General features: G+C 39.9%; 22 protein-coding genes across 28 annotated transcripts; 11 read left to right on the top strand and 11 right to left on the bottom strand.

Annotated features, from left to right (window-relative positions):
* Positions 1–65,888: 65,888 nt before the first annotated feature.
* commd10 (COMM domain containing 10) lies at positions 65,889–144,134 on the bottom strand. Its single transcript, XM_074670776.1, has 7 exons — positions 143,997–144,134; positions 142,949–143,039; positions 142,324–142,434; positions 141,191–141,346; positions 137,113–137,223; positions 66,754–66,813; positions 65,889–66,419 (listed from the first exon to the last, which is right to left on the bottom strand). Exons 1-7 carry the CDS (start codon positions 144,023–144,025, stop codon positions 66,381–66,383), a joined length of 597 nt encoding a protein of 198 aa, XP_074526877.1. The 5' UTR covers positions 144,026–144,134; the 3' UTR covers positions 65,889–66,380.
* A 1,130-nt stretch (positions 144,135–145,264) lies between these two features.
* On the bottom strand, positions 145,265–155,229 carry ap3s1 (adaptor related protein complex 3 subunit sigma 1). Of its 2 annotated transcripts, XM_074671048.1 has the most exons (7): positions 154,901–155,229; positions 151,582–151,673; positions 150,862–150,973; positions 150,709–150,780; positions 149,711–149,818; positions 148,371–148,412; positions 145,936–146,074 (listed from the first exon to the last, which is right to left on the bottom strand). In XM_074671048.1, exons 1-6 carry the CDS (start codon positions 154,967–154,969, stop codon positions 148,377–148,379), a joined length of 489 nt encoding a protein of 162 aa, XP_074527149.1. In that variant the 5' UTR covers positions 154,970–155,229; the 3' UTR covers positions 145,936–146,074; positions 148,371–148,376. The 2 variants fall into 2 exon arrangements, with proteins under 2 accessions (XP_074527148.1, XP_074527149.1); XM_074671047.1 differs by lacking the exon at positions 148,371–148,412 and having other exon boundaries at positions 145,265–146,074.
* A 3,759-nt stretch (positions 155,230–158,988) lies between these two features.
* On the top strand, positions 158,989–165,451 carry cdo1 (cysteine dioxygenase, type I). The gene is made up of 5 exons (XM_074670412.1): positions 158,989–159,256; positions 160,513–160,590; positions 161,217–161,374; positions 161,930–162,099; positions 163,362–165,451. The coding sequence occupies exons 1-5, from the start codon at positions 159,087–159,089 to the stop codon at positions 163,389–163,391; spliced, it is 606 nt and encodes a 201-aa protein (XP_074526513.1). The 5' UTR covers positions 158,989–159,086; the 3' UTR covers positions 163,392–165,451.
* Positions 165,452–170,315: 4,864 nt separating this feature from the next.
* cep78 (centrosomal protein 78) lies at positions 170,316–179,792 on the bottom strand. 2 transcript variants are annotated; one of them, XM_074671088.1, is made up of 17 exons: positions 179,604–179,792; positions 178,745–179,007; positions 178,473–178,648; positions 178,292–178,364; positions 178,080–178,183; positions 177,794–177,968; positions 177,598–177,711; positions 177,349–177,413; positions 177,135–177,237; positions 176,205–176,307; positions 176,010–176,052; positions 175,762–175,905; positions 175,547–175,624; positions 174,637–174,818; positions 173,796–173,837; positions 173,174–173,336; positions 170,316–172,402 (listed from the first exon to the last, which is right to left on the bottom strand). In XM_074671088.1, the coding sequence occupies exons 2-17, from the start codon at positions 178,998–179,000 to the stop codon at positions 171,800–171,802; spliced, it is 2,424 nt and encodes an 807-aa protein (XP_074527189.1). In that variant the 5' UTR covers positions 179,001–179,007; positions 179,604–179,792; the 3' UTR covers positions 170,316–171,799. The 2 variants fall into 2 exon arrangements, with proteins under 2 accessions (XP_074527189.1, XP_074527190.1); XM_074671089.1 differs by lacking the exon at positions 173,796–173,837 and having other exon boundaries at positions 170,317–172,402.
* Positions 179,793–182,466: 2,674 nt separating this feature from the next.
* Positions 182,467–202,891, top strand: lifra (LIF receptor subunit alpha a). The gene is made up of 18 exons (XM_074670626.1): positions 182,467–182,618; positions 192,430–192,639; positions 192,742–192,878; positions 193,575–193,728; positions 194,022–194,297; positions 194,525–194,651; positions 195,219–195,355; positions 195,492–195,634; positions 195,899–196,052; positions 196,831–196,895; positions 197,035–197,272; positions 197,467–197,652; positions 197,790–197,891; positions 198,032–198,178; positions 198,398–198,535; positions 198,619–198,712; positions 198,808–198,874; positions 198,989–202,891. Exons 1-18 carry the CDS (start codon positions 182,519–182,521, stop codon positions 199,682–199,684), a joined length of 3,171 nt encoding a protein of 1,056 aa, XP_074526727.1. The 5' UTR covers positions 182,467–182,518; the 3' UTR covers positions 199,685–202,891.
* A 378-nt stretch (positions 202,892–203,269) lies between these two features.
* spef2 (sperm flagellar 2) lies at positions 203,270–216,630 on the top strand. Of its 2 annotated transcripts, none has more exons than XM_074670307.1 (39): positions 203,270–203,445; positions 203,914–204,016; positions 204,144–204,396; positions 204,493–204,663; positions 204,936–205,085; positions 205,967–206,043; positions 206,141–206,351; positions 206,485–206,673; positions 207,481–207,668; positions 208,126–208,297; positions 208,445–208,667; positions 208,808–208,878; positions 208,994–209,021; positions 209,766–209,806; positions 210,017–210,120; positions 210,280–210,518; positions 210,648–210,729; positions 210,813–210,967; positions 211,063–211,269; positions 211,392–211,495; positions 211,589–211,716; positions 211,841–211,979; positions 212,073–212,207; positions 212,401–212,534; positions 212,644–212,712; positions 212,838–212,919; positions 213,207–213,266; positions 213,346–213,475; positions 213,572–213,697; positions 213,797–213,935; positions 214,133–214,205; positions 214,341–214,497; positions 214,587–214,693; positions 214,833–215,015; positions 215,176–215,268; positions 215,476–215,646; positions 215,791–216,006; positions 216,194–216,316; positions 216,419–216,630. In XM_074670307.1, exons 1-39 carry the CDS (start codon positions 203,388–203,390, stop codon positions 216,482–216,484), a joined length of 5,157 nt encoding a protein of 1,718 aa, XP_074526408.1. In that variant the 5' UTR covers positions 203,270–203,387; the 3' UTR covers positions 216,485–216,630. The 2 variants fall into 2 exon arrangements, with proteins under 2 accessions (XP_074526408.1, XP_074526407.1); XM_074670306.1 differs by having other exon boundaries at positions 208,994–209,060.
* A 1,169-nt stretch (positions 216,631–217,799) lies between these two features.
* LOC141790906 (UDP-glucuronosyltransferase 3A1-like) lies at positions 217,800–221,263 on the top strand. Its single transcript, XM_074671061.1, has 10 exons — positions 217,800–217,881; positions 218,110–218,211; positions 218,329–218,449; positions 218,617–218,780; positions 218,992–219,156; positions 219,253–219,461; positions 219,681–219,826; positions 219,985–220,070; positions 220,621–220,840; positions 220,925–221,263. Exons 1-10 carry the CDS (start codon positions 217,800–217,802, stop codon positions 221,199–221,201), a joined length of 1,572 nt encoding a protein of 523 aa, XP_074527162.1. The 3' UTR covers positions 221,202–221,263.
* A 3,081-nt stretch (positions 221,264–224,344) lies between these two features.
* Positions 224,345–227,172, top strand: pdxp (pyridoxal (pyridoxine, vitamin B6) phosphatase). Its single transcript, XM_074671139.1, has 2 exons — positions 224,345–225,145; positions 226,059–227,172. The coding sequence occupies exons 1-2, from the start codon at positions 224,548–224,550 to the stop codon at positions 226,403–226,405; spliced, it is 945 nt and encodes a 314-aa protein (XP_074527240.1). The 5' UTR covers positions 224,345–224,547; the 3' UTR covers positions 226,406–227,172.
* Positions 227,173–227,264: 92 nt separating this feature from the next.
* On the bottom strand, positions 227,265–231,933 carry kgd4 (alpha-ketoglutarate dehydrogenase subunit 4). The gene is made up of 6 exons (XM_074671140.1): positions 231,861–231,933; positions 231,535–231,667; positions 231,192–231,291; positions 229,460–229,523; positions 228,867–229,075; positions 227,265–228,444 (listed from the first exon to the last, which is right to left on the bottom strand). Exons 3-6 carry the CDS (start codon positions 231,243–231,245, stop codon positions 228,427–228,429), a joined length of 345 nt encoding a protein of 114 aa, XP_074527241.1. The 5' UTR covers positions 231,246–231,291; positions 231,535–231,667; positions 231,861–231,933; the 3' UTR covers positions 227,265–228,426.
* Positions 231,934–232,822: 889 nt separating this feature from the next.
* LOC141790659 (betaine--homocysteine S-methyltransferase 1) lies at positions 232,823–236,611 on the bottom strand. The gene is made up of 8 exons (XM_074670678.1): positions 236,549–236,611; positions 235,287–235,419; positions 235,081–235,193; positions 234,691–234,882; positions 234,448–234,595; positions 233,904–234,086; positions 233,375–233,603; positions 232,823–233,241 (listed from the first exon to the last, which is right to left on the bottom strand). Exons 1-8 carry the CDS (start codon positions 236,564–236,566, stop codon positions 233,064–233,066), a joined length of 1,194 nt encoding a protein of 397 aa, XP_074526779.1. The 5' UTR covers positions 236,567–236,611; the 3' UTR covers positions 232,823–233,063.
* Positions 236,612–237,113: 502 nt separating this feature from the next.
* LOC141790747 (betaine--homocysteine S-methyltransferase 1-like) lies at positions 237,114–246,872 on the bottom strand. 2 transcript variants are annotated; one of them, XM_074670818.1, is made up of 8 exons: positions 246,855–246,872; positions 238,707–238,839; positions 238,505–238,617; positions 238,228–238,419; positions 238,005–238,152; positions 237,738–237,920; positions 237,416–237,644; positions 237,114–237,333 (listed from the first exon to the last, which is right to left on the bottom strand). In XM_074670818.1, exons 1-8 carry the CDS (start codon positions 246,870–246,872, stop codon positions 237,144–237,146), a joined length of 1,206 nt encoding a protein of 401 aa, XP_074526919.1. In that variant the 3' UTR covers positions 237,114–237,143. The 2 variants fall into 2 exon arrangements, with proteins under 2 accessions (XP_074526919.1, XP_074526918.1); XM_074670817.1 differs by lacking the exon at positions 246,855–246,872 and adding an exon at positions 239,244–239,261.
* Positions 246,873–250,944: 4,072 nt separating this feature from the next.
* LOC141789880 (LHFPL tetraspan subfamily member 2a protein-like) lies at positions 250,945–268,114 on the top strand. The gene is made up of 3 exons (XM_074669387.1): positions 250,945–251,089; positions 264,031–264,740; positions 266,348–268,114. Exons 2-3 carry the CDS (start codon positions 264,329–264,331, stop codon positions 266,602–266,604), a joined length of 669 nt encoding a protein of 222 aa, XP_074525488.1. The 5' UTR covers positions 250,945–251,089; positions 264,031–264,328; the 3' UTR covers positions 266,605–268,114.
* An 80-nt stretch (positions 268,115–268,194) lies between these two features.
* Positions 268,195–275,507, bottom strand: LOC141789876 (secretory carrier-associated membrane protein 1-like). 2 transcript variants are annotated; one of them, XM_074669382.1, is made up of 10 exons: positions 275,235–275,507; positions 273,498–273,578; positions 273,160–273,270; positions 272,961–272,972; positions 272,524–272,635; positions 272,144–272,272; positions 271,816–271,975; positions 271,525–271,626; positions 271,321–271,438; positions 268,195–271,110 (listed from the first exon to the last, which is right to left on the bottom strand). In XM_074669382.1, the coding sequence occupies exons 1-10, from the start codon at positions 275,289–275,291 to the stop codon at positions 270,949–270,951; spliced, it is 1,044 nt and encodes a 347-aa protein (XP_074525483.1). In that variant the 5' UTR covers positions 275,292–275,507; the 3' UTR covers positions 268,195–270,948. The 2 variants fall into 2 exon arrangements, with proteins under 2 accessions (XP_074525483.1, XP_074525484.1); XM_074669383.1 differs by lacking the exon at positions 272,961–272,972 and having other exon boundaries at positions 275,235–275,504.
* On the top strand, positions 274,478–361,623 carry LOC141789878 (corticotropin-releasing factor-binding protein-like). The gene is made up of 9 exons (XM_074669386.1): positions 274,478–274,567; positions 299,284–299,421; positions 351,291–351,485; positions 351,622–351,709; positions 352,510–352,667; positions 354,047–354,257; positions 355,212–355,366; positions 359,681–359,795; positions 360,766–361,623. Exons 3-9 carry the CDS (start codon positions 351,405–351,407, stop codon positions 360,918–360,920), a joined length of 963 nt encoding a protein of 320 aa, XP_074525487.1. The 5' UTR covers positions 274,478–274,567; positions 299,284–299,421; positions 351,291–351,404; the 3' UTR covers positions 360,921–361,623.
* LOC141789877 (homeobox protein orthopedia B-like) lies at positions 333,840–339,111 on the top strand. 2 transcript variants are annotated; one of them, XM_074669384.1, is made up of 3 exons: positions 333,840–334,083; positions 334,358–334,752; positions 337,251–339,111. In XM_074669384.1, exons 1-3 carry the CDS (start codon positions 334,008–334,010, stop codon positions 337,752–337,754), a joined length of 975 nt encoding a protein of 324 aa, XP_074525485.1. In that variant the 5' UTR covers positions 333,840–334,007; the 3' UTR covers positions 337,755–339,111. The 2 variants fall into 2 exon arrangements, with proteins under 2 accessions (XP_074525485.1, XP_074525486.1); XM_074669385.1 differs by having other exon boundaries at positions 333,844–334,044; positions 337,251–339,110.
* Positions 361,624–368,110: 6,487 nt separating the features above from the next.
* On the bottom strand, positions 368,111–374,951 carry LOC141790253 (creatine kinase U-type, mitochondrial-like). The gene is made up of 10 exons (XM_074669992.1): positions 374,909–374,951; positions 372,251–372,427; positions 371,258–371,456; positions 371,082–371,177; positions 370,299–370,520; positions 370,097–370,182; positions 369,394–369,517; positions 369,128–369,262; positions 368,888–369,013; positions 368,111–368,236 (listed from the first exon to the last, which is right to left on the bottom strand). Exons 2-10 carry the CDS (start codon positions 372,391–372,393, stop codon positions 368,120–368,122), a joined length of 1,248 nt encoding a protein of 415 aa, XP_074526093.1. The 5' UTR covers positions 372,394–372,427; positions 374,909–374,951; the 3' UTR covers positions 368,111–368,119.
* A 3,405-nt stretch (positions 374,952–378,356) lies between these two features.
* Positions 378,357–431,765, bottom strand: rasgrf2b (Ras protein-specific guanine nucleotide-releasing factor 2b). The gene is made up of 28 exons (XM_074669970.1): positions 431,043–431,765; positions 416,431–416,537; positions 411,727–411,874; positions 405,914–406,003; positions 405,634–405,770; positions 404,034–404,150; positions 403,786–403,865; positions 402,766–402,959; positions 402,556–402,665; positions 402,359–402,477; positions 398,706–398,866; positions 398,152–398,218; positions 397,576–397,712; positions 396,799–396,881; positions 396,232–396,480; positions 390,614–391,104; positions 388,172–388,297; positions 387,574–387,663; positions 386,268–386,374; positions 385,204–385,316; positions 384,944–385,004; positions 383,288–383,391; positions 382,932–383,016; positions 382,623–382,820; positions 382,172–382,251; positions 381,967–382,084; positions 381,808–381,876; positions 378,357–380,522 (listed from the first exon to the last, which is right to left on the bottom strand). Exons 1-28 carry the CDS (start codon positions 431,316–431,318, stop codon positions 380,430–380,432), a joined length of 3,810 nt encoding a protein of 1,269 aa, XP_074526071.1. The 5' UTR covers positions 431,319–431,765; the 3' UTR covers positions 378,357–380,429.
* Positions 431,766–433,789: 2,024 nt separating this feature from the next.
* On the bottom strand, positions 433,790–478,626 carry msh3 (mutS homolog 3 (E. coli)). Its single transcript, XM_074671339.1, has 24 exons — positions 478,291–478,626; positions 478,067–478,187; positions 477,555–477,826; positions 476,347–476,571; positions 475,841–475,957; positions 475,638–475,755; positions 475,416–475,555; positions 475,011–475,177; positions 470,019–470,128; positions 469,762–469,876; positions 469,276–469,360; positions 466,686–466,795; positions 464,777–464,909; positions 461,772–461,959; positions 461,205–461,373; positions 460,774–460,838; positions 458,173–458,289; positions 457,859–457,966; positions 456,791–456,905; positions 456,236–456,393; positions 447,624–447,810; positions 436,706–436,838; positions 436,425–436,593; positions 433,790–433,967 (listed from the first exon to the last, which is right to left on the bottom strand). Exons 1-24 carry the CDS (start codon positions 478,432–478,434, stop codon positions 433,886–433,888), a joined length of 3,348 nt encoding a protein of 1,115 aa, XP_074527440.1. The 5' UTR covers positions 478,435–478,626; the 3' UTR covers positions 433,790–433,885.
* A 3,492-nt stretch (positions 478,627–482,118) lies between these two features.
* LOC141789894 (lymphocyte antigen 6G-like) lies at positions 482,119–485,957 on the top strand. The gene is made up of 3 exons (XM_074669417.1): positions 482,119–482,276; positions 482,811–482,918; positions 483,071–485,957. Exons 1-3 carry the CDS (start codon positions 482,231–482,233, stop codon positions 483,223–483,225), a joined length of 309 nt encoding a protein of 102 aa, XP_074525518.1. The 5' UTR covers positions 482,119–482,230; the 3' UTR covers positions 483,226–485,957.
* A 10,484-nt stretch (positions 485,958–496,441) lies between these two features.
* On the bottom strand, positions 496,442–502,537 carry LOC141791111 (myogenesis-regulating glycosidase-like). Its single transcript, XM_074671341.1, has 6 exons — positions 502,446–502,537; positions 500,620–501,096; positions 499,565–500,093; positions 498,514–499,318; positions 498,294–498,412; positions 496,442–497,493 (listed from the first exon to the last, which is right to left on the bottom strand). Exons 2-6 carry the CDS (start codon positions 500,895–500,897, stop codon positions 497,146–497,148), a joined length of 2,079 nt encoding a protein of 692 aa, XP_074527442.1. The 5' UTR covers positions 500,898–501,096; positions 502,446–502,537; the 3' UTR covers positions 496,442–497,145.
* Positions 502,538–503,697: 1,160 nt separating this feature from the next.
* On the top strand, positions 503,698–507,353 carry izumo1 (izumo sperm-oocyte fusion 1). The gene is made up of 8 exons (XM_074669695.1): positions 503,698–503,899; positions 504,305–504,379; positions 504,571–504,654; positions 504,785–504,805; positions 504,932–505,021; positions 505,301–505,428; positions 505,648–505,798; positions 507,181–507,353. The coding sequence occupies exons 1-8, from the start codon at positions 503,698–503,700 to the stop codon at positions 507,351–507,353; spliced, it is 924 nt and encodes a 307-aa protein (XP_074525796.1).
* Positions 507,354–513,515: 6,162 nt separating this feature from the next.
* On the top strand, positions 513,516–516,367 carry dusp2 (dual specificity phosphatase 2). The gene is made up of 4 exons (XM_074670281.1): positions 513,516–514,144; positions 514,570–514,685; positions 514,779–514,998; positions 515,464–516,367. The coding sequence occupies exons 1-4, from the start codon at positions 513,757–513,759 to the stop codon at positions 515,679–515,681; spliced, it is 942 nt and encodes a 313-aa protein (XP_074526382.1). The 5' UTR covers positions 513,516–513,756; the 3' UTR covers positions 515,682–516,367.
* The last annotated feature ends 5,015 nt before the right edge of the window (positions 516,368–521,382 follow it).

The raw sequence follows: 521,382 nt of genomic DNA, 5'->3' as shown, positions 1-521,382 counted from the left end.
ACACTCCTGCACTTACCTGGACAAACAATGAACATTCAGTGACAGGCGTTATAGCAGCTGTCACAGTAGGACACACTTCGTGGGACAGACAGATCATATACATCTAAAAGTCACCAAAAGGATCTAAACTACACATTGGAGATATATGAATCATTTGATAGTTGGGAAGGTCAATGAAAAACTCCAGTTACAAGCCAAAATTAAAGGTTTTCGTACAAATGTGATAAATCACATCTCGTCATCACCATCTCAGAAAAAAGGACAAAGGATCAGCATTGGTCATGACAAATATAACAGCCTTTTTACCACCTTCACCAAGAGTCTGTTTTTGTTGGTTTGGTGCTTCAGCATTCACACCAAATCATTCACCTTAACTTTTGCCAACCTTTGTTATCTCAGCTATTTCTGACAAGCTAATGAAGCTAATGTTAGACTAACTAGAGTCCTTTGAACAACAGCTAACAATGATGTACGATCACCAAAGAACAAAAACTAGAACAAAAAAGGCTCATAACCTTCCAACAAACAAAGAGACATGATGAACAACTAGCGTTAGTTAGCTAGCGCTAAGCTAATTTTAGCTGACGTTGGAGAAAATCCCAAACTGTGTGTCAGACTGCAGACTGTTTCAGCATTAAAGATGACTTTGATATTTCACAGCAAAGTGACAAAACATTGCCATAGATATGATGTTGACTTAACTCAGCACAGATGTAGCCACCCTTGTTCATTTGAGTTGATGTGGTCTACCGCACCATTTTATCCAGTTTTCTTGGTTGAGAAATGGATTAATAAAGGGTAAAAAGGAGTATCTGCTCCGGTGCACCAATCAGGTCAGACTTGCTCCTGAAAAAAAGGGACTTGCTGAAGTCGGCAAACCCCGGAAATTCCAAACAGCTCGTTTAAGGTCAGGATTTTACATTGACAAGCACTACTAAATACAGGTTTTGTCATTAAATATCACATTTTGTGGGCTGGGAGGAAAGCCAAAGACCCACACATTTCACTAAAAGACTTAATAAAGCGATTTTTGCATAATATGGGACCTTTAAAATCTCAGAAAAACCTCATATAACTGAACTACAACTGATTTCTGCAATACTTTTCAATGGACGTCCAGGCAGTGAATGTCCAAGTGTATGGGAATGGCTATACTCACTGTGATTGGCTCATTGCATTTGAGGGCGGGACTTTGCCATAGGTTAATTAGATTAAATCTGTTGCTGTTAGACTGTGTTAGGTTCAGTTCTTTTGCACCTCTCATTATAATCATTTTGACATTTTCTTAGTCCAGGCTTCCTGAGGAAAAACTCAGAGGGAGGAAAAAAGTGTTTAAGAAAGGATTTCTTTCAGTTTACTGATGATGAAAACTTAAACTCTTAAAGCATAATGCACATATAAATGTATGATGAATTGTTCTCTGATTAGCAGATGCTATACAATCAGTGTATACTACAAATCTCTCCAGTGTAAACCAGTCGCTTTCCACTCTGGCTCATGACCTGACATAATGACCCGTCAATCCCAAAGCTCGATGGCTCATTTTCCTGCCAGCAAGAGCAACCGAGGGCAGCCTGCCAGACTTTCAGCGATCTCGGCAACAAAACAGCCACGCAGCCAGCTGAACAGCTAACCACTCAGCTAGCCTTTTAAACCCTCCAGCCTGCCTTTAAGTAAACCGTGTAGTCATTCACATGCTGCCATCCGGTCCCTCCCCCCATCAGTGCAATGCAACCATAATCCACTCTGGCCGAAGCCTGGCAGTGCTCATTTCTGGTGCACTGCAATCTGTGGTCACAACAAGCTTAGCCGTGTGTTAATCCTGCTGTCCTGTCCAGCTATCATTATCCCTGCACTGATACTGTCTGCTTCCGCAACTGCTCTTAATGACGTACACTCTAGGCTTTCTTATTCATTTTTCTGCAAAATAAATTAAAGGTGTATAAACCACCATAATGTAAACATAAAACACCACTAAAATGAATATAAAGTAGATTTAGAAAACCCAGAGATGCAAAGAGAGAAAAGAGAAGCAAACAGAGGAGATAACTGTTTTTTCGTCTGGTAGATACACACACACAAACATGAACTAAGCACACACACTTAAACACACACCTGAATAATGTGTCCCATGAGAGTTAATGACTCTCTATGAGTCATTAATGGAGGTCAATAGGGCCACATAATGGCCATTCACCAAGGTTTGTCGTTAATGTGTCATAGAATAAGTACATATGAGCCTCACAGTGGAGCCTGCGAGTCTGTTTTATCACCGTTTGGTGTAATTAAAATACATAAACACACTGTTTTCATTGTGCACAATTTTAGCTATCTGCTTCTTTTTAGCACAGGATTTAAAAGGTTTCATGAATCTCTGAGGAGTTTTTTTCTGCAATTTAAAATGAAAAACTCCTTGATTATTTATGACAAAACTCCAGTTTTGGGGGCAGTTAAATTTTGATAAGTTTCAGATCAATAAATAATTAAAGCATTCAATATTTCTCTTGCAGTTTTAAGTGTGGATAAAGCCTCATCTAGACAAGGAATAATGTAGCATCATCCTACTTCATATTTAAACATGGATTGATCTTTTATGCTAAAAATACTTATAAACTTATAACTTTTAACCTTTAAACTATAAGAAAGAACTGTTGTGTTTGCTAACAACGTCAAATGAAAGTGTAGCCTAAAGGGCGGGGATGTAGATTTTGAAAGGGCCTTGTTCTTTATTTTTACTTCTTCATGTTTATTGTACTAACAAAATCTGCACTGCAACCACAACACAGCCTGTAAAACAAGTCAGCTAAAAAAGTTAGTCCAAAGCATTTATTATACATTCACTCACAAATCCACATCATTACACAGAGTCAAAGGACCTTATCTGAAAGGCGCTCAATGATCAAGGTAGGTGGGATAGGAAGGGTTACAGGGAGCCTTAACTGGCAGGAACTGGAACCTGAGGGGCCGCAGAGACTGAGGGTGGGGACACGTCTCGACATGCTTCTCATTGAGTGCTCCCTGATGCTTCCTGTGCTGCAAAGAGGGGAGAAGGAGAGGAGGAGTGGGGTTTAGGGAATGGGGTTTCGCAGACTTATGGTAATGTACACACACACACACACACACACACACACACACACACACACACACACACACACACACACACACACACACACACACACACACACACACACACACACACACACAGATAATGGCACAGGTGACAGAGATGATTAGATGCAGGTGAAAGAATTGCTTTTGCAGTTGTGCCCCTCTTTCTTAACCTACATTAAAATGACTTAATTTCACTGATCCATTGTTAACCAAGTAAGCTAACTTTGGCCACATTTCCACCAAGCAGTCCGGTTCGGTTCAGTACGGTTTGGCACGGTTTGGTACAGTTAAGCCTTATACTGTTTGCGTTTCCACAGCAAACTGTGCCCTCCCGTGGTAGGCGCCGTGTAAGCCGGATGCTGAAAGCCGCATCTTTTAAACAATAGCGTGACGCCGTAGCAGCGCGACACAGTGTACCGTGCTAATAAATCCAACGAAGAAGAAAAACACGACACAGTAAACAAAGAGCAAAGATGGAAGACGTGTAGCATTCTGTCTTCTTTATGATTGGCATGTGGCCCTTTGCTACAAAGTGAAATCAAGTTTTGCTTCAGAGAAGTTTGTGTGCTGCCAGGAGAAAAACAGCCGCAGTCACATGGTAAGTGACGTTTCTTAGGACAAATCAATGCTCTGCAGTGTTGTAGCTTGTAGCTCTTTAGCTTGAACTATGTAAGGACAATTTCTTCATTAAACAGATGTTGTGTGTTATATTGAGCAGGAAGCCATAAAATGTAATACACAAAATTTCTTTTTTGTCACAGGTTCTGGTGCTCTGATTGTTTGTTGCATCCAGAAAAGTTTTGTTGGAGTGGATAATTCAAATCTTAGATCTGCCCTAGTACTGGTTGTGCTTTTGCCAACATTTATTGGCAGCCTACAGTTAGAAATAAAAGGATTTGTCATCACTGTCTAACACTCCAGGACTCAAAAAGAAAACCAAAACAAAACAAAGGATTTCTTTTGGTGAGTGTGTCATTGTTACCATTTTATAATGCAAGAACAACAAATGAAGTCGAGGCATCAGTGATGAAAGATTCATTGGAGACTTCAACCCCTGACACAAGTGTTTCTAGAGTACCGACTCTAGACCCTGATAAAGTCTCTCTCTCTTTGTTTCTGTGTGTTTGCTCTGGAAATGTTTATGTTCATGAGTTTTATCTGTGCATGCCTCTAATCCTGGCCTCCCAGGACAAATAATCTTCCAGAGGAGATGCAGAGCTTATTGTTTCTCTAAACCCACCCCAGAAGACCGCTCTCCACAATGAATGAGAAAATAACAAACTTACCAGGTTGGCGCTTCTGTCACTGCCCTCTTTTTATGTATTATGATAGCATACAATGACAAATCTTTGTTGCCTCTTCCACTGAATCCTGAATATGATATTTTTTATTACAAAACCACTGGTCATGAAGAATCCCTGCTGTAATCTCTGCTCAGCAAAGAGTCTTTGTGGTTAAACCACCAGCTACAATTCTCCACATCATGTCTCATGCACTGAACAATATCTTCTCCAATTTATATTAAACTGATTAGGTCTTGCGGTAATCTGGATGCTGGCCAAAATCCAGTGCACAGCAAATATTAGGGCCTTGTCGAATTCATAAAAGCACACAGGAGACATTTTCCCCTTGTAAGAAGTGCATTAGCACATCCCAAGCAGCACTTAAGCTGCACTAAATGTTGCTTTAGGGCATTTAGGTGGCCTTGTTGTAGAACGGAGAGACCTGTAGAGGTGTAAACAATTAAATGAGCCTGCATGTATGATGCTGCTGCTACTGAATCATGAAGCCTGCAGGTCATGGATGGAGGGATAAAAGAAATTAAAATGGAAAGACTCACCTAAAATACAATCTTTATCTGGGAGATCAAGATTTACTAGAGAAAATGGAGCAATTTCCATTGAACGACAGTACTGTGAAAATGTCCTTCTGATTCACAAGTGCATCCTCATGCATCAAATATAAAGTCCTTGCCATACAAAATTCAAGATGTGTGTCATTTCTAGCATTCCATTAGCAATAAACCTGACATCTCCTCCATGGACTTGAACCAGGAATCCATTAAAACGTCCTGGGATGGGTCTTATGATATGATGACTCACTGGAACAGCAAGATGCACATCGCACGCTGCTGGGTGATAACAGCCTATTCTTGTATGATTTCCAGCGTACTAAAACATGCAGCATTCAGCTCAGACTCCTCAGAACCCGAGAAGAATCCAGCAGGAGAATCTCAGCGAGGATTCGCAGGAACGAGAGCTACTGTCTCTGCCACTTTGAAAAAAAAATCCTTGGGCTGTGAAGAAGAAGCAGCAAGAGGAGTATACCTCTGAGACTTCTGATGGCAGAGCGAGCAGGGAGAAGAGCCAGGCCTTGTTCTGCCGTTATAAGCCCTGCTGCACTGAATACATCACCAAATGAGCAGGGGAGAAATTGGCAGTGGGAATAAGGGCAAGACGGTGTAAATTTGGAGCACAAAAGGCTTAAGGGGGCACTGTGCAAGCATCCCTGTGGCCGTGCACACATACACACATGCAGGAGAGTTTGCATGGGGCTTAAGAGGTGGCTGAGGAGAATGACTGGCGAGGGGATCAAAACAAAGCCCCTGGGTGATGTTGGAGGGGAGCTCAGGGACGAGATGGAAGTCTGCTCCTCATCTCTTATGCACTTTTGCACGTGCACACACTCACACACATTCAAAAAGTCTTAGAGCATGATGACCATAAGAGGAGGAGAGATAACCCTCTAGAAAAACACCACCACTAAAGCGAAGTCAAACCCTCATGCAAGCACACACACACAGTACGCAGTAAAAGGCTCTAACTGGCTGATTTTGCTAGCGGTGTAAGAATAATCCCGTGAAAGTGTGTTTGTGTGCAGAACTTAGTTTCAGTGGCCAGGAGAAAACACCCTCCAAAAATTGAGAGAAGATGCCAATCAAGTGTGAACCACAATAATCTGTGACCTGGTTTCCCCTACGCTGTCAGTCTCTTTGAGGGGTGAAAATAACAACACAGCTTCATCCAATTATTTTCGTTCTGGGGCATTTTCGACATTTTCCTGTAAACATGCCTGCTATTTTTATAGTCATGGTCCTAAGCTACAATTTTCCCAATCAAAAAACTGTATGACTTTGACTAAATAGACAGTGTAGAGCAAAGTGTGCTGTATTTGCAAAAGACTTCAGCGTGATGTCACTTTCCTCCAGTGGTGCGAGTTCATCAAGCAGCAGGAAAATGTGGTCGTGATTTACAATGATCCAAAAGTCAGAATTTATGGGGGTGCAGCGCCCAATTAATGGTGTCATCCCTGCAAGAGCCCAGAGTCACAACTGGGCCGACAAAGATATAAACGGGAAATGTCATTAGATTTATGGTGCCGCATATGTTGTTAATTTTTCACAGGACAGACTAATCAGCGTGTGTGAGTATAAACAACAGCTCCCCCCAGAAGCAATGAACCCAAGCAGTCAGACAGTTTTCTGAGCTGAGACCTAACTGAGTCAAATTGAATGCAGATTTGATTTTGTGCGAATAAAACTATCAGTTTCAAGTCAGACACGATGTCAAGTGTGTTTCAAGGGCAGCCTGGCTTTTTTGTGATGTTGCACAGAGGAAAGTTGTTCTCATTCATCAACCTGAGGACTGGTTGCAGAGGTTCTTTGGCAATCTACCTCTTTTTGATATGAATTTAACCCTGAATCTTGCAAACTAGATAAGCATGATAACACCTCAACATTGAGCAAATGCTGTATTGAAAGAGCAGCAGTTGAGTGTCTGTCTGTTAGCACAAGTGCAGAGATGAATCCAGACTTTTTTGACAGGGTAGGCCACACTGAGGACTTGAGTCATTCAGGAGTGGTGTGAAGCACTTTTGCACAACCACTCAAATTAATAACCTTTATTTACACTTTTAATCCACAAGTTCTTAAGATACTAACACTGAGACACTATTTCCACTAATGACAGTTATTTAAGCAGTTTCTATTCAAACCTCATTTGATTCAGCGTTTCAGCTCAGCATCCTCAGAGCATAAAAAGCTCTCAGTGGTTGAACTTGTAAAACACCACAGTGCTTATCAGTCTTACCTCTTGATTACCGACCAATCAGAATCAAGAAAGGACGTGACTTCTGATATCAGCTTTCTCAACAGCAATGGTGAAATGGATGAGAAAGACACCACAGTAGTTTTATAGAGGTACTGATTCAAGTCTAGACCTGTGACACAATTTCCATCAGTAGTTTTTACAGTTTCTTGTTAAAAAAAAAAAAAAAAAAAAAAATCTTTGATAAAAGAAAATAGAATTGAGTAGAACTTTATTGTCATTGTAACAAGTCATCGAAATTGAAGTCACAGTAGCAATCAAGAAAACAAAAGTAAGAAAGTGTATAGAAAGTGCAAAAAGGTCCATAAGAAAATAACAGAGAGCTTGTCCATCATTCTCCAGTTCAGCCAGCCTCCACCTCCACAGGGTCCAGGACTGAACTTCTTCAGCAGTCTGTTCAGTCTCTGTCTCCTGGATCCTGTCTGCTCACAGCAGGTAAAGCTCTTCCAAAGTGGCGTTGGTGTCCAGTGTTAGCTCCATTAGCCATGTCTGTGAATAGCATGATGCTACTCCGCCCTCTGGTATTCCCTCTGTTGCTGGGTTAGCACATTAGCTCGTCCACCTTATTGGAGAAAGATCTTGTGTTCCCAAATAACGATGGATGGAAGGACAGGTCAATGGCGTCACTTCATAGCTCACACCTGAGAACCAGCACGTCATCCTCACCTCCTTCTCCTCACCTTGTGGGGAAACATCAGGTCTTACACCAGTTAGTATTGACATGCTACAGGATGCTAACAGCTGATTCCACATGTAAACAATGCAGCCATGGTTACATTTAGGATCTCCGGACAAACACAGGAGAAAAAACAGTTAAAGTCCCACCCCTGATGGGTCAAACCATCTCTCATACCTAAAGATTTTTAGGGCTTTCACTAAACATCTGGGGTCCATTCTCTGGTGCAAGTAAAAATCTACACAAAACACATTACATTTCATAAAAATGTGAAGACATTTTAGGGTGATTAATCCAATTTCAAAAGAAGCTACAGGCAACTCCTGGATCCATCTCTGAGAGAGAAACACAACAGTGTTACCAGTGGACCTAAGGACCAACAGGTGAAAGCCCCTGTAGTCATTGGATGTTGAGTCTCAAGTGTACAGCTGGCCAAACAAACTGGACTTTTGGGTCGAAGGATGCTTGGGCATGGTACAGACAGCCAGTGTGACTGTCCCCTTAGACATTAAGTCTAAATAAGCAGAAAATATCAGTGACGCACAGGTGATGCTGTTCTAATGATTGGATCTGAGGTCCAGTGCTGAGAAACACACCTGAAAGTGAAGTTTGTTGCCAAAGGAGCTGCCAAAGAAAACAAGGCACACACACCCTGAAAGCCCATATTCTGACGTCAGAATTAGGTTGGTTGGTTGGAAAAAGGAAGCAGCTTTCAATGTTTTCTGTATCAGCATTTCCTCTTCACACCTACAACATTTAAAGTGAACAGATGCTCATAGGATAGAATATGACAAGATATCAGATTTTTGATTTCTATTCTTGCATTTCATTTAAATTTACTTTTAGGTTGGGTTTTTTTTTTTTGGATTTGAGGATTTAATATCTGAAAGAGTTCATGGAGCCATCTTACTTCTCTCCGTCATTTCAGGTTTAATTCAGATGGCTCCTTCAGGAAAGGTGCTCTGAGTATACTGACCAGGAGTAATCAGAATACATTTCTGGGTCCCAGAATTCTCTGAGACCCAAAATGTTAAATTTTAAACTTGTGAATAGAACATTACAATGCAATGAATATTTCAGAGCACCTTCATTTTATTTTCTCAATAGGAGTTTTTCCAACTGTCTCTTTTTCTCTTTAGCTTTAGATTCAGTTCATTACTAAGTCATTTAACCATAAAATCATTTGAGTCAAAACAGCAGGATCTTTTGTTTAATAAATATTCACTCAGACTGCCTTTCAGCTCAATGTTAATTGACATTTTAATGGTTAGCACCCACTTTCTTTGATCTATTATCTGAAAAAGAGAAAATCTTAATGATAAGAACTTAGATACAGATCCATGACTCTGAAAGTCTGGCTCCAGAGTCCCTGCAGCAATCAAAAGGTGAGAGAAGGGGGTCACAGGAGTAGTGTGATGAAAGTCTCACTTCCCTCCCACCCTCTCAGGCCACTGTGACAGGGGACAGGGGTGAAGACATGTATGTGTGAAAGCTGTCACCCACTTGTTAATTTGCTGACGGGGTTATATCCGTCCACTCCAAAGTACGGGATAGACTTTGTCACGTTGTTATGCTTTTTTCTTTTACTAAAGCCTGTGGAAAACTACTGTAACAACTCTTTGTAATCAGGCACAGAGCTACGTCTCCACTTTCTCATGCTTTGATAGGATTTATTTTTGTCCCATCTCTTCTCTTTGTATGTCTCGTCTTTCATTGTACATGTATTTGGTACAGCCCTTGTCCCGCTGTTGCACTCTCAGTTGCGTCAGAGCGGTTTAAAAAAAGAGCTCGAATCAGCACAAGCATGGAAAATTAATGAGTACGTCATAAGCAATTGAGACTCATGGAGATGAATTGATGTTTACTTTTTACTCTTCTACTTAAGAGTCGGTCACTAAGGAGAGGAGATTTTGAATGAGACTATAGATTTAAAAAAAATTGATTTGTAACCCTTTGGCTTACCTTGGTTTCAGCAAAATATGTATTTTCTTCTCCTGAGTTAATTTACAGAGGGATGGTTCAAAGATCTTTTTATTTCAACACCCTTGCCAGCTATTAAACAATCACTATCTCCTACAAGAACACTGCACAGACATTTGGTCCTTGCCACATTGTTGTGCCATACATAGTTTGTCTATTGGCTAAGTCTCAATCAAAGTTACAAAATTCTGCATTGATTTATTCCCAGGTGTGTTTGCCTGTCTACAACCAGCCTTAACTACACCTGTTTTCCTTTCTCCAGAACCATTTGCAGCCAGCCACCTTCCATGTTCACCTGCCTGTTCATCATCCTCTGGATCAATCACTCTGCAGCCCAGGACCCCCTAATCTCTCCACTTTATCGTGCAAGAATTCTTGAAATACAACCTTTTGAAAGTTCACCCAACCAGCTGTAACATAAAGCAAAAAGAAAACTAATACCTAGCTCCCCTGGAACAAAAATGAAAAACACCGTGGGGTTCATCTTCTGGGGATAATATAGATATTTACTCTAGACTGTAGAGCTATTTTACAAGAGGAGTGAAGGAAAAACCAGGTGATACCTTAAACCACTATGATTTTAAACTCTTAAATTAGATATAATCCTCTGGAAAAAAAATCTCTTTAAAAATGTGTGCCATTTCTTTTATATATGAAGATGTTTTGCAGGAAAAAATAAGCACAGATGAGAAGTTATTCCTGCTTTCACTAAACATCTGGGGTCCATTCTCTGGTGCAAGTAAAAATCTACACAAAACACATTACATTTCATAAAAATGTGAAGACAGGAGAAATTAAGCTCAAATTCTTCTACCACCAGTGAAAAATTTGCAATCTGGGTCCATGCTCAGGGGGGATAATACATTTCTTTACAAAACAGTGGTGCTCTACAAAAGTGTGGAGACATTTTAGGGAAATTCAACAGCAACTGTGAAGTGATCCCTCCTGCCACCAGAAAAAAAATAGAGAATTTTTTACTTTAAACCTCAGGGGACCATAATCACCCTTAGCAACATTGTGCAAAGATATTTTTTAGAGGAAGTGACCTTTTCGCTTCCCTTGTGCTAGAAAGTCTGTAAATTACTAAGCATGATGCATCTGCTGGGGACCATGAATAATTTAACTTTCACTGTAACTTATGAAGTTTTTTTTTTTTAATTCTTGACTACAGAAACAGACCACAGACTCGCATTGTCATCCCTAGGAGCGTCTGAGTTATTTTCTGCTGTACAAGTACCTCTGAATTTATAACAGTGCCAACAATACAAAGTCGAGGCGGCAGAGGCATTTACACCAGAATGAGTTCCACTTGTAATACTGAATAATGGACCCACAACTGAAACAGAAAACATGTCAAATTCTCATTAAAGATAGCCAAGATCCATTTATCTCACATGGTGGTCATTCAAGCAGGACATGACTGGAAAGACATGGCGCCTGATGGCTGCTGATAGCTGCTGTCAGAGAGGATTGTCTGGGCTTGTCAGACACTGAAGTGAAGAGAGAAGTTGCTTGGTGAGTGTGAGCTCACCTCGCAATAATACCCTCAAAACATGAACCCATGACTGAGGTCACAGAGAAGCTTCGGAGGCTGTTTCACCAATGACCGGGGGAGACTTCAAGAAAAAACAACTTTGATGGCTGACACCTGATAAGATTTTTGTCTGATTCAGATGTTCACGTCCGTCTGTATCAGATGGAAAAATGTGAAAAGTTGGGTGTGACTATCTTTTATCAGTCTTAAGGTATCTCACCAAGCCAGTCACTTCCCTTCCCCATCTGGTTCGCTTGCCTTGCCAGATATAAAATGTCGGTAGCACTTTAGATTACAGCCCGCGTCTTACAGTGTAGTTTCCCGTCTCTTACAGTGTAGTTTCCTCAACTGTAGGGGTAACTCTCACACATGTACCTTGACATTTTGCGGTACCTATCGGGTAGTTATGCTCTCGTCTTACAGTGTAGTTTCCCGTCTCTTACAGTGTAGTTTCGTCAACTGTAGGGGTAACTCTCACACATGTACCTTGACATTTTGCGGTACCTATCGGGTAGTTATGCTCGCGTCTTACAGTGTAAGCCCCGGAGTCTTACAGTGTAGTTTCCCGTGTCTTACCATGAACTTATCAAAACAGTGTAATTTTCCTGGACATATGCTCTAACTATGCAAACCTTGATGTATCACTTCCTCTTAAGAATCAGCATGGATAAAGATTATGTAGACCAATGATAAAGTTAAAAGCTGTAATGTATTGATGAGTATGGGTTTCACATAATAATGATATTCAGACGTATAAAATATCTTTATTTTTTTATACACACAGAGACCCCACATTGTAATTCTCCTTTTAAGTTACTGATCCATTAAGATCACACTTGTCTTTGCTTACTGGCTAACTATCCAGTATTTTCTGTTATAAATTGCCTTTGTTCTTCGTTGATGTGTTGTAAGCATTTTGTATATAATTTTATTCAGGCAACTTGGAGGGCAGACCGGGGTCCTTAGGATTTTGCGTATTTGCGTTCATGCCTTTATGCGGGCAGCCTGGGGTCCTAAAAGTTGTATAGCCCGAACGGAGATTCCGCGATTGTTTAAAAGCATCTTCAAAGCATCTTATAAGTTATCAGTGAAGCATTCTTGAGGAAGTAAGTACTTCAATAGCTTACAAGTTATCTTTAAGGAGTGTTGAGAGGGGAATAAACATTTAGTTTGTTTGTTTATGTGGCAGGAATTTTGGCTCTTGTTTCCCTTACGTTGCACTGCTAATGCTAAATAGCTAGTGGGCGCATCATTAACGTCTGGTAGACACTGTCTTTGATTCACCTTCTGTCATTTATTGTTTCAGATACCATACACTGCCAACCCTGTTGAGATGCACTACTGATAAGTGGCTGTTGGACGTTGATGTCACACACATTATTCATCCTCTTCGTTCATTCAATCTCCATGCATCCGGCCGTTGCTGTAATGCTGTTTCTTAAAGGATACATAAAAGACTGAACTGTGAACTGTGTATCTGCCTTTACTCTCTGACCGGAGTATCTGTGTGGATAAAGTGTCCAAGCATTATTCATCATAGAAACACAGATGTCAGTAGCTTCAACAGTTCCACTGCAACAACCCAGCACTTTACATGTAACTACTGGTCAACACCTGGAACTGGACTAGATTATAAAATGTACACTAGTAGAGGGTAGTTAAACATTAAGTACAGCGAGTGCGCACTTTAAAATCCAGCCAGGTTCCAGTTGTTGACCAGTAGTTACAGGTAAAGTAGTGGGTAGTTACACAGTAAGTAAAGCCAACATGTGTGCACTTTATAATCCAGCCCGGTTCCAGTTGTTGACCAGTAGTTACAGGTAAAGTAGTGGGTAGTTACACAGTAAGTAAAGCCAACAAGTGTGCACTTTAAAATCCAGCCCGGTTCCAGTTGTTGACCAGTAGTTACAGTAAAGTAGTGGGTAGTTACACAGTAAGTAAAGCCAACATGTGTGCACTTTATAATCCAGCCCGGTTCCAGTTGTTGACCAGTAGTTACAGTAAAGTAGTGGGTAGTTACACAGTAAGTAAAGCCAACAAGTGTGCACTTTAAAATCCAGCCTGGTTCCAGTTGTTGACCAGTAGTTACAGTAAAGTAGTGGGTAGTTACACAGTAAGTAAAGCCAACATGTGTGCACTTTATAATCCAGCCCGGTTCCAGTTGTTGACCAGCAGTTACAGTAAAGTAGTGGGTAGTTACACAGTAAGTAAAGCCAACAAGTGTGCACTTTAAAATCCAGCCCGGTTCCAGTTGTTGACCCGTAGTTACAGGTAAAGTAGAGGGTAGTTAAACATTAAGTACAGCGAACAAGTGTGCACTTTAAAATCCAGCCCGGTTCCAGTTGTTGACCAGTAGTTACAGGTAAAGTTGTGGGTAGTTACACAGTAAGTAAAGCCAACAAGTGTGCACTTTAAAATCCAGCCCGGTTCCAGTTGTTGACCAGTAGTTACAGTAAAGTAGTGGGTAGTTACACAGTAAGTAAAGCCAACATGTGTGCACTTTATAATCCAGCCCGGTTCCAGTTGTTGACCAGTAGTTACAGGTAAAGTAGTGGGTAGTTACACAGTAAGTAAAGCCAACAAGTGTGCACTTTATAATCCAGCCTGGTTCCAGTTGTTGACCAGTAGTTACAGGTAAAGTAGTGGGTTGTCGCAGTGGAAGTACTGGACAGTTAGACAGTAAGCAGTGGCAAGTGTTAACTTAATGGCCGGGTTACTTAAAAGGTGAATTACTATGTGGGGTCTCTGTGTGTTTAAAAAAATAAAGTTTTTTTTTTTTACATCTGCAAGTCTTATCATTATTGTGTGAAACACATACTCATCAATACATTACAGTGTTTAGGTTCATCATTGGTCTACTTTATTCACCATACTAATTGTTAAGAGGAAGTGGCACATTAACAGCAAAAGCATATGCCCAGGAAAATTACACTGTTTTGACAAGTTCATGGTAAGACACGGGAAACTACACTGTAAGACGAGAGCGTAACTACCCGATAGGTACCGCAAAATGTCAAGGTACATGTGTGAGAGTTACCCCTACAGTTGACGAAACTACACTGTAAGACTCCAGGACTTACACTGTAAGACGAGAGCGTAACTACCCGATAGGTACCGCAAAATGTCAAGGTACATGTGTGAGAGTTACCCCTACAGTTGAGGAAACTACACTGTAAGAGACGGGAAACTACACTGTAAGACGCGGGCTGTAATCTAAAGTGCTACCAAAATGTCAAACTGAGTGCAAAGTAAAACACTTGTAAAATGATCTTTTTGAACCAGGCAGTTGATTTCTTATTAGCTCACATTAGCCCACATTTGACTGGATTAGAGTTAATGGAAGAGACAAGCAGATCATCAGCTCTATGCTCCAAAACTGCAACAGGAGTGAGAAAAACACGACAGTACGTGGGAACAAGGGGGGCTTGTGTAACATCTTTGGCTTTGACACAGTCCAGCAGAGTAATCGGACTGAGTACGCAGGTTGTACTGGAAACATGACGGATGACTTCAGGGGAGAAGAAAATGCTGTTAGAGTTTAGTTTGCACGGAGTAAACTGAGGTGAATGGATCCAAAGATGGGTGAACTCTGGGTGATACACATGATGTCATCTGTAGAGAGCAGGGATACAGCAGGTAAAGCTTGTAAAATGCACAGCAGTGATGTTTGTTGATGGAGATTAGATCCAGTGTGTTTCCATTAATATAAAGTACTCATATAAAAGTTTAATTGCTTTGATTTATGATGCATATTAAAAAAACTGATGTGTTAGGACACCAGATGACTGTCTCCACCTACAGATTTATGGACGTCTTGAAAGAGTGTTATTATTTCACTTTCTTTAAAGAGTGTGTGCATATGGGACAGTTTAGCTTTGTGTCACACACCCTCCACAGTGACTGTAAATTCCGAGTTGCTTGGCATTGCATGACTTCCGAAGATTTATTCACTGGGCTGATAAATATATATCTAAAAACAATTTTCTTGAACCACAGGCCTGCGTGAGCACTTCCCCTCTGCCAGCTGAGCCTCCTCCCCTATCTTCACACATTACAGCATCTCTGTGGTATCAGTCGAGCATTCTGAGTGTGTATGATGCAGAGGCATTTGTGTAGTGGTGGCTGTCGTCCTAAACTGCACTTGTGATGTGAAAAAAAGGGGATATCTCACTGAGCCACAGATGTGGCCGCTGAAAGCAGTCTTTCTGCTCCCCAGAGGAATAGTTTTTAGAAAATCCTGCACAAGTGCTGCAGCTCAGAGAAATGTGAGAAGAAGCTGGCTCAGCAGTGGGAAGCAGGTGGAGAGTATTATAAAGGAACACATTTAACAACAAATTACTGCGCTCCCCGTTATGAGATAAACAATAACAGCTTTGCTGAAAAGTTGCAGCCATGAGTGTTTCTGGAAATAAAGATAAATGGTGATAGAAAAGACACCAACGCCACAATTATCCAGTAATATTCATGAGGCTAATGACCAATCTTAGAGCTCTGTTTGGCTGCAGGTATTGCAGTTTTTAACCATTTCATCTCATCTTGCAACCACCTCCACAAATAAGTCGTGTCATTTGTAGTCATTTGTATTTATTTTGTTTATGTTCATTTTAATGTATCAGTGTCTGTATCATCTGTTGTTCTTCATAGTCCATTTCAAGTGCTGAATATTTTATAGCCTTTAAAAACAAGCTTTGGTTTCTAATGTTTTCTAAAGTAATAACGGTTGTGCAATACACTTCTAGTCTGAATACAAATTAAAATCCAATGAATAAGTAAACAAAATGCTGGCATAACACAGACTTAACCAGTAACATGGTAGCTCAACACTCAAAACTTTTCAAATCAACCTAAAAATTACTGCTCCATAAAGATTTTCATCCTCTTTTCAGGACTATTTCATTACATTATGCAGGCTTGTGTGTGTCTTTGTGCATATTTTACCCATCAACCATTGCTTCTTGCAGAGCTCGTCCAATTCATTGTTGCAGATGTCAATTCTGATTTAGCATAAAGTCTCATGTAATAACTTTTGTGTGTGTATCTGTGTGTGAGCGTGTGTGTGTGAGACTGGTGTTTGTCATTGTGTCTGATCTGGCTCAGTGTCCTCTGCACTCGAATCAGCTGGGATGAAGAGCTGCGTTCAATCCATCAGCTCACAGCTGTGACTCAGCCTGTTGGTTGGTCAAGGTCGCATCACACACAGAGACACACATACAGAGACACACACACACGCTCAGTTCTTGCATATACATCCTTTTGAGTCTTGCATCATGTCTCCAGCGTGACTTTACACGATTTAATCCAAACTTGGCAACAACTAAAATATTTCCTGACTGTAATTCTTTTAATAAGTTATGGAGAAGTGAAGTGCAAATTTGAGATGGAGGAAAACATACCTGGGACATCTTGTCAGCATGTAGACAAATGCATCAGTGACTTTAAAGGCTGTGTGTTTTAATATTTAATACTTCTCCATATGTCCTTTGTGTTTCATCATATGTTGTCTAACAAAGCGTGAAAATACATGTGGAAAAGGACATAAACATCTCCTGTTTTGAAACAAACTGTTGTTGACTTTTTTGTGTTGTGTGTAGGTTAAATGTTTACTTCTTTCCTTGAGTTAATCTGAAAAAGGAGTCTGCTTTTTGTTGTGCTTGTCCATTAGAGGACCAATCAGCGCTACCAATGCATAAAATCAGATGACTGGCTGAGCCAAATTTGAAGATGCCCCCAGTCTGAACAAATTGATTGCTTGTCATAATGTCTGTCCAATTAATTTACCTTTTGCAGCTGAGGCTTCGTGAAGGGTTTGGTGAGTCCCTGCTGCTTGCCTCACAGTCCCTCTTTGCAGGGAGGGAAGCCAAATTCAGATCACGGCAGGCCAGTGAAATTAAAGAAATAGAAATAGAAATTTAAGAGCTTCAAAAGCCAAACTCTGTAACAGAAACAACGCAAGGATGAAAATCTGCAAGCAAGTCATTTACTCCATGAAAACCAGGGTAACTTTTTATTAAAAAAGGAAAAAGGGTTTGATACTTCATCAAAGCAGATGGTTCTGTCGATGACGTGTTTGGTTCCAGCTCCAAAGTAGATCACTCTTATGTAATTAATTTTCCTTTATTTATGAACACCTGGATCAGGAGAGCACTTTCTCTATTTTTGCACATAATGATGCACGCTCTAAAAATAAAACTGCTCCTCTTACCCATCACATTCAATCCGCAGGCTCACAGTCCTCCCCGCCCATGCTGACGTTGTGTGGTCCCAGGTGGGGCACACACACACACACACACACACACCATACACATACACATACACACACACCCTGCTGCTGTCTCCATGATGCTGCATCTCTATATTTAATTCAGACACCGCATCTTCGTGTTGTTAAATAATTTCCCTTATTACCTAGAGCCATGATCACATGATATGTGACGAGGACAAGGTAAAGAAGGGGCCATCTGGTCTGCTGGGCGTGGCTGAGCCCACACATACACACACTCCACACACTCACATTAACACACATATTGTATGTGTGAAGGTTAGCTACCATGTCACACACACACACACACACACACACACACACACACACACACACACACACACACACACACACACACACACACACACACACACACACACTGTGTCAAGAGAAATGCATGCATAAACAAGGGAAAGCAGAAACAGCATTATATTGATTATAATTAACCTGTAATTTAACCTTTATCCCACTTTAATCAACACTAACAGTGCGCCAATAAATCAAGCTAATGATGCCAGTTTTTTTTTTTTATTCTATTAGATATTGGCTGCTTTCCACTTAATAACATGCAGAAATTCTGGTGAGAAACTATGTGTTGATTTCAGCGTTTTATGCTGTGAAACTTCAGTGCGTATTGATCCTATTACGGCAGAGTGTTTCATGCTGCACTTTGGATTTCCAACATATTAGATTTACTGTAGAAGTTGCTCTCATTAACATTCGTTCATTAACATTTTTAATCAAACATGTCTCGGAATCAGATTTTTCTTTCCACATTTTCTCTTTATGGTGCCTCCACCTTTTTATATTACAATAGAATAGAACTTTATTGTCATTGTAACAAGTACAAAGAAAGTGAAGTCACAGCAGCAATCAAGAAAACAAAAGTAAAAAAGTGTATAGAAAGTGCAAAAAGGTCCATCAGAAAATAAATGATGACAGCTTGTCCATCATTCTCCAGTTCAGCCAGTCTCCACCTCCACAGGGTCCAGGACTGAGCTTCTTCAGTCATGCTCCATCTCTGTCTCCTGGATCCTGTCTGCTCACAGCAGGTGAAGCTCTTCCAATGTGGCGTTGGTGTCTGATGTTAGCTCTGTTAGCCATGTCTGTGAATAGCATGATGCTACTCTGCCCTCTGGTATTCCCTCTGTTGCTGGGTTAGCACAGCTAGCTGGTCCATCTTGTTGGAGATAGATCTTACGTTCCCAATAACGATGAATGGAAGGACAGATCTATGTCATCACTTCTTAGCTCACACCTGAGAACCAGCACGTCGACCTCACCTCCTTCAACATCAGGCCTTACACCAGTTAGCATTGACATGCTACAGGCTGCTAACAGCTGAGTTCACATGTAAACAATGCATCCATGTTGATATGTAGGATCTCCAGACAAACACAGGAGAAAAAATACTAAAAATATCACTGAAGCCACAAAAAGTTTGGCGTCCATTACCAACAAATGAGCCATACAAAGTAATGATCCACTTCAAATACAAAGATTACGAAAAAGGGACGAAAAAAAAATACAAGAAACAGACAAAGAAGAGAGAGCTGCTGCAAAAGGCAGCCATAGCCAACAGGGCGCCGCCTAATCTAATATTCCACTCAAGCAAGCTTACATCACACACTAAAGGTGATGTATCAGATTGAAGCCCCTTTTAATTCTCCTCTTCAACCCAAAATGTTAAAATTCTGAACTTCATTATTCAGTATGTTAGTGACAAATCAGCATCCATAAGCAAGGCTGAAGTCGTCACAGCCTGCATCCGTCCTTCTTCTTTCTTTTTTTCTTGCCCTTCACCCTCCAACAGTATCCATATCCATTTTTGTCTTGCACACTGCTCACCTTCCCCCACCCATTGCATCATCTCTCATCTTTTCTCCCCTCCCCGCCCTGCACCCCGCTATCAGACCTCTCCATCTCTCCTCCTTCTCCTCAGCCAACAACCTGTCACTTATACCTCAGAGCTATGGGACACAGCTGCCGGATATCTGTAACCTCTATGCAAACACACACACACACACGCAGGCACACACATGCTCGCACACCCACACACATGTGGCCGTGCTACTTCTCTGGACTATAATCAGTGGGGTCTCAGCTGCAGGTCTGGCCATCTCCCCTTGGAGGCCTGAGAGATCAGTCAGCTCTCTGGGGGGGTGACAGAGTGTGGGTCTGCCGTGTGTGAATTTCAAACGTTCTGGGACAAATTTGGAATTGAAATCAGCTGATAGAGGGCAACATGTCTAAATGAAGACAAAACTGGAGCCTACAAGATAATACTGCTCGGTTTGACGTTTAAAAGATTATTATGAAGCTGTTTTGATGTTGTCAGTCAACCTGCAAGAAGGCTTTGAATGTTGAGAAACACCTGCACAAAAAATGTTTAAAGAGTGTGCGATCATGACTGCTAGGATGACTCAATAAGGTGTGTGTGGTGGGTAATACTATAAACTCACCACATCTCACTCCATCCACCTTGACCTGACAAGTCTGTGTTCATTCACTCCATGCTGCCTCTGAGCTAACTGAGAACAAACTGCACAATTACAAAAAAATAAGGATGTAAATTTGGCATCAGTATGTATTCAATGCACTTTTAATGACATGATTTAAATGTTCTTATTTTTTATTTAAACGGCAGCGTTTTTGGTTTAAAGCTGAATGTAAAACCTTGGACATAATGTGAGCACTTACTGTTTTTACATAAATGCCACTTATTCAGAACATTAATCACCACCGTCACACACAAAGTGACAAATCTGTCACATGTTCCATCGCTTGAGAGCAGCAGCTTTTACAGTACACGTGGGCTCACCAGCAAATTGTTTCTGAAAATAATAAGATATGGTCAGCCACTCTCTTCTGTTTCTGTCCAATTTTCCCCTCGGATTTGAGATTAAACCTTTTTCTATCACTTCATCTTGTGTTTGCCCTTTTCAGATAACAGCATTCTCTGAAAAGTGTTACCATCCAATCTATGAAGTCGTACATGTTGTATACTCCCTCCTGACACAACTGGATATAACATATTAAAACAGGGACTCTGTGTATAACTTTCAGCAGCTCTACCTCCACTTCAGAAGGGTTTGAAATATAATTTTGGCATCTCTGACTGCACTCATTTCTGTCATGTGTGACTTTTTGTGCGCCCTGCAAAGCCTTTTATGGGCACAGTCTTGTGCCCATAAACACAAGCTTCAGATACTCTCAGGAAATGACCATCATCAAACTATGACCTCAGGCTGAACAGGTCAGTAATTAAAGAACAGATTTGTACACTGCCTGAAACTTTTCTTTGGAATTTCCTCAAAAACACAACAAAGACAAACCTTAGGATGACGTAAACCCAACAATCCTGGTTGCTAATAACAACAGATTCAATAATATTGTTTAAAGTGTATCAAGCAACCAGAGTCCTGACTCTTAAAAACAGGACATCTTTCAAAATCTTTTTCTGTTACTTTAGTGTACACAAACACTGTGGACATCAGGCTAAACACTGCGAGCTGCTAAGCTAAGCTGCTGGCACATCCTTTGTGTTAATCACCTCTGTTCACTTCCTCTCTTCCAGATTGTTTACAGGAAACTGTATAAACACTTAGATTGTAGCAACAATTCAACATCTTGGTCTTCAATTTCTGATGTACGTCATCTAACCTTATGCTTTCTGTTCAAACTGGTTGAGCTTCTGTCAGCTTGTTCCTGATTGGCTAACACACTGTACCATGTCACAATCCACAGAGAGCACGCTCAGCCATTCTTGGGGTTCCCCCTGTACAACCTAATTTCTCTACATAAACTTTGAACATGTTTAATATTTATGGTTTTAAAGGAAGTAGCCCCAACTAGGTCAGACGAGTAAAATCATTTTTATCACAAGATCATTTTTAGAGTCATCAGATATCTGAACCATTGCTGGACTTTGTAAGATGGGGGAAAATACATGAATGATGTGAGGGGCTTTCAGTTTCACCACACTTCTTTTGTTTTTCTTTTAAGACTTTAAGATCTCAGTTTCGGTTTCTCTTTTTTTTTTAGCCAATTTGAAGAGACTGTGAGGAAGATCTGTTTTAATTGGATTGGAGTGACACCTTTTGGCCCAGAGTTGCACGCACACTGTCATGGAGGCGTCACTCTTAACAAGGCGTGTGTGTTTGTTTTGGAAATGAATGGGACCAAACTTTTTAACAGATGCAATGCGCCGTGGTAAGGTATTTATCAACAGTTATGTAGCGCTGTTGTTTGAAATGTGAAAACAAGCCTACTTTGTAAGATTATACCTCTGTTTAGTTGCCGGCTATATTTAACATCACTCTCTGCCTGGTGCTCTGAGACATGTGTAATGTTAGTTTGTGAATCCTGGTCATGTCCTGCCAACGCTCATCTACCATGCAGAGCTAACTTCACTCTTCCCCATTGATAAACCCAACAGGAAGCTACAAAATAGCATTGAGGAATAATCCATATTGTTGCTTTTAATCTCCTTTCAAGTCCTCACAGTCCCTTTAACTCAGTTGATGATTTTGTTTTTTCCCCATCCTCTTAGTCCAACTTTTGTAGTTATACCTTTGGGATAACTTTGGGTCTGCAATTGTGTTCTCCCTCTTTACAAGACATCATCTTTAATGACCACTGTCTTTAAAACTGCTTTTTAGAGTCGCTAGTTTAAAAGCTATAAAAAAAAACAACATTAACAGATAATTACTTACTGAAATGGCATTTATTCAATCAAAGACTTTCTATACCTTAACAGCAAATTAACAGCATTGGCGTTCATCCAGGGTTTCTTTTCTTACTTCCTTTCCTTCCTTTGAAAAATCCAGTTCTTACCCAATTTTTGCTGAGTCTTGGTACTCCATCAGCTCCAAAGGAAACATATTTATCTGTTAAGCTCCAAAATGTGTCTCCTTGCTCACCAGCAAGTCCCCTCCTTTGATCAGTTTGGGGCATGGTGATGTGTTTGTGATGCACAGAGTATTTTTAATCCTTCTGTTTTCACTTGACACAGCAGAAAAAACATGAGACTGTACGAGCAGTGAGTGACTTCCAGTTTGAGGTTTGCAGTGAAAGATGCTGAAATGCTTCATAAAGCAGAACTGTTGACCACATTCTGTAAGTTTTTTCACTATGACTGACCATTCTCTAATACAGGCAGTGATCTGATCCATTGTAAAGTTATATTGGATAAATGTTTTCTCTAGTAAATACGAGGATCTATAAGTTACAGGACAGTCACTGTTTTATGTTTTGTTCTTCTGTTCATCCAGGGGCTCTGTGCTATGGTTAGGTCTACAGGGGATTCATTTATAAGTTAATGTATTGTCCCCAAAGGAGACTTAAACCAGCAGTGCGCACGTCTTTATGTGTGTGAGAGTACGGGAAAAGGTCAATAATCGGTGTGTGTGTGTGGGTGTGTGTGGGTGTGTGCGTACCTTCATGTAAGTGTCTGGTCAGCCTATGTTAGTATACCAGCTGCAGTGTGTTTGTCAGCCTGTGAGAATGTATGTGTGTTTGGCCCTGTGTGTGTGTGTGTGTGTGTGTGTGTGTGTGTGTGTGTGTGTGTGTGTGTGTGTGTGTGTGTGTGTGTGTGTGTGTGTGTGTGTGTGTGTGTGTGTGTGTGTGTGTGTGTGTGTGAGTGTGTGTGTGTGTGTGTGTGTGTGTGTTTTCCAAAGCCCTGAAGGTCAGTTGAGAGGTGATTATACTTCAGCTGCATCCAGGTTTGGAGCACAAACGGCTGCACTTCCGCATTGATTTCCTGTCACTCCAGATGGAAATTCATACTGTACACCAGATTGGACCATCCCCCACCTCCTCCTCCTCCTCTCTATCTCTCTCTTTCTCTCCCCCCTCTTTATCTCTCACACACATATACAGAGTAATCAGACCCAAACTGATGAATGATTCGAAAGTTGGTGCGTAAGAGGTGAGGGATCAGGCGGTGTTTTTGACAGGCCACTGATGGTTTCAGTGGATGACAGGAAATGTATTCTCTGAGATCCGGACAAACTGTCAAACGAGGTTATAGGAAAAGGTTTCATTTGGAATTTTAATCCTCACATTTTAAACAGCTGACATGTTATTGAAATTCAAATGACCACCTCCCCGGTATTTCTCAATCTTTCTGCATGAATATGAATGCAGTGATAGGGTCCATCTGATTGTTCCTTAATATGCATGAGAGGAAGAGAAGACTTGATGAATGGCCCAAATCTGTGTACTGATCCCCATTTGCGATTATTGGACCAAGAAACCAATTGTTCTATAATGAGAAGCATTTACGCCTGCACTGGATGGACTTTTAATGCTATTTGGGTCCCATCTTGACCCACTCTTGTTACACCGGGGGTCAAAGGTCATACATCTCTTGAAGGGAGCATCCGTCACACTTGACATTTAGTATTGACCTCTACAGAGTGTGCACGCCACTGAAGCGAAGAGGGCGCTGACAGTTCATCAGGGAAGGTGCAATGAATGGAATCGCACATAAACACAAGTAGAGAGGCATGTTTAGAGCACACACACCTCTAATTTCACCCCACACTACCCCCATCCCACACGCGCATTTAAAAAGCTTTTCATTTCCAGCAGTGATTGCTGGCTTTGAATGTTACTTATGAATGGGGACCACCATTAAGGCTTGTTCATTGCTGTGCTAACAGCCCTGTTTGCTCTGACAGGTCAGGGCTGCGAGAGTGGAGCCACATGAGTGATGACATCAATGCCTGATATTCATGCAAAAAGCTGCGGTGCGAATGAAAACCGTAATTTGGCATCATGCCATGTAATGGATTTCAACCAAATGCTTTTGACCCTCACCTTTAATTTCTCTCTTTTGTGTGGCTGCTTTATTTATTTGTTTACAGACTATTTTTATGGCTAGTCTTAAGCTCACAGAATATCTACTATCAGCTTGACGTCATTCAGTAAATTTTTAAAAGTGTTTTCACCCCTTCATATTTATTGACAAGCCATTTTTCTTAATGCTTTGCAGATCTTTTGAATTTTTAGTTTAAAATATACAGATCAATGGATTTCTATACATTATGATAACATTATGATATTGATTTCAAAAAGTCATAGCATCAGTGAACTATTGATTCACCTCAAAATAACAGCTTTTGAATTGTTTTGGCTTTGATTGTTCTACAGTAAAATGCAAATTGTAGGCTGGCCAAGCTGCAGAATAATAAGTTCTTTCATATTGAGTCTTTAAGAGCACAGAAACAATAAAAACCTTTTATAATCTTAGCACTGCATTTAATAGCTTTAAACTGCACTTCATGCAAGCATAAACTGGAAAATCTTCAAATATAAAGAGAACGGCGTCAGTATTGCATGCATTATGCATGTACATTTTTGCTGTTATTGTATTATATAATTTTCTTCTATTGTTATAAAGTTATGATAAATCGAGAGGCTATTTAATGCTGCCTTAGCAATGGGGACTTGTAATTACATCATAGGTTTTAAAGCTCATAGGCTTTTAGCTATTGAGAGATTAAGGCCTCTGTGAGATGTTTGTGGTCAGTTATCCTCAATGATTCTTTTTACTGAACTACAAAAGCAGACAAGACCATCAAGGACAAGACCAATTTTATTCAGTTATTCTCAATGACTGTAACAACTGTAAGAGGGAAGGTGTCCGATAAGATGCTTGAGAAACAGCCCATTTTTCTCTTTTTCCCTGCAGTGAGGGATGTATTTGGCATTGACAATAAAGCAGGATGAGATTTTGTGTCAGAAAAAAAAATGTTTTTAAACTTTGTACAAAGCTCAAAACAACAGTAAATAGCAACAGCAGAATGATGCATTTGGCATTGGCAGGGGAGGATATTAAAAATATTCCATGAGCGCAACCCAAATACTGAGCTCTGCTGCTCCCACAAATGTATGTTCTTTACAAATGTGGCTCCATTTGCAAAGGAAATAAACAGGCTTTCTACCAATATAAGATTTATTGCTAAGAAGCATTTTTACAACAAAGGAATAACCTACCAAACACTAGTTTCCTTACTTTTTGTAAGTTGAAATGTAGAGGACAAAATAAGCAAAGGTGTAATATGTACTTTGTCCACAGGAGGCACTCCCAATGACGATGGCTCCTATTAAAATTTGGTTGGCTGCCTCAGTGGCCATCCCATAATCCTTAACACCAGTCTGACACTTGCATTGTCAAATATCTAACCAGCACTTATGGTAAATATCATATATATATATGTTTATATGTTGAATATTATAATATTGTTGTATTATTTTTATTTTTTTATTTATGTATTTACACATTTACTTATCTCACCCTCTAGTATTTTCAAGTATTTTAAAAAAAATAATTAATTAATTGATTATTATTGTAGTTGTAGCACTTGTGTTTTTTCAATTTATTTCAAGATGGTGTTTTTTCAGTCCACTATTTCTGTTTTCTGACAGAATTTCCTTTATATGTCTTTGTGTGTTTGAGTAAGTGAGTGTGTATACTGAATGTGATTAGGGGGAGGGATGATTGCGGGGGTTTTATGTTTTCATTTTATGCAATTATGAAATTTTCCTCTTTTTATGACTTCCTGTTTTTTCATTTAATTTTATTGTTTTTACCATGTAAAGCACTTTGTATTAAAAAGCCTTGTACAAAAAAAGCGCTATTCAAATAAAGTTTGATTGATTGATTGAATGAACTATTTAGGCATATATTAGAGAATATTCTCAATTTGGTTTTGAGTTAAACTGAGGGGAAGAGTTGCTGCAGTGCAACAGAGAATTTGGAGTTCCTGATTAAAAAGCTCTGAGTTTGCGTCTGTGCAAGGAGGGTCGGGATGGAGATGACCAGTGCCTTTGTTAAGAATTTTTTTCTGGCTGGAGTGTTTTCTCGCTCCCCCCGCTACACACACACACACACACACACACACACACACACACACACACACACACACACACACACACACACACACACAGTTCCTCCATAATTGATGTGGGAGATGAGGCTCCCCAGGGGTCATCTGCTCTCTCTTCATCCCTCCTCTTTTCCCCAGCTGTTCTTGGCTGTCTCCTGCTCACCTTCCTCTCCCCTTCTTCTTCTTCTTCTTTCGTTTCACCTCTCTCCATCCCCCCTGCCTTTCATCTTGTCCGCCCATTTACATGCCTGCTGGCCCTCATCCATTTAATGTTTCTGACGGCGCCAGGGGTTACCAGTTTGGCTCTGGCACAGCACTCTTAGCAAGATGCCTTTCTTTTTTAACCTCCTTTCTGTTCACCCTCTTCCTGTGTCTCTCTGCATCTACATCTCAGCGCAAGTCCACCTCCCCCTCGCACACAAACACACACAGACACACAAACTCACTTTGCATCACACGCACATACCTTGTACTTCCTCTCTCTAGCTCTCCCCTCAGAGGCTTTTATCACACCGTACCTGGGTCCCTCTCCAGATGTTAAGTGTCTCCCTGGCTGGTGGAGATAGTAAGGAGAAAGCTGGCACCAGGAAAAAACACACACACACATACTCAGACGCACACAGACACAGACACAGCCGCACACACACGATAGAGACGTATGGTGGGGGAAAAGCTGGATTACTGTGAAACCATCAGAACCTCTTAATGGAAAAGACACGCACACACATTTTTACACACACTTTAAACTACACACCTACATTAGCTCAGACCTCACTGGTCACCCTTTAGTAATCTCATATTCCAATATACAGTACAGGCAATACATCTCACCTCATATAATGAATTTACATACAATGTGACTCAATTTATCAAATATGACACTTACACAATATTTCCAGGTCATTTAGGCACAATGTGACTTTATGTTGCATTAAATTCTTCTTTATTGGATTTATTATCGGGTACACTGAAATGGAACGTGCTTTATCGCTTAAGAAAGAGGGAAAAAAAACGCACTCCATAAAACTTCTCCATGCATGAGCAACAACTGAACGCTCACTGCTGTAGACCCTTTACACAGGAGCTTCTCATAATGTTCTGCTGTAATACAAATGTGTAGCTGACGTCTTAAACAGTAGCTAAAGATCAGTGGCCTGTTGCACAAACTCTGTATCAGCTCGGTCTTAACTCAGGTTGCAAAGTGCACAATAAATCATGAGCTGGAACTGATTAGTTAGTATCTGAAGCTGCAGCATTAAGGTTCATCTTAACAGATGCAACATGGAACAACAACAGAGCAGAGGTATTTTAAATATGACCAAGCATTAGATTTGAGAAGTTAAATCATGTACTGCAGCTGCTGTTATGTCGGTAAAGTTTCCTCTTCTTTTGGAAAACCAAAGCGAGAGTGCACATCAAACTCAGCATGCATTTCAGATGGATGTGATCTATTGCTGAGAACATGCTGCTAACTCAAAATGAGCCTTAAATGGGCTGTGAGGAGTTTAAAAGTGATCTTGAGAAAGGCTCTCTTCTAGATATATGCCTGATCATAATCCACACTTTTAAATGAGAGCTGAAAGGCTAAAGGCTAATTAGTCATAATTATAACCCATTATAACCCTCTATAACACACGGGCTAAGCTGTTTGTGGTAATGTTCATTCCAACCTACATGCAGCAGTTATTAAGCAGTGGACTGTTCAAACTTGAGAGTCTATCAATAAAATTAAGAGTGAGGTTACGTTAGCTCTGTTTGGTAGATAACTGGCAGGATATAGCTAACCAGAATTTACTATCGTCACACATCATGGACATGTCTATAACACTGGTCTGCCAGCTGTAAATCTAAGCAGCAACTCCACTCTTTCAAACTGACAGTGTTTACTTGTTGTCATGTTAGCCTACAGATACATCTGAGCACCAAGCAGACAACATCGCTAACGTGTCGCCGGCTGCTAGAACATTTGCCTGATGTCACGTTTCAAACTGTAGCGCCACGTCACTGTACTTGTAAGACCTAACCTCGACGCGTTGTATCCAGTAAAAAGTTGTCTCGAACAAAGAAATTTTTTTTTGATCCCATCTTCAATTAATTCCAAAACAAACACACGGCTCACTAAAAGTAATTTATGACAGTGTGCAGAGACTCCCAGCCACAAGGTGGCAAGGGAGTGCAATAAAAACAGGTCCTTCTCATAGCATCTTTTAAAGCCCAACTCATCACCAAGTTTTCTCATCCTTTAAAACAATGCACCATAAAAACTGCTGTTTTATGGTGGAATTTACTCTTACTCTGTGCTAAAGGTGTAAGAATCAAGTTGTAGCCTCTGCCTACACTGGAACCATCTCAGCTGGTCCAAGCACTGAAATGTTGTTATTGTGTGTTAACTCCAGCCAACAACCATACCCCTCTGAACCAGTCATATCCAATCTTAGAAACAACCCAAGGTCAGACCTGGTTAGTTCTTGAAATGGGATAAGTGTTGAATTATGTTCAAACTAGGCATCGCTGGCTCAACCCAGTTCTGTTTGTGAAGATATGCCTGTCTTTGATCTGTCTGCTTTCATCTGAAACACTTTGTAATGTGTGTTCTTGAAAGCTGCTCTTTAATGAATATTCTCTTACTTATCTGAGGGGAGTTGCATGTAAACTAATAGAGACCAAAATAAATCCATGTTTTTCTTTGGTTTTGTTTGGTGTGATAACCTTGCAAACAGTTGAGTTAATATTTTGACCTAAAAAAGCCAGACGTGTGAAAATCGTACACTGAATAAAACATGGATACAGTCTCAGCCACTTCTCTTCGAAAGACATTATGAAGCCTTAAGAGGGCTGTCACTGACAAAGAGGAGGAGCTAAAGCTCTGTCTATAAGAACACAAATACATTCATATCTCTTATTCTTATATTATCTTAACAGATTAATATTTGTATAAAAGATCACTCCTGTGCTCTGTTAACTTATTAAGCAATAAACAGGAGTTTAAATCTGCATAATAAAAAGTTGCAGTGAATGAAAGAAAAGGTGTTTTGAGACCAAAATTATCTCTGTTTAAAATTTGGTGGTAAAAATTGATATTCTATATGGGTTTGATTGGGTTTTTCTTTGTTTTTGGTGCCTACTTCAACTGGATGATGAAGGAACTGCTGTGTTTTTACATTTTTAGATCAATTTTTCTACACTATGACTTGAACAGAAATACAATAACATCTCCTCTTTTGCATTGGTGTTGTTGAGTCATGAAGAATAGGTTTCATTTCAAAAGACACCATACATTTACATAAGAATAATCTAATTAAAGACATTAAACAATCCATATCAAAATTTACATTTAAAAGAACATTAAAGGGCAGTATGTTAAGACAGTTTCATTACCATTTTTGTAATTGATGATATCTCTCAAACATTATAATTGTTAGTATCATTTTGGTAGTTGTTGCTTGTTGTTGTTGTCATTAAGAAACAAAAAGAATTTGAGACCAGCAGTGTTGATGACAGCTGTTTTATTTTATTATTATATTTGTTGTGAATAATGTTGATCATTGTGTTGTTGTTTTGTTGTTTTTGAAATATTATCTAAGTGTTTAAAAGGGGCTCTGTTCCTTTTTATTCTAGTATATGGTTATATGTTTGTATGAAAATGTTTTATTTCAGATGTATGAAATAAATAAATAAATAAATACTTTAAAATACTTTTAATACCTCATGACTTACTGTTAAGTGACCCAAAATACATTGACATGTTGTTTCTAATTGTGCATTGTATATCTGTAACTTTGTTGGGATGTAGTTGTTGGATGTTGTTACTAGTCTTTGCCAGTACATCCTTGTAAAGGAGATTATTAGTCTCAGTAAAATAATTAGTCACAAGAATGACAATAATAAAAAATGACAATAATAATAAGTGAAATAACTTTTAAATAGAGTAAAAACTTGGATAGAAAAATGTAGGTTGTTGTGTATGCTTGTGATTGGATCCTCATGGATTGACTTTAAAGACCCTTAAAAGGGAAGTAATAATATGTCTGTTATGACAAGGTGGAAAGCAAAAGCTGGTTTATTTTTTGAATCAATGGTGCCTGAATGGCCCACTCTGTGTGTGTGTTACAGGTCATACACTAGCCTGAGGTGGCTGTCTGGTGAAACTGTCTGGTTCAGGTGCCTTGCAGGCAGCCCCTCAGCTCTAAGAGGGTCTCTGCTCCCAAGGGAGAAAAAATCTGACCATCCCTCCAATCACAGATCCAGCAGATGGTGGAGGCCCAAAACGTGATCGTCGTGGACGGCTCTCTAAAATGTTCCTGACAACAACAACAGCACTGTAAGTGGAAACACGGCCGTACAGAGGAGCCACAATGAATAAAACATGAAGCTGTGACTCCTATTTGACTCTTCCTTGTTGACATTTTTTCAATCAAAAAAAAAAAGAAAAAAAAAGAGCACTAGCTCTTCAACACACGAATCACGACCTACAAATAAAGCAGACTGAAAGGGTTTGCATGCAGCAAATACACTGAACTGATTTTGTCTGGCAAGGGACAGAATATTGGGAATTGTCTGTGCTTGAATACCAGACAGCTCAGGGAAGACGTGACAGGGAAGACAGGCAAAGAAAAACTTGAAACAAAGTCTGTGGGCTGGAATCAAACCTGCAGGACACTGAAATATACAGCGCATACGAAAAACATGAAGCTTGTTCTATCACAGTTGAAACATCTTCCTGTAGAGAGTGTTTACTTTTGCCTTCAGAGAACTAGCAATGTCTCAAAACAGGAACACTTTTAACCACACTGTATTGATTTATGTGACTCATTAAAAAAGGTTTGAGCACATCTTACACTGAAAAAGAGAGCTTATTTCAGAGATGCTAAATAGTTTTTCTCTTCTTGTTTTCTTTTGTCTTTTTGAATTAAGCTTGTCATACAGTTATTCTGGCTGTGTTTGTGGGTAACTTCAGCTGGCAAATGATCTTCAGCTGTGCCCATTTTACCACCATCATCAACACAAACAAAGATTATAACAAACTGTGAATCAGAGCTACACTACACATAACAAGTACTGGACTTTTTCCAACAAGCACTTTTTATCCATGCTGGCATTGGATTGCTGAGTTGGTGAATCCAAAACTCTGAAATATATCAACAACTGTGGATTGTTTTAATGCTTTTATCATTAGTGTTGTTCTCAGAGGATGCCTGTATAAAACTCTGGTTGTCCATGACTTCTTTTTAAACACCACAGAAAAGCTGTTAACACCTTTCCTGAGTCATTTCATTAGTAGATGACACCTTAGCATCCAAAAACCTGTTGCATGCATGCTGCTCATGGCAATACATCTCACTTTTCAACAACACATAAACCTGTACAGATGAGGAACGAGGGCCAAACATTACCCCCAAGAAAGCAGGAGATGTGATCCAAGAGCAGTTCATCATACAGCAAAGTGATGACACTGGAGAAAAGCTGATTTACATGGATCTGTTTTTCCCAAACTGCAACCTCTGTTGTAGGGAAGGAATCCCCTTAAGTCACATTTTAAAACGTCTTTTTCATAAGGAAAATTAACATTTCCTTAGTTTGTAAAGACTCCAGTCTGTACAAGGGTTTATATCAGTGGCGATTGTTATAAGACTGCAACGGAAGCTCAGCTTACCCTAAAATGTCCCCCAAAAAAGTGGTGATGTGTACTGCTGTGTGTACATTTCATTGACAAAATACGCGCTAAAATTCCTTTATCTTTTGTTCAGAATCAGCTACCTATCACAGGTAACTGGCTCGACCTCCTTCTTATTCATCCCTGCAGCGTCTCAGCGTTAAAACACAGTCGGACGCTGGGCGTCTTCTGACTTCAGCGGGGAAGTGTAGAGTGGGTTGTTCCACTGTGGAAACTGGACAGTCATTGGATAAACGCTGGGCTTTGTCCCGCCCATCAGACGCTCAGTGTCTCTGGGGGTCTATGAGGCAGTGGGCTGACCTGGCCACTCGGCTTCTGCATGATGATTGGATGATCTGTCTGAGGCCGAATCCCTTTTTGATTGACAGTGAAATGAACCAGTCAGCGATCTTGAAGTATAACCCTCCACCGGAGCATCTTCTGAGTTCTACATTTACTAGTTCTGGACTGATCTGGAGGCTTTATCGATCCCCAGCGAGTTCACTTTTCTTAAAAACGGCGAGCGTTGTGTTTAAAGATTCTCTCTGTTTGCACCAATAAGCAGCTACAGCTACAGCTACAGCTGCGGCGCTTCTCCCCCTGTCACTCACACTTACAGCCTGTCGTAGTCTCACGTAGCAGCTCCAGCTGCCAACAAGCTGGCACGGAGGGTAGAATTTACATTTAATCAATAAACAAATTTATGATGTAGGCTGGAAAAATTAGCTTCTCCTCCTTGACTGACCAGCAGCCGCCACTGGTTTATATGCTCCACTGATCATCCTCAAAACTGTCTGTAATCACCTGGGCCCTCATTTTTTCACTTATGCTGCTTGAGATCTGTATGACTTTCTTCATGCTCCACTGTTAAAGAAATCTAATAAAGTTAATAAAGCCAATTTAGGTTTTTGTTTATTTGCATAAAGTCAGAAGGTAAGACCTGATCAGGACACCTTCCATCGCCGGGTATCCGCACTCTCACTCAAAGCGGTCCATGTGTGATTGAACGCCTGGAAGTGCAAACAGCAGGTATTAACAAAGCCATCTATTCAGAGCTAGCATCAGATGTTAGCGTTTAGCTTGAGGGATCATGCTGACCCTGCTGACTCTGCCAGTTAAAGAAGCAGAAACACTATAATCTAAAAGCAGAAAATAACCGTGATAGATTTCAAAAGAAGATTCAGTTCCAGTCAGAGCTGTGCTTTCTCATCTATAGAAGCTTTGACTGCGGGTTTCACACAGTTTCATTTAATTTCATTAACATCAGAGGAGTCAAGGCTTATCTAGTTTCGACTGGAGCAGCTCAGCAACAAACAAGTAAATCACTGCAACATCTTGTGAACTAGCTCTTACAGAAATAATTTTTTTCTTCAGAGGCTTCTTGAGCGAAGCAGCTTTGCCGTCTGGGAACAGAAGATCAAATACGTTTGAGAGCGGCATGTTCATGTGATCAGATCTCAAATCAACATGTTCAAGTACAACCAGCCTGGATGTACTGAAGATCATTACAGTGTGGGTTTTACATCTTCACTGTGATACTGTCACAGTGATTCAAACATTACAGAGCCTTTGGAAGTGTGGGAAAGTTTCTGGCAGCTAGCAAACATGTTAAAATATATGTTCAACTATTTATGGTACCTGGAAGCTGCCCCATGAAATGAAAGCCAAGATCAGAGTCTGTATCACTGGCAAACACGCACCAGCACATCAGCGAGCACCTCCTTTGGGTTTCACGCACGGCTCCTGCACATGCTGCACATTAGTCGATGGGTCTCACGATTACAGGAGTTCACACCGGTTGAATGGGTGGTAATCATGCATGTTGCAAAGTGTTTTTCATCATCATGAACCCTCTGTTTCTTGCACGGCACACATCTGCTAAGCCTGAGAGAACAAATGGCTGCGTCTGAAACATTCGATCAGACACGCACTCTTACAGACACACACAGAGGGATTCAAAGCGGGACTCTGTAATGTTTACTCCCCAGAGACAAGCTCATTTACAACAAGTGCAGAGCAGCTTTTACCATCTCTCACACAGCTCATGATCATCTAAATATTGTGACAAGTGTGGGAAGAGGGCCACAGCACGGTAGCACTGATGGATGAAGCTCAGAGAACCTCTCTTGCTCGTATTTGATGAAGACACACAAACACACAGCTCCTGAGCGGTCCTTTCTCAAATGATAAATCTGCAACAACCAAATGCAAAGGAAGTGATGGCTTGATTATAGATGACAACAGCAAGTGTTGCTTTGATCTAATGACGGAGAAGCCAAGTGTGCTTGATGTAATTTCGCTTCAGCGTCCATTTATCTTCCCCAATTTACCAGCAGCTATTCGTGAGGCTTTCACACCTCCATCACTGCTGACGTTCTCTCAAATTAATTAACGCTGCCGAGGTCGGAGGAATGCTTTTGCCTCAACAAGTTAGTGAAGTTAATTCTGTGTGTGTGTTCCAAAGAGTCATAATACGATGAGATCTGTTGCCCTTGTTTTTATTAGAGACCTCTGAGTTAGAGAGGATCAGACTCAAGGTTGCTGAATGAAAGACAGTATTTATGTGTTGACAAAGTGTATACGTGAGAATGTTTCAAAGTTGCAACATTATTTTTCTCTCCTACCCTTTTACATTTCTACTGTTATTCACTAAAAGACGACATAACCGTGTCCTCTGATTATTCAAATCTAGAGGGGGGAACCTCTAAGAGGATCAAAGGTTTAAAACACTAATCTAAATCACCTCTGTTTTTTTGTCTTAAGTTTGCTTGCAGCATTTAAGCTTTTTAATTAGTAGCAACAGTTTTGAGACCTGTTATCCCCTGGTTTATGTCTCTCAGGCAGCTCAAGCTGGCCAACAAGTACACTGCATCAGGACACCACTCAGAACTGGAAGAAGTCCCCCAGTGAAAACAGCATGACTATTGTTTTAGTATACCAATTTAGAAATCTGAGCCTTGCTGTCCTCAAAGAAGCGTCTCTAACCCTGTGAAGCTTGACCCATCAAAAAATTACCACAAAGTTCCATTTTTTTCAAGATGAGATGATTATTGACCCTTTTAACAAAATCCACAGAAAAATATGGCCGTATCAGTTTGGTAACTGTATGTACTTAAGTGTCACATTTGACACACTGGGTGGTTTTGGCAACTTTTTGTTGTTTTTTAGTAAGTATTTGTTCTTTCAGTGCATAAAAATGCTCATTTTTACAATTTAGATGTTTTTCTTAAGGCAAATTCTTGAAAATTAGTTATGATTTTCCTGAGAAAAGTGTGTGGATAATTTCATGAGAGCAGCCATTGTGAAAAGGGTCAAAACATAACTGCAGCTGCCTGTGGTGGTATGATAATCTAACAAGGGTAGAAAACATTTTTCAAAAAATTTTAACAGGTTTTTAAAGAAACTTTTCGTTACACTGATTAGATAGAGGTCTCTGAAACTCATGTATCAAATATGATACGTTTGATAATATAGGGTCAGAATGTAGACACAAAGCTGAGTCCTGGCCTAACAAGCTGCCCATTCTGTGCTGGGCTTTGTGCCAGTGAATACACTTCCCTGCAGTCTTTGTTTCGTTTTATGGCGTAAACTACAACCTCATGTGACAACCATTAGCATCTGATGAACCTTTGAGTCTAATATTTAGAACTTGTGTTCAGAACTAATGAAGCCTGTCGCAGGAGGAGGTGAGACATCTTTAAGAGCTTTACCAAGACCAGTTGCCTTTGTGGATCGAGCTTTGAATTACCATGATCTGGATGACTAAAAATCTTCATAGACATGAACTGGTGTGTGTGTGTGTGTGTGTGTGTGTGTGTGTGTGTGTGTGTGTGTGTGTGTGTGTGTGTGTGTGTGTGTGTGTGTGTGTGTGTGTGTGTGACACCATCCTCTGTGACGGTTCCTCTAAGCCAGTGTTTCTCAAAGTGGGGTCCCAGGACCCCCAGGGGTCTGTGGACCATAGCTAGGGGGTCCGCAGAACTTTTTAAAAACAAAACAAAAGTGTGCTATATCATTGAAAAAGCAAATCCACAAACTGAGATCTCTTGTATCAATAAAAGCAGCTATTTTTTCCAATACTCCATACTCCATACTGTGACATGTCTATCACTTCATAGTGCGCAACAATAGAAAAAAAAAAAAACCACAAAACAAATAAAGCCTTGATGCAGTGGTGTGCACAGGCTTTTTAAAGGGCAGGGGCGAAAAGCAGGAAAATTTTTAAAAAGGCACATACAGTGTGTTTTTGCCACCCAAAAAGGCAGTTTATCATATTTTAACCACCCAAGAGGGCAGTTAAGTTTGTTTTGCCAACCAGGAAAGCACTTTTTGTACATGTTTTGCTCCCGAAAGGTCACTTCAGTGCGTGTGGGCCACGAGTGGGATGACCCACTAACCCCCCCTCTGTGCATACCACTGCTTTGGAGGTAGCAGTTCCTCCTTTACAAAAAGAATTATTAGGAAGGTATAAAAGTAGTCTAATTCAATTATTACAAAATAGTACAAAGTATATAATTGCATAGTATTTATTTTAAGCTAACCATTGTTACGATAATAAGGGGGCCCTTGGAAAAATGTCTAACCTGAAAGTGGTTCATAGTCTTAAAATGTTTGCTCTAAGCACCTCAGACCTCAGCTATAACAAACCAACACAAGGCACACCTGTTCCATTCATACGCATTCACACACTACTGTGATTTGGATTTGGATCACTGTCTTGGCTGAGGACACTGGGATCAACCCAGACCTTCCAGTTTTAAGGCACCTGACTCTACCGCTGAGTCACAGGCGCCCACATATTGTTATGAAAGAAATGAGGAGAGAAGTGGTCACACTCTAATATTTGCTTGATGAAATACATTTATAGAACTGTAGAAATACTCAGGTACTTCATCCTTTTTTGGGCATGCTGTTTTTGTTGAAGAACCTCTGACTTCACCTTGCTCCTCTTCTAAAACTAATCCCACATTGGAGTGTGTGTCTGCAGTGTTCACCGGCTCAGTGTGCAGCAGCATGGGGCCTACCAAGTGTTGTAGTCCATCTCATTAGAGCACACATGCTCTTCTTCCACACAGCAAACACACACCTCTTTAATCTGCCCCTATGCCCACAGGAGCCTCCCCCAAAAATCTACACACACACACACACACACACACACACACACACAAAAACCCAAACAACTACAAGCAGCATACACTGAGAGGCAGATGGTTAATTGCAGCACACGGCTGAACATGCAACCTTACTAAAGTCCCAGGATGCCGCTGAAACACTTACAGGTATTCAGCTGAGCATAGAGCACGAATAACCGTCACACACTCTCACCAATATACACACACACTTATTGAAACACACGCACACAGGCACAACTTAATCCATGCTGTTGGCACCGGAGCCTTGGAGCAGCTGCCTTGCCACACATGGTGAAGAGGGCATCATCTGGCTTCTGAGAAAAGCCTGTCAGTTATCACACATTTGGACAGACGTAAGATCCTGCACACACACACACGCACTTTCGGATGCATTCACTACCACCTACACAAAGTTAAACAGGCACGGACGTCACACAGTTAATAATGAAGTAAGCTGTACAGATTGGATGGAGGTGATCTGACAACCCATCCTCTCTCTTCTCTCTTAGTCACAAACACTCGAGTTTCCATGCAAAGAATACAGCCTCATGAATTCTTAACTGTAGCTCTATCAATAAACAAAAAGAGCAATAAATAAACCACTAAGTTAGTTACAGCAAAACAACAGGCTGGCAAGCAGGCGGGCGGGCAAATGTCCCCTTTGTGTGTGTGTTTTTGTCTCTGCCTCAGATTTCCTGCACAACAATGCATGCTATAATAATCTGGAGACATTGTTGATTATGGACGGGGTGCAGGGACTTAAGGGGTGATTTACAGGAGAAAACATTGGGAAGGCAGGCTTGAAGAAGACAAAGGCTGTGTGGAGGACAGTGGATTCCTCTCTGCTGCAGCATATGGAGAGATGTGCTGCACCAATAGGATTTTCTCAGCGGAGTCCAAGGTACTGGGATTTGGGAAACAGGATTAGCTGCTGTGCAATAATGTGGATGTGATGGGGGGCAGCGTGCACAGAAGAGGCAGCCCATGTGGGGTGTGTTTGTGTGTGTATATGTGTGTGTGATGGCGGGTAGAAGAGACCAGTCAAAGGGATTAGGAAGGTCCCAAGAATGAGATGTTCCTCTTTCTGGCTCTTTTTCTGAGAGTTTAAAGATGCAGCCGTCCTAATTTAAGGGCTGAGCGTCGTAATGAAAGTTGAATGAGGCAGGCAGGATTAGCACATGTGGGACCTTGCTCCCTTAATGTTTTTCATTCATACGCACAAACAAAAACAAAGTGGCAAACAGGCATAGCTTCATGAGAGGACAAATAAGCCAACATTTGGCTGGTGCAGTCATTACTGGTGAGATTCCAATGATTTAAAAACATCTTGTTCCCACTGTTTGCTTTTTTCTGCCCATTATAAAACTTGCAATAGAGTTCTTCTGAAGAGGTTGTTTTTCACAGTAGTGATAAGTGAAGAAGTACGGTCATGGTAGACCTCTTTAGCCCACCACTTATCTCCCTGACAGCTTGAAGCTAGATTAGCTGCCTTTACCATAAAGTAACCACCGCCTGATGATGTCACTGAATGTGTTCGCAAGGACCAGTTATGACCCTTATTATGGCTTTGAAAATCTTCTGGTAATTGCATTGAAAAGCTGCTTATTCATATCCCTGTATACATAATAAATCCTAATTTTGGCATTTTAAATGGTGCCTGATGTGTTCATGTTTTACAACACAAACATGAACATGGCACTGCAGATATAGAGAAGAGAACAACAGTATTTACTTAATATACCCTCAACCCTGTAAGGTTGTTTGTTTTTCTGATGCATCACTTGACCTAAGCTGCACCTGCTCAGGTCAGAAACCAGGTTAAGGTGTATGTATACATGCCACAGGATCCTTTTCTTTTGGAGTGCTCTTGGGTAACAGCTTGTCCCCATTTCTTAACCAATGGTATAATGTTCACATGGACACACAATACTTAAAAAAAAAACAACCAAAACCAGGATACCCAAGTCAGCACAGTCACTGAAGTAGCCCATTGAAGGAAAATACTGTTTATACATATTTCTGAAAGAGGAGTCCAGTCCAGTATATTTAACAATAATTCAGATAGACAGGTAAAGAAATCTGAGATCCAGACTTAAAACCACAAAGGGGCTTGTTGGAGCCCGAAATGTAACAATGACCTGGTACGTAAAAATGATCAAAAAATGTAATATTAATGATGTTTTAAAAATGTAATTAGTTGTCGTATGTATATAGACTAAACAAACAAAAAAAAAAACATAAAATGTAACAACTTGTTACATTTCAGGAAAAAAAAAAATACTTTTTTTTTTTTTCCCCATTACATTTTGAGTTGTTGTTACGCTTTGGGCTCTAACAGGGCTAACCTGAGACTAAGAATTAGACTACATTACCAGTATTAAGAGAAGATTTAAGAAGCTGGTGCGAGGGAAAATTGACCGGTGTCTACTTTGGATACCCCAACTGATAAAGCTGTACCTCATTTGTTTTTTGCTGATTTTGTCCTGTAGTGTGTTTTTTTTCTCTTTCTTTTTTGCATCCTTTCTTTATTGAATAAGAGCAATCACTATACAATCAGCATATATTCTACTGCAGAATTCAACAAGTATAGGAGGGAAAACATGCTTGATATTTTTCGATTTAGTCCTTTTAGGTGTGTGTGTGTGTTTTTTTAAAGTAATTTAAGAGATACAACAAAACATGGGAAGACTCCATTAAAAGGGATAAGATATTGCGCCCGCCACGATGGTTTCATGTTACCAGTTGGAAATAATCATTTCAGTAAATTTGCTTTTGTAGGTCTTAAAGAGACATCACTTTAGTCCGTTTTTATAACCAGATAAAACTCTAGCTTAAGGCTTGAAAAAAGAAGTCTATAAAATTATTATTAGCTTTACTTGCATGTAGATGTCTGTTTTAACCGTTTAATAAAAGATGAATCATCATCTGACTACAGCCAATGGACTGCAGTTCATCCAGTTTCTTCTGCTTTTTGCTCTCCCGTAATTCTTGCTCACAAAAACAGACTGATGAAATTATTAGTGGATAACATTACTTGAGATACAAACCGAAACCAGACTACTTACAACACTAAATCCTGAAATCCAGGAATCCTGTTTCTTACTGTCTTCAGGTTCACAAAAAGCTTATTAATGACACTGAGAGATATGAAGCCCTGTCACACAGAGACATTAAACACATTAAAAGAACTCTGGATGCTTTGAAGACATTAAATCAATGATTAAAGATATTACATAGATAAGAGTGTCTGTAACCAACTACAGTTAAAAAGGACAAGTGATTGACATTTTTTGGCCAAAGGAGACAGCCCCAAAAAACAGTTCATGGTATCTTCTCCAGACTAAACATGTATCGAGGTTTATTTTAATCTTTTTTGTAGATTTGAACAAAGAAGTAATACGGCCCCAAGATTTTAAGAATAAGCAAATGTGACACGTCTATCTCCTGACCTTTATTTGTAACTATATTTCTTTTTTTTTTTCCTTGCTGAAACAACCTAATAAAACTGCACTGTCTTAGAAATATCTTCATCATAAAAAATCAGTTTACTTCTGCCTCTCAGTCTTTTCATATTGCTGTTTACTATCACCTCTGCGTAATAAAAGAAGCTCTGAAGATGGAGTGTGATATTACCACAATATTTTCACTTCAAGATACATGCGCTAAACAAAAACAGGCAGAGGGAAAATAAAGCCCGATGAATAGTGAGGAACAAATAAAGACATGTCAGATTGCATTACTGTGGTCCTCACAATGGAACCATGGCTGTCCCCAGATCCACTCTCCCTCTGTCTTCATCTGGGCTTCATTTAATGTCACTGCGTCTGAAGACACAGAGGTTTTTCTTCAGATAGTGGGCTTGTCTGAGCCAAAGTATTGCAGGGTTGCAGCGCTGCCTTGTTGAACACAGATGAGTAGTGACAGGTTATAGGAAATGAATGGTGCTCTGCTGTTGTTTACAGGTCTGACCTCTGATCTGTCATTTCACATCGACTCTGTGTTGACTGGACCAACCTGCTCCTGCACTAGATCACATTTGGTGCAAGTCACTTCTCTGAGCGGCCTAAAGAAAGTTCCAACTTTTTCAAAAGTGTCAAATTCATCAGTTTTCAGAAGTTCAGTAATTTCAAATTGGTAGTCTTAATTAACAGGTATCCAGGCTTTTCTTCATTTTTATGTAAAAAAAAAATAAACAAAATATTTTCAGAAAAATAGGCTTTAATGGCTTTTTTTTTGAACAACTGAGAGGAGATTTGAAAGCGTTAATGAGTTGCTTATGTTAGCTCACATAAAACAAACACCGTTAAGGCTTTAGGGGAAAAAAAAATCCAACATTTTATGATCAATCTTTTTGTTTGCTAGATTTTTCAATAAATTTAAATGGTTTGGTATTTTGGCTGATAATGTGTGTGTTTCTGAACACAAATACATGACAAAAAATGCATAAATGCATTATTATTTACCAAAGTTTTAATGATGCTACCACTTAAAAATAGCCAAGGAAACTTAGTAAACTGCTTTGCAATGTCCAACCAACATCACTCAGCCCAAATACATTAAATTGAAAACGAATGAATGAATGAATTAATAAATCAGAAAACCTACATGTATTTTGTTGACTGAGTTATCTAAAGTAGTGGCAGTTTGACAAATTATTGTTTTTTATTTTCTGTCAGTGAAACAGTTTCTCTTGTCAAAATCAAATAAACCTACATCCAGGCTTCTTTGACTAAGGCATACTATTTGAGGCTTGGACTGGGTGGCCTAAAGTTTTTATAAGCACACCTGTATTTGTTTAATTTACTTCAGAAAGTAACTTATTGGGGCACCAGTTTGGTCTGGTAATAAATCAGAAAAAAGTGAGAAGCAAGAAAAAGCAAAAAATATAATTTTAGTTTTTTACTGGTGAAGAAACAAATTGAAAGTAATTAATTAATAAAAAATAAAGATAAACAGAAATAAGAAAATAAATAAAGGCATATGTTCATGAGTACATTTGAAAATTAAATAATGGGAAAATTAAACATGGAAAATAATAAATATATACATAATTAAAAATATGCATTTAAACGTGTTATTTATTAAATGAAATTTTATATTTTCTTCAAATATTTATTTAGTTATTTATTAATTTATGTACTTATATCTTTATACATTTTTATGCAAACGTGTTGGTGTTATTTGTCCCGACAGGATAAGGGTTTGGTTTAAGGGGTAATACATTTGTCTTTTCACAGGCTCATGGACATAGAAATTGGATATGGCTGGTTTCTGTTTACACTAGTAAACCTGGCTCCCAAGTGTAAGTATGACGTAGTGATTGGGTAGCATGTACTCAACCTAGAATAGCAAGGTTCAAGTCCACCTCCTGGCATACATTGGTATCAGTGTCAGAGTGAGGATGAGAGATAGGGTTAGGGCTTCAGTGAGGGTTCAGGTTGGGGTCAGGGAGTCAACCCAGAGGTTTTTTTTTAGGTTAGCTTTAGGGGTCAAGCTCCGAAAGCAAAAGGGGGATCCAACCACTAATAAAGTGACCACTGAGTGTATTTTACGATAAAACAAGGTGATTTTTGGTCACAACATGCCTTTTAAAGGTGATCAGTTACAAAGAATCTTCCAATATAACAAAGCTGTTTGCAGTCTTTTGAAGGAAAGCCCATAGTCCATTTTACCTTAAGACCCACCTTTGACAAATAGTCCGCGGTCGCTTGGGCTGATCATTTAGATTTAAAGGGGGTCTTTGCCTGCCCAGGCTTGGATTCACCCTGGATTACAGGCTATAACAGAACAATTCCTCGCATGATTCAATGTTTTGAAAGTTGAGGTGATGTATCTCTTGTTTATAAATAACCACCAGCTTATCTCATTGCTCATTCTCTTTGTTAGAGATCAGAACAAGGTCACTCTGTGTATGATGACTGTGTTTTCTGAGCTGGGCAGACCTTGAAAATCCAGCCTGGTGCATGATAAATCAACACACAGGGTTTTGTTCCCTCCTACAGAAGAAGAGATGTCCTAATAAAGCACAGTACAACACATACTGTTTTGTATTAATCATTGTGCATCCAAATGAGATTTGGCAGTCAAATTATTTTATCTTTCCAACTGTCTTAGTTAAAGTGTCAACAACAAAATGAAAAGCTCTGCTTTGACAGCGTATAATCAGACTTGGCGAGTTCTGCTGGAAGAGAAGTCATCACTTGACAGAAAACTTAATTCCCTCTCTCCATACCAGCAGGACACCTGTGCTGAATTGGCTGAATTGGTTTGTAGCAGACCGTGCTCACTGAACTGGGGAGCAGAACTTTCCCATCATCGAGAAAAAAGGTGACAGAACTGAAACCCGCTACATGTTCCCTCAATCCCATTCCCACCTCCCTTCTTAAGACTGCTAATTCTGTTTCTGAAGACAAACTTTAAATTACTGTCTTCAGCTTGGTGTCTACCCCACTGTTTTTAAAACTGCTTTGGTTAAACCTCTTTTAAAGAAACAAAACCTAGATATTTTAATGACTAGTAATTATAGACCAATTCCTAATCTGCTATGTTTAATTAAGATTTAAGAAAATGTTTTTATTCATTGAAAGGCCTTTTTAAATGAAAACGCCAGAAAGAACTGAATCAGTCAAGTTTTTGAACTCATCACAGCACAGAGACTGCCTGAAAGTAGTAAATAATATCAGAAGAAACCTTGATAATAACAAAACCTTCAGCTCTGGTACTTCAGATTTGGTACTTTTTAAATCTTCTCTTTTTCACTGAAATATTTACTTCAACATCATTGATCGCTGTTCTGATCATAATGGAGGTATGTGTTGACATATTTACTCGACCACTTGTTATAAAATTGAGACAACCATTCGGTACGATGAAGTGCTTCAACTTGAACTCTTTTTTTCTCAGTGGGTTTTCTACTCTTCACTATTTTAAACAGGAGAGAGGAATAATATTTTTATCCACAAATTTGAGCCGTCTCACTGGAATTCTTCGAAAAGACAGAAAATAAAAATAATAATAGAATTTATAATAATAATAATAATAATAATAATAATAATAATAATAATGATAATAATAATAATAATAATAATAATAATAATAATGATAATAATAATAATAATAATAATAATAATAATAATAATAATAATAATAATAATAATAATATTTATAATAATAATGATAATAATAATAATAATAATAATAATATTTATAATAATAATAATAATAATAATAATAATAATAATAATAATAATAATAATAATAATAATAAACACAACCTCTACAACATTTTTTAATATGTTCTGGAATATAACTGTAATTTTACAGTCAAAAACAGAAATGTGCATCAATTTTTCCTGCTTCGTTGTAATACATTTGATCATTAATATACTATAGTAGAATTAATGATATTATTTTTATTAAAGAACTTTAACAAACTGGTGGGTTCACCATTACTGAAACATAAAAAATATTTTGATAATGAGCTGTTAACTCAGGAACAACGGGGGGGGGGGGGGGGGGGGCACACCTCACACTGGTCCGTGCCCTAATTGAAGTGTTAATCACTGTATTGGTGTGCATTAGTCTCTACTACAAAGTATTTATATGTATTGGCATTATTCTAATTTATGTATAACTTACTGTATGTTTTTTAAACTCTGTTGATCACAGAATTTTGATCTGATTGAAATGTGCTCTATAAATAACAGTTGATTTAAATACTAATTGACTGATCAGCCCCAATACCCGACTCGCTAAAGCTTCAAACTCCCCAAGGCTGCAACAGTCAGTCATCTCTGTCCCATTTTCCTTCTTTTATCCTCCTCTTTCACTCATATCTTGCCACTCTCTGATTCCATCATTCCATCCCACCACTTCTCTCCTCCATAACAGAGAGGAACCACTGTGATTGCTCCAAAGTGGAACAGAGAAAAAGAAAACACGACTCTCAGTCTGTACCTGAGAAATCTCAGCTGGGGAATGAAAGCTTTGTAACTGTTTTGGATTGTGAGTGGCACAGTCTTACCTTTCCAGATGTTTCTCAGTTTATATTTCACATGTGCTGTATTTGAAAATGCAAAATAAAATGAAAGTAAATATGAGACGAGGATGGCCAAGTGCAAATTTTTTGATGATCATGATGCAAAACCAAATCAGCTTCCACCTTTTCATTTTCTTTTCTCGTTCGTACATCACTCTGCAAAAGCTGCACTAATCAAGAAGTTAAAGTACACCAAAGCACAGTTTCTCACAAACCTCAAAGTTATAAAACTAGAGACTTAACTTGTGAGTAGTTTTAGACTTGTAATGAAATTGTCTGATTTCAGTTTTTGTTCCTTTCATACTAATCCTGGTATTCCCTCAGACAGGAAGCTAAAGCCTGAATGTTCATCAGCTCTTGTGTGTTTTTATTGCATGAGATATTTTTTTTCCCCTAGGATGCTTTAAGGCTCTCTTAAACATAACCTAAACCACTAAGTGGGGTGATGAATTTAATGCTGATTTGGGCTATTTCACATAAAACAACAAGATTGTTTACATTTCTGTAGCTTAAGCAGCATATGATATTTGAAAATAACCAGATCCACCAGTAGTTGCTAAATGAATTGTGGATCTGGTTATTTGTGACTCAGCAACACATTTCTCTTGCTCATGGAAGCTTTAAAAATTTGAGTTTATGACTTGTTTGTGTCTGCTTTTAATTTCAGTCCTTATCTACTAAAAGCAGGCTGTCTGTGTGAGAGCTCTTTTTAATTATGGATTAAGTTATGGACAAAAGTAAGGGATGGAAAATTATGACGGCAAAGAAGCAAAAAAAACCTTCCTGTTGGGTTTGAAAAGTGAGTCATTCATAGCTAACATCTTTGACCATAAAACTTTGTTTTGGCAACAAAACATCTCTTTTAACAATCAGTAGGTTTACGTGCATGCAACAGTGCTAAGGTCATTGCTTGATCATAAAGTCACAGCGGGGAATGTAGTCCTGTCTGTTTTTACATACAGAAAAGAGAATCAGACTTCTGGCTGAGAACTTCTTACTCCACTTCAATGGGCACCAACAAGTTGGATAAACTGAAATTAGCTCGCACTGAATGCCAAGGTGTACCGAGACCTGTCGAGACCTGCCAAGTCCAACAGCAGTGTGATAGCTATCACATTAACAATGGTTGTTAATCAAGCTAAGTGAGCCCTTTTTCAGTCTCACTAAGCTGCTTATATGTATCTTAATAGTCCGATCTGATGCTAACTCTGATTTGTAAAGCAACATGTAAGCATACAGACTGACATAGCACTCAAAATCACATTGCATTCGTAACTTGGCACGTGGTTGATAATGAATGCATCCCCAAAAATTTGAGGGCCAAAGTTGACTTTTCTCCAACTCAAGAACATTGCTGTCCATGCCAAGAGTTCAGCTCTTTGCACATCAATCCACTCACTCTGACATCTTTGGTATGGTCCAAATATTTAGCCATAGATGTTGGCATGAGGCATAGCTCAGGCAGCACTAAAGTTTCACATCAATACATAACTGGCAGAACCAATTTGAGGTAAGTAATTGTGATTTTCAGGAAATTGGACTGACTGTCAAAGTTTTGGCTGCAACAACTTTTCCAATGCAATGAGGGTTGATTATAGTGACAACACTTCAGATGCAGTTATGACTGTGTATACCTTTAAATAAAGTGGGTGCAATTTCCAAAAGTTTCTGGTTTAATGGGAAAAGAGTTATGTCACTCAAATTAAAAACTTGGCACAAGTTAAAAAGTTAACTACAAGTTTCGAAAAACGAAATAAAACTGGCACTGAACAGCACACACACTCACACACCAAGACAGAGATGTACGGAAACACAGCGAGATGGACAAACACTAAGGCAGACAACAAAGCAAACAAATAGTGAATGGGGCAGCAGGTGCAAAACAGAAAGAAACAGAGTGACAGACATGAACGGATAGAAGGAAAGAGTGATGGAGGGAGGAATGGAAGAATGGAGCGAAATGGTGGCAAACTCCCCGGGCTGTGAACCTGCCATGTGTGGAGGCATGCTGCACCATCTGTGTCGAGACTGTTTACTCCATACACCGCTGCTGCAGACACCCTGCAGGTACACACCCAGCACCACCCTCTGTAGGACATCACAGGGGCAGGGGGGTGGAAGCAGCAATGAAAACAACAACAACAAAAACAGCGACTAAGCTAAAACAGGACAGGAGTCAGTGAAGGGTCAAACCACACCTCACATCTCACAGCAAAAGCAAAGGTTACAATCAAGCAATGAAATAACAACAACAGAGAAATGATCACTCTTCATGAGGTGACAGTTATCCGTGCAGTAAACATCATCATTTAAAGTTTTCAATGAGCTGCACCTGGCTCTTGGAAACCCCTGAGTTTGACTCAATGACCACCAAATCCCATCAAGTTCACTTAAGTTTACTTCATATACAAAGGTAGGAAGAGTGTGTAAAATGCAGGGTGTGTGTTACAGTAGGATCCTGTTGTGTTAAGAGGATGAGCCACATGACTACAATTACTTATGAATATGGTTCAATTAAAAATAAAAAACAGCACAGGCAGAACCAGCTGAGTGAAAAATGATCAGGTGAAAAATCAAACAGGGCATGACTCTTCAACCACTGCCAACACAGAATGACCTTAACCAGCACAACAGCCGTTCACTGTTACCTGTCATAAGGCCCAGAATACCCCCCCAAAAAATCACAAACGAAACTCTATCAGAGCTGCAAACAAAGCAACACAACACAGAAAGCATCACAACATCTGCCACAGCTAGGCAGTGAGAACAAAGATGATCAAGAGAGCGAAGAAAAGAAAGGACAAGACAGAAGAACAAATAACAGAGGTGATGTCACACATATTGACAGAGAAGGCAAGACAAGGCAAGACATGAAGAGGATTGTGAGGAGCGAGGGTGACGGGAATGAGAGAAAGAGGCAGAGCGGCTGGAGGAAAAGATGGTTAGAAGAGAAAGGCAGAGGAGACAGAGGGAGGCTAGTGTGTGTTATCGGTGCTGCTGGGTCTTGGCGGTGCCAGCTGCACTCCAGAGACGTCTTCAGTCGACACTGGCAGCTCAGAAATCCATCGCTCCAGTTTCTGACCACAAATGAATGTTTAGAGAAGAGGTGGTGGACAAAAAACACAACTTTCCCCTCACAAAAACAAAAAAACAAAGACACAGACAAGTTTTATAAACTCAGCTTCCCTCAAACTTTTGAAAGTCCTGCTCGAAAGGGCCGGTCAAACTTTGGTTTCCTTTACCGTCAATTGATTAATCAGCAGTAGTGATGTGTGATTAAAATGACTTTTTGGCCCTATGACCTGGCCAAAATATTTTTTTGTCACATAGAATAGAATAGAATAGAATAGAATAGAATAGAATAGAATAGAACTTTATTGTCATTGTACCAAGTACAAAGAAATTGAATTCACAGCAGCAATCGAGAAAACAAAAGTAAGAAAGTGTATAGAAAGTGCGAAAAGGTCCATGAGAAAATAAATGATGACAGCTTGTCCATCATTCTCCAGTTCAGCCAGCCTCCACCTCCACAGGGTCCAGGACTGAGCTTCTTCAGTCATGCTCCATCTCTGTCTCCTAGATCCTGTCTGCTCACAGCAAGTGAAGATCTTCCAATGTGGCGTTGGTGTCTGATGTTAGCTCCGTTAGCCATGTCTGTGAATAGCATGATGCTGCTCTGCCCTCTGGTATTCCCTCTGTTGCTGGGTTAGCATGGCTAGCTCGTCCATCTTATTGGAAATAGATCTTACGTTCCCAATAACAATGGATGGAGGGACAGGTCTATGTTGTCACTTCTTAGCTCACACCTGAGAACCAGCAGGTCATCCTCACCTTCTTCTCCTCACCTTGTGGGAAGACATCAGGCCTTACACCAGTTAGCACTGACATGCTACAGGCTGCTAACAGCTGAGTTCACATGTAAACAATGAAGCCATGGTTACATGTAGGATCTCCAGACAAACACAGGAGAAAAAGTAGTAAAAATATCGCTGAAGCCACAAAAAGTTTGGTGTCCATGACCAACAAATGAGCCAAACAAAGTAATGATCCACTCCAAATACAAAGATTACGAAAAAGAGACGAAAAAAATTACAAGAAACAGACAAAGAAGAGAGAGCTGCTGCAAAAGGCAGCCATAGCCAACAGGGTGGCGCCTAGCTATTACTGTCCTACTACATGTGGGCTATCTGACATGGTCTGAGACAGTAATTTCTCTTAATGCACACACAGGTCAGTTTTGACCTGTCAGTTTTGAAGTAAACTAAAGTTACAATTTTTGCATTATCAGAGGCAGAGCTGACTTCACTGACAGCTTAGCACACCGCAGCTGTTAATGAGGAGGCCTCAACTTCACCTCTTTGCTTTTTTGTAAACCTAAAGTTATGTCAAGTCAAAATTTCAAATGTAGAGTCAATGGGCTTCAAAACTTTGCTTTATGCCTGTCATTAAGAGATTAAAGGTCCTGTGAAGTTGGTCTGGTTTATCTAGATTTCAGCACTTTTTCTTGAAAAAGTGGTACCTCTATACTCTTTCGTATTATTTTGCCATGTATGTGTGTAAGAGCTTTTCTCTTTTTCTTTCTTTCTGATATTAGCCAAATGTGCCCTCACTTGCACCAGTCATAGGAATCAATATTAACTAATTATATGAAAATAAAAAAAAAATCAATGTTTGGCCTGATTTGTAATGTAGGCCACAAATAGAAACAAGTATCAATTTTGATGTGATTCCTAACGAGCATTGAACACCTCATGGGAGCTTTAAGGTTTTAAAGTTCAACACTTTTTATTTTAATGAACTTTCTATAAATGAAGAAAATTAAGAGAAAGAGCCAGACAGTGATGCGATGCAGCTCTGTGATAACACAACTTAGGTGTGTATACAAACTCTTACACTGGAGATAAAGTCAGAGGACATGGAGTATCAAGGCTTCAGAATCAGGCTGACTGATGCAGACCACAGTATGTCAGACTAACCTGCTCCAGCAGCATTTATTATACATCAGAGACAAAAAAAAAGTTAAAAACAAACATGTTGTGCTGCAGAAGCAAACTCAGAAGATTTGGGCCAGGTGCACTTTCCCTGCGCCAAGGTCGACTCCATAATATCACACCGCAAGATCAAAACTGCAACTTGTTTACTGGAAAATCTGCCCATCTGGCTAAGCATCTCCGCTGGCAGCAGGATGAAAAGATGACTCAAAGAAATTATGTTGGGGAATGATGGGAAAGCAAACGATGTGAATCATGAGTAAGGCCTGGCAGGTCTTCTTTGCCTCTACAGTGGAAACCAGACTATACTGAGCCAGACGAGGCTGTGCGCCCAGCGCTGCCACCTAGGGCAGCAGACCAACAGAGAGGCGCTAGTTGAATGAGTGTGCCTGTTTGTTTTGCCAGCCGCACAGGCACAAAAAGCACGGGAGCAGAAACAGAGAGAGACAGAGAAAGATGAGGATTTTAGGAAGACATCATGGTCACTGCTGGAAGGGTTTTGGAAGAGCGATGGAAAAAATAGAAAGATGGATGGAGATAGGGACTGGAAGTCGTTTGAAGAGATAATGATGCATCTGCCTCAAACTATGGTGACAGCAGGACAGCAGCAGTAGGGTGACCTCTGAATGACAAAGCCTTGGCGGTGGTAATGGTAGAGCCTGGGCATACAATTTTACTCTAGTTAGAAAAAATTAAGCAAACTCAGGTTTTTCATAGACAGTTCTCGATGCTTAAGTCCCATTAACTGCACATGATAAACATGACTTCCAAACAGTATTAGAAGGTAAAAAAACTTTTAACCTTTGTTGCTTTTTGTGTCAGGTAAGTATAAAAATCATCTAACTTCTTTTAAGTGTATCATCTGATTTCTCCACCGGATTCGTCTGACTGACGTTTAAGCTTCCTCCACTCAGAGAGATTAGACAGACAATGACTTAAAGGGGCTGTGAGGAGTTTGAAAGTGATCTTGAAAAAGGCTCCCTTCTTGATACATGTCTGATCGTAATCCACACTGTAAAATGAGAGATCAACTAGAGATGTGTTTTTTTCTCTTTTAAAAACTATTTCTGTGATTATTTCTGTGTGATGATGGACTCTGAAGTCTAACTGTCAGACAGAAAAAGGACAGAAGAAAGCTAAAAGGAAGAGTGATACAGCCCTGAACTAAAGGCTAATTAGCCTTTAGCTCGGGCTGTATCACTCTATAACACTGGGGCTAAGCTGCTTGTGATAATGTTTATCCCAACCCACAGTCAGCAGTTATTCTGCAGTGGTCTGTTCAAACCTGAGAGTCTATCAATAAAATGAAGAGTGAGGTTACGTTAGCTCTGCTTGGTAAATGACTGGCAGGACATAGCTAACCAGGATTTACTAACGTTACATATTACTGACATGTCCTAGAGCACCAGACTGCCAGCTGCACTAAATATAAATGGCGACTAAACTACTTACAAACTGACAGTGTTTACTTGTTGTCACGTTAGCCGACAGACACATCGGAGCATCGTGCTGACGATGTTGCTAACATAAAGCCAGCTTGATGTCACGTTTCAAACTGTAGCGTTATGTAACTGTACTGATAAGTCCCTTACCTCAGCGTGTTGCAGTATCCGGTAAAAAAGTGTCTCAAACAAAGAAAATTTGTTTGGATCCATAAGTGGGTATGTTATGTCATGATCAACAGCTCTGTTGTCAAATGCAGGCTCTTGCCAAACCTTTACCAAATAAGCAGCGTGGAGGGGGACTGATACGGGGAAAAGTAGGCGTGACATCAGTTCCATGGCTCCAATAGCTGGAACACCTCTGCACAATGGCTCTGAGACACATCAGCAGTGTAACATGCCGGCACCCATTGCAGCTGTTTTTTGGCTTCATTATTTTTTAACAATAAGAAGAAATAGAAGCTCATAGTCCATGTCACAGACAGTCACAGTACACGGCAAAGCAGTTTACTCAACAGCAAGAGTTGGATGAAAGGTTTGGAAAAGAAAACTTGTAACAAAAACTGGATTCACCAAAGTATGGACTTACTATCAGAGTAATTTCATCTTTCCTCTTGCCTGGGAGAAACAGAGTAGAGGCACAGAGAAAATCAATATCAAGTCCCTGTACAAAGTTCAGCACAATAAATAACCTGGGAAACAAAGTTTAGCAAAAGTTAAATTAGACCACACACACCTTTACCACACATCAGCCTCAGATAGCTGCAGACAGCCTCAGACAGTTAGCTAGTTCAGAGGCTGCCCACTAGTCCTCCTCATCCTCCTTTTGTGCTCAGTTTGTCCTGTGATTACTATTATTTTAGACTGGTAACAATTATTTACATGATGTAAAATGCAAAGGAAAAAAGGCAAGAAGAATCTCAAAAAGAGCAGTCTAAATGTTAGAAAGCAAAAGAGATTTATCAGCATCAACAAAATTTGTTTAGCAGTCATTTTGACCTATGAGGGAAGCTGTTGCTGGGGAGAGTTTTGAAATAAATCAAAGTTCTGTCTTATCAGGGTATTAAGCTGGAGAAAACAGGAACATAAATACAATTCAGCTAAACTATTAGCTTTGACAGCACAAAGCAAAAACACTAAATCAGCAATTAAAAAGATCAAAGAAAGGAGTACCTGCAGAAGTTTCATTTATCAGCTCTGCAAATATAAAAGTGGTTATATGACATTTATGGGTTACATACAGTTTAAGGTGTGATCAGTATTTGCTCAATCAAAGATCCAAAACAAGGAAGAAGAACAGATGTCAGGTAAACTGTTACTATGGAGCTTAGCAGCACTGGTACAAGTGACAGTACAGGTGGAATACTATTTATTATTTTGCATCATCACTGCTTTTTGATACACCTGAGAATCGATGCTGTTTGGAAAAGTTATTTTGCTTAAACTGATAAAAGTTTTTTTGGTTTACATGCTGAAACCTCTGAGATTTGTATCATACTTTATTCATGAAGTCCACATTTGCTTGTTTGGTCTCCTGAGTTTATTTTCTGGAAACTTCTCCTAATGCAGGACTTTCTGGCTGCTGTCCTTCAGAATATAAGACCATCTTTGGAAGCTCATCTGCCACCAAGAGGTCCCTGTTTGGGTTTGCAATACCATATGGCATAAAAGTATCTTTGGCAGGGAAATAAAGGTGCTCGTTGCCAAGAGTGATGGATCTCCTGCCAAACTCTAGCCTCTTTAAGTTCATATTCATATCATAGGCACGATCATGAATGAAACTAGTAGATACCTGCACGGTTAAAATATCAATGAGCTCATGTTTTAGAAAACTGCTGGCAGCTTTATGGAGGATACATGGGCAGAGGTTAATGGGCTCGAGCCATTCTGTCATGAATTCCAGAGGAGATAAACGTCCCCTTTAACTTATTGAGCTCTTGCAACATGTTGCATAGATTAAACTGACGTCAATTTATTAGCCTCTGTTTTACTGACATTCATTAATCATGCTTTTGCAAATGCATGAACTCGGGGAGCAGTACTGCAGCTGATGTGCAGACGGACAAGCAGCTTCCAGGGCAGAGGAAACAAAGACAGAGGCTAATTTTAAACATGCTGAAGCACAAAGCAAAACGCCACCGACAATTAGCAGCATCCCTCTGCTTAATGAGATGATGACTGATGCTGGTGGCATGTTTTGCAATTCAGTGAAATAAATTTGTGATGCTGGTAGATGTCATGTGTTGTCACATCTTGGGTTGATCAAGGAAGCAAACAAAAAAGAAACATCTTAGCTTCTTGAGAGTCACTCTAAAGGAAGAGTGTTGGAAGTTGAGGGTCAGCAGAAAGAAGGCAGTGTGGCTGAAGAGGACAGAGGCAGAAAGAGTTATATTAAGTCCTGTCCAGATGAAGACTTTGGACCTGAAGATACAGTAAGAAAAGGAGCTTTTAAGAGCTGAGGGTGAAGTGTCTTTATCTCTCCAGGAACTGGAGGCGGCCAGGTCAAGTAGGGTTTGAGGCTGGGTGGAATAGATAGTAAAGTCTGAGTTATAAAAGTTGTAGGAAAGAGTTGGTTGGGTAATAAGATTGAGGAAAGAGGACGAGTTTCGAGGAGAGGCTTGGTGTCCCAGTTCATTGCAGAGAAAATGAAATGGAATTCCATTCAAGTCTGCAACCTTGATATAAACATGCAGGAAAGACAGTGAGGTTAAAGCTGTTTCTGTCTGTGCCCTGCAGCAAGTCGCAGCGCTACAAGGATAATAACAGAGGGCAAAAAAAAAAGGCAGGAACACATGGTTGAAAGAATACAAATTTAGAAAAGGATGGAAACTGATCATTTGCAAAACATTTGTTTGTATGGGGAGTGACCAGTGGTGGGTTATTGGGACTGAAAGCTGAGGGGTCATTTATGAGGGAAAACGAACTGAGAGATACACGGAATATTTAATGTGGCTCCCTTGCTGGAATAAATGAATGTAGGTGGAGAGAGATGGAGCCCAGGGGCATGATATGTGACCAATTCACTGCCACCCGCAATATGAAAACAGACATAACCTCCTGTCATTGAAATTCAGAGTGATAGCGTACTTTTGTGTGCAGGGCAAAGAGTGGGTGAAACTTTGGAGGCGGTGAATGTGATTGTAAGTGTGTGTGTGTGTGTGTGTTAAAAAAGTTAAATGGAGAGAAGGTGTCTGAGAGAGTCTCCAGTTAACAGTTGAATCAAAACCATAGACTGTATAACTAATGAACGTTGTCTTCCTGATGTCACCTGTCTGTTTCTGAAACTGATTTTTGAAGCAGATTGGCTGGTGCAGCCATTTTGAAAGTGACGTGGGCTTTTAGTCTCCACACTTCCAGCTACAGGGTGCCTGTCAGTCACATTAGCTGAACTGTGCCTCTGATAGGGCAAACTCATGATTTAAGATGCAATGTAAGGACAGTGTGTGCCATTAGTGAAGTTAGCGATTTGGACAGGAGACGTTCTTTTGTACCAGGCTTTAAATATTTGAGGTTAGCATACTTTTTTTTTTTATTAGTAGTAAGTTTATTTGTAAAGGAACCATGTGCAACAAAAACATACATGTTGCCATTTGATGCATTGTACCAGATTTAGCTTAGAGCTAATTATAAAATAGAGCCACCCACTCATACAAAATCACATTCACACACACACACACACGCACTCAAAGATACACTCACATACACAGTCATATTAAAATTGTTTAAGAAGAAAAGAAAAAAGAAGAAAAAGATAAGAAAAAAAAAAAATCTGTTCATGCATCAGGGATTTCATGCAGAACACAGAAGTCATACGCCTAGCTGTGATCAGTAATAGGCTGATGTTCAATCTCTAACCCCTCTCAACCAATCACAGCGTGTCTAATGGCAAGGGGGTGTATTTAAATCACGTCTTCACTCTCTCTCATCCCTGCTACCTCTTTGCTACCCAACTGCTTCTGTCTTAATAATTCCTCCTCCACCCCAGCCTCCTCCTATTAAGACTCTGTATGTATCCTATTGATATTCAAGCATCCTTTTAATTTGTATGTACATATGGGAGTTTTGCAATGCCCTCCCTGGAAAACTCGAGCAGGCTGCTCAGCTAACCCAGGGAGTACTCTGGAGAGCAGAGCTTTAACGCCAATTCTATAAAAGGGTACAATTTTGACAAGAGTGGTCCTGACCGAAGTTTATTTCTGCTGTGAAAACGTCTTTCTGGTGTGTTAGTGACTTCTGCCTCTTTTGGGGCCATCCTCAAGCGGACACTTGGGAAACTGCAGGTTTTAGTACTTCCAAATTGTTTCATATATTAAGACCAGATGATGCTGCTTGATTAAGATCCAGCTTTGAAGTTTACAACATTACATTCTTTACAAAGCCCCCATCTTTAAGACCTGAGAAATATCTGTCAAGAACTGTGTTGTTTGCACTGAAGCACCTTTCATTATCCATTATCTTTATAACACCCCATATTAGGAGCAATACTTTTCTGATATTAGATACCCTCACTTTTTTGTGGTATGTTTTTCACATACAGAGCTGTCAATGAATAACAGATGTTAGTACATTTTTCTTTTAAATAAATATATAACACCCGGGGCATTGAATAAATGACACTTCTGTTTGGTAGAAAACGTGGAAACATGGGAATTTTTTTGCAGCTCAGATACAGTAAGCAAAAGTAAGAAGTGCCTCAAAATTGAGGTCGTGGGCACTGCTTGAGCAAAAACTGCTATTAGCGTTGTCACTTGTTACAGGCTAGTTGTCAGATGGAGTAGAAGAGCCTTCTGTAATGTTTTCAAGTGCAAATTTTTCATGTTAAGTGATATGTTTGACAGTTAAACAAGAGCAGGATGAGATTTTTAGTCGAAAAAATACTACAGGAAAAATTTATTTAAAACCCTGGACAAACTTTTAAGACAGATCAAAGAACGTCATTAGTCTGATCAGACTTCATCCATGCTCTTTGGACAGGTGTCAGTTTCCAAGTTAATAAATTGCCTCAGAAACATCACATTTATGATACACAGAGGAAGGAGGACATGAGCTCAGGCAGTGGTTAAAGCCCAAAAGAGTTGCTTTCATCTTCCACTCTATCACTTGTGTGTTTCAAAGTTGGTTCCCCATTTTTTACTCCAATCAATCCAGTGCCAACCCATTTCCAAACCCCCCTTGAAGAGAGCTGATTCAGTGCCGAAGAACTGAAGAAGACTGTGAATACAAAGTAACTCGATGTTTCAATTATTTAGTCATCCAATTTAAAAAAGTATTACACTCTGATTCTGTATAACAGGATAACACTCTTCACTCCTGTGCTCCTCTTGTTCTCTAAAAAATGAATAAAATGATGTCAGAATAAATGTTCCCTGCTCTGCAGCTTTGACAGAGGACAAGTTGTGCTGATGTGAGGCTGTATTTTTTTTCCAGTACCATCATTGGCTTAAAAGATTCTCCCCCCAAAAAAGAGTGATTCGTAAAACCCTGGTGGCTTCTTGTTTCCTGCTCAGTGCTTTCATTATCATGAAAAGCTGCTTACAGATAAAGACATTTATCATACAACAGAGACTGAATGTTTTGAAATGGATACAGACCATTTAAACGAGTACTATCAAGCCTAAGGTGAATGGTTACCTGGAGATCCTTTTAAAACCATTAGTGTAAATATGGAGCCGCACACCCCAATTTTCTGGCAAAAGGATTTCAGAAGTTTTTGGAGTATGTCTGTGGAAATACATGCCCATCAGGCAAAAAGGGAATTTGTGAGTTCATGCACTTAAGTTGGACAAGCGCTCTGGATAGCAACCAGCATTCTAATGTTCCCCAAATTTGCTTAATGTGGTTGAGGTTATTGGCCTGGAAAGGCAAACTGGGTCCCTACCAAAATAAAATCATCGATGGTGAACTGTGCCTTTATGGGCCTTACTTTGGGCACAAAGGCAGCATGGAGGGTTTCTTGAAATGCTGCCACAGGCTTTGAGGGGCCAAATTGGCTGAAATGTCTTTGTAGCTTGAAGACCCTTCAGTGAAACCAGAAGGCCCAGGCTCAGGCTGGAAAATACTCTAAAAAACTATTATTATCCAACCTCTACCAAACTTTTGAGCTGGCACTCCCAAAAGAACTTGCTCTTCCGATATCAGCCAAACCAGATTCCCCCAATTAACTGAGATGATGAAGCGTGATTTATCTGAAGGGAAAATACATCTTGGTTTACGCAGATGAAGCTGATGTTAATGCTGATGATGTTTAGCTTCTGAAACACAGCTTAGCACAAGTTCAATGTCGTTCAGTGTCAAGTCAAACTTCACCATTACCTTCTCTCTTTTCTGTCTCTCTTTTTTTCTTTCCCTGGTTTAGTGATCAACTAAACATCAAACCAACCAGCCCCAACCTTTTCTGTTCAGTCATCCTGATGAGTCTAAATGTTCCCCTCTGCTCCCTGTCCATTTAAACGATACAACCCTCCTCCACTCCTGTCAGGCTGATCTCATCAGCTGTCCCTGCATCCTTGCTTCAGTGGTATCACATCCTATATTTGAGTACAACACAACATTACAGTGGAGTCTCATCTCAAAGACAACACACATTTCTCATCTTTTTGAAAAATGTTTCCACCAGACTTTAGGATACATTATGTGGTTGATGTCACAGTATGTGTCACATTTTATGAGGTTTTCATGCTTCAAGAAACACAACAGATCAACAAAAGCATCTTCATCCATCACTTCACTGTTAGAAGCTGAACTACAAACTCTTCACTGATACCAGCCCAGTGTTTTCTAGTGAAGAATCCTTTCTCAATTACATCACTGCATTTTTCGAAAGAGAAAGTCTTATCTGAGTCTGTAATGAGGGAGTCTAAACATGGCTGCATGTGATGCTGACCTAAGTTGTGTTACTTGGGGTTCGTCTTAAAGCTCCAAAGTATCATCCATCCTTCCTTCCTTCCTCCACATGCATTGTTCACTTGCGTCTTAGTCTGTCTCACCAGAGATGAATGGGAGAGATGCAAAGAAATGGAGAAACCATCTTCAGTACCTGTTTTTAGCTTGTCTTTTCTCTCTCATTAATATCTTTTGTGTTAGTGAAGTTTCATGTAGAGAAGTCTGAGCCGCTGCAGTGTCCAGTCAGTGAGTGATATCCTGTATAGGTAAAAGGACTTCCACAAAGCCAGCTCTCATGTTTCTTCGATCATAGCTCCTCTGATCAGTGTCCTTCCTCCTTTCTCCTCTCTACTCTGAGCACAATTATCACTTTGGGAAAGCCTCCAAAATGGTGACTCAGAAAGTACTTTTGGTGCCACGGAGGAGAGAGGAGAGAGGAGGCTTGAGTTTATCGCTTTGAGACGAACCCTTGGACTTGAATCAGACTTGGGCCTCCACACTGCTGTCTTTTATTTAATGAAATCAAAAGCAACTTGCATCTCAATGTTGATTAAACGTTGATTTAAAAGTCAATGGCTGATGTCTGGTGACTTCATTTGGACTTGCCGTGACCTGATATCTTCCCCAATCCCAAACTTTGGAAGTGTGTATCGATAAAATGAATATGCCTAAAATTAATCTGACAGATGCCAATCAGGTTACATAACACAGTAGTAAAAGTGTGTTTGGTATCAGAGACCCAGAGATGGGGAAATAAAGACTTGTTCAGGACGTGAAACGTTAACTGCAGGACCTGGAGCTTACAGTTGGAGATTTGCTGTTCCATCATGGTTCTCCAACAGCCCAGAACCAAAACCACACTCTGGCTTTGGATTAGGCCTATCTTGTTTCTGGAGAGCTCCACAGTCACAGTGTGCTTCTTAATGGAGGGTGGAGGGAGTGGTTCGCAGAAGATTGCATCATTGCTCTCTGCTAGATGTAGTGGTTTCAACTTGGAACTCAAATCAGGACTCAGAAGACTTACAAAACTCCCTCTGCTCAGTGTTCATTTATGACCAAATAAACACTGCAAAGTTCATGCAAGCAGGTCATTACAGTCAAATTAAAGTTTAAGAGTCTGTATGATTCATTTAACACGCTTGGAAGCATGCAAAAAGTTTAAGCACTGAGCTGAATGAATACGATTCTTTCTCAGTGGCTTCATGTTTTTATTAATGCACAGCCATGTTAAGATACAGGGTTTCTCTCAGGACATAAACTCGGCTGTCAAATGGTTCATAAATGGAATTGGTTTCCAAGAAACCTGTGAACCATGGAAATGTTGTATAATAACCATTTCCTTTATCTGTTTGTGAGCAGCATAATACGCCTCTAACTGGGCTGAACTGTGGAGACAGTATTAGTAATATTAGAAAATTCTGTCAAAGGTGAAGCAGGGTGGTCACATTTTTTATTCAGTATATTTTCTCTTACAGCCTCTCCCTCTGCTACAGAGCAAAGTCATAAATATTTTAATAACCAGGCACACGTTACAGAAAATGGCGAGCAAAATTGTTCCTGACACAAAACAGATTTACTGCGACTGCCTCTCTGCTATTGTTCACTTTTTATTAGCTGCTGATGGCTGGCTTGTCCATTGTGAAGGGTTTTTCCTAATAAAAGCAGACTGGTGCTATCTGTACTGCTTAATACTATTGTTATGACTCTAAGCTGTTGTTTGTCTTTAACAAAAGACACTCATGATCGTGTCTCCTTTGTCTTTATAAAAACAGTTACTGTCATACAGGCAAGAGATAAGCGTGGCTGCCCAGATGGAGAATACTGCATGCACAGACATTAATACGAACATGTGTAGTCCACACAAACTGATCACACAATGAGCTCTTAAAAACACTCACAAATGTACTCAGTTGTTCGTCAACAGTATGAGGACATGTTCACACCAAATTCAAAAAAAGTGTTTCATATCACAAGTTTTCAGGGAGATCTAAGGGTTTTTAAAACATTTGAAAAGAAGTATTTTACTGAATCTATCCAAAATGAACTAACTATACTGAATCTCTGTTACCACTGAACAAGCGGTTTCTTTTTTCTTTATTCTAACAATAAAACAAAATGACACCCTTCCTGGGTCATAGCTTATAAAATGACTACTTAACCACAGAGGCAACTGAAGTCTGATAACTCAGCCATACAGAACATAAGGTTAATTACTGGGCTGTTAACATAATGTACGTTATTCATGAAGGCTGAATCTGGATTGAACATGTCAGCATGAGCCAGAGACTGAAAATACCACAATGAGAGCTGCATGAGGAAAATGTATAGCTGTAATTTTACACATTTATAACTTTTCAAGTTGAGCTTCGAATGCCAACGTTCACCCCCCAAACTTTATCCAGAATTAGGGAAAATTTAACACTGGTATATTTCTCTTGAAAGTGACGCCATTTGAGAAGAGTGACTCTATGGTTAAATAAAGACATCCTGGGTTGATGAAGGAGAGCATATACAAGATTGAACAGGGGACATTTTGCATCTGTCCTTCGCATTTCTTTCTTGTCCCACAGGAAAGACTGAATCAGGATTTAAGCTTGGTTTATACTTTTGCATCAAATCTATGACAAATCACAGGAAACATGTTTGTGTAGCCCTGCATCCACACCATAGACTGTAATAAAAACGAATGTCATCTTGCTCAGCTCGAAGTGAGTTTGCCACGAAAACAGCTCCCCCTAGTGACTGGCTGCAGTACAGGTAAAAAAATCCAGCTCTCCAGTCATTCCAGATGGACTGGGTCAAACTTTAAAAAATGTATACACCTCGTATAAATGTTCCTCACGTCTGATTGTTGTGATGATTTGAAGATACCATATGGCTGCCTTGTATTCAAGTCCTCTTTTTCCTGAAGAGTTTATTTTTCATTAGTTATACAAGGTTAAAAACAAGGTTTTTATGTCACGTTTAACAATAATTGAAAGCTGCCATTCCTGTGTATTATTTTCAGGGACTGTAAAATATGTCAGGAGGTAGGGTCAAGAAGTGATTAGACTCTCGTAAAAAAAAGAAACAATTATTATTTTTGTCACCCGGCTCCACTCAGATTCTCCCAGAATCCCTCACAGTCTCTACTGTGCAGACTCTGGCTGTACCTGTGATGAGGGTATTTTGGCTTCAAAACAATACAATGGAAGAAGCTTAGGCATGTTGCCTGGTGTGCTTTTCCTTAAAAAGTAGCTACAAAACAAAACAATGCAGATTGCAAGGCCTGCGTTCACAACATTTCAGGTATCACTTGCCCATACCTTTATTTCATCTCCTCCAATGTCTCCTCTCTTTCCATTCTTTTTTTATTTTATTTATTCTTTTTTTTTTTTGTGCAGAACTTGCAGTATGATCAACTACTGCTTAAAACTTATCAGCTCCAACTCCATCATAATTCTCCTATGTCACCAGCATGCAAGTATGTGGTACTCACAACAGGGTATGCCACTACACCTTGGAGCCAGCACAGAGGTATAAACCAGGTTTTAGAGCTGTGATTGACGTGTGAGTTTGCAGCTTTGAAAAACTTCAGGGTTGAAAAATCCTCTTAAAAATCTTTGAAGTGCTTCAGTAGCTTTTTAGTTTGTAATTAGTGATTTTGTTCTGAGTTTCTTATCAATCTCAAGTTTCAGTAAATGCTATGAAAATAATGCTGACACAAGGCTTTAACAGACTTATATCATACTGTGGATGATTTAAGTTTTTTAACTTCTACAAGTTTATTTCATTGAAAATTGCCTCCATTGGAGAATCAGCTCAGGGCTCAGCTGTGTGTCAGCCTCACATGAATTCCAGCTTAGGTATAATTTGACATGTAAATTTCAAGCAGTGCAAACAGTCTTCCTTTAAAAGGAATTCAGAGTCTAAAATTGAGAAAGCATCCAATTTCATATGTGCCTATTCTTATTCGGTTTCATTTTTCCTCAGACTAAATGGACCACATCCATTCATCTGTGGACCCTGAGTAACCTGTGAGTCACTCTCACAGAGTTTGAATGTCACGTTGCCATTTTCAGGTGTGACCATGCACTGAATAGAAAAAAAAATAGATTTCTTAAGACTCTGAGTGCTTTATTTGGGTTCAGGTTAAACAACAGTTAGCATTATGGATTTAGTTTATTTATGGTATTGTGGTTAGACAAAACTGGGTCCAAATGCTTAGTTGTTTCTGGCTTTACACGTCTCATACAGAGTCTTATTTTAAGCATGGACAGCATGACAGCTCACCAAAAGTGAAGCCAGATATTCAGAGCTCCTCTTGCTGCCTTTCTGTTGTAGAGGTAATTCAGGCCAGCTTCGTCATGTGAACAGATTAGTCAAACTTCAAAATAAAACACACATCAAATAAAGTCTTGTTGAAGTTAAATTTCATAATGGTGATTTATTTCCAAACAGACTTTTTTGAGGTTAAAGTTTGACTGGTTATTTTGATGCCATGAAAAGGGCTCTGTAGCAGCTCCTATGGCCTTGTGTAAACCAGATGAGTAGAGTGGAAGAGAGGAGTCAGGAGGAAAAGTGACATGACACACACTGAACTTTCCACAGCCATCAGTGACTGCTTTATAATGACAGAACATGCTGTAACACTGACCTGCTTTATATACAGTCAGTGATCTTACATATGTATCAGAGCTGCGCCGGCCCTGTGGGCCTGCATGTACTGATCATTGGACACTTATTAAAGCTGGAAAAAACACATCCACTCTCCAACAAGCTGCTCTGCAAGCCCAGCAATGAGGAGACCAGCCGTATTTAGTTTGCCTCATCACACACGCCTGAAGATGCAAAGTGCTTTGACAAGTACACCCAGAGACACAGCTCACCACTCATAAATACGCACACCCAGACACACACACTCCCAATATCACCCTCATCAGGACTCTGTGTGCTGTGTTCTGCTAATCTCAGTGTGAGTCTCAGTGTGCAAGTCTCTTTTTTTTCCCCTCTTTTTTTTTATTTTTTACCAGGCGGCCATCTCTGCTCGGCCTCGCCATCTGTTCTCCATGCTGTGGAACACGGTGCTCCCTCCGGCTGCAGGCGTTTTCACACGGTGGCAAAAATTCTCAATTGAAGTTAAGGAAGGGGGGAAAAAAGGGAAACAGGCAGGACAGATGATTCAGGCTGATTTTTGACTTTTCAGTCAACCAATGAGTCATTTTGAAATATTATTCCACAAATCATGAACAGTTTGTGATGATTTATTTTTTCCTTTTCCTGTTTTATGTGAGCTTATATCTCTACTGAAAAGAACTTAAAACGTAGGAGGAAAAGACAGAGACTGCTGGTCTCTTTTCTTGGAGTACCACACAACATTTGGATATTTTAAGTAGCACTGAGGGTGCCAGTAGTGAGTAGGTTCCCATAGTAAAACATCGTGGTGAATTCATCCATTTAACAAGGGAGGAAGTGGGAGTGAATCTGCTGTTTGGTTTTGTGTATTTTTGTGTTTTTATGCCTTCACTACAAGCCAATTATCCTATTAACACAGCGTGCCACCTGCTAAGGTTAGACATTAAAAGCAACACAACCACATGGGGAAGTTGTTAGTGATGACTCGACTGAGGCACAGCTTTTTAAATGAAAATTTAGTTTCTGAACGATTTCCAGGGTTCATTAAGGACAGAGATAAAGGTGCTGCTTTAATTAAAAAAAAACAAGATAACATCTTTTTTTATCTGATATGAACTTTGATGGATTTATTACCATTACTTATCTGGACAGTTTCTCTTAGCAGTGGGCTCAATAGAGTCACCATCAGCTCACACTCCTGCAGATACCAAGATGTTCTCAAGTTATACAGGTTTATTATCCCTCATATACTTTTTTTAAAATAAAACCTACAAAATGACTCTTTAGGGAGGCATCAGAGATTATCCCAGTGTTCAGAAAGCTTTATGGTCTGCCAGCAAGAGTTGAAACTTTGTGTTATGTTTCCAATCTAGCTGATTTCGCATGATCCCTTTAGATTTAAAGACAGCAGGTCGTACTCTGTAAGTTTAGCATTACAGTACGTTTCAGATGCATTTGTTGATAGATAATGAGCAGACAGTGGAATAAACAGTTTTCTGTGACTGATTAGGTGCTATTGGCTTGGTGTGCATGTGGCTGGTACTTCTGGAGCCAGCCTCAAGTGGACACTCGAGCAACAGCAGGTTTTAGCACTACCCCATTGTCTCATGTTCTTTCTTACCCAAGTGCCCATGGTGGCACAAAGATGTCTGCTGTTATAGTGGAAAGGAGGAAACAAAGTTGCAATGAAAGAATGAGACTTTTTTTTCATTTCTGTTGACATGTTTGGAATAACACTTGCAAACAAAGAAAAGCATCAGTGCATCAATGTGCTCTCCTCCAGTGCACTCCTCTCCTCCCTCAGCATTCCCTGGCTGCTCCACTGTGGGACCTCTTGGATTGAGAGATATCACCACTGCTGGTTTCCCATCTTTGATCTCTTTTGCCTGGGCATTTATGACCATTTTCAGATCAGATACAGTGCTATTGCTATGAGTTATCTCCCCCCATCCAATAATACTGCCAAACTGTGGAACAGACGTTTGTTTGCTACTGACAGCCATGCTCTCTGTTCAAACGCTTCATGCCATGAACTAGACAAACATGCAAAACTCTCATTTAGATACTACCCTCTCAGCTTTCTTTGCAAGATTTATCATTTACAGTATGACAACAAACACAAGATGAGCTTGCAACATGTTGGAAGGAGCATGCAACATAGTACTCTTCACATGAGACTTTTGTGAAAGAAGCTCTAAAAGTGGATGCTCAGGAGTAATTTCTTCACTTCATACAGAAACTTTACTAAAATAATAGATCTTATCAGAAGACTAGAGGCAAAGATGTGAAAAGACACGCAGTAAAATTGAAGGAGCTTCATGAAAGTAGATTCAAAGAACAGAAGACAGGAATTATACAAACACTGATGCTACACACAGACAGACACACACACATATGCATTCACAGGATGAGATACACAGAAGACATATCCAATGCATCCTTCTACACACAGACCCATGAATGAGTGTGTTCGTGCAGTGAGTCTCCCTGAGCCCCCATCTGTTAAAGCAGAAGTCCAGGTTTGTCTTAATGAGAAATAATGAGCCTTCACTAAACAACAACAGCTTGGATGGATTTCACCTCCACTTCACATTTTATTAAAACGGCACAGACCCTGTTTCATTCTCCAAGTTACAAAATCTATTTATTTTAACTCAAAATGACAATTCATTCTCATTCATTACTTTCTCTAAGAGTTTTGCTGACATTAACAGACATTTCGCTGCTTTATAATCCTGTTAAACACTGAGCAGTGTAGGAAAACGTTACACAGAAACTCATTACAGTAAAATTCACTTTGACAACAGCAACTTCGCTGCCAACTCCTAAATGAAGGCAATTCTGAGTACACATTTATCAAATTAACTCATTCTGTTGTTGAGCAAGAGCCAGGATTTTAAGAATTTCGAAAGCCATAAGGACAAAAACATCATTCAGTGAATTGGGCCGTATTTCTAACAATCATTAAACAAACTGTATTGTTTCGTCTCTAACAGCGGGCAAGGCTGCCAGTGAAAACTAAAACAATGTGTGAATGTGTGTGTGTGTGGTCGTACTAAGAGCACCAGGCATCATGTAAGGGAATCCAACTGGCCTTGCACAACTTCCAACTGAAAGAGAGAGAAGACAAGGTTGAGTTTTGGAGAAAAGAGTAATATACAAAGGCACACACACACACATGTACACACACGCACATGTAAAGGTAGAAAACAGGAGAGATAAGAGAGAAGGAGGCAGCAAATTGCATCAAAGAATGACGCAGACAGGCTGGCACATGGGCTTTGTAAGGCAATGTCTGCCAATCAGGATGAAATGGAGGAGAGAGCTGAGCAAAGAAACAGCAAGACATATATGCATTGTGACATGAGAGGAGAACAAACACACTCACACACTCACACACACACACACTCAGGCTCTGACACACGCTAGAAAAAAATGACAGACCTTGTTGTAGAACTCAAGTAGCTCCTGGTGGTTAAAATCAACGAAGACGTTTTCCTGAACCTGGAGAAAGAAAAGGAAAGAAAGAGGATTGGGTTAGAGGCATGAGCGAAACTGGAACAAACAAAAAAGAAAAAAAAGGGAAGGCCGGAAGTAAAAAATCAATGGAGCAAAGGATAAAAAGGCAGAAATAAGAGCACATGCAGAAAAGGCATGACCAAGATTTTCTCCTTCTTTCTACAAAAACCTTCATTAATTATTACTGCTCTCCAGTCCGTACATACTATTCTCTCAGTTTTATCCATCAGGGAGTTTAAAAATACTCCAAAGGCGCAGGCTATGTCCACAAAGTAGTGAAACCACCAGTTTCTGTTTTGCTTGCTTAGAGACAGAGACCAGAGTAATGTGGCATAAAATATGATAGCATAAATCATTCCACATTGATACATATTGATATCTATATACATATTGATATTGAAATATATCTATAATTTGATTGAAGAAAACATGATATTGTTTATCCAGCATCTTTCTCTTATTTGAGTCTATAACAGAAACTAGTATGATACTCTGACCCTTTTGAAAGCCTTGAAGCATCAGCAGAGGTGACAGGCTAAGCTGCTGCTTAAATTTGATCAGCTTGTTTTCAGAAGCTAAGCTTGTTTATTGTGTTGTGATTCCAAAAGTGTTCATAATTCTGAAGACAGATTTGTAACAGAAAATAGCCAAATCATCTGCAGAGGTTTCCTGACCTTGGAAACAAACGGGGATCTCTCAAAACCATGATTGATGTTTAAATGAATGGCGGAAGAAAACAGTTTGAAAAAAAATGCCATTCATTACTCTTTGGCATATACAAGATATACTGTAAGACAGGCTGAGACAGGATAAGACAGGATACAATACAATATGTTACAATAAAATACAAGCAATAACTTAAGGCAGGATATGGGACCACAATTGGATATAATGTGAAACTAGAGTAGGGAGAAAAAAATCAATTCACAAATGAATCTGGATTTTTTTGTTTGACAATATAAAATCAGGGTTCTTTGTCATTTTTTTTACTTTATTTTATTTTTTCAAATTTAAATCCTTTAATTTCAGTCTTTGTTTATAAACTGGATTGGATTACCACTTCTCTTCAGCAGAGGGGGAAATGTTTCTCTCTGACTCACATAATCTGCATTTTTTGGAAAATATGGCTCCTGGTATAGTCTGCAGACATTTTCATCATAATTTAACTTTTTCACATGGTCTGGTGTTAAAAAGGCAAACTAAAAATAGAAAAAAAGGAAATATAGAAGAAACACATTTTAAATCAAATTGCACCCCAAAAATTGTAAACGAATTGAATTGTGAGAACAGCATATAGTCCCAGCCCTATGTGATACAATACAGTACAATATGGCACAATACAAAGGGTATGTATGTAGTATGTTAAAATATAATACAATATGGTACAATATGATAAAATACAATCCTGGTGCAATACAATGGGATAGATGTCACGATATGATATGAATGATACCATACTATACCATACCATTCAATTTGCTGCAAAACAATTTGTTGAATGCAACATGATGTGACTCAATGCAATCTGATACTATGATCAATATAATGCAACATAAGATGCCTCAATTCCATGAGATGGAATTGAATATTCAAGTTGCCACCACATAAGCTCCAGCCCTAAACAATATTCCACTGACAAACACATAAACAGCAACATCTGTGGATTACATATCACCTACGTTGCAGATGTTCTACAGAATACACAACATGAATAAATGAGGAAGGTAAGAACAGCTTAAAGCCACTGCACAACCCCAAAAGCAGAGGATGTGAGATGGGTCAGACAATACTCCCTGCTCATGCCTGGGAACAAACTGCTCATATATTGAGAGGAGGTAGATGTGTTTACTCCATCATAACCTGTGATGTCCTACGAAAGATCTGAAAGCCAAGCTTAGCTGCATGCTACTTCAGGTGAACAATGAATCTTTGGAGGTTGATTTGAGTTCTGTTCCCTCTTTTGACTCATAACAAAAATGAAATACAAAGGGGCAAGGAACGAAAGTCTCATTATAAAGTCAGGGATTAAATCAATGTCATTGAAAGTCAAGCTGCCTTTTTTCAGCACTAATTCAACAGGGCAGGAACCAGGTGTGTCCTGTAAAAGTGTGGATAGTAATTTATATCTGTGAACACTGCTTTAATATTCTTTTAGTTTCCCAACCGTTTTCAGTTTGATGATGAATTCTGTTGTAGGACTTCAGTATTGCTCATTTCTCTTCTTTCTACGAGGACATCTTCTTTAAATAGATGCAGGAACCACGTGAAACCAAGGACAACCATCAACAACACTATCATTATCAGAAACCCAGGCTGAACATTAATGTAACTCCTTGAGTGTTGACGTAATGGCAGAACACATTATGAAGACATCAGTCATTGATAAAACAGCCACAATATGTGAAAAAAAAAAAAAAAGGTCTGGGTCTCGCAGAATGAAAAGGGCAGACTTGAATCTGATGGAAGTGCACTTTGTGTCATCAGAGAGCATCGTGATAAGAGCAGCACCCTCCTTCCACCATCTGGGAGGAGGGTTAGGAGGAAAGAAAAAGATAAATGGAGGAGAAATGCACAGCAACAAACAGAAAGACACTAAAACCACATGAATTGTTGGATTGTACACCACAGTAGCTCTCTCCCCTGCAGTTTGGTGCTTGGAGACTAAATGGTGCTCTGGGGCTTTATCCTAACTGCCTGCCTGGTTGGTTGGTTTGTTGGGTGGGTGGTTGGGTAGAGGGGACCATGTGTCACAGCAAATTAATGACAGAGATATTAATTAGAAGCAACGTTAAAAGTCCGTAAAGCCGAGCACGGAGGGAAAATGTTAGCTCGTTTCGGAGCAGCTCCACAACAAGGAAAGAATGTAGGACAGCCTTGAACTCAGCTACAGCAGAGGGGGAGCACGACAAGGGCAGACAGGTAATAAAACAAAGAATTAAAGTGTTGTTACCACATGAGATACAATTAAAGAAAGATGCACATCAAAGGTGTTCTACTAGGTGATTAATTATTTCTCCAATAAACCAGGTTAATGCCAGGAAATGATCTGATTTCAAATTAAAATTGGGAACACAGTTAAATTAGCTGAATGATGACGCTCCCTGTGCTGCCAGCTGCTCTGATCTGTTTCTCAGTTCACACAATGAAGTTCTTCTATTGATCCTCACCATGGAGAAGACTTTTATAACAAGAGAGAACCAGAGCTGTGCAATCAGTTTATTTGGGTTGGTTGATGTTGTGTTTTGGGTCACAACAACTGAGTGGTAAAGAAAGACAGAAACACTCGGCTGAAAAATGAACTCTCTCTATTATTGCCAGAGGTGACAAAGGGGGCAACCAAAAATGCAGTTTGAGAGGCAAGATGTCTATCAAAAGTGTGCTACAATAACTTGAAGGCAACAACCCAGACTCTAATGTTTGGGGTTGAGGATGAAAGTGTGTTTTCTGTGTGTGTTCGAGCTCATAAGAGTGAGATTGACAGAGCGTTGTGACGAGCACTTCCAAGTACAGCTGGGTAGATGTGAGAGTGTAAGGCACGGAGACAGTTTTGTTTTTAGACGAAATGTGTGTGTGTGTGTGTGTGTGTGTGTGTGTGTGTGTGTGTGTGTGTGTGTGTGTGTGTGTGTGTGTGTGTGTGTGTGTGTGTGTGTGTCCCTTCCCATTGTTCCTCAGGGTTGAGATTTTGCCAGGCACTAACCCAACAAGGCTCTGACAGATCTAGGCTAACACTAATGGGGATAGGATGTATCATCCTCATCATCACAGCCTGATCCTACCGATATGCAAATATGCAAATACGTACACACAAACATAAACGTCTACACAAACACACACTTCTTATCTGTCTTGGTGCCAAAATCCAGTGTGTCAGGATACAGACAACAGGATTAACCCATGAAGACGATCATTAATTCACCCTCATCTGGTGTTCCATATGTGATACATGTTAGCACTTCATTACAAAATAGGCTACACGCTTTGGGAGTTTCAATTCACAACACAGAACAAACCAACAAAAGAAAAACAAACCCTAAAACAGAATTCTAGGAAAAAATCATCCGACGTCTCTTTCAAGAACTGCTGGAAAGTGGGACTAGATATTCTGTTGCAGCCCTCTGTGCAATCCCAATAACTTTCAACAAGGTTACTCGTATAATTCCCTTGATGAGGCAACAAAGCCGGCGAGGGATGAAGTTGTATTTGGATTGCTGCACAAGCTCCATATGCAGAATCCACAAAGAAAGAAAACTACCCGTCTTAAAAATGAAGCCTACCTGGAAGTGTATAAAACTGCAGTTCCTCAAGTGTCCACCTGCATGCAAGATACTTGTTATTAAAAACATGTTTGCAGCTTGATTGAAAAGACTGAACCTCATGTATTTAACTGTTTTAACTGCCAATGAGTATGGTTACAAGAAAGAAATTGTCGCCCAAACACAAATTGCCTTACTTTTTGTGATAGGTTCATACAGGTTTGGCAGACAGCACTCCCCTCTTTAATTCTGCAAAGCTGATGGATTGGCCAGATTGTATGTCACTTGTTCTTTGACAGAGAATAACCACACTAATGAGCCTCACTTCAGGAGAAAGACACAGTAGCTACTTGAACTGTTTAGTCGGACCTCCTTCTGGGCCCAGTACTTTGTCTAAATGTACAGTGTTAGTGTGCATTCAGTATTAAGCTATTCTGAAGAACGTGACAGAGCCAGTATGAAACATGCAGCTGCGTTATTGGCAGACTAGTGATAGAGGCGGGTCTACAGTCTAGTCGGGTCTAGTACTACACTATTTTTTGTTGCTAGGCGCTGCCCAAGTAGCTGCCTGTTGCAGTAGCTCTCTCTTCTTTGTCCGTTTCTTGTATTTTTTTTCATCTCTTTTTCGTGATCTTTGTATTTGGAGTGGATCATCACTTTGTATGGTTCATTGTTGGTCACGGACACCAAACTTTTTGTGTCTTCAGCGATATTTTTACTACTTTTCTCCTGTGTTTGTCTGGAGATCCTACATGTAACCATGGCTGCATTATTTACATGTAAAATTAGCTGTTAGCAGCCTATAGCATGTCAATGCTAACTAGTGTAAGGCTTGATGATTTCCCTCAAGGTGAGGAGAAGGAGGTGAGGACAACGTGCTGGTTCTCGGGTGTGAGCTGGGAGGTGACAACGTGGACCTGTTCTTCCATCCATTGTTGTTGGGAACGTGGGATCTATCTCCAGTGGGATGGACGAGCTAGCCGTGCTAGCCCAGCAGCAGAGGGGCTGCCGGAGGGCAGAGTGGCATTGTGCTGTTCATGGACGTGGCTGACGGAGCTGACATCGGACGCCGGTGCCACATTGGAGGAGCTTCGCCTGCTGTGGGCAGACAGGATCCAGGAGACAGAGACTGAACGGACTGCTGGGGAGGCTCAGTCCTGGACCCTGTGAAGGTGGAGACTGGCTGGGCTGGAGAGTGGTGGATGGGCTGTCGTCATCTATTTTCTTGTGGACCTTTTTGCACTTTCTATACACTTTCTTACTTTTGTTTTCTTGATTGCTGCTGTGACTCCTGAATTTCCCTTCGGGGATAAATAAAGTATTTTCTGTTCTATTCTATTCTATTCTATTTTATTCTATTCTATTCTATTCTATTCTATTCTATTCTATTCTCTGTCTTGAGGAGCTAGAAGTAAATGCTGACTGAACCTGTTTTCAGTTTGAGAAAACCTGCTGTTGCTAAATATGTTCATTTCTATAGATTATAATGACGTATGATAAGATTAGCATGTACTCAGCATTAGCAGTGGTTGTATCAGAATTGGACATCCTTTTATTAAAGGAGAGCAAAAGCCTTTGATGTGCAAATTCAACAAGCATTGTGTAGTGACATTAAAATGGTTGTCTGTCAAGCTAGCATTGTGTGGCTGACCCAAGCACTTTCCTACGGCATAAAGTGTTTTGTTGGTCTACAGTAACTGGCTTGGAATGATGAGCCGGAGTGTTCATCCAATCACCCTCTGAGGTGATTGGTGTGAAATACGTCCCAAGCCATGGGGAAGAAGATAAAATCACTTTTCTCTAGCCCTGTCACTGGGTTGAGCATGTTTTGTGAAATATTTCAACACCTATTGGAAAGTAAAGTAGTCTACCAACCAATTTGTTAGTGATATGGTGTCAATTCTTGAATATTATCTCAAGACACATTACATAAAGAGCACATCTGAGCTGGATTTTTTCTCCTTCTGTAGAATAATCACAAAATTCAAACAATGAAACAAGGTTGCATGGATCTACCAAGATTACTCAATTGACTCGAGGAGCCTTAAGCTCTCCCTAGCGTCCTCTTATACAGATAAACATCTCTCTCTACAAACTAGACTGGCAAACATATTTAACACCTTTCTCTGGCTCAATCAGCAGCTTTTGTTTCAGACTGTTTTACCTAGATGGATAGACGTTTAGGTGATAAGATGCATATATCTGTGGTCTTTGGTAAAATTGTTGGTTTTTCTTTTCTTTGTTTTTGTTCCATTAGTACTTGCATGCAAGACTGATTCCTTTACAGACTGAAGCCCAGATGCAGTAATAGGGATGAATGACACACTTTTTTTTAATCTGCATCAATAGGTGCTCAAACTGAAGCAGTGCAGGCATCATATAAGACCCCAGTAACAGCAGCATCTGGAAGCAGAATAAGTGCCTAAAGCCTCCAAACACTCCTCTCTGGTGTCTTCAGCTGAACAACCTGTTACTGCTACATTCATGTTCAGAGGAGTCCAATTTTATGACTTTAAGCTTTAGGAGGTTTTCTGTTCCAGGCTCAGTGAGGCAGCATTTTTTCCCCCCAGTTGAAAAGAGAACGATGCATTCAACAAGTGGTGCTTTTATCCCATCAAGTGGTTGGTAGTGTCAGTGATGACAGCTTATATAAGACCATGGTGTGCAGCAGCAAGCAGAGGTGTCTCTTAGCACAAGATGTCTGTATGAATGGGGCCAGTTGGTCGCTAATAGGCACTTTTCATCACTCATTTGTACCAATGTTATAAAGAAGAGCTCTGACTTTAAGGGCTCGTACCAGCAGGGATTTTTTGCAGAAGCTGAATTAATACCTTTCATTGACTGAGGGGAGGTAAGGTATTGGTATGAAAGAAATGAGATGAATAGAGAAAGAAAGAAGACAAGTCTCTGTAAACACAACATAAATGAGATTTTAGTAGGAAAATGAAAAATATGAAATCCCAAGAGAGCTTTCATGAGAAACAGATAAAGGCAAATCATCAAACACTACTTCTGAAGAATTCACTGACAGAGAGAATTTGTCTTCAATACAGTCGTGTTTCTTCAAACACAATATAACATCAAAGATGTCTATAAATTCACACAGAAAGAAGACATGTCTGCATGAAACTGTCCACAGGGTGAAGTCATCTTAAAATATGCATACCAAAAACCGTACCACAAAGACAGAGTGAAGCAAATCACATTCAAGTGTTGACAGCAAGTGCCTATCAATCTTCTGGTGAATTTAAGACGTGTAAGTCGTATTTCTGACATTTGTGTTGGGTAGAAAGGCTGATAAGCTTCTGAGTTGTACTTTATATGAGCATTGAAAGCAGTGTGTAGATTAGTATTCTATAAATCAATTACTCTTATCACTAATTCTGTTTTACTTCTATACGTCTTATTACACTAAAAGGAGAGTGTAACATTTAATTAACAACTTTCAGATGTTTTTTTTATTTCAGTTAATCTAAATTAATTCTTCTTTGCAGTATTTAACATATCCTCCTTTATCTTCTCTTCTGCTACTTTCCTCTGCTCTCAAAGTCCAATAGATGAGTTTTCCAACTTGCTTTCAACAAACTTGATGCTGACAAACTTTTACAACAGGCCGTTAATTGCTTCTTTTGTCCATGAAGGCTGTTTCTCCTGGTAGAAGGAAGCAGCAATGATTTTAACAGCCCTGCACGGAGAAGATGTAAGCGGATATGTTAGTGTGGTTGTTTAACAGCAGGTAGCAGGCAGGAGATAAAATCAGGGTCCAGAAAGACCTGTTTGACTTTGAAAATAAAGAGATAAGCTAAACAGAGGAAAGTGCTGCTAATATCCTGAAGGAATTTGAACTTTCTTTATCTTGTGTGCATGTGTGTGTGTGTGTGTGTGTGTGTGTGTGTGCGTGTGTGTGTGTGTCAGCATAGTGAAGTTGTCGCATTGTGTTTCACAGCGTTTTTTCATTGCCAGAGTTGATTTTTTCTGGGGCTTTTTCTCCTGTACTGTGTGTTTATGCAACAATGCATTTGATTGGAACATGTGTAAGGCATATGCCATGCTTATAAAGTTTCATAAGTCAAATGCTCAGTCAAGCGTTACAGCAGTTTCCCTTTGTCAAGGTTTTTGATACATTTAATAAAATACTAATTTCTTACAGAGTCTATGATAAAAAACATATTCTACAAAAGTTTCAGAGTAAAAGTAAATAAGTTAATAATTTAGCCGCCCTTCTGCAACTTAAAACATTTCAAACTGGCCTTTTTATTCAAGTTGAAGTGATTTGATGAAGCATTATTGTTATTCTTTTTGATTTAAAATTAATTATTGTGAAAAACTTATAGACAGAAATGCTGCCAAAGTCTGTTAGAGGATCCAGACAATAACAGGGGGAAAATAAAACCAGGGGCTATATTCACACAGCTCCCCCCTCTTGATGAAATTTTATGATACTTCAGAGACTCAAAGTATTTTTAAGTTCAGATTAGCTCTAAGTAAAGACAAAGGTGAGTCTCACAGCATCTCAGCTCTTAAGAGAGCTCCGAAAGTGAAAATCTGGTATCATCAGCGAGGAGGACTTTTAAGAGGCTCAAGAGTTCTTCAAGCTGAGGAGGAAACTGAAGGAAGATAGTGAGATAAAAGACCTGTTCTCCAAACACTGAATGGCTGAGAGTTTATTCAGAGCTTTACAGACTGGTTCACGCAGTGATCATGTTTGTCTTTAAGACAATACTTTAACACATTATCAATGAAAATGAAAGTGATTAAGTGGAAAAATGCAACAGTTTCACTGCAATTCTGTTTTCAAAGCTGGTGAGCCTTGAGTGGGGAGGGTGGTCGGTAATGACGCTGCAAAATTAGGAGGGAGCACAACATTGATAGCAACAATAAAATGAAGTGACAGAAAAGACCTTTCTTTCCCTAATACTTCCTTTGATCATCTATGGAGGGGTGCAGGAGGAGTACACAATTGTACTGATCTTAGACAGCGATCATGTATGTTTAAGAGGGGGTATCATAAGTAACCTTATTTTAAATATGGAAATGAAGTAACAATGCCAGATGTTGCAAATGTGAAACAAATGTGTCCAGGTTTTTAGACTCCTACAAATTCTTGTGTTGTAAAAAAAAAATAATCCCAGATTCTGTCTGTAAACTGTCCAAAATGGTCAGAATGGTTCAAAGATGGCAAAAGATCTCCCCAAGACTTTTTGAAATTATGTCAGCACAAAAGAATCTCCTAACTAGTTTATGACATGTTGGAAACAATAAGGTCTGCCCATAGCTCTGCCCTCCAACAGGCCTCAAGAGGGCTGGCCAATCAGAGGGAAGGGGTTTACAGCGTGGGGAGCCATAAAGAGACAGTTGCTACAAAAGTTTCGGTCTCTTCCCGCTTAAAGTTGCTCTGCTGTTTTCTTTAAGTGTGTTCTCAGACATTATGTATTTGTTTTTTCTCTATTTGACCCAAAGTTTGTGTCCATGTGGAACTCTTTTGGCCGCAGGCTACTCTCTTTATCCAGAAATTACATCATATCCATATGAGGTGTTCATAAGCAGGAGAAAACATGTTGACTATGGAGGAGAAAAACATATCCCATCGGTCTTACAGAAAGAGTGACGCATGCTAATTTTCTTAAAGCCTCATTGCCCACACAGAAACTCGAATGTCATAAATGTTCAGATGCAAGTAATATACCCACCAGCTTTGGCAGTTCTGAGTATTTTAATTGCAACAATATTTATCCAACCGCAATTAGTATTCAACCGGAAATGCACAGAATGTGCTGCAGCTCATCCCCAGCTCAACTAAAATGCTTTTCTGCTGCTTTCTAAATGACACCAGCATAGCATTAAATCAGCATCAAAAGAGAGGGTTACTGTAGCTCTGCCAGCTCAAGAGCTCTGCAGCCAGAGGATATGGTATATTACGTGTCCGCTGTGGCTCTGCTACATTATATGTCTTCTGTGACTATGAGCCCGATGACAGTTTGTCCAATTGGCACTCCCTGCTGCTGCCTGGTCCTTGACTTTTGCCTGACAGAGAGAAATGTTGACAGTGAAAGACAAAGAGACAGATAGAGGGAAGGAATGCACAGGAGGCTGAGCTGTCAGATTTTGGCAACCCTTTATCCCTCCAACCCACGACACAAACACACTGTAAAAACAAAAACAGCCTTCCCCTTGATGCTTTTACACTCTCAAAAACACACACTCTTTGTTTCTTGGCTTCATCATGCCCCCTTAATATCAGTAGTTTAGAAAAAAAAGTTGACAACTCACATTCTTTAGCTGCCATGACTCAACTCCACCAGTCATGATGACTGAGTGACGGCCCAGCTATCGCTCTATCTAGTCCATCAACTTGACTACACGCTTGGCTTCTTCTTAGTATCTGTCGGTCAGCTAAGAGAAACCGTAGAATATGTGTCATTACTGTTTGTCAGTTAGCTTACAATTCATACATGTCTGCCAACCTGTCTTCCGGTGCTTTCTGTCTTCGTGCGAGCAAACTTTCACAAGATTCACAGAGCTGTCGAAGCTTCATTCTGCCATCTAGCTGAAGGATGATCACCAGGGGTAAGTTTATGAAAGTTGCCTGTCATTTGGACAGGAATGTGAGAGTATAAATAAAACTGTGGCTTGAGACTGTTGGTAATACTTTCCAGAGAAGTATTTTATTTTCTTCCTTTTTTGTAAGCAAGTTCTGAAATAAAAAATAAAAAAAAAACGCAAACACCTTTTTGGGACATTTAGATAATAAGAGCTTCTTTGCTCGTCTGTAAGAATGTGTTTGGTGGGCTTTATGACGTATGTGTTAGTGAGTGTGTTTGTTCAGCTGCGTAGCTGTCTGTCACTAAAAACAGATACTGTGACAAAGGCAGCTGTGCTGTCAAAACACCCTCTTTTAATGTCTCAATAAAGATTTTTCTTGTTTTGCTTTGGTCCTACAGGTGTGCTGCTTCTTTCTTTTATGCTGCGAGTGTTTCTGTCCATCTGTCTGTGCCTCATCATCACCGGCGAGGTTGTATCCTTCTGATTCATTGTGAAGAGGAAAGAGGAGGAGGAGGAATGCAGATGGGAAATGGAGGCAGGTTAAAGGTTCATCTGAGGAGAATAACAGCTGGCAATTCAGCCTGAGTGTTGTGCTGAGTTTAATTAATAGCTTTCTTCTCATTATGGCACACTCATCATACCTAATGTAATTTTTGATATAGCTAATATGTCTTCTGACTGCAGCTTACCAACAGAGGAAGGATGGCTAAATAGGGCAATCACAGTACAATGACCACTGACTCTCAAATAGTTAAAAACATCAGGATCCATGACTTTCATCAATTCTTGAGCATGTGCTGCTTTATTATGTTATCATGTAGTTCTTTTAAATGTATCATGGTGCAGGCCCTAAGTCTGTGTGTGTACATTGTAGGGGATAGGTTGTCCTTACCTCACAGGCATACTGTTGTAATAATTTGATCTAGGATTGTCTTTCTGAAAATATGTGAGATCTTCCATGAAAAAGGCTTGCCTGAGTTGAAGCACAAGTTTCTCCAAGACCCGTATATACTGTTTTGTTTTAATGGTGTCTTCCCAATTACATGAGCACTTATGCTCTGTAAGAAGTTGCCAGTGTTTCTAGATCAAATTTTTTTAGTTTTCTTGTTGTATGGTACATTTTTAACCTGCACTTGTAGACAAAGTTAGAAACTGTGTTTAAAGCTAATGGTTTCTAGAAGTCACTCTGAGCTTATGCAGTGACATCCACTACAGTCTTGTCTGTTTTTTTTTTTTTTTTTTGAAGCAGTTCCACCTGTAAGCCTAACGACCACTGCCATCCAGTGATGTTTTTTTAGCCTTTTCCCTTTTTTTTTTTTTTTTTTTTTTTTTTTTTAACAGATATTTCTTCAGATTCTTTGAATCCTTTAATGGTGTTAAGTACCATAGATTTTGAAATCCCCAAGTTTTTTTTATAATTTTTGGCTGAAGAAAGTTATCCTGAAATTGTTCAACTATTTGCTCTCACAGTCTCTTGCAGAGTCCTGAAACCTATTCCCATCTTTATATCAACCAAGTCTTGTTACCAGTCTCTTCCAAACTAATAATTTGGCTGATGTTCTTCAAGGTTTTTGTTGTTGCCCCATCTTTTCTTAAATGTGTTGCAGGCATCACATTTAAAACGAGCACATATTTTTTCATCTTGTCTTAATACTGGATAAGGTGTCTTTGCACTGATTTCAATTAAATTTAGTGTTAAAATGATTTGCCATCAGAATCTGTTTCTATCTGAATTGTGTTCTGCATCTCAACTGTTTTGGTAAGGGGGTTATTCAATAATATGTTAATAACTGTGATAACTGCTGTGGAAATACATTTTTCAACAAGATTAACCAAAGGTCAATCATATTTAGATTTGTTCAGATATTTGCTGTAAGAGGGGATTTAAATTTAGTCAATCTATGCTCTGCAGCAGTTGTACTTTTGCTTCTTAACTGTGAAGTTTACCCTCTTGTTCCTCAATTCATATATTTCGTTCCCCACAGTTTAAATCTACATACAACAGAATCTCACTTTAGGGCACGCTGAAAAGCACTCTGAAGAGTCTTTGGAGGTTTCTGAAATACTCTCACTCTTACATTGACCACTCTTCATGACCAACATAGGAAAAATACATTATCAACAACCAGGTTGGTCATTTCTTTATACTGATTTTTTAATGCATGTATTATGGTCAGATTTTCTGAAAAAAAAAGTCTAATTTATACATGACAATCTTATTTTTCTCTTCCGATGATTTTCTTTTAACATGATATTTTGTGCTCACAGCCAGGAAAGCCAGACTGAACTTGCTGCACTGAACAGCGAGCGACAGTGGACAGAGCAGGAGCGAACGCCAGAGTTTTCCAATCAAGAAAAAGTGACCCTTTGTTGTCTGTGGAAGCTCCAGGCACTGAAGGGACTGTATTTTCTCTTTCATGGCAGTTTTCCTACAAATGGTTAGTATAATAGAGAGTCTGAAACCTTTGACTTTTATTCCGAAATCTGGCGCTGTGACAAATTGTGCGTATTGAACACAAAAGATGATTTTGCCAGGGCCAGCCGTCTCTCAATCAAAAGAACCACAAAAGACACAATTTGATGATGTCATGCCAGGTATCATGGGGGTTTCTTCTTCATTGTTAAAAACCAGCAGTGCAGATAGAAATGGGTTTTAAGTTACTCAGACAGAAACTCCGGGTGTGGAGGAGTCAATAAATTGAAGTCATGTTATGTCATTAGATTCATGAATCATCATAGATCCCGTTTATGACTTTACTTCTTAACAAAGACAGATCACTAAAATAAAAGTGACGTTAAATTGAGTAAACTTCTATAACTTTTGTTCAAAGATCTGCTGTCCCACCTTATTCTAACAAATAGCATGTGTAATCATAAACATAACTTGAAGACTTAGCTTAAATCATGAAGATAGATTTTTTTGTTTTTGTTTAATGATATGCTCTTTGCTTTAATCAAAAACAGAAAGGAATAGCTAAGATATTTTGGTTGATCACTTTTTTTGTTAGTGCTTAGTTACAGCCATGCTCTCCCTGATTGAGCTGCAACTAAACTTTGACTGACAGGCGAGAGAACCTTTGTCATAATGATGGGAGCATCTATAAAGGGAACGTACAGGTTGTTGCTTGAAACCTGTACCATTCTGTGAATGCACTTATGAATGCATTTTCACATGTGAAGCGATGAGATATTCCTGTCCGTGCATGAAAGCAGAGGGAGAAGTCATTACAGTCACTGCGAGTTTCACTCTTAGTACGCTGGAGTTTTTAACCGGATCTGTGTGGCTGGAAGTTTAGTTCCTCAGCCACTAGATATTTTCAGACACTGCCTCTATTTTTAAAGTTAAAGGGGTCGTATAAAAGTCTTGCTGCTGAAAACATCTCATTTTCTGACATGACTGTTCCATGATAGAGGTAGCCCCAAAATAGAATGGGGGACTTTTATTGTGAAGAGTTCCTCTTGAATAATATGTGCTGATAATTGCATTAACTGAGGTTAGACAGAACTATTTAAAGGAGGGTGTTTTCAACACAACTGTAGGGGGTTTTCACTATTTACAATAACAGACGAGTGAGTAACAAACCTTCACACGAGTAAAACTATTATTGTGGAGAAATTAAATCCTGCTGTGCTCATTTTAAACCAGAACTAGCCAAGCCAGTCCTGCACATATCTGGTGTTAAAACCCCAAGCAATCTCAAAGAAATGCACTGGAAGTCAGCACACCCACTCAATGTATGTTGCTATTATCAGCTGACATCAAACTCAAAGAGGAGAGAAAACAAGTTGACCTCACTGACCGACACGACACAAAGACAGGGAGGTGATCTCAAGTCTCTACTTTGCAACTTCAGAGCCGAAGACCTACTGTATGCTGCTGTTAGTCACAAATCAATTTGTTTAGTGCTTTAATTTACCTGCCAATGTGGCTGAGGGTTTTAGCAGTTCACGCCATAAAGTATTGACACAATTCATTTCGCAGATGACTAAATTCCAACCCCCTATGTTACACTATATACAACAGATGGGTTGTAGTTTTTCTAAGTTTTAGAGCCAAAAGTGATGAATTATTCCTTTAAATGAAATTGAGAACAGTCTCTTTTTAGGTCATTTATCCTGAAACTGTGGCTTGGTTCGGTATTTAGTGGAATCTAAAAATGTACAACTAAACAATAGAATAACTTCAGTCTTCAAATAGGTTTCTAACTTTGTGTTTCACTTTCTGATGGTATACAAGTCAACAACAGCCAAAAGAAAACCAATAGTTAAAAACCAACCATGTTTAATCTTCCCATGACCCTATGAGCCCAGAGCCATGCAGAAAAACAGCCCACAGGGGCCACATATGCAGCCTGTGTTGCTGTTGAAAAGGGGGCACAATGAACCGGTATCCACATCCACAACAGTTCTGTGTATCGCACAGTGACAGACACGGAACCTCAAAACGTCAGCCATTCACTAAAAGCCTTTCGACTACAACAAATAAGAGCTGTCAGAGCAAAACACTAGAAACTGTCAATCACTTCTGGTATTTATAACAGAAATGAGCACAAGCAGATATGTGCGCACACACACACGCAGGCCCACGCACGAACAGTCCTCTTTTTCCCAAACATAATGAGAGAAAGAAGGAGAAGAGAAAAAAAGTTTTCCTCCAGAGCTCTGTCAGATTTATGGCATACAAGAGACAAAATGATGGAAAACCCTTCCTGTACAGTGTGTTGCCTCCAAAGTGCACGTCAGCGTCATTATAACGTCTCTGATTTGGAAAAAACACAGGGGAACAAACTGGCCCGGAACATTCCATCAGTGCGAATACCTCATCCATCGTTACTTTCTGTTCCTTTTTCAACAGGGTTTTTGATAATGCTCTCATTCAATCGAAACTGTGAAAACCACAGGGAGTAAATAACAGCAGAGGAGAGTGGAGTGTGCGCTGAAACACAAGAGGAGACAGAGGGAACTTTGACAACAACGAAAAGAAAAGAAAAGCTAGACAGGAAAAATAATAAACAAAGGATTGTGCTTTGATTTGTGCAGAGACAGAATCCAGCAGGAGGTTCAAGACCTGACAGGGTGGATTCCTGAAAACACACCTGGACACACACACACACACACACACACACACACACACACACACACACACACACAAACAATATCACAGCAAACAATATCGTACATGGACACAAGGACACAAACTAAACAAATATCGATAAGATTGTGCTCATGCAAACAACAAAAGTGGCTCCACTGCACGGATCGACTGTCTGTGCTCCGCTGCACGGACTTGATCTCTGTGCTGATCTGGACGGACAGGCTGTCTGTGCAGCGCAGAGCATGGGCCCATGTACTCAATGATTTTTTGTGTGTTAAGTGACACATGTAGTCTTAAGTTATCTGAACTTACATTTTTAGTTAACCTAACAAATGATTTTGTGTTAACTACACTTAAGGTTACTTCCATGACATGAGTAGTCTAAAGACAGTTCTTTTCAGCTGTGACAAATTGAAATTAATGATCTGCTTTACTTGGAAATTTTGAGGCAATCAGTTTCCTTAGTTTTTTAATGTGATGTAATGTCAACAAATGACATTTTACAGTGCAATAAGGAGTCTGTTCTTATTTTTATTTTTTGTATTGTATGTACAGTAAAAAGTCAAAAACTCATCTTTTTTTAAAAAAACTATGGTTACCAATTTTGTAAAATTGAAGGCAATTTCCTTTGGTCCGAAAGCCACCAAAACAGCAACAGAACATGAACACATTATGTCCAATTGTCTTGTACTCAATCACACAATTAAACTATTGTGCTGCTGTAACAGTCCACTACCCAGGTAGAATGAGGTAACATGGGAATAAAGGTTTGCACCATCTTAATGTAATATTTGCCTCTAAATTTGAAAATGTGATGTTCAATCTTGTTCTCAATGAGTAAAAGAAAACCAGCTTTGTTTGTTTCTCTGCTCTGACAAACTTGATAAACACCTTGATGTTCCTCCATCTCTTTAACTTCACCTCTGCTCTTTCTTTCCCTCACATTAAGTGACTCCTTGTTATAAACAGACCATCAGCAAACTGTGTTTGACTGTGGGCTGACATTTGTTAAGAGTCAGCTTTGCCTTTGTTCTCTCTTCATCCAAATATGAATAAAGACCACCAATTAGTTGAGGAACAGGGTTTGAGTCCACATGCTCAGAATGGCTGGACCACAAACATGATCAAACATCCAAACAGATACCACAGACGGGTGGAGAGATGGATGGAAGAGATTCTTTTGTGCAACACAAAATTAACAGTAACTTTCACAGAAATGGGAACACTTCCCACTGTGCTAAGTGGGTGCTATAACAAAGACAGAAGCTAATAAGTGTGTGGTGAACAAAAAACACATGACAAACAAACGGCAACTCTTTTGAAGACTTTAAAACGCTTGAACAACAGTGAGGTCTGACATTTATGAGCAGCAGGAGGCAGTCACTGAGGTTAAACAAATAACATCCTCGCTGGTGGGCTACACAGAACCATAGCTGTTTTGCCTATTGGTTTGTCCCCACATAGATGAGGTCACCTATGTCCTGTCTGTGCAGTATGAGTTTGTGTGCTTCTTCGTTATTTGTTTGTGTGCATGTATTGTCCATCCACCTCTCCAATTAGAATCCACCACATCCTGTGTTGTGGTTCAGGGACAATGGGAAAATGACGAGGCCTCCAACAGAGCGTGCTGCTCCCACATCCGCCTCTCAATTCTTTACATGCAACTCGCCGAGACACAGTACAGCATGAACATGTGTTATAATTATTGATGATGATGATGATGTACCTGTGAGGAGTCCATTCATACATTAATCACCAGGAGGAAGCAGGAAGACAGGAAGGCAGAGCGAGGAAACAACAAAGCCCCTTTAGACCTGGTAACTGAAACAAAGCTGGCTTCCCATGTCTGCTATAGAGATCAATGCTGGCCTTTAATCTGGTAAAATTCCATACTGACTAAAGGCACAACTGTAACTTCCAGAGTTTTAGTGTTTACACTATATGTGGCACACAACATACGGCTCACATGGAGAAGTTTGTTGTTGCATGTACAAGATAAAACATGACACTTTAGTCCTCTCTCTCTTGACTAAAGAGACTCCCTGAGTAAAACTTTGCTAATGTCCCTTCAAAAGTCTCCCAAAGGGTTGTGTATTATTTCATACCTATGAAACACAGCAATCACTTTGAATGCTTTGAATGCTTTAAAATCACTGAAATGTCATCATCTTTTATGGGAGATTTAATCTAGCAAAAAAAAACACAGTTTTAAGCTGAGATGGCCACTGTGGACAAAGATGGACAGTTTATTTCTCCCCTGCGGATGAGTGAGTGATGGCAAATTTCTTTCTGTGTCCTTTGAAAGCCTGAGGAGCAATTCACAATGAATTTGGCATTGAAATTTCTTAGAAGGGGAGTTTTTGCAACAAATTGTAAATCCCTTTTCTGAACAGATTCCCTGAAGCAGGTGGCTCCAGGTATATAAAATAACTTGTTTATTTCAGTCTGTTTTGAAACCAGCTGAAAATTCCTATTACCAGTTTTGAGAAATGTCCTCGGGCCTTCAGGCTGAAGACAAGCTTTTGGGAGTGACCTTTTTTTACCAGAGGTACGGACACACTAAAGTAAAAATGAACACACATCTTTGGTTTAAGTCCCCACCAGTGAGTTCACTCACTAAATCAGCTCAGCCTTCAAATTAGTCATGTTTACTTTTCATGTTTTGTGGCATGAAGTTTTTTAAATTGTAAGTTTTTTATTTTCTATGTTGTTTGTTTCTTGGAGAGATGTTCCTTCGAAATAATTATTTATACTGTGAACATTTTCCACAGGTGACGTTCTGTGATATCTGTGGGTCAAACAGGGTAATTTCAAACTCTATAATGAAAAGTTATACAAATGTCTTCACAAATACAAAACAGGTGGACATTTAAAATGATTGAAAATAGAAGGAGGGTAAACAGATAAATCATAAGAATCAACGATAATAAAGATGGATGTAAGAATGTTTTTTTACAAATAATGTAACATGTGCCAGATAGATTCCATTCTAAGCACAAGTTTTGACTCTGGATTTCACAGCAGTGAATACCTAGTTGAAACTAAAAATAACAACAATGCCAAAGATGATTCTCTGTATTCTGTTGAAGCACAGCATAAAGGGGCATTATGTGCAGCAGTGGCGACGCCTGCACATCTACATTCTCGTCAGGACTCCACAGGAAAATTAGCTTCTGATTTAATTTTTTTTTTTACCTATTCAAGTTTGAACAACTCTGGAAAGAATCTGGCTCCCGGCATCAACATGGCAGCAAAGTTTATTTATCCACATGTTGCACATCAACATAACTGTCTTCGTAGTCACATTCCATGCATATTCTTCATAGCACCAATGTTGACTGTTGTCACAACAATCCAACTTTCCAATATGGAAAGCTCATGAACACACCCAGGTTGAATGAACGTCTTCCTAAGTCAGAAACTTAGACCATCAAGGATTCATGAATAAGTCTGTCACGTCAAAGTGTTATATTCTGTAAAAATGACCTAAATGTATGTATAGATAAAAGTATATGATGCATGGAAGTAAAGAGGGACTTGGATAAAAAGCAGGACAGAAACAGACAGACAGATGGACTGGCAGTGACAGTGTATGTAAGGGAACAGAGTGACCTCTAGAGGGGTCATCTGTCGGGTCACTGGGTCGCCCTGTTAATGAAATAAAAGAATAATAAAGAATCTTTCTGTACTGTTGAACACAGAGAGTGGTTGTTTCAGCATGGAGTGTCCTCTTTCACCCACTACTTCCCACCCTACACACACATTAGAACACAAACACACACACACACTCAATACTCTTTTCCTCTCTGTGTCTGTCCTTCTGTTCAACACACACACACATACACACAGTTAGCTGACAGCCTTTAGGTGGGCAAGGGTGGGATTTTCACACGCCTCGCTCCCCAGAGCCCTTTCAGTACAGTACACAGCACGGCAGCCGGACACACACACAAAGCCGGGGATTGTCTGCACCCAGTGGGCCACTCACTGAGCTAGAATGACAGAAACACACTGAAGCATGGATGCAGATACAGACACAGGCTCACCACAGACATGCCTGAATACACACAGACACACAGACACACACAAACACAAACTGCATTCACATCCTTGTTTCTCGTAAGCACTGCCCTCTTTGTCGTCCTGAGGCCACAGAGTCACAATTTGTTAAACTTTTACTCAAACTTCTGTTCCTGAAACCACCGATGAGAAGTCCACACATACTGAATATTAAAGTAAACTTACAATTCAACTTTTTTGTTTAGTTTCAACATAATGAGCGCTCTTGGTTGGTACTAATGCAAAAAATAAAAGTTAAAATCCTGTCTGCAGGAAGATGGATTACTAAATTTTACCTGCAATCAAGGCAGTGCCAAATTAAACTCAGTTTGATACGCGCTCAGCTGTTCCAAATTGACGGCCCCCTTGCTGTGTCATAAAGGGACTTTTGAAGCATTTTAGAAGTTCATTCATAAATAATAGCCAAGGCCCCCTCACTGGGACTCGACAAAAATAAACATTTGAATGCCCCTCACTGTTCTCTTAATAAAATATTCTGCTCTGCTTGTTTTATTGAGCATGGCAGAAATATAAACATTTTTTCTCGGGCTCTCTTTTTTACACAGTTCCTCTCAGAAAAGACAGTACTGTGCTTGAAATGGAAATGGACATGAATAAAACGGCAAAGAAGCAAATGACTTACAGTAGGTAATTAGCTATTCTAATTAAATTTTAAAACTGTTATGTGCCACACTTAGTACTTTTTATGGGCACACACTGAACTTTAATGTGTTTTATTTTTGCAGCATGTTCAACTGCAGCACTGTGCTTCTTCTTCTTTTTCTCCTTTTTCAATCCAAGTACATCCAAGGTCTCTTTCCCTTTCTCATTCTCCCCCCGTCTTCTTCTTCTTCTCTCTTTTCAAGTCCTCTGTCAGCTAACACCAGCAGTTTAGTCTTATAACACACAGCCGCTGTCAACCACACTTCCTTCTGACCTCACTACGAATGCCGTGCAGCGAGCTACGCACACTTCCCATAAAAGGCTGAAGACAGCGGTTAGCCTTTGAAGATTTCACAGGAAGCAAAGAGAGACTCTGAAAACGGTGGGAGATAAGAAATTCAATGGAAGTGATCACAAATCATGGAGTAGGAGTCAGTCAGTATGATATAAAAGTGGTAAAGCAGTTTTCCTAAATGCATAGTTAGGTTTTCAATGAGTTTCACTGTCACTTGCGCAGAAAGACAAAGTGGAATGTGGATTGAAGAAGCTAAATAAAAGCAACGAAGATACGTTTTTCCAATTATTGAAAGGGCTATTAGTTTACTCCCGTTTTTAAAAGAGCTGTTAAACAAAACAGCAAATGTAGCATAAGATAAAATATTGTATTGGCCTCTCTACAGTCAGTCAGTGTAAGAGCACGAGTCAGTATCAGTCAGTGTGAGCTGTAGTGTTGTGATAATTCTGGCTCAAGTCTTGCACAGCCCATGTATTTGTTTTGCATCAGAGGCAGCATGGTAACATCTGTGCTCTTCAGTGGCCTCAGCAGTTAACCAGCAATGACTGGGACTATCTGCACCACCGCCACATCCTCCATGCAAGCTTGTCCCTGCTCGGCAGCCCCCAGCTTTAATGTCATACACTTTTATGCAAGAAAGGAGCACAAAAACATGCACGCACACAAGCCAGTTTGATGGGGTTAAAGCCAGTGGAGTGCTTTTTGCGGTTCCAGAGACACTTCTGAACTTTGATGACTAATGTCCTATGACCAGCTCTCCTCCTCCCACTCTGTGACTTGCACCCTTAAACTTCTCTCCACGGAGGAAGAGCCACATTATTATTCAGCCACATGGGAATCTATCCCTCGTTTCTTTGGGAGAAGTATGACAGCTCCTCTTTCCTGCTCTCTCCTTGCTGTGGTCAGTGTTGTACAGAAAAAGGGTCTGGTTCTGATCAGGCCGCGAGTCGGCACGTCTGCAATGCGTCATCCGCCACATGCTGCGGTCGATGGCTCCTCCACGATCCAAAAGTATAGAGGCTTAAACCAATAAGGGATGGATAAGAGCCTTGCTCATTGATTTGATTCATTGGCGTGGACAACACGTTTCTGGTGCCTGGAGATCGTGACAGAAATCAGTCATACAAATTTTATGCTATGAGATTTAAAATAAATCCTTCAGGTTTGGTTTCTGTGATTTTTTTTTTCCTGGGTCATCCTCTCAACTATTATTTAATGCAACTTCATGTACCAGTGAGTTTCTCTCTCTGCATCGCCCAAAGCTGAGCCATGGGCAGCAGGAAGAGTCTGACACATACCATGCCATGTACAAAACACTGAGTAAATTTTTAATAAGGGAATCTGGGGCACTTTCTTCATCTTTCAGACGACTTATAATACTTCTAAGGACTTATGCAACTCTGCATTTCAAACATACAGTTTGCAGTTTCTACTGCAGATGATTTTAATTCCCCTCTTGCCATTCACAATGGACTTAAGCATTATTCACCTTTTGAAACCCGGAGCATGACGTATGACTGATAACTAGTCATAATAATAGGGATTACAGGCAGGGGTCTTGTGGATTTCTGTTTAAACCTCTCCATATGGGGCGGAAAGAGGAAGCCGTACAAACCATTAAGCTTTGCCTACATCAAACCTGTCCACCAACAACCTAAGCCTGACAACCCTAATCTGACAAACTGGTGCAGTCCAAGACAGTTTCATTGATGTATGAACTTGAAAACCTGTAACAAAAGCCTCCAGAGAGTCTTTAAATCTGAGCACACCCTAAAAGATTCATCTGAGACGGGACTCCGATGTCTTTTCATCATCTGAAGAGGAATCCTGAGGTTTCAGCCCCATGTAGTGAATTGTGTAATGTGAGCAGCACAGTACAGAAAAAATATTCATACACTTCTTTCTAACATCCCTAAAACCCCTCACTTTTATTTCAAACACTTCAACCCAGCTTTCATTTGTTTCCTCTAAAATATACCTCCACTTTTTAAGCTCCTATCTGTGTGTTTTACACACTCGTGCTGTTTTAGTGGATATCACAAAAAGCTTTGCAATGACAGGAAGTAGCTCCAGATGAGTCAGCTCAGCGCCAGCTTAAGATGAATGTCAGCTCATCTCTCAGCAGCAGGTAATATCTCTGAGAGAAGGGGAAGATAACCACAGAAGAGTCTGTCCACAGCTGATCTGCCTTTTTACAACATTTATTCAACAAAGCGACTCAGGAATGAAAAACAGAAGCCAACGTAGCATAGCGCTAAAACACAGGACAAAGACAAAGCAGAAGACGGAGGAAAAGAAACAAGACACGGAGAAACAAATTGAGGCAAAAGAACAAAGACAGAACCTTAAAGATGAGCAATTTCATTTCAAGAAAGATGCAAGCAAGAGAAGTTAATCCTTTTCATCGTCAACCACCGCAGCACGCTTCATATGTGGTCTGTGGGAGTGGCAGAGGCCGGGCTGGCCTAGATACATGCAGAATGAATAAAGCTATAATATCCTTTGATACAAGTCTTTGAAACGTGTTCAGCTCCGAGCAGCATCTGTTCCTACTTTTAATCTGGTTAGGGAGTTTCTCTAAATACCGTCAAGTATAACCGTCATCAGCGGGCGGTATGAATCCAAGGATACGACATGATCAGTGGTGTGTGCTAATCTGGCGGTAAATAATGTCAATAATCCCATTAATTCAATTTCTTGCATGAGACTATTCACATGCAGAAGATATTTAGAGAAACACCTTTGAAAAAACACAAACAATAATGCTGATTGATTATAAAGCAGCTGACTTGGGTGTGTATGAGAGGTTTGATTCTTGGCTCACACTTAACGCTCCATCTCCAACTATCTGTCCTTTGTGGCCTATTTATCCCAACCAACATCCAGCATCTGAAAAACGACCAGACCTCAAAGTGTGTGAAGCCTCTCCCCGTGCTCGTCATTACCATGTTTGTTTATCTACTGCTCGCTCCTCTCAGAGGAACACCCAGCCTTGTTAAGGAGGAGAGAAGAAAGCTTTAAAAGTGGAAATAAGGCATACATTTCAGCCCGGTCCCAGGACGACGTGCGCGGTACCCAGCTATTTCCATAATGGTTGCTTAACGGGAGAGCTAGCCGGCTGAGCGAGGGGCACGTCGCCCTCATTAAGGCACTCGCTCAGGAACAGATTAGCGCTTCATTAACATACAGAGAGAAGCAGGGGGAAATTACCACTCTCCATTTCACAGTCTAAAAGGCAGGCAAAGACCAGAGTTAGAGATAAGTGGTGGGGAAAAGATGGACTCAATTTGGGGAGAGATAAAAATCGATGTACGGTATAAAATTTGCAATTAAGGCTTCCTGAATGTCTCTCACTGTAAATGTGCAAAATAAAGTCACTCCTCTGTCTGTCTGTCCCTGGATTTGTTTAACTCTTTCTGTTATTCTCACTGTTTTTGACACCACTGTCACTCTGTTGCATTAGCCTGCAATTTTCTTCACAGAAAGACCCTGAATGGGCTTCATTTTATTAGTGAGAGAACGGGTGCTGGCCTTGGCCTTTTTCCCCTAACACCATAAGTCCCTGAACCACCCACATCAACAAAGCCAGACTCCCCTCCTCCTAATTAGCTGGGTGCTAAAGGGGAAGGAGACGCAGTAGGACAGTATGGTGAACAATGAACCAGCTTCTAAAGAAGTCAACCTGCTGGCAGGGCAGGTCGGGCTAAAGCTATAAATCCTAAACTTTATGCATAATAAGCTCTTTAAACTGCAGCACAAATGCACTTAAGATGATTTGACGTTCATTCAACATAGCCGGCTGTTATGTGGTTGCCGCAGTTCCCCTCTGCCTGCCTAGACTCAAAAGTCAAAGATCAAGAAGCAAGTTTTCGGGGGAAAAAGATTAATTAGCCTTTTGCTGCAGTGACTGAGTTTAAAAAAAAAGACAAAACAAAGCCTTGGAGAGAAACTGTGATTAAAGATTCTCAAGCTAATTCTCCAAATGTATGTGGACATCGTGTGCAACCAACTCCTGCTCTGCTAACCTGCCCTTCACCTCTTCATGTCCAAATCTTTAAGTCAAAAACTCCACTGAAGTGTTTTTAACCTTTAGATTTACTGGGGCCTAATTAGTGTGACTACCTGTCATAAGAAAGCGGAAATATCTTGACTCTCTGTGGAAACACCAAATCTCAACTTGATGAAGCGTTTAATTAGGAAAGCCACCTGAAATAGGACACTTCCATCAAGGACAGAGAAAGAGAGGAACTTTTCTCACCTTTAACTTTGTCTGGTGACTTTTGGACGTCTTTGTCCTAATGTTTCTGACCTGCAAAAGACTTAATATTCTAACCTTTGTGAGACGTTTAATTAAGGAGAGAGCTGCCATAACACTCTGAGATATTAACATAAAGCCTGTTTGATCTGGTGTGTCACTTCTTTGCATAGCTTCAGAATGACTGTGATGCAAAGTGTGACTCAAAATCAGTCTGCTTTGACCTTTGCATAGATTCAATGATGGAGACAGACATATTTGATCCTAATAATAACACAGGGAGGCTGTATATCAACTTTTTTGTCTTTCACATATACTCCCCCTGTTGCTACTGTCGCATATAGTTTCCCTGTGGTGGCACAATGCATCACACTTCATCTCACATCCATGTTACCAACACATTGTCTTTCACTTGGAATCATGGGTGAGAAAAATTATTATCTAAGAGGTGATAAGGTTATAATTATCCGCCTAGTCTGAGCTGACTTTAGCCGGGAGTTATGGGTCTGAATACAGTGCTTCAGGCTAATGAGGTGTGTTTCATTCGAAGAGTCAGATCTCTGAACCCAAGCTCACTCAAGCACATTAACCTTACAGGAGAATCTTTATACACCACTCACTATTCCACTTTTCTTTTTTCCAAGCTGAAATGTATCACATTACACAGGTTCATTTTAACCTAAGCTAAGAGGAAGGTCAGACATATGATGAAGGAAAAGAGCCAAGTTTGTAGCTTTACTGGACTAAAAGTAGTGATGATCCAGAGCTCAAAGAATGACACTCAGACACTCTAAAGAGCTCTGACTGAAGTAGGCTGTCTATCTACTCTCAGGTACTATACTATTCTCAACAACCGTCGAAGAACTAGAGCACTATTCAACAAATTAGCATTCAGTTTTTAAGTGAAAGGACAAAAGGCTCAAAGTAGAGAACATTCTGGAGAACACTTTTCAGCTGCAGACCAGGCTTTTTGTAATTTTCTTTCTCAAAGGCTCCTCACTGTCTGTGTTTTGGGTTTGGTAAAGTTTTTCATAAATTGGGAACCAATTTTCCAACAGCAGAGAGAAAGAGTTTATTTAAATTCAGTCATCACTGAGACAAAAAAAAAAAACAGTCACTTCAACACACAAAGCCTCAAACAACTTGCAAATATCAGGAAACAGCTGAGATTTGACAGTTTGCCACCAAAACATTTTAGTGAAATACAGTGGCGAACTGGGACTGAAAAACAGCCCGGGACTTTGACTCGGCCCGGCCCACAACAACGGGATACATCGGTAGACTGGCAGCCCCCCCCCTGGCAGTACCGGCTGTAGGCCGACTGGAAGCACCCACCATTCTGGTATTCTCCAGAATGTCAAGATGACCAGTCGGCCCCTCATTAATAAAAAAAAAAAAAAAACGCTCTGACCCCCGAAAGGCTAAAGTCAGGAAAAATCCGGCCGTTCGGGAAAAAGTCCTGAATTTCCCGATGGCCAGCCCGCCCCTGCAGATTACGCAATCTTTAAATCCTCCAACAACGCTGTCTGGCACTGTCACACTGCATGATTGACAGGCGACTCTGCCACAGCCTGATCTGTCCCACCCCCTCTCTCTCATGTTGTGGCCGTGGCCCACTGGCCCACTGGCCCACAGGCCCACCAGCCCACCGGCCCACCTGGGAAATCCCCGGTATCCCCGTACGCCAGTCAGCCCTTGGTGAACTACTTTATCTGGAGTTGTGTGACTGGATGAGGAGGAAAGCGAATCCTGGTTTTCTTTCTGCATCATACAAACTGTGATTACTTAAGTCGACAGTCGACATTTTTTGTAATAACACATCAAAACCCTAAAATACAGTGATGGCAAGATGAGCAGGATTGGTTGTCTAAGTTTGGTGGGTACAAGCTTGCTAATGTTGTCTTATTAGCCTGAGCTTTAATGATTATGAAATAGCAATGCACTCTGTTCCATGTCATATAAATGTGCTGTGTGTTAACCACAATAAAAAAAAAAAAACTTCAGAAAAATAATCACCTATGCCCGTAAGAAAATCATGAAGACTTACTATCTTACAGATAAATTTTGACATTCATTTTCATAAAGTAATAGCTCCCTCTTAAACATCGCTACCCTGTGTCAGCATGTCTGATAATAAAATATGAAGTGAACCATGCAGACCTGACCATTACTGGCAGCGAGCAGACTGAATTATAACATAATGAGCTCATCCTGTGCTGTGAAGTTCAGTAAAAAGTGAAACAATCAGCTCCTATTAGCCTGCTGTATATCTGAGGTGTCAGAGTCAGGCATGGAGCTGTTAAACCAGGTGAAAGCAGGAAGTCACACTGATTTACAGCCTGTATGTGTAATGGAAAAGAAAAGTGATAATTTGGGGAAATAAACTTTTATTTTATTGGGTTTTATTAAGAGTTTGGAAGTTAAACTACTTCTCAAACAAACAGCAGTTAAAACAGACACAGTATGGCCTGTAAATCACATGAAGATTCTAGGGAGTCTGTTTTAGTACAAAAGTACCAATAAAACCACAAACTGTAATTTTACCTTCACATTTGTCAATAGACCTAATAAATATGTAATTTTTTGGGATCAGTAAACATGATTTTTTTTCCCCTATTATACAAACTAGTCAAATCAAAGGACTGGGAAACTGAAGTTTCTGCTTTCAGTGTGTGAAGAAGTTTGGCACAGCAGTTGACCTATAATTAACATCAACTTTATCACCATAAAACCACAGGGGCGCCATTAAGTGGATGTTTTTCCTCTGCAGTGTCAATGCAGTTGTCATGGGAATTCAAGCAGAGCACTTATCATTTTGAACACGAACAAACAAGAAGTGGGTGTTTGGAAATCTACAGTTTTAAAACATCTGTTGAGGCCCACCAAAAACTCAAGAATGGATGGATCCTGAGGTGACGTAATGTATCCTCTTTTAAGGAGTAAAAAAAACTTACATTGCATTCAGCTGTTGACAAATATCACATAAAGTTTGTATAATTCATAAAAATGCAATAATTAAGCAAGGGGTTTGACAGTAATGCATTTTGCTGCTAAAATGCTTCTTTATCCTTAGTGGCAAACCGTGGTTCATCTGTTATTGTATCCTGCTTTCTGCTGCTGCAGTGGTGGACAGTAGCAACAAAACTGTGCTTCAAATCTTAAAGCTGCTCAGTTGTATGCAGCCTGTGACAATTAAAATGGACTTAAAATGTCATAAAAAAAATCTTTATAGCCACCACCTAAGAGCTTAGCATAATTGAGCAGTAAGACTGATGTGAGCGGACACAAAAGCCAGCGGAATTTGAGTTGCTACAGACTTGCAGATTAAATACTTTGAAGCTGTCCACTGATTTAGTTCCCGATTAAAAATGACTGAAAACTCGGTGTTTAAGACACACTTTTAATATGGTTTCTGTCATCTTAAACATGAGCTGCATCCTATAAAAGTGTGGAAGAAAAAAATTGAAAATTGATATATCAGGATTTTTTATTGGGCAATATCAAAATCGAGATTCTTTGTAAAAAAAAAACATTTTGTTTCTTTAAAATTCAAATTCTTCATTTCAGTTTTTGTTTATAAACTGGATTGGAAAAAAGTTACCACTTTTCTCCAGCAGAGGGAGAACGGTTTCTCTCTGACTCATGTGATCTGTATTTTATGGGAAAATACGGTTCCTGGTATAGTTTGTAGACTTTATCATCATCATTTAACTTTTTTACATTGTCTGGTGTTAAAAAAGGAAACTAAAAATTGCACAAACCGTATATCTAGAAGACTCGCGATTGAAATCATTTCGGCATCCCAAAAATCGCAATAAAATTGAATCGCAAGACTAGCATATTGTCCCAGCCCTAATCCTACACACAGGTACAACCAATCTACCGGAATAAAATGCAGAGTGGTGCTCTTTTCTGTTATAATAGTTTACCATTAAGATGGTGAAGCAAGCAATTAGCTGCACAAACTCTGCAGGGAACAAAATGAAGTGGGCCTGTCCAGTCGCACCACTTTTAGACAGTTGTCCTCACATAATGTTATAATTATTCATTTAAAGAAAAACTGTGGTATACAATGAAGTACATAAAGCTCCTCAGTTTAAGACAACAGGTGACCTTTTGAGAGGATAGCTGCAGATTGGTCTTGGACAAGGGGCAACATCCGGTTAGTAAAAATGAAGCCTATGCAGAAGTGCTAAAAGTCGCTGTTCATTGAGAATCCACTTGAGGCTGGCTGCAGAAAGACTGGAAGTCACATAGACACCCAGCCATAAAAACAGACTTTTACTGCATTAAAAAGCACATTCACAGCCTGGTTCAAAAAACGGCTTGTGTCTAAAACACTAATTACACTATCCGCACACACTGTATGGTGAGTGAATATTTTTCTATCTTTGTGGTTAAGAAGTTATTAGGATCATTTCATTTTCCAATCAGAGGCACAGCTCGGGTCATGTGACCTCCGGCGCCCTGTAGCTGCTTGAAGAAAAACTCATAGCGGGAGTCATAGCGAATGTGGCTGTGTCCGCAGATTGGCTTCATTTCATGGTTTCAGGAACAGACAGGTGATGTCGCGGATGCTTCGTCCGTGTTTTATACAGTCTATCGTCTTGGATAGCTGGTTCAGCCGTACCTTTCAACTATCACTGATACCTTAAGATGAGAACAGACAGCTGGAAGAATAGTACTAAAGGAGCTACACATCTGCAGAAAGCTGCACATTTCTGAACATCATAAAAGTCTTTGGGAAGTTCCCTTTAAAAAGTCTAAGTCTTACGTACTGGTGAAACTAATACTCAGGGAATCTACTGTGATTATCTGTCTCCCTAAGATCTAAAGCACCAAGCCGTGGTGTAAGCATGTTCATCATTTCAGTATTCAGACACACTCAAATTCAGAACAGAAATCACATTCTTATCATTGCGTTAAAGACACAATATCTGTGTGCTACAAAGCACTGCATTCCTGAAACCAATTTCATCTCTGAAAAATAACATCACAGACCTTATTCAACCTAATGCAGTAGCCTAGATTCTTCTCTCTCTTTCAACATCTCACAGGGGGGGAAAACAGATATGAAAGCTCTGATTGTACTTTATCCTTGAAGTGTGAAAAGTAAACGAAGCCAAAGTGAAGAAAGAGAAAGAGAGGGGGGAAAAAACGCAGTACAAAAGAAGCGTCAGGTGTCATCCAGATTCCACAGCCACCCTTTAGTCTTTCATGACCGAATCAAAACATAGCCAGTGTTTCTCATCTTCATTGTCAACCCCCTTTACTGCCTCTCCCTCCTGCCCCGGCTCCTCCATCCATCCATCAAGCGGTGTTTTTCTAACCTGAAAACACACTCATATACAGACATAGTAGCACACCACTATTAGCCCATCAATGTCACATCCACACAGATACTACACATGCCTGCATGCTCACACGCACACGTACGCAGGCAGGCACACATCATCACCACCTTTAACTCTTCCTGTCTCCACACTGGAGTCGTGTTAGCCCTCTGAGATGTGAGAGACAGCAGAGAGGTAACTGCTGAAACCCTAGAGCTGTTTTTAAGACACGCTTTTACTTTCTTGGGTCAAAATGCTTCCTGCAGGAGGAAGCTCCACATCTTGCAAACTTTGGAAAAGGTCTGTGAAAGGTTTTCTGGTGTTTCCAGAGATGTCTCTCTCAAAAATGGATGACTTCTGTCAACTTAAGTACCCTGCTGAAAAAGCAGTTCCAAGCTGAACTTTGCTTTCTACCTTTCAAGATGGCATCTAATTCTAAGACTCTTGATAGTGACTGGGTTCATATTAAACTTAATCCTATGTAACAGATATATGAATCAAAACCTCAGCCTCAATGTGCCACAAGTATCTAATTCTGGATATCTTTGAGAGTTTTAAGACTGTATGAGTAACACTGCCGCTGGAAAAACTGGAAGAAGCCTTCAGATAGAATTAACCAAGTTCAAACCATTTATGACAAAAATGAACCCTTAAAAAGGTGGTGCGTATGAATGTGTATGTGGGAAACCGTCTCGCTTTAAGGGCTCTCCCATCCCCGCTGTGACTAAAAGGATTGTGGGGATTTTTAACGTAATGGCAGAGGGAGAAAACTTCATTGGGAACCATTGCCAAAAGGCAGAGGAGGATATTTTTTTACATCCCCACCTTCCTCCCCTCTTCTTCTTCTTCTTCACCCTCCTCCTTCCCCTCCTCACTTCCATATCTCTTCATTCTGTTCTCCACACTGATGTGTCTCTTTAGCAGCTTCAGAGCCCCGGTGTCTTATCGAGGCTTCCCAGGTCTACAGGCGAGGCTAAGGAGAAGCTACTGTCAACCCTGCTCTCTGCTATCAGCCCCACGGCAGTCACAATGAGGCCGACATGCATACTCGAGCAAGCATATTTACACAGACACACATGGAAATAAATAAGTGCACGCACACACTCACACACATACAGGTTTATCAACCCCAAACAAAAGTGTGGAGTAGACTTTACTCATCCTCCTGGAGTGCTCCAGCAGAAAGAAAAATAGTGCTTAATGGACATAATTATAAAATGCTTTATGCAAACTGTCAAGAGGAGCCGGACCAGTAAACAGACTGGGAGCAGCTTACAACAAGCTGACAGCTTATTTAAATAAGATGCTGAATCCATATAAACCAGAGAGAAAAAAACAAAGAGTAGTTTTTAAAAAATGATGATAGCATTAATCCCAGCTACTCCCCCTCCCTTCTTTTATAAACAACTATCTTGCTGAATCAGCTTTTTCTTTGTCACTGTCACAGAAACATGAATCGCTCATCAATCCATCTACACCTGTACGGTTAGATTTTAGTTTCCCATGCTTCACTCCTGTGCTTTCTGAGTAGACTGTCACGTATCTCCTAACAAAACCCAGACTGTGTTAGAGCAGTTAACCTAGAATGAGTCATATCGTCAAACAAAACAAAACTGTGAGAAACATTCCAGAAAACCAAATTTATGTAAGATCTGCCTCAGGATATGCAGACACGCTTGCAGACAGACAGAAAAAGAGGGCATGCAGGCTGCTTAGTTCATTGTCCATTGTTCCCTCTGGCTCTGCAGGTGTGATTAGCAGATGAGCAATCTGAAGCAGTCTATTGTTTCACTCCCTGCCCCAGAAATCCCATGTAGGCTCGTACACAAACACACCACAATAACTAATCACATGCTCTGAGATGAAAATATCTCAGCGCAATGCCTTTAAAGGAGAGAGTAAATTAAGTTTGTTGTGCTGTTTTTGTGTGTCTGTGGAAGAGGTGGGTGTGCAGTAGCATGACGGAGAAACACAGTTCTGCATATTAAAACCTCTTCACTGAAATGAGCTGTGGTTGGCAGAAGGCGCACAAGCGTGCCAGGAGGATCAGCCAGGGTCATCTATCTATATCTTACTGACATGAAAGTTTCCTCACTGGCAGAGTTTTTGACTAACAACTCTTAATAAAAAGAGACTTTAATTTTGGGTAACATTCATTAAATGTGTGAAATAATTAGAGACTCTAGGCTCACGGTGATGCAAGATATGTTACACTTCTCCTTTGGGAAATTTGTCCTCTTCATTTGACCCATCTGAAATAATTAGAAGCAGCAGCGACCGTCTTCACTCCCTCGGTCAAGGAGGACAGCAGGAGTATTCCCACTGCAGAGTCATTTGGGTGGAAGGGAAATAGCACACCCAGAGGAGAGAAACGTTACTGCAAGATGCAAGTTCAGCCAAAATCAAACAGACACAGAAGTTTTTGTAACTTTTCCAGCCTTTCATACATTTCCCCCTGCTATTTTTCATCTTTATTCTCTCTTCCTATCCAATGTGATCAACAGCTGTTTGGATCTTCTAAAAATGCTTATTATACACCTTCAGATCACATTCAAACTGGCAGAGTGAAATAACAAACTCTTTATATCTTTATGATTGCTTGTCAGAGAGAAAAGAATGGAAAAATAAACATCACTTCCAAAATGAGAAAAATATTGCCTCGGTGCAGTGGAGTGTGTGACATTTACCTCGGTTAACCTTTGTTTTCTGTGGAGTTTCTATCACAGCTGTGTGCAAAGTGAAATGCCAGCTGTTTTACATTGCTTAGAGTCCAGGTGTCCTGATGTACACAACAGGATGGGATGGAGATTACCTGCAAGATGCATTTAGTCACAAACATCAGTGGGGATGTTTATGTTCTCTGTTTTTCATTAAAAAATGTACAAAAACCAATAAAGTGAACTCAGTCATCCATTATTTCTGCCTGTATCTATAGGGGTATATGAAGCAGAAAATAAAAAGATGATGTATAATGTGTACTGCTTATCCTTTCAGGGTCACAGGGTCGCCGGCACTGTATGAGAGGCAGGATGCAACCAGGACAGGCTGTCAGTCTATGGTGGGACTGACACGTAAAGACAACCACTCACTCACACCTACAAGAAATTTAGAGTTGCCAGTCCATCTATTGAGCATGCTATTGGACTGTGGGTAAAGCTTGACAACACATGCAGAATGAGAACATGCAAACTGCACACAAAAAGGCTCCTGTCCCTGAGACACTGGTATGGCCAAGCAGTCAGGTTGTCCAACCTGTGGCCCCTCTCCTGTATGTGACTCCCCACTCTCTCTCTGTTTTTCTACTCTTTCCACTTTCCTGTCCTCTTTAATCAAGGGTATAAAAATCTAAAAATAAAAAACATCTAATTAAATATTCTGGCTGGAAATAAAACTATTAACTGTTTTATTGTGAGGCAACAGTTCTAATATTACTGTTTATGAGGATTAGAATAGAATAAATCTTTAAAGTCCAGTGAGATGGAAACTTTCAGAGGCTATTCAGAAACATAATGTGGGCTTCGACTCATTCACACAGTTAATACAACAGGCAGGACACAACATTCATTCATTCATTCATTTTCTTAACCGTTTATCCTGTTCGGGGTCCCAGGTGGCTGGAGCCTATCCCAGCTGTCATTGGGCGAGAGGCAGGGTACACCCTGAACTGGTCGCCAGTCAATCACAGGGCTGACAGAGACAGACAGACAACCATTCATTCACACACTCACACCTATGGGCAATTTAGAGTGGTCAATTAACCTGATGAGCATGTTTTTGGGCTGTGGGAGGAAGCCGGAGGACCTGGAGAGGACTCACGCATGCACGGGGAGAACATGCAAACTCCACACAGAAAGGCCCACCGGCCAAGCAGGGAATCGAACTGGTGACCGGACAGTAACATTACAAATTAAAAATATTTCATGCCATGTCATGTCAGGGATCAGATCCTATCAGTCAATTTGTAAAGTTGAAAATGATTATTGGAATTAATACTTACTTAAAACCAATCTCTTCTATCTCTCTACACATCAACCAATCAATCAATCAAAATTTATTCATAGAGCACTTCACAACACTTGAAGTGACCAAAGTGCTTTCCAGATAAAATAAATAGTAAAATAAGAAATAAAAGCAGATTAAAAGAAAGCAACAATGGAACACGTCAGGAAAATAAAACTGGATAAAAACTGATAAAATAAGACAAAATAAGATAACGTCACCACATTATTGAGTATTAAAAGCCAGTCTGAACAAATATGTTTTAAGCCGGGCTTTAAAAAGGCCAAAGTCGGTAATGGTGCGTATGTCTGGGGGGAGTTTGTTCCAGAGTCTGGGTCCAGCTACTGAAAATCGATCACCCCAGTGCTTATACCTGGTCCTAGGAATTTCTAGGAGCAGCTAATGAGAAGACCGTAACTCCCTGTTGGGGTTTCGAACAGAGAGGATGCATTTTTTCAGTTGCCAGAGAGACTCTATAGCATCTCACCGAGCTTAGAGGCTCAAACTGGCAGAGGAGAGGATGGAAACCATTTGCTATGATGCTCTGTGCTGTGTTCCTCTGCCTGTCAGTAAATACTTGAGACAGGAGTTTTTGTGGTTTTCCCTGCTATTGATACACTCTTTAGAGCTATTGAGCACTTTCTCAAATCTTCTAACCACTTGCATGTTCATTCAATCACCCCACATTCATTAACTGCCCAGCACTGAGGGTGGTTCTGGGTCCAGTGTCTTGCCCGAGGACACTTCCTCTTGTGCACAAGGGGACCAGGGATCAAAGACCCAAACTTCTGTTTGAGAAGTGACTGACTCTGCCACTGAGCCAATCGTCAGTAGATGATTTTTTTGCTTTTAACATCACTCAGAGGCAATTTGTAGCATTGTATGCACCATTGTTTCTACAGCATCAGTAAAAAAAAAAAAATACAGATAGACTTTACTCCCCTAAATGAGATGAGTTTATCTCTGAGAGGAGACTTTAGTTATGTGTTGCACAGTCCATACAGCCGTAAATATTTCAAATTAGCCAATGTCTGACTGATCTAAAGTTCTGCAATTAAGGACCATTTCAGCAATTTTTCTTAAACAGCATTTACTTTTTAAGAAAAATATTCCCATTCTTTTGTTGAAGCCCATTAATATCTGCATAGAGTAAGCAGAGAGCACTGCAGCTTCATAGGACTTCTCTGCGCCTCTCACCACTGCTGCCACCAGAGCTTTCTGTTGTTTTCCAAAGCAGCAGATCTAATGAGGATGTCCCCGTTTGGTGACATCAGTGTTTTGTCAGTTTATTTTCAGAGCATGTGAGGGCAGGACTGGCTCTGACAGAAAGGTCTGTTTCTCTATTGTCATGTTTATATTGTTTCAAAGCTGAAGCAGGAGGTTATAAAGTGTGCATATGTAATTATTCTCAACGTGTTAATCAAAAGTATTTAGTGAGACTGACGAAGTGATGTTTTTGTATGTATGGCTGGCAGAGTGCACCTATGGGTAGTTAAACTGGGGAATTTGTTTGATGATATTCAACAAAATACACTGAGGCAGTGAGAAATCAATAATTGTACTGTGGTGCTTTTATCTATGCACTCCTTCATATACATATATGATGGGGCCAAAGCATCTGAAAAATGAAAGCAGGAGACGCCTACATCAAGAAGTGGGTTCTGACACTTGTGCTAGACTTAGAACAATGAGGATTATGTTTGTACACCCACCACCACTGGCATGTTCTGGCCTATCTGACAAGCTGTCATCTTCAGCATTGTTCCCTCTGTACTTCTGCATAGTGACAAATCATCGAAACAAAACTGTTTGTGTAGGAGAATAGCACAGATTTCAGGCAAAATGTCAGATTGCAGCACATAATCTCCGCCACTGGCAATCACTTCAACAGCCAAGCTGGAGCCATTTGTATTGAACATACTTTCTGGGGTGTTACTGTATCAGACATAGAGCCGACGCCTTATCAGGTATCTGAGTAAGTCCTTCACCATTCACATCAAATGCACGAAGACGCTAATGCTGAAAAGAAGTGCCAACAGCAACCACCCTTCTCTGAACAATGAGTTGTTTGCCACACTGTCAGTTTTATTTGGCTCTCGACAGCATTATTCAAACTGAAAACAAATGCAACCTTCGAGCAGTTGAACTGGCACCAAGTCACAGCTGGTAGCAGCTTGAAAGCTTTTTCAACTTGTTTGGAAATGTGGTGATATATTCAGATTACTGAAGGGAATTATGGGGCTTCACTTGTGTGTTTCCATGTGTGTGTGTGTGCTGTAAATGGTGCTTGTACAACATGAGAGTGCATGTGAGTGTATGTAGGTGTGTGCATGTGTGTGTGTGTAGCATCATTAGAGGAAGGTCAGTGTGACACTAGCTACACTGCTTCATAAATAATGTAAAACGATACAGGAATTAGACTTTATAATTACACCTCTCCACAGCACTACAGGGGCAGTTTGCATGTATGTATGTGTGCAAACTGAGTGCACGTGTGTTAGCTTGTGTGTTTGTGTATGCTCTAATTAGCTCCGAGAGATTTACAGAGGCTATTGGAGGGTTACTTTGGTTTGAAATCGGGTTAGAAAAACAGCACTGAGCCCATTGCTGTAGTCTAATTTTTTGTGGTTTTGCTGATGTGGGTGTAAACGCTTGTGTGTGGATATGAGGAAACTTGTTACAGTAATCAGAGAAAAGAAAGAAAACAAAAGAGACAACACTTAGAAATTTTCATGCTCACAGGATTGTGCTCTACTTCCAAGAATTAGCATGAAGTGCTCATGTTTTTAAGTGACAAGAGTGTTGCACTTGTTGTGCTTCAAATGCAGCATCTGAGACTTCACGTCAAAGAGCACTTGGTATTTGGCTGCCTCCCTGGTGACATTTGGCTCTGGCCGAGAGGGACCACGTGTCACTTCAATTAGAGAAACCACTCCCCTGTACGGCAAGCTGTTAGACAAACCTCAACCCTCCTCCCTGCAAATTTGGGGATGAATTATTGAAAAGGGCAGTGCAGAGCACCTTGATGAGGTTGGCACATTTGGCTGGCTGAATGGTCAAACTGACACAGCTTGAGGAAAGAGGAGAAAGGCCACTGCTATCTCAGCAGACCAGAGCATAGCTGCTTCACTGGCTTTGTCTGGAAGTTCAGTCTTATCACGCAACATGCTGGGCTGTCACACATCCAACCCTGAGGACAACATGAGTTCACGTAGTGCAGGTTAAAGACAGAATGAGAAGGATGGTCCTTTGTTCTGTATCGAAAAGAAAGAGATTCTTCTAAATTAGCAGTTGTTACTAAATAAATCGTCATAGACATCAGACCTGAGTTGATGTTTCACCAGTAGCCGACATAAAATTTGTCTCATTCCTCCTGAAATTTATTTATTTATTTGTTTATTTATTTAATATCATAGAATTAAGACTGTGATCCACTGGGATTGGACACTGCTAGTACTCTTACATAGACACTAACCTCTGCCAGTACTTTCTTGTTTTGCTGTTTTACAAATTTTTCTGGGCATCAGCTTTTGAAACAACATGGAAGTATGTATTGTTCACAACATGGGGTCAGTTTCTAGGATTACGGCAGTAAAAAGGCAAACACAAGCATTAAAAATAACCTTTTTACAAGAAGTTTCCCTTTTCTAAAGTCTAAAAATAAAATGTACTACTCAAAGCCTTATTGAATTGTTTCTTATCGTATCATTTTGGATTGCATGGTAGTACATTGAATCAAATCGATCTCACACTGTATCAAACTGTATTGTGTCCTGTGGAATCGTTTCTTGTCATAATGATCTTACCATGATGTGTCGTTTCAATTTCTTTTATTGGTACCTTTCACATTTGAAATGTTACTGTCCGGATGCCAGGTGCCTGGCAATCGGTATCATTACTCAATGATACAAATTTTCAGTACTTTAGTGCCTTTAGTGCATGTTACTGCAGTAATAAATATTCATGTGATTTTTTTTTTTAAATAATAAAATCAAAAATTTCTTCAATTTAAAGGGGTTGTGAGGAGTTTGAAAGTGATCTTGAAAAAGTCTATATGCCTGAAGTAATGCACTGTAAAAATGAAATTATCAGCGCCAATGTTGCTGGTCACAGGTTGTTATAAATTGCTACCTCTTAGCTTCCAGTTCGAGTTGACCAGGTTCAGATTGATTTATGGCACATCCAGGTTTCGATGACAACACCACGCCGGCTGACGAAGTTTATTAGTGAGAGGTGATAAAACACAGAGGTCTGTGTTTTTCTCTACTGGAAACAATTTCTGTGATTAATAATTATTTTGTAGTGATGGTGGACATAGGAGCCTAACTGTCAGACAGAAAAAGGTCAGAAGAGCAGAAGAAAGCTAAACAGGAGAGTGATACAGCTGTATCACTCTGTAACACAAGGGCTAAACTGTTTGTGATAATGTCAATTCTAACCCACAGTCATCAGTTATTCTGCTGTGGTCTGTTCAACTTGAGAGTCTATCAATAAAATGAAGAGTGAAATTACGTTGGCTCTGTTTGTATTGGTAGATGACTGGCAGGACATGGCTTTTTATGGACATGTCTTCGAGGGCCAGGCTGTCAGCTGCACTAAATATAAATGGCTGCTAAACTACTAACAAACTGACAGTGTTTACTCATTGTCAAGTTAGTCAACAGATACCTCGGTGCAGCAGGCTGCTGACCCTCCCTGGCTTAAGTAATTTACGACACTGTGCATGAGACTCCGGGCCACAAGGTGGCAAGGGAGTGCAATTAAAACAAATCCTCTTCATAGCATCTTTAACAATTATATTTCTCAGTACATACAATTGCAATGCTGTGTTCATGTCCAGTATAGAAAATCACTTACTCTGACACTGTCACAGTCACAAGGATACATTTGGGTACCAAAACATGGCACTGTTTGATTTTACATGAATCACTACTCAGTACTACAGATTGAATTTGGCTGGGAGCTATAAAAGTACCTAGTTCAGTACCTATTTCTAGTTTCATAATATATTGTATCATACTGTTTCCTTTTGTTTTATAGCACATTGTTTCGTTTCAAAACATGTTGTAAATTTTCATCCCATATCGTATTGTATCTTAAAGTACTTTTTGTATCATTTCATTTAAATTGTGTTATATTGTATTTCATTGCTTTGTGTCTTATCCTATCCAACTGTATTTTATCTTTTTGTTTTTTTTGTATCACATCGGATCTCAACCTATCCAAATGAATATAACCTAGCATTGTATCGAATCAAATGGGGGCTTGAGTGCAATGTTGGCATACATTCAAGCTTTGCCCAGTGTTTTCAGATATAATTACTGTTATTTTTATAAATCATGCCAATAAAAAACACCATTGAAGTGCATGAAATAACTTTCCTTAGTTATTTCCAGAGCATTAACATCGACATAAGCTTCTTTTATTTTGAAATATAGCAGTAAAGTAAAAGGTCCAGAAAAAAAGCAATATGACTGACAACCTCAAAGAAATGTCAGCTGTTCTCTGGGCACTGGCTCGCCATCATGAAGGCCCAGTTGATCAATTGTGAGGAGGATATTGAATCAAAAGTATGTCCTTTGTTTTCAGCAGCAGGCAAAAGAAAAACAAAACCAGCAGTAAATTATTCATTCTCCACTGCATTTTTTGATTTCTCTCTCACATTTCAAACACAGCCACATCAAGTCACATTGGGACATTCACTTAAATGACCTAAACTCAGCTTATTGAATTCTCATTTACATTTTTACTTTTTGTTACATTTCAAAAGCTCTCATATAATTCACTTGACAGCTGAGTGAAAACATAGCGACAGAGCCATCTCGTTAATGAAACTGTTCCCTGCTCTTTTATGTGCGTGTGTGAGTGTGTGAGAAATAGGAAGAGTGTGTTAGCCGTCGCGGTGTGTTGATTGAAGCAGCTGATGACAGAACGGTGGCACCGGGTTCCTTTCAGTCGTGCTCCCCAGGCCCCTGACCCACCTAATTGGTTTTCAGTGTTTAAAAGACCGAGCCATCAAAGATGTGACTGTCAGTCTGACTGTGCTCCCTTTTGGATTCAGCTCTCTCTATTATTTATAACTGACACCAAAACTTTCTGGGATACTCTCTAAAATATAAAGAAGAGAAACCACACATTTACACTCACTGAAAAATTCTGCAGTCGAACTACGGTGATCTTGCATGCACACTTACATCTTCAAGCACATACACAAACACAGAGGCAGGCTTGTACACACACCCACACACACACACACACACAGAGTCAGTTTATTCAAAGAGTGTTCACCCTGACACACTAAAGGAAATATATGACCAAAGGGGGCTACATCAGTGTGTGTTTGGGAGGACTGTGTGTGTGTTCAAGAAAGGAAAAGAAAGATGGACACTGTTTGTACGTGTATGAGCTTCAGAAACAGAGACTTTTTGTGTGCCTGAGTTCCTTCAAAGCCTTTATATCTCTGCGCAGAGTCTGCAGAATTGTTCTGACAGTGCAGAAGTACAAACACTGACACAAGTTCTGTGGGAGTTTTTTTTTTTATTTGCTCCAAACAATACACAAAAAGAAAAAATCTCATACTAGTGATCAAAGTTGTAGAATAACCCAAGGAAACGTCACTGCAGAATCCGAGCCATTAAAAATAGGCTCATAAATTCTTCCTCAACTTTGTTTTCCACAAAAATAAACGTCAAACACATAATGGACTTGGAGGCTCAAATGTTAAATATAAATCATGCAAGCGCTTGACATAAAGCCCAAAACAAACAGAAAATATGCTCCTGTCTTTTGCAGCTCCACAAATAGGCCACACTTCAAGAACTCCTCATGTCGCTAAACAAACAGCCTGCTCAGCCTCTTTTACATCAAGACGTCAGAAGACACGACAAAACGACAACGAACAAGGAGCTTTTCCTACCTCTCATGCATTCATCTGCAGCCATATCTCATCTGCTGAGTTTTGTTTTGACCAAATATGCTCCTTAAACACCACCTGGCTAATCTCTGCCTATCTGCTCCACCTTTTCTTCAAGGCAGCACAGTGGGATGGAGTCTAGCTTTGATACTGGGGGGCCTTGATGCAGCAAAGATATCTGCTCCGATCTGAACTTGTTTTTTTTCCCCTTCTTTGATGACTCTCCATCTCTACCAGACATGCACTACTGGATGCAGCTCAAACCAGGAGAAAACCTGGCTCCAGCTCTTCCCACCCACATGTTCAGCTATACACACTACAAAGACACACACACACACTTTTATCTCATGTGCGGTTTCCTCTTTAAGGTGCCAATCAAACATTCATCACAACTTCCTTTTGGACTTCCACTGACAACATCCTTTTTCTCCACCTGCCTGTCTGATGTTAGCGTTCTTTTTTACTATATCACAGAATTTAAAAAGAAAAACACTCTATTTGATTTTTGTCAATATCGCGGGCACTCTTTCATTCTCCCATCTCCTCTACTGTGATGGTGCTCAGAGCGATAAAGCCTGCCTCTATTATTAGCAGTGTAATAGAGGGCTGTGCTTGTAAGGATCTGACAAGGAGATGATAACAAAAGTGCTTACTCCTCCGTTCTCCCCTTGCTCCTCCTATATCATTTAGAATACAGTCGCAGTGCAGCAGCAGATCATGCCTGGCTAATGGCCTCCAAATATTACCACTGCCACAGTGAGCAACACTTATCATTACTCAGTTAGTGCAGGCATTAAAAAGAACATCATTAAGTTAAAAAATTTGTCTGTTGTTCTGCGACTCTACCATGGCCCAATAAATACTGGTGATCCAGCACAACAACCAGATGCCAAATAAAAAAGAAGGATTAACAGAGAGTTTCCCAGAGTGGCGCTCAGGATTGAGTTTCCTATTATGGACTAACAGCTGCTTCGTTTGAGTCTCCATACTTCGTTGTTTTTGGCAGTCCTCATCCAAAACACGTATCTGTATTCTCAGAAAATGCCCTAGGGTGTTTATTCAGACACATTTATCATCTCCCTGCGAATTATTATCTTTGGAGAAGGTTCAGATTCGACACCTGGTGACATCACGAAACTGATGAGTTGAGTCTAAGTTCACTTCAGGGGGGAGTGTGATCCTTTGTTACCAAATAAAGACTGCGCTCTGATTGCCTGGGTAACACGCAGGAACACACTCAGAAGATCCTCCTGCGAAAACCACAAAGAAAACCAAAACTTTTACTGCAACTTGGGTTTAACTTCTGTAGTTTGGGCCAACTATAATTACAGCATTCAATGAAAATATCAGCATCTGCTTTGAAGTCTGGATAATGGGCAGTCAGGATGTTTTAAAAAAAAAAACTATTTCCTAGATTTTCAAACAAGAATACAAATTCCAATCAACCAACTAAAGGTAAGCCTACAGGTAAAAAAAAATACTTCGAAAAAAAGGCAGACACGAGCACAGTTCGTGAAACATGCATCACTACATCACAGAGTCTGCAGGCCAATAATGTCAAAGCCTCTGGTCCTCCTTATATGTTAACATCCACATGTCTGTGCTTGCTGTGCACTGCTCCAGTTAAGTGGTTATGCCATCCTTCAAACAACTGTACCTCTGCATTTTAGGTCCAAATACTATCAAACTATGCACAACAAGATGTCAGTGGTCATCTGAGCTTGTTTCCATCCAGGATGTAAGGAGCCATGGCATTTTGGCAGTAACTGTTAATCAGAGTACAGCCCCAGCTGATGGCAGGTGGCTCCGTTACAGCTTAAATTCAATATTTGATTGGCAAGCTTACATGAAATATGAATCATTTGTTGAACTTGAGTAATTCTGGTGCAAATTATCAAGGGGGGGCGATGTTAAATCATTTAGTCAGCTGAGCGCACACATGCCTTATGAGCAGTCAGCTGATTAAACAGAAGATTGGTGAGCCAAATGTTTAGGCAGCTAATTGAAAACTTTAGACCTGGAGGTACAATGAAGTGGAATAATGTTAAATGTCTTTAGCGTCACATATTTTCACAGGAAAACTGTGTGTGCATAGCAAGTTACTACTTTGCCTAGATGGATGGTTTTTAATTAAAGCTCCTGTGAGAAGTTTTTAGCTGGTTATGAAACAGGCCAAAAGTTACAGAAATCATTTTCATAACCTACAGGAACAAACAAGACCTTTAGGGAAATGATTGAAAATGTCTATGTTGTGTGACAGTAATGTCTGAAACTGCTGTGAGGGGGTAGGAGTCAGATGAGATGCCAAAAGAAAACATGCTTTTTCACAGTTTATATTCAGGGTGATAGTTTTTTCTGGTCAGAGTACGCAAAGGTGAGATTTATTTCGTTGGATAAAGACTCTAAAATGTAGGATGAGATCAGCAAATTGCTATAAAATATCTCTTTGTCCACAGGGGGGGAGCAAAATCAACACAAACAGAAGTTTCCCCTCAGGAGTTTGGAATGTCACAGCACCAAAACCAGTTTCAGTTATTCTCTATTGCTGTGGTTTGTGACTGTTGTTGTTACTTTTATTTGCAAATAGTGAACTAGAATGCAAGATGAAAGTATCAAAAAGCCTTTGAGAAATCAAGAATGATTTTTTGCTTTTGAAATCTTTACTTTTTTGTCTCTTCAGCTCTATAAATTCATAATAAAGATTTAAACAATAGAATTATCTAAAACTTTTGGAAACAATTATTCTTGTAAAATATCTATGGCTTAATCAGAGGTGTTTACAGCCATTTTATTATATAATATTTTACATATATTTACCCATTTACCACAATGGTCTGTTGTGCGTGACGCACAGACACTGAATGGTGGGCGACGTGGTGCTCCTACTGTGTGTCCACAAGCTGTGCCTCTTTAGCAATGTGAAACAACACTGGTATACCATTATTATGCTGCTGAAGGTTTCAGTGTGTAAGTGAAAGTGTCAGGAGGCTTACACATCGTGAAGCGAAGCGAATTTCATAAATGCAGAGTAGGAGACTTTTATTTACCTGTCTGATCATGTCACTGCCTGTCACATTATCTCCTTCTCCTTTTTCCCTGCTGAACCCAAATCTCAGAAGCTAACTTGTTCATGACAATGTTTGTATTTCCAGAAGGAATCAGCCAAGCTGTGTTAAAACAGGTTTCCTTTCTCAGGAACTTATGGTCTCACACATGTGTGCAGACACCCACACACATGTAGCTCAACAGAGAAGTGAACTAAATGAAAATCGACCAATTAACATCTCAGCTGACACCTCAGCATACCGCAAGCCTCTTCGCAGTCTGAGAAGTGTTGTGTGAAAACCTCCTGCTGAGGAAGTATGTACATTTTCTCTATTGTTAAAACAGAAAACACAAGAAATGGTAGAAGACATGATAGCACACTCTTTTCCCTATAGGCTAATGTGGCAATGTGATCATTACACTGCAAGTGTGTCTGAGTCTTTTCTCAGCTGAGAGTCAGTAACAACCAACACATTTGCCTGTGTAAGTGTGTGTGTGTGTCTGCGCTTGTGTGTGCGTGTTGATTATGTATTTGGGGCTGACAACAGAGCTATAAAAGCAACCAAAGCCAAAGTAGATTTCCAGGGGTGTATGTATTTGGAGCGCTGTGGGCGACTTTGAGAAGCCTTCAAAATAAAAAAGAACAGTTTCCCAGGATGAACCCTGATGTGTGTATGTGTGATTTTATACTGTGTATTAGTTTACTTCCTTGTACCAGTTTGGGCTCACTTTACAAACATTTACATTATTATCTATTCCTTTTCTGACTAGTGTGTGTGCATGTTCACCATTGTGTCTATCTTTCTCAAACGTGTGTGAATGTGTGCGTGTGCGTGTGTGTTCTGCCAAGCCTAAGAAAGTGACATATCGGAGCAGCTTCCTCTATCTATAATTCATAGTTCTGGCTCCAAACAAAGAACAGAGTGTTCGGCTCCCATCAGACTGTGTACAGGAGAACCAACATGGTCGCTAAAGCTGCAAACAAATGTAGCAGGAAAGCTAGGACCTGGAGCTAATAAAAGGTATTAGAGAGGAGTGTGATAGCAGAAAAGAGCACACAGACAGGCAGGCAGGCTGACAGCCACATGAGGAATAACAACTCTTCTCTCACTGTCCTTCTCTCTACACCTTTATGGATTTTCTCTGACCCATATTATCAGGAAACAGACCGGCAAACTTGTAAACAGGTGCGAATATAACCCAGTGTGCCGTCTGCGCCGAAACAAAGGCTCTTTCAGCGCCGCCCCACTTTCCTTTTGTTGTGATAGACACCTGTAATCACCCCACACTCACCAAGAGGACAATCATGCAATATTTAGAAACTCCAGCTCCGATCATATCTCGGAGGGCAGATGCAAGATTTATACCTGTTGTCTGTGGAGGTTTGTCGTGTCTGCTACACGGGCTGCAGCTTGTCGGATTAGTCAGACTCACCTCTCACAGCTGAAAGGATTGTTTTTCTTCTATTTCAAACAGAAGGTGAAGGTGGAAATTAGAGATATCTATGCCAGTCTTCTGAAGCTCTAATGCTGGAAATTCACACTAAATGGAAGTACTGAAGAGAATTACCTGATAGAGCAGTTAATGGACTGAGAGTCTTTAACTTATAAAAGCAATTAGCCCTAAAACATTTAATGACTGTTTTTCCAGGCGACAAGTGAGGTAAGGAGCAACAGCTTCATTATGTGAAATCATGTCTCTGGACATTTTGGAAACATAACTTTACTAATAGTTCTTTATAAGCCTGTTAGCTAAACTTCATCACTTCCTAAAGGCAATATGTACCAATTAATCTGTCAGTGCTAGTGTAGGTTGGTTTCAAAACTTTGCTGCATTAACGCAATGTAAAAAGAGCAGCAAGACTGATGCAAATCTGTAGTTGTCAACCTGACCGCTTATCACTGAGTTGAAATTCATTTTGAAGTTAGATATGCTGTAGCAGACTTGTCTGATAGGTGTCAGTATTAATTTAAGACGTCTAATAAAAGTTTTCACTCAGCAGTTTGCTGAATTTTTGCTACAATGAATCAGTTACATTTTTTTCAAGAAAGGCCATCCAACTCGTGTCTGCAGGCCACAAGTTCTTGCAACTCGCAAACTTAATATCTTCTTAACTGCTTAGACCCATTTTACACGACAAGGTTTCATCTAAAAAAAGGTGAAACCCAGTGAAAAAAATCTGCGTTTACACGTAAACGCGGAGGGACTGAAAACGCTGTAGTAAGCATTTCAGGCCTGCAGGTGGCGCTTTAACTGTCTTGACCAGAAGCAGCTTTTGGGAGATCTCCACCGAAGTAGAGTTGAGCTGATCATCTGGTGTATTGGGGAATACTAAGTGCAAAAGTGGAGTAACAGATACAAATTTTGTATGAAGACAGTCAGCAGATTTAGCAGCACAAGCTCAACACGGTAGTTCGTGACAATCGTAGCAACAGTACTGTTTCCTGTTGTGTGCACTCGCGCAAAGCGGAGTGTGACGTCATCGTTTCCACTGAAAGCTTACTGTTTACACAGCAACGGTGTTGGCAGCGTTCCAGAAAAATCCCACTCTGGAGGCCGTTTTCAAAAGTTTGTGTTTTAGGTCACTTCCCTCGTACAGTGTGGGCCAATAGAGAAATTAGAAATCCAGATGGGAGACATTGTTTTTTTTCTTACAGCACTTCCGGGGCCAGCCTTAAGGGGGCCATTTAAGAAACAGCAGAATTGAGCACTCTTTGTGTTGTGTCATATTTTTAGACCAGAGGTTGCCGCTTGGTTGCAGATGTATTATCAATCAGGAAATTTGGCATAAGTAGAAATAAAATTTATTTATGCTGTATGAAAATGTGATACTAGCACAACTACAGCGAATAGTCATACCAAACAAAATAAGGCCACACCAGTAAACCCCCTATTTGTGCACAGAGCACATTTGTTTTGTTACATAAGAGCTGAAAGTTATCTGCTGTTATAAGATTGAAGTCATTTTTTAAGAAGTTGAGAAAGTGTCATTTTACTTTGAGCTGCTTTCTTTATCAAATTTTCAAAGGATTTTTTTTTACTTCTTGGTGTTTGACATTAACTTTGATTATATCATTTTTTTGCCATTATGATCATTTTTTAAATTATTCCAAAGAACATAAATGATATAACTTTTGGAAAATATCTCAGTCTAATCCCCATACCTACAATATCCAGCCCATAAATCTGCCACACACCAACCCCCCACATTTTCTTGAGAAAACAGCCACTGCTTGTTGAAACCATGTGCTTTCATGTTGCCTCTCTTTTGTTCAGAGAATTGAGATGTTGTTGATGTCTCCTCAGGGCATGCATCACATCTTCTCCTGTGGGCCTCATTTTCAATACTCCCATTATTTGTGGGACATGTTCGAGCTGTAATTAAAATGCTCCGTGTTGCTAATAGCAGGTGACATATGTAATGCTTTAAACACATAAACTGTCATGGGCTTTGGCTATCAGTGTGACGCTTGCTCCAATTACTACAAAGACAAATGAGGCAGGCATATGGGGGTTGTTTATTGAAATGTAGAGACAAAAGGTGCAGGAAGACGGTGTGAAGAAAGAAGAAGGAAGATTGCAGCTGCAGTAAGTTAAGGACACAAAGGATTGGCATGGATTCAGTGATGATAGGAGAGGGAAAAGTGGTGATTTCTTGTAACCAGTGGAAAGAAAATTTCTTATCTGTTCACATATGTCACTGTGAGTCATCCTGGGGAGGCCAAAAATAGCTTTCTCGCCAACCGCACACGCAGTAAATTTCTTCTCTAGTTCGATTGCAGCAACTCAGAAAACTGAGCAGCAATCAGAGGATGTGTAACAGAAGGAATGAGGAGGAAGGTTACAGCTCAGGTAACAATGTCCCAGTGGAGACAGAATCACGCTCGACGTCAACATTCGACAGAGAACATTATGAACTAATGCTGTATGTGGAATTTTTAATATGTAATCCAGAAACTTCTCCTTTGTTCTGCTTGGACCTGCTCTACCGTGTCACACACTTTACTTTGTTGCTATTATAATACAAAAGCTATGTCTAGGTCTAAATCAAAAGCAGCTGGCATTGTCACTGCTCTGTTTACAAAATGCTTTTCTGCTTTTGAAAATGTAAACACAATTCCTTCTGTTTGTTCTGTGTATACAGTATGAGAAAACAATAAATACCTGCAGTGTAGTCACCCAGAAACAAACCAGGGTCGGTGTAGTGCATCTCAAAACTGTTAGGCTGCCAGAGTGCGAATAACTTAGTCGTGTTTAAACATAATCAGACGGTTAGAAATGTTGAGGAAAAGCAGAGCTGGACACTTAAGTTGAGATTCAAGGTATGAAGGGAGGCATAGCCCAGAATAGACACTGCTCGACAATGAAATATTCTCAATTACAAAGCCTCAAAAAAGAGCTGCTGACCAAAAAAAGAAAATGTGTAAATATTTTTTTTGTTTCCTAGCATCATGTGCAATATTTTTAGCACAAATAACACCTAATCAATGAATGAAACTCCTAAATTAGGCTGTCTTTCTTTTTTTAACATTGTTTGTTCACACCTCCAACACCTCCTACATACATGATGCAAACACTGAAAGGGGCCGAAGCACATGAGGCACCAATAAACGGTCGAACCCTGAATCAGAGTGACTTAAGCTGGCAGTTTATCTGTGGGCAAAGGAAGCTCTGCCTCTGAGGACTATTTATCAGAGGCTTACTGTTTACAGGGCTTTAAGCTCAACCCTCAAGCCTTTCAACTCTTGAATCAAGGCCATGCCTTCACTGATACGGAGGCATCTGAAATGTGAAATGTGGAGACAGTTTTTGCTACATACTTACAAAAAGCATGAAACTCAACCTTAGAAATGCTCCCCTGTGTACTTTTTAAAGTATAAACACTTTCACTAAAAAAAAACTGATCAAGGCAACTGGTGGTGTGTGTATACATACAGTCCTTCAGCCTTTTCTGAACTCCTTTTGTTTTTGGTGCATTCAATTTCCATATCTGGATCATATAGGTCACACCGGCTATAAAGACAGTTGGTTTTTATTTGGACTTTTTCCCTAGAGGCAAAAAAAGTTTAAAGTTCTTTTGATTTCTCACTGCACTTAGTAAAATTCACAACATGAACTTTCTGCGCAGGGCAGCAGTTTTATCTGGTACCACATGAATTTCATCATGTGGAGTTTGCAGTCTTGTTTGATACAGCTACAGTATTTGAGCTCAGACTACAGTAATATTCATAGCCACGAGGTACATATCCTTTCCTGCAACACTCTACATTCAAGCAGTCTGCAGCACCATGGACCAGTCAAAAATTAACATGAATTGGTCGATGGCTTTGTTTTGTAGTTGTGATCTGGTTGACTGAGGTTTTCGTTCTGTTATTTCTGAAAACTGTCTTCAAGCTCCTAAGACTCAAATGCTGACCTTTACCTGTACTTTTAACCAGAGTAATGTTAGTTTTGGTGGCTGGTCAGGGCAGGTTATTCAGCTCTCAAGAAGAATACCACAACGTCCAAATATCGTCAATGTAAAGAAAAGTCTCCATCTCAGAAATCATATCAGATTAAAAAATAATAAAGTCTGCATGTTTTGAACACATTGTAGAAAAGAGATGATGTGCACAGACTGCTAGACTGATTTAAAAGGGCTGTGGGGACTATCCATTTCATTTGTGGTGTATTGCAGCAACACCTTTAAAACCTGAGTCACGTTGACACAGTGGTGAACACATGACTCTTAACAAGGTTGTGCTTGTTTTTAAGGAAATTAATGGAGATCAAGGCTTGTACACATGTTCAGCTCTTAAACAAGCGGGACCATTTGTCCTACCATTCTGTTATGGAACGGCCCGTTTGGCTACAGCGTTAGCCGCATGCATGACTGCAAATAATTGACAATTTAAATGACTGCACTATGAAAGCGACGCAGGTGCAGACTATGTTATAATTAAGAGGAACCTCCTAAACCCCATAAAACAAAGTCGAACTACAGAAATGCGCACGCCCACTCATAAACAGCGATAAACCTAGCGAGTGGTAACGGTGTGACTGAGAGAAGATCAAGAAAAACATTTTCAGCCGGAGAAATGGAGATTTTATTACAAGAATACACATACAGCTGTTATCAGTGAGTCAATCAGGTAAACAATGAGAAAGAGAAAGTTCGGCAATCTTGAACTGAGTAAATGTGTGTCGTGTTTTTGAGTGCACAGTAGAAAACCTTGAAAAAAAAATCAGTAATATGAAGGCTGTTTTGCGGAATAAGCGCTGCAGCAACTCAAATATTTTACCACACACGTCTTGGAGGGACCCAGACATAAAAAAACAAAGAGCGAATCAAACTTGTAAAACTTACGGCAGCAAGCCCCGCCAGTTTGAGACCTCGATAATGGTGGGTATACCTCCATTAAATTCAACACTCTTTTGACCTGTTACCCGGCTCATGCATACCACTAATGTACAAACGGGCTGTTTTCCTTGATAATGGCTTGCCATGTATACAAGCGCTGATCTTCTTTTTAACACTACTTTTCTTTGTTCAAGACAACTTTTTCCCAGGTACAACATTGTGTCCCTCCTTAAGCCCATAGCTTGTGTTTTAGCCTTTAGCTTGTTTTGAGCCTGAGGCCTTATACTATCACTCTCCCATTTAGCTTTCTTCTGCTCTTGTGTCCCTTTTCTATTGGACAGTCCAGCTTCAGGGTCCACTATTACCACAGCATCAATCACAGAGATCCTCTACAGCCTGTTTTGTTACTGAAGCTGTTATTTGTATTTCAGTAATGGCTTTGGTTTTTATGTTAAAGAGTTAGAGGACATTTTTACTGACTGTGTGATAGTATTGTTTCCCTAATTAAGAACAAAGTTAAACAAAAATACACTCTTCATTTGTAACAGATGAAGATCAACTCCTGCTAAAATGTTGTTTAATTTATACATGAAAATCAAAGAAATTATAAGCGCAGAGAAAAACAATGTCTTGAATAGTTTTCATCATTATACTTTTAACACGGCAGCATTGCTCTTCTGTCCAACGTGATGTAATAAGCTTTGTTATACAGTGTTTGTTTCCTTCTATTGTCTTGTTTAATTGGCTTAAGATTGTTCCTCTTGGGAGAATAAGTACTTTGTTTTCAGAGCTAGAAGTGCTTTTAAAAGCCTGAGGGTAGATGTAAAGAGGAGCTCAGATTTCTTTGTTAGTTGTGCCAAATTTTCATATTTCTCATTAAACTACACATCATGAAAAAGAGTTAATTTATCAGTTTGCACAGTGGGAAAAGTCTTTTGTCTCTTGGAAAAGTAGCCTAACCAAAACAAGGGCATGTTACTTTATAGGACATCTTGAAACTTTTTCTCAATTATATTAATTTAAAAAATACTTCAATTTGCATGGAGGCCTACTGAATTGGATTGTACCATATAATTCTATACTTTAATAAATCCCCCTATATGGATCATAGCCACCAAGGTTTGAATCAGATTGGATTTCTTGTAAAGAAGAGTCCTAAAACATACTGTTATTAAAATAGAAAAAGTCTTTATTACAGCAGACTCCTGCTCCCTCACCTTTATACTTAACTCAGCCTCCACCGAACTGAGTGTTACCATCTTGTCTGACCACGAATCTCCTGCCATGAGCTACAAATACCAGGGCCTCAATGTCCTGAAAATGTCAAGAGCTTATGTGCAGAGAAAAAGTCATGAAAGCTCCTGAAATAATTTTGTTGGAGAACCCTGCTGAGCTGTAGAACATAACTTAATATCACAGACACTGCCTCTGACATATTGCTGAACTTTTTTAAAGTGGTGAAAAAAAGGAACTCATTGACCTGGACCAGCGCTGAGTGGATATAACCAATCCTAGAAAAGTTCTCAGAAATGGCATTGGCCATTTTCTCTTTTTTTGCCAGTCTCTCCTTTTTAAAGGCAAAACTGAAGGCAAAAAGCTGCACACTGGATTACTGACACTGTGCTCTGCTGTGTGGGAAAAGCTACACACTATTTCCAGCACAAAACCAGACTTAAGTTGCTTATGGCAGTCTATTATGTATGTGCATTCATCAGGCAAAAGTATCATTGATAACACCTGCACGGCACTTATGTCTACTCACTGACTTATGAATTTCATGAACTCAGAAAGAAGCAGAGGTCACAAAAAGTTCAGCTCCTAACACTGAAAATTTAACAAACTCAAAAAGCTTTTTTTTGGTCCACAAACCAGTGTTTAACCTCTGAGTAACTAATCAAGTTTACAAATTCATAAATACATTTCCTCACCTTCAAATCAGCCAAGAACAACAGCAGCACACTGGTGTGAAAAGCTAACCATATTTTCACCCACTTCCTAAGCTTACACCGTCACGTTTCCTAAAAACTCTACATGGGTATTTTTTTGTAGCCAAGAATAAATCTTCACATTTAGAAAGCCTTTAAATCAGGAAGCTTGACGCTGCAGAGCCAGAAAGAATGGAGACACTCAACAGCTCTGGCGCCAAGATAAACAAGCCAAGGAACACGAGCCGAGTGTGAGCCATAACAAGATGATTATGGCGATGGCAGCTAGTTACCGTTTTCCTGATAAGGAGTGAGAGGAAAGGTGCCACGTCATGTGCTTCCTTCTGCTGCCAAGCTAGTAAAGTCTTCCTCTCTCCATCAGGGCTAGGAATTAATACTCCAACTGGGGAGCAGTCATAACGAGAAAGCTGGAATGGGAAGGTATTAGATTATATGGCAAATTTGCATGATGTGAGCTAATATTAGAGATTTCATTCCTGGGCCTCTCCTGGCGATCAGAAACCCAACTTCTCAAAACTTTCTTCCTTCAAAGTCCACGTTCACCTTTCAATGTGCTTACAACAACATAAGACAGCGCTGAAAGAAGCTGTGTCAAACCTTAATCTTCTAAATGTGCTCGGTGGCTTAAATAGGAACTGGAGCTAGCCAACGTCTTGTAGTGTGAGCCTGAACTAAACATGCCTGTGCCAGTTTCCAGGATAAGTGGCACTCAACCCCTACAGCCAAAGCCTCTGTTCTGAAACAGTATGCATTTTAATGTATTGGGCTGGCACATGGCTGGAGTTGAGGGGTAACGGCAACTGAGTTGTGTGTGTGTTTGTATCAAAATGTTTGTGTGTGCTAAGAGAGAGGGAGAATGCTTTATCAAGACGAGTAGCGGCTGCTATTCACAGCTGTAAGGCTGTTTTTTGCACTGTGTGGCAGAGCAAGAGGATCGCCAAGGCAGCCGGCCTGTGCCCCCATGGTATGTAGACACTGTCGCTCTCATACACAAGGACACGGAGGAGGGAGGACTTCAGTGTGTGTATCTGTGTGTGTGGGGGGGGGTGTGTGGGTGGGTGTGTGTGTGAGAGGGAGAGAGACAGACTTTTTGGGAGAGTTTACAGTACTACGTCTGCTGCTCCTCCAATAAAACAAAAACATTTCATCAGTTGCTAACAGCACAAAGCAGACATAAACATAGTGTCCGTATAAACACTGCAGTAGTGATAAGAGACAAAGATGTTTTACTCCTCTCTGCAGTGCTTCACTTCGTGGCAACAAAACAAAGTCAGCTCACTGTTCAGTGTTGGCTCAAAGAATGCCATGAAGTACCAAAATGTCTGCACAGATTTGTTGTTCTGTTTACTAATCCTCTAATAACTTCTGACTGAAACAGTAACTGCAGACATTTGGGATAGTATTAAGAATTCATTCAAAAGATGTTTTTTTGGGGAAGTTATAAAATGCAGCTGTAAAGTGCTTTGAAAAAATTAGATGTAACAAAAGTGTGATTAAAAAGTGTTGTTAAAACTTGTCATCATATCCTGTTTATGACATGGTTGTGCCATGGCTGACTGGATGACTGTAGTAGTGTGTCCCAAAGTTGAGGATATTTCCAAAGATTACACCCAGGTTTATGATATTTTGTTGATGAAGTTTGGTTTTGACCCTGCATAATTATTTCTCTTTTATCTCCATTAGCTAAGTCCACATCTCCATCCTAAGGCACCAGCACTGCCCATCTGCAGTACTTGCACATGTGTACATGTAGACTTTTACAGCAAACTATTAAAAGTCAAAATATCTATGAACATAAATCCTTCTCATTTATATAAGCAACTCTTAAAAGTTTATAAAACAGCCATAAATTCAATAAACTACATCAACTGCAAGTCATCAAGTTGCCAAAATTCAGGCTCTTTGGAAGTGAATCATTTGGCGATGTAAGATCAACGCGGGTTGGCACAAAGCACTGAAACACTCATCTGTAACACTCACTGGAAAAAAATGAAATCTTATCAAGGGTTTTTGTCTTATTTTCAGTAGAAAATGTCTATTTAAACTCAATATGAGCCACATTCAACTTACCAGTCCAGAAAAAACTGTCTTGTTTCAAGTTATTTAAAGACAAAAGTGGTCTAAATTGCTTGTAACGAGTAAAAATATCTGCCAGTGGAACAAGAGAAAAGTTACTTGTATTGAGACATTATTCTAGTTTCAGCAAATTTTTCGAGCATTTTTTTTCTTGTTCCATTGGCAGATTAATTTCACTTGTTACAAGCAGTTCTGAGCTCATTTTTGTCTTTCAGTAACTTGAGCGAGACATTTTTCTGTACAGACTAGTTGAATGTGGCTCATATCAAGAATAATAAGACAATTTTTACTTAAAGTAAGATGAAAACACTTGATGAGATTTCAGTCTCAGTCTGGGAGTGTGGAGATTGGAATTGGGCTTTGCTGTCACTAGGTGCACTCAAAGGTTGACGCTAATGCAGATAATTGCAGGTCGACCAATGACCAGTGTATCATGTCAATAACAGGTTTTAATCATATTCATTATTATAAATTATTTAAATGATAACACCATTAATGATTCAAAACACATAACCATCTAACATACATGGTTATCTGAGCCAGTGACATGCTATAGATTGATTATTGACTCTTTAAATAGAAAAATCAGGTACACATTTCAGAACATGACTGATATTTATATCAGAAGCACAACAAAACTGTATTATTAACCTGTCATGTGACATAACTAATGTACAACCTCAACCTTTTGTCTGTTCTTGACAACCTTCCTTGCACATTTTTTTCCATTACACATTTTGTAATTATAGTACTTAACTTAAATAAAGTCTTGTTCACGAGTGAGGGAAGGATGGAGAGAGGGATCGACAGGCAGATTGGTGGAGCGTCTGTAGTAATACAGACTCTGCACAGGTCTGTCGTGGTGAAGGGAGCTGAGCCCGAAGGCAAAGCTCTTTGTTTACCAGTCGATCTTTGTTCCCACCCTCACTTATGGTCAAGAGCTTTGGGTAGTGACCGAAAGAACAAGATCTCGGGTACAAGCGGCCGAAATGAGCTTCCTCCGTAGGGTGGCCGGGCTATCCCTTAGAGATAGGGTGAGAAGCTCGGCTATCTGGGAGGAGCTCGGAGTGGAGCCCCTGCTCCTCTGTAGCTAGGGGGAGAGGGAAGTCTGGGCTTCCCTGCTTAGGCTGCTGCCCCCGCAATCCGACCCCGGATAAGCGGCAGAAGATGGATGGTAGATGGAGCTTAAATATATTTTTTGTACAAAAGTTATTTCCACTTATTGAAACTCTGTTTTAGTTGTATTTCTTTGACGTTTGTTTATTATGTTATACAGAGAGAGCATAGTATAAAAATATGGAGTAAAACTCCTTGTATTTTTTTTGAAGATATTTTGCTTTTTTGCTTTTAAAGATGATCCTGTTTCTGATTCTGATTTTTTTTATTGTTAATGACATCAATCAAGAAAATTTTTAAAATCTCTAGTAAGGACCAAAGCTACTGTTGCACTACAGTAAACCTGCCTTCACAGAGTTTGTCTCGGCAGTTTGTGTATCCCATATAGCCCTATTTCACTATAATTCTTGTCCCACTAGACACTGATTTAATCAAACATACCATCAAACATTCATTCTCAAGACACTTAACAAAAGAAAGCAGGTCTAGACCATACTCTGAAATATTATTTACAGAGACAAAACATCAATATAAGATTCAATGTTAATCTGATCCACCGCAAACGGAGCACCTTGGTTCAACTCCTAGTTAAGACTCTTAGCTGCAGGTTATCCCCTCTTCCTCTGCCCCACATTTACCATTTACTTTCTCTCTTCAGCAGTCCTATCCATCAAGGCGGAGAAAATACCACAAATTCCTGCTTCCTCCACAACACTGTTGGTACTGCCAACTTTACAGCGATACCCACGAATACCTGTATGACAAGTCAAACAAATAGATGCCACTTTGAATTTGGAGGCCGGTTTCTAAAGCAATACTTTAGCTTTCATCAAAACAAATCACACAGTCACATACCAGTGTGACATCAAAGAGTCAGACACTAGTGACAATTTGTTGATACAGACAGAGGGAACACTCTGTGCCCTATCATTGCATGCAGGATGACAACAGTACCAGGCTCGAACCCATTCATCATAACCATTATTTCAAGGAAGGGTAGAGGACTCCCGCTCGTATCCTTTCACAGCTATTATATCGAGTTCCAGTGTGATCCAAGCAGACAAAGACAGCTGTTGTCAACATGAAATGCAGAACAATTCAGAAAACAAAAGAACATTACAACAACTGAAACAGACACCAGACCTGTTCATCATTTGATATTTCAGCATTATTATAATTATTTGGCATTTGAATAAAAATCTGCAGTCCCTCTCGCTTGTGTTTGCCTATCAGCCAACTTTCATTGCAATGAATGGATGTGATTTGGCTCTGTGTTTCTGCAATCAGTGCTTCTTGTTTAAACTGACATAGATTTCTCACCCGAGCATAGTTCAGCCAAGAGGCAGAGCAGTCTCAAAAATAAACTCCAGTAAAATGCTGAAATGAAGGAATTAAAAAAAAACACAGACACACATGCACATCTGAAAAATCTTAGTCTTAAGCACTCTTTTACCATCGCTGCTGGCTATGGCATACTGGCATCACATTATAAGGGGATTAATGGTTTCTTTACAAACCGGGTGTGAAACAAAACCGCCCTGAATAACCGGAGACAAACGAAAGCTGATCACAGGAGTGGGAGATGAGGGAAGAAAAGAGGGACGTTAAATCAACGAGATTTAAATGGGAGTTGCAGCAGATGGATTTGCGGGTTGATGGCTTTCCCTATCTGGGCGTCAAGCGCGTACCGTGGGTGTGCTTAAACAACATCCAAACATCCCCAAATCCCCCAGGCGCCTTTTGAGAAGCAAAAGAATCTGGGAAAGGGACTGGCGGAGGAAAACAGGAGTGGAGGTTAGGGAGGGTGAAAGAGGGAGATATAGAGTGTGTAATACGGAGGGAAAATCAATGGGTGCCCCCGCGGCAAATAAAAGCCATGACATCATCGTATGGCAAGGAGCAAGGAGAGACCAGGGCACCCACAGTCGCCCATTCTGCCTCTCGGGGCCCATCCTCAGGAATGGATAAGAAGGGAACAATGTGCTCTCAATGAATAGGATCCCAAATCCCACAGGAGGAAAACAAATCACTAGTGGGAACAGGGGAGGGCAAGGGAGAGATGGAGAAAGAGACAGAGAGAGATGGAGGGAGAAAGGGAGACCCTTAAAAAGATGTGCACACAAAGACACAAAGCATCTTGGGACATGTAGAGCAAGGCAAGTAGAGTTTGAGACAAAGCTGTCTTTGTCCCTGCGGGCTGGTGGGTGGCTTGGTGTGAAGGATTTGAACGCGCTAACGTTTACATCAGAGCTCTCCAATATATTGATCCGGCCATGTAATCCCTGAAATGATAAAAGAAGAGGTTGGATGTACTCCGGGAGTGTTGTTTGTTGGGTTTACATGATGTGGGAGGCAGGAACAGGGCTTTATGTAACTTGTCAGGGGAGCTTTGAGCTGCGTTCAAAGTTTGGACTGCTGCTGCTGATGCCTGTTTGACAGAGACACGTGAGGCGAGGAAAGATGTTCAGAGAGCGTCTGATCACAGCAGCTCCTTGCACAAGTCAAAATAGGATGTTTAATTGCATTTCCCCTCTCATGGTGGGGAAAAATAAAGTCACTGCCTTCACTGGGAGAGCTCAATATGTGTGTGAGAGAGTGCACATGTGAGTGTGTGCTTTCAAACAAAGAGCTTCCGTTCCTCCGTGATTACAGCACTGCTGCTGTAAGCCAGAACAGAAAAAATAAATTAGAATCACAAGGAGAAAAGTCTTTCATGTCTGATGCTTTGATAACAAGAAAAAAACAAGCAGGTTTCCCACAAACTAGAATTAGTTGGCTGATAATGTGAAGCTTGCTGGAGACAACTTGACGCTTAAAATTCAGGCAACAAATGGAGGATTCTCAGAAATGAGGGGTATCAACATAAAAAAGGAAGAACTGTGTTCCAGTGCTTCTTTTTGAAATCGATAAAATAAAAAAGATGCCGGAAAAGATGCAGTGCATGTGTTGGAGAGGGAGAACTCTAATGTAAAAAAAAGTTAAATGAGCTGTAGCACTCTGAGGTAGCAGAAACACTTGAATGAATGAGCACAATTAACAGCAGGACTTCTATGATGCTTACAGACACTCCTCCTGTGAGATGTGAGAAACAAGAAGCAGCCGGATACATCATTTATGGCCCACATTTTACTGAAATACCCTGGCGTCCTATCCATCAGAAAAGTCAGGAAGAGAAACTGTTTCCTGGGAGCTGAAAGATGAAAAGTTGAGAAACCATAGCCTCACTTTTTTTTAGATATGGATTTTTTTTTGTGCACTATGACATTTAAAAAAGGAAGAACTCTGTGCAGTTCAAACTGAAGAAATATGCTTTTTAACATTGTTTCGACTGAAAATGCATTTAAGCATTAAGAAAAGCTTGAGCTGGGATTATCCACAGTTCAGAGCCTCAGGGTCAAAAATCATTGACTGAGAGTCAGAAATTTCCTTAAACCAAAAATGACCTCTACCAGCTCAGAGGTGCTGACCCTGACCTTTAACCGCTGACCTGAGAGTGAGAGGTTGACGCAAAGCTGCAACCAACTGTTTATTGTTTATCTTCAGACTGATTTCTTTTTAAAGGTGCTTGAACCTCTAGGCAAACAGTGTCATATCTTTTGACTAAGGGTGTATTCACACCTGTGGTTTGTTTGCTTTGTTCCGATTCAGGGGCAAAAATGATACAATTGTAGCGGTTGTCACATGGTTCATTAGTGTTCACAAGGCAAAAGTCTGTTGCGGACCAAAGTTGGAAACAAATGCTACATGCAGTCGTTTTTTTTTTTTTTTTATTGGTGAGAAAATCATACCTTGAAGACGGGGAGTTTCCTTATCTTCATGGCTCAATAGCATTATAGCGTTTATGGCTTATGTACCAGTGTGCGCTATATGATCAACATATGTAGTTTCTAAGATTCCTGACTGCATGAAGGCACTTCTATAAGTCACTTTATTGCTTTACCGCTCCACATGAGCCCACAACTAATTTTCTTCAGTTTTTCTGTCTTCTCTTCTTCTAATGCTGTGGTTGATTCTTCTACTGTTTTGACTGTACAGTTGTCAAACAGGCTCATTACTGCCCCCATCACCACAGTGTGAGCCACAGTTATAAGTCAGTTGTGCCAGTTGCTGGGGTGTTTGTGTTCTCACTACAAAGGAACCGCTACAGGGCTCGAATGGAAGCCGAGACTACCTATTTTTAGCGATCTCGACCCGCTTGTTTTGTCCCGCATCCGATTACTGTGTTCACATATGCACAAACTAACCAGGGTTTTGGGGGGCTGCTCACTGTTTCGGAACTACTGCCCCTAACGATCCAGGTGTGAATAAATTTTAAATCTCAATATATATTTATTTACTTTTTTCGAAATCACAACTGCCTTCCATCATAATTCCAATAGCCCAACAACTTCAAATACACTTGATGTAAAACAATACAAAAAAGGCATAAAAAGCAAGTGCTTCATTCAAGAAGCTAAAAAATAATCCTGTAAATTTAGCTTGGCAAGTTCAGCAAAGAAAACAATCGTTTGATTCTAAACTACCGCTGATATATTTTGCATGAACAAACTCATGACTAGACCACTCATTTCAGCACCATCAGAGAGTATGACTGTGAGGGTTTTAAACATGTCACCACTTTTCTTTCCATGTGTGTTTAAACAACTCATTCTTTATACTTTTAGCATGAAAAAGCACCGAAACGTACAAATAAACAAATCCACAGTTATAATTTCTAACCAAGGCTGCCACAAGCAGAAGAGAGAGAGCTGCTGGGGTTGATCATCACAGAGATAAAGAGAGGAGAGAGAAAACCAGGAAATAAAAGAAAGCAGCAGGACTTGAAAAATCAGATGTTATTTCCTGATTATTCCACAGCGGTTACACACTGAGGAACCAATAAATGCCTCTACATCTCAGTATAATCAGGCAGGAGGGAGATGGAGAGAGGTGCTTTGGCTTTGTACTGTGTGTCCCTTTGCTCTGCACTTTGTCATAACCACGACAACGCCAACTTGTTCTTATTCACAGGTCTGTAAGAAACAAAATTTTGGAATTCTTTTTAACGACATTAAAATCAATGTTCATTCAGAAGAAATATTTAATTATAGTTGCAAACAGGGCTTGACATTAACACCAGCCAACCGGCCAAATGCTGGTGAATTCCGGCAGTGGCTAGTAACACCGCCGCTCCCACTGGCCACTTTGGCGGGTTGAATTTTATCTCAAACATGGATCTCATCAATCTCATGAAAAAAGAAATGATTTTCTGATTACAATCGTTAATAAATATTTAAGCAGACAGTGTCTCTTGCTGGGTTTTTATCAGTTCAATTAATCCCCTTTACCATTTTAATATAAGCAATAACAAACTACTATTTTAATTACTATGTCTTAATAGACTGCATATTTTCATATGAAAGGAGCACAATGTTACACACAACTTTATCAGAGCTGAATACCTGATTAAGGACCTGTGGATTTTAACATTGATGTAATAATAATAATAATAATAAATTTTATTTGTAGAGCACTTTTCTTTAAAGCGATCTCAAAGTGCGACAATAAAACTAGGTTAAAAACAACAAGATTACAAAGAGGTTAAATGCCTTCAGTGAAAGCTTTTTTAAAAAGAAAGGTTTTTAGGCCCTTCTTAAAAGAGTCTGTTGTTTGTGGAGCCCTCAGGTGTTCAGGGAGGGCATTCCACAAGCGAGGAGCGGCTGAGCTAAATGCCCGATCACCCATTGTACACAGTTTAGTCCTGGGGGGCAGAAGGAGGTAGTTGTTACCAGAGCGGAGGCGTGATGAGGTTTGTGGTTTGAGAAGTTCTTTTAGGTATGGGGGGGCGTTTCCATGGATGCAGTGGTGGGTTAGGAGGGAGAGTTTGTATTGAATCCTGAATGAGACCGGAAGCCAGTGGAGAGAGTGAAGGATGGGTGTTATGTGGTCATACTTCCGCACCCTCATCAGGATCCTAGCGGCGCTGTTTTGGATGTGCTGGAGTTTTTGTAGGCCCTTGCTAGGAGTCCCGATGAGGAGTGCGTTGCAGTAGTCAAGCCTTGAGGAGACAAAGGCGTGGACCAGTTTTTCAGCATCTGTAAGACTGAGTAGTGGACGGAGTTTTGCAATGTTTCTGAGGAAGTGAAAGGAGGTCTTGTTTTGAGTGTGCATAGGGGTCATTTACATTTAAAGAGGTTGTAAATCTTTTTTAAGTAAACTTTAGCACGTCATCATCCACTTTAATCATATTGAACATAATTATCCAACAACAAATTGTGGCCAGTGAAAATACTGAGTGGCCAGTAACTAAGGGATACCACTAGCCACAGTGGCTGGTGAGCAAAAAAGTTAATGTCAAGCCCTGGTTGCAAAGATCCTGGGTGCTGGGTGCTGTGGTATTAAAACAGACATCCCAGTTTTTTTTTATTCTTACTTGAATCCAAGTTCTGACAGGGATTGAAAAATAACAAGACTGCATAAAATAACTTTGATGAGATCATATTAATGAACGTTTAGCACTCTTTACCAGTAACTTTTTGTGTCCATGTAAGGAAATTGGCTAATGAGAAAAAGTTGTTCTTGCTAACAGATTCCAGTAAAAATGCAGAGGCCATAGGAGGAACATAAGAGAAATGTGTCTGAGATTCTGTCTTGAAGCTGTATTTACTAAATTTTTCCCTTTTGCGGTTTGGAACTCCGAAGAGCTTCGCTTTATCAATTCTCATCAAGTCTGTCTGAAGCTATCAGCAAAACATTTCCTTTGAAGTCTGAGCCAGCATATGGAAGCCACATTAGCTTACTAGCTCCTGCCCCTGTGCCTTTGTGGCCTGTCTCATCCACAATAAATATTGAAATCGGTGGTGTCTGCCTTGCAAGTGGATGTTCTGTATTATAAATGTCATCTTACCCTTGGTCGGTGGAGCAACGGCTATCTCTAATGCCACAGGACGGCGACACAGAAAGAGAATGAGACACCAGCGCTGGCGAGGGATTTCAACTTCCAGTCTCATCAAAGAGGCATCAGAGTGTCTGTGTGCATGTTTATGAATACAAAAAGAGGGTGGAAGGAGGAGGGCTAAAATGATATTTCTAGAGGGACACAATAAAGAAAGGGAGGCGAAGAAAGAGCTGGCACTCTGTTTCACCATACGTTCAGGGTGCTCCAAGCTAACAGCACTCATCTAAACAGCTCACACAGAAGCATGAAATCAGTGATTTTCAATGAATCTTGTTTTTTTTTTCTCTAACACTTTATATATCCTCAAGTCTTTTTAAGATATTTATAATTAACTAGACCAAATGGCTGATTAGGGGCCACAAATTATGGAACTCACTTCACTTTTCCAGCCACTGCCTGCGTAAGCCCCCTGAAAGTTTTCTCTTTACACAATGTGTGTTGCCTTGCTTTTGCATGCTTTGGTCTCAAGCAAGCTCCAGGTAATGTCAGTGATGGTCCCCTCGATCATAAATGTCATTACATCAAATGATTTATCTTACTGTTGCCAGAGATTAATCAGAAAAAAAATGAGGGCAGAGTCATTTACCCGTCTTTTGGAGACTGAGCCTCATCTTTAATGTGCGTCATATACCTGAACTTACGCTGGGAAGTCATTTCCTTTTTTAAATTGAATGTAACTTCAGACATGTTGAAGGTTAAAAAAACTTGCAAGTGTAATCATTTGAAAACAATAAGTTGTGAAAAAAATCAGCTCTGTAAAGTGTGTGTTGATAGAGAAGTTAGCTATGTAGAATCAAATCAGGCATGGAACCAGGCTGTTAAAGTTTTCTGTTTTTTCCTTTTTTTTTTTTTGCTGAAAAAATTAGCTTCTGGCTGAAAAAATTAGCTTCTTAGCCTGAAGCACACATTCGATGGACGGCAGTTTTTGGCATTTCAGCATAGATTTTATATTATTTAACTTAGAAATGCACTGATCCAACTTTTCTGGTTCTGTTACCAATATCTAGGCTTTGAGTATCCATCGATACCAACACCAATCCAATACCAGTGGTAGATAATAACCTGTGTGCCCTTCTGTGATATAAGACTGGTAATGTTTTGTGTATAAGGAAAAATGAGTGGAATTACTGAAGTTTATACTTGTTTAAACAATTAAATATCTAAATTTTTACCAGAAAAAAATGCTCTTGGATTAGTGCTGCGCGATTTGGGGAATTAGGCGATTAGGTGGACAACATTGCAATTGCGATTGTGCTTGCAATTTAATGAAAAAAGTTGTGTCATGAGTCTACAGACTTGCTTGGTTATCATGGAGAAAAATCAAGAAAAAAGCAGAGATGGATTACTGAGGATTCTAATTGTGTAATAATTTTCAAAATATCCAAACTAACTGTATACAAACAACAATGTACAGCACAACAGTACAGTTTTGTTTGTATTCAAAACAGCACATTTATGCCACTTTTGCTTTGCATGTTTTCAAAATTACATCTTTTTGCTGTGTCATTCAACCGGTAACCAAAATAACACCAAATAACAGAGGTAGAGTTTCTTTTCGCTACGAGCGCACTTACTTCTTTGTGCTCCATCTTGTCTGATTAAACTGCCGTACCAGGGGGCCAGATAGTCACATGACCAGTTGAAACAGTGACTGATTAGTCATCTTACGCTCTCTTACTCAGTCACACACACACACACACACATCACTCACACAAACACACACATTTTTTTACACTTTTTTTTAAATAATTGCACAATCGCACCTCTTTTTCGATTACGTAATTTCATGTGCTGATATTGCGATTGCGATAATCGTGCAGCACTATTTAGGATGTACAAAAATTACTATTCAATTGTAAACTTTTATACCCTGTAGACTGGTAATGCAGCAACAGACAAAGAGAGAACATCAGAGGTTACATTTCAAATCAAGAAGCCAAGAGTGCTGGTCAAAAAAAGGCATATAGCTGGCAGCACAAATTGGCCCCTTCCCACCGATACTGATCCAGGTTTAAAGGTCCAAGGGGCAACATCCCATTTAAAAAATTAAGCCTATGCGGAAGAGCTAAAAGTTGCTGTTCATCAAAAATCTGCTTAAGGCAGGCTGTAGAAAGACCAGAAGTTTCGTACACACCAAACCAAAAACAACAGACTTTTACAGCATTTAAAAGCACATTTACAGCCTGTTTCAAAGAACGTCTTAGGTCAGAAACACTGGTTTTGCTATCGGCACACACTGTAGGTGGGTGATTTTTTTTTCCTAACTCTGCTAGAACTCTCCAGAAGTTATTAGGGTTGTTTAATTGTCTAATCAGAGACACAGCTCAACTTACGTAACTGACAGCACCCTATAGCTGTTTGAAAGGAAGCTCAAAGGCTGCATCATAGCTTATAGCGTCATTTCACGTTTTTTTACACTCTATGGATCGGACCGATATGCGATACCAGCATCGGTATTGGTGCATCCCCAATTATCATGGAGGTTGCTGCTTTGTTCCCATTAAGTGTAATTGTTTTATACAAGTGTAAATTGTTTTATACGAGTGTAATCTAATAGTCAATGTGCAAAGTGAATGAAATGCACATCACTAAATGCACAGTTTGTTGGCTACAATGGCCCTTTATACCTGTAACTGTCAGTGTAGAATAAGCGCTTATTCAGGCTTAATGATATGTTTTGTGTGTAATGGTGAAGTGAAACCAGAAACAAACATCTTAACCTACAAAACCATGTTCGTTCGTTTTGGTTTTTGATCTTACTGAAAATTAATTTAGCTCTGCCAAAAGCAGCACAAATACACAATAAGGGTGCACCTAAAAAAACAGCTTAAAATGTAGTGTAAAATTTGTTGTGTTGTTATCTCTCCAGCCAGGAGAAGAGGCTGCACACACCAGTTAGCGGGCAGAAAGCCATGCACTGGAATTTTTTTACATCCTTCTTTTCAGCACAGCTCTATCCCACCAAGACCAAACCTCTGCAGACAAAACACCTCAGAATTAAAATGAGTAGATTGTGTTCTTCTATTTCAAGGTCTGTGTGGTTTGAAAAAAAAATCTGGTTATCTGCAGTCTGCATAGCGTGCTCAGCAAAATAAAGAAAACCTATTAAAACTCTGATAAAAGCACAGATTCGTGTTGCTTTTTGTGTGCGTTGATGAATAGAAAAGTCTGTTCACCATTAATAACTACTGGATGCCTGGGGTTAAGAGGCAGCCTGTGCACACTACCATTATTACCACCGCTATAGTGCCATTAATTCACAGTGCAGGAGTTCCACAATGAATTGCAGAGGAAATTTACTTAAACCTCCCCCCAACTCTCCTCTCCATGTTTTCTCTTTGTTGTCACCTCCCCCAGCCTACACTTCACCTTCATCCTCTGTCATCTCCTGGCTGTCATCCTCCTGTTTTTCTCGTCTTGTTTTCTTTATTCTTCGTCCTTCCCATCACCTTCCACTGTATCCCCATCTTCCTCCTCCTATCCCATCCTCAAATCCACTTTCTTATCTGACGTTATTTTTCTTCTGACAGCAGATCACTTAAGTCTTTTTCTGTCTCAGCAGCTCCTCCTTTTGAATAACAAGCATGCTATGCAACAGGTCTCATGTTGTTCCTGTTGAGAGAGACCTAAACCTAACATCCTTATGGAGATCGATTTGAGATCTGAATCTTGATGCATTTAGAGGTAAGTCTGAGGACATGTTCCTGTGTGAGAATTTACTGCAATCCCAATTCAGAACAGCAACTTTCCACTGCAGACAACAAAAGTTCAGTTAAGGAAAACAGCTGCACAAACTGGTGAGTGAAAGCCAATTATCTCTATGTCAAAATGAGCTGTTAGTCCAAACAATTTTTGGACAGGGTGATAAATATAGTGAAAGAAATTGAGCATTTATTCGACTTTCAGGCATTTTTCTGCACCAGAATTACTTGCTGGCTCGATAATATGCATCCTCAATTCTAAATAAGGCGAGACGTAAAACAGACTTTAATAGTTCGCAAATCAGTAAACTCTATATTTAATTGAAAATCAAGCAAACTCAACATATGAAGTGTTGAAACAGAATAATTTGAGTGTCTGATGAAACACATTTCAAAAGTGGGGACAGGAACAACAAAGGCCTGAAACAATTTTGTAATGCAAAAAATAAAACAACTGGAAGAACATCTTATAATGGATAAGGTAAATCTGAAACAGGTGAATATCATGGAAAAGGCATGACAGAAACACAGATACTGAATGGTAATGATAGTAGGGCCTCGTTAGAGCTGGAAATGGAACAACAACCCAAATTGTAAAATGTTGTTACTTTTGGGGAAAATTTTATTACATTTTGGTTTTTATTAAATTTTCTAAATTACATTTTGGGTTGTTACGTTTTGGGCTCAGACAGGCCTTCAGGGTGATCTGCTTAAAATGGGACATGACTCTGCAGTGGAAGTCACTGCAGGGGCTCAAAATCACATTTAAAAACCACTCCATGAACAAAGTTTGTCTATACATACATGTTTAAAAAATAAGGAGCATTCAAAGAGGAAACCCCAAACAAACATGATCCAGAAGCTGGAAATGGAGGGTTAGAGTAATCACTCATTTAATGTATGCCTACTATGTCAACAGCAGGGAAGCTGTCAAGCTGTCCTGACTGTTTTCTGACAACAGCGTGCTATTTAATATCATAAATATTGTAAATCTAGGTCAAACTGTTGGGTCTATTTACTATTGGTTCCTCTTATTTAGACTATTTTTGTTATTTTAGGTCATGTTTTGTGAGGGAATGTGCTTCACACAAGTAGAAAGAAGCCCCACATTTCAGTGTCAGTTCACTTCTTTTAAACGCAGTTTGCTGGGATTTGGTGGCTTGTAGTCATGCTTTGAGGAAGAATATGACATGCTCGTAATGCACCCCATAGGAGCATTTAAGATAGCTGTCCATTTCATCATGTTAAAAGGTAATAAACTGTTTCAAACAGCAATTAAAAGGACTACACAGATTATGGTTTTGGACAGTGTAAGATGAGTTAAATGGTGCTCAGCCCTGAGTGTTCTCCTACCTTTAGTCCTGTGGGGAACATTTAAATTTCTGTTTAATAGGCTTGAAAATCAGTTGCTGTGGAATGCCACACATATAAATACCCTAAAAATAGCCGACTTTTTTCTAAAAAATGTGTCTTCTTTCACTGATACAGTAGATATACTGTATGCCACATATTGTTTTGGTGAAGAGGATGTGACCCCTCTCCTGGCCGTCTGCTGCTGCTGCCGCCACCTCCTCCTCCTCCTCCTTCTCCTCCTCCTCAGGGAGAGTGTTAATGAAGCAGGAGGCTGGTCAGATGGGAGACTCTCTGACTCTCCGCTTGGGTTCCAAGCAATCAATAATATACAGACGGCCACCCTCGCCTTCCTCCTCTTCTCTTTCATTTTCTGTCCCTTATCCTCTTCATCTTCATTATTTCACTCCCTATGTTGCTTTGTTTTATTTGTTTCCCCCTCCTCTGCCTCTCTCCTTACTTCTCCCCTCAATCTGACCTCTCTTACCTTTAATCATCTGGTTTCTCATCTCTTCCTGTTTTGCCTCCCCCTCTCTTTCAGACAGTTAGCACTGAAAGTGTTTCAAATCTGCACATTAATTAGTATGACACTTGCAAAACTTCATCTCTGTTCGCAGCTAATTTACTTCTCAGTCAGTGCAGTGTTTTGACATTGCAGAAGTTGTGCGAAGAAATTCTAAAAGAGTCTGAAAGAGAAAACAAGCTAGCTGTCAGGAAACTCCAATCAGAAAACACTGATGGAAACAGAAAAAAAGCTATGAACTCTCAGACTGCTTTAATACAAAGTTAAACGAGGTATCCTATCCATCTCTTAGATACTTCACTGCCCCATGAGGGGTTTTTCAACCTGTGAGACAACAGTGCCCCCTGCAGTCAAACGGAGCATGTGCACATCAGTAGAGCTCAGTGAAGTTGATCCCTCCACTTTGAACCAGCCTTGTTTTAGCCCACCAGCTATCTCCTCCCACAAGGGGAATGGTGTAAGTGGATTTAAATAAATTAATGCCTCTTTTGCTTGCCTTGGGAGCTCACAGCAGAAAATAGTCCCAAAACAAAAAAGAAATTCGACTGCTATCGCATTCACAGAGATAAAGAAAAACATATATTTTCTCTAGCTATCGCCTATAGGCCTGTGTTTAAGGAAGGAGCAATTTGAATATGTCATGCCTAATTCTACGTTAAGGCAGAGCCGGCATTCTCCGGGGACTGAATACAAAGCAGCGTGCAAGAAAGACACTTGACTAGTCAGCTGGAACAGCCCTATCCAGGCTCCGGGGATAATCAGTCCCACCATTTTGAGACAAAAACTGCTTTAAAAAAAAAAACAAAGCCAGAGGGTTGTTGCTGAAAATTTTCTGTATCCAGTACCAAAGACAACAGTTCTTTGTATCCATATTTCATATTTTTGTCAACACAATCAGCACTTAGTTAATCTCAAGTCCCTTAGTATGTATTCATATTTGAAGTGGTTATTAGAATCAAAACAGGAAGTGTAGATGAAATGCTTCAATTGAGTTACACACTTCAAAGGTTGGAAATCATTTAATGTGAAAAAAGGCTTTTGAGTTCTGAGTCCTTTTTTTGCTGCAACAGAAGAGTGATCCTTCTCCCAATGGAAGAGAAAGAAATGAGTGAGGGAGGCTCATGAGATCTTGGCTATTAGAGTAACTACAGAGCATTAGCTAATTGGGATCCAAACAAACCCTACTGAATGCAAATGAATGAGAAGAAACGCTACAGTGGAAAGTGTAGAGTCAGGAACCACATTTGCATCATGCAGCTGAATGTTTTCCTCATACAGTTAAATCTCATTAGGATTCTCTACCAAAGTCCTTATGTAACACATTGATTAAAACTAATGCTGATATCTATCATTACCGGGTGAGTATTTGTTTGGTTAACAGGCACATGTGATCGTCACTGATGACCTCAATATGGCGAAACATAGTAAACAAAGCGTTCATGCTGTGAATAAGTGGTTACAGTTCAGTGCCAGTTACAATCCTGTCCAATTCTTGTTGCAGACTTTTTGTCTCAGGAGAGAAAAAAAAACCCTGGAGGTTTCAGATAACAAGCTCCCTGATCTCTGGTCTTTACACTACAGTTACTCTGCAGCCAGATGTACGTCTACCTCTGGGTCAAGACACACACCAGCGGGATTACTGTCTAATAGCAGAGAAAGAAAGACAGATTGGAGATGCTTTTCATTTGGCGTAAACACAGAAAGTCCCTTGAACACAGTTTAAAATAAACGCTTCTTTTCCCATTGTGTTCAAAATGGATGATGAATGGTAAGAGGAGCAGAACAATGAAAAATGACAGTCTATTTCTGTGTTTGTGCATGTGTGTGTGTGTCAGTTCACACCTCTGAGTCCTCTCTGCGGAGTCCCAGTTGGAGGACGGCACTGGGAGACTTGAGTCTGGCTTGACTGGACTGGGCCATCTGCAGGTTTAGCTGCCAGCCAACATACTCCAGCTGAAACGCACAAACAGAGCCGGTCTGTCTTTGATACCAACTTAGCTGCGATAAAACCTCACATTCCAATTTAAAACAGACACATTTTCAAAGAGTGTATGAAGTCTCTAGGGGAGAGCTGTTCCCACGAAATGAAAGCGGGAGCAGATTTTTTAAAGAATTGTGTATTTTTGTGTGTTTTTATTTGTGCTCATTATGTTCCTGTTTGACCTAGATTTATTGTTGTACATTCTATCATACTCTGTTGTTTTTACTTTAAAAAGCTCCCCACTTCTTTTGAAATAAGTGTATTTTTACCCTTTCGTTGTTAACATGGAGACATCATCCCTTAATCATATGCTTATCTCTTCTCTTAATAGACTGACCTTAAAAACCTCACCATGACTTGAAGCATTCATAAAACCCTGGAACACTCAGCTAATTTTAATACTAGAGAAAGATAATGGGCAATACAACACATTTAAAAACCTGACACCAGCAAATGCCTGGCATTTTCCTTGAAAATAAACAACTAATTGATGACTGTAATAGTCACACATTATTTTCATTTTGACAGACCAAAATGGTTTATAGAGCCTTTATTTAGCACCTACTCAAAGTGCCATTTACACCATCGTACCAACAACACAGCTATTAGGACAAATTTGGGTTTCAGTATCTTGCCTGATGGTGCAGGGTGATTTCAAACCAAGAGAATATATCATCAAACTTTAAAATGGAGAGCTCAAAACTTTTAAAAAGCCTGTTTGCTGACCATGTATGGAACAAATGACCCTATAAGCAGCATGACATGACTTAAGTATTGCGTCACTGTTATAGACATGAGGATTTACTGCCGCAGAACTTTGCTTAATCTTCCAAAAGTTTTAGTTGCCTTGCCTCTGAGCTGCAGGTGGCCAGACTATTACTCTCAGTCTCGGTCTGCTGTGGTGGTGTGATAGATTAGCAGCACTGAGTCAAGGCAGGGCAGTTAAGTGTTTTATGATGCGTAGAGAGGCCGTAATAATAAACCATGTGTGACTTATCGAGTCTGGATGCTTCCGCAGCATCGGAGGACAGGTGTGAGGAGGGTGAGGGCTGGGAAGCATTACTCACAACGGAACAACATCCACATTAGCATGAATAAACAGCACCACTTTATGATGTGTAGCTTATCTCAGCATCATTATATCTATGAATCCATCTGAATTAATTAACCAATAAAAACAATATAATATTGACATCCAATGTACAATCACTGCCCAACTAGACAATTAAATCTCATCACTCTCACTAATCAGCACCAGATTTTTTTGTTGGTTGGAGTAACTGTGAGTATTTTCATTACTGTAGGCCTGAAATGCCTGTCAAATGTGTGTGGCCACCTTGTACTCATCAGGGCTGTGTTTTTGTTAATTGTTTCCACCTTAATGTTAGCCTACGTGGGTGTAAATAAGAACAGATGAGACCATCTCCTAGCAATTTAGCAGCATTGGTTAAAGTGGTATTTAATCCTTTGACTGGAGCCCTGTAAAAGCAGCACAGGCACGTGGGGAGCTGGTGGTGCTGGCTCTGTTAACATTCGCCACACTCTGCAAATCAATTTGACACTGTTTACCAACAGAACCTGTGATCCTGACCTTGTGCTGAGGGGTGCTAAACAAATAGAGCAACATTTTAACTTTTCAAAGCCTGAATTTCCATTCAAGCAAAACAATTTGTTTCAGAATATGCCAACTTCCAAAACAAGTAACCTGTGTTCATTGTGAGGCTCAGGCCATGGCTGGGTGTATCTGGGACAGCTCTAGTTTAGTTCACCTCTGAATTGTCTGGCAGAGCATTTTCAGTAACTGCCATGTGCCTCACCAGTAGAGGCTTTGTTTGTGATGTTCCTCAGGGTTCTGTCCTGGGTCCCCTGTTGATTGTTTTTGACTCTTATCATTGTTTGGGACGGGTATCACAATTTTTCATAGTCAATGATAACAGTATCAATCCTCCTTGACAATCTTAGTTTTTTTTTTTAGGTCAGCTATCTTTGCTATCACTTGGTGAAAAGAGAGCAATACCTTTCTGCCAGACCTGGTATTACTTTCATAAATGACATGTTATCAACCTTTACTCAATAGTCATTTTAGTGGCCCAATCGCAAAGCGTCATACTTCAAAGTGTAACCTTCTGTCACATCTCTTGGTTAGATAGCAAGCTTTGATTCTACTGATTTTAACATCCAATTTCAACATTGCATTACTGTTTTATTTCACAGGACTCCCAACAAAGTTTGATTGTGATTACAAAGGCTGGTTTCAGTGGAGAGAAAAGATGACTGTCTCTCGCAGCAACAACAACAGCAGAGTTTGTAAAACTTTTGTACCCACAGACAGTCAGAGAGGCTTCATTTTGGTTTGGTTTGATGGCCAAGCTGTTACCCCCTTCCAAGAAACTGTATTGGTCCATAAATTGAATTATGTGTCCTTTTAACTTTCTGTTTTGGTAAAAGTAGTCAAACCTATTCACACATTCATCCATCCTCACAAGTAACTTCTTACTGGTGTAGTTTAACTTCTGTTTTCTAGTAATTTGTTTTAAATTCAGACAGTCATGATATGTTTCTGCAGCGGTGGTTTAATCCAATTATTAAGACTTGACTTAAAATCCAAGGTTAGGACCCATGATACTTCATGGCACAATCTATAAGTTTAAAGCTTTGAAAAATTTGGAACCTGATCCGAACCTGGTCCTGCTCCACACCCCGTTTTGATCACAGATCATATTCCCACAAGATATCTCTTTTCTATACTTTTTGACCTGGCTAACAGCACCAAAGCTTGAATGGCAGATCATTTTCTCCAGCTGATTGCTGGAAAAAGAGAGCTTCTTATCTCTGCTTCTTGTCATCTTGTTCCACAGGTGAAGAGGGGTCTTAGGTTTTTATTTCCTGTCCTGTGTAACTGAAGTGTCTCGATGTGTTAGATCCAAAGTGTGGACCAGTGTTAGAATGGTTTGGTTTGTTCTTTTTAAACCATTTAAGAAACATCACTAAGCTCAGGCCTGCTGTGTGGAGTTGTGGGCTAGAGATGAGTGTTCATACCTTCGTTTGATCTTCTATAATGCTCTCTTTACACATCTTAGCAATGCCAACTGCCTACAAATGACTCAAAATGCTACTGCTAACTATCTGACAAAATCATCTGACAGGTCTCATAAAACACTCGTATTTAAGAGCTGCAGAGACTATATGCATTTGTTCGGCCTTTTATGTAGCTGTTTGTATCTAATTTCTGGTACAAACTCTCTGGTTTGCCTCTGACTCTCTTATAGTGAAGCACTCAGAGACATTCTGCATCGTTAGGCTCCCAAGTGTATGAACACACTTCTGTTTGCTTTAACTGACTTTATTTAACCCTTGTAAAGGGAGGTCACCTATCCATATAAGTTATCTTGTATAACTTCGAGTTGCAAAGTCAAAGCTGTAGCAGAGGTCGCCCGGAGGATCAATGGCTGTCATGACCTTCTGCTGGCAGCAATAAATTCATAAGAGGAAGAGGTATTACTGCAAGACCAAGGCAGGTGAGATGTCTGAATGTGTGATGGTGGGAATTGTTCCATTATAATATGACTGATGCATACAGACTGCCTCTGTGTCCTGTGTTAGATCTTAATTCCCTTGACTTAAATTGGAGCGCTGTTTGAAGTGTCACTGCTTAATCAAACCACAGAGAGAAACAAGTTTTCGAATTAATGTGACAACTCATGTGAACTGTGGAAGTAATACACAGCTGTAAAAAAGCAGGTCAGTCTTATTATGGATTTTTGATTCTCAGTTTAGTATCTAGAGACTATAATATCCAACTGAATGTTGATCAGTGCATAAAATAGCATTAACAGTAGGCTTATATAATTTTGTGTCAGTGAATGGATCCATCTTACACATTTTACACAGCCTCCGGGTATAAACAGACAAATTTAAACCTGTTCATACTAGTCTCACCTTCTTTGGCGCAAATATATTGTGCTTGAGTTTCTCCACCAGCTCAGGTCCAGCAGTGGCCCATGTTTGAGAGAACATTTCAGCTTTATCTGGGTTTAGATTAACTGCCTCGAGCTGCTGCTGCAAAGCAGCCGGCTTCACATTATGATACACAGCCTGCAGAGGGGAGAAGATAAGGATGAGAGGTGTAAATGTGTAATGCATAATATTACTAACAACTAGTTCTAGCAGTAGTTTTGCTGCTGTAGCTGATCACTTCTACAGTACTTTTCATTTTGACTATCAACACCCAACGCAACACAGCTACAGAAAAATTTGTAATACAACAGTGACCCCAGCTGGTGAAATGTGCTCACAATGTAATCCACAAAAAGGTACAGAGGCTTCAGGAAATCAGACATTCATTGTCCCTTTCTATCACAGTCTTTTGTTAGAGTGGTGCTCCAGTTAATTAATTAAAAATGTACATAAAATCAAAGGTCACAGTTGTCTGTTGTCCCTTTCTGTAGGTAACAAAGTGTAGACAGAGCTGCAATGATGAACTGGATTGTTTACCGTCTATGAAGTCACCAAGTGTTAAAGCAGCTGATTAAATATCAAATCATTTTTTAATTGAATGAAAGTAAAAATTCTTGGAATTTGATCTTTTTTAAATGTGAATATTTTCTTTCTTTCTGGTTTCTCTGCACTCTGTTACAATTACCAGAACATCTCTAGGGTTGCAGATTAAAAAAAAACAAGCAATTTGATTGCATCCTCTTGGGCTCAGAACAAAAAAATAACCCAATTTCCTCTTTTTCAGAAAACTTTTTATAGACTGAAAAACTATTAGTTGGAAGGAGAGCACCTGCAGAGATTCTCAGAAGATAACTCTCCCTGAGGGTAAAAATAAATGAACAGAAATGTTGTTTTCTGTCTTGAAACAACTCTAAAAATTGGGTCAGAAGCAGATGAAATCTTCGTATGGAATCCTATTCACTTTGTCTTTTGTGTAACATCAAAAAATGTATGGGATTTGTTTATGGAACAAGAGTTTAAGATATGCAAGATATAAAAACAATACAGCAACCTACACATTCACCCCTTTGAAGAAGAATCTGGTTAAAATGAAACTGACAGATGAGCCCTCTAACCTGCTCTAGTATGAAGGCAGCAGTTTCCAGGACTAGATTGAGAGCTTGTTTATCCAATGCAAGAGCAGTCTGAAGTTTTTGCTCCTCTTCTTCACTGAATGTCCGCTCTTCCTGTGAAGACAGAGGTCACAAAGTGTGTAGAAATGAGTAACAATCAAAATCAATACACTGTGACATTTTTGAAGTTATATCAGCTTTTACTGGGGAAAGCTGACAAAGAAAAGCAGAATATGATCATTTTAAAGGATAAAATGATGATTGCTGAATTTTCATTTAGCCAATAATGTTGCTTAACCGTAACTCAATTTGGGCAATAAATGATTCTGAAAGGACTGAACAAGATCACTGTTGGTAGAAGCTTTCCAAACCAGTTTTTTTGATCTACTTAACTTTTTTTCAGTGGACAAACTTTCCTTCAAATTAATGACTGACACCATTTACAGAAAAGCTATGCTAAACCCAGAATGATCATCAGTGCAAGGCATGTGTGCGCATTCATTACAGAGCCTGACTGATGCTCCAGTGACTCATTATGCATGCACCGCTCCATCTAGCTACAGCTTTGCAGTACAAGCCTCAAAAGCCTCTTGTCTTTTGCACAGATCACACTGCAGAGTCTCTGTACCTTCAGATGAAGCTTTTGTATGATGCGAGAGATCAGTCTGGAGAACTTGTTCACATCAATCGCATTGATGAAAGTCACTGCTTCTTTTATGCTGTTGGGAGAGAAGAGTCGACAGTGTTGACGACAGTGGTGTAAGACAAACTCATATCTCTCAGTAGACAGAGAGGTTCAGGGTTCAGTGAACTTCAAAAGGAGTCACTGCAACAAAACTCATGGACAATGAAGACAAAACTGTAACAACATGCAGCATCTGTAAAGATGGAGCTTTTCATCCATCATCTGCAGCAGGTTCAACAGGCTAAATAATAGCACAAAGAGAAAGAGGTGTGAAAGCTACCTTACAGTAATGATGCGAAATGACTTATTTAATAAAGCAAGCAAAATATTCTTCAAAACCATAAATACCACCACTTGTTTGCAATGGTAAGTGGCAGAACTTAAAACTGATTTAGTTATTATTCATTTATTCTATGTTTTCATCCTTTCTTTAGAGAACTGGCCTTAAGTCTGATCCTACATTTGCATCCTTGGACATTATTTGTGTACATTACAAGTGGAAAATAAAAGTCTACTTCGCTAAAACCAAAAGTTGGGTCACCGTGAAACTAAAAGACTCTGACAAGTTGGTATTGTAAAAGTTTGTGGAACCTAAACCATTATCTAAGGTAGAGTAGTTCAATGTCCGTACTGAATGAAAATATGGACCTTGAAAAATGCATCGATGCAAATCAGCGTTAACAAATCTTAAATCGTTTTCCTTCCCCCGTAAATATAGAGACGAAAGGTACACAACCATTGATAAAAGCATGTGCATTAAACACATCGCTTACTTCTATTAAAACTGTATGCCGTGCCTTTTACTCGTACCTTTTCGGATTTGAGGACAACTGTCAAAAAATGAGTAAAATCCGATCATTAACTTCACCTAGTGTAACGTGTTTGCTCATGATCATTAATGCACATTCGCCTTCCCATTATGTTGAGAGTAGCTTCGGGTTTGAAACTCGCATTATTACTGTCTATGAGAATCTGACATAAACGTGCCCACCTTTGTGTTTCTTTAATGATAGAAGTCATCTTTGCCTGTTGCTTTCTTTAAGTGATAGATGGAGGTTTGGACGTCTCAAAGCATCTGCAGCATCTTCACTGTTTTCATTTTCTACTTCCTGGTGTCACGAGACCCATCATGTGACCGTCAGAGCTGCGCGAGAATGCGCATAAGAGCGTAGTAGAGAAAAATCAAACAGTGAAAAAATTTAATAACGTTTGAAAGTGTGCCTCTATGAATTACAGAACTACTCGACAATAGTGAACAATAAATTTAAATGGCAGCAGCTCTCACAATGCAAACGGTTAAACAATGGCTGCGTAAAAGATGCGCACGGTGAAAGCTTGAGCTGCCATGGGAGAGCAGTGCTGAGTAAAAAGAGGATGTATCATTTCTGTCATCGTTTTTTAATTCAAAACATTAAAAAAAAAAAAAAAACGTACCCGCTAGACTCTGTACTTGGATGAGTTCATCAATTCATTTTGTTTTATAACAAAAATATAATTTCTTTTTTTTTTTTTTTACTTGAATCCTCAAGTTTTCATTGACAGAATGCATTGCCAGATCTTGATGTTTTCTTTCATTTCGTTTGTGTTTACTTTAGTTTTGCTTTCAGCAGTTACGTAAAAATGAATAATTAAATAAATGAATAACTAAATAAATAAATAAGAAATTAATAGTTAATTAATAGCTAATTGCTTTCTCACTGTAATAAACATGTCCCAGTCATGGGATGCATCTGTGGAAAAAGTTTTAAGGTTTTTTTCTTAAGAAATATTTGCAAGACATTGTGTAAAAAAAAAAAAAAAGACAGAGAGAGAGAAAGAAGGAAACCTCCTTACCTGTTAGAGCCCTGTCATAAAAAATGTCTAAAGCTTAAAGAATAATAAGTGCACTTCACTTTAAGTATCAAATATAAAAGTACTTACTGGGCAGAAAAATAGTTCCCATATAGAATATAATTTATTGTTCCCTTTGGTAGTTAAATTTGCAGGAATTCACTGTTTAAAAACTGTTGAACCAGGTAAGAGTTTCCTCAACCCAGAATGTTCTTACATATCTTAAAAGCACTATCAAATGATTAAGTAATAACACAATCATCAGTTGCCTCTCACCTAACTCTTCCAAAAGCTCCCCCTTTCAATCTTCATCCAAAGCAATGACTTGCAATGGTGGGCACATCATGTTAGATGCAAAACAAGCACACCATATAGAAGGAACTCAGAAGAAACACAAACACAGCTGCTGAGTTTCGATAGTTTATTATGTTGAAAAATAAGAGAAAAAACGTCATGCACAGATTAAAATTAAGATAATCATTTAATAAGACATGATAAATCATTTAAAAATATTTTGCATACAAACAAGAAAAAAACTGTTTCAGATATATATCCATATTTCTGTCACAGAGCATATCTGCAATATAATAATCTTTATTGTTTGCACTGATTTTACAAACAAGCTTTAATGTATGACTGTCAATACTAAGGCAGACCTGTTCCATTTTGGTACTTGAAATGTTTTCATGCTCTACTCCACTGATCCGTTTAAGACTTGAATAACCAAAAAGCCACGTCTATCCAAGAACTTCATTCCCTGCCTTTTCTTCCTCTGTAAACACTTTCAGTGAAATATTTCAGTTTCAAACTGTCTCAGATCTGCTGTGTAGCAGCTAAACATTAAGGGCCAACCTCCTGTGAGGCAGAGGGAATGTACCAGTGGTAAATAAATACTTTATTTTTCCTTCAAACAGAAAAAACAAACAAATAAAACATTCTTTTTTTAACAGGAAAAACAAAGAGAAAACGCCAGAACAAGGAGTGTCAAAACACACAGTACCTTCAGGAGGTCTTATTTTGAAAAGAGTAAATCATTTGAGGTTTTGGTAAACAGATTGCATCATGGTAAACATTGGCTGACATCTGCAGGATCAGGATCTCTCGCTGCCACTATTTGAAGGAGGGTAAATTTGGCACTTTTATGCTGATGTCACCAATGTTGATGTTTCTGGGCATTTCCGGGAGGTTCATGTTCTTTACAGCTGATACGGCACGAGCAGGCGCTCCTGCAATACCCGCCTACACACACACAAAACACACATGGAAGGTTGATAAGATACAAATTAGTAAATGAGGAAAACATGCTATACATGACACGACATGTAACACTGAGGACTGGACCCACACACACATACACGCACACACACATAGTGCTAAACACAGTACTAGACAGAAAACTGCTGACAAAATGCAAAAGCACTGACAGCTACTAGGACAGACAATATGTGCACATGTACATTCAGATGCCTTCATAGCTTCATATGCACATGCATTATTTGGTTTCAGAATGATTTACAACACAACCAGAGCCAATTATGAATCAATTGTGTGAGGACATACTGAACTAGATCATTCACTTCTTCTGACGTACTGAGCAGTACTGGACATTCATCAAATGGACAAAAGGCAGCATTGCTTGGAAAGTGAACCCACCGGACTCTTGAGAACCGATTTGGGTAAAAGTGTGAGAAGAGAATTGGATAAAGCAAGAAAATGGGTTTGGATGTGAAGACGGAAATGATGTTTGGATAGACAGATTGTGTGCATCAAATTTTAAAGATTTGTCAGCCTAGTGTTAGCAGGATACTACAGGTGATACAGTATCTCTAGTGGGTTGGGTTACTTCTGGAAAGACTGTAGCTATTCTGCATTAATGAATGTTTGTGAGTAGATGAAGAGGAATACTGTGTCGTTTAATCAGCTACAGGGAAATCTATAGATGATATGAGGGGGGGTTGAAGCCAAATAGTACTTAACTATAGTGAAAGGTCTAATCTCAGGGTCATGGGAGGCACTTCACTCTAACACAATGAATCTCAATGTAAAGTTGTAAAGGAATAATTTCATTTTTCAAACATTAATGTAGTTAAGGAACAATGACATGTGTTTTAGTCTCGTGTGGGCAAACATTTGAGAATCACTGCGGTTAGAGATCCCACCAATTGAATCTTAAGCAGAAAGACCCAAAAATGACCAAAAGGCTTAAAACACAGAGTGTGTTCATTAGGGCTGGGACGATGTGCTAGTCTTGCTATTCCATTCTTTTATGATTTTTGGGGGGCAAATTGGATTTAAATTGTGATTCTTGGATATTTACTATTTTTGCTTTTTTAACACCAGACCATCGGAAAAAGTTAAATGATGACGTTAATGCCTACAGACCATATCAGGAGCCATATTTCCCCATAAAATGCACACCACATGAGTCAGAGAGAAACATTTCACCCTCTGCTGGAGAAAAGTGGTAACTTTTTTTCCAGTCCAGTTAATAAACAAAGACCGAAATGAAGAATTTGGGGAAAAAAAGATTTTTTGACAAAAAATATTGATTTTGATATTGTCAAACAAAAAAGTCCCAATATATCGCACTTTGACTTTTTTCTCCCACCCCCAGTGTTCATGGGTTAATCCCTTAGTGAGATGACACCCACAAAGTATGTGAGGAATGTAGATTCATCCACTTTCACAAGGTTATATCAATGGGCCGTTTGTCCTACAGGCATTCCTCCCTCTGCCAGGAATCAAGGAGACTTGTGTCGGATGGACAGATGACTGAGACCGTAAACTGAGGGGAATGCTGATCTAGCACACAGGTCACTCTTCAGGAGTGTGACTCTAGGTTTTTTTCTACCTTTAAAGTGGGGAGCCAAGAGGCCCACAGTGCTGCTTTATTATAGTGGTTTTTTATCAAATGCTAGATGACTAATATATGTACAGAAATAGTAACACCAGCTGCGTAACACACAACAGTGGTTTAAAGCTTGTGCCTGTGTGAGTCAGAGAGCTTATTAAAGGCTGGAGTGGTACCCTGTTTGTTGTCTTTGAGGGATCAGTGAAAAGGAAAAATTGGCTGCACAAACCCTGATCTGTGCAGGAGTTTGTGTTTTATTTATAGTGACATTTCTTATTAGACTTAATATAAGCCACAAACACCTGGTAAGTCTTGAAAAAAAAACTTCTTATTTCAAGATTTTACAGACTGATATGTAGCTAAAATTAGCAGTTGCGCTTGGGCTAGCACAAAGACTGAAAAAGGGTCAACCACTAGTCTGGCTCCATGGAGGCTCACAAGCTGAGGCTGTCATATTGTTTCTTGAGGACACCTGAAACTCCACCACCTGTATGTTCAACGAAGTGACGAGAACGGACGTGGGTTTGAAAGAGAAATGGAATCATTTTTGGGTCTGCCGAAAAAGATCCCTACTGTATGTTAGTGACGTCAGTTTATTATTACATGAAGGGCCGTATGGAGAGACTTGTGGGGGAGGTAAACTTCAATTTAGGTTAGAGTACTTTGTTGTAAATTTAGCAGTACCTGTGTCTACCTGTCCTGCCTGGTAGACTGAAAGATAAACGTCTGTAAAGAGAGAGAGAGAGAGAAGAATGGAAAGAACTAGACAGAGTCAGGAAAAAGAGGAATGAGGAATGTTAAAGCAGATTAAAGTAATTACAGTTTATCTCCACAGAAAAAAAGTGATAGGACCTATCATAGACCACATCTTTTAGCAAAAATGACCTACAGCTTCTCCCACAATTACCTTTATTGCACAAAATAAAGATATAAATCTGGAGGTTTGATGAGAAAGGAGTAACGCCATTAATCAGCCCGGTTGGAAGGAGAACAGGTCATTGCTTGTTCCCCAGAGACGGCCATATAAATGGACAATGTCATAGTGAATTAACATCCGAGTGAAACACACACACACTGCGGTCTAGGGTAGGTCCAAGAGGGAAAGACAGAGCAGCTCTGATGATTATAGAACAGTTAAAGACTCTGCTTACAGGACATCAATCCGAAAAGAAGAATTCTGTCTTGTTAAAAGCACAAAATGCAGATCAGATCATTAGAAAAAGTGTTCTTAGTTATATCTTTAGGTTTAAAAATTCAAAAGTTAAGCAAACAAAAGACGTCAGCCAGATGGAAATCTGATTAAGTTAGTCTTTCACACCTACAAAAACTTACTGTAGTAATTTGCAAGTTAACCCAAAGCCAAGTCAAAAGTGTAATCAAGATTTGTGAATATCTGAGGATAAAAATCCACATTTTAAAAAACAAGTTTGATTCTGAATTGTGTTTGGCTGGCTGGTCTGTGTGATTAAAGCTTTCTGATTAAGAAGATGAATGTTTATCTGCTAGCACAAGCTGTATGAGAAGCAAAGCAATGTCCTTGAGTAAAGCAAATATCTGAGCTCAAAGCTGTTACAAAACATACTCAAAAAAGTGTCAGCGCCAACATTAACAGATTTCAGAAACACATATTTTAATCAGTGTAATCAACATGTTATCATAAATCCTCAAATTCTGCAATCAGAAGGTGATTAAAGGATTTAATGGCCAGTGATGCACTAGACAATGTTACAGCTAATTCTGCATTAAGTGATGACTGTGATTCTGTATTTTATCCTGAGGAACACAGGAGAGGATATGTCAGTCTCAACCTGTGTGGAGAGCAGCACAGCAGTGAGAGGAGAGGCCGAAAAAAGAGCACAAACACTCAAGAGTAGGTAGGGAGCATCCACGAGGTTATCGGAGAGAAGCATGCAGGGTGCAGCATACACACATGCCTGCATACTGTACACAGTACCTCAGAGAGAATGGAGGTAAAATCAAGTCATACATTCATACAGAAAACGTACGGGCTGGGTCAGGCTTACCTCAGACTTCTCCATCTTGTTCTGGGCGTCAACCTGTGTGATGATTTCATTCATGTTGGTCTCCAGGACCATCCCGCCCATCACCATCTCTGCAAGAATGTTGTGCACCTGAGAAAACAAGATATCAAATATGTTTTGCTGTGTTACATTGTGCTTTTAGACCAAGGTGGCTCAGACCTGAAGCCCAGTAGGACCGCAGCAGTCATTGATGTATTTGCAGTAGTATCGTACAGCAAAGTAAGGAGACGACTTGTATATGCTGTGTCGAAACTTTTTCATTCTGGCAAGCTAATCTGGAGAGGTATTTTATTTGATGAAATGATTGGTTTGTATGTTCAAATGTGGAGGAAAATGTTGGCAGCGTGGGAAAAGTACACCATCTCTAAGAAAGATCAACAAGTGGCAGTTAGTAAACCAGTTCCAGTGACATTTCAAGAGGTGTGACAACTGGCAATAAGTCAGAAAGTATAAATCTAAAAGGACAGGGAATGAAGAGCAACAGTGCAACAAAACAAAAAACAATGGTATTTTAATCAGCGGTTAAATGAAATTTTATATTCAACATTCTCCACAATTCTCACAAATGACATTTTTTATTTGCAGACCTGCAGTATGTTAAATTTTTTTAAAGAAATATATAGATATCAGTGAAGATAAAAAAAAAACAATACAAGTCTACAAGTCCATACATTTAAGCAGAATTAAGGACATGAAGCTGCTGATGAAGGTGATATTTCAAACATTTTTCAAATGTTCAGTTCCTGGGCTTATACGTAACAAAGCAATAATGACTGAGCAATTGCTCAACTACAAGTTGTGGGAAGTTGAAACCATTAATTTCACAGGAAGTCACTCTGTGGTCATGTGATACGCATCAAACATGACATGAGGCAAAATGACTCAGACTGTTACAACTGATTTCTTTTCACACAAAAGCCAGCGTGGAGTTCAAACATCTGAACAGAGACATTGATTCATAAACCAGAAATATTTCTTACCTTGTCTACATGGAAAATTAAGTCGAGTTCACAGACATTCTCAAAGCATTTGTCCAGCGTCTCCACAAATACCTTAAAATGGAAAGAATATACTGTTAAAAAACAACACAGACATTAATTGTAGCAGAAAATAAAATTAGCTGTGACTTTTACCTGGATTAAGTCTAAGATTCCTAGTTCACTCTCTGAGGAGTCCACACAGAACACAAAGTAAAGTGTGGCATAGTGTCTGTAGATCAGCTTGTAGTCTGATCCTCCAATCAGCCTGAAACACAAGAGACAAGGAAGCATTACATCCACAGCTGATCTGATGGGATACATTACAAACAAAACCGATGAAGCCCTTGACCTCCATCATTCTCTATCATGACTTGGAACATAAACTTATTTTCAAGATTGATAAATGTTTTCATAGTAAATAAATAAGGTTAATCACTGTGTTGTAAAGACCTTGCATTAAAAAGGCTTCAACCAATACAAATTCAGTGGCTCTCCTAATTTTGAGTAATCAATTGGAGAAAGGTGCGAAAATTACGCAATTTTTAGTTGTATTTAAACATGTGGTTATTGTGCTACAAGTCATTGACTGCCTAAATTCTCAATAAAGGGTAAGTAATACAATATGTTACACCCATGTGGCTTTAGTGTCACATTATTCATGTTGACTGACTGCAGCAAGAGCAAGTGTGTGCAGCGAAGTAAAACAACACCTCAGATTGTTCCTCATTCATGAATGATAAATGAAGAGTTACTATTGATTGTCATTCATAAAATCCCTCTGAGTTTACATTACAATCTGTTACCTACTGGAGTAGTGCATGCTGAATTCAACGGATAAAACTTAAGAAGTGTTAAGATAATAAGTCGACTTACATTCCACCTTCGAGGAAATTACACACGTTCTCATCTCTTTTCGAGACCAAGTGGAAGGTTTCCCTGATGATCTGTTGTTCTGTGTCTTCACTCTGCAGGGCGTGATAGGAAAACAGAGCTGGTTAAACAAAGACATGGGGGTAAATAATGGTATGTTTGTGCACTTAATAGCTTTCAGTGAGCCGTTCCATCACTTCTAGCAGGAGGACTCTGTTGGCAGGTAAATAAAGGGGTTCCCTTTTGGTTCTGCATGAAAAAACATAATGTAAACACTAACCATCCACTTTGTCATGGTGAAACATACACTAGGGCCCACAGGCAGCAGAGGCAGTGATTTCATTGTGTGAGCTAAAGTGAGGCAGGCTTATCTTATTGTCTGCTGATGGATGAGATTCTGTATAAGACCTGAAATATCCCGAGGCCTGCTTTGAAGCTTGTCCATCCTGAAAGACTTTGAGTGGACTTCAATGTCTGCTAAACTAATGGGATGTGATTAGTCATTTTCTGCATCATGTTGGCTTGAAATGCAATCATTCTCATGCATAAATGAAAAATGCATTGAAATCACAGAGAAAACCTTTACAACAACTTGAGGTCTTTTCAAATTTAAATCCTCAGTCAAAAGACAACCACGGTAAAAGTCTTTTTGAATGCAGCTGGGACACTGGGTCAGCCTCACCCCAGGGTTCTAATGTCCTCTCAGGGTGATAACAAGTCAGCAAGCACAAGGACAGAAGAGGCTGTGCGGTATGCAGCTGTCTAGAAGGTTAACTCAGTCATGTGACTTTTGGCATGGGACATGCAGGGTTACTCACAGTTTAATGATACAGAGGTTAAATAAGAGCAAAGACTTTCACTTATTGCAGCATCCTTTAAGCTCATTAGTGAAACGTCTCTGGTGTTGAGGGTTTTTAGTCCACCCTCCTCTTGGCCCATACTGGCCTTCTGAACCTGTAAAGTCTCCAAATCGGTTCAAAGAGCTTCTTACCCTAGTTTCCTTGATGTATTTACTCTGTGTGAATTTGTGTTTGCACATATTCATGTTTCACTCGCCTTTCCCATACATGCTCATACCCACAGCTGCTCTGACTCTCACTCTGAGCCACTCGTCTCGTCCAGCTGTAACTAATACTACAGTGCCTCAGCTCTGCCTCCCCCTCCAAAAATAAATCACAAGATCTGCAAAATGTATTCTCTGTATCACCTCAAACATAATCCTTCATCTTAAAAACACCAAACTAGGACCAACAATCACCTCACTTCGATGAAGTGAACACTAAAGCTAACTTCACAGCCAGCAGCATGTGTGAAACATTATATCCTGCCAGCCAGTAAGCAGACACCTCAGCTTTTAATACAACAGATGGTTAGTCAACAATCCACAAGGCCTTCTTATAATCCAATCATTTTCCGTTTATCCTTCTGGAATACAAATACATGCATGGCCATCTTGATACACAGATGCTGGAGCATGCCATATAACCTGAAATGAACAGTATTAAAAAATCACTGTTTCCCAAAGCTGAATGTTATGTTTTTTCTGTCTGCTGTTTAACCTGAACACTGTCTTATTTGCAGATCTGAAGTATCAACTGGTCAACTGTCAGTTTATACTTCAGTTTTCCTTGCTCTGGCTTCTTATGGGTCAAGCTTTTCTTCTTACTTTGAAAATGAAAATGAGTTGTGTGCTCAACCTAAAGACATCCCCTTTGGTTCCAGGGAATTCTGCCTCGCATTTACGACAAGAAAGGGAGGATTAATGCATGTACTATCAGTTGGCTGGCAAACACTTTGAAGACAAATCTTTGCAAGCCTGAAGGATGGCATCATGCTCTTTATTTGACAGAGAAATGGCTAATAATGCAACATGCTGATCTGTACAGTAAACACACTGGCTATTTCCTCATACTTGAATTGTCAGAAAAAGCTTTTCCTCAACAGCTCTTTCAGGTTGACCCTAACCATGAAGATTTTATCAAAACTGAATGAAAAACAAATCTCAAGAAAAACACACTGATATACTGCCAATTTTCTTTTAGTGAATTTCATACTCAGTATTTTTGAGCATGTTTTCTGTCAAATAAACTGGTTTCATCCTCTCATCCTAAAAAAAGGCAGATATTTAAGTTGTATGTCTGACAGTATGAAAGAGATTGGGATCTTTTTCTCTGTGTATGAAGCACAGCTGACACATGAGCTCTTTCTTTAATGCAACAACTGTGGCTGCTTCCTTGTAACACAAGAGCTTAACAGTGCATGACTTCGCACATGTATGCAAACATGGTATTGAATTGATCGGCTCAGAATCAGGCTAATTGTTACCAATGACTAATCCCTGCTGTACAACACAGAACAGGGAGCACATCAGTGGCACACCAGTCCTCCAACCTCACTGAGGTTTTCTCACAGCTTTCATTCATGACGACTCTGACTGTGACAACATATATATTCTTATGTTATAGTTTCACAATCATTTGAGATTAACGATTAACTGTGAGTTTATTCAGTGCCTACCCATGTTCTCTGAATACACTTTTCAGTTGATGAACTAGTTTCACCCCTTCAGTTAATTAATTTGGTTGCTTCTTGGTTAGGACACCTTGCTATTGTATTATTAAAGAAGGGGCATGCAGCCAACCTTGAGATATAAATCCAATTATGAGAACAAGCGAACACAGCTTGCACAGCAGATGTTACATAACCTCTACCTGGACGGAGTCTTTTTTTTGGGGGGGGGGGGTTTTCCACCAGAAAAGGGAAGTGAACGATATCAGAAGTTAGTGACAATAACGCCAATCGAAGCAGTGAATGGTCGGAGTGAGCACGAGCTTCTCACAAGGGCGTCATTAAAGTCATGTGACACAAACAGAGTGAACTCACTTGCATTACATTCATTAGCACAGCTGGATTTGACCTGGCAGCTGAAGAAAACCGGGTTCAAACCGTGCCCATACAGGCTCTGCTGTAAACATGATAGCCTGGCTTCGGCTTGCACACGTTTAATTATTCATATTTTTTAAAAAAAAGGGCAGCAGGCTGACATCGTACACACAACGAACAGCGAGAAACAACAGCACAGCACTGTAAAGTACACACACGCCCTCCCATTCAAACAGTTTGCAACAACATTTCGTTCATGCAATCTAGAGAAGAGCTACATTTTATTACCTGCAAGAGAAAACATAAAAGAAAGTATCTCTTTAAGGTTTAGCTATTAAAAAAATCTCATGTACCTTTAAATTTTGGCCTTTCACTTCTACAGAAACATTAGCTGAAGTTGAAATGTGTAGATAATAGCACTCAAATTCTCGTTACTCACATAATGTTCGTAGAATTTAGACAGCCTCGGTTTCCCATGGTTGTTGAATATTAAAATGGCTTTAATCATGATTGTAGCTGAACGGAGGGAGGCGGGGTGGGAAACAATGGGTTCAGTCCGTCACAGACTGTAGTCCAGTAACTCCCGTGGACCCAGACCCAGTCGGGACCTGGGTTAAATCCCGCGTCTCGTTATAAGGTTGTTGCGGTATAGCTTGGAGCTACACGCTGCTACTCCTCCATCGTCTCTTTACGGAAATATTTCCACGTCAAAGGGACCAGTCATGCTCTCCTCCTCCTCCCCCTGCTCCTCCTGTCGCTACAGCAGCCGCGAGGGCTCAAAACTCAACCATCCACTTCTTTGACTGTTTTTGAAGGTGACAACCTAAATATATGTGCAGTTTCATCAGACCCAAAATTATATTCATAATACCAAAGACTCTCTCTGATAATTAGAAGCTGAGGCACATTTTTTTTTCTTTTAAGGATGATTTCACTTGGAAAAAAATAGCCATGCGGTTTCACTTCCTATTTCGAGCTACATTTCAAAGTAAGGGGAAAATAATTATCTTTTATAATATCAAACTCATTAGCTAAATTTTAAAAATTCATATCCTGTGAGGGCATGCTTATATATTCTTTCTGAAACTACTAAATACATCATTTTTTATTTATATATTTTTGTTTTTTCTATTTATATCTTTTTTTCTTATATATATATATATATATATATATATATATATATATATATATATATATATATATATATACATATATATATATATATATATATATATATATATATATATATATATATATATATATATATATATATATATATATATATATATATGCAATACAAAGTGCTTCACATGAGAAATAGAAAATAAAATTATAAGTGGAATAAAAAGCAGAAATTGCATAATTACATAAAATGAAAACACAAGACCCCCACAACCCCCCACCCCCAAACCATATTCAACATACTCACTCATTTACTTAAACACATGAAAACATGAAAAGGAAATTCTGACAGAGAGCAGAATAAGAGGACTGAGGAAACGCCATCTTGTATTAAAAATGAGGAAACACAGGCGCTAAAAGTAATATGATACTTGAAAATACTCGAATATACTAGAGGGTAAGATAAATAAATGAGTACATAAGTAATACGTAAAATAAAAAATAAAAATCTGACTGAAATGTAGTAATAGAACAAAATAAAAGGGTTAAAATAAGTTACTTATAACATAAAATAATATAAATACAATCAGCTAAAAGTGAGATTAAAGAGGTAGGTCTTGAGTCTGCCTTTAAAAATATGAACAGAAGGTGCTGCTCTCAGGTCCTCAGGTAAACTGTTCCACAGACGGGGCCGTAATAACAAAAAGAAGCTTCCCCATATGTTTTAGTCTTTATTCTGGGAACAGCTAAAAGACCCCTGCCTAAGGACCTGAGGGATCTACATGGTTCATATGGTAAAAGCAAATCAGATAAATATGCAGGAGCAAGACTGTTAAGAGCTTTAAAAATTAATAAAAGAACCTATGTATTGAAGAAACATCCTCAATCCGTTGAACTTGATTTTGGCTCTCTCATTTTAATGTCTATTTCTGAATTTGTTCTGTGCTGCTGCAACTCTAGAGTTATAAGTTGTGATCACCTGATTTCAAGTCAAGATCTCAAGAAAACAGAGCACTTTAATGTGTTGTTTGTTACATGTTAGATTGTTCTTGATAACATTCTCAGTATTTAATGCTTTTCATTCACTTGACCCTGCTCTTGTTCTACAGGATCTTTTAACCAAGAACTTCAATAATAATAATAATAATAATAATAATAATAATAATAATAATAATAATAATAATAATAATAATAAAATCAAAACACACATAATCATACATTCTTTTAATGTTCAATTTCACTGTAACTGCTTCACCAAAACTTGATTAAGGGGAAAGAGAAAGTCTGCAGCCAGAATAAAGAAATAGACTCCCAGTTCTTGACGACTAGTTTTGAAACATTAACAGTACAACTAGTTTCATAAATAATAACATTACACAAATAGCTGTTGCTAACACTTGACATCTCCATAAAATTGCCTAAAGGAAGAGTAGCAACTTTAATTACTTTTGTTTCTATGCATCTTCAAATGTGAACCTTTATATTTTAAGATGTATAAGAACAAAATAGGAAAAAGTTGTGAACCATTCTTTTTGCTGTTTTTGTAAAGAGATTTTCTGTAACTCTTTGGTTCAAACCACAGCTTTAGCCACAAGGTGGAGCAACAATTCATCTGGCGTTGATGATGTGGCAGCTCAGACAAAAACATACCAAGACCTCTGATGTAAGAAACATTTTCCACTTTTCAATGCTCTCACCCTCAACCTTTTGCCCTCACCAAACCTGAAGTTCTGAACTTCTCTCTCAGCCAGAGAGAACTTCCAGCAGAGAGACGGGAACATGTTGGAGAGCTAGAGACATGTTCAGAGTTAAGCTAACCTAACCTGTTGTATCCAGTGATATTTAACATATTTAAATTGTCTGAATATTACTGGATAGTATATCTGAGAGGGTGTGAAATGTGCTGTTCCAGTCAATCTTCCACAAAGTTGCAGTGGAGTTGAGTTGTTACCCAACCCTGTTTAGGCGCATGCATACCTAACTTAAACTTCATTTAAAAACATTTATTGACAAGAATTGTCTTTTTCTGTGTGAGAAATGAGTGTATGTAATGAGTGTACTTAAGTGATTTTTTTATGTATTTCTTTGAATGATTTACCCAAAATGAGTGTGATCAGAGCCACACCATTGAACAACAATGTCAGGAACTTATGAATACAATCTTCATGTGATATCATGACCATTGGTGCATCCCCGCTTGTTTCTGTTGTGAATCAGTGTCTGAAATCCTTGTATAGGGGTGATTTTTTTAAGCACATGTTGCACACATTTGCACAGCAGGTGAAACAACGGAGCATTTTTCGATGTCCTTCCTCATATTTTGTCAGCAGAGGTACAATTAAGGAGGTGATGCAGGTTTTTTTCTGCCTACATCCATTAATCATTCCAGGCAATACAGGATGCTCTAACAGTCTGTGCAATAGGCTGTTTTGCTGCTGTGCGGAAGGTGTTTATGTACATGTGGAAATTATTACAGGAGTAAATTGTTGTTTTGTATGATGTTATGTGTTTTTCTAATGGGTACGGTTTTGATTCCCTGAGTGACTTCAGGACAGAGTCCAAAACAAATTTCCCTTAAAGATTGTTACTTATCATTTCACTCCTATCTTATCGTTTTCAGTTTCTTATCTAGCTGTGTAACTGAAGCACTTTTCCATGAAAGCATTGATCACACCCACATTGTTTATATGATGATCTGTCATTAAGTTATTTAGTGTTGTTTGACAAAGAAACAACTTGCTGCTTTACTAAAGCAAGTAACCCATAACTAATCTGCAGTATAGTTACAGTTTGTTAGCTTTCAAGTGTTTTTCAGTATCTTTGCCCCTTTTATAAAGAGCATGTGAGTATTTATAAAACTGTTCTGTCAGAACATATATAATGTGTTTTTTTTTTATGTTTTGTTGACAAACCCCCAAAATAATCTGTATTAAACATTTCACAAAACAACTTCTAATGGCAATTAGTTTTTTTTCCCCTGTATTTTCCTGTTCCATCCCCACTTCACACCTTCCACAGTGTTTGTTGATGGCTGAATTTGTGAGAAGAGGGCTCACAGAAAGACTCTGCACAGCTATTGTTGGACAAAATGCCTCAGAGAGAAAGAGAGAGGAAAAGGGGGAGGATGTGTTTGTGACAACGTGGTGGAATTGGACTCAAAGAGGATTAGTCCAAGTACTTAATGTGTGACAAGGATGCATAATTATGAAAGAAAAATGCAAAAGAAAAAAAACACCACCGTCATATTCTCGTCAGAGAGTTAATGAGGTGATATAAGCAACATATCTCTATACTACTGGTATGAACTTGTGAAAAAGTTAATTGAAATTAGACTACATGCTGTGGGCGTTCACCTTCTCCAGTAATGGTACAGTCCAGCACCAGCTCGCCCCCAAATTGCGGCGCTAGCCTATAAAAAAGTAACCGTGTGCACAAAGTTGGACAGAGAAACCTGTTGTTTAAACGTGAAGAGAAAAATATCAGGGGAAAAAAGCAAGAGAAAGATGGAGCAAACCGAGGTGGTGAAGCCAGAAACTCTGGACGACTTAATCAGAATTCTGCACAAAATCTTTGAGAGTGACTGCATCAATGTTGAGGAGGTGCAAGATATAATGGAAGCATATGAGAGCAAGCCGCAGGAATGGATGAAATATGCAAAGTTTGACCAGTACAGGTAAGAAAATACACATTATTGCCCAAGAAATCCAGCTGACTAGATACTAGTCATGTATTACCTATTTATTATGCTAATGCACTTTGAACTTTTTTACTTTAGCCGTGTCTTTTGTCTATTGTGTTTTTTTTCTTCTAGCCCATAAATATGTCTACGAAACATAGTTTTAATTGTATTAAACGTGTTTGAATATAACAGCAGGTGTTTTATTAGTGCAAAAGAAGATGCTTAAAGGTGTTCAAGAATGCTGGATAGGTTCTTTAAAAAGAAAAAAAAAAGGCTTTTTTTTGTCGGCTAAAAATCTTTCAAAAAAAATAATAATAATAATAATCTGCCTTTATAAGCTTTGTTCCAAAATTTTGGGGAGGAAATATAGTTGTTGCGGTGGCGTCACAGAATGGCTTTTTTTTCTTAACATGTAATTAGACTGATAAAAAAAAAAGTGGCACATTCGCATGTCTTCAACGACACTGTCTCTATTTTTTTTTTTTTTTTCATTCATTTCAGCTTTTTAAAGGCCGCTTTTGTCTCGAGCACATAACCTCAGATCAACAAGACACTTCGCAATGTTTATCTCACTTCAAAATATGACCCCCTATTCAAAACATGTTCAATGGCTCCCGTGTGTTTTGATTAGTCAGGGGTCAGTGGAGGGAGGGTGACAGATTCATCCAATCAACACCGAGCTCGGACACACACCCGCTGATTCCTGCAGGGATGGGCGCGCGTGGAGGGATGTGCAGCTGTATCAAAAACATTGAGACTGATGGGGGAATGATAATTAAAGACATTTAAGCAAAACAAAAAAAACAAAAAAACATTTGAATTTGTAGCTTTCAACGTACATTTTACAGTATCTGTTAAAAACGAAGCATCATCATCTAATTTTCCTTTTTAGATTTTTTTTTCTTTTTAAGGAGGAGTAGTAAATAACAAGTATGGCCTAGGGCTAAAACATAACAAAAGCCTAAAGTGAGGAAAAGTTTTCAATGTTTTGATTTTTCCTTTTCACAGACAGTTGGTGGAAGACAATAACTTATTCTGTCGAATAATAATTGCCAGACATTGAAATCAAAGAAAACATTTTTACTACTTGTGTCATTTAGGTTCACCCTTAAATGCTTCAAGCAGTCCCACTCCTCAGGATGAATTTAAAAGTTCTAAGTCTGACACATATGTTGCACTAAGTGTCCCTGTTTGATCAACATTCTGCACTCTGTGTCCCTGTTTCATCAACAAATTGTCCTCTTCTGAAGGTATACGAGGAACTTGGTTGATGAAGGAAACGGAAAGTTCAATCTGATGATTCTGTGCTGGGGAGAAGGACACGGCAGGTATGATGCCCAATTACACAATAACAATTTATGAGGCTTGCTTTGATTTAGTGTAACAACCACAATATTTATAAACTTTTTTTCCTATATTAAGTTTGTAAAGTCTCAGAAACCAAACCTCAGCAGAAGCTATAATGAAAAATAAAACAAACACGAACAGATTTACCAACAGATTGGTTAAAGTGTGATTAGTTTCTTTGATTAAATATTAACTTGTCTTAATACCAGCCAGAGATTCTTTTGGCACATTCGTCAAGTGATGTTCTTTGGCAATTGTTGAAATAGGTGGATGTAGCAATGATAAGAGAGTTCAATGTTCTACAGAAAAAGATTGTGTAAACACCTAAACCAGTAAAGTTTTAATGGTTGGAATAGTTTGATCCTAACTAAAAGTGTAAGTGAAACTGCAGTAGCAATTTGTTAAAGCTCAGAAAAATCAGATCATGCATTAACCTTGTATCTTTCAGCCTACATGAACATGCAGAGGTTTCATAACACAAAAAAGAAGAGCAACTGTTTCATTTTTTTTCCATAACAGGCCAAGTTTTTTATGTTATCTTTGTTCCTTGGTATATTAAGAGGACATATTCTGACATTACATTTTGAATCTACCTTACAATTTGCAGTAGCATCCACGACCACACAAACTCGCATTGTTTCATGAAGATGCTGCAGGGTCAGCTGAAGGAGACGCTGTTTGCCTGGCCTGACAGTAAATCACACGGAGACATGGTGCAGAAGTCACAGAGAATCCTCCAAGAAAACAAGGTCGCTTACATAAATGGTGAGAAACCCAGCTCTGTGGTGGTTCTTTTGCTTCGTTTTTTATTACAGTGGAGCAGCAACGCGTCCTCAGTAATGACATCACTCAGTTCTGTAAGAGTCTTCTGCTGTGTACGTGGGCAAGTTGTGAAAGTAATTTTCATATGGTAAAACATTAACATTAACGTGACTAAAGCATCCAAAATCATCATGTTTCCTCAATAAGATAAAGGTAAAGGTAACATGTTTTACAGGTCTGGCCCCATGTGTTTATGGCTTTATTCAAAAGTCTGCTGTCCTGTTATTTTCTACAGTGCAGTTTCCAACCTCTGCAGTTATGTAATGTCAGTCTGGTCTCAGAGGAGTTAACAGCCAGTTGCAACTTTCCAATGAATAGTTTTTAGGTCTCTTTCCAGATCTCTGCTGACTTAGTGTTTCCCCAAAGCCAACAGAGCCCTGATGTGATGTTTGCTCTGACTTGTGGGTTACAGCACTGCCAGTAACTCCCCATGAGCCTCATTTCACAGCAGTCCAATAGTGCTCACTTTTTCTAAATGCATGTTTTTGCACATTTCAGACTCCCTGGGCCTGCATCGTGTGGAAAATGTCAGCCACACAGAGTGTGCAGTCAGTTTGCACCTGTACAGCCCCCCTTTCCAAAGCTGCCAGACCTTTGACCAGAGAACAGGCCACAGGAACACCGTCAAGATGACCTTCTGGAGCAAATATGGAGAGAGGACTCCATTTGTAAGAGAATTTTTACTGCTTCAGCACATTCATATTCACTGAAAATCAATAGAGAGCAGGGAAAGAAAAACTTAAAAATTAGCCCTCGTGCCCGTAATGTCTGCTCTATGTGTTTGCATTAAAGTGAACTTTTGGGAGAGCAAAAACAAGCCAGTCTACACATTAGATCAGGAAAACATAACCACAAAGCTCTCTAAATATAGTTGTTTTGTCAGTGTTCCCACTCAGAAGTATAACTACAAACAGTTAACTGAACGTGCAGACTTCTTTTGGCCAGGAAGCGGCAAGTTTTTATAGCCTTGGTTCCCTCATTACCCTTAGACCACAAGCAGTTAAAGCAGAACCCCTGGAGGAACTTAATAGAAAGTTTCCATTTCAAACTAATAACAAATGTGACCGCTTGTTGAACAAAAATGCTACTTGTGTTGTGAATTAAACACGTGAGAGCAGTCCACCTATAGTTTTTTTGTTGTTTACGTTGTGTTTTTTTTGGCACATCCTGTAGACAAAGTTGCACCTCTTATCTGTTGTCTAATTTTGTCCTGTACATATAGACGAAGTGTTTTCTGACTCAAATATATCCTGCTGTCCGCTAACTTTCAAATATAACATTGTCTGTGAATCTGTGCACTTGGTGGCAGTGGTTACAGACTGTAAAAATAACTTTTACAAACAATGAGCTATATTCACAAAGCTCTTGTTAGCTTTGTCTGTCATAGAGGCATCCGAAATAGTTTCAGTTTGTCAGAAAGATATCTAAAACTCCTCTCAGGTACTTTAAAGGAGACTATAATGTGCTGTACCGGTAAGAGCAGATAGCAGACATGATAGGAATTACATAATAGGTTGATATGTTAAACAACAAGAGCACCGCAAGCATGAGAGCTCCGTATGCTTTCCCTGCGGTCTTATCTGATATCTACGTGTTGTAAAAGCATACCTTGACTATAACACTGTCAGGTTAGAGCGTCAGATTGCAACACAAACAGAGATAAGATAATAGGAGAACATTAATGTGAGTCCACAATGAACCTAACCCAGACAACAGCCTAATCTTTAACAATTACTTTGTCTGACGCAGTTTCTTTGGGTGAATGGTTGATAGGGAGTTTTATGAAGTTTGCTCCTTTTAAGTCTTAAACAGCTCGAAATTACCAGTGTTAACTTGTGGACAGGGCTATTTTAGAGTGTATTTGTATAACTTTAGTGATTATGAACTAAACCCAAAGTCTAACTTTTTCTTCTTTCTACTCTTTTCCAAGGAAAGTACAATTTCACAAGAGAACAACTAATGGTCACCAAAGGAGGCTCCAGGTGATGAAGACGGTTGCATTTAAATGACAATATTGTGAAATTGATTCAAGGGAAACTGCTGAGGGAAGCGAAATGTGGACCTACTATGACTAAGCACCCATTTTAAAAATCAGGAACGGGCCAGTTCAAAAGGACAACCCAGTAATTAGAATGGCTTTATCGCTGCCCAGTGTGAGCTTGGCAAATACTGATGAGCACAGGACGAATGCATGAATAGGCTTGGACATGGATTGAATCTGCCTTTTGTTTGCTGGGCCTGAGGAGACCCTTTCCCAATAACAACATTCCTCTCTCTCCACGACCTGTGTAACCACACTTTTGTAAAGTTATGGCCTATAGTCAAAGACTAGAGCTTCATCATACAAAAAAGAGGAGAATGCTGCTCTTTTAGTGTTTCTCTTAAATTGTATATTTCACAAAAAGAACAGTTCTGCAATCAACAGTTTGTTATCAGTGGAGCACTTTTTAAGTTGTACTTACTGTCGATTTATACCACTCAAATTTGTCTTAACATCTGTTGAAAATTGTGAAGGAATGTGACAATGTTTGTATAATCTAATTAAAGAGACGTTTGTTCCATTTTCGTTTGGAAAAAGAAATGTAAAGCTTTAGAGTTGTGTTGTTTTTAAAAGTGCGATGGTTGTAATTTATTTGCAGGTTTTTCTGTTCATGGTGGGAGTGTTTAAATTTAAAAGCCGCCATTTTCCTCCTAAATGTGTTCATATGCGGGTTTTAACCACAGGAGTCGAATGGAGGGACTGTTTTTTATGATATTAAAACCATACTTGTAGGTACCTTTTCTCAGGATTTTGGCATATTTTAATTGTAGCTGTATTTACATAGTGTGTAGTTCTTTCAGCAGAGCACTTCTCGTAGCACTGTCAACAACATGCATGCTTTCTGTGATGCAGTAAACAATAAAACGGGCCATAACTGTAGACCATTAAACACCATCTTCCTTTCACAAAACTTAACGTTGTGCTGTCTTCACTTTTATGTTGTGCATTTTTGGAATGATTGTGAAAAGTTGGGTGGTAACTCTACTTCTTATTACTTTTTAAATCTTATTTACTCATTACACTTCATTGAAACTGAATGAATGTTAGCTAATAGCTCCTAATGCTTCATTCATAGTCACATCAAAGTTCTGTGCCATAATTATGGAAGAACAGCCATTCACTCAGCTTTCTTCAGTGTCAGCTCATTGCAAGCAACTTTTTCCCTCTGTACTTAAATATGCCAGAAATAATGATCTTTTATAACCTTGACCATCAATAGATAATGCTACTAGTACACTGATAATAGTATTAAAGGACGAGATATCCCTCTGGTGTACGTGCTCTGTTGGCATCTCAGTTGGCAAGAAAACACCTTTGCCAACTATCACAGTGTTTGTGCAATACTGAGTATTTTATCTAAAGAGTGGGGCACTTTTTTCTCTGAGAATTTCAAGGTCAGAGTAAATGACTTAGAAACTGAATGATGAGACAAGAAAATTGGTAGGTGTACCTGTTTCAATGTTTATTAATCTATAGCGTGGAGTGCACTTGTGTAGCACTTTTTGTAGACTTCCAATGACTTAAAGAGCTTTTCCTCTATATGTCCCATTTACTCCTACACACACTTTTATACACTGATCTCACGCAACATGAGTGCTACAGGAGCCAGCAGCAAACTTTTCCATTCAGTTATGAGGTAAACACTTGTGCTATTTGTTCAGTATTTATAGATATTAACTGTTGAAGTTTACAGTTTTATCTTTTGTCCCATTTAGGCTGTTCATTTCATGTGACACAAGAATAAAAAATGTTGGTGAAGTCTAAGTTGTAAGTGAAATTGGATTTGTTGAAAACAGATGTACTTGGAAAGTCAGTCAAAGTTGTTTCTCATTAGATTTTAGGGATCAATGTTTTAAACAAAAAAGAAGCTTCAACGCTCCCAAACTGAACACTGTGTTGTGTATTATTCAATAAAATCTACTAATGTCCTATTTTTCTGAGATTGATCCTGTTCTTCAGTGGTCAAACAAAAACCTGCGTCATTTATCTGTTATCATTATTTGCCTTTGTTGAAAGCACTTTGTATATGGTTGTGGACAGTTTGCTCTCATGACGTTTCCTCTGTTCCAGGTCAACCACAGGATGGCCTACAGCCAGTGTTATGTAATAATTAAACTACTGCTTTAATGATGGAGGCAGCTGTTTTATGATATGACTACCTCTCATAAGGTCAGACCAGAGATCACAAGGAAGTCTATCAAGTTATTAACCTCTCAATAAAGCATTAAAAACACAGTCAGAACATTGTTTTTTTGATTCATTGGCAGGTTGGACGTAGAGGACATTGAGCTTCCTGCTGAGCAGAGTCAACTGATTAAGACTTGTGTGTGCAATCATTCTCCCTCAACTAGATTGCTCCTAAATAGCCTGAACTAATTTTCAGTTGTAAAGCCTTCAAAGCATAGCTGTTAACGCACAGATTTAATGCTAATTTTAATGCTCTGCATTGTCTATCTGGTAGCTTCATTGAAGCATTAAAAATCATTTAGGGTAAGTTTTATACTTCTCTCACGCCAATGTCTCACTCTCAGTCTCAAACGTCTGATATTAGCTACTTTCTTTTTCTGTATCTGAGTATTCAAGAAGCCTCCTCTACTGTTGCCAGACTACAAAGTTGTGTTTTCCTATCTAAAATAACAATTTATGAAATAGTGACTTATGTTTTGAACCCCATATCTAATCCAGAGTTCAAACAGGACAAAAAACATCCTCAGCAAAAAAAAGAATGGAACAGGATGTTTCCGTTTGGTTAATTATGCTTTACTTGTCTGGAAAGTTTTAAAAAGTACATTTTTGCTAATTTTATTCTATATTCATTTTTCAAGGCTATAGTTTGGGGCTTTTACACCTTTATTTGGAGAGGACAGATCAGTGGACAGAGGGCAAGCCTGTGCCTCTTTTAATGCAGGGATTATTGGTTACATTTAAATCTTGCATGAAGTGCAGAATTTTAATATCTGTTACCTGCTGGGATAAATTTTCCACCCCTCATTATATTTGACATGAACCTCTTTTCTTTTCAGAGTTTGAATCCATTCACTGAGTGATTCTGGACAAAAAGAGAATGTATAACTATTTGATGAATGAAAATTGTATTGTGTTTGTAAAGGACAAAGGTGGTTTGTCATAGCTATGAGATCTGTTGGGGTTTTTTTATTTTTTATTTTTTCATATCAGTTAGTCTGCTACACCTAGGGGTGGAGATCATAAATCATTGGAGTATTTTTTGCACAGTATGCTCACCCCTACTTTGATCTTGAGAACCAAGACTAAAAGTGCAAAGTAGAGCCCGGAAATTTTCTCTGAAAAGATAACAAACAGCCAGCAGTGTAGACTTTTCTATGGCAGGGAAAGAAGTGCAAGAGCTTTGATAATCACCTTATCAAAGTGGCCTCAGAACATTGATAGCGAAGCAGTCATTAATAGAGCAAATAGAACAGAAGCTTAACATGCTATCAACTCTGCCCATTTGTTTTATAACAGAGTGGCAAAGCGCTCACTCAGCAACCTTATGACCTTTAAACTTTCTGTTTACATAAATTTCAATTTGGGTTAAAAAAAACACAGATACACTAATAGTAAACTTTTTAATAGGCTGTATCTGTCAAAGGAGGGCCACCTTGAATTCAAGCCAAATAAAGTAAAGTTAAACAGCTAAAACGTGACTGTTGTGCTCTCTCCTCTTGGTTTCATCTAGCAACTGGGTTGCTGAGTTTTGAATGAGGCCTGTTTAAACCACAATACTTAAAAATCAAATAAGCTTTAAAAATAATGGCTCAAAATTAATGTTAACTCATAAAAGATATGAGCCAAGGTGGGGGTTGAATCAAAGCATTTTAAAATATAAGACTTTAAAATTGAACAGCATATTGTAGCCAAGGATTTTATCCGTGAATTAATGGTCATTTTAATCATTATCCATTGTTTTATTTGTATTCATTTATTTTAGAGCTGAAGAGCAGAGTCACAAATTAACATTTATTTATTTAATATTGCAAGAAGAAGAAGAAGGGTACATAGCTGGAGCACCAGCTAACAAACCAAAAGACAGACGAAATGTTTCTCAAACATTTAATCTCTGAAAAGATGACTTTCCTCATTGGTTTCATATTCTGTACAAACAAAACACAGCTGAAACCATTGAGTATGTCAGAGGAAGAAGTTTTAGCACCATCATATGCTCTTCAGTCTGACTGAAAACCTTTTTTTTTTTTTTTTTTTTACCTTGGGCCATTACTTGCAATTGATCTAGCTCTAGAGTACCGAACTGACTAATAAGACATCTAATGGTGCTCCTAACATAGTCAGTGATTGAATGATTGTTTGTCTTTGGCCTCCTCAAAAGGTGTGCAAATGAGCAAAACTGACATTGTCTATTTCAAAAAGCATATAAAAAAGTATCTGAAGTCTGGTGTTATTTTTACTTTACTTTTATGAGGGGTCAAAACATTTTGTATCAACCCCTCCACATACGGGTTTTGTAAGGTAGCTCCAGGAAGTTAGCAGGGCATCAACCATGAAATTTGTGTCACATCTGTCATGAATGGACTCCTAAAGAAAACTTGAGCAAAATGCTGCAGAACTGTGTGGGTGTTTGATTGAATCAGGGTGAATTTTTTTGTGAATTAGACCTCGAGAGGGAACCGATAATGAGGTCAAATGATGTGCAATTATCTGTGCCATCCATTTGTAGTGAATTCCCTGTACAGGCTGGTTTTCATTGGTTATGGTTTTACAACATCTGTTTTCAGTGCATCCCAAGTGATACATCATGAGTCAATCCAACCTCACGGTCAAAGAGTTGCTCATAAAACCAAACCACAAACAGGAGTGATCTTTCTTTATTGACCACAACATGTGACTCTCATTCATCCTTCACACAGAGGTCCAGAATTTGAAATTGGTTGTTTGACTTAACAACCTGCCCCACAAATTGCAGGCTGGGACAACATGAAGCACACCACACCCGGGCTTTGAGCTCTTGAAGGCATTTTCCTCTAGCCTCTTTCCATCAACCAACAAAATCTCTTCGGACAGGTTTGTTTGGTCATTCTTAATATTCATTTCACTGACTAGAGAGATCTTCCCTTGCTTCTGTTGGGAGTTTTGTTAGTAAATGTTTAAACAAGAATTAACCATAAAAGGAGTATGATAGCCGTCTTATCAAACTGGAATGGCAGTGTATCAAGTTTAAAGGAACACTGTGAAGACACTTGAGCACTGTTATACTACATGTATGAGTAATCAATACAGGCTAGATAATGATTTTATTCTGCTGACCATAAACAATTTATCAATTTATCACACCAAGGTCTACCCATAGCTCTGCGTTTGACAAGCCTCCAGCAGGATGGCCAAACAAAGAGATGGGGGTTTGTGGAGTGAGGTACCTTGAAGAGACAGTAGCTAATATTAAGTGTTTAAGACAGAGGTTGAAATAGAGTTTTGTAAAGGATCAGTATGACTCTTTTTTTTTTAAAACATGAGCCAGTTTTAGCCATTACAAGCTACAGCTCAAACCACAGAGGCAATATCCTTGAGTGTGCAATAATTTTATCAATGGTGGATCTCTTTGCTAGGCGCCGCCCTGTTGGCTATGGCTGCCTCTTGCAGCAGCTCTCTCTCCTTTATTCGTTTTTGTAATTTTTTTGTCTCTTTTTTTCGTAATCTTTGTATTTGGGGTGGATCATTACTTTGTATGGCTCATTTCTTGGTTATGGACACCAAACTTTTTGTGGCTTCAGTGATTTTTTACAACTTTTTCTTCTGTGTTTGTCTAGAGATCTTACATGTAACCATGGCTGTATTGTTTACATTTGAACTCAGCTGTTAGCAGCCTGTAACATGTCAGTGCTAACTGGTGTAAGGCCTGATGTCTTTCCACAAGGTGAGGAGAAGGAGGTTTGGACGATGTGCTGGTTTTCAGGTGTGAGCGAAGAAGTGACTACATGGGCCTGTCCCTCCATCCATCGTTATTGGGAACGTAAGATCTATCTCCAATAAGATGGACGAGCTAGCTGTGCTAACCCAGCAACAGAGGGAATACCAGAAGGCAGAGTAGCATCATGCTATTCACAGACATGGCTAACAAAGCTAACATCAGACACCAACGCCATGTTGGAAGAGCTTCACCTGCTGTGAGCAGACAGGATGCAGGAGACAGAGATGGAGCATGACTGAAGAAATGGAGCATGACTGAAGAAGCTCAGTCCTGGACCCTGTGGAGGTGGAGGCTGGCTGAACTGGAGAAAGATGGAAAAGCTGTCATCACCTATTTTCTTATGGACCTTTTTGCACTTTCTATACACTTTCTTACTTTTTTTTTTTTTGGTTTCTGCTGTGACTTTAATTTTGTTGTACTTGTTACAATGACAATAAAGTTTAATTCTATTCTAAATTCAAATAAATTTCAACACCACTTGTAAGAAGATGAAGTTGAAAATCGTGTACAGTCCCACTTTAAATGGATAAACAGCCTTAGGACTGTAGATGTGCACTTGTGCCTTGCTCAGTAATACTCAGTTTGAGTTAAAAAAAAAAAAAAGCTGCTCCAACTTCTTGCTTACAGTAGTCCTATTGCTATAAGAGTTTCAATTCATACCTCAAATATGAGAGGGCTATTACAGCTTGTTGCTGGATGTCGGAGTTCAGTCTATGCTGATGTCTCATGGGGTGCACATAAAACATATTTAAAAATCTTTTTCTGCAGTATTTTTAGATATGATTCTTTTTTTGTCATCCGACACTCTAATTTTCTATTGATAAAAATTACTACACAATGCAAATAAAAAAAAGAGATGCAACAAACGTTTTTAATTTTTTTTTATACTACAAAAAAAACGGATTTCCTTTGTTTGCACTCCTTTACATCTTTTCAGAGTTGAACTTGTGGCTTCAAGCTGTATTCTTTGCTCCAGCTGTAATTGAAAACACTCATATGCCAAAAGAACACTATGTCCTGCTCTAACCCACAAAGTCATGCTTTGGACATGTTTTTGTGTTTCTCAGGATACAGCACCGAAAGAGACCGTAAACAACAAAATGTCGTAAACAGATTTTTGTCCTCTGGAAGGGAGCGTTCATGTTACACAAAGAGCTGCTGCGTCTAGAAAAGCTGGTAGACACAGATCCAAAATATTTTCTGGCACGGATCTAACCAATGACGAGGTGGCTGGAACAGAAGTAACAGTGGGGATGGGTAAATCCTTACAACACATGGATCACAGGGTGTATAAATATAAGTAACAGCAGAGGATGTTTGTAAGAAAGATTTTCAGTTTCAACACACTGATTTTATTCTCATTAAAATAACTTTCAAAAATACTTTTTACTCCATATGCTTTTATTAGAGATTATAACTGGGGGTGTTTCAATTTTCGAAATGCTGCTTTTATTTCATTTTACTTTTCTCTTTCAGTATTAATCTTTTCCTCTTTGATTGTTTTTATTCTTGGGATGTCTTCCTTTAATTGGTGGTCGTTTTTAGTCTTTCATGTATTGTAGTATTTTCTTCCACTCCTTCTCACATTTCTCTTTTAACACTCTTTGAATTCTTCTTTTACTTCATTTACTGTTTGTTGTTATTACGTTAAGCACTTTGTAGCATTGCTTTGAATAGTGGTATATAAATAAAGTTTATTATTGCTGCTATTATTTGTTAGTGAAGATAGTAGTGTCAGTGCCTTTTAACGTTTCAAACACCAACATATTTATTTAGGAAAACATTCACTTGAGAACAGTGCAGAGTGTCCAAACAATTTAAAAACGAATATCATTTAGATTCATCGAAGCTTTTAAAAGCATCAAATAAATATGATCACAGATTTCAACGTTTCATTGAAAAACAATTTCTTAAATAAGGTCCACATGAACATGAAACAGAATGTTTTTTATCTTAATTTAGCCTCGTGGATTGGCTTTGAGGTTCTTATCTCTCTGAGGTATGAGAGGTTGTGACAAACAAAAAAATCAACTTAATTTGTGGTCTAAAATAGGAACTGGTAAAGGTAGATTGTAGTTGCAAACCACAAAGCCTTCCTAGTGCTATTCGTAGTCTTTTAAAAGGGTTTAATATACAAACAAAACCTTTTAGGAATTTTTGAACATGTGTCTCAACTAAATTCTGTTTCTATCAAACTAGTAATATGCCTCTGCTTTGGTCAAAAGCAACAATCATGCTCTTCACTCCAAAATGAATTGAATCCAGGCTTTGAAATGCATAAATAAAATCTTTAACAGGCTGACTGAATGTGACAAACAGCCTGAAAAAGAGGCAGAAAGCACTTAAAGCAGGAGGCACTGAGAATGACATTTTCCCATTTCTCTGGTCAGAAGGAATCATTATCTGAAAGCCCTCCGAGACTGACCAGTGTCTTGATCTGCTCCAGGGTCTCCCTTCCCGGATAGGCCCTTCCCTCTGACCTGTCTGACCTGTCTGACCCTGACTGTCCTACTGTCACACGCTTCCCCTGCCCACCACTCCTTGACCTCACTGATCCTACAGACTCTGCCTTGTCGCTCATAATGTCACTGATGCTTGATTTTCCTGACAATCCACCATGAGACCCACTGCTATGAGAAGCATGACGATTAGCAGAGCTCTTGTGGACGCTGTATCCACTGGACCTGTTGCTTTTGTCAGAGTTGTTATTGTTCTTAAGTTGGTTTGTTTTTCCAACAGAAACTCTGTCAAAAGATTTTTGGCTGTGAAAACTGTGTTCAGAGCCAGAGTCACTCTGCGTGTGAGGCTTTGAGTATTTGTCAGCATCCTCCTCACCACCATCACCAGTGTCACCTAAAGGTCCATGAGCCCGTTGGAAGGTCTTATTTAGCAGTCTGTGTTCAAGAAAAGATTCCTTGATAGAGGATTCAGATCTAGGAGTGGTGGTGTCAGCCACCTCAGCTGGCCCAGCAGGCAGGATGCTGCCTTCCTGAAGACAAAAAGTTAAGGATTGATAAGAATGATGTGGCAACAAGAAAAACTTAAAACTACACCAGATGCTTAGTGTAGGTTCTTAAAGTATAATGGCGCCTTGTCTTATTACCCATCTCAGCACTAGAATTAGTAGTTGGTCAAATAAAATATTGATATTTTAATTTTTATTAATTGATGTTAATATTCTATACTGCTCCACTACTGGGATGTAAACAAGTATATATGACACATGGTGGTTTGGTTTGGCAATGTTTATATGTAGAAGTATAGATATGGTTGTATTTGGGTGCATTTAAGTTCAAACTACCAAGTTAAGCTACCATTTGAACACTCAGCTGGAGAGATGTGTAACAAGTGCAGGCATGTGAGCTATAACTTGCAATGAGGAGCAAAGGCTGGCTGTGCTAGCTTTGCTAACTTAAGCCACAGTGAGCAAACTGTTGTTGGATTGTAAGCTTGCAGGCTCTGTGATCCTGTATCTAGTTGAATTAATGTTCTTTAATTCTAGCAGTTTTCTAAGTGTTTTCGATAGACAAGTAAGTTGGGAGAATTTAAATTTCGACTAGGTAATTAATCACATTGGAACATTCCTATAAATTCTTAAACCTGGGTTAGAGCTGTTACTAAGGTCATGTTGAACATAATATCTACTGGATGTGATTCAAAAGTTTTTCTGCTTAGATGCCAAACAGCTGCTTTAGACGCACATGCTACACAAATCCAAACAATGTGGATATACTATAACATTAAAACATTCTCCCCTTACCAAAAAAGAAGTGTCAGGTTTTGCCCGAACATCCAGATAGTCTCCTCTGACCAGAGATTCTTCACCGCCTACATGAGGTCCTATTGTAGAGGAAAGCTGAGGTCTTCCTGGGGGGGCAAAATCTGATTTTTCGATTCCAGCCAATGAAGCTAGTTGACCAAGGCTGCAAACAAAATAAAAATTCAATCCATCAGAATTAAATCTGGGACATACATTTCATCCAACCAACATAAGTTGCGACATTAAACAAGTGAACGTCAGAGGGTGACACCTTACACACAGGTTGGCATTTTTACAGACCAAATGTAGTAAAATCCCAAACTTGGAGCTAAAGGCATGGAAAGCAAGGCATCAGTGGAAACCAGACTTTTGTGTTGTGCTGACCCCCTCCTTTAGAAACTTTTCAAATAACACGTTTACAAGGGTAAAAAGGTCCTTTTGGGTGAAGACAGACTGGTAGAAAACTGTTTTGATTTTTCCACTGAGTGAGAGAATAGAACAGTGGTTAGCTTGGATGAAGGAGTGAGTCAGAGTGAAAAAGAGTTAAACTATAAAGGAAAACAATAAAGATCTAACTGCTGAGTGAACATTAACAGAAAACCCAGAAAATTGAGACATTCACCTGTTAAACCCTGGTTTCAAAAGCATGAATGCATCCTTGAGTCTGAATGTAACACAGTCAAAGACAGAAGCCAAAAACTGAGAGTCAGAGAAAGAGTCAGAGAAAGTGCCTTTTGAACAGGGCTCAGTACCAGGAATCCAACAGAACCAAAACAAATACACCTTTGTTGTTAAAGGGTCCGTCAGAATGAAACCAAAATCGAACACAACTCCCTGTTACCACATCCATCTTCACACACTGACAAGCCGTCTGGGAAATCTCTTTTGTCACATGTTTTTTTGGTTAGTTTGGTTAGTTGTTTTTGTGCATTCTCTTAAGGACAACGGCAACTATTGTTTATTATTTTCTGAGACATCAGAGTTTGAGAATTTTAATCATAAAGATGAGCATTTTCAATCATATATTGCTGCTTTGAAACATGATTATCCTGTAGTAATGTATGATTGACTTTACTGGTTTCTTCACATGATAGAAATTCGGGATCTCTCAAATCTCATAAATGAATAATAAATAGCTGTCGTCTTTAGAGTAATGCACAAAATAGAATAGAATAGAATAGAAAATACTTTATTTATCCCCGAGGGGAAATTCAGGAGTCACCGCAGCATTTAAGAAAACAAAAGGTAAATAAAGTTATCAAAGAAACACTTGGTGGCAGAGATTTACTAATGGTCCTTTTTGTAGTTGCATTTAGAAAGAATGACAACATTTTGACTCAGAGTGCCATTAAAGTTACCCAAAAACTGCACACACATAATGAAACTGAAAGTCTTACACCGCAGTAAACACTTCATTTACACTGCCAACCCCGGCACTGAGACAAATGCAGAACAATACTTACCCAGCATCCTTCAGGAGATCCATGAAAGCATGGAACTTTGTGAAAGACCTCTCAATGCTCTCGAGAACTGCCTCGTCTTCAAGAGCACCGAGAGCAGTTGTTACTGATGCAGAGCCGGCTGCTGCAAGGGCCTCTGACAGGGAGAGGTTGGTATCACGGAGACGGGCATTCTCCAGCTCAAACTATATCAAAATAAAAGGAGGAATGAATTTAAATCTATATCAAAGTGAGTCTCTAATTAAGTTCAGTGTTCTTTAAGCAAGTATGATGTCTGTCGGACCCGAGACTTTCACAATGAGGGAAGTCGGCTCTGAGAGGTCTTTTTGTGAAACATGTATAAGTCCTACAACAACACTTGTTTTTGTTTCTTAAAATACAGATGAAAGAAAGGATTTTAGATCAATACTTTTTCATGAATTTCACATGACACTGCACCTATTTTTTTTCTTTCACTGAAACATCATACTGACATAGAGGCACAGAGAAATAGTAGGCTGTCATGCTGTCAGCTTAATAAAAGCAGCCAGTCAGCACAACTCCATCGGATTAGGATTAGAGGAAACATAGCTGAACTTAAACATCTGTCTGAGACAGACTCCCAGACCAGCGGAAGGATTAACGGCCAGCCTGAGCTGAACATGCGCAAGTGAATCCACAGAGCACAATTGTCACAAATCAGCATCACAGTGTCCACAAGATGATCAAGATGACATCTGAATCATTTAGCATGAATTAAATAATTACACAGCCCAGTAACCCTGTTTGTCAAGGATAAAAGATTGTATTCTCTCTCCCTGTCATCCTCTCAGTGCAGCAGGTTGACTGTCAGTCACAATAAGGAAGAAGAGAAACCAGAAAAAGCATTAAAAACAGATAAATAATGTGTAAGTAAGTTTGATATTCTCCTCACCTCCATGAGCCTTGACTCAGCTTTTAGCCTGGCCCTGCGCTCCTCTGCCAGCCTCAGACGACACTCTTTTAGCTCCATCTGCAGGGCATGCAAAACAGCACAAACACAAAACATGTTCAGGTGACTTTGAAGTAAATAAATTAACTCCAAAACTCTTCCCCCCATAGTATACATAGTATGTTTTAGGGGGAGAGAACCAAGCAGATGAAACCAACCTGCATACATATAATCTCCCGTCCGGTGATCCTTTCCTGAAGATGAAGAGGAGATGGTTTCTGCTCCACTTCAATCACCACTTCTTCCTCTTCTTCATCTTCCTCTGAATCTGACTCCATGGTTACTTTCACAGTAGCTGCTCCCTGATTACAACAGATGGTGAAGTTTTAAAATGTGACTGTTCTGGAACAGGTTCGCATCCATAATTACAATACAAAGTTGACACACACATGGGAAAAAAGCTGACCTGAAAGCTTTGATCCACCACACTAACTCCAGGAGGCATACCTCTGCAACAAAAGGATTCAAAATAATGTAAGTTCCCGAGAAATGTTTCAAATGCACACCATATTATGCAATTATTTCTTTAAGCTCCCATTAAGTCATAGTTAAATTCAGGAGTGAGAATTGTATACTTTTATCCTAAAAATGATCTCCTCACCTCTGGCGTCCAGCTCGTGCAGCAGCACGCCATGGCACATGACGGGAGCGTTTCTGAACACCACCTGAGGCCTGTCCTCCTACAGAGGCTCCTTTACGAGGTGCTGCACCAGAAAGAGGACCATGTAAAAACTCTTAATTCACTAATTAAACTTCAAGGAAAAGGTAGGCTGTTTGGAAGCACCAGCAATTGGTTTGTTTTACATTGAGGCACATAGTCCTGAGGGAAAAAGTCTTCAAATGAATGAGTCCATTTCTGTGTGTTATCACTTTTTACAGAGACCATCTAGATGCATACAGAGGAACCATTTTTATTTAACGTATGAACCACCGGTAATAAGGCAGTGGAATACTGTTTTCATGACGTGTTTTGCATTGAAAAAGGCTTAAAATAAGAATGTATGGGTCCAGATGAAAATCAATTGTGAGCTAAACCATGAGTCTTTTAAGGGAGAGATTTTAGCATTATAGTAAACTTTCCAACACAAAAATTAAAACCATACAAAAGCACTGAGATGTCCTCAGCAAGTTTCCTTTTGCACCAGTCAGCACTTTAAAAGGACAAAAAGGATTAATATAAATTCAGCTCTTACCATTTCTCAAGATGACTTAAAAGCCAAAAGGTGGGAAGTCAGGAAGAGACAATATGAGTGTGAGATTATAGCCACGACCTCAAGCAGGTTCAAAGAGATCTGACACCACAGGCTGCGCAAATGATAAAAGCTCAGGGTCTACAGCTCAGCTTTCCCTAAATATCAGGTGAAATTCAACCACATCTGGAATTTTTTGAGCCTGATGAAGCACCAAAAACATTCCATTTATTTATAGCTGAATGCTCAGTTACCTCTGCAAAAGTTGTGGTGCTACAGAATGATGACAAAGATCAATGTAGTAGTGGAGAAAAAAAGAAATACATGATCTTGACACATACCTATCCTCACTGTACTTTTTCCTCTGACAGTAACAGGAAGTGAATGTCTTCGTGGAGCTGAAGCCCTTTGTGGCTCTGTGGCTGCTGGCTTGATCCAACAGTACTACATGGATAAGGAACACAGTTGAAGATTGCAAATCCTGTATTTTGTCAATAAATTTTATTGTTTTTCTTTTCAAAACTGTGATTTAAAGCATGAGTTCCAGACACTTACCTCTGGTGACTGTCCTTTAGTATTCATCAGCACTTTCTCTATCACTGTTTTAATTAGGACCTTGTCTACAAAGAAAAAAGAGAAGAAACATGCATCAGGAACTCACTAAATTCTGGCACTTCTCTAGCCTCAGACCGCAACTTTATCAAAATCACAACTAAAGGTGCTGTTTGAAACTAACATCCCAATAATTAATGCATTGTGACAAAAATCTAAATGATGATGTGACTTTGGTTGAGTTGCACTCACCAACTAAAGGGTTACTTCGAATATCCAGAACACAAAGAGCGGTATTTGTTTTCAAGGCTTCCAGCAAACGACGAGCTCCCTCATTAGACAGACCACACCTCTGTAGGTCCACAGCTGTTGAACAAATAGCAAAATTCAAAGAAAACCTGAGCTTAAGTTTCTACTACACTCCTCTATGTCTTGCAAACAAACTTACCTTTTACCCAGAAGTCCTCAGCCAGTTCGTTTGCAAGAGCAGCAGCACCTCGGTCCCCAATCAGAGTGTTACAGTTGAGAGTGACTCGACGGAGACCCCTCATTCCTTCCAACTGTGGCTGTCGGTACCTCAGAGACTCTGCCCATGCAGTGCCATGCCTCTGCATTCCCTGATGCTGAGAAACGTATTTTCACATGACATAAAGCATTTTCAAACACCAGTTATCTTTTATTTGTACATATCTAAAATACTATTCTACTTCTGTCTTTAAATAAGGGACACATACCTTGATGATATTGGCCATATGTTCTGCCCCTCTCCAAGTAAGATTGCACCCTGTAAAATCAACTGTCTTGATGCTTGTAGAATACTTCACACTTTGGCAAATGACTGAAAGATACAAGAAATGTACAAAAGAGCAAATGAAAAAAAACATCCATATACTACAACTTAGTGATGGCTTTTTGTAAGAAGAAAGAGTGCTTTAAAATGACATACCCTCCAAGCCCTCATCTGTGATTGGACAGTTCGCAAGAGACAGGTTTTCTAAGGAAACACTTTTAGCCAAACCCTGGGAGAGAACAGATTTGGCTCAATATTCAACAAGGTTTCCATTTCAGACACATCCAATTAATTTGTCCCCCATCCTCCAAGATAAACTCTTAAAAGTTTTCTTTACTTTTGTTAAGGTGATGAGGTCCCTCTCCCTTAGTGGAAGTCCATTAAGCTGCAGAGTCTTTAGGTTGGCCGACACAGTCAGACACTCTCTCAGGGCCTTGCACAATTTAAATGTCATGTCCTTAGAGCGTATTGCTGGAATCCTTCTCTTGAAGTTGGACTTTAAGTACCTTTTCTCTGAAATTGGTTGTGATGCAATGAATTATTAAATGCAAAATCGTTACTTTCTCAAAACTGCTAATTCCTTATTTTCTTTTACTCCATATTCCTTACCTGCATCTCCAAAACCAGCTTGATATGTACTACTTATTGCAATATGGTGCAGGTGCTTGTTGATGCAGATAGAGTTGAGAATGGGTGGCCAGTCTGTGAGTTTAGCCCTGTCTCCATTAAAGTCCAGAATCCCTTTGTCAAGGTTTATCGTAACAGCCGGGAGAGGAACTGATTCCTGTCTGGCACAGGCAAAGTCATAGTATGTCTTAAAATCCTGGCCGCCCTGCCGCCGAATCTGTGCACTGTCTTGAACCATCCTTGCCCTGGAAAAACAGGAAGAAAAGCGTCTCCAGTCAAAAGGATTCAACCCTACTACAGTCATCAGATGAACAGAAAAGGCATTGCTTATTTGCAGGAAGCGTCATGTTTGAAGCACAGTTTCATTTAGGTAATTTAATATCGTTGTAAGCCAAAACGTAAAATTTGATTCCAAAACTATTTTATTCAGTTGTTTCCCGGCCATTCTTGTTAACATGTATCCACTTTCACATATAGACACCCTAATCTGGTGAGGATGGTGGAGGGATGCTCTGGCACACAGATGAAAGTGGTGAATGGTTATGGGCATTTATCTCATTTGTCTCTTGTCAAGTTATCATCCTTATTTCTCCAATGCGGGCCCACTCTCGGTAAGATAATTACGAGTGTTGCCGAAAAGTCAAAAATAAATGTAACTACGTTGTGAATGAACCACTTCTCCAGTCAACCGCTGATCCGTTAGCAAGCTAAGCTCCTAGCAACCGTTGGTAGTTAAGGAGAGTCAAGTAGTTCTGCAGACAAGCCTCTTATCGGTTGTTTATAACTGAAGATTCATGCCTAATAAAACCATATCTGACCGAACAAAGCGAACACATTTTACCTTTGACATATAACCGACGGCTCTATTGTCGTTTCAGAGTTGCTGTTGACTTTGTTGGCTGCTGTCAAACAACTTCAATAGCATGTTATTGATAGCAAGAGGTGCGTTCTCTCAAAAGTGGCGGTGTTGTGCCGTCAAAGCCCCGCCCTCAACTCTTCCTCACTACAGCAAGTGTGAGTCCATTCAGGGCTCTGCTGCCCCCTGTCGATGAAGAGTGTCCAGCAAGCTTATGGAAAGATGGAAAAAAGGAACGAGCAGAATACAGCAGGTTGTGTGAATTAACTCAGAGAAATTCATTTTTGGATCACAAGGTAAGCTTGACTGATTCATGGAGGGGAGATGTGGTTGTTCAAGCACAAGAAGGACAGAAATAAAATCAAGAAAGATCTTAAAAATCAAGATGTTTTGAACAAGAATAACAAATAAAACAGCCTTTTTTAATAATAATGATTATAATAATAATAATAATAATAATAATAATAATAATAATAATAATAATAATAATAATAATAATAAACTTTACTTATATAGCACTTTTAAAAACATTTTTTTACAAAGTGCTTTGACAGCAAGGACACCGACAGCAAGCACAAGAGCATAGGATAAAAAAAGGTTAAATAAAATCAAAGAAGAATTAAAGACAAACACAAATGGCAGAATGAAATAGAGAGTCACAAGAACTTTAACACAAACAAAACACTAACTCACACATAACACAAAGAATTTAAACCCCAGAAGAGGGCACAACAGACCGCTATCCATTGATACAGAGGAGGCCCCGACCTCACAAGGCTGGAGACACGACACACCAGGGTACAGAAAAACACAAGTGCAACTGCACCCTGATGGTGTTAAGTGTCTAGTGACTCCAGCCCCATAAATCAAGGGCACACCTCCATAAATAATAAGAACCCAGACAATACAGGAACACTACTACAAAAAATGAGCAGTGTTTAATGATAGCGCATTTCATGCATACTGTGATAGCTGTCTCTCTCTGGGATGGAAAGAACAGTATCACTTCCCCTCACTTTTACTGCTTCTGCTCATTTTTCTCACAACACTGTGCCTCCCCCCTGCCCCATCCCCCTCCATATCAGAAGGACCAACACAGGCCCTAGACTTGTCCACCAGAACCTAATTCAAACCAGCAATCTTTAAAAATTTAGGCAGCTGTCCAAACCACTACATCACTTTTCTGGCTGCCTTTGCTTCCCTGTCCAGTTTGATCTTCTTTCCAAAAGTTCAAGACTGCAGTGGGGAGAATCCAGAACTTGCCATTACCACACACATTGGACCCTATCAAGATTCAAACCTTGAGCAACATTACAGTGGGGTGTCTGTGAAAACACAGTTGGGCCTCTGCAGGGAAGACTAGTTCAAATTCAACAGCTATTCTTATTTTTTAGACCAGGATAAATCACAAGCATGGTTTTGGTTTATCTCATCCAATGTGACAGCTTAGAATTCAAAAGCTAGTGTACTTTTCACAATTTTAATGTAGATGCATTGGATGATGACAGTCCTCGAAGAGGCAGTCAAATTGGTAGGTATCGAATAGCTTGCTGAAGATTATCATTATACCAGCCACAGTGGCATTGTCTCACACGGTGGTTACTTAATCATGGAGTTACAGTATTATTTCCCTCAATGAATACAATTTAGGGTTTAGAATGTAGCACAGTATTTCATGATTGCAAAGATGCAGTGGATGATGGCATATATTTGTAAAAGATAGCTGAAAAAACAATGTCAGCTGTGAGCTTCAGTTCATGATGCTGCATCTATAGAGCCTTTGCCATCTGGTATATCTTCTGCTGCACTTTACAAACTTTCTTTGGCACCAAGCCTTTGACACTTGGTACACAGTGCTTCAAAGATATGAACATTCCCTAGCATACCCATCTGGAAAAAATGTAATGGATTTGTTCATGGTGGAATATTGCAGGGAATATTAAACAGACAGACACAGCCTGAGGCTGTTGGCTTGATTTTATGATGCACTTGCGGATGTAACTTTTTCAAAAAGGTTTCTCTAAATGTCAAAATAAAAACTGATCACGTTCATATACTGCTAAAGAACACTGTATCATATACATCGTTTCAAATATCACTCCTATTATTGATTTAACAAAAATGCACACATGCACTTGCACTGTTAGCAAGAAAACATTTTCAAAATGTTTTATAACTACTCTGTGGCCTATTGATTTTGCAGGTTCTTACTGTGCATCAGTGTTTCAATAATTTGCTTGTTTTTTTGTTTTTGTTGTTGTTTTGTACAGGCAAGTATATGGAAGCCCATTACTTCCATGAGGAAAAATAAGGAAAGTGTGTGTGTGTGTGTGTGTGTGTGTGTGTGGGGGGGGGGGGGGGGGGGGGGGGGGGGTGTCATAATAATGCTAAGTCATTATGATCATTGCTTAGCATCTCTAAATTATGTAGAATTTATATAATCATTTTGACATAGTATCTCATAGTAATGACATACCACATCTTTTAAATTTTCTTTCTTTCTTTCAAACTCTCCTGTTCGTTGTATTACTGGCGAAAATGGGCTTCTGTACAAGTGGACGGGTGCATTAAGGCTTCACAATAGAAGAAGCGTTTACAGGTGTGAGAGAATCACTCTTATGGGGATTAAAACTGTATTTTTCTATCGCTGCAGAGTCATTATAGTTCCAAAACTCCAGAATGAAATCCCACATCATTGTCTCCAGCAGACAGTTGTAGAGGATGGGTGTCGTGACGCCCACGTTCATTTTTTTTTCCCTGCGTGCCTTCAACACAACACGACAGCGCCCTCCTTCCCGTGGGAAAACTATTCAGAGGAACTCATTGGTCAGAACAAGCGCCAATCAACCCCCTGATTCGCTCTATTCCAGTAATCCTATCTTATTCGGGAGTCACAGGGAATGGTCTACGAGCGAAAACGGGGGCAGGCTTCTGTAAAAGCTGATTTATTGGATAAAACAACCGAAAACGTGCTGAGAAGGACATCTTGCTACGTCAGAGGTAATTAATGTAGTTGTTTTGATGTTATATGTGATCTTATTTTGACGTTTTCCGTTACTTCGTAGTTCGCAGCTACTGTCGCTAGCAGTGTTTTTCCAAACATAGTGGCCCGACTGCGTGTGTGTTGGGGTGCTGCCTGCTAAAGGTACAAAATGTCACTTTAACCCAGATTTTTAGATTCAAATGCTGTGTCTCTCATCAGAAATTATAAATTAAGATAATAACTACATGTATTCAGCGTATTTACCGTCTCTGTGTTGATTTTTATAATAACTCGTAAGGGTACCCATCACGCTGCCCATGTTGCTAATGCTAAAGATGCACAGTGTACTGAGATGATGCAGTTCAGGATGTCAGCTGATGTGGACACATAATTTTTTTTTCACGAGTACAAGAATAAATGTTAAAATACAGATTGTGCAGGAAAAAAATCCCTGGGTTTATGTGATCCGATATTATTTAAACTTTATACAGAAAGGACAGGACAACGAGGGCGTACGAATAGTACACAGTATGAAGTCACTGTTATTTGCTCCTAGTTTGACTGGACCTTTTTTATTTATTTATTTATTTTACAAAACGTAACTATGTCCACCTCTTGCCAATCAAAAAATTTGATTTCTTCCTCTGTCTATCTACCAAAGCGATGATACTGATATAGACTCATTCCTTTGTTGCGTAATATGTTTAATGATTTTTTTAACAAGTCTAAATTTGTATCATTTAATAATTACGTTTACAAGCATCGGTGCATGTTTGTTATTTATTATCATTATATAAAACACGACTCTTCTTCCCTTCATAAATGTAACAAGCACTCTATCAGGAGATTGTCAGGTAGCTCCGCAATTGTTCCTTCAGAGATATTGTTGCAATACCATTTGCACCTGCACAATAGGGGATAGTAAGTGCTTATGTAATATATATGTATATATATATCCTGGTGTGGTTTTACTCTTGAATTTTGAGAATTTTAAGCGTTGTATTGTGTACTAGGTTAAAATGTAAAAACAGGCTACTTTAAATTCAACACATTTGAGTATGACTCAGTATGAGACATTCTGAATACAAGGTGCAATAACACATTGTGGTTGTGTAAGCCGCCACTTGTACCTGGTTGAAAAATAGCCAACCTCTTTTTGAGTTTTTCCCGTTACAAATCACTCGGATGTTATTGTACTGAAGGACTTCAGGCTTCTTTGTGGGGTCAGAGTCATACTTTTGACTTTTAGAGTGTGTCAGAGTCCACAGCTGATAATTAGGAAGAAATGTCCAAGAATGATGAAGGTAGTTTTGAAGTGAATGCTTGAGTCACTTCCTACTGCTCCCAAAATTACCATTAAGATTCATGAAAGAGGACGGGGAAAGGGGCAGGAAGGAAGCCATCTTGGTTGAGGTCCAACAGCTACACACACACACACACACACACACACACACACACACACACACACACACACACAGAACTGAATGTCCCTTCTCTGCTGAGGTCAGAGCACCGACATTTCACACAGTTACCCTGTTTTTCACTTTTTCTCTGGCTAACATCCGGTCTTCCCCTGGACTCCTTCAAAGGTCAAACAGAATTAGAAGCAAACTTGGCTCATGTTTCAAAATGCCACCACACTCACCCAGTCTACCAGAGGCACTGTGTGCTTATGTCTTTGGTCCTGGTGGTCACCGTATGACAGCATAATGACAGCGTTCCAGAGCGGAGGCTGAGAACAGACAAGTTTTTCCTGGGTTTGGCTTTAGCTTCCATCCCACACACTTTGAGTTAAGAAAATACCAGTTGAGGTTCTGATCTCTGTTTGAAATGTGGTTGTGATAGTAAGGTGCTGTAAGGCAGCTGGCTGTGTGAAATGTAGTTTGGAGTTATTTTGGCTTTGGCTCCATTCCTTTGTTATTTTTATCCTGGTTTAAGTTCTGGTGAGAATAAAAGCTGTACTCCACTCTCAGGAGCGATTTCTAGACTGAGCTCATGGTTGAAACTGTCGGTGGTTCAGTGATTGAAGATGTGTCGTCCTCACTCTCACTAGTCGGCAACAGAATAACTGGTTGGTTAAATGATTTTTTTTTCTTCATTTAGTTTTATTATTCTAGGCCTGAAATGCCAGTGATTGTGTCCAAAAGTTGCTGGGGCAGTTACTGGCTACTGCAACAAAATAATAATACTCTACTACCCTGATATAAACAAGCACGTATGATTGATGCCATCTCTACTATTACATGCAGCTTGACAGCATTTAGATCTAGAAAATGGACTTTCATGTGGCTGTGTCTGGTTTGACTGTGGACATCAATCTGTGAAGTAGACTGGAGTCTGGTGGTGCTAGCTTTGCTAACTTTAGCCGCATTCTGCTGAACAATTTCACATTCTTTACTCAGTCTTTGTGATCTTGTGTTTTAATTAAATGAGCTACATTTAACCTATTTTATTGCTTACATCTAGACTTGTCAGTGTGTCCAAATTTGAAATTTTCTTCACACAATGAAAAAGGAGTCACTTTGAACATCCCTAGTGCTCTCCTGAGTTGGTGTTAGCCCTGGAGTGGAAAGCATGAGGGCAAATTCAAAATGCATTACCAATCTTGCATGTCACTCCCCACTCTCATCCTGTATTCTACCTTATCCTTTGTGTTTTCCCTTTGAAGTAAAAGCACAAAAAGATGAATGAATAAATAAATGGTCAAGTAGTATTTAATGCCATCATGACGTTGTTCAAGAGTAGAGCTGAAACGATTCCTCAAATGATTCGAGGTACTCGATTACAAAAATTACTCGAGTAATTTTCTCCGCCTTGAGGAATCGTTAAATTTTTTAAAAGATCAAAGAGTGGTATTTCAAATAGAGGTCGACCGATATGGGTTTTTTGGGGGCCGATGCCGATGCTTTCCAGATTTGGGCAGCCAATGCCGATATGCATAGCCGATTTTTCTAATTTGAAATTCAGGCCGATTGTTAGATAAATACATATTTATCACATTTTTGTGAAACGCAGCAATTTCTGAGCAACTAAAAGAAATCTATTACAACAAGTCGTGTCCAGTCCTCTGAACATTTATTCAGCTTTCAAAACAATGAAATATTTTGTCTGAGTAAACACACAATGTAGCAAGCAGTAGTAAACATTCACACTATTCTTAAAATGTCAAAAAAGAAATCTGAACTTATTAATATAATTTAAACAAAAGTATGTAATGTATCCAAGTGGTTCCACAAGTTTGAGGTGCTCATCTTTTTTGTGCCTGGTCAAAAATTGCGTAATTTTATACAACGGATCAAAAATCGGCTTTTTAAAAGAAAATACGGCCGATGGCTGATGGACATAAATGTCCAAATATCGGCCCGATATATCGACCGGCCGATATATCGGTCTACCTCTAATTTCAAATAGAGCTGAGGCCATATTAAGAGAATTTTCAGACCCCTCAAGCTACCTCTTATACAAAATAGCAACTTGCAACAAATCTAGCTTCTTTTCTGGAGTTTGGAGACTAATGTGTCATTCTATGAAACGGGTGCCATTTGGGTCCGCAACATTTGATGAGATGTACAAGGCACAAAAAATGTGTCAAAGTGTGTTTACAAATTTTGGAGCTACCAAAGCAAGTGCTCTTATTGACATGCTGTATCAGAAAATTCTATTTCTTAAAGAGAAAAAAATTCGTTTGAAAAATAACTGCTCTGTAACTAAACAAATGTATTTTATCCGATTACTTGATTAATCGATGGGATTTTCAGTAGAATACTCGAATACTAAAATACTCGATAGCTGCAGCCCTATTCAAGAGTATTCCTGCTTTAACTGTAAACAGGAATTTGAGCATCCAGATTCTCTCCTCTGACCAGTGGTTTCTTCAGCTCCTCAATCAACATGTCTTTCCTTTGGACTTGTCAGATTTAAAATTTTCAGTTTGAACCAACCGGATATTTTTTGTGTCGTAATAATTTATCAGCTTTAGACATCTTACCATGGGCTACAACTTGACAGACAAAACTATGAGACGGTTTCCTTCGGCAACTCTTGATAGGAAGGCCACTTTTATTGCTCTCAAAAACTTTCATCCTGGATTCTGAAGCTATTTGATTCCCCTAAAGACTAATATCTGTACGAATATCTAATCATTTAAACCACAGTCAGTTGACTTTTTTTTATATCAGAGAACAACAAAAACATTTTTATATGAAGCCACTTTACATAGTTTTGCATAATTCCAGTAACTATTTCTAACTTGCACAACCGCTGAACTGGTCTTCAACAAACAGGGGTATGTTACATGTTGACTTGTTTTGCCTTACTATTTGAGTACCAACTCATGTTTGGATACGGGAACAAACGGCCCTTGAGTACATCTGGGTTCCTGTAAAGGGTTGTACTACTGGGTAGTCAGTCCTCCATGATATATTTTGTCTGTGAGCATACCTGATTTTTTCCGTTGCTTACTGTTACTCCAGAGAGCGTCCTTGCACAGCTGAACAGTCAAACAGAACAGTGGCAAAGTCCGCAGTTGGGAAAGAAAACAAACAGATCGGGACATTCTTTGGAAGGTGAGCTCTCCTTAAATAGGACAACTGCAGGCACACAGATGAGGTTTGAAGTAACAGCAATATCTTTGTGGGTTTTGCTCAGTTCATGGTCTTATTTATTGCTTCTGCAAGGACAAGGAACGCAGCCCAGCAGAGAGGTATTGATTTGTGTGTTGCTGTGCATTTGTGGCTATCAGTTTCGTGGTTAGAGTTCCCAGAATCTGCAGCTTTTTGTCCCGCTTCCCAGCAATGCACTATATTTTTTTCTTTTTCTCAGGGTTCAAATGGCTGTAAGGGTATATTCTGAGGTTGTAAAATGTTTCAGTTCGCTGCAGAAGTTGGAAAAATAATCCTCTGGGTCCAGGCGCAGTGTAACAGCCTTTTCAATGTGCAGCTTTGAACAGACTCAAAACTTTTTTTCCAAGCAGACACAGAAGGGTGTGAAACATACTCCACACAGCTGTATTTATGTTGAGCCAAGCCTCTGAATTTCATCTGGAGGTGATGTATTCTCAGTCAGGGAGACACTTGACTCCTTTAAAAGAGTGTGGAAAAACTCAACAGAAGCACAACAAAACAAAAGCACAAGCGTCGCAGTAAATTGTTAAAGTCGTGCTAAAGAAGGTGGACTTTGTTATGTCTGGCTTAATCATGAAGCAGCAGAAATCTGATTACAGTACTGTTGCACAAAAAAAAGTTAAATTCATTTAAACAGACTATTGGATGTGTGTGACTGTAACCGTTCAATCATCTGAAAAGAGCTCGTTTCAGATTCATAAAAAAAAAAACACTTTCTCAGTCTGACATTCTTTTCATACTTCTGCTACAGCTGCAAAGTCTCCAGGACAGAAAGTGTCTCAACAGCGAGCAGAGATGATTTGCTGTTATTTGCTTCTCAATTGATAGATGTTAACCAAGTTTTTGTCTACTTGTTTACTTTTTCTTCTCAAACTAAAAGGCTTGCAGAGCACTTTCAGTAACCTCAATATGACCTACACAGATTTTTATTAATTATCTATCCTCTTGTTTTCTTTTTTGGATTGTATCTCTGAGTGCTTTGTGTTATTTTCCAGACTGAGTCAAGATAAAAGTGAAACTAAAAGGTTAGGAAAGAACTGTTGAGGGGGCAGTTGGATACACAGGGTAAAAAAACAGCTCCTGCCTTCCTTTCCCATAAAGTCAGTCCTCCTTTCCCTGGAATCAGTGTGTGTGTGTGCGCGCGTGTGTGTGTGTAGCCTCATCTGCCATTATTGGCTGCGATTCTTGGCACTTGGTACAGCATGTTTTGCAAAGAAAAACTATCATATATCACTCGCTAAACACCGGGGTTAAAGAGCAGGGTGCTGTTTTGTTCTTGTTCAGTGTCTCTTTAGATGAACTCAGAGCTTTCAGGTTATTCACCCATGTGTTTTATTCTTCCAGTCCACCTCTGATCTCTTTTTTTGCAGATAGTGATCAGTAAAGAAGTATTCTGATTTAATACCTCAGTCATTTTTTTCTAGGAGCTCTGCAGTGGATATATTGGATATAAATGCAATGACCTGCTTGGATTCTATCAGGGTCACCTCGTCTGACTGTCTGCTTCAGTCAGGATTACATTTATCAGTTCTTAGAAATGGCTCTTGATGGTGAAATTTGTTTATCTCTGTGTTTGCATTCAGGTCATATCATTGAGATTGGTTGGTAGGCTTGGTAGTATTTCAGAGCATTGTTTTCTTCAGCTACCAACCTTTTCACAGCCTGTCCCGACATGCTGGAAAGGAAACCAGATGAACTGCACGGCGGTGTATCGGTGACAGTTGAGCATAAATACAACTCAAGAGTTACAAATAAAAACATGTGCACACAAGTTCATTAAGGCCACGGCTCCCAACAGGTGATTGCAAAATCTTCTTTGTGCTTTAATCGGGCATGTTGGGTTTGTCTTTCTGTTTAGAGAGAGAACAACAATCCCATTATGCTCAGACAGAGACTTCACCTTGAGACACTCCCCACCCACATGTTTCTGTGGATAACCTGATTACTTTTCAGTGTGCTGTTATGAAACAACCTGTGCCTTGCTTTTGCAGAGTTTCGTATTGCATTGACTTAAAGATGCAGTATTTGGTTTTCTCTGATGTCTGATTTGTAATTGAGCTGTCGTATGATGAGTTTATGAGCATATTCATAACTTGCTCTTTAATATTTTCAGTTATCATATTGACTTTCAAATATTAACAGAGTGAAAACATGTCTCTATCACCCCTAACTGACAAGTTATGACCTCACTTCAGGACAATTTTCAACTTTGTGTTCAGAGAGCAGTTTGAGCCTGAGCTAGTACAGAATATCACAGTTTGCTAGTTTTGATGCTTCATTCCCTCATGTGCCAACACCTCGCCACACAAACAAGTGGCAACCTCTGGTCTAAAAATATGAGACAACGTGTAAGTGCAATTTGTAAAGTGGCCCCTTAAGGCTGGCTTGGGAAGTACCAGAAACCATGTACACACCATGCCAAAAAACAAAGCCATTTTACAGCAAAAATAAACATGCCTGGTACATGAAATGTCTCCCATCTTAATAATTTATTTCTCTATTAGCACAATCTCTACGTGTTGGTTTTTTTTCTAACTCAGCAGATTAGAAGATTTTAAGATCACAGGTTTGCCCAATCAGAGTAACAGCTCAGCTGATTGACAGGTGGGCACCCAATAGCTGTTTGTATTGAGTCTCAAGGCCACTCCATTTCCAACACGGAAACAGACATCCATTTATTTCACAGTATATGTACACAGCACAGTTTTTTCCTGCATGGTACTGAGTTCATGAAAGTCCATATCTAATGTAGTTGTTGTTGTTCTTCTTGTGTTTAGCTATGCTCAGTTGGCACATGAGAGCAAAATTTCCAGGTCTTCTTATTTACTGGGAAACGGCAGGTGTAGGTTATGGCACAGGGTTTTCTGCTGCATTGAAAAAAAAAACTTTCAAAATAAAAGCATAGGGTTTGAGAATCACTGCCTTAATCCAAGCTGAAGACTACAAAGAACTTGTTTGCTTGGATACCCAGAAACTGGGGACGGATACCGAATTAGGTACTTTTATAGGTACAGACCAAATTCTGTCAAAAGTACCAGGTACCGATTCATGTAAAATCAAAAGGTACCATGTTTAGGTACCTGAATGCATCCTTGTGACTGTGAAAGAGTGGAAGACTAGGGGATTTTCCATGATGGACATGAACACAGCATTTCAAGGTTATATATCGAAGAATAAATATGTAAAATTGAAAATAATTAACATTTTATTAGTAAACAAATTGATATTTTTTTACTACATAAACACACAAAAGTACCAAAAATTGGTACCGTTGAGTACCAGTACCAATTGCCAAGTACCTGGAATCGGTACCGTATCGTTTCAAATGTGAAAGGTACCCATCCCTACCAGGAACCAAAAGTTATTTAAGATTTTGGCTCATCAGATGTTGAGAAGCACATATAATTTCTTTAAGCTGGAACAAGCTGATGTTAAAAAAAAAATAAACTGGTCAGAAATAGGTTTTATTATTGTTTCTGTGACCAGTTTGACTCTAATTAATCATCTTCATCATGACATTTAATGTGTTTCCTTTTAATGCTTCACTGAACAGCATAATGACCTGTCACATATTTTTTTGTTCCATTACATCGGTGCTGTAAACATTGCTTGGGAACAAAATGTCAAAATCTATACCCCGGTGCATCACAGCTTTTTGGCTAAAGGTATGTTGATGTAGGAAAAATAAACTGTGACCTTCTGTACAGAGGAATAAGGTTATACTAATGTATGAATATTACTCTGTGAAATAGTTTTATCTCTACTATCTTAGGTTGCATCTTTATTGCTTCATACTGGATTTTACTTGGTGTGTTTGAGTCTTTTAGAACACTTAGAAGTTATTTTCCACCGAGAGTAAAGTCAGTGCTTGTTCCTTTGAAGAGTATTGGTTATTTTGCTGCGCTGTTATTTCACTCCAACGTGTGCCTACGCTGTGTGCATCTGATGGGTCAAAAAAAGACTACAACTTGTGAACGTTTGATAAATACTATTTAATTGTCAGCAAGGTCAGCAGTGTTTGTCAGGATCAAGCATGAAAACACAGTTTCAAGTGATCTGTGGTCACTGCTCTGTAAACATTCTTTCAGCGTATGATTATTATACAGCGTGAGATGTTAGTGGTTAAAAATACCTAGAGCAAACAGGAGAACAATGAGAGGGAGGAACAGGGGCGAGGTCACATGCATGAAGGTTCCTGGTGCTGTTTATTCAGTTTGTGCTCCTGCCACTGAATAGTTTACTTTGAATATCGTATTTATCTGATGTTATCTCAGTTCCACTGAAAATATCACGTGAAAAGGTAGCACTTTTTCCTGTTAATGTAAATTAGCAGGTTTGGTGTGAGATACACCTGCTGCTTCTATTTGTGATGCTGCCAGGTCTTGACGTGATTCACCTCAGCACATTACAAACTCTTACTACAGACTCGTCAGCTCCACCTAACCCATTAATCTTTTTTGGTAGTACACCCCTCTGGTGAAACTAGTTTATTTGTAGAGTGTCTGAATAAAACAGGGGCGGTTCCAAACCTCTTACATAAGAGACTCACAGCTGTATTTGTCCCAGCTTAACTGTCTCTGTCTGCCTGATATCTGTCTGGGTTTTCACAATAGTAGTACACGGGACGGTGTGAGCTGAAAAACAGCAAAACCACGGCTTTAACATTCAAACTACGCACACTGAGCTGAGAGGATATTGGATTTAAAAGCTTTCTCCTGAAAGCACTGAGTGTTTCAACATTTAGCTAGAGTGATGTTTTATTAATACCAAAAATGTATTTTTCCCGCTTTGCCACCTCTGGCTTTGGCATGCACTCTTTCAACAAACGCAGTGCAGTTGGCAGGGAGTCATTGCAGGAATTAAAAGTGGCGCAACGAATCGCAGCTCCTCCCTATATCCCAGTAGTGACGAGAGCAAACAAGACAAATCTCCAGAGATATTCTATAAAAACTCTGTGTAAGCCATGGACGTTGTGTTGGCCTGGATCCAACTTGAGTTTCTCAACAATAGAACACCACCTTCATTGTTTTAAAACGGGATTGTGAGGCTGAGAGCTGATAAATCCTTACTTTGTCACCAGGAATTTGATAAAAACTTCTTTGCAGCTTATGTGTGAGCCTTCTTGTTTGTTTTGTTTGTAATCTGTCAGATTTCCTTTGTTAAAACTCTTGTTTTAACTTGTTTTTCTCTGTTCTTTTTCCTGCAGGGCACCCTCTGTCTTGCCTCACAGGATGTTCAGCATGTTGCGACTGTAGTGGAGAGGAATACCACATAAGGATCTGCAAACAGGGACTTGGCCAGTGGATCACCATGCCTCATCTAAGGGATAGTCCAAGCTTAAAGCCCAGCTTTAATCCTGTCTGGCTCATCTTTCTTCTACTGGGCCTTTCCGTAGTACACTCTCATGCTAAAGATGGTAAGATGAATCAGAGCACACTAACTCTCAGTGCAAATAAACTCATACTCATTACTTTTGACTGTCTTTACAATCCTAAAATGATTTCCATTTTCTTTTCAGTGCTTCCTGTACCGCAGCAGGTGAGCCTGTCACCCAGCCTGAGCACGCAACAGCTATCCATATCCTGGGTGGGAGGAGGAGCCTCAACTTTTGACCTCATGATTCTACGAACTGAACTCAATGAAACTGCCCTCTATGTGAGCATTCTTAGTTTTTCATGATCTTGTTTTTTATTCATACAACCACATTAAAAACTGTAAATGTACTCATGCAAGGAAGTAGGGCTGGGACAATATGCTATTCTTGGGATTCGATTCTATTATGATTTTTAGGTGCCAATTCAATTTAAGTTGCTGTTCTCTGATATTTATGATTTTTACTTTACAAGTTTAATGATGATAATGTCTACAGACTATATAAGGAGCCATATTTCCCATAAAATGCACATCATGTGGGTCTTAGAGAAACATTTCACCTTCTGCTGGAGAAAAGTGGAAACTTTTACCCAATCCAGTTTTAAACAAAGACTGAAATGACAAAGAATCCCGATTTTGATATTGTTAAACAAAAATCCTGATATATCAATTTCAATTTTTTTTTTCTCCCACCTCTACAAAGAAACCTGAAAGTAGTTTTAGAGTAGAAGCCATGTTAATATTTGTTTATTTAACTTCTTGTCATATTTTGGCTTACATACCCTCTAATATTAATCAGTCTCCAAAGGACAAAAAAATCAGCTGATGTTATTTCTTTTCAGAACATTTTTTCAGAAACATGTCTTTGACTTTGTGTTAACTGAGCATTTTCTAGGTATAACAGACATCCTGAACACAACCCCTGTAGAAGCCTCTCTGGTTGATCTCTGACTGTACTGTATTTGTCTTTCCTTGTAGGAGACTGTGTCTGTGACAGCAGATCAGGTGAGTGGTCGGCATCAGTGGAACTGGACCTCTCTGGAACCTCTGGAGTGTACCTCACTGTCCGTCGGAATCCGCTCAAGAGAAGGACAGACGACAAGTGAATGGAGCAGCACTCAGATACTACAAGGTCAGAAATATGTTTTCTCTTTGACCTCTTTTGAGGTAAAAAAAAAGACACCAATATTAGAAGAAGATGCTTAGTATGAGCTGAGAAGCTTGTTCATTCAGAAGAATAGAAAACACTGTATGACTCACTTTCCCCAATAGAATCTCTTTGTGAAACCAAGCAAACTGCTTTCTTTACAGCAAGATTTAAAATAAGCCTCTGTTGATCTGTTGATCTCCCTCTCCTTTTTCTGTCATTCCAGTGAATATTTTGAACACTTTGATTTTTCTTTCTCCAACACTGCTTCTCCACAGGAAACGACATTCCCAGCAATGAGAATTACCAGATGTACCCGCAGGACAAAATTGTCCCTGTAGGGTCCAACACCACCTTCTGCTGTATTGTGGAGGAGGGAGGAGTCTTTGGTTCCATCATCTTCGGCTCCTCGATTGTGAACGTAACACGGCTGAGCAGACGAACCTACGCCACCCGGGTGGTTCATCAGGAGGCATCTGGAAGAACTGGAACTAACGTCATCTGTAATGACAAACTGACTTCACGCCTGGCTGGATCAGTGGTGTTTGTTGGATGTAAGAGGAATTACCTGATTCTTAAGAACTAAAATGTGAATTATTGTGTATCTATGGCGCATGTGATCAGCAATAAGTAAAAAGAAACACAACTCAGAAAAAGTTGTTGTGAGATGTTAAACAGTTCATGAAAGTGGATTGATTAATAAATGAAGGTATTATACAGTTTTATTGTCTAAATACTCAATCATGCTAAACTTGTATTCTCTTGTTGTCTAACCCCTCAGATCCACCCCTGCCCACTGATTTCGTGTGTGAGACTCATGACTTAACCTCAGCTGTGTGCAGGTGGACCGAAGGTCGAGACACACACTTGTATGGCAAACGAAAAACACACTACTCGCTGAACAAAAGGTACCACAGTCACACATGCGCACACAATAAATTAATTAAACATGAAACTTTTTTAGGCTACAGATGTGACACAGTTCTAGTTAGTTTACAAGACAGGGAAATTCAAAGGCACTCAGCATTTCAGAAAGGTCTAGGGTAAAGGTGGTGATGACAGTAGTTAACAGATATGTCGGGATGTAGTACAGTGTCACTTTGTTGTTTATGTTTGAAATATTCCTGCATTATTTACGACCGGCCTCCCGCCTTTCTCTAAATGTGATTTCTGCCAGAAAAAATCAACCCAGTGAGAAAGAGAATGACAAGAGCACTTAGTCTAAGTAACCACTTGCTGCTTCTGCGTGCCCATTTAACATTGGTAGTGCATTGGCTGTCTGCCAGACCTTTTACAGGAATGGTCTGAAAGATGGCCAGAAGAGTGGTTATACTGGGGACATGTTTGGACTTGTGTTTGTATTTGTAGCTTCTGAAGTGCATCTAGAATGATCATACTTCATCTGAATTCAATAAGATGTCATCACACTCGTGGTACTGGCGTATGTGCTGAAGCTGTTTATGTTCTGTCTGAAGGAGCTGTACTGGAGGCAGCCAAGAGCAAAAGCAGAAGGAGTGCAGTGTGGAGAAGTGGGAAGATAACTGGACACTCATAGCTGTAAATCCTCTGGGTCAGTCCAGCCTCTCTGACTCTGGTGAACGCACTCACAGAGGTAGGTACCAGTAACCCTTATCAGAATCAATGTGCGTAACCACACCAAGAACCAAAACTTCTTTTTATTCCACATATTCCAAGCAGGAGACATGAAATGGGTGGTTGATTAATTTGGTTTCACCCTTTCCTCACAGTACGTCCAGTAGCACCACTTAACGTGAGTGTCCTCATCGATGCCTGGAATGCCACCGTGCTGTGGCAGTGGAAGTATGAAAGCTACTCCACTCTGGCTCTTGTCTGTCAGGTAGAGCTGACCTCTCAAGGGCTCAAAACAAAGGTGAGCTGTCCATGTCTTTTAGCGTGTGTGTGTGTATTTTTTTTAGCAGAGCACACAGAGACTTTGTCGGTTTCTTGTTGCATTTGTACAGTTTCTGTTTGTGTATACATCAGCCAGACTTGATCAATGTCATTCTCCTACCACATTTCCATAACCACACACCAATGACTAACCACAGTACTTTCAACAAATGAAAGCAAGTTTTCATCATTTGTGTGAGCTACTGTGTATCAAATTTTAATGAATTCTGATCTATGTCCCCAGCGTACTTTCTCCGGTGTGGGTCTGCGGTCAGCAGTTCTTTCAGGCCTGTATCCTGATGAGGATTACAGCGTAACAGTCCGCTGTGGTGCCCAGCAGAATTTCTGGAAGTGGGGAAATTGGAGCGAACTGTTTCCCTTCAAAACCAATATCGATGGTAGGTAATTATTTGTGGTATCAGTTCTTTGAGCAGTTTTTTAGTAAGTGTTGTAACTCATGACTACTTTGATTCTAATTTATTCCTGAGTGTTTGTTTTCGTGAAAAATGTCTTCACTGCAAAATGTAAAATTTAAACATACAACAGTTACATTAAATATGCTGGAACTTGATGTGAACCATGACTTCTACTTCTTCGGTATATTTGACCTTAATACAATCTCTAACTTTGTTTTTTTCTAAATTAATACATCTAAAAAGTTGTTTTAAAGAAAAACTTAGAACAGCTATAATTTTTACGAAAGTTAAAAGCATTTTGGTATTGAAAAAATAAACATAAAGATAGAATGTCTTTTTCTGTAAAACCCACTCTGAAGCCACTGTTTCCATCAAAGATAATGACGTATTGTTTTGACCTTTTAATTCTGCAGTAAATTCATATAAATGACATAAACTGCAGTCCAGTACGAAACTGTCAACATGAGTGGGAGCCATTGCATGGAATTTGTCTGGTTCAGTGTCTGTTTCACAACAAAAGCTCCTTTATCAGTAAAGTCTCATTAGCTGGAGCTTATTCATCCAGAGCAGTTAGAGTTTGCCTGGTGTTATTGAGGATGCTCAGTTGTGTCATTGCTAAGTACTGCATGTCTGCTATTGTTCAAAATTCCATATTCTGTCAGCCTTCTTTTTAAAGTTCTCTACCATCTGTCATATAAATGTCACTCACTTGTTTTTATGAACTGGAAGCAGAAGCAATACTTTTCTTGTGTTCCTTCAGTTCCTGATGCCCCTGATGTGTGGATGTGGATGAACAAAGACAACACTGGACGGATCCTTTGGAAGGTATTTTTTTTGTTTTTATAAATTTCATCATGATCAGCATGTTATAATTAATAATTTATTCCTGCTGAGAACAGGCTTAAAAACATTTACATCTAAAGACAAAAGAAAAGGGTGATTTATAATTGACTGTCCCTTCCAGCCTCTCACTCATCGGCAGAGCCACGGTCAGATCACAAATTATGAAGTCACTCTTTGGTCCTCTGAGGAAAATGAGCAGCACACAGAAATATTTCCACCAGATACATCTGCTGTACCGATCAACCTCACACAGATCGCTGCCTTCAGCAGCGACAAGAAGGTCATAGCAACAGTCATTGCAACAAACAACAAAGGGGCATCTCCACCTGCAAGCGTGCTCATACCTCTACATTCGACAGGTAAGCTGGAATGGAGGAAGGGTCTCCTTGGGATCCCTTAATGTTAAAGAAAATCACGTGAAAAAATTAATGAGTTTGTTTTTTTCTCAGTTGTAGCTCGTGTTTTATCACTTATGGTTGTCAGCACTGAGAGCTTAATGCAGCAGTTATAAAAAGGAGAAAATGAAGTCATGCCTTTCTTACTTCTTTTGCAGATGTTGATCATCTTGACGTTTCGAGGGTGGTCTATACAGACAGCGGCTTCCCTCTCCTCTGGCAGAGTGATGCTAACGCCACCTGTGGCTATGTGGTGGAATGGCATGATGCTTCCTGCTTAAAAAACTGCCCTATTGAATGGATGAAGGTGTCTCAAGTAAACACCAATACCTCCATTGAGTCAGGTAGGCTTGTCTAAATGACACTGTAGAAATTGTGACCAAGTTTACGTAAAAAAAAGAAAAACTTTTATGTAATTTTTTTAATCAACTATAGAACTGCATTTGTGATGTATAATAATCTCTTCCTCCTCCTCCATCAGCCAACTTCCACCCAGGTGTAAGGTACAACTTCTCTCTGTACAGCTGCTCCTCTGAGGCTCCACAGCTGCTACAGCGCTGGCAGGGATACATGCAGGAGCTGGGTAAGGACAGAAAGCTTCCTCTGTTAGAAAAAAGCAGCCACCTCAGGATTCACACTCAGCATTTTAACAGCTGACGTTTTGTCCTCATCCCCTCATGTTGTGCCTCCCTCTCCTCTCTCCTGTCTTTATGGTTTCTACAGTTCCGTCTAGTTCTGTCTCTTTGTTGACCAGTCAGCACGGGTCTGATGTTCTTCTTACCTGGAAAGAGATGCCCCAAGTCGACAGAAGAGGATACCTACTGGGATACAACATTTACATCAGTAATGGCTCCCAGCTCACACTTCTAGGTCAGTGTGTACAGACTGCTGTCTCAGTTCTGAAAAATAATGAAATACAAAACGTGCATAAATCTCAAAACAACATGATTTCCAAATTGTTTAGGAGAGTGCATTTTTGCTCTTTAAATTGCTCACTTATCTTCTCATTGATTATTCATCTTCCTCTCTTTTTCCACCTGTCCTTTTCTTTTTTTTGTCTTTTTCATCTTTCACTATCCTTTCAAACAGCCAACCTGCCAGATGCAACAAGCAGGAGCTACACGGTGAAAGGTCTCTCCGAGGGCTCCTATAAATTTACTGTTAAAGCGTACACCTCAGCCGGAGAGGACACAGGCGCCACTGCTGCCATCACTCTGGAGCCATTCAGTATGTAAATGCTTGTCACTTTGCAATCATTCATGTGACTTGTTTGAAATAGTTTAACCCTTGTTGTTGTCTTGTCCTGACAGCTGATTGGCTGATCCTGGAAATCTTGGCTTCTCTTGGAATTACAGCATTATTCCTGGTCATTGTCACCTTTGTTTGCTACAAGAAAAGGAAATGGTGCGGTTTATTGTCTTTTCCTGTACCTCACTTGATTATTTTTATGATTATGTATCATTTTTAATCATAATGAATAAACTCTTTGTGGTCATCAGGGTGAAAAAGGCTTTCTATCCAGACATACCAGAGCCCAAGCTGCAGGGGGATTGGTCCAGAACTCGGGTACGGTAAAGTCCTGAACTTAGTCTACATTCTCCCTGTGTTTGCTGAAAGGGCTGATGAAACCCTATTTCCAGTTTTGAAGTTGAATAAAGATTTTCACCTGATATCTTTCAGGGGCCCATGGATGTGAAGCCCTCTCCTCACAGCATGGTGCGTATCGTAGAAAAGCCTGAGTGGGATTCCAGTAAAGAGGCTCTGGTCGTCATTCCCGAAGAGGACGAGGATGAAGAAGGGCAGGGAGTAGGAGATGAACCAGTTGATACAGACGAGCCAACATCGTTACGCTACTACAACCAGGTGGTGGATGAGCGACCCATCAGACCACGTTACCCAGACTCCTCTGCTTCCTCTGCATCCTCTTTGGATTCAGCACGTACTGATGTGACATACACAGGGATCCAGACCTCAGGGTCTTCATTAGTCTTCCAGCTAGATCCTCAGGGGTCCTCTGAGACCCAGCAACCCCAGGCTGACTTTTCTGTCAGCTGTGCAGGTGGTGGAGGTGGTTACCGGCCCCAGATGCAAACCAGAGTCCAAAATAACGGCTTAGACTTTACTTCACCTGAACCAATCTTAGAGCCTCAGGCTCATAGCTCTGGAGGCTACAAACCCCAGTGCTCCTGGCATTTGGACTCTCCTGAGGAGGCCGGGGAAAGTTGTGGCCTAGCACCTTCTCTGGGATCTCCCACCTCAGTTGCTTCTACTCAGTTCCTCCTCCCTGAAGGAGAAGAACATGCAGAAGAGAAGCGACAACCGTCCTCATCAGCAGCAACCTGGTTCTCCAACCTGCTGTCATCCACAAAACCGTGAAATCATCTCTCTCTCACTGATAGCAGCCTGGCCAGGGAGGGTGGTTCATCAAACAGAATAATATCTGTCATTGTTGTTATGCATAGCACCTATGGGCTAGTTGGATACCTGCTCTGATGTAGCACTGCATTCACACAGTTGCACATTCAGGTTAAATATGCTATTTAATTTGTTTACTGAAAAAATATGTACTTAACTCACTTCTTCATGCAAATACCAGAAATATCAAATTCTGTATATTTATATGTCAAAACATTTCTACTCTGACAACAAGTCTCCTCATACCTCCACTCCACCCTACACAGCAGATACCCCCCCCCTGGCATCCTGTGGCTGTTAGGTCTTTCCACTGCCTCTTCTGTGACTCCCAATAGTGGGCATTTGGCAATTGCATATCCTTTGTTACTGATGAGATTATTCAATTTGTAGCTTTCATTTCAGATGTGTTTGTTTTTGTGATGTAAACTTAATTACTCTAAGAAGAAAACAGAAAGACTGCACATAATAGGAAAGGGACTCCTTTGGAGGAACACTACAAACAGTAAAATAGGAGGTGGCCACGAAGAAAGGAAACCTTCCCACTCATTCGTAGATGTGTATAATGCCAGCCAGCTTTGGGAGTACCTTGCTTGTTTGATGACAGCTGATGAGCTACTCAAAGGGGAGAAAGACATACAAATATAAAGGTATGTATAGATGGACCCCCCCTGGATCAATGCTGAGGTAGCTCCAATTCTTAATGACATGGTCTATTTTTCACAATCGTGTGATCTGAACAGAAGTTTTTAAAGGCAAGAAAGGTCATTCTCAGATCCACGAGTGGTGCTCACTGTTATGGTCTGGAATTATGTGGGTGATGAGCCCAGTAGATAAACACTGATATAAGCTAGAACATGATTACAAACTGATGTAATTTAATGAATGAAAACACTAAGATGTTACTTTTATTTGTTTTTGCTGTTCTGTCTTCCTCAGTTTTTACTTGTCTTCACAAGAGTTTCCCATTCAGGCCAGTGTCCTTTTTAATGTCGATTATTGTCCTCAAGCTGACTTTCATTGACTAGATTATGATGAGCTAACTTTGGTGGGTAATTATATTGTTTTAATTGCTCAGATTATTGTAATGCTTCCAGAAATTAGCACCATATCACATTTCACAACACTGCCTTTCTTCTCAAAAAAGATTTTCTTACAGAGATGCAGTTCAGAAAAGATCACAATAGACATTTTACAGAGTGTGATGTAGAGTTAGTTTTAGTACATGGTGAAAATTTGAAACTTGGCTGACATTATATTTTCCTTCACTCAATTAAGTTGAACTGTTTGGATGTGAAGAATTTTTATCTTGGTTTCTTTATTTGCAGAGATCTGGTTGATTATGCATTCAATATTTGCTGTGCTGACAGTAGAGATCGTTGTTAGGGAGATGTTAATTTAGTTTTGATTTTTAAAAGAAACCTGTTCATCTTTCATTTTAAGTTTTCCTGGCACCTGTTTAATTTGTGAAGTTGGAGAAAGGGACCAAAGAAGCGAACATATTTGGTGGCGTGAAGGGATTTTTCGTAAATCCTATCAGATACAATATATGGGCAAATGACCTTGTAAAGAATGGTCGGTAGACAGCACTTAGGCAAATTAGTAATGGTGTCAAACACAGGCCACTCAGTGCCCAAGTGCACAACAATTGCTTACCGCATGCGGTGTGGGCGTTGAAGATGCACCATGGACTAAGCTTTCCAAAAGCATATGTACAAATATTTTAGTTTGGCATTTGAACTCGAAGGTTTTCTGTAGGTTTTTTTTTTTTTTTTTTTTTTTGAGCCAGGCCCTGTTTTGCCTGTGTGGCAGCCTTTATTTTAATTTTGATTTTGTTACTTTTCTCAGTGCCTCCAGCTGACAAGCTTTAAGCAAAACTACTGTGATATGACTGACGACTTAGATAGAGAGTGATGGCTTTAATGTTGAAGAGATTACAGACAGGCGGTCCTTTTGACTACTGAAAAAATTTAAGCCCTCTTTTCCATTGTCCTCTAACACTGATTTGCAGCTTGACTAATGGGATAAATGATGGATAGATTTTATGAAAAGATAAACTTTTTCAAGTCAGATTGAATAACTGAAGCAACTGGTGATATTGTTTAAGACCAGTGACAACTTAATCATGGCAACGGTTATCTTTAAACACGACTGCAGATTGTTTCCTTTGATTTAAAGCCTTTTTTCTCAAACAAGCAGGGCTTTTGAAACAAACCTATAAATGCTATGTTACATGCTTTTATGTTGATTAGGATCAATTGAGAATTTTTTTTTAAATATATCCTCTAAATCTTTTATTTTATGCAACTAACTGTACATAACTGTAAATTTCTGTCATGTCTTTCCTTATCATGCAAAATGTTTTATTGTTTTATATTGGGAGTTGTATTCCCTATACTACATGGACAGATTATGCCGACTAACCACATTTCTTGGGAGAATAAAGGCAAATGTTTATGCTGTTAAAACCAGATATATAAAGCCCTATGAGATATACAGGACACACACTTTGAGTGTATATTATTTTGTGGTTTAACACATGGAAACATTTTGAAGAGTGTCTGAAAATTCATCTAACCTAGATTAGAATTGTGATTCTATCTTATTCTGACAGTAAAGCCTGCTTTGCATTCCTATCTTATCACAGCATTATTTTCAGACACAGTGTCATTCAGGCCAGAGAACACACCAAGTAGATATACACAGTAACACCTAACTTGGAATTTTCTATTACTGATTGATTCACCGTTTAGTTTAAGCCTACCTTTGCTCTATTGGACACTGGGAATCTGTGGTTTTTATAAGAGAGTACACTTGCTGCATTACGCATCCTTGTCTCTGGCCTTAGATACATTTGCAAAATCAATGCATGCTGTATAAACTATATTGCTACAAAGCAGTGGCTTATAAATCCATTATACTCTACAATTGTGTCACCTTGTGGCTGTAAAACACTAATACTGACTAATGTTGTGCATGACAACAGGACTGAAGTATTGTGCCCCTTGAAAGGCTTCATTTCAGAAAGAGCTTTAAATTTCATGCAGATTTGCAGAATGTTTTACCAGTAAGTGAAAGATGGTGCAGTGCTTTAGAGTGAATAAATAAATGTTGACCCTGATAAAACAATTTGAAATGCTACTTGATTACATGCAATAAAGTTATTTGTCTGGCCACATTATTTCAGTGTTACGTTTTTTTTATTGTATCATCTTTCTGTAACTGATGTTTCCAATAGGCATGTAAAGATATATGCTTTAATTTATGCACAATAACTTCATGCAACTTGGTTGTTTTTTTCAGTAATTGGTGGAGAAAAGCTGAGGTCAAGTGTTGCTAAAAATATTACCGTCCCCCATGACGTTCTGAGAAGTAAAATAAAACGGGATTTGGATCGGTTTGTTCTTAGTGTGCTCCTTGTTCTGTCTGCGTTCAGACAGCAAAGCTGATCTGGGACCTGCCAGGCCCGCCCGCTCCCTTGAGTGCCCTCGTGGATCACGCAGGGCAACCCAGTTGACGTGTCACCATGACAACAGTGACTCGCAAGGGTCTACTATGCGTTTCCATCATTTTCAGTCGATATTAGAGAGCTAAAGACTCCTACCGTACCACCTAATATGGAAATTAGTTGATGGCATTTGTGTAAGTTAAGAGATAAATAAGAAATATGTCGGATATATTGTGCAGGTGGTTAAATGAAGAGCTCCGGCTGTCAAAGATTGTTGGTAAGTGTGACTTCAGTTACTGCGTATACCTGCTAGCTATATCATGCTATATCGGTTACTCGTTATTTAGAATCATGGGATCTGTGTTTGCTTTGGTCTGAGTCTCCCAAAATACGTTTGAATTTTTAAGGATGGTAGTGTGATGCCTGTTTTAAACTAACTTGTCAATGGTTAATAACCTAAATTAACATGCCTTTAGTCGAGGTATGTGAATTGGTAACGTTGAGGGAGTGTTGTAGAGAAGAACCTGACACAATTAGGAAGTAAAGTGCATTCTTCTTTGATTAGGTTACTAGTCTAAAAATTAGTCAGCCTTTACTCAACATAGTACAACAATAGTTTATGCCATTTTAGATAACAAACTTTAATAGATTACCAAAAGATGTTCACTGTAAACAGCAGAACCAGATGATAATGTGTTGAGAAAATGTTTTTTGTCTGCAAATGATTTTTTGTTTGTCTTCACAGATCCAAAAACCTTTGCAAAGAATTTCTCTAGTGGTTATCTCATTGGGGAGGTTCTGCACAAATACCAGCTGCAGAATGACTTCAGTATGTTTATGAAGAAAGAGTAAGTTCTTTCTCCCACCCTTTTCTTGTGTATTAATGCTCTTTACTGTTGTTTTTTGTGTTTCTTAGTTTTCCAGCAAACTTTGAGTCCTCTTAATAGTTAAAGCTAATTACACCTTGTCTTACAGCACCTCCATCTCCAAACTGAACAATTTCACCCGCCTTGAGCCTACGCTTCAGTTACTGGGAATCTCCTTTGACATAAACACAGCCCAGGACCTGATGCAGGAGAAGCAGGGTGTTGCCACACGCCTTCTTTACCAACTCTATATCTCACTGGAAAAGAAGAAGAAAGCAGAAATCAGCGGGACAGTGATGGAAATCATGCAGCCTGCAGCCACTACTGGCCTGCATAAAAAAGAGCATGAGATCTACTCTGATGTAAGGCTGGGTTATTGGATGTTTATTTACCATGTGTATAATCAGTATTTATAACAACACATTTCCAATCACCTTACTTGTTTCTTTTATATATAGCGGCTGCATCAGGTGGTAAAGCGTGATGCTGAGCTGAAGCTGCGGAAAATTTCTGAGCACTATGAAGAGAAACACCAGCAATTGAGTGAGAGGTCTATGATGACTCATCCTATCCAGCAAACCAGACCAGTGAAAGGGCAGGATGAGAAGAGGATGTTGAATAATGAGAAGGTACTAAAGAGGGTAATACAAATGTTAAACATGAGAAAAAGAATAAAGATCTGCATACCAGGAAGCTCCTGCTGAGGGCTTTATTTAGCACAGAGTTTCTATTAGTAAACATACACTAATGGGCTGATCTTTTGTGCTTATTGTTATGCTAAATGTTTTGATCCAACACCCACTGTGGGATGTGTGTGTAAATAAAAAAAATATATACATGATAGCTGATGGAGTTAAGGATCGCAAATGAAACTGACAGTGTGGAACTGTGTACTTTGCAGCTGCGGGTGTGTCAGCCAACAAAGCACAACAGCATCATGACTTACAAGCAGCCTGCCGTTGTCCAGATGCCCAGGCCACCTCCCTACACTTCACAGCTCAACCCAAAGAAGAGACAACATCAGCAGCTACGCAGAGAACAACAAGCTCAGGTGTGATAAAAAACAAATTTGACTGATTCCCAACCCACAGAGGGGATCATTGTTTATTTTTAACTTGCTGACACATGGTCAGAGTGTTAATGGGTGATGAAGCCTGCTGATGACAGGGTTTAATTCTGAGCAGAAATCCCTAGAGATGCTTTCTTTATTCAAGTCTATTTGTTATATATCAAAAAAAGATCTAACCAGGAATATTAAGTACACGAACAAGTCCTGTTATGTGGCTATGCCCTGGCTTTACCACTCTTTGAAGATTTATTTTACATGCTAAAATCTGAAGCATGATGACTTCAGCATTTAAGCCCATAGCCAAATCCAGCAGGGAGGTGGTGGAGCTAAAGTTAAAGCTCAGAAGTAGTTCTGGGAAGAGTTGAAATGACAGAGGGGGAAATGGCAGAGGGGGTGACTGGAAACCTTGCAGAAGTTGGAGGATACCTTTATCAGTGTCGGGAAATGAAACATGCTGAGTGTGAAACGACTGTAGCCTGAGTTGCCTGTCTGAACTCGCACACTGGCTTTGTTCAGTTTTGTTTTCACCTTAATATACAGGATATCCCAAAGTCTTATCAAAACAGATAACTTGTTATTGCTCAACACCAGTCACTGTTTACCCAAAGAACATAGTTTCCATTTCGCTGTTAAGTATTTCCATGAGATATCCCAGATTTACTGGTATTTCTGCCACAAAATGTTCTGCAGATGGTGCTACCCCTGTAGTATATGACAAGCAATCAACAAGTCTGACAAGAAACAAAGTATTGGATTTCCTGCTGAACATTTGCAACATGTGCATTGTAACCAAATTAAAAACAAAGGGTTAAAATTAGCTATTTGTCACTCTTATTGTAACTACTATCTATTTTTGTTTACAGAGAGTTCAGACTGAAATAGCCCAGTTTGAGACAAACAGGAAAAAAGTGGCTCCTTACAGCTTTTCTTCCTCCTCAAGGTGAGAGAAAATGTGTTGTTATGATGTTTCCAAATTCATGCCATATTGATCTTCTTGGTGCCATATACTGAAACAAAAAGTACCTTTTAAATTCTAGTGGACAGCCTTTCTCTGGAGATCCCCTTGGTGGCAGCAGCCATGGCTATGAGGTCCCTGGGAGTGGAACTAAGCTGGTTCTACAGTCCAATAGCAAATATATACAGGATATACGCCAGAGGCTAGAGGAGAGCGCTCTGGCTCGTGAGCAGAGAGAGAAGAGACGAGACAGATTCTTGTTGGAGCAGCTAAAGGCCCATGAAGCTCAGGAGGTGAAACTCAGGATCTGTTCTTTTTTCCATTTGTTATTGTGTTTCTTTAATCTGGAAAATCTACCAAAATACATCATTTTCAGTATCTTAATCCAAATCCATTACATGAGCTGCAAACTGCTTCACCCTGCAGGAGGCGCGGCGAGAGGATCAGCTAGTGGAGCGTCTGACACGTCAGACCCAGCAGGAGCGACGTTTGGCAACTCAGCTCCTCCAGATGCGTAAGCAGAAGGAGGTGATCCGGGAGAACCGCCTGTTCAGAGAGCAGCAGTACCAGCAGCGAAGAGAGAGGGACTTCCATGAGGCTCTGGAGAGGGAGGCGGTGAGATAGGACAAATAAGGAAGAAGAAAATCCTCTCTCTTATCACTTTGTATTAGGCTGTATGAGTGATAGTGGTGTGATACAGGGAGAGAGAAAAAGGTGGATTTCAGCAGCTTTTTTGGTGTCAACAGAGTATTTGCTGGTATAGTAGAAGCACCTCAGAGGGATAGGAATGTATGTTTGTTTTTTCTGTCTTTACAGGGATCACACCAATAAAATAGAAGCCTGGTTGAATTAGAGGAAAAGAACAGATTCTTATAGATGAAAATTGTTCTACACCATGATTTCAGTGTTAATTTTACAACACAGCTGGTCCCTGCTAACATATTGACCCCAGCCTCCCTCAGGTCACCTCCTCAGGATAAGCAGTGTCGCTAATGGATAGATGGATGCTATCTATGTGGTGTGGTCATGCTGTAGTGTTCTGTTTACCTCTGAGCACATTGTTGTGGCATAAAGTCTTAGCCTATTAGGCGGTCATTTGGGGGGATATAGTGACCAAATGATCATAGGTGTCAAAGAATAATTGGAGTATTATTGATGTTGTCTCTGTCAACAATCTAGTTCATTTATACACTGGTTAACAATCATTAAAAGTCCTCCTGTCCTTTATTCAGCAGCATTCTATGAGTGTAAGCCACTAAAGTTGTTATTTTGTAAATCTTTGTATGTACTTTCCACATAAACACAAAGTTAAGCTGGTATTACATACAAAAAAATCATTTATTTATTTTGCTCAAAAGCAGAACCGTTTATGTATTTTTTTTCCTTACTCATTCCATCTTTCTGATCCGGGGCCTTGTACAGGCTTCAGCTCGGCAGGCTAAGTTGGAGGGTGCAGAGGAGATCAGAAAGGAGCTTGAGCACTGTGGCAGAATTGCTGTCGAGCGAGCTCAGAGGAAATACGAGAAGCACTTTACAATCTGCAAGGACATTGTGGAGCAGATGGTGGACTTGGCCACCAAGATTGGAGAATATCGACTGCTCACTGGGAAGTACGTAACACATTGCTTTCGCTGATGCAGTAAAAAGACTTAGACAATATGCAACTAAAATCTACAGAAAGGCCCCTTGCTTTTTATCAAGACAGAGTCGGACATCCAAAACGTGTTGTAGAAACTGTCTCTTAGTATACAAAGTATTATTTTTCACTATTAATGTCAGAGTGAGTTCAACTTGGGATTTAAAGGTTATATCAAAAGCAGTTCTGTACAGCTGATCAGTGATCTAATAAAACCAGGAGATTTACACAACCTGTCTGCTTCTTACCATAATTAACGCTTAAAGGCCTTGTACATGCACAGCCCCACAGATAACCTTTACACCTATTTATACGCAGCTACCTGGCTCTTATTTTCATAGTAAGATGGACACTTTTTCAGAGTTATTTTAAACTCACCTTGGTTCAGTCTAGCTTTTCCTCCTCACATTTTTGTCTCCTTTTATGTTCAGGCTGATTCCACAGAAGTTGATGAGAGAGTGGAAGGAACTGCTGTTCAGTGGTCTGCCTCTCTATGAGCCAATGAAGGGCCAGCTACCAGGGTTTGAATTCTCACCCCCATTAGACCCTGTAGAGATTAAGAAGCAGGAGATACTCAAAAACCAGGACTATGATGAATACACTGTGAGTCAGAAGCACCACTGCAGTGATTTAAAATATGTGTGTGTGTGCCCGCATTTTTTTTTTTTTGCATATATGCATTTTGATTTTCTCAACTGGGCCTCATCATTTTGGAAGATCCTCTGTCTGAGTCATGTGTTGTTTTACCAGAACATGGTAGGTGAGTGGGCGTGGCCAGAGGAAGCAGGGGAGACCAAATTACCCCCGACCAACAACAACATTCTGGGGCATGTTGTTCAGCGGCTGAGGAACATTGTAAATCCACCTGTTATGGAACCAACCTCGCCTTCCTTCCCTCACTTTAATCTTAAGGCTTGTGTCCTGGGCAAGTTTTGCTCTGGCAAGTCCTCCTGCCTGTCCAAGATTGCCCAAGGTACACACATGGCATGCAAGTCCAGCATACTGATGCAACATATATGCTATCACAATGTATCATCAACTAATAAATTATAAACCAACAATGAATATAAAACATAACGTATGGCTAAGTAAGCTCGTTGTTTTCTACCTTAGCTCATGGAATCCATGTATTAGCTGTGGACACACTGATTGAAGAGGCACTGAGTGCCTACAGGAATGAAGAGGTGAGGAAGATTCAGCACAATAGCACAAGAGCTTCTCTACTAACTTTCACCATGCTAAATAAAATTGAAATGAAATTAAAAATGAAACACCCTCAACTTTTAAATACGTTTACAGGTGATAGAGCAGCAGGAGGAGCGCCAGGGTGAGAAACAGTGCACATCCTCAACATCACTGACCCCTGGTTAGTTGCATGTATTGACTCTGTTCTAAGGATGTAATGATACACTCTGATTATGATTCGATACGATTTTCGAAACTGGGTTAATGATGCGATGTAGTCGCAATTTTTTTTAATTGAATGAGCTTGCAGGCAAACTATAACTGAAAAAGATCCTTTAAGTTATTTCTGCAACTGCAAAATACAAATCAAGCAATACATGCACAATTCAAAACACACACTCACACAAATATATTTAAATGCATATAAACTACATAATATATTTTCTTATACTTTTAACAAATTAAAGAGAATTCCCTATTTAATTCTCTGAAACAATTTTCATGAAATCATCTTGAAAAACAAAAAAATAAATAATTAAACAAAAAGACTTAAAAAAAAAATCTCACATCAAAGTAATTAAAAAAAATACAAATAAACGATATCTCTTTAAATAAAAAATCTCAGGTTTGCATGTGTTCCTGGTTTAGGATTTACATGTTGCAGTTTTTTAAGGAAAAACAGCCCTCTGCTGTTGAAGTACGGCATTACATTTAATTTTTTATTTCATTTATCTCAGCCGATTTGAATCTTCCCACATTTGTATCAATTTTTAACTGTCTTGCGATGCATCGTTACATACCCTACTCTGGACTGTTTTACACAACACACTGCTTGTAAAAAAAATGTAACAGCTTATGATGATTCAAACACATCTGCTTTCTCCAGATCTTGAAAGTCAAGAGAAATGTAATGAAAGCAGTATAAAAGTAAGTGATTTTTGTTATTTTCTTATTTTATTTTATGTTTATTTGCACACAGCGTAACGTGAAGTGAATTTATATTGCTCACAAATCTTGAATTTTTCTCACAAGGTAGTTTTGACTGCTTGTTATGATCAATATTTTGTCTTTATTGTAAAACTTAGTGCACCTGGTTAGAATGAAAATCTTGCTTTCACGTGTCGCTTTTTTTTACAGTTGTCTACCCGGGCCATGCTGGGGGCAGCTGCAGAACAAGAACAGAAGAAAGGCAACGTCATTCCTAATGAGCTATTAGTGAACATTATAGTAGAAGCCATCAGGTGAGCACAAAATCTGTATCGTTATAAAATACTTTATATCTAATTATGTTTAATAGAAATTAAAGTCTATCGTTGTATCTGTTTGCTGTATACAAATAAAATCTCAAAGTCATCATTTGGGAGTACTCTTGGTGATGTAGTTTCTGTTGTCTGTACTAGAAAGGTTCCAGCTCACTCAGGTTGGATCCTGGATGGCTTTCCAGCAGACATCACTCAGGCCCACCTGCTGGAGAAAGCCCTAGGTGGATCTGTGGACCCAGGAAATGATTATGTACACAGCAGAACAAACCTTGCTGTTGATCCTGATCTTCCAAAAACACATTCAGCCCCTGCTCCTGTTCTGGACCTGGCCCTGCTGCTAGATGTCCCTGATGAGAGTCTGGTCAGACGTGGTCTGGGTATGTTGTCTTCTGTTATCTTTGGACATCTAAGAATTATTATTGGACTAGATTAGAACAAAGAGATTACTTAGCAAATAAACATAAGTTGTATTTTACCGCTGCTTTTTCTTCCTATTTCTGCAACAGAACATTGTGTGGACACAGAAGCTCCTGCAACAACCTCCCATTCCACAGACAGCACCTCGTACCAGGCACAGACATCACACAGGTAGACAGAGAATAAAAAGGGAAGCTTTCTGACAATGTTACATGTCTGTGTCTCTAATGTTTCCCTCCCTGGCCTCTTTAAAGGATCTCAGCTTTCCAGGACACTTGGCCAAAACTAGAGAAATGGTTTGGTGGAAAACAAAACATTTTAGTCCGAGTTGATGCAGATGTTGATGAGGAGGAGCTCTACAAGAGAGTGGAGTCTGCCCTGCTGCAAATTATGTTGCAAAGACAGGAAGGTAACTAGTTGTGGTTTTAGTTTGAGGAGCAGCACTATATTCATTCTCCTGGATTCAAAAGTTAACTCACTGTTTCTCTACATCTGCTTCATTAGCTTGTGTCACCTCTCAAGCCGTAGATGAAATGCTGAGAAGTGGGAAAGCCTTCGAGTCCTTCTCCTCTGCCACACCTTCACCTGGTGACAGATCACCAGCCAACACAGAGAAGGATCTGGGTCCCTTAGACTCCTGCTCGAGTCTCAAAGGGGAAAAAACACACCGAGTGAAGTCCCTTTCCAGATCCAACCCCAGCTCCCCCAGAGGTGACTGGACTAACTGTCTGTCAGTTCAATCAGGTTTACAGGTCATATTTATGAATATTTGAAATATAAAAATATGTTTGTTTCAGTAAATTTTTTTTACCCTTCCTCTTGCCAATAAACAGGACACTCTCGAAAATCATCCACATCTTCACTGACCAATAAAGACTCTGCCTCACACCTCCCTGGTCCATCCACGTGGGTCTATGTGGATGAACCCCTTCCTCCTGTACGCATTAATATTACATTTGACACTCTTTTGACATCAGTTACAATATCACCTAGCCCACTGTCTTTTCATCACTTCATCTTCTTCCTCCAGGATGTCTCAGAGTACCTGTGCTCACACTGGGATGTAGTGTGTAATTCTTATGTGAACAACATAAAGATGGTGATGCAACAGTTGCGCTTACAACGCACGATTATTGACCATCACCTGTACAACATCAGGTATTCAGCTCCTGAAGCAGTTTGAGCATCTTTCATCCGTTTAGCTTCACAATTGGTTTAGTTGTTCAGTATTATGTTCACTTTTATAACTTTTTAAGTTTTCATTTTTTCTTTGTATCTTTAGAGAGGAGTTTAAACTTTACTTGGAGCGTCCAGACTTGAAGCAGGAGTTAGTGTCTCAGTGGCAGAAAGACTTCAACAGCATTGCTGATGATATCAGAGGAGACGAGGATACCAAAGCAGAGCTGCACCTTAGACTGGATGTAAACATTTTTGTGGAATAATGCAACACAAATATTCTTAAACTGCTTAAATTGAAAACATTTAATATATTAAGATATTGTGAATGTGTTCAGGAACTGCGAGAACGTTTGTGGGACATCAGTGATAAGCGGAAGGAGGAAGATGAGCAAGAGAAGGCTGCCCTGGAGAAAAGCTGGCTTGAGGACCACAGTGCTGTCCTTATCAACAACCACTCTGTGCTCATGCAGGTCACTTTCAAAAAGTTTGCTGGACTTAATCATATAATTGTTTTTGTGTGTTTTCATTCATCAGTATATAAGACGAAGATTTTTCTATTCATGCTGTGTAATCCATGCCTGCATTCTCCCTTGTTGGCTTTTTTGAATCCCACATGACCAGTCAGTATCGAAAATATAATCTCAGTTTGTCTGGGTTGTGTAGGTGGAGTTGAACCGTTTCCAGGAAACACTCCGTATCTTAAAAGTCTACTATCTGCGTATGTACAAACAAGTGCTGCCTGCGCTACCCTCAAACTTTGTCTGCATCCCACTACTGGACAAGGATCCGGATCAGAGGCAAGACACGCACAATCACAACCGTATAAATCAATATGATATTAGAATTAGAACATTTTTAATATTTTAAGGAAATTACTTCACGTAATGATGTTTTTTTGGCTAACAGCACTGAGCCAGAGGACACAAGTGTGTGTGAGCAGACAGATGACGAGGAGCTCAAGCTGAAAAGCAAATTGTAAGAAAGAATCTCCAGTACACCAATGTTCCCTGACGTTGCGTGTGTTTCAAAGATAAACTGGATGTTTCCTATTTACACTTAAAAGAAATCCACACGTTTACAAATTTCATCCTCTGCTCCAGTGTTCCTTTTCTTCCAAGATGTCGTGACTCCTCTGGGGAAACGTCTGAGATGACAAGCGAGGGACAGACAGAACCTGCCAAGGTTATGTCACATCAGATTTCCTGCCTTAGTTTTATTTCTATGTTTCTCAAGTTTTCCTAGCCATCAGAGAATCTACTCCAATCTTCAGGATAACTGCTTATTAAATTAAACACTCTGCTATCTTTATATTTTATTTGTTTCAGATAGGAAAGTTACTTCTAGTGAATTAGTTCAATGTATTTTTTAATAAACTGAAGTCCAGCTTTTAAGATTAGCTTCTAAGTGTTATGATATTTTTATCCAAATATCAATGGTGTTATATTAACTCTTTTTATTGCCAACTCTAGCCACCTCATGAAAAACTGATCTCTGATTACGAAGAGGCTTTGGCAGCTATCAGCAAACTGGTAATACTCTCTGTTTAAGAATTTCAATGATCATATAGTATAGTACAAAACATATTACCTGGATGGTACTTGTTTGTAGGTGTCAGCAGAAGGCCACCAGGGGGAGACAAAGGAGCAGAAGGAGAAACCACCAGAAGAGGAAAAACCAAAGGCCCCTGCAAGTGCAAAGAAAAAGGAAAATAGGAAGCAGTCGTCAAAAAAAACAAAAGGCGAGTTGTTGTTAGAGAATTCGAAAATAATGTTGAGGTCTTATCTAGCATGCACCAATGTTCCCCAGCATCTTAATCATTAACTTATTCCTGCAGGTCCACCAACCCCACCTCCAGCACCCAGCCCTGCACCCGCTGAAGCCAAAAACACAAAGAAGAGTCATGCAGAGAAAGTTAAAGACAAGATACATAAAGAATATGCGGCTGCACTGGGTCATGAGGGTATGCACAAACACCTGCACAACTACCACTTTTACATCACAGTAAAGTCAGCATGCATTGTTCCCTTGTCTTACTGAATGCATGTGTGTGTTTTTCCAGAGAATGCAGCAAAAGTGCGCATTGCTCTGGTGAAAGGTCATGGTCTGGTGGTGCTACACTCCCTGCACAGCAGAGCAGAACAGACCTTTAGCAGCATGGAGAAGTGGTTACAAGCGCACTTTGTCGCAGAAATGAAGAGGTATGGAACAGAATGAGGGTGTGTTCATGTATGGTAGATGGTTCCAGCTATGTGTGCATCCTAAGATATTAAAGATATCATTTATTCATTCATTCATTCATTCATTCATTCATTCATTCATGCACTGCTGAGAATGAGCTGAATGTTGTGTATTTAAGCCATTTTATCTAAATCTGTATCCTGTTTGCTTTTCCAAGTATTGACCAGCTGACAGAAGTTGTTCGCCACCACATAGAGACTGGTGCTAAGTTGAAGAAAGAGCTAGTGCTGGTATGTATGAACTTTAAAACTCTTATTAATACAGTTATTGTTTATTTATATAGTTACAGAGTTACTGTAAGATCAAATCTGACGTCTTCCACCTGAGTGTCTCTGTTTCAAGTCTCCCAATACTCTCTTGTCCAGGAATGTACAGACTTCTACCTGAATGAGGATTGTAACATGGTGGCCAGCCCAGCGCCCCCTCCACGTCCACCTCCTCTAGAGCAACCAACACAGTCAACCCCCACCATCACTCAATTAGAAGCATTCTACCAACAGTTTTATTCCATTGCTCCTTCAGGTGAATACAAGGGAGATAGTTAGAGGTATTATTTGGTCCCTGATAGCTGCTTCCCTGACATTTGTCCATGCTTATTCTCTGCTTTTCAGGCCTCATACCCAGTTCTGAGTTCTCAAGTATGCTTATGGATATCATCTCTGTTAACATGGACATGAACTCCTTGCCTCGTCTGTGGCTTGAGAAGAATAAAACACAGGTATGATTAAATAATGACAATAAAAAAAAAAGTTTAAAACACATCTGATTTTTACTCTGTACTGTCATAATGTGCTTAATTCAAACAAGTCAGACATAGTCCAAAATAGGAGCGTTGTCTTTTTCTGTCCTATCCCCAGTGGATGGAGATTTTATCTCTGCTAACAGACGACCATGAGCTGATAGACTGGCGTCGGTTTCTGCTCAGCGCTGCCCTCCCTTGGCCAATCCCCTCACTAACACAGCTTCTGGAGGTGCTACAACATTTCAAACCAGCAGATACCAGCAACAAAGGCTTCATAAATGAGGAACATTACCAACAGGTTTGTCTCCATACACACAAATCCAACTGTTTCTGATACTCTGATCAGAGTTCGCTGTTTCTTGACTCAATCTAATAAAAATACTTGGGGTAGTTATTGTGCATTTTCAGCGGTATACAGCTATAGCTTTGGAAGACATTATCTGTCTTTTTCTCTGCAGACGGAGTTTTGGTTTTCCAAAGAGAGCCCACAGCCTGTCCCTGAAGACCCCTCTGAACCTCTACCTTATGATCGTCTAGCTAACCTTCACAAGGTAAACCTGCAATGCTTGACTACTTAAGTCAACATAAACATTTATTATTCCTTAAAATCAATAAAAAAGAGTCACAAATTCATGAGAAAAACAGGTGTTATGCTGTCAACCTCTCAAAGAAAAAACCATTAAGTCTTATCAATATTGCACCTTTAGACAAACTGGACCACTTATTCAGTTATAACCTTGGCTCTATTTTTTTCTTAGTTTTTTTTCCAGCTGTTTGCAGACCACTCCACCTCTCCTCCACAACTGGACTATTTGTGCATGCTGCAGTACTTTGCAGCTGACCTGAACCCCAAGGAGGGCTTCATCAGAGCACTCAGCATAGTGTCAGGACATCACCTCCAACACACATCAACAGGACAACTTGTCAAAGTGAGTAAAATGAAGTTCAATGAAAAAAGAGAAATGGATGGCTGTGGGGTTCTTTTTTTTTTTTTTTGTCTTTTTGACTTTGTGACAGCATGTGCAAATTTCTACACTTCAGCACAGGGATACCAACTCATGTTGTCTTTACAGTCCATGACCAGTATAGAGGCTACAGAGCTAAGCTCCCCAGACCTTAATGATGAAAACAAGGGAGAAGAGACTCATCTGAGTGCATCAAGCAGTGTGCTGGAGGAGCAAGGAGTGTCCATCTCTGCCCTCCTTGCAGTCGTCTGCCATAAACTCACCAAGATGAAAGATGGCCCCCCTATTCCTTCCAGCTGCCTGAGTCAGGAGGAGTACTCTGAGGTATAGCCTAAAAGTTCAATTTTAAAGGAAATAGGTGAATGAAAAAAATTACTAGAACATTTTTTTCCATTAAATTGGCAGTATGGTTTTGTCTCAGAAATGTGTTTTCAATGCTCAATTAAGAAGCACAACATTCAAATGAAACTCATCCATCAATGTTCTGCTGTTTTTTTCTGCTGGCCTCTAGAAACTGGTGAATGTGTTCAGAGAGCTGGGCCACGAAGCAGAGGACTTTGTCCCCTTCTCCATTCTCTCTAAGCATCCTTTCATCCAGGAGCTGATGGAGACCTCCACACAGCACCAGCTTGTCGTAAGTCACAATGTAGACTCTCCTCTCTCCTTCTTAACTTCCAGACCATTTGCCATCATGCCCTTCAGTTTCTCTCTCACACTCTTTCTTTCTCTCTTTCAGAACTTTCATAGTATACTACTTCCCCAACCTGAGGATGGAGAAGCTACCAGCCTCACACTTTCCTAAAGAAAAAGACTCACAGCGTCTATGCTGCTGTCTGCACCACAGAGACCTCTTTCCTATAAGAACACAATATTTTTAAACACTGTTTACTTTTAGGTATAAAACATCTGCTCACGTGTGTAATGAACTGCGCTGCAGTGTTTGAATAAACCGACTTGCGAGTGTGACTTGTTGCTGTATGTTTGTAGCGGAGATGTTTGGAGCAGATTGGAGGTCAGGAGGAGAGCATCACTAAATAGACAACAATAACATCAATGATGGCGGGATTGACCTCTCTTACTCCGATTTTTTTTCTGATACACTCCAGCAGTTTTTCTGACTGACTTGTTTTTCTAATGACCTCCCTGACACAGAAAAGCATTGGTCGCAGCTACAATGAGTGCATTGTCCAGGATAACCTACATGTCAAGCCTGACTTGCCAGCAACTGCCTGCCAGGGCATCCTCAACCAATCAAGTTAGTGTGTATGCTGTTTAGAAAAAAAGAGGAAGTAAATAAGGGGAGCGATAAATAAAGTCAATTTATTGTCCCCAAGATACAACCAATCATTTATGTGTTATTAAGTTCATTTAAGTATAGATGACACGTGTCTTTGATTTCATTGATCAGAGCCGTCCTGTACTTATTAACAGAGGGGGTTAACTCATGTTAACATTGTCTAATTTGATACAGGAAGGGCTTGGGGAACACCCCACTCCCCCTGACCCACCGCCCTTTCTTTCCCTCCCTTTAATTATCACTGCTGAACCAGGGCTCCTGGACTTCTCGGTGTCTGACTTTTGGAGAAAACAGGCTTTCACATGTGTCATACAGGCAGATTGATACACCCAGAATAGCTTCCAAAATGTTATGAATACGGAACAAATCTGCACCTCTGTTGCCATTCGTTGCCAGGCAAAGCGTAGAGGAAACATCCAAGACACTCTAAAAAGGATTTGGGATTTCCCCATTTGAAATTTGGAAATGCTGACTGTACAAAAGGATCTTTTGCTTTGCTAAAATAAGGGAGATAAAAAAGAAGATTTTTGAGACGCAAAGAAAGATTATTTCTCTAAAAAGTATTTTTTATCTCTACTTTTTGTAGATATTCTTTTTTTTTCTTGCTGATTTTGCATCAGAAACGTTCCATTTTTCTGGATCACTTCTCTGTTTTAGGACCAATCTGCACCAGGATCTAACTCCATCCCTGTGTTACAGAAGAGGACTTACTTTCTCAGGCTCACAGAAAAAAGGTTTTCATTACAGCTCATTTTTGAGTTGGATGATTATTTTTAGAGCACTTTGGCTGCAGGTCAGTGTGTGGTACCCTAAAAACAACATGGGGATTGTATTTTGGATGTTTTCTCTTCTGGCTCTTCCACTTCTTCAGTGTGCCAAGATCCTGACTGTCTGTTTAATTGGTGAGTAGTAGAGCTGTTACTGTGAAACGTCGTCTCAGCTAACTGTAAGAGAGCAGCAGTGGAAACACGTGGACTGGTGAATAAAGAATGACAGTAATTGAAATATGTTACGAACTGACTGAAGGAAAGATATGGTTTAATGTCTCTAACATAAATCTCTAACTCACGTTAGACAATAAGCATTACTAACAGTAATATCGCAGAACTTTTTCTTCTCCATTTCTCCAGGAGGAAGCCACTATTTGTTATTGGATGAAATTTCTCACAGTCTGCACCAGCGCGGCCATGAGGTCCGTATGCTCTTGCAACTTGGCAACCCAGTTATTACAGGTAAACTGAACATAAAGGGACCCCATATGTAAAAACAGATTTACAGAATATGTATCCACAACTTTCTGTGCCATCCCTGCTCATTTTTATCCAATTGTACATAAACGCTGTGTCCAGGTTTCTCCTATGTTGGCCGCTCAGATAGTTACCAGACCAGCACTTGGTCTTTAGGTGAGGAATACATCAAAGACTACAACGGCTGGTTCCTGCAGCAACAAACACAGTTCTTCCTTGGACGGTACTGAGCAAATCATTTTTTATTCTAGTTGTAACATAAGACAAAAAAAAATTGTCTTTGCATTTAATTGTTCAAAATTGTTGATCTGATTACTCAAACTTGACGCCAAAGCAGACTTGAACTGTTCCCTTCTTACCTTAATCTTTCTCACTTTACCTTTTCCTCAGGGACACTTTTAATAACTTCCTGAACTTCATTGGCCACCTGTCCTATCAGTGTGACAAGCTTTTAGGGGATAGAGAGATGATAACTTTCTTACAGGAGGGACTCTATGACATCGCCATCCTTGATGCTTTTAATCCCTGCTCCTTCATCCTGGCACGCAAACTCGGTACATCTTTTGTTTGTGTTACTGTGTTACTGTGTTTTATTTCACAACAACAGTTATACTCTTATTGATGCAAAACTTTGTTGTCCAATATCTCTCAGTGTAGCATTATGTGATTATTGTTTAACAAGCTTTTGAATCATTGTTGAAACTACTTAAAATTATTGAACTGTGGCTCAAAAGTTTGAAGCACTTAACTTTTTATTTACTCCAGGTGTCAGCTACATAGCTTTTTATCCTGGCACTCTGAATGGTCCCCTGTCCATTGCTCTCCCAAGTCCAGTTTCCTACATCCCAGTCTTTGGCTCCCAGCTGTCTGACCACATGAACCTCTGGGGACGTGCAAAGAACCTCTTATACTCCCTCCTGGCACCTGTAGGTAAGGAGTGAAACACAGAGATGCATCATTAAAATGTCATCAGTCTGCTTCCAACATACAGTAAAAACAACAATGTTGGTGTTGTATTTGTAATAGGTCAGGAATGTGTATGGTCGACATTTAGAGAAGTAGCTGAGCGCCACCTTGAGTCAGGCTCACCCGCTGGTGGACTGGAAGAACTGCATCAAGGAGCTGAACTCTGGGCCTTCAACACAGACTTTTCACTGGAGTTCCCACAGCCTCTAATGCCTTACACTGTGCTGGTGGGAGGTTTGCTTAATAAACCAGCAAAGCCACCAGAACAGGTCTCTTCTTAGTCTTAATTCATATAATCTGCACACATTTGTGAGACTTAAACATTTCACATGAACTTGCTTTCTTTCCCTCTGCTTCACTTCTCCAGCATCTTTCTGAAATTCTCCCTTTTTTTCCAACTATCTCTTTCTGCACTTCATGGGTTAGTAAACACAATAAATCCCCCAGAACATACTCCCATCTGCTCACATCCACTTTTGGTCTCTCAGGATCTTGCATTGTGGATTTCCAGTTTTGGAGATGAAGGTTTTATAATTGTCACTCTGGGATCAATGGTCTCCTCGGTCTCTGTGGACCCTCTGCTTGAGGAGCTGGTGGCTGGCTTCTCCAGGATCCCACAGGGTGTGCTCTGGAGGTAAGAGCATGGCACGATTCACTTATGGATGGTAACATTTTTACTATCTTTATCACAAATAGCTATGTACACATAATTGGGGGAAACTTGGAAGTGGGTCTTCTTCAGTCTTATGTATGAGTTAGTAAGTTCCTGTAAGTGTGGTACTGTGTCTGCAGATATGACCAAACGCAGTGGCCATCTCAGCTGGACAGACCTCACAACCTCAGGCTGGTGGACTGGCTGCCTCTTAATGACCTTTTGGGTAGGATCAGTCTGTGCCTCTTAAAATTACCCTTTTTTACACTTAGGTATTTTGAAGGATTGTTCATACCACGCATTCCCAATTGTCTGACTGAAGACCAAAAAATGTCATTTCAAAGTAGATTCCTGTCAGACACTGAGGATTAAGGGATAGGAAAGTGCAGCAGAAGGACGCAGTGTTCCTGCTGCACTGCAGCATCATTCTCAGCAAAATGTTTAGAGAAATACTGAATACATGAGTGATTGCTTTAAGCATTAAATAAACTGCTTTCCTCTTGTTGGATGTATAAACAGAGTGAGACACAAATTCAGTAAGAGCGATCTTTACACCATTCTCTTTTTGTTTCAATTAGGCTGTACGGTGTTAATGAAATAACTTGTCTGTTGCCAACCACCTCTTTCTGACAGTGATCTCTGTAGTGATCGATTTGCATTTTTAATACTTTCACCTTTAAAGGCTGGTGTCCTTTTTTTAACAGGCTTTACAACTCTTTAACACTCTCTTTTCTTCACCCAGTACTAACGCCATGCTTTTGTTCTTTTTACCCCAGGACACAAAAAAGCACGTCTATTTATCACCCATGGTGGCCAGAACAGCCTGCTCCAGGCAGTGTACCATGCTGTTCCCGTGCTGGCAATCCCCCTGTTTGGGGACCAGTTTGATAATGTTGTGAGGGCTCAAACAAAGGGACTTGGCCTCTGCATCAACCCCACACACATCACCAGAGAGCTGCTCACCTCCACCATTCAGACACTAATACAAGACAAAAGGTATGTCGCTGGATGAGCCACTTGAGGACAAAGATGTTTGGATACAGTCCAACACTTTTATAAATATCATTTTACCTTTCCTAGGTTCAAGTCTTCAGCCATGTCCCTGAGCAGGATACACAAATCCCATCCTGTCCCTCCAGCGCTGCGATTAGTCCAGTGGGTGGAGCACATCCTGCACACTGGGGGTGGCACACATCTTAGGCCGGCATCACTGGAGCAGCCATGGTACCAGAGATACCTGCTGGACTTGGTGCTTCTTCTTCTGCTTGGACTTCTCGGCCCTGTGATTCTTTGTTGGACTTGGTGTAGGAACAAGAATAATCAGGATAAACACAAAAAGATAGAAAAGCAGAACTAAACATTCTGTCTTCACTCCACCTCAGATCCAGTGGTGCTCATTTGTCTGACTTACTGTGTAATTTCCCCATCATTATGATAAAAACAAAATCTGCTTACTCTATAAACAACTGCTAAGAAGCTGAAAGGAGATTAAAAATGTAAAAGAAAATTGATTCTTATGTTAGCATTCATGAATATTAACTCATAAAACCTTTGCTAAGCTGTTAACACTGTCGCTCAGCTTTGCTTTTCACAATAAGTTCTTGTTTTTTACTTTCTGTATTTCCATTCTCACTTAAGTGGAGTAGCCCTCATGCCAAGTGTCCTGCCCTCCACCCTCCAAGCGCCACCATGTCTACCAGACGTCTAATTTGTACCACAGCGCCACATTGTCCGACACCTCTGTGCTGCTTTGACCTGACTGTGCTGCAAGCAGGGGTGTCAGACAGTACGCACGCAAACACGCACACCCCAACTAAGCGGTTCTTTTGTGTTGATGAATATTTCCAAATGGCAGCAAGCCATGTTAGTGTAGATGAATGAATGTTGAGAATGTTTTGGAGTGCTGCTCTGCTTGTCTGGTTTTGGTTTGAGTGCTCACAGTGTTTGTTGATTGCCAGAGAATACCTGAATTCTCTTCTATCTGTTCCACCTGCAGGGTCAGTGTATCTACATGTGTGTGAGTGTGTGTGTGTGTGTTTTGGGCAGCGTTATGGTCTACTGGCTCACCAGTTATTAACCACCAGCACCACCTGCAAGTCTCAACTTTGACCCCACTCCCTCCTCTGCTGGTTTCCACTGAGTCTCCTTCCCCTTTCTAAACAAGACACAAAAGCGCACAGCAATGTTCACGGTCAGCGCCCCAGCCACTGTTTATAGCAGACCAGGCCTTGGTGGACCCCCCCTACCCCACCCTCCCCTTCCTCACATCTGTGTTGGGGGTTAGCAGGGAGGAAAATATAGATTAGCAAGAAAATAATGACCAATTAGGATGCCTTGTTCTCCGTCCATTCAGCTGTCCATTCCTTTCCTGAATTTCATTTGTCTGTTTGTCTGGCAGTTGCAGGTGCCAGTGAGTCTTCCCCTGTCTCGCACGCAACCAAAGAGAGGCAGGGCAAGGCGGCGAAAACATGACAGTGGGGAAAAAAAATCAATTTTCAAAGGAGAATATAAAATTCAACACAAAATAAAAATAAAAAAAATCAGAGAAAAACTTATTAAATGTCTCAAAAAAAGTCATTTGTATTGCAAACTTTGAGGTTGAATGATATCAATTCTTCAGTTAGTGAAGTATTAAAAAAAAGAATAATGTTGAATTTAACATGGAAGTAAGGGAAATATTTGATCGGCTCTTAAGTTAACCCTTCTCAAACTGTCAGCTGGTTGTTGAGCAAAAGGACAAAAGGGTCAAACTTTTTGCATATCAGAGTTGATGAAACTTAATCTCGAGTTCTGATGTCACAAACCCAGTCCTCACAAAAGTTGTAACATTGTGTGCACTTTTTATGGAAACTAACTTTGATGATTTAGCAAATGTTAAGACCAAATTTTTAACTGAAAAAGTGCAGAGCCGACATATCAAATATTGAAACTTGGAAGTGTGATTTTTTTTAAAAAGAAAAAAAGAAAAGAGAAATCAACCAAGAGGAACATGTGACCCGTTGTGTTTCATCACTTCTCAGGTCAACAACACTGTTAACATTTGAGCAACATGGGCTTATTCCTAAAGTTCTGAAAGTAAATAAATGTCCTATTCTCACCTGGTACTGGGTTATGGATCATTTGAATATATTGTTTTCTCTTTGCATAGTGTTATTTTGAGCCCATGCAGTAATTCCCCCAACAGAGTCCCATTCTTTTTAACTGAGGATAATGACCATCCATTATCAAGTGATGCATTGGGCCTCTAGTACAGAGATTTTTCAAGAATCTTAGAATCTTTTAATGAAATCTACAACATTTGAGGATTTTTTTTCTTTTTCAAATGTATGCTCAGAAACAGTCTCTAACGTGAAGAAGAACCTCTTCCCAACTTTACTTTTGGGAGACTATATCTCTCTGAAGTTCTTCCTCTATACCAAGTAATTTTATTAATCTGCTCTAAACTGACATTCTAAAGTGGGACTTACTCTTCCAGGGTTTTTCTCTTGCTTGACACACTTTCAGTGTATTATTGTCCCTGTCACACTTTACTGGCATCAAGTTTAAAAGGAGCATACATTTTTCATAAATTAAAAAAAAGGGAAAAAATATAAAATTTATGATGATTGAATCATTTCAAAGTTTAAGCTGGGGCAAAAGATTGGCAAATAGTCAAAATATGTTTCACTAACCATTTTCCTCAACATCCTAACTTGTTAGGAAATGGAGTTGCGCACTCTTTGTTTTTTATAGGATAGAGCCCCATCTAGTGACCTGAGCAACAGGCTCAGTTCTGGTGCCCATAAACAGAGCTTTCTGAACAAGCCTTGATCTCAAACTACTCATAAGTAAAAAACTGAACAAAGTTTAATCTCATTTACAATTTTTATTGATATTTGAGTTTTTTGGTCGACTATAATACTAAAAATATTTATTGGCTATGGCTTGTACAATCATAGACTTGTGTTCCACTCGATTAATGCTTTTAAATTTTTGTTTTGACATATAACATTACAAGATTTTGATTGATAAAGACTGTACACACAAATTAAAAAGTCAGATGCAAACCATTCAGGTAGTCTTTCACAACTCTTAACTCTGTGGGCATTATTTGAATTATTTCGCTTCAGAGGTTCATAGGTTGATATCTACAAACAAATGGTGGACACTTACACATGTCTCCAGTAAAACTGATCATTTTTACATTTGTGAATGTATACAGCCTGTGGGTTTACTAAAGGGACTCTGTTTTAGCCTGCATCACTTGGTGGGCTGTGGCAACTTAAGAGCATGATGAAGCAACAGAAATATACTATTAATTAGGTTATTATATGATAATATTATAGTTGCCCCTGTTTTCTTTAAGTAAAATATTTTAAAAAATATTATTACAGACAAATCTGTCCATCAGCTTTCACGGGGGCGCAATGTAAAAATTTAGAGGCTGTTGAGCTTAAACATATTCATGACATATGCTGTTCCGATTGGCCGGGATGCTGTCCTATAATTGGTCAATGTTTGCAGTGTGGGCGTGGCCAGACGTCAATGTTTTTGTAGACTGCTGTACGTGTATGTAACCGCACCAAGGTCTCTGCAATGTGATTTCCTGACATTGATTTGTTTTCGTTTCGTTAACCTGCCGTCTCCCCCACGTTATGCACCAGTTTTTGACATGGGGAACCACTAGCGGGTGAAACACGGAAGAAACCGAGGAAAACGCCGGGATGGCGGGCGCCTTTGGCTTCAAAGGCTGCCAGAAAATTCGAGGTCCGCAGCTTCGAACCCTGCTGGAGGCGAAGGACTTCATTCTCTTCGACTGCGACGGGGTCATATGGCACGGAGAGAAGGCTATCACCGGCGCGGTGAAGGTGGTGAATTCATTGATACGACACGGAAAAAACGTAGTGTTCGTCACCAACAACTGCACCAGGCCTAGAGAGAATTATGTGCACAAGTTCTACCGGCTGGGCTTCACTGACGTGATGCTGGAGCAGATCTTCAGCTCGTCCTACTGCTCGGCTCTCTACCTGAGAGATGTCGTCAAGGTCCCCGGACAGGTGTTTGTCATCGGCTGCGACGGACTGCGCAGAGAGCTCCAAGAGGCGGGTATCCCCTGCGTGGAGGAGGCAGACGATCCGGACGCAACCATCTATAACTGCAGCCTGGCCCCAGACGTGAAAGCGGTGCTGGTGGGACATGATGATAAAATGACTTTTCTCAAACTGGCTAAAGCCTCGTGCTACCTGAGGGACCCGGACTGTCTGTTTCTGGCCACCGACAACGACCCCTGGCACCCTCTGTCAAGCGGAAGGATACTGCCAGGTAATATGGAAGTAATACATATTATTGGTGTGTAACACGACATTAAGGAGTCAGGGGTCCCTAAACTAGATCCTTAATTTGGTATAGCTGCTGTTCTCCGAGAATAAGGAGAGTGTCATAATATTATACACTGCAGCACCACCAAAGCATTGTTTCACAGTAGTTTTGCCACTATTACAACAACTAAACAAGGAATGAGGACTATATACAAATATATAAAAACCCTCTTTTCAAAACCCTATGGTTTCCATACACAATAGGAATGTTTGGGCTCACTATGGTGGATTACCCATGACTGAATAAGTGTGTGAGCCAAATAAACCCCTCTCTGTTCACTCTTTGTATAGTAACACACTGCAGCTGTCTTTCTAAGCCTACAACCTATTGTTCATATTGTTACTCCTATGCTGAAATACCACCACCGCTTTGTGCCTGTATATAACAGTACAAGTCTAGTTACAGGCAGCACTATCCTATACATTAAGGGTTTGGATGTTAAATTTAAAGATGATAATAGAGCTTCAAGGTGTTTAAGACTCTCAGCTTTTATTGTAATTGGCCTCAGTTCAATTCCATACTGCTTTTCCAGGTCAGATTGGTCAAATTAAGACAAAGGGCTCTTTGAAAACAGGACAAAGATAAAGCAAGACTTGCCCAATTCCTTTATCTGCTGTCAGGATTTTGCTAGACAATTGACGAGGCCTAGGATTTTTCATGAACCTGAACCAAGATGAATTTTTGCATTGCACTAACTCTAATTGAGTTCAGTGCTTTTCTAGAAAATAGCAGAACTGCAGTAAGAGGTTGGTATCTGGCATTAATGTAATCTTACAGATACAATCTCAGAATTTTACTTTAAATGTCTCCTTGGATCCACTTCAGTCTAACCTTGCTCTTATCTCTCCCTCTGCAGGCTCTGGGTCCCTGACTGCAGCCCTGGAGGTGGCCTCAGGCAGGAAGGCCACTGTGATCGGCAAGCCCAGCCGCTTCATGTTCGAGTGCATCTCCAGTCAGTTCAGAGGGGTGGACCCCGCGCAGTGCCTGATGATCGGGGACCGCCTCGAGACCGATATGCTTTTTGGCTCCAACTGCGGCTTGGACACCATGCTCACCCTCACTGGCGTGTCTCAGATGGAGGAGGCTCAGGAGTACAGGGACAGTGAGCTGACCACCAACCACAGCCTGGTGCCCGACTACGTGGTGGACACCATCGCTGATTTCTTACCTGCGTTTGAGGAGCTGGAGGAACAAAGCAATTGACGTGTCCTTTGCCTCCAGTATGGGGCACAGAATGCTTCTACTACATTTCAAGTGCAATGTTTAGTCTGCCGTTTGCAAAAAAAAAAAAAAAAATACTGAGATAAACAATGAGCGATAAATACTCCTCCATGTCAAGGCGCCGTTTATGTTATGACTCAGACGCGTCCTCGAAATATCAGAGTAATCCAGTGCATACCTCAGTGTTTCTTCTCGTCTTGTGCTCATTTGTGACAGTTCCTAGTTGCTGTAAGTGTTTCTATCAATATATGAATATAATGCACTTTCGTGTTTGGTATCGGGTTTTGAACATTCAGAGGTATTTTTGTAAAGCCATGAATTGCTCTGTAACAGCATTCATGTGTGTAGAAGCAGGTTGTTGAATCTTTCGCCAAAAGGCAGACATGTACTTACAAAAACGCACAATTCTTTTCTCATATGTGTTTGCCTGAGTGGGACTTCTCCTTCATTAAGAGAAGAAAATCAACACTGTGTGAGCTTTCATCAGCTCTGGTAGAGACTACCACGACAATCTGCCAGTCAGACAGGTGAAGTGTGTATTCACTTTCTGCCTTTCTGTCACGTCTGTAACTACTCGTGCCGATATTCATTCAAGAGCTTAACAGCTTCCTGAATCGCATAGTTAGTAAACCAGTTACACATTAATGGTGGCCGGTCATTCTGCACTGTGTCAGAACTTTAATGTTGTTAATGTTTACCTTATAGAGCATGCCAGCAACGGTGACAACAATAAACAACTAAAACTTAAACCTTGTTATTCTTTTGGTTCTCTCATTGTCCTACTTATATTCCTCTCATTCATTCTTTTGGTTTTCTATACCAAGCATGATAGGAACACCACTTTAATAATACAATATTCTTTAATGTTCTTTAATCAGCAGATCACATGAAATGGTCAACATACTTTACTCAGCAGTAGCTGGAGTTGATATGGGGAGACCTTAATTTTGTGTGCCAAGTTTATTGCAGTGAAAGATGTGAAACAAAATAGTTATTCTCTTCGATGAACTGCTTTGTGTTTGTTTTAGGTAACCAAGAAGGCGAGTGACCACGACTCTGTTTGGGTAAAAACAAGAGATGTAAAACTACTGGCAGTAGATAGACAATGGTTTTCACTTCAAACAAAACCACTATAAGATTTTCCTCAAAGGGTGAAAGATGGTAAAGAAAATCTTGGTAGTTTGCGCCAAACTGCCTCTGCAAGATTCTTCATCCAGTCACAAATATATTTATGGAAAATTTCTAGTCACACCTCATTATATGACCAAACAATAATAAATAATAAATGTTTTCAAGCTCTAGAGGAGCTTGATTAATTCATCAGCTTCTCAACCTTGTCTCAGAGCTCTCATGTCCCATAAAAAGATGTAAATTTCCATTTATGTATTTCAGGGTCATCTCAAAGGGCTGCTTACCCTGAGCTTTTTTCTGAAAATACTGATTAGTATTGTCCATGTTTGTTTAACTTTCCTGAAGCTATGTTAACATGTTAATTCAGTCTTTGCACCTTTTTTGCCAATCACTAACCAGGTCGTTAAATTTGGGCACTCAATAATGAGATATTGAATTGTCAAAGACCACAGAATTTCCATTTACTGCTAGTCAGTTTCAGATGGACTCTTTACACACAAAAGGGGGTCAGTACACAGATACTTTGCTCTCATAGATAACGGTATTACTGACAAACACACTAAACCAAAGAAACCTTGATGTAATGTTAAGCCAGCATTGAAAAATTGCATATGCACTACAGCCATTACGGATAGAGGTGAAAGTTGTGGTCAGTTGTGCGGACAACAATGAAAACATCCCTCAAGAATAAACCTAAACTATTTAAACAGCTAAAAATAAAGGTATGTACATTTTAACAGGATTCATATAATAGTTTATTCTACATTATGTCTCATGGCATTAGGTTGTCTTGTGCTGTGGGACAGAATTAAAGACACATACTGATCTCCGACAGATAAGGACTTTGGTTGCAGTGATTGAGTTGCTTCATGTCACTCAGGACCACCACGCTGTGGAAAAGAAAGAAAACAAAGCTGTGAGAAAAAATCTGAAGATTATTAAAAGGAACTTTTAAATAGCAAGTTTTCAGCTTTCTGCTAATAAAGCAGTTGAATGTTCAGAGGATCAACTTTTCTTTTAATGTCATCATATTTAGCATTTTTCTAAGCCTAAAAAACCTGCAACATTAAACTGACAGCACATACAGATCCAAGGTAGAAAAGTTAGAATCTTTAGAGGGTTTAAGGCCAAAGATGACTAAACCGCTTTATCTTAAACTAAGGACAAAGGTTATGTCCTGATAAGAAAAAAGAAAAAGTTCCAGTGTATTGTTCCCCTTTCTCCTCCTTCTCCTGCTTTGAAAAGCTGACTTGTCTGTACAATGTTAAAAGTACAGTCAGAGACACAGTTGGTCAGTGGTTTGACCCCTCACCTGGATGTATTCCATTTCGTCCACTGACAGCGGTCTCCTGCGGTACCTTGCAGTGAGTAGCTGAATAGAGGCCAGGGTATCTGGCGTGCCAGGGATCGGGGTCAAAGGTACATGAGGTCTGGATATCTGAGGGGGCGCTGCAGCTGGAGGGGAGGCTTGAGCGCTGTGTGATTCAAAGTTCAGTGCTAATGTTTTCAGTGCCTCCTGGGCTGCAAGAGGAGAAGAAAGAATATCATCATAGGAGAAAGACAACTCAGGAAGAAGTTCAGGAAATTGAGAAATCACAAAGAAAGAAAAAAGGAAGAGGAATGAAAACTTCTAATAGAAAAAAAATTCAACTATTTTTACTCTATGTGTAATTAATTCCACCTAAGTTTAGAATCTGTGCTCCATTCAATTGTTAGAGCAAAACGTAACACTGGAAAAAATTATTTGATCCTCAAGTAAGGAAGTCCTGTTATTTACCATAAAACGTGTAAATATGCTCAGAGCTACAAATTGTATCAACAAATACTATGTTTTACAATGGCAGGTTTCTTTATGTAGGTCATCATGTCAACCAGCTGCCAATTATTGACTTTCTGCAGACTCACCATTGGGCTTTGGGAGATCTTGTCTTCTTGGGAACTTGATCAGAGGAGAGTGAGGTCGAATAGCCTGAAAACAAACAAACACAAATTTATGACATACAGGGATCGTTTAATAATACTCCACACAATTCTATTCATCTCCAGTAAAGTATAAAGCAAAGCAATTATTTTGCATTTTCTGCAATTAAAAATAAAAATCTAACTTGTTTGTTGGACAAATGACAACAAAAAGTAACATGTCTTTCTACCCTGAGCTTTTTTTGGTGTCGTTTACTGCTGTCTTTACCTTCACGGCAGCCAGAATGGCCAGTGGAGTGTGGACCACTTGGATAACAGACACTTTTTACTACACTGAACTATAAGTATTTAACACACACAGCTGTTGACATGTTCAAATTTCAAAGTAGTACTTCAGCCAAAGTATGACAGGCTTTTTGTCTCTAAGTCAGAGAAGGTAAAAAATAATATTGTGTTTTATTGCACACTATTTATTTTTGTGATTTTAGTCAACCTTAGACCACTTACTAGCATATTATGAGTAACTTACAAAAAACTACATCATTACAGATAATAATTTTGTGATACGTGGACATAGAAATCATCAGGAGGCTAAGCTGAATATAGATCTATGTGTTAACTGTTCAGATATCTGTTTAAATTATCACCTAGTAATGCCATTCAACTACTGCCGGAAGGTAGTGATTGAACAGTATTTTCAGATGTTTACAGTTATTAACCTTTCCAACAGAGATAGTAAGTGTCTTACTGGGCTGTAACACCCCACAGTCCATGCTTCTGTTTGTGACTTTAAAGTCTATCTTGCTCTACCAGTTAAAAACCTGTTCAAAGACCTTAAAGCCCAACCACTTCAGACACTCTATTAATGAGCATACAACAACAACAAATACAACCATCAAACCTAAGACACATTCAATATTTTAAATAGATTATGCTGTCAAACCCTTTTGCACACCGTTCAAGTATAAGTAAAGAGCTTAATCCCCGATCAAGACTATGCTTAAGCACCAGATAGTTTGATGTTTGCTATGTTGATTGTAAGCGTGTCTGATTATTGAGTGTCTGAATCTTTCTTTAATTTTTATGTAGTTTTGTTGAGGTGATGTAATGCAAATCATAGTTTATACATGATCTGTTAATATAGTCACAATCATCAACTATTAAAACAATCATGGTGATAAGTGATAGGGCTGGTTTAGTTAGCCTTGATGGCTGATTTCTTACATATCACTAATCAAATTTGATATCAGGCAGATAGTTCTTACCACACAGCAAGATAATTAATTATAAGGTGAATAAGTCATGTACAGTGAGTGTTTCTGACTTAAAGATATACTATTTTTAGGCGCATTTCAGCTTTGGGCAGTCAACAACCTAACATGCAGATCTGAATACAGCTAGCAGCTGTGACGACTAAGCTGGAAGAAAACACTTCAACAATGAGCTATGGTATTATTCTAATTTTCTTAGCTAAGTATATTTCCATCTGCCGTTTTGACATGGCAAAAATTTAAGGCATTTCTGGGTGATTTGCGGCTAAACAAGGACATCAACAAGGGTAACTGTGGCTGTAACGTTTTGCAGCACTGAAAAATCCCACTGAAATAAGTCACCCACTGTTTAGAACAAAAGAATACGGCATAGTTTCCTTTTTAAGGTGAGTATGGGCTCAACAGGTAGGTAGCCATAGTTATTATAGTTGAAAAAGCGACGTTACCTGGATCACCCGAGCGGCTGGAGCTGCCATTTTGGAGCTGACTTTGCTCCCCATGACGACCTCACGTTAACTTCCGGTATAAACACGCTGCGTGTAGTTGCTGAAAGACACCACAAGATAGCGCTGCTGGAACGTTACAACGTAAATTCTATACCATAACATAGTGCGGTCCAGAGGAGGCAGTTAACGGTTATGCTGCAGTGGGGAACGTGCGGCGCATCACCAGCATCACTCGAATGAACGGCAGCGAATAAGGTTTAAATTACTGAAAAGGAACTACTTTTCCTCAAACTGCATGTAAACAAGAAGTGTTAAGATCAGGAAAACAATTTTTGAACCTTACTTTTGATCTGCTTCTGCCTCTCTGGCGGCTATGATAAGCAGTCCACAGATGTGTCGTCCCAGTGAATGTCCTCCTATATTAACTTCTCAGGCCATACTACAGCCCTAACACTCCCGAGTGGTAAGTTAGCCTCCTGTCAAAAAGGACACACACAAATAGACCAGTAAATGATGTTAATCCGCGACAAAGCAAAACAATTCGATGTCCTGGAAAGCTTAGAAAGGCTTTGTTGCTAATCACACAATAACGAAGCAATACTATTGGCTGAATTACTTTGGAAAATGTCAAATAAAATGCTTCTAAGGTAGGTAAAGGCAATATCATACCCCTATCCTTATTTCACTCCACCTTGAAAAAAGGAAAACGGATAACCTGGTCACATGTTAGACTTGTCCAATCATAGACGATGGAGTAACACAGATCGTTTATACAAGAAGATGGGCCATTTGGGAAGATTTCTTCATCCAATGGGGTATACAAACATCTCTTGATAGATGGAGACATAGAAGAGATAACCTACGAGTGAGAGGACTTGTTCAGAATAAGGTAGTTTTGAAACCCCCCACATACTTGGAACACACAGAAGAAACATTTTAAATGTTATTTTTAAGAATTAGAATTGAAAATTTAGATAACCTTAATTGCTACCAGGCTCCACGATAACTTCAAACTAAGGAATACTTCTCCTGAAGTCAGTCACTTGATATTCATTTGTAACAGAACAGATATCATATAAACTTTAATAACAACCAAAAGCTAGGAATAAAACGTTCTTTACAGTACAGCTTTTATGTATGGTCCAAAGTTTTTATGAAACTACAGTCTATGGGGGGAAGAAACTGATAAGGTGGCTTGAGTTGGTTTCATTCACAAGTAGCGAAGGGGAGCATCTGTCCTATTAGGATCTTTGAAGTCAATGTCAAGAATAGTAGCTACAATATCTTAACAGTGCCATCTGCTGGTTACTAGTGTCAATATATCTCCTAGTCTGATCACTGAACGGAATTTAATGTAAGTTTGATGTTAGCAAATTCTGACATTACTTTTCTTAAAATCTGGATTTTTTTATTGCAATGATGCTCTTTTTTTGACACATGGTGGACGCATGGAGTTTCTTTCTAATGCTGCATTTTTGGTGTTAAAGGCCCAGTGATAATCATATATGTTCTACAAATAAATGGATTTATAAAGCAGAGATAAACTTCATAAAAAACAACAACACATCGCATCAATCAAGTGACCAATTCACATTTTATTTTATCTCATTTTATTAAACAAACTGGTCCAGTGAAATCAAAAAGGTCCCGACTCTTGGGCCTACTCTTCAATTGAAACATGACTGTGGCTTCACATTAACTCCAGTTTAATTATCATATGTACAGTCTAGTTGCAGTCTCAATTGAAGAACTGGCCCCTGACATCACATTTGTCAGGTGCAGCATTGTAAACAGACAGTACCCACTCTACTGTGCAGCATCAGCAGCTGCACGGCTCGGTTGTTTGACTCAATCTGAAAGAGACTGACTGACTCAGTGGCTCTTTGACCTGTCAAACAGCTGCTTAAGTTGGTCCTGAGAGGTGGCCTCTTTCTGCTGCATGAGATCAGAGTGACCCTTGGTGACACCCCAGCCGTCAGGGACAGAAAGGGAGGGACACAGGGGACGGCCAGAGGCTGGCTTCAGGTTCTCCCAGTAGTCACGACGGGCTCTATCAAAAAAAAATAGGAGAGAAAACACAAGACATTACTCACACAGAAGTACATGTTATGCAGTATTTGACACTGAACAACATTGTGTGCACATTTTTGGTATTTAGGGAAGATTTGGAAGTTGCTTCTAACCTGGCTCTGACCCATGGCTTTGTGTGCATCTCCAGACCAGCCCCCCAGTTTCCGTGTTTCTCTGATGCAGGAGGGAGGAAACCTCTCTCAGGTGCCAGCTCCTCTGCTATGGCCCTGATGTGATAAGGCTCGTACCCACAGCAGCCACCGATGAAGTAGATACCGGCATTGTAGGCCTCTCTGGCGTACTGGTGCATGTCCCAGCGAGTCAGGATCCTGGGCTCCAGACCTTAGAGAAAATTTAATTTAATACAAGTTTAATATCAGATTGGTTTCTGCTGAAAAAGTTGGAATTTTAAATATTGCATAACCTTGGTTTGGGTTTCATTAATTTACACTATTTTCATCTCTATTATGATATTGTCTCATTCAAATGTTACTGATTTCTGTCATTGATTTCTATCATTTTATTGATTTTAGTCTCGTATTTAGTAAATGATCTACTCCAGTCAATAGCTTCACTGCTTAAAAGTCTATGTTAATGGTTTAAATGTTTAATATTCATCACACCATAATAGAGTATGATTACCGAAGGGGAATTCTGGCAGGTCGATGAATCCCTGACAGCTGCAGTCTGGTGTGTGGTAAGCCAGGGGCTGCACCATGTAGTGAGCCTTCAGCCCAGCCTTCTCAACGCCCTCCTTCATCATCTTGACAGCTTTCACGCAGGTCATGGGGTCAAAGTGGCAGTTAACTCCCACAATCTGGGCACCTACAAGAGAGCAAGCACTGGCGTGAGCTGGCTGTTCCAGGTAAACAGAGAGGAAAAACATGTATGAATGAGACAAAACCAAATGTCCTTTAATGGACATTGATTTGATTACTCATCACAATTATGGGACAAAGTGGAGTAAGAACACATTTGTGATATCTTATGGTCGGAAATCTTAGCCTTGCTATCTCAGTCACAGAGAGATCATGCCAGGACACAATGAGCTGATAAATAAACATCTATAGGTAAATCTTCCTTTTCAACTCCCAGTTATTTGCCAGCCAATCATCTTTTAACAAAACAGCTAGCAATAGAAATGAAAACTTTTAGTCATGGCTCTTTGAAGTAAGACTGAACCCACCAGCTTTAACCAGCCTGACAGCACACTCTCCAGGTGAGACACCGTGCATGTCTCCCTCTGGTCCGATACACAGACAAGCAGCTACAGGCTTTCCTGTCTCCCTCAGCGCCTCCACAGCCCACACGGCTTCTTCAACATGCTCAAAGTACTGCAGGACATACAAAAAGAATTTAACATCAACAGACAAAATAAACCCATTCAGTGGTCATGATTTGTCGTTTTGTGATGTATTTGTATCTTCACCTCAGCAATGAGGAAGTCCACGTCTTTCTTGATGAACACATCCAGCTGTTTCTTAAAGATGGCCTTGACCTCTGACTCGCTCTTGCAGCTCAGGTAGGATGGAGTCTGACACACTCCACCTGCTACCAGAGCATCTCCCTCATTGGCGACCTCACGGGCCAAGTCGCAGGCGGCCTCGTTAATCTGAGCACCCTGCAAAGAGAGAAGCAATAAAATTAAAACAAAGGGAAAAAAACTCATGCAAGGAAAAACAAATTAAGATCTCTTTGCAAATTCCAATATAGACATCACATGCACTGATGGTTATTTTTATCTCTAAATTTCAATGTACAGATTAGCATCCATCTACAAGATAATCTGCTGCACCATGTGATGCCTCTTCATTCTTACAGTGAAGGCGAGCTTGTTGCCTCTGTTCTCCAGTTTGTCATCACTGGCGTAGAAGGTGAATGTCTGCATGACGTTGGCACCAGCCCTCAGAAACTCCCTGTGCAGCTGACGCACTGCAAAACACAAAGATCCCAATTTTTAAACAGTTATATGGAAAGTGCTGGTTTGGTTTGCAGGTGAAATGAGGTTTGAAGGTTTGTTCTCACCTGCTTCGGGGTGCTCTGCAGCAGCCTCAGGAGTCCAGGGCCCGGCTTTGACGTAGCCTCTCTTCTCCAGGGCAAAGACAAAGCCTCCATCACCAATGACCACCTCCCCAGCGTCCAGACGCTCCAACACTCCCTGTGATTGTGCATTTAGATGGAGATCCAGTATGACTCCAGCTGTTACCTTCCAACTACTCTGCCCTGAGCTGCATGACTGTCCACTGACTTTGTTCACATTTGTCTTTCATTAACTGGAGAGACTGAAGTTTATTTTTTATCTATTTTAGGCCTAATGAAAATTAAGTATTTGACAATTTATTGTCTCTGTGTAACAGAAAAAGTCCTTACTAGGTGGGAAGAACATAGAAACTAGAGATAAATACAACTTTGTATCATGCCACATGCATTGGTTTCCCAAATCCAGAGCCCTGACCCCCCCTCTCCCCTTGACCCTTAGTTATCCAGAAGAAGCACATGTCTGAGAACAGCTGCACTTCTCATAATGGCTGATAGATCTGCACCTTTTAGTTTGGACCTTTTAAAAAGTTTGGAAAGAAAAGGCTTAAACTTTGTGCAACCTTGAAGATCATCTCAATTTATCCAGAAAACATTTTGCTCTCTACTTATATTATCATTCAATTTGTAGACCATTCCTACAAAATGCATTAGCACCTTAATTTAGCCACAAAGTGCCCCATGTTGAAAAAAAATGTCTGTGATAAGTTTTAATTCACTGCAGTAGCACTTGGCATTGTTTGAAATTTCTTTACTGGCACTGACTTTGTCGAGTGTGAGAAAAGCTTCACCTGGTGTGAGCCACAGCACATGGAGATGCAGATTAAATAAATTTTCTTGATGACAAACCTTTTAAATATTCACACATTTCAAATTTCCTTATCCTGTGATATATTCTGGGTGAGACATAAAGATATTAAATGCAAGATATTATCCATAAACCCAAAGATTTTTATCTTTCATACAAATTATCTCAAAAAAGAATCTTTGTGGATTACACCTCAAAACCTGGATATTTGAAGCCATACTGTTTTCCATGGCTACTATTACTTAGGGTGAGTAAGAAAACATGTGTCTCTAATTTGCCTGAACATGCTTTTAAATCACATCAGATTGTCCAGTGAGATGTTAGAGTTTGGATCAGACTTCTTAATGTTTGGTATTTTTCAATACTTTTATCTCTTTACATGAATATTCTGCAGCGCAGCCCACAAAACAAATATTATGTCCACGCTTAAGTCCACACATACCTTCTTTCCTGGTGCCATAATCCTGCAGCTGTGTGGACCCCTGACTGCTCAGACTTTGAGGAGCTGAAGCAACATTAGAGCAGAGCAGAGGGCCACTATAAATCTCTCTGAGGTAGGGGAGGGGTCTGAGGAAGAGGCGCTCTGATTGGCAGGAAGTGAGTTACACAACTGCCATGTTTACTCCATCTCCTCCCCTCTCCTACTCAATGGGAGTATTGTGAGTGTGTTCTACTGGTTGGATCCTGATTCATTATGGGTGTTAGTGTGTTGCCCTGTTGGGTTTTGGGTTGCTTTTTTTGTACCCTGAAAAAAAAAACATTCAGAACATGCAGCCACTTTTTTCAACTCAGTAAGATGCCCAAATCATGTCCAAATCAGTGCATATGTAAAGATTTCTTCTGATTAAAATATTTTCAATTCAAAGCAGAAATAGACAACACATCTTCATTAAGTTCAGTAACAAACTTAGGTTTATTGTTTGGGGTTTACATGGTAATACTCCACCTCTGGAGCATCGCTGGTACAAGTGCTTTTATTACTGACTGGAGAAGCTGACTGAGAAGTGGCTGTCTTAGCTTTTTACGTTCTGTCTTGCTCATGCAGAGGCCTTGGCCTTCTTCTGCATATCTAACAGGTGCTTCATTTCCTGGGTGCTGGTGGCTTCTTTGTGCTGCATCAGGTCGGCGTGGCCCTTAGTCACACCCCAGCCCTCTGGCGTGGACATGGATGGGCATTTAGGACGACCTGATGCAGGGTGGAGATTCTCCCAGTAGTCACGACGAGCCCTAGAAGAGTGAACACACAGGTTAGACACAAAAAAAGGAGATGTCACATTGTTTATTTTTTTGCATGTTTTGGAGGTCTTACCTGGCTCTGACCCAGGGTTTGGTGTGCATCTCCAGACCAGAACCCCACATTCCATGTTTGTCTGAGCCAGGGGGCATTTTCCCCCTCTCAGAGGCCAACTCCTCTGCTATGGCCCTGATGTGATAAGGCTCGAACCCACAGCAGCCACCAATGAAGCGGATGCCAACCTTATAGGCCTCTCTGGCGTATTGGTGCATATCCCAGCGGGTCAAGATCCTGGGTTCAAGGGCTGAGAGCACACACATACACACACAAAAAGTAAGACGATGTTACAGGCTCCCATTTTCCCCCTTTCTTTTACTTTTAATGTGAAACATGTTACCGAAGGGGAACTCTGGCAGGTCGATGAATCCCTGACAGTTGCAGTCCGGTGTGTGGAAAGCCAGAGGCTGCACCATGTAGTGAGCCTTCAGCCCAGCCTTCTCCACTCCCTCCTTCATCATCTTCACAGCTTTCACGCAGGTCATGGGGTCAAAGTGGCAGTTAACTCCCACAATCTGGGCACCTTCAAAACACAAAGTGAAAACTTATTGCTGTTCCAGTTAATGTAAAAAAGCTTGAGATCACGTGGTTCAGATTACACACACACCAGCCTTCACCAGCCTGACAGCACACTCTCCGGGTGAGACTCCGTGCATGTCTCCCTCTGGTCCGATGCACAAACAAGCAGCTACAGGCTTTCCGCTGGTCTTCAACACCTGCACAGCCCACTCAGCCTCCTCCACGTGCTCATAATACTGCAAAAAAAGACCCAACACTGTCACCATCTGTGCAACTAATCACGTGTTAGACACCTGTGACTGTGACTCTACCTCAGCGATGAGGAAGTCCACATTCTTCTTCATGAACACGTCCAGCTGTTTCTTAAAGATGGCTTTCACTTCTGTCTCGCTCTTGCAGCTCAGGTAGGATGGAGTCTGACACACTCCACCTGCTACCAGAGCATCGCCCTCATTGGCGACTTCACGGGCCAAGTCGCAGGCGGCCTCGTTGATCTGTGCCCCCTGTAGGAATAAAACCATCAGTGGTTCACTGAGGACCTGCAGAATCTGGCTTGTGTTAGGTTTAAGCATATTTCTGTGTACTTACAGTGTATTTTAAAGTCTGACCCCTGTTCTCCAGTTTGTCATCACTGGCGTAGAAAGTGAAGGTCTGCATGACGTTGGCCCCAGCTCTCAGGAACTCCCTGTGCAGCTGGCGCACTAAGGAAAAAATACAGATTTTTCAAACTAAAGATATGATTGCTTTTTTTGTTTTTATGCATCCCTGTTTTCCTTTCATTCAGTCTTACCAGCTTCAGGGTGTGTGACGGTGGCCTCAGGAGTCCAGGGCCCGGCCTTCACGTACCCCCTCTTCTCCAGGGCAAAGACAAAGCCTCCATCTCCAATCACCACCTCCCCAGCGTTCAGACGCTCAAGGATACCCTATAGGAGTAGCACATTAGCATCACATCTCTGCTTTAGAGTCTTTGCTTCGTCCAGAAATTCTCAGTGGAGTAGCACAACATTTTGTGACCATGTGGCTTAAAGCACAGGTTGACATTTGTAGCTCATACATCAGAAAGAGGTGAAAGTTAAAATTTTCTGCATGTGAGATCGTAAGAAAAGCTGTAATCCAGGTCCAAAGGTGCAGAGATAAAAAGCAGTTTTTAGCTCTAACTGCTTCACTCCGGCTATTTCACCAAGCGCAGAAACCTGCAGTGATATCATTTTCTTTACAACACCTCAGTCCATAGACCAATGGGACAACCTATATATCATTTCACCACATTATGATAAGGCCTTTACAGTAGCTCGTAAGCGCAGCAAACTTTTTTTTTTGTTTTTACCTTTTTGCCAGGAGCCATCTCTTCCCAGTTTCAGCTGCAGCACAAAGCACTCTGTATCAGCGAACCCCTCTTTCAGCCTGAAGAGTGCCCGCATTTGCTCTTCACCAGTTTTATACTGCTGGGTGAGTATGGGAGGATTTGATGTCTGTGCCAAGTTCTTACTGCCACATGTTTGTTTGGACATTGTGCAACATGGTCAGGCTCACAGATCAATGAAGATGGCATAGAGATGAAACGGATGGTTCTGGAAAGAGAGGGGACGTGTGAAACCTCACAGTTAGATGATTAGACATCGCTGTGTTTCTATAAAAATTAAGGTTTAAACACTGATTTATCTAGCTGTTTTTGTTGTTTGTGGAGCAAAGTGGAGGGAAACACCCGAATTTAACAGAGCAGAACATCCTTATTATGTCACACAGGGCTAAACATAACACCTGCCTGAAAAGAACTGAGAAGAGGTTGCAAACATTACTGCTCATCTGTGGACCCTTAGCTGATTTATAAAACTCTTCTCGCAGAAAAAGCAGCAGCACAAAGCAGAGAAATAGCTGAAAAATTTAGCCTTTACTTTAACAAGTAGCTGAATTATTCAAAATAAATGCAAAAGTTTGATATTTTCAGCTCTTCCCTTGAAAGAATCAGGTTTTTACACATTCTTCATACTTCAGTTTATTTATTAAGAAATGGTGACATTTTAACTGTTATGTAGAACAGGTGTGTTATAAGGAAAAAAATGTAGGATTTCAGGTGATTTCCTGAATTAAAGCGCTGGCTCGTTGATCATTGCATCAATTCAGGTTAACAAGTTACACCTCCTTTCCTTCCCACAGTCTGGCCATTCTAGACACGCCATGCCGCACACACATTCATCAAAACATGCTCACACACACACACACACACACACACACACACACACACACACACACACACACACACACACACACACACACACACACACACACACACACACACACACACACACACACAGATACGGGGATGTTGACCTTCAGTAGTGTGGTGGCCTGTAGTTCTGTCAGCTCTGGGTTTAACCAGTTTCAGGGGGAATGTCAGAAACACGTCCTTCGAGTGTTTATCAACACAGTCAAAGTTCAGAAAAACCCCTCTATCTCCTCCCCACCAAAGGATTTCATCAGCTTCAACTGCAGTTGCACAGCTTTTGCTTCCTTTGCTTGTTTTTTAGCCTTTAAACCTGTATTGTAAAGAGATGAATTTACCAATGATGTGTCCATTAAACTCTCCCTGTGGTTGGCCAGTCATTGTGACCGCATGCTTGACTGTATCAGCGAGTAAATCACCTCTGTCTCAATGCCAGCTCTCTCTTCTTCACAGTTATCTGTTGCAGTGCAGCATCGTTGGAAGTGCTGCACGAATGTCCTAAGATATCATAATGTGTAGTTCGAACTCTCAACTAGAGTAAAGACTACCTTATCTACCACAAGGAGGGAGGATCACTCTCAGCTATGAATCATCCCAGTACTTTTCTTTAGGCTACAGGTAAATGAGGCAAATACAACCACATCATCTGCTCAAAGCTGAAAGCTGCTTCTGAGGCTCCTGATCAGACAACATATGTCACTTTGTGCTTCATATACAGTTCCAACTCTTGCTTATAACTAAAAAGCCTGGTGTTTATGCACCTGCTCACCTTCATTAAGCTTTTGTCTTAAGAGGGAGAGAAAAGGACAAAGGATAGATCAGGAAACCAGAGAGGGAGAGGGAAATAACACTGGGGAAAAGGACCTAAGGTTGGAACTGAACCTTAACCTCTGCACCTGGGGGGTGCAACACAACCACTGGCCAAAACAGGTGCTTCAGTGTTGTAATAAATAAAGAGAACAAATGGCTCATTTATGCTCAAACCTAAGCTATCTTCTTTTTCCTTTTAGTGTCTCCACACTGGTTACCTATAAAATCTAGGATAGAGTTTAAAATTCTTCTTCTGACTTACAAAGTGCTTAATGACATCAGGCCATCCTATCTTAAAGGGTTAATCGTTCTGTATTATCCATCTAGGTCATTGCGTTCCCAGCATGCAGGTCTGCTCGTTGTACCTCGGGACTCTAAAAATAGTATGGGAGGTCGAGCCTTTGGTTATCAGGCTCCTCTTCTTTGGAATAACTTACCGGTTGAGGTCCGGGGGGCAGACACAGTCTCAACCTTTAAGAGTAGACTTAAAACTTTCCTTTTTGATAAAGCTTACAGTTAGAGCTGGACCAGGTCTGAACCAGCTCTTAGTTATGCTGTTATAGGTTTAGATTGCTGGGGGGAACTGACACACAGGGTTCCTGTTTCCCTCTATCCGTCAGTCTAACTTCTAGTCATAATGTCCTGTTATAGTTACTGACCATACACCTCTCTGGGAGGCTCTGAGTTTGTCTTGTAGGTTCCTCTGGATCAGGGATGTGGACGACCTGCTGCTGTGCTCCTGTCAGACTCCAGGTCTGCTGCCGTGGACCCATGGTATCACCTTAACCGTCGCCACAACGCCAAACTTCGGACTATGTCTGTGTCTGTGTCTGTGTCTGTGTCTGTGCGTGTGTGTGTCTCTATCTCTCCCCCTTTCTGTGTGTGTCTGTGCGTGTGCGCATGAGTGTATCTCTCTCTCTCTCTGTCTACGTGTGCGCATGTGTGCGTGTGCGCATGTGTGTGTCTCCCTCTCCTGCTGCCCCCCCCCCCCCTCCATACTCCTCTCTCCCACTGGCTCTCTCCTCTATCTTTCTCTCTCTTACACCAACACAGTCGAGGCAGATGTCTGTCTAACATGAGTCTGGTTCTCTCCAAGGTTTCTGCCCATTAATGGGAAGTTTTTCCTTGCCATTGTAACTTGCTAGATGCTGCAAAGTCCTGTACTCATGGTGGGTCAAGATGAGATAAGACTTCTTATCTTGTCTTGATGTTGGGTTTCTGTTAATAAAACTTTATTAACATTAACGGGTCAAGACCTGTTAATGTTTTTGTAAAGTGTCTTAAGATAACAAATAAGAATGATTGATTCCCCCTATGCACTGGTAGTATACATGTATGCATTGCATGTTTTTTTGGTCTGGTATTTTAACATGTTTGTGAGTGTGTGACTGTGTATTTATGTGTGTCCTTAAGGTTCAAGTGTCGGTGAAGTGCTGAGTCAGGCTGCATGTCTCCGTGGTGGAAGAGATCCTTAAATTCCATGTGCACACTCAACCACAACCGTGAAAACAAGTCCAACGCACCAGAGTTACCGCTGCTCGGCTAGAGTTACGTCACATAAGAGCTTTGGTGATGTTAAGTGGTGTGATCAAATAAATTAGGATGGATAATAATTGAAATAAGCATTTTTCTCCTTTATCTTGAACCACATGGGTTCTATCTCAGAAGAATCAAGAGCTACAACATGTCGGCCCTTATGGAGTTACAGCAGAGATTCACTTCTATGGAATCTATTTACATGCTGTATTTCTACCATATCCCATTTCTTCTGAGTTATTCCAGCTATTCCAGTTGGAGTATCAGGCGTGGACCGGCAGCTGAACTGAGGGGCAGTTTCTCACAACTAGTTCTCACAGGCTGAAGCTGGAAATTAGGCCGTCTGCGCTGTTGCACAGAGACCAAAGGCTGAAGCAGAGGGTGAAAGGACTAGAGTTTGAACTGATGGTTGATTGGGACGGGGAGGTGGGGCTGCTCACCGTGCTAGATCTGGAATGGTTGTAGAGTCAAGGTTTGGAAGAGAGGCTTGCTGGGAAAAAGGACAGATTGTGGGCATTAGAGAGGAAAAGAGGTCGTGTTAGATTATAAGATGTGAGTGGTGAAACACATTTGAAGAGTGAATGACCTGGACTGACACTGATAAAGTTGTGGTTAACTATTGACTCCTTATGAACTGATAATGTGCCAGACTAGTCACATGCTTTTCTGACCAGGTGGAGAAAGAAACAGAGGAGGTGAAAAAAATGACACTAGAAATAGTTCCTATTGATTTAAGATCAAGATTTTCCTTTGTAAACAACGTTTTAGCATTTAGCAGTTATGCTAATTCCAAACCTTTGTCAATGATCAGCACTGTGCAGTTTTTTACTCTGCACTCTCCTCTTAGAGAGAGACTCTCTGTGCCACTGCAGCCCCCTGTTTACCTCCACCCACTCCTCTGGTCCAATCACAGCTCAGGCCGAGGAAGACATTCTGCTGAAACTGTCCATTCTTTGTGGATTTGTATACCACATAAAGATAAATAGGGAAAGAGAAAGAGGGGGAGAGAAAGAAAATGCACTCAGTGACCCATTAACCTTTCTGAGGTTTCATGGCTCATTCCTTATCTGTCTTATCTTCTATAAGGAGTTGTAAGAAATAACGTATGGTGGTAGTAAAACTTTTCATGACCCACTATGATTAGAGAATATCTATGACATGATGTAGTACTTCTTTGAGACACAAGAGGGCGTAATAGCATGTTTTCATTTGGTTCTTTCTGTCATCAGTGTTAAGAGGGAAAACTTGTAGCTTGTATGAATGATCGTCTTCACATTAGCAGCCAGTTGAAGGGTTTGAAAAGTGTTAGAAATATTTTAAGGTATCTGAAGTGTTAACCAAGTTAAAACACTTTGAGAGGAAATGTTAGAGCCTCTGTCGTCAAAACATCACATGAGAGATCCTGTTGTGGAATAAACGTTCTGTGTTTGGGGCACTGAAGCAGTTCTACATGTCCCCTCTGTTGGCCAATATTTGGCTTAGTTTTACAACCTTTTTGAGCTTTTTCACCCTGACAAAAATACTGCTTTGATCAGGTGACTACACCACGAATTATACACTCCAATATGTGGGAAATATCACACAAAATCATCTAAGTAGCTAGTTTCTGAAGCTTGACTTACTGCATTTATTATTGTCTTTATCCTTTTATCGATTTTATGTATTGAAGTCACTTTGGGCTACTAAGTCCTACATGTTAAGACTACACAGCCAAGTTAGAGCTTTTTGATGGCAGTAGCAGCAGAAGGAAACAGATAAAGCTGACTACGTCTGTCTGACTACGTCTGTCTGTGGTGTCAGTTCCAGGCCTGTTCATGCCTACAACTCTTAAGTGCCATGATTGTGAGGAAGATTCTATTTTTTATTAACTTCACTTCCTTTAGTTAAATTTTTGTCAATATTAAAAAACAGATTACTCTGAACTTTATTGGAGAACATCCACCCTCCTGCAGCTTGACTTGTGCAGCTGCATTAATTCCTTCTCATCAGCTGGGATATCAGTTCTGAGACACTACAACTGTCTGAATAAACATACGTGTACTTCACTGTAATAAAGCTGCTGCCTTTTCATTAACTTGGGCGAAAAAGACTCTGTAAGATGCAGAACTTATCTTTTAACTTCTCCTTTTCATTTCACATCAAAGATTTACAGCATGATTGTACAGAAATCTCAAGATCCTGTTAAATGTGAACACACCAATGTATGTTCACAACAATAATCAGAGCATGTAAATATATCATCACATACACATCACATATCCTCGACTGGGGAAAAAATACCCAATGCTGTCTTTACTTCCTTGTGCATAAAACCATAAAATAAACTGAGGCATGCCTGAGAAATAAACTTCTTCAGGTATTAAACTGAGTTAACTGCTGTGTGTTATTCTTTTGTTTGTTAGCAACCACAGCCATGTTGTCCAAATACAATCATAAAGTCACCTGCATCCAAGAATCCTGTTTATTTTGGCAAAACAGAGAGCTTCGAAACTCTAGAAAGTCTAGTTTGGTTTTATTGCCTGATGTGAGTTGAAGCTTTAGAGTATTAGTTCATTGCTTGTGTCTGCAGGTTGATTAATATGATGAGATTACTGGAAACAGGTTGTTCATATAAATACAATTTGGATAAGCAAAGGGTCCAAATATTTGCAAAGCCAGTTTGAGCCAAAGTATGCTTGTTTCAAAATCAACACACAAGATGATGTTTGTGTGCACATTTGTGAGTCATGTCAAATCACTTTTTGTTTTGTTTTGTTTTTCCTTGCAGAAAAGTAAAACTTCTTTAATCGTCATGGTGAAACTGTTTCTTTGGCCGCTACAGAGACATCAGAGCTTTTGCTTTCTTATTAAATCATGACTGTGCTCATGCTTGGCTTGTCCCAGCAGGGTCTATGTTTTCTCTTACAGTGATCTAACTCATCTGTTATGTTCTTCTAGGCTGAGTTTTTGTGGTTCAAATGCATTGTGTCACCTTTACGCCGTACCTTATTTCCATCACATGTGTATGACCTCATTACCAACATCAAATCGAACACTGCTGGGAAATCCCTGAACACAAAAATGGAAATGATGCATTCTCCTTTCTTTTTCACCACATTGCTGCCAACTATGTGTTTATGTTTACCTCCTTGGACTGAAGCATTTTAACCCCTAATTATCTGGTGTCTGTCTTCAGGGATTGGTAGTGCAGGGATGTGAAAACAACATAAGCTGAAAAAAGTAGTCTTCTGTTCAGAGAATAAAAAGATAAATCATTAAGTCTTGGTTTATCTTGTATGTCTGGGGACAGCAGATTGGTCACCACCACCCTTCATTCTTACACGCTAATCATTACACACGGTTAGGGTTAGAGTTAGGGGTTAGAGTTTTTACAAGTTTGACTTAGGATTAGGGTTAGTAGTTGTACAGGTTACACTTAGGGTAAGGGTTAGTGTATTTACAGGTTATTTTTAGGGTTAGGGTAAGAGTAAATGTTTTTTTTTAAAGGTAAGGGCTAGTGTAAGGATAAAGTTAAGGGTAGAGTTAGGGTAAGATATTTATACTGGGTAAGTGATATGGCCTGCGTAACCCTTCAACTTAACTATGAAAGAATCTCTTACTCTAATCCTAAAACCACTAACCCAAGGTCTAATCTGTGAAAACTCTAAACTTAAACCCAACCTTAAGTCTTACTTTTTAAGAACCCTAACCCTAAGTCTAACAAGTGAAAAAACACAAAAGCTAACTCTTACCCTATGAATTGCCTATGAAAACAGTAACACTAACTCAAACCCTAAGTCTAACCTCTAAAAGCACTAACCCAAAGCTTAATCTGTAAAAACACAAACCCTAAACCTAAGCTAAACCTGTAAAAACCCTAACCATAGCCATAAGGCTATACTTTTAAACGCTAACCCTATCCCTAATGTCTAACCTTTAAAAAATCAAACTCTAACTCTAGGTCTAACATGGAAATAAGCAAATAACCCTAACCCTGCAGAGTCTTACTTGTGAAAACCCTAACCCTAACCTGTACAACTACTAACCCTAACCCTAGGTCTGACCTGTACAACTACTAACCCAAAGTACAACCTCTAAAAAAACAAACCCAAACCCTAAGTCTAGCCTCTATAAACACAAACCCTAACCCTAAGTCTAGCCTCTAAAAAAAATAAATCCTTACCCTTAATTTAGCCTCTTAAGACACAAACCCTAACCCTAAGTCAAACCTCTTAAAACACCAACCCTTACCCTAAGTCCGGCCTCTAAAAAAAACTAACCATAACCCTTAGTCTAGCCTCTAAAAACACAAACTCTTGCCCTAAGTCTTGCCTCTCAAAACACAAAACCTATCCCTAAGTCTAACTTCTAAAAAAAACTAACCCTAACCCTACGTCTAGCCTCCATAGACACAAACCCTAACCCTAAGTCTAACCTCTCAAAACATAAACCCTTACCCTTAGTCCAGCCGCAAAAACACAAACCCTAACCCTAAGTCTAGCCCCTTAAAACACTAACCCTAACCCTTTGTCTAACCTCTCAAAACACAAACCCTTACCCTAAGTCTAGTCTCTAAAAACACTAATCCTAAGTCTAACCTCTAAAAACACAAACCCTTACCATAAGTCTAGCCTGTAAAAACCCTGATACCAGCCATAACCCCTAACTCTAATCTTAACTACTTTTATTTTTGTCCTGTGTTTTGTTTTACCATATGCCTTTTTTTTAGCTCAATGATGATGAAATACTGACTTACTGGCACACTTATTTTTGTTATATTCAGATACAATGACAATAAGGGATTCTGACATCAAAGAAAAATAATTTTAAGTATTTTCATTCTCCCCTTTTTGAGAAAATAGCTGTTTTGCAAGAGCTATGAGACAAAGTTAAATTAAATAAACATAAAGGTCTCCCTGTCTCCATTAAATGTTCTGATAGCTCCACAGACAATCTGTTCGTCTGGAAACCACTAATTTATACAGTATATTACACAAATATGCCATTACCCCAAAGCTCTCAGCACACTCTTCAAATGCAATGGAATACAAGATACTAACTGTGAACACCTCAAAAGATAAGGACACTGACTTAATTAAAATCTAAATGCTTTCTTCAGAAACAAAAAAAAACCTTTTAATGGTTTTGTTTTGAATTTTTAATATGATTTATCTGCTGGTGGTCATATGAGCAACATACTTTTAGCCTTACTTCAGTTACCACATCTATACCAGCCCTTGTTTTCTCACAAACAGATCTGAACTAATGTGACTTATGAGCACCATCATGGCATCATTTCTGCACAGAATGCAACTTCCTCGCCACAGCCACTAACCATTAAACCCAGTCCTCATCACCATCATCATCCCAGTGTTTCCTGAGTCCACCCTAAAGTTTCCCACGGAGATGCCTCGTGTTTAAAAGAACATCCTCCTGCCTCTGGGACTGAAGCGCTGTTTGACCACACTTATCTATTTACAGACATTACTGCCTCCCACGGTGTTCTCACCAAGACGACACACACAGACCGGCCTGGTGTGGAAAGAGGAAGTCCTGGAGGCAGGGCACAACCAAATGACACAGTGGAGAAGTGAGGCGTCGTGTGAGCTAGGAGACAAACTGCAGAGTATGAGGTCTGAGGCTGTGAAGAATGTCAGGAGGGCAGCGTGAAGGCCCGCACTTAGCAAACTCCCACTGCAGCATCCCAGAGAGGAAATGAGAGCTGCTGCTGACAGGCTAAGAAGAGAGATTAGGGCTCTTTTTAAAGTTAGATGATAACAGAAACAACATAAGGCAAGAATGCAGCAGTAAATACCAGTGTGGTGGAAATCATAATGTTTAGGTTGCATGCTCACAAACACTGCCAAATATAAGGGGTGCTGAAAAATCGAGAGAGGCATGTCAAACACACAGAAATGAATTAGAGGTTGAAAGTTTAGAGCTTGTTGGTTGCACTTGTGATAGCCTCCAGAAAATCTGCACAGGATAAGCACCATCAAACCCTTATTCACTGCAGGGATTTTGGAGTGTCTAAATACTGTTCACACTTGCACACATATATCATTGTGTAAAAAAAAAAGAGGGATTCGTGAGGAGGTTAAAACATCTGCAGAGATATTCTAGTAACTTTTACTGCACATTTAAGCAGTAATGAAATATGTTTGCCTGGCACTGAGAAGCTGCTTTTGCTCACAGTGCAGTTTGCTTTCTCAACTTTACAGCTGAAGAAGGTTTATTGGATTTGGATGTTGAAATATTTGATTAAAGATCCACAAAGCCTAACATTTGCAGGAGCTCATAAAGACATGGCTATGGTACTTTCTATTCTTATTATAGCTCTCATGTCCTTGTGACTTACAAACTATAAGTCACTTAATACATCAATGATACTGAGTCTGTTCAAATATAACATTGAGGAGTAGTAGGTGTATATGATGCCATGCTTTACCCCCTTTGCCCTCTATGGCATTTGACTCTGTCTCTCACACCTTCTCTCTCCCTGCGGTGTCCCATCACAACAAACATATGCACTAATCTACTCAGCCAGCACCTGCCTTGAACCAACAAACTCCTTAGGCTAAGTCCACAAACCACATGCAGACTGGATGTGAAAACTCCCATACCCTCCCAGAAGCCATTCAAGGGCAAAGAGCTGGTCCACTGTCCCTGGCTAGGACTGAATCCACATTGTTCCTGCTGTATTCAAGGTTCAGTGATCGGTTGGAGTCTCCTTTCCAGATCCACAGTTAGGTCTTAGAAGACTGAAGTGTTGTATCTGTTTTGTGTTTCTTTTAAGAGTTCAAAACATGCACAGGAACATAACATCTTTTGGATATTTGTAAGTGAGAAATCAAAGTAGATATGATTAATTAAGATAGAAAGAGGTAATAAAAGCTATTTCTGTTTCTGTCCAAAAGTCTCCACCCCAGTTAAAGGAGTATGGCTCCATTCCTGTATCTGAAATCTGACCCACCAGAAACCACCACAGAGACTACAGAAAGGCCTACGTTTTTCCACCATCAATAGAATGAAAACACAAACTTGTTTCCCCAATAACCAGTAACCTCTGATATTTGCTCATCTTAAATGACTCAAAACAAGCTTATACTAGCCCTTTGTTAATCTATATGCATTTCCAACATTTTCAGCGTCACCATTTTACATATAGCTTACAAACCACACAGTCCACACAAACATGCAGTTGGAGCCGGCTGTCAGCTGCTTTCCCTCGCCGAAGCGTTTTGGCCTCTTCTAAAATTTTCATAGGGTCCCAGTGTGACAGTCTGCTCCTAGTTGTCACAGTTCCACAGACCACAGTGTAATAGTGTGGTCTGTAACTCCAGCTCGGCTTCCCTGACTCGAAGACAGGAAAGAACAGAAAATAAAATACACTGAAGAGGAAGCTTGTGATTTGAAGGTTTTTCTGGAGTTTTCAATGAAATAAACAGCTGTCTGAAAGCAGGACCACAAATCAGAGCTGTCAGGACACAGTTAAGTCGAGGTGTTCTTAAAACAATCACAAGTAGGATTTCCATCCTTAAGTTACTTGTAGTTGGTTTAGGATGCCTTCCAACACAGTTTTTGATTTTGTTATTACCACTCTCAAATGTTGTTTAATCTGTACAAAAGCCAAAGTCTTAGCCACAAATTGTGTTTTACAAAGTGTGATGTGCTCCCATGTGTCTCAGCCGATCCAGTCGATACAAAAACAGCAGTATTTTTAGCTTAGCTTTGTGCTCACTCAATGCTAAGCTAACCAACTGTAGCTACATGGTGTGATTCAGTAGAAAAAACAGATGATATTGTTAAAAAGATAATAACTTTAAGAATATTTCCTGGATGTGGTGATGATTAATCCAATTTTCTAACCCTCAAGCCAGCAAGACGGCAAGAAATTCGATTACAGTTAGCTTAGGTGTGGGTTAGCAAAGTGTCCCTCTTGCGCTAGCTTCAAAGTCATTAGCTTAATGACTGGAGCCTTACATTATGATAATCCACTGAAGCCACAGTATTACAACACAGTTTAACAGTAAACAAAAAAAAACAAACAAAAAAAACAAAGTGGGCTATTTATGTTGCCATGTTTCGCTACAAGAGGGCATGCTGCTAGATGCTGCTCAATCCAAGGCTAAGTTGTTATTATTTTAAACATATACGTCAAAGGCTGGCTATATTTTCAGTTTACAACACTTCTGGCTAAACTATGAAATTCTTTCAACCTGTATTTTGACAGTTTGTATTACCATGCATAATTTGACTCTCAATATGGACTTTTGACTTAGTAAAAGTTGTCTATCTTGGTTTAGGGCCTACACATCAAGATACGTTGGTCCTCTTTTATAACGTTTCTTATCATCCCTGCAACTTTTCCTCTTCTCCTTCTTCTGACGTTCACAAACGGAATGGGGGGAGGGTAAAGGGGGAGGGAGGGGAGAAAAGAAGAGAAAGCACGACGTCAGATGTTAGTGGGAGGGCTTAAAGTGAGGGAGAGAGTGGAGGAATGAGGTCCTGAAGAAAAAGAGAGTTACTGAATGACTTCTTGAAAGTCAAGCTGCGCTGCACCGGGAACAGAAGCAGGGCTTCAAAAACAAAGGACAGCAGCGGGACTAACACTTTGACCACACGTAAGTAGAAAACGACGACAGAGACATAATTTAGGTATGGTTAGCACTGACTTTAAATCTCTCTGTTGCTGAGTCCTTTCGTTTAATTTGTCATGTATGAAACAACTCTTGTCTTGAGCTAATGTCATAGCTAAAATCTGCATGTCAGTAACATCCTATTTGAGCTACAACCCTGGAAGCAGCAGGTAAGAGGTGGTGGAGTTTGCAGTCTTCATCTTTAGATTGAAGACAAGGAGATAGGCATCGCAGAGTATTTGAATGTTTTTATTTTCTCTTTCTAGAAGAGACGTGAGCAGGGAGGGAGAGCAGCATCTTTGCAAAGTGTAACAGAGATATGACATTGGTCTCATTGCTGACTTGTTCATGTACAACATCTGGTTCATAATCAGAAGTTGTTTAATTTGCCTGTTTTCTGCATAGCAATGAGGAACTAGATTTTATTTTTGATATATATATATATATATATATATATATATATATATATATATATATATATATATATATATATATATATATATATATAGCTGCACAAAAAGACATCTGGCAGCAGTTGGACTTCACAGCACATCCACACCTCCACAAGAATTCTACCCTCTTATTATTCTCCTTTTTGGTATTGTTTTTATTTCCCAATCTGTCATCCCCACATGTTCACACTGGGACCCTGCCTTCCCCTTCTCCATCCACCACAACCTTGAGTCCTTGAAGTGCAGTGAGGAGAAGGTGGTGGAGGAGGAGGAGGAGGTCCATCTGTGTGTGTTAGTGTGTGTGTGAGAGAGAGAGCCACCCATGGAGCTCTGTGCCTGACACACACTGCTCAGAGAGAGGGGGAAGTGGTACTACATCATAAACTAAACAAAACCAGGAAAACGCTCAGTGTTTACTCTAGTGGAGTTCAAGGACAAACTGCAGAGTAGTGATGAGAGGAAGGGATCACCACCACTGTCCCTCAGAGAGTGCTTTCACCATCCTCTCAGAATCCAAATCTCAAAAACAGACAAATCTAAAGCTCAACAGACTTTACAATTTATAAACCTGCTGTGCTGTGAGTGCTTTAAGTGTGATTGCCCTAACCTGCCCACTCTTCATAGTTTAGACAACCTCCAGGTAGCAAGTGCAAACTTGTTGCATTTGAGCAGTGTGAAGGTGATAGCAAAGGGAGATTCTGTGAGAAGTGTGCTAAGACAACGCAGAGTTATACTGCAGATACATCTTAGATTGATCTATAAGTTTAAGAGAGAAAGGGGTCACTCAGTGCACTCTGGGTGTTGTGATAAAGACTTGAGAATTTTGATGCTTTAAGAGAAGATTTTGAAGACACAAAAAACGAAAAAGATATCTCTATGTTTTCCTTCAAACTACTCTGCAAAAATTCTTTATCCACCTCTTTTTTTGTTGGATTGATTACCTTCCAGGCAGCCGCTGTTTACCACTGACATTCCCCGGGGTAAAAAATGAGCTTACACATTTTAAACAAGACTTAATGGATCATTTGAATTTAAAACAGTGGAAGTAGCAACTCAGCTGGATACCAACATTTTACACAAAGGTTCTCACAGGCTAACTAGTATATTTTCTTGCGTTAAAGCTTCTATTAGACAGAATAGCTGAAAATAGAGAGGAAATGTAGGGAGTGAGGGGATGACATGCAGCAAAGAGCAGAGATGGGGAGCTGAACCACTCCCTGCAGGGTGCATTGATTTGTGATTTACTTTTTTATGCAGTTTATATTGAAACGGCATATCATCTTTAGTCTTTTTCATATTTTTGAGTCCACACCAGCAAGAACAGTCATCATGGCTTTGTACTTTGATATTAATCCTGCATTATAGGAGTCTGAGTGTATCATTTCTCATCACATTAGAGTGTTGCAGAAGCATTAGAGAACCATTGTACCATGAACTGGCAAAATAAACCAGTACATGCATGAGCAACAGGATTTTGTAACTTCAACTTGCATTTAAATAACAAAAAAAACAGTGGTTACCGGAAAGGTTGAAATCCCAACTTTTCTTTAAAATGTTGCAATATCTAAAGTAAAATAAATTTCTGTGTGGTCCCACTAACATTACAGTAAAAGAGGCAGTGCAGAGTTGTTTAGAAGGAAAAAAGGCAGGAGAGGTTTGTTTGTGCATCCATCATCTTTGCAGAAACAAACGAGACAGCCGAAGGAGTGAGGAGAGAGCAGAGCGAGGCCGTGTCATTCTTGTCTTTGTGTGAGTGAAATGTGAGGGTCACTGAGGGGCTTTGTGCGTCAGACACTGAGGGGCCACCTCAGAGTCAGCGTGGGGAGAGAGGGTCTGGGGTGCTGCACAGATTGAATAGGTTAGGGGGCCACAGCGGCCTGTCTTGGAGAATGAGGGAGTGAATTCTGGGCCAACGGTGGCATGTCTTTGAGAGCTTCAGAGAGAGTGAAGGGGGCCGCTGTCGGCAGGTCTTTGTGCAGCCTTTGTTGAGTTGAGTCACACCAGATGAAGAGGGCCGGTACTTATTCAGGGCTTTTTTGGCGCACACACAAACACATGCACTCAAATGAGCTTGGCTGATACTTTTCTCAGGGGAAGTCATGCGTTTTGATGCCGTTATTTCACAGACGGCTGAGCACAGGCTGGCACCTTTCATGGTTTTGGGGTGTGTATTTGTTGTTTTTTTGAATCAGTAAAGTTGTGTTTCTGCACACTGTTGGAGGGCCTGACTTAGTGTTTACATTTTTGTGGCCTCCCATTGTCTTTGAAACCTCAGCCCCTCCTGCTGTATTTGAAAGACTTTATTGACATTGCCTCAACTTTGCAGACAAGGAATTAAACTTAATGTCTTTATACAGCTTGAATGATTTTAGTGCTGGATTTAGGTCTGTTAACTAGCTCTGGAGCACTAAACATGCTTTTAAAGATCTTCACTGGCTGAAGTTACAAGATATATCTGCGGTGAGAGCAGATACATGGGAAACTTTCTCAGTTTGTAACTTCTTTCATTCAATGTTTATGGACGGCTACAAAAGCAGTGGCTCACATGGTTATGGTTAGCAAGACAGAACTGTTGAAGACAGAAGCTTGGTTTGTTTCGTAATATCTGTGAGGGTTGATTGAGAAAGCCTCATTGAAAGCAAAGAAACTGAGCTCGTCTTTGCTCTCTTTGTATGTTTGCATGACTCACTCTTTTGCTATCTCTCCTGTCAGAGGCATGAAGCATGCTGTGAAAGCAGGTGGAAATATGGCTCCCTGAGGCTACAGGTGTAGGTGTGACAAATCCAGGGGGGCATTATGTACAGATCATTAGTGTTGTGTGTACATTACCTTTTTTCTTCTGAAAGGCCTTGTTCTCTTTTCTCCTCACATGGTTTGGGTTTCACAAGCTCTTAAAGCTGCCTTTTCATACAGCTCGGGGCCAAAGTGAGCTCGGTGTTGATCTGTGGCTGTTGTTCAGCAGATAAAAATGTGCTGTGATGAAGATTTACAAGTTATTGCTTCAGGGGAAGGGGTGTCTCTCCCTGCTGATGTTATGGCTTGCCTTCTGTTATTACATCACTCTGCCTGCTACAACAGAGTCTTGATAAGGGTACAGAACGAAACCTCTTGGAAAAGTGATTGGGAAATTGAGAGTTGAGGGTGTGATATGTTAATGTGGTTCAACACTGAAGCTACGTTGCTTCATCTCCCTCTCTTCCCACTGAGCTCCACAGCTTGCATTCTTTTATGAATGAGGGATATGTTTGGTCCTGCCCAGCCTCGGCTGTTATCATACAAGTTTCATATCTCCTGGGGTTTCTTATTTTCCTGGTTCTTGGAAGCACAGAGGGAAGTCAGAGCGTCATCAAGAGCCCATGATTGTCCACATCTTGTTTGGGTAGCTGTGCAGCCTTAAAGATGGTGCCTCTCTGTGGTTTTTGGTTTGAGGGCATTCCTTCTTTTCTGCTCCAGATGCACAGTCAGAGCAGAGCAGATTGCCCTGGTTTGAGGTTTCTGTTTCAGGATGTGTGAGTTAAGAAAAATGAGCTAATGGAGTCCTCCGAAGGCCAGATCAGAGGGGGGAGTCATCTGATCTGAGTGGGTGATCCACCTGCTCTAATTTAGTTTCACAAACGAGGGAAGACTCGTGCTTATCAGAGCCGCCTTACACACATGGAGTCTGGTTAATGTGCGGACAAATTTCAGACATTTAGATCCTGACATTTTCCAGACTTTCCCCTCACACATGTACCATACAAAGGGGGATTGTCCTTGATGGACTACTTACTGGAAAAAGTCTGAATTAGGTGAAGGAGGCCTCTTCAGGGTGACTCTTCCTGGGAAAATGGTATTAGGGATGTGTGCATCTTCTACATGAATAAATGCCATCACCAGCCAACACCAGAATTTCTGATTGGTTAAACAAGTGATTCATATTGTTTTAATTGGTGTAGAGCTGAGATTCAGCCATATTTTTAAATTATGCTTCAACAACTAGCCACTTTAGCCGCGTCTCCACCAAGCAGACCGGTTCAGTTCGTCTCAGTACGATCCGCATTTTTGGCGTTTCCACTGACTTATCCCGAGACAGATCCCCCAAAAACCGGTACAAGCTGGCCTACTATTTTGGGACCCCTCCGTATGGGTGCCAGACTGAACCGATCCGCTCTCGGAAGGTGGAGCAACACACTGCAGACCGTTGATTGGTCAGAAGAATCGTCACTTACCCCGACAGTGGCTGCATTTCTCCTGGCGGCACACAGACTTCCCTGAAGCAAAGCTTGATTGCACTTTGTATCAAAGAGCTACATGCCAATCACAGAGAGGATGAAATGCTGCATGTCTTCCATCTGTATTCTTTGTTTAGCGTTGCATTTTTCTTCTTCGTTGTATTTATTAGCAGTGTAAACTGTGTCACGCTGCTACGGCGTCACACAGTTGTTTAACAGCTGGGGCTTGCGGCATCCAGCTTGCACGCCGCCCACCACGAGAGGGCACAGTTTGCTGTGGAAATGCAAACGGGATCAGGCTTAACTGTACCAAACCGTACTGAACTGACCCGGACTACTTGGTGGAAACGCGGCTTTTGTTGCCCCAGAATATCTTTTGTTAACATTATGACAACATGTTAAAGGGTGTTCGTCTAACGCCTCAAATACACCAGATACATCTGCAGTGCGACTCTATTGTGCTGCATCTTGACTGTGTTTGTCAACTTACACTGGCTGCGTGTTCAGTCCGACAAGCTGTATGACTAACAGATGGCTGGGGTCACAGACCAAGGAGGTCCCACACTTCCCACTCCATTGATAAGTCTCTCTTCATTTATGTTGGGCTGTAAAACCTCCAACCTGTTGACTCCTGATCTGACTCCGCTCATGATGTCCGTTTGTCATTGTAGTCAAGCTAAATACGAACTGATTTTGACACAGTCTGTTTTATTTTGATAGTCACTGGGTGTTTTTAGGTCATGTACGGTCACAACTTCCTGTTCCACTCAATCTTCCCTACACTGAATTTATGCATCACAGATCCGTGCCCGTTAAAAATAGGATAGCTGCATGTCACCTGCAACATGACGGATCAGTAGGGCTGAATGATTTTGGAAAATGATCTAATTGCGATTTTTTTTACCAATATTTCAATTGCGATTAAGCATGCAGTTTTTTGGGGGGGTTATCCTCTACATTATTCATTTAACACAAGCATAAATCATTCTGTAGTATGACCAACACAAAAAAGGGTCAACATATAAGCAAGTATTTCCTGTAGACCAGGCCTACATGTTATGATGAAATGAGATGAATTGATGCATGAATTGATATGAACAACTTATCTTTAATTATTACAAGCACAGTAGAATATTGACTGATTGATTGAACTTCAAGAAGAGCAAGAGGCCTAGTATGAACATTAATCTAAAAAGTAAATATGAATCCTCTCTTATATGAATCTCACACTAAATAAACTGCAGAAATGTGAATAAGACCAAATCTCTGGCTTAACCATTTAAATATGTCAACATGTGGCTTGCAGTATCCATCTTCTATACCGCTTATCCTGTTTAGGGTCGCGGGTGGCTGGAGCCTATCCCAGCAATCATTGGGCGAGAGGCGGCTTGCAGTATTTTACAAAAAAAAACAAAACAAAACAGTGTGTACACATAAATATCAAATGTATCAAAATCTTACTGATCTCTCATCAGTAACAAAACACAGTGCAGGAATGTAAATAAAAAAGTTTTGGCTCAACTACTGAAATATGTAAACTCTTTTTAAATGCACTTTAAAACCTTTTTTTTTAAATTGCAGCCTTTGCAACTTGAAAATTGCATTCTTTTACATTGCAAAATTTGATTAATTGTTCAGCCCTATGGACCAGCCACGCAGACATACTGCAAACAGATCCAGTGTAAGTTGACAAATTGACTCGAATGAAACCTATTTGATCCGTTTGCTGTGACGGAACGGAGACGCACTGCAGACGCATCTGGTGTGTTTCAGCTGTACCCCTTCTCTGGATCTGGACCCATGCGTACTTTAATTCAGTACACTTGAGTGAAATCAGGTAAATTCCAGGCATACTTTTCATATGTATAGGGAAGCTTTGTTGTAAAGGACCATTTCTGTTGTCTTCCTCAATATTCAAATCCATACCCATGGTTTGTCTCGTGTCTAACCTCTCCTTTGTAGACCAATCTGGGTCAACTGAGCTTTGGATCTCCCAACCACCCACCTTCAGTCTTCATTCACTTTCGCCCTCCACAACAAACTTCGGTGGTCAGGACTCATTACCTCAGCACCTTGGCATGCTACCAGAGCCCTTTGCTGATATCTCAGAGCAATTACTCCAGATTTACAGCCCAGCCGCCTCCTCTATCTAACGGCCAACTGACTGACCCAAATATGCCTCATTTTCACTGCTTTGTCTGAGGCAGTGAAAGATCTCGGCTTTATCTGATGTTTGGCTTTATTAGTAGGAGTTTTATTGGGCTTAGAGGCTGCTCGGCCAACAGGTTTAACAGCCAAACATGCGGTGCACATGGCTGGCTGGCGGCCCAAGGGTTGTATTTTCTGTAAATTCCATTAACTAAAGTTTGTCTCAAAGCAGCAAGAGACTGTTCATGTTGGCTCGCTGAATGAAGCGCTGGGAAAGTGTGTGTAAGTTGGCTTCAGGTTCTCATTGCATGCATGTAATCCTGTGTGGCAGACTGAGTTTCTATCAGCAGTGTATAAGCAGGTCCAGATCAGAATCAAGAATAACGGCTTTCATCTTGTAGCATATCTAATGTCTCATCAGTCAGACTCAGCGTCATGCAGGACGACCCCGTGATCTGTCAGTGCTGCTGATGATACATATCTAACTCCACAGGCACACAGAGAGCAGCAGTAACAAAGATCTTACAGTCTGAGCTACATAGATATCTATCAAAAGCAACAGGGAGGCAGAGACCTCTCACCTTGATCGCAGGGCTATGAATAAGTCATAACTCTAAAACACTCCTCCTATACCACTCACATAAACACATAGAAAAGCTTGACCTTGCGAAGGAAGTGCTGCTCAAGCACTTTCCCAGAAGTCAGTTCAAAAAACAGCAAACAAGCGGAAAGTATTAATCAGTTTCAGGATGTAGTGACCTTTTCTGCACCGCAGCATGGTGCACCACAGCACTCACCCTCTCATGTATATAGACAAAGACAGTTGTTGATAAGCAGCATTTTGTTTAAGCCAATAGAAGACCAGACATTGCACATTTTATGGTAAAACTACTTTTCTCTAAATATTAATTTAATCATGTATTTACTTTCTGCTTGAGGGTAGGGGAAGACAAGTAGCATTAAATGACGCCACATTTGTAAGGAAAAAGCATTTGTAGGATGAAAAGCAGAGCTAAGTTTGGGGGTTGCACCCATGAAAAATTAGCTAAATCTCAGCCAATGCTCAACCAAATGTGAAACAATTAGAAAGAAAAATGAAAAGGCTTTCAAATAGTATGATATTAAATATCAAGAGGAATTGTTGCAACAAAGAAATAATCTACCAAACACAAATTGCTTCTCTTTTGATGCTATGTATAATAGTTTATTGATGCCTGCAACCCATGCCATGGGGAAAGTGCTGTTTGAGGCTGTGAGCTACAAAAAGTCAAGTCTAAGCAAGTGTTTGAGTCTTATTTTTAGTCTAACTTGTCTGAATCGGACCGAATATGAGCTTCGTTCACCTGAGAAGCCCAGAAAATCGTCTATTTTGAAGACATAAAAATAGAAAAATTGTCGCCTAGTTTGCCTTTAAAGAGTAAAAAAATCTGCCAAATAGTTAAAAAAAACGACTGGTTGAGTTTCTTTTATTGAGACATTTTTCTTAATTAAAGAAACTTGGTGAGTACATTTCATCTTTTGATTTTAGTTTTTGTGATGCAGCATAATTCTGAATATACTGAGCATTGTTTCAATGAAGAGCATTTTTTTGTGCTGGTGCTTTTAGTGGTGATTTTGGAGAAACGTAGTCCATCTGAACCATCAAAATATTAAATTCAGGAGAATTGTTAATCTCCTGATTTGTTTAGGAGATTTGCCACTTTGTTGAGTCACATTTTACAGCTGTGAATCATCAATAGAAACCTAATTTTTTTTAAGGACTCTTTCTTATTAGCAGTCAAAAGAGATGTGCCTTTTAAAAAATCGATGCCGCAGTCAAAAAAGTCTTTGTCACTTATTTTTATTCCTTAAACATCATTTCCAGAAAAGAAAAGAAAAAAAGCCCTAATGTTCACTTCCTTGAAAACACAAGAAAAAGACCCCAAGGCTTCCTCTCCCTCACGCTGCTGTCCTCGACTACAGAGAGCCATGATGAGGTATGAGTGAAGAGATTTCCAGTAAGAACTGGTGAAGATCACACAAGGTGCCTCTTGACTGCCTCGACAAGGTATGTTTAGACTCCATCCCTGTGGTTTAAAGAGACAGAGCTGCTAATTTGAGGGCATTGTAGTCGTAAGTGACAGCAGCATGCTTGTCTGGGGTGGACTATAATCAGATGCCAGCAGAAGACTGTGCGCTAGAGTACCCAACACTGTAGCCTGGGTGGCTCAAAGCGTACAAACAAACATGCAAAAATACATGCTGAACATGTCTGTAATTACTTATGTATGTTACTCATGGTGCTTTAAATAGAGCTAAAGCAGTCTGTATGGTGAGTCAGGCTGAGCAAGCACTCAAGTGTGAAACCATTGTAAGCACAGGAGAAAGGAAACATTGATAACAATTAGAGCTGAAAAAAACTCAAGGACTGTAAATGAATAGTGGGAACCGCTTCTTAAACACTTCAGATACTACTCATACGTTTTCCTCTTTCAGTTTCTCTCAGGAAAAGGAACCATAAATGTAAACATCTCGGTACATCTTCACAAATATGTATGACGGGTTAGATTAGAAAACAGATTAACAGGTTGATTCATCATTACTGTGTGTGATTGTGCTGTAGAGGCTGTTTCACTGACACTAATGCTTCCTGTTTGCTTCCTGTTTATTTCTGTCACTTCCTTTTTGGCTCATAATGAATAGTAGTGTTTCTGTATTTTCACTCTGCTCAGTTGTAATCCTCTCTCTTAGTTTATCTTCAAGCTGTGTAATTATATGTAGACTTTGGCCAAGGGTTCGTGTAATCTGTAATTATGATTGTAGAAAGAGAATAAACGTTCCCCTACAATTCTGCTCAGGCAAAGTTAATGGTGTAAGATGATCTTGGGAATGTTACAGATAGGCATCACTGTCAAGCTCAAGACAAAGCAGAGTCATTCATACTCATCATAACATCGGCAGAACTACTGGAGAAAACAACCGTGAACTGCAAACACGACAGAATCTTATGAACTGAATCTCACCCTCATCTTGAGTGTTTCAAATCTCATACCTCCTCCACCTCAGATGTTGTCATGCTTGTGACTTTGTTATTCTGACCCACTTCTTCCCATACCTTACGTGAATCACTTTTTAGCCGCATGAGATAATGCTCTTATTTTGTAGCTTGGGAAATGTCTGAAGTGTTTTGAACTGACTCGGATCATATCAGTATTCATTCTCCACAGATGTGGCCGGATGATTTAGCATCCCAGATGGAGGCTGGTGGAGACTTTATGACCGAATGCCGCATTTATTCCCCTTGGGATATCAGAGTGACTTACAGCTCTTGATAAATGTTTGTGGGCTTAACAAAGTGACACTTTCAGCAGGAATTAGAGCATAGCATGAAAAAAATAGTCGGCTCTTATATGATCAGTAAGCTTTCTTTCCCTTATGTGGATATAAATGATCTGTTCGACGAAACTTAAGAAAAAATGTTTGTTTATTTCATAAATGTCACAGACTGCCGACATAGAGTCGCCTTACCCAGTTTGCTTCTATCTAAGCTCCAGTGGCGTCCAGCCATGCAACAAAAATGCAGCCAGATTTGGAAACATAAGTCTCTCAGGTTACTGTTGACATCCAAGTACATTGAAGGAGAATGAAATAGTATTGCACTCCTAAAACCCTAATACATATATACCTTGCTGTCAAGCGATTCCGTTTTTTTGTTTCCCATGAGCACTGTCACCTACTGTCCTAAAGATATATGGCTCTTGCCAAGGCCTGTGTTTGTTTTGGAAGCAAATTTATGGAGAGCAGATCGTTTCAATGCTACTTTTCTGTTTATAAGACAACATTTTGCAGGAGTAGAGTTACATAGAGCTATTGTTTCAAACCTGACAACAAGACTTGATCTGTATCGTTGTTCAGTGAACAGAAGGTAAGCAGACTATCTGTTTAGTGTTACAGCCTGATGCGTCTGTCACGTCTAACGTTAGTGAATCCGAGTTATGTCCTACCAAAGACTGTAAAAAAAAAAGGACGTCATCTTGCATGACTCAAGGTGAAGTCACCACAAAAATTGCTCCCCCTGGTGGCTGGCTGTAGTAAAGGTAAAAAGAATCCGGCACCTGGGCCGTTCTAGATGGGCTGTGGTCAAACTTTAAAAAATAATGTGCCTCGTAGAAATGTTTCTCTCATCTGATTGTTGTGGTGATTTGAAGATATTATTTGTCTGCCTTGTTTTCAAGACCTATTTTTTTTCTGAAAAGTCTTGATTTTATAAGTTGAAAACGAGGCTAAACATCATGTTAAACAATGATTGTCAGCTGCCATTCATGTGTATTTTTTCAGGGATTTTAAAATATGTCGGTAGGGAGAGCCAAGGAGAGATTGGACTCTCATACGGAAAATATAAATTATTATCTTTGTCACCTGGCTCCAGTCATATTCTCTTAGAGTCTCTTATAGCCCCCACTGCGCAGACTCTGGCTGCACAACGGCTGCCAATGACTGCGCCTGTGATGGCGTGACAGGAGCCACACAGTTTTTGTGTCCTACCAGAGCTCACCTACCAACTCCAACCTCACCAAGCAGAGCTAACATAACCTCACTCTTCATTTTATTGATAGACTCTCAAGTTTGAACAGATCACTACAGAATAATTGCTGCATGTGGGTTGGAATGAGCATTATCACAAAGAGCTTAGCCTGTGTTTTAGCCCGTGCTCTATCATTGTCACATTTAGCTTTCTTCTACTCATCTGTCCTTTCTCTTTTGGACATTCTGGCTCCAGTGTTCACCGTTACTACAAGATTAATCCAAAGAAACAGAACACATCTTGATTGCCAGCATGGTGTTGTCATGGGGACTTTTGGTCTACATGCTGTAAATACATTTGTGTTCTCCCGGGGAAATCCGACCAGACCACAGTTACTGAGAAATAGCATCTTAAATAACAGCTTTTGGTGCCGATAATCTCTTTTTAAATTGTGGATCATGAATAGGCAACTATATAAAAGTGAGGCAAGATCACTTAAAAAGTCCCACATAGCTTTTAAGCAGGAAGTGAAGCAAAGACTGAAAATTCTGCAATGACATTTTCATAACTAATCACAATGAGGGAAATTTTCAAATCTGAGCAAACCAAACTCACACCATCTGGTTAGATAGATCCCTCAAACTTCTTATTTGGCTAAATTGATCTTCAAAAAAATCTTAGACTTGGACAGCGAGCCGTACAGTATTCAAACCAGACCATAAATATCTCCCTGGGTGTGTCACAGCACTGCATCATGACATCAGTCGCCCTCTAAGAAACCTCTGAGCTCCCTTGAGACCACTGCTGTGTTGAGGTCAGTGTGGTAACAGCAACTACATCATAACATAGCAACAGTCTCACAATGGCTCTGATTGGAGCCTTTACACACTCAGTCAGACACTCAGAGAGTGACTCACATGCACAAACACTTACACAAAGTCACTTCAGATTAAGAGCAGCTCTGAAAATGTCATCTGTAAGAGGTTACAGTCATATGCTGCAGACAGCTGTTGAATAAAGATCATAGATATCCTTTGGTTTTAGCGTCAAATATAATGAAAAGCTACATTAAAGCCAATAACCGCTCAGTCTAATGCATTAAATGCATTTGTTTGGACTGTGATCTGAAGAGCAAGCTGGATGCTGGAGCTTCAGTGGATGTCATGTGTGTGCATGCCACAGCAGTGAGGATCTGGCATGTTGTTCTGTCAAATGTGGCATGCTGCTGCAAAGCTCTGTGCTGATCTGTGCAGACAGCTGCTCAGCGGTGAGACATTCAAGGCTCCAGTAGATAGATCGGATCAAAACACACAAAAAGCACATCACAAATCAAATGATGACAGTAGCAGTCTGCTCTGTTGTTTCAAGCAGTTGTGTGTGCGTGCGTGTGTGTGTGTGACTCTGTGACTCATCCTGACTATGCCCTCAGACATCTGGAAGTGTTGCTCATGGTACACACAGCTGGCTGATTGTGAACCTGAAAGTAGCGCTCGGTGGGAGGCTGACCTTTATGATTCATGCTGGATGGGAAATCAGTCTTCAGTTCCTCTTTTCTCTCTTTCTTCACACAGATTTTGTGTCTCTGACTCTGTTGTGTCTCTGTCTCCATAGGTTTACTGCACAGACGTCAGCATGGCAGAGGGAAGCTGCTTCGGTGCATTGTAGCGTCCTATTTGGCATGACCAGAGCCTTGAAAGAGGGCAAACGAAGAAGAAAGGAGGGTTAACATCTGCTCAGGGAGGATAAGATCAGCAGCACATCTGGATTTGAACAGGGAACCCACTAAACCTTCTTCTCTGTAAGGAAAGGAATTTAAACTCCTTAATACCAGCGCTCTGCCCCCTGAAGAGCCTAAAGGGCTTCAAAGCTTTTCTTTTAGTATTACTCACATCTCAGAAAGACTTTCACCATGTGCCATGTCATTGTAACATGCCGCTCCATGCTCTGGACACTGCTCAGCATCATAGTCGCGTTTGCTGAGCTAATCGCCTTCATGAGCCCTGATTGGCTGCTGGGATTCCCTCGCTCTGACCCCAGTGCGAGTGGAGCTGGCGTGGACTCTGGGGAGTACCGGCCGTCTCTTGGTCTCTACAGCCGCTGCCTTCGTATTGGCAGTCGAGGAGTCGGGGTGAGCTGTGGACCCTACGCTGGGACCTTTGGAGAAGTGGCTAGTGGCTTCTGGCAGGCGGCCATGTTGTTTCTGGCAGCAGGGACGTTAGTGCTGGGAGTGGTGGCCTGTATCTCCATCTTCAGCCTGTGCTTCCAGAGTATCCTGAAGAAGAGCTTGTTCAACATCTGTGGACTCATGCAGGCCATCGCAGGTCAGACATCTGTGTGCGTGCATGTGTTGTGTATTAATTGTAGTTTTTCAGCATTTTCCTGTATTTAATTAATTGCATTAGAAATAAAAAGGAAAATACAGAAAAGAGATTGAATGTAAAATGTTTTAAGGTATAAATGAATAAAACACAAACTAGAGCAGTGGTTCACAAACTTTCTAGGCGGTTCACCCCCTCTCACCTCCCAACTTAGCTGACGCTTCCCCAATGCCCAAAACATAAAAAAAGAAAAGGTGTCGTCTTTATAGCCACATATACGGTATCAAGTTTAATAAAATAGGCTACTGTTAACACAGAACACAATGTACAATAATGGGCTGAGTGACAGTGGGGAGAATAACAGCAAGTAACAATATAATAATGACAATAATATTTAAAAGTACAGTATGGTCACCAAGCGATGAATTGCAGTCATTGTCATGTAACAAAAATTCAACATTTAAATATTTAAACTGTTAACCCCATTAAAAAAAGTGTTATAAATATTTATTTGATTATTTATGTATTTATTTATTGATACAATATCAATAAAAAATGGTGCTCAGTTGCCATAACATTGACCTCGCGCACCCCCTAGTGGCAGCTCACGAACCACACTTTGGGAATCCCTGACCAAGAGGATATCACAATGTGCAGAATACCAAAATAATAGATTATGAATATAAAATCATCAACAGTAAAAACATTTGTGAAAGATGATTTTTTTTTCCCCTCTCAAAGTGGAAATTGGAATTTTAAGCGGAATTTTTGGGAGTACTTGTCAAGTTTATCACCAACAGGTGATACCGGTCAGTTTGGAGCCTTTGTTAAGAAACTGGTTGGAGAAGTGATGTGGAGGCAAAGCTTTCAATTGCTGTAAGACAGTCAATCTACTACATATTTTGTGGTAGGTTATGTTGCTAAATTATGATAGATACTTGTATTAAATGTCAAAACACTATTCTAAAACACATTTTTTTGACTTCTCTGCAGTCACACATTGAAATCACCCAGTTGATTGGGGAAGAAATAGTCAAATGCTGCAACATTTTTATCCTTTAAAATCAACATGTTCCTGCAGTGAGCTCAGATGAAGCAGTGAGTTGAGCCAAAAACAAACTCAAGAAGTTATTTAACAGTGAATATCTTCCTTCCAACTGAAGCTAATGTAGTAAATCATGATCTGTTATAGATAATCAAAGCGATTACATGTCTGTGCAGGCGTATTTCTGTGGCTTTTTTTTTTAACCCTGCTATAGCCTGAAGGAACGTTTTGTGTGCCTTTCTTGGGTTCATAAGTTGAAACACGGAAGTTTACAGATATGCAGCACCCACAGGTTAAGCATTTCTAGTTTCAGCTTCAGCCCAGTCTTCATGTGGGCCTCTTTCAACAAAGAGGTCCATCAAGTGTGCTTGGCTTGACAGATCTGTTGACTGGGCAATCAAAGAGGAGGGGACTTTCCTCTCAGCATAAATCACAGACATGTCAGCTGAAAATAAATGTATTCTTCACTAGAGATGAATCACAGAGTGAGTAACTGCTCTGAGATGTTTGTCCTTTGAGCAGTGAGGTTCAAATTTTTGTGACTCAACCTTGTCTCCTCCTCCAGGCCTGTTGCTGATGGTGGGCCTCATGCTGTACCCCGCCGGTTGGAGTTCAGAGAAGGTGAGGAGCTACTGTGGCCCCGACGCCTCAGCCTTCCTGCCATCTCAGTGTTCGATCGGCTGGGCGTTCTACACGGCGATAGGAGGAACGCTGGCATCCTTCCTGTGTGCTGTTCTGTCTGCACAGGCTGAGATTGCCACCTCCAGTGACAAGGTGCAGGAGGAGATTGAGGAGGGGAAGAGTCTCATCTGTCTGCTCTGAGTTTTCAGGGACTTTTGGAATCTCCAGGATTCAGAGAAAAGAGATTTCTCTGAGGATGTCATCCACTTTAGGAATTCTGCCTGGTTAAAATCAGCTGATAACCATTAAAGAGGTCTTGATAACAGCTGTTTTATAGTTAGGATGTTGTTCTCTTTTGAAAGTAGCTGAAGCCTAAATGGATGTTGGTTCAGCAGCTGATTTAGATAGCTAAACACTTTTCCAGAGTTTTTTTTACCAAGATATTGTAAAGTTTTGTAATAATCCTTGCCTTAAAGAAACCACTGTTTTTTGTATTTGGATAATTGTTTAAAGAACAGTAGTACATTCTGTTAGTGGACCTGTGGACAAGTTAAACACTGCCAGTAAAACAGTGAGCAGGTTTGCAACATCATGATAATGTTCATTCACATGGTTCACCTGCAAACCTCAACAAACCTCTGAATACTAACAGATGTGAGTCCACAACAGCTTGCACATGTGTTATGGCTTCTAAATGTCCATACTCTCTAAATGTGCTGCACAGCAGGACAATAAGACCCTCTACCTGCCTGTTCAAATGTGCCATTTATGGGGTTGTTCATTTTAAAGGGAGTTCCCCCTGTTACATAGATGTTTGTGGGTCTATCACAGCTTGTTAACCATCAGAGTGTGAGCAGAAAAAGAACAGAGAGCAGCCAGATGTTTGACTTTGGTTAGCTTTTGTGTTGGGATGTTTGTTCACTGCGAGATAAAGCTTATCATGAGTCACCTTCAGGCTCACCACACAAAAGACCCTCTGCTGTAAAGATTTACTCCCCTCAAGTGTCTCAAAATTCAGGTGGCCTTTATTGAAACCTTTTAATACATCTGTGTACATTTTCAAGCAGTTCAAAGACGTCCTCTTTCTGTCCTTGGTACTTTAGGAGAACCATCTGATACCAACCTGTGCACTTGGTCCTTCATTCATTCATTCATTTCACATTGCTGCAAATTTTGTTCACTTTGTATTATTTTTCAAAAAATGCTTCATTGCATTGCTGTAAGTGCTGTAAATGTAACCCACTGTGATTGCTTTTCATTGTAGATGAGATGTGCAATAATTCAACTTAAGTGTGTTTGATGTGAGGGTGAGTAGTCTGAGACGATGAAGAGTGGAGTCATGATATGGATGATTTGTTTTGTTGTTTTTTATAATTTTATATACGAAGCATTTCGAGTCTTTATGTGCTTTAAATTAATGTTTACTTCCGTTGTTTTTGTTACATTAACAAAAAGAGTAACGGTGTCTGTGGCACATTGTTTGATGCTGCATGTGTGAGAGGGTTGGTTTGTGTGAGAAGAGACACAGCCTGTAATTTGTACTCAATAAACTAGGCTTTCTTTAGTTTATCTGTGACATAATTGTTCATCTTTTCTGTCCATTTCATGGACTGTAACTTCAGGCTTTTCCTTGTAGAATCAAACTGTCTGAGGAAACACTGACACCCAGTGTTGGGAAGCAGGTAATACAGAACAGCAGTGCACAGTGCTTTCTAACTTTGGGTGCAAGCTGAAACCAACAGTTCAGAAAATTAAAGATCAGATTTAAGCTATGAGAGAAGAATCAGCACACAGATTTCTTTCAAATTTTATTTCATGTTAATACCATAAATATACAAAACTCAAACTATTTCACATGCAACAAAGGCCAGACAAGAGTGCATTACATTTTCTTTTTACATGTGATTGATAATGGGGATCAAATTTTCAACTTTACAAAATATACAAGTGTCCCTTTTTCATGATTTACTTCTCTGATTCAGTGAAATAACATGGTCACAGGTCAAAAACACAGTTTTGTGTCAGCGAAATTCAGATACATAGTTCTGTACTGCAGACCAGCTTGCCAAATACATCTAAAAGTTACCCACAATGGCATGGCTTCATTCAGCAACTGTTATAAAAACAATAGAAACATGGGAGACGTGGGTGTTTGCAGCAAAGAGAAATTCATCTTTAAGTTAAACATGGCAGGGAACACATCACAAACCAAGATTTTAAAAACAAATCTATATGGAAATTTGGTATATTTCTCACAGCTTTTCAGGACGTAGAATAACACTTGAGGGAGATTTTTTGTCTTTTCCTTTCATACCTTTCATTCACACATCTTCGTCCACACAAACACTCCTCTTACAGGGTGAAGTCGCAGTCATTTATCACTTTTCAATCTAGCTGATGCTATGATCATGTCATTACAAAACCACACAAAAATAAAACAAAGCGTCAAACAAAAATTGAAATGCAAACAACTTAAATTACACCATAAATAAAAACATGTTCTTTTTTGCACTAAGGTCAACAGAAAACAAGAAATGTGCAATGAGTATCAAACAAAATATCTCCAAACAAACAATACTGCCAAGATGTCAGCTTATCATTTCAGGGTGAATTATTAACCTTTACTTTTTTACACTCTCAGGAGTATTTAGTCCACTATATGTGCAGTTCATACATCTGTATTAAGAGCAGTACCAGTCATCAGTCCTCTGTCATGCACATCTTCAGACACTCACCACCATCACCACTATGAGGTGCTAAAGCACGACACAAATGTAACCCATAATTCACTTCTGCGACAGTAGTCTGTACAATTTAGTGCTTATAACACAGTTATCATGTTAAATAAATGAATGTATCTTAACAATATCACTGAATATGCATCAAGTCAATCCTCTGTAATACTAAGTGTTCATTTCGGCTTAGTCAGTAATCCAAGCACGACAGAGGAGACTGGCTTTTCTGTCCGTAAAAAAGCCAGTGGACTGTTAGTTGTTGAGTTGTTCATACACACAGTATCAGGGTTTTTACTATTTAATGTATGCAGATTAATCAGAAGGAAAATAAAAGCTTTTCAATGTCCAATCACATCTCCCACTGTATATGGAACTGTATGCGTCCTCTTCAATGGGTAGCATGACAGCAGGAGGCCACGGCTTTGCAGCTCTTAGATTAATAGCAGCGTTAGTTTTAAACCAGGTGTAAGGGGCTACAGACAATGTAGAAGGACAGAGCCACACAGAAGTTTGCTAAGGTGAAACATACTTAAGGGAAAATGTGAATATTCCTTTTTATATTCCTTCAGTTTAGAGCACCAGGCTACAAAAACACCTTTTGAACCTCCATTTGGTTTTTGGCGACCTACTACCCTGGGCATTACTCAAATAAATCCAAAATATCAACAGTCAGCCGAACAGTCACTGGGACATGCAACAACTTTACAGCTCTCGTTTTCACAGAAACTGAGGGGAAATAAGAGGCTGACGTTTTTTCAACTAGCCACCATCCGTAGCCAGTGTGAAGGCTAACTGTGTACAGAATCACTTTGCCAAATAAAAAGCTACCTTGAGTTTGCTAAACATGCATGTTCTTTTCATGCTGTCAAATCTCAGTAAGCCACAAAGATGCTGACCCAGCCCACAGTGCTAACCAGAGCAGCACATAAGGTGTGAATTATTGATCAACTGACAGGTATCACTGGAGCTCTACTGGGGCTGTGGCAGGTTCTTCTACATAAGAACACGTTACTGTTCATAGGGGTACCAGGATGACCATTTGTCTCTGATTAGAAGCACAGAACAAAGGACAAGGGATAATTTAGCTTTCAGATCTCAGTGACAAGGCACTGAATTACACAAGAAAACAAGTCGGAGCCATATTTTTCAGAAGGTGAAGTCCACATTCACACACAGGGCCAGCCAGTCAAACACACACAGTACTTCCAGTATTTGACCAAGAAAACAGAACTAGTATGTGCCAAACACTGTGATCAGATTATCATTATCATGACTGTAGTACAACCAGGCAGGACGCTGTTTGGAGGTCATCACCATGACAAAACTTAGGTTTGCTAGAAGTGAGACCTCTGCCTGACCTAGGATCACCTCGAGGTGACAGAAGAACAGGGGAAATAAGGAACTGAGCAACATAGTTTGAAATGATCCCTCTCACTCAGAGCAGACCACAGATCAAACATACACTAAGTCACTTAGTGGATGTTTCAAGGGTTGTGAGCAGACAGTCATGAGGCTGAGAAGCAGAGAGGAAGGATGTAGGAGAGTTTTACTGAACCTTGGTTTAAGGTGAAGGGGGACAACACTGGTGGCTTCATCTGATTAACGTCATTGTTTTAATGCCTCTAACTTCTTGCACTTAATATGTGGAGTGTGCAGAGCAATCTTAGTAAAACAACATTCATTGATAAGATCGAATTAATCTGATTGCCTGCAGAGCCAGAGTTGTGCACCTCCAACTTTGTGTGTGTGTGTTTGTGTGTGTGTGTGTGTGTGTGTGTGTGTGTGTGTGTGTGAGAGAGAGAGAGTGTGTTTATGGCTGAGGTTTGAAGGCTCCACGAGCAGCGTTGGTTGCAGCATTGGCAGCAGCGTTGGCGGCTGCAGTCTGAACGGTTTTGTTAGACATGACTCCAGTGGCAAACTCCTGCTGGGCCTTCTCAAAACTAGCACCAGTAGTGCGATACAGTGCATGCACCTGGAGAGAGAAGAGAGGAAAACAAGTTTGAATCAGTGTTATATGCCGACTACAGAGCCTTCACTGCAGCATTTAATGATTGGGGAAGTCAGAAGATAACCTTTGGCCAATCACAACACTTTGACTTAACTTGAGCTTCCTTTCGAACACCAGATTTATAAAATGAAGCAATTGATGCTGTCATCTTGGAGTACTTTATGACTGTCTCACCTTCTTGAACATAATGAGCGAGCCCACAGACAGTGCTGTGAACAGAGCTGCGATCAGTAACATGATGATGCCCACTGGGATACTGGTGTTCAGGCCAGTCAAGGCTGCAATCCAACCACTGGCAAAACGATACGAGAGCAATGTGAGTGAACTTTGACACAAACTCAATGAGATTCAGAATCATTAGATGCATTAAGTACTCACCATGTTCCCCAGCCGGTGATTCCTATACTTTGTAGAACATGAACTCCAAACTGGCAGATATAGACGAAGAAGAAGACGAAAAAGCGGAATGAACTGTCACTCCTGCAGGAAAACAGAGCAGAGGTTGGTGAAGGAGCAATGATGGGACCGTAAAACGACACAAGCAGAAAAATTAAGTGGAGGGTTAGAAATAAATAACAACAAATGAACATGAACTCTAAAAGATAACTGTATTTTTTACTTTTTTCTGCTGCTAAAGAGAAAAGAGTGTTTATTCCCTTGTCTTCATACCTGAAAGCCCCATAAAGAGGTCTGTACCAGCAGACGAAAGAACACGGAGTAAACAGCAGGAACCAGAGCATGGCCAGACCAAAATCTACACCACGAGATGCATCCACACAGAACCAGGCCAGGCAGCCGAACATGTTCACAAAGAGTGTGCCTGCATGGACTAGTAAATAAAAACAAAACACAAAACATAAATAAGAAAACCAATGCCTGTTTCTATTCTGAACTGATTGGTAAAAGAAGTGATTTAACAAACTCATGAAATTATCAATTTGAACATATATTGGAGGTATTGCTCTCTGATTTTAAGTGTTTCAGATGGTTTACTTACACATCCAAAGGTTGTACATGATCTTGACAGTCTTTTGGAACTCTACAGGAATGTCCACTGCAATGTCATGATAGAAACAGGGACCCACAGGGAACTTCTCTGGTAATGGAGGCCAGTTATTCTTACGACCTGCATAGATTTAGGACACAAGGATTAGCTGCTGGGCATTACATAAGAGTTGCTAGGTTAAAGCCCAGTTCCAAAAAGCACAGAAAGAATCAAAGGCATTTTATCGGTATACATTTATCATTCAACCAGAAGAGTTTATGTAAGGAGTATATGGGTGTGTCTTAACTGAAACATAAGCAAGTATCTTTGGCTATTCAAACTCTGTGGTAAGTGAGTATTAAAGCAACTTAGTGATAGACTGACAGACTAACCTCCTGCAGCGCCATGCGATTGTAACTCTCTCTCCCGGCGATCAAGCTCTGCTGCTTTCTTCTCCAACTCCTCCTGCCGTCTCAACAACTCAGCCTGAGCACGTGCTTGGTCCTAATACAGACAAGAAAAACCTTTTAAAATTCACCACTCAGCATTTGACAGGAGTTATAATATCCAATCAAGTAAGAAATAGGTTTGTTTTTCCACTCAGGTGAACTTTGGTGTGTTAGTTTAAGAGAAGAAAAATGGGGTTAGGATTGGAAAAGCAATAAGCTACTGTTGTTCACTCACTTGTCCTTTTTAGTTAGTACTGAGCTGGCTCTAAAGTTAAATGGCAAGAAGAATGCTATAGGTTGGGCATGGGCATTAAATGAATTCTCACTTATCAACACAGCGATATAAAGATGTATGGAAAACATCAGACGATAGACAGTACCTCATTACGCTGCTGTTGGCCGGTAGAAAACAGAAAGTAGATGAGTTTATGAGGACCAAGAGAAAATGTGAAACAAAAGCTTAGAAAAGGAGACAATGTACAAAGATGTTTAATGCTAACCAAAGAATCTCTGATGAAGTTAAAGAAGTACAAAACAAACTCCATGTGATTAAATAAATAGGTTTTTTGTGTTTCATACCTGAGTCTGTAGCTGTGAGTAAGCTGGTGGCTCCTCTGTAGGCTTCATGATGGCCGGTTGTGTGTTTTGAGCAGGGGCAGGGGCTGATCTGGGGGCATTTCCAGGCGCTGCCTGTAAACCAGCGCAGACTAGCTAAGTCAATATTTGTGCAATCAAAGAGACAGGCCCTCGATCAAAACTTTAATTAGACCAAGGACAAATTCTGTCTGTGAAATCCTCTGTGATTGAATGGCAAAGGAAGTGAGACAGTAGGGGTTCAATAATCAGGTGAGAGACATAGAGGCAGACAAAACACATGCATTCACACACTCGTCAAAAGCATTGCTAGCAAAGCTGACCGTTCTGGCGTCTGTGAAGGGGTTATACTCCTCCAGACCACCAGGAGGGGCAGACTGGGTCACCTGCGTCACCGAAGGATCCTACGGGACAGAAAGGATCACAAAGGGTTTGAGGGAATGAAGCTGCTACTATAAAATCAAAAGCTTTTGATTTGTGAGAATCACTTCAGCTCAGAACATCTACTGGGTCTGTTGATTACAAAGTGTCTAACATTACAGTTACAGACTGATTGACTACAGAGAGGGTGCTAACACAGAGGCAGGAGGTACATTTAGGGATATAAATTTGTTAGTGAGACTAATTTCAATTTCAAATGACCACCAATCATACCACCAGCGTCTATTTACATGGAAAAAAGTTAGTATGCAGTAAAAAAATCAAAATCTGCAGCATGCAAAAAAGTCCTACTGATCTGGGAAAATTATGCAACTGACCAGTCAACCTTGCATACTGTTCCCCTTAATGCTGTTGTCGTCTATTTCTACTTGATGCAGGGGGCACTTAACTTATCTACTGGAATGAGCTGGTATTAAAATTATTACACCACAAAAATACAACACTAATATGACATGGTCCATAAAAGAGAAGGGAAGAGGTGCAAAGCAAATTCCAGTAAATGTGTCTGTTTACTGCTACATAATTCATTAAGTCAATATAATCCACAAGTTTTTTTCAAATCATACATGGATTCCATGGAAGCAATTTTTCTATTAGCCGTACTTCTGCTTTCCAAAACTGGAAACCAGCACAGATCCAGCAGAATAGGCACACTACATTCTTATGTAGCAGGAGGTAGGAGGTTTGGAAAACAGCTTTGATCTTGAGGTCATTTAAACTATTAATGGGATCTGGATCAGAGGGAACTGACAACAAACTTGGAAGTCCAGTGTGGTAGAAGTGTATGTAGTCCTATAAAGTGCCATAGAGAGCCAGGATTTCATTCCAACCAAGGCTCCACCCACTGACCAACACACCCACCAGGGGGTGGGGCCTTGACGTTTAAATCTGCACCTGCTCAGGTGTTCGGTTTGGACGAAAACCACAGGGTGGCAGATACTGTATGCTAAAGGTAAGGAGGTTTTTAAAGGAGAGTTAAATGTACAGCTCATCACAGTAAAACGAAAAACATGTATCTATGAGAAAAAAACCCATCTAAAATTGTCTTCAATATATTATATTATTGAGGATGTTTACTAAATGAATCAGCTTCTGTGCTCGAGTCATATCAATACCGCCAGCCACGGCGTATTTAATACGTGTTCAATAAAGTTTATGTTGTAACACTGCCGATACAATACAGAAATGACGTTTAAATCCCCTTAGCATTTATTTATGGCACACAATGTACCAAACTACAACGATGCTAACCATCCAGTTAACTATCTATCAAGCTAGCAAGTGTCAATGTTTACTGTCGGTGGGCTGAGCTAGCCACTCAACATCATGTGTCTTTGTTTGAGTTTGCGTTAATGAACTGTAATTACAACATTTCAACCAAACATTTGGCAAATACATGCCAGATATTTCTGAAAAAGCCTTAATGTCTAAGGGTGGAAGTAAATACGGACAACGACGTTTAGCTCGTTCCGCTACTAAGCCCAATACCTAGGAAACCCCTAGCTAGCTGAAAAGCTACGAGCTAGCACAGGTAGCAGGATGCTAATGTAACACCGGCCTCATTGAGCTTTTCAAACGTACGTTGGTGAACGAGCTAGCTGGCTATCTAAGTGAGCTACCTGAAAAGGATTGCTGAAGTCCGGGTCTGCAAACGGGTTGCTGTCAAAGTCGGACATTATACAGCCTTTCTTATGTCGGTTTTCTATGTGGAAGAGCTTCCCAATTCCCCAGGGAAGGTTCAGTCCTATGATTTGACTGCCTTTCTCTCTGCTGCTTGCAGACTTCTCCGCCTCCTTCTGATGGAGACCCCTTGGTTAGCAAGTTAGCCTGTAGCACAAAAATGGCAGGAGAGGATGCGTGATGAACGGCACCGTGGTGCGTCACCGTTTCAGCACCGTGGAAAGCATGACGTCCACAGGTAGAACACATCTAAACCAAACACAGCAGAGTATTTTTTTTTTTTTTTAATATCTTAGACTTTAACACTTACTTTAAAATCTGTAAAACCCAACTTTGTATGCACTATTGCCAAACTATAAATATAAAACTCCAAATGACCAAAAGTGTTCATCAAAATCCCTGCCCGTGGTCTAACAGCTGCAAGAGAATGAATAGGCTATTTAGAACCATACATCATAAGAGCATTATGAGTGTGATTAATACTAACTAGAAATATCAAAATTTTGATAATTCTCCAAATTGTACCAATTCCACTCAGGAAAACCACAATTGTTCAGGGTGTCCTTTCTTTAGAGCACCATACCATTGGAATTCAATACCACAGTCAATCATAGAGCTACCATCCAATCAATCATTCATTCATTCAAAAACAAAGTCAAGGAATTATATTCTATTTAGAACTAACAATGTCAGCACTGTGGCTGTACATACCTGTGTCCTGTACTCTATTCTCTGTTACTTCCATTATCCCCCATTGAGTTGTCTTTTGTTACTTTTATATTTAATTTATTAATCTGTAATCTGAATTTTTAATCAGTTCTTTTAAAGATAGATGTGTTGGTAAATAGCATCTGGCAAATGTGCTGCCCAAATAAATAAATAAATAAAAAAGATATATATTTTTTAAACTCAGGTGCATTTACAATTGTCTAAATGTCAAGTAATGCCTGTTGTCCCCTATTCAAATAAATATAATATAAAAGATAATTGTTGTTTCATGACCCATGTGGAGTTACAGCAGCAATAATAGTTGAAATGTATTATAAGTCAACAAGGCCATTTTTTACATCACATTTGTATCTATCATTATTTCCTTTAAACATTTTTGAAGTTAACTATATTCAAGTCCCTGTGGGTCAAATAACATGCAATAAATGTCACTATGACAGTGATAATGATGATAATGATGATGATGATGATATAGAAGTCTATGCTGTTCAGTTGGATTCTTTTCACTCTGCAGAAGCAAAAGGATGTTTCCAGATCATACATAGCAGTGACCTCTTCTTCATCTTCAATCACAACATTTACTGTAAATGCTATATTACTTTACTGGAGAAGAGGCATCAGATTTTCTGAGTGCTTCTTTTCCTCTTTAGCTTTTTATTTTACCAGTCAGCACGAATAGCCACTTGGGGGAGCTATGATCTAGTATTTCTCCTTAGCTGGTTTTGCAGAATCCTTTCTCATTTGCCATCAATTTATTTTCATTCAAACAAAGGGTGGCCATGTGAAGAACATCACATCAGTTGACAGCCTGTAAATGTGATTTAAACATTTAAGCACCATTTACTCAGATTAAGTTTCAATTGAAGAACAAATGCTATTAGGTGCAAATCTTAGAGTATGCGGTGAATGATGGCGGTTAAAGTATTCCTTTTAATGCGTGATTTTTATGACTAATTTTTCAACCAAGGCAGCATGTTACTTTCTGCCCTGTAGCTGACTAAAATACCATCTTTATCTTTTGCTAATTTACTTTGGTTAATGAGTTAACAAACACCCTCATAGCCTTCTAATGTGCTTCTTCTCCATAACAGTATGTGCTTTACCTCCATGTTTTGTTTTGATAGACTGCACATAATCACAATCTGTAGATTCATTGCAATTCAACTCCTGTCCGCAAACACACACCCATGCACAAACACACACACAAAATGAGCATCGGTTCCTTCCCTAATCTTGTATTAATGGACCCAATCACAGACTCTATGAATAATCAATGACCAGTGGTCTGCATCCACAGTGCTGAGACCTTGAGTGAAACTGAATTTTCCTAATAAGACACACACACACACTCACTCACACACCTTGAGGCCCTAATAAGCACTAATGCACTATGGGTTGAGGATACGTCACATGGTTTGTTTGCTGCAGAATGTGAAAGATAAACATGCAGTGTGATGTGTGTATGTACTGTATGTGTGTGTGTATAGAGACTTGGTGTTAAAACCTCTGTCCTTGTCTTCTCCCTCGCTCTTGTCTCTCTTAGACGACTCCGTGTGGAAACAACCGCTTTGGCTAATAGCTGCTACATTAGTCTCTTAACCAGCTGGTCATCGCCATTTAGAAATGTTCATTAGGTCGCCGACCAGAGTGGATAGGTGTGACAGTTCTTTCCTTGCTGTTGACTGAAGAGAGACAGGTAAAGGGGAGAGACAGACAGACAGACAGATGGAGAGGAAGAGGGAAGCAATTTACCGGCCAACCTGACGACCAAGTGTTAAAAGCCGCCAATGCAATTATCCTCATATTGCCCCTGAATAAGAACCTTGTGCATAATTAGATCTCATTAAGGTCTATGAGTGTTATTTTAGGGCTCTGAAAAGGTTGGATAAGCAAGACTTGATATTATGGGTTATTAATGCTGCAACATCTGGTGCCATTCTGGTGATAGTGTTATAGTCTTCTGAGTGGGCTGGAACATCCAGTGTGAACAGATGCTATGACCATATAGTAAAACACACTGTAGGAAATATTATTCTTACACTTTTTATGGATAGACAAACTGTATATAGATGACTTTGGGGTCATATAGCTCTATATTTAGTGTGTAAATACATGCAGGTTTGTTTTTTTCTGTTGACCAGTCAGAGCACATTACACACCGCAGAGGGAAACAGCCCTCTGTCGCCGGAAAAGCGATTGATTCTCCATTTCCATATTAATGAGCAGATTTGTTAAGAGCCTGCAGGAGAGGGAGAAAATAACAGGGTCTTCATAGGGCACGACATTTATAAATAAAGCTGATGCAGAGAAAAATGGAAATTAAACCTTTTAGTTTAATAAATTTGAGGCGTCCGCAGCAAAGCGAGCGATTTGCATTTCCATTTGTGGCCAAATAATGAGAGTGCGGGTCCATGATGAGTCTGCTCGTGCTGCTTTTGGGTCTCAAACAGTCAGACAATCACTCCAGCGTGCAGCCCTCCACGTCAATGTCATTAGCTCGGGCCTGTTAACTCTGCTCCTTGGCTTTCTGAGATTATTTGGTGAGCTTAGAGATTCCTTTTGTCGCTTTGAGTGAGAAACAGGATTTCACTCAATGTAAAAATTTATTCACTTGTGCATTTTTCCAACCTGGATGTGTTGATATTTTTCACCTTAAATATTCAACATCCTGTATACATGCAGGTGTCACTTTAAAATGATCCTTTTGGTGCTCTTAAACAACTCTGTCAGAAAGAGTCTGTGTCTTTCTCTCTGCCTCTCATAAACACCTGCACTTAGACACACTCGACACACAACTCACACACGCACACAAAGCATCACTGATTGAATTTATTGGGGAATGGATGTTGACTAGACCACTCCAAGTAGGCTAGATTGTTGTTGTTCCCAGATTGACAGACAGACCCAGAGCGGCTGATTGAAAGTGCCTTTTAGCTTGCTCTCACTGTATATTTGATTTGGCAAAATGGAAGGGGAGTCCAGTCTTTTCCCAGGATGCAAACACAAGCCCCTGTGTTTGTGTGGGAGTTGTGTGTGTGCGTATTTATGTGTGCCATGCGTACATTGCCGAGTGGATGCTTTAGCAAATTCTGCATAAAATGTACCCCCTTTCAGGTATTAATTGAATAATGCAAGCACTTCTCTTGTCAGCCATCAAGTGGGCCACTTTCTCAGTGGCCTGCGCTGCTCTCCCTGCCTGCGAATTGACGAGATTTATCTGTGTTGTTCCAGCCAATGGATGCCATTTGTTCCAAATGTTTGACATAAACATGCAAAGAGCAGAGGCGTGCACTCATAAAATAAGCTTCCAGACTGTTGTTTTACAGCCCAAAGGGACCGATGGGATGTGGTGGTGGTGGTGGTGGTGGGTTGGTGGGGGCTTTCATCCTATCAAATCATGTGGAGCTCTTGCTGAGCCAACGGTGTGTTAAAGTTCCCTTTCAAGCAGTGATGTGATGAAAAGGAACATTTGCTGCCATAAAGGAAAGAAGGAAAGAACGGAAGGGGAGAGTGAGAGAAGAAGTGTGGAGGAGAGATGCGCAGCGTTCTGCTAAATATGAACACTTATTTTCCATGCCTTTAATGGGACACATCTCATTTGGTGCCTTATGTCTGTCTCCAAACTGTAAAGGATATTTAGTTTTATACCTGTAGAAATTCCCCCATAATAGAGACAATATTGGCGTATGGACTCTCTACTGAATCTTCTGCATGCTTTTAAGTGCTATTAGGACACCTACAGTAATAATGCAGCTTTAGAGGAATGAAACCAGTTTAGTTTAGAGGTTATATTTGATTTTTATTTTTGCATGGAAGTAATAAGACAATAAGATTAATCAGGATATCTCTTAATAAATGTCCTATGCTAGAAATCCCCCTCAGATGTTGTCTATATTGTGTGTATGGATTAGTTAGGTGTGTGTGCACAGGTTTGTGCGTGTGTGTCTTTTGTGCACATTGAGGTTCGATTTGCTGATTTAGCACCCCTCTAATTTTCCACAGGGTAATATTTGCCTCACCTGCTGCCATCTGTTTATATTATGCGGGTGAATATGTTTGTCTAAGGATATCAATAATCATAAACAAAGCCATGACTCTTTCACCTCTCCCTCTGCAAACCGCTCGGCTGTCTCTCACACACAACACTGCTCTCAGCTCTCGCCCTGATTGCACACAGTCGACATATTTCAGCGTGTAATTGGTGAAAAGCAAACGTTATCAACCCTAGTTTCAGTCAAAGTATACACGCACACGTGGAGTGCATAACCACACACACATACAGACATAAATTCACACACTCTGTGCTGTGGCTCATGCCTTGACTGAGCGTGTGCTCTCCTATTACAGACAGTAATTACCGTCAGTCACCCTGTGTGTCCATAACAAGCCAGCATAATGCCCTAATCAGGCCTGGATTAATCTAACCCTCTCTCTAATCACTCTAAAAGTGATTTATATTGTTTTTCCTGTTCGGAACAAATGAAATCTGTAGCCTAAATTAATACTGGCTTTTCATCACTGGGAAGTTAAAAAGCCAGTAACCGTCACATTCTTGTCATTAAGGCTGTGTCTGTGGAGACACTCACAGGCACACACACACACACACACACACACACACACACACACACACACACCCATGCTTGAATATGCATTTAAGTTGTAAGGAGAAAATATGTAATATAATATTCCATTAACTTGGGAAACTAATAACATTAGTCTTCTGCTGAGAAAGGCTTTCAGACTGAGCAAATGGGGTCATCAGAAGAACAACTAAAATTTTATTGCTACTTTTTATATTACACATCCTGCTTTGATTTAATAATTACAATCTGAAAGAATGGATGCTGATAAATTACTTTTACAGTTGTTGCTGCTTTTTTCAAGAACTTTCTGCGCTGTAAATTAAGTGCGCAGAGAGTTTATTGGCCAGCCTTAGGTGTATGTCAGCACAGGAATATTTTTGCTCAGTAATGGACATGAAATCATTTTTTATCCATCTACCAATTATTGTGATGAAAAATGCTCTATATCATTCTCTACAAGTCATTTGTCAAATTGTATCAGGCACAATCTTGCAATTTCTTGGTCCCGAGCTTTCATTTAACATAGCATGCCTCCTACTTTTTGAGCGTGCCTCCTACTTTGTTTCATTTCCATTGTTAAACAAATCAATTCCAACCCTGGCTCACTTCCCATTGTTTTTCATTATGAAGAATGGAGGCCGGACACGAATCATAACAGAACCCTGAAATTTCCTGCTCACTACTCAGTTTGTGCCCGGAATACAAACCGGCTCACAAGACGCACATTTTAACAAATGCAAATTGTGAGCCAATCTGGTCGAGCTATCTGGGCTCCCTGGTTCCATATTCATTTCCTCCACCCCGCTGTTCACAAACTTCAAAAACAATCCCGGGGTTAACCTCAGAGGGATCGGAAATGGAGGCCTGACAGTGTCCACTATGTCGCTCTCTTTTCTCCTACTTTATCTCTTTCCCTCCTCCACGCTCTTCAACCTTTTGCTCCCCTCTGCTTCCTCCCCTCAACCCCTCTTCTCCCCTCTTTGGTCCCCTCTCCCCTGTTCTCTTCATGCTGTGTAATTCTCATCTTACACACTCTGTTGCTCTGGACTATGAATAATGCATGGTGTGTGAGAAATCCTCAATCTCATGCTTGGCTCCCAGCGAGCATTACGGAGCTTGCATCTCTATTACGGAGATGAATAGGAGAGAGAGAGGGAAGGGGAATATCACATAGGATACGCTCTAACTTCATTGTTTGTTTTTTGGCGTTAAAGCCCCAATCTGGGATTGTTATTAAAGTACATATGAATTATGTATATAAATATACAAGGACAGGCTTGCTAAGGAAAAAAATCATACTGTCAGAACTTTTATAACCCACCATATCTCTACCTGTGCTCTGTTTCCCTCCTGTACAAACAGGAGCAAACGATTTAGGGCTTCAGAATAGATCTCATGCTTTTACGCTGCAGGCCCTTGAAAAATAATTTATACCCAGTTAATCAATTTTTCTATGGAACTGCTTTGAATTCAATCAAATAATGCTATAAAAAGCAGTGCCACTCCACTTATTTTTCTCTGCTTTGCTTCAATTCTATAGAGTTTTCTTTTTAACCTTCTGTGATTTGATTTTTCAGGACATGATATGATAGCAACCACAGGGACTTCACAAATAAAAACAACAGAGTCAGTGTACTGTACAGCAAATCTCTGCTTGTGTGATTGCCACCTTTGGAAACTTGTTTATATCTGAAATACTAAAAACTCAGGTAAAAAAAAGCAGGACACAAACGCCTCAGACTCTGCAAGAACAGGTCGGATAGAACTCCATTATTTTCAGTTTTGTCACACTGGGAACAAAAGTGTGCTTGAACCAGTTTTGTAGTCATCATTGAAAGTGTAAACTCACTGAAGTGGCTGGGCGATGTCGCCTGTGAAGTGAACTTTTTTTTGACAATTTGTGCAGTCTCTTCTTATCGATTTCCCTCCTCGGGCCACATCAGGGATCTAGATTTCTTTTCCTCTGACAACCTCTGAGAAAGCGTTATGTATGTATTATGTGTTTTACTGTACGTGTGAGCCATTCCACCACACAGAGCCATGTTTTATGGAGTGTGTACCCGCGATAAAAGCACTCAAGAGTTAAAGTGCTTTTCTACCACGCTCAAAGCCATGTGTCAGCACTAGACCACTAAATCCACACAATTCCCCCCGAACAGTTCCCCTTCCTCTGATAGTCTATCATGGCTCTGTTTCAGGTGGCTGGACACTGTGGCTGACAGGGCTGAGTCCTTGAGGAGATCATGTGTCTGTGGAAAGTACAGAACAAGCACTAATGTTTGAGATTTCAAACTGTGTTGTTGCTCCCTTTTCTGTCAGTCTCTTCTGTGTTTCAATCCTAATGTCTCAACAAAACAGCAGTATATGATATATATAGATTGCTGGGGTGCTTTAAAGAATCGATGGATCTTCATCATGCAGGAAATAATAATCTGACACCAATATGTTATTTATTCTGTGCTTCAGGGAATGTTCTTTACATCTTTAAAATCTTTTTATGTTTCTGTCTTTACACTCAATGTTCCTATATCACATAATTTCAACCTCATTTTAAATCTACGGCTTCGATGGACAAAAACCTTATCATTTTTCCTTCAGTGCAAAAATCTTACAGAAATAAGCCTCCCAGTTTAATAGATATAGCTTAGTCTTTCCGTCTTTTTCACGCCCGTTTGGGATGACGCCCAGATGAATCACACTAACGACCTGGGCCCTGTGCTGCAGCACTGCTCTGAAATTAATATCTAAGGAATGGAGATATAGGGCAAATAGATGAGAATAGAAACCCAATATTCACTCCTGGGTACTACGTGCTCAGGCACAGAAACACACACACATACACACACATACATGCACTCTCATATACTGCACACAGAGGCTGACAGGCAGGCTATTATCCCCCAGCCCGGGCTGCCGTAATTGGCTATCGCTTTTTACAAATGTGGCTCCGTCTGACTCGCATATCAGCTCCCGTCTCATCAACCGTGTAGGGGTCACCATGTCCGCGCCTGCGAGTGTGTCTATGTGTGTCTGTATATGTGCATGTATATGTAGGGGTCACTGGTGTGCCCATCTCTCTCATGTCTCCTTCTCACATGTTCATTTGTGTCCATGCTAAACGAGCCAGCGGATGCTGGAAGTGTGTCACTGGCTGCCTCCTCTTTAGCACTGCCGGAGTATTTAGCCATTAGGCTGCTAATAGCATCAAGATGATTCCAACAGCGGCTAGCTGATGATGAAATATTAGCTTAGCTCATGCTGTCATTAGTTAGTCTGGGCTTGCCTTGGAGGTCAGGTCCCTTTTATTTCCCACACACAGAGATCAAACCCAGTTATCAACTGAATGTGAAGAGTCATTTCTTTATTCGGTCAGTTTGGGAAAAAGCGAATTTTTGACCTGACAAATCATGCAGATAATGTGCTGCTTTAAGTATCAATGCAATACTGAAGGAATGTATTTTCTGTTGTATTTAAGTGGCATGTTTGCCTGTTGGTAAAACTGGTGGAAGTTGGCAAAATTAAACAGAGGACATCCAACGCTCAGTGAATATGAACACAATTACAAATAGTAACATAACTTTGAAATAGATGAATCAACGTCTTTTTCTTTTCTTTTTTTAGGAAAGCAAAAATCATCTTGTCCCATGTTTACGAATGATCACTGCATGACAACCTTCAACACACTCCTCCTACAATAAAAACACTTTGAAACAAAATAGTAATCACCATTTAAGTTGGTGTCTTTAATATTCAAACTTATCTTCTATCACAGCTGTTTTGCTAATGATTAGAAGTAGAGATGCAGGATGTTGGGTTTATTTTTTGTCTCTATGCCAACATTTGGCAACACATTTGGCTGGTTACAGATATTTTTTTCTGCAGAGATTGCAGGGAACATCACCACTCTTCTGTATTGGAATTAACCTACAGTATTATGGTCCATGCTCTTATCATATTTGTTACGCAGTTCATTATTCATTTCTGAGGCAATATAAGAAAATACTTAAAACTGCATACGTATTTATAAAAACTGCTTTCAAACAAAAAGCAGGTCAGGCATTAAATCAAGTAAGCAGGAAGCCAATTATTTTATTGTTTGATTATATCTGCATGTTGGCCAATGTCTGATAGTTAATTTTAAAGCCTATATCAGCTGATACCAATAATGTACTGAATATATCGTGCATCCCCAGTAAGAAGTGATACCCGAAGTAATACTCGGAGATGGGTTCCTTTCATATTTGAAACGATACGGTGCCTGGAAATCGGTACCGGTACTTAGCAGTACCAATTTTTGGTATTTTTTTGTGTTTATGTGGTAAAAAATATTGATTTGTTCAATAATAAAATATATATTTTTTACAATTTAACAAATATATTCTTCAATATATAAATCTAAAATGCTTTGTTCATGTCCAGCATGGAAAATCACCTATTCTTCCACTTCCTCACAGTCACAAGGATGCGTTTAGGTACCCTAACATGGTACCTAAACATGGTACCTTTCGACTCTACATGAATCGATACCTGGTACTTTTGACATAATTCAGTCTGTACCTAAAATAGTACCTAATTCGGAACCAATCCCTAGTAATACTTGAACTATAATTCTGTATTTCTGACTCTGAAGTTTCTGTGTAAGTATGGATAGCCTTTGTCTCAACACAAGAGTTGTTTCTTTATCTGCCTTTAAGTTCAATCAAGCCTTATTTAAAATCTTGCCAAAATAAAGATAATTAAAATTACAAACAACTAAATTGTTATTATGAAGTAGACAAATACACAGCTGTTTACAGCTTTGATATTCAGTTGAGTCTGTATTATTTATTATCAGGAACCAAAAGCTGTATAATAGTTCCAAGTAGGAAAATGTGGGTTTCAGACTTTGCACCTTACCCAGACCTTGAGCTGTGCCCTGTTGAGCCGTTTCCTATAAAGAGGTGTATATCTTTGAAATTTAAAGAACTTGTAAAGGTAATAATGGTCATATGTTCCTCCTACATATGGAAAATATGTTTCATAGAGCACTGGTTCCTACACTGAAGCATGCAAAACCCAGTCTGAAATAGTTGATTATTCATGGATTTTTCCAAACCTTTATCCACCAAACTCTGACTCATTCTTGAGATTCAGTCTAAGTGCTTCATAATGTTTTAAAAAGATATAAACAGAGAAACTCTATGTCAGTAGATTTAGTATCAATGAAAATATCCAACTGCACTTTGGAATCATTTATAAGTACATGAAAATGTATGAGATAAGAGCTGATTTATCAGTTTCATTGTCTACAGTACCACAGCTCACCATGGCAATGGAGGTCTGCACTGTAAGAATCACATGAGCCTGGCAATCCATTATTAAAAACATTAATATTATTACTTTATTTGTGTTTTTATTTTAAAAAGTTTTAATTCTAAATTACTTAAAATGGTGTTGAAGCTTTGAAATCAGTGAACCAGTTTGACACAGTGGCTATAGTCCTTGTTGCTGTAGTCCCCTACCTCTCCAGCTGTCCTGTCTAAGAGGGAAAAATTAACTAAATAAAACCATTCTCATTGGTTGTATTGTATGTTGAGAGATGGTGTTAGACTTTCAAAGGTTTCAGGTAATCTAAAGGATGATGAAAAGAGTGATAAATCATCAACCTCTCATTGTCTTAGAGCATGGTAGGTTTGTAGTTTTACTTTGAAAGAGTCCCTCATGTCAGGCGTAATTACTTTCCCTCTTGGCGGGGCTCTGGAGCTGAAATTACATCAGCCATAATGGGGTTGATTTAAACTTATATTCAAGAAGGCACCTGCTTGCCTATCATACTCTTGCACCTTGTTAATCCTTAACCAAAGAATTAACCCTCATTACCAGTGTTGGATTACAGATGTGCGCTCCCTCTCCCTCTCCTACTCTGAATCTTCTCCCCTCTGTCCTGTTCTTACCCTCGCTCTCGCGCTCTGTGATAGAGGACGTCTGGGGTCAGCGATTCTGTCCTGTGTTGCCCCGCATAGTTCTTCCTGCATTCAGATTATCCTGACCTCACATCATCCTTATCAGCTGACCAACGAAAACCCTTTAAACCCCAACCCATCCGACCGCCACCTGCTCCCTCCGCTGAGCAAAGATTGCCTCATATCTCTCTGTGTGTTTGTCTATCTGTCTCTGTCTTACTTTGAGCAGAGGGAACAGTACGACTCAAGAGGAAACCGCGAGCAAATGCTTCAATTTCAAATGACAAAGTACAGACAGAGAGCTGAGCACTGGTGTGAGATGAGCTCTATCCTCAGGTGTCATTTAAACCCGGCCTTCTCTGGTCTGTAAATAACATGCCTTAGCTCCCACTTAGCACACAAGAGTCAAGTGTTTCTGAGGAAGATTGAAGGACAGGAGTGTGTGTATGAAATAGTTTTGTGGGTTTTACCAAGTGAGATTCTTGTATATCTCTTTTTTTAGGCATTTTTATGAAACGCATGATAAGTTCAGCTACTATGAGAGTTTCATTCCTTAGTCCTGAAATGCATTCTTTGATAGCACAGACTCTATTGCATTAATTGTGCCCCCTATTTTTGTTTATTTATTTATTCATTGACACCAAATTCTCAGATATTTTTTCATTGAATGTAACAATAAAGAAAACATAAGGAGAGATTTTCTTTAACATGTTTACAGTCAGGATCAAAAATCAAACATAAGCTGGTGTGTTTTTCTGTACAGAGAATTTCACTCCTCCTTTGTCGTCTTCTCCGCTCATCCCTCCTCCTGCGTCCTGCGTGCATTCAGATGAACGTCCAGTCTTATTGTGTGTGACCTCCGTCTCTCTGCCTGTTTGCTGTCTTAGATAACATTTTGACATTCCAGTCTCCTCCTCTCAGACACCAGCGATACCTCGGACCAAGGGTGGATGGGGGGCCCAATGATAAGGCTTCACTCACAATTAGCAGGCGGGGAGCAGGGAGGCGAGAGGGGGAAATTGAACTGTCAGAGAGAGAAGAGAAGAGAAGAGAGGAGGAGGAGTGGAGGAGGAGGGGAGGGTGTGTGTGACCCCCATCCTGCAAAATGGAGCCCGTCATAATTTGTTCATTTGGTGCCCATCAGGCTCTACCTTCCCTCTCTAACACCGCTCTGTTGACCTTCCTCCCTCACTCTCACCCTCTCCTCTCTTCCTTCATCTCTCATCCTCCATTTCACCTTTCTCTTTACCTTCACTCATCACAGCACCTCCTGCTTTTTGCACGCTTTTTTGGACCACATGTGATATGATTATGCTCCTCCTTAGCCACATCATTCTTATTAAATGCATCAATTGGAAGCTTGAAAAATTACCCAGAGGCCTGAGGAGCCTGGAGTCAGAGGAAAAGGAGCTAACAGGATGTAGGCCTGGGTCTTTCCTGCCTCTGTGAAGTATGTGATGGATAGTAATGTTTGTATTAAATAAGCAGAGAGGCTTTTAGCAGCGCTGTATTTAAATGTCACGTGCTGATGGGCCCTAATGAGATAATACAGCTGAGAGCAATTAGACTGCTGCAGCTACGCTCACAGAAGAATATTCACATCAACATCACATGCAGCAGGTGTAAATGTTCAACTCTGTGCTCAAATATGCACTGCATACAAGCAGGGAGGATTTCTGCATTAGAGGGGATTATACAATAAATAATGAATACATTTAGATCATTAAAAAAAGAAATACAAATTGTTTTTTGCTCATTGACAGCTGAACTCAGATTTTTCAGTAATGAAATAAACTCATTCCAGTATTTATACCAGTTATTTTCTTCTACTACAAGCTATTGTAGTTTTGCTGCCATCACAGAAACTTGATCTGTTCTGCTTTATGAAAATTTAGACTTCAACACTAGTAACACTGTTTAGTAGTTAAGGATATGTTTACTATCAATCAAGACGCTTTCCTTTTTGTTTTTACATTTCTGAGAAATGTTTTATATAAGATAAAATAGGCCTTTGGACTCCTGGATTTGAAAATTAAAGCTCCAGTGAGGAACTTGCAGTTGGTGTTGAGTTTAGTGTATGCAAGGTTATAATAGTTTTGGATTTGTCATTATAGTTTAGTCTTAGTTAGTTTTGACATTTTTTCCCATTACAGTTTAGTTTTAACTAGTTTTAGAGTGGGCATTCTAGTTTTTATTTAATTTTGATTTTTGCAACAAGGCTTAGTTTTAGTTTAGTTTTAGTGTAATTTCAGTTTAGTTCTAGTTTTTCATACCTTATTAACCAGGTGCAGGATTCAAAAAGGTCAGAGTAAATATATTTTGTTATAGTTTAATTTCCAGTCCAACATAGTGCTCACTGCTCAGTCAGTGCTGATACTGAATTGCTGGCTGCTGCCTTAAACACAAGAAAATGATATCAACTTAATATAATAATTTAAACATAAATTACATAAAAAATAATGTTAACATAAATTACATAAAATTAATATAAACATAAATTATATAAAACAATATAAAATGAGCTTTAATCAGAAACTTGGACTCTGTAACAATTAAAGTCCGACTAACATGAAATTAAAGTATTACAGATGCTCTGATTCATTGCTCCACCACGTTTCGCTGCAGCACAGCACACAACCAGTCAGTGCAGTTAACTAGCATGTCCCAGTACGTCACTATGATGGTGCCATACGGCACTGACAACTGCCGAAAACTATCGTAAAATTGGTTGGGAAAATGTGTCGTATTAATTTAAATCCTAGAGGCTATTAATATTGTCAAAAACGATAACTAAGGACATTTTGTCTATAATTTTGGTTAGTTTCAGTTAGTTTTATGAACACAAGATACAGGTTTGGTTTACTTATCGTTTTTGTTTTCTTTTCTAGTTTTTACTAGTTTGAGTGAACTGTAATGTATTTTAAAATTTAGTTTTCGTTTTTAGTTTCGTTTTTAGTTTCGTTTAAGTCAACTATTATAACTATTATAAATATTATATTATGATTATTATAATTCTACCAGGTTTTTCTCTTGTATGCTTGTTTGGAGTGTTTTTGAATAAAATAATCTCCTCCCACTTTCTTTTTTGAAAGCCAAACTCATGAAGAATATTTGCTGTAGAAAACATAAATAAGAGCTATTCAGGCACCGATTACAGACACTGAAAACAACTCCATAGAAGGGTGTATTTAAATCCTGATAGTCTTTAGTGATTTGCTTCAGCAGTTCGTTTAAAATGGCAGTGATTATTTCAGTAGTTCAGTTTTATACCAGGCTAAAAAAAAATCTCTTCAGTGGAGCTTTAACAGTGAAATCTCTTGATGTTCTGCACCATTAACATAGAGAATGAAAATTTCTGTCTTTATCCGAATGTTTTTATTGTTCGTAAATTATTATTATTATTTCACAGCGAAGATATTAGAGATTCTGGTATGTCCATGAGAAACCACCAAAATCAACACCAAAATGGCCTTCGCAGGAACTTAAAGATCATATATTGATAGATTTTGCAATGTTTAGAATAGAATTACAAGGATCAAGATAACACTGAGATGTATCATTGTGACTATGCTATGTTTTCTGTGTAATAGTTAACCATTGACCTGCAAATATGCAATGTTGTCATGAGCTAACTTTGTTAGACCTCTTCTTAAAGCCTCAATCTAAACATCTTTAAATATGACATTAAATCAGGAGACAATCCATTAATAACATTTACATGAGAATCAAGAAAAAATAGAAAAAAAGATACCAAAGGCATAATTTGATTTTTGAGTAAGTTTTTTCCTCATCATATAAACTTCATATTTTCATTCATTCATTCTTCATAGCTTTTTGTATGAAGTCGTAGCAGCTTAAGTATAAGTAATTTTTCTAACATGGAAAGGATAATTTGATAAATCTCGCTGCTGGTCTTTTCGTTTTAAATGGTCAAGTTTTCAGCTCTTGAAGCTCTTAAATGTCTTTTTGTTAAAGTTTTTGAGTTTGAAATTTAAAACTGTGCTATAGCCCTTAAATAGAAATTAGACATGAAGTATTATCTTCTTTGTTGTACAAGTTTAGTTAACCATTTATTAGTTTAATCTACCAGTTAAACTGAGAACACTTTGCTGATAAGACAGAATAGATTTTTATCTTTCAAAATCCTCCTGTCTCTCCCTCTCCACAAAGAACGCTGTGTGAATTGTTATATGTCAGCAACAGTGTGTGTGTGTGTGTGTGTGTGTGTGTGTGTGTGTGTGTGTGTGTGTGTGTGTGTGTGTGTGTGTGTGTGTGTGTGTGTGTGTGTGTGTGTGTGTGTGTGTGTGTGTGTGTGTGTGTGTGTGTGTGTGTGACAGAAAGGATACAGGTGTTGTTAGCAAGCTCTGAAGGTGACTGCTGGTCTCATCCATCAAACCGGCTTTCCTCAGGCTGATCCCTAATGGATCCCCTCAATCAGAGCCGCTCACTGTCAGTCGCAGCGCAACAAAATGAGAAATCAGGCAACTGGTCGCGCAGCCAAGGTTGGGAGTCATATAAAGGGGACAAAGTGATAAAGACCAGCTCGTGTCCAGCCTGTTGATTAGTATTGAGTGATCCCAGCCTTCCAGCCGCTCATGACGGAAACAGGACATCAATCTGGACAAAGCTACTTCTTCAACAACTATAATTCTGTAGCACATTTGCTTCAGCCAAACCTACAAACTTACTTTCAGATGGATTCAATATGCATACAGCCTGTACCTTGAGAATGGACTCCCGAATTAGACCCTTTTAATAAATCAGTATAATTTGGTAACAGGGTACGGACTGACTGTGCCAGAGGTTTTGATTTACTTCTGCACAATTTCCCAGAGTAATGCAAATGTTAAATGAGATGGTAAATGGACTAAGCCTTCTTTATACTCTTGAAAACAGTCCTAATGTAGTTATCAAGTGTTAACGCACTTCACTTTACCATAGGTCATTAAAACCTATGAAGGGAGAACAGATTCAAACAAAGCGCCGTCTTTATTCGTCCGTGTCCGGGCCTCCTTATATGTTAAAGGCTGCCTCTGTCCTCTCTTTGCAATGATTTGATTTGAGAGGCTAATATACTGAAAGCCTCTTCCCCTGTTTGTCTCCAGCTCCTCATTCTCTCAGCTTTAAAAGCCCAAAGCCTTTATTATTGAAAAGACCTCTGTTTGGTTTTTAGGGTCTAACAAAATAGTGTTCCACATTTTCCACAGGATGAAAGGAGTTTGAGTGGCAGCAGAACCTAAAATAGATTCATCACGCAGGATGTCTGTGTGGGGCTCTTCAATAGACAGGAAGGAGGGAAGGTGAATCATAGATATGTGGAGGGATGGTGAAGTAATCAAACTAAAAGCTCTTTGTCTTGGTGTAGGATGTGATTCACTGTCCAAACGTCAGTCACTGTTTCATTGTCCAATATTTGGCACAAACCATCATATCAGAGAGAAGCTCAGATTTTTTTTCTTTAAATGATAATTAGACTGTACTTTCTTTTCACTTTTCTAGTTTTCTGACCACTCAAAGCTACTTCACACTTCATGCCACATTCACTCTTTCTTATTCATAAACTGATGGTCGAGGCAGCTTTATGAAGTGAAGTGCCCACATGAGTAACACATTCACACACTGATGGTTATGCCTTTGAGAGCTATTTGAGGTTAAGTGTCAGTGACTTTGACATGAGGCTGCAGGAGCGGGGGATTGAACCTTCAACCCCCCTGCAACCCCTCAACTTTTACTAACCCACAGTGTTTTATCAAACCAACACTCAAATGTTTTCTATGATTGAAGAGATTCACAAACCACAAGCATTTTGACAAGTGTTCATCTTCTCAGTTCTTATTCATCTTTTGTCCTTGTGTCAGACAGATGCTTGTCTCTTGAGAGCGTGGTCGTATTATTATTGCTGGTGATATTGATTTGGAGGCCTGTACACAGTTGTACATTCAGCTGTCTGTTGGTGGGCTCGCCCATCATCATGAGGCGTGTGTGAGACTAGGAGCACCAGGGGTGGTGTGAGCACCCATCAGAAATTAATCAGAGATTTAATGCTGCTTCTTTCTTCTTTGTCTCCAGGGGTTTGAACATTTTTCATATTTCAAAAAAGAGCATTTGGTTTTTCAGGGTGTTTTCACAATCAGTCAATAAGTCTTAGCTCAGTCTTAGCTTAGCTGCTAGCTTATTTGAGCTGTAATCAAAGGGACCAATGAGGTTTGGCCAGGTGGTTCAGCTGTACACCCCATGTACAGACGCTCACAGACTTGAATCAGGTTGAATCTGACCAGTGGTCATTTTGAGGACTTACATCTCCCACTCCATCTCCCAGATTCCCAGTAAGAGAAGGCATGGTCAGCACCCCCAGGGCTTCATCATACAGCTAAAACATACATATGCTTTATGAGTACGCATTCATTGATTACTTAAAGCCCTTGTGAGGAACTTTTGCTTATATCATTTTTGAACATCTCCTGTACAGGAGTAAATTTGTTTTCCGACAAGGTATCACAACATTCTTTTTGTTTAGTCATCATTTCAACAGCCAAACCATCACTGTGAATCTTAGCTGTACAAAATGTAAACAAAGTCTGTTTCAACAACCTTCAAACTGGATTTGAACATTGAAAATAGCTGAATTGAAATATGCAGTCTTAGCTTCGGTCTGTTTCATGAACAGAAAAAAAAAACCTTGCAGAGGCTTAAAATTAAGTCAAATTTATTAATTTTCGGCATAAGCTGAGGTTTGTGCCAAACATTTACTGTGAATACTCATCCTGGGATGATTATGTTGTTTGGATTTAATGTGCAGCCCAATTGTGAAGCGTGAAAAGCCTGTGCAATTTTGTGAAAAGGCTTCTGTGTTGAAATTAGGGCTGCACGATTATCGCAATCGCAATCGCAATCGCAATGTCAGCACACGCAATTATGTAATCGCAAAAGAGGATATCGCAATCGCAAATGCAATGTCAGCACATGCAATTCAGATTTTTCTCCATGATAACCAAGCAAGCCTGTAGACTCATCATGACACAACTTTTTTTATTAAATCGCAAGCACAATCGCAATCGCAATATTGTCCACCTAATCGCAAATCGCACCTTTTCCCCAAATCGTGCAGCTCTAGTTGAAATACAAAATCTGTCACTAAAGGTAAAGAGTAAATAAGCAGTTGACTCCACGATGAAACAGAAATAATAATCTTTAATTCTTAGATGCTCTGAAACTGTTTAAAAATGCTACATACAACTGTACAGCTTTGGCTCTCAAGCAAAGATGGTCCTCTTCTCTCTGATTTCCCCACCATCGGTGTCGTAGGCTTAATTTATGAAGAGGACAGCTGTCTCTACATCTGGTCGAAGTCTCTCTGCTCGCATCGTCCGTCTCTTTGTCTCACCCTCCACGTTCCTCTCCCTCTGAAGCTAATGAAGGCTCCTTGGTTACAGTCCATGATTATCATACAGATAGGATCATATCCCATTGATTTTATGCAGATGATCACCTTTCTGTGTACGCAGGCCTGATGGTGGTAGTAATTTACAGAAGAAAATCAATTACCCTCCTCGTCTGCAGGAGTAATTGTTTATTATTTTCCTATTAGACAAACTGTGTTGATCAATGTTATGGAAAGATTGCCCATGAATACTATCAACATAAATAGATTTGCCTTCGACATTAGCACTAGTTTTCCTTTAATGACCTGTACAATGTCACACCAATGGCATAGGCTGAGATATAAGCACTCAGTGCATCTGGCACTGTTTACCTGTGTCTGTGTGTACGGGCTTACAACACTGATGTAGTGCTGTATCTTTGTTCAGACGTTTTTGTGAGGAAAAGTCTTACAATGCTTCTTTTGTGGACCAAGAAACCCTCTTAAATCTTTGAATCTCCCTGGTGGTCCTCAGATTTGCCATCCTTAGATGTTTAATGCCGTTATGAAATGAATATGTGTAAGATACAATAAGCTGAGGATCTTAAACGACACTGTTGTTGTTTCACGAATGTGCTGTTGATGTGAATCGTCAGTGGTTCCCTCAGCTCCGTCCACAGCCCCTCTGCCTGTATCAGCGTCGATTGATCTGGACACAAACTAATCACTATTACTCACTGAGGTAATTGGCCCGGCCCAGATCAGAGAGAAGCAACCGATCGACTGGTGGGTGATCGATACTCTGATCAGAAGAGGAGGTAGCAGAGAGTAAGGATGCAGAGGAAGGAGGAGGGATGTTTTGTAATGTCCCAGATCAATCTGACTGAACGGCATGCTGTCAGGGTGTGTTCTAGTCCACCTATCAAGCTCACAACACTGACCAGTTCAACTTTACTACCACAGCTTTTCTCCCAGGTGCTTTTTTTCCTCTGCCAACATATCTGGATTCAGCAAGAGTTCATGGTCTCTACAATTTTGTGTACACTTAGTATCAAGCCACTTCTGAATCTTACCTGGGCTTACGCAAAAAAGAACTCGACAGTAACACCACTGTTCAGAGTCCTCTTCTTAGATAAAAATAATTTTTGTGTTACATTTGGACCCAGAATCAAGGACCCAGAGAGTATGGTTACCAGAGTTAGTGACAGCTTGGGGTGCAGTGTCATCTGCTGTTGTTGATCCTCCTTGCTGTGTTTCTGAAGTCTGTAGCCCAAGAAGCTGTTTACCAGGAAATTTTAGAGCTCTTCATGCTTCATTATGCTGAAAAACTTTATGGAGATGCTGATATCATTTTCCAGCAGGACTGGGCACCTGCCCACACCGCCAAAAGAACTGAAAGCAGGTTAATTGTATAAGTATGAGGCCAGTTCCACAGGTATTTTCAAAAACAAATCCCCCCCCCCCCCCCCCCACCTTCATTTTTAAAAATACTTCCGTCCACACGCAGCGGGTAAATCCGCTGGTGCGTGCGGATCGAGCCATGCTGAACAAAAAATGGGCAGTATTTTCCAGACGTAAAACCCGTGTCAGCCAACCAGAATGAGCTCCAGTCATTCAGCTGTGACGTTTAAGAACCGAAAACTCTGTTTACCGGCGTCTACATCTAACCACGAGTTTCCAATGTCTCCACTTTGGCCGGAGTTTTTAGAAAACATCGTTTTCGGTGACGTACAGTCGTGTAGACGACAGGCGTAAACGCATAAAAATATATGCTTTTTCTTAAATACCCGGCTACGTGTGGAAATGGCCTGAGAGAAAGGGATGCATGATCCTCGGCTTCTTTAAAGTCAAGATGGCCCAAAGGTCCAAGTGGTCTGAATCCGACAAACTAGGCTGCGCCTAACATACAGGGCATGTGGAAAACAGGATCACTCAGAAACTACACAACAACCAGCCTGACATTTGGATTTTTTGAAGCCTCAAAGAGGAGATGGATCCTTTCCATCTTAAAGATTTCATAAGCTGTACTGTAAAAGTCTGTTGCAGACACAGTTTATTGTTGTTTATTGTTCCTGAATAGCTATACTCAGTATTTGAAATAATTGTTTGGTTTTGGATTGGTCAATGGATAAAAGATTCAAACAATTTTTTTTCAGAATCACAAGTGACATCTTTCCTAAATACATTCCTTATCTCTTTTTTTCTTCTTACATCAGCTTTGTACTCAAACACAGGCCTAAAGTCAGGTGGTAAAGCTTTGTTTGCTGTGACCCATAGTTCTTCCAGCAGCTGGAAAACCTAAATACTGCGACTTGTGAACAGGTGTAATAAAATATCTAAAGACACTTTTTTTTCACAAAATGCTGTCCATGAGGTTGAGTTTGTTGTCCTTCATTGAAATTTAGTGTTTTGTCCGGGCTTCTTCAGAAATGCATGAATTAGTTTCCTTTCTGGGAGTTTCTCAAGATGATTCCTCTTTTTCCTGCTGTTGCCTTCACCAAGATGCTTATTGTTTCTGAGTTGTTAAAATTTTCCAGAGACTAAAATCCAAACACGGAAACATGAATATTGAGAGAAGAAATTGTCGTGATGCTTTTTTTATTACTAATATAAAGATGCCCATGCGCCCAATCCTAGAGGCTACTCAAAACAGCTCTAAACATTTAGCCTTAGCTTTTCCCTGTTCAGTGTATTTCATGGAAAGAGCAGGTGGTCCTAATATTTCATGCTTTCAGTGTGTTTGTACCCCTCGGCCCCCACTCCTGCCCTCGTCTATTCCTCATCCCACTAGAGCCCATTTCTCTTTCATCCTGCCGCTCGTCGTTCTCCTGCTCTTAGGAGGTTCCTGCTCGACCAGACAGAACGCTGAGTTTCAGAGCGCCAGGCCCTCATCTCAGCATCTCCCCCGACGCTGCTCCTCCTGTCTCACTTTCTCCTCCCCTCCATCTCCCCCTTTTTTCTCTGTCTTCCCTTTCTCTCTTTTCCCCTTTCCTTCCCTATCTCTCTCTCTGTGGTTGTTGATTGGGTGTCTGAGTGCTTGTGGCAGCTGTGTGTTGTGTGTAATAGAGCAGAGAGGCTAGTCTGAATACAGCGATGGGAGAATTTGTTTATGTGAGAGATGCATAGATGGAGACAGGTCTCCAGACGCTGCGGGCTCCCTCTCGCTGTCATCCCGCATTCAGGCCCTGACAGGAGATCTGAGATGGCCAAATATGCCAGACGCTCGACCCAAATCCCCAAGCTGCACCCCACAATCCAACCTGTGTGTGTTTGTGTTTATTCAGATTTGACAGAGTGATTCTGTGTGTGTGTGAGCGTGTGTGTGTGTGTGCACGCCTGCAGGATTGCATGAATGCTTGATCAGATTCCCCTGCCACAGGCTCGGTCCAGGGTCCATTACCACTGAGCGATAGAGGGGAGAAACTCAACCGGCTATTCTCTTTTTATCCCATCCCAGTGATCTCTTTCTTGTGCTGTGATATGTTAAGTCTGTTCAGTGGGGCAAAGATGCAGCTTCAACAAGATGTGTGTATGTCCGGCTCAAACAGCTCATTTAGCATTTTCATTCCCGCTCTCTGGTGCAATGGTCGCTGCATTTGTGTCTGATACTTGCAGCGGTTTGTCCGAGTTAGCCTTGTCACTTCAACCTCGCATCTTCGGGGACGTTTTACTTTGTCTTTGTGTCGCTTTGATATGGATGATGCTTTATTCAAATCAAGCGTTTCAATTGAATAAACTGCTTTTTTGCTTTGCTTTCTTTAGTTTTCCAGTGCACTATCTTGTTTGGTGGAGCTTCCTTTCCCTAAATTGAATCCTACAAATGTGTTAGAATAACACTCTTTAAAAAAAAAAAGGACCATCAAAGAAGTCTGAATGTGGAGGGGTTTGTGTGTGCAGCTGCAGAGTCCACACCTCTCAATGCACCTTTGCTTAAAAACACGGAGCATGCATTCTGCAAGCGACCACAGTCGACATGTTGTGGCCTTCAGCAATCACATTTGATGCTCCTTAATTACCCAAACACTTCTCCCCCTCCTTCTTTCCTCACTTGCTGCCTCCTTTCCCCGCTCAGCTGCAGAGACGGTGCGTTTGCTTACCGCTCTGCCTTTGCCTAAGTGTTCGCCTGCATGTAAATTAATCTTGATTCACTTTCCCCCTGCCCCTGCTGAGTGCTACAAATTACCCTATAGCAACGAAACAGCAGCAGTGAAAAAAAGCCAAATTGCTGCACTTGATAGGCTGTTGCTCCCGTGCTTTATGCCATTACATTAGGGCCACATAATGAACGCTCTCTTGTGAAAAGTAGTGTGTTGTGGGTTTTTAATTCATCCTGAATAGGGAATGTTTGTGTCTGCGTGTACGTGTTCCTCCACAAGGAGCTTTAATGAAGGAGGCCGTGCTGAGTAACCAAGCAGCATGTAGCGTGTATTCACTCACAGTACAGCCCACCCTCCCCAAACGTCAGCATCCATCATTCCATTTACAGGAGCTTGACAAAATTAGCTGCCTTTTGTTGCCCAAGTCCCTCTAATTAGCTGGGGAAGAAGGAAAAAAAACAGGCTTTTGACACAAACACAGGCAACACATTCACTTACCGCAGCACTTGTCTCTGTGTGGATGTTAATGCCAGAGAGGTTGAGGTTTTAATTCAGCAGAACAAGAATTGGCTTTGGCTTGAGTGCTTCGTTTTCCACCCTGACTGCTCTTCACAAATGTCCCGGCCGTCTTTTTATTGCTTTTAAACTACAGTTTTATGTTCTTTCTTCGCTGATGGATGTTGACTCAGAACTCGCACGCTCGCCTGTTGAGAAGTCGTCCCCCGTCTTTGCTCTGTCATCACAAACAAAAGTTTTATTCCATGCGCTGTGTTTGATGTTAGTCAAATTTTCTACTGCATATAAAATAACCTTGACTATTGACAAAAGAAGGACACTCACTGTGGGTATGCTGTCCTACGTTTGTGTGTGTATGTGTGTGTTTGTGTGTGTAAATCAATGACAGTGAATGGGAGGAACCCCTCTACAAACCCTCATCTTTCATCTTGAATAACCGATATCATAAACAGACGCTGCTCATCAATCTCACCTGTGTTCCCGATACAAAGATGGGGGGCAGGCCTATTTCCCTCTCTTTCTGCAGACCTGATGACATTTACTAAATTGCCCTATGCGTGCGTGTGTGAGCGAGTGTGTGTAAAGTGTTTATGTGTGTGTTTGTTTCTGTGCCAAATCTTTGTGCTTGGCAACATTTGTGCAAACTTGACGCTGTCTGTTTGTATTTCAGTAATACTGTAGATCAATTTGTTCTGAGTGGACTGTGTGGAGGCCTTGGCATTTTATTTTTTTTTCTTATTTATATATTTTTATTTTTGCAGTCACCTGTACTTGCAATTGTGCAGCTCCACCAGTGTCCACAGAGGGGCAGTGCAGCAGTTTGGAGCCGCTGTGGACAAGGACAGAAAATGAAATAAAAGTGGGAATAAATCAGGAAAAGCAGCACACATGAAGAAGAGGTAAAGATTGAATTATGTTTAATGATGTCATTTGGAGAGGAGTGTGCTATATTATAACAAATGATAAAAGTGTGTTTTAATGAGGAGTCATAAAGACTCGGTAGACAGTCTTATTCAATAGGCCTCAGAATGGGCTCGCAAGGGTTGAAGAAGAACAAAGTGACTTTGGGACAATTATTGCACGCCTGTTTATTATCACTCACCAATTCCATGCCAAATTGAGTGTGCTGTAAAAGTGTGTGTCTGTGTGCGTGTGTGTGTCCCAAGGTCATGGTAAACATTGTACATCACTACCTTCAGGCAACAGTGATAATCCTTGGATAAATAATAGATGGAGTATATAAATCTATTAGGCCAAACAAGGCTGATAAAGACATTTATCCATCTGAGAGGGGGGATTACCAGACTAAGACCCTTTGTGAGTGCGTGTTTGTGTTTCTGTGTGTGTGCCTGTGTTTGTATTTTCACCATATTAGACGACAGCAGGGTCAAATAACAGTCTGTATGAATCAGATAGATAAAAGAAAACCATCCAACTTTAAATCTTTAAACCTTCAACAATAATATTACTCACAAGTTTTTTCGCAGAAGTAGGAGAAATTAGATTTGTGATGAAAAGACTCCCTGAACAGATATTTTAAGTTTTAAATGAGCACTCAGTGAAGTGTTTTCGAGGCTAACTGTTCCCACTTGAACTAAAACTTAACAAATTCTCTGCAACTTTGAAACAAAGAGTGCCACAACAATTAGACAGAAACAATTAAACGTCATTATGTCGTAATTAATCTGCACACAATTCATTAAATGCTAATTCCATATGAAAATCAGGCAGCGGGGAGCAGCATCAATACTGCAGCTAGCTGTAATTAGCGTGTGATTGACAGCATGCTGAAACAGGGAGTTTTAGGATGGGATGACTCGGCCTGTGTGTGTGTGTGAGAGTGTGTGTGCAGAGTGGATCATCTTAAGTGTGTAAAGATAAACTCCCCTCTGTCTGTTGATGGTAATTACGCTCGCTCCCCTGTGGGTTTACTGGTATGGCCGGGTTGTGGGGGGCATGATCTGTGCTAATTGTTGTACATGAGAGCCTGTTTTGGCTCCTGTGGGGCCTCCTCCCTCTGTGTCTGTGTCTGTGTGTGTGTCTGTGTGTGTGTGTGTTCAAGAGGTGTGACACTGAATGGAGCCATATGACTACAGGTCACACCCAGAGTGCCGTCGCTAGGATACAGCATCTGAAGCATCATGGAGGGGTGGTACTGGGGTACTCCATCTTCAGCCCCCTTACCCTCCACCACCTTGCTCTTGCGTCCTCCCCCTCTGCCCCCCCTCGTCTTCCTCCTCTCCCCTCCTGGGGTTTGTCTGAATGGGCCGGGCTGACAGGGGCTGAATGGTTTCGGGGGTGACAGGGGGGTGGTGTCCTATTTGTCCCTAAATGCTTCTCTATAGACCCCTGATAATAGACTGGCTGCCTGCTCCCCTTCCCCACCCGCTCCACCTTCACCCACTCTGTCTCTGTCTCCTTGTCTCATTGTCTCCCTCCTCACCCCTTCTGTCTCGCTTTCCTCCCTATCATGTCTCCTTCTCTTCCTATCTCTCTCTCTGTCCCTCTCCTTCTTTTTCTCCTCCTCAGGTAAAGCCTCTGATGTACAAACATTCTTCACCTGCTTGTTACATCGTCCACGTGCTGCATTCAAGTGCCATTTCTGTGCATGAAAAGCGGAAGGTCACTGCTTATTACTCACCTCTCCAGCTCCTCCGCATTGTCCAGCATCCCTGGCTCTGCTTGTATTAAAAGAGGGCTGTGTTTGATGTCTTTCTTTCATGCTTTTGTTGGAGACATAGCTGAGAATAGCTTTGATGGCTCCTGGCCTGTTAGTCAGGCTGTGTGATAATTGAGAGGAAGTAAAGAAGAAGTTTTTTTAATGATGGCTCTGTGATCAAATAAGAAATAATAAAGCCATGAAACCAGTCCACGCTTTGGAAAGAAAGCAAAGATGTTTCCTCGCTCTGTATTCAAAGCACACTCAAAGGGAAGGCACACAGAGAGGTCACCAACCTGCATCTGGATCACCATCTGCTTAGTGGATTCAGAGCAAAAAGAAAAAAACCTGTTTACTAACTTCAGTGTGCATGAGTGCATGCTTGATTTTGTGTATTTTGTGTCTGTGTGTGAGCATGCACGGCTGTGTGTGTTAGGGGTCAGGAGTGAAGATGTTACCCTCTGGTCATTCATCACACACGTGACACGCTCTCCCCTGCGCTCCGGTACGCAGAGGCAATGTTTTATAAAAGAATAACACGTCAGCGGGCACCCAGTGGCCATCCATTACCACCCGGTGCAACCTGCAAAGATCTCCAATGCACTCACTGAAATCACTGCACACAACACTTACTGTCTGCATAAACAATAGCAGTCACTGCCCTGCACCTTACAGTGTTCTGAAAGACTTTAAAAATGTAAACAAAATATAAACAGAAAAAAAAAATCGGATCAGAGTCGTCCTGAGAGGAGGAAACAGAGGTGTAAAGAGTTGGGTAAATGTAAGACACAGGTGGCCCAGGATGAGACTCAGAGCTGGCCTCTGGGAGCTTAGCAGAAGAGCTGGAGGGAAGAAATTCTCTTACCACACACACAGGCACGCAGGTACACACAGACACACACAGTTAGCTTCTGCAAGCCTCATCACTCTTCTGGCTGACAGCAGATACTACTACAGCTACTACACACTCCCAAAGATTTCATAAGTTTTTGACAACAAATATTACAGAAAATCATTCTTTTCACTTGCAATATGCCACCATATTAAACAATAATGTGCTGCTATGTCGAAAGAGAGGAGTAGAGCAAAGGTGAAACACAAATATGAATTTTTTTACATGACAATAGATAGATAGGAGTGAGTATTGGCAAGAACATACGCATCACGATACTTGAATACGATGATATCGTGATATTGTGATATATTGCGATATTCTACACAGTTAACTATTTGAGTGAAAGCAGCTTTTCTATTTTATCGTGTTTGAAATAATGAAAGTCAGATGCAGTGTTTCACACTTACACTTAACTTGAGAACATTAAGTGTATCAAGTTTGTCACTTAAACTACTGTGACACTAAATTAATGTTGCAAAAAAAAATATTGCGTAAAAGTGATCAAAAACGTGGTCAGTTGGTGAAACTGATAAATGTCTAATATTGCACAAAACATGACTGATTACTTTTTTTTTATCAGTCTACACTGTAAAATTTTAAATGATTTTAAACTAATTGACCCAACAACATAGCAAAAACATTAATGTTTACGGGATAAAAACCCACATCATCAAGTTTAGGAATAAAATACTTTAAATATACTTTGAGATTTTATTTATTATACAGTCTATGGGCAACATATAGTGGAGTCGCTCTTCGGTGCCATCTACAGTCGAGGTGCAGAAGACGTATGATACTTCCAACTCACCTAAAATGTGACTTTTTATTTTAAGGCAAGTATTGATATTAAGAATTGAAATAATGATATTTTATCACAGGTCAAAGTATTGCAATATATTGCCATATCCATATTTATTCACCTCTCTAGTACAAGAAATGGATGACATGGCAGCTCTCTGGTAACTGGCTGCTGTATAGGTAAAAAAAATGTCCAAAAATTCCTCAAACTTGGGTTCAGTGGTTGTAGACAGTTCTTATCATACAGATTTGTATGCAAGCACTTATTTCTCTGAAAAGTTAGGTTTTAATTAGTAATTTGTTCCTAAAAAGAAGAGATGAGATGCCAGTATTGAGAGCTCTAACAACATGTTCTTTACTGAGTAAGAAGAGTAAAAAGGAGGGATGAGAGAAAACCAAATGGAAACTAAATATAGATCTGATCACCAATGATTTGCTTCAAAACTAACACGTCTTGGTAAGAGTTATGACCCCACAACAGTGAGTGCAAGTGATCATGGGAAACAGAGTCTAAATTCTGGAAAATCAACAGCTAAAGATGCTAAAGGTCCACGATTACCTCATCCAAACTTGAACAAAGCTAAGTTGAATCCAGCATTAGCAATACAGCCTCCGCTAATGATGGGATCAGAAACAAATGAATGACATCACAGGCACCATGTCCATATATTATACAGTTTATTGAGAGAACACAAAAAACACTTTGGCAAACTTTCCCCATCTTTACATGTCCACTTTAAATTGATTTAAGATTCTGCTCCATTTTTGCCTCCTGATGAATCTTCATTGTTTTACTGGTAAATTAAATGTGTTTTCTGGTGGACCTCAGGGTCACATTGCTTCTGCATATGCCATGGCTCCAAAAGACCACTGGGGCTGTATTCTGGCTTCATTTTCTTACAGTGTGAGAAGAAGACATATACACAGTCAATGATGGTTACAGCTGGGATATGGGAAACTCAGCATGAAAACTGAACATTGAGGCAGCCAAAGCAACAAAACCCAGATCCTGCTGCATTCAAACAGCTCAAAAATAAAGTTATCACACTTCAAGGTCTGACAGAAAAGGATTTTGTGGGATTAACAGATAAGCAGAGTATGTCTTGTTTTTTAACTTCAGCATCTTAAGTGCTGATTGAGAGTCAGCCATTCCGAATAAATCAATACATTTAGGAGAGAAAGCTGTCTCTGTATTCAGTTTTTTCTCGTTCTTTGATCTGTCCTCTCCTTTTTTGTTTGTGTCTGTAGTGCGGTTTGTGCCGCGGGGGCCATCAGTATTTTGGATGCGACAGCGTGTGCTGTGTTAGACAGAACAAGCTGAGGACGCCGTGAGTTATAGAGCTCTTAGACCAGTTTATGAGGACTATTATCTCTCAGTTAGTCTCAGTTTTATGTGCATTTTCTCTGGGCTGGTCTGGAACCATCAATTTAATGCTTTCATAAAGCGAGGTTAGATAGCACTGAATCAAACAGAGCGCCCGCTGACACTCTCCTCTGCTTTAGAGCTAAAGTCACAAAGAGGAGACGGAAGGAGCAGACGAGGAGAGGCGATGAAGGATGGACGGACAGGTTTATGACGTCGTTTTAAAGCCAATTTAGCACAAAAGTTTTGTTTCCGGCTGCAATAACAGTTGGAAATGTGGTGGCATGGTGGAACTCAAACAAACAGTGTCTGTTTTATTGTCTGACATGACGCTGTGTTCATGTGTCAAACAGACTCGTGTGTTTTGTGAGGCAGAGGTTTTCACTATGTTTTATAACAGACTGGTCCCTGTGTGAAGTCGCTCCATCACCTGCTGTTTCCTGTCAGCAGCTCCACAGACACAGCCTGTCGTTAGCTCAAACGTGTATGTTCTGTTCACTTTAAACCAAACACAGCAGAAATCAATACATGGTGAAACAGAGTGAAGTACTAACGGACAAAACCCAGTTTTTCAAGCAGGCATTCAATAAGAGTCTGATTCTATTTCACCTCATTTATGACGTGTGTTTGTGTGCGCGTGTGTAATCCATCTGATAGTGTGACAACTTCATTTGAAATGCTGGTGGAGACACAGCAGGCAAAGAGGACAAATGGATGAGAAAGCGAGGGAAGAGGGAAGGGGAAAGGAGAGCCGAAGTGACCCAAGTAGAGATTGTTTCAGTTTGTTTGTGCGAGTCGCTGCACTCTCTGACGAGGAAGAGGAGATTTATCAGCTCTCAGCGGTGCCACACACCCTGACAGACCAGCAGAGTGAGAATCCCCATGACACACCAACACAGATGTACCCTGTTGTGTTGGCCTTGTGTGTGTGTGTATGTGTGTGTGTGTGTGTGTGTGTGTGTGTGTGTGTGTGTGTGTGTGTGTGTGTGTGTGTGTGTGTGTGTGTGTGTGTGTGTTGTGACAAGCATGCTAGAGGCTGCAGGTTCTTGTGTCTGGGTGTGACGAGCATGTCATTAGCAGAGAGGAGGAGAGTCAGAAGGCCTCATCAGTATTTAAATAGTCTGACATCTCGGCCAGCGCTATCCCACACGGGGCCTCCTGCTCTCATCTCCTACTTCTCTGCTGCCTCTCTCCTCCTCCTCACCTTCTGATTCATCCCTTTTTTTTGTCTGTGACAGTGTGATTTATACCGCTTCTTTCCTTTTGTTTTGTCTCAGTGTGTGTTGGAATTTGTCACAGAGTGTAACCTGCTGTGCCTGACGGCTGGGTGTAAAGTATCAGATTCTTTTTAGTTTGGCTCCGCTGAGTGAGTTTCTGACTCTAGTGAAATCCAGCAGAGCTATGACCAAGAGCTAAATCTGGGTTCAAAATGACACTCACATTTTTCATGCCAACAGTCCGTAGAAAAAATACTTCTCTCAGAAGTATCTTATTTACTCTGAAAAAACACCATCAATAGAAAAATAAGCAACAGTCACGTTTTTGTGGCAGATGAATCATACTGTCCATCAACACATTTGGTTCTTCTCCAGGTTTCAACCTGATAAAGGGGTAAAAAGTAAGCTGCAAGCTAGAATCTGCAGTTTGTGGAGTGTCCACTTGAGGCTGACTCCGGAAGTACCAGAAACCACATACACACACCAAGCCAAAAAAACAGCAATTTTCACAGCAGAAATAAACATGTTTACAGCCTGGAACAAAGACTTCCATCTAAATTTCTCTAACAGCACACACTCTTATGGGGATGGATTTTTTTTCTAATAGTTCAGCATTAGGATCAGAATCAGAATCTGCTTTATTTGCCAAGTATTTCCGAGAATACAAGGAATTCCACTCTGGTTTAAACTGCACTGTCTCAGTACAAATGTTGTGGATAGAAACACTAAATATTAAAAAAAAAAAAAAGGAGAAAAATAGAACTCAAGTAGTGGGGGAAATCATGATAATTACAATATCAAATTAAGAACTTTGTACAGAGTAAAAGAAAAATATATACACAATCTAAGTCAAAAGTTGTGCACTAGTTGTCAGAAGATATCAAGATATCAAGATCCCAAGATCGCCCAATCACAGGCAGAGCTCAGCTGATTGACACATAATAACTCTATTTTATAGCTGTTAGTGAGGAGGTTCAAAGCTCGCCTCTTAGGGCGGATAATATGCTCTCAACTCTGTTTCAGAAACAGGTGGGTGATGTCACCGAGACTACATCCATTTGTTGTACAGTCTGTGGTAAAAAAAACAAATAGGTTAAAAACTCCTATGTGTGTGTCTTGAATCTTGAATCTGGCACCCCCAGTGGTTTTTTTCGTAGCAATCGCATCTGAAAAATCTTCACCATGCAAAATTTTAACAAAGATCTTTTAGCCAGTTAATCACTTTAAGTGACACCTTTCTTCTACTGTGGTTTCAGTGGGAGAATGTTTCCAGTTTCAATTAAATTAGCACTATGGAAATAGCCGCCTGGCCTTGTTTGTCTTTGAAGCGTATGTAGAGACTCGGAGGTTAATTTCAGTCTGTTTTGCACCCATCTTTAAAACACTTACAGGATCTTGCAGTGAAATAGAATTAGTTTCTCTATATCCTCTTGAGACCGAACCTCCACATATGTGGACATTACATTTCTGCCTCTCAAACCCATGATACTTTATGTTTTTAAACTTTGACCTTTTAGTCACATTTGGGGACACTGCCCACATCATCTTTAGGTGATATCACAACATTACACCTATTTTAGTAAAAAAAACAACGCATTTAAGATCGATAACATGAATAACAAACAACTAATACTAAACTCATTACAAAAATAATCAAACTTCCTGTGCAATGACCAAGTTTGGTTGTTATACGTATTAGGTCTCACTTATCCCAAATAGCAAGGTGAATTAAAAAATGCACACCATATAAAAGCTTGGATCTTAAGAGGTCAAAGCTATTCATTTACAATATTAATTGGGTTGTTTGTTTGGGTTGTTTGTATTTGTTTTGCCATTATTTTGAGGTTTGGTCAAGTCAGAAACTGTGGGTAGACAACGTGAGTGATACCATAAGTTATTGGCACCTTACCCCCTTGTGTGCGCACACACACACACACACACACACACACACACACACACACACACACACACACACACACACACACACACACACACACACACACACACACACACACACACACACACACTCACACACACGCAGAGAGAGAGATAGTCATAGAAATCAATGTATGTGCGTAGCTACCAAAATAACAAAATTTCAGAAACTGCTTTTTCCAAAAATTCTTAAGTATTAAAGGAAAATTCTGCATAAATTGTATCTCAAGTCTACATATCATTATTAGTATAAAAAAGAAAACAGAATAAGAACATCTGTTTTTCTCATGATATGTAGAAAATGTAAGGTTCTAATGTTATTGTTCTCTGTTTTATTTATTCAGTAGCACCAGTGACATCCATCAACCACAGTCCAGAGAACATAGTCAAACTTAGAAAACTTTATGTTTGATAGAAGACCAGATTAGCCATGCATAAAAATATATCCCTTGAACATTTTTGTCATACATTTTGAAGCTGAAGCTTTTATTTGTATCAGCTGAATGCCCCTTACAACAGTCCTGCTCCAGCAGCAGCCACTAGACACTTTGTGCTAAACATACTCAAATCTACAGGAGAAAAGAGAAAAAAAACACAAGTCAGGTCAGGCTTAATTGTGATTCTGATTTGAATGAGAAAGCAGCTTAATAAAAGAGCCATCAGAGGCAGAGAGGTAAAAGGTTTTACCTTTAACAAGCGCTGCGCTAAAACAACTCAGAGCCTGAAGAGGTGTGCTCTGAAAGGCATGTATAAAGCTCTTTGTAAGTGTCTGCTTATGAGTGTGTGTATGTGTTAGCAGTTGTACACACACACACACACACACACACACACACACACACACACACACACACACACACACACACACACACACACACACACACATATATATATAGGGGTGATTTATTCCAAGCACAGGGCAGGTAAATTGAAGCAGGCCTTTCAGGTTGGTTTTCAGCTCCAGGTCTAATGAGAGCAGCGTTTCCCGTCTCTCCAAACAATGCGCTGCTGTCTCTTAAGAGCCCTTCCACCCGCCTGCAGCAGAGCCACTCTACATTAGATCTGTGGCCTGCAGCAGCCACTACACTGAAAGGCCTCAGGCTCCGAAATGGCTGTTTGATTCTCTCCCTGCTTTGCCTCTAAATGAATGATTTATTGGCTGTCAATGAGGAGGCCAAGCGTAATGGACAAAAGCAGCACTGCAGAGCTCCCAGTCAAGAGGATGTTGTTGTGGATGTTCTCTTTGAGGATCTCCCTGCCTCTGCCTCAAACTGTAATGAAGAGTAAACAACCAGGCCAGGGCCACACCACAGTTAGCTGGACTGTGATAGAAATCATTCAACTTCATGTTCAATGTTGACTTCTTGCCTTTTTTACTCCTAAAGGAAACAATTTTAAAATCTAATTCACGACTTTTAAGAAATTATTGATAAAAATAATACTTATTGTCCAAATATAGAGGCAGTATTGCTTTTAAATTGGCACCAGTCATGATGATGAAGAATTCAAATTGAATTGTATGAATTTAAGTCAACACTTCACTCTTGACTCCTCAAATTTCCCTTTGAAAATGATTCCTGAGCCACAGATGCAGAACGCAGTTTGCTATCAGACACACTGATTCCTCCTGCACTCACACACACACACACACAACTTCAGTCAATTAACACCGCTGTGTAACTTACCACACACACACTGACGCCAGAGTGGACACAGGCGGCAGTGGAGATGTGTTATTTAAAATCCCCACTGCTTTTGTCCCCGTAAAGGGGGACATTAACACCCGCTCGTCCTTTGGCCTCTGCTTGTCATCCAAACGGCTAATTTCTCCAGATCCCCTCTAATCCCCCAGGAGAGCCAGCAGGGCCCGGGGCCAGCAGGGACTGGGGCCTCAGAGGCTGGCAGCCAGAATAGAGAGTCAAAGGGTGCTTTTAAAAATTGACGTTCTAAAACGTGCCTTTGTTTGCGGCATGCTCCCCGGCGTCCCGCCTTTCAGCAGCTCTAATGATAAGTGACAGGCCATTAATTGAAGCTCTTTAGGAAGCCATCATCAGACACACGTCTCATCGTTCTCTACTGAGACCAGAGGAACAGCATGCAGGGTGCGAGATGAGAAAATTGTTGGGTTTGGTTGCTTAATCTGTTTGATTTTAGTGGTTGTGGGAAAAAGAGGTTTGAAAAATGAGAATTTAATTGGCTGGAGATATTTCAATTTCTGTATTGAGCAGAAAAGTATGGGTTAACTTAAACATCTTAATACAAGCTGACATCACATTGTCAGGAGGATTTTACTCTTTTCAGTTTTAGGTGCGTGCTGTGCTTTTCTGTGCATTTCCTAAATTTTTGACAAAGGAAAATTAATAGCAAAGCAAAAAATCCTGTTTTTCTCTAACTTTCTTTCTGCAGAGAGTAAAAAAATCAAACTTAAGAATAAGATAGTCTGCGAATACTCCATCTATATAAAATGCAGTCTAAATATAATATATTGCATTTCTAATGCGCTGTGTGGCGCCATCAACTGCTTTATTTTGTTTTTCACTTTGGATTCGTCTCAGCATGACTTTTTCTCAGCATAAACAAACACCTGGTGGGCTCCACGCTGCAGCAGCTACCGGGAATATTTCAAACATAATTTGAAAATTGCTTGCTGAAGTCCTGATAAGACATAAGTAATGCAATGTAGCCATGCAATTGTCCTTAAATCATGATAAAAGATGGATTTAAGTGCACACAGATCAATAGAAACGGAGAAGGGCAGAAAGCAAGAGTACATACATTAATATGTTATTGTTTCACCCTGTTTATCAGTTATTTGTGCCACTATGAATAGCACACAGATAATCAAATAAATGAAATAGTTAGAAGTAGTAAAATCATCCACATAGATGCTTCACAATGATACACTTTCATGGTCTTAAATTAGTGAAGCCAAATTTTTATCTGCTAAAGGATAAGCAACACAATTTTTCAACATAAACATGAATTTTAGAGAAAAATTTTGCAAAGAAAAGAAAATAATAAAAACATTTCCAAATTTCCCTATTTTAACCTTTAAAGCAACAAAATGCTTTTTAAAGGACAGATTTACCTTCTCACTCTACAAGGTCAAAAGCACCCCTTGCTACATTAAGTAGTCCGGATAATCTCGACTCCAGAGCTCAAACATGCATTGGATTTATTCTACATCCCCAAGTCCAGTCATCCAGCTCCAGTTCATTCCCCTCCAACCAATTTACCATCTGTGCATCTCTCCATCTTCTGCCTGAAACAGGGAAGGAAACAGTTGTCGCTGTTTGGGTTTTAGGGGCTAAATGATGTCGCTAATCACCAGCTTTTAGTGGGGCTGATTTATGGAAGGGACATGAATTGTTATAGGCTGACTTGTGTGTGTGTGTGTGTATGTGTGTGTGTTTGGGTAGGTGTCAGAGAGGCAGCCTGTGGGATAGGCTAAATAGTCCTATTATTTATCGTCTCAGAGCGGCCTCTCTGAACGGAAGAGCGGCTCTCCAAATTGAAATATAGCTGAGTTTACCCTTCTGATTACTGCAGTAGTTTACTCCCAGAGCCCAAGGAGATCATTAAACAATGGCCGCCACCAGCAACTCAGCACCCCATTATGGGCCAGGATAAATGCTCCGACTGAGACATAGCTAACTCTGCTGACGGACAAGAAGTGTGCCTCGCAGGCATCCCCCTCCTCCATCCACCCCGCACTAAAAACTACACCGGTTGTTTCCACAGCCAAGGCTGCCATCAAAACAACAGCGACAACAGTGTCCTGACTGATATGGATTTCTACCGAGGAGATTCATTGTTTTCCAGATGAGGAAAGGCAATCAAAATCCCCGCTCATGGTTAAAACATTTCTTAGAGCAAACTGGCCAGCTAATGTTGTGACAGGCGGTTTAATTGGATGAAAAGGCTAACAAGATAATTAAGATACAGAAATGAATAATGGACAGTCATAGGAAACACAAGTGCCTTACCGTCCTTATTGATGTACAGCTGTGTAAGACTCATTGTTGATACTACACCAAGAAACACAAAGACGATATACTTCAAACAGCTGTGAAGGATTTCCATTAGTGATTATTTTTGTGAATTCTGTGGACAGAGCTGTGCTTTTTAAAAAACACACATCAATGTGGAATTGGACACAAAAAGGGATGGTGTAAACAAAGATTCTTGGTCTTGGTGCTCTTTGTTGTTTTTATCTGAATCTGACCCACTGGCAGACTTCACACTGAAAATAAGGGCCTGTGTTAATTGACGGTGTAGAGCAGTTTTCTATACAAAATAAATACAAGTTGACAGTTTTGTGTTTGTGGCTGCACCATTGAATGTATGTTAATGGGGACATGTTACCTAAATGTACGCTGACAAACTGTGTTGGTAAAGCAAAAGCATTCACAGATGTCATACCTCTTTCTTTACCTGGAATATGTTCAATTTACCAATAAAACGTCAATCTCTCAGGTCAGTAAAGTGAACAGAGCAGACACTTGTGCGGATTTATAAATCACTGAACATAAGTGTCTGATGATTCAGACACTTATGTTCAGTGAAAACGTACAATTATGCTTGACATTTGCTGTATACATCACATTTTCTTTTCCAAGTCCTTCTCTTTGTTGCTAATCTGGTAAGATCACTACAGGAGTATAGATTTGTCATCTCAGCTAACAGCCATCTTTTTAATACCTACTACGTAAATAAAACTAAACATCTCTGAATAAAAAGGAGTACTTTAGGCTAAATTAACATAAAAACTAGCAACTGAAAAGTATGTTCGAGATAAATTTGTTTTAGAAATTTTTTATTAGGGCCCAAACCCCAAGAATCAGGGCGAAGCCCTATTGAAACCCTTGCGATTATCCTCCTTCTTCCGTGTGCGCCTTTAAACCCAAATTACATGCCTTTTGCTTGGAAAAAATGCGAAAAAACCTTGCCCCAAAATTCTGTCCCGGTAAAAAAAATTTATGATTCCACTGTTTGCTCAAAAATGAATGCTCCATAGCGCCCCCTAGGGGCTTAAAACTGCAGCCCCTCTGCCTACTTTGACCTACAGCCCTGAAATTTGGTGTGTATAACAAGCATGCTCAGCCCAACAAAAAAGTCTCTTACAACTATCATGATTTCTGAACACGAACTTCGCTATTTGGACCTAAACATTGTGATTTAGCGATTTCTAGGCTACGTATTTGAACGAACTAGTCCTAGGTTTTTTCTCGCATCAACTCCAAACTTGGCTTGTGTATACTACACACAATGAAGATCAATAGTCATAATTAAATTTTTATAATTTTTTTCGGTATGGCTACAACATGGGCTTAAAGTTTGGAATTTTTAAACTTTGTCCGATCTGCACAAAAACAGACACACATGTTCAGTGTTGTGCCCCGAAAGCCAGTCCAGCTACTTTGAGGGTCACATGACCGACAGGCGCTCTGTGGCTGTAGGCGAAGCCTTTGCCACTACCAATATGGCCGCTATGGTGCTTCATTTTCTGTTTCAGAAACAAAAGGGTGACGGCGAGACTACGTCCATGTTTTATAAAGTCTGTGCTGTATCCCCAATTTATCAAACTCAAGAAGAGTTGGGATTTCTTTAAACATTATTCTACAACAATGACAGCAACCAAAGAAAAGTGACTATATCAAAGATACACAGCAGTTTAAAAAATGACTTCAGTTACTGTCGGGGGAAGCAGAGGCATCAGCAGTGGAAGAAAACTGTTGAAATTTCATCACAGTATGTCAGGAGAAAAAGGCTACAGTAATACTTAGAGAAGATTCTACTACTATTTGATAATAAAAAAAATCTACAATGATAACAATTCATTTGGTATTATCAAAATTAAGATACAGTTATTTACTTCCTTTAAGGCAAAATAGATTCCCTACTTAAATGCTTGAACTGAATAATTTTATATACCACTTTCATGGTTTGTCAACCAACCATCAATCAACCTTTAGCTGCGCTGTGCTAAAATGCTAACTAGGTAGCAGCTGCTGAGTGGTGCAGCTGTGCATGTCTGGGTGATTGTCACGTGTGCTATTTTTTGCAAACATTGTATGTACAGTTTTTAAATGTTAGGGTTGGTAGTTGCTGGTGCCTGTGACAGTTTAATATTATGTGCAAGGCATTTTAAAGTGGAAGGTTTCACTGGTTGTACCCCATCTTCAGGGCCTCACCTTCTTTGTATCTGAAACACCCATTTCTCAAGATATCAGCTAATTCAACTCTACACATACTCTGTTGGAAATACTCTCAAAGCTTTAGTGGAAGCAACTAAAGTTCAACAAATAAGTCACATTTTTAGTGGGTATCTCACTGTGTCTTAAAAAATATATCAAAGTGCTGAAAGACCCACTGATGTCTGCTGTATCAATGCAAGAGAAATAGATTATCTCAGTGGAATCATGTCTCATTGTATCCCAGCCATCACCATCATCCAGCATTTCCACAATGACCTTTTGCAAGCGGGATGCTGGTCTGGGTTGCAGGCTGAGTCCTTCACACACTGCTGCTCTGATTACAGCAACATCTGTAACATAAACAGCAGAGCAGGACATCAGCACAGCAGACCTAACAGCCATGACAATGAAGTGACAGTGTCAGCTCAAGACAAGATGACAATGATGTTTCTGTCTCACTGTGTTGATTATGCAGCGGACACAGTGTCTCGTGGAGCTAGGCTCTGTTCTGGATAAATCAGGGATGATGCTGTGGTGTGCATCATGGCAGCTTTTTGTGTCACAAAATTAAACTCTGACCCGTGATTACTTCTGTGATTAACGCCAACTGCACAAATACACTTATGATAGGACCCGCTGTGCCGCCTGGCTTTGTGCTGCAACATGTCACCCCCAGAGATGTCTGAGGCTTTATTAGAAATTAGTATGTGTGTGGGTACACAAGTCAGCCAGGAGCGGCTGCAGAATCATCACCACTAATAATCAGCCTTATTTGATAATAGCAGGATAAGAGAAAAATAGGCATGCATACTGCTGAAACTGGAGCTAATATGATGAGCTGGCTCTGGAGAGACATTTTATTGAACAGCTGAACCAAAAGCTGAAGCTTTGTAAAATAAGAAAAGCAGTCTTTAAGGTGCTGTAAAGACACTGCTCGTGAAGTTTATAGCCATAAACTGCTAGTGAAAGTTTCTTTGAAGGATGTATAATGAAAATCATGTTTTTGTTCAACATGCATAGAGAAGAAAAAAAGCGTCTGGTTTGTGCTGCTGAGCGGCTCCACGTCTCTCCCATGTAGCAGGCTGTTTTTGTGGCTGTTGTTGCTGTCTGTCCTAACACATTTACCTTAAGCCATCAGCACTCATTAAATGCCTGCTGGTGCAGGGAAACAAAAGGCTGCCTGGCGAGCCAATATGCGCCTCTGACACGTCAGCCAATCCCCAGACGGGCCGCAGAGCCTGGCTGCGCCGTGGAATTCTCAAACATATTTTTCTAATTTATGGATGGATAATAAATCAACATTAAGGCTTGGACAACGAGTTATACATCAGAGGGAGATGGCTGCAAACTGGGCCACAATGCAGCAGAGGAGAGCAGGCGCACATCTGCACTAAAGTCACACTGTGTGTGTGTGTGTGTGTGTTTGTGTGTAAATATGTATGTGTCTGCACTGCCAAACTCTGTTTAATTTCAACCTCTAAGTTGGTCTGGGATGCAAACATTTTTAATGTGTCTGCTTAGAGGTGGCGAGTATGAATATTATGGATAGGAAATAAGACCATTAGGATTTACTACTGGAGGGATGGTGCTTTAAATGCTTCATAAAATTTAACACTGAAATATGCGCACGTTTGCATTTTAATGCACATGATTTGGCCTTTCAGAGAGGCAGCAGGTCACTGTTCTATATACTGGACCTATGAGCTAGAGATCTGCGTTATGTGGCTTAAGTTTGAGAGAAGACATAACTGAGTGCTGTTTTACTGAACCATGTCAAGTTTTTTAATTTGTTTGACTGCAAAGAGTAGCTTCACAACTCACTCATCTTAAATATTCAACAACAGAAGGAGTTATGTGTCCCTTAAATTACTTATGCCTTTGAGAGATCTGCAACTTCAAAATTTCTTCAATTCACAATATGCAGTTTCAGAAAAAAACTCAAAGGTTACCTTTAAATTTTATGGGAAAGATACATTTGTAATGATGTTGGTTTTTAATGCATTTTACTCACTTAGATTTGAAATACTTAAAATGTTAAGATTCAATCTAATATTCTTCTGTACTGTTAATGATGGCAATACCAATTAAGAGTAAGGGTTACAGTGTTTACATTAATATTCCATTTTAGTCATCCTGCAGCCTTGAAGTGTTACAGTAACGACACCATGCACTAAATTCTTGCACTTTTCTGTTTTTATGATTTACAGCACCGGCATCAATGTTTCTACTTTAATATTTTACAAAGTATGGTTATTATACAAGTATTATACAGTTAAACGCTATTGTTCTACAAATGCTTTATCTCACTGCTGAAATATCAGAGTTCTAGTAGCAGCAGGCGAGGCGATTCAATGAATTTTTCAACAACTGAAAATTTAACTCCTACTCATCATTTTTAATCACCAAAAGTTTTGATAACCTTGAGTTAAAAAGCAGCACTGTTGTAACTTAAATCCCAATAGGTTATCTTAATTTGATTCTAAATAAGGTTTGATGCAGAAAATCTCACATTTTCAAGACAAGTGGAGACTTTAAAACAAATGAATCATAAGTTTTAGGTAGGGTTAGTTGGACACAAAGCAAGAAGTGACAGAAAAGCTGAAAATGTCAACCAGGCTTACACCCATCATCACATTATGATCCCTCTCCTAACGTCTCATACTCTTGTTTATTCCTCTCATTAAACTGCAATAGTCACTTAAACAGAGATTAGACAGCATAAATAAAAAGTTGATAAATATTTTAAAATAAATCCTTAGTGAAATTATAGAAGTAGAAGATTACCCTCAATTGTCTTTCTTTTTACAGGCTACACCCTGTACTATAACTTAAAGTTTACAGATTTCAGCACCATGGACAGCACAGGAGGTGATTTGAAACAAATGGGTGAAAAAAGCTTTAATCATATTTAAAATAAACATTTTAAATTGCATTGTTAAACATTGTCAACACCACATGGCTCATAGTGAATCTGTCTCTTTCTGTATGTTGTCCCTCTCACTGTAAGGAGTTTGATGCATCGTGTGGCTAAGCCGGAGCTCCACTCTAAAATTATTAGGCCTAATCATTCATTAACCTCCATTAGACTGATAGGAGGGTAAACCTAACGCCTGATTACATCCTCAGTGTGTGTGTGTGTCTACATCTGTGTGTGTCTGTGTATAGTGAATGTGTCGCAGTATGTGGGAGTGAAAGATGTTACCTGAACACATTTTTCCACACACTTCACATGTCTTTATTGTATTGATACACAACAGTGTTTGTCGTGTGAGTGTGTAGGAGTGTATGTGCATGCATGTGCAGTGGAGAAGGTTTGTCATTCATTAGAGTGGAGCACAATCAGAGCTAAACTAGCCATGGCGGCCTGACTCATTATAAGCTGAAGGTTTATTTAAAACCTCACACTGCCTCATTCCCAATCCACTCACCACCATATGCATACAGTAATTACACAAGTGAGGAGGAGGAGAAGGTTAGTGAGCTGCTGTGTGTGTCTGCGTGTGTGTACAAATGTGTGTGTAAGAGAGGGAGAATGAGAGAGTGAGCATGCAGGCCTGTGTGTATGATTATTTTTCATTCCATGTTTCGCCTGAGTTCTGCCCCTATAACTGAGGATCTAATCAATCTGCCGGCTATTAAGTTTGTTAATTGATAATGCATACTAATTAGGCCCGGCTCCGTTACCACAGCGACGATGGGAAGGTGATTGTAGGCAAGAGTCCAAATGGACTTTTAAAGCAGAGAGCGTGAGGTGGAGGCCATCAAGTCCCACATGGACACGTGCATGCTCACAGGGAGTACACACACGCACACACTTAAGTAAAGATGAGGTCGGCTGTAACATATATGTTATTGAACTGACCCCTACAAACAGTTCTGACATGTCCTCATGTTAATCACACAACCAAAAAAAAAGGTCCAGGAAGAAATAGTTGTGTAGATATCAGGGAATGAGGGATTAGCTTTTAATCTTTATCAGTGACCCCCCATATGATGACGTATTTTATGTATTTACTATTTTATTTGGCCCTCTTAATAAAGCTCTTACATGTGTCAATATGCAAAAACATTTCACTAATATTTACTGTGGACAATAATGTGTATGCATTTAAGTTACTTTAACTTTACTTTAAAACTCTTTTGTCACTTTGTGGTGTCATTCTACTGTCCTTCCCTCCAATGTGTGCACACACGGTATGACTTTACATATGTAGCACTGCTGTTCTGTAAAGTTTCCACCATATGGACCCTCTGTACAAAAGCTTCCAGTTACTGAATAATGCATGATTTCTGTTATTGTTTTATGCCGCTTTTATCTGTTCTCTTATTGTTGTTGTTGTTTCTGGGTTAGTTTTCACTGATTAATTTTCATTGTATGCTCACATTGACAGTAAAGTATCTTATTTCTTTAATCTTAATGCAATTTAAATTGTACAAACAACTCATCTTATAACTCTGACACTACAGTAGAAACACTTTTTCATCAACACATTTTTTAATATCAAAACAGAGTAATATTCAAAAAGGGACCATAAATGTTACTATTTATTGCATTGCACTGTAGACCAGGGGTGGCCAACCTGCAGCTTGGGAGCGGCATGTGGCTCTTTGCCTTTCAGCATGCGGCTCTTCGATCCATTCATAAAGACATATATATAGTTAAGAGTAGTGGTGTGCTGATCAATCCAAAATATTGATATACTGATGCCAACATTGGGATCAGTGTTGATCAATGTTTGGGTGTTCAGATTGATACTTAAGTTTCAGTTTCTTTTCTCTAGGACAAATTTAAACACACCTACAAACACAATAAATCTTGCTTTGAAAGTTGGAAATACATTGATTTTCATTTTTTGTCATTTCGTCGTGTTAGAGGAAGTGTGTTTGTAAGACCTCGTGCGTGACATGGCTCTCTGTAGTACCATGGTCATTTTTGTGTCTCTTGGTCTCTGACTGGTTGGCTACCCCTGCTGCAGTCTTTTAGTCTTGACGTTTATAGTGCCCAACAAATGTTATCTCAAGGGGCTTTCCAAAAACATCAGCAGGGTGAGAGCTACTGATGATATACTGTTAACAAAGACCCAACATCAAGACAAGATAAGGTGTCTGATCTCGTTTTAACGCACCTTGAGTAGAGCTCTTTGTAGACCTTCAAAACAACTATTCATGTTAGACAGAATTCTGAGTCAACTGTTAACACAGTTAGCTGAAAGTTCAACTTACATCTGCAGTTCTTTGGATAGTCACAATTAAAAAGAGATAGTACATACAAAACCAGCCTGTTGTAATGACTAAATTCTGATCAGAATAATTTCACAAAGCTCTCATTTCTTCCTCTGACTGACCAACAAAGCATTTCTGTCTATATCACCCAGTTGTTAGCCAAGCTTTTAGCTGCTTTCAGTTAAGTCCTAGCTCTGACAGGGTAGATAGCCAATCACAGCGCTCAGGCAAATCACTGTACTTGAGATATATGCCACCTCTGGACACCCTTTGGACACACCCCTGCTAACACACACTTTTTCAGAAAGAACCTTGATAAGAGAGCACAACATAGACTGCTCACTTTATAAAGTAAACCATATTGTCCACACAGCACTAATTCTGCTGCATAGAGGAACAAAGTCAGTCACATCTGAAAAACAGCATTTTGTGTATCAGTCATGTCCATTACACTGCACAGATTAGTGTTAGCAGCTGTGTGCTTTATCATGAGTGTGTATGTCTATGCTTTGCCTGTGTTTGTCTAGCCCACTGCCTCTCCATTTGTTTGGCCTTTGTGAATTAGATATGTGGACACACACAGAGACACATGCACGTGCACACATGCACACAAACCATTCATCACCCGACCGAGACCCTGAATTATTATCTGTGTGAGTCAAGGTCAAGGAGATGCAGCAGGTAAATTGAAGTCTGAGAGGTCAGCGCCATTTGATCGCTCTGTTTCTTTCTTTGGAGAGAGTGAAAAAAAAAGACTGATGTTTTCTTTTTTCATGACAGTGAGGATGGAGACATCTCTCCACCACCTTGGTCCCTCTGACCCGTGTCACTTCCTGCTGTCCGACAGGAAGTAAGCCTCTAGGCTCACCTCAGAACACACCTGTCAAACATCAGCCTATACCTCACTGTCCGTATGAGTGTGTGTGTGAGTGTTTCCAATGTGTGAATATGCACCGAGGAGACAGTAAAGGTACCATGGCTTGTCTGTTTGTCTATTTGCCTGGATGTTAGTGTGCAGAGGAGGATATTACCCTCATTACCTGGTGATGAAGAGCTCAGTAGATGGTCATATCACTGATTTATCCTGCCTGCTTCGTCTGTGTGACTGATGGTTTTGTAAACACGAGCCAATTCCTCATCAAACTATTCAGTCCTTGACAGCTTGGAATTTATAGCCAACCAAACAATTTCAGGGGGATTAAATCACCTTCGCAAAACATCTTTTAATTGAGTCATCTTTAGGTTTGGGGATTTTCTTTTTTGGATTTTGATTTTGGATTTGAATTTAGCTGATATGCGTTTCCTTGAAAACACAGCCTTCAACCGTTCCGTTTATAACATTTTCCTACACTCTTTTTTTCCTCCACATCACTTTTCTGCAGTTTGTGTATCTTCAAATGTGCATGTGTTGCATGTTTTTGTGTGTGTGTGTGTGTATTCCCTGAGCACATGGCTGCGTGCACATGTGTTTGTTTCTCTGCTAACACTGCATGCGCATGTGTGTTGGCGTGCATGTGCGTGTAAGTTGGGGAGAGGTGGGTGTGTGTGTGCTGGGGGGTTCAGAGCAGCCAGCTGGGTTGGAGGGGTAATAAAGAAGGAGAATCAATAGGCCATGCAGTAGAGCCAAGGTGCTGCCATTTATCACACCGCCTCCCTGACTTCCATCATTCATCATGCCCAATGAGGCAGCAAATAGGAAAATGACTATTTGTATCAAACACATCTGCACTCATCCACTGAGGTATTTTATTCCCATTAACTCAAAGAGTAGAATACGCTGGTTTCAGCTGCTGCTGCTGCTGCTGTTGTTGCCGCTGTTTGTGTGTGTGTGATTCTATTTGTTCAGGCTTGTAGTTGTAGATTCATTGGGAACACATTCATGGCTGCTGTTGTTTTTCCCTGGGAAAAAAAAGGAATGTGTGCTATGAGCCCTCCAATCCCTGTGTTGATGTGTTTAGTCTCCAACCCCCCCTCCTTTCTTGACCTCCTCTCTTCTTTATTCCGTCTTGTTTCCAAATCTTCCTCTTTCCAAGCCCATGAAGTGATGGTGCGAGTAATATCTCCTGGCTGTAAGGAGCTATTACATTAAGCTTGCCTTTCATTTTCACCTATAAATTAGCCCCGACACCGCTCTGCCCAGGGGTTGAGGTGTATCTCTGTCTGTGTGTGTAGCCTGTAGAGGGGTGGACTGTGGTCATTATGCTCTAATATCCCATGAAATGGTGAAATTATTATGCAGCCTATTTTATGAGCTGCCTGTGAATATTAAAGAAGGATATTTTCTGTGATCTCCCTCCCATAAATCAATGTGATTGTGTTTGTTTTTAGGTTTGCTTTCTTCCCTCTTAATAAAAAGACGGGTTGCAGTAATTCAGGATCGCCTCTGACAGGCTCCAAATTTTCCCCCTAAGTATAATAATGTTAATTGGTCATTTCACTAACTATCTTTATACAGCCTAAATTCCATCTTATAAGAGGTAAAACCTCATTTTGAGATAAGTTTTTTATCACCCTGTTACGACAAAATAAATAGAGGCAGAACTAGAGGCTCTGACAGAACACTAGTAAGAAACACTTTTTGGTAGCCAGTAAAGTTTGGTCATTCGGTGGTTTCCATGACATCCTTTGTTTCTATTTCCTTAAAACAATTTGCTCCCTATCAATAATTTCTAAAAATGTAGGTTCGATGTGGACATTTTAAAGACACATTGAACGAAGAGATTGCAAAGACATTTTTTGGATCCAAAAATGTTTAATTTGGCAAGAAAAAACTTGCTGATCAAGTGTGATACACATTTTTATTTATCTTACATTGCAAGGCCAAAAAACCAGTCAATGCAGTTGCCAAGTAGACAAATTTCAAGTTTTCACTTGTCAGATACATTGGAACATACTTCTGCTTGTGAAGTTTAATTGGTTGTGAAACAGACAGATATTGATATTGATGTCTTTTTATGACCTGCAAAAGCAAACGAGCCAATTGGCAACACAAAAAAAATATCTGTACATTATTTTTGTTTGTTTGTTTTGTTTTTGATTCCTGTGACCATTGGGGGAAGGTGTTAGACTAGCTGTGTAAGGCCAGCCATCTATTGCATATGTAACAGGTCAAGTTCTAGAAAGATACAAGATGTTCATCTTTGTCCACTTCACACATGGGGGCGCCAAAATCAACACACAAAAAATCCTCAACAGTAGCTTTAAGTAAGTAACAAAGTGAAAAAAAAGTGAAATGCACAAAATCCATAGACACATGTTTGTCAATAATAATAATCAAGACAATGTGGTAAGGCCAACACACACCATGTACACTAGACACGTGCACACACAAAAGCACACTTGGCATGGCGAGATAAGACTGCACTAATCATCATCGCTTCCTCTTTGAAGGAGAGTGTAATGTCCCAAGGTCACTTAACACATCTATCTGTGAGACATTCATCAGTGCTCTTAGCGTCTCTCTTTTACTGCTGTCTGATATACGGCTCTCTGTGGGCTCAAGCCCTCACATGAGGAGCACACACTCCACACACACATCACACACTCCACCGGAACTATTACCAGGTGGAGACCGCATGTATTATATTGTACCCAAGAAACAGCTCAGAGGTGAAGTGTCTGATATAGACTACCTCAGGTTTGGTCTCTTGAACTCCTCTTCTAAATTAACTTAAGAAACCAGAAATATTTCAGATAGCTAATGATCATGTAGTAGCTTCTTTTTTGTCGAGATTATTACATTATTATATTTAATATTTGATATGCTAGAGGTGGACTGTGTAAGAGGCAAATAGGGTTAACATCATTACCTACTCCCAGCCTCATAATCATTACTGATTGGACAAATTTCTAAAATTACCTTCTTTATTACCAATTACATAGAACACTTAGCTTTCTCAATATCAATCAGCACACTGTGATAATGCATAATTAAGTCTCACAGAGCAATCTGGATGAATTATCTAATATAAACCTAATGACAAAATCAAAGACGTCTTAATAAAACCCATACAGCCATATTGTTTGTTAACTGACAGAGTAAAAAAAGAAAAGCAGGCCCTCAGAAGCTCAATAAATCAGAGAGAGGGATTACAAAGCAAATTCCAACACATAGAATAAATCACAAATGTTCATTTTTAAACACACTTCTGTTGGTACTGAGACGGACTGCAAATATAAATATAGAATAACTTTTTAAAAGCACATTGTATTTGTGCAACATCTCCCGCATACAGTTCTCTAAAGCTCTCGCGTTCTCCCTGGGTGCATCTGAAGAGCACGTGGAGACGTGACCGTGCAGCCCTGCACGCGCCCCCCACCTCGCCCTGCTTCCTCTGGGAGCTGAGGCAAAGTCACCGCGCGCAAAGGGGGATGGCTTTCAGATTCATAAAATTCATAGAATTCTTCACAAATGGATGAACACAATTTCCTACCAATTTCCTCATTATGCAAATATGCAAAATATCAAATCTGGACCAATTAGGGGCAGCCACAGCTTCAAATTTACCGCTTTAAGCCGTAATTGCAGAAACCCTCAAATAATTACGCAGCTAATTGGGAATATTTGTGACAGATACAACAAATTCTCCTCACAAATTACATTTCATCCGAGGGAGCACCGCGCCCCACTGAAACCCTGCCGAGGTCTAATTTCTCTTACATAATGAAAGGAACTGAAAACTTGTTATCACATTTGAGCACTACGCAGCTTTGTAATGTGGAATGATCAAATAAATTAAGCAGAAATTCATACATATTTCTCTAATCTCTTTCAAAGGCACTTTATTTGTGTAGGAAATAACTCCGGGTCGCTCCAATATGAGCTATGATAAGCTGTTAGAGCGCGTGGGGGAGCCCGGCAGAGGCACACAGGACGCTGCTATTTCCAGATGCATGATGGGAAAATCAAACAGTCACCTTCAAAACTTCTGCAGCTTCTTTGCTGGTTCCTCTTCACTTCCCTCCTGCTCCTCTTCCTCACATGTGACCCCAACCAAGGTCACCAGGCCATGTGCATACGACACACACACACACACACACACACACACACACACACACACACACACACACACACACACACACACACGAATTCATGAGCGTCGACGCACGCGCACATACACGCTCCATAAACGACTCGCGCTGGAATGGAGATGCTCTATGTAAACAGGCAGTGCGCCGGCGGAGCGTAACAGCGCCTATTTGTCAGAAAGGCTCATAAATACGTGCGCTCCTGATATCTCCATTTCTCCTTCCCACTGGACATTCTTCATAAATTGAGGGTAGAGACACAACAAGAAAGCCCACTCTTGGTTGTTTTCCTGTTTATTCAGTTTAAAGAGAGAACATATCACTGTAAATGTACATCTTTAATTTCCAACGACTATTATCATATCAAAATATTAATTTTAGTTTCCGTATTGTTAAAACGGTTTCATTTGAAATAAAAAAGGCAAGGTTCTCGAGTCATTTCTCTTAAGCTTTAAACACCCACTTTTTGCAGGTGTAATCATTTCGTCACCCAGTGACTCAAGGAGCCTCCTAACCTTAAAAACAATGATTTCTCTCCAGTGTGTGCTATCAATCACTTAGTTAGAGAAGTTGTCACTTCGGTGGACTGATGGATATCTCATTTTGTTTATGGGGGAAATCCCTCCTCAGTTATGTGATGATAAAAAACTATAGAAAAACAGAGTTGCTTACATACACTCAGCTTTATTTGCTGCTAAAAGAAAATGCATGCAGGGGTAATTGATGGATGGATGGATGAAGTGTCACCACCCGGGTCAGGAAGTAGACCCAGCCTGGGGAAGACTCAGTTGGTGTCACATGGAAACCCAGCTCATCCCTCTCCTCCCCTCCCGATGCATTCCCACAGCCCAGCAGTCTATTTCAGTTTATTTTTTATGAGGGATCAGTTGACCTCTCTCCCTCTCTCTTTTACTTTCTTACTCTCTCTCTCTCACACACACCTCAGTCAGACCCGTTTATGCTGTGATTTTCTGGACACGAGCGTCGCTGACACCGGATAGATGAGGCTAATCTCAGCAGCAGGCAGACTGTCAGACAGCTTTGCTCAGAGGCTGTGCGTAAAATGGCGCTCGGCTGCCCTGCGTTCTCTGTCTCTCTCTCTCTCTCTCTCTCTCTCCCTCTCTTAGATACACACACACACACACACACACACACACACACACACACACACACACACACACACACACACACACACACACATATACAATGACCACAAAAATAGAAACACGTGCGATGGCATGCAATAGCAACCAAAATTCTGTCATGTTTGGACTTAAATACTCACGTTTGCTATAAGCATAACCGGTGTTAACACTTTTTGGAATTAACCCTAAGCACAATCAGTCATTTAAAACTTGTTTATATTTCTATGACTGCACGCATTAATGTTACTCAACTGGCCAGAGCAAAACTATTAGGCCACTAACGACCATAACACAATCTAAAACAGAAGTAAAATCCACACTAGTGTCAACAACTATGGAGATGACAGAGTTTATAAATGTTGGAATGGTGTAAATAACAACATTTTATAGGTCCCCTCTAAAACACGCTATCAATGTATATGCGTGTGTGTTGCTATAAGGGGATGTCATGTGATGTGTATGCGTGCGTGCATGAGTGTGTGTTTCATCTCTAATGTCCTGTTAATTGCCTGACAGTGTTCCCAAACACACCTCTTCTAATGTTCCGCTTGCTATTCAGTCTGTGGCCTGCCTTCTTCCTGCCTCCCCTCCTCCTGCCTCTCCTCCTCTTCTCTTGTTACGGGTTGTTCCGTCAACAGCAGCCTCGTCTTCTCATTAGCTCGCCTGAATAGTGATCATGATTTCGTAAGCTGTTAGTACTATCATTGGAGGTATCCAGGTTGGAAGACGTAAATTTAGAAGCTAGCTTCAGATGCTAGGCTGGTTGATGTTTGTGTTACCTGCAGAAGCTTCTGTTTTCAGCACCTTGGACAGCACCCACGCCTTCTCCTCCCCCCTAAACCAGCCTTACCAGTCTTCTAGTTTTCTTTAATCACGACAATTAGACCCAATATTTTCCCCCGGACCCTGACAGACGTTGCTTGTAAGTCTCTTTTCTCTGCGCGCGTGCCGCCACTCTCATTACACGCGCTGATTAAAGCATAGATTAGCCAGCAGTGGCCCCGCGCGCTCCTCACCAGCAGCTCGCTCAATATCAATTAGAGGCTGCGCCAAAAGCAGCGTGTCCACCAGCGGCCCTCCATCTCCTCCTTCCAGCTCTCTCACAGCGCTGCCAGCCTGCTGCTTGTTTTAAAAAATAAAAGCCATAATATAATAATAATTGAAAAATAAAAAAATAAATAAATGGAGTATAGGCTTGGGACTGTGACCGCGAGGAAGAAATACGAAACGACACCTTCCTCAAACTCAAAATAACATGTAGGCCAGTTTTCTGCAGCCACGGATCTGGGTGATATTTTTATAACCGTGTACTTTCAAATTAAGAGTCCATATAAAGGAAAAGTCACTTAGGCATATTAGTCAAGCTTTCCGCGGTGGAGTTCATTTTGAAAATAATGAATAGTACGTGGACACGGAATAAAAAGCCTTTCAACCCAGCATCAGCAGGTCGTTCCGGCTAAGAGAGAATTAATTCACATTTCTCCTCTTCTCTGACCCGCGAGCCTCCGTAGAAATTGGGCTAATGGCGGCTGGTTTCATTTAGTGAAGATATTTCTGGTCGACCATACTGACTCTATTACTTAAACAAAAATTTATTTTTAATTTGAAAGGGGTTAAAATTAGTGGTGTTTTTGTGTAATAAGAGCGTTTATTTCAATAAACCTTCATTCCATTTGAGTTTATTATGGAGGGTGGGAATTATTTAGACTGAAGTCTATGTGTGTAGGATCTGACTTTCAGGTTAGCTATTCTATTTAAATTTGTAATTCTAATTTATTATTTTTATGTTTATTTTTTCGACATGTAATTGTAAACAATACAACTGCTATATTTATAATTGTCTAAATTTTTAATTCAAAATTATTATTGCATATATGGCTTTACAGGTAATAATCCAGTCATCACATTTCACAGCAATTACAAGCAGCGTTTATGACTTTTATTTTGAAGAAGTTGAGGGTCACTGTGTGAAATTGTCTAATCTAATTGACTGTCATGCTACAGCAGAAGCCTTGATAAGTATTTTGTAGAGAAAATCCTCCCGCCTTCCCCGACACACTGCGCATGCGGTAAATCCAGCGTCTCTCCCGCCTGTCCACTAACAGACAGCCTGTCCAATTAAAAGTGGCCATCGATTATAGATAGCTGCCTGCTGGCATATGAGGGAGACAATGTTGGATGCTATGCCACTGCCAATACAGGCCGCAGTTAGCCATGAGCTAACCAGAGCTGACACCAGCATATTAGATGTGGACCGGGTTAATTCACCTGCACTTGGCCCCTGTGTTAGCTCCACAGCGCGGAGGTTTACCTGTCCGGTCTAAATGCTGATCATTAAGTCGCTTCCAGCAGCCATGATTGGTGCAGAGGGGCTCATATCATTGATTAAAAAGGAAAGGCTGATATCGCAGTTATTTCAGCTCCTTCTTTGTTCCTCCCTGTGGTCAGGCTGGAGACGGCAGAACAAATCAGTGAGGAGCTATTTTCCATGTCACCGCTTGAGTTTGGTTTTTATTCATACGAGTTGTTAAGAGAGAAGTATGTAATACTTTGTGATAGAAGTATGAGTAAAAAATGACTTTAAGGGAATAAAACAGCAGTACTAGTTGTTTGTGTGGGGAAAAGTAGTCCCTCCGCCCAGAGTTGTCCCTTGTTATTGTGTATGAAACCTAATTCCAATTTTCCCTCTCCTATTTTCCAGCAAGCTGCTTTTCCATTAACTTTGGGAAAACACGGTGGCAGGTCCATTTAAAAAAAAACTGCTCGTGCTCCACCCTTCCCATAAACGCCTCAGCGAAGGAAAATAAGAAATTAAGAGCCTGCAGAGCCTCATTTCATCATCAGCCTGTCTGTCTGTCTGTCTCCCCCCTCAAACAGGCCTTCAGTGGGCGGGACAGAGAGCTTTACCTTAGCATATGCTAACTATTACAACCCGTCTTGATGGAAACACAACGTGGTGACTGGTAATTGACATAAAATATGACAAAGTGTTTGAGTGTGTGTGAGGAAAGCGTCGCGTATTACGGCGGATCAGCTCCGTAATGTGACTGATTAATGAAAGATCGGCCTCGCGCGCACTCAGCTGATTCTGTGAAAAATGAGTTTTGTGTTGTCATTCCGACAAGCCGGCAGCCACGGCCGGAAAAAGACTATTAGCCGGAATCATTATCAATAGCCATATTTTCAAACTCTATTATGGCAATCAGGCTGGAATTTATTCAATAGATTTAGTTCATTTGGTTGTAATTGATAAATAATCAAAATTTATCAATGTACTTGCACACATTTCACTAACAATCAGGGAAAACTGCCCCATTTACCAGCTGACTTGGTCCAAATTAGAGCTAAATTGATGATCAATTAATCTTGGGAGGGGTAGAGCGCCGTGTTTAGCAGAGGAGCAGCAGAAATGTGGCGGAGAGGAGGAAGAGAGAGAAAGAGAGGGGGAGTAGAGACGGAGGGGGACGATGAGTGGAAGATAAAGAGAATGGATGGATGGGAAAATGTGGGGTTTGTGAAGTGAGAAACGCGCTGAACTGGGTGAGTAACGCACTGCAAACACGACAGAGCTGCAGGTGTTGGTCAAAATCAACAGAGAAATGTACTAAGTGTGCAAACGGCTTCTCTCCCTATCTTCCTCTCATGAGTGGGTGTTTTTACGCACGTGGAGATCATCATCGTGGCATGCCTTCATGTGTGGGGAGACACGCTTTGACTATCAGGTGGATGAAGTTGGGCAGAGTCAGAGTGATGAAGGTCAAAGAGACTGATCCCATTTCTTCTTTAATTTGCTGAGGCATTAAATTGCATGATGTGACTTTGCTGCAGTTTGATAATTACAAGCACATGTTTCTAATTTCAAGCACTCAGAGACACAAGTGACCCAAGTCCTCCCCTTTATCTGATGTTCTAGCTCCATGAGAGTGTGCACGGTAGCTTATATTTGAATGTAAGCAAATCATAATACTTACAAGGTATTGTCACTCAAAAATAACAAATCACAAATTATCTTGAAGGCTTCTTCGTTGTCCTGAAAAATAACCAATCTTCTGTATTTTAATGGAATTTAAATAATTCTAAAAATATTAAATCATACAACAGATGAATAGTCATTTAGTGCCACTGAAGCTTTACTTATAATTTGACATTTTTTTGTTAAAAATGTCAGACAAACTCTGTTGTTTTCTGTCTGCAGTGTCTTTCAGTGTCTGAAACTGGCTGGCACCTGTAATGTAAGGCACTCATTACCTTCAATGATGCATTAAGCTTCCTAATGATGGAGCCACAGTAATGGAGCTAACTAATGACCGGACTTAAGAAAGAACATATTCTAATAGCTGGAGCAGAACTGGAGGGAAAGTCAAGGTGTCAGGGAGGAGAAGGAATTAGATCTGCAGACAGCTGCACGGAGGAGACTAAATGACTGAGGTCAGACTGAAAATATAAAAGATTAACCGGCTTAATATACTAACCTTTTAAGGAAAATATATTTCTTTACTGTAATTAAGATGGGATTGATTAAATAATTGAGGGTATATATGCATGGAAATTAAATTAGCACACAGGAAAAAGCACATTCAAGTAGAGCACCTTTACACTGCTGCCAGTGGTGGGAAATAATGAAAACATACAGGGCTCATGATCCAGCAGAAAGACTTTTTTTTCTGAACTGTATCGCAAACCTCTCAGACAATAAGCTGTCAAAACACATTTCAGAGAAGATTAGTTTTGCTGCTGGCCTTAAACCCTTCGATTTCCAAAATGTCCACTTTTCAGACAGAAAGGAAAACAGCTTTGATTTAGAAACTGATCACTTTGCCTTTATGGATTGTCAGCATTTTATTCATTTGTATGATGTACAAATGTGTCAAAGCTGAAATCCTGCAAATCTGGGGAGCTTGAGAAGGGTTTTGAACACAGTGTGTTGGCAGGTCCAGCTTTTTCAGCTTTCACTGGGAAAAAAAAATCTGAAAATACACATATGTGATTAGGGTGTTTGTGTTTGTACTCTGAGTCTGCAGTTGCAGTCCCTGGAGCCTTTTGTTGTACATGCTGTTTTATGGCTGCTACCTTTTAGACAATTAACTGACTAATCAGGTGTTCAAAGTCTAATGGTTGGCTGGAGGAATTTTAGCCTAATGTCAATATTTTTAGTCTCTGTGGAGAATAAGGGAATAGTTTTATTAGGCATGAACTTTAAAGAGAAAATCAGCAACAAAGGGACAATATTTTCCCCTTGATATGTTGCATTGACAACTTAAATTAATCAGGAGGACAAACCTTTCAATTTCCCCATCAGAGTTCACAGGCGAGTCCACCCACTATCAGCACAATGCATGGTGTAGTTGCAGCATACTTAAACCTTGATTATTTTTTTAACTATGATTTATTTTGATTTAATTTGATATACAAGTTTTTCTGATCTTAATGTTGATGAACCACTTTACATCTATCCTTACCCCAAGGTAGTTCCCACATGCTGTTTCTCTTGATTCCAGCTGAAAGAGCATCCTGAACACAAGCACACCTGAGCGTGGGGTCAATATTAACAGCAGCAGTAATGAGACAGTTTTAAAGCTGCTGAGGCTCTGAGCACCACTCTGTTAATGACACCTATTGTGACTTTCATTGCTATTTTAATAACCTTCCAACTACCACCGAACTCACACACACACACACACACACACACACACACACACACACACACACACACACACACACACACACACACGCACACACACACACCCTCCGTGACACACGCCTCTTCCTCCTCATTAAGGAAATGGCTCTTCTTTGCTGATTATTTTATTTGAAAGCCGTGATTACCGCTCCGTGCAGCAGATCACGCGGTAACGGAGAGCAGGCGGAGAGCAGGCGGAGGGCAGGGGCTCTAATTGGGGCATGAGATGCGCAGGGTGGTGCAGCAGTGCTGGGTGTCCGGAGAGGGGGAGCTTGTAATGGGTTTGCCTGCCTGTGGTTCTCCTCGCTGCATCTCTCTTGCTCGGATACAGCACAGTCATAGATCTGCTTCTTATTCCTCCACCTGTCATCAAATCAGCTGCACAAAAACTGTGTGATTCTGTTAGAGAGCCGTTTCTGCTCATTGGAAAATCGATTTTCCTTTTAGATTTCTATAACTGGGTGAATGTAGATGCCTACCAGGCGCTGCAATAGGCCTGAAACATAAGAAACCACGTGTTTTGGCTGTAAGAGATCTTATTTCTGCACGTGCATTGTTTTGTCTCTTGTGTTATTTTAACCTGTTCTGCAAAGGCCCACATATGAGCAATGGATTTAACGCACCTTGATTGCTAAAAAAGCGCGGAGAGGGCGGACACGGAATTCTTGATCTCTGAAATTGCTCTACAAAATTGCATTTGTTTTTGGTGCGCTTCCATTAAAAGTGTCTCCTCGCGTGTAAACAGCCGTTCCGCACTCAGATGCGCCGCATTAACCCGCGAGGATTGTGTGTGAGTGTGTTTTCACTGCGGGAAGATTGATGCGGTCCAGTTAGGGAGGCTGAGTGAGACATAGACCCATTTCATGTGGGCTCCTCTTATTACAAGGAGAAGTTAGAGCAGGAGGAACGGACAGCTGAGGGGAGATGTGCTATCAGAATGTTTTCACTGCAACACAACCCAATATCAATATTTATCATGGAGGGTTGAGGATGAGCAGGCTGTCAGAAACAACTGCAGGTTTTGAATTCACGCACGTGCCTGAGACCTTGTATTTACGCGCGTTCCTTACCCACTCTTCATGTTAGTTAATTTATTGTATAAATTCAGCATTAGTTTATTCAGTATGTCTTTTAAAGCATTCAGCAATATAAACTAAAATTCCAGTTACTCTACATCCTCTTGTTGTCGTTTTTCTTGTATTCATTTTTCGCCAAAACATGAATGTTTACATAAAAGAGGTTTATCAACAGATTAACAAACTAAAACAACAAATTTAAAGATATATATAAAAAAATATATTTTAAAAACTGGAATCGAATTCACAATAATTTAGCCAATAAACACAAAAGAGTAAATAATTTATTCGACAATGCTTAATGGTTTTGATGTTTATATATATATATATATATATATATATATATATATATATATATATATATATATATATATATATATAATTATTTTTGTTGGGGTTAAAACAAAAGTACAGTTGTATCAAATAAGAGCCTGTCAATCAAAGAATAGTTTGCCTTGACTCAGGTACTGACTGTAATCTAAATCATTTACTTGTTTGTAGTTATAGATTATTGTACATTTATATTAATAGTATAATAAATAAAATCCCATTACCTATTGATACAAAATAAATACTTTATTTTAGGAAAAATCCTGCAGTTTTTTCCCCTCATTCCACGTTTTGTTTTCCTGCACTCACTGGACATCCAAAACCTCCCCAAGTATACAGACCGTGTTTCCACTGCAGACTCAAACCTTTCACATTCGCAGACTTGGCCGACCAACACAGTCACCCCTTCTCCTCCCTGCTAGTTTACACTTCACAACAACACAAGTCCAGATTCTGCTGCTGCCTGCTGCTGCTGCTGCTGCTATGGTGCTGTTGCTTTCTTTCCCTTGACCCTCTGGGATCTGCTCCCAGCTCCCCTCCTCTCAGAGGACCATGCTCCGGTCCATTTCCTTAAGTTTTCACACTGTGCCACACGTAGTCGTTCCTTCCCTGTGTCCCGGCAGATTGCAGCTGAGGAGCATAAAGGATGAGCTGCAGGAGGAGGAGAGGGAGAGAGGAGTCTTCGCTCGGACGCCTCCTTTGTGCGGCTGCAGAGAATCCCATTTAGTCCCAGGCGGTGGTCTATTCAGTGGACTCACCCTGACATCTGCCAAAAGCCCCCTCTAACCAGCACTGTCTGGAGGAGTAGATCAATGGCTGTCCTGTTAATTGTATAATAGACCTACTTATGGACCTCTGCTAGAGGGGCACAATCGTTTAGGGTCCACCACGTCTGATTCTGTGGGAGCCAAACAGGCCTAAATACCTTTAATTGCGCGCGCCTTGATGAAAAGTCGATGGGAGTTAAAGCGGCCGATCACTAACACAGCTTAAATCCATCTGTACTCGTTTATTTATTTATTTCCTCCATTTGTCTCCACAAATCACCTGCCAGTGGGGAATGGGAGCGATATTCGTTTTGTTTGTGATCCAAGGACGGGGGGAAAGATGGGCTCAGGGGTGCTGGATGGAGGCCTGGTCCTACAAGGCTTCTCATCTCTTACATTTCTTTCCATTTATGACTTAAATCCAGATTCTGATCTCTCATCTGCTCCTTTCTCAACCGGAAAAAATGCACTATTTACTTTCGGTAATAAGCTTGAAAATCGTCTTAATTTTATGGATTTTTCGTTAATTTGGGAAATTAATCCTCCCTTTCTGGTTAATCTTTGTAAACAGGCTCATTGACACAGTCCAGCGGTTTGAAAATTGAGATTTTGATATGCTTAATTACTTAATGGCTGTGCGTTTTCTGGCTGAAGTAATTGTAAAGTCCTACATATCCTCGCCAAAGAAAACAAGAGCTCACCTGCGTTACTTTACACGTTTATCCATCTACAAACTACAGTCCTGTCATGGCGCCGAATATAAGAGATTAAACAAACACATTAAGATGTTTAACGTGGAATAATTTAAGCATGAAAAGCTAATAAATCAGAGGACGGGAAGGCACAGGATTGAATTGAATTGTAGTGTTTCCGTGCGCGTTTGGGTCTGCGCGCGCATGCAAAGGTGCGTGCGTAAAAGTGTAGAAAAAAAGAGGGGGGAGTCACGTCGCTGACATTTCCAGGCTCCCGCTCTGATTGGCTCTTATTTGAGGAAGCTCACGGGTTCTTTCAACTAATAAGCGCCTCCCCGTCGCCCTAAAGGACATTATAATGCAAGGGACCTCCTTTTTTAACCACAAACCGAATTTTCGTTCATTTAGACCATATATACTTTTTAAATTGACCCAAAGTTGTGGGATTTTTTTGGAGCGCTGTTCGCCCTGGAGCGGTACGCCATGCTCTCTCACGCCGACCTCCTGGATGCTCGGCTCGGTGAGTTATCATCACTAAACTCCGGCCCTAAACTCCAGTGTAAGACTTCAACTTCTTATTCTACCTTGTGAAGTGATGGATAGACCTTGTGTTTGATTGTGTCAACAGCTAAATTCTTTATCGTTTCCTAAAGCTATTCTTTAATAATCTTAATCGAATAGATGTTGCGGTTTGCGCCACCAAAGCTGTTCATTTGTTGTATATTTTGATTCATCATGACTTTAACTGAGGCAGATTTACAGCATGTAACTCTGATTTTAAGATGCTGCGCTTCGAGTTCTCCCTGTGTTCACTTTTCTCCTCATCCTCTCAGGGATGAAGGATGCTGCAGAGTTACTCGGGCACAGAGAGGCTCTGAAGTGCCGGCTGGGTGGCGGAGTGCCGGACCAGGGGCATCCGGGAGACATGGCCCCTGGTTCAGATTCCGTGGAGGGAACCACTCTGCTGCCGGGTGAAGATATCTCCTCTGTGGGATCGAACTCAGGCGGTATGCCGGTAAACGGGAAGGAGCCAGAGAAGCAGCAGCAGCAGCAGCCGCAGCAGAGCTCCAGTCAGACCTCCAGCCAGAAACAGAAGCGGCACAGAACGCGCTTTACCCCTGCGCAGCTCAACGAGCTGGAGCGCAGCTTTGCCAAAACTCACTACCCCGATATCTTCATGAGGGAGGAACTGGCGCTGAGGATCGGCCTCACTGAGTCCAGAGTTCAGGTAAACACTAGTGCGGTGTGGCGAATTTACAGGAGGCAGACACTGGCATGGTGGGGTGTGGTTCTAATCCAGATTTGATCGTGTGAGCCTCTCACCATCATGGATATGTTGAGAAATCTGTCGAAATCAAACTAGTTACCACCTATGAGTTGAGGTAGTGTGGCCACTTTTGAGTTCGTATAGTTTCAGGAACTGGTCTTTCAAAAATTATTTTGACCGTTAGGCGTTCACCTTAAGATAAACGATAAACGTGCGCCCAAAGTGGAGTTTACTATGATGGAATATCATCAAAACGTTTCATTTATAGCTGTGTCGAAAGCTCCGTAGACTGAATGTTACCTTAGATGATAGAACATGTTGCTGTAGGAAATAATAGCGTGCCTTGTGCAAAACATTCCAATATTTCAGAGTCTTGTTCAAAAAATGTAAAGGGAGAATTCCATCATTTCTACATTTAACTTGCAAATGTAATATTAGATACCGGGAGCCGTGTTAAGAGCTCTGTCCAAGGTGCTGAAACCGTTTAATGAGCAGACAAAGGCCAACAGCTCTTGATAATCAGGTGGCTTTATTCATAAAATTTGTAGGCTAAATAATAACCCGAGCCACCTGCAAGAAATAAACGCGGAAATAAAATTCAGGATCGAGATTAAAAAAAAAAGAAGTTAATATTTTCCTGTTTATTTATTTATTATTTCTGTATTTTTTGTTTTTCTTTTTTAAAATGTTTATTTTACCACACTGGTGTTTTACAGACTCGATAATTAGGCTTCCTTAATTTTTAAATAAAACAAATACTAAAAGAAATTCACTTGGCGGAAATATTGCCTTAAACTAACAGTGTATCTGTAAAACAGCTTTGAAAATATGGCGACTGTTTTATCAGAACCATAGGGGAATTCATCGCCCATACTTTTACATACGAAGCTCAAATTGAAAAAGAGAGATCCATTTATTTTTTCAATTCCCAATCAATCACAAATCGCCTTAAAACAATTGCAACACTTTTTTCAAATATACACAGGAACACACCAGGCTCTCATAAACCGAAGACATTATCAACCAATTTTAGTCTTATTTATAACACTGAACGGGTTATTAAGCAGTGATGTGAAACTCATGCAAATGATCCCAGTGAAAGTAATAAAAGCAGTTTCATCATCAGTCACCTTAATAATCAACCCTTTATTCAGCCTCGTGCAGCAGCTAACAGCTCAGTTCAGCTCGGCTCGGCTCGCGCGCTGTTGGTAAATATTACTGCAGGCCGTACAGGTGCAGACCTGTGTGGGCGTGTTTGTGTGCGTGCGTGCCTTCACAGCCTCTCTGTTTCTAAAACGCTCTATCAGCGACGTCTTAATAGGACTCAAGAATATATTGTACTTTTTTAATGGAATGAGAAATTGCATTTTCTTTCCCCTGAGTGTAATGGGTTTGGGCGACGTTTCACGGATGGCTGAGCAGAATGAGAGCGAGATTTCACTTTTAATACGGAGGCATCGACTCACGGCCTCGCGCGCGCATTAATCACGCCCAAAGATGATGAAATCTTTAGAGACCAACAGGGACGGACACGCGTGCCTTAAAAACTGTGAACGTGGGCAAGTATCCTAACGCGAGCTTGCAGGTTATAAGACACTGTGGGCCCCGGGCTGTTTTCCCGTAGAATGTGTACTTAACAATGGCTGTTTGTATTGAAGTATCATTAACATTTTGGACGAGTAGCCTATTCATTTTCCCTTTTAATTAAATGTTAGAAGGACTAATTAGTTCACCCACTGCTGTGAAACAGCCAAAAATAAACCCACAGTGCTGGCTTTCTCCACAAAGTGCCCTCTGTAATTTGCTTTTCATTAAACCAATATTGATAAAATTCTGACATTTCGATTGTTCAAGATAACACAATGTGTTTGAAATATATTTAACCAAATATTTGCACGTACAAAAACCTCATTTAGATCTTTCAAGGCTTTAGTATTGCAGAGTAAATTATCACGCCTATTCGATACTGTTATTTCAGAAATCTGGGTATCAGACTGTTGCACACTCTATTTTATCAATATTTTGGGTAAATTGCTGTGGGTTCGTTGTTAGTTTCACATGGTCTGTAATTCATCAGTGGTCACGTAGTTAAATATTAGATTTAGACCAGAGTACATAGTAGGTAGCGAATTTGCCTTCTGCTGATAAACACTCTCGAAGGTCGTGCGTCCCAGTCACCGTGCAGTGTACGTTTCTGATCCTGCTGGCAAAAAATTGAATTCATGTGTGTGTCCTTGTGTGTTTTGTTGTTTTAAATTTCTACAGGCCTCAGTTTCTGTTGTGGCCCCATAGTTTGTCTTGAACAGTGGGGTTGTACTGAAATAATCGTCTGCATGCTTACACTCTGTAGGGGTATGCTGTAATCCTCATGACTGCTCAATTTAAAGAAGTAGAATTTGGCCCAAGGCATCGTACCTCTGTCTGTTCTCCTGAAGCTTACGGTGCTTCTCTGTTCGCAGGTTTGGTTCCAGAATAGACGCGCTAAGTGGAAGAAGAGGAAGAAGACCACCAACGTTTTCCGCGCCCCAGGGACTCTGCTCCCCACACCGGGCCTGCCTCAGTTCTCCGCTGCGGCCGCTATGGAGAACAGCCTGTGCTCCTTCCACGCCAACGACTCTCGCTGGGCCACGGGGATGCCGGGGGTGTCCCAGCTTCAGCTCCCTCCAGCCCTTGGTCGTCAGCCGGGCATGCACCAGTCACTGTCACAGTGCAGCCTGGGTCCGGGACCGCCACCGAATTCCATGGGTCTCTCCAACGGCCTGTCCTCCAACGGTTCCGGCCTGCAGTCCCACCTCTACCAGTCGCCTTTCCCCGGAATGTCGGCCTCTCTCTCTGGCCCAACGAACGTATCGGGCTCCCCGCAGCTGTGTAGCTCCCCGGACAGTGACATGTGGAGAGGGACAAGCATCGCGTCACTGCGGCGCAAAGCGCTGGAGCACACAGTGTCCATGAGTTTCACTTAGTGACTTTTCAGAAACACCCCTTCACCTCCCTCTCCTATAGGTCCCCTTCTTTCTCTGTTTTTATTCCCACTGTGTAGATCAAAACGAGCAAGCCAATCAGGCCTGAAAAGTGAGAAAATGGAGACTGAATGCGACTTTAACTAGGCGTAAAGAGGGACAACACTGATGGACTAACGAGGGGAATAACTTGGGTTTGGGGTTATTTATCTTGTTAATTCAAAAGGATTTTATCAACTATTGATGAATACTATTGTAATGATCTCTAGACTAAAGGCCCTAATTACTGAGAGCCAAACAATCGTCGTATTTACGTTTTCACCGTGTGCGTCGTTACGCACACGTTATTGTGTTCAGGTGAAGTTGTGTTATGTCAAACGGTTATTTATGAGATGGGGTATACAGCCTACCACGCGCACCATACTGCTGTGGGCATATTGACGCGGGTCTCAGGCATGCTCTGTGCACGTGGAATTAAACGCTTGGACGATTTGGGGAGCAAACGGTGCCCACTCAGATTGAAGAGGTACTAGAGGACCTCTCTGTCGACTGCATCAAATCAAAAGAGGAAAAACAATAATCTCTCAGTAGGCCTACTCTGTTTTAGGATGTTTTGTGTAGAGAAAACATTCTTGCTATGTACCCGCTGGTCTTTTTTGTGACATGTTTTAACTTATTGTATGTGCTATTACTTACACATTTCTTAAATGTTTGATCTTACATGCACCACATTGACGGGTTTGTACCAATTTAAAATGAACAAACAAATAAAAGTAATTTTCAAGAATGTCAACACCAAGAATGATTCATGTCTACTGAAGCCACATAAAAAACAAGTGACCAAGCTGACTTATTGTTGTAGGTTGTTAATATTTCATTTTGTGGGAATTTCTTTATTTCTACATTATATCTAATGAAATTGCACCTTTACATGTCAGTTTTCCAAGCTCATAGCACATAATATACTCCTACAATTTAAAAAAAAAACTTTTCCCCTCAACTGATACAGTAGATTGGTTTGCAGTCATTGCTCAGTGACCTACTGTATATATAGATATTTATTCATTTCCTGCGTGTATGAGGTAACAGGGTTAAAGGGCCTCTGCAGGGTGACTGGTCTCATGGTGGCAGACAGCAGCAGTAAAGATGTCAGTGTCTGTGATGTGACGGTCACTGCTTTTAACCATGACGGTCATCCCACTGAGAGGATTGGATAGAGATCATAGGCCTGCTTGAGTCCATGTCTACCATCACCTATATCTCTGATTCTACAGCTGTGATTTTAAGGCTAGGGTTGGCTGCAATAATCTTAGATCCTGTGAAGCTGAAATGATACCGTCCACTGGTTGCAGCAGAAATTAACTCTGTGTCATATGTGCTGAGGTTTGCTCGAGGAGGTGAAACAGACTGCTCAGTCTATCAGTTGTCCTAAGAGCCTGTATCCAGGCTGCAACTTTGTCTGATGCACATTAGCAAACCTGAAGATTGTAGTTTAACAGTTCATCAGCAGAACCATTTAGGTGATTTGATAACCATCTAATTTTAAGTCAAGTCGCTGATGATTTTTCTGGTAAGTTTTTAGAATTTCTGGCTTTTTGCACGAGTATTTGGTTTGGTGCATTTGGTACTTCTGTGATATGTCTAAAACTTTTAAAAACAAAAATGGTTTGCATGCACATGCACATAAAAAGGCACATAGAGGCACATAAAGTGTCTTCACATTGTAGAGAAATAGCCTTGGTAAAATTTGACTGGATTTACCTGCAGTCTTCTTGTAGAGCAGAAACAGCACATATTGAGGGAGATGTCTTGCACTGATCAGTCTGTACCCCAACAAAGAAAAAAAACACATCAGGCATTGTTCAAAATACCTTTCAAATCAAAAAAAAAAAAAAAAATCAACCACATTGTTTAGAGACTGATTTTAAAGGAATTGTGGGAGAAAGGGCAGGAAATAATATTTTGTTGTCATCATATTTCTGTAGTGGCTGTAAAACTGTAAACTGTAAAGTCTCTTTAAGAAAACAAATAAATAGGATGATTATCTAGGAATTACATCTTTAATGTGATGGTTTGCACTTACAAGAAAGTATGAATCCAAACTAACACATCATCCTGAAGTGTTTTTTTTTTTTTTTTACGCACATAACACAAAGATTAGTATTTTTCGTGAACAGCTTAGCTTTTTGGCCTTTTCTGGCTGTAATTTGAAAATAAAAATAAAAATCTTGTCCATCAGTTCCTTAATAAGAACCACATTGTTTGGGTTACTTAACTTTAAAATTATGCTAATTTGAGAGGTCAAGTCAGTAAACTCAACTCCAGAAAAGTAAATAACATTTTCTTCATTATGAAAGTGAGCAGACCTTATCGTGTGTGTGTGTGTGTGTGTGTGTGTGTGTGTGTGTGTGTGTGTGTGTCTGTGTGTCTGTGTCTGTGTGTGTGTGTGTGTGTGTGTGTGTGTGTGTGTGTGTGTGTGTGTGTGTGTGTGTGTGTGTGTCAAAGATTATAAGTGTCAACTGCAGCCTGAAATCACAGCAGCTCAGATTCCTCAGCGTGTTAACCTCATCTCGCTGTCAGCGCTGAGGCCAATTTACGGTCACGGGATGCTAATTGATGAGATATGGCATTAGCATAAGCAGTCCCTCTGCCTGTAAACTTCTAATTGGACTTTCTGTAACAATGCTGGGGGGTTAAACAAAAGATTAATCATAATTAACAAAAGTATATTACTTTCCCATATTAAACAGTTGGTTCCCACCTTTTTTATTAACATAAATTTGTTTGCAGTAATTTAGTGAATTATTGAAAATACCAACCCAAGTCAAGACCCTGAAAAAATCATTTATTCCTCTGTGTGCTTCACATTTGTGTGAAGGAGTGTGTACAAGGGAGTGTGAAACCTTATGTTTATGTTATACACAATAAACTCAAATTAAAATAACCCCAAGTTTTTCAACATGCTTCTAAAAAAATGTATTTATACTTCTATGCTGTTGACGGATGCGTGATGCAGAAGCACAGCACAGATATCACAATGACTACATTCACACACTGATCAAAACAGGCCAAAACACTGTGTTATTTATTTACAATGTTATAAAACATTATCACAGCAAACCAATTTAGGAAAACTTTACAGTAAGTAAAAGTATAATCTCTATGTTAAATAGCTTTAGAGTTGTTTCAAACTGAATGTTGAGTGTTTGCAGTTAGAGATCTCCACATTTTTTGTGTGGCCATGATTGTTTGCATCAGATCTCTTTGTATGGGGGTTTACTGCACAGCACTTTCAAATGTTTTGTAGTTGTGAAAATATATGAGTGGCAATCTGCATCCCCACTTCACAACCCAGAACTGGCCAATGGGTTCTGGCCTGTACAACCCCAGTTAATCCATCTTAATCTGAATTTGAAACATGACATCAAATGTTTAAAAGGGTTTGTTGTTTCTACCTATTGACCACTGGAGTTGGTAAACTTCATATCTGGAAAGAAAGTTGATGCTAGAACAACTATACATTTGAGGAAAACAGTGAGTTAATTGTCTTAATCTGAATGATGAATTTATTGTAAACAGGGATCTTTTGGGAAACCAACAGAAAAAGCAAATCAATAACACTTTTCTTTACTTTAAAGAATATTTGTGTCATGATGGACACTAATCTGTCATACCCGCCCAATCCCAAGGCCAAGACTATAATTTTCCCAGACTGAATATGGGCGACTCACCTCTCTTGTGGAAGACTCTAATGATACAACACTATATTACAACAGTTTATCAAACATCACAACACCAGGCCAACTGACTGCAGCTCCACCCTTTCAGACTGGAGCTGCTGCAGTGGAAGCCCCTGAGTGTTTCTGTGTTCTCCTGTTAAATGTAGCTCTATATGTGGCTCAGCCCACCAGATTCAGGCCCTGTGCTGACTATACTGTGTCCTGGGCTGCAGTAACAGATGTGAAATCACATTACCCAAACGGTGCAATTAGTCTCACTCGCTCGCGGGTTAATGAGTTTGTGGAAATGTGCGACCCATTCCTCATTAGGTAATTTCTCATGCACTGATGAGAGAGGGAGAGAGATGTGGGGACGGCAACTTAGTGGAGATGGCATATAGTCTGCTGTGACACATACTGTACAACAGAATGCAGCTGGACACATAAAGAAGGGAATTAATCATTTCATCCTTTATCATAGAATCATACCTGGATTCAAGCTTTTCTCATTTTGGTTCTTTGTTGTGGTCCAAGTCTGCATTGGCCTTTATCAACATTCCTCTCCACTTAAGAAAAATAAATAAATGTGTAAAATTTAAACAGAACTACTTAAGTCCATTGAAGGGGAGTACTTATTTTCTTGTACACACAAGCTGTTATCTTGATCACACAATATACTGTGTTTATCTTGTGTGCATAAGTAACTATCCTCCGCACAGAGTTTATAAACTTGTGGGCAAAGTATGATTAAATTTTGCACAAAATTTATCTTCTGTTGGTATCTTATTCACACAATATATCAATCATGTGTGTTACTATCTAAGTTACTATCTTGTGCGCAGGACTTATTATGTTGTATCCACAGTATAATTTCTTGCCTGTACAAATTACTATGGAACTCTTATCGTGTTTAACAAATATTCATCTTGTGCGCATGTCCAATGTCGGATTAATGTTTTGGGCACAAAAGTTACTATCTTGTGCACAGGACTTATCTTGTGCACTCGGTGTAACTTTGATGTGCATGCAGGTTACCACATAACTTATCTTGTTCGAAAAATATTACATTCATGGGCACATGTTCTCTTCTGGGCAAAAGTTACTATCTTATTATCTTGTGTGTGCAAGTTATCCCATAACTCATCCTCTTTTTCTAAGAAAATTTATCTTGTCCCTATATCTTACGGAATAATTTATCTCCCTCAACAAATATAAGTCATGACCACAACACATTAATCTCTTGTGCATGTTACTATTTTTTTCCCAAAACTTCTTTAGTTCACACAATCAAATGTATCTTTGCTCACAAGTCAAAATCTTGTGCCTGAAAAATATCAACATAACAATCATACTGTATGGAATCTGCCATTTCTATACAACATGTCTTTAATTCACAATTTTTGGACTTGATTGAAATTATTTATATCTAAAGAAAAATAACTACAAGTTTAAAACATTTTATAGAAATCAAGGCAAAAATAAGAAAAACAACTTGGACGAAAACACAAAAAATAGAAATTGTCAAGATCATACCATTATCAGTTTTCCATAAATGAAGCTGAAATAAATTTTGTAAAACTCTACAATTGTCTTTTGAAAAATCAATGATTTTAAGCTCATATCTGCATAGTGTGTAACTATTCAGTGCTTTATGTATGTTAAATCTAGTGTTAGGATCAGCCATATCACAAATTTTACAGCATGTAAGTAAATGAACAATGCCTGCTTAGTTAACACCAGTCAGTCTCTTTATAGACGTGCGATGCCTGTCGTTCTTTTCTTTCCTCCTCTTTTTTATTCTGTGAGAGGATGTAGAATGTGAGCGTGCGTGTGTGTGTGTGTGTGTGTGTGTGTGTGTCTGTGTGTGTCTGTGTCTGTGTGTTTGAATAGACAGCCAGGGGCAAAGCTCTGTCAGGACACAATGGAAGACAACAAAAGAACTAATTAGCAATCAATTACCGACGTGTTTCTGTCCTGCACCTTTTATCTGGTTTGAGAGTGGAGCAGGTTACCACTCAGCATGCACCACACACACACACACACACACACACACACACACACACACACACACACACACACACACACACACGCACACACACACACACACACACACACACACACACACACACACACACCACCTGCTGCCTATGTATGTTTCTTTCCGATGAATTCAGATGACTGCAGGGATGTATGTGGTCACCTAGTGATACTTGGTTTAATGCAAAAGAATAAACCTCCAGTTTTTTGGTTAAAGGTGAAAAATCTTTAAATTAACTCTGTCTAGACCCCTGAAAGAAGCTATATTTCACTGTCTGCACAGAAGAGAGTAAAAGATAGTTGTTCATTGGATTCATCTGTGCCAATCAGTCTCTTAACTCCTTTTATGTAAAGTATTGCTTCTGTCCTTCTGTTGTGATGTCTTAAGTGGGTATAAGTTTAGACTAAGGAGGTAAATTTCTGCATTAAAGAATTTTTAACTCAACTTCATAAAAACAACAAAGACTAAGTAGAATTAGCTAATCTGGGCATGTGGCATGCTCATTTAAGCACCTCCCTCTCCACTGTTGTGTTACACAAACATACACACATGCACAGATACACACAAATGCACAAACACACACACACACACACACACACACACACTGACATCTGGGGGGAAAGTGTGCCGTGAGGAGGCTGCGAGTGCCTCTCATGATAACAACTCTGCATCTCAACAACCTGCATCCATCATCATCAACACTAACATCTGCTCAGAGCCTCAGCCTTAAATCTCTTTCTACCCCCCCCCCCCCCCCCCCCCCAACACACACACACACACACACACACACACACACTCCAATCTTTTACCTCTCTCTACCCCCTCTCTCTTTTTCTCCCTCTGCTTTTTTCATCTTCCTCTGTTCTGTCCATCTTTCTCTCTGGAGGAAGCCGCCTCATCTGCCAGATTTCTAACCACTCTGCTTACTCTGCTTTGACTCTCATCCAAATTGCCTCATCTAAAGAATACATGTGGATGTGTTTTCTGTTTCAACCATCCTTAAAATCAATATTTAATGATGATGTTATCAGTGCTTTTATGTTTAATTTAGCCAGAGTGTCAGTATGAATGAGACACTGTCAGCTTTATGGCGTCAGGCATTTATTTTCTGTTAATGGCTGCTCCTGGCGGTACACAAACCAAAACCCTGAGGATTTCTGATGGATTTGTCTGTTTCAATTCTGCTCATGCATGTATTCACCACCATGCCTGCACACATACAGTGCATGTCTACCTGCACAAACACACAGAGAAAGTGAAGGTGGTTTTGAAGAAATGCATCAAATTCTGCAAAGAAACGCCATGAATGCAGGACATGTTTGGATATTTCACATTTCTGATGATCTAGTGGTTTTGTCTGGATTGTCTCACATCATTTTGATCTCAAAACGCAATCAATCAAAGCATCTGCTTCTTTCAAAACAAACAGCACTGTGCCGTTTTGACATTTTCAAAATCCATGACAATTATTTCACCTCCTCAGCTCTGGGAGCCAACATTGTTGAGAGGCAATAATCATGCTAGTTTTCTCAGTCATTTTTCTCCCAATAACAAGCCATTTTTAATCCAATTAGGAGCGCTAACGTGAGAGGCATAATACCACGGCCCTTGGGACACATGAGAGAATATGCAGGACATTTATCCCGACAGTCAATATTGGATTTCTCACTGAGCAGCTGTGCCTGCTCTTGCTGACATTCTCCACCTCTGCACAGTGATCCGTCCTGATTAAACGCGCTTTTCTACTTTATCAACATTCATTACATGACCCGGTCATGCATGACCACAGAAACAAAGAGTAGAAAAGTTACATGCCTCATGCTGGGGTTCCCCTCCTGCACTTTTTCATCGAGTTTAACTGTTAAATGAAAGATGATCCATCACATGGCCTATTTCTGGATCCTAAAAGGTGTTTTATTGGCAGATAGGTGTGTGATGGTATTCCCCAAAAACTTTTATCATCCAGTCTGACCGGCTGGATGTCATGCCAGGTGCTGTACTTGAATGCAGGTGTTGTACAAGTTTTACATTACATTAAAGCTGTTTGGAAAATTCAGCAGTTTCTACTATATTTCCTTATTAAGGACACTTGATTGTAATGGAATTTCAAGAATAAAAAGTCTTATCTTTTCTCATTTTCAGGACACCCACCTGATTTTGGTCAAAGAATAGATAAATATATACATATATATAACTTAGTAAGCAACATTTGAGGAAAAGAAGCCACAAAGAGCCGCTCAGCTGTTTCGAAGCCAACAGCGGCTAAACACTGCCACCTGCTGGTCGCTGTCGGGAGGATCACATGCTTTACAAAAATGCTCCTATTCATTTATACCATTACTTATTTATTTATTTAAAAATATTAGACAGATGGTCAATAGACTTTTCTCTCATCTCGGCATCACTTAATGAAATATGTCTGTTAACTCTGCGGAGACTCTTACAATTATTATTCCATCAGAACCTAGCTAATAAAAAGCAGAAAATGCATGAAAAAAGAGGGCTGCTGTTTATAGCTGATTGCAGTCGATACATTTATGCAGTGCACTGAATCATTGTCATTGAGTGCATTGATTATGTAAGCTAATCAATGTTTATTAGTCTGGATGAGACTGGCCAGACCACAGTGGTGGCTGAATGATGAAGGAACACATTTACAGAGTGTCACAGGCCCACCCACCAGACCTGGGCAGCTTTAAAGAGCTAGGAGAAGGAACTACGACACAGAAGACAGTTTAAACTGTATGTTAAAGAGGCAGAATACAGTCTTTAGACAGCAGTCAAAGTTGAGCTTCAGTGATGCAGTTTTAGGTTAATAATTTCAGGCTGGGAGGCTCAAATACTGCTGTGTCTCAAGTTACAATGCTGTTTTAATGATCATTAAATGAAATCTGAGTTAATCATTTCACTATTTATGATTGATGCGCAACTGTAAAGATAATGTGAATCATGAGCAACATCAGTCCATTTTTCAGAGTAACCGTCACACTTGATGACCCATTAGCTAACATTTATCAACAGCTAGGCATTCATTCAGCTACTTGACCAACACTTCTGTTAGCATGGAGACAGCTAAAGCTAGCATTAGCTTACCTCTCGTGACTACGGAATTCTAGCTAACGGCAACGTTAGCAATGAAATGGTTGGATGCTAACTTCACCTTCACATGAGGTGTGAATTTGGAAACCGAATACGTTGCTTTAATTAAGTTTATGGATAGATGGTTCGTTCCTATACCAACCAACAAACTGTGTAGGAATGAATGGCCAGTTAATTTGGTGAATTGCCAAAGATTTAAGTACTTAAAAAGAGAAGAACAAAGAAATACTCATATTATTTACGGTTCCGTTACCTGTCCCATCTAGAAAGTGGGTCACTGGTTCTTCTTCTATCTTTTAGGTACAGGTTAACCCATCAGTCTTCATGTCAACAGTCCCATGTCTAGCTCCACCTGTCTGCACTGTGAACCATGTTGAAAGCTGGGCCATAGATGCTTCAGAGGGAACTGTCACAAACTCACTGAAGACACAAGCTGCAAAGAGGATGTTGATGCCCTGCTGTATGTGTGAGTGGAAGTTATAATTTTCAATTAATTTAGTTTTGTATTTTTGTAGATAGGTCACATCAATCAAGGGTTAGGATCAGGCTTGAGTGAGTTAGTAATGAGTAAGCAATGAGAGCACAAAGAAAAGTAACTTAAAAAAAAAAAAAAAAAAACTGCATCAATTGTCTTACTGGAGTGTAGTTTTAAGTGATCCTTTTACTCCCTGAACTGTTGAGTGAAAATGTCTGACTGTGCATCTTAGGGGAGAGGTTCCCTGCTGCTGCAGAACAATTATTTCACATTACACTTTGTAATTATTATATCATAAAGAACTACTTTCACTATGGATCATTGATGCTGACTTTGTCAACGTGGTTTTGCATTACTGGGAAGAGGAAGAAAAACTTATACGGTTTTGTCTTTTTGGCATTTGCAATGGCATAATAAGAATATTTTCAACAATATCAAGAAGGCACGAATTTCCCTACAGGGATTAATAAAGTATTTTATCTATCTGTAAAGTATCTTCTTAAATTCTAATAAAATAAAGTTTGTCAAATCCAACCAAAAAGATTCTCTTAAAGTTGGATTTTGTAGGCTATATGCTGACTGTTTTTTCCTTCAGTATGTATTACTGACCTACAAATGCTTCATTATTATTTATCCTGACAGCCAAATGCATGAGATAAAAGACTTTCTATGAAGAAAGCAAACCAAACAAACAGGCCGGCATCAGATGGGAGTCACCAGGCCTCCCCTGAAGAACTCCGCTGGAAGGTAATTAAAAGAAGAGTGTGTTATCCATCGCTCCTCATTAATGCACTTTGAATTAACCACTTTCAGGGGAGAGGAATGGGGAGGAGGAGACGTGGAAGAAAATCTATGCAGGCTTTAAAGTCATCTCTCTCTGTCAGGTCGGTCCAAACGGGGAGGGTCGGCTCATTACGGCCCCCGCAGGAGATGAATGGGTCAGTCAGGCAGTGAGGAGAGCCGGGCTGGACCGCTGTGTTGATGGACAGATCCACACAAGAAGTCTGTGTGAGTTTGAGGGGGGCAACACACAATGTACGGTCAAGCAAAAATACTTAGCTGATTGTGCTATCTTTGCCAGGGAGCAGGTGTGCAGTAGGAGGTTGCATGCTGGGATATGAAGCAAGGTTAAGACAGTAACGTCTGGACTCACCAATCAATGTGATTTAACTGGGAACACATGGAGAGGAGGCTGCAACATCTGGACAGCTGAGACCATCATCAGACACACATACACACACACACACACTCTCACTGAGAAACACACAGAAACACACAGAAAACCCTATTTTTTCAGCTGCTATTTTTTTTTTTTTTTAAGAAAACTGCAGTGAATGGTAACAGATGCATATTTTTATCACATGAATCACATTAAACCTAAAAGATTAGAACAAGTTCCCAAACTGGCCAGCAGATGGTGCTGAAGTCTTTTGACTTGTATGCTGCTGGTGTACTTATTTCAGTAATGAGGAAATGACTTCTCCACATTGATTTAATTCTCTGACATATATAACTTTTATTCTGATATTTTAACAGCACTTCAACAAAAATCTGTGTGAACTTTCTGCATTAAAATAATAACCGTACAAGCTGATAAAATGTGCATGTGTTGTGTTTTTATGTCACTAATTTGTTCAGACACACATTGATTCTTTCAATTGCATCTTAATAACACTTTGTGGTTTGACGTTGATGAATTTTGCCTGCAAATTTTTTATATTAAGTTCAAAGAAAGTTCATGTCTAAGCTGCTGTAGGGTGTGAATTCATTTATTAAGGATTTTCAGCGAAAGTGTGTTTGGATTTAGGGCTGTTATAGGGAGTTAGATGTGACTAGATTATCTCAGATTGGATGACTAACTGTGTAAATAGGCCAGCTTAATGTGAATTGATATAACTGATCATTGTTTAAAGCAGTCTAACAAGACTGTAGGGTTTGCTGTTCATTGAAAGCTATTGATTCATTTAATGAATTAGATCTGAACCATAAAAGTATGAATCACAACACCACATCACACACATGGCAGCTCTTTTTGAAACCGCTGAGGGAAAAGCACTTGTGGCACAAACACACACACACAGAGACACACACTATGTGTAGCATTTTGCTAATTTCTCTTTTCCTCTGCCGTCATCAATATTATCCAAGTACACACATAGCGAGACTCTGTCTAATGTGTTGTGACATCTTCGCAACACACTCACACTTTGTAAGACACACAGCATGGCAATGGATACTTCCTGTTTAATGAAAGTAGCATACCTTGAATAGGTCAGCAGCTTGAGACAACAACAAGCTGAAATTATGTTTCATTAAATTCATCATCGTTTTGTCAGTTTTGGTTTGTAGTTTGGTGTTTGGCGTCATAGTCCTTCAGCACCAGAAGACGAAAAATGTCAGATATTATTAGATGAGGATAATTGTGGGTCAGAATTTCAGAATAAAAGATGACAGAATGATCATCATCTCTTACACTCAGTTACTCGGAGTTTGACCTTTTAACAAAGGCACACATGGTTACACAGGAAGTCTAACTTAAATTAATTTTGAGTATGTCACTACAAACCAAATAACATCACAGCAGCCAAACTATATCTTCCCCAATTAATAAGGCTCTACAGTTATGTGTTTTGTTTGAAGGCTGTCATTAAAGACTCAGGCGGTGCGTCACTCAGCTTCCTCCTCAGCTTCCTATGTCGCCAGCCATTGAAGAAAAAAAGAAAAACTTTGTTGTCACTGGGCATTGCATTGTTTTGGACAGGCACCTTAAGCAAGGTGGGGTTGAGATGAAGAGGTGATGTCTAAGATCAGACTGTGAGCTTCACTTTCAGGATTGCATCACAGCCAGTACAGTCCCCTTCTATTGGGCTCAACATGGATTGAATCTCTGTGTACGATCAGAGCTGAAGTTTAAGTGGACTTTTATGGTTTGACAGCACATGGCACCAGAACACCCCCATACCAAAAGTCTTTGGCTGTGGATGCATCTGTGGGTAGAGATAAAGTATTGCCTGAGACAAAATTTTTACAGCTCCATTATAAGTACAGAAAAATTCCAATACTTCATTACTTAAAGAAAACTTTCCAGGTTTGATAACGTGAATATCTTTGTGTGCGACCAAGAAACTTGTAACTGTGTTTCCCTCCTGAATGGAAGTAAAGAAACATGGTATCTGTATTTATCTGTGTCAAACACAATAAAGGGTAAACACATATAAAAATGTCTGCAAGAGCTTGCTTAAAAGTCAAACTGAAGAGAGGAATCACAAAGATCCCACAGTTTTCATTGAACACACAACATTTTCATCTCAGATCATCAGGCAAGTGTTGGCAAAGACACTTGGAAGCTTTGTACACAATGTTGGGATCCTTTTATCTATTCCCCCCTTGAGTTTGATTAGACTTACCCATCAATCAGCCAGTAAATCAATCAGTTTACATAAAGGTTAAAGATCCAAGTCATAACAAACATTATCTCGAGTCACTTTGAGAACATGCCAACAATCTTCAGCGTATTACTCGCAGCCAAAAGAAATCCAGTATCCAGAAAAACAAGACAAACTTTTCGAAAAAACATTATCTTGCTGACATAATGATAATCAGTGCACTGAATCAGAAGTTGAGAAAAAACAGGGTGAATTGACATGAGGTAACTTGCCGAAGACCAGTTAATCCATGTGTTGAAAAGCTGTTGAAAGCAGAGGAAGAATCTTTTACTGGCTCCTCTAAGGAATACTGCTGGCTGCTGGAGGTCAGGTTTAATACTCATACTAATAAGGACAGTACTCAGTGACACTTATGAGTGTGTGTTATAATTAATTTGTGTTAAATAAGGCATTCTTTATGGCAGTTTTCATCTACAATAAAGAAAATGCTAGTTTCCAGTTGTGTTTATGTTTCTGCCTACATGTTCTAAAGTCAGTATAACTCTAAATATGTCAAATTATTACATATTTACAAAACTTAATAGACCGGATTAGAAATATATTATCTTTAAAATTTACAAACTCATGGTAGCTTAATTTCTCTTGTATGAAATGTAACAATTCATGATACAACACATAATTTTTTCCTGAAGTCAGATCTTCTTTCTTCCTCAGATAAGCTACTTGGTGATGATTTGCTACAGCACAGCTGAGTGTGTATTATTGTCCTGGTTCAGTATGACTGACAGGCTTTCACATGATTTCTCCTCTGTGTGTATTCAGTGACCCCCTCATGTAGGCCTGCCTGTGTGTCTGAGCTGCTATAAAAGCTGGCAGCTCTCAGGCAGCGCAGTTATTCTCCTCAGCCTCAGAAAGCACCGAGAGACGCTCTTCATCATGTCCGTGTGTCAGTGCGCACAGATCCTCCTCTTCCTCATCTCCCTCTCATCACGGACGGGGCTCAGCCGATACATTGAGGTGAGTTCTTTATAAGTAAATCAATAATTCTACTTTCCCTTGGTTTAAGGGCAGGTTAACCTGCACTCTTAAAAGTTTCAGCCGGTGGAGTCGGAAGCTAACATTTGACGCTCATCTCTGTCGTGTTTTCACTCAGGACATCGAAGCTTCAGATGGATTATTTACTCTGCTCAGTCTGGACCAGAAGAGAGAAACAGAGGACTTTGTTTTCCGCCGACCTCTCAGTAAGTCCTGCACCAGATGAGGGATTTATTCAGCAGCTGACTGGGCACAACACTTTAAAAGACCTAGCTAACAGCAAGTAAACACTTAACAGGATTTAAGTGATAAACTTGTGGAACATAGAGTTCACTGCTACTGCACTGACCACATTTTACCTTCACATATTATGAGTCAGTAACCACTACATCAATTAATCAGAATCTGATAAGTCATCATAACACTTTAACTGCATGCAGAAGAGCCTTAAGCATAACCATTAAGTTTTTCACCAACAACTTATTACATAAAAACAGTGAAAAGCTCTTATAAAAACAAACAAACAAAAAAAAACAACATAGCTTTCCAGTTAGATACTCAGGTTTTTGACATTTACTTTGATGGTGAACATAAATATAATTACCAACACACCTCCAAGTCTTTTGTGTGCGTCCCTTGTCTATAAAGACAAAAACAAACAAACAAAAAAAACCTGCTTTTGACCTCGAAGCTAAGATCTGCCTTTGAATTTTATACATATTTTTCTCCCATGCTGTTTCATTTCACAAATTTTGAAAGATGCAAAAAGTCTATATTTAATCAGTGGGAATGTTTGATTGTCACCCAAATCATTTTGAAGGTGTTTTTTTATTTAATCGACTTTTTTTCCTCATAGCTGCAAAAAAATACTAAATACAACCCTTGTAAATTGGTTGTCAACATTTTAATTCATGATAAAAGCCAACAGACTACACAATGAAGTTTACCCTTTACTTAAAATCTGAGGAAGTCTGATTGTAACCATTGTTTTTTTTGTGTTTTTAAGGATGTCTGGACATGTTAGCCACTGAGGGCCAGTTCACCTTTGTGGCGTCTCAGGCCGAGCTGGCCTGCGCAATTTTCATCATCGCTGAACCCAGTGAGGTCATCAGCCTGGAGCTCTCTGACGTCAACATTGACTGCAGCGCCGGGGACTTCATCAAGGTTGGCTTCACTCACCGAAAACAGCACCCACACTACATCAACGCCCCTCCACAAGTGGGAGACAGGAAGTTAAACCCTGAATTCTGTTTCATCTTACAGCGTTGATTAAAATGGAGCCAAACAGGGTTAAGGCAGCGTTTAAGGGCTAGGGCCAAACACCACACTGGATCCTCTCTGCATTGGTCACATTACCCTGAGCAAGTGTGGGAAGAGGAGGCTTTAGTTATGAAGCCAAGCCTGCCAGTTACATCCTTGTTTTGAGCTGTGTGGGCCAAAGTGGTGACAGGAATAGCAGTGAGAAGATGGGACAGGTTAACTTTAGCATATTACCATATTAACTCAGTTTATAGGATTATTATAGGTGTAGCCTGCATCGATCTTCTGTGTTTTGAAGATGTTAGCCAAACCAAACAGCTACATATTTGTTTTTCATTTCTATATAGAACACACCATTTCTATTAAGAAGATTTACAGGCTACTTATAGAAATTCATGTTGGATTATGGTTTTAATTAATGATGCCAAATGCGTGAATTGTGCTGTAAATCTTGTTAAATTAATATCCTCAGAAAAGACACTTTACGCTCCTGTGAAATCAAAATACTTGCATTTTCAACCATATATTTCTTGTCTCCAGTTTCTCTTATGGACTAGTGTTTCATTTAGCAGTTACAAATATCAACGTTCCTCTGTAGATATCTTTACCATCTATCAGAGTTTGTCATAAACTAGAAAACAAACATGTTGTAGAATCATCCTGCACTCTGGGGCGTAATCTAATTTTGCATGTAATGAAATGCTTTCTCTCATTTTTTTGTTTTCCTCATGACTCAATGGAGCTCGAAGCAAGTTTGTTGTGTGTGTTTCAGACTCAGCTCTATTGGCTAGTGCAAATGTCATTTCATCTACATTTATCCCAGAGAGCAAAACAACAGAAATACTGAAATATCAAGTGAATGTGGAGTAGATTAAAAATAGTCTAACAGAATATTAAGCACATAGTGCAGTTTATCTCATAAGTAAGCTAAGTGGAAAATAAAGAAAAGATCAGAATATGTTTGTTTTCTTGTACTTTAATTGGCTATTTCGTATATCATCAATCTTTAACGGGTGAAATTTAGGTAAATTCTAAAGATTTTCCCACAAAGAATAAGAAAACTTCTTTAACATATAGTTTGTTACTATTCAGCATATCAACCTCTTTAAGCCAATATTCTTCTTCTTCACAAATAGTGCCAATTGTGCTAACCTAATGCTTGTATGTTAATGGATTCCTAATGTTTGGCCCTTTTTAGAAGTAACAACAGGGTTGTTTTCATTGAATATTTTAAAGATAAAAAGTTTTCATGCTTTACTTCATCTCATGTCTTTCTCCTCCAGATGTTTGACGGCTGGGTGCTGAAAGGAGACAAGTTCCCCAGCAGGCAGGACCACCCACTCCCTTTACACCAGCGCTACACAGATTACTGCTCCTCCTCAGGACAAGGAGCTTCCAGCCGCTCCTCACAAAACGTCGCCATGGTCTTTTTCCGTGTCCACAGCGCTGACACCAGCTTTATCCTCACTGTCAGAAAATTACACAACCCTTTCCGTGAGTTCCGTTGCCTGTTTTTGTCACTTGAGGGCTAAAACAATCGAACAGCAAGTAACAAACAAGAAATGTTCAGGACCAAGGCCTGGCATATAAATTAGATTAGAGGGAGCACTGGTGTATGGTATTCTGAGCATGAGTCAAGGCAGAGAGTGACAGGTTGGGATTGAATGAGAGAGATGCACCTGTTTTCCAGATGCATGACAAAGACGCTTTTAACGGTGTGTCAAGAAACATGTAGCTGTGAGACAAAGACACAAACACAAAACAGGAGTGTTTGAATAGATGAGCTGTTGCACATAAATCTCAGGCCAGTGTGTGAGGCTTTTTGTAAATATTTACTGTTGGCTGCTGGCCATTGTTTAAACTGCACAAACAAATGCATATCTCTGTTCTCTGATACATGATTACCCTGAATAAGCAACAGTAAAAATGTTTTTAACTGATGAAGTAGGACAGAAACATTTATTTGTATTGTTTTATGCTCTTTAATTTATAGAGATACACACAGAGTACATGCAGTAACTAAATTTTGTGAATCCAATCTTAAAGTCTTGCAAAACTTGCAAAACAAGCCACTCTCCATGATATATCTCCTCTTCTCAGCTTTGATCAGCATGCTCCTTTTCCATGAAAACGTCTCTAAATGAACAACACGCCCACAGGACTGAAGTGTTCCGACTCCTGTTGGTGCCTGTCTAGTCTACCATACTGTTATCAATTCAAATTTCATTATTTTCTTATCTCTGTCATCAGAACTGGGATTGGATTTCCATGCTCAGACCTAATTGTGTCCCCTCCCTGCAGTCAGCCTTGATTATGTCCAATTTGTGACATGAGGTGTCAGTAATGAGTTTCTCTGCTGATGGGGAACTGTTAATTTGAAACCTCTCCTCTTCTCTGTGTGTATGTGTATGTGTGTGTGTGTGTGTCTGTGTGTGTGCATGTGTGAAGCCTGTAACATCATGTCCCAGAGTCCAGAGGGCAGCTTCACCATGGTGATGCCACACCAGCGCAGGAACTGCAGCTTCTCCATTATCTACCCAGTGGAGATCAGGTTGACGGAGCTGAGCCTGGGGCAGGCCAAAAGCAATGAGCTCAGCCCACAGGTGAGATGCTTTGGCACCCCTGCTGTCTGAGGAAAACGCTTTTTAAAGAGGCAGTGATCACAGGTTTAGCTATGTTGGCCCGAAACTTGATGTGTTTGACAAACTATATTGAAGAAAGAGATAATAGGCCGTCATATACATGCCAACAATCCTCTGCAAATTCAGTGAAGTTTTAGCTCATGATAACCATCATTCAGCCTCCTTTCGGAGTTCTATTCACCAAAGCATGAACCCAACCAAAGCAAAAACTGTTCCAGACCTCTGATAATCTGCCAATACCTCTGATTTATTTTGGCCATTCACAAAAGGCTACTGACCAATCAGACAGCACCTGGCATGGCTACAGATAGGATGTCATATTTTTGACACCTGGACCTTATTTATAGGTGTGTGCATGCTCATATACTCACTCAGACAAACATCGTGCACCGCGGAGTCCTTCCGAAGTTATTTAGATCCAACCGATTTTAGCCGCACTTAGCGGGGGCCACGGCAAGGGAGCTTCAGTGCGGGACATAATCTCTGCAAAATCGCTCAATTCAGCTATATTTTTTCATCCATCGCCAGTGTTATCATAAAGTCAGCTCTTCTACCATCTTCAGGTGGGTCAGCTGACCAGAGCTGACCTGGTAAACAAACGTTTAACAGTTGTCCTTACCGGTTTGAGCCTGAGTACACGGACGAAGAGCTCTATGAAAGAAGGATGCAGAGGGAGAGAGACGAAGAGCTGGCTCGAGAACAACAAACAGGAGCACGTCCACGACTCAATGCGAACTTGTGGTGCGCTTGTGGACAGTGTTCGCCTATAGCAACAGAAGAGGAGTGTGTTTGTGATAACACTGGCGATGGATGAAAAAATATAGCAGAAATTGGCGATTTTGCAGAGATTGTGTCCAGCCCTGAAGCTCCCTTGCTGTGGCCCCTGTTAAGTGCGGCTAAAATCGGTTCGATCTAAATAACTTCTGAAGGACTCCGAGCTGCACAATGTTTGTCTGAGTGAGTATTTGAGCATGCACACACCTATAAATAAGGTCCAGGTGTCAAAAAAACGGAGTTGCCCTCTAATTTGGGGGTTTTAACTCCTCCTCATCATCATATGTTCACAGGTTTGTAGTGTCTGTGATGAAGAAATTGTTCCAGAAAAAGAGGCTAAATCAAAAATGCTCCTTGGTAATTTTTTTGAGTTATAGGAGGTGAGAATTAAGTCTGAGTTCTTTACACAAATATTTCAGTGTTTGAAATAAAATCAGCTTTAATGATGGTGATGGACTGTTGCATCACTTTACCTTTAGCTCAAAGAATAGTCAATAAACTTATCATAAAGCCAGTAGAAGACATTCAGAAGTCCTCCTGTGACTTATCTGTCTGTGAACTATCAGTGTGAAGTCTAAACCAGATGAGCTGTTTGTTCCTGGACTTGGTTTCAGATATAGATTTAATGTCACTGTACAGACGCGTGAGTTTTATCAGTCTTCAGGATGGAAACCTTTCATTTCAAACTTGTTAAAACTAGCCCATGTTTTCTTTACATTGATATGTTTTTCCATCATTTGTGTATCTCAGCCAGGCAGTGAATTCCTGAAAATATTGTCATTTGAATAATTCAGGGTTGTGAAAAACGACCCAAAATCAATGTTCTGTTTGGCAGACAGTTAGCAGACCCACACTGAGACTTTGGTCAGTAGTTTCCTGCTCTGACAGGTGTTACGCAATCTGATTAGACTTACAGGAAAATGTCTCATGAGGCAAAGTGAAAACGCCTGTTTGTTTGTGAGTGTGTTTATACACACACACACATACACACACAAACACACACACAGTGGTGGTGATGGAGCTGCAATAACAGCTACACTCTCGTGTAAAGCAGAGCGCGAGAGATCACGGTTTCCTCATTACAGCTATTTAGGCAGCATCACACATGAAAGAGTGCTCGTGTTCTGTTTATCATCAGGTCTGTGATTCAGGCTAATGCACAAGACCTCAGTCTTGGAGTGGAAAATAAACACAACCATCCTGATGCTCAGTACAGACGCACAACCTCAAATGTGATACCCTCATAAAGCTGTTGTACAATTTGTCTAGTGTGACCCCCAACAAAAATACTTCTGCAGCTTAACTGAGTTAGCTACAAGACTGTTTCAAAATCATATTACTCCACAGCTGCACTTGTTGTTTGACATGTGGCTTATAAACTATTCCTTGGTGTATGGACTTTGTTTGAAATGTAGGGCAGAGAAATGTGCATGTCAAAACATTGACGCACCTATCATTAACATTGTTATAATAACCAGTGTAAATGAATAGGGATAAATGTTTACAGGATTATGCTCTGTATATCTTCATGAACAGTTTCAGATCATTTATGTGATCTCAGACCCAACACTCATATTGTTATTTCTTTTGCAAGCTGCAGCTCTTGAAATCCATTGTACACAATCTGATCAGCTTTAATAAGCAGACAGTCAGTCACTGTGTTATGACCCAGTCCGGGGACACTGAGAAATAACAAAGTGACCTCTCCTGTCTCACCACCAGAACATCTCAACACAGGAACAGAGAAAGGAAACGGAATCAAGATGCAGTCTTTGAACTAAAATTTAATTATTTTTAAAGTTTTTTTTTACCCTTGGTTTACCTCAGGGAGACACAGCAAAGGAACAAAGAGACAAACAAAATCACTGATAAATCAAAATACCTCATTATTTCTGAAGTAAAAAGAAAACGTACAAAACTTGAATCCTACTCCCTGAACGCAAAGACAGGAGAAAACTGATCCCCTCCCCGCGCTGTTCTGCCTTACTTACCGAGACTGCTATTTCAAAAATCTAAATTCAACAAGAAGCCATTAATCTATGCTCATAGAGAGCACACACACATATACACAACACTCGAAAACTGCTTCAAATGAATGGCGCTGGTGGGGCAGGAGGGCCGGCGTCCAAACTGCCGAAGCCCCCTTTGAAAACCCCGTCCCAAGACTCCAGCCAATCGCTCTCCACCATGTCACGTCCTCTTCCAATCAGTAGCTGGTGCATTCCCACACCCCTCAGCCAATCACAGGCCCCACCTAGAGGAGAACGGCAAAGAGGAGAACGAAAAAGAGGAGGAGAGAAAGAGGTGGACAGAGAGGACAAAAAAAGAACAAAACAAAGCAGCGCTCCTCCATCCGCACAATAAGTAAACAAATATGGCTCACAGTCATAACAACTGGGAGGGCTTGCCTTCTACCAAGAACCAGAACTGGAGGAGACCAAAGCAGAGGAAAAAGGGGATGACTATTACATGTATAGGCATTCCAGGTTAAAACATCTAACATTTTAAAGGTTATACACCTGCATAGTACTGTGTTTGTGCTAACATAAACAGTGAAAAGTCCAAACATACAGTATGTTTAATTAATGTTACATTTCCTGTGCCTTGGTTTTAAAAAATAAGCAATCAACACTAAGAAACCAATCAAAGTTTCAGAGTTTATTGGCAATGCCAGTATATATTCTGCCACTACCCTAAACACAATTTGTAACTATTAGTGAAAAGTTTAGCCCATTACAGGAAACATTTCATAGCTGATTAATATCTGATTTGCAGCTGATTTCAACAGCTGCAAACTGACTTTAAAATGTGACTTTGAAAAAAATCAGATCAAAAGATAAGATGAACCTCATCTATATTTAAAATGGAAATAATCCAAATACTCTAAATGGCCGTAAGCTCGTTATTAGAATGTGATGAAAGACAGAAGAAAACACAATCACTCTGAAGATGTTGGCAGAGAGTTTCACACCAGCTGCCAGGTGCTGACATTATGTAAAACTGTAAGAACTGGGTCAGTTACAACAATCTGACATTTCTGAATGTTAAAAAGGAACTTTCATGTTTCCCAAAGTCATCTAATGGAATTTCAAAGGCACTCTTGCGGCTTTGTATAATCTTATTTGATTAAAGATGAAGTGATACGGGAGAATATAGAAAACAGGATGAAGAGGGAATTTAACCTTGAGCAACCTTTAGCTCATATCATGAATAATATTCATCTGGGTCAAAGAGTATCAGGTTTAAGACTCTGCAAAAGGGAGCTTGGACTCTTTTATGAATATTGATGTGAAACTGGAGAACATTCCTGAATATCCTACATTAAAAGACCACTGGAAATCAAACATGTGACATTCGTGCATCTGCTCATGGAAATATTTCTCTATTGTGCCTCTAGTGGTAAAACTCCACATGATAACTTACAAAACCCACACACAATAACTGCATATGCAAACCCTTTGGTTTAATCCGCCCTCATCAAGTTTGCTGATTGTTTCTCAGGTGTGGTCAGGCTGTTCAGGGTCAGGTGACTATGTGGAGCTGCTCGGGGGAAATGGAGTCGACACCTCGAAGATGTTTCCTGTAGCTGACCTCTGTTTCTCCCTCACTGGACTTGGTGAGTCTCAAAACCTCATCGAAAACTTGTTTGATTAAACTTGGTTCTTTAGAATTGTGTCCAAAATATGTATGTATATAAATTCATTCTTTATATTTTTATTTATTTATTTAAACTGTGCTTTCCCTAAACTCACAGTAATTTGCCTCTCTTAGCCCAAACTGACTTCTGTTTTCAAGTTTAATTTCTGAACAAATTGTAATGAAAATATTGTTGCTTAGAGTTTTACGTACGGAGGCATCACTTCCCAGCTCAGAATATGCTTCCAATCAGGAAGCGAGGTTGTACTTTGTTTTCTCTGACAGAAACTTTTGCCCTACCCCTCCAGGCTGACTCTGATCAAGCCACTAATAACGGTGTTTTTTAATATGTAGCAGGCGTATTTCGGTAAGTGGTGCGCCTGTGTGGCTACCCCTTTTTCCTGTTTGTTTTTTTTTAATCTATATATAAAATGAAATTGGAAGTCCTGTGTAGTATTGTTTGGGATCAAGTACAATGTTTGCCTCCAAACTATTATTGTCGCTGTGATTTTTATTGTCTCTACGTCGCCACCTGAAGAGGAGTTGACATAGGCAAAGCAAACATTTGTGTAACATGCTCTACTGAAAAAAAGTTGTGTTGATTCTGGTACCCTCTCGGGTAAAAGTTGCTCCAAGCTATTTTTGTCCTGTTTGTGTGTAAGTACTGACAAAAAATCGTCTCAAACCTACAACTCAAACCAAATCTTATAAATGAATTTTTTTTTCGAAGTCTTCTTAAGCCCGATACCCCACAGTGGCTTAAGAGGTACTTCGGATAATAGAAATAATCAGTGTCTTTTCAGATGGTCCCTTTTTTAGGTCATTGTGGCATAGTTATTTAGGACTGTTAGAAAGGAGAAATAAAAGCTAGCTACAAAACAACAGTGCTCTGTCTTTTTCCCAGTGTACAGCATCACATCAGTGTTTTTTTTTTCTCCTTGGCCCTCCAGCTCAGATGAAGATTGGTTGTGATAACTCGGTGGTGAGGCTGGTGTCCAGTGGGAACTATATCAACCATGTTTCCTTCCAGTACCGATTACTGGAACAACATGAGCTGCCCAAGACCCCTGAGAACAGCCTGAATAACTTCTGCACTATGGAATAAGACCACTCACACTCTAACTTGGACTTACACACAAACACAGACTCACACACACTGATTCATTATTCATTTTAGTGTATATAAAACAGTGTGACAAAAAGCATCATTAAATAATTTCAAATCCAAATATTTTATCTAATGTCTGATTATATAAGCTTTGATCAGAGTGTATTTATGTGAAGAACTATTGATAAAGAAGGATTTAAATGTTTTCTTTGAACAGTTTGTCAGGAAAAAAATCTGTGATGCATTCCTTTTCTTGGCAGGAGCAATCATTTCAAACCTTCTCTCTGCTGATCTTGGTTTATATCAAGAGGTTTTACACATCTGCTGTCTCTCCTGTTTATATGCCCCTGACAATTTAAAAATAAATATGACATGCATGATAAAGCATCTTTGTAAATGTCCTGATTTCTGAAGAACTCTGTATATATGAGCCTCTTTCTTTCCCATCGTTGAAACTTTCTTTTACTCTTATGCCAGGGCAGGGTCCATCCATTTTACTCATTGAAGATCATTACTTCCTCCAGTCAGGAAATGTGGTCTAAAGTAGATGCAGAAATGATCGTCTGTAGGTAATGAACAGGAATGATAACTCAGGCATGGAAACATTGACCTCCAAAATAAAATAAAGATACATCTAATAATGGAGCGAATGTTTGCATTATGATCAAAGATGATGTCATTGATGAACCCAGTAATAAGATGTGTGTACTTGTATACAAGGTAAATGTGTATGTTTAATCCAATGTATAAATATGTCCTTTGCAATCAACATAAGCAATGACTCATGCATTTTTTCTTATTTATAATCCACATATTTATAATCCAATCTGTTCCAGTGGCAAACTCTGAAGCAGATTTCATAGTGGCTGATTATTGCTCAAAATCATAATTAAAGTCTTTAGAAAAACACAGTGTGATGTTCTAAAATAGGTTTCGACTGTGACCCCGCTCTCTCTGACTGTTTAGCCCTAATCCTTTACATACTGTACATTTGTGGATCCTCAGTGTGAATAAATGTGCAGCTCTTTAATGGGATTATCCCACAAGCCTCAGCGCTCTTATCCCCCTCGACATCCCTTCAACCAGCTCGCTTTTGATCTTCTCCTTACGTGGAATTAATCTCAAACCTGCTCAGCCGTGATGATTCAATTAACCAGCGGATGTCTTTTTTCGCTCGACGTGTTGCAATTTTCAGTCTTCATTAGACGATGAAACACACTTTGGATGCCACTGAAAGGGATAAAGTCTGATTATTTGTTTTGTAAAAGTAGGCACAGCGGTCTTTAACACTCTCTGATGCATTTATCGTGGTCTCTGGAAATGAGGCTGTCACTTGTTGGGGGGGAAGAATTCACAAGTTTTTATGCAGCACAAAAGGGATGCATCCAGAAAGGTGGTCAGAGGTGGTTATGGCCCTTGAAATTGGATTGGCCACCCCATCAGCCAATCATAGTTAGGTATTTCAGGGCTGCACCCGATCCAGAAGAATGCTACCTCAATATTTTGAATACTGTCTGTTTTTACTCATTATTTTGTCGCTGTGCCCACTTATGTGTCGAAATTAGAAGTTCAGTCTGGCCTAGTAATGTTTTTGGCTGTGAAGTGGCTGAATGAGCCTTTTCTATCAGCAGTGATCCATCAATCAGTGCTGATGACACTTATTTTGGCAGTCCACAGCAAACAGATAAGCTTTTATTAATCTAATCTGTTAAAGCAGGGATTACTTCTTGCCATGGTTTTCAAATGTGAGTGCAGCCAGGCTCTGAGATCCTTTCACCTGAAATCTTGGCAAAAGTTAGAAGCTTGAGCAACCTGCAGAAAGGCACATTAATTGTTTCAGCATGCTTCACCCATTGCTCAACATTAGGCTCCCAGTTTTATGGTAGCTTAGATCTGCTGCTATGCCTCTTTGAAGAGCATTAAATCATTCTACTTCACAAGTTAACATCTGCCACTGACCCCGGGGCAAATGCATCACAGTTGATTACATACAGCGCAAAGTTTGCACCCTGCATTTTGGATGCACTGTAAAATATGTTTTTATGTTTTGATTTATAGCTTTTAAAACATGTATGTGATGTACAATCACAAGAGAGCTTGTTGAAACTCTTCATGCCCCTTAGAGACAAAGATGATTTATTTTACCTTTATTTTGAAGACAGCGTTTTACTTCATGCTTGTCTTAAAAACAAAGGGACCAAAGTTTACTGGCATGTAGTGAGTTACAAACCTCCTTGAATTGACATCAGAGCTCACAGTCTGCTGAGTGTGATCAGGCTCTGCTCTCTCAGAGTGCACAGCAGGTCACTCAATGATTTCTCTACTGTGACTTCTTTTTCAGTCACACCATAAAATCACACTCACTGTTACCAAATATGACATGTTTCGGTTTGTACACTCCCCCCGTCTTTTGTAGCTGTTAGTATTTTTTTCTTCGACCTGTTTCGCGCTTTCTTTCTGATATTCTCTTGGTTCTCCTACACTGCCCTCTACTGCCTGCTTTAAGTAACTACACGCATCAAGATGCACCAGTTGAAGTGTTTACATCGATGATTTAACAGTTTGTTTGTATGTTCTTTTTGGATTGTTTGCAAAGTTTCTATGTTCCAACTTTCTGATTGTTTTTTTTTCTATTTATTTATTTATATTTTTGGATACTATTTACTTTTACATTTTTTAAAATAATCACTGTGGATTCAATTTGAAATCCACAGCTCCAACTAGCTTGCAGAATCAATGAAAACAAATCAGCTACATTTTCTCTTAATGAATAAGTTCTTGCTTTGTTTTTATGCCCCCCCCCCCCCCCCCCCCCCCCTCAAATGGTGAAAGGACACACTTGTTTGCTTGTTAAAGTTACATTTAGAACACATAAAATACAATATGATCAGGTCACAAGTATTTCAAGGAACTACATTTTTACTTTGTCACATAGTTTTATCAATTAATGTGACACTTTCATGTTTTCCAACGTTTACATGATCTGTTACACCTTAAAGTATACGTATAAGTAACTATGATAAAAGAGTGCTGCAAACAGTGGTTTTACTTTTTGTATATGCATCTTCAAGATTACCAAATATTATTCTTAACATCAACACTGCACCACAGCCAAAGAACCAAAGGAACCTGGGCACAATCTGGAAGGAACGAGTAGCCCAAAAAGCAAAGATAATTATCAGCCAACCAGATCACGTTCTATCAAATAAATTTTCTCTTATGCCTTCAGGCAGATCTTATAATGTGGCCCAAAGGAAAACTAATCACTACTCAAAGTCCTTCATTCCCTCTGCTATTAAGCTCCTAAATACAGACTGCACCCACTTTAAATGACTATTTCTTTAGGATGTTATTTATTTTTTGTCTTATCTGCTTTCTCATTGTTTTTAAAGTTTTTACATAGATCATTTTTTTCTTATCTTTTTCTTATCTTATTTTAACTCGTTTTTATCTTGCTCTATGATTTGCATTTGTAGGCTACTTATAATATAATGTCCAACATCTCTATCTGTCCCATGCCAGCTTAAATATGTTTCCTTGATTATTATTTATTTATTTATGTTGTTGACTGACTGTATGAATGCATATACACTGAGAAGCTACAAATGAATTACCCCTTGTGGGATAATTAAAGTTGTCTGAATCTGAATCTGTAACAAAATTTTTCCTCTAAACTTCTGCTCCCTATAGATTGCACAATGGATCCAGATCTCTTAAAGGCAAAAATGAGGGACTTAGGATGTTAAGCTTTAGATGATGGTTGTAATGACAATTGCAAAAGCTGCTAGAAGGAGAGGGATAAAGACTCCAGTCCCCCTTCGCTCCATTACACTGGTCCCCGGCATAACACGTGACACCAACGGCATCTGCTCTGTTGCACATATCACTCCTCATGCATTTCTCAGTTATCAAATTTGCAGCAAGAGCAGAAACAGAGGAAAATGTTGCATCATTTTAATATTAAATATGTGAAAGGAGTTAAGGAACAGATCAGACGGCGCAATCATGAGGTCTGTAAATGCTGTAATAAGATTATTAATTCAGCAGTAAACATTGCTTTTTCACTAAAAAGTGAGCCTTGCAATGATCTTTCGGGCTTTAAAAAGTGTTTTGTATACACTGATGATACACCCCTAGTTGTGAACAATCCCAGAAAAACAGTCGATTGTGCGTGAAATGTGATCTGAATATTCACTTTCACTGCTCTGGAAATCTAATTTTGGCTTCTGTTAAATAAATAACAGCCTCATTCAGGAGATAATTGCAGCATGATTTCTTTACTAACACACACACACACACACACACACACACACACACACACACACACACACACACACACACACACACACACACACACACACACACACACACACACACACAAGCTCTTTACTGTAGATCTCTAATAGCATTAATAGATCTACGTCATTAATCTGCTGCCAGAAAAAAAAAAAAAAAAGATACAGAGTGACTCAGAATCATCCTCAAAGCAGCAGGATTTAGGAGGACTTTTACTCAAATAATTGCTACACTAATTTCTCATGTCAGGCTGTCTTTATTTATAAAGTATAATACCCACTTCCTTTCACCTAAGCATGCAAAATCAGATGAAACTGTGTATATGTCACAGAATTAACCAGCCACTACTGTTTGGCCTGTCTGGTGTCTGTAAGTAATGAGCTTGGCCCTTCACCCCTGGATTAAGGTCTTGTGTAGGTGCCAGGTGAATCCCAGGTGAACCACCAGCTGTTAGCAGGAGCTCTTCTTTTTAGGCTCTATTTCTGTCCTGGTGCCATTTTAGCTCAGTTGTGACAATGTGATGTTTTTCCCCCCTCACATTCACTTTATCTATGGACGTCTTTGTTACTCACTGTGAATGACTGAGCTCTTTGTTACAGTGTTGGAAGGTCCTGGCATTGCTGTTTAATATAGCTTCATCTTATTAAGCCTGGCAGTGTGCCATGGCCTGAAAACAACATCTCTGTCTGAGGAAGAGAGGAGACCAGCAGAGCTGTGTGAGGCCAAGTCTGGCTTTAAGTTCTCCTTTCTTTTGTGTGTCAGAAAGATGTAGCTCTGTAGGTTGGCTTGTTGGACATTGGTCTGCTCACTTAACAGTTTCATGCTCATTAATCCCTTAGCCCCCATCTTTTATTGGATATATTTTGTTACAGAATTATTTATATTAGATTTAATATGTAGATTGGATTAAGTAGATTTAATATGATTTATGTAATCTGGCTGTCCTAGCCTTGTTTTTTCCTGTTCAAAATGAAGACCTGTCATGGGATTTTAACCAATCACCAGCATTGTTTACATTTCTTTTGTGTTTCCTAACCCCTTAACCAGTGGTGTGCACAGAGGGTGGTCTGATAATTGCCCTCTTTTTGCCCGTGCCCCTAAAAAATTCTCTGCACAGCACTGCCCTTAACCCCATCTGTAGTATGATGATCGAAGGTGGAAGATAAAATCTAGCTTTCTACCAAAATAAAAAAAGTCCCAATCTTTTGGCCTCAAACTGTTTGTTTGTTCAATTAATCCATTTGAGAGATTTGAAGGCCAAGGTCAAACTAACTGTTGCACAGTGGTGCAACAGTTAGCACTGCAGCCTCACGGCAAGAAGGTCACCAGTTCAACTCCCCGCTTGGCTGGTGGGCTTTTCTGTGTGGAGTTTGCATGTTCTCCCCGTGCATGCGTGGGTTTTTCTCCGGGTGCCCCGGCTTCCTCCCACAGTCCAAAAACATGCTCACCAGGTTAATTGGTCACTCTAAAGTGTCTCCAGGTATGAGTGTGTGCGTGAATGGTTGTTTTTCTCTTTGTCAGCCCTGTGATTGACTGGCGACCAGTCCAGGGTGTACCTCGCCTCTCGCCCAATGACAGCTGGGATAGGCTCCAGCCACCTGCAACCCTGAACAGGATAAGCAGTTAAGAAAATGGATGGATGGATGGGTTTGCTAACCCCTTAACCAGTTGTGTGCACAGAGGTGGGTTAGGTGGAGTGGTCCCTGTCCTCTTGGCCCAAATTTTGAAAAACACACTCTTGGGATCCAAAACGTGTGCCAAAGAGCCTCCCTGTTTGGCAAAACAAACTAAATTGCTCTTTTGGGTGCCCGTGCCCCTAAAAAATTATGTGCACAGCACTGCCCTTAACCCCATCTGTAGTATGATGATCGAAGGTGGAAGATAAAATCTAGCTTTCTACCAAAATAAAAAAAAGTCACAATCTTTTGGCCTCAAGCTGTTTGTTTGTTCAGCTAATCCATTTGAGAGAGTTGAAGGTCAAACCGGATATTTTCCATAAGATCATGAAGCATCTTTCTAGATTAATTTATACCAGGCATAATGTTTTTTGAGCAGTTAGGTTGTTCAGCAGGGGTAAGGAAGACCCTGACATGAAGCTCACTTTACATCATCCTGCTTAAAACCATCAACAGGCTGACACAAAAAAAATGATTTGACTGATTTAAATGATTTATTTTTATAAAGATGAAAAATAAGTCTGTCAGATTTCAAAGTGTGTAATTCATCCCTGAAAATCTGTTCTTTATAGCCTCTTTACAAAACAAATTTAAAATTTTCAGTTCACATGCTCAAACATAAGCTTCTACTGAGAGTAACTTCAGTCAGTGGGGATATTTAAACCAGCTACAAACTAACTTTTTGTTCATTTTTATTATTTACTTTACTGTTCAGTTACTGAGCTGCTCTTACCAGCTCTGCTCCTGTTGTCTGGATTATAGGACAGGATGTTGCTCTACTTCTTACATATCTTTACCCTGTATTTTCCTGACTCTCAGAATCTATGGCTTTTACCACTGTTTCAGCAAGTAAAGGTGAAATGTGCCGAACATTTTCCAGATTGATATAGTTAGACGTATGATAACAGGTTGTCCCTGGAGTGTTATTTTTTTGGGGGGGTCCAAAATGAATCACCATTGGTATAGGGCTTTGACCAAATAGAATCAAGATTTTATCATTTACAGCAAATACTGGAGTAAAATAATCAGGCAGTAATCAATTTAAAACACCCATCTGTAGTCAAACTTCATTCATTGCAGGCCTTTATTGTTATAGAATTGCAGTATACTTATTTCATACAGCATCTCAGTACAGCACTATACATGTTGTGAAAATCAATAAAGAAAGTCTAAATAGCAGTTGGAGTAGATGCTTTGTTCAAGGATTTCCTGCGGATTTGGTCTTTACTTCCTAAACTGAGGGATGGGTGCGGGGATCTTGATGTCCTGTCCTCTCTCCAGTCTCTTCTCACACTCGATGAGGTAGTTCACTCCGTCAATCACCAGCTGAACCAGCTCCACCTGTGGATAAACAGGGTAAGTGTCATAAATCACAAAATCAAAGTGTACATATTGATAACACTTGAGTTTATATCTCTACAAACAATCGGCTGTGGTCATGATAAATGAAGAAAAACTTTTCCTGAGGTTTAGGAATGCAAAGTTGAATTTAGTTCATGAAATGAGTGATTCCTTTCAACCTAAGGGCGTGAAAACGACCGATGTTCGCTCTTAAATTGGAATTACAGTCTGTGCTATTTACTTACTACTACTGCCAGTACTATTACGGCAAACTTGGCGAGGTTAACACAAACATTGTTCCTCCCTGTGTTAAGCCTTTCAGACAGGTCCGTCTCCACCTGGCTGTTGCTGGCAGACCCACACCACTACAACAACAACTCTGGCCTTAACCAACTTTCACCTTTAACAGCCTTTCATTAGTGGAACCTGTTGGAGGTCATCACAGCCCGTGAGGAAGTGCAGCGTGAAAGGCTCAGCTGAGCAGAGAGAAGTCTTTTAGCCTTAACTGGCACACCCCATCCTGCCTGGATTACAGATTACAGAGCAGCAGGGGGTGTCAGTTTCACAGCCGACACCTGTTGCTCTGCTCTGTCTTTCTGTGCTTGCTGCTCATTTCCACTTCTACCGCAGCCTTGCTTTTCAGGTGTTTACCTCTGACTTGCCCAGACGGTCCAGGTTGGAGATGTCAAAGGTGTCTCCAGTAGCAGCTGTGTCAACACCACCTGTGCCCCTTTTCTGTAGCCTCAGATTATCCAGGATCTTCTTGAAGCGAGGGTCCTTTTACAGCAAAAACACACAAATTAAATCACTTTCAGATGTAAGAACTACAAATCAGGAGAGAAGGAGTATTCTTGAGCTTAGGGTGAACAGGAAGCATGATTTCTGCCTTACCTTGCTGAGCTGGGGGAGGCGAACGTGAACACCAGCCCTCAGTCCAGTGCCCAGATTAGAGGGGCAGGTGAGGATATAACCCAGGTGCTCATTCCACATGAACTCCCAACCTCGCTCCTGGATTAGGTGCTCGACCTAAAAGATATAAGAGAAGACTTTTAATCAATCTCATGACCTACTTTTATCCCTGTTGTGTATTTGGTTATTACGCTTCAATCATTTCATATTGCATTAAGATAAATGTATGGACACATTATTTAACTCACTTGTTTCAGACCTCTGCAGAACCTTTCAAACACTCTCTTCATGTTCCCTCCTTTCTCCATGGATATCACCCTGGTGTGATCCTCCTCATTGATCCAGATTAAGAAGTTCTTCTCATTGTTATGCCTAACACAGCAAAGAAAGGTAGGAACACACTACATTTCATTCAACAGATGAACACCTTTTGTCTGACAAGGCCTGACAAGGGTTAGAAATGCACAGGTAGGTAGGTGGAAGGGAAGTGGAGACTTGTACTGTCGGCCAGCTGTCCAAAAAACAAGATAAGATAAAGTTGTGTTTGAAAACTACAAAAAAAAAACCTGCCAGTTTAACCAGAGGCAACAAGCAGTAATTTTGAAATACTGTCAGTGATATATAGAGCATAAAATACATATCAAGATGTCATGTCTGCGTTCACCTTCTTAATTGCCTGACTGAAACAAAAAACATCTTTACACTGATATAAAGAAAAAGAAATAGGTGCTGCAGTTGGTGATGGGAAAAAGCAAGAATTTTGCGCATCACTGATGAGATTAATGTCTCCCAAAAGTAAATCACAGCCGCCCCTGGCACACACCAATCTCTAGTGATAGCTACAAAGTAAAGAGTTGATCCTTTACTGGTTTTACTACCAAGCACTTCACAAAATCTACCATGTAACTACAGCGTTCACAGAACTTCTGAGCTACTTTTTCTCTGTCTTACCAGATCCCTCTAGCATCAGGCCAATCTCTGGCCATCCCAGCTGCTGTTAGCAGAGGTGACACAGGTTTATCAAACAGGAAGTGCTCCTGGTTGACCATTGAGGGGACAGCATAACCAAGGAGGACGTTAGATGATAAAGTAATCAATGAATAAATAAAAAGAAGAGGTAATGTCATTGTTTAGGGTTTGATTGTGTACTTACGTCAATCAGCTGCTGCTGCTCCCTCTCAGTCATCTCTCCCAGGCTGTAGTAGCGACCGGCCAGGTCTCCCTTTAGGCCGGCCAGCGCTGTCACAACCACACGCTCCACCTCACGGCGTTCAGAGCGCGTGCATGCAGGGGGGAGACTCAGTCCACGGATGCTGCGGCCAGTACGGACACGGCTGGATAACACATAGCGCTCATCAAACATGCCTGAGGTGATCTGAGGAGGGGAATAAGGCAGTTGTTATCTTCACCATTAATCAGCATCTGAAAAGACAGGAAGCTTCTCCATGGGGCTCATATATTTTCTTGTTGGAAAAAGTGTTTCTCTTGTGGGCAAAAGATACCACCCCCCTCCCCATGACAGATCCTTATATTGTGGATAAAAATACACCTATCCTTTGAAAACAATATATTATCTTGGGGTAAGCCTATGTTGTATGAGAACTAGTTTTGTGTGTACATGCTTGTATCTGCTTGCCTATCTTCTGCACACAACATATTTTTTTTGTGCACACTTGATATTTACTTGTGCACAGAATATGTTGCACTTGCAGGGTCACATTAATGTACAGTTCATACTTGAGCTGATGCTAGTATGCAATGAAATTATGGTAATGTATAGTGGATGGCTGTTGTCCAGTGGTAGCTCTGGTTTAGCTGCTAAATATTTTGTTAGACTGTCAAATATGTCTTGAAGTAAGTGGTGAGAATGGCTTCTGTGTCAGTGAGGTTAACATAGGGCAGATCCAGGAGTGATAGACTGAAAAGCTTTTGCTACCTTGGAAGCATCCAGGTCGGTAGGATGCTTCATCGTGCGTGGGTCATATCCATTGTGTCTATCCTTGATGACTGGATCAAAGAGCTCAGCAAACACCTGAGAAAAATCAAACACCCAGTTTTTAAAATCCCAGGTTTGGTCACATCACAGCTCACACATCGAACATCACCTCCAACCTCGTAGGTTTCCTCGTCTCCAGCCACCATGCCCACAGTCTTGATGAAGGGATGACCTGGGTTGTCCACCCCAGTCTGGATGCACTGGTCCAGGGTCCAGTTGTTGGGGGTAGTCTTGTCTCTCAGAGTAGCATAAATCTTTGGGGTCAAGGCCGATGCCATGCAGTTGTTGTGTTTCCTCAGGTCTGGGTAGTCAGCGCTGTGGAGAGTCAGGGACAACTTTGGATGAACTTGTTTTGCCACCAGTTCGACTGTACCCAGAGACCAGACAGACCAAGTATTTTGTAAATAAAACATTTTATTGCTTCAATAAATGACAGAGACATTATTGAACCAATTTGAGGAAAACAATTTTGGTAGCTTATGAGTTAATGTTGATATGAATTGTTGTAAAAAAAAAGTTTCTTATGAGCTATTGTGTTGTTTTTTATAATCTAGATAAGGTCTGGTGGTTATGGATGCTCACTATGAAACCCCATGAAACAGCATCCTGAGTAGGGATGGGTACTGAATCAGGTACTTTTATAGGTACCAATGGAATTCTGTCAAAAGTATCAGGTACCAATTCACATTAAATCAAAAGGTACCATGTTTAGGTGCCTAAATGCATCCTTGTGACTGTGAGGGAGTGGAAGAGGAGATTTTCCATGGTGGACATGAACACAGCATTTAAAGGTTAAATATAAAAGATATATATATATATATATATATATATATATATATATATATATATATATATATATATATATATATATATATATGTATATATATATATATATATATATATATATATATATATATATATATATATATATATATATATATATATATATATATATATATATATATATATATGTATATATATATATATATATATATATATATATATATATATATATATATATATATATATACAAATGTGAAAGGTACCCATTCCTGGTCCTGAGTCTGTATACCTGTGGCAAGTGACCTTCAGTGATGCATGATTTGTACCTGGGTGGGTAGAGAATCTTCCTCTCAGCTGCAGCAGCGCTGTCGTTGAGGAGGTATCCAGTTGCCAGAGTGCCGGCTCCAATGCTGGCCAAAACTGCTGCGGTGTTACGGCCGGACACCATACGAGTGAATGAATTCGCCATGGTAAGGTGTTGAGGTGGTGAGGTGAGTTGTTTCCTGGTGAGAAGTCACAGAGAAGGTGTGTTTTCAATCACCCTTAGCTGATCTGATTCAATTTTTTAGAAGAAGAAAATGAAAAGAAAAATAAAAATAAAAAAGGAAAAAACATACAACGTGTTTATTATGTTTACAAGTCTAATTGATGCTATCAGTCAGCCTCCAATCCAAATCCTCTTATTTTAAAATAAGGTTGAAAATGAGATATTTTTTTAAATCTCAAAGTGTTCATTGTCATAGAATAGAATAGAATAGAATAGAATAGAATAGAATAGAATAGAATAGAATAGAATAGAATAGAGTTTTATTTGTCATTGCAACAAGTGCAACATAATTGCAAAAGCCCTTCAGTCAGTGCAAACAGTGTAAAGTGCAAAAAAGCTGCCGTGTTCAGGTGCATTGATGACACAGAGGTGATTTTTATATTGTAATTAAATTAAGACAAATGAGGTATTGATATTAGGAAACAGATTAAACATGAGGTGTCTGGGATGAGAGGGGTCCTGAGTTTTTTTCCTGCCTTCCAGGGGCAGAGGGAATGGTGCAGTTCTTCCAGTGTGCGGAGAGGGCAGTCGTTGATGTTTTTGTCTGTGTTGATGTGCAGAGTACACAGAAACATGTTTCTCTTTACAATGAAGTTCTTTCTTTGATGTCCACAATGAATTCCGATAAAAAATGTAAAAAAAAAAAAAAAAAAAAAATAGCCAAGAAAAATTTAGATAAGTATAATAGTTTGTACAGTTATACAAAATATACAACAAGTAATGCAGTTAAAGCCAGTGGAGAGTGCAGATAGAATTTCAAACTGTGCCAAAAATGAATGCAATACGTGCAAACTGAGCAAGAGGTAGTCTGTGTTTGTTACACTTTTTTGTCTTTTTACACAGTTTTCAAGGAGACTGATGCAAACCTGAACCTTACCAACCACAGTATCTGAGACAACATTTAGATTATTGGAGAGTAGACCATCAAACCAGACCGTCCACTGGCACAGAGGAGATCTGAAGTTTGAAATCATAAACCTGTGAGTATCCCTACACTCGCTTTGTTGTACTGTTTCATTACTTTACTTTTAACTTCTCCTGGCTCTCTGCCCAGCTAGCCTTGCTGCAAACACTTTGCATGTGCACTCACGGGCCAGGCCAGAGTCTGGAAAACTGGCAGTACAGAGAGAAGCAATGCAGACAACAGTATATCTGCTCCTCCTCCCCAATGCATCCTTAATACATGGGTCGCAGCGTGAGTTTTATGATGAGCTGACTCACATCTTCACAGCAGAGAGTCTAATGAGGGTGCTATCAAATACCCAATAACTAAGAGATACTCTTACTGTCTGTGATGAGATTAATCCTGGGACAGACAGGAGCCTTGTGTTTGGTCAAACTAGAAAGCCACCAGCTCAGGTGATCAGATAATTTGTGCTTTGAGAGACTGGGCATCACAGCGTTTCTAAGTTATACAGCATGAAAGATAAAAAAGTGAGAAATTAATGTGATACGACCTGCTGATATTACAGCATTCCTATCAGATGTTTCTACATTTTGCATATTACCCATAATATCAATGCTAGCTCTTTTTCCTTCTTAATAATGTGTGTCACTCACACTCACACTGAGTATTGATAGTAGCAGTTAACAGGGTTAAGCAGTACGAGGAGCTAAGAGCTGGCATCAACAGATACATCATCGGCTAAATTACACAACACAGAGAGAGTATGATCCAGGGCACATGGCCAGAAGGAGTCAGATGAATGTTGGACTTTATGTCAAAGGGAAACACTAAATAAAGGAGAAACTCAGTAATCTGCTACAAAAAAAAACACACTCAGAAAGCAGAAGGAGCTAAAAAGGGGGAATGGAAGTAAGCGGCGTGTGTGGGGTTGGAGGCAGAAGAGGATTTGTTCAGTGCTGACAGAAGGTTGGGTGAAAAGGGTGGAAAAAGGTTGGATTACTTGGATTCTCATCAGGGATTATGAGATTAATTAAAGAGGGAAAGTAAGGAGGGGTAGCTTTACCTTTTGAACTGACGTGCACTAATTAAAGACACACTGCACCATGTGTTTAACAGAATGAATGGGTCTAATTTCAAGGTTTTTAAAGGATGTCACTGCAAGATGTTTCAGTCAGAGTTAGGTGTTAGTAGAAAATTCTGGAGCTGGAAAAAGGTGTGAATTAAAGGGAAGTGTTCACGTGTAGCTGCTCCTTTAATATCAAGCAGATTAAGAGGCCCTAATGCAGGAGGCTGCTGTGTAGGCGATACTGTGTGAGTTTAAGTGTCCTCCAACAAAGCAATGTGAAAGAACAAAAACATCAGATGGCAGCATGATTTAACAGCAGTACCAGAATGTTCCTCTGTTTTAAAAGAGGGTGAGTCTCTGGTCTGTAAACTCTAAGATGCCACTATAACAGTTAGGACACTGCTCTAAGGGAAACCAGAAGCAGGAGAGAAGCTGAGAGCTCAAGGGGAGAGTCCATCACTCACCTGAAGTTGGTCTGAAGGGAGGAGGCAGCAAAGGGCCTGTGAGTTCCTGAAGCTTCGTCCAGAGAGTGAGAGCAGACTGAGGAGAGGAGATCTGATCAGAGGGAGGGAGAGAGAGAAGGGGACAGGATTACCCTCAACAGACAGAAAATCCTCTTTCTTCTGTCAGTCAGCATGTCTGACTCCCTCTTCACACATGCACGCTACTTCCTGCACGCACTAACACACACACTTACGTACATGTACTCCACACTTTATTAGCGTGCGGTTTTTATCTGATACCTTTGATAAGCTGGCAATGTAAACACTGGAGTATGCACTGATTGAGGAGTAAGAAGTAGAGAGCAGTTTGTCATTCTGTGTCTTCTTTAATAACCCAAAAGCTTCTTCATAACTCCAAAGATTTTACCATCAGCACTTGATTAGCTTATATTCACAGTTGCATCTGTTAAATTATAGATATTTATATTCTTAGATGGCATTTTTATCTTAATTACCCAGCAATAGACACCCAAGTAGCATTCAAGTAGTAACGTTTATAACTGTCCTTCATTTAAAACTTTTCTCATACATGCAACGCATCCTGACGTCCATGTTTACGAGCAGGGACGTGCAGAGAATTTCATAGAGGCAGTGGCCCCAAATCATTCAGGTTCTTTTCACAGAAATGATACAGGCCTGGAAATTTTACATTGTTGACCTTGTTGAAAGGGATATTTCAGTTTTTTTAAGGCTTTGTGAGTTATCAACAGCATTTGTACTAAAAGCAAAAGATACTGTCTGGCATGAGTTTAACTGGAGAAACAGGGTTGGATGTTTTATTACACCAACACTTTGGCACTCCTGGAAGAGACACAGCCTGCTGGAGAACATGTGGGACTGAGACTGAGGGAGCAAACCTCTGTCATATGATTTGGGATTGCTCTGAGATTAAAAAATATTACATGTCAATCAGAGGTAGTATGAAGAAAAAGTTGAAAAATTCAAGATTGACTTCTGCTTTCTGGGCAGGATGTCACCTCGACTTCTTGAGTTTTCAAAAGCTTATGCATTGATGTTGCTGGTTGCAAAAAAAAAAAATCTTCCAAAATGGCTGTATCCATTGACACTAAGTACAGTGTGATACATTAAATTTTAATTCTAGAAAATTTAACTATTTTAAGACTTAAGAGCAGCAAATTGGATAGATGCTTGAGAGAATGGCGTTTGACCCATTAAGTACAGACTTGTGTATCTTTTTTTTTTATTGTAACTCTTCTAGTTCTCTGCTACACACAGTCATTCCTTCTTTTTTTCTCTATCTCTTTTTTTTCTTCATCACTGTTTACGTGTATTTCTGTAAGAACTTAATTTGTGTTGTTTAGGGGGAAACGTAAACTGCAAACTGCTTTGTACATGTTAACTAAATATATATAAGTAAATAATAATATAAAAATTGTATAAAAAGGTAAACAACAATGGATGCTGGTCAGCTGCAAAGAGCAAAAGTAAATGTTTTATGTTACAGCAAAGTGCTGAAAATATAAATTTGTGAAGTGCACATTTTAATCTTAAAAAAATAAAATAAAATTAATAATAATAATAATAATAATAATAATAATAATAATAATAATAATAATAATAATAATAAATGATTCCCTCTTTCAAAATGATGTATACTCCAGAATAAAGAAAAAGCCTCTAAAGCCTCAAACTGCTGTCTCTGACTTGATAAGGCTAAGATCTCACTCTGGTGGTGTTGTTAAACTTGAGTAAACTGTCGTCCATCTGCCCCTAAGTCAAACAGCTATCTTGGCTGATCTGGTCGAGGATTCCTTCTGAGACAAATGTTAGCAACTTACAACTGCCAGCCTCCAGTTTCTGAGCAGGAGAAACTGTCAGTGGACCTCACACTTACAGCTTCTCAAACACAACATTTGGAAACTTCAACACTCACTTTGCAGTTTGCAGGATAGTTGTTAGAGCGTCTGGGATTCACACTGTGCCATTTTTCTCCATCACTTCCTCCCTCATGATACTCTGCCTTTTTCTTTTCCCCTCTCATAAAATGTTCGCCAAAAAACAAACAGGCAAGTCAGTTTTTCTAGATGTAGATAAATTCACGAGATTAAACCGTGTTGTCTTTTCACATTCACCCCATATCTTCACTAATGTAAGAAGAAAATAAGATGTGGAAGATAATAGAGTGTTCTTCCATTTATGACCACATGATGGCAGTATTTCCCCATTAAAGTCTTTGGGGGAATCAAACATCTGGTTTATCAAATCAGGAATGAAACGGACGTACTGTGTTACTGTTAAACACATTTTTGCTTTCTATGTGTGGAGCTTTTTATATATTTGTTTTGATTACATGTAAAATGATTTGATCACTTTATTTCATGTGTGTACTCTGTAATCTGAAATCATCCTCTCGGTTGGTTGGTTTCATGCAGTAAACAATTTAACTTATGACACTGAGACCTTAATGTAAGATCAACTTTGACATTTAGGGGAGTTGTGTGCGTCGCTCTCGGGTTGAACAGAGCTGGCTGCGATGGTTCCCTGTTTGATGCTACTGATGGCAGAGGGTGAAATTAGAAATAGGATAACCTACTTTAACGGTGAAATAACAACATTCTTAAATTCATATAAATAACATTTTTTTGATCATTTGTTCTCTTATTTTATGAATGACAGACTTTTATTTACTTGCATTTTGATTTGTAACCCTCATTTGCAATTTTCACTTAAACTACATGTGATGGAGTGAATTATGTTCACTGACAGTTAGGTTCTACATAAAACTTTGCTTTATGTCAGATAAAACAGTGTATGTATATCCAGTCTAAATTTTATGTCATTTTGAGCTTAATTCTCGGATGTATGTGTGTAAAATTTCAGGGGAAAATGATTTTTACTTTTTTTCACTTTTGAAAAATATTTTTATAAAACAACCTGAACTGAATTTAGCTGTGAAATAATTTGTACACACATTTATTTGATTAATCTAACAAAAGTCGGAGTCAAAGTTTTGTAAAAAAAAAAAAAAAAAAAAAAAAAAGTTGAACTGCTAAAACTGAGACACCAGTGGAAGATGAATCAATTTTGATATTTAGGAGTTTCTTTGTTAAAAAATAAATAAATATATTAAAATGTAAAAAATGAATAATAATCAATGCAATAATCAACGCAGTCCTGTAAACAAAGTTTTTTAAATTCAGTTTGGTGCTTGTGACCTCTTTTTGCTCAAACAACATGTGCAAAGATAATTCTTGTTGTTGTGACTTAAAGTTTTGCAGAGCTTGGCCTCATTTTGTGACTTGAATAAATTCAATCGTTAGAGACTATTGCAGCCTGACAGGACACTGAAGATTAAAACTAAGAATTATTTTTAAGGGTAGGTGTTGCTGGAGGAAATAATAAGAGAAGCAGCTTCTTACCAAAGAAACACACAAACAAATAAGGCATGTTGAATTTATTTCCCCTGCACCTACAAGTGAAAAATGCAAACAAATACACAAAAATAATATTACAGATCAAACATAGCATCCTGTATTCCCAAACCAGTATGTGGATCAGACACTCAGAATTACAGATGCAGTGCAAAGGACAAGTTTTCTAAAGCAAAGCCTGAAAACATTTCCTCTGATTGATGTGGAATAAGGTTATTGTTTTGTGTTTTCACTGAGGCCTGCATCGATTCCAACACTGCTACTGCATAACGACAGGCTGATCTGCAGATGACGTAGCCTAAAGATTATGCTTGATTGTTTGAGGTACACTAGAAGACAAACGTGCCAGATCTGACGGACAAAATATTGTTTTTGATGCCATTAAGCGCAGACGATATTTATATCGAGCAGCAGAAGGAGAACGTACAGGGAAGCGTCCAGTCAGACATGCACAACATGCAGCTGTTGTGTGCATGCAGGACAATAAAGTTCATCATATCAGCAATACAGGAAACAAACTGAAATAATTCAAATGCTACATTTTTTAACCTTCAACAGACTTTTTTTTTTAATAAATCAGAGAATAAAACAGATGTCTTGTAGAACAAGAACCTGGGATGCAAAATTAGAAAGAGAGACAAAAAAACAACTCAATATTCACAGCATAACAATTCAAAATATTTCTTCATCAATCATGTGATATGTGTGGAGTCACTATGTACAAAAAGTAACATAAATACAGTATCTGATGAAATAATAAATAGCCTAACGATCATACTGTCACTCAAGCAAAGCTACATCTCAGAGAGTGCAAAAAACTGTCCCGGCCTACATCCAAGAGTTACACACCGGGACCCGACGACACACACCAGAACCAGACAAATTTAGAAAGAGCAAAATAATTCAAAGTGCACACAAACGCAGCGGAAGCTTTGGGTCAGTAGAGGTTATAACAATGCTTAAACACTAGAGGGCGATATTCGCTGACATTAAGATGCTGCAAAGACTTTACTGTGTTTACACTAACATGCTACTATTTAGTCAACAGTAATTTTTTTCTGGGGAAAAAAGGAGGTGAATGAGTGACTCTAGAGTCCAATTTGTAAAGGAAATGTCAAGATTTGTAGATTCATGTGTAAAACTCAGTTCATGTGAATTAGCATCTGTGGGTAAGTCGACCTACACTAGTGGAAGGCACTGATAAAGTTTTCATTTTGTATCATTCATGCGGACATTAAAAATAAACTGTTTCTATCTTTTGGGATGTCTTTAGTATTAAGACAAATATAGAATTCTTGTTTCATCAAATGAAAAATAAGCCACTTTAGTACAATAAATCAAATTTTTATTTTTAAATGTCTCATATTTGTGTTTTTCTGTTTTATTTGAAGGCTTGAAGTCGCATAATCGCTCCTAGCCCACTGAGGATGCAATGTGGCTGAGAGAGTCACCCTGGTGAGAGTGGGGTGTGCTAAGCTGAGGGGACAGGGGGGGGCAGGAGGGTCAGGGGGGTCAGGTTAAAGGCCATTTAGACAGTTACATCCAAAGCTGAAATCATGCAAGTTTTACCATCATGATAGAAAGCTTTTTAGTGGGCTCTTGCTCCAGGACATGGCACAGACACGCACAGACAACAGATCACAGACATCAGCACAGAGACACCAGCTCAGACATCTCTCTGTCACACTATCTGTATATGCTACATCTCTGTTAATCCCACTGTGTTTCATATGATCAGCCTTCCCTGCTCTCTCAGGCTGTCTGAGGAAGTGTGCACCAAACTTTTCCACTGAGGAATGATGAGCACACACTGCAATATGCCATTTCCTCAAAACCCTCGTGCAATCCAATCAAAACCCTTTTCTTCAGAAACCTTAGAAAACCTGCCTCGTGCTCCCTTGGTCTCTCATAAAACTCTCAAGTTTCTCCAACCTTCACTCCCACCATCACTCACTTCAATCCAACTGATTTCTATTTCAGAGTCACTCTCAAAATCGACACATTTCCTCCTGATTGATGAGATTATGTGGGCATGCTGCCCTCGGGGGTCCAGGTATGGAAGGCTCCCGCTGGCCATGCACGGCTGTGACTCAGGCAGGAAGCCTGGGCTCGATCTTTAGAGAAAGGTCATAGAGCGTGTCTTCATCCATGATCAGGGTCTTATCCAGGAGGTACTGGGTCACCTGGATGAAAGGGGGACAGCTTACTTCAGTTCACAGACCAGCAGCTTGTGCTTACTCATACCGCTTCAGTTTCTCAGGTTGAAGAAATAGATTACAAGTTGGATTTTTCTCAGCAGATGCACAGAGAGTGGGTTAAATATTAGGTTTGATAGATGAATATCTCATTGTGATAAAGAAATAGAGGATTGGTTGAACAAGATATCTTCAACTGGACTATGAAATCAGCTCTTAGGGACACACTTAAAGGTCTGTCATACTTTAAACTGAAGGTATTATCTGTGATCCTTTGGTGAAAGAAGCCCCTCCAGAAAAGTGTGTTTGAACCTGTTTTTTAAAGTCTTTACATTAACACAACTTTACAAAATAAAATCTTATCAAATATATAATTTTACTTATAATTAGTGTTGTCAGGGGATTAAAAAATTAATCTAATTAATTATAGGATTTTTAATTAATATATCTAATTAATCACATTTTAATCTCATATCTGCTTAAGGTCCCCAAATAAAGAATTTGAATTCTAGGACATTACAAAACTGTAGTGCATGACTGACCAAATAAATATACGAAGAAGAGATTTGTAAATCCACATTTTCTTTCAACTGACCAACTAGCCCCTTACTGCGCTTATAGAAGTAAATTATGTTTTCAGTGGGTGGAGGCGAGGTCTGGCGTAGCTTGTCAATCAAAATCATGCTCGTAAACTACTGTGGTCGAGAGCAGTCCATTCTTTGGATAAGAGATCAGCATGGATATGAGGAGAAGATGTGAGCTGCAAGTCAGAAAAATTCAGGCAGCTCAGGCTCGAACTGAGGATATATCGCTGTAGTTCAGAGAGAAAGAGTGGCGCCACCATGAGGAAAGACAACAAAGATCACGGAGAGGATCAGAGGATGGAGCCGGGGATGAAAATGACCTAAAAAAATATATGTTTTGTCTGTTTTTTGGATCAAAAACAGGAAGAGAGACATATAAGAAGAGAGTCCACTCTTCTTAGGTAGTTTTGGTGTTAACATAGTCAGAGAAAACAATATTATTTGGGTCTTGAAAGATTGCGCTGAAAATGGCTGGCAGCCAATAAGTTAATCTTGTGTTACTTTTTATAACGCAATAATTTGTGGTGTAATTAATTAATCTAATTGACATGTTAAAGTGACAGCCCTGGTTACAACACTTTTGCCCCTCTGTTTGTGTGTTGAGCTTTTTTCAACATTGTTTCTAAATATTTCTGCACAAAGAAATACAACAATACACCACTGTGTTTTAAGGTGAATGTCAGAAATACCTTGGCCTGGTGCTCTATTCTGTACGGCGTCTGCTGAAACTGTCGGATCTCTCTGATGATGTGTGAAATCTGAGGGTAGTACAGAGTTAAAGTCATATAATCAAAGCATTTTATGCATGTTCTGATGATTTGTATTAGATAACAGAAGAATGTGCGTACCATCCTCATTTTGGAAAAGTTAACCAGGCCTTCCTCTGTGAAGTTGGGAGTCCCCTCCTCAATAAAGGCCAGGTCTGTTAGATACATTCCCAGGTACGGCACACATGGAGGATTGCAGCTGCAAGAGGAGAGTGTGGAGCAATAAGGTGAATATCAAATCTCATAAAACTTAAAGAAAAAAATGTTTTACTTTATTTATTCTCACTTTTTCAGTGTCTCCCTCAGATTTTTGAACCTCCCCTCAGAGGACACTGTCTTCTGCAGTTTGTCCATCAGGGCTTTCGTCTAGACAAGATCAGAAACATTCAGAACAATAAGGCAGCTGCATTAACCCAGGATCCACTCACTCTTGAAAAAAGAGGGTTGTAAAAGAACGGCATAATCAAGTTTGTTTCGGTCCTGAACAGAGAGCATGCTTTGGTTAAGAGACAGACTGTCTGGTGATTGGATGATAATGGGTGTAATTGATTTAGTCTGGATCAAGCCAAGAGCAGACACTTAACATTACAGGTAAATGCTTCTCTGTATTGTGTACTCTCTAATGATACCGAGTCTAAAATCTGTGGGCAAGAAGCCTCAAACCTTCAGAATTTAGATCAACTTCACTGTTTCTGAGCAGAACTCTCCCTGTTTGGTTATTCTTCCTCTCTCCGAACCTGTTTGCTGACTTTGGCCCAGGTCTTCTTCAGACGGTAGATGGCACTGCGATTGAGTGCAGATGTGATCTCCAGAACTCCGTTGTAATTGTTCAGACAGCGGCAGATGTCAGCCACAGCAACCCACTTCTCTATGGAGCTGGCCCTCGAGCCGACATCAGTATGGGTCATAATCTGTGACGCCACCAGGTTACTCATCTTTGGAAGGAAAAGAAAAGAGACTGTAGGTTGTAGAAGGACACAAGCTGAACATTTACAGATGGGTCAGAGAACAGACAGAAAAAAAGAAAAGATACTGAAAGATCTTACATCATTAAAGTGTTGGCTTGTTTTCATGATGTACGGAGTCCTTTCTGTCTTATCGACCTTCATCCAGCCCTGGCCCAGGAACTCTCTGAGACAGGGAGGACATATGTGTTAAATCACACACATGGAAATCCTCTGAGCTGTAGACCAGCATATAGAGATGTCAGTATGCTGATGTACATTCCATAAGATATTATATAAAGCTTTTCAACGGCTGGCGTTTTGGAGCCTAAGTGCCATCAGCGCCTTCAGTGGGAAACTGTGTTTTCACTGGTCTCATAATGAGCAGTATCCATAAAGGTGATTCATATTGTTTGTGCTGATGCAGATCAGTGTGAAGGTATTATGAGAGGACTGACTCATAAGGAATGCTCCTGAAGACAATGTGATCCAGCAGGGTGATCTGCTCAGCCAGCTCCATCGCAGAGAGAGACTCGAAACACTCAGCTTTTGGACAGTCAGCCTGGAAAGACAAGTGAAGACATGATGCACATCATGAAACACGAGCAAACACAAGTTTATGAATATCTAATACAAGACTGGCTCAGAAATCAGGGTTTTATGAGTGCTGACGGTCTTCTGTAGACCAGAACTACCAGGACAGGCTGGATCTGCCTCTTTTCCCTTTAGAAACAGAGGAATGAACACTTGGGCTAAAGGCAAAGTGTGAGTTTTTGTGATCCCAGCCTGTTATTAAGCAAAGAGCTTAAAAGAGGACACTTAAGGGTCCTGAATATTTCATCTCTGGGAACTGAAGTTAACTAGAGGACTTCATGAGTATTTGTGGAAGATGTTTATTGATGTAGAAGTACCTCAGAGTCCCTTTGACATTATAAAACCCGGTTATCTTATTTACACATTTTAAGCCAGACCACACTGGTAGTCTTCAACAGCAGGTGGGTTATATCATGCACCAAAAGCTCCAACTTCTCTTTTCTACTGCTATCAAAGCCAGCTCATGATGTAATTGATTAAAACTCTGGAGAAGATGCTCTTATTCTTTAAACATTAAAAAGCTCATTAAGGGTTTTAGACTATATATATATAGAGGGATCATCAGTTACGTCATCATAAAGATGCGCACGCATCTCGACCGCAGAAGCAGCATTTAGCTCCATTCATTCAGAGGAGTGAGTGTTTTTTAAACACCAAATTCAACCTGTTAGAAGCATCAAAATGTACGGGTTTTCTGTGGGCAGCTGTCAAAAACAATACTACACAATAGAGGCAACTTCTGTCAAGTTTCGACCGTTAGAACGCAACCAGTGTTTCGGCGTTAATAGCGACCATGCTAACTGGTGACTTTCAGCCGACGGAAGCCATGATTAACGGCCGGGAGTCACCAGTTAACAGGGTCACGCTTTACACTGATACACCAGCGATGTCTGCGTGTGTGTTATGAAATGTGCCGTCTTTATTCAACCTCAGTTAACCAGGTTTGACTGCAAACAAGCAATAATAACTGCTGATACTCAAAATACAGATTTGACTTTGCTTATTTAATGCAAAGTCAAATCTGTTAATTTGGTTTGGGGCTGAGGTTATGACCAAACACGGACTCAATATGGGCAGTTAATAATGAGTGAACCTATAACGATTAACAGAAACAGATTTTATGACCAAAGTAAAATTAGGGACTATTATGAAACGTTTACATCCTGGTCTGTCACAGTCTGAAAAGAGTTATGTTTCCTCTCTGGGTACACACTAGGTTTCTCTGCTAAAAACGTCTGTCCACCTAATATCTGTCCACTTGCTGATCTCTTCTGTCCACTCTCTGCTACTTCACAAACCTGGGAGCATTATACCATCCATCAAAGTGATGACATTAAGTTAAAAAAATGTGTTTTTTGGTGGTTAACCCCTCCACATCGTTTGACAAACCATTATACTCTGCAGTGCTTCTGCACCCAAGTTGCGCAAGCACCCGCTGTTGTTGATAAACAAATAATCCCCCTATATATTTTTATCTTTACACACTTTTGACGTGGTTTTATGAGCTGCAGTTCTCTCACCATCTGTAAGATGTCCTCTATCCTCAGCTGGGCATCATCCTGCTCATCCTGGGAAAGGGCACTGACGTGGGAGAGAAGATAGAACAGAATATGAAGGATTACTCTAGACTCTAATAAAAGATAACATAGAATTAGACTTATTACAATAGACTTATGAAGAATAGAGAAGATTAGAGCGAACCAATAAAAAAAGAAAGAAGTGAAGAGAACACGATATGACAAACTAGAATGTATGACACAGGTATGACGTGTTTGAATACCTTAGTATGTTGGCCGTTGCTTTTCTCTCCTGAGGCAGGAGGTCTGGGTCTCTGAGCACCTCCTCCAGGAGACAGATCACCGACATCTTCAGATCTCCGTTCATCTCAAAGTCCTAAACACAAACAAACACAAGCTTCCGTATCAAAATATCTCTCGATTCTGAGGTTTGGAGGAGTGCCCTGTTGTCCTTTAAGGCAATGACAATATTTCTTTGAATAACAAGCAGCAGAATATAACTTAGTCCTGTGCCCTCTAAATTTGCATTTCGTAGACAGGTTGGGTACCAGATTTTCAGGCTGATATTTTAATCTATGGTTATACCATATATGTATTTTATTTTTAATTGTTTTCGTGAGAAGAAGAGCAGCTACATAAAACTGAGCATATTTCCTTTGTCTTACATGGTTAAGGTTTGTCCTTCTCTGTTAAACTGCTCATAAAAGAAGACCACAGGGTTATTTTCTCTAACCCCCACCAGGAGAGTAGTTACCTCCACATTAAAAGTATCAAAATCATAAAAAACAGCTTTCTTTGATGTGATGTTTTTCCTTGTATTTGATCTTCTGAATCATCCGCACTCCTTCCCTTTTTCACTATCACCCCATTTCAACTCTTGATCAAAGGTCAGTTCTAACAAGCTCTTACAAACAGTGTGTGTGTGCGGATAAATATGCATGTGTGTTTGCCTGTGTGTTAATAAGCCAACTAAAGCTGCGATGACAGCAGAGCATTTCGCTTATTGGAGCAAAAAATGTGTAAAACAGATCGATGCAGCTGGACCTTCGAGCAGAGAGACAAGCAATTACTGTGATGGTCAATTCATTAGAAGCGGCGCTGGCTGTTTAGCACAAGAAAAGGTAGGAGGACTGAGGCAGGCTCAGCTGGTGTGTTTGTGCGTGTATGGTTGTTTACATGTTGAAGTGAGCAGCGGAGCAGAGAGACGCTTCAGACACCGGCTTTAATGAGACCACAGACCCGATCACCTCAGCAAAAAACAGAGACACCCACTACACCAAACAAACACACACACACACAAACAAAAACAGCAGTGGGACAGACAGACCTGTGAGTGTTTGGAGACCCAGTGGCGCAGCACGTTGAGAACTCTGTTAGTTGCAGCACGGCGGATGATGAAATCTTTATCACAAGTTCTTTCAGAGTTAGTAAACACTGCAGGAAAAGTGTAAGAGGAATAAAAAAAAGAGAAGGCAGATGTTGCATGGTGTTACTGTACCGTTTACCCACAAGACAAACGCTTTTAGTGGTTTAAAGTCAAGATGCTGCATAAAAAAACCACAAAGCTCAGATAAAAGGAGTTCATCACACAAAATTAATAAGTATAAGATCAAAGTTTTCTGAGAGTATTTCATCTTTAAGGATTTTGATGTATGTAGGCAATTTTTTATGATTCAGCCAAAATGGGGTTACAAATGTCAAGGATTGAAACACCACTGAATACAAGCTGATTCATCTGAATGCATTGAAACATCCAAAGAAAATTTTATTAGTTAAATATTTTAAATCTAATTCTTTATCTTCATACTGACGGCTTAAATAATGGAAGCCCATTCCCACAAGGTTAAAAAAAAAGAAAAGAAAATAAATAAAAAGAAGAAAAAAGACTTGCCCAGATGAAAAAAAACAAAATTACAAGGTAAGAAATTCAAATTAGCTAAAACTTATTTGAAACAATGAAAAAGTTATGTATAGTTATAAGATAAAAAGTATATATATTGAGATACTTAATTAGGAACACCAAATAAAAATAAATAACAAGAAATGAGTTGAAGCTGTTACACAAAAAGTTTGAATAATGAGACACCTAGAAGAACTAATGAGATAAAAAGTCAAATATATCAGATAAAGATGTGTTTATGAGATTAAAAAAAGCCAAAATTATGAGATTAAAAAGACTAAAAGTCTGGCTCACATTTAGAAAAACTACATTTACCATAAGTAGTAACCTCATTAGAAATTAAACTTTTTAATCTTGTAAATTCAAGTTTTTAAGAATTTTAACTTTGTATCTCACAATTTTGACTCATTTTCTTCATATCTTATAATTTCAACTCATTAAATCATAATTTGGCTTAGTATCTCATGATATCTACTTTTTTTTAATAAGGACAAGTCTTCACATTTTTCTATTATGGCAGAAATGAGCTTCCATAAATGTAAGTTGGGCTATCACAGGGAAAAAACAATTTCTTTTTACAAGCCTATATCATGTTTACTTTTTAATAAACTACTAAATGGCTTTTAGCAGAGTTTAGATTCACTCTGAATATCTAATATCATGTTGTTTAAAGAGTCTAGTTCTACCTTCATGATCATGATATGTGGCTGTTTGTGTGTGTATGTGTGTGTACCTGGTGGTGAACCATGCCCTGCTGCTGCTGTGGCTATAGCAAAGGCAGAAGCAGGAGAGACGGAGCAGCGCGAGTTCTCACCTGACTGACCTGCAGACACACACAAATAATTATCCTTATTAAGGGACGGGACCACCAGTAAATATGTTTTTTTTTTTAAGTTTATCAAGACATCATCAAACCTAATCACAGTTTTCACAAAAAAGTAATAGCTGTTTTGTTACTTTCAGAAACCTGAAAGAGTTCAAATACTTTTATCCTTCAGAATCACCCCCAGTGAATGTAATCCAAGCAGAATATCTTGCTATGCCCACACAGAGGAACATATCCCTGTCGACTCACAGTCATACAAACACACTCACACTGAGCTGTTTATGACTTTGTCCGGCTGTATTTAAGCTTTGTATTGTGCATCTGTACTAAAGATGTCAGCCTCCAGGGTTAAAGTGGCCCGTCTGTGGGCACAGCACTGCCCACTGTGAGGGACTCCGGCTGTGGCATTGTGACATAGCTCTGAGTCACAACCACACACAGACTCTCACACACACACACACACACACACACACACACACACACACACACACACACACACCGGTACCTCCAGGCTGTCTGTAGCGGAGGTGCCGAGGTGTCGAAGGAGAACGACATGGAGACATGTCTCCTGCTTCACTGGTCTGAGGAGATTCTGGGATGATTTTCTCCAGTGACACAGACTCCAGCACAGCTAGACAGGAGAAGAAGAGGAAAACAGGTTTGACAGTGAAGATGATGGTAATGGTTCTGGTCATGGTGGTGGCTATAACAGCTGCTGCTCCACTGGAGAGGAGAACTTTACTCAGGTTTACATTCCTGTTGGGATCCCCAACTATAACTGGCAGATAACAAGAGTATAGTTCATGGCATATTTTGTTTGTTTGTCTGAGCAAGTGAGTGAGGAAAGATTCAAGTCAAAGTTTGTTGACAATCATTGAAGCACAGATCTTTGCATAAAGACAATCAAACTCAATCAAACTTTATTTATCGAGCATTTTTCATGCACAACAGTGGCAACACAAAGTGAACGACAAATGAAAACATTAAAACATATATATATATATATATATATATATATATATATATATATATATATATATATAAAACACTGAAGGTAAAGTCAAATGTTAAAATCAAAATAAGAAAAAAGAAAACAAGACAAATTTAAAGAAATCAAATAAGATATTAAAATATTATAAGGCTACAGTAGTAAAAGAGAAAATGATGTAAACCTAAAACTTTAAGATACAGAATGACAAAGCTGAAAGAAGCAGTGCAGTAAATAAGAAAAGTAATTAAGTTAAAACAGATAAAAATATAAATATTTATTAAACTAAAAGATTCAGATTATACAAGATCGTTACTAGGCGCCGCCCTGTTGGCTATGGCTGCCTTTTGCAGCAGCTCTCTGGTCTTTGTCCGTTTCTTGTAATTTTTTTCGTCCCCTTTCATAATCTTTGTATTTGGAGTGGATCATTACTTTGTATGGCTCATTTGTTGGTCATGGACACCAAATATTTTGTGGCTTCAGCGATGTTTTTACTACTTTTTCTCCTGTGTTTGTCTGGAGATCCTACATGTAACCACTGCTGCATTGTTGACATATGAACTCAGCTGTTAGTGGCCTGTAGCATGTCAATGCTAACTGGTGTAAGGCCTGATGTCTTCCCACAAGGTGAGGAGAAGGAGGAGAGGACGACGTGCTGGTTCTCAGGTGTGAGCTAAGAAGTGACGACATCGACCTGTCCTTCAATCCATCGTTATTGGGAATGTAAGATCTATCTCCAATAAGATGGACGAGCTAGCTGTGCTAACCCAGCAACAGAGGGAATACCAGAGGGCAGAGTAGCATCATGCTATTCACAGACATAGCTAACAGAGCTAACATCAGACACCAACGCCACATTGGAAGAGCTTCACCTGCTGTAAGCAGACAGGATCCAGGAGACAGAGACTGAACAGACTGCTGTAGAAGCTCAGTCCTGGACCCTGTGGAGGACCCTTTGTTTTCTTGATTGCTGCTGTGACTTCTTGTTACAATGAAATTAATTCTAAGTTCTTTATTAATTCTTAAGTTTGCTTTTCAAAATATCTATGCTCTGTGTAGCCTTCAAAACAACCTATGCTGTGGAAAAGGCCAGAAATCTGGCAGATTTAATGGACTGTCAAATACAGACATGTTTTTCAGGTGATCATGCAAATGATGCATGATAAATGTGGAATCAGTGCAGCTTGAGTTGCCTGCTTGAACTAGCCTGCAGGCATAGCTTCATGTACATATATAAATATATATATATATATATATATATATATATATATATATATATATATATATATATATATATATATATATATATATATATATATATATATATATATATATATATATATACACATATATATATATGTAACAACAGAGATACTGTACTGTGTGTCGAGGAGAGAAGAATGGTTTACCATACAGGGGCTAATGACTCTTTATTTCCTAGTGAGCTCTTCTTAGCAGCTGTCACACATGCACACACTTTTGCACACATACACACAGGTTTTGTATCTCTGTGCGTGTGCTAATTAGGGTCTATCTGAAGCTTGTCCTCCTGTGCTGCCTCAGATGCCCTGATGCTCACTCTCTTCAGTCTGAGAGGAGTGTTAACACCACTATTAGAAGATCTGAGCGTGTGCAGTGGGAAGTCGACTCAGCTGAGTCAGGCACATAAACACAAGGAGATAATGATGTCCCGCCAGGCATCTGTTGGGCTCTTAGAGGGAACACTTCACACTGTGTCATTTGATGAGTGACCTCCAGCTCTTCAGGAGCAATTTAGCCCTCCAACAAAGCTCTATATGTTGATCTTAGTCAGAGAAGACATTTCTATACATGCAGAGCAAACCGAATAAGTTATGACTATGTTCAAAAATCATTAGTCAACTGAAAGCATCAAAGCAATGAAGCTCGACATTATCGACACAAACATAGAAACATCTAAAGCAGAAAACCATTACTTACTTCTACGGATGCTTCGCCTCAGTTTGCCACAGAAGGGGTCCATCTTGGGCACCTCCTCCCCTTCAGTGGTCGAGCAGGGACTTTGGTCCGGGGAGGTGGGAATGGAAGGAGCTTGTTCTTGTGTTGGCTTTGAGTTGTTTGGTGGGGGAGAGGTAGAAGATGGAGGAGGAGGAGAGGAGGTGGTTGGAGTAGGAGTCTGAGGCGTGGGGGTTTGAGGGGTATGGGCTGATGTAGGACTACTGCCAGCAGACTGGGAAGTGCTGTGGTTGGTGCCAGAGTTTGGCAGAGGACTGGTGAGGTCCAGACCTCCAACCCTGCCAGTGATGGGGGAGTGGAGGGAGAGCTTTCGTGTTCGGACGGGGGAGGAGGTGCGGGACGGGATGGATAGAGGAGGTGGAGAGGAGAACTTGCGACAGAGGCGAGGAGATTTGTCGTTTATGTGCTCACCACCTCTGTTATTCTGGTTTGTAGCAAAGAAAAGCTCCAAAGACCTGCAGGAGAGATAAACAACATTTTAGAAAAATGTTTTAAACATCAGTGAAAAGCTCCAATATTAAACAAACTGTCAGATAGTGTATCTGATTTTCTATTCCCGATTTGTGCTTTTGGATCAGTTTGGGGTCAAAACTAGATGACATGATGTGCATCAGAAATCAGAACGAATTGAATAAGAGACAAAAACAGCATCATGTTGAAGAAATTCTTGATTCACAGCAAATATGCACCTTAACAGCATTCAGAGTTACATGGATCCAGTGTAGTTATCCAGAGTGACGTGGTGAGTGGGCACAAACAGTGCAGGCAGAAAGTATTCAAAGAGCTGTGATCGTACGTCTGCATGAGGTTACTGTGCTGATTTCCAGCTTTGATTTGAGGGTGTTTACATCCACGTCAGGAACGCTGTAGGATGTTATCACCAGTCAGTGCAGCTCCCCTGCAGCAATTATCAGCTAACTTTTAACCCCTTACTGCCTGAATTAATTAACTATTATAAAAATAGATTGTTTTGATGTGTTTTTGCATTCTTACAGATGTGAAATTAAGTGGAGATTGTAAATTTGAGTATAGCACACAATAGTTATAACAAAGTTATATTATATATGAAAATATATATATAGGCATGAGAAGTGGAGCCGATTAAGCCTGTCACTGATTAATCAACATCAGCCCAAATGTAGCTGATTATAAAATTTTTGTTCCATGGAGATTCTGTCGCTCCTGCTCCTGCTCCTGTGTGTCTGTGTGTTGGGCTGCTAACTGCCCGAGTGTCTGGGCCCCCCTCACATGCAGACCATGCTTTGCAGCCCCTCGTCTCCCCCACTCACACTCAGTCAGCTACAGAAGAGGATGGCAACAATTTGATTTACTCCATGGTAAGCTGTGACTTTGCAAAACAATGTAACTCTTCACCTAAGTGCTTCATGACAAAAACACACTATTAAGACATGCCAAGGAGAGCATTCAAGGTTGTTATTACGTAAGTTTTAAAAAGTGTGTAACAATGTTTAACGTGGTGTAAGTTGTACCTTGGTGAGATAAAGATGTATGTAATAGTAAATTCACACATCCATCATTATCTAATGTAAGACTATAGAACAGCGTTTCAACGCCCTGTTAGTTGCTTTTTTGTGAGATAAACAGAGATAAATGCTACTGTTAATTCACACATCCACCATTATCTAATGTCAGACTATCATACAGCGTTTTAACGTCGTGAAAGTTGCTCATTGTGTGTTTACAGTTTGACTTTTTTTTTCTACTTACTGTGTTTAAAGTTTGACTTATTTATTTATTATTGTGTTTACAGCTTGTTCTTATATATCATTGGTTTACACTACAGTTCATATGTTTAAAGTTTTATAATTAAAGTTCCTTGTTTTAATGTAATAGAGTTTTGTCTCTGTCTTGAATCATATGGGTATTATAATGATTTGTGTTCATACGCAGTATATATCCTGTGTATATCAACGAATTAATTATATATATCGGAAATCGGCTTTATTTTGCGCCCAGTATCAGTATCTGCATCGGCCCCAAAAATCCCATATCGGTCAGGCTCTAATGAGAAGTTCATTCCCTGACCAATATTTTACTACATAGTGGATCTGATACGATCTTTGGTAAGCGTAGAATATGAATCAATAGGTGATAATGAGATTTAAAGGTCATTTCAGCTGCATCAAGACCTGACAGGGTGTCCTGCAAATTTGCAACAACAGGAATCAAGGGGTTAAAGATGTTTGGCCTCTATTATTCCACTACTAAATTCACTTCACTTGTCCCATAAAGTACTTTGGGCTTTGGCTCTAAAAGTCAGGTGGTCCACCAAAAACTACGCAGGTGGAGACAGCACCTAACCTGGAAGACTTTGTGGTCAAACTTGCCATCCAGAAGCTAAATAAATTTTCTAGTTTATTATGGCCAAAAAAGGAAGAAAACAAAAAAAGGGGGCTACTTAGTGGTACAACTCATATTCTACCAGTTAACTAATTATAATTCCAGGCAAATGTCACCCAGCATCTTCTTATTTTGTAAAAAAGAAAAAAAAAGCTTGAACATAAGTTTAGTTTGGCTGAAGTAAATTGGCAGCTAAATTATTTGGGTTATTTTTAGCATTAAGCTCATATCAGATTACCTGGTTGTCGTGACTAAATGTCATTTGTCTGCTTCAGCGCTCAAAAAAACTTGGATCGATGTATGAATGCGTCAGAGTACACCTTGAACAGCTCACCAAATATGCATGAAAGCTTGTTTAAAAAACCATGAACCCCCTCTCTGCTTATGTACCTCAAGCAGAAACTTCTTTGTCTTAATGAGTCATATTTGCAGATTACATCTTCAGAGCTTAAGCACCTCATGAAAGAACCAATTAAAGTGCAAAAATGAGTATTTTGGTTGTCATTTTGTTGATGACGTTGATCCTGCCCAGAGAGTCAGGTGTTAAGAGCTACATTGAGGAGGGAGTCATGCACAGAAGAGAACAAACATAATTTATCCACCAAAGCTTGTAATCCAGTCGGAAATAGAAGAACAAGCAGCGTCCTAGTCAAAACAGAGGGAGGAGAAATGGAGGAAAAGGAAGGAAAGATACCTAAAAAGGAGAAGATGGAGGCAAAAGATTGAAAAGGAGGCAAGCGGCAGAAGAAGTTAAAGAGGAATATTTAAAAAGCACCAAAGAGGATCAATGGAGTTCACAGTGGAAAAACACCTGATATACTGAAGTATCAACCTGAAAATGATCCATTCATACAAAGAGAGGGATACCAGATAGAAAAGTTAAATTGAAGAAGGAAATCAAACCATGGTTGTGTGTTGGAGTAGGACCAGAGCGGAGGAGGAACAGGCAGGATAAGTTCAGAGACAGAAAAAAGGAAGAAGAGAGAACAGAGAGCTGGGAGGTGGTTACTTAGACTGGTCCATGGCTATCTTCTTAATCTTCAGGCTGTAGTCAGGACAGATGGATGAGATGGACAGACGGTCAAATGAGTGGTACTGCGCCCTGTAATTGGAGGGGAGGCGTAGAGACGGGGATGGATAACACAAAAAAATGATTACATGGAGCGGTGCTGTGGTTTGAATGTGAGATGTGACAGAGAGGAGAGATGATAAAAGGAAAATGAAAGGATGTCTCTAAAGAGGAAAGACATGTTTGATGATTAAAGGGAGGGGGGACAGCAATTTGAAAACAGCAGCTTATGACCAACCCAGATATTGACCATTAACCAAAAAGAAAACGATAGCGAAAAATGACACAATGAGGCGTTTTAGAGTCTGTGACTTTTGTGCAATAATATGGTTGCACGTGTGAGCCAACACAGACCCTCTAAAAAATAATAAATAGATAATTAAATGTTTTAAATGTTGAGAAGCTTGGGAGAAGTTTGAGATTAATGTTGTCAGTCACATTTTTTATGCAGAGCTCATAGATTATTTGCAATTTTAGATCATTTTCTGGAATGAAATAATTCACTTTACAGGCACAAAAAACAAAGTACAGCTGAGACTAATAGAAAATCCTCCGTTCTGATATCTCTTCATGAGCGAAAGAATTGAAAAGGTGACAGTTGTTACCAAACAGGAACATCAAAGGTATAAATAAAAGTCTTAAGTGATAATTATCTTTTGTAGTTTTGAATTTGGCTTGATGAGAGGGCAAATTTTTGGTGTCACCAAAGATATCAATATATTTTGGAGCACAGAGCAACAGACATTACCATCACAGGTTTAACATCTCTAGTTTGAAATTTGGTCAACAGACAATCTATAAGCATCTTTTGTTATTCAGTGGATGTGGTTCAGAGAACTGTAGAATATTTGACCCAATGGAAACATCGGCTACTGAACCTGAGAGGACATTACAGGTGAAATAAATCTTTTTAGGATAGATATGAGACACCTTAACCACAGCACAACATGAAGCTGTTTGCATGTGCCTGGTTTATGATGCATTTTCATCTTCCATTGACAGTTTCCTCAAGCCTTTCTAAATAGAGCTCTACCTGCACTTGAGACAGGACAATTTTTCTGCCTGAGAAGTTTTATATATGTTAAGCTGGGAATGCACGATATCATCGGCACGATATCGGTATCGGTCGATATTGGCTTAAAAATGAAATATCGGATATCGGCCAACACACCAAATTCCACTGATAAAATAAAACATTAAAATTATGGGCTGAAGCTGCAGATATTTTTTGAAGTTTTTGTGGTTTTGTTTGCACAGTTCAGATTAAGTAATCTTAAGTAATTTGGCTCCAAAGTAAACCATTTTATTCAATTTGGATTAAAATGCTGAACAGTTGCACTTCTTATATGTTCCCTATAAACAGAGGTTATGTTTGGTGACTGTCAATAATGAAACTGGCAAAATTTGCCCTGGTTGTGGCCCACAACTTGTGGGTTATGTTTTCTCAGGAAGACCATCATCCAGCTTTCAAGTAGGATTTATCTTTTGGATTTTTTTTTTGTTTTAAAGCAGTTGTTGTAAATAAATTTAAAGTTTTAAGTATATATTTTTCTTATTTTGTGCAAGAAATTAATATCTCATAACAAATGTGATAGAAGTATGCACCACAATACATAATGCTACTTCAAATACAGAAGAGAGTTGATAATCTCTGCACTTATGTGTGCAGAAAAAGTATTGGTATCGCTATCAACTCAGTGAGTTGTTAAACATCGGCATATCAGATTAAAAATATCTAATATTGTGCATCTTTAGTATAAACAATAAGATAAATGTCTTTTCAATTCAGTCTCAGCCAGATTTAGAAAAGCATGAGAATCCAGAATAATAAAACTCCTTGTGTGACAAACATTTCCTCTCATATGTGCCAAAAACTTGGTTGTTGAAACATCTGCTCTCCTCAACACAAAGCTTTTCATGAGTTCCTGCCTGAATGTATTCAACCTTGTGGACAGAGGTGGGAGCTGCACACTGAGTCCAAAACACTGACCTGGACAGAATGAGGGGGAGGCTTATAAAACACTGCAAATACAATCATTTAACACACATACACATCCCTCTAAATTTCAGACAGATCATAAAAAATGATCTTATCTGCATCTACTCCTGTTTCTTTAGTGAATGCATGTTTAAATGTTGGTTGTGTGATGACCTGATCGGTATGGAAGAGAAGGGCTTCTTATAGATGTCGGCCAGTTTGTCCATGACGACGGTTGCTGTGGTGAAGATCCTGTATGTGTGCAGAAAGGTGTTGAGGAAGTCGATTGAAAGGAAGCGCAGGTCGGTCAGCCTCTCCAGCAGCCGCTCCACGCTGGCGTAACGGATCTGGGGGACCTTGCAGGAGTTGAGCGTCTTGCTGAAGCAAATGTCAACATCATCTTTATGGAGACGCACATCGGATCTGATGGATACACGGGTACACACATACACAAATACACACAACCAAGCATGGGTCAAAATAAGTATAAAAAGGAAATGATTGTGAAAGAAGCTCAGCAAAAATGCACAAAAAGTAAGAGAGAGAAAAATAATAATCAGTATGCTCCAAAGCAGAAGCTTAAAACAGCCTAAATAAATACAAACAAGCAAAATATACAACATACAGCCTAACAATCTAACGCACACCAACACATCTTTGACACAGGTGTGCTACTTTTCAGACTTCAAACTGCACAAAGAGATGCTTTTTTTTTCTCCTCACAAACACAAACATACTTACTTGATCATGTGAGGCACGGTGACTTTAGAGTTCTCCTCAAATACGCTGGTCATCAAGCCATTACAGCGGATATTATCGATACACTACAAGAATGAAGGAGGAGGAAGTGAGAAAATCAAGGGGAAGAATGAGAGTTTGAGAAGCTACAAGGAGGGAAATTTAACGTATGTCAAAGCAACAAAGTCACCTTAGTCTGTATAATTCAATGGCAGGTAGTTTTTATCATTAATGGCTTTTCTGAAGATCATAAGAATAAATCGTCAACTAGACCTGATCAGTGGTGTCTACTGGCATCGCTCTTTGTAAAACTTGTTCGTGCCACTGTTTCAGTCAGGAGTTTCTTGAAATAAAAGAGACTTTGTGTCTCAAAGGGTATATTCTCACAACACAGACTCATTTTGGCAGGAAAATTAACTAAATTGAATTCAAACTGACTTTTTAGCACTCATTTGTTTATCTGAGCCTTTCCCAACGTCCATGAGTTAAATCTCAAGGAACACTGAAGCCACAGTTGACTGTCAATGTTCTTTTTTTTTTTACATCTGATAAAAATGGGTTCAGTGTGACATGCTTGTCATGTGTGGCTGTGTTTGTACAGTACTGAGGCAGCGATCTGCACACACCTCCAGGGAACTGCACCCGTGTCTGTGTTTACTTATCACTAAGCCTCCTCAGTGCCCTGAGGAGATGTGCTCTAGCTATTTGGAGGCTCTTGTTATTCAGTGTTTGTCTGTCTTTGTGTGTGTGTGTGTGTGTGTGTGTGTGTGTGTGTAATACCTGGCTAATATCACTGGTCCACGCTGCCTTCTCCTGCCGTGAAGGAGCCAGTAATACGACTGTGAAAGCAGGAGAGTCTGACGGCTCCACCACCAGTTTGAAGTCCAGTTGGCCGAATACCTGACCGCCTACTTTGGCTGTGTGATAAAAAAACATTAAATGCTTTGGACCGTTCCACAGTCCTCCTTATGATAACGACTGAAAATATACACACACACAAAAACACCCAGGGTTAATTAGGGGGTCCTGCTATCTCCGCTCTTTGCTCCCCTTGGGCTTTAGTGTAAAATTGTGTTTTTCAGACGTGTTTCTTTTTTGTCTGTCTGTTCTATGTGTGTTTCATCAATCTCCCCACTTACTAAATGAATCCTATGATGAAAAAAATTAATGGACCTATGATGTCAAAAGTTTAAACCTTGACATTTAAAGGGGCGAGCATCTGGTATTTAAAGGGCAATAATTTCTGGACCCTCAACACCTGACACCTAATTAACCTCTGTGAGTGCTGAAGGGCTCAAATGAACCAATAAGAGCTGTCTGAATAAACACACTGATTCACAGTCGTAGTGAACTTACACTCCTCATCACTGGCATCCGGTTCCTCGATGAGTGTGCAATCGATCAGGGACAAAACTCCACCTTGCTGCAAGAATACAACAGCAAATACAGTTTATGTTTTATGATCAAACAGTTTATGATCAAATTCAGTTTCCACTGAGATGTGTGCTAAATCTGCTGAAAGTTGTATTATTTTACCATTCAGATGTGACAGATGTGCAATATGTATAATGATTTTTTGGTAATATCATATTTCTGTCTTATAAAAATCTTAATTTTCAGGTGGTGTGTTTCCTTATCAGAGGATAAGCCATACATGAATGGGTTTGACTATGCACACAAGTATTGAAACACCACTCTATACTGATATCCTGTATGTGTCTTCTTGGTGGATTCGTGTACTACGGATGAGTCAAGGCTCAACTCCAAAAACATCCATTTTTTTTCTTTTTTTTTCCTTTTTTTTTCATTTCTTAGGGTCTGTCTTTAGCCCTCCACCAAAACAAAGATTTTTCAGACTTAAGACCACACCTTCCCTGAATAAAGATGAAAGGTTAATAAAATATCTTCACCTTCAGAAGGTGCAGTTTTCCCCCAGAGCTGCGTGTGCAGACGAGGAAGTGTTTGGTGAAGAGGAAGCACTGCCTTTCCCCTTCCTTCTTAAGAGACAGAGAGCCCAGGCGGACTTTGCTCAGCTTCCCTCGCTCAACTGATGGCAACTGGATCAGAGAGCCTGCATGGGGGGCAGGACAGGACCAGGCTTACATTTCATCTCACAAAGCTGACGTTAAGCTGAGGGCTGACTTCACTGGGTGTCTGTAGTTAAACAATTATACATCTGGAAAAGCAACATATCTAAATCACTCATGGTTTTTGAGTGAGCCCCAGGCAGTGGAAAAAGGTGGAAAAGGATCATTAAGACACAGATTAAACAACAATTACTGTTGTGAACACTTCATCCTCTGATCTCTGACAAAACAGCAAGAGGAACTTCATAGTGTGCTTTCCTTTGCAGTCGTAAAGCCATTAGTCTGCAGAAATACACCCTGGACAATTGTATTTGTCCTTAAATGGAAAATGGCTCTGTGATTGCAGGAGATCAGATAGCTTTTTGGAGTGTACCCTGTAACAACTTATACTGATATGGGTTCAATGTCTTGCTCCAGAACAAATCAGGACTTGGATTAGAGCCTTTATGAGACAGACTCTCTCATAAGTTGTTTAAGCAACTACTGATAAAACAGAGTGTGTAAGGGGTTAGGTTTAAGATTAGGTAATGAAGAATGACTTTGTTTTGAGAAGCCTGTTGTTTTTGTTACCATGACCCCATGAATGAGTTCTTGGCTTCTACAAGTTGACCACAGGCAATTTATTTGTCTCTGTTGTAAGAGAATCACAACTTTTTGTATTTTTTGTATCAAAGACAGCGCAGCACAGACTGGCATTTAGTTGCAAAGGACAACCACGACAGATCAGGGTGAGAAAATTCAGCAATTGTAAGGCGATAAGGTCGGACCAGAGCTTGAAAAAGCAATGCCCTCATGAGTCTCCAACCCCCAGAAAAGCTCTCTCGATGTGCAGTCCTTAATTCATCACAGTATTATGGCTGTGTTTGACTGCACAATGCTCCTCATCTTGCCAAAGACACTATCTTAAAGAAGTCTTGTTTCGGCCTTGACTTTTGCCTCCTTCTCTCTTTAGGGGGTTTGCTTTACTGGCTGAGGCTTTACAGGGTGGGCCAGAAAGATTTACCCATCATATATCTCTATTTGTTTCCTTAGCTTTTGTCCTACAAACTTAAAATTTTGTACAGTTTCTCTTAAAAGGCATAGCTTTTGATGTACTTTTGTTCATTTGTTTACTCCCAATGATTGTCGAGTATGGCATCAAAGGGTCAGCGCGACCAGATTGTGGCCTTGAAGGAGGCTGGACTGACAACAATGCAAACATGAAAAAGGTGAATGTTTGTTGTAAGACTGGCTACAATGTCATGAAACGATACAAGGAGACTGGCAATACCACCAGCAAGCCAATCCCTAGAAGAAAACGTTCAGTCTGGGCCAAAAGGGTTGTTAAGATGGTGGAAGAGAATCCAAAGGAATCCTCGCAGGAGCATGAGGACAACAGCAAAGGAAGTGAACATCAGAAGAACTTCACTGAGAAGAATCGTCAAACAGGATCTTGGACTGAAAGCACTAAAAATGCAACCCAGACAACTGATTTCAGCCGCTTCTAAGAAAAAACGGCTTGACAGGGGAAAATGATGCTGCAGGAGATCCAGAGCGCCGCAGACAAAGTCCTGGTTTGGTCTGATGAGAAGATCTTCACCGTTCAGGCAGTGGTCAATTCTCAGAATGACACATAGTGCACAGCACCTACTCGAAGGCTGCAGAACTCATTTTTGTCATCAGAACCCAGCTGGAGTCATGGTGAGGGCTGCTGTTACATCTGATGACTCAAAGTCTCCTTTGGTCTTCATTCAGGAGGGTGTGAAAGTGGACAGCCAGGTGAACCTTCAAATGCTTGAAGAAAATGTGTTGCCTTGATGTACCAATGCGTTTGGAAACCAGTGTGTCTTCATAAAAGATGGTGCACCAGCTCACACATCTAATGTCACACAGGCCTGGTGCAAGCAGAACTTTCCTGGCTTCTGGGACAAGAACATGTGGCCTCCGTCAAGTCCGGACATCAATCCAATAGACTTTGCGATCTGGTTTATCCTGATGAGGGAGGTCTCAAGCAGTGGCGATTGCTCTAAGACTGCAAGGGAAGCTCAGCTTTCCCTAAAATGTCCCCAAAAAAGTGGTGATATGTACTGCTGTGTGTACATTTCATTGACAAAATATTCTCTAGAATTACTTCATCTTCTGAATCAGCTACCTATCACAGGTAACTGGCTCCACCTCCTTCTCATTTAGTGTCGCAGTGTCTCAGTGCTTTAACACAGTCGGACGCTGGGCGTCCTCTGACTTCAGCGGGGAAGTGTAAAGTGGGTTGTTCCACGGTGGAAACTGGACGGTCATTGGATAAACACTGGGCTTTGTCCCGCCCATCGGATGCTCAGCGTCTCTGGGGGTCTATGAGGCAGTGGGCTGGCCTGGACGCTCTGCTTCTGCATGATGATTGGATGATCTGTCTGAGGCCAAATCCCTTTTTGATTGACAGTGAAATGAGCCAGTCAGCGATCTCGAAGTATAACTCTCCACCGGAGCATCTTCTCAGTTCTACATTTACTTGTTCTGGACTGATCCGGAGGCTTTATCGATCCCCAGCGAATTTACCTTTCTTAAAAACGACGAGCGTTGTGTTTAAAGATTCTCTCTCTTTTCACCAATAAGCAGCTACAGCTACAGCTGCGAAGCTTCTCCCCCTGTCACTCACACTTACAGCCTGTCGTAATCTCACGTAGCAGCTCCAGCTGCTAACAAACTGACACGGAGGGTAGAAATTAAGTTTAAATAAATAAACAAATTTATGATGTAGGCCTGAAAACAGTGAGCTTCCCCTCCTTGAATGACCAGCAGCCACCACTGGTCTCAAGAGTATCTCACAGCAGTGTCACCGCTTAGAAGACAGCTCTGATGAAGTCATGGTCAAAACTTGATGCGTAGACAGTGCCAGGTTGTCTCCAGGCTATGATAAAGGCAAAGGGTGGCGATATTGAGATGTAAATCTTTTTGGTGACAGAGAATAAAGTACAGAAACTGTGTTCAATGTTTGTAATGTTTGTCTGCAAGCAGTTTTGGATAGTGCGGAAAAAACGATGGGTATATTTTTCTGGCTCACCCTGTAGTAGTGACTTTATAATTTAATCCTTTTCACATTGTAGAATCACTCTCTCAAAAGGCTTTCCTTCATAGTCTGTGGACACTGACATCACACCTCAGAAGTGTAGCCTTCTCTACCAAAATCAACTTTTCACAGCTAAGAGTGCTGAGAATATTGTCATTCAAATCAAAAACTTTCCCAGAAATCATTTTTTCTTATCAATCACTCTTTTTCACATTTATTGGAGAGCTTGTGTCAACTTGTTTCCCCCAGCAAAGCTTACAGAGCTAAACCTTTAAAGCTAAAGTCATGATTCAGTGCCTGAGCTCTGCTAAGGTGACATGTCAGTGCTCTCAGATCAAAAAGTTGAGAGGCAGGAGGGTCTTACTGTCAGGAAAAATCACCCAGAGCTTAACTCTTGGGTGAGCAATAATGTGAGCTGGTAGTTTAGACTCACCCTGCCTGACGAAGGTCTGGCTTGTGTCAAGCAGGATGTCACATCCTTCCACAATCATCCGCTCTATGGCCAGGTTCTTCCGGATGTTTTCTGTGTCACTCACCTCATCATGCATCACTCTACAAAACAAACACACCTGTTATTCATGAGCTTAGAATCGTAATGTCATGAAAATGTATTTACTCAGACAGCTTTACCTGGACAGCTCCTCTAACTTGGACTTGGCAAATTCAAGACTCTTGCGCTCCACATGCTCATGAGGAGTGTGTGCGAGTAACTCATGCAAGGTGATGATGTATCGAGGGATCTTAAAGGAGAGAAGAACATTTAAACATCTGAGTTAAATCACAAAAGATGGAGGCTTCGTTAAGATGGATGAACAGGTGATACACAAGTCTGAGATCTACCTGGAACATGGGGTAGGTGAGGAAAGTCTCAAGCATCCTCCCCTCACAGGCGGCGTTAGACTCGTACTGTTTCAGCAGCTTGTCAAAGTCTCTGTTCTGCTTACAGTTGGCTAAAACCTGCAGGCTGTACTGATGGTTGCGCACAAACTCCTGGTAGATGTTCAGCATAGGCAGCAGGATGTCAAAGAGGTCGGCTAAAAACAGAAACACAAACAACAAATCAAGGAGGCAAATTACAAGCATCTGATAGCTCCTTCATAAATATCTTCGACACAACATCTGGTTCATTGTGGCTTTGTATGATCTTGTTTTTCTATTATCAGTTTCTTCCTCATCAAACAACCTTTGGGCTTTTAAAACCATGCATGAGAGAACAAAACAGATTTTAAAACCATAGATGGGACACATATGACAGCTCCTCCTCATCTGTCATTATTTGTCTACAGTGAGAAACACGTGGCTCTTAAAATTGGTTTGCTCTGAAGCATATTGTTGGTAAGAAACTACATTCAGCGTGAGCCTGAAGCAAATATTCAGATAAGAGTGACGTCTGATCAGTCAGTCCTCGTCTATTTGAATTTGTCACAAGTAATTTGCTGTCGTGTCTTTCAGCAGTCTGTTTCCTAGGTGATGCTTATCTGTCGAGGAGGTTGCTGTTTTGGGAGGGGGTTTGTGGGAGGCCTTCTGCTCTGTGCGGTCATTGTCTGTCAAGACAATGAGTGTGCTCGGTGCAGATTGAGATATGGAAATGAGCATTTGCACAAGCGTGTGTGTGTGTGTGTGTGTGTGTGTGTGTGTGTGTGTGTGTGTGTGTGTGTGTGTGTGTGTGTGTGTGTGTGTGTGTGTGTATGTGTGTGAGCAGGACAGTGAGACGTCAGGGCTGACGTTTGAATGAGACAAAGTGGATGTGGAGGGTGACTGAAAACCTGACCTTGATTTCAGTGAGTGGCTGCAGAGCGTACACACACACACCTTTTATCTGTGTATGTGTGTTTTTTAAGAGGTTAGGTAACAACTCACCCAGCACCAAAGTTGGCCAGTTGGCTATCCTCGCCTTCAAGCCTTGATGGAAGATCTCGTGCAGGAACATAATGGTCTCACTGAAAGCACATCGTAAACACTGTTTAAACAAATGATAACAGGTTTATTTATTTTTCTTTAAATCATCAGCAGGGCCTTTTGCTGCCCTCTCCTCCACCAAGAAACACTGGAAGGATTTACTTCAAAAGGAGAGAAATTCTGATTAACACACAGAGAGAAGTATGTACCTGTTGAGGAAGATGCTGCTGACGTCGTCGTGGCTGATGGGAGGTTTTTTGGAGCTGGCAGCCATCCTCAGAGGTCTGAGGAAACAGTTGACCAGGATGTAGAGCTGGTGGACGTACCTGTCGTCGCACACATGAAAAACAAGCTCAAAACATTGATTGTCTCCAGATTCACCTTGAAAACATAGACACACTGCAAAAAATGAAATCTTATCAATTGTTTTTGTCTTTTTTAAAGTAAAAATTATATAATGATATGAGCCCCATTCAACTTATCGGTCCAGAAAAATGTAAACATGCAAAAATAATCTGCCAATGGAACAAGAAAAATGTAATATCTCAGTAAGAGTCACTTTTTCTCTTGTTCCATTGGCAGATTTCTTTTTCAACTTGTTACAAATAATTCAGACCTCATTTTTGTCTTTAAATAACTTGAAACAAGACATTTTTCTTGACTTGTCAGGTGAATGTGGCTCATATTAAGGCTGTATTCAGACCAGAAAAGTCCTTTGGTCCACTTGTTTGGTCCAGACCAAAAGCAGACTTTATTTTTTTTGTTTGGTGCGGTTCTTATTCAGATTGTACTTTTTGCAAGTGGACTATATTCTGTAAACACATCCACATGTGTGACGATCAGTGCTCTCATTGGACAGCGCTGACAAAGGGTGGCACACAGAGTTCAGACCCGGAAATGGAGATAAACATGGAAGTCCTACATGCCGCTCTCCTGGTCTGTGTGTTTGTGCTCTTATTAGAGCTGCAAAATCATTTTCAGTTTCAAGAGCAGCTCCTTCAAAGCAGGCTTAACAACACTGTTTTAAATTTGGAACAGCGAAGACGAATGTGCGCAGAAAGGAGACGCTATGCTCTGTGTGTCCTGACCCACAACATGCTAGCAACAGCGTGGCTAAACAGAAGACGGAGGATCAGGTATGAACTACTGAAAAACTGTCGTAATCCCAACACATTAAAACCTACTGTATCTGAAGGCTGTAGACTGAAAAAGGAAGTCTGTTTTTAGGACTATAGAGCAGTATTTTCTGAAACATAGAAACCTGGAGTTCCAGGAAGCAGCACTTAACTAATCTTACGGTTTCAGTAGGAATAGGCCGATTAATTAAAAGCATTTAGAAAAAGCAGATATTGACCACTGTCTGTGCTTGTTGGGCGGATTTTAAAACAAATGTGTGCAGACATTGGCACCAGCACCAACCACTGCACCACCATGCAGTATGCAGAAAAATGCATTTCAATATCCTTTCTGGCATGTTCATCAGCTGTGTTATGAAATCTATTGCATAACCCAACGCTATTTTGTATTTCATGAATTAATTAAAAATTAATCTAAAGCATGTTTCTGGATAAAATAACCACTAGTTATCAGTATTGAGATAGAGTATAGTCATACTATTACTTCAGTACACTCAGAAATACTTATCAAGATTATCTAAATGATCTAATATAATCTTCATTGATAGTCCACAGTAACACACAGTATTAAAAGCATCCTTTCGTGAGCCTTATCCACAGTAATTAAGATTCTTATCAAGCAGGAAAGCTTTACAGTCTTTTCTGCTACTGCAGGCACAATATGTTTGCATACTCTGTCTCCGCCTCCACCATGTTGAAGACTATCTGATTCCTCTTCCTCATGCTCTCAGCGTGAGGGGAGCAGATGTAGTCCTGAACAATGATCTTCCACTTCCTCCGACAGAGCCAGCCCCGCATGAAGCTCTGCACCTGAGGGGAAACAAACAAAGGAGCTTAGAAAAAGACATATACAAAGAGCAAACATAATGTGAGTACACACACACACACATACACACACACAACTGCAGATACAGAGAAGAAGGAACACAAAGAAAAACTGGTGAAATATTTACCTTTTTGATCTTCTTGATATCTGGGTCTTCGTTTTCATGGTTGACATGGTAAGGCCGCATTCGCTCTTTAGTTTTGTTCAGAGCTACAATCTTTGAAGAGAAATTTGGACACACAGAAAAGAAGCACAATAAGTGGTGAAAAGTTATAAGATTGTTTCACAGTAAATAGTTGCTGCAAAGTACTGAGGGTATATTCCTAAAGGGACTTCCAGACATTCATGTGAATGTTGTTTCAGTGATAGTCAACGTGTTGTCAGTGATCCGTTGGTGTCAGAATGGAGATTGGAAACAGGCTTCCTCGTCTTTGACAATCTCATTCACAAAGAGAGAAGGTCAACGGAGGGGGAGGGGTTGTATCAGCAGGTGATGGTACATGAATGAAATTAGGCTTGTATAATCATCTGCAGCAGAATCTCAATTTATGCAACGACTAGGAGTTCACCAATCACAATTTTCTGGCCGATCACCGATCTTTAAAAAGTCTGACCTGCCAATACTGATTTGGGCCGATACCAATTTTTATTTTTTTACTGATAGCATATACCTTCAATGTTCCAATCTTATTTTATTGAAAATCATTGAACAATACCTGTGAATCAATAAAATCTTTATGTTTTAACTTAAACAACCAATAAAGTGATCTGAGTTTTAGGTCTTGCAGCAAAAAGCAACAAAGGCTGTCAAACCTTCCCGGAGGTACATCTGATCAGTTTTATATGTAAGGATGGGCCGATCACCAATCCCTGATCACTGATCACTGTTCCCCCAAAATGAAAGGTCCCATATTACGCAAAAATCACTTAATTCAGTCTTTTAGTGAAATTTGTGGGTATTTGGCTTTCCTCCTAGCCCACAAAACGTGATATTTAATGACCTAACCTGTACTTAGTAGTGCTTGTGAATGTAAAATCCTGACTTAAAATGAGCTGTTTGGAATTTAGGGATTTGCCGACATCAGCGATTCCCTTTTTTGACCAATCAGGCGCAAGTCTGACCTGATTGGTCCACCGGAGCAGATACCCTCAACCCCCTCCCCACCCACTCCTCTCCCCACAGCTGGAGATAAATCAATCCAGCAGCAGGGAGGAGAATGCTGAAGTTGAAGAGCCATCACTGCTTTGTTATTGGCTGTAAACCGCCACATAGTTCCATGCATAAGCTTCCCATCTTGGAAGAAAACAAGACTAAGTGGCAAGAGTTCATTTATCAAGGAAATGTGCCAGCTACACCATCAGCCAACAAACCTCAGACCCTGGAAATGTGAGTATTTTAAATGCTGTGTGCTGTGGAGCAGATGTAAGAGCTTTTCCTCAGTGTTCCCCCTGTCTCTGTGTTAGCTTTAGGATGCTAACTTTAGCTGCAGTTAGCCTGTTGTTTTAGCCTGTAATGTTACAGTTAACAAGCTTCGCTGTTTTCTTAACATTGAGCACTCGGAGCTCGGTAGCCATGGTTACATGGCGCCGCTCTCAGTGATGCAGAAGAGCGAGGCAGTATCAGCGGTGGCTCATTTACATATGAAGGCCACGCCCACTAAATTAAACCGTTCTGAACAGAGGGGCTATGAGAGCCTGAAAACAATGCTGCTGTGCTTGATTTCTTGGCTTTTTGGACCAAAACATGTTACTACCATTTCATGAAGACATCAGTCATCCATATTAAACTGCAAAAAAGGAGCATAATATCGGAAATAGGCAGCGATCAGTGCATGTCTAATGACGATCCTATCAAAGTTTGCACCAGCTCTCCTCAAACAGCACAGGCAGGTTGGTTATTAGACATTGGACATTTGTTCCCTGGAGGTAAAACAAGAGCTACACAAAACAAACATAATGTCATCGTTCAGGCTTGAAAAACTGAGGCACACACCAGAGGCATCACAGAGGTGGGCAGATGCCAAACTCAAAATGTTATAAAGCAGTGGAAATAAACTCTTACTTCAGATTGTAAACCTAATAATAGAAATGACCACCTCTCTGAAAACAACAGAGATGACTGATGTCAAACACACAGAGCTGGTAAAAGGTTTTTCTTGGCAACACTATCCTCTGTGAAAAAAAAACACAGCCTGCTCTCGTACTATATTACCTTCAGGCCTCCTGACAACATCAGTTTCTCTCAGATGGAGAAAAAGCATGAAGGATGAAGCCAAAGCCATTTCCAGCCCCACACTCTCATCTTCATTTTAGTCTTCACTAGCACTATCATGCAAATGGCAGGAGGAGAGGAGCCAGTCTGCCAACTGCTGACAGTTACAGTGGCTAGTTGGTTTAATTATTCATAAACAGAAAGCAACACACACAAAAACAAACAAACAAGAGTATGGCTTTAATGAGATGGATCACCAACTGCACACAAGCTCTCAAAGACTAATCCCTTTTTCATGAGCAGCCTCATTACGCAGGCAGATGTTTCCTAATATAAAATGCTTTTGGTTTGCATTTTCATTATCAACAGGGCTCACTGTGTCCTGCCAATGAGAGATGATCACAGAGTGAAGGGAAGGAGTAGCCCCATACACACACACACACAAACACACACACTTGTTGCTCTGAGCGAGAATTGACAGCAGCACGAGACGCTTACCCATTAAACAGTGTTACGTCTTTCAAAAGATCAAACTGGGCTGTACAAGTGATCCATATGTACAAGTCATTATAAACACTGATGAGCTGAGACAGAATTAGAGCAACAATAGAAGTGTGATGCATGGCGATATCAGGAGCTGGACAAACAAACCCAAAACACAAACTTGTTTTCCTGAGGCTACCAACAGTGCTGGCCAGATTTCAGCTTAAATCAAACACCTGCACATTATGAAAACACAGTGCAGGGCCTTCAGGAAAACAAACAAAAACAGCATGTGTGGTGGAATCTCTCCTTTTCTTCTGGTAAAACAAGAGACTTTATCTGGATTCTGAATTGAGAAACACTTAACACACATTACGTCTGGCAGCATGGATTCAATCTGTAGATAAATATTTAACAAAAATCAAGCTTTTATCTATATCATACGGTGGCACTGAGATCCCACCATGCTGTAGCTTAAGAAAACACATGCAAAAAGACAAAACACAAGCAAATTGAGGTAACATCTTCATCATTTTGACAACACGTGCACAGCATTTAGAAAACACGCTGCAAAGACCACAACAAAACAGAAGTGTTTCCGGAGGACACTTAAAAGTGATGCATTGTCCAGACACGCTTATTGTTGACGCAGATTTTCAGTCACAGCTCTATTATGCTTCTCTTTCCATCAGTTGTGCTGGAAAATGAGGTATAAAGTATGTGTTTTTGATTTATTACCTCCGCTAAGGAGGTTGTGTGTTTGGGAGAGTTTGTTTGTTTGTCTGTGAACAACATAACTCAAAAAGTAACAAACAGATCTTGATAAAATTTTCAGGAAATGTTTAAAATAAGATAAGGAAGAAGTGATTAAATTTTGGAGGTGATCTGGATCAACATCTGGATGCAGGATTTTTTAAAAGGATTCTTTTTCATTATGAGATAGGGCTGTTTTCACCATATCTGTATATAACTCCACGATAAATGGTCAGATTGCTTAGCAAAACAATACAAGACAAGACAAGGTCACAATCATTTCTGACAGATGTAAAAGTACGATCCAGATCCTGGCAATATTCTGGATACTAGGATCCAGAAAATGAAATATGTAGTGGGTCATCATATTTTTCAACACTGTCAGGTAACAAATTATCGTACAAACCTGCAACTAACACCAAATTGTAGCAGACAGTCAGCTGAAAGGGAGTATAACATTAAAGTAGGACTAAAGTGTTGTGTGACAATCACAATATGCTTTGCGGAGATCTGCGCTCTCTGAGTGCTTTTCTAGTCTAACATTGTATTAGAGTATGTGTAAAAGAGCTGTGACTGAAAATCTTTGTCAACAACAAGCATATCTGGACATGTGCATCACTTTTAAGTGTCCTCTTAAAACACTTCTGTAGTGTTATGGTCTTTGCAGCATGTTTATTAGATCCTGCACACTTGTTTTTAATTTGATGAAGATGTTGCTTGTGTTTTGTCTTTTTGCATGTGTTTTCTTAAGTTGCAGTGCTGTGAGCTTTCAGGGCCACCATAATATCCTGATGTGGGAAGTCATAAACATGTTTCCCTTCTCTGGACAGTGATGTCAGGATCAGGGCTGAACTTTCATTTCTCTTCAGTGTTATTGATCAAATTTACCTAAACCAACAATCAATAACCAGCTGTTGTTTGTGTAACAGAGGTTTGTTAATTAGTTCTGATAAATAATGCTGTCAAGGTTAGTTGTGCTTCTCTGTGTTAGCGTGAAAGCCTGATTTATCGTGCTGTGACGGCAGAACAGAAAGGTGTTGCGTTCGATAAGCATAATGGTTTGGCAGCTGTTTGTTAAGATGTTGATGTGCTGTCTGGAGCTTCTCCTCCCACGTCCAGGAGTGAGTATCATTCACACCTACTCCTCCACCATCATACAAGACACATATACACATGCACAAACACACAGGCAGCATGCACGCACACACAGCTCAAGGTTTATGCACATATTGTTTACAGGTTTACTTATACACGTGTTTGTTCTTGGGTCCCTATACAAATGATTCATGGCAGGGGGGACTTTGCAAACAAGTGGGCATGCTCATGAGTGAGTGAGGGACTGATGAAAAGACTGGCATGCATGCTGTTAAGAAGCTACAAAGTAAACACATTTATGTGAAAAATAATGAAAACATCTCTTTGTAAAGTACTAACTAAAAGCAGAGTCAATGAGGACTGTTTTTTTTAACACATTCATGGATTACAAGACAGCTTTGGGGACAGTGTTGACTAAGAAAACACAAAAAGCACCATGAGAATAATATAAAAATTGTAGGAATATTACTGTTTTTGACAATTTAAATGGTGCATTATGGGCTGTGTGATGTCAAGACGAAGGTCAAGAGTACAGAACAGGATAGAGATCACTGAGAAAATGTTTTTTAAGGTTAGGACAGTACAAAAAACCTCCTCTCCTAGACATTATTCTTTTAATTATGACTTTAGAGCCAGAATTCTGAGAAAAAAAATGTGAATAATTTACTGATTTCCTCAGAATTGTGACTTGGAAGTCAGAAAAAAAGGTTTAACCCATCTTGTTTTGTTTTGTTCTGTCTTTTTTTCTGGCCTAGTACCCTATTTTTAGAACATATCTACTTGTTTTCACCTTACATATCCATTCCCCTCAAGGATCATTTGATTGAATCAAGAGAAGGTATATTTTTCCACAAAATTAAACCTCTGCAAGACATTTAACTTTGAATCAAATCACGTTAGGGATACTTGGATATCGGATAAGGATAATAATGTGCTCTCATATTCCACTGTTTTGAGTTTCATTCAAAGTTGTTCTGGTTATGAAATCAATTTTCTGACACAAGGGTTTGCTCACCTGTGTCTAGGGCACATTTTATTAAAACTAACCACAGAGTGTTGTGAAGAATAATAAATGCAAAGACCTTCAAAAACAGCAAAAGTCTGTTTTAGAGAACACGATAAAGTCATCCACAAATTCGCTTTTTCTTCCAACGCTCATACCAGGCTTTTTGTCTCCTGAGTTACGTGAAACACACTCACATTTGCTGGCTTTTGTCTTGTGCATCCTGTTTTGTATACAGATGCATTGTTTCCTTGGTGTACGCAATCTGAAGCCCACACAAGAGAAGCAATCACTGAACACAGAAGCATTAAACGGCTGTGGCTCTAATACAAGATGGATGTAGATCTTGAAGAGTGTATGCAGATGTGATTGTGTGTACACATGGATACGGTACCTCTGCTTTGAGCCTCTCGATTTCTGTGTCCTGATCTTCTAGCTGGGTGCGCAGCTGATTGGCAGCCACCTTTTCCGTCTCCACAATCTGCACGAGGTGGATGTATTTCTGCATCAGGACCTCTCGTTCAATGATGATGTCCGAGTAACTGAAGAGTGAGACAAATCCAGAAACACGCAAAGACGTCTAGTAAAGACTATATCACAAACTTGTCTGAATTGAACCCCGTGCAAAAATATTTATACTTTTTGCTGTCTTCTATGAACTTTTTTTTCAAATAAGGAGCAAAAAAAAAAGGTTTTCAAATGGCAATTAAAATAAATGCCCAGCATTGATTGAAATTGTTCTCCATGTGTGACCATTTGAAATCTTAGAGCCCCTGAAAATACCAGCGGGCAAACCCCTCACTGTGAGCAACAGGCTCCTGACAAGCACATAATCCTCAGCCAGAGTTAGAACACCGTGGTTATTTCACAAGATATTTCTGGTGCTCAGTTGACACAAGCGACATCATGTTTTTCAGGCAATTTCAAGAAACCCTGCAGCGTGATTAACATTTGAATAAAGATCTCGAGAAGCTTTTGTCATTTGCAAATTAATTTGACTAAAAGTACCACCACAGTCTGGATGGAGCAGGTTAGACCTTTTATGTTAATGCAAACTCAACAGAAATGACCAAAACAACACTATTTAGGCTTCAGGCATCTGGGCTAATATTAGAATTAAAGTGCAGGTGTTATTGTTAACATTCTAACAATGCCCTGACAATGACTCTTAAATTGAAGCAGCTAAATGGAAGTCATGCAGTCCTCATTAATACTATTATTCACACTACTGAGCTTTGCCTGCTGTGAAATGTCCAAATGTCTTCTGCAGAAAAAAAAAACTTCTATTCACTCTCCTCCCCACACCTCCACAGCTGATTTTTCCATTACTTGAGCTGAAGTTTAGTCAGAAACACTCTCATCTTAGATTTTAACCATTTATGTCCAAATAGAATTACAGTTATAGTTTGTGTTACGGGCTTTGCTTTACAGCATGCAAAATCAGCAGTGTGTGGATGGCATAGGTGTAGCAGGAATTAGTGAGAGGCAAGTCTCTAAATAAACCACCAAATTAGCACTGAAATTTTATCAATGTTTTTGTCTTACTTTAAGTAAAAATTGTCTTGGTATGAGCCAAATTCAACTGGTCAGTCCAGAAAAATGTCTTGTATTGAGTTAATTCATGACAAAAATTAGGTCTGAATTGCTTGTTAAAAGTAAAAAAAAAAGTCTGCCAATGGAACAAGAAAAAAATGCTCCAAAATTTGCTTAGAACTGGAATAATGTCTTGATACAAGTAACTTTTCTCTTTTTGTTCCATTGACACATTTTTTTCCACGTTACAATCAATTCAGAACTCATTTTTGTCTTTAAATAACTGGAAATAAGGCATTTTTATGGACTGGTCAGGCAAATGTGGCTCATATTTAGTCCAAAGGGCATTTTCTTTTCCCAGTGTGGTTGAGTGGAGTTGGAAACAATGATTCAAACAACAACCTGTCAGCTGATAACAGCTGGACGTATGACTTCCCTAACCTGCAAAAGCTTATACAAGCTTCATGTGTCTGCACATGCATCTGTGATTCTTTGTTGGGTAGTTTTTACAAACATGGCACCCCTCTCATGAGCTTTGCTTCACTGTCGACGCGATTTTTCAAAAGACAGAGGTTTCATTGTTCAGTAAATGGAAAGGCAAAATGGGGTCTATTAGAAACTGGGGGTTCAATCCAGGGTCCACATGCCTTGCCAAGTAAGAAACTTAACCCCACAGCTACCCCTGGTGCTGTGCCATTGATAATTAGCAAATACTTATACTAGTAGCCACTTCGAAAAATGTATAAGTGTGAGTGGATAAACTGGTGAATTTGACATGAAATGTTAGAGTACTATAATGTACAGTGGCTGGTGGGTGTTGATTTGCAAAAGCCTCAGCACAAATGCAAGAGCAAAAACATGAATGCAAAAGCCACAACATGAATGCTAAAGCTGCAACACTAATGCAAATATAAGTAGAGCCACAAAGGTAGCTAAAAAGGTTGGTCATCCCAACAGACACAGAAAAGTTGCGAAAGTAAGTAAATGACTATGATAAACTAGAAGGTGTCCTCAGCTCAGGCCTCGGACCCTAATAAAGCTTTGTAGGGATCTCACCTTGTAACATCCTTCATAGTACTTGTGTTTTTTTATTTACCCGAAAAATATGTCATCTTACATTCAGCTTTGTGAATCAATAAGGTTAGCATTAAAGCTATATTTATCATAGCTGAAGGTAAATAAACAGAAAACAATTATTTCTTTACTTTCACAACTTTTCTGTGTCTATTAGAATAATTGTCCTCTTGACTTCCATTGAGGCTGCACTTGCGTTGTGTTGTAGCTTTTGTGTTTGTGTTGTGGTGTTTGCATTAGTGTTGTTGCTTTTGAAAATCGGCTGACACCTACCGGCCATCATTATAAAGGATCAAAGAAAGCACTTTATAAATACAGTCCATTTACCATTCACGTGGGTCTAGAAATAGTGGGTGCTGTTGTATGTTGTGCAGATTGTAAAGCCTGATAAGAAAAACGCTGGTTTGCTGTTTTGGATAACAAATATAGGATGACTAGCTTCAATAAATAGTTTGGGCAACAAAATTAATAATTTCAGATCAAATATGAAGGAATTACACATGGAAAAAGAAGCAGCCAATGAGTTTAGATGGCATGCCTTACACCACTTGGAGGCGTACTTTTTCCTTAACTAAACTCTCCAATGAAATTTATTTTAAAGGTCCCATTTTGTACAAAAATCACTTAATTAAGTCTTTTAGTGAAATTTTTGGGTCTTTGGCTTTCCTCTCAGCCCACAAAATGTGACACTTAATGACAAAACCTGTACTTAGTAGTGCTTGTGAATGTAAAATCCTGACCTAAAACAAGCTGTTTGGATTTGGGGGATTTGCCAACGTCAGCGATTCCCCTTTTTGACCAATAAGGAGCAAGTCTGACCTGATTGGTCCACCGGGGCAGATACCCCTGAACCTCCTCCCCACCCACTCTTCTCCCCGCTGCATCAGCTGTAAACAGACACATAGTTCCATGCACAAGCTTCTCATCTCGGAGGAAGTCAAGTCTACGTGGCTAGAGTTCATTTATCAAGGAAATGTTCCAGCTACACTCAGTAAAACTGTGCATGTGTGTGCTAGTCACTACGGCCAACTGCTTTTCCAACTTTGGGCAGTACAACAGAGGGCTAGCGAACAGACTGGTCCTGAATCCAGGTGCATTACCAACCATCCGCCAACAAACCTTGGACCCTGGAAATGTGAGTATTTTAAATGCTGTGTGCTGTGGAGCAGATGTAAGAGATTTTCCTCAGTGTCCCCCCTGTCTCTGTGTTATCTTGAGGATGCTAACTTTAGCTGCTGTTAGCATGTTGTTTTAGCCTGTAATGTTATGGTAAACGAGCTTCGCTGTTTTTGAAACATTGTGCACTCGGAGCTCATAGCGCCGCTCTCAGTGATGCAGAAGAGTGGGGCAGTATCAGCTGTGGCTCATTTACATTTGAAGGCCACGCCCACTAAATCAGACCGTTCTGAACAGAGGGGCTATGAGAGCCTGGAAACAATGCTGCTGTGCTTGATTTATTGGCTTATTGGACCAAAACATGTTACTACCATTTCATGAAGACATCAATGATCCATATTAATCTGCAGAAAAGGAGCATAATATGGGACCTTTAACTAAAGTTTCCAATGTAATTTAATTTAACACAATAAGTGACTTCGTGGAGCAATCTAAAGCTTTTATTGTTATGTCTCGTCTCATATGTTAACTCACATCCTTAGTTCAGTGTGATATTTTGTTGTCCTGTCTGGTTTTTATGTTGTAGTAATGGCTCTCCTCTTGTTTCAGATTACTTCACTTCCTGTCCTGGTGTGTTTCCCGCTCTTGTGATTGTTGACCCCGCCCTCATTGTCTCCACCTGTGGCTCATTACCTCTTGTATATATAGTCTGCGTCTCCCTTTGTCCTGTGTCTGTTTGTCTTGTCATGCCAGATAATTTTTGCTGTTGTATCACGTAGAGAATTTTGTTTCCAAGTGTGTTTAGGCCAGGCTCTCCTGTGATTTTCAGTTTTGTGGTTTTCCAGCACCTGCTGAGGTTTTTGTTCATTTTTTTGTTATATACATCTTTTTGTAATAAAACCCTTTAAAGCTCATACAAGTCGTGCGCCTGGGTCCTTGTAGATGAGCCTTGTCATTTATCTTGCATTTCTGAACTTATTTGAACAAACAAGCAAGATCTTTCAGAATTTGTGGCAACTCCACAGATTTTATTTTAAGAGCAAAACATGCTGAGGCATCAAGTAGCCAAAAACTGTACCTTAAGACCTGCCTTTACAACTCTAATGGACAGTGGAAGGTGAGCACAGTTGGCTAGATACTCTAATTCTGGCCTCACACAGTCAGTTTCAGGGCCACAGTCAGTGATCAAGGCTCGTTGAGCAATTATTGTTCAATTAATCCTCAAGTGCATAAATATCAAACTTGTTTAATATTTATGGTTCCTGGTTGGACTGTATTTGACAGAATACCGACATTAACCACTGGGAGGAGCAGACTGGGACAAAGCTAAATTCATTAACATTACATTACATATTAGATAATGTAATGTGTGTACCTCGCCTGCTGGATGGCCTCCACCCATTCATCGCACTCAATCTCCTCATCCGTCCGCAGCTCCAGAGGCTTCTGTCCATCATGGCCAAACACGATGAGAAAGTAGTGCTGGTTAGGGAAAAACAGAGAGGGAGGAAAAACTGTTTATATTTGTGACCCTGAGACTGAACACAGTAACGACACCACACGATCACTTGTGCCAAAAGTCTCACTTTACAGCTCGAGATGTTTTCATTGCTCCTTTAAGATCTCACACGCAGCAAATAAGACATATGGCACAGAGATATGGAAACATTTCTTCAACTACAGTTGCTTTTCACGCTCTTTTCTTGCCCGGATCTATCCTATATAAAGTTGTGCAGACTTCACATGAAGCAGGAAGAGCATATAGACAGAGCAGGAGATAAAACGAGGGAGGGTGGGTGGCTCGACACACATGACAGAGTTATTTGCTTGCTGCAATAAAACATCAAGTCTGGTCTGTGCCTCTGTGCTCCACCAGCCTATTATCATCACCATCAATTAGCCTGCTCCCTTCCTCTCCCTCTCTCTGGTTTCCTGTCTGTCTCCATTATTATTCTGTTGAACTTCCCTGAGTATCTGCCTTCCAAATACTTCTCCACACATACCAACACATGCGAGCACACAGACACACACCTACATGCACACACAGACCAGGCATTATGTGAAGTGATAGAGGCTTTTATTCAAATGGTCATGTCCTGGGGCACTGGGTTACCAGAAGAGCTGCTATTCTTAGTCAGGAGAAGACTGTGCTCTGCATGGACTTTCTCTCTCCTCTCCTCTTCCCTGCTCATCGTACAGCCACCTCTTTTTTCCTCCTCCTCCTCCTCTTTCTCTCTTTACACTTCACCTACCATCCCACTCCGCCTCCTCTGCCCAGCTCAACCAGCATCCTCACTTCTCTTGTTGTCGAAACCCACTCCTCCTCCTCCTCCTTCATCTCCACATCTCTTCATATTCTTCATCCCTTTGTGTCTCTCTCAGTAAGGATTCAGTGAACCAAGCAGAGTCCACAGTAGAGACGTTTACCCCTCCAGGACGATGAACAGGCCACAGCCCTTGGAGTGGGACCGGTTGGGTACAGAGTCACCAAGGTTATTGGAGCACACATACACACACACACACACACACACACACACACACACACCCGCCTCCATCTCTGTCCTTGTCATCCTATCCTGCATTTTATGTATCTGTCATTACGATTCACTGGCTGCCTGGATTTTATTACATCAACAATAATCTGCACTCTAACAGCCTCTGACAGGGAGAAAGAGAGACCAGGGGAGGATGGAGCGCTCGGGAGCAGTTACATAATATTTCTTAACTGAGTACATGTTTCTAAATTGTGTCAGCATCTAACAAGATAACATTTCCATGGCAACACAACATCTCACACTTCCAATGTGTTTTGCACTTCCATTTTCTGCTTCCTAGCGCTGTCTTTTTTTCATTTAATGGCTTTATTGATCCATCCTGCAATTTTAGGCATGAATAGAGCATAATGTAGAAAATGCTAATGGAGGGTATTTTGGATCCTTTTAGCTCCTCTCATCCATACATTAAAGTGAACATAGTTTGATAATATGATTAGGAGTTATAGAGCTTATATATATATGCCTTGAAGGCCACGTTAAGGTGTAAAAATGCATGTTGGTCTTAATTTATATGGTTGTACTGATCACATAAATGTTCTTTTAATCTGTGTTACATAAACCATGATGATTAAGAGAGGGCAGAAAGTCAAAGATATGTTTAAATAACTTAAATCTGACATATACACTGTATATTTTCTACTTTTATATTTATACTATACTTCCCCTGCTGTGTGCCATAACTATTTGATGCAGCAGTGACCTCCCAGGCCTCAGGCAGTCATTAAAGTTTTAATGGTACACCATCCTGTACAGAACATTTGCATCACACTGGACCTCATGGCATTAAACACATTCACAATCCAGGGCGAGCAATTACACTGTCACTCTGTAGCGCTGCACTGTGTCCTCATTAGTCTACAAGTAAGCTTCCTAACTCCTCGATACCATTCAGGACTAGCAGCCTGCTCCACCTCCAAATGCGTTCAAATGTTCCCCTCTGTGCCTCGGGGCCTTCACTGTACTGTAAGAAATTTCATTTAAACAAACAGAGACAGAGAGGAGCAGCAGAAGAAACAAAAAAGACAAAGAGACGGAGAGTCTTCTCTGCTCTTTGACTCTTTAACGACCAATTTTACACTCACCTGGAACAGTTTTTCTCCATCTACCCTGAGGAACAGCTATTATGGAAAATGAGACAGTGACACTGACTGTGTGATAAAAAGGATTGTGTTTTACCACCACTGAGCGAGACATGGGCACAATGCAGGGCAGCAAATTTTATTATGCTGAACCAATTTTAGGTCAGTCATTTGAAACTGCACGCTGTGGGAACAAACATCTGACTGCTTTTTCACTGTCCAACAGAGGCTGAACTTCTGGAAGTGAAATCCTTCCACAAAAACACACACAGCCTCTGGTCCATGATGCTCGTGTGATTAATAATTTTGCTCTATTGAAGATTAAAGTTTTAAAAAGTTAATTGGACATGGTAGTAATAGATTCATTAAGGAAATGATGAATGGTTGATCCTTAAATACTCATGTGTTATAAATATTTAAAAAACAGAGATGACAGTCAGTGTTGAGATCCACTGATGATTAGGGACTGAAATAGCCTCTAATGATGTAACACTGCTGTCTGTTTGGTAGCTGCACTGATGAGAGGCCAAATTGTGTTGTGCCGTACTACAGATGGAGCTTTTTTTCCTCTCTCTAACTCTTACTCTCAGCTTTGCTGGAGCATCCAGCAGTTCACTGCTTTGATGTTGTTTACTTCAGTGGGTAGAAGTAGGAAAAAGGGTTAAAAGGTTTGAAGTTAACATGGATGAAATAAGTATAAACTCAAAGTCCTGAAATGTTGAGTAAATTACAATAAAGAAACCAGCATGACAGATAAAGCACTTAAAATATGGTTAATATGCTCCGCTTGTTCCACTACTTTTCTGGTAAAAAACTAAACCAAGTGATATCTCTGGCAGCCAGAAATTAAAATAAAGAGTAAGCGCTAACAAGCTAGTTAAGTAAGTTCACGCTTGAGGCTGACCCCAGAAGTACCACAAACTGCATAAACAACACCAACTGAAAAAAGATTTTACTACAGCAAAAATAAACCTGTCCCTGTGTATAAAAAAGGAATTCAGTCTGACATGCTACTTTCTCCAACCCTACTCTCACACTGACACACAGACATCATGTAGCCGTCAACGGCTACAGCTCAAAGCCTGCCTCACCTCTAGTATGTACGCGGCCAACAGTTTGCTTCAAACGCCATCGCGGAAACTGATGGGTGACGTCACGAAGACTACGTCAACGTATTACACCGTCAGTGGTTTCAACTCAAGCGACCATAAGAGCACCTGCTTCACTTTCGTTTACGACCAGACTTGTTCCAGGGGGGAGGAGGCGGGACTTTTTTACTAAACCTATCAGGTGTCAGCATTTTCCTGTTGTAGCCAATGAGAGAAGAGTCTGGGTAAGACTGCTCAGACTGACAGAATATTAAGCAAAAAAAAAAAAAAAAGAAAAACAGGCAACATGCAAAAACAAGTGACACAGTTATTTAGATTATGTTTGGTTTGATAGTTTGGATTTTGGTTTGATGATGTTTGGTTTGATGTTTTTTGATGAGGCTTGGCTCTGTTGAGTTAAATCATGTTTACTATTTACAAGGCGCTCTCTGGCTCTCTGACATAAGAACATATAGCTGCAACTGTTGAAATTGTAGTAGCCTTCTGAGAGTTGTTATCTCAGTAAAAATAAATGTATGTGCTTCCTATAATGTGTTTCCCAAAAAAGCACAATATCTGAGTTGACCTAACTTCAAATAAACTTAATTTGATGGAAACCAGTGTTTGAATTAGACACTGTCAAATCAGTGCATCTTTGCAACAGGATAGCCACACAATGTAAATGTGCAGGTCACAAGAAAGCTATGTAATATTAATTTCATGTTATCAATTCATTTGCAAAAACCACAGTTTTTATTCATCTTGATCCTCACAACCCCTTTTCGTTGCTTTTTTGGTTTGTTTATTTTAAATGTAAAACAAACAAAAAACAGACAAAGTTTTGACTCAGAGAAGCAGCTGTATGATGCAGCTCTGCTGTGATGCACCAAAGGCTGCTCACTGATCCTAAGTCCCATGGGGTGATGATTACCATCATAAAGAAATACAGCAGTGAGCAGACCTGATTCATGTGTGTATTTGAGACTTCACTGGAAACCTCATATAAAAATCCATAGGCTGGATTCCTGTAGGTGTATGGAAGAGTACACAGGGCATACTAAACCATTTATAGTAGATGGAAATAGGAAAAAAACATTGGAAAACCATGGGTGGCAATTGAGAATGTTTTTTAAAGCAGGGCTTATCTTAAACCACTTGTTGTTGGTAGGTTCAAGAAACACACCTCAAACCTCTCTGCATCAGATTATTAGCTTCATTTGAACAACAGGGATCAGTCATTAAAGAAGAGGATAAAAACATTTTAATGAGAGCAACAGCCCCCATGACAACACCTGAATACTTTCTGATGCTGCTGGAGATTTTTTTTTTCTTGCTGGTAAAACCTACAGACACAATATCCAACATGCCTGTCAGACATATTCATACAATTACCTAAACAATCCATCATGTATGAGGACTCTTTAGAGAGATAAATAGGAGAAAGGGTTTGGGTTTACTTTTTCCCACCACCAGTCTTCTGGAAAAGTTCCACAGTCTGCCTCTCGTCTCTTATTTCTCTCATTTCTCAGCTCCTGTCGTGCTCCCACAGAGGCAATAATGTCTTTTCTGTGCCAAATGTAGCTTCATTAAATGCTCCAAGGACAGGAACAAAGAAACAAACTGCCATTGTTATTAAAACCATGTGTGCTCAATAATATAAAGTTTACCCCATGATATTGTACAGTGGGCTGTTTTCCTGTGCATGGGGCATTCATATCTATGACAACCATGGGTAATAAAGTTATTTTCAATAGCCAGGTATCAGGTATCAGCCGGGCAGTCTAAAAGCTTTTTCTACCTTTCAGAAATAAATGTTTGTCTGAAGTTTTCTCATGTATGCTTTTTTGGTATTCAGCAAAGCATAAACAAGCTCAACATACATGTATTGTTGATAAAAAGTACAGACCATGTACTGTAAAAAAAATCACTGATAGGACAACAGCTACTATGAATGACACCAATAATGTTGGGGCTCCTCCTGTCATGCTGATTTACATACAAATGTTAATTTTTGGCAGAGGGTTGGTTTAAGTGAAGGCTCCAACAGCATCTTTAATGGCTGCAGAGGAGTGGTGAAACGGTGAGAGAAAGCATAAAGAATACTCACTGAACTAAAGCTTTGCAAGAATATGTTGTACTGTTGATTGTACCAATCTGAGGTGTTGCTCCTGTGAGCCTAGAGTGTGTTATAGTTAGTGGAAAGGGTGTGACATTAGTCCAGTGGTTCCACCAGTCAGATCACTTTTGCACATGCCTTGAACACACAAGTGCAATATATACATCTCACAGTTATAAGACAAAGTAACACAGGTCACAATTTGCTTGTGTCCTTTGAAAAAAAAAAAAAAAAGCCTTGTATAAGTGGCAATTTGGATTTTTAGTTCACAATCTTAGTCATCTTTGGTTTGCATGCAACATCACAGAAATGAGAGACTCAAAAAAAGAGTTACTGCTGGATACTCCTGGATACTGGAATCATGCATGACCTGTTTGATGGTCTGATACCAGGTTTGCAAAGTCTGACATTAAGGAGGAGGTGGAGGAAATTAACATCCTTATTGTGGGTGGCTTTCTGCTTTACACCTACAAACTTTTGATTGACTTGCTGAAAGAACCCACGCTTCTTTATTTCCATCCCATAGAGACGATGAAAAAAGAGAAGATGCTCTGGGAACTATTCAGTGCCATATTTGTTTGATGGGCACGTCTGACCTATGTACTTGAAACATAAGAAATTAGTTATTTGCTTTTGTGCAAGGACTTAAAAGATAAGATAATCTTATTGATACTACTTTCGTATTTATATGATGAATATTGCATTGAAGATCCCTAAGCTGTAGCTTAAAAACTAGCAAGCTTGTAATCTCACAAAAATCACAAAAGAATCTAAAAAGTAATGGGAATCTACTTGCAAGGAAGAATTAATGCAAAAAAATTGTTACACTACAAAATTAAGAAAATAGACCAGATTTTAAAAAAATTTAATGCATATTTTGTGGCACCTGTTGGGCGTTTCCTTCATTATTCATGCAAAGATGAGCTAAAATCAGCTTTTGGCTGCATCGCTATCACTTATCTAAGTGTATTGTAGAAAGTAAATCATTTCCAAAACAGACTTCTTATCATCTAGTTTGTTATAAAGCCTTTAGAAATACAGTTCATATCAACCTTAAAAGCCAAAAAAAAAAAAAACATGTGTGATGGGTCAACCCTCCAATGATTCCTCGTGGGGTTGAGTGTGTTTGTATTTCTGTTTCTTTAAAACCCATCCTTAATTTCATGAATCCAAAGGGCTTTGCTGAGCTTTAACACATGAGATCAGATTTTTAATATCCTGAAGACTTGTCATTGTGAAGAGATACAAAGCTTTAATCTGACTGCAGCAGAGGCAGTACTCTATGTAACCACTGAATTCAACTAATGATGTCGCAGCTTAATGTGACAATCACTGAATCAACATACCACGTCCTGCTGTTTCTTCAATGGCCTCCATGCTGTTAACTTCCTGCTAAGAAGTTCTGATCGGAAAGCATGGGGCCGTCTCTTTCTCTCTTTCTGTCACCCACACAAAAACACACACACTGACATAACACTGTTACACAAACACAAAACCCTCTCACACGCACTGTATAAGGATATGATATCTGTTGTACCTAGACCTTAGATCACCCTGATAAGGGATTACCTGTCTGGATTAAACAGACTGATGTCCTCCTCCACTGTTTACTTTCAGCGTCTCCCTACTCCATTGTAAATAAGTCAACACAAACATGTATACACTTATATGATGTAACACAACAATCAAGTCTTTTCTTTCTTTTTACACATTGGACACTTTGTCACTCCGTCGCCAGAAGGAATCATTTTGGAGCACCCAGCTGTCTTAACACAATAGTTCCTGGATTGGAGAGTTTACTCTACGACTCCCTCAGTGCAACAGCAACACAGAGGCATCTAAACACATCATCAATCTGTTTTACTGTATTGTGGGGAATTGCCGCTGTGCACTAACTGATCCTGCCTGTAAACTCTAAAGAGACAACAAGAGAACACAGGAAAACTGCTCGACGATCCTTTTTACTTCACTCCTAAGTTTATTTGTCACACTCCTCATTAGGAGTGTTTATGTTCCCTCGTATGTTTCCTGTCACACCTGTTGATCACTGTCTTTGTGGTTATACACAACCTGTTGACATCAGCTCCTCACTATGACTAGTTGACGTGATTGATAGGACAAAGTTAAGAGTTAATGCATCTTAGTTAAGTTCAGCATTTATGTAGAGTCACGTCATTGTCAGCCTGATGAGTTTAGGAATTTAAGAGGCCTTTATTTGTAAAAGAGTGACCTTTTACAGCAGAAAACAAAGCTAAAAGGGAATTGAGAGTGAGCCAAAACGAAGCCAAACTGGAAGCAATAAATCCAAATTAAAACCCTAAGCTGAAAGAAAATGCTCTTTAAAGCAGACATTACTGTCGTCTCCTAATAATTCTCACTGGATCTTTGCCCAAAGGCAGACATTTCTGCAAATAATCGATCAGAGCAGCAATAATGCAAAGCTGAACATCATGTTTTGATTTTTTTCTCGAAAAAGGCTGTTACGATGCCAAAACTTTTAGTGAGGAGCTACAGCCAGGGGGTGATCAGCACAACTTAGCATAAAAACTGGAAGCAGGAGGAAATGTCCTTAAGGAACATTTAGGGCTCGATAGTTTATCCACCATCTCTTGGTGCCTCTGCAGCTGGTTGCCCAGCAACAGCATGGTGACAACAAGCGTCTGGGAAGTAACTTCTCCCACCTGTTGCTTACAAAGAGATAGTAACAGCAGGTGAGCATTTTGGGACTTCAAGAGAGTCTGGCTGGCTTTTCTCTCTGCCTAAGCTCTTTATGCTAAGCTAAGCTAACAGTTGTGCTCTTTATGTGTGCCTCTTTGACCCACTGAAATGGAAGTATCAACAAACTCCCTGAAAAATGACAGAAGCATTTATCCCAGCTTGACTCTTTTGTTGTTCTGCTGTTTTAAAAATGGTTTCTTGATCGTCTTGCCACTTTGGACAGCACCGTTTTCACAGGAAATTCAGCACAACTCTTCCATACTGCACATCAACTGTTTTCATAGAAATCACTCTCCCTCATTGTAAACTCCTTTAAGTCTTGCAAGATTTCAAACACAAGGGGGAAAAAAGTGTTTTTTGAACTGATGCCTGCTTTAAATTCCTGCCTGACACTAATTATGTCCATAATGGGTCAAATACTTGGCAGAGAAGTAAAAGGGAAATGAAAAAAGCCTGCTGATGAAAGCAGATCTGACTCCGGGAATATGAACGGCACCGGCTCTTTGATGCAGACAATAAGTGCCGACAAAAGAAAAATGTGAGGCTCAAGGGGGGCATTTAGAGCCAGAGGAGCTTTCTAATGAGAAATAATTACACTCAAACAAGCAGACATCAGGAAGTCGGCAGCAACACTTCAACTGTGAAGTGTCATCCCACCCTCTCTTGAATAGATTCTAATGAGGAAAAAGACTGTTGAAAGAACATGTGGCAAAGGCTCAAGAAAAACACACTGGCTGAAAGCATATTCTGTCAGGTGTGACAGTATGGAATTAACGTCTCGCATATTTCAAGTTCATGGTTTCTGTTCCTCTCTAATACAGCCATGTGGAAAAAAGCAAGAGTCCTTTCTTTTCAATGCTTCATTGAACCTTAAATTCTTCAGGTTAAAGATAAAGCATCCATGTCTTGTGGTTCCAATGAAACACATCTTATCATCTATGCAGGATCTGGTGGCCCTGAGGAGGTTGCAACATGAGGGAGACAAGATATTATGATAAGGGGCCATCACTGACAGGGGCTCCAAAAATGATGGTACCATCTGGAGGAGTAAAATGTTAAAGCCCTAAATGTGTCTCTGGCCATGACATGAAAGAAACTCAAGATCAGTCAACCAGAATTATTGTAATTTGGGACTGAGAGGTGATTTGGAAAACACAGGCCACAAAAACAAAGGTCTTGATATGACATATCTAATTATCTGGTTTTTATTGTTTCTTTTATAGTATGTCTCTTTCATACATGAATCTAAAGTCACTCCTACAGCACTCAGTTTCAGACAGATATGAGGGACGCTGCTACAGAGAAATAGTTTGTTTCTTCAATTCTGATGAACAAGGCCACAAGAGGTGGGTGCACATCTGTATCTTTACAAATGAAAATACATAAACAGAAGCACAAATTCAAATGTTTGAGACTAGAAATTCAGCTCCTGCAAAAAGTTAACATGAAACAGATACTTTTACAAAATGTCATTCTTCTATTAAACTGAAAGAAGAGGATATCAGCATCCATTCAAACTAAAAAAGGGCAGCAATCATGTTTGTCTTTTTGTTTTGAGTTGTTTTATAAATTCTAAAACAACCTGTTTTTATTTCAGAAGCTATAAAAAATGATGTTGGAGCTCATTTGTGGATTTTTTCAGATTGGCTCAGTTTTGGCCAACAACCCAAACATGATACTGAGCTTTTTGTTGTGTCATCAGTTTATTATCTTTGCCGCTTTGCATGTATCATGTAGGATTTTAATGGATTAAAAAGCACTTAAATTCAAAGCTAAGCTTAATGTGCTTTTTATTCAGTTTTTCAAAAAAAAAAAAAAAAAAACAGGCCCACACTAAGCTGATATTTTTCACTGGGATGGCCCAACTGTCCTTTGTATGTATAAGTCATCCAATTTGATCTTGAAAGTCTAGAATTTGCCAGTCAGATATGAGGTCAGATTTCTGATATGGGAACTTGAGGAGCTTAAGTCACCACAAGCTTAATATCCAAGATGGCTGCACGGGCCTGCATCAACAAAAACTTAACTTATAATAGTCATCACACTATGAGTGAAATGCAAGTTCTGTCAGTGGAAATACAGTCATGTTATTTTTGCACAAACCGACACAAAATTAGGGATGGGAATCGAAAATCAATTCCTGTTCAGAATCGATAAGCAATGGGAATCATTAGCCTTTGTGCTTAACGATTCCCTTATCAATTCTTGACATTGTGCAGAGCTGCAGGACCTTACGTCCACTAATCTGCCGCTGCTACGTCAGTTTAGCAGATGATAATACTTTACCAATAAAACTCTGATTCAGGATTTTTATTCTGAAGTTTTACTGAAGAAGTGAATTCACAAAGAAATGTACATTACTCTCTCACAGGAGATTCGTATTCACTATAGTCAACAAGATATAAATCTCCTATAAAAAAAATGGCGCTAGCTTGATGCTAGCATATATGGAAAACTGCACTGATATGCCAGCGGTTAGCATACATAGGTATAATTTCGGCTTCAGAATAGATTTTCAACTTTCAGCGCAGACATATCACAGTTACTCTTTGTGAGAAGCACTGAAAAACCCAAATGTCAAAATACTCACAGGAAAATAAAAGAAAAGTTAGGTGCAGGCTCATGCCTGGCTTCATAACTATGGCAAGGTTCCAAACAACTTAAAATAATGCTTTAACCACTTTGAGATACCAGATGGCCTACTTTAGTCAATAATATATTACAAAACAGTACATTGACATCACATGACAAACTATTTTTACTTATTCCAGTATAATATATAATATTCCCGTACGTCCAGAGATATCCAGATCCAGTGACTAATTACATATTTACTCTCTTATAAACTCAGGTTACTGTTGTTGACCTAGAAAACCTGTAAAGCTACTTTTTTTACAGAAAAAAATCAAAAGAGGAATTGATAAGGGAATTGGTATTGATAAAAATCTTATCAATACCCATCCCTACACATCATGGGTTGTTGTTGTTGTTGTTGTTGTTGTTGTTGTTGTTGTTGTTGTTGTTGTTGTTTTGGCTCATATGAGCTAACGATGCTAGCAACAACAGAAGCTAACGGCCAAGAATCTTTCTGATTTTGTATAAACTTGTTACTGAAACAAAGCTAACTGGCAACTAATATTGCGTAGGATTTACAACGATGTATGCGCTCTATGAAAACACACAGTAAAACATATATTAAATGGAAATGTTTTAGTTGTACGAGTTACACCGTGCTTGCTATTTCTGATGGCCTGATTCCCCTCCTTCAACTTGTCTGATGAACTACCAGCAGCATGTTAAAATACTCTTGTCTACTTATAGTAAAATGTAAAGCCAATCAAAGTCTTGAGTCTTGCGCTCAGCACTAGAGGCAGTTTATAAGGAGGGCCTTCATCCCCCCTGGCCACCCTTCTGGACATGCCCTGAGTTTAGATGTAAGAGGTTTGATCCAATAACTCTCTGCGGAGCTACAGCCACACCTGAACACATAAAGCAACACCATTTTGAAAACTTTCTTTGATTTCTAAGGGCTTCAATCCATACTGATGTTATGCAGACCCTTTTAGCTTTTAGCACTCAATGTAAGAATTCAAAGGACAACAATGAGATGGTCTCTGTCCGTACTAGAGTGGTGTGTTTGGTAATGATTACAAAAACTGAAGCAACTGCAGATGATACCCCCAAACTGTGGACCTTAATGGTCCAAAAAAGACAGAGAGCTGGTTGGTTAAATTTCACTAATGAGGCAAAAAAGGCCCTTCATGAAGCAACACCAGGCCTTTGATTTTCTTAGCAACATTTTGACATATGGTCGGCAATGAAGACGCAGACGATAGTGTGTGCAGCGCTCATCTCCCCTGGTTCATGGCCTCTAATGAACTGCTTCACTCTCTGGGATCAATAACAAACCAGAAGCTTGGCGATAGGGGAGGGACCTTTTGGCAATTACACACAGCTAAAACTACAGGCCTTCAACATGCAAACACACACCTGTCCACATCAGCAATGCACACCTGCAGTCACTGTGGAAACCATTCAGACAGGTGTGAATGCTCTCCAAATGATTTGAAGGGTTTGCGTCTTTTTGAGAGCATGGTAGGAATGAACAGAGAGAAGCAGTGTGTGTGTGTGTGTGTGTGTGTGTGTGTGTGTGTGTGTGTGTGTGTGTGTGTGTGTGTGTGTGTGTGTGTGTGTGTGTGTTATTTATGTGCTTACATTGTGGCACACTGTGGGGGTGTGATTCTGCAGGTTGCTGGCAGACTCACTCGACTGCACAGAATAACAGTGAGAAGCAAGATGGAAGCGTGGAAGTGTCTTCACACACTTCACCCTACCAAACCACAGCACCAAGATAACAAATAAAACATCCTTACGTCTGGCTGAACCCTGCGTCAACAAAATACAATTTTAAATGACCAACAAGAAAACACAGGAACACCTAAAGAAAGATTTTATGCCACTGTTATTTGTGCAAAGCTATGTCCTGCATGTAGACAGAAGGCTATATGGCAGCATATGAGCTTTCAGCTGAGCTCAATATAAAAATAACTCTTATAAAACATCACAGCAGTGGGACAGTCACTGTGAAACAAAGTCAAATAAGACAACATAAATTCCTGTTTCAGTAACATGGGAAAAGAAAAGTTTTGGCCAACAGCAGTGCCAAAATAACAACTTGAACATGTGTAATTGGGCTCATAGCAAGATTCCTCCTCCTTTCATCTTGATTCATGACAGCTCCATTAAAGAAATAGGGATTTAATCTTCCCTACTTTATAAATAACTTGATTAAAACCACATTCTTCCATCTCTGCCTTCCTGAAGTCCTGTTTTTTTCTCCACTGGCATACATCTGGAATGAATTGTCTTTACACATACTGTACATTTAAAGAGACAGACCTCTACTGTACGTGTAGGTGGGAGTGTGTGGTGAGGGATATTTTCTGAGTGACGGTGATGATTGGTGGTTATTTTTAACTGGTCAAACGGTTTGTACTGCAGGCAATCACTGCCTTTCTGATACTTATACAAACTGTAAAAAGTCTGTCTCTTCTGTGCCCTCTCTCCCATGTCACTGGGAGGCATGGTGCCTGTGTGCACATGTTCCCTGAAGCCAAGCCGGGATCAGGAATAAAAATCCTTTTCTTTTGTCTCCATGAATTTAGTGAAGTTAAGTTCCTCTTTGTTTTTTGTGTTTTTTCTCATTGAAACAAAAGTTAATTCCTTTCTTTTGATACTTCTCCAGTATTGATGATGTTCCTGAACAGAATGTGTGTGCATATCTTTTTTCCTCAATGAATGCATGTGCTAACAGTAATTCAAATGTTTCCTAGCAACAAGACTGATGTTAATGATTAGGCAACAAAGCTGAAGCATCTTCCAGCAGCGCAGTCACCAACAGATTTGCCAAAAAATTTCAGCGGGTATATTTTTTACAAGCATGCAGACCTTTATATTGCACACATGTTCAGATCCACCCTTAGATTTCTGAATACCCTTGTTGTGCCATCCTGCAGTGTGTGTTTGTACCTAAAGAACTAATCTTGGTTGTGTAACAGCCATAAAAACATGGAAGTGTGGGAATGAATATTTCATCGAATGTAAAGATGATATAGACTTATTGAAGTGCTTGTTGAAGAAAATATGAAATATACATGGTGTAGAGGGAAAACGCGCCATCCTATCTTTTAAGTATTAATGGTGATAAATACAAGCGCCTGTTGCCTCACCACCTTCTTTAAGTCACATACAAATGAACTTGACTTCAAGTGTTTGAACATCTCTAAATGGATTTACACACAAATACACTTAGACGGGGCTGTTAATTTTGTTCCATCCCAAAGTATAACAATGTCCAACTTAAATGTTTATAAATCAAGCTGATCTTTGAGTAATTTATACAATAAAAACCCCACAAAGTATTAAGTATTATTGCAGAAAGGTGTTCTTGTTTGAGCTGAAAAAGACATGCTTTAAGAACCCTCCCTCACCTTAACATTCACCAACAAGGAACCAGTAACCAGCTTTGGGAGGATGCACTCTGAGCTCTTGAGACTGCAGAGCTTGTTGAAACCATAGACTGAGGTGCTGATGCTGCATGAGTTAGTCACTTTTGTTGCCAGGTTTCAGTTTGAAAGTGAAGAAACAAATTGATGCAGAAGTTTTGACTGTTTTGGTCTTTAAGAGTTTTTTGTTTGTTTTGTTTTTAATCAAAACAATGAACGTATTCTGTGGAAACCACTCATGATCTGAAACATCAGATACTTGCTTTGGTGCGCAGGTATTGTTATGTTATGTCACCAAACCATCAGGGCTACATCACTTAACTTCACCTTTAGGTCTATTGCAGATTTTATGAGGTTGTAGCTTTAGATAAATAACATTGTTTCAACTTTCACTCAGTTTTTAGCGCATTCATACTCCCCCCTCACCTGTTTCTCCAGCGCTTCCTTCCCAGTGGTGGATATCTTGGGAGCCGGCGTGCGCTCGCAGGTGCATCCTTCCAACAGGTAAATCCCGGCTGGTCGCGCGCTCTGCTCGTTTTCGAAGTAGAACAGTACATTCTGGTAGAGGGCGAAGAACTTCTCGTGCCATCGGCTGTTCTCCGCCGTCTTTTTGCACAGGTAGCCGCGCTTAGTCCCCTCTTTACGCGCGACTATGGACAGAAACAGCGCGTGCCCTTCGTTGTAGCGGACGCTCTTCTGCATTTTTGCAGTACGCTTTGGAAGAGAGAAGAAAGTGGGACAATGGTGCTTTCACGGCGAGCCCATCATCACGTGCATAAAGGGGTTGCGTGGAACTTTGGCACCGAGAGACATGCGGATCAGGGGCGCCGGAGCGCACGGAAAAGTTGTCCCTGTGACGGGAGCGCTTCTGCAGAGGAACTCATAGCAGAGCTGTCCGAGCTCCAGGAGCGCTAAAATGAATCCATGCTGCTCTCAGCAAAACAGGAAAAAACACGCTCCTGTCAATAAACAACTAACAAGCGGGAGAAGAGGAAAGGCGTGCAGATCTCAGGGAACCCACAAGTGCACAGACAGAGACAGAATCACACACCCGATAAACTGTAATCGGCTTTGACAGTGGTTAACTCTCTCCCTCACACACACGCAATCACTGCTACAATGTCTCTCTATCTTTCTCTCTCCGCTGATGCGCGTTGATCCTGGAGTTGGCGAATTAAAGGCGGAGCGTGAGTGTGTGAGTGTGTGTGTGTGAGAGAGAAAGGGAGAGCTGCAGATGTAATGCAGATATTCTCAAAGGCCAAGATAGTGATTTGTCCCTGCATTATTAATGGTTTTATCAGGGAGCTCTCATTAATGAATAATTGAACGATTAAAGAAAAAAAGTTGAACACAGCATCCCACTATGACGAGACAGACCAGGTCATGATTAACAATTCAGTGCTTTATCATGTCAAAGTCTGTTTCCTGGGGCTTCTGCCCAAAAAACATAGATTTGCATAAAATCAGCCTATGAGTGGTGTTGAGAAATATCTGATTAAAAAAAAAGTCTAAAAAGTTGCCAGAGAGACATCACAAAACAAAAAAACGAGGTTTGAGTGAGTGAGAAAATCCTCCACCTGATCCTCATCTGTGCTTGAGAATAAAGGCTCAAGGCTACTTGAGCCTCTTTGCATAACACCTCAATACCCCTCAGCAGCACTGTGCCATAATGTAGAGGTGAAGGTTATCATTGCTATGTAGGCTACAGATAGAACAGGACAACAGTAAAGTAAACAACAAAACAAAGATTACGACAAGGCTGGGAAAAACACGAAAATGAAAATATATTGTGTTTTAAAAACTAAGTATAGGGTTTTGTGTGGTATAAGGTTGGGTAGCCTATGGGAAATGGACTGTGTACAACAGTCTCTCTAGTCCTCTAACTACGCAAAGTGCTTTTACTTTCATGACATATTCATCCTTCACACCTTAGTTAGGCTATACGTCCAGAACAGAGGCTACTAGGGGTGGGAGAAAAAAAATCGAAAATCAATAAATCTGGATTGTTTGTCTAACATTATCAAAATCGGGATTCTTTGTCCATTTTTTTTAATTCAAATTCCTCATTTCAGTCTTTCTTGGTAGACTGGATTGAAAAAAAAAGTTACCAATTTTCTCCACCAAAAGGTGAAATGTTTCTCTCTGACTCACATGACTTGCATTTTATGGGAAAATATGGCTCCCGAAAACGTCTGTAGACATTATTATCTTAATTTAACTTTTTCTAATGATCTGGTGTTAAACTAACCTTGCAAAGCAGGTAGACCTGCCTGAGTTTCTGAAATCCTGCAGATCCATCTTTCCAGGCTCCATTGACTAACGATTTCACTCGGCCCAATCAGGGAAGAGATGCAGAAGACACAGGAGCAGCGGACGTGACGTGAAGACGTGACGTCAGAAGACTTTCGCACTTGTCAGCGTTTTTTGGCAGCAGTCGTCTAACGCCATCATCGCAGCCGTTTCTTATGTTCCCGTACCTGTTCATCTATTGTTTCTCAGCAGCGGCGCACATAAGCTACGTCATACGCAGCTTGATGTGGATTGGTCCGTGGTGAATGTGTCAATCAGAACGGTCGTCCAATCACGACCTGCTATTTTTTTTTTTTTTTTTTTTTTAAGGTCCAGCTTCTGAAAACAAATCCAGAGAGATGCTGCCCAGATAGACTGGTTAAGTATTTCCGTGGTGAATATATGAAACTGTCCGTCTGGTGTGTCAGGTTAATGTTAAAAAAGCTAACTAAAAATTGCAAAAGTGGTAAATATTGAAGAATCCTAAGTAAAATCAAATCAGCACCCCAAAAATCGTAATTTAATCTAATCACGATAAAAGCATATCGTCCCAGCCCTAGAGGCTACTAGCTAAGGCTCTGAACAGTATGATCAGTCTACCGATGGCACAGCACCAGGGAGAGTCACCAACAGGGACTAAAGTGTCCTTGGACACTTCTGCATGTGGACTGCAAAACCTGGGACTGAACCCTGAGTGCCCCACAAATTGGTTTCCTGACAGGATGAGCAGAATCCTGACAGAAGTACAGGAATCTTGTCTCATCCTTCTGGGATTTGGAATTTGAAAAGTAAAGTAAAACTGACTCTAAAACTAATTAAGACCAAACTTGAACTGAGCATTTCCAGTCCAACTGAATGAGAGGAGAGCAAGATTTAAGGTCAAGAGTTGCTTTTTAATTTAATCACAAAATAGGATGATGTCACATAATTAACAGTATAAATATCAGATGTTCTCATGTTGTTGACTCCTGTTGCTGATGCTAAGAGTTTGTCTCCTGCCACTCCATGAGTGATGATTTGTCCGAGAGGCTCCAAAGGTCTGAGAGAAGTTTCTTGTTCTTCCTAGAGAGACAGACAAATACACAGAAATATTGTTTATAAAGCTGTTACATGTTACCACAAAGCCCCGTATGTGCTGAGCTTGAATACGTTGTTCTCTCACTCAAGAATCAAGTGCCAGTACAAAAAAATCCCTGTTCTTAACCTCCAACCTGCGACTCAACTCCTGTGTGTGATTCTTGTGTACTCTGCGTGGCTCAACTCCAACAAAGGACAAACATTTCATATAGAGAGGATTACTAGTTAGAGAGACATAGCTGTGTGTGTGTGTGTGTGTGTGTGTGTGTGTGTGTGTGTGTGTGTGTGTGTTTGTGTCTGAATTGGCAGATATTTCATATGGTGAGGATTACTTCGAAAGTGGCTAAGCAGCACTGAGCTCCCAGCAAGCTGTCTGTTACAGGGAGAGGAGATGCTGTGAACATATTTACACAGACAGAAGACCGTGTTTGGAGAAAGTACATTTTGACAGACTCAGTGAAACAATGAGAATTTGACAGATTTTCTCTTCCTAACTCAAAAATAAGTGGAGTATGTCTGCCTGCCAATGTGTGGTTATCCTTAATACAAAAACTCAGCATTCAGAAACACATATTTCTCCTTTCCTCATTAGTGTGCACTCTTCTGTTCCTGAAAATGCTCAGAAAATTGAATTAGCTTGGAAGAATGGATTAAGAAACCCCCTTAGGAAAAACACGACTGAGGAGAAGTTATCCAAAATTGTTCTTTAGTTTTTATTAACAACTCTAATTGTGTTTGGTTCATTAAGGTGTTGTGGGGAACTGTATAGCTCTTGTTTAATATTATTTTTCTTTCCATATTCTGCCTGTTTTATACTGTGTCATTATGTTCACTTGTTTTAGAGCTTGAAAACACTGTGAAGAACTTTTGTGTTGTTTAAAGAGACTCTGGTTTTCTTAGGTTTAGGTTTTCTTTTTAAATCTGTGCCATGTACTTTATGTTATCAACCCTGTTATTCATTGTTTTAATATCTTATTGCGCACTACTGTAGTTTCTTACTACCACACTGTTTTTAAATTATCTCTTTTTATCACTTAGTTTAATTTCTACGGGCTGAAAAGTAGTCGGGCTGTTGATTCTTTGATTAAAACATGATGTGTTAAATGATTATTCATTTCTTGATTTTTTTTTTCTTTGTTGTGTGTCCTGAGGATTGTCTGTCTCCTGTTGTGCATACATGCATGGGTGCATAAGTGCATGAGTGCAAATATTTGTCAATCACAAAAAATGTGAGTAAAAGGAGTTGAAAAATATGAAAGGTTTTCCTCTTGGAGGACTGCATTTCCCATGAGCACCATCACACACTGTTGTAAAGATGAGGCTCTTGCATGGCAGAAAGTTAATAGATATAGAAATTTATTTTCTTTCTTCTTGTTTTGCTGGACACGGGGTAAGAAATTAATGCACTGACTTGAAGTTTCGTCCCATTATTAACACATACACATTATTCTGTGAACCCTGGTTACTGTTAGCTCATTTACAAAGGTGAGCAGGTGTGCCAGTGGCACATAACAGCTCCTGGTGTAGCCATGTGTGCTCTGTGGCCAAATTAATACCTCATTAATGTTAATTTGCACATGGTTTAACCCTTTAGTGCTCAAAAAGTAGTAAATCATTTGGCTTTTTTGCTAGTCCCACTTTAGTATCACTTATTTTTAATTAACATGATGTTAAAAAAAGTAATTGGATAGAAAAAAAACTCCTCTTGCCACCAGGTAAGTCCCAGAATCTGTATGAAAGTGAAACGCTTGAAGTGTTTCGATATCGAAAGCTCTTGCAGAAATAAAAGGCTCAAAAACTTAAAAACGTGGATGACAAATCTGTTCTTTAGTCTACAACCCCCTGTAATAAAATCAAATAAACAAAAATCACATTTCACAAACAGCTTATTAAATCTGCCCCCTTTCTGATAAAAACATTTGAACTAAGGCCACACATCTGTTTGAACAAAATGCAAACCAGCAAAAACAACTCTTGCATTCCAAAAAATTAAATAACAGGAATCCTAAACTGGCATCAAAGAGCTTCACAGAGTCTGAGTCAGAGTCAGAACTGCACCAGTCATCTCCTACTGGTCTGGTTTTCCTGGAATATTGGCACAAGAAAGAAATCAGGTTCATTCGAGTGCTGCAGCTAAAATAAACATTCAATTTAGATTCGGTTGAGCTGCTCCAAGTTTTATTTCTGCATGATGCATGTTTGGCTCTTAATTTACAACTGTCAAGCTCAATTTGATCTTCAGAGTGTTTGAATATCCCTGGAAGAGCACTGAAACTTGATATATGGTGACTCATACCAGTTTTTAAAGAGATACTCTACATTTGAAGTGTAAAACTTGTGGGACTTCAGAGAGACAGTGGGAGTTGGACTGCTCCTCTCTCAGTGTAAATTAGGAATCCCCACCCCGAGACCAAACCAGAGTGAGGTGTATGTTCACTGTACCTCCTGGCCTCGACTGTGCTTTCAAGCTCTCTGGATTTTCGTGCAGCAGTGTGCAGGATCGACTCTGGGATGTCAGCCAATCGGGCGACGTTCAGGCCATAGCTCCTCCCTGCAGCTCCTTCAGTTAACTGGTAGAGAAAGGTGATGAACTCTGGTTGAACTTCCCCATCTGGCGGCAGTGAAAGATAAACATACAGCTTACATACATGGCAATCTCATCACAAGACAAGATGACAAGTGCAGAATGTTAACAAGACGAGACACCAAATTTACACACTCACCATCAGTGTCCATAGCAATGTCAGGGTCATTGAGCAGGAAAGCCATGTGGTAGTTTGACACATGTTCAGGATACAGCCGCTCCAGCTCACACAGAGGAGGGTAGTGTGTCACAAACAGAGTGAGGGCTTTAACCTGAGAGAAGAAGATAAAGAAAGTGAAAGCAAAATCTGATGTGCAACACTCCTGCAGAGCTTTAGCCAGGGGATAAAAAAATGTAAAAAAAAAAATAAAAAAAACAGGAAAACTGCTAGGAAGGGAAAAAAAAAAGTTTCCAAGCAGCAGACTGCCAGTGAAAAGACAAGCTGTACAGAAATGTCACTTGTGAGGACTTTCCACTTTCAGTTTGGTTTTATTGACAGGAGAACAACAGCCTTCTCTCTACCAGCTCTGCATGGTTCCTGTGAAAAGCAAGTTTAGAATACAGTGTGCAAAATACAAAAGAGGAAATAAATGAACAATGAATATTGAGGAGCTGGTTTGGCTCCGCAGTTAAATCGTGCACCAAAGCAGTTAAAGTCCTTGTCTCTATTTTCCCCCTGTCTCTTCTGTCTTCTACTGGCCTATCCAATAAAGTAAAAAAGCTTCAAGAAATAACTTTTTAAAGTAAGTACTAAATGCCTTACTTGTGTTGTAAATTTTAAAGATACAAACATCAGAAAAAAAAAAGGTAAAACTAGAACAGCACTCAGGGAGCGCAGACCTCCGCTAAGCATATTGTCACCAACACTTTAGTCCTACTTTAATGTTATACTCCCTTTCAGCAGACTGTCTGCAACAATTTGGTGTTAGTTGCAGGTTTGTACGATAGTTTGCTACCTGACAGTGTTGAAAATTATGATGACCCAGTGGATATATTTCACATATTTCATATTACAGATCTTACCATCCAGATTATTGCCAGGATCTGGATCGTACTTTTACATCTGTCAGAAATGATGGTGACCTTGTCTTGTATTGTTTTGCAAAGCAATCTGACCATTTATCGTTATATACGCATGGTGAAAACGACCCTATCTCGCAATGATAAAGAATCCTTTAAAAAAGTCCAGGATCCAGTTGATCCATCTCCAAAATGTAATCACTTCCTTCTTATCCCGTTTTGAATATTTCCTGAAATTTTCATCAAGATCCATTCCTAACTTTTTGAGTTATGTTGTTCACAGACAAACAGACAAACTCTCCCAAAAACGTAACCTTCTTGGCAGAAGTAACTATAATCCAATATGCTACCATCTGTATGTAAACATACTTATATAAAGTAAGAGCTAATTCAATTATTAACTATTTAAAACTTGTAAAAAAAAAAAAAACGATACAACTGCTGACTTAAGCTAAACCCAGAGTAGAGTTTATTGTGTATATTAAATAACCATGCTCCATCAAACTGCGCTTGTGATAACAGTAGAATATTTCTATTAACAGAGGTGAGGTTTCAGGAAATTGAAAACGTGTTTGCAGCACAGAACCTCACACGTAGTCATTTAGCTCCAATGGGATCATCACTCTCTCTACTTAAAGTTTTCTGTGCCCTTTGACCTCTGTAAACAGCAATCCAATTAGCCCTCTTTGAAAAGAAAAGTAGTTGGAAGACAGAAGAGAGAGAAGAGATTAAGTAACTCAATACCAAACACTAGGTATCACAACAAATGTTGCATTATGTAACACCATCTGTGTTACTACAATTAAGTGAAAGTTGTAGCTGAAACAAAGAGCTGTTTTTGTTCTTTGGCTCAGCGATATTCAGCTGTCTCAGTCTGTACCCTGCAGGGTGCTCAGCTCTTACATGAAGCCACTGCTTGTGAAAATCCTGACTGTACATATACAGTATTTGTGTTACTTTTCCTCTCAGCCTTTCTTCTTCCAATCCTTCTCTTAAGATGAGTGTGGAAAATCATTCTACATTTACTGCAACCTAACACCTGGTTTTTCCGGCTCAAGAGAGAAACTGAAGCAAAGTGAAGGCACTTCACCTCATCTTGCTGTTCTTTAATCTTAGCAAGGCCTTGGAGCCACCCAAAGGCTACATCATCAAACTCTGGCATTAAGAGTAAGACATAAAAATCACAAAAAGCAGGTGCTGTATGCACTCACTCACTGAGCCTCTACAACAAATGTTTTTTTTCCACTTGGAGCTGCACTTCAAGCACAGCTGCCTAGAGAGAGCACTGAGAGCGCTTCACTAGATTAAATTAATTCTCCTGCTTACTTTAACTGTATAATCATATGTATTTGGGAGTTTGGAGGATGCACTGATGCTTGAACATACTGTGAGAATCCTGCCATGTTATTAAAAAAGGACTGCCTTTAAATCCAACAACTACAGTTCCATTTCACATTAGAAAAAATTGGACTGATTTTGATGGTGATGATATGAATCTGTGTTCAAGTCCTTATAGTGAAGCATGTCTGAGTCTTACATCACCGCAGCAGACAGGAGGCTGCATGACTCCACTGTCTCCAGGTATGGATGCTAACAGGTTAGTCTAAAAAAGGTCACACGTCAGTAGTAATACCTCCCTCTGACAGAGACGTGCACCCACACACCTCAAACAAACACACACACAAAGAACCACTATTGTCCCCATCCACCTACACTGAGAGATAAACAAACGGAGCGAGGCAGAGGGAGGCTGCAGCCCGGATAATGGTCTGATTAGGTGCTAATGGCAGCTCATTACAAGACCACCCCAGGCTGCACTGACAGATGTGAGCTGGACGATCTTATAAAATTAGTGCTGAAACCATCAGGCAATTGATCCATTAGTTAATTGTGAGAAAATGTATCCTGGGAAATTTCATTAATTAAACAATGGTTTGAGTAATTATCAAATTTAATCCAAGAAATTATATTCAGATTAAAGGTCCCAATCTTTTGCACCCAAATTTGAACATCTGGTTTGAACAGGAAAGCGAGTAATAGATACTGCAGAGAAAATGACAGCATTTCTCATCAAAGTTGACCTTTTTTAATGAGAACATTTCTTTCCTGACCTCAAAAATTTTAGTCCATTGATCAGCTGCTAATAAATATTGTGAACGCATTAGCATACAGCATTAGCGCTAAGCAAAAGACTGTAATCAGAAACAGTGTTTAAAAGTGGCTAACTGACTAGTCTCAAGGTTAAAAACATAAAACATCAGAAAATCTTTTAACAATGAGCACAAATTTAACAAAACAAAGATTACAGTTTCTGCAGGAAATGATGTCAAACTGGTTTCCAGAGAATGGCTAAAGATAGCAGAGCTAGCACCACCAGCCTGCAGCCCATAAAGGTCAACATCTGTGCATTGCTCTGGGCTACTTCAACTTGACATAGCCTACATACATTTTTATCGTCATTACATCAAATGATTGCTATGAGATTCCCCTGATCATTTGTGTGTGTTTACATACAGGTGGTAGAGCAGAACAACACTATGGAAGTAGGTATTAACTGGAGCTACAGCCCCAGCTAGTGGCTAGGAACTGCTCTACAGCTGAGAATAATGAGGGTTTCCTTTTAAAAAAAACACTTCCTGAAGTTTAAGTTAACAGTCATTTTATAACAATCTTCAGATTTCAGACTAAATTTCAAATGACTATATTCAGCACTGTAGCTTGAGTTATAGTTAAATAGTTACAGAGAGTGTCTGTTGAATTAACTCCTACAACATTGTCAACCAAGATTTTAACTTTTTGTAATCAAAGGTGGAAGTTTGAGTCTTAAAAGACAGAGAAGAACAATCTTCATAAAGAATGAAAACTTTTTTTTTCTACTCTTAGTATGAACCAAAGTCTGCTGTTCCCAAAGAACCAAACATTAAGGAGTCTGGATCTATATTTTACCCACCTCCCCAAACAGTTTCAACAGAACTACATCTCTGACAGACCTCTGATGTGCTACATGCCACAGATAACTCTTTCTCTGGATTGTGTCCCAATGTTTGCCTCTTCTTCTCCTGCTGAATGTCTCTGGAGCTTCAGATTGGTGTCTGGTTTACTGTCCACCTGTGGAGTTTCACAGCTCCTCACACTTGTTTTATAATGATGCACTGTCAGAGACTGTGCCCCCTCTCTCTGTAATCTGATCTTCAGGAAGAGGCGAGATATGTCTACAGTTCTGCTGTCTCTCATTCTTTGCACTCCTCTCCATCCAATTACACACAAATCCAATTCTAACTCAAGAGAACACCCTTCGTTTCTTACCTCAACACTAACAAAGCTCTCACAGAGAAGTGTGTGTGTGTGTGTCAGGGGTTTGTGGTGAATGGAGCGTGCATGTGTGTGACTGACCTCTGACTTTGGCTGTGAGTCAATCTTGTTTTCTTATTGGCATTACATTGCTCAGGGTCAGTTACAGGTGTAAAAGTCATGACCTTTCCACGTGAAGCTGTGTATTGCCTTTACTCTGTACATAACTGCCTGTGGCTTTTTTGTTATACAATCAATTTACCAAGACTGGACCAATCATTAACGATGACCCTGCCTAATAATCAAGCCACAGTACAGAGCACTGAGGCCAAATGAGAAGCCATCCCTTTGCTATTAAACGGTTTAAAGTTTGGCCTCTTGGTGTTTGAACCTCTTCATGAGACAGTCCAAAAATTATTACATGTCTGTTTGGAATCTGTTTACAGGTGTTAGCTGTAAAAAAAGTATTGTAAAGCTGACTGTGCTAGTGCAAGATGGGAGCCTCAGTGGAAGGGGAGCAGCTCCTACAAGAAATAAATGCTTATTCCAAGCTAAAAATCAAAACAAATGCTTTGTAATATTAAGTTAATTATACATAAATCTAGACACACTAACTGATATTAGCGTGGTGTATTGTGTTCTGCTCAATGCATCTAATTAAGACACCTCTCAATCCATATTCTGTGTCAACTTGTGAGTTGGTAACCTGGTAATAAGCAGAATAATTCATTGTGAACTGGGGGATATGCTAATTGGAGCCCTTCTCGTCAGGGTCTTGCTCACCCTTTTGGGATTCTAAAGGTACCAGCACCTTTCGGCATTGCAGTGTCACAAACAATCAAGACCCAAGGGAGGACAAGGTTCAAGCACCCTTAACAAAAATGAATAATGATGAAGAAATTTGCATGATGAGATATGCTGCACAGCAACTGAATTGGATTTTTTGTTAATCCAAAAAAAATAAGCAAAAAGTATTTTTCCTTGACCCAACCACACTAATGGTACGGCCACACCGAAAGTGATTTTGCATCAAGATTACATACAAAGTCAATGCAAAGACGTGTTTAGACGCCGATTTGTCCCTGACGCGTTTGGAGCGTTGGCGCATTTGGGGTATCAGACGCCTCTATACTCGAGTTAAAAATATTTAGCTATCGATGCGAATACGCGTGAGGCTGTGCCATGGCAGCCAATCAGCGATGACATTTTCATCAGCGTCGCCACCTTCTCCAACTCCAACCCCGCCGGAAGATGGAGAAAATAATCTGTGCGGTGTTTCATTATCCAGAGTTTTGCGATACGTGTGCACTCTACAGAGACCGTTAAAAAAGGAGCAGGCTTAAGTGAAAGTGGCTGAGGAGACAGTTTTTGAAGGTAAGTTCTGTAAATATTCGTTTCCGGCTGGATTTGCCTGCACAGGTCATCTCTGAGTCCGACTGTGTTTTCCTCAGTGGAGTTTTGTCGTAAAAGTTAAAAGAGCCTGATAGCACGAAGGGAGGAGCCGGGCAGGGTCGGAGCCAGGGAAAAGATGGAAGTTCTCTGTGGTAAGACATAAAAATCTCTCTTTCCTTGATCCCTTCATTATCCCCAGGGAGACCTCCAGGAACATGGGTCGGGGGGTCGAGGATGAGGTCGCAGGGAACAGCCAGGCAGGGCCAGCGGAGGTGGATTACCAGGGAGAGGCAGCAGGCCTTGATTGCGATCTCCAAGGCTTTCACACACTCTCTTGTTGTGCTTTTGAAACCACACCTCATTGTTTTTAAGATGCTCTTTTGGGCTTTCCTTCTTTAAATGAGCGGGCTCTCTACTCCGCCTGCACAGTGATGCACGTCAGCCCTTCAGCTTGTCAAAATAGTCCAGCGTCCAGACTATAGATTGTATAAAACATGGACATAGTCTCGCTGGCGTCACCCATCTGTTTCTGAAACGGAAAATGAAGCACATCGGCTATAGCGGCCGTACTGGTAGTGGCAAGGGCTTCGCTTAGCTCACAGCCATAGGGCGCCTGTCGGTCACGTGACCCTCAGCTGTGCCTCTTATTGGGGGAGCTCGCGATCTTAATATCCTCTGAACGGCCGCGTTAGAAAAAAATTCACCCCCCCATACAGTGGGAGCCGGTAGTAAAATTAGCGACTCAGATAGGAGACGTTTTTTGAACCAGGCTGTAAAAAGGTTAATATCTGCTTTGAAAATGGCTTTTTTGGCTTGGTGTGTATGTGACTTTCACTACTTCCGGAGCCAGCCTCAAGCGAACACTCCAGAAACAGAAGAGGCTGCTCCAACCTGTTTACTGCCACATAACAGTCCATGTAATATCTAAATGTCAACTTTTAGAAAGTAATCTGTAAAATGCTCATGTAAAAAGACCAGAGCTGACTTAAGTGCTAGCTATGGCTACAGAATGTGGACAACACTTTAAAGTGAGTTAACTTGCTAAACCATGTAAGCAACAACTTAAGCTAAAGAACTCAAATATTGAAACTTTTTAAAAGGGTTAAATTTCCCCAAAAGCAAACAGTGTTTCCAATGAGGGACAGAGACTAGCTGTGTATGAGGGTAGTGCCGAGTTGTGCAGGGAGCAGCAGAGCACATGAAGGAGCTTCATAGGAGCTTTGTGCACCAGCATGAGCACATCCGACCATTTACACCCACATGGAGTGATTCTTTCTACTGAAAATTTAGCCCTCAGTGTGCAGCCAGAAGTGAGCTCTGGTGAGTTCTCACCTTTCCTGAGAGACCAGGTTTGAAACATAGGTCTGATTCTGCCAACTATTACAATGCAGAATCACCGTGTTTGTACAGCTGCATGTAAGTCTGAGTCATGGTTTGAGTGTGGAGAGTTGTGTAGCGCTGAGCTTAGTGTGAAGCTAATGGCAGGACCTGCTGTTAGCATGAGTAAAAGTGAGTCGGAGAATGAGTAATGGCTAAAGAAGAGGTGCACATCACAGCCAGAAAGGAATTCAATCAGACAAACACCGAGTGAAAAAAGCATGTGATGATCGTGATTTCAGCTGCCAAGTCCTCCTTTTAGTGATCCTCTCTCCTCCTCCTGTTTCACTTTCTCTCCCTGCGTCAAGGCTGTCTCTTTTATTCATCAGTGTTATAAAAACCCATCTACATTCTTAACTACCTCTGAGGTGAGTGTGGCGGACACGGAAAGGTGTGTTACTATAACAACCGAGTCAAAGGAGGAGCAGTCAGACTTTCGATGGGAACAGTTGAGTCTGGTGAGGAGGAGGAGGAGGACGGGGCAGAGAAGGAGGAGGAGGAGAATGAGTAGGAGGAAGAGGACTGAGCGTGAAAGACTCTGCAGGTCTGCCTGTACCGAGGATGCCTTTCGCTGTGAAGCATAACTTTCAGCGTGAAGGAAGCAGAACTTTCTTTGGCCTTTTGTTTGTCTTTCCTTTAATAGCAAGGCTTTTCTTACAAATCAATGCTGTTATACAACAGGTGGTTCGAGAGCTCCCTCATCCTGCCAGCAGCAGCTCTGTCCTGCATTAGCTGCTACTTACACATTTTTAAGTCAACGTTTTCCAGAAGGATTATGTAACCAAGAGATTCTGTCCAAAGATTAATGTGGTACTGGTAAAACATGAAATCTGGATAGGGATTTTCAAAGATAAATGTTTATCTATATTTCAACAGGGGAAGCTCCGGGCTACTCATTTTTCACTCAGGAAACATGAAACATGTAATACACAAAATGCCTTACAGCTAAACAATGGCTCTCATGGATTGGATACAAATTGGAGGCTATGATTTTTTAAAAGGAAGAGTGAGTGTATTAAATGTTAAAGAATCCCAATCGTCCTGCCCCCATGGACTAAAGACAGAGCTGTACCTTGAGGCTCACTCTTTCATGAACAGTAAGGTATGACGACAGACAAAACTACGATTAAAAACACTCTCAAAGGCCCGTGGTAACATCTGAATTGGAAAATCCTTTCCAACCTTTGAAGGGACTCGGACGCCATTTGACTGTTAACAACACAAGACCTCTGAATTACTTGAGCAACATAATCATGGTTTTAACTATACCACTGAATTCTGTCTAAAGTAAAGAGTATTGATTCACGTAAAACCAAAGGTACCATGTTTACCTAAATGCATCCTTGTGACTGTGAGGGAGTGGAAGTGTTGGTGACTTTCCATGCTGGTCATGAAAACAGCATTGCAAGGTTATATACTGAAAAATAAATATGTTAAATTGAAAAATTTTCTATTTTATTATTAGAAAAATTGATATTTTTTACCACATGAATACAAAAAAGTACCAAAAATTGGTACCGTTGAGCATCAGTACCGATTGCTGGGTACCAGGCATAGGTACCATATCGTTTCAGATGTGACAGGTACTCATCCCTACTCTACCCAACATGTCACATTCATCCATCCGCGTCACATCCATACACAGACAACAGAGGCTATTTTGTTGAGTGCATATCAGTATTGACTTGTCCACACATTCACACAGTGCAATTTGGGCTTAATAGTCTTGCCTGAGGACACAGCATGTGGGCAAGAGGATCGAACCATAAACCTTCTGATGGAGAGACAACCCCACTCTACCACTGTGACCCATACTCCCATATCCATAAAGTTAAAATTATATGACTCTAAATAGACGAGCAGAGTTTGACCTAATCTTCTAAACTGAAAACTTGTGAACGAAAAGTTGAAAAGAAATGGACTTCTCAACATACAAACTGGGATCATCTGAGGAGCACATGAATGCAGCAATACCACACACTGAAAAGCTGAAAATTTTACTTTGATTTTATACATTATGTCTGGTTCTATGTAAATGTATCAGGTTAGCTGAAAACAATGATTTCAGGGTCAGCTAAGTTGAACTTGAATAATTGCTTTCAACTAACCTACTATTAGGGCAGGGATGATGTGTTATTATCGTGATTTGATTGCATTACAATTTTTGGGAATGCTGATTCGATTTAAATTGTGCTTCTCCGATATTTACGATTTTTGCGATTTTTATTTTTCCTTTAGAACACCAGACGATGTGAAAAAGTTAAATGATGGTGATAATGACTACGAACTACACCAAGAGTCATATTTTCTCATAAAATACACATCACATGAGCCAGAGAGAAATATTGCACTCTCTGGTGGGGAAAATTAAAAAAAAAAAAAAAAATTGTCAAAATAAAAACTGTTTTGATATTGTCAGACAAAAAAATCGCAACATATATCTTATCAAGATTTTTTCTCCCATCCCTACCTAATATGTTTGCATGGAACCATTTGACAAATATATTTAATGAAAGTCAATGTTTCATTTTTTTTGAGTCACAATCTAGCATCATGAAGTTTGCCAGCTGATGTTCATGATAGGGCTGCACGATTATTGCAATCGCAATCGCAATGTCAGCACACGCAATTACGTAATCGCAAAAGAGGATATCGCAATCGCAATCGCAATGTCAGCACATGCAATTCAGATTTTTCTCCATGATAACCAAGCAAGTCTGTTGACTCATCATGACACAACTTTTTTTATTAAATCGCAAGCACAATCGCAATCGCAATATTGTCCACCTAATCGCAAATCGCACCTTTTCCCCAAATCGTGCAGCACTAGTTCATGACCAAGACCAGTGACTATACCTGTATTTTGCAGTAGGATGTGTAACAATACGTAGCAGGAGGCTACAGAGAATGACAAGGCAGTCAGATGTTTGTTTATGTTACACAGAGGTAATCTCTGCCTGTTGATAGTTGACACAGACAGATGCCATAACCTGAGAAAGTCAAATGTCAAATCATGTAATCATGAGTTTTCTGTGTAATTTATTGATCTTGTGTTTAACTCTAATTGGTACATCTAATCACTCTAATTTCTCCATAATGAAACATTGATTGTTTTGCTAATGTGTGTATCAATGGCCCACCTTTCAAGCATGAAGAACCCTTTTCTATCTCATCCCCCTCAGGTTCAAGTGGGGTGTTTAGTCAAAATTGAGATACGCAACATTGTGCAACACCCAATGGGCATCTGTCTGTGCTACTACACAGGTTCCCAGCAGAGCAGTACAAACACACACTTCTTCTCTCCCTGAGGGGTACTGATGTACTTCAACCTGTACAATCAGCCTGCAGCTGCACCTGTCCGCCTTTTGGCCTCAATCACTGGGAAACATGTAATTAAGGAACATTTGACGCATATGATCATATTCACTCCTCTTAAGCGCAAAGGGTGAACTTTAGACAGCCTGACTTTAGTCTTGGTTACACTGTTTATCAGGATAATAAAATAAAGCCCAGAGCTGTAAGAACATACATCCCTCAGCACAAACATGTAAGTATCTACGGGTCAATTCCGGCTCCTATTCTACAGCAGCTTGCTCTCTAACAGCATATTAATGTTGTAGATCAAGCTTGTCCACATTTCTGCTCAGTTTTGAAGAGCTGCTCTGCTGCTGTGCCCTCTCTGGAGCCTCATCTCTGACTGCAAAACAAACAACCACCACAGCCTGCAGAGCCCACAAGGACATACAATGAGATACTTACACACACACACACACAAACACACACACATATACCGCTCTGATTAGCTTAACATTTAATTGGACTGGTTTTAAGTTTTAACAGCACTGGTGAACTGAAATTCAGCAAATTTAGCATAAAGAGCAACTTGTCCCAACAGCGTCTCCCTTTTTCTTCTTTTCCCCCCATGCAAATATTCTTTTTATCCTCATGTGATACTCTCTAACCAAACACACACTTACATCTCGTATGAAGTATTCCAGGGTGGCATAAGCAATGGCAATCCCATCATGAGTGCTCGTGCCCCGCCCCAGTTCATCCAGGATGACTAGTGAGCGTTCTGTTGCATGGGAAATGATCTCCGAGGCTTCAGTCAGCTCCTCCATGAAGGTACTGCGTCCCTTATAGATGTTGTCTGAAGCACCCATCCTGATGGCAAACAAGATGAGAAAAATGGGTAAGATTCACAAAGAAGCAGGGTGAGGGAGGGTTAATGTAAGATCAGGAAGCATAAATTTAGCGTTGAAGAATTTGACTTTGAGTTTCTAGTTTTTCTATAAATAAAGTGAAAGAGAGAAACTTAGTGCACTACAAGACAACACCATCATCAAATGAACGCAAAGAAATAGAAAAGCACTCAGAGAGCGCAGACCTCCGCCAAGCATATTGTGATTGTCACGCAACACTTTAGTCTTACTTTAATGTTATACTCCCTGTCAGCAGACTGTCTACTACAATTTGGTGTTAGTTGTAAGTTTGTTACCTGTCAGTGTTGAAAAATATGATGACCCTGTACAAATTTCATATTCTTGATCTTAGCATCCAGAATATTGCCAGTGTCTGGATCGTACTTTTACATCTATCAGAAATTATTGTGACCTTGGCTGCATTGTTTACATGTGAACTCAGCTGTTAGCAGCCTGTAGCATATCAATGCTAACTGGTGTAAGTCCTGATGTCTTCCCACAAGGTGAGGAGAAGGAGGTGAGGACAACGTGCTGGTTCTCAGGTGTTTGCTAAGAAGTGACGACATGGACCGGTCCTTCCATCCATCGTTATTGTGAACGTAAGATCAGACTCTCCAATAAGATGGACGAGCCAGCCATGCTAACCCAGCAACAGAGGGAATACCAAAAGGCAGAGTAGCATCATGCTATTCACAGACATGGCTAACGGAGCTCACATCAGACACCAATGCCACATTGGAAGAGCTTCACCTGCTGTGAGCAGACAGGATCCGGGAGACAAAGACTGAATAGACTGCTGAAGAAGCTCAGTCCTGGACCCTGTGGAGGTGGAGGCTGGCTGAACTGGAGAATGATGGACAAGCTGTCATCGTCTATAATTTTATGGACCTTTTTGCACTTTCTACACACTTTCTTACTTATGTGCTCTTGATTGCTGCTGTGACTTCAAATTTGTTGTTTTTGTTACAATGACAATAAAGTTCTATTGTATTCTATTCTATTCTATCTCAGACTGATGAAGAATCCCTTAAAAAAATCCCAGGATCCAGATGATGATCACCTCCAAAATTTAATTACTTCTTCCTTATCCCATTTTGAATATTTCCTGAAAATTTCATCAAGATCTGTTCGTTAGATTTTGAGTTATGTTGTTCATAGACAGACAAACTCTCCCAAAAACATAATTTCCTTGGCAGAGGTAACTAATGCAGAGTTTTGTGCAAAGATTTAAGATCCCAGGATTCCTGCAATATTATACCAAAGTTTAGGGCACTGAGAAAATTCATAAACTGCTGCGATTCTTCCACAACTCCAACCACCTACAAAAAGATAAATTGAGAATCTGCTATTTTTCTATCTGTGAACCTGCTCCTCCTGATCTTCCAGTAGAACAACTTTCAAAGAGAAGACCAAGTGATGGAAGAGAAGGAGTCCAAAGAAAGATACACAGAGGGGGAGAGAGTAACTAAAACACCCTGGGGGTCTTTCTCAAAACAAGGCAGAAGAAAAAGAATGAAGTGAAGTTGTGCTCGATAGGCAGAGTCAAGCTGTGGAGGGGTCTCCACACTTTTAGCCACAAGAGCTTTACTGAGTGAGGACACAGATGTTGGGTGATTTGATCCAGGGCTTGAGTTCAGGACTCTGTGCAGGCTGTTAAATCAGTGTGTGGAAAAATTCTCTTGTTCCTACACCTGCCCCAGGGTCTTTATGATCCATGTCCAGTGAAAACCCTTCAAGCATCAACACAGAATAGCAACCACTGCTGGCTAAGATATCATCGGCCGTTTGTCCCTGAATTTGTGTTTTTAGTTTGTGATTTTAACTGTATCAATACAAGAGAACATGCTGATTTCTTCACAAACCACGGAGCTTGTTGGAGAGCTCCTCTGACGCTTGAACACGGCCGTCAGACGGAGCAGAGCAGAGCAGTGACTCATGGGATAAAACTCCAGCTGGATCACCAAGCAACATCTCTGCCAGTCTGTTTCTCACCTCTAAATCTGTCTTTTTCTGTCCCGACTGACATACTACACACTAACTATCAATGAATGAGCCTCCAGGTCGTGAGTTACCATAGTTACACCACATGCTGTAGGGGATGGAGGTGTGGCAGACATGCTCCTGCATTTCATTAGTCAATTTATAGAGCAAGTGTGCATGAATGCCTTGAGCCCTGGGGAAATTATGACAGTCCGATCCATACTACACTGAAGAAAGAACAGACTTAAATGAACCAAATGAGAAGCAGGATGGCTGTTCACACTCTGTCTGTCCTCTGAGAAGATGTACAGCTGAAGCTGCAACACTGTGCCAGCTGGGTGTCCTGCTGCTCTCATTGAGTCCACTCTTCCCGCCAAACAAACCAATTCTGAATATAGAGTCAATTTATCATCACATCACATCGCTCCAGGAAACACGTTCAAACACATTTCAAGTCTTTTCCTCTTGAGACTGTTGGTTCCCTGAAAGCCGTCAGCTATTTCAGTTCTCAGTGATTCTAACCAATCACAATGCTGCTTCTGCTTATCATCAGTAGAAGCATTTTAGTGACAGGTAACCAAAACAAAAAGTTTTACTACACCTCAAAGGGAACAGTTAGAGATTTTGAAAGCAAGCAACTCCAATAAAGACACATTAAGCTTGTATGATTACAACTGTTATCTCTCATATCCAAAGAAAAAGCGTGGGCATGCTCAAAAACACTCAAAATCTGTCAGAGCTGACCCCAAGAAAGTAACATAAGCCGAAAAATGTCAGCTCTTGCAACAAAGTTCTTACTTTTAATGTCAAAAAATAAAAAAAAGGGATGGGCGAGTACTGGTATTGGTATCTGGTATAGGGCCAATACCAGCCTTATTTCAAGGTGTCAGTACTCATGAAGGCTGCCGACACCAGCAGCAGATACTTAAGGCAAAAAAAATCTTACATGGAGTAAGTCATCCTCACCAGTAGTTGGCGCTACATTTCTGTGGTTTGACACCATGGGAAATGTGCATCAGGTCCGGTTCAGAAAGCATAACAGTTTGAACAGTTTTATTTTGCACTTTTTAATTCATCAAAACAAATTTTAAACTCAGCGACAGTAGTTTATGTTTTATTTTGTACTTAATGGAAGAGTGACTGTGCTTTGTACAAATGGTCTGACATTGTTATTTATGTCATATCTGTATCAGTACTCGGTAATGGTGAGTACTCGAGGCAGTACTCGTACTGGTATCAGTCTAAAAAAAGTGGTATTGAATAACCCTAAAAAAAAACCCATAAATTTGGGACTCTAATCAGTTTGTTTACATCTGCTCGGTACGTTAAGCTACAGTTTCAAGAATACACCAGATCTGCGTCAGTTACATCTCCTCTCTGTTGCATTCTAACTGTGTGCTCTCACATCTGTCAGCTCACACCAGCTGCAGCTCTTTGTCATTCCAACGTGGTGTGTAGCTGAATACTTTACATAACACTTTGTGCTTATATGTTTATTACTTCAGCTCACCCAGAAGACGCTCAACACACAGGTACACTATGTTATTCTATGGTGTTGATGAGACAGACTAAAACCAGGATTTTTTCCAGATCAGAGATTCTACTTTTAGAATATTCATACATGTGTGGAGCCTTAAACTTGAAATTTTTTGACATAGTTTGTTGGTTTTTCTCACTGTTACTCCATCATGATGCAGTGTAATTTTTACTGTCTGACTCCACAATAATCCATATTTTTATCTACATACGTACAGTAAGGAGATCAAAGACAGCCAACCCAAGAGTTTAGGAAATCAATTTGTTCATTATTTCAACTTTTTTCTTGAATTTTCTCCAACATTTGGCTAACTTTCCTCCTCTGCCTGTTCCAAACCTCCAAATACTATAGAAAACTTAAGGCCCAACCTGCTTTGAATGCTGCCTACAAGCTGGCACAGGCACTCGGAGAGTTCAACTTACTATAAAAACTGCGAGGAACCAATGAGTCGTTTTAGGATGCAACACTTTCCCACATACTCAACATGTTTCAAATCGGTATACAACACCCACATGGGGGAGGATGTTACACAGAGACCGGCTGGCACCAAAACACTCACCGCTGTTTGTGTGGATTTTTTTTTCTTTGGAAATCAGATGCATTCCTAAGTCCTAACACACACACACACACCACACACACACCACACACACACCACACACACACCACACACACATGCACACACACAAAGAAAAATCGGCTGCATTTTCATGTGAGAGTGGAGCTTGTAAAGGACATTAGTAAAACACTTTAGAATCACTGCTAAGAGTCCATGGTCAATTAAAGGTCCCTTTCAAAACAGTTTTACATTCTGCTTCCTTTTGCTGTTTCCATAACAACCATGAAGGGATGAACGAATGTGCTCTATAACCTTCAGGACTCAATACAGACAAGAAAATCCACGCAGCAGCTGCATACACACAGAATCACACAGAATCACACTCAATCTATGTGTAAGGCATATTTGTAAAAGAGTTGCAGCATGAAATCAAACCAAAACTTGGAGAGGCGGCATGCAGCTTTAAAGGAGTCTCCATATCATTCATTTTATCCTCGTTGATAATCAATCATCTGAATCCTTTCAGACAGGATATCCCATTAGACACCCACGCACCAACTCATTACCCCGACCCACAAAGTCTGCTCACCGCTTTCTAGTAAAGCTTTACTCCTTCTTCCTCGTAAACACACCACATCTTTCTCACACACACACAAGATGAAGCATCTCCACCGCTGTTTCTGCACAGCAGTGGGAATTGATTGGGCGTTTATTACCAAAACAGATTCCCCTCAGGATCAAACACTCAGTGGAAGAAAGAGGCAGAGCGGTCCAATTAGAATCAGAGAGAACGGCAAAGGTAACAGAGAAGGTGAGGAGAGGACAGTATGTGTGTGCATGTGTGTGTGTGTGTGTGTCCCCTGTGGACATTAATTATCTCTAGGATGTCTTTTTTTCAGGGAGAAAATCTCTGACCCAAATCAGAGACCCCACTTTAGAACACAGGGACACATAAGCAGACACGAGTGCTTTTGTGCCACTGTACTTACAGTATGTACCTTCAGGGACTTACATACAGTAATTCTATAATCAGAGCTCTTACTAACACCCTGATCCATAGCTGACACTAATAACTCCCTCATTCAGGGTCTTTATCCAAACAAACTGTGACACACTTTAACCTGTTTTGTTTTTTTCATATTTTAATAAATATCAACATTCTCATAGAACCAGAACGGCACTGCAACCATCTCAAACAGCTTTCCCTCTGTCCTCATTTATGATAACGGTGACCTGTACAGTATCACTAAAAGTAAAGCGACCTTACTTGTTCTTTTTCTTTTAATGAAAGCTTGTTACCACTTGGTACGATGAGTAATGAAGTTTTCTAATGAACAGCCAACATTCTTAAGTGGTTCTTCCTCTCAGCCCCCTGGGACCGTTAGGGCACGGGACAAGAAAAACACATAGAAAAGGCTGATCCTACACATCATATTATACTGATTTTTTAGCCTGGTAGTTAAAGAAGTCGAAGAAAACACTCATTATCTTGCATTTAAAATGAAAACTTGTCTTTTTTTTCTTGCTATTATTATGATTCAGAATAATTCTGAGACAACAGAAGTGAAAATATAAAGTTGTGGATAAATGGCTTTCTGATCATTACCATGACTATCGACCAGGAACGACTGAGAGAAAGGCTCTGCAAAAAGTCTTCTACCAGATAGATTTTTGTCCTTTTTCTGTTGTTTTGGTTGAAATACAGGTTTAACAATGGTAAGTTACAACATTTAAAAATATATGATTTGATACAGATTAGAGATAGACTGATATGGACTTTTTGGGGCCGATACCAATTCTGATTATTAGTAGGCAAGGAGGCTGATAACCGATATTTGAAGCCGATATTCATTTATAATCAAAGTGAAAATATTTGCGTTAAAAAATTTGAACACTACAAACTCCAACACTTAACTAAAATCAAATGCCTTCAAGCATATGTTCATTACACAGCTCCCAGGCTTAGCAGCATGTTTTTTTATAAAGGTAAATGAAAACATAAAAAAATAAATAGCTTAAGTTTTCAACAGTTCAAAAAAAAAGTTTTCCAAAATTTCTATGTAACTGCAATAAAACTGGAAGAAATAAGTTTGTGCTGCCTTTTACAGGCATGTAATGTAGTTGAATTTTCTGTTTGGTTTTACATGACTGAGTTTAAATGACAGTCTAGGGCTGCCATAGTGTAGACAGGGAGATCTGTGCAGAAAAGCATCAGAGCCAAAACATAACCGTTTTAAGTGGGTTTCATATTGGCCATCGCATTAAAAAAAAGGCAGATGCCGTTATGCCCCAAAATGCCAAATATCGTCCTGGCCGATAATCGGTCTATCCATTATACAGATCAGTATGATATAATACTGTAATATACAATGCAATACAATGCTACGTATTGTAGTTCAATTCTATAAGATAAGAAAAGAATGTAAGGAAAGGACGTGGCATGTAGGACACAATACTGTAAGATATGACAAAAAACAATACTGTACGGTACTATGGTTCATGTAGTACAGTATGATACAGTATGTCTGTACAGGAAACAAAACGACACCATAAAATACGATAAAGTACGGAATGGTAAGGTATAGTTCAATGTGATTGGATACAGTTCCATGCACTAAAATATGATGGCACACGATAAAAAAGGAAGGAAGAGAGAACAGGACAGAACACTGTTCCATACGATAGGACTTGGTAAGGTACAATATGATTCTGTACAATCTATAAAATACAATAGATATGAAACGTCACCATACTGCACAACATTCTGTGATACTGTTGATATGATACACAATATTACACAATACTTTGAGCTAAAAAGATTTTGATGCTTCCACAAACTTACTTAACAGCAGATCAGCGCTTTTTTGCCAAATACATTCAACAACCTTTGAAAACTGACATTGCTTTGATTTCTCCTTAACCTTTGCTGTAGCATATATATCTTTGTCATCTCATCTAGCCACAGATGTTTTTTTTTCCTTTACAACTGATAAAGTAGTACATTTTTGTCTATACATCTGGTGACCACACAATCAAATTTATCACTCTTGATCCCTAAAGTGGGCTAAAAATTACATCATTACTCTCTTATAGAGGCAAAAACTGCCAACTATTTGTCTCAGGGGGGAGGAAAGAACACACAGGCATGGACGCACACCCGTGGTGTGCTGACAGGTCTCTGGCTCCTACTGGGTTAACACATAAGAACATGCTTAAACACACAAAAAGACAATTACATGCATCTGCAAGCCATTAGGTCTAATCACATACTGCAGCACAGGCAAAAAAAAAAGACCATGTACTAGCTTGTGTTTCATTCTTTATACTGTATGCAGCCAGGACTGGAAATTACACTGAAACTCTCTGCTTCGCTCACTAAAACAAGATTAATTAAAAATCTTTTTTTAAATCAGCTCCTTTTGTCATGAGGTTTCTACCCTACAAAGAGCTGCATCATACCACATTTAGACAGAACAATACAGCCGCGCTTATTTCTACACACACCTTCTCCTGCGTGGTGAGGGACACAATGGGATTAGAATGGATTATGCTCAGTGTCAGTCCTAGAAATAATCTCTGTCATGTCACAGAATAAGAAGGTAATACAAGGTGAAATGGGTGATTTTAGGAAAGGGGTTTCATTCTCCTGTCCCTGGGTCACCTCCATTTTAACAGCAACCTTTTACTCGACTACTTTATTAGCAAAGGATCTGAAGAGGTGTGAGTGTCGTACGTCGTCAGCTGTTGTCATGGTCATGAAGCATAATTTAGAAAATGTCACTCAGATATAACTACAACTTGCCTGGCATTTCAGGCTTCTGTTGGATAATGAAGCAGGTATACGCAAACTTTGGGATGTGTGCTGTGTAAGTCTCATCTTAAAAAAAAGGAACAGTGCAGATTTTTTGAGTCTGTTGTTATTGAAGTGTCAAGAAATACATGAAAATAAGAATGAGGGAAGAAAGACTGGACTACACGCAAGAGGCAGAAATGAGACTTTTCTGTACCAGGAGGGATACAAAAAACTTTTTTTAAGTATAGTTTTTTCTGAACCTCAGTGGCAGTTTGGTTTTTTGCTCCAATTTTCTATCTAGGGTTATCTTTCCTGACAGTGGTGCACCAGTGCTTCTCAGCAAGTGTCTATCTGGCAGTGTTATTACTTTGTCCTCATCTGAAAAAAACTAATCTTTCTCTCCTCAGTCACTGATGTCAGGGTGGGATCTCTATTCTCCTGTTTACTGAGCTGTGTTTAATTACATCTTGAAGTACATGAAGATATTACACGTGGATCTAATGTGTTCATTTTGTACATACCTGGTGTAAATGCCATCCAGCACACCCAGACAGGCCTCTGAAGCCGGGACATATGAGCCCATCTGAGCCATGACACAGATCAGCGCCACCTGGCGGATGTAGGAGCTTTTACCCCCCATATTAGGGCCAGTGATTATCATGGTTCTCCTGCCATCACCCTGTAGCAGGAGGAGGGAAGGAGAGGGGGAGAGGATCAGTGACACAGATAGAGGGCGGCCGAGGAGAGGCTCGGAATAAGATATTTTCATGCTGTCCTGCACAGCTGAGGTGGTGGGTGGATTGAAGGCTTGGCTTCTCTTCCCCCTGGCTTTTGCTTCTGTTGCAAGATTAACCCACACCCACTCCAGCTGCTCCCACTCTGTGTGTGGTGCCATGCAGGTCTCTCTGTGTCATGTGTGTATGTATTTACGTCTGCATGTGTCATGATGCTAATTTGTTTCAAAACTGTCACAGTGAGTTATTAAGCAAGTTCACATTAGTTTGTTTGTTTTTCACAGCTTTGGGAGCAGCCTTGTGAATGAGAGTGTGTGTGTGTGTGTGTGTGTGTGTGTATACCTGAAGTTCAGTGAGGTTGGGCACGTATTGGCTCTGCTCTCCCATCAGTAAGTCGATGGCAGGATGTCTGCCATCCTTAATCAGAATCTGGCGCTTACTCTCACACACTTCTGGCCTGAACACAGAAAACATAATGAAGTCAACACACAACAAACCAAACAGAAACACCTTTATAAACACTAAGAAGCAAAGAGATTATGTTTTCATTTAAAACATCATGTAGCAGACAACTAATCTCTCATTTAACTTTTTTCATTTTTTTCATTCCTTTATTTCTTTTCTCATAACAATTTGCTTGATTTGCATTTATGAGGTTAATTACATTTTAAACAAACTAAACCACAAATAAATTAAGAATTAAAAAAAACACAACAGTAAGAGTCTTCTACACTCTTTTCAATTACAACTATTGTAAAACCCCTTGTAATGTTTACAATTTGATTAAAAATCAAAATTAAAAATAAGCCCAGCACAAACTACACTTAGCTGCTGACTATAGCTCTATCATAAGTGTGCACAGGTGAGTACTAAAACCCCTCCTTTTAGCTGTGAGTGAAATGTAAATAAGTCCATTTCCCAAACCATTCATTTAATTCAAAAGTCAAAAAGTGAGTAAATGAAAGGGAAGAGTGCTCCCAGACAAACAGCAGGGATGAATAAATGTAACTTCTAAATACAGAAAGTAAAAGAAAAATGCAAAAATATAAAAATAATAAGGAGGGATGCAAAGGTGTGTGTGACTTTAAACTACGTGTGTGAGTGTGTGTGTGGGAGATATGTTGGTGTTCTGGCTGAGCACGCTGAGGAGCCTGGTGCACACGCCTACACACAGCCTGTCTGAGACTATAGGACACGACACAGGACACCCACACAAAGACACACACACACACACACACACACACACACACACACACACACACACACACACACACACACACACACACACACACACACACACACACACACACACACACACACACACACACACACACACACACACACACACAAAAACACAAGTCTTCATCCACACACATACACAGTGAAATTTAGGGCATGAGAGGACATCACCTGCAGTAGTCTCCCTGTTTGGCCACCTCAGCCAATGAAAAGAGACAGTCCACGGTTGCTAGGTGACTAATGGCCTTTTTCATGGTGTGATAGTGCTCCCCAAACTGACTACAAAGAGAGACACAGAGCAAGAGAGGGAAGCATTTTAAAGTGTAAATTATAGTAAGGGCATCCTGTGTTGAAAGCAGACGGCACTGAAGTTGTACTCGTCTGAAACAGGCTAATTATGTTAGGAAGAGACTGACAAGTTTTTAGCAGTACTTTCATTTGAGTTCCCTATTATCTATGTGTGTGTGTGAGTGTGTGTGTCATACTCCAGGAAATTGGTCCACTCTCTCTGGCAGTCGAGCAGCAGCTGCTCTCTGAGCTGCAGCAGCTTCTTGTAGCGCTCCACCAGGAAAGGAGAGTGATACCTGCTGACAGCTTTGGTGCTGCAGAGAGGAGATGGAGGAGGCAGACAGGGAGATGATTTAAAGATGGGAATAAACCTTTGTGTATCTGGTGAATACTGCTGGAGTGGCATGGCAGTTATTGTTGAAATTGGAGGCTCAATCATACAAAGCATCAACAGGTGCGATGACAGCCACACACCAACTGAGCTGATTAAGATTTTGTCAGCTGGTTAAGAGAACTTCATCAGTCGTCACTGTAAGACGTCCTTTTTTTTTAACCACTTGACAAATCTAAGTCCAATAGTCACTCTCCCTTAAGTGCTGTTCTGCTCATCATTAACACACAGGGGAAATATTGGCTCGTTGGCAGCTTATCATCATGCTGTGCTCATCAGCTTGTTGCTACCATATGCACAACAAGAAAACGCTGACTTGGTATGGCTTACTGACATGTAACAAAGACATAAGTACAGCACAAACATTTGTCAAAAGGCTGTTTACAGTATTAGTTTGAAACATTGTCATAGTCCTCAGACATCACTGTTAAAAAGAGGAATCATCAAACTTCAAACAAGTTCAGTGATACTTGTTTTAAACTTTAAGCTGCAGATCTGATTTATAAGTCAGCAACAGCAAAGTCAGGGTGAGAACTTCCGGGTGGGGCAAGGGGAGAGGAATACTGCTGTACATATTCAGAGACTGATTATCTCAGAAATAAACCAAGACTAGCCTGGTCTCAATTTTTCCCCTCCTGCCTTTCCTCTGTCCTGATGTCTGTGCTAAGAATACAGCACTAACAGTATTCAGAAATGTCAGGGCTTTCTGTCGGAGAGCCATGCCCCACAGAGTTACCTACTCTGATTTGGAAGCTGTTTTTGTGTTTTAAGGTGAAAAAGTTTCATGATGTTGCTTTGAGAGGTCATACTGTTCATAGTTGAACATTCTTCTGTCATATATGCTGTTTTAGGAAAGGAAAATAAGGAATTTGTCGTCTTGACAATGCTTCCTGGTAATCATTCTAATACTATTGCAAAGTTGTTGTTGTTTTTTCACTTTTAAAAGTAGCCATATGTCATCAAAACAATGGCCTTCAAGGCAGGGTTGGCAGTCCTGAAAAACTAGCATGAATTTGAACATAGCATCTCGTCAGGACTCCGCCTAGCCCCTCCTCCTCCTCCTCTTGGAGCTCCTCCAAAGAAACACCCTCACATGCACAAGCGTAGCTGATTCCCACCTATGATTGTAAATGATTGAAAGACAGACTCAGCACATCATTTTATGTTTTGCACTACGTTGAGTCATGTCACATTTAGAGGTAAGGGAACACCAAAACATCAAAACGTAAAGCTAAAAAACAAATAAACAAACGTGGCTTTTGTCAGTACTCGCGACAGTCATGCTAGACTCGTCGACTTTTACCTGTGACCTGATATTAGGAGTAAAGCTATAATACAAATAGTACATGTACATTTTCTCTAGGACTTACTAAATATCACAATATTTTTTTGCTTGTCAGAGCCCCTGTGGTGAGAGTTTATTAGACTCTGATCCGAACTACAGCTCAGAGAGAAGCACCTCATCGGGTCAGAGGGGACAGGCTTGAGGTCGAGCGAGAGGGACAGTAGTTAGAGGCAGAGGAAGAGAAAAAGAAAAGAAAGTCTCCGTCTTTCTCTTCTTTTTGTATCTTTTCTTTGAGTATCTAAATCAAACTACAAATTATATCTTTAATGTTTGGTATTAGAAATAATATTTGGCATTAGAAAACATATCCTGAAACTGAAAAAAGAAACATTGGCATTGAAAAACACATATTATAAAAAAAAATTATGATGGCATCAGAACAGGTAGTGGCATTGATAACATTTTGCCTCAGCTAAAAACACAGACATGAAATGTTTTTTATTATTTCTTTTTTAAAAATGTTTGTGTTTTAATGATTTTGAACTCAAACCACATTATATTTATTTGATGTCACATTTTTATCAGTGACATTTTATAACTCCGATGATGTTTTTCTTTTTTGATTATCTTTTTTACCCACTGTCTTTTCTCAGTTTCAACTTTCTGTCACTCTTTTGGCATGGAGGGTTTGTGGGAAAGGGCTAGAAGGGCTTGATTTGCATATCATATACTGTGCCCATGACAAATTTGCCGAATCTTCTCTGCCATTGCTAAACAGCTTATTCTGCTGTTGACTCTCGTTTTGAGCTTCTGGTGCCCCCAGGTGCTGACCATCAGGTGCCTGAGTGATGTCAGAAACATGTACTGGAATCTGAACACATGGAGGGACGTGTCAGTGGAGAATAAGGTGTTTGACATTAGCAGATAAGAGTTGGCAAGTTTTTGTTATGGGTCCACATACTCAGCTCTGCAGTTCATAAACAGACTTTATATGGTGTTTCTCTTTCTGAAAGGTTTTAGAAACACATTTTAATGATTCCCGTGACCATTGTTGTCTGGAAACAACCTTCAAAAGAGTTATGAAACCCAATCTTAGCCCAGACTATGATGGGGGGGGCTTACCTGCTGATTTTGACCCAGTCACGAGGGACAGTGGACGACAGTGAGTTTTTCACCTCAATCAGAAACTGAGGAGGGAAAAGAAGAAAGGCTTTAACAAATCAGAGAGGGGACAAAAGAGCAAAGAAACTCTTGATTAAAGCTAACACACACACACTACTGCACACACACTTAGACACAGAGACAACAGATCAAATTCATCACACCCAAAGAGCAGACCATCAATCTCCTCCCACACGTCTGTCACTCTGTGCCACACACACACTACTGCACACACACACACACACACACACACACACACACACACACACACACACACACGCGCACACACACACACACACACACACACACACACACACACACACACACACACACACACACACACACACACACACACACACACACACACACACACACACACAAGCCGTAGTTACTTCCTGTCCAGAGACGGTGGTGTAATCCAGTGCCGGGGCTTTCAGTGTCAGACGGACTTCTTTGCGGTGGTTTTGGATCTCATGGATGACAGTTTGGATCTGCTCTCTTCTTTCCAGAAGCACCGGGAATCCAGACAGATCTGAAAAGAGCTCTGTCTTGTTCCCTGACCTGAATAAAAACACACGGTGCAAATTTGACAGCAGTTAGAATTCAGAAACCTGTTAAGGGGTTACAAGGAAGAAATCAGCTTGTGTCACTGCAATCTGAAGCATCATGAGTCAATGAAAGTAACGCTGAGTTGCAGCCGTGTATTTTATAACCCCTAGACTACCGACATATACAAAATCTGTAATGTCAAGTTAATGCTGACAACTCGTTTAAGCTGTGTTCCTTAAATTTGATAGAAACTGTTCATCAAATGGCTCTAAGTTTTGTTTCTGCTGGAGAATTTCTTTTTTCACAGCAGTCCAATTTTGTGTCCTACCGCAGTGCAGAGACATTCTGACCCTTGATTTGCAGCTCATGCAAAATACTCCCTCTCTTCTTTTTCAGTGCTTTATACTCACTTCGCTGCTTTTTCATTGAGGACTTTGAGGAAGCTGTGTGACGGAGCCAGCAGGTCAGGAGTGTCCATCAGAAGACCACGGAGCAGCCCTGAGCTGATCTCTGACTGGATGGCTGGGAGCAGAGCCTGCAGTTCCAGCCCCAGGCGAGACAGACTGCTACTAATGAGGTAAAACTCCTGTGTGGAGGACTGAAACACACGTACGAACACATGCAGAATAGAGTTTTATTAGAATGTCATGTTTATGTATGAACCAGAAATGATAAATATGTGTTTTTCTGATTCTATAACAAAATGAAATCATAATCTCTGTATTCCTGTATTCCTGTGTGTGTGTGTGTGTGTGTGTGTGTGTGTGTGTGTGTGTGTGTGTGTGTGTGTGTGCACGTGCGTGTGTGTGTTTGTGTGTGTGTGTGTGTGTGTGTGTGTGTGTTTGTGTGTGTGTGTGTGTGTGTGTGTGTGTGTGTGTGTGGTGTTTTGTTTCTGGGGATGCTGTAGGCAGGCAGGATTAGATCCTTAAATCTCATCCGTGCTGGTTACAACAGCCAAGCTCAAAGATAGATGCACTATTACAGGCTGAGCTCTGAGACACATCAGTCATTAACAGCAGCACAGGCTGCAACAAACAGTTGGCTAATCAAATCAAAACCACTGGCAACTTTTAAAAAATGACTAAGTCTTTCAACCTTTCTGTCAGATTTTGGGCTGAGATGTCAAACATCTGCTGATTCCAGGCTTTTTACACTTTAAGTTTTTCTGCTTTTCAGAATTTATGATGGGAAATAAAAGTCTGAGGGTTAAGGGACTTTAGTTCAGACAAATTCCAGACTTCACTTTGAGCTCTATGAAATTCTTACCAACATTTTTAAAGTCACTTCAAATTTTATATGAATGATGAGCCAGAACCAGGTGAAACATCTGCAGATTTAGAGGTTCTGAAAATGACTGTTAGTAGCAGTCCTGCATTAAAACTGCACTAAAACTACATGCACACACACACACACACACACATATATATATAAATATAAATATATATATTTATATATATATATATATATATATATATATATATATATATATATATATATATATATATATATATATATATATATATATATATATATATATATATATATATATATATATATATATATATATATATATATATATATATATATATATATATATATATATATATATATATATATATATATATATATATATACACAGACTGTCTACTGCAATTTGGTGCTAGTTGCAGGTTTGTATGATAATTTGTTACCTGACAGTGTTGAAAATTATGATGACACAATCCATATTTCATATTCTGGATCTTAGTATCCAGAATTTTTCATGATCTGGAACGTTCTTTTACATCGGTCAGAAAATTTAATCACTTCTTCCTTATCCCATTTTGAACATTACCCGAAAATTTTATCATGATCTGTTAGTTACTTTTTGAGTTATGTTTTTCTCAGAAAAGCAAATAGACAAACTCTCCTAAAAACCTAACCTCCTTGGCAGATGTAAAAGTAGGGGTTAAAACTTATACAAAACAGTTCAAACAGAAAATATTTTATCTGTTTTTCACATTTCTTTGTCGAGGACCCCTGAGGTTACTCATCCAGGATAGTGATGGTATGAGTGGTAGCAGACTTATTTCGGAATCTCAGCAGTTTGTGCAAGTAGGTGGTCTAATTTCCAACCAATTAGCTCAATTAACTATCGCAGACATTATTCGGTTTTGCTTTTGTCTGTTTTTGGATTGGCCTGTTTGTGTGTTCCTACTGCAGTCATCAGTACTACTGTCCTTGGGGTCATTGGCTGAAAAGTTTGGAAACCTGTGCTGTACACCATCAAAACAAATTTGTTGTCATTATTTTTAAACAGTCACCACTTTATAATCAAATCTCGCTTCCATTCATCTGTTTTGTGTAGCTTTTAATTCAATATTTTCTTGAATTCCTGACCAAAAAAAGCACCCATAGCTGTCCATTGATCACACACTCTACTTTTTATGTTCAAAACAATCAATCCACCCACAGAAAATCAGATAAATCAATCATTTCACATAAAAAAACTCTACAGGAAGGTGATTCTTTATGTTATATTGGCTTCATATTGCCATCAGTGATGTCACAGAAAGTAGTAGGTCGTTAAAGGTTAATGAGAGTCACACTGACAATAGTTTATTGCATCAATCACACGCTGCACTTTAATAGTCCCTCATGTCAGCAGCCTCAGCGATGCTCCTTTATGAACCCAAACAGACTGCAGACCATAAGCATGTCCTCCCTCTCATTATGTCAATGGAGCCATAGAGACACAGGCCATTACACACGGGCTCATTTATCTGCTGTGGAGTCAAATGACAATTATGCTCCCTGTGTGTGTGAGTGTGAGTGTTCACTGACATTTGATTATTTCTCTTTGACAGTGTATGAAGGAGTGAGGAAGTTAAACATGAAACAAGACATGAAGCTCAGATCAGAGTGCCTCTCTCATTTATATATGACACACACACACACACACACACACACACACACACACACACACACACACACACACACACACACACACACACACACACACACACACACACACACACACACACACACACACACACGTGGATGAAGCCTTCTGACATTTCCAAAAATGGCTCAGATGGGAAATGAGATTGTGTAAGACAATCAGGTAAGTGTCACTGAGGCGACCGCTCCCTGTTGTTAATCAAGAGCACGCCATAAAACAGTCAGAGACGGAGAGGGATAAGGGGTTTCAAGAGGAGGGAGAAAACAGTTGTAGTGTTTTTTATATGAAAAAAAAGGAAATGACAAGGAAGAGCAACCTTTTTTCCCACCAAAAGGAAAATTCATAAGCGGATCCTGAGTGACAGGACTAATAACAATCTCTCCAAAAGCAACCACTTAAGGATGTAAAAATATGTTACCCTGTTGAGTATGTATGTTTGTGTGTGTGAGTGTGTGTATTTCTTTTTAATGGTACCTTTTTGTGATAAATGCTGCAGATGCCTCTCTCCAGGTCCGGCAAATGTGACAGCAGAGATCTCACAGAATTCAGAGACGTTGAGTCCGATTCAAGGATCTCCTGCAAAGAATCCTGCCTCTCTGAGATGGAGCTGTGGGTTCATGAAGAAAAGGGAAAAAGAAAGAGAAACTGAAGAATCAGACAGAAGCAAAATCACACAAACTGAGGTGCCAAATCACAGCTGTCATTCCCAGAGCTTAATTAATGATGATTAAAAGGAGCTGTTTTTCAAAAAGATGCTTGAAAATATGGCGCAGTCAAAATGCAGCTGATTAGCTGCTACAGATTTTCTACCACAAGTGGAAAAGTGTGAATAAGTTAAAATCCAGCCATCCATGGAAATAATCAAACCATGTAATTTGTATCAGGTTGAATTTTCAAATCTTTTTAGCACCTCTGTTGCATTTAAGACGCACATTAATTACAGCCAGCCTGACTAGTGAGCCCTGCACATCTCCAGCCTGATGCTGGCGTGCCACATTCACAGTTATATTATGAAGCTCAGGGCCACAGATCAAGCTTTGTATTTGTTGTGAATGAGAATAGTCAGAACAATACATGCACAGAGAGAACAAAACAAATGATTCTGAGAAGAGACCATCTGCAGAGAATAGACTAAAAGCAGATAACATCATGCAAAGTTACATAATAGACCAGACATATTTGTGTGCATTCAGATCAGTGTTTGCGCTGCAGCACTGTGTGTGGTGGAATTAATTTGTAATCTGGGTTTTGTTCTTGTAAATTTCTGCAGAGGAGCTATCTGTATAATCTGAGAGTAGAGTCAAATCCGAAGCTGTAATCCCTGCACTGTGGGAGGCACACACGCAGGGGGGCGTGCATACACACACAATCAATATATGGATACTAAAATTCCACTTCAGGGCAGAGGACGGGAATAGTGCTGCTGTATAAGAACTGAGAGGATGTTTGAAGCAGGAGTGTTGTGAGTCAGTTTTGACGGTTTTATTTCAAGAGGTCGCTTCCACAACACATTTTGTGTTTTCGGGCTGCAGTATCTGGATAAAGTAACAACAGCTCTGCAAGGCTGTGAGAAATAAATCAAGTATTCAAATTTTAAGGGCTTTTGTGAATCCATTCTAATAACTGTGATATTAGACAGTTTAATAATAAGAGCCTTGTGTTTTCTGAGGCTTACTGACAGTCACAAAACAGACAATAGAGTTATTAAAATGAGAAGTATACTGAAAAGATATTGACATCTACCTACGATTATTTCTCATCCTACCCTGCTCAAAGTTACCCCTCTTAATCTGCTTTTTGTAGCGTATGTAAAACATTGGCAGACCCGTGCATGTTGAGTTTTCAAAGTAAAGGTTCTATAATGTCACTTTAGAAAGATGTGTTAAATAAACCCTAGACTTAACGGGAGAAGTGTGTTAGTACCATGTGGGGACAGGTTTTGTAGAAGTTACAAGCAAAGAGCCCTGTAATGCTGACTTGTTTTTTTCTTGCTTTTGTTTCATTTTCTGTCTTTTCTTCTTCCCTGACATGCTTTTGATCACTCTGATAAAAACAAATTGTCCCTCCTAGGTTGTATTCAGTTCTAATTATCCTCAAAAAACTAAAGACTACAGAGGAAATGAACATTGTTATCTCTTTTATATGCTCATTTAAATCTCAATGGTCTCACAAACTGCTGTCTAGAAATAAAAAAAGATTGTGTCATTCAAGAGTGCTTTGAGGCTCTCTCCTGTGTAGGAAAGACCTAACATAGCCTGACAGAGCAGATAAACCTGTATTTTCCATATTTATTTAGAGACAACATGTGAAACTGACTCCTGTTGCATCAGTTCAGCTCAGCACTGACAGCCCTGCTCTGTCAGAAGCCCTGTACTGTACTCACTGCGGGTCTGTGAGGGGCTGGCTCACCCACTTCCTCAGCAGTCTCTTTCCAAAAGGAGTACGAGTGTGGTTCAACACCCACAACAGACTGCCTTTCACACCGCCATCTGTCTGTCATGGAAAGAAGACACACAAACACAGCTCACAAGGACATCATCCTGATATACCAAAACAGCATAATGATGTCAAAAAAATAATAAGAGGAGAGGAGGTGATGGAAGCCACAGGCTGTTGGGTTGAGGAGGCTTGAACTGAGCTTGAACTCCATGTGTGCTGAACTTTAAAGCCATCGCCCACGCAAGCCTGGGTAATCACTGAACATTTACTGGTGATCGCAGAGATGACAATTTAATTCATGTCACTTTTACAGTCGGCTGTTTGACTGAGGCTATGAAAAATGTTCCACAAGATAAACAAAAGAAAACCAGACAAGTCTATATACATATATATATATATATATATATATATATATATATATATATATATATATATATATATATATATATATATATATATATATATATATATAATAAGCCAATCATATGGCAGCAACTCAATGCACTTAGGCATGTAGACATGGTCAAGACGATCTGCTGCAGTTCAAACTGAGCATCAGAATGGGGAAGAAAGGTCATACAGAGAATGGTCCCAAAAAGAGAAAATATCCAGTGAGCGGCAGCTCTGTGGGCGAAAATGCTTTGTTGATGCCAGAGGTCAGAGGAGAATGGACAGACTGGTCGGAGCTGATAGAAAGGCAACAGTAACTCAAATAACCACTTGTTACAACCGAGGTCTGCAGAAGAGCATCTCTGAACGCACAACACGTCCAACCTTGAAGCAGATAGGCTACAGCAGCAGAAGACCACACCGGGTGACCCTCCTGTCAGCTAAGAACAGGAAACTGAGACTACAGTTCGCACAAGCTCACCAAAATTGGACAATAGAAGACTTAAAAACATAGCCTGGTCTGATGAGTCTGGATTCCTGCTGCCACATTCTGATGGTAGGGTCAGAATTTGCTGTCAATAACATGAAAGCATGGATCCATCCTGCCTTATATCAACAGTTCAGGCTGTAATGGTGTGGGGGATATTTTCTTGGCTCACTTTGGGCCCCTTAGTACCAAATGAGCATGGTGTAAACTTCACAGCCTACCTGAGTATTGTTGCTGACCATGTCTATCCCTTTATGAGCACAGTGTACCCATCTTCTGATGGTTACTTCCAGCAGGATAACACTCCATGTCATTGAGCTGGAATCATCTCAGACTGGTTTCTTCAACATGACAATGAGTTCACTGTACTCAAATGGCCTCCACAGTCACCACAGATCTCAATCCAATAGAGCACCTTTGGGATGTGGTGGAACGGGAGATTCTCATCATGGATGTTCAGCCGACAAATCTGCAGCAACTGTGTGATGCTATCATGTTAATATGGACCAAACTCTCTGAGGAATATTTCCAGTACCTTGTTGAATCTACGCCACGAAGGATTAGTTCTGAAAGCAAAAGGGGGTCTAACCCAGTACAAGCAAGGTGTACCTAATAAAGTGGCCGGTGAGTGTATACATCAGCTGCTCTAAGTTTAATAAATAACCTATTTTTTGTGGGGTTAACTAAGGATATATATATTCATATTTATTTAGTTATCAACTATTTTTTATTAACTGAACTTAAAGCAGCTGATAACAGTATGTTAAAAAGGCTAAAGAGAGTCTTAAATTGATGTGGGGTATGAAAAGTGGTCTCTTGCTTAGATTGTTCTCACCATCTTTACCTAATTCTGATGAAGAGCCTTGTAATAATATTCAGCACAAAGAGCAGATTGAGAATGCCACTGCTATGGGTTGCTTCCACTCCTCTCACTGTGTCATTTTCAGCTACAGAGCCTTAAAACACACTGCACACTGACTGCTCACTACAAAGCAACAGATGGCCACAGTGTGCAACAAGCTGGTGGAGATGGAGGAGCATGTAGCAGCTACTGAGACGGATCTTTCTCAAAGGATGTGGCTTCCTTTGATATCTGATAGCAAAGACATCCATGGTTTACAATTTAACCCCAACATATTGTACAAAACAGTCCAGGTCTATGGCCCTGTGGGGCTGTGAATGGGAACAAATGTGCATCAGACAGCAGCATGGTAACATGCGCACATTGACAATGCTGGCTCGAAACGAAAAGCTGCACAATGGTCAAATCAACAACCAAAGCAAAGATGAGTGGTACAACATTAGATAACACTTTGATGTGACAATATATAAATATATTATCTCACTGATCTCTTTGTTTTGTGTCACTCTGTTATTTCAAAGGCACATTTTGTAGTGAAATTATTCATCATTTGGACAAAGCTTTGAACTTCACAAGTGCAGTCAGCAACCCAAACAAACACTGAAGAGAGTGAAGATGACACAGATGGAAACAATTCTGAACAAATGGACTCCGAACAGTCCAGACATGAAGAGTTTGTGAGCCGCACAACAGAAAAATGACTCTCCCTACAACAGTGTGAAACAGTGATCATTCGATCCATTTCATACAGATCGTTTTAGGCATTTTAAACCTTGACTAAGAATACTAGCTCACCTGATTGTTGAGGATTTCGAGGTTCCTGAAGGTGGCTGCACTGAGACTCATGCCCTCTGACACACAGGAGAGACGCCTGAATGAGCTGCATGGAGTAAATTTGTTTAATGCATCTGCATGATCTAGTAATCATCTTGTGCAACACAAAACTGAACTTCTTCACTTTACAGATGATGTAAATGAGAAAACAAAGAGATAACGGGTGCATTTTAAAACAACAAAAATGTCAGATGTGTTTTTTAGAGACTTGGCTTTGGAACAAGGCCAGAGAAGGGGCAGAGCTTTTTAAGGTCATACTCCAGCTTTAATTCATAATTATAAGTTAAAAATATTTGAAACATTCATTTGTTCAAATCAAAGAAATAATGAGACTGATTTTACTTTCTGACTCTTTGGTTTAGCTCCTCACGGGACTTTAATGACCAGTCAGATTAGAGGAAATTCAGCTTGTGGGGTCAGTTTGTCTGAACATTTGGTGGCAAGTACCTTTCACTCCGAAGAACTCTTTCCAAGTTGAATTCTTGAAGGTAGTGGATGAGAGGCCCCAGGCAACAGATCACTGCGCTCTCCAAGGAAGCCACAGTGGACAGAGAGCGAGAGCCTGGAGGACACAGACACACAAACACGCTACTTTTTCAGAGAGAAAACGCAGACTCACTCCTGAGCTATACTCAGCTGTCTCTGACTCATTGAATGTGTGAGATCGGAAAAGGAGAGGCAAACAGATGCGCATACACACACACCTTTCTCCTGGGTGTGACAGTAGAACTCAGTCACTGTGTTCATGGCAGAGGCGAACTCAAACTGAATGCTGTCTCTCATCTCAATCCTCACGCGGTCGTCTGCCTGAGCACTGTCGAACAAAAGTACAGCATGTTTTAAGGAGTCGGGTGACTGTAACTGTACAAACAGCAGGAGACACAGCATCTGAGATCTGATTGGATCACTGCCAGAGGAAAATCAGACTCAGCTTCACAGAGCAGCACAGTCAACTCTGAAAACACACATGCAAGTTTTCCCCCTAGCGCCATCACATCTCTCTATCGCTTCATTCACCTTCTCTGCATCGCTGCTTTCAAGGACTCAGTTGCTTTGTCCGCTCTGTAGTTGCCAGGGCAACCAAGGTAAACACGTGGCTCTCGACGCAGTGAGAGAATTTCTCTTTTCTGTTTCCAGATGCTGATACACTCTCTCTCACACACAGGAATTGTCATCTGTCACTGATCGGGCTGGGAATACAGCTTTATATAACTGATCAATAGACAGCGTTTTTCCCAGCAGTGAAACTATAACTATCAATCACTTAAACAATAACATAAAGCAGATTATGAGGTGTACAAGAACAGTGCCAATCACTGGTATTGATTTAAGGACTGGTGTAGTGCAGCACATCTGCAGAGCCCTGACAGGACCCAGATCTCTTAAGCTGAGTTTATAAAAGCTCAGAGTGGTTTTAAGCAACAACATAAGGGACAGGTTCAGGTTTATGTAAAAAAAAATAAAATAAAATGAGCAGATGTTTGTCTGAAATTCCAGTCTAAGTTTAAGAGTTACACCAACTAACTGTCCAACAAAAAGACGGTCTTTGTTCTAAGTGCCACATATTAGGGATGTCCCAATATTACATTTTTACTTCCGATACAATACAGATACTGCAGCATTGAGTATTGGCCATTACCAATATTAATCCGATACGATATCAGCATTAAACATGTAAACATACATGCTTTTATTACTTATTTTGTAGTATGTCTGTCATGTTAGAAAAGGTTTGATTAAGTGATATTATTCAAACAAAGAACAGTAGTCAGCAACAGTAGGTATGAGGAAAAACTGATCCATTTATTATTAACCAATGGGTAAGAGAAATTTTAACATTAAACATAAGAATATACTAGTAATTGAATAAAATAAAAAATAAATTAGAAGACCCAGAAAATAACCTAAATAAATCAAATAAAAACAGCATGAGCGGAGTCTGGTATGGACTGCTTATATCGGAGATTTTTAGATGATGATTTTAGATGCATTCCAATATAATCCGATACTTGTTTTTTTTGTCGATATCGGACCGATATCCGATATCAATATCGGACTGGGACACCTCTACCACATATTCAAAATGATTTCTTTTAGACACACTAAAAACAGAGATTTGCACAAGAGAGTACACTTAATGCTCCTGGCTGCTGACTAATGTGAAAATTTAGCACAAAACAAGCACATTGATGCAAGCTTTTTGATTCTAATGTACTGAGTCAGTTTATGCTGATATGATTATTTTTAGCAGCTTCATTACTTTACACGTTCAGAACATAAATCCACATGTTACAATGCTAGCAGAAAGCTATTAACGCATTATTACTTATAAAATATTATGAGTAAAGTTAGATGTGTCGCAGCTTTGACAGAGGGTGGAACAGAGAGACATAAAGTGTGCAGGAAGTGGCGCAACTTCAGCAACAATTTTAAAAAATGCAGCTCTTCCCAGCATGTTTGTGCAGTGAGTAATTTTTAGAGTGTAATCACAGAAAAACAATAATTGAATAACATTTGACTTACAGTTACAGTCCTTTTTTTACTCTTGGGGAGGGATCTTTTTACATCATAAGCATCTTTGCTTCTTGATACCATTGAATAATAAAATGAAGAATATTATGTTATTTTAAATTATGTTATACAACCTTAGCCAGAAGATAACAAATATCTGCAAAACATTCCATAATAGCCGACCTAGCTCTTACTGAGATCCATCCAAATCTAACTCCACAGATTGACACCATTTAAGTTTACTCATATGCGGCGAAGGACTGTGTGGTTCAGATGCAACATGCTACCCCTTTCATGTTTTTTTAAAGGCTTAGAGCGCTGTGATGATGATAATCGATCAGAAACATGGACGGCTAAAGGTTAATGCTTAGAGGAAGCTCCCCACAGATCAGAGGTCAATGTGGACAACAGATGAAAGTCCTTGAGTAGCTTCTATTGCTTTAGGGTGAATACACAGCTTGGAGAGTGACAGCTGAAATGTATTCACACACAGACAAACTTAGTCATTTTTTTTGCTTTTGTAGAGCTATCCACTCCCCATGTAAGGTTAAAATAGTTTTAGATTTGTAATTATAGTTTAGGTTTAGTTAGTTTTGACATTTTTTTCCATTATAGTTTAGTTTTAATTAGTTTTGGAGCGGTCATTCTAGGTTTTATTTAGTTTTAATTTTTGCAACAAGTCTTAGTTTTAGTTTAGTTTCAGTTTAGTTTCAGTTTAGTTTTAGTTTTTCATACCTTATTAGCCAGGTGCAGGATTCAAAAAGGTCAGAGTAAATATTTTGTAATACAGTTTATTTTCCAGTTCAACATAGTGCTCACTGCTCAGTCAATGCTGATACTGAACTGTTGGCTACTGCCTTAAACACAAGAAAATAATATAAACTTAATATAAAAATATAAACATAAATTATATAAAATAATGTTAACATTAATCAAATAAAAATAATAAAAACATAAATTATATAAAACAATATAATATGGGCTTTGATAATTGGAAACTTGGACTCTGTAACAATAAAGTCAGACTCACATGAAATTAAACTATTACAGATGCTCTGATTTATTGCTCCTATACGTTTTCGTCCCAGCGCAGCGCACAGCCAGTCAGTGCAGTTAACAAGCACGTCCCAGTACGTTGCTGTGATGGTGCTGTATGGCGCTGACAACTGCCGAAAACTGTCGTAAAATTGTTTGGGAAAATGTGCCGGATTAATTTAAATCCTAAAGGCTATTAATATTGTCAAAAACTATAACTAAGGACATTTCGTCTGTAATTTAAGTTAGTTTCAGTTAGTTTTGTGAACACAAGATACAGTTTTAGTTTACTTTTCGTTTTTGTTTTCTTTTCTAGTTTTTATTAGTTTGAGTTAACTGCAATGGATTTTAAATTTTAGTTTTCCTTTTTAGTTTCGTTTTAGTTAACTATTATAACCTTGTCCCCAGGATGGAACCAGTGACTAACGTATTATTGATTTATCATCTTTCAAGTCAATCCCATCAAACAAGTTTTTTAGCTGCTCTGAGACACTCCACAGCTCTGATCCTGACTCATGACTCCAAGCTGAGGATAAGTAAAACAACCAATACTGCATCCTAGATACTACCAACTTTCAAGGGACTCATTACCTGCCGCTCCACTGACACACATAAATCCTGTTGCTAGGGGGCCCGTCTCGTCAGCCCACCCAGGAGACAAGATGTTGAGCTTCATCAGCAGCTACAAAAATCCTTTTTCAAATATTCACCTTAACTCCTCTTTGGTCTTTCCTGATGGGTTCCTTTGACAAAGCTGATATGCATACAACATCTATGTTAAAACATTTGTGCCGCTCCTTTTCAAACTGATGATCTCTAAATGAGAGCACAATACAACCAAGAGGAAGAATATCTTGGGAGGTTGCAGATAGAAATGATTTGCAGTGACCCCGGCATATTAGGGTACAGTGTGTGCACATAAATGTGATAAATTTCCTGTCTGATGTGAATCGACAAAGGTGTCCTGTATTTATATGATACAGGCTGCAAATTGAGAGGAGTCTTGTCTCTGAAGAGCACAACGCTAGAGAGCAGTGCTGTTCAAATACAATAATTGGACTGGCCTTTACAGGCCCATCTCTGCTATTATCACTCAACACAGGCTGCTGAAGAAAAAGAGAATTGTGAGAAAGGGAGGAATAAAACAAGAAAGGCATGAATACAGTGAAAACCTATTTTCTGGGAGGAGATTTGAACAGAGTGGAAAGGGAATATAAAACGATAAATGAGAAATGTGGATCATGAAGGAGCCAAAGACTAAGCAGGAAGACATCCCTCCCATTCATCCAACCAGCCCTGTCTAATCACATCCAGTCGGCTCTCCTCCCACTCCCTCGTTTCATTTTCACAGCTTAACGCAATCACATGTAGACCCAGGGGAACGGTCCCCGCCGAGCTGAGCATGCTGGGTGCAGAATGTCGGCAACACAATGAAGGCAACAGGTTTCTGTTTAAAGTCACGGCTGCTGCCACTGTGAGTCAGCAGATGAACAACAAACGAGCTATCTAACACTTTTTGATCTTGCAGTTAATGCAGCAGTCTGATGCATTATATGAAAACTGTATCAGCATCAGACACTCAGCTGAAGCTTGTTAGTCCAACATTAATCTGACAACTCCCTTTGTGCTCTGTGGGTTCCTGCTGAGCGTGTGATCCTTTTACAATTGTCAAACAACTATAATGGTTTGAAATGATGGTGTTAGCATCTTTAATGTGTCAAAAGATAGATTTAAATTGTTTCATAGTGATCATAGTAGATCTATTTTTCTTTAATAACATGGGGAAAAACATTAACTATTTTTCTCATTAATATGTATCCTTTTTTTATTTTATCTTAGGCCGTCCAAGGTGTACAAATCTGGACTGGGTTCTCTTATTGAATCACAGAGGGAGACTGCAAATGAAAAAAATATACACCTGAGTGGACTGAAGTTAAGCGTCTTTTTACAAATAGTTTCTTCATAACATAAAGAATGAACTTTTCTGAAATTAACTTAGGTTAGACTCTTTTTTCACCTACAGAGGAGAAGAGTCCTCCTAATCCAGACAGAACTCACTTTACTCACAGGGATGGCAATCGACGCAAGCCAGAACACACACTTTTCATGCAGTGGGTTTGGATCGCCCCCTAGTGTCCGCATGGTTTTACCTTGCATTTGCGATGCTCTGCAGGAGTTTGTGGGTTTGTTCTGAGAGGTCAGAAGGCACCAGGATCTCCACAGGACTGATCTTGAGGACACGGGCCTCCAGCTCAGAGCGAGACTGACCTTCAGGGAAGCAGTCCAGTAACACATCTCCAGTGCTGGGTTGAACCGCCTACAGCAACAAAAACATGCATCAAGTAAATGCAACAACAAAGAAAGCAAGTCTTTGATTGTTTATCACGGCAAGTTTTGTGTCCTTACTGGATTTAGATAAAATTACTTTACTTCTTTTTAAAGCTGAAGCTATAAAATGATAACTTTTGCATTTATTGTTAGGAAATAAATAATTATCTGCTAAAACTTAACTCCAATAAACAGATTCTCTTTATGCATCCACAACTCAGACTTACCACCAGCCCTACAGTGAGCTGCTTCTTTGGTTTGTCCCAGTTCTCACTGACACACAGCAGGAAACTGTCAGGAGGGTCCGACACAACATCCCCACAGGTCCCCTCCTCCTCGTCCCCCAGCCTGCAGACTGGGTTCACATCTTCAGAGACCATCAAGGACCAACAAACCATATAGACATTTACACAGATAGACATAGAGAAATCCACAGCTTTAAAGGATACCCTCTCCCACCAGAGTGGACTTTGTGTACAGCGCACTGAGCTGACGACTGAACAGGGCATTCCTATTGGCTCCTGAGGCCTTGATGGCTGACGTCTCTGTCTGTTTCACCACACCCACCTAGAAATCAAAGACAAGTATTAAAAGATACGAAACAAGCTAAGCGTAAACAGCTTATAAACACTAATCAAAACTGGTCTAGTACCTTGTGTCCATGCGACACCAGCCGTCGGACGTGAACAAACAGACGGTGTGTGGGGATACTGCACGTCATGAAGTTATGATCCAGATGACAGAAGATGTTCAGCTCCTTTGCTGCAACCTGTTCAAACACACACACAGGCCAGACAGAGTGCTGCTCAGCTTCTTCTTCCCTCAAAACATGCTTCAAAAACACTTTCAGCCTTAAATTCTAAAATAATCTTAATCACAACCACAAACCGGAATAATATTTCAACTGCAATTAAAAACACTTGGGTTATCTACTATTTTGTTGTTACTATCTAAAACTATAAAATGACTCATTGCTGATTTATATATGTCATGTACTGTATTTCATATCTACAGCTGTTTTTTAATCACTCCGTTACTGCCATATTACAGTATTTTTTCAAGGGGTTGCTTGAACCCAAATAACTGTTTTCCTCTCTTTCTTACTTTTTGTTGTTTTAAGGCACATGCACAAAGATAGTTTCCTTTCCCAGGTCTCACCTCAGCATCCTCTCCAAAGAACCTATACTTGTATCCACACTCCACAGCTAACAATGCGTCTTTGTGCTGCTGTTTCAGCTGAATGACCTGCTGCTCCAGGGGAGTGTATACACTCTTTGATCGTCTAGAGAGGGCGCTAGACTCCACAGGAGGACACAGATCTGCACTCTTTCCACTTTTCCCTCCTTTCCCTCCTGGCTTTGCAAACTGAGAAAAGTGGACCACCTGCAAAATGAAAAGAAAATACAGAGAATATCTCTTCTCTTTTCACACATCACAGTTTCACATAGTTCTCTACCGCAAGATTTTACTTCCTTATTTCTCACTAACGAAACAACAACTCTACATATTCTTTCCCCATTTCACAAAGAAACTTCACCATTACCATGGTGGTGGTCACAGCACCACCGTGGGAATGGTCATAGCACCACCATTCCCACGGTTGATGATGCTATGACCAACTTTACTGTTGTCTTTTTAAAAGTCAGGGGTCAGAGAAAGTGATTTTTATGCTGCCTTGCTTATAAAAGAGTAAGGTCATTCAATAACAAGTTCTGCCATTTAAAAAATATACTACTGTAAAGACATAATTTCAAAAGAGAAGTCGGAACTCCAACTTCATGCTCCAAATTTTGATTTTATAGACTTAAAAAGAAAAGTCTTTTCTCAAATTCAGTCACAGGACTCAAAGTTCCCACTCAAATCCACAATTTTAAAAAAATTATGTCTGATTTTTTTTTTTTTTTTTTACTGGCCAAACCCTCAGAAATGTCAGTGGCCCTAACAAAGAATGACTTTTTCAACTTTTTTCAACTTTTGCTTTTGACTTGCCAAGTTAACAGACTTGAAATCATGTCATGAAAAAACATGGCTAACCCAGGAAAATGTTGACTTAGCAGTTAAAACGTTTCCTTTTGGAAGTGACTTTTTGATTAAGAAAAAGTAACTACTTCAACATTTAGATGACGTCCCATGACAGTAATTTAGATGAATTCTAAAGAATATAATTTGATCACTTGTTTGCTTTTCACATCATCCATGTTTGTATCTCATAACATACAGAAAATTGTAAACAAGTTGAAACTCAAAGCGCTTGGAGACACGGACTGTGTCAATATGCTGGTTTTGACCTCTATCCTGAGGCCTTTTTCCTAAAATCACATGAGTCAAGTGAGTAATATAATAAAGCCAGTATTTATACTGGGTACCTGTTTAGGAGCAGCAGTTTCCTGTTCATTGTCCTCCTCTTCATCCTCATGCTCCTCCTCTGTCTGCATGGGTCTGTTGTTAATACAGTGTAAATCTGTGTTTTCATGAGCAGACCCAAAGCTGCTCCCTTGGGCACAGATTTTACTGCTAGGACCTTCTTGCCTCTTTTCCTCCTTTTGAACATCACAGTAGCCAACGCTGAAACTTTTGAGCTTCTCCAAGGTGGAAGAACAGAGGCTGCCTACTCCTCTGGGCAATGTGAGTGTGGCCTCTGACGAGAAAATGGTCTGATTAGGAGGTGCATATTGAAAAGAGACAACCCTAAATGTTTTTGTCTTTGTGGAGATTTTTTTCATATGGATGCATTAAGGATTCCAGTTCATGGATGGCAAAACCGACACTATAATGTGAGTCTTGTTTACATATCAGAGGCTCATCTCATACTCCACAAGCATATGACGCCTTTTGATCAAATCTAAATAGAGATGTGTGGGTTTAAGAGTGAACTCACCTTTAGTGCTTTGGTAGGAATCAGTCTCACAGTCCAAATCGTCCTCTTTTACCTCGTCTTGCACAGAAAGCTTGGCTCGTTTTGTTGGTAATCCAAAACTGTCATCGGGAGAAAGTTTCTGCTGCAGGGCGAAAGCAGTTGACATTGAAGAATTCGCATGGAGTAAAACATGTATGATCTGGAGGAGTCTGTGTTGGTAAAGTATTTATACGTGCACGCCTCACCTTGCCTCTTGAAAGCTTGTGTTCTGCAGGATTTGGGTTAATCCCACACTTAGAGCTGGAGGCATTTTTGCTGCTGCTTAGTCCACCAAAGTACCTGCTGATGGAGGCTTGAGTAGTGCACGTCTTTTTCTGAGACTTTGGCATGTTTCAATTCACAGTCATCTTAAATACATAAGAACTTAAAGTTCATAATATGCATGAAAATCTATGCACATGATATTTTAAGAGGAGAAGGGAGACTTTCGCTGTCCGGCTTTTCCAAACATAGCGGCGCATGTGCTGATCTCACAGACAGGCGCGTAAGTGACGCAGCGAGCGTCACGCCAATCAGAAGAAAACGAGGTTTCCGGTTACAACGTTTGAAAAACTCAATCACAAACCCTGACAATTTATTTAAAAAAAAAAGTTAGGTTTTTGACATGTAATGACGTTTATTAAAAGTAAGTGAAAGTGTTTTCCAGTGTGTCCTTTGGTTCACAAGATCGGTACCTTTATGAATATTTTCTTATTCTGCATTTGTATTCTTTATGATGTACCCTAAAGCTTCTCTAGAAATCTTTCTGTTTGTACCATGGCTTATCACCCTCCCTTGTCAGATGTAAAGTGCGGTAATGGGTCTACATTTTTTTCTGTTTTATTATTGTTATAACTTTTTTTGCTATTATAATAATAATAATAGTAATGATAATAATAATAATAATAATAATAATAATAATAATAATAATAATTATTATTATTATTATTATTATTATTATTATTATTATTATTATTATTATTATTATTATTATTATTATATTTTATTTTATTCATTTATTTATTTATCTTTTTTTTTTTTTTTTTTTGGGGGGGGGTCTTATCACAGTTTATGTTTCATCATCTTCTTCGTCTTCTTCTTCTTCTTCTTATTGTTATTATTGTTGTTATTATTATTATTATTATTATTATTATTATTATTATTATTATTATTACTATTACTATTATTTTATTATTATAACAATAATAATAATAATAATGATAATAATAATAACAGCAACAATAATAACAATAAGAAGAAGAAGAAGAAGAAGACGAAGAAGACGATGAAACATAAACTGTGATAAGACCCCCCCCCCCCCCCCCCAAAAAAAAAAAGATAAATAAATAAATGAATAAAATAAAATAAAAAGATAAATAAATAAATAAATAAATAAATAAATAAATAAATAAATAAATAAATAAAATAATTAAGAAATAAAAAGTACATTCTGCTTAAATGAATAACAAAATTTAAAAAAAAAAAATCTACAAAATGTTAGTAAAGCATGTTTGGTCTTTTCCTGGACCAAACACTTTCAAGGATCCAGTTTAGTGCTGTTCTTGAATGCAGCTCCCTCTCTACCCCTCCCTGTTCTGAGCAGACCACTTTATATAATGCAGCTGGAGCCTTTTGGTGGGCCTCTTGCTGCTGCCTGTTAAAGCTCCGCCCTGTTAGAATCCCAGTTTTCTTCTGGTGGTGAAAGGGATGACTGGGATTTTATGGTACCACCACTTTATTTCAATAGGAGAAAATCTCTTTTGCAAATATAGACCTGCAGCTGTTTTTGCCCCTCTTACTTTTTTTTTGTTTTCCTTTATACATTTTTGGTTGCTTACCAACTGGGTTTGCTTGTTGCTTTCTTTTGTTGTGTAACTATTTTGTTTTCTTTCAGAAAATCCAACTACTTTGGGAGGCTAGGCATTCAGGGTTAGAGTCCCCCACCTTTTGCATGCAAGTTTGACACTGGGGCATGATAGACTGCACCTTATTGTGATGAGGATTGGTGTGTGTGTGTGTGTGTGTGTGTGTGTGTGTGTGTGTGTGTGTGTGTGTGTGTGTGTGTGTGTGTGTGTGTGTGTGTGTGTGTGTGTGTGTGTGTGTGTGTGTGTGTGTGTGTGTGTGTTCTGTTACACTAAGTTTATTTTGTTTGGTTGGATTTCTTGTTTTTAACTTAAATTTGGTTAGTAAGTTTATGTTGGGGAGTGCATCATAGTTTTTTATTTATTTATTTTTTACTCATGTGGAAGGCCTACGTTAAATATCGTAAAAATATAATACTCTTTAACCCTCATTTGTTTTTTTCTCCCCTCTTAGATAAATGATCAAGTTTTGACTTTCTTTCCTTTTTCATAAACTTTGGAACTTATTTTGAAACCCTGTCTCTGCCTTCATCAGTCCTTACCTGTTTGACTGTGTTTAATTAAATAAAGGTGGGACTTAAGGCGAAGTTTCTGGGGTGTAAGTCCCTAGGTGGCATTGCTGATTGCTAAAACTGTTTTAAACTTTATATCTGTATATCTGCCCTGCCCCTCATCAGCAAATAATTATACCGTGTTTTTCCTTATAACAGTTTACATATAAACAGTAATAAACACATGGTTATACTTTACAACGTAACCTGATGATCAAGGCTCCAAAAAGACAACACAAGTCGGTGAGCAACCGTTAGAGTTAAAAACACTGGCTGAGCCATAAATCTGGTTGTAATCATGGACTCTGACCTGATTTTTAAGACACAAAGTCAGCTTACCATCACTTAGATACTGTGTCAGTAGGACCTGAAAAAATGGTCCATGCGTTTAGCTTCAGCTAACCTAGAAAGTGAATCACATCACTCCAGTTCTGAGGTCTTTACACTGGCTTCTTAGATCAGATGGTCATATTTCAGTCTGCAGAGTCAGAAACAAACATGGAGAAGCAGCATTCAGTTTTTATGCCCCAAACATCTGGATTTGAACAAATTTACTCATTGCACAACTCCACTCTAACTTTATTCTTGCATCTCAAAATCAGTTTACACTAGTGTAATCTTCTGTTTTTGTCATTTCATTTCTTACTTGAATTTTAATGTTCTCTTTGAATTGGTTTTAAATGTTTTCTTCAATGTGTTTTGTTGACCTTTTGTAATTATTCTTTATGCCTTGAAGCACTTTGATTAGTCCTGTTACAGAAATGTGGTACAAACTTGCCTTTCCTTTCCAAAACACAAACCATTTAATCTCAGTGAGATAGGGATCAAATGGTGGTCAACCTCAAGAACAGGCCTCTAAAAACCTCTTTCCTGTTTATCATCATCTTGTGGGGAAAGTATTGCGAAACTCCTTGAGATTCTTTTGCTTTCACTGTGTGCCAAACTGCAGTGCAGGCAGCAGTTTTGGATTTGTGCCTTGAGACATGAGGGTGTGTAACAGAAATATGGAATAAAACTATCACAGAGCTTTGAGTAATGCTGAGAAAATGCTGAAAATGATTATTCCCCATGCTTTCCTACAAAATAATCAAGAGTTGATTTTGATGTAATCAGATTATTTCAGAAACACATGCCCAGTTTGTTTAAATGTGTCCATATGTGGAAAACTACCTAAAGAAAATGATTACTTCTAAATACTTTTGGTGCCCTGCTGTGTTTTAGTTTTTTGCATTTTACTGATGACTGTGTCTGGCAGTAAGAGCAGATCAAATGTTAACTTACTGGATCAGCATGTCAAGTTACTTTCCGTCAAAGTTTTCCATTTGTTTCAACATGTCTGATTCCGCATCCTGTGTCAACTCATCATTAAATCAGTTCAGCAGAGGTGAAGAAATGATCTGAGGAAGTGTCTCTCTCCAGTATAAGGGAATATGTAGAAGAAAAGCAGACGTGAAAACTCTTTTTTTCCACATAGAAACATTCTAGCATCCGTTACTTTTCTGCAAATGTGGAACAAATCAAAGTATTTTTCTTCATTTCCAGAAACAAAGTATTTGTAAGCCCTGAAATAATGAGGTCACTTCAGGACTGACGTTATTCAGGTCATTTGGGAGGAGGTCTTTGTGAGGAAATGCAAATGTCGACTTGGCTGATAGAGGGAAAAAAAGGAGGAAACGCTTTTATTCTCATCTCTTGCAGGGCTGATCAACATACTGCTTCTCCTCCTGTTCACCATGAAGGCTTACGGAGCTCTGATTCTGTTTGTGACTCTGTCTGCAGGTAAGAATAGACTTTGTGTTCACAGTTTGCTCACTGATTGATCATTGCTGTTGATAGAAAAGAAGAAGAATGCATTTGTTTGTTTGTTTTTTTAGTGTGGTGGTGCCCGAAAGTTAAGGGAACAATTAACTCCTTGAGGAAAATGGCTTTGCTGGGTTTCTGTCAGCTTTTATCTGATAGTTACATTTCTTGTTCTGGTAAACTGCATGCAAATAACAATAACAAATGGCAAAAGTTTGATCAGTAAGTCAAACTTACTCCTGGCTACATCTTTTGCTCAAATTCCCAGTTTCCAGCCTTAATATTCTGTTATTTACAGTACTTTACAGGTCTGGCAGAAAATGTATTTCTAAAGCATATAACTGCCACTTCAGAGTCTCATTATTTTTTTACTCTGTGGTTGTGTGGAGGTATAAATTTCTGTTAAGTTGCCAAGAAATGGTGGGTGTGGACGTCTTGGGAAAAGTCATGAAACCTCTTAACACTGCGTGGTATTTTGCACATCTTGAGCTCATGTTTTGTCTCTCTGTATAGCATATGGATTAAGATGCTACACATGCACTGCTGCAGACCCCAAATCCTGCACTGGCACCTCAACCTGTGCGGCAATCTTCGATCGGTGTTACACCCTCGAAGTGAACGGTAAAAATTTCTAACATTAAATTTCTTGTGGCAATAGAGCAAGTTCCAAGCTCTCACTAGAATCAGTCATCAAAAAGATAAAGCAACATTTTTCTGTAATTGAATGATGGTGGCTGCTGGGTTTTTGATAATGTTCCCTTTGCATTTTGCAGCCTTAACCGTGGTCACAAAGGGCTGCCAGAACAGCGCAGCATGCATTGGAGCCTTTTCCTGCTGCGAAGGGGACCTGTGTAACAGTGCCGTACCAACTGGCCCTGGTGTCCTCCTGCTGCTGGTTTCCTCAGCCATCGTGGCTCTCTTTCTCTGAAGCTCTGGGATTTTCTGATGTCTGTGCTGCACTTTTTGTATTGTGTGTGTGTGTGACTGAATAAATACAGCTTCAGATAAATAAAAATGTATTAAGTTGCATTTACAGATAAACAGGATGCTTTATTTGACATTAGACTGTGATGAGAACAAGGTGCACAATTATCACAGAGGAATGAGAGGTGTTAGTGGCTAATGTGACTTCACAGGTTCTAAGTTTGGTTGATTACACATTGTCATCTTTGTCTTGGTTTAACAGCTACCCAGCCACAACTTGCACACTTGTTTTGCTGACAGTGTAACCCTACATGAGATTCTGAATAAATACGTGGTTATATGATGCGTGCAGGGATGCAAAATGAGGAAGAAACAGATGCTTCTGTATTCCAATCTGGATAAAGTTAGTCTAATCAAAACAAAGGACAATACGACCTGCAGTCAGTTCCAGGCTGACACAACAATTGAAAAAGCAATCTTTATCCAGCTAGAGTCTTAAAACTTTGCTTATATGTAAGTATCACCTAATAAATGGTATGTATCTTTTTCTCTCCAAAAAGAGCAACAGGTGATTGTAATGACTGTATGTCCTGCTACTTCCAACACTAGTGAATAAAATGAGCTCATTTAGCTGTAAAGAGTTAAATAAAACAAAGCTTTTTTTTTTTTAATCAAAATCAAAATCAGTTGAGGTTTTTGGTTCTGCTGAAGTGTGCAACGAGATTCAACCACAGACATTTCAGTTACCTTCTGCGCCTTGTATCTGTAAGTAAAAGTGGTGCTTAGTATTATTAGTGGTGTTAACAGGACATTTTTAACAAGGCTTCTCTTAATAAGAACTGAATTTTCCTGGGATCAATTTCCTAGTTCCAAGTTAAAAGTTAAGTGATATCAGGTTGAGGACTCAAAGGTGGAAGACAGCGTCTCTATAAAGTCAGAAAGTGACCTGCTTACCAAAAACCAAGAGTGGAGAATTTCTGAGTCTCTTGGATGTATTTGGTGTATTTGTGCAATCACATGTCTTACACAGGAAAGCCCTAAAATGAAAGTAGGTCAATGAATCATTTCTGGGGAAAAAAAAAAAAACATCCAAGAGCAGTGGAAAATTGATGCTGCCTTTTGTTGCGTAACAGCATTGTAAAAAGACAACACACATTACAGAAGGGAAAACTATAACCTGGATGTATGAAGTTGATGCACTTGTGATGAAACAGCTGAATACCTTGCGTGAGTTAAAAACACAGAAGAAGCTCTTCCTGCAGCCAGTGAAAGTTCAACTTGGCTCTTAACTCAACTTTATTTATCCAGCACATTTTATTCATGAGAGCTGGCGGCTAAGAGTGCTTGGGAACAGTTGGGAAAAAAGGGTGCAGTGTAAAAGGGTCATATTTCAACATTCTTCTAATAAACAAGCTAATTTGTTTTCCATTGTGGAATGATGTTTAAAGTTTTGCTGTATTAGTTCAACCGTTAAAATCAAACATTAAATGAAAGTACTTTGTCAGAATATCAAGATGTCATAATATTTAGTTAAAAAAATATAAGTTTTCTTAATATTCCTCTACTTTCCAATCTGTTTAGTCTGAGTGATTGCTTTTCAGGAACTTGCTCTCATTCAGTGCAAAACAAGCCTCAAGTCAAATTAGGTTTTTACTTAAAGCCCTTTTTCCTATGGTAATCAAAGTGAAATCCCAGAGGCTGAGCACATTCAAAATGATGTGAAGTACTTCACCTGTGCAGCACCTCAAAGAGAGTGTTATTATTTTTATCTTTAACTTCATTACACATTCATTAACTGTGGACTTTTCATTGGGCTCCAAACATCGGCATCATTTGAGTTCAGCTTTGAAAACATGTTTAAGCTGTTATGGATCACTGACTTCATTCATTCATGTCAGTCTGACTAGCTGTGTGAAAGAGACTCCTTATTGAAGCTTTGTTCCTTCAGGGTGCAGTCAAAGAGAGTGAAGTAATGAACAGAAATCCTTCTCATTAGATTTGTGCATGGATTACATGAAATTACTCTGGGATCAAATGATGGTGTAAACTCTGAATACCAAACCTTAGTAAAACGTGCTCTTTATATAACAGAAGACTTTTCATTGAGCCCTTATAGTGAGTGGAGAATAGTGATTAAATACATTGGAGATAACATACACATGATTGATGTGATTAATAATGCTGTGTATGGTCAGGCAACCTGAAGATTTAAAAAGTGAACCAGCAGACAAACTTGGGCTGTTGTTTCTCAGTTGGCCCCAGGTGAAGGACATCCTTCAGGCAAAGCCAGGTTACATGATGCATGCAGGGATGCAAAATGAGGAAGAAACAGATGCTTCCGTATTCAAATCTAGATAAATTTGTCTACAAATCAACAAAAAACAAATGTCTTCTCCAGCATATTCTTTTCGTTTTTAAAAGTCTTTGCCACTATACCAATGTTTTGCAACCTAAAGTTCAAAGTTTACTCCTGGTCCTGAACACAACAATTGAAAAAGCAATCTGGATCCTGTTACAGTCATGAAACTTTGGTCATATCTGGGTGTCATCAAATAGATGGTATGTATCTTGTTCTATCCAAAAAGAGCAACATACAGCCCATCTGAGTCATTTTATGTAAATAGATATACATGCTTTTAATGTATTGTCTCATACTGTTGTCCTGTCATCAGTAACAGACCACAGTGCCTTTGTGTACGTTTGTGCCAAGCATGATCAATTTAATTCAAATACACATTAAATTCAGAATTATTATCATTACAATTTTTGCAGATTATCTTTTTTTTTTTTTTTTTTCATTTTTCTTGAAGCCTATTATAGTCAGATGAACTTAAAAATCAGGTTGAAATGATTGCAAAGCCTGTTTTCCCTGCTATTTCAAACACAGTGATATAATGAACAGGCTCATTTAGCTGTGAAAGGTTAAACAAAACAAAGCTGTGGGGTTTGTTTTTGTCAATGTCAGTTGAGGTTAACTTTCCACTGTGTTACTTTTTTACATTCCATTACTATTTATGGTTCTCCTAAAGTGTGCAACGAGATTCAACCACAGACATTTCAGTTACCTTCTGCGCCTTGTATCTGTAACTTTAAGTGGTGCTCAGTATTATCAGTAGTGTTTACAGGACATTTCAAACAAGGCTTCTCTTCATAAGAACTGAATTTTCCTGGGATCAATTTCCTAGTTCCAATTTGCAAGTAAAATGATATCAGGTTGAGGACTTCGAGGTGGAAGAAAGCGTCTCTATAAAGTCATTAAGAATCCTTTACATAGTCATTTCTTTATCAAATACCAGGTTATATTGTCATAACAAAAGACATTTTCACTTATTTCAGCTGTTTTATTTTATAGTTTAAAAGCTCTGTGAAAGTGACCTATTTACCAAAAACCAAGAGTGGAGAATTTCTGAGTCTCTTGGATGTATTTGGTGTATTTGTGCAATCATAAGTTTTACATAAGAGTACAAAAAATCTGTACAAAATGAAAGTAAATTATTGAATTATTACTAGAAAAAAAACATCCAAGAGCTGTGGAAAATTTGTGCTGCCTTATGTTACGTAACAGCATTGTAATAAGACAGTGGGAACTATTTAACACATATTACAGAAGGGATGAAACAGCTGCATACCTTAAGTGAGTAAAAAAAAAAAACACAGAAGCAGCCTGCAGCTCTTCCTGCAGCCAGTGAAAGTTCAACTTGGCTCTTAACTCAATTTTATTTATCCAGCACATTTCATGCATGAGAGCTGGCATCTAAAGTTAATACACTAAAGGAGTAGAAAAGATGAAGATTTTAAAAATCTTATAAGGTTCATGGCTTAATGATAATAAAATAAGTAGAAGTCATTAGAATCAGTTATCATAGGTTGAAGTTTAACAAAACAAACAAACCAAAAAACCCTTAAAAAAACTCACAAAAGGATGTGAGCCACAGAGCTTTGGTTCTTGTTTGGGACACATGGGAAACATTTAAAAAGGGAGTATTCAAGAACCGAAGTGATCTCTGAAACGCTAAAAACATGTAATGACTGAAACGTGTGGAGAATTGACAGTGTGGCTAAAAAAACAGAACAAAAGAATTTCAATTTCACTTCTCTATAAATGAGACAAGTAAAATAAAAAGCAGGCAACAAGGGCAGAGTATTTAACAGAGGCAGTAAAAAGAGAGTTAATGTATCTGTACAGCTAGTGATAAAAGCACAAGATAACATTTCTGCATCTCTGTGACAAACAATAAGTGCTCATGAATCTACTCAAACAAGTTCCATTCATCCATTTTCTTCCACTTATCCGGGGTTGGGTCGCGGGGGCAGCAGCCTGAGCAGGGAAGCCCAGACTTCCTTCTCCCTAGCCACTTCATCCAGCTCCTCCGGGGGGATCCCAAGACGTTCCCAGGCCTGCCGAGAAATGTAGTCTCTCTAGAGTGTCCTGGGTCTGCCCTGGGGTCTCCTCTCGGTGGGACGTGCCCTGAACACCTCACCAGGGAGGCGTCCAGGAGGCATCCTCATTAGATGCCCGAGCCACCTCATCTGGCTCCTCCCAACCCGGAGGAGCAGGAGCTCTACTCTGAGCTCCTCCCGATAGCCGAGCTTCTCACCCTATCTCTAAGGGAGAGCCCGGCCACCCTACGGAGGAAGCTCATTTCAGCCGCTTGTACCCGCGATCTTGTTCCTTCGGTCACTACCCAAAGCTCATGACCATAGGTGAGGGTGGGAACGAAGATCGACCGGTAAACAGAGAGTTTTGCCTTCTGGCTCAGCTCCCTCTTCACCACGACAGACCTGTGCAGAGTCCGCATTACTGCAGACGCTGCACCAATCCGCCTGTCGACCTCTCGCTCCACCCTTTTCCAGCTGAGGACCATAGACTCGGATTTGGAGGTGCTGATTCTCATCCCAGCTTCACACTGGGCTGCGAACCGATCCAGAGAGAGTTGAAGGTCACGGCTTGAAGCCAACAGGACCACATCATCTGCAAAAAGCAGTGATCCAATCCTGAGGTCACCAAACTGGACCCCCTTGACTCCCTGGCTGTGCCTAGAAATTCTGTCCATAAAAGTTATGAACAGAATCGGTGACAAAGGGCAGCCTTGGCGGAGTCCAACCCTCACTGGAAACGAGTCCAACTTACTGCCAGCAATGCAGACCAAGCTCTGGCACCGGTCGAACAGGGAACTGACAGCTCGTAACAAGCAGCCCAACACCCCATACTACCGGAGAACCCGCCACAGGACTCCCAGAGGGACACGGTCGAATGTTTTCTCCAAGTCCACAAAACACATGCGGACAGGTTGGGCAAACTCCCATGCACCCTCGAGGACCCTGCTGAGGGTATAGAGCTGGTCCACAGTTCCATGGCCAGGACAAAAACCACATTGCTCCTCCTGAATCCGAGGTTCGACTATCCTACGGACCCTCCTCTCCAGTACCCCCGAATAGACTTTACCAGGGAGGCTGAGGAGTGTGATCCCCCTGTAGTTGGAACACACCCTCCGGTCCCCCTTCTTAAAAAGAGGGACCACCACCCCGGTCTGCCAATCCTCAAACAAGATCTAAAATTCAAATCAGTCACTACAACAGCTCTTCAGTTTGTGAAGCAGGTGACTCACTGTGGCTTTGAAACGAGAAGTTCAACTTCTGCTGCTGCAGGCTTACCATTGAGCAAGACCTGACCACAAAACTGAGCAGCTTGTAGTCTAAGATAGACTGATGACATGATAAAGTATTTAGCTCAGTCATTCTGATGACTTTGCTAATGCTGATTCCAACAAAATGGGCTCATGGTGGTCATGTACTGATGAACAACGAGGGTTATACTTATTTATACCATTTTAATTATACACTCTCCTGCTCAAAGTCTCTGTAAAAAGTGTGACAAAGTGTGAGTGCTTGACATTTACAGCCTGTGAAACAGGAACTGGTGACTGCAAAACTCGGAGAAAAACAGATACTAATGTGGAAAAACATGCAGAGCACAGAGTGTGTGTATGCATGTGTGTGTGTGTGTGTGTGTGTGTGTGTGTGTATGTGTGCATGTGTGTATCTAACTGTCCTCCACAGATGGTAATTAGCCTGGGGGAGTAGAAGTTCATGTGTTTCACTCCCCCAGAAACAGGAATGATATGATGCTTGTACTCTGGAAACAATCACTGAAAAGGGAAACCACCCCAGATGACCCTTCCTACATTGTTGGAACAAACTGTCAGATACTTGATGTTCTTGGGTTCTGATTCAGAGCAATGAGGACAGAATTCGTGAACTGCCCCAGCACATGTTGTAGTTAGGGAAATGTAACTAACACAGAGTCTGTAACTGCACATTCTAGATGCATTGTTAATAAATTTGTGATCGACCAAGAACTTGGACGTCACCTTCTCATCTGTCCCCATCGATGATCACACGTGTATGGGTATAAGGTGAAACAATGGAGTCATATTGGATTTCTTGGTGGATGTGGGTTTAGAAAAGGTTTAGTTTTACCCTGACCAGTCCAGAAAAGTGTCTCATTTCAAGTTATTAAAGGTGAAAATGACATCTGCACTGCTTGTGGGAAGTAACAAAAAAATCTACCAAGGGAACAAGAGAAAAGTTACTTGTATTATTCTTATTCTAGTTTTTCTTTTTTTTTGGTCCATTAGCAGACATTTTTTGGCTTACAAGCAATTCAGACCTCATTTTTGTCTTTAAAAAACTTGAACAAAGACATTTTTTCCGGACCAATAAGTTGAATGTGGCTTATATCGTGTATGATAATTGTTGCCAGGCACCGCCCTGTTGGCTATAGCTGCCTTTTGCAGCAGCTCTCTCTTCTTTGTCTGTTTCTTGTAATTTTTTGTCTCTTTTTCATAATCTTTGTATTTGAAGTGGATCATTACTTTGTATGGCTCATTTGTTGGTCATGGACACCAAACTTTTTGTGGCTTCAGTGATATTTTTACTACTTTTTCTCTTGTGTTTGTCTGGATCCTACATGTAACCATGGCTGCATTGTTTACGTGTGCACTAACCTCTTTGCAGCCTGTAGCATGTCAATGCTAACTGGTGTAAGGCCTGATGTCTCCCCACAAGGTGAGGAGAAGGAGGTGAGGACGACGTGCTGGTTCTCAGGCGTGAGCTAAGAAGTGACCACATGGACCTGTCCTTCAATCCATCATTATTGGGAACGTAAGATCTATCTCCAATAAGATGGACCAGCTAGCCGTGCTAACCTAGCAACAGAGGGAATACCAGAGGGCAGAGTAGCATCATGCTATTCACAGACATGGCTAACAGAGCTAACATCAGACACCAACGCCATTTTGGAGGAACTTCACCTGCTGTGAGCAGACAGGATCTAGGAGACAGAGATGTAGCATGACTGAAGAAGCTCAGTCTTGGACCCTGTGGAGGTGGAGGCTGGATGAACTGGACAATGATGGACAAGCTGTCAGCATCTATGTTCTTATGGATCTTTTTGCACTTTCTATACACTTTCTTACTTTTGTTTTCTTGATTGCTGCTGTGACTTCAATTTTGTTGTACTTGTTACTATGACAATAAATTTCTTTTCTATTCTTCTTTTCTATAATAAGACAATTTTTACTTTAAATAAGAAAAAAACACCTGATAAGATTTTAGTTTTTTGCAGTGTAGCCATTTCTAACAGACAATAGATCTAGATGGGCTCCAAAGAAAAAGGCTCCTCAGGGAATAACACGAAGGAATTTGGACAACGTTTATGAAATAGTTAAGCTGAAAGTGAATAATTTGTTTCTTATTAAAACAAATATATTCAAATCATTATCCACTGTTGGCATTCAAAGACTCCATGCAGTGTTAAGTCAATGTTAAGTTTTCAGGGATTATCTGGTTGAAATGACAGACTTATTCTCAGACTATGCATGCTGTGTTATTCCATGAGCAGGTGAATACTCCAAAAGGTCAAGTAAAGTAAATATCATAAATGACAAAATATACAGCTTTTGACTTCAGGGGATGAACTTTCTTCCGAAAGTGTACCTTCAAAGACGGGACAAATATGTTCAGATGAAGGGAAAACAAAGCAATTATCAGAGTGACCTCTTTTGCTGCCTGTAATTATAACTTATCGCCACTAGCGTGGCAAAAGAGATTGACAGAGTTGAAAAATGTAACTTTGAAATCAAGAACAAAAACCTTTTAACTAATACAAGTGCTCGACTGGTAAAATAAAAAATACACACATTTTGCGCTGTTAGTTTAGCACCATGGCATGCTAGCAATATTGGCCCACTTGTAGTCACAATAACAACAGCTTCTAATGATGAGCTTTTGTTGTTCATTATGCAATCTAATTTCCCTCTACACAACTTTTTGTAACTTTTTTTTTTTAGGATGGACAACAATAAACATTTTCTTTGGGTCAACATTGCCTTGGGTGTTCAATTCTCTGAGCAGGAATGAGTGGTGTTCTGAGAAGAAGGAGAGAAACAGGTTTTGTTCAGACTTTGTTAACCTTCCCAAATCAAATAAAAAGCAGAACAAAGTCAAAAAAGAGTCAGGAGTTTTTGGTCCTTCGCATGTGACCTGTAACCCCAAATAACACTAGTTAGTTGCTCCTTGACAGGTTATCTAAATATTTGGAGTAGAACCATATGTATTGTTTTTATGGCGCCCGGTGATGCAGCCCTTGGGGCAGTTATTCAATCTGCAACCAGAGATAATTTCAGACTTATACTTTTTGTATTTACCTACATGAGTGTAGCTGCACGTTTGTCTCTGGGATTATTTACCTACTTTACCTGGATGGGGCGGGAGTTTGGTGTAGCTGTCATAATTTAAGCAGACACAGAGGTTACAGTATATAAAGGCAGCATTGTTTGAAGGAGTTTTCATTTTTACCCTGGTTTTCCTTTGGTACTGCAAACCAAAAGTTATTTGTCACTCCACATGATGCAGTTTTTTGGAGCTCTGGTTCTGTTTTTCACTCTGTCCACAGGTAAGATCACCTGATACATGCCTTTTGTATTTTAGTTTGACATTGCAGCACTAAAAGTTGAAGTTGTTGCAAAATAAGAAAAGATACAGTGGTCTGAAAGTAAGAGTAGGGTTTTTAATTTTCTTCAATTTTTTGAATGAAGGGAATAATTTTCTGACACTAAAAATTATTCTGTGGCTCAAAAGAAAATTTCCTTAAAGCTTGCTATTATTTAAACAAAAAAAAAAGAAGAAGAAGAAAAAGAAAGAAAGAAAAGCATGACTCTGTCCTGTGTGTCTGCATAGCATGTGGGCTTAAGTGCTTCACCTGTGGACCAACCACTCCAATCTGCTCAGTTGCTCTGGACTGTCCTCCTGGTACAGACCGATGTTTCGCCAACAATGTGTTAGGTACAATTCTTCTTTCTAAGTTTTTGTGTTAATATTCACTATTACACTACTTCACGGGAAGCCTGGTGGCTTTCACTTATTCATTGTTTCACTTCTTCCGTATCTTGCAGGCGCTGTCACCAAGGGTTGCATATTCAAAGATGGCTGTATAGCCCCTTTAACATGCTGTGAGGGGGACATGTGTAACAGTGCCACACCCTCCAGTCTCGACATCTTGCCGCCCGGCTTGGGTTCCCTTTTCCCCTTTGGTTCTGGAGTCTGCCTCGTACCTTCTTGTTCCCTTGTGGTCTTGCTGGTGGTGTCCACAGCCATTATTCTCATTTTTCACTGAAGCTCTGGAACATGAAGCAGCATAAAAATGACTTTATCTCTGTTTTCCTCCCGTTGATTGAGTAGCAAGAAGAAAAATGAAGAGTCACAGTTGGATTTATGTGGACATCAAGAAGTTTGTTAAAGCTCACTAGGCAAAAAGAAATCCGTTAATAAGATTTTTTATTTTGCAAAATATCCAAAAAGCAGTAACTACTCTGTGTTTCAGAATTATTAGTGATATATAGCCATGAGTATATAGACTCAAATGATCCTTTGCTCACACATTTATTGTTGTTGCTCCAAAAGTGGCAGTGCTGCTGTGATGCATGATAGATGTGATGATAAAAAAACTTCTGTGGCAATGCAGTTTATTTTTGAGCACAGCAACAACCACTATCTCACCATCTTCTTCTACAACTGGTGCTGGTAACCACTAAACACAAAAACACATATGGCGGTCACTTCAGCCTGTCCGCTCTGTGTTGCGGTAGAATAAATGTACAAGTTTGCAGCCTCGGTTGAAGGGGACCAGCTTCTTGAAATGATATAAAAGGCTCACTCTAAGTTAACATGTTTTACATTAAGGTGAAAACTCATTAAACAAACTTGTGAATATTATGGCCTGTTCTTACAAAGTTTGCTTCACTAAATGCCACTGCCTTTAAAATCAAGAGCGGTGAAATCAATGATCAGATAATCCTCTTCTTGGTGTCCACATAATGTCTCTTTTTTTCTCATGTAAAATTCAAAATGCTGCGTACAGCCTGTCATAAGGTGTACTGAAAATGTGAGTTATATCAGCCACATTAAAACTGCAAGTATTATGTCTTAGTTAGCTTTAGTTTGCAAATGACCTCTGGTTAGTCTATAATGGGTGCATTTTTCAATCCTGTCAACGACTTACAATACTTGTAACACATTTTTTGTTTTTGCAAGTTCTCATAATTTTTAATAAATCTTAAAATTCCCTTCAAACACAGCAGTTGATTCTCTGATATCTTAGTCATGGGGAGATTAGACTAATCAGAATATAATAGCACTTTCAAATGTTGATGTTTAGAGACTTCAGACCGCATTTCAATGTAAAATAACGTATTCTTTTAACCTCATCAGGTTGCCTACAGTTTATGTGAGCATTCAGAGGCCTCATAGCTAACACTCTAGATAGCTTGCTAGCATAACCTAGCATACCCTTATGCTAGCTAACATCAAAGTTTTTGTTTTTCCATCAGCACATATCTAACGGTAAAAGTAACTCGGAACACTGACTGTATTAGACTTGTTTTTAATGTAGTCTATCATGTTTGGATCTTTAATGCTGTTGTTTGCTGATACCTGGAGCTAGCTAATGAGCTGTGTTTGTATTGTCTGGTGCCACTACAAACCCCACGTTTGGTGTTTTTCTTTTGTAATGTAAAAAGGAAACGCCACTTTTTTATTATTATTATTTTTTAAATGTTATAACATCAACATTTTTTATGTTGAAATAAAATTGTCAGACTTCCAACTCAAACTCTATGAAACTAGGATAGCATTAAAATATCTTGATTGACCCCTAGTATCTGCCTTTTTTTTTTTTTTTTTTTTTTTTGACTGTAAACACTGTTGTTGTAGTGGTTGTTTATTTTAGAAGCAAGCTCATCACACTAAACAATAAAAGATGCATGCTGTGTTCATGTATAGTTAAAACGAGCATTTTAAACAGTCTATGATTTTAGGCAATCTTTCCATTTTTTCAACTAAACCTTCTCTGTTTTAGTGGCTTCTAGGTGAGAACCAAAAAAATGACAAAAAAAAAAAAAAAAAAAAAAAAAAGGCTTTACATACCTGACTGAACATGTTGTCAAGGCTTAATTTGACTGTCAGACATCAAAAGTTTGTCAACAAGTGATATAAGGATGTGTGACTTTAGCGCCCCTTGGTGGTAGAATCAAGAACACTAGAACTAAAACTTTTCAATAAAATGATTACTACTTTATCACAGAAAGTCATCAGAATGGTTGAGCAATGACTCAAAACCCTTAAAAACATTTTAATACCACATCTATAGCAGGGAATTATTCACAAATATAAGTATACAGATCACTAAAGAAAAAATAGTGTGGTACATGCCACTGCACAGTGTATCAAGTCGTTCCTGTAAACAGGTACTGTCAGGGAAGAACAAACGATTTAACTCACATGAGAGAATTTAAATTTCACTCCAAACCAAAGAGGTAGAGATCCCTCGCAACTACAATGCCTGGCAATATATTATTAGCTTCAGGTTGATTCCTTTTTTGCACAGGAAGAAGTCTGGAAATAAAATGCACTATTTCCAAACTTCCAGATTAAATGCTGTTTATATTATTGAGAATTCAAAAAATCAATCAAACAAGTTTTATAAACTATTTACAACTCCTTTTGACCTTAAAAATCCAGCAAGATCACCAGCAGGAAAAGTCATTGTTTCTGTACTGTCTTTATCTAAAATCACTGATGAATGATTTACTGTAACAAAGTCTTTCAGTGCATGAATTGATTAATGAATTTGACTAAGAAACAAATGAAGAGATTTGTCGTCAAGAACTCATATAGCATACGAAATCATTAAAGATCACTTTTTAAATGAATTCCTAAACCTTTACAATGAAAGTAATGTGAGGATTCTTGTTGAAGTTGATAGCAGTCAAATATTTTTGTTGAAAATTAGAGATCAAATAAAATTCTATGTCTGAGTGGCCTTCATTTAATGTGACTCAGATGGTAAAAAAAAAAAAAAAAAAAAAAAAAAAAAAAATATCTTGGCATCAAACTATCCTGTTTAAGGTTTATTTGAGAATGTGACTTTGCCACCCTTTGCCATACTAAATGAAAGAAAGCAACACAGACTCCAATATTAAAGCAATATTTCATTTACACATCAAAAACAAACAATTAGAGAGACATGACAAAAGCTGTTACAAATCATACATTTAAAAATCTGATTTTAGCTTACATCATACCATTATTTTCAAGCGAGGCATTCAGCTGGCTCAGCCTTTAATGTGCTTTACTCTCATGCCAGTAAACATTGTGTCAGAGCAGACAGACATATATTCAGATGGCTCATATCTCAACGTAGAATAAAACTACTCATGTGCATCTTAACAGTACTGTAAAGGTGCAGAGCATCAGCTATATTAGTGTGTATTTGTATCTGGGCTAGATCATCTGATAAGGCAAATTAAGTCACAAGGCAGAAATGAATGGCACTTTAAATGTGTCAACATAACTAACAACACCTGTTTCACTAGGCAACCAGTAGCATCAGAGTAATAATTCCACATCATTCTGACATGATCAACGAAATTCCAGCATAACAAATGTAATCCCTTTACTACCCTGAGCTGTGAATTTAACTTGTGCGGATGTGTAAAGCTTACAGCAGGAGATAGAATTTGGCACTGAAATGACAGAATGGCACTACAGGTTATGGAATGTGAAAATAAAGACGTTGTTGGCCATGAAAGAAGCCCAAATTTAAAACCAGTGTATGATTCTTTACTGTACATTCACTAAAATATCACCCTTTAATCTAAAAAAGGTTAATAAATACCAACAGCAAGCAAACCACAAATTACATCAGAGTTATTGTCAGTGCAAAGCAGATCAATGCATTTAGCTTAGTCGGGTACTTCAAAGATTTTCCACAATACAGCAGTTACCATGTTAGGATAAGGTTAGACATGCCCTCTTAGTGCATATTTATTGCCAGTCCATTGCCCTGTCAAGAGACAATTAGGACAATTATCAGTTACTTTACCACACAGCTATTTAATCTGGCCTGCAGTACAATTCAAAGACAACACAACCTGGTTAGCTTTCACCCTAAAGCCTCTTTTCCTAGCTGCAGGAAGAAAATTTGTTATCTAAACATCTACTCAGTGGAAGACTGGTGACGATACAATCAAATTGCTTTTATTATAAACTGTGGAAGGCACATGAGGATGAGGAGTTTTTCAAGGATGGAACAAGAGCATCAGACGTGAAAACAAGTTCTGCCCTAAATCTTTGGACGGATGGTTAAAATCTGCAGGCACTAGTATACAAGTACATAAAGGTTGAGCAGGTCAGAGGAGACATGAGGTTAATGTTTAAAATCACATTCTGCATTGGCAGCAGATCCCTAGTGGTCATTTCCCTTTAAAAAAAAAAGCTAATATTTCCCTCCATTTCTAGGCTTCTGTGCTCATAAAGATGTACATGAGGGTAAAGAATGAGTGTGTGATTGTATTCATCAAGTGTCTTAGTGAACCCATGTAAAGAAAGCTATCTCATCCAGGTCCACAGGGTAATCAGTAAGGTACATGGGGCCTTTGTCAAAATGTTCCCCTTTGTAACTTCTCCATCGTCCTGCGGGGAGGTAGATATCCCTCTCCTGCTTCCCTGGCTCTAACACTGGAGCTACCATCAAGTCGTCCCCGATCAGGAACTGGGAGTCAATCTTGTATGCTGCCTCGTCTTCCTTGGCGATCCACCAGAGGGGCCGTATGATTGGGTCTCCCGTATCAAGAACTTCGCTCGCCAGTTCCAGCACCCGTGGAGCTACAAGAGTCTCATGGAGCTCTGTGAACTTCTGTGCAATCTCTACCACCTGCAGACGAATGCAGAAACAATGAAATTAAGATTTGGTTTACACTATGATATCAAAGTAGCTTGATAAAGGACCACTGAGTGTCGACAATTAAACCAGTCCAAATTTTTAAAAACAGGCCTGTATTTATTATAATTTAGTAGAGAGTGATTTTATTTGATAAAAATACATGTTAACAACTAAAAAGCTACTTAAATTAGCTAATATATATATATTCACCTGGACTGTGTTGGAGTCAAAGGACATTCGAGGGAGGGCTGAAGAGTTTGTAGCCTGACTTGGAAGAAGTTATGCCATAGTAATCGAACTTGGCATGATTTAATTTGACATTTTCTGACACCTACAGCATGGTTTATTTTCAGATAAACTGAGAACCAGATACATTTTGTAAATATAGATACAATTTGGCACCATGGTGTAATCAAATATCCTCAGAAAAAGGATTTAACCACGAAGGACATTCACACTGACATGGTTGCTACATTAGGGGACGATGCTGCAGCTTTGTTGACTGTGAAAAAGTAAGCAGCTGAATTCAAGAGGGGTAGGGAGAGCCTTGAAGATGGCCCAAGGTCCGGACGTCCTGCCACATAAGAAAACATTGACTGTGTTGAAAAATAAACCATGCTGTAAGTGCCAGAAAATGTTGGATTTAATGCATGCCAAGTTACTTCTCTATGGTATAACTCCTTCCTAGTCAGGTGTTGAACTTTTCAGCCCACCCTCATAGATAAGTGGTTCTTCAGTGGGTGAGTCTGAATCTGTTGGATTGAAAATGACTAAAACAGGACATTACTCACCTCTTTGTCATATGCCCATGGTGGTATGGAAAACTGCATAGCAGGCATGAAAGCGGACAGCTCCAGCCATCGAATATACAGCTCTCTTTCTGGCAGACCATTATTGCTGTCTAAAGCACCTACAGCACAACACAGTGAGACTGTCAGACCACAAAAATACAACATGTCTTCAATAGAGCTCTTAAATGAGCAATGTTTGACTCTAAACTTTGGACCATACCTGTGGTGCGGTTAGGGTAAGCATTCCCTCCAATCATATCAGGTAAGACAAATTGGTAGCCCAAGACGCTGATCGTCAGAACAGTGGGGATGATAGACTTGAGGCCGAGTTCATATCCCCACACAGAGTCTCGATCAATGATCCTGCTGAAGCAGGAGATGTTCTGACTCTGGTAACCCACCCTCAGCTCTGCACGCTCACTAAACGGTATGGCCATCTCAGTGTAGCGTCGAGTGAAGGTGGAGGGGTCAGACAATGGTATCAGGGTGCTAAACTGGCGAGGGAGGTAGCTTGTCTCTCCTGCATCAAACTTGAAGGACGTCACATCATAGCGATTTTTTAGCATACGAAGATGTGAGGAGTACCACTCGCGGGCTTCTGGGTTGGTAAAGTCCAAAATTCCTCCAATGCCGTTCCACCAGCGAACCAGAGCCGGCAGCTCACCACTTGGCTCCCTCACAAACAATCCTTTCTCCACAGCAACACCAAAATTCATGGAGTCATAGTTAATGAAAGGATGTGTCCAGAGCGACACTTGAAACCCGTCCTCTCTGAGCTTTTCAAACATACCACTGGCATTAGGGAACTTCTGTGGGTCAAAGTCAAACTCTCCATAATCTGCTGTGTAGCGGTCGTCCAGCTCCAGGTGGGAGCATGTAAAGCCATGTTTGGTGATTTCAGAGGCAAAGTGCAGAAGCTTCTCCTGAGTCACTGCCGTCTTGTAGAGTGCCCATGTGGACCACAAGGGTTTTTTGAACACCTCAGGAGATGGGACCTTGATGGGTTTTGGGAAATACCGACGTACCTGAATATAATGCACAGATGAAGAGCACACACTTACTGCAGGGCACTTAATCTTTTGTTTTGGGTTCAATGACTGTACCAGAACCATTCATGTGTTAGTGTGTGATGTAGTTTTGACATATTCATAGTGCAAACACAAGCAAAACAATTTCTTGGTTGGCTAGCACTTGTCTGAGCTATGAAAGTTGTGGTTATGAAATCTTTGGGTTTACAGTTTAAAAAAAATTATTTTTGTGTCAATACTCACCATATATTTGTGAATAGAGGTAACATCTGACCCCACACACACTCTATAGCTGAGCTCAGGAAAGGCAGGCTGACCCTCTGGTGGTCTAAAGGGAGAGTTCTCGTACCGGGCTTGAAACCTGAGAGTCCTGTCCTTCTCTGACCAGCCCAAATGAAACGGCACTGTGTCGTTAATCTTGATAGCAGTGGCATTAGAAGACAGCCAATAGCGCTCCAAGAATCCCCCAAAAGCTTTACGATTTGAATAGACATCGCTGGTGATGAAGGGCTGTGGCTCTTCTTCTCCCTGGATCTTAATAGGCCAGTACTGTGCTGCTGTCTCAGCCCCGCCATACCAGTGAGAGTCGTTGTAGGCCATGGCATGCTCCACCATCTTGTCTTGGAGCTCCTCCCAGCGAACACGGTAACACATGACTGTATCTTTTGGTCGAACTGTTTGGATAAAGAAGTTCAGTTTGCCAGAATCTGACTGACTGCAGCTCAGAATATTTCCCTCTTTTGAGCAGGAGTCCAGATCCAGAGTGCCAGATCTAAAACAGAGAGTTATCAGAGAGGAAATGAGTATCAGTAAACTTTTTATAAACAACACTTACCAAGCTTTTTATGTTAGCGAAGACTTGCATTTCTGTATCACTCAAATAGAGCAAGCCCAACCAAATTATTTGAGACTATAATAATTTTATCAGATAACTAAAAAACTTTATCAGAAAAGAAAAGTCTAACAATTCAAAAGACAAGAGAAGATAAATGTCCAATATTTTGTATCATATTCTATTTCTCTGCAAGTACAGACATAGCTCTTTGGCTAAGCTGTCGATATGCACTCCACAGATGTAGGACAGTCTAAATTCCCTGAGGGTATAATCGTGGCTGTCTCATCTGGCTTTCCATTATGCATCCACACATGGTGGACACACAGCTTTTTGGTCTGACTAAGCACAGACATAGAGGGACAACTGTGCTGAGGTCAAACAAGTATAACGCATTAAAAAGTTACAGGCTAAGCTCCAGTTGGAATGACAAAAAATCAGATTAGTCAAAGTGTAGAAAACCCACCTGAAAGCCATGCTGAAGAGAACAGCCCCTGCCTGGTTATGAACGATAAATCCATCTTTATTGAGGTCTAAGAGTTCAGTCTTCAGCAGCTGTGCTTTACGAAGGGAAGCTGAGTAGTAGCACCAGGCAACTACAGCAGCCAGCACCAGCACACAGCCAAACATGCCTGCTAAGACCAAAGGGCGGCCGTCGTTAGCCAGTTTCTTCTTCAGGGGGGAACCACCGGCCTCTCCGTGCAACGGCTGCTCCCCGGGAGCCACTGGGACAATCTGATACATGCTGGAGACTTTAGGCAGTGAGGTGTGTAGAAAACAGCTGTAGTGGACTTGATGGCACCGGCGTCAGTGTTGATGAAAACGTGGTATAGACTGTGTCTTCTTGAGGCAGCAGTGGAGGTTAAAATAAAGTCTACAGAGTGTCTACCTGCCTATCTTTTGTATTGTCTCCATTTCTGAACAAGGGCTGATTTGTGCAAACCTGAAAGAAAGACATCATAACTACAATCAGCTGAAGTACATCAAAACATGCAAAACTCCATTCTTGTAGTAAGAATGAGGTAATAACTACATATACTTCAATGAATAAAGCAAATGAGTAATCAATTATCAAATGCAAGATGAAATTAATGTTCAGAGTCTATTTGGGGTCAAACATATCCAGAGTTGGTATTCTAAAGCTCACCATCACAGCAAGCAACCTGCTGTTGGCACACTGACAGTCTGCAGTAACCATGATTATAAATAGCTTTGAGATTCCATCGCTGCATGCTGTCACAACAAAGGCCTTTTCACCTTCTGTTTCCTTCTGTTCTCAATAACAAAATTCACTGTACAATCAATCTGTGGGGAGTTTTTCAGTACCGAGTGCAGTTTCTTTTAACTGCAGCAGAGTCCAGCAGATGGAGCAGAGAGAGACCAGAAGCTCTCATTTGGCATATGGCAGGAAGCCAGGCTCTGCAGCCAAATAGGTGCATACTAATGTTAACAGCATCAGTGACACTACTTAAAGAGACAATGACTGTGATGTCAGCATGGTTAAAATATATTTATCATGCTGTTATGATCACCTTAGACTTAAGTAAGTACCAGAGTTGCAGCCCTCAAATAACTGTGCTGTAGCAGAACTACAGGTTTCAGGTAAGACTACACACTAATCATCCACAACAGAGCTCTGTTTAGCCTAAAAACAGGTATCATTATGTTCCAGCTAACGTCTGAATTCTATTTTGATGACGGTAGGCAGCAGTTCAGCAGGGGATGAACCAAGACATAGAAATGCATTCTCTGCAAAAGTCTGGCTCCCACAGAAACAAAAAAAAAGCTGACTCCGTATTAGAGGAGGTACTTCAGTGAGCAGATATTGCCGTAAGGTTGTAGCTTACACATGCGTTATTACGAACGGTGAGCTTATGAACAGACGCGTTTCAACTATAATTACTGCTTATTACTTTGTGTTTATATCGTTGCTTAATAAAACTTCACCTGAACACCGAAACCTTCGACTGAATTGTTCACAGTAGGCACAAATATGGCCTCCAGATCCATGAACACCAAGGTGACTTTTAACTAATAAACCGATCAAGCATTTCCAATGTGCCAGCGCCTGATCGATAACAAACACTTGCCGAGGACGCTGCTGACGCTATGGGACATTACAGTCACACTGAGTCGACTGTACCGGTTGTCACGAGCTCGGTGTGAACGCGTTTGCGACCGTGTTCATAGTAAAAACATTTTGCTGTGTAGGTTAACTTCACCGATGCGCCCAAAAAATAACTTAAACACTATGTTTTGATACGTATTGGTAATAAACGAGTGTTATCTTACCTCTCCATCTGCTCTCTCAGGGGGTCAGTGTAAACAGCTGTGAGCTCAGTGTTCACTGCGCAGCCGCAAAAGTGTCTGAAGTTCCGTAGTCGCCCACAAGAATGAAGAATGGATTGGGTTCGTCCTCGTTGGCTACGTCACTGCTTACACCATCCTGATGTCTTCTGGGAAATGTAGTACGAGAAATACTGTGTTCGAAGTTCGTCTAAAAAAATGTATCTGACTTGATAAAATCTATAAATTGGTCCATCTGAGCCTTTTTGAGGCTGTCATTTTTAACAAGCTCGGGTTATGTTTTTTTTGAGTTGTCACTTTGACCGTTGCCAGTAGAAACAGTACAAGAACAGAATAGGTGTTGTGGCTTCGTATTCACAATTAATTAGGGATTGGGAAGAAAACTAATAAATTCGTGTTCAGCAGTGTCCCGCAGACCCGGCTTATGTGAAGTCGCAGCACGGTACAGCAGAAGTAAGTACAGGTGTGATTATATGATGGCTGTGTTGAGACATGCTATCCACCACTGGATGGCAGCAACGAGCTGAACAGGGACGCTAACATGATGAGGAAATGTGATGTGATACAGTATGGGTTGGTAACTTCTGTCTCTTTTATCTTTAACAGACACAGAACTAATTCTGTAGTAACGTAAACAAAGATAATGGAAAAATTCAAGTAGGAAAAGTTGAAAAAAAAAATAGTACTGGCAGGTATGACTGATATACTTTGGCCAGAGGTGATACATGTATTTTACTTAAATAGTAAAGTTATATGTAAAATAAATTCTTTGTTCAAAGTAGAATTTCATATTCTAAAGGATAAGCTTGTTGATTTCACTTTTGTTAAGACTGGTATCTTATTGAGCCACAAAAGTAGTCTTAAAGATGCCCCTATGGCTCTGAAACTGTGGTAAATTAATTTATCAAACTGACTGGAAATAGATATCATCCTTTATTATACAACTTTAAAGTATGGGTTATCACAAATTACGCAGTGCACTTGTCCCAAAAATACAAGGTCAGCATATTTCCCAACATCAGTAAAAGTGCTAGAGTGTCGGGAACAACACTTTCATTCCTGGTAGCAGCCAAGGGCAAAATGTGGGGGAATAATAAATGTAGTTACAGTAAGGATTGTGTTTGTATAAGTAACAATATTCGGCAACTGTTGTTTCTGAACATGTAATAACCGACTGAAAAATGAAACGAGATAAAGTGACCCATCTTTGTGTTCTTCCTGAAGGTGCCAAGGAGATATGCTGCTGGTATTGGTGTCCCTACTCTGCTGTGTTTGCTCAGCAGAAGCCTGTCTGCAGTGTGACCGCAAGATCAGGCTCCTTCATGAGGACTTTGCCTTGTCTGCTCCCAGTGTGGATGACCAAATAGAGCTGAAAAAGATTTGTGACCATGCCTATGTGACCTACAGAGAGACAAGCAGGCAGAGGAAGGGGGTCATTGGTGAGAATGCTAACACAGTCCTATACAGCACAACTATATGGTGTGTAATGATTAATGTCAGCTGACTTATTGGTCATGTCTTGTCACTTATATACATTACAATTTTTCTTTCGCAATGACCAAACAGAAAAAAAGAACAGATGTTAACAATAAATAGTACATTTCAAAATTAACATCTTACAACACTAACAGAAAACATAAAAATACCAGGAAACAGCCCTTTAAAAACAGTAAAAAGTTGAAAATAGCAAAATAGCTATGGATTTTTTGTGATCTGGCATTCAGATCTTTTTCAGACTACAGCCATTATTTTGTTTTGGATGAATGTATGAGTGGGATGCAGAAAGTGTATGATATATAATAAAACAATAATATAGTAAGTGCTTTCTGCTTTTCCTTCATCAGATGCTACCACCCTGTACAGGGCTAGAACTGAGTACCAGGTTGAGTTTGACCACTTTTTGAAGACCCAGCACACAGGTGAGAAACATAAAAGCAAAAACGCATCGATCATAACAACTTATTACAAACAAATACACAAAATTTAGGATTATATAAAAATAATAGTGCAGTAATTGTCCTCTCATATCATCGTAGAGCATATCCTTATTGACGCTTTGTTAAAAGTTCATGTACATTACATTTTAAGTCTAGTCTTGTTCTCTTTTAAGAATCTGTGACTTTTGAAGCCATCATGATCATGGAAAAAGGCAGGAGGATCTTGGAGAAACACTTAGACACATTCATCCGTGATGGTAACAGATATACATAGCAGTGAATTCTCTGCACAGTATGAGGCAGGGCACTTTGTATAAGTCATGGCTCTGTACAAGTTGCATTAGTAAGATGCATTTGTTTCACATCATTTGTTTGTCTCTCCCTCAGGATTATGCCCTAACAAGTGTGGTAAGTTTGATCTGTCCGGTTCTTTTCTCTGCATTAAATCCTTGTTGATCCACTGAATGTATTTAATAAGAACATGTTTGCTGAGCACGTGTACTTGCATGTGTGTGAGTGTTGTGTTGTTTTCAGGGCTATTAAGACGAAGAGTAATGGATTGCTTTTCTTGCCGCTACAAGTTATACATTTGTCCTTCTCCCTCTGGCCAGCAGGATTGCGGGGGTATGTTTTCATTGTCTTGTTTGTGTGTATGAGTGTGCATGTTGGGGAGTGGGTGGATGAGGCCTGGCTGTACCCACTCATTTTTAGTGGGAGTTCATCACTACACAGATAGCACATGCTGTACATGGACACATGCTGTCACGAGTGTGTAAATGTGTTCCAAGCGAGGCAGTGCTCCTGCTCGTCCATGTGCAAGGCTAATGAAAAAGATTATTCAAGTAATCCTCATGTGAATGAATGAAGCATCTCTGTCTCTCTCTTCTCCTCTTCTGTCCCTAGAATATCCAGTGCAGGCAGAGGAAGGAGGCCAGGCTGTACTGAACTGTTTCCTGCCATGGCATCGTCTTCTGCTGGAAAGGCCAGAGTACCACTACTCATGGGTTCCTCATCTGCTGGGAACTAACAAGGTCCCTCTGACATCACTGGTTCCTTCTTGAGTGAAAATTAGGAAGAGAAACATTAAGTAGTAGCTCATGATACTTTCCAATCTGAACCCACTTCATGCACTTCCTGATTTCTGTGAATATATATCCTTTATTTAGCTTTACATTCTCAGCACTTTTACTGTCTGGCAGCTTCTACACCCACTACAATACAAACTTCTCTGTCTAAATCTGTGTTTGCAGCTGACTGAGAGTGACTTCAGCACGTTGGTGGTCACAGAAGACTCAACTGTGATCTTAAATCAGCTACATGTGAATGAACAAGGAACATATCGCTGCTCTCTGCAAGGCCGAGATGGAACCATCTTTTACAGAGTCACTTTCCTGGTTACTGGTACAGTGGGGATTTTTCACCATCATCTTAAAAAAGTTAGATAAGTTAGCCAGGCAGGGGGACACTGTGTGGAAGAGGGACTTGTTTTTTTATGTTTCCAAATAAGGCATGAAACACTCAAATCAGGTGAAGGGATGATGTGGGATAGGGGAGTTAAGTTAATTAACACTATGGGGGAGACTTCAAGACAGGAAGGAACAATCCCAGTCTCAGTACTCACAAACTTGGTGTGTGTCCCACTGTCAAAACCTCAAGTCTATGAGGGCTCTGAAACAGTCTTCACAATGCCATAGAGGAATTTGCCTAGAGTTTATTGTAAACTTGGGTTACTGTAAAGAAAATCCATCGCCACATACAGCCTTACTCTTAATGTGTCTCTCGAGTGTCTGCTTTTGTATTTTCTCTGTTTAAATCAGTGTGCGTGTTGATACAGCTTAATTTTATACAGTGAACCAATAGATGCCAACAGATTGGTCCCCAAAAGTGAGGCCAAAAGATTTAGAGGTCCCTGGTGAAGGTCATTTAGCTAATGTAGTTAGTGTCGCAGCTATTTTTTCTCAAATATGTATGAACCTCTCTGAGCTTGGCCTGAATTGGTTATTTCATGATAAAATAAGGATGGGATGCTCTGATTGGCATTTTTTTTTAACTGTGTGTCTGGTTATTAGATTAAATACTACATGCTGTAGCTCACACTGTCAGCTCCCAAATTATGCAAGAGTTGATTTTTTTAACTTATATTGAAATGGCAGCGATTCCTCAAGGGATCTCTGCTATTTCATTATAATTTAATGTGTTTTGGTTGGTGAAAATGTGGGATTTCAATGTCACAGCCCCAAGAGCTGAGCTTTACTTCACAGATTATGGTGACTAAAGACGTCATCAACCTCACGGGGGGCATTGTTGCTTAACTTTTGTGCAGTAGGAGGAGGTGGATACATGCCATCTGTCTTCACATGATTTATCACTGCTTCAGTTCAACTTTCTGTTTGTCTTTTATAACTTGGATTTCATCAAAAGTCATACTGAGTTCAAGTGTTATTGGTATTCTGTACAAAGTCCAAGAACCTCTTCTGATCTGGAACCAATGTAACTTCTTGGAAGAGAGGCAAAACGTTTTGACCAACTCTCGGCAGTCTAGTTGCCTTGTTGCATTATTTGGTGGTGGTTTTTTGTTTGTTGTTTCTTTTTTGAATCTTCAGGGTTCTTCCTGTGTGTTTAAAGACTAATATTCTTTTAATAAAATTACCTTCAAAACCCCAGCACAGTCAGTCTAGTTTAAGTTCAAAGGTATTTGGACTTGCTAGTATATTTCCATCATTACAAATATTAGTATTGTATAACTAGAGATGTAGTGGATATTTCATCCTCTCTTTTTCCAGTTACCCCGTTGGCTGGCCAGACCCATCGACCTGTCATCACTTTGCCCACTCTACCTCATGGAGACAACCACTCACCTTTTCTACCTACAAGTGACCCGCTGGTGTTTGCCATTGCTATGGTTACGGCTCTGAGCCTAGCAGCGAGCGTAGGCCTCACAGTCGTCCTGGGGTGAGAGACCATTAGTGGGTGAAGGGTACAAACAGAGAGAATGAGGGGGGTAAGAGGAAAGGTGGAGGAGTAAAAGGCTAACATAGAACAGTCAGAGGGGATGACAGACCAAATGAGGCAAGATGAGGAAGTGGTTGTGGAGTCACAGTTTGAAGACTGAGTCATATGTGTGAGGCTTAGGTTTATGTCACATGAAGCTGCAAATAGATTTAAAATAGACTCATTGTTTACAATTTAACTGACTACCTCTGTCAGCAGTTTACTTAACAAGTATGTCACTTCCAAAAGAAAAAGATGTCAGTTACTTGAGCACAACAATCAACAGGTGTTAACTCAAATATATATTGTTATGGTCAAATGCAGGTACTTCTTTTTGTTATTTGTTTATGTATTATCATATGACCCGAATGAGTTGTTGCTGTGTTTGTGACCCCCAGACTGATGATAAGGCGGAGGAGAGTCATGGGAAGGCAATGAAGAAAGAGGATTGAGGAAAAGAAATGCAAGAACATTGCATAATGATGCTCGAGGGTTTAATAAAAGACATTGGAATGATTTCATCTGCGTAAGGTTAGAACGTGTCTTTCAGCTGTGCAATAAACTTTCCCTAATAAAGTGCACATTCATGTCCAGTAGTGAAATGGAAGTGAGAAAACATGTTTGTGGTTGAATGAAGCACTTTCTACTGTGTATTTATCCTAACAAAAACTCAGGGGGTTGTCTGTGTGAATCATAGTGAATATAACAGTGACATCCCACTCCAAAACAAAAAAGAAAACAGAAAGTGTGGTGTATGAAACCAGAGCGTACAGCACACACACCCACTGAAACACACTAATCAAAAATCCCCCAGAAACCACTCAGTTTTCCGTAACATTAAACACCAGCCCGCCCGAACACATCAGTGATCTGACCCCAGCAGGCACACGCTCCCCCTCAATGAAGCGGTGGCGTTGTCACGTGGGCATTTGTGAGAAGAGTCAGGGATGAGCTAAATCGCTGGGATTACAGTGTTTTCCAAGGATTAATAGCTCTCAGCCATCCAATTAATCTTTGATAATCCAGATCTGGAAGAAGAGGGGGTTGCACATAGATCTTTTCATCTGTTTTTTAACCATCATTTTTTATCAATTTTTATTCATTTATTTATTTATTTACATATCTATTGAGAAAGATGACACATTTCTACATCACCAGCTATGTGTTGTTCAATAGTACAATCAGAAGACTCTTGAATTCTGTTTCGCATCTGCCAGCTGGACACCATCTGTGTGTTTTGATGGAAAAAGCTGCTCCTGTTTAAAAAAAAAAAAGCTGTACAAACACAATCTTCAACACATCCTCTTTGTCATCTCTCTGAGTTGGTCACATGACATGATCTGTTTGGTGCTGTTTTTTATCCCTGGTGTTTTTTTTTCAATTGACCATTCACTATTTGTCACACAAGATACTCATAGTGGGAAGCTTTAATGTCATAATGATGCTGTACTCATATGTTCACGGTTTTGTGACTATTTTAATCTATTAAAAGTATCCCAAACCATGAGGTGACAAAATGTATCACAAGAGCTTAGTCAGACTACAACTCACATTGGCAGTGACCTAAAAAAAAAAAAAAAATTAATAGCCAAGAAGTCCTTAAAAATTACTTTTGGTTGTTTTCTATCAAAGGTGGAAATTCTGTGTTTGACAACAGTTAAAGGTAAAAGCTTTTCATTACATAGGTGCTGACCATAGTCTGTATATAGAGTAGACAGCGTCGCTCCGCTCTTTCCCAATGAACGGTTCTGAAGCCATTGTGTAGCCGGAGTCTGTGCAGTAGAGAGAGACTTTTCTTGTTGAAGTCTGATCTCTTCTTGGCTCTCCCCATTGATGAATCTTACTATTCCTGAAAAAAAACGCAATGACTGTCAATCATTGTTTAAAAGTGATTTAAAACTCAGTTTTAATATCTATTAACTAACGAAAAAGAAGCCTTTCAAAGAAAATGAAAAAAAAAATCAGAAAAAAAGGACTTGAACACAATACAGCCTTATAATATCTTCACATTACCGTAGCATACGAATGTGAGAAACATTTCTATGATGTGTATTTGTCTTTTAAAGTTTGACTGCAGCCTGTCTGGAATGAATAGGGAAACCGTTTTGACCTATACTGCAGCCAGTCACCAGGAGGAGCAGGTTGTGGCAATCACGCTGAGCTGAGCGAGATTACGTCTTTTTTTTTTTCTTTTTTCAAAGTATTAAAGGGGCTGTAAAGAGTTTGAAAGTGATCTTGAAAAAGTCTCCTTTCTAGATACATGCCCAATTGTAACCCACTTTAAAATGAGATTATTAGCACCAGTATGGGTTGTTTCGAACTGCTACGAAGCTACGAAGAAGAGCTTCCACATCAGGTTGAGCAAGACTGGATTGATTTACGGCACGTCCAAGTCTCTATGACAACACCACGCCGGCTAATGAAGCTAAGTAGTCAGAAGCAAGATCTGTTAATTTTTTTCTCTGCTGAAAAGGATTTCTGTGATTAATTTTGTCGTGATGGTGGACACTGGAGCTTAAATGTCAGACAGAAAAAGGACAGAAGAGCAGAGGAAAACTAAACAGGCGAGTGATACAGCCCGAGCTAAAGGCTAAAAGGGTTAAACTGTTTGTGATAATGTTCATTCCAACCCACATGCAGCAATTATTCTGCGGTGATCTGTTCAAACCTGAGAGTCTATCAATAAAATGAAGAGTGAGGTTACGTTAGCTCTGCTTGGTGGATGAGCGCTGGCAGGACCAGGATTCACCAACATTACTACCGACACGTCTCACAACATCAAGCTGTCAGTAGGGCTACATATGAATGGGTACCAAACTACAGTACAAACTGACAGTTAGCTCGTTGTCACGTTAGCCTAAAGATATCTCGTAACACCAGGCAGCTAGTAGCGCTACATGAAGCCGGCTACTGACGTATGGTACAAACTCACAACGTTTGTTTGTTGTCATGTTTCTAACACCATCAGCTGCGTAACTGTACTGATAAATACCTTACCTTGTTGCATTGTATCTACTAAAAAGAAAATTAGTTCCAAACCAAATAAACGCCTGGTTAAAAGTCCAATTTTTACAGCAGTATGTGAGACTCTGGGCAAGAAGCTTCTTCTTCTTCTTCTTAAGTGGCGATGCGATTCATTTACAACAGAACATCCTCGTAGCATATTTAAAATTAATCTAATCATGTACTTGCAAGGACTTAACAATGGCTAGGAAAAGCTACAATTTCTTTCTAGCATTATGTTAAGTAAATGGCTAGCTATAATCACACAGTGGCTGACATTAGCTAAGTATTTAATTAACTCTAATAATGTGTTGGTATAGATTCAGCAACAGCAAAGACTATAATTTCTTGCTAGCATAATGTTAACCTGTTACAAATACTAAGCTGATAACTTTTCTTTAATAACACATCAGCCAACAACAATACTATCCAACAACAGTTATCATTAGTATCCAGCTGCCTATTATATATAACTATTGTCAAAAAAGTAGAAAATTTAGGTAGTTTGAATATCCAAATCCTTGCAAATATACTGTCGGTTTGTTCAATTGTTTTTTGTTTAAAATGGCTAGAATTACCTCCGAACCTTGGATATTAAGTATCTTTTTGGCAGCTGTTTTAGCAAAAAGGGTGAAAAAATGGTAATGACATCCAGATACCAGACATTTGATTTGGTTTGAATGGAGAAAAATGACTGTAAACACAATGACATGGCAGAACAGGAAATCTTTCCTGCATTGGCATCAAGTCAATATTATGACCAACAGCAAATTTAAGCCTGTCTCAGTGTTATGACTTGTGAGTTTTATTTTCAGCTGGCTGTTTGCCGGAAAGGTAACACTGATTTCCCAACTCGGGAAATATGGTGAAACATTTTGATCCAATGAAAATGAAAGTAAATAAATGTGTTTGAGTCACCCAGGAACAAAGAAATCAGATGTTACTCATGAAACATTTTATCATCACTCAGGTTTTGGGTAATTTCTGAGAAACGTGTCATAGAATAGTAAGTTGCATAGTACGTTTAAGCAATGAGCTCTGACAAATGAAAGAAGAGGAGTAATGATACAGTACAAGGGTGTGTGTGTTTGTGAATGTGGCTGTTGAGGCGTGCATGGAGGGTGACAGGATGTATGTGCAATGTTGTTTCCTGTCTGGTTACTGAATTGGGGGCGAATGTTAAAAAACAAATTATCACGTCATCTCATCACTGTGGGTTCACACAGTGTGTGCGCGTGTGTATGTGTGTCCTGAGGCCCAAAGTGCAGGTTGAAGCTACATCAAATGCATTCTCAGCCGCTTCATGACAGCCATGATTAACTGTGCACCCTTGTGTGTGTGTGTGTGTGTGTGTGTGTGTGTGTGTGTGTGTGTGTGTGTGTGTGTGTGTGTGTGTGTGTGTGTGTGTGTGTGTGTGTGTGTGTGTGTGTGTGTGTGTGTGTGTACACACTGAATTTGCAGCCTCAGCAGGGAGAGAGCATGACCAAGTGGGAGTGCAGCCTTGGAACCAGCAGGCAGTGGTGAGGGGAGTGGGAGAAGGGAAGTGGGAACAAGAGGAAAGTGGAGTCAGAGGTTTGAGTGGGAGAGATTGTGGGCAGGCTGAGTGATTTGAATGTGGGTTATGAGGATATGCAGACAAAAAAACGTCAGATTACACCTTGTGATTTAGAAGCTCCCACTCACAGCACATGAAATATGTTTTCCTGTGTGAAATAGGGCAGAGCGTGTGCAGTATGTTGGGAGGAAGAGAGGTCTTTGATATCAAAATGAAATAGACTGGCTTGTATTTTGGCCTAATTTATGTAAGTTGAAAATAAAAATAACTTTTAATTGAAACAAAAATGTATTTCTCTCTTGATAATAATCAAAGGAAAAGTCTGGTTATATAAGGTGGTAAAGGAACTTTCAGGTTTTTCTTGTGGACAAATAATAACAGTGTGGCTTCCTTTCTGCGAAGTTAAGCTCTGACAAAAATCTAAATGCAGCATACGCTTGCACTGACACTAATGTTTGGGTTGACCTTTCTTAAGATTACCTAAATTATGTGGTCACATTGACCCCGCCTATAGTGGTGTATAGCTGAGCTCCCATACTAGTTTTCTACTCAGTTTCTTCACAAAAGCGCTAAACTGCCTGGGATCCTCCATGGATACTGCAAGTTTGATGTATTTTTTAAAAGAGCTTCCTAAAAACCTTTACTGTCATTTTTAATCAAGAGTTAAACACCTAAAAAATGTTATGTGTTCATTCATAACACATCATGTATATATTAAATCATATATCAGGTGGTTCTTTTCTGCTCGGTAATTGAGGCAGTCGAGAGTGTGAGTGTGTTTTTCTTCGCAGTCTAGTCGACTCTATCACCCTGTCTTTCATTCTCTCTTTGCGTTGTGTGTGAATAAGTGTCTGAATAAGTTTGTGTGTGTGTGTGTGTGTGTGTGTGTGTGTGTGTGTGTGTGTGTGTGTGTGTGTGTGTGTACCACAGTGGCCAAACTGCGCACAGCTTGAGCATGGCAGCCCATAGAGCCACACATTAATTACACTTGATAAATATGTCAATTTCATTGCACTTGTTGCAATGACAAAGTTCTATTCTATTTATTTATCTATTTACCTATTTTAATGTAGTGTAAGAAGCAATAATATCGTAAAAAGAAAAGATACAGAAGTTCTTGATTTCCCATAATGCCAAAAACAAACCACTCCAAGTCTTGTAACATTTTATTTGTGCAACTTTTACTTTACCCCCAAGGTCAGAGGCAAGTGGAGAGCAAAGAGGGTAGAGTCACTTTAATCCATGAGCTGCATGGGCCCAGAGAACAGAATGCAGTGCAGAAACAGATTTAATCTAACCCAAATAACCAAACTGAGCTCTCATCCTCTCCTCTGGAGGCTGCTGTGGAGGGACGCTTTGGTTTTAACTCTAAGCATAACGTCATTCAACACAAAAACACGGGATAACCCCAAACGACCACGTGCGCGGTAGGAAAATCAGGTTTGACGTCAGTGTCCATATGAGGAGTGTCGGCCCGGCCAAATAAGGTCTTCCGTGTCTGACGTTATTCCTTCTTTGGAAAACAGGGCGGGGCTGGGTTAACCCCGCCCCTCCTGCAGCTGTTATCAATGAACAGAGAAACTCTCAATCAACAGCTGATTTTAACAGAGCTCACGGAGGGTTCAACAAGTACTCTCTGCTTAGTTTTATTTTCTACAATTTATCCATTAATCAGCCACAGCAGTTGAAGTCTTCATAAGAGTACACTAAACCGGATAAAGTTTTAAAATCTAACCTTTTTTGTTTCTCAAAACTAAAAAAGTAGTGCTTTTACGTCTCGATTATTGTTAATATTTTTTTAAATTCAAATATGGCTTCGGGCAGTGCGCCTCTGGACATTACTGGCAATGAACTGGTCCACATCCTCAGGACCCCCCGGGACCAGTACACCTCTGCCGGGTGTGTAGTACTGGACTGCAGACCTTTCCTCGACTTCTCTTGGGCTCATGTTTGCGAGTCCCGAAATGTCAACTGGAACTCAATGCTGCGCCGAAGATCCAAAAGCTCCGTGGTGGCTCTGGAGTGGCTCATTCCGGATAAGTCGCTCGTGGGCCGGCTACAGAGAGGAGAGTTTTCCCCGGTGGTGGTGGTGGATGAAAGCAGCCCCTCGATGTCCGAGCTAAAGGCAGAGAGTGTGGCCCAGATGTTGCTCACTGCCCTACAAAACGAAGTACACACGCAAATCTGCTTCCTACAAGGTAATACAACAATGTTTATGTTAATAGCATTTAAAGCAGACGTTAGAATTAATAGGAATAAAACCGACTTAATTGTAGTTAACAAAACATTGTAGTTATGTTAAATGTATGTACACAAAAAAGGCTATAAAAAAATTAATGTGAATAACGCTTAATTACAAAATCTAACTTTTAGCATGTTGAACTAATACCATTATTTCCTGTTTATTCTTAACGTTTTGGGAATTAAAGTGAAATCATTTTTGTTTATCAGTGAAAATATTTCTATAATCAAGCATTAAGGATGAAAACACACAAATACAGAGATTTTTAGCAAGCCCCATTTTCATGTTTCCCACATCATTATTTGTTTTCACTCTACACATTTTAAAAAAGCATTTCTCTGAAAGATTTGGGCTCAGCTAATACTGTTGACCTCCATTTAGGTGGATTTGCAGGATTTTCTGAGGCCTACCCAGAGCTCTGTTACAGCTCTGCCAGCGTCTCTAAAGTGGAACCAGAGCCAACAGTGACAGGACGGAGGACGCCAGCCTATGATCAAGTAAGATCAAATAAAAGCTGTTTGTGGGCAAACATATTACAAAATGAATACTCCTGCTCCTAAACAGACTTACTCATTTATTTTGCTTGACAGGATGGTCCAGTGGAGCTGCTGCCCTTCCTTTTTCTGGGTAGTGCCATCCACTCGTCACGCAGGGAGACCCTCACAGCAGCGGGCATCACAGCTGTGCTCAACGTGTCCTCCACATGCCCTAATTTCTACGAGGGGGAGTTTGAGTACCTGCGGCTCACAGTGGAGGACAGTCTGGCTGCTGACATTAGAGCCTGCTTCTCTACAGCTATTTCTTTCATCGGTCAGTTTCTCCTGTGAACTTCTACCACCCTCCATCTTTTCACTGTAACCTCTTTAAAGCTGACTCACAAACCAAACACTGTGAGTTGTTGAGTGAGCTATATATTTACACTTTTGTTGAAACTAAATATCTGAAAAATGTCTCTAAGCAGCTTGTAAACCATAATCCTTTTGTAGGCTAGACTTATGGACCAAGAGTTCTCTTGTTTGATTACACAACAGCAGGATTATGCTGCACAAGCTGCAAAGGAGAAAGATATTTATCAACATTACCTCTTTTTTTGTACCTTGTGACCCCCTTCTTTGCAAAGTTAAGTTCTTTGACATATGACAACTGCATTTCCTTTCTCTGAGAATGCTCCAGTTTAAATCTTGTCTGTTTTTCTGCTTGGTAACATTTTCAGAGAGGTAATGGTGTGAAAAGAAAGCACATTAACACTGATCTCTCTCTGTTTCGTTCCTGCAGACTCAGTGAAGCAGAATGGAGGTCGGGTGCTGGTACACTGTCAGGCAGGTATCTCCCGCTCGGCTACCATCTGCCTGGCCTACCTCATGCACACGCAGCGGGTCAGACTAGACGAAGCCTTCGATTTTGTGAAGCAGCGGCGTCAGGTCATCTCCCCTAACCTGGCCTTCATGGGACAGCTGCTGCAGTTTGAGACTGACGTGCTCTGCCAGGGATGAAGGAAGAAGAAAGAGCCCAACATGACTGTACTTTTTAGTTAATTGTGCTGGACTCTGAGGATTATCAGGACTCATGAACTGTTTGTACTCTCAGTGTATACATTTACAAAGCTATTTGTGCTGCTGGCATCATACAGCCGGTGGATGTCGAGCCACAAATGAGATGCAGTAAACAGAAGGCATTACAAACTCTTTTGTTGAGAACCACATTACAAACTATTATGATCCTGAGCCAGTAGGGTGGAGCAGCTATGACATAATTTCCCTGACGTCTGACACTTGAGGGGAATCACACCTGCATGTCAGGTTTTGTTTGTGCATTATTTGTGTTACGTATGTGCCTGATCTTTTACAAGGGCTGTGTATTTTTAGACTGAGATTCATTCCTACAGAGATCAAACCCCTGTGACATGTTGTGAGACAACACTGTGAGAACTTCTAAAGCAATCCTGGACAGTTTATATAAATGCACTAAATACAGTCAGTTTCATCACTCTGTATCCTGAGACAGAATGTACACTCAAACTGTAAGAAGCTGGTTTTTATAATGTAAATAGAGTTTATATTTTTTATTTATTTCTTCATGACAGTTTGAACACGACCACTGTCTGTTACTGCACTTTATACCAATGGTTTGGCTGATTCCTGCTGTTTTTTCCACTGAAATAAAAACATGCTTGGGAACACCCTGAGTGTACTCTGTGGTGACTTTACTTTACACCCACTGTGACACATCTCACTCAAATACAATCAGAGATCACACCAACGCTGTCTCTCCAGACAGAAACAGTGCAGTGTCTGTTTCAGTTTTTCTGCCAAAGGAAAAAAACAAACAAAAAAAACGTGAAAATGGCTCTGACCTCGCTGAATTAGTTTGTTCCACTCTTACCTAATCAGAAGGTTTTTGATCTGGGTGTTGCTGAGAGTTTAGTTGGATTATCCACAGAGAATGGGTTTTTACACTATGTAGTATTTTGACCTTAACATACTTTCCACTTCCACATACTTCCACTAGCTTAATTAGTGAGAAAAACTTTGGAGCAGAACCAGAAATCATAGTGACAGTGTAATCAGGAAGTTTGGGAAAGTCCACATAACTGATCAAAACATGTTGATGAAACTATGATCTGATGGGGACAGAGAAATAACTCTCAACTACATTAAACACCGATTCCTATTACTCACTTCCATCGTTCTTATCAGACTTCAGCATGACTTATATTACATCTACACTGATTGACATTTAAGCAAGTCAACATCTTGTCATCAAATGCTCAAAAGGTCACATGACACAGCTCTCATATCTTACTTCCTTGTGGTTAAAGGTCTCTGTTCTATGAGTTTCCACTCAACCCACGGCCTGCTATTCTGAGCTGTTAAAAAAAAAACACATATTTGATGGACATTAAAAAAAAACAATCAACTTCATCAAAAAAGGAAGAGATGTCAGAGAACTTTTACTGCATTAAATACCAACTTCCTCCTCAACCCCCATGCAAATGACACTGCCCACACACTTCTGTTGGTCATGGCTGAAATAATCCACTTCCTCTCATTTGAATGTGTCCATTCCCTAAACATGTGTAACAGGTGTGACTGTTACGCTCAACTCTTTCCCCTCCTTCCGTTCTCATTTGTTTTGACACACACACACACACACACATGCATGCTCAGGGCACAGAAACCCTCCTCAGAGTTTTCCAGCTTTGATTGAGACTTCACGTGAAACCCAGAAAAAGAACTTTAGTTCTGCTTAGAGCTCATTTGGACTTTCAGAGTGACATCAGGTTGACAGCATTTGAAGTTGAGGTTTGAAGCTGTGGCTGTCAGCTGCTATTTATAGCTTTCATTTGGGAATAATAATATGTACATCTGAAGATATGTGCACATTATGAGTGAGAAAGGTTATGTTTGTGTAAAGATACTGTTTATTTTGAGTATCTAAGAAAACCATCTTTACACACAAAGTTCAGTATTTAATTTAAGGCAAAGTACGCAAACATTCAGATGCATCACTGAAGATTAAACCAGGAGTTTCCGACCTTTGACGCTTGTTACCCCCTGAAATAGATACCCTGATACTCTTTTAAACCACACATCAGATTTCTGTGAACTGTGAGGATTTCCATTCAAGGGAGGAAATGGTTTTGTTTCTAAAACAGTTTGACTGAGTAAACTGTACATGGGTGAAAAAAACTGTCATGTGTTAACTTCTTTAAATAAAAAAAGGCAAACTTTCTCTTTATTTTACACTTCTTTGGCTTTTGTTTCAGAGATTTTCATCACGTTTTTAATGAAAACTGAAAGTTGTTATCAAACTTTAAAGCAGGAAAACAAAAATTAATAAAATAGCAATATTAGAATTGCCATTTAAAGATGACAAATGGGTAGTTGAGTTTTTAAAACAAAGGATTGGGGGCAAAGAAAAAAAACAGGTTTGTTTGTTTATTATTTTTATTTTTATTTATTTTATTTTATATAATTTATTATTATTACATTTATATATTCACACAAATTATGGTAAACTGCACAAGTATAAACTCATATATAGTCATACTGACCCTACTGCAGACACACAATGTGTATATTTATATATGGAAATAGACCTAGACAAGAGAAAAGACACAAATTAACTTATCTATTTACGTATCTATTCTTTTCACTGTTGACGTCAGTATTGACTCACATTAGCCATCAGCATATCATGTGCAAGAGCCAATTTCAGTAGCATGTGAGTCCAATATGTCTCATCAACAGACCAGCCAGTAACTCTAGCTGCTGATTCAGAGGAAGATTTTTATAGGGCAGAAAAAGTCCCCTTGTTGGACAAACGCTCTCGTTGTTTTCACGTTTTAAGGACGTTACATCACTGCACAGAGAGTTCAGCAACTTGCAGTTTTTAAGACATGTTACAGGAACATTTCAAGAGAACAGGCTGCAAGAAAAAACTGGGTTTCAAGTGTCAGGGCTCATTTGGAAAACAGACAGAAAGAACATTAGTCATAGTATGTTTGAAAAGGAAAGGGCCTGTATTTGTTTTGGGTAAATGATGTAGCTATAATTTTCCATTAAAGGTCACCTCCTCTCAAACATACTGTACATATTTCTTGTATTGTTGGTCCCCTGCATATTTTTGTCCTGAATTAGAATTTTCCCTTTTGTCAATTAGGAGTTAAGTTGGACTTCATGCACCTCTTCAAGAATATTTTTATGCTGGACTTTGGCCCTTAATTCAGTTCATTTAAAGGTTTTACAGTAATATTTTCATGACCAAAAGGCTGTAAATAAATGTCTGCTTTCACTGCAGGTTGTTTCAAAAGCTAAATCAGCCCTCTTCACACCTGCATTGTCACCAGTGAAGTGTGTGAAAAAGCAGTCATCACTGTTTTGTGGTAAGACAGTGCCCCCTGGTGTCAATCTTTCAAACAACCTAACCTCAAAGATAATCCAGACTTCTCCAGCAGATGACGCCAGCAGACTATCTGCTCACTGTGGCAGCATTTCCATTACCCTGATAACACAGACACACACGCTTTCTATCAGTGCTATTTACACATCTAAATGAATTCTGGTGTCATTTCACTTGGTCATTTATTATCTCCGGAAGCAGACTGTTCCAGCTCACCTTCATTTGAATGTCTCCCTCATCTCACTTGTTGTACTCACTGCCTTCTCACTTGTCTGGCTCCTTAATGGAAACAGACTCACCGTTACTCACACTCTGCAGCCAGATTAAACTAGTGTCAGGATCAATCATATTACATTAGGCTGAGGAAACTCATAGACACACAGTGTGTGTTTGTGTGGGTGTGCCTGTGCTGCAGGTGTGAAAAGAGAAAAAGATCAAGGGGATCACACACTTCTTGTGGCTGTGCTTATTTATAGTGTTGGTATTCACACCTGAAGATGGTGTCACTCAATCAAGAAATCCCAGGTGGAGAAAAGTGTTATGAGATGACATGAGAAGTGTGTTATAATGTCAGCAGGAGAGTTATATTTGATGTAACATGATGAACATAAGAAGAAGTCTGCAGGTGCAGATGCTGCAGTAGTAATAAGTAAAAAAAAAAGAAGTCCGGAAAATGACTGTATAAGCACTGAGGGGAGCTCCTTGTAATTATTGGCAGATTGCAGACTCACTCAGACACATACACTTTTCTTTTCATCTAAATATATGCATAACTACCTCTTCAAAGCTTTACAAACATTCAAATGATCAACCTGAGGAAAGAAAATCACTGTTCTGTTGATATCCTTCTCACATTCAAACGCAACCTGTGACAAACACTTACATCTTTCCAACAAAGAAAGGCTCCAGCTGAGCTTATAACCCCAATTTAATTCAAACATGACTCCAGTTTTAATTGAAAACCAAGCTTCAGACCTCTATGAGCCACAACTTCCTCACTTCAAATCTGTCAGTTGGTCAGTGGTCCTCACAAAGGTAGAAACAGCCACACACACACAGAACGCAGGAGGCAGACCAACTCCAATAACTCAGGAAAAAGTTGAAAATGGAGGCCTCCAAAGGGCAGGTGCTGTACTGTAATTGATTTGGACCTGACCCATAATGTGCACAGACTCCCTCCACAGCCCTGCAGTATGCTGACCTGCAGTAATGCTTAATTCATTTGAGACTATTTATCTCCACTTCTTTGTTTTTGTCGATCTTACAACAGTGAGAGACGTTAATAAAACTTTTACAAAGCATGTTAAGTTTCTGAAAGAGTAGGTGCCTTTTACCTGAATCAGGTGCAGCAAACTTTTTCCAGCCTGGGTGTGGAGCAAAGAGTTACTGATCCACAGTGCGTGATGCATGACGGCAGGATTTCCTCTAGGCTGGTGTGTATCTGTGTTAGGTTTGTTTGTTTGTGTGCTGGTTTGTACAATACATTCTCTTACACAACAAGCACTTCAGAAGTGATGTACCTTGCACTGAACGCTGTTTGCTTCTCAGTCTCTGCAACCTTGACATCAGTGACACACCCCTCTCCCCCAGAATGCATTTCCAGTGTGTTACTAAGCATGGTTCACCCATGGAAACAGAGACACTTGATTGGAGTGCACGCTCCCACTAAAAGCTTTATTCACTCTGCCTTTATATTTAGAATGTGTAGCGTGGAGCGAAAAATGTACAACCATTATTGGCTGTGGCTTCAGGTCACACAATCACAGAGGATTGTAATTCCATGGGTGGCTTACTGGGCTTCTCTCATTAAAGCAGAGGTGTGTGGGGGAGATGTACAACAGAACAGGCAAACAGGTCCACCTACCTGTCACACACACTCACGCACTCACCATTCATAAGATTGTGCGTGTGTGCGTGTGGAGGCTGTACAATATGTGCTGTTTGTTTCACACAGGCCTCCTACATACATACATATACTCTGCCTTTTAATTCATGTCTCTTAAAACAGTCAGCCGACGTAGGTTTTTACTCAATAATTGAGCAACCAACACTTGATCTCAGGTACAATGAGAGATCATGTGAATTGTGTTTACATCTTTGGGGAGGAAGTGTTGCAGGGCGCATAATGCTGGGGGATTTAAATAGGAGTCAAGTGATGATGGAAATGCATGAGCACAGAAAGCAAGTGCCTCGTAGTCCTGCCCTGCACCCTGTCGAGGTGGAAGGTAACAAAGTGCAGGCAGCTGTGAGCATGATCAGACTGTATAATTCGACTCACAAGGATATGCTGCT

Source organism: Halichoeres trimaculatus, unplaced genomic scaffold, assembly GCF_033239565.1.
Source record: "Halichoeres trimaculatus isolate MK-OKI-2021-1 unplaced genomic scaffold, fHalTri1.1 fHalTri1_scaffold_5, whole genome shotgun sequence".
NCBI classification, from domain to species: domain Eukaryota; kingdom Metazoa; phylum Chordata; class Actinopteri; order Labriformes; family Labridae; genus Halichoeres; species Halichoeres trimaculatus.
The sequence above is the reverse complement of the archived record's forward strand: the minus strand, read 5'-3'. Positions and strand labels throughout refer to the sequence as shown.

Excerpts from the sequence above, each read along its gene's own strand:
- commd10 (XM_074670776.1), bottom strand. The coding sequence starts at position 144,025 with ATGACTTCTATCATTAAAGAAACACAAAG. Across the intron at positions 66,814-137,112 it reads TCCGCAGAGAGGACTCAGAG|GTTCAGGAAAACGTCTTCGT; the intron begins GTGTGAACTGAC and ends TTCTTTCTCCAG. Across the intron at positions 66,420-66,753 it reads TACTTGAGTTCTACAACAAG|TTGGAAGTTGTGCAAGGCCA; the intron begins GTCTGTCATTTT and ends TCTCTCTTTCAG.
- ap3s1 (XM_074671047.1), bottom strand. The coding sequence starts at position 154,969 with ATGATTAAAGCCATTTTAATATTCAACAACCATGGGAAACCGAGGCTG. Across the intron at positions 150,781-150,861 it reads GAATCTTAGACTTAATCCAG|GTATTTGTGGAGACGCTGGA; the intron begins GTAAAAGTCACA and ends TTCCATTTTAAG. Across the intron at positions 146,075-149,710 it reads ACAAGATGGAGAAGTCTGAG|GCGGGTATTGCAGGAGCGCC; the intron begins GTAAGCCTGACC and ends GTGTGTGTGTAG.
- cdo1 (XM_074670412.1), top strand. The coding sequence starts at position 159,087 with ATGGAGCAAACCGAGGTGGTGAAGCCAGAAACTCTGGACGACTTAATC. Across the intron at positions 160,591-161,216 it reads TGGGGAGAAGGACACGGCAG|TAGCATCCACGACCACACAA; the intron begins GTATGATGCCCA and ends TACAATTTGCAG. Across the intron at positions 162,100-163,361 it reads ATGGAGAGAGGACTCCATTT|GAAAGTACAATTTCACAAGA; the intron begins GTAAGAGAATTT and ends CTCTTTTCCAAG.
- cep78 (XM_074671088.1), bottom strand. The coding sequence starts at position 179,000 with ATGGTTCAAGACAGTGCACAGATTCGGCGGCAGGGCGGCCAGGATTTT. Across the intron at positions 177,712-177,793 it reads TGAGGACTTCTGGGTAAAAG|CTGTGGACCTACAGAGGTGT; the intron begins GTAAGTTTGTTT and ends TTTGTTCAACAG. Across the intron at positions 173,337-173,795 it reads TTGAAACCAGGGTTTAACAG|CCTTGGTCAACTAGCTTCAT; the intron begins GTGAATGTCTCA and ends TTTTGTTTGCAG.
- lifra (XM_074670626.1), top strand. The coding sequence starts at position 182,519 with ATGGTCTACGAGCGAAAACGGGGGCAGGCTTCTGTAAAAGCTGATTTA. Across the intron at positions 195,635-195,898 it reads CTCAAGGGCTCAAAACAAAG|CGTACTTTCTCCGGTGTGGG; the intron begins GTGAGCTGTCCA and ends CTATGTCCCCAG. Across the intron at positions 198,536-198,618 it reads CATCACTCTGGAGCCATTCA|CTGATTGGCTGATCCTGGAA; the intron begins GTATGTAAATGC and ends TTGTCCTGACAG.
- spef2 (XM_074670306.1), top strand. The coding sequence starts at position 203,388 with ATGTCGGATATATTGTGCAGGTGGTTAAATGAAGAGCTCCGGCTGTCA. Across the intron at positions 206,674-207,480 it reads AGGCTCTGGAGAGGGAGGCG|GCTTCAGCTCGGCAGGCTAA; the intron begins GTGAGATAGGAC and ends GGCCTTGTACAG. Across the intron at positions 208,298-208,444 it reads AGGACTATGATGAATACACT|AACATGGTAGGTGAGTGGGC; the intron begins GTGAGTCAGAAG and ends TTGTTTTACCAG.
- LOC141790906 (XM_074671061.1), top strand. The coding sequence starts at position 217,800 with ATGGGGATTGTATTTTGGATGTTTTCTCTTCTGGCTCTTCCACTTCTT. Across the intron at positions 218,212-218,328 it reads TGGCAACCCAGTTATTACAG|GTTTCTCCTATGTTGGCCGC; the intron begins GTAAACTGAACA and ends CGCTGTGTCCAG. Across the intron at positions 220,841-220,924 it reads ACACTAATACAAGACAAAAG|GTTCAAGTCTTCAGCCATGT; the intron begins GTATGTCGCTGG and ends TACCTTTCCTAG.
- pdxp (XM_074671139.1), top strand. The coding sequence starts at position 224,548 with ATGGCGGGCGCCTTTGGCTTCAAAGGCTGCCAGAAAATTCGAGGTCCG. Across the intron at positions 225,146-226,058 it reads AAGCGGAAGGATACTGCCAG|GCTCTGGGTCCCTGACTGCA; the intron begins GTAATATGGAAG and ends CTCCCTCTGCAG.
- kgd4 (XM_074671140.1), bottom strand. The coding sequence starts at position 231,245 with ATGGGGAGCAAAGTCAGCTCCAAAATGGCAGCTCCAGCCGCTCGGGTG. Across the intron at positions 229,524-231,191 it reads CAGCCGCTCGGGTGATCCAG|GCTATTCGACCTCACTCTCC; the intron begins GTAACGTCGCTT and ends GTTTGTTTTCAG. Across the intron at positions 229,076-229,459 it reads AGATCTCCCAAAGCCCAATG|CCCAGGAGGCACTGAAAACA; the intron begins GTGAGTCTGCAG and ends CTCCTCTTGCAG.
- LOC141790659 (XM_074670678.1), bottom strand. Across the intron at positions 235,194-235,286 it reads TGCAGAGCACCCCGAAGCAG|TGCGTCAGCTGCACAGGGAG; the intron begins GTGAGAACAAAC and ends TGTGTTTTGCAG. Across the intron at positions 233,242-233,374 it reads AAGCCATGGGTCAGAGCCAG|AGCCCGTCGTGACTACTGGG; the intron begins GTTAGAAGCAAC and ends TTTTTTTGATAG.
- LOC141790747 (XM_074670818.1), bottom strand. Across the intron at positions 237,921-238,004 it reads TGTCAGGCTGGTGAAGGCTG|GTGCCCAGATTGTGGGAGTT; the intron begins GTGTGTGTGTAA and ends TGTGTTTTGAAG. Across the intron at positions 237,334-237,415 it reads AAACCCTGGGTCAGAGCCAG|GGCTCGTCGTGACTACTGGG; the intron begins GTAAGACCTCCA and ends TCACTCTTCTAG.
- LOC141789880 (XM_074669387.1), top strand. The coding sequence starts at position 264,329 with ATGTGCCATGTCATTGTAACATGCCGCTCCATGCTCTGGACACTGCTC. Across the intron at positions 264,741-266,347 it reads ACTCATGCAGGCCATCGCAG|GCCTGTTGCTGATGGTGGGC; the intron begins GTCAGACATCTG and ends CTCCTCCTCCAG.
- LOC141789876 (XM_074669382.1), bottom strand. The coding sequence starts at position 275,291 with ATGTCCGACTTTGACAGCAACCCGTTTGCAGACCCGGACTTCAGCAAT. Across the intron at positions 271,976-272,143 it reads CATGTACAACCTTTGGATGT|TCCATGCAGGCACACTCTTT; the intron begins GTAAGTAAACCA and ends TTTATTTACTAG. Across the intron at positions 271,627-271,815 it reads CCTCTTTATGGGGCTTTCAG|GAGTGACAGTTCATTCCGCT; the intron begins GTATGAAGACAA and ends GTTTTCCTGCAG.
- LOC141789877 (XM_074669384.1), top strand. The coding sequence starts at position 334,008 with ATGCTCTCTCACGCCGACCTCCTGGATGCTCGGCTCGGTGAGTTATCA. Across the intron at positions 334,084-334,357 it reads CTCCGGCCCTAAACTCCAGT|GGATGAAGGATGCTGCAGAG; the intron begins GTAAGACTTCAA and ends TCATCCTCTCAG. Across the intron at positions 334,753-337,250 it reads TCACTGAGTCCAGAGTTCAG|GTTTGGTTCCAGAATAGACG; the intron begins GTAAACACTAGT and ends CTCTGTTCGCAG.
- LOC141789878 (XM_074669386.1), top strand. The coding sequence starts at position 351,405 with ATGTCCGTGTGTCAGTGCGCACAGATCCTCCTCTTCCTCATCTCCCTC. Across the intron at positions 354,258-355,211 it reads AAAATTACACAACCCTTTCC|CCTGTAACATCATGTCCCAG; the intron begins GTGAGTTCCGTT and ends GCATGTGTGAAG. Across the intron at positions 355,367-359,680 it reads GCAATGAGCTCAGCCCACAG|GTGTGGTCAGGCTGTTCAGG; the intron begins GTGAGATGCTTT and ends ATTGTTTCTCAG.
- LOC141790253 (XM_074669992.1), bottom strand. The coding sequence starts at position 372,393 with ATGGCGAATTCATTCACTCGTATGGTGTCCGGCCGTAACACCGCAGCA. Across the intron at positions 369,263-369,393 it reads TCTGCAGAGGTCTGAAACAA|GTCGAGCACCTAATCCAGGA; the intron begins GTGAGTTAAATA and ends TATATCTTTTAG. Across the intron at positions 368,237-368,887 it reads ACCGTCTGGGCAAGTCAGAG|GTGGAGCTGGTTCAGCTGGT; the intron begins GTAAACACCTGA and ends GTTTATCCACAG.
- rasgrf2b (XM_074669970.1), bottom strand. The coding sequence starts at position 431,318 with ATGCAGAAGAGCGTCCGCTACAACGAAGGGCACGCGCTGTTTCTGTCC. Across the intron at positions 416,538-431,042 it reads AGGAAGCGCTGGAGAAACAG|CACTACTTTCTCATCGTGTT; the intron begins GTGAGGGGGGAG and ends TTCCCTAACCAG. Across the intron at positions 387,664-388,171 it reads CCGCTACAGACAGCCTGGAG|GTCAGTCAGGTGAGAACTCG; the intron begins GTACCGGTGTGT and ends GTGTGTCTGCAG.
- msh3 (XM_074671339.1), bottom strand. The coding sequence starts at position 478,434 with ATGCCAAAGTCTCAGAAAAAGACGTGCACTACTCAAGCCTCCATCAGC. Across the intron at positions 470,129-475,010 it reads CAGAGCATCGCAAATGCAAG|TGCTCAGGCAGACGACCGCG; the intron begins GTAAAACCATGC and ends TTTGTTCGACAG. Across the intron at positions 469,877-470,018 it reads CTGTCACACCCAGGAGAAAG|GCTCTCGCTCTCTGTCCACT; the intron begins GTGTGTGTGTAT and ends TGTGTCCTCCAG.
- LOC141789894 (XM_074669417.1), top strand. The coding sequence starts at position 482,231 with ATGAAGGCTTACGGAGCTCTGATTCTGTTTGTGACTCTGTCTGCAG. Across the intron at positions 482,277-482,810 it reads GTTTGTGACTCTGTCTGCAG|CATATGGATTAAGATGCTAC; the intron begins GTAAGAATAGAC and ends CTCTCTGTATAG. Across the intron at positions 482,919-483,070 it reads TTACACCCTCGAAGTGAACG|CCTTAACCGTGGTCACAAAG; the intron begins GTAAAAATTTCT and ends TGCATTTTGCAG.
- LOC141791111 (XM_074671341.1), bottom strand. The coding sequence starts at position 500,897 with ATGTATCAGATTGTCCCAGTGGCTCCCGGGGAGCAGCCGTTGCACGGA. Across the intron at positions 498,413-498,513 it reads TTACCCTAACCGCACCACAG|GTGCTTTAGACAGCAATAAT; the intron begins GTATGGTCCAAA and ends GTTGTGCTGTAG. Across the intron at positions 497,494-498,293 it reads CATGGGCATATGACAAAGAG|GTGGTAGAGATTGCACAGAA; the intron begins GTGAGTAATGTC and ends ATTCGTCTGCAG.
- izumo1 (XM_074669695.1), top strand. The coding sequence starts at position 503,698 with ATGCTGCTGGTATTGGTGTCCCTACTCTGCTGTGTTTGCTCAGCAGAA. Across the intron at positions 504,655-504,784 it reads AGACACATTCATCCGTGATG|GATTATGCCCTAACAAGTGT; the intron begins GTAACAGATATA and ends TCTCTCCCTCAG. Across the intron at positions 504,806-504,931 it reads ATTATGCCCTAACAAGTGTG|GGCTATTAAGACGAAGAGTA; the intron begins GTAAGTTTGATC and ends TGTTGTTTTCAG.
- dusp2 (XM_074670281.1), top strand. The coding sequence starts at position 513,757 with ATGGCTTCGGGCAGTGCGCCTCTGGACATTACTGGCAATGAACTGGTC. Across the intron at positions 514,145-514,569 it reads GCAAATCTGCTTCCTACAAG|GTGGATTTGCAGGATTTTCT; the intron begins GTAATACAACAA and ends ACCTCCATTTAG. Across the intron at positions 514,999-515,463 it reads TACAGCTATTTCTTTCATCG|ACTCAGTGAAGCAGAATGGA; the intron begins GTCAGTTTCTCC and ends TCGTTCCTGCAG.